This window comes from Haematobia irritans, chromosome 5, assembly GCF_050003625.1.
Source record: "Haematobia irritans isolate KBUSLIRL chromosome 5, ASM5000362v1, whole genome shotgun sequence".
Classification (NCBI taxonomy): domain Eukaryota; kingdom Metazoa; phylum Arthropoda; class Insecta; order Diptera; family Muscidae; genus Haematobia; species Haematobia irritans.
Window position 1 is genome coordinate 7,244,292 of NC_134401.1, and position 488,228 is coordinate 7,732,519.

The 488,228-nt window shown below is 26.6% G+C and overlaps 7 protein-coding genes and 3 long non-coding RNA genes across 17 annotated transcripts; 6 read left to right on the forward strand and 4 right to left on the reverse strand.

The window, feature by feature from the left end:
* The first annotated feature begins 11,950 nt into the window (after nucleotides 1–11,950).
* LOC142240331 (uncharacterized) lies at nucleotides 11,951–13,396 on the forward strand. The gene is made up of 3 exons (XR_012723236.1): nucleotides 11,951–12,515; nucleotides 12,576–12,665; nucleotides 13,111–13,396. It is a non-coding gene; the product is annotated as an uncharacterized LOC142240331 (long non-coding RNA).
* Nucleotides 13,397–164,259: 150,863 nt separating this feature from the next.
* LOC142240566 (uncharacterized) lies at nucleotides 164,260–165,510 on the reverse strand. The gene is made up of 3 exons (XR_012723313.1): nucleotides 164,886–165,510; nucleotides 164,572–164,830; nucleotides 164,260–164,492 (listed from the first exon to the last, which is right to left on the reverse strand). It is a non-coding gene; the product is annotated as an uncharacterized LOC142240566 (long non-coding RNA).
* Nucleotides 165,511–181,712: 16,202 nt separating this feature from the next.
* Nucleotides 181,713–182,994, forward strand: LOC142241913 (uncharacterized). 2 transcript variants are annotated; one of them, XR_012723865.1, is made up of 5 exons: nucleotides 181,713–181,855; nucleotides 182,067–182,119; nucleotides 182,208–182,295; nucleotides 182,466–182,529; nucleotides 182,926–182,994. It is a non-coding gene; the product is annotated as an uncharacterized LOC142241913 (long non-coding RNA). The 2 variants fall into 2 exon arrangements; XR_012723866.1 differs by having other exon boundaries at nucleotides 182,234–182,295.
* Nucleotides 182,995–199,105: 16,111 nt separating this feature from the next.
* Nucleotides 199,106–220,381, forward strand: LOC142238196 (uncharacterized protein KIAA0930 homolog). Of its 2 annotated transcripts, XM_075309773.1 has the most exons (9): nucleotides 199,106–199,894; nucleotides 202,664–202,830; nucleotides 202,906–203,187; nucleotides 203,331–203,471; nucleotides 203,551–203,726; nucleotides 203,799–204,046; nucleotides 215,077–216,699; nucleotides 216,871–217,020; nucleotides 220,166–220,381. In XM_075309773.1, exons 1-9 carry the CDS (start codon nucleotides 199,780–199,782, stop codon nucleotides 220,204–220,206), a joined length of 2,943 nt encoding a protein of 980 aa, XP_075165888.1. In that variant the 5' UTR covers nucleotides 199,106–199,779; the 3' UTR covers nucleotides 220,207–220,381. The 2 variants fall into 2 exon arrangements, with proteins under 2 accessions (XP_075165888.1, XP_075165889.1); XM_075309774.1 differs by lacking the exon at nucleotides 215,077–216,699 and having other exon boundaries at nucleotides 199,108–199,894.
* A 5,585-nt stretch (nucleotides 220,382–225,966) lies between these two features.
* fat-spondin (extracellular matrix protein f-spondin) lies at nucleotides 225,967–242,131 on the forward strand. 3 transcript variants are annotated; one of them, XM_075313483.1, is made up of 7 exons: nucleotides 225,967–226,045; nucleotides 226,118–226,640; nucleotides 239,608–240,002; nucleotides 240,063–240,750; nucleotides 240,808–240,979; nucleotides 241,033–241,499; nucleotides 241,557–242,131. In XM_075313483.1, the coding sequence occupies exons 2-7, from the start codon at nucleotides 226,451–226,453 to the stop codon at nucleotides 241,991–241,993; spliced, it is 2,349 nt and encodes a 782-aa protein (XP_075169598.1). In that variant the 5' UTR covers nucleotides 225,967–226,045; nucleotides 226,118–226,450; the 3' UTR covers nucleotides 241,994–242,131. The 3 variants fall into 3 exon arrangements, with proteins under 3 accessions (XP_075169598.1, XP_075169597.1, XP_075169599.1); XM_075313482.1 differs by having other exon boundaries at nucleotides 225,987–226,276; nucleotides 226,395–226,640; XM_075313484.1 differs by having other exon boundaries at nucleotides 225,987–226,276; nucleotides 226,427–226,640.
* Nucleotides 232,421–238,937, reverse strand: LOC142241690 (uncharacterized). Its single transcript, XM_075313481.1, has 5 exons — nucleotides 234,950–238,937; nucleotides 234,639–234,887; nucleotides 233,681–233,725; nucleotides 233,540–233,611; nucleotides 232,421–233,465 (listed from the first exon to the last, which is right to left on the reverse strand). Exons 1-5 carry the CDS (start codon nucleotides 238,838–238,840, stop codon nucleotides 232,848–232,850), a joined length of 4,875 nt encoding a protein of 1,624 aa, XP_075169596.1. The 5' UTR covers nucleotides 238,841–238,937; the 3' UTR covers nucleotides 232,421–232,847.
* A 1,793-nt stretch (nucleotides 242,132–243,924) lies between the features above and the next one.
* Nucleotides 243,925–244,880, forward strand: Lsm11 (U6 snRNA-associated Sm-like protein LSm11). Its single transcript, XM_075309760.1, has one exon. The coding sequence runs from the start codon at nucleotides 244,211–244,213 to the stop codon at nucleotides 244,829–244,831; it is 621 nt and encodes a 206-aa protein (XP_075165875.1). The 5' UTR covers nucleotides 243,925–244,210; the 3' UTR covers nucleotides 244,832–244,880.
* Nucleotides 244,881–245,173: 293 nt separating this feature from the next.
* tef (teflon) lies at nucleotides 245,174–251,593 on the reverse strand. Its single transcript, XM_075309759.1, has 5 exons — nucleotides 246,892–251,593; nucleotides 246,546–246,827; nucleotides 246,400–246,468; nucleotides 246,262–246,333; nucleotides 245,174–246,200 (listed from the first exon to the last, which is right to left on the reverse strand). The coding sequence occupies exons 1-5, from the start codon at nucleotides 251,470–251,472 to the stop codon at nucleotides 245,442–245,444; spliced, it is 5,763 nt and encodes a 1,920-aa protein (XP_075165874.1). The 5' UTR covers nucleotides 251,473–251,593; the 3' UTR covers nucleotides 245,174–245,441.
* Nucleotides 251,594–252,961: 1,368 nt separating this feature from the next.
* LOC142237787 (uncharacterized) lies at nucleotides 252,962–487,064 on the forward strand. 4 transcript variants are annotated; one of them, XM_075309198.1, is made up of 9 exons: nucleotides 252,962–253,093; nucleotides 263,839–264,330; nucleotides 315,906–316,161; nucleotides 356,732–357,018; nucleotides 428,960–429,827; nucleotides 430,280–430,367; nucleotides 477,985–478,491; nucleotides 478,556–478,622; nucleotides 478,692–487,064. In XM_075309198.1, exons 4-9 carry the CDS (start codon nucleotides 356,733–356,735, stop codon nucleotides 482,312–482,314), a joined length of 5,439 nt encoding a protein of 1,812 aa, XP_075165313.1. In that variant the 5' UTR covers nucleotides 252,962–253,093; nucleotides 263,839–264,330; nucleotides 315,906–316,161; nucleotide 356,732; the 3' UTR covers nucleotides 482,315–487,064. The 4 variants fall into 4 exon arrangements, with proteins under 4 accessions (XP_075165313.1, XP_075165314.1, XP_075165312.1 ...); XM_075309199.1 differs by lacking the exon at nucleotides 252,962–253,093 and adding an exon at nucleotides 259,262–259,643 and having other exon boundaries at nucleotides 315,906–316,158; nucleotides 356,730–357,018; XM_075309197.1 differs by lacking the exon at nucleotides 252,962–253,093 and adding an exon at nucleotides 259,263–259,643.
* On the reverse strand, nucleotides 254,829–256,478 carry nclb (PWP1 homolog no child left behind). The gene has a single exon (XM_075310774.1). The coding sequence runs from the start codon at nucleotides 256,362–256,364 to the stop codon at nucleotides 254,979–254,981; it is 1,386 nt and encodes a 461-aa protein (XP_075166889.1). The 5' UTR covers nucleotides 256,365–256,478; the 3' UTR covers nucleotides 254,829–254,978.
* Nucleotides 487,065–488,228: the final 1,164 nt, after the last annotated feature.

Sequence of the window (488,228 nt, forward strand, 5' to 3'; positions counted from 1 at the left end):
TCTATAGCAATAAAATTTTGACAAAATTTTCTAAAAAAATTAAATGTTGACACAATTTTCCATAGAAATAAAATTTTGAAAAAAATTTCTATAGAAATAAAATTTTGCAAAAATTTTCTATAGAAATAAAATTTTGACAAAATTTTCTTTAGAAATAAAATTTTGACAAAATTTTCTATAGAAATAAAATTTTGACAAAATTTTCTATAGAAATAAAATTTTGACAAAATTTTCTATAGAAATAAAATTTTGACAAAATTTTCTACGTTCATTTTGTTTTGTTATTGTTGGTTTTTTTTCCTTTAATCATTGGTGTTTCAGCTTAAAACCATGCATTGACTAAACTACTAGTGTAGCTTAACCAACAGAGGAAAAGAATGTTTGTCAAATTTATTTCGGCATAAGCCGGCTATCTTTTAAACATTTTTTCGGAAGGTTCAAGTGTGGCTCAATTTTGAGTTTATTGAACTGCCTGAATTTATTCTGATAACTGGTTGATAGTTTTGCTGCAAGTAGAGGATGCTGATGAGGAATGTGGTAATTCCGAAACGTTCGTCCATCCAACCATCTTGCAGTCAATAGGGCTTTGCCCAAATAAATTTGACAAACATTCCTTTCCTCTGTTGGTTAAGCTACACTTGTAGTTTAGTCAATGCATGGTTTTAAGCTCAAATCAAAAACAACAATAATGAAATAAAATTTTGATAAAATTTTCTATAGAAATAAAATTTTGACAAAATTTTCTATAGAAATAAAATTTTGGAAAATTTCTCTATAGTAATAAAATTTTGACAAATATATCTATAGAAATAAAATTTTGACAAAAATTTCTAAAGAAATAAAATTTTGACAAAATTTTATATAGAAATAAAATTTTGACAGTATATTCTATAGAAAAAAAAATTGACAATATGTTCTATAGAAACAAAATTTTGACAAAATTTTCTATAGAAATAAAATTTTGACAAAATTTTCTATAGAAACAAAATTTTGACAAAATTTTCTATAGAAATTAAATTTTGACAAAATTTTCTATAGAAATAAAATTTTGACAAAATTTTCTATAGAAATAAAATTTTGACAAAATTTTCTATAGAAATAAATTTTTGACAAAACTTTCTAAAAAAATAAAATTTTGACAAAATTTTCGATAGAAATAAAATTTTGACAAAATATTCTATAGAAATAAAATTTTGACAAAACTTTCTACAAAAATAAAATTTTGACAAAATTTTCGATAGAAATAAAATTTTGACAAAATTTTCTAGAGAAATAAAATTTTGACAAAATTTTCTATAGAAATAAAATGTTGACAAAACTTTCTATAGAAATAAAATTTTGACAAAATTTTCTATACAAATAAAATTCTGACAAAACTTTCTACAAAAATAAAATTTTGACAAAATTTTCGATAGAAATAAAAATTTGACAAAATTTTCTATAGAAATAAAATTTTGACAAAACTTTCTACAAAAATAAAATTTTGACAAAATTTTCTATAGAAATAAAATTTTGACAAAATGTTCTATAGAAATAAAAATTTGACAAAATGTTCTACAAAAATAAAATTTTGACAAAATTTTCTAGAGAAATAAAATTTTGACAAAATTTTCTATAGAAATAAAATTTTGACAAAACTTTCTATAGAAATAAAATTTTGACAAAATTTTCTATAGAAATAAAATTTTGACAAAACTTTCTACAAAAATAAAATTTTGACAAAATTTTCTATAGAAATAAAATTTTGACAAAATGTTCTATAGAAATAAAATTTTGACAAAATTTTCTACAGAAATAAAATTTTAACAAAATTTTCTATAGAAATAAAATTTTAACAAAATTTTCTATAGAAATAAAATTTTGACAAAATTTTATATAGAAATAAAATTTTGACAGTATATTCTATAGAAAAAAATGTTGACAATATGTTCTATAGAAACAAAATTTTGACAAAATTTTCTATAGAAATAAAAATTTGGCAAAATTTTCTAGAGAAATAAAATTTTACAAAAATTTTCTATAAAAATAACATTTTGCAAAAATTTTCTATAGAAATAAAATTTTGACAAAACTTTCTACAAAAATAAAATTTTGACAAAATTTTCGATAGAAATAAAAATTTGACAAAATTTTCTATAGAAATAAAATTTTGACAAAATTTTCTAGAGAAATAAAACTTTGACAGTATATTCTATAGAAATAAAATTTTGACAATATGTTCTATAGAAATAAAATTTTAACAAAATTTTTTATAGAAATAAAATTTTGACAAAATTTTCTATAGAAACAAAATTTTGAGAAAAGTTTTCTATAGAAATAAAATTTTGACAAAATTTTCTATAGAAATAAAATTTTGACAAAATTTTCTATAGAAATAAAATTTTGACAAATTTTTCTATAGAAATAAAATTTTGACAAAATTTTCTATAGAAATAAAATTTTGACAAAATTTTCTATAGAAATAAAATTTTAAAAAAATTTTCTATAGAAATAAAATTTTGACAAAATGTTTTTTAGAAATAAAATTTTGACAAAATTTTCTATAGAAATAAAATTTTTATAAAATTTTCTGTAGAAATAAAATTTTGCAAAAATTTTCTATAGAAATAAAATTTTGACAAAATTTTCTATAGAAATAAAATTTTGACTAAATTTTCTAAAGAAATAAAATTTTGATAAAATTTTCTTTCGAAATAAAATTTTGCAAAAATTTTATATAGAAATAAAATTTTGCAAAAATTTTCTAATTGATGATCCATTTGAATCCGTTACACTTTTAATGTTATCCTAATATTATGGACAATATTTATTAGTTTTTATTTAATGTGAATATATATGCATGTGTATGTGTGTCTGCTTTAATAAATAAAAATGCCCATTGAAGGATTATTTTTAAAAGCATTAGTATGTAAATTTAAATATATTACCCAATATTTTATTTTGTCTATTTAAACAACAATTATCACTTAAGATAACCTAAAGCAAAAATTAATATAAATAATTCATTGTAATCAAGCATACATATGACATTGGTTATTTGTGAAAGCCTGCCTATGAGGAATTTCATTCAACTCAAGGTCTTCGGTATATATATTTTATGCTTTGGAAAAAAAACTACTAATAAATTAGCAAATAGCTTCTAGGTTATCAAAGAAATCTATGGGGAAAAATACGCTTTAAGGCTTACATAGACATAAATTCGAGAAGATTATTTCTCATATGGTCTTTGTATGGTAGGGGAGAAAATGCAAAGGGATATGTTGTGTGATTTCTACTTAGTCTTCACAAAAAAGGTCCAAGGACATTTGTTAAATAAATTAGATTTTTTCATATGCTGATTTTTATTTTAAGCTATTATGGGACTACAGAAATTTTTAGAAAAAAATTTTACTAAAACAAATTAAATATTATCGTATACTGCTTCTCTAATTGGTTTCTCAGAATCACCGTTCGGACTCGGCTAGAAAAAGAAAGTCCGTTGTCATTGAGCTAAACATAGAGACGGACAGTAATCTTTGAGAAGAGAGATACTATCTGCCCGATCTTACAAATATGAGAATCCTATCATTCGTGTAGAAATTTTTTTAATTTGAAACTTAAATCATAATATCAATAAAATCCAAGAAATATCCCGATTACATTTTTTTCTCATTTATTTTGCCTATTTTTGTTTTTGAAATCCAAGTCTTTACCGACTTGGATCTGCCTTTCGTTTTGCCTCTTAGTTGGTATTTTCACTTTTATAAATTTTAAAGATAAATCTACCACATATAAACAGCCTCCCAAGTTGTATACTCAAATATTAAAAATCCACTTTCATTTATGTTACATGTGGCAGATACCATGTCTACAGCAGCTTTGCTGTAGTAATCATCAACTCCTGAGATAAACACAAGGCCAGTCTACAGTGGGTGGTAAAATTTTGCTTTGCAAGTATATGAAAATATTAATCAAAGATATTTGCTGACAAATAGAAACATTCTACATAGGATAAATTTTCTGAATTTCTATATGCATAAGACGGTATAGCGCACTATTCTTAGGTATAGTACCCTTGGGACCGATTCCAAGATTTGAGTCAATGAGTAGTCGAAAAAAAATTATCTTATTTTGTCAATAGAAAAATATAAAAAATTACATTTTTTCTGTGTAAAATAAGTTGATTATTGTGATTGATTTTTTTAATTTATCGAATTCAGTTAAAATTTTATTTGGAAATATACTATTCATACTTTTTTTCTGTGTAAAATTAGTTGTTACTATTAATTATTGTGATTGATTTTTTTTATACAAAACAAAATTTTCGAATACCATAAAAATTTTCATTGGTAAAATATTATTGAAAAAAAAAATGTTGAATAAATAAAATTTAAATTTTCCTAAATTCCTAAATTCAAAATTGTAATTGTAAAAAATATTAATTATAGAAGAACTTTGTGTCAAATTTAATTTCCCACCAACAATGCCTATCACTATTTGCCATCACTGTATCACTGCAAAGGTACCAAAGAAATTACTTTCTCGTTGATTTGTGTCAAGGATATGAAATCTTTGCAACAAGATTTTATCACACTACTGCGTTGACTAAGACATGGGTATATACACAGAAAGGTATGAAGTATACATACATAAAAGTAAGTTAGTGTAAAATACCTTGGCTGTAGTATATGAACATGAACATGAAGATAGCTGATATTCTAGGACATTCGTTTGAAGTGATTATGGCAACAAAAAAAAATTACCACAAATTTTTCTCATAAATTCTGTGTGATTTTGACTTGAAGTTATTACATGATGTGCGAGTGTTTCTTTTAGTGTCATAGAAAACAAAATAAAAAAAGTTTTCTTTCAAATATTAACTAAAAGATTATTTTACATATTAAATAAAAGACTAAAAGATGGATAAATGTTATGCTCCAAGAACATTTTCATAATCACATTCATGTTTTTCATATTTCCAAGTCTTTCCTTTAAAGGCAAAGAGCTGTATACCAAAAGGGTTTTGTTAACCTAAGATCGTGTTTCCATTTTTTATTTAATTTTACGTGCAAATATGTAAAAAGCAGATTTCGAGTTTATCAAAATCATTTTTTTGTGTTTTTCTAATTTTCCTAAATTATTTTTTTATATAAAATTTAAATCTTCAGATTATCATTTACCCCAATAAATTTCCATTTCTCTCATTTCACTTTCCCTGCAATAATTTCCCATTGCAATTTATTTAATAATCACATCTCTTAACTTTCAAGTTAGGAAGGCTTTATATAAAACTTACAATGTAAATGCATTTATTTGCATAATACTTAAATAAGAAACTTTTGTTGAATATTCACTTTACTCATTGCCAGCACTTGTTTCGTCTTCTTCATAAAAATTTCCCACTAGAAATCGAAATTTGCATAATTGTTAGGTTTAAAGGGTAAGGGAAAGCGCAAGAGAGAGAGAGAGAGGGAGAAAGAGTACAAGAGCGAAAATTTGTATTCGTTGAAATAGCAGTGGCTATACGTTTGGTAAGATATTATATAGGAAGTAAAGAGTTTATATTTCACTATCAATGGTAATACCAAAAAAAAAAAAATACCTCATAATAATTGGACACAAAATGAAACTTTAATTTCCATTAGGGATCTATAACTCAGTTAAATGAAATTTGCATAATTGTTAGGTTTACTGGGTGAGGGAGAGCGAGAGAGAAAGATCACCAGATCGTCGGCATTTTGACGATTTTTTTACACAAAAAATAGCAAATGCCAATTTTCCGATTTTTGCCCCAAAAATGACGATATTAGCTCCGTTCAAAAATTTTAATTAGAAACAGTTAGTTTACACGTTTAGAGCCAGCAAAAGAGATGTGAGATAGGGAAATTTTTTACTAGAGATTTCATACATGTAGAAACTATATATCATTTTATATCTACAGTATTAATATTACGGTTGCCACTCGTGCCAAAAATAATCCACCAAAATTTGAAGAAAATTTTATCAAAAATCTACCAAATAAAAAAAATATATATTTTGAAGTTGTTGATCAAATTTCTCTGGTTAGTATATACAAAAATATTGTTTTATTCGAAAGAAATGTTTTATATCGAATTTTAAAAAAAGTTTTGTTAAAATTCTATTTCTATAGAAAATGTTGTCAAAATTTTATTTCAATAGAAAATTTTGTCAAAATTTTATTTCTATAGAACATTTTGTCAACATTTTATTTCTATAGAAAATTTTGTCAAAATTTTATTTCTATAGAAAATTTTTGTTATAATTTTATTTCTATAGAAAATGTTATTAAAATTTTATTTCTATAGAAAATTTTGTTAAAATTTTATTTCTATAGAAAATTTTATTAAAATTTTATTTCTATAGAACATTTTGTTAACATTTTATTTCTATAGAAAATTTTGTCAAAATTTTATTTCTATAGAAAATGTTGTTAAAATTTTATTTCTATAGAAAATGTTGTTAAAATTTTATTTCTATAGAAAATTTTATTTCTATAGAAAATTTTATTAAAATTTTATTTCTATAGAAAATTTAGTCAAAATTTTATTTCTATAGAAAATTTTGTAAAAATTTAATTTCTATAGATAATTTTGTCAAAATTTTATTTCTATAGAAAATTTTGTCAAAATTTTATTTTTATAGAAAATTGTGTCAAAATTTTATTTCTATAGAAAATTTTGTCAAAATTTTATTTCTATATACAATTTTTATTTCTATATACAATTATTTCTATATACAAAAGTTTTGTCAAAATTTTATTTCTATAGACAATTTTATCAAAATTTTATTTCTATGAAAAATTTTGTCAAAATTTCATTTCTATAGAAAATTTTGTCAAAAATTTTTTGTCAACATTTTATTTCTATAAAAAATTTTGTCAAAATTTTATTTCTATTGTTGTTTTGTTTTCGGCTTAAAACCCATTGTGTTTCCAAGAGTAGAATTTTTGTTTTGTCAAAATTTTATTTCTACAGAAAATTTTGTCAAAATTTTATTTCTATCGAAAATTTTATTTTTAGAAAAAATTTTGTCAAAATTTTATTTCTATAGAAAATTTTGTAAAAATTTCATTTCTATAGAAAATTTTGTCAAAATTTTATTTCTATAGAAAATTTTGTCAAAATTTTATTTCTATAGAAAATTTTGTCAAATTTTTATTTCTATATACAATTTTATCAAAATTTTATTTCTATAGAAAATTTTATTAAAATTTTATTTCTATAGAAAATTTTGTCAACATTTTATTTCTATAGAAAATCTTGTCAAAATTTTATTTCTATAGAAAATGTTGTCAAAATTTTATTTCAATAGAAAATTTTGTCAAAATTTTATTTCTATAGAAAATTTTGTCAAAATTTTATTTCTATAGAAAATTTTGTAAAAATTTAATTTCTATAGAAAATTTTGTCAAAATTTTATTTCTATAGAAAATTTTGTCAAAATTTTATTTTGTCAACATTTTATTTCTATAAAAAATTTTGTCAAAATTTAATTTCTATTGTTGTTTTGTTTTCGGCTTAAAACCCATTGTGTTGCCAAGAGTAGAATTTTTGTTTTGTCACAATTTTATTTCTATAGAAAATTTTGTCAAAATTTTATTTCTATAGAAAATTTTATTTTTAGAAAAAATTTTGTCAAAATTTTATTTCTATAGAAAATTTTATTAAAATTTTATTTCTATAGAAAATTTTGTCAACATTTTATTTCTATAGAAAATCTTGTCAAAATTTTATTTCTACACAAAATTTTGTCAAAATTTTATTTTTATAGAAAATTTTGTCAAAATTTTATTTCTATAGAAAATTTTGTAAAAATTTAATTTCTATAGAAAATTTTGTCAACATTTTTTTTTCTATAGAAAATTTTGTCAAAATTTTATTTTGTCAACATTTTATTTCTATAAAAAATTTTGTCAAAATTTAATTTCTATTGTTGTTTTGTTTTCGGCTTAAAACCCATTGTGTTGCCAAGAGTAGAATTTTTGTTTTGTCACAATTTTATTTCTATAGAAAATTTTGTCAAAATTTTATTTCTATAGAAAATTTTATTTTGAGAAAAAATTTTGTCAAAATTTTATTTCTATAGAAAATTTTATTAAAATTTTATTTCTATAGAAAATTTTGTCAACATTTTATTTCTATAGAAAATCTTGTCAAAATTTTATTTCTATAGAAAATTTTGTCACAATTTTATTTCTATACAAAATTTTGTCAACATTTATTTCTATAGAAAAATTTGTTAAAATTTTATTTCAATAGAAAATTTTGTCAAAATTTTATTTCTCTAAAAAATTTTGTCAAAATTTTATTTCTATAGAAAATTTTGTAAAAATTTCATTTCTATAGAAAATTTTGTAAAAATTTTATTTCTATAGAAAATTTTGTCAAAATGTTATTTCTATAGAAAATTTTGTCAAAATTTTATTTCTATAGAAAATTTTGTCAAAATTTTATTTCTATAAAAATTTTTGTCAAAATTTTATTTCTATAGACAATTTTATTAAAATTTTATTTCTGTAGATCATTTTGTCAAAATTTTATTTCTATAGAAAATTTTGTCAAAATTTTATTTCTATAGAAAATTTTGTCAAAATTTTATGTCTATAGAAAATTTTGTAAAAATTTTATTTCTATAGAAAATTTTGTAAAAATTTTATTTCTATAGAAAATTTTGTAAAAATTTAATTTCTATAGAAAATTTTGTCAAAATTTTATTTCTATAGAAAATTTTGTCAAAATTTTATTTTTATAGAAAATTTTATCAAAATTTTATTTCTATAGAAAATTTTGTCAAATTTTATTTCTATATACAATTTTTATTTCTATATACAATTATTTCGATATACAAAAGTTTTGTCAAAATTTTATTTCTATAGAAAATTTTGTCAAAATTTTATTTCTATAGACAATTTTATCAAAATTTTATTTCTATAAAAAATTTTGTCAAAATTTTGTTTCTATAGAAAATTTTGTCAAAATTTTATTTTGTCAAAATTTTATTTCTATAGAAAATTTTGTCAAAATTTCATTTCTATAGAAAATTTTGTCAATAGTTTATTCGTTGTTTTGTTTTCGGCTTAAAAACCATTGTGTTGACAAGAGTAGCTTAACCAAAAGAGGAAAAAATGTTTGGGAAATTTTTTTGGACAAAGCCCTATAGACTGCAAAATGGTTGGATGGACGCACGTTTCGGAATTAACACATTCCTCATCAGCACCCACTTTGTATTTGATAGTCACAAACTTAAGGATAGCCTTTAAACACTTTTACGCTCTTCCCTAGTAGTTATAAAGGATAATGCTGTACAATCTTCCGTCTTTTAGCAACTTCACAATTTGTTTGCTAAAAAAAAAAGTTTACTTAAGATTTTTCAATCAAATTTTATAAAAGATTTGTGACCACAGTAAAACATTGATTGATTGCAGAAACTTCGAAGAGACTGTGTATAAGGCATTGCTATCTTGGACGAAGTAAGTAAAGGAAACAGAAAATTTAATAAGGCTTCAGAAACTTTTACCAAGATCTTCTTGTTATAGTTTAAGAATTCTATGACCGTTAAAAATTTAAGAAAATCAGTAAACATTTTTAAAGAAAAAAATCAATGGACGAAGATTGTCTCATATACCAGAAAGGCGAAAGATGGCCATAGTTTTCAGGGATTTTCAAGGTGTGATCCACACAAAAATATCTCAAGAAATGTAAACGAATCATAGGCCTGTTCTGAGTTGAAGAATAAAAAATATCAAATTCAAAAACTAAAAAGTGATAATTCACTTGGCAAAAATATCAATCGAATTTAGAAATCATTGTAGTGCTGACGTCAATTTTCTACAAAAAAAAAAAAAAAAAAAAAAACATATTTTTCAGATGAATTAAAAATTAAATTAAAAAAATTAAATTGTCAGAATGATTATTTTTTTTTTTTCACTATCACCGATAATATCACAAAGATGTCATTACAGCCCCGAGCCCAAATTTTCCACACTAAAAGCAAACATATTTTTCAGACAAATTAAAAAAAATTGAATCATTGATAGACCCAGTGTAAGAGTTCAGAGGAGACTGTGTTGAAAAATAAAATTTTCCAAAATATTTGTAGAGCAATTATTTGCCAACTCTGCCGACTTTAATTCTTTCTCGCCTTTATATTTTCTTTCACAATATAATTTCGTATTTAGTTGCATGCTTTCTAAGATAAATTAATGAAAAATTGTTTTCGTATGTGGGTGTATTTATACACATGACTTAATATGAGTTAAATCGTTGGTTTTCTTCACATATGAAGAAAATATTTGAAATGTGGGGCATTTCTTTATAAATAATTTCCAATATATAACTGAGATCATAGTTATAATTATTATTTGAAGTTTATGGACAAAGAAGATTAGGGATTTTTTTTTTAAATTTTTTCCAAATTAATTAAAAATTAAAAAAAAAAAATAATTCAATTAAAAAATAAAAATATTAATTTATCAATACACACTTTTATAAAGTATGTCTCTTTATGGTCTTTAAGATATTTGGCTCTTCTATTATTGTTTTTCTCTCTCTCTCTTAAGAAATGACTCATATACGCAATATCCCATTTTAATTTATGAAATGAATTAACCGTTAAGACATAACCGAAGCATATGTGTGAAACGTCATACACGTGCTGTATTGTGACGTGAGACTTTCCTTATGCTAAACTCTTGGTGAGTGAGTGTATATGTTAGAGAGAGAGACCATTTGGAGTTTCACAAGAGTTGAAGTATTTCATTATATGTGCGTAAGAGAATGTGTGAATTCGTTTGAATTAAATTTGTAACATATGTATGCATATAAGTTAACTGAGAAGAGAGTGCTTGCATGCAATATATTAGAAACAACAAATTCATTGAATTGGAAAATGTGTATAATGAAATGACTTCCCAAGAAATTGACTCTTGAGGCCACAATAAGAAAATTAAGAGGAAATTTTGGCAACTTAGTTTAGTAACATAAAATGTATGTTTCATATGAAATTTTCCAAAAATTTTAATAGTCTATATTAGCACAATTGAGGAAGCTCGGAGTAGTAGACCACCACAAAGACAAACTAATTATTTTTAAAACTAATTTTTGAGTGTAAAAACAAATAAAAACACGTCAGATTGAAGCTCATATAAAATCCACCCTGGATTTAAAGCCGTAGTAGTATTCTAACTGTAGATCTTCAATAAATTAAATAAAATGAAACAAAATTGTGCGTTCTTTGGTCATACAAAAATTGCCTTAAAAATCTTGAAGAAGTAACAATTTAACTTCCCAGCCATTATACTTGAGACCTTTTCTTCGCTAACTTTTTACTTTTTTTCTTTGTCTTTACTTTCACTAGCTTTCAAATTATTGGCTTAAATTTAATAACAATAAAATCTTAGGCTTTATCACATTAAATAAATTCATTTAAATGTAATATGCCAATGAAGGAAATAATTACAAAATTTATAAAGATTATTTCCTACATTTACTTTGAGTCTCACCAAAAAGAAAATGACATTGTGGTTAAGCATCAGTGAGCAGTGATTTTTGCTGGAGATACAGAAAGCAGCCAACTTAGAGATATTCAACATTCATTGTTCGGCATGTAGACTCATGCTGCCAGACCATGTGGTGATAAAGAAATTATATATTTTTTTTTATGCCTCAATAAGCACAAGGACATTATGGACGGTAAGCATCAGTGACCAGTGATTTCGCTGGAGATATGGAAAACAGAGAGCTAAGACATATTCGCCAATGTGGTGATACAGTAATTATAACATTTTATTTTCAATTCAATTAGGTTCATTAGAAAAATCATATAATAACGTTTATTTCACAAATTTATAACTAAATTTAAGGTCTTATGAGGGTACACCCATAGAAATGATTGGTTGGAATTCGATTACGACAACAATTTGATAGTGGAGACTTACAATTTTTAATTGTGTGGAATAATTGTTAGTTATTTCTTTTGTTAGATAGTTCATATAACCAATATAATAGCGGTGTGACCAAAAGTTGGTACACACGACCAAGTATTGGTCGTTATTTATATATTGAAGTAAGCAACCATTTCAATTTATTGCACTCCGTTGTGCTAACTGACTTCTTTTGCCAATATGCCTCCATGCCCAACTGAAGGTCTGTTTAACAACTAAGTTGGTTGTGTTAACAGATTTGATAGTTATAAAGGGAATTGGTTGCTATGGACTACATATACATATATAACAACAAATATATTGTGTTTTGCCTAATTAATTATCAACTTTAAATTTCAATTCAATATTTTGATGACGTTTACTCAAATTTAGAGAACATTCTGTCCATAAAGGATTGCTGTGAGTTATACATATACAGTGAATGGAAGACACAAACGTTCGTCTAACATTTGTCCACATTTGGCAGGTGTCCAGTTAGAAAACCGTCCACGTTTGGTAGGTGCCGGTTTTCAGAGTGGCCAAGTCTGAGAGATTTTTTGTATAGTTTAAAATTGGGTAGCTGTATTCTTAAGTGGTAAGTAACTTAAACATCAAATTAAATTATACTCCTCACTCTTTACCTTCTTCCCTCTAGGGATATCTCAACAAATGTGACGACTTCCGATGTAACGACAAAATTTCATGATCAATGCCTGAGTTCAGAGTCACGCTGAAAATCGATCCGGTAATTATAAGTACCGCAACTGAAACATTTCCATTCAGTTCTAAGCTATGTAGGTGTTTCGGATACATTGGCTTTACTTCTGCGACTCAAACCGAATGGTATATGTAATCATGCAAGGCGTGTACTTTTAGACAAATTTTGCCATCAGACCACACCCAGAGAAGGAATATGATCACCTCAAACATGTTTCAAGAGCAAAATATTATTTTTGGATGGTGACCATGTAACATGTTTGTCGCAAAAAAGTTGTTTTCTCGGCAAACATAACATGTTTTCTGAAAACAGATCCATAATTTTCGAGAAAATAACATGGTTGCAGCGAACATGTTACATGGTCACCATCCAAAAATAACATTTTGCTCTTGAAACATGTTTGAGGTGGTCATATTCCTTCTCTGGGTGCACGATCATGCCAAATTGGATACTAACGCAAAAATTTCGTTAGGTATTTTTTCTTTCAGGCTGTAAAAGCAAAATATTTTGAGAACTGTCCACCAATAAGATTTATGAAATCGGAGATAACAAGTTTAGAAGAATTCTTATAGGCCGAGGACCTCTTTGGGCCTGAAAATTATGCAGATTGGTTTGCAAACATCGCAACTAGCTATTTTGTGAAGTTTCTTTTCCAGTTCAAAAATGTTCTACAGATGACGATTTTTTATTAGCTCAATCAATCAATCAATACAAAAAATATTAACATGTAATAAAATTAAATATAAATTAAACTTAATTCAAAAGATTGTTTCTTAAATTCATAAGGTTGTCCGAAAAAATAATTAGTTGTTTTAACAAACGAATGAAATTTTATTGGTTGGGATTACCAATTAGAGTGTTAATGTGCTCAAATTTTAGTTATCCAAACAATTTATGTATTGTTGTGCCAGACAAGAATTGGTTGCTCTAACAAATATTGTCGGTTATATTCTGATGGTAGATGGGACCAAATAAATCGGTTGGCAAAAAAATTGGTTGGCACAACAAATTTGTTTTCTGTGTGTAGCAAACCAAATCATATGCCAAAATCAATATTTGATTAACCTTTTCACTGCCGACTTAAGCCTAATGTACAAAATGCCAAAATTTTCTATAGGAATAAAATTTTTACATTTTCTCTAGACATAAAATTTTGACAACATTTTCTATAGGAATAAAATTGGGACAAAATTCTCTCTAGAAATAAAATTTTGAAAAAATTTTTAATTGAAATAAACTTTTGACAGCAATTTCCATAAAAACAAAATATAGAGAAAATTTTTTTATAGTAATAAAATTTTGATAAAATTTTCTACAGAAATAAAATTTTGACACAAATTTCTATAGAAATAAAATTTTGACAAAATTATCGAGAAAAAAAAAATGTTGAGAAAATTTTCGAGAGAAATAAAATTTTGAGAAAATTTTAGATAGAAATAAAATTTTGACAAAATTTTCTATAGAAAAAAAATTGCGACAAAATTTGCTATAGAAACAAAATTTTGACAAAATTTTCTATAGAAATAAAATTTTGACAGCAATTTCCATAGAAACAAAATATAGAGAAAATTTTTTATAGAAATAAAATTTTGATAAAATTTTCGAGAGAAATAAAATTTTGATAAAATTTTCGAGAGAAATAAAATTTTGAGAAGAATTTCTATAGAAATAAAATTTTGACAAAATTTTCTATAGAACTGAAATATTGAGAAAATTTTCTGTAGAAATAAAATTTTGAGAAAAATTTCTATAGAAATAAAATTTTGACAAAATTTTCTATAGAAATAAAATTTTGACAACATTTTCTATAGAAATAAAATTGCGACAAAAATTGTCTATAGAAACAAAATTTTGGCAGCAATTTCCATAGCAACAAAATATAGAGAAAATTTTTTATAGAAATAAAATTTTTATAAAATTTTCGAGAGAAATAAAATTTTGAGAAAAATTTCTATAGAAAAAAAATTTTGACAAAATTTTCTATAGAAATGAAATATTGAGAAAATTTTCTGTAGAAATAAAATTTTGAGAAAATTTTCTATACAAATAAAATTTTAACAAAATTTTCTATAGAAATAAACTTTTGACAAAATTTTCTATATGGAAATAAAATTTTGAAAAAAATTGTCTATAGAAATAAAATTTTCTATAGAAACAAAATTTTGACAAAATTTTCTATAGAAATAAAATTTTGCAACATTTTTTATAGAAATAAAATTTTGAGAAAAATTTCTATAGAAATAAAAGTTTGACAAAATTTTCTATAAAAATGAAATATTGAGAAAATTTTCTGTAGAAATAAAATTTAGAGACAATTCTCTCTAGAAATAAAATTTTGACAAAATTTTTAATAGAAATAAAATTTTGACAGCAATTTCCATAGAAACAAAATATAGAGAAAATTCTTTATAGAAATAAAATTTTGAGAAAATTTTCGAGAGAAATAAAATTTTGAGAAAATTTTCGATAGAAATAAAATTTTGACAAAATTTTCTATAGAAATAAAATTGCGACAAAATTTTCTATAGAAATAAAATATTGAGAAAATTTTCTGTAGAAATAAAATTTTGAGAAAATTTTCTATAGAAATAAAATTTTGACAAAATTTTCTATAGAAACAAAATTTTCTATAGAAATAAAATTTTCACAAAATTTTCTATAGAAATGAAATATTGAGAAAATTTTTTGTAGAAATAAAATTTTGACGAAATTTTCTATAGAAATAAAATTTTGACAAAATTTTCTATAGTAATAAAATTTTGACAAAATTTGCTATAGAAATAAAATTTTGAAAAAAATTGTCTATAGAAATACAATTTTGACAAAATTTTCAATAGAAATAAAATTTTGGCAACATTTTTTATAGAAATAAATTTGGGACAAATTTCTCTCTAGAAATAAAATTTGGACAAAATTTTTAATAGAAATAAAATTTTGACAGTAATATCCATAGAAACAAAATATAGAGAAAATTCTTTATAGAAATAAAATTTTGACAAAATTTTCGAGAGAAATAAAAATTTGAGAAAATTTTCTGTAGAAATAAAATTTTGAGAAAATTTTCTATAGATTTAAAATTTTGACAAAATTTTCTATAGAAATAAAATTTTGACAAACTTTTCTACAGAAATAAAATTTTGACAAAATATTCTATACAAATAAAATGTTGACAAAATTTTCTACAGAAATAAAATTTAGACAAAATTTTCTATAGAAATAAAATTTTAACAAAATTTTCTATTGAAATAAAAATTTGACAAAATTTTCTATTGAAATAAAATTTCGACAAAAATTTTCTGCAGAAATAAAATTTTATATAGAAATAAAATTTTGAAAAAAATTGTCTATAGAAATATAATTTTTAAAAAATTTTCTATAGAAATAAAATTTTGAGAAAATTTTCTATAGAAATAAAATTATGAACTAAAATTTTGACAAAATTTTCTATAGAAATAAAATCTTGATAAAATTTTCTATGGAAATAAAATTTTGAGAAAAATTTTTTCTATGACCAAATTTTCCATAGAAATAAAATTTTGATAAAATTTTCCATAGCAATAAACTATTGACAAAATTCGTCATTCTACCGTCGAACTGAACGGACGTGTTTTTAATAGCGGATTATTTCATCGTAATAAGAACCTATTAAGAATTTCAAGTGTGGTGGTAAATTAAACCACCATACAGCGAAATTCAAATTCATCCATTGGGTTGCTAACTGCAGGGCCCAGTGGACGGGTATCGACTAAAGTTAGAAATTTGGGCAATGACCAAGAATTAGGCCCAATTAGTCGACCTGTAGACGGGTCGACAGGTGTCGACACTTTGACAAGTCGAACCTTTTCTAAGGTAACGACATCAAAAGGAGGTAATCCCTCACGAAAGAGATTTAAGGAACGCAGAAATGTTTTGTTTATTCTAAAGAAATTAGGATCAGTCGACCTAAGCACGTTGTCGGCTAAACAAAGTGTTTCCTTAAAATGGGCTCAAGGAATTCTTGAAACTGGAAAAAGGGAACGATCACAGTTGTTTTTTGATCTCAGCTTAAAGCCATGCATTGACTAAACTACAAGTGTAGCTTAACCAAAAGAGGAAAAGTATGCTTGTCAAATTTATTTGGGCAAAGCCCTATAGACTGCAAGATGGTTGGATGTACAGCTGTTTCGGAATTACCACATTCCTCATCAGCATCCTCTACTTGCAGCAAAACTATCAACCAATTATCAGAATAAATTCGGGTAATTCACTCAACCCAAAGTGAATTACACTTGAACCTTCCGAAAAAGGGTTTGATAGTCGGCTACTACCTAAATAAATTTGCAAGCATATCTCTTTTCCTTTGTCAAACTCAAATCATCGATTTGAATATATGTAGTTGACTGGGTTTGTTTTTGAGCGTGCTTCCTCAAACTCAGTCAAATATGTTCAAATCGATTGAGTTTGACAAAGGAAAAGAGATATGCTTACAAATTTATTTAGGTAGTAGCCGACTATCAAACCCTTTATCGGAAAGTTCAAGTGTAATTCACTTTGGGTTGAGTGAATTACTCGAATTTATTCTGATAATTGGTTGATAGTTTTGCTGCAAGTAGATTATGCTGATGAGAAATGTGGTATTTCCGAAACAGCTGTACATCCAACCATCTTGCAGTCTATAGGGCTTTGCCCAAATAAATTTGACAAGCATACTTTTCCTCTTTTTGGTTAAGCTACACTTGTAGTTTAGTCAATGCATGGCTTTAAGCTGAGATCAAAAACAACAATAACGATTGAAGAGAAGCCAACAATAACAAACAAAACGAGGGAAAAAATTTTAGACAAAATTTTCTATTGAAATAAAATTTTGACAAAAATTTTCTATAGAAATAAAATTTTTACAAAATTTTCTATAGAAATAAAATTTTGACAAAATTTTCAATACAAATAAAATTTTGACAAAGGGTAGTCAAAGGGTTAAATATTCTCACTTGATAGAAAAAAACTACCAATTCTTTAGGGCAATATATATAAAATATTCTAATTCCTCAAACCCACATCACAAGATTTTCTTTGGCAATTTCCTTAATGAACCCAATTTTTCTTTTTTTTTTACTTTATTTGATACCTTTCAAATTGACCCCTATATATACATGTTAAATATCTCATTATACATGCTTTGACATCATCGTTTTATGTTGCCAAAAAAGCAAAAAAAAACACATCTTACCAGGCACTAGTACTAAGATAAGAATAAAAAGAAATTGTGTTCTCCAACAAAAACAAAAAACTTTGTTCGAAAATTATAGCGAATGCATGTTGATGCTTCGGGCTCTTGATTACGTGAATAAAAGTTTGGAACTTTGAGTGCAACCAAATACAGGGAACTCTCTTTAGCATTGTCACACTTACACACGTAACTAATACTCTCTCAAATACTAGCTTACGATAAAAACAAGGCAAACGTACTCGAATATTTTAAAAAGGCTATACGTGTTTTTTCGTCTCTTTGACTTTGTCAGTGCATGTATGTATGTGTGTGTGTGTGTGAGTTAGAGTGTGTCTATTTTCAGGTAACATACATATTTGTACTTTGCCTTATAATTTGTCATTAGATCACACTCTCTTCTTATCTAACATAATTAAAGAGAAGTACCAACAACATTCAAATGCAAACGAATACAGAGAAGAATTAGAAATCTAAGAAAATATGCAATGTTCGAATTAGAGAGCTAATTACTAAAGCACCACCATTTTTTTTTTTCAAAAAAAAATTGTTTTAAATATAATTTAAAAATAAAAAACATTTCGACAATCATATTAAAAAAAATAAATTTAATTACATTTTCTTAAATGTGTTCTCAAACATTCATTAACCTTCACACTCGATGAAATATAAACAAGTGCTTGACATTGATGAAATTTATTTTCACTAGCACTTTCGCTATATCTGAATCAATGTTTATTTGCTTTCCGACACCCTAGAGAAGACGAAGAGAGTTAAGGACATCTGATCACACGCATCCATCACATTTCATTTGAATACATATCCCCCTATATACCCTGGCATCTGTATAAACTCTAACGAAAGATCCCAAGGATATGTAAGATTACTTTTGGGGTAAAAGTGAAATGCATTAAATGCATCTGTTTGTTGTTCTCAAATGCAGCTGCATCTCTCGTTGCACTTAAATCTATTTACTTAGCATTTATCAGTAACATTTTTATTTGATGTTAGTCTATGTTATACGAAATTACTCTCTCACACACACTCACACCATCTTCCTATACCCATTGTATATTCGATAACTGAAGATGTAAGCTGATGCAAATGTAAGGAAAATCAACATGGGTGATAGTATACAAAACAAGAGTATGCAAAACGAAAGCTTTGTAAATAGGATAAAACATTTCAGGGTTCTAATAATAGTCTTGCAATCTATTTATACTCATATATATATATGCCAAAAGAGAGAGAAAGAGAATCATTAAATTAATGAGACTGACAGTAATAATCAGATTACTTTAAGAAACGAAACCTTAAGACATATATACTGAAATTGATTATAAAGGGATTTCCAATAGGAGGTGTTATTTTGGTATTCAAATAAAAATTATTTTTTTTGGAGAAAAATGATGGAATATTTCTTGCATAATAAAGAGAAAAGTATGAAGCTAAAGAAAATCTGTTTTAAGCAAAGCGCCAACCACTGTCATGCTAACAGGACCAAATCATTTTTATAAAATTTTTAATAACCAAATCTTGGAGTGGCAGCCCTTAATCCGTCTTATGAATCTTTGAGATCCTGAATCGACGTAACATCGATTGTATTAGTTATATATACTAACCTGAATTATTATACTAATACGCATCAATGTACCACTATCGATAATGAATTAAAATTAGTTATACGACCCAATGGATTTTGTACATTTTGTATTTTTTTTCTAATTACACAATGAAGTAAATAAAGCTTTTAAAATACTGAGCGATTAAAAATAACAAATTTTGTCATATTTGTTTTTATAAAATTAATTTACTGGAACATCCACATAAACCCAATCCAATTTGGAACATAAAAAATTATTAAATATTTCTGGATAGCGCAATCCATTCACCATAATTGTTGATGTCGAAAAGTAAGGGACCAATGATCCCACCGAGCCATAAACCCCACAGAAACATCTCCGCATTGAGGACAGAAATATCTCTTGGATTTTTGGATACCCAAATGCAAAATTTTCGCTTGGTAACATAGTCACCGAAATGAGTATTGGTATCGTGAGTCAAGAATTTGGTTTTGCAAACTGAAACTGTAAGATTTTCAACTTGTCTGCAGTAAATTTTAAAAATTGCAATGCGATGTTGCAGCTTTTCCCAAGAATCCCAGTTTAACAGTTTCAAACTGACCACTATCTTAATACCGGGTTATTCAAAATAACACCCCTTTTGGGAAAACATTTCATCGTGCTTCAGGTAATACAAATGCATTCAATATTCACATGCATTTCATTTTATTCAGCGATAGAGATTGTTGGTTAATATTTTCTAAAACCTGAAAAGTAACATGGGTGGTATTAGTAATATTATTAAGATTATGCAACTAATACGCCCCTATGTACCACCATCGATAATTAATTAAAAATACTTACTTATGGATTTGGGGTGTTTCTACAATTTGCATCATTTTATCTCTCGTTATACAATGATGTGAATAAATCAAATGTGTGGCTATAGAAAGTACCAAACAGAAACCAAAATACCCAGTGACCACGGTTGCCACTCGAGCCAATGATAATCTACCACAATTTGAAGAAAATTTTACCACAAAACTATCAAACAAAATTTTTTACTTCTATAGAAAATTTTGTCAAAATTTTATTTAAATAGCAAATTTTGTCAAAATTTTATTTCTATAGAAAATAGTGTCAAAATTTTATTTCTATAGAAAATGTTTCCAAAATTGTATTTCTATAGAAAATGTTGTCAAAATTTTTTTCTATAGAAAATTTTGTCAAAATTTTATTTCTATAGAAAATTGTTGTCAAAATTTTATTTCTATAGAAAAGTTTGTCAAAATTTTAATTTGATAGAAAATTTTGTCAAAAATTTTTTATATAGAAAATATTGTCAAAATTTTATTTCTACCGAAAAATTTTGTCACAATTTTATTTCTTTAGAAAATTTTGTCAAAATTTTATTTCTATAGAAAATGTTGTCAAAATTTTATTTCTATAGAAAATTTTTTCAAAATTTTATTTCTATAGAAAATGTTGTCAAAATTTTATTTCTATAGAAAATTTTGTCAAAATTGTATTTCTATAGAAAATTTTGTCAAAATTTTATTTCGATAGAAAATTTTGTCAAAATTGTTTTTCTATAGAAAATTTTGTCAAAATTTTATTTATATAGATTTTTTTTTTTTTTTAATTTTATTTCTATAGAATATTTTGTCAAGATTTTATTTCTATAGAAAATTTTGTCAAAATTTTTGTTCGATAGAAAATTTTGTCAAAAATTTTTTATATAGAAAATATTGTCAAAATTTTATTTCTATAGAAAATTTTGTCAAAATTTTATTTCTATAGAAAATGTTGTCAAAATTTTATTTCTATAGAAAATTTTGTCAAAATTGTATTTCTATAGAAAATTTTGTTAAAATTTTATTTATATAGATTTTTTTTTTAATTTATTTCTATAGAAAATTTTGACAAAATGTTATTTCTATAGAAAATTTTGACAAAATTTTGTTTCTATAGAAAATGTTGTCAAAATTTTATTTCTATAGAAAATTTTGTTAAAATTTTATTTCTATCGAAAATTTTGTCAAAATTTTATTTCTGTAGAAAATTTGGTCGAAATTTTATTTCTATAGAAAATTTTGTAAAATTTTTTTTCTATAAAAATGTTGTCAAAATTTTATTTCTATAGAAAATTGTTGTCAAAATTTTATTTCTATAGAAAAGTTTGTCAAAATTTTATTTCTATAGAAAATTGTTGTCAAAATTTAATTTCTATAGAAAAGTTTGTCAAAATTTTATTCATATAGAAATTTTTTTTAAAAATTTTATTTCTATAGAAAATTTTGTCAAAATTTTAGTTCGATAGAAAATTTAGTGAAAATTTTATTTCTATAGAAAATTTTGTCAAAATTTTATTTCTATAGAAAATTTTGACAAAATTATTTTCTATAACAAATTTTGTCAAAATAGAAATTTTTTTAAAAAATTTATTTCTATAAAAAATTTTGTAAAAATTTTATTTCTATAGAAAATTTTGTCAAAATTTTATTTCTATAGAAAATTTTGTCAAAATTTTATTTCTTAGAAAATTTTGTCAAAATTCTTGTTCGATAGAAAATTTTGTCAAAATTTTATTTCTATAGAAAATGTTGTCAAAATTTTATTTCTATAGAAAATTTTGTCAAAATTGTATTTCTATAGAAAATTTTGTTAAAATTTTATTTATATAGAAAATTTTTGTCAAAATTTAATTTCTATAGAAAATTTTGTTAAAATTTTATTTCTATATAAAATTTTGTGAAAATTTTATTTCTTTAGAAAATTGTGTCAAAATTTTTATTTATATAGATTTTTTTTTTAATTATATTTCTATAGAAAATTTTGTCAAAATTTTATTTCTATAGAAAATTTTGTCAAAATTTTATTTCTATAGAAAATTTTGACAAAATTTTATTTCTATAGAAAATTTTGTCAAAATTTTATTTATATAGAAAATTTTGTCAAAATTTTATTTATATAGTCAAAATTTTATTTCTATAGAAAATTTTGACAAAATGTTATTTCTATAGAAAATGCCAAAATTTTATTTCTATAGAAAATTTTGGCAAAATTATTTTCTATAACAAATTTTGTCAAAATAGAATTTTTTTAAAAAATTTATTTCTATAGAAAATGTTGTCAAAATTTTATTTCTATAGAAAATTTTGTCAAAATAGTATTTCTATAGAAAATGTTGTCAAAATTTTATTTCAATAGAAAATTGTGTCAAAACTTCATTTCTATAGAAAAATGTGTCAAAATTTTTATTTTTATAGAAATTTTTGTCAAAATTTTATTTCTATAGAAAATTTTGTCAAAATTTTATTTCTATAGAAAATTTTGTCCAAGTTTTATTTTCTATTTCTATTTTTCTCAATATTTCATTTCTATAGAATATTTTCTCAAAGTTTTATTTCAGTACAAAATTTCTATTATTAGTTGGAGAGAAATTTTTTGCAAAATCTACCAAAATACTTGTCGAAAATCGAGTTTTCTGGAAAAATGAATCGATTTCACAATTTTGTAATCTTCAAAATCAACTTTTAAGGAATAATTCGAAAAGGCGAACGTGGGAACGTTATGTAGATTTTTTTACTAAATAAATTCACCAACAATTTGCTCCTGCGATACTCCTGCATTGATCTAACGATCTTAACGTCATACACAAAATAATTTTGTATGTTCCCTTATCATTATTATCATTTATAACAGTTTTAAAAACAATAACAAACTTTAATAGTAAGACATAAAAAAAATCCAATTGTTTTGGTTCTAATTTCCCTTGGTGGTAGTGGGGGTGGGGGCGTCTCGTATTACTTACCTTTGCATGATGGAATTTTCTTCAAACTTCAAAGTGTAGAACAAAGTAACAATACACAAAAAAAAACCAAGCATACACGCAATTTTATACATTTAATTTCATTTCTTCTAAAGAAGTTTTGTGTTTAGGTCATGTTACTGTGATATTCAAGACATATTTGTCATAATGATTTCCCCATCTAACCCCGTTCCCCCGAAACATTACCAGAAACCTCTTTACAAGCCACGCGAATAAGCCACAGGAAACTCAACCGCATACAAACACTTACTTACACTCTCACCCATACAACCATCCATCCATAGAACAGGACTGTATTCAACTGTGAATAGCGGAAATTGAAATTGTGCTGCACACAGTGAATGCCGCAAAACAGACCAAAGTCAAAAGTTTTAACGGTGAAAATATTCGTAACAGGATTTCATGTCAGTTGATTTGGTAACAAGTATTCTGACATGCAACATAATTCATTGTGGGAAGAGAGAGAGAGAGAGGGCGTTAAATATTGAAGGAAAATGGGTGCAGAGCACCTATATAAAATCCTTTGTGTAGTAAACTTTTGCAACAAACATTCAATATTTTAATGGAAGTGAGCTGAGCAGGGGGATGTTAGCACTATATATGATTGAGCTACTTCAGATTGAAAACAAAGGTTTTATTTTAATTAAACTAAAGGGGGCGAAAGGGGGAGAAATAAGATCAAAGGTAGGTTATGCTTTGGATTTTATAACTATTAATAGATTGTGAGTTATACGATATCGATATTGATTTCTGAGAGATTGCAATTGGAAGGAATATGAAAAATCCATAACAAAAAAATCGCATAAAAGGCCTTTCCACCGAAAAAAAAATCTCAAAATTTTATTTCTGTAGAAAATTTTTGTCAAAATTTTATTTCTACATAAAATTTTCTCAAAATGTTATCTCTATAGAAAATTTTCTCTTATTCCTATAGAAATTTTTGTCAAAATTTTATTTCTATAGAAAATTTCGTCAAAATTTTATTTCTATAGAAAAATTTGTCAAAATTTTATTTCTATAGAAAATTTTGTCAAAATTGTATTTCTATAGAAAATTTTGTCAAAATTTTATTTCTATAGAAAATTTTGTCAAAATTTTATTTCTATAGAAAATTTTGTCAAAATTTTATTTCTATAGAAAATTTTCTCAAAATTTTATTTCTATACAAAATTTTCTCAAAATTTTATTTCTATAGAAAATTTTGTCAAAATTTTATTTCTATACAAAATTTTCTCAAAATTTTATTTCTATAGAAAATTTTGTCAAAATTTTATTTATATAAAATTTTTTCTCAAAATTTTATTTCAATAGAAAATTTTGTCAAAATTTTATTTGTATACAAAATTTTCTCAAAATTTTATTTCTATGGAAAATTTTGTCAAAATTTTATTTATATAAATTTTTTTCTCAAAAATTTATTTCAATAGAAAATTTTGTCAAAATTTTATTTCTATACAAAATTTTATTTCTATAGAAATTTTTTTCAAAATTCTATTTCTATAGAAAATTTTGTCAAAATTTTATTTCTATAGAAAATTTCGTCAAAATTTAATTTCTATATATAAAATTTTGTCAAAATTTTATTTCTATAAAAAATTTTCTCAAAATTTTATTTCAGTAGGAAATTTTGTCAAAATTTTATTTATATATAACATTTTCTCAAATTTTTATTTCTATAGCAAAATTTGTCAATATTTCATTTCAATAGAAGATTTATTTCAAGAAAATTCACAATGTGTAACTGTATCTGTATTTGATAATGAAAAGTAAGCCTGCGTCTGAAAGAAAACCAGATCTTTTAGATTTTGCTATGACAAAACAAAGAAAATCCTAAAAAAAATCTGCCAACGGCAATTCTTGCCAGCTTTATCTTAATTTCAAATGACAAGTGTTATTGAATCTATCTTAGAAATCGATCTTAACTTTCTTGCCGGTCCACCAAAACAATTCTCGCAACCAATGTTGCGTATACTTAATATTAATATAACTCATACGCATGGTGTACAAAAGGCAATGGAGCGTATAATTAATATAAATTGAATAAAATCAAAGATACATCTTTAATTCGCTTGAAAAAACGGTCCTAATGCTGTCCAAATCTAAATTTATATAGAAATTCCACAATAATATAAAAAAATCTGAAATTCTAAATCTTCGAAGGACTGATTCTTTTAGTCAAGTACAGAGAAGAGCCGAATATGTAAAACTAGCAAATCGGTGTATGGAGGCTTTATGACGAGCCCCTTTATGCACCATTACATTGGGAGCCACCGTGAATACCTATAAAAACTTCGTTGTTTTTGGTCCTATGTTAACTCCTTTTTCCAAAATTTTGTTACCTTTTCATTAAATTTTAAATATTTCCCAGACCTGAGAACCACAGAGTCTGTCACAATATGATATAACAGATTTTTCCTTTTTGAGTTAACGACCATATGTAATTTAACACCCTCCCAGCAATAAAAGGACACATTAAATCATCAAGGTGTATCATAAAAGCAAGGACAGCTTAAAAACTATCATTCCCCAGTGGGTGGGAAAATTTAATTTGCAACATTTAAGATTCACTATCAAAACACCAACAGAAAAAATATTCTATGACTGTGATTCCGGGGAAAATTTTACAACCTATAAGATTAAACATTCCATCTATAAAAATTTTCTGAGCAAACATTTATGCAATGTATGCCAAAAAAAAACAAAAAAAAACAACAATTCTGCCACATATAACCTTTGGTCAATCCTTTAGTGGAAACATGGGTCCTATACGCGTGACAATATGGGATATTTCATGACAATACATGACCAGTTGGTAGAATTCTACCAAAAATACTAGATTTTTTACTATTTGGCAATTTGGTAAAAAAATTTTGTTTTGGCAGATTTTGCAGAATATTTTACTCCAACAAAGAGGTACTTCAAAAATGTTCTCCACATTTAAATAATTACCAAACATTTTTGTAGAAATAAAATTTTGAGAAATTTTTTTATAGAAATAACATTTTGGGAAACTTTTCGAGAGAAATAAAATTTTGACAAAATTTTCGATAGAAATAAATTTTTTATAGAAATAAAATTTTGGCAAAATTTTCCATAGACACAAAATTTTGTCAAAAATTTTCTATAGAAATAAAATGTTGTCAAAAATTTTCTATAGAAATAATATGTTGACAAAATTTTCTATAGAAATAAAATTTTGAGAAACTTTTCGAGAGAAATAAAATTTTGACAAAATTTTCTATAGAAATAAAATTTTGATAATATTTTCTATAGACATAAAATTTTGACAACATTTTCTATAGAAACAAAATTTTGACAAAATCTTCTACAGAAATAAAACTTTGATAAAATTTTTTATAGAAATAAAATATTGACAAAATTTTCTATAGAAATAAAATTTTGTCAAAAATTTTCTATAGAAATAACATTTTGACAAAAATTTCTATAGAAATAAAATTTTGAAAAATTTTTCTATAGAAATAAAATTTTGACAAAATTTTCTATAGGCACAAAATTTTGTCAAAAATTTTCTATAGACACAAAATTTTGTCAAAAATTTTCTATAGATATAAAATTTTGTCAAAAATTTTCTATAGAAATAAAATCTTGACAAAATTTTCTATAGAAATAAAATTTTATCAAAAATTTTAGAAATAAAATTTTCTCAAACATTTTTATAGAAATAAAATGTTGATAAAATTTTCTATAGAAATAAAATTTTGATAATATTTTGTATAGACATAAAATGTTGACATTTTCTATACAAATAAAAGTTGGCAAAATCTTCTACAAAAATAAAACTTATAAATAATATAAAATTTTTTATAGAAATAAAATTTTGACAAAATTTTCTATAGAAATAAATCAAAAATTTTGTATAGAAATAAAATGTTGACAAAAATTTCTATAGAAATAAAAATTTTGAGAAAATTTTCTATAGAAATAAAATTTTGACAAAATTTTCTATAGACACAAAAGTTTGTCAAAAACTTTTCTATAGAAATAAAATTTTGTCAAAAATTTTCTATAGAAATAAAATTTTCAATAGAAATAAAATTTTGAGAAACTTTTCGGAGAAATAAAATTTTGACAAAATTTTCTATAGAAATAAAATTTTGATAATATTTTCTATAGACATAAAATTTTGACAACATTTTCTATAGAAATAAAATTTTGACAAAATTTTCCATAGACACAAAATTTTGTCAAAAATTTTCTATAGAAATAAAATGTTGTCAAAAATTTTCTATAGAAATAACATTTTGAAAAAATTTTCGAGAGAAATAAAATTTTGACAAAATTTTCGATAGAAATAAAATTTTTATAGAAATAAAATTTTGACAACATTTTCTATAGAAATAAAATTTTGACAAAATTTTCTATAGACACAAAATTTTGTCAAAAATTTTCTATAGAAATAAAATTTTGTCTAGAATTTTCTATATAAATAAAATTTTGTAAAAAAAATTTTATAGAAATAAGATTTTTAGAAAATTTTCTATAGAAATAACATTTTGACAAAATTTGCAAATTTGGAGAAGTCGATTTTCCATTTTTGTAAAAATTTTAAAACGTCATCTTTCGACTATAGCAACTATAAAAAGTCGATTTGTTACTTTCGATTCTTTCTCGTTTCGAACTTTTAATCTCGATCCATCTAAATTTTTCCAAATTTTTGGAATGCCCCATATATATATGGGAGCATTTTTCATGAAACATATACTGAAATTGTTATAAAAGCTAAAAGGGAATTTTACACATCATAGCATAAACTTTGTCCATGGTTACCAAAATGCTCTTAAGCCAGTGACACTGGCATCCGAATCTACACTACACCGACAAACCCACAACACACCAAGCAGATTGAAATAAAAAGCTTTGTTTAGATTTTCACAAATACAAACACACAGACAAACACTAACGCACACACTCACATACCACTATCCCCCCAAAAAGGACCCTTAAACTATGCCAAAGATCCCAGTCATGGCCAATATGGCAGCCAGAGTGCAACAGTTATGGCAACAGCAGATTTTGCTTTGCTATCATCCAACCAAACAAGAGACAACAAAAAAGAGGATGTGAGCGTCAACAAGAACGCCGCCACCGCCAGTGTCACGACGAGCCACAGTAGCTACAAACGTGGCTAATAAACAGTATGCTATTTTAACACGAACTTTATTTTTATCATTTCCTTTCGGGCACCACAAAAAAGGAGAGGTATGAGCCAAGTGTTGTCCTGCTACCTAGGGGACATAGCAAAGATCTCACATAATTGCTAGCTTTAGTGCATATAGGTGTGTGTGTGTGAGTGTTGGAATTTTTTTTCTAATGCACATAAATGGGTCTACAAAACCAATGCTGTATACTTGGTTTGTATTATCATGGCCACGTTAGCCACATAGCAGCATTGTGAACGTAACTAAAGTAGAAATAAATCGCTGTTGTTCCTCAAAGGATACCATTATCCAACCTAGAGGTAAGGTCATTTTTATATGCTTTCCATAATCACTGGCTGGATTAGATGAAGAATTAAGGAAAATATTTTTAATATAGATAATTTAAATATTTATCGAATGAGTAGAAAATTATAAAGGTGGACAAGGCGAAATAATTTCCATGGGCTGGAAAATATTATTTTGCAAAATTTGATTGTCCATGGAAAATTTTCTCTTAATTTTATTTTTATGGAAAATTTTGACAAAATTTTATTATTATAGAAAATTGTCTCTTAATTTTATTTCTACAGAAAATTTTCTCTAAATTTTATTTCTATAGAAAATTTTGTCAAAAGTGTTATTTCTATAGAAAATGTCAAATTTTTATTTCTATAGAAAATTTTCTCTAAATTTTACTTCTATAGAAAATTTTGTCCAAACTTCATTCCTTTAAAAAAATTTTGTCAAAATTTTATTTCTATGGAAACTTTTATTAAAATGTTATTTCTATAGAAAATCTTGTAAACATTTTATTTCTATAAATTTTTTTTTTTTCAAAATTTTATTTCTATAGAAAATTTTGTCAAATTTTTATTTCTATAGAAAATTTTCTCTACATTTTATTTCCACAGAAAATTTTGCCAAAACTTTATTTCTATAAAAAAAATTGTCAAAATTTTATTTCCATGGAACATTTTATCAAAATTTTATTTCTATAGAAAATTTTCTCTACATTTTATTTCTATAGAAATTTTTTTCAAAACATTATTTCTACAAAAATATTTTGTCAAATTTTATTTCTATTGAAATTTTTCTCTAAATTTTATTTCTATAGAAAATTTTACCAAACTTTTATTTCTATAAAAAAAATTTGTCAAACTTATAATTTTAAGAAAAGTTAGTCAAATTTTTTTCTATAGCAAATTTTATCAAAATTTTATTTTTATGGAATATTTTATCAAAATTTTATTTCTATAGAAAATTTTGTCAAACTTTTATTTCTTTAGAAAATTTTGTCAAAATTTTATTTCTATAGAAAATTTTGTCAAAATTTTATTTCTATAGAAAATTTTGTCAAAATTTTATTTCTATAGAAAATTTTGTCAAAATTGTATTTCTATGAAAAATTTTGTCAAAATTTTATTTATATAGAAAATTTTGTAACAATTTTATTTCTATAGAAAATTTTGTCCAAAATTATATTTCTATAGAAAATGTTCTCACAATTTTATTTCTATGGAAAATTTTTTCAACATTTTATTTATATAGAAAATTTTATCAAAATTTTATTTCTATAAAAACATTTTGTCAAACTTTTTATTTTATAGAAAAGTTGGTCAAAATTTTTTTTCTATAGAAAATTTTCTCAAAATTTTATTTCCATAGAAAATTTTGTCCAAACTTTATTCCTTTAAAAAAATTTTGTCAAAATTTTATGAAAATGTTATTTCTATAGAAAATCTTGTAAACATTTTATTTCTATAAAAAAAAATTTTTCACAATTTTATTTCTATAGAAAATTTTGTTAAATTTTTATTTCTATAGAAAATTTTCTCTAAATTTTATTTCCACAGAAAATTTTGTCAAAACTTTACTTTATAAAAAAAATTTGTCAAAATTTTATTTTCATGGAACATTTTGTCAAAATTTTATTTCTATAGAAAATTTTCTCTAAATTTTATTTCTATAGAAAATTTTTTCAAAACATTATTTCTACAAAAATATTTTGTCAAATTTTTATTTCTATAGAAAATTGTCTCTTTTATTTCTATAAAAAAAAATTGTCAAACTTATAATTTTATAGAAAAGTTAGTCAAATTTTTTTCTATAGAAAATTTTATCAAAATTTTATTTTTATGGAATATTTTATCAAAATTTTATTTCTATAGAAAATTTTGTCAAACTTTTATTTCTTTAGAAAATTTTGTCAAAATTTTATTTCTATAGGAAATTTTGTCAAAATTTTATTTCTATAGAAAATTTTGTAACAATTTTATTTCTATAGAAAATGTTGTTAAAATGTTATTTCTATAGAATATTTTGTCAATATTTTCATTTCTATAGAAAATGTTCTCAAAATATTATTTGTATAGAATGTTTTGTTAAAATTTTTTGTCTATAGACAATTTGTCAAAATTATAGTTCTATGAAGATTTCGTCAAAATGTCATTTTCGCAGAATATTTTGTAAAAATTTTATTTTTATAGAAACTTTTATCAATTTTTTTTTCTAAAGAAAATTTTGTCGAAATTTTATTTCTATAGAAAATTTTGTCAAAAATTTTATTTCTATATAAAATTTTGTCCAAAATTTTATTTCTATAAAAATTTTCTAAAAAATTTAATTCTATAAAAATTTTCTAAAAATTTTAATTCTATAGAAAATTTAGTCAAACTTCTTTTCTATAGAAATTTTTTTCTAAAAAATTTAATTCTATAAAAATTTTAATTCTATAGAAAATTTTGTCAAACTTCTTTTCTATAAAAAATTTTGTAAAAATTTTATTTCTATAGAAAAGTTTGTAAAAAATTTATTTCTATAGAAAATTTTGTCAAAATTTTATACCTATAGAACTTTTTTTTCAAAATTTTATTTCTATAGAAAATTTTGTTTAAAATTTTATTTGTAGAGAAAATTTTGTCAAAATGTTATTGCTACAGAAAATTTTGTCTAAAATTTTACTTCTATAGAAAATTTTGTAAAATTCAATTTCTATAGAATATTTTGTCTAAATTTTATTTCTATAGAAAATTTTATCAAAATTTTATTTCTATAAAAAAATGTCAAACTTTTTATTTTATAGAAAAGTTGGTCAATATTTTTTTTCTATAGAAAATTTTCTCAAAATTTTATTTCTATAGAAAATTTTCTCACAAGTTTATTTCTATAGAAAATTTTGTCAAACTTCTATTTCTATAGAAAATTTTGTTAAAATGTTATTTCTATAGAATATTTTATCAACATTTTAATTTCTATAGAAATTTTTCTCCAAATTTTATTTATATAGAAAACTTTATCAAAATATTATTTGTATAGAATATTCTGTCAAAATTTTATTTCTATAGAAATGTTTGTCAAAATTATAGTTCTATGAAGATTTTGTCAAAATTTTATTTTTACAGAAAATTTTGTAAAAATTTTATTTTAATAGAAACTTTTATCAATTTTTTTTATCGAAAATTTTGCCAAAATTTTATTTCTATAGAAAATTTTGTCAAAATTTTATTTCTATAGAAAATTGTGCCAAAAATTTATTTCTATAGAATATTTGGTCAACATTTTATTTTTTATCTAAACCATATCTAAACTTAAAGAAAAAATTGGCACAGCCTCCCCATGAAGCGATATATTATGCTTGGATCAGTACATTATCTCTTTTGGGAGAACATGCAATCTCACGCAAATGAATTCATTTAAAGATGCCTTTGTTTAAAAAGTAATTTATGAGATTTTCATTTATATTCATTTATTTCATTCATATACATTTAACGAATGTCATACTTTATTTTCCTCATTTTCTCCAACCCAGATTTACTTACCTTTCGGAAGAAGAAGAAAGAAAACCATAAAAGACCCAACATGTAATCAACATTAGTTTTTCTTTCATCATCATAATCATTATTAGAAATTTCTTGTCATTTGCCAGGGTTCCCAGAATGATTTCTAATTTAAAGGAAAAAAACATTCATTGCAAAAAAAACGTCTGCGTATAAAGCCCTATACATATTACATTACATTCTAGTTGAGTTCAGTTTTTTTTTTCGTATTCATCTTTTGATAAACCCTTATCTTCATATAATATGTCTCCTGTAATCTTTTATAAGCTCCACACTATTTGTTTTTATAGCAAATTCATTCAAATTTATTCAAGAGTAAATATGATGTAATATTCTAAGGGAAAGGATTTCCCTGTTTTTTACTCTGCTCTGCTGTGATGTCATTAATCTTCATTTCGAATCATAACTTATTAAAGGAGATAAGAAGAAGGAGAAAAAAGGAAGAGCATTCAAAGAATAAAGCTTTTTTTATAAGTAATGAAAAAGAAGATGAACCCCCATTCTGCTAGACGAGGAAATTTTCTCAGAGAAATGTACTGAACAAAAACTACAAAATTATGAATAAAAATATGATTTTTTTATCATGTTTTTTGTCTTAAATACATCTAGGCTAAAGGGCGTATGATTTATCATAATATTGTTTTGTAACATAAAACATACGCCCCAGTGTACAAACCCCCTATTGAAAATAAAATTATGTATACGCATAGATGAATCCCAATCACGGTTACCAATCGTGCCAAAAAAAAAATACCAAAATTTGAAGAAAATGTGACAAGGACTCTACCAAATTTAAAAAAATCAAAATTTTATTTCTACGGAAATTTCCGTTAAAATTTTATTTTAATAGAAAATGTTGTCAAAAATTTTATTTCTATAGAAAATTTTTTCAACATTTTATTTATATAGAAAATTTTGTCCAAAATTTTATTTCTATAGAAAATGTTGTCAAAATTCTTTATATGGACAAATTTGTCAAAATTTTATTTTTATAGAAAAAAAAAATTATCTTTATATTTCCGTTAAAATTTTATTTTTATAGAAAATGTTATCAAAAATTTTATTTCTATAGAAATTTTTTTTAAAAATTTTATTTGTATAGAAAATTTTGTCAAAATTTTATATCTATGAAAAATTTTGTCAAAATGTTATTTCTATAGAAAATTTTGTCAAAATTTTATTTCTGTAGAAAATTTTGTCAAAATTTTATTTCTTTAGAAAATTTTATTTCTATAGAAAATTTTGTCAAAATTTTATTTCTATACAAAATTTTGTCAAAATTTTAGTTCTATAGAAAATTTGTGAAAATTTTAGTTCTATAGAAAATTTTGTCAAAATTTTATTTATGTAGAAAATTTTGTCACAATTTTATTTATATAGAAAATTTTGTCAAAATTTTATTTCTAAAGAAAATTTTGCAAAAATTTTATTTCTATAGAAAATTTTGTCAAAATTGTATTTCTATAGAAAATTTTGTCAAAATTTTAATTCTTTAGAAAAATTTGATCATAGAGGACTCAATCACGGGTCATTTAAAATTTCGAACAACAACACAGTGACGGACGAACAGAATGACGGAAAGAATACTCATCAACCTATCACATTTTTAAGTTTGGGAAGAAGAGATCACGGTGCAACCAATTTGCCAAACAGGCGAATTGGTTGCACGTAGCTGTAATTCAATACCTAAGTCGAAGATCCACAAATCCAGGATACGGTTGCCACGCGATCCACTAATAATCAAGCAAAATTTGGAGAAAATTATACCAAAAAGCTACCAAACAAAATTTAGAAAATTTTGTCAAAATTTTATTTCTATAGAAAATTTTTCCAAAATTTTATGTCTATAGAAAATTTGGTCAAAATTATTATTTATATAGAAAATGTTGCCAAAGTTTTATATCTATAGAAAATTTTACCAACTTTTTATTTCTTTAGAAAATTTTGCCAATTTTTTATTTCTATAGAAAATGTGCCAAAATTGTATTTCTTTAGAAAATTTGGACATCATTTTATTTCTTAGGGAAATTTTGCTAAAATTTTATTTTTTTAGAAAATTTTGCCAAAATTTTATTTCTATAGAAAATTTTACTAAAATTTTATTTTTTTAGAAAATTTTGCCAAACTTTTATTTCTATAGAAAATTTTGTCCAAAATTTTATTTCTAGAGAAAATTTTGTCAAAATTTTATTTCTATAAAAAATTTTGTCAAAATTTTATTTCTATAAAAAATTTTGTCAAAATTTTAGTTCTATAGAAAATTTTGTGAAAATTTTAGTTTTATAGAAAATTTTGTCAAAATTTTATTTATATTGAAAATTTTGTCAAAATTTTATTTCTATAGATAAGTTTGTCAAAATTTTATTTCTTTCGAAAGTTTTGTCCAAAATTTTATTTCTATAGAAAATTTTGTCAAAATTTTATTTCTATAAAAAATTTTGTAAAAATTTTATTTTTATAGGAACTTTTATCAAGATTTTATTTCTATAGAAAATTTTATCAAAATTTTATTTCTATAGAAAATTTTGTTAAAATTTTTATTTCTATAGAAAATTTTGTTAAAATTTTAATTTTATAGAAAAGTTGATCAAAATTATTGCCTGAGTCATTATGCCGATTTTATGTTAAAAATCGTTTTGTGTCAAACATATTTTTTTCAGCAAAATTCTGATTTTTTTCCAAAGGTCTATCTTAAATATGATATCCGTCGTTGCACTTTATTCCTTTTAGTAAATTGACAAGTAAGAAGTTGAGTGACCTATCAATTATTTGCAAAAAGTAGCCCTGTATCGAATCATTGACCGTAGAATAAAGGTGACTGCATTTTAAATAAAAAATAATACCTCTAAACATACAATAGGGAATTTTACTTTTCGATAGGTTTAAGGCTATTTATTGTAAGCTGTGCTTTATACAAGAAACAAACACAAATGCTCTCTGACAATCTACTTGACCTTATTGTTCGATAAGAAATTTAATAAGAAAATCTGTCATCGAATTTAATATGGGTACAGATGGCAATGAAAGTTTACAGTTTTGAAAGCTATCATCTGCTGTTCAATGAACTAAATACTTAAAATGAACTTGTCGATAAAAATCGCAATGGCATCCAATGTAATCCAAGGTCGACTAGACCATTTTCATGATAAATTCTTTATATAAAATGAATGGTCACAAGCATATATCTGCCATAATTTTGAGTATATGGAAAAGGGAATTGGCCTATGTAAAACGAAGTGTTAGAAAAAAATATTTGCCACTATAATAAATGTTCACTTGCACTAGAGAAGTCGACTTTTGGTCATTTCGCCATTTTTACAATTCGAAAAACTCCACTTTTCTAGATTACTCATTTTTGAACAATTAAAAAAATTGGCTTTACGCCCTTCCGAGTTTTTTAGATTTTTAAAACTACCGACTTTTCTAGTTTTCGACTTTTTGATTGTTTGAAAACCACCGACTTTTCTCGGACGGACGGATGGAAAGCATATCCATGAAGCCACGGACGAACAGAACGACAAGAAATCCCAGTGAACCCAGGGGAATACGTAGCGATTAACACTGGCGAGAAGGACCCACGGGTCATAATCGGTCGATTAAAATTGCGGTGGTGGTCCCATCGGTGTACCATCATATTTTTAAGGCTAGAAAGAAGAGGTCATAGAGGTCCCAATAGGGTGCATGGAGCTGCCATTAGTAACCTAAGTCGGCGAGGAGGACCCACGGGTCATTTAAAATTTCGAACAACAAAACAGTGACGGACGAACAGAATGACGGGAAGAAGAGATCACGGTGCAACCAATTCGCCTGTTTGGCACGTAGCTGCAATTCAAAGCCTAAGTCCAGGATCCACAAGTCCAGGATACGGTTGCCACGCGATCCACTATTAATCAAGCAAAATTTGGAGACAATTCTACCAAAAAACTACCAAACAAAATTTTGAAAATTTTGTCAAAATTTTATTTCTATAGAAAATGTTGCCAACATTTTATGTCTATAGAAAATTTGATCAAAATTATTATTTATATAGAAAATGTTGCCAAAGTTTTATATCTACAGAAAATTTTACCAACTTTTTATTTCTTTAGAAAATTTTGCCAAAATTGTATTTCTTTAGAAAATTTGGACATAATTTTATCTCTTAGGAAAATTTTCCTAAAATTTTATTTTATTAGAAAATTTTGCCACAATTTAATTCTATAGAAAATTTTGCTAAAATTTTATTTTTTTTATAAAATTTTGCTAAAATTTTAGTTCTATAGAAAATTTTGTAATAATTTTATTTCTTAGGAAAATTTTGCTAAAATTTTATTTCTTTAGAAAATTTTGCCAAAGTTTTATTTCTATAGAAATTTTTTGCCAAAATTTTATTTCTATAGAAAATTGTGCCAAAATGTTATTTCCATTGAAAATTTCTTAGGAAAATTTTGCTAAAATTTTACTTCTTAGGAAAATTTTGCTAAAATTTTAGTTCTTTAGAAAATGTTGTAACAATTTTATTTCTTAGGAAAATTTTGCTAAAATTTTATTTCTTTAGAAAATTTTGCCAAAATTTTATTTCTACAGAAAATTTTGTAAAAATTGTATTTCTTTAGAAAATTTTGTCATAGTTTTATTTCTATAGAAAATCTTGTCTAAATTTTATTTCTGTAGAAATTTTTGGCCAAAATTTCATTTCTAGAGAAAATTTTGCCAAAATTTTATTTCTACAGAAAACTTTGTAAAAATTGTATTTCTTTAGAAAATTTTGTCATAATTTTACTTCTATAGAAAAGTTTGTCTAAATTTTATTTTTATAGAAAATTTTTTCTAAATTTTATTTCTTAGGAAAATTTTGCTAAAATTTTATTTTTTTAGAAAATTTTGTCATAATTGTATTTCTATAGAAAATTTTGTCTAAATTTTATTTCTCTAGAAATTTTTTGCCAAAATTGTATTTCTGTAGAAATTTTTGGCCAAAATTTCATTTCTATAGAAAATTTTGCCAAAATTTTATTTCTACAGAAAACTTTGTAAAAATTGTATTTCTTCAGAAAATTTTGTCTAAAGTTTATTTCTGTAGAAATTTTTTGCCAAAATTTTATTCCTATAGAAAATTTTATGTCTATAGAAAATTTGGTCAAGATTATTATTTATATAGAAAATTTTGCCAAAGTTTAATATCTATAGAAAATTTTACCAACTTTTTATTTCTTTAGAAAATTTCGACATAATTTTATTTCTTAGGAAAATTTTGCTAAAATTTTATTTTTTTAGAAAATTTTGCCAAAATTTTATTTCTATAGAAAATTTTGCTAAAATTTTATTTTTTTGAAAATTTTGTCAAAATTGTATTTTTATAGAAAATTTTGCTATAATTTTATTTCTTTAGAAAATTTTGTCAAAATTGTATTTCAATAGAAAATTTTGCCAACATTTTATTTTTATAGAAAATTTTGCTAAAGTTTTATTTCTATAGAAATTTTTTCCCAAAATTTTATTTCTATAGAAAATTGCGCTAAAATTTTATTTCCATTGAAAATTTTGTCAAAATTTTATTTCTTAGGAAAAATGTGCTAAAATTTTATTTCTTAGGAAATTTTTGCTAAAATGTTAGTTCTTTAGAAAATTTTGTAATAATTTTATTTCTTAGGAAAATTTGGTAAAATTTTATTTCTTTAGAAAATTTTGCCAAAATTACAAAACTACAGAAAATTCTGTAAAAATTGTATTTCTTTAGAAAATTTTGTCATAATTTTATTTCTATAGAAAATTTTGTCTAAATTTTATTTCTGTAGAAATTTTTTGCCAAAATTTTATTTTTGTAGAAATTTTTGGCCAAAATTTCATTTCTAGAGAAAATTTTGCCAAAATTTTATTTCTACAGAAAACTTTGTAAAAATTGTATTTCTTTAGAAAATTTTGTCATAATTTTACTTCTATAGAAAATTTTGTCTAAATTTTATTTCTATAGAAAATTTTGTCTAAATTTTATTTCTTAGGAAAATTTTGCTAAAATTTTATTTTTTAGAAAATTTTGCCAAAATTTTATTTCTATAGAAAATTTGGCTAAAATTGTATTTTTTTTGAAAATTTTGCCAAAATTTTATTTCTATAGAAAATTTTGCTAAAATTTTATTTCTTTAGCAAATTTTGTCAAAATTTTATTTCAATAGAAAATTTTGCCAAAATTTTATTTTTATAGAAAATTTTTGCCAAGGTTTTATTTCTATAGAAATTTTTTCCCAAACTTTTATTTCTATAGAAAATTGTGCCAAAATTTTATTTCCATTGAAAATTTTGTCAAAATTTTATTTCTCAGGAAAATTTTGCTAAAATTTTATTTCTTTAGAAAATTTTGCCAAAATTTTTTTCTACAGAAAATTTTGTAAAAATTGTATTTCTTTAGAAAATTTTGTCATAATTGTATTTCTATAGAAAATTTTGTCTAAATTTTATTTCTGTAGAAATTTTTTGCCAAAATTTTATTTCTGTAGAAATTTTTGCCCAAAATTTCATTTCTATAGAAAATTTTGTCTAAATTTTATTTCTGTAGAAATTTTTTGCCAAAATTTTATTTCTGTAGAAATTTTTGGCCAAAATTTCATTTCTATAGAAAATTTTGCCAAAATTTTATTTCTACAGAAAGTTTTACCAACATTTTATTTCTTTAGAAAATTTTGCCAAAATTCTATTTCTATAGAAAATTGTGCCAAAATTTTATTTCCATTGAAAATTTTGTCAAAATTTTATTTCTTGGGAAAATTTTGTTAAAATTTTATTTCTTTGGAAAATTTTGCTAAAATTTTATTTCTTTAGAAAATTTTGTCATAATTTTATTTCTTAGGAAAATTTTATTTCTTTAGAAAATTTTGCCAAAATTTTATTTCTATAGAAAATTTTGTGTAAATTTTATTTATGTATAGAAAATTTTGTCTAAATTTTATTTCTGTAGAAATTTTTTTGCCAAAATATTATTTCTATAGAAATTTTTTGCCAAAGTTTTATTTCTATAGAAATTTTTTGCCAAAATTTTATTTCTATAGAAAATTTCGTCGAAATTTTATTTCACTATGCTCAATTAGGCTTTATTGAAATCACAAAAATTCGGAATAACATTTACGTCATTACTCCTTCGTAAAAAAATTTCTTTTCCGGCAATCTCATTAAATATATGAGAATGTATTTTAAGTTTTGTTATTCTCAGAAATATTTGAATATATCCGCTTAATGAAATTAAAAAAAATAGTCTCAAAGAATTTAATTTTGTTCGCTTTTGATTTTCTTAAGAGTTTCTCAGATATGTATTCCAAGAATTTTTCACACAATTTCTCCTTTTTTTTGTCTTTCAAAAAATGTTAGCTTGAATCTCTCAATGAATTTCCTGTACAGTCAATTTACTTAAAATTTGTCCTTATCATCTTTTTTATTTGTTATGCCTTTTGCCATGGCCTCTTTTGTTAAAGAACACATAAGTGAATGGGTGTTGAAGAAGGGAAATTTTCTCATAAATTTCATTTCTGGTTTATTGGAGGGTTTCACACTTCCAGTTTTTCTTGTTTTGTAGCTGCCTAAGGATTTTTTCACTTCCTGTAGACATTTTACACTTGGGCTATGTCGGGAGTCCCAAAGTCATGTGTCATTAATGGAAAATATCACAGCTTTTACACTTTCATCAAAAAGAAGCCCAAACAAAATGACAGGGGTTGTTCTCAGAGGGCTGAGAGGGGGAGGAAGGGCGGTTAGAAGTACAATCACTTGAATTGAGTCAAACATATATGAGGATGTGTGTGTGATATGTTTACCGAAAAAAAATTCGGAGCCTAATATTTAAGTTACTTTTTTGTTTGAGTTTAAATTGTTGTTGGTCTTTGTCTACCATAGATTCCTTTTTTAAAAATGGCTTAAGGCCATATCAACTTACTCCTCTTCATTTTCCCCCTTGTTATCTGTGTGTTTTCTTTTCCCATATTAACTTTGCTTGACTTCTTTAGGCCTGTGTGGAGCAACAAAATGTTTCACTTCATTTCTCTGTGATTTTGAGTAGGGTCTTCCTAGACACACATATGTGTGATATATGGAAGCACTAAGTGTTTCCTATTAAGCAATGTTCCATGGCTTGACAATGTGATATTAAAAATTTAAAAGTGTTTGCTACACGTGTAAATCTCGACGTACAATAGCATATTTATGGTGTTGTGATTTTTTCGAAAATCTTGTTTATGTTTATTTAATAGATGAATACATTTACATACACTTATATTTAAATATTTGAGGATATTTATAGAAAAAGAAAATATTTTAAATTATATTTACCTTAGTTAAAGCTGTTTATCTGCAAAAAACATAAATAAATGAATTAAAAATAAATAAAAAATAATTATGAAAAATAAATAAAAAAAAATATTACATATAAACAAATACGATTAAAAATAAAAAAAGATTTTAAAATTAAAAACCAGTTTACAAAACAAAAAATAAATTTCTATAGAATATTTTATCAAAATTTTATTTCTATAGAATATTTTCTCAAAATTTTATGTCTATAGACAATTTTATCAAAATGTTATTTCTATAGAAAATTTTTTCAAAGTTTTATTTCTTCAGAAAATTTTGTCAAAATTTCATTATCATACAAAAATTTTTGCAAAATGTTATTTCTATAGAAAATTTTAACAAAATTTTATTTCTATAGAAAATTTTAACAAAATTTTATTTCTATAGAAAATTTTAACAAAATTTTATTTCTATAGAAAATTTTCTCAAAATTTTATGTCTATAGAAAATTTCGTCAAAATTTTATTTCAATAGAAAATTTTGTCAAATTTCGATTTGTAAAGAAAATTGTGTCAACATTATATTGCTATAGAAAATTTTGGCAAACATTTTTTTCCATAGAAAATTTTCTCAAATTTTATTTCTATAGAATTTTTTCTGAACATTTTATTTCTATATTTTATTTCTATAATTTTATTTCTATAGAATTTTTTCTGAACATTTTATTTCTATAAAAAATTCTGTTAAAATTTTATTTCTATAGAAAATTTTGTCAAAATTTTATTCCTATAGAAAACTTTGTCAAAATTTTATTTCTACAGAAAATTTTTTTCAAATTTTAATTTCTATAGAAAATTTTAACAAAATTTTATTTCTATAGAAAATGTCACAAAAAATTTTATTTCTATAGACAATTTTCTCAAAAATTTATTTCTATAGGAAATTTTGTCAAAATTTTATTTCTATAGCAAATTTCGTTAAAATTTTATTTCTATAGAAAATTTTGTCAAATTTCGATTTGTAAAGAAAATTTTGTCAAAATATTAATGCTATAGAAAATTTTGGCAACAATTTTTTTCCATAGAAAATTTTCTCAAAATTTTATTTCTATAGAAAATTTTCTCAAAATTTTATATCTATAGAAAATTTTGTTCAAATTATTTTCTATAGAAAACTTTGTCAAAATTTTATTTCTATAGAACATTTCTCCCAAATTTTATTTCTATAGGAAATTTTGTTAAAATTTTATTTCTATAGAAATTTTGTCAAAATTATATTTCTATAGAAAATTTTATCAAAATTTTATTTCTATAGAAAATGTTCTCAAAATTATATTTCAATGTGTTACACCATCTTGTCCCTTCTCAAAGTGACAACAGTGTAGCCTTTACTAAATGTTCTCTTACACTTTTCTATAGAAATAAAATTTTGACAAAATTTTCTATAGAAATATAATTTTGACAAAATTTTCTATAGAACAATACAAATGGTGGCAAAATGTTCTGTAGAAATAAAATTTTGAGAAAATTTTCTATAGAAATACAATTGTGACAAAATTTTCTGTAGAAATAAAATTTTGACCAAATTTTATTTGTCAAAATTGTATTTCAATGGAAAATTTTCTCAAAATTTTATTTGTATAGAAAATTATCTCAAAATTTTATATCTATAGAAAATTTTCTCAAAATTTTATTTCTATAGAAAATTCTGTTGAAATTTTATTTCTATAGAAAATTTTGTCAAAATTTATTTATTTCGGCATAAGCCGGCTCTCATGCAAAACCTATTTTCGGAAGGTTTAAGTGTGGTTCATTGTTGGGTTTAATGAACTGCCTGAATTTATTCTGATAATTGGTTGATAGTTTTGCTGCAAGTAGAGGATTCTGATGATGAATGTGGTAATTCGGAAACGTGCGTCCATCCAACCATCTTGCAGTCTATAGGGCTTTGCCCAAATAAATTTGACAAGCTACTAAATTTGGTTAAGCTACACTTGTAGTTTAGTCAATGTATGGTTTTAAGCTGAAATCAAAAAACAACAACAATGCTTAAAGAACAAAACCAACAATAAAAAAACAAAACGAATAAAATTTTATTCCTATAGAAAATTTTGTCAACATTTTCTTTCTATAGAAAATTTTTTCAAAATATTATTTCTGTACAAGATTTAGTCAAAATTTAATTTCTATACAAAATTTAGTCAAAATTTAATTTGTATAGAAAATTTTGTCAAAATTATATTTCTATAGAAAATTTTCTCAAAATTTTTAGAAAATTTTATTTCTATAGAAAATTTTAACAAAATTTTTCATGTTAGCCTGATATCGAAACAGACGATTAACATCCAAATGCATGATATTTTTTTTTAATTTTACAAGTAATTATTTTTCGATCTTTATGGACAAATAAAAAAAATTAACAAAATGTTATTTCTGTAGACAATTTTAACAAATTAACAAATTTATTTCTATAGAAAAGTTTGTCAACATTTTATTTCTATAGAAAATTTTCTCCAAATTTTATTTCTATCGAAAATTTTGCATAATTTTATTGTTCTATAGAAAATTTTGTCAAAATTTTATTGCTGTAGAAAATTTTTTGTAATTTTTTTTGTTTGTAAACCTTTTATTTCTATAGAAAATGTTATCAAAATTTTATAACTATGGAACATTTTATCAAAATTTTATTTCTATAGAAAATTTGTGAAGTACCCCTTAGTTGAAGAGGATTATTTTGCAAAATCTACCATAATAATAAGTATTCTAATGATCTACCAAAGAGTTAGAAAATATATCATTTTTGGTAGCAAATTTTGCTACAGTTGGTAGAATTTTGTCAAAAATTTATTTCTATAGGAAATTTTGCCAAAATTTTATTTCTATAGATAATTTTGTAGAGCTCGACCGGAGTGTTTTTTTTTTTTTTTTTTTTTTTTTTTTTTTTTTGACCGAAGCCGATGTTCCGCAAAAAAAAGCAATAATCGGCCGAAGCCGATTATTTTCCTCAAATTTGTAATCAAAGATATTTGGTGTTTTTAGTTCAATATTACAATACTTTTTTCATCACATGCATAAATACAACAATAAAAGGTAAAGCTCCGAAGCCGCTGCCAAGGTCACAAACATCCAAGATCGTGAAGCAAAAACTAATTCAAACGAAGCAACAGAATCACTCCGTTAATGCATAAATACAACAATAAAAGGTAATTCAGTCCAGTAGTTTGATATTATAATGACAAAAATTGATGTTTTTCTATAATTTTTTTTTTTACGTTTTATTTGTACACTTGAACAATTCAATATGAAATAAATTATTCAAAAAGCTTCGGCTTCGATTAATAGGTCTCATGACGCCGAAGGCCGATTCGTGGCCGATTATCGGTTTTTGGCCGAATGCCGAAGCCGATGCTTCGGTCTAGCTCTATAATTTTGTCAAAATTTTATTTTTAGAGAAAAATTTTCAAAACTTTATTTACAAAATTTGTGGAGCACCCCTTAGTTGGAAATGAACATTTTGCAAAATCTAGCAAAATATTAAGAATTCTATCAATCTACCAAACAAGAAAAAACCTACCATTGTTGGTAGATTTGTATCGAACCAACTGTGACCGCCTATGAAAACCCCTTTTTTGATTGGGATATCGTAGGCGACTAGCTTGCTTATGGGTACACAGTGGCGTATACGTTATCGTTTGAACTCAAAAATAAATAATACGCACCCTAGTACTCTCCAAACAACCCACAATTAAAGTTGCTAATTCACTCAAAATTTCAGAAAACATTAAAATTAAGGTAAATTAAAGATTGATTATTAATAATTCTATAATTTGTTTGTAAATTACACCAATTTTGCTGACAGCCGTTTGCCATATTTGCAGGTAACCATCTATAAATCACAAATCTGAAAAAAAATCACCAGTAAATTATAGAATGTGGTGGCATTGGTTGGTGTTTTGTTATACAGCCAACATAGTTCACATAATTCCCAAAAATGTTTGTCTTTCACATACACACAGGCATACATCAACATGCTACTAAGGGTAGTTGAATGCATTGGTATTTTATGGGATATAAGTATGCACAAATGTATATGAATAAATGAATGAGAAATTCACCTATAGACACAATGCACTCTCATATACACACATACATAGAGCTCTATTGACTTATGGTTTGAAAGGGAACATTTAGTATAGACTACACTGTTGTCATGGTAAAAAGGGAGAGGATGGTGTAACACATAAATTAAGATTTGACAAAATTTTCTATTGAAATAAAATTTTGATAAAATTTCCTATAGAAATAAAAATTTGACAAAAATTTTTATAGAAATAAAATTTTGACAAACTTTTCTGTAGAAATAAAATTTTGAAAAATTTTTCTATAGCAATAAAAATTTGGGAAAATAATCTATAGAAATAAAATTTTATATAAAAATAAAGTTTTAACAAAATTTTGTATAGAAATAAAATTTTAACAAACTCTTCTATAAAAATAAAATTTTGTGAAAATTTTCTATAGAAATAAAATTTCGACAAAAATTGCCATAGAAAAATTTTTGATAATTTTTTTTATAGAAATAAAATTTTGGCAAAATTTTCTATAAAAATAAAATTTTGACAAAATTTTCTATAAAAATAAAATTTTGTCAAAATTTTCTATCAAAATGACATTTTGTCAGATTTTCTATAGAAATAAAATTTTTACAAAATTTCTTATTGAAATAAAATGTTGACAAATTTTTGGGAAATTTTTCTATAAAAATAAAATTTCAACAAAAATTGCCATAGAAATAAAATTTTTGATAATTTTTTTTATAGAAATAAAATTTTGACAAAATTTTCTATAAAAATAAAATTTTGACAAAATTTTCTATAAAAATAAAATTTTGACAAAATTTTCTATAAAAATAAAATTTTGACAAAATTTTCTATCAAAATAAAATTTTGACAAAATTTTCTATCAAAATAACATTTTGCCAGATTTTCTATAGAAATACAATTTTTACAAAATTTCCTATTGATATAAAATGTTGACAAAATTTTGGGAAAATTTTCCATAGAAATAAAAGTTTGACAAAATTTTCTATAGAAATAAAATTTTGATTATTAATTTTGTTCGGCTTGAGGTCATAGAAACAATCGATTATTGATTGTTTTAATATTTATTTCCAATATTTCGGTTAGTGTCACTAACCATCTTCTGGGATTTTGTATCTACATCAAATACAAAAATTAAATTACATTTAATGTTCACTAAAATCACAATTATTATTTAAGATATAATTTATTGAAAAACCTAACTTGAGTTCTTGTGCTGCTGTTCATTTCGCAAGTCACCGTACACTAAACTTCGTTTGTGTCGATGCTTGTTTATTTATTTATTTATTTATTTATTCATTGTCTTTGGATTACAAGAATTCCTTACAGACAAAAAAACTTAAAAATTATACATATATCAAAATCAAAAATATATGAATTTATGATATGTCTATACATTCTCGCGCATTCTTCTTTGTCTTTTTTGAAATTCATTCTCTTGTCAGGAGAGAGATCTATTATATTGAGCATCTCAAGAGTGTATCTTCGTCTATGATTATTCTCTTGAGCAAGTATCTCGACGTCTGTAAAATTGGGCTAGTGTCCTGTTGTTGTACAGTGAGCTGCCAGTGCTGTTTTTTGTTCTATTGACTTGTCTGTAGATTTTAGGTCTGATTTATGCGACGAAAGTCTTGTCTTGAGTTTGGTCATTGCAGTGCCAACATTTTGACAAAATTTTCTATAGAAATAAAATTTTGACAAAATTTTCTATAGAAATAAAATTTTGTGAAAATTTTCTATAGAAATAAAATTTTGACAAAATTTTCTATAGAAATAAAATTTTGTGATAATTTTCTATAGAAATAAAATTTTGACAAAATTTTCTATAGAAATAAAATTTTGTGAAAATTTTCTATAGAAATAAAATTTTGACAAAATTTTCTATATAAATAAAATTTTGACAAAATTTTCTATATAAATAAAATTTTGACAAAATTTTCTACAAAAATAAAATTTTGACAAAATTTTCTATAAAAATAAAATGTTGGCAAAATTTTCTATCAAACTAAAATTTTAAGAAAATTTTCTATAGAAATAAAATTTTGGCACAATTTTCTATCAAAATAAATTTTTTACAAAATTTCCTATTGAAATAAAATGTTGACAAAATTGTTTATAAAAATAAAAATTTTCTATAGAAATAAAATTTTGGGAAAATTTTCTATAGAAATAAAAATTTTGAGAAAATTTTCTATAGAAATAAAATTTTGAGCGTGGATTCAGGTTTGCTCTCGAAACGACAGCATGCATACTCGAAGGGCAGGTCTACTGAGACCGCATTGCATGAACTGGTCAGCTTTATTGAAAGCTCACTATCTGTCAAAGAATACACAATCGTGGCGTTTCTAGACATCGAAGGGGCGTTCAATAATGTCCATCCGAGCTCGATATTAAATGGACTGAAACTCTGAATGTTGATCCAGGTATACTTAGGCTGTTAGACGAACTCCTAATGAAGATACGTATTTCAGCCACACTAGGGCAAGCAAACATACAAAGGTATGTGAACAGAGGCACACCCCAAGGAGGAGTTCTATCACCTCTTCTTTGGAATGTTGCTATAAACAACCTTTTGTTTTCTCTAGAAAAAGAAAGGATAAAAGTAGTGGCATACGCAGATGATGTGGCGCTAGCAGTCAGGGGAAAATTCCCATCCACAATCAGAGATATTATACAGAGAGCTCTCCGGATGACTGAGAAATGGGCGAAAGATAATGGTCTTGGTGTAAATCCAGCAAAGACAGAAATAGTCATGTACTGCAAAGATCGCAAAACTCCCACGGTTAGGCCCATTTCCTTAGGGGGTACTGAAATTTCCTTTGGTGAGTGTGCAAAATACCTTGGCGTTATTTTGGACAGGAAGCTGAATTTTAGGCTTAATATTGAAGAGAGGGCGAGAAAAGCCACGGTAGCTTTGTACTCGTGCAAAAAGGCAATAGGGAAAAAGTGGGGACTAAGACCAAAAATTGTGCATTGGCTATACACGGCAGTGGTTAGACCTATAATGCTATATGGTGTTGTAGTCAGGTGGCCGGCACTTCAGAAACCGACTTGTTTAGATAAAGTTCAGCGTATGGCGAGCTTATGTATCTCAGGCGCATTTAGTAAGACAGGAACAGACTCCCTTAATGTCATGCTACATCTATTGCCTTTAGACATTTTGGCCAAACAGTCAGCTGCAACAACGGCTGTGCGGTTGCGCGAGCTATCGCTATGGTCGGAAAAAATGTACGGTCATAGTTCGGTCCTCAAAGTAATGCCAGATGTGCCTAACGTAGTGGATTACACCCTGGCAAAACCACTTTTCGACAAAAAGTTTGAAACTCTAATTCCCAACAGTGAGGCGTGGTGTACACAGACCCCGGGGAATAAAAGATATATAGATTTCTATACTGATGGCTCCAAATTGAATGGACAAGTGGGGTTCGGAGTATATTCTAAAGATCTGGAAATTCGAATAGCGAAAAGATTACCTAATCACTGTAGTGTTTTTCAGGCTGAAATATTGGCAATAAGAGAGGTGGTGAATTGGCTGAGAAGTAATGTTCCAACAAATATTGGCATTAATATATACTCAGACAGTCAACCTGCAATAAAATCCTTGGACTCTGTGTTCCTTAACTCAAAAACGGCCATAGACTGCCGCAAATCTCTCAACGAGATGGCTGAGCAGTACAATATTCACCTAATATGGGTGCCTGGTCATAGGAACATACCGGGGAACTGTGAAGCAGATGTGTTAGCAAGGCTAGGAACTACCTTACATATTCCAGGGGAACTAGAATCTGTTGGTATGCCTCTGGCCACCTGCAAGCTCTTACTGCGTGAGAAGGCTGTTATGATGGCCAATATTCGATGGGAAAATTGCAAGGGTTGTAACGACACCAAGCAAATATGGCCCCATTTAAACTTAACCCGCACACTAGATATGCTAGTGTTCTCAAGGCGTCAGATAGCACTCCTAATATCTGCTATAACGGGTCGCTGCCTGATAGGCGAATTTGCAAAAACTATAGGTGCGAAGTATAATGACTATTGTATAAGCTGTCATGACGTGGAGGAAAAGGAATCAATTAAACACCTCTTGTGTGAGTGTCCTGCTTTTTGTGTAAGGCGTAAGCGAATTTTAGGAGCATATAGCTTTAGATTACTGGCTGACATGGAAAACGTTAACTTAAGCAGTTTGTTAATGTTTTTGGAGCAATCTGGTTGGTTCCACAAAAGTAAATAATAGAGAAGGTTCAGTGGTTAAGACTAGAAGTGCCCATATGTAATAGGTACTTTTAGTTAAATGTGGTATCACAATGGACTGAATAGTCTAAGTGAGCCTGAAATTTAATCGGGCTGCCACTTTAACCTAACCTAACCTAACCTAAAATTTTGAGAAAATTTTCCATAGAAATGAAATTTTGACAAAATTTTCTATAGAAATAAAATTTTGACAAGATTTTCTATAAAAATAAATTTTTTTGAAAATTTTCTATAGAAATAAAATTTGGACAAAAATAAACAAAATTTTGGCAAAATTTTCTATCAAAATAATTGAATTGATTGAAAATAAGAAAATTACGTTTATAGAAATAAAATTTTGTTAACGTTTTCTATAGAAATAAATTTTTTACAAAATTTCCTATTGAAATAAAATGTTGACAAAATTGTTTATAAAACTAAAAATTTTGTATAGAAATAAAATTTGGCAAAATTTTCAATAGAAATAAAATTTTGACAAGATTTTCTTTGGAAATAAAAATTTGACAAAATTTTCTATGGAAATAAATTTTTTGATAAAATTTTATATAAAAATACAATTTGGACAAAATTTTCTATAAAAAAAAAGTTTGGCAAAATTTTCTACAGAAATAAAATATTGACAAATTTTTCTATAGAAATAAACTTTTGACAATTTTTTCTATAGAAATAACCTTTTGACAAAATTTTTTATAGAAATAAAATTTTTGCAAAATTTGTAATAAAAACAAAATTTTCTATAGAAATAAATTTTGCTTATTGTTTTGTTGGAAATAGAATAAATTAATAAAATAAAAAAAAAAAAATAAAATGTTGACAAAAGTTTCTATAGAAATAAAATGTGAACGAAATGTTCTATAGAAATAAAGGTTTATTAAAATTTTCTATAGAAATTAAATTTTGACTAAATTTTGTATATAAATTAAATCTTGAATAAATTTTATATAGAAATGACATTTTGACAAAATTTTCTATAGAAATAAAATTTTGACAAAATTTTCTATAGAAATAAAATTTTGACAAAATTTTCTATAGAAATAAAATTTTGACAAATTTTTTATAAAAATAAATCTTTGAAAAATTTTCTATAAAAATAAAAATTTGGGAAAATTTTCTATTAAAATAAAATTTTGAAAAAATTTTCTATCGAAATAAAATTTTGACAAAATTTTCTTTGAAAATAAAATTTTGGCAAAATTTTCTTTGAAATTAAGATTTTGACAACATTTTCTTTGAAAATAAAATTTTGACAAAATTTTCTATAGACACAAAACAAAATTTTATTTCTATAAAAAAATTATAGAAATAAAATTTTGACAAAATTTTATTTCTATAACCAACCAAATCTCCAAATTTTCCAAATTGTAATTTCACCTTCTTGTATGTGTTGTATTTTTCCAAATTTTCCACAGTGTTAACCTCAATTCTGTTGGCATGACCAAAAATTCATATAAGACAAATTGCATTTACTTTCATTTATGACAACAAAGGTGTAAAATATATGCTAAACGAGTAGAAAATATAGTTTCGAAAAATAATTCATATACAAATGGTTGTGAGATTGCATGTGTATGTGCAAGTAAGTGCATGAGCATATGCAACACATTCCCGTAAATACACTTCAGGTTAAATTTGTCTTGGTATTGGTATACCATGGCTGTCTATCCCGTAAACCTTGTGGTTTTACCCCCTTGGCTTTTTTCGTTTTTGAGAATGCTGGAAAATTTCATTTGTTAGCACAAATATGAATCCATGAATATGCGACGATTTGCTTACACAATTTCCTCGACTAAATGATGGTGGATGGTGGTGGTAGGATCCTTAGCATCGGACTCCTGTATGTTTGGTATGTCATTGCTTCCAAGTCCTTTCTGTGGATTCCTGGAAAACAAAGAACTCATCTTAATAATAGATGACTCTTGGTTTTAACGACTTTGGTTACGGTTCGTTTCGTAATGCCATAATGGTTGTTGGTGGTTCTAAATATTCCAAACTATTTGCTAAAGGGAATAACATAAGCAAAAACTTTTCGTAATAGTTTTACAAGAAAATTCATTTGCAAAATCATCGATGAAAGAGAGAAAATAAATTTTCAAAGAATTTTAGCATTTTTGGTGACAGGTGGTATGAAAATTTCTTAAAAGTTGGTATTTGTTTTAAATGGAATGGAAAAGCAAAAAAAAAACATATTTTTCTTTAAAATTATATACGAGAAAGGTGAAGAATTCCAAGGAATATCAAATTAAAAATAAAATAAAATGATGGCCTCTGCCAATGATTCTGAAGCGACCAATATACCCATGACAAGGCAAGGCCAATCATTTTTCATGATTTTATTTCATAGTAACATATTAATGGTTTGATATATACAATGTCAACAATTTCCATAGAAAATCCTCAACATTTCAATCATTCAACTGAAAAAAAATTATCTATAAATCATGTAAAAACATCGTAAAAATATTCCAGAAATTTTCAAGTAAAAAAATCAGTAGATAATTGTCTTAATGTCAGCAATGCATGTTAATTGTTATACAACACATGCAAATTCTCATTAAAAGTGATAATAAATTATGATATTTTTATGTGATGGGGTAAATGTGTAATTAAAATACATTTTTACAATTTCACATGGTGTCTGATTAATGGCAAGTGTATCACAAAAAATTATTTACAAAAAGAAATTCAGGGAAAATTCCCTTTTCATATAGGAAAATAATGGATGTTGCAGTTTTTTTTTCCAATCGAAATTTAATAGTCTCTGTCAAAAAATTACAAAAGGAACGATTTAATGATGTTTTATGATTTTCCGATTTTTTTAAATATCCTCTAAAGGCCAAGCAAAGATTACTGCCTCTGACATCAAAATGTACAATCTCACAGTAATGCAACATAGGAAAACTATATAATTATTTTTTCAAATTTTATCGTTCAAAAGCAAACAATGTCGGAATTAACATCAAATTTTAGATTAGCTCGAATTGGCTACTTTTGGCACTAATTATGGCCCTTTAAACAGAAGGGCCATATTTCGAAAGTATTAGTGCCAATCTTACCCAGGCGTAAAAACGGATTGAGATCCAAATATCTTAGAAACAAATTAGATTTGTTCGATGTGGCTACCTCTGGCACGAAATATGGCCTAGCGCCTGAAAGAAATGCCAAAGTGCCGACTTTCTCCTAACGACGCTTCGCCGGGAATGGGCCAGAATAGCACAGGGCCATTTTCGTACAGTGTATGATGATTTTATCGGCCGCTTAAAGGCCACCATTCGTGCCACAAACAGCCAATTCGACTAAATCCATTCTACACTTTTTCCAATATTTTTTGCTTTTGAACAAAAAACATTGAAAAAATATAGTTCTTTGATTTGTTGCATTTCATATCTGCCACCCTTTCTATCGCACTGCCTCTATAACTAATCTAGTTTAATGAACATATTTGTTATTGGGTTTCAAAAAATATTGTCTCTACCTGACGATGGATAAAATGGACTCCAAAATGAAGTTGGTCCACTCGTGATCGTGATTGCCACTCGTGCCAAAAAAATAATCTACAAAATTGAAGCAAAAATCTACCAAATTTAATAAATCCTATTTTGAAGTTATTGATAAAAATTTTGTCAAAATTTTATTTCTTTAGAAAATTTGCGAAAATTGTATGTGTATAGATAATTTTGTCAAAACTTTTAGAAATTTAGAAAATTTAGCGAAAATTTTATTTCTATGGAAAATTTTGTCAAAATTTTATTTGTATAGAAAATGTTGCTAACATTTTATTACTATAGAAAATGTTGTTAAAATTTTATTTTTGTAGAAAACTTTACCAAAATTGTATTTCTCTAGAAGATTTTATTTCCATAGAAAATTTTACGAAAACTTAATTTCTATAGAAAATTTTGCCAAAATTTTATTTCTCAGGAAACTTTTATCAAAATATGATTTCCCTAGAAAATTTTGTCAAAATTTTATTTCCCTAGAAAAATTTGTAAAAATGTTAATTATAGAAAATGTTATTTCTCTAGAACATATTGTCAAATTTAATTTCTATAGAAAATTTTGTCAAAATGTACTATGGAAAATTTTGCCAAAATTTCTCTAGCAGATTTTGTCAAAAATTTTAATACATAGAAAATTTTGCCAAAATTTTGAATACTATAGAAAATTTTGCCAACATTTTTAATTCTATACAAAATTTTGTCAAAATGTTATTTCTATAGAAAATTTTGTCATAATTTTATTTCTATAGATAATTTTCAACGTTTTATTTCTATTGAAAATTTTGTCCAAATTTTATTTCTCTAGAAAATTTTGTCAAAATATTATTTCTATAGAAAATTTTGTCAAAATTTTATTTCTATGGAAAATGTTGTCACAATTTTATTTTTGTAGATAATTTTATCAACGTTTTATTTCTATTGAAAATTTTGTCAAAATTTTATTTCTATTGAAAATTTTGTCAAAATTGTATTTCTCTAGAAAATTTTGTCAAAATATTATTTCTATAGAAAATTTTGTCAAAATTTTATTTCCCTAGAAAATTCTGTGAAAATGTTAATTTCTATAGAAAATGTTATTTCTCTAGAACATATTGTCAAATTTATTTCTATAGAAAATTTTTTCAAAATTTTGAATACTATAGAAAATTTTTCCAAAATTTAATTTCTATAGAAAATTTTGTTCAAATTTTGTTTCTGTAGAAAATTTTGCCAAAATTTTATTTCTCTAGAAAATTTTGTGAACATTTTATTTCTATAGAACTATAGAAAATTTTATTTCTCTAGCAGATTTGGTCAAAATTGTATTTCTATAGAAAATTTTGCCAAAATTTTATTCTTCCAGAAAATGTTGCCAAAATTTTATTCCTCCAGAAAATGTTGTCAAAATTTTATTTTTACAGAAAATTTTGGTAAAATTTTATTTTTTTATTTGTTTTCTTGATCTCAGCTTAAAACCATTGCGTCGACTAAACTACAAGAGTAACTAACAGAGGAAAAGTATATTTGTCAAATTTATTTGGGCAAAGCCCTTTGACTGCAAGATGGTTGGATGGACAGCCTTTTCGGAATTACCACATTCCTCATCAGCATCCTCTACTTGCAACAAAACTATCAACCAATTATAAGTATAAATTCGGGTAATTTACTAAACCCAATGTAAATTATACTCGAACCTCCCGAAAAAACGTTCTCAACAGTCGGCTTAGCCTAAAATAAATTTTATACAAATATTCACTTTTCCTTTGCTAAAGTCAAATCATCGATTTGAGTGCAGTTGTCTGGGTTTATCTTGAACGTGCTTCCTCTTAAAAAAAAAATACAAATTTTATTTCTATAGAAAATTTTACCAAAAATTTATTTCTCTAGAAAATTTTGTCAAATTTTTATTTCTATAAAAAATATTGCCAAACTTTTATTTCCATAGAAAGTTTTATCCAAAACTTTATTTCTACAGAAAGTTTTGTCAAAATTTTAGTTCCCTAAGATATTTTGCAAAAATTTTATTTCTATAAAAAATTTTGTCAAAATTTTATTTTTATAGAATATTTTGCCAAAATTTTATTTCTATAGAAAATTTTGCCAAAAATTGATATCTCTAGAAAATTTTGTCAAAATTTTATTTCTATAGGAAATATTGCCAAACTTTTATTTCCATAGAAAATTTTATCGAAACTTTATTTCTACAGAAAATTTTGTCAACATTTTAGTTCCATAAAATATTTTGCCAAAATTTTATTTCTATAAAAAAATTTGTCTAAATTTTATTTTTATAGAAAATATGGTCAAAATTTTATTTCCATAGAAAATTTTGCCAAAGTTTTATTTCTATATAGGAAATTTTGTCAAAATTTTGTTTCTATATTTTAATCAACTTAGATTTTTTCTTAACTCTAAACTGTTTGACCAGATGCCCATATACGAAAGGAAAGACGGATGGACAGCGAACGCTAAATCCAATTATGAGGTAATTCTTAAAAGACACCTGTATAAAGTACGAGCTGTAGGTGATGGGGGAATTGAGAATATCTTGCAATCTTAAAAACTACATTGCAAATTTTCCGCAATGGTTTTTTATAATCAGACCATTCCGCAATATTTAAATTTTTATTTTTTTAATTTGTTTTTTAATTGTTTAGATGATGACAATGTAAGACGGACGGACAGCCCAGGCTAGTTCCATTTATGAGGTAATTTTTAAAATACACATGGATATAATGGGTTAGGGCTATATATCCGTTCGGTATCGTTGTCATACCGACCAATGTTGTTATATCCTGACCAAAAAAATTACCTAATATTATAATTTGTAAACTAAAATAACTAAATTAATAATTTTCTAAACTTATGTTGCTCTAAATAACCAAAATATTTGTTACTCAACTATTTACACATTTTCCCCTCAAACATTCTTACCTTATCATTTTTACATATATTTCACATTCCAAATTCTTGCAACTCAACCAAATTAAATTCTTTGTTTTTAAAGAAAATGAAAATATTCTCATACTAGGTCAAATTCCACATTAACATGTTTTTCTTTTCATATTTCGTTGACCGTGATCATTGTACATTTTCTTCTTGTTCTTCTTCTCTCCCCTCAGAGCATTACTCGTGCAATTATTATCATCACCATCATCATAAGTTTTATTGTCGGGTATAATTTGTATTGTTCTAGGGCAATTTTAAGGAATTCATACTTTTGGTTAGCAAAGGCTACCAGAGAGAAATACTAGCTCTCTCCAAATGCCTTTGGGGAAGAGGAATCCAACCGTTTGCTTGTATATGACAACAATGTTGGAAATTTTACTATTGCTACATTCTCTTTGGGTGGCTGGCTTACTGTGGCATGGCATAACAGCATGGTATGCTAGTGTTATTGTTTCGACTATGCAACACTTTTGATTTTTATTTAATTTTCATTGTGGCTGGGCTTCAGGCAAATAAATAATTTTCGTAAACACATGCGGCATTCATGTAAACACAATAAGCACATTTTTACGTTTACATCTAGTACGAGTATAAGTACGATATTTTGCATATGGCTGTAATGTAGTTATGCACACAGGCACTCACACTCACCACTGTGTCACACATTTACAGCAGACAATATAACAGAGTCACCGATATAGGCATGGCTTACAGAGCTACAATTTTTTTCTTTCTCTTTCTCTTTGGCCCCTCAGCATAAAGAGAACCCAACACCATAAATATTATGGTGTTATTCACACATGTATTACATTTTTGTTGTGTTTATCTCGCCAACCTCAACCTTGGTATTCTGGGAAAAACTAAAACGCAACCCAAGCTGCTTAGGCTCTATAGGAAGGAAGGCCTTTTTAAAGATTCTCGAAAAATAATTTACAATTTTTAATATACAAAAAGAAAACTAGGCCTTATAGGGAGAAGTAAGAGAAAATTTAAATTCAAAGTTTGTGCAGGTATGAATGGATAGCTTCTGCAAATGGGCAGGAAAATACACAAACAAATGGACTGATGGACGGACAATGCTCGATTGACTGAGAATATATATATTTTTTTGTAGAAAATATAGATGGGTCAACATACATATAAGGGCATGGATGGCCGTGTGGACACATGTGTTAATGTATGGTTTGATAGATGTATAAATGGGAGAATGGACAGATAGATGGTCCATTTAAATATAGAGCCGACGGACGGTTTTTGCCTACTCGACAGCAAATTCTTCAGCACCGATTTTTGACTCAATGGCATCGACATACTGGTCGAGAGCAGGGAGGAGATTGTAAACAATAACGAAGACGACGTCATTGATTAATTAAAAAAAAAATGACAAACCAAATTTCAAGCTTATTAGACCACCCTCCTATATAAAAAATATAAAACATTTCCTCCACTGAAAGAAGCGTTTTTTGTTTTGTTTTTAGGAACGTAGTTTTAGACAAGCAAAGTTTCCTTTTAACGCTAAAATTTTTCTTTAAAATCAAATAAAAACAGATTTCAGATATTATTTTCGGCAACTCGACAGGAAATTCTTCAGCACCGATGTTTGACTCAATGGCAGCGACATACTGGTCGAGAGCAGGGAGGACATTGTGAACAATAACGAAGACTACGTCATTGATTAATTAAAAAAAAATTGACAAACGAAATTTCTAGCTTATTAGACCACCCTCCTATGTAAAAAATATAAAACATTTCCTCCACTGAAAGAAGCATTTTTTGTTTTGTTTTTAGGAACGTAGTTTTAGACAAGCAAAGTTTCCTTTTAACGCTAAAATTTTTCTTTAAAATCAAATAAAAACAGATTTTAGATATTATTTTCGCCAACTCGACAGGAAATTCTTCAGCACCGATGTTTGACTCAATGGCATCGACATACTGGTCGAGAGCAGGGAGGATATTGTAAACAATAACGAAGACTACGTCATTGATTAATTAAAAAAAATGACAAACGAAATTTCAAGCTTATTAGAGCACCGTCCCATATAAAAAATATAAAACATTTCCTCCACGGACAGAAGTGTTTTTTTTTTTTTTGTTTTTGAGAACGTAGTTTTAGACTAGCAAAGTTTCCTTTTAATGCTAAAACTTTTCTTTAAAATCAAATAAAACAGATTATAGAAATTAATTTTTCTCTGTGTGTATAGTCATCTTCATCTTTTTTTAAAGGCCCCTTACCATTTCCCTAATACCTTTACAAAATATCCCTATGCAATGAAGGTGTGAATGAATATTCAGACCATTTCATATGCATGAAAATTATGACGATGATGACAATGACAATAATTGTGGTAATGATGATGTATGCATGTGTAAAATTATTGTGGGCTTACATGCGTGTGTGTGTATATGCTCTCATATGTCTGTACACACAAATGCCAACGAGTTCGTTTATTCATTTATTGCTGTTGTCATCACAAGACAACTTTTTTCCTGCTTTTATTTTTATCAAATTTTCTTTTCATGAATTCATTCATTTTGCCTTCTCAATGCATTGACTCCAGAGGCTTAATGATATTAGGGTGTATATGTCAACAAATGCAATGGAATAATTCTATAACATAGGGAGAAATCGTAGAGGGATAGAGAGAGGGGGTAACAGTTAACAGGAAATTATTTTACACCTCATTATTGTGTCTGTAAAAATGCTATGTAATAGAATGTGATCAAAGAGAAAGAGAGAGAGCATCTTTTCAAGGATGTACTATTTACAAATGTAAATATTTCATAATGTAGAGATAATGTAAAAACATTGATGTAAAAAATTATAAAGATTAAAATCCACACAAAGTCTATGGAGAAGCCAATTCCTTTCACGAATGTTAAACATTAATTAGATTTTATTGGTAACTAATTTATAAGCCGTTTAGTATTATTATGGTTGAATACCAAATGACAAATAAACTAATTACCAATAAACAAAAGCTTTGGTCTAGCATTCATGCTCTCACTCACAATGTGATCTCTCTTATCTCTTTTTCTCTACTCACTTTGTATTAAAAAAAAATCATATCATTTTTACAGACACAATAATGAGAGTTTCAGAGAGTTAAATTGTTACCTACTTCCTCTCTCTCTTCAATCTCCCTGTATTTGTTTAGCCCCTGAAAAATATTGGAGATTTTATATAATCGAATTATTTGGTTATTCAGTTTTTTATTATTTAACCGGTTTACCCTAATATTATTTAACTTCAGAATTTTCTATAAAAGTCTTACTGTTCATTCATTTCCATTCACCATGTCCACAACTATTTGTTCATTTGCTCGTACTTTTATATTGGGTTATTATGAGTGGTAGAAGGCTTCATTGTCTCTGGGTGACTTTTTGTATACAAAGGGACATTCAAAGGAAGATTGTCACACCATTTTATGCGATAAAAGCTGAATAAATTTCAGCAATAACAAATGAAGCCAGTACAAAAGGGCTTACGATCGGTTGGACCGATGACATGACACTCATCCACAAGTGGACTTTAAAAAACTTTAACAACACCAGAAATGAAGCGAAAAGTGAAAGCCGGACTTGATCAAAGTCCACGCTACAGTTATGGAAACCTTGCTCGTAAGAACAAATAGAGAGGTATTGAGTCTATAGAAAATGTTGTCAAAATTTTTATTTCTATAGAAAATTTTGTCAAAATTTTATTTCTATAGAAAATTTTGGCAAAATTTTATTTCTATAGAAAATTTTGGAAACACTTTATTTCTATAGAAAATTTTGGCAAAAATTTATTTCTATAGAAAATTTTGTCAAAATTTTATTTCTATAGAAAATGTTGGCAAAATTTTATTTCTATAGAAAATTTGGTTAACAAATGTGTTTCCATAGAAAATTTTGTCAAAATTTTCTTTCTATAGAAAATTTGGTTAACAAATGTATTTCCATATAGAAAATTTTGTTACAAAATGTATTTCTATAGAAAATTTTGGCAAAATTTTATTTCTATAGAAAATTTTAGCAAAATTTCATTTCTATAGAAAATTTGGTTAAAAAATGTATTTCCATAGAAAATTTTGTCAAAATTTTATTTCTATAGAAAATTTTTTCAAAATTTTATTTCTATAGAAAATGTTGTAAAAATGTTATTTTCGTAGAAAATTTTAGAAAAATTTTATTTCTATAGAAAATTTTGTAAAAGTTTTATTTTGATAGAAAATTTTGTCAAAATGTTATTTTTATAGAAAATTTTGTCAAAATTTTATTTCTGTAAAAAATTCTCTCAAATATTTATTTCTATAGAAAATTTTCTAAAATTTTATTTCTAAAGCACATTTTGTCAAAATGTTATTTCTCTAGAAAATTTTGTCAAAATTTTATTTGTATAGAAAATTTTGTTACAAAATGTATTTCTATAGAAAATTTTGTCAAATTTTTATTTCTATAGAAAATTTTGTTACAAAATGTATTTCTATAGCAAGTTTTTTTTTGTCAAAATGTTATTTTTATAGAAAATTTTGTCAAAATGTTATTTCTGTCAAAAATTCTCTCAAAATTTTATTTCTTTAGCAAATTATCTAAAATTTTTTTTCTAAATCACATTTTGTCAAAATTTTATTTCTATAGGAAATTTTGTCAAATTTTTATTTATATAAAAAATTTTGTCAAAATTTTATTTCTATAGAAAATTTTGTTAAAATTTTATTTCTATAGAAAATTTTGTTAAAATTTGATTTCCGTAGAAAATTTTGTCTAAATTTTATTTCTATAGAAAATTTTGACTAAATTTTATTTTTATAGGAAATTTTGTCAACATTTTATTTCTATAGAAAAATTGGTTAAAAAATGTATTTCAATAGAAAATTTTGTCAAAATTTTATTTCTATAGAAATTTTTGTTACAAAATGTATTTCTATAGAAAATTTTGGAAAATTTTATTTCTATAGAAAATTTTGAAAAAATTTCATTTCTATAGAAAATTTTGTCAAAATTTTATTTCTATAGAAAAATTGGTTAAAAAATGTATTTCAATAGAAAATTTTGTCAAAATTTTATTTCTATAGAAATTTTTGTTACAAAATGTATTTCTATAGAAAATTTTATTTCTATAGAAAATTTTGAAAAAATTTCATTTCTATAGAAAATTTTGTCAAAATTTTATTTCTATAGAAAAATTGGTTAAAAAATATATTTCCATAGAAAATTTTGTCAAATTTTTATTTCTATAGAAAATTTTAATACAAAATGTATTTCTATAGAAAATTTTGTCAAAATTTTATTTCTATAGAAAATTTTGTTACAAAATGTATTTCTAGCAAATTTTTTCAAAATTTTATTTCTATAGAAAATTTTATTTCTATAGAAAAATTGGTTAAAAATGTATTTCAATAGAAAATTTTCTCGAAATTTTATTTCTTTAGAAATTTTTTTCAAAATTGTATTTCTATAGAAAATTTTTTCAAAATTTTATTTCTATAGAAAAATTGGTTAAAAAATTTATTTCCATAGAAAACTTTTTCACAATTTTCTTTCGTAGAAAATTTTGTCAAAATTTTAGTTTCGCAGAAAATTTTATTTCTATACAAAATGTAAAAATGTATATATGTAAAAATTTTATTTTGATAGAAAATTTTGTTAAAATTTTATTTCTATAGAAAATTTTGTTAAAATTTTATTTCTATAGAAAATTTTGTTAAAATTTTATTTCCGTAGAAAATTTTGTCCAAATTTTATTTCTGTAGAAAATTTTGTCCAAATTTTATTTTATAGTAAATTTTCTAAAAATTTTATTTTTATAGAAAATTTTCTACAAATTTTATTGAAATAGAAAATTTTCTAAAAATTTTATTTCTATAGAAAATTTTGTCCAAATTTTATTTCTGTCAAAAATTCTCTCAAAATTTTATTTCTATAGAAAATTTTGTCAAATTTTATTTCTATAGAAAATTTTGTAAAATTTTAGTTCTACAGAAAATTTTGGCAAAATTTTATTTCTATAGAAAATTTTGTTAAAACTTTATTTCTATAGAAAATTTTGTTAAAATTTTAATTCCGTAGAAAATTTTGTCCAAATTTTATTTCCATAGAAATTTTTCTAAAAATTTTATTTCTATAGAAAATTTTGTCCAAATTTATTTCTATAGAAAATTTTGTCCAAATTTTATCTCTAAAACAAATTTTGTCAAAATTTTATTTCAATAGAAAATTTCCAAAAAATTTTATTTCTAAAGCAAATTTTCTAAAAATTTAATTTCTATAGAAAATTTTCTCAAAATTTTATTTCTATAGAAAATTTTCTCAAAATTTTATTTCAATTGAAATTTTTGGAACGTAAGTTTTTCTATTAGAGTACTTAACAACTACCCCTGTATCTTAAAATTGCGATGTTTATGCTGGTTCTTTTTGTCTTTCATCATCCTGCATAATGAGATACTAAAGTTAAGGATTTGATAAATGCTCCTACTTTCGTCATGGTCCACCACATTTGATAACCTTGATTTCGATAACTAGACATCATTAAAAACTGCAATTTCCCCATAACTTTAAACTTTTGTCCATTAAAACCCCCTTCCCCTCCCCCCTACAACGACCATATCATTCAATACCATTATTTCATCATCATAATTTGTCCACAGTGGTTGAGGCTAAAGATTGCATAGTAACAAAAGGAATACTGAGCGAAACAACAACGAAAAAAACTTCTGCTAGAAAATACAAAACTGTACAAATTAACCCACTTCATTGATTTTTGCATCCTTCAACAATTCGTTGTCGGTTCGTTATATACTTCCAGAATTGCAAACTTTTGAGAAAAGGAAACTTTTTTAATGATGTGGCAATATGTCTGTTATATGCTGCTGATGTTTCCAAAACTGTGTAGTGCTCGATGTACTGCTGGTACATGGTAGCTGGTAGGAAAGCCCTCAACGATGGTTGGTTGGTATGAATGTGATGAGTACCTCTTTCCAAAAAAAGGAATGAACTTCTATCATGAACTATTGTTGTTGTTATCCAGCAATCCAGAAGTGTTGGCATCTTTGAGCACCCATATAACAGTTTCTTGGCAAAGAGAGAGAGAGGGAGGCTTGAATTTAAGAAATTTTAATGATTTTATGCCACCAGTTCTGGCGAATGAGAAAAAGAGATATGAAACACAAGAGCGTGATAACGAGGGCTTTTGGTTAAATACAAATAACGTTCAGTTTTGAGAGAAGAATATTAAAGATTATGCAATGGAATGTTAGTAATGTTTTTTTCTGCTCTCCCCTCTCTCTCTCTTCGTACCATATGCATCTCGCCAGTTATTGTTAATGTAAAGTTACAACCCAGACCCTGATATGTCCATACCAAAATGTGTCCATTTATATACCAGTATTTCAAAGGCACTTGATTCAAAGTTACATGCCCCCATGTAAGCAATTCATAAAGAGTGAGTGCTAGAAAAAAATTTAAAACTTTTCTCTTTGCATTCCTTTGCATGTTAGTCTTCAATTGCAATTGATTGGCAGAAAAAGCAAGAAATAGATAAGGAGCAAAAAATTATTCAAGTTTTCATAGATAAAATGCAGTATATTTACTTAGAAAATAATTTTGTTTTTTTTTTTTTATTCCTCTAATTATAGAGGAGATAAAGGGATAACGTAATTCCACTGGAAAAAATAAAGTGAAACCTCTCAAGCTTGGACACTCTGAAAACCGGACAATTCTCAAACAAAAATTGTCGTGAGACTTTTATTATAGTAGCACAATAAAACTAACATCTCATGACTGGACAACTCCCAGATGTAGACAAAATTTTGGCGACCAAGGGTGCCCACTCGTGAGAGGTTTCATCGCATATAACTTCGTGATGAAAATTACAATTGTTTCAAAGTCTTCAAATATTGGGTTTTGATCCAATTTTAGTTAAAGAGATTTTTTTAATTTGTTTTTAATTTAATTTTTTTTTCTCTCCTATGATAAAAAATATTTTTATTTATTTATTTTTTATTTTGGTGTTTTTTATCAGGCAGTCACAACAGAATAAATTTTCGCATAAGTAAATATTGTTATAATGAACACCAATGGAATATATAAAACTGTGGTGGCTTATTAAATGACTTATCAGAGAAAATAAAAAAAAAATTAAGCAAATAATTATTTATGGATGACGCCATGGCACAGCATATGCAAAAGGAAATAACTATGAAATATATTAAAATTAAATTGAAGGAAGATTTGTGTGAGTAATATTTAAGCATATACGTCTAGAAAAGATTTACAAAATATTTAAAGCGGAAACATAATCAAAGTTTATATAATATTTTATTTTATTTTTTCTTAATTATTGGTTTTAATTGGTCTGGGCAGCGAAAGCATCAAGAGAGTGACGTAGGCGGATGCCATCGTAAAATTGTTATCCGAAAAATTCCTCTATACGCTCTCAGATGTTTTGACTGAAGCTTTACACAGTATCTTTAAGACAAGACCAGAGAATGCAGATTGGGTGTAAACCCTGGAAAACAGAGTTCTCTTAGACTCTAAAGTAAAGTTGATGGGATATACCGCGAAACTCATAATGAAGGCCTATGTGGCATTTTACTCTTCTCAGAAATTAGTGGAGGACAATGTTACCGTAGTGGCACTTTAGTGGACAAATTGCCACCTTTTTCAAGTGGTGATAGGATAAAATGGCAGCCCGATTAGATTCAGGTTCACATAGATTATTCAGCCCATTGTGATTCAAACGTGCCATTAAATTTGATGTTTTTTTCTAATTTTTGTGCCAGCTTTTCGTCTTTTTGTGCCACAAATAATCGAATATAGTAATTTTCTATATAAATAAAATTTTGCGAAAATATTCTATAGAAAAAAATGTTGACAACATTTTCTATAGAAATAAAATTTTGCGAAAATTTTCTATAGAAATAAAATTTTTAGAAAATTTCCTATAGAAATACAATTTTTGACAAAATTATCTATAGAAATAAAATTTTTAGAAAATTTCCTATAAAAATAAAATTGTGACAAAATTTCCTATAGAAATAAAATTTTGACAAAATTTTTCCATTCCTTTCCAATCCATATTTTTCATATTTTGTTTTTATCATTTTGCATTTTAACTAAATAATAATTGTATCTATTGATGCCACCTCACCCCCACACACACACACACACAAAAAACAAACTACCAATAAATAAGCTTATGATTGACATGAGTTAAGTCCATATCGGGACACATAAAATATAAAGCCATAACTTGATGGTATGAAGATATATGGGAATATATATATAAAAAATATTAATTGGCTGATAATTAAAAAAGAACGACGAACGAAGTATATATAAATTTCCATAATGATTTTATGCCCAAAGCGCGATTAACCACCATTATATCAATGATAAATTAATTGGCTATAACAACAATAAGCCTTAATGCCCATATACTTTCAAAAATAAATAATAACAGGTAATTACTACGCACGTATTAAAAAATGTTCAAATAATTTAACACATGGATTTTATGGAGGGTGGTCCGATCAGTAGTAAGCCAGCGGAAAAACGAAAACAAATATTTTGAAGGGGATACTTGGCCGAACGATGACCACGGCTGCCACAGTTGGTAGAATTCTATCAAAATCGGTAGATTATTTACTGTTTGGTAAAATTGTTGACGTTTTGGTAGATTTTGCAAAATATTATACCTCTCCAAATAAGAGGTACATCAATTTTCTATAGAAATAAATAAATTTTAAGAAAATTTTCTATGGAAATAAATTTTGACATAATTCTCTATAGAAATAAAATTTTGACAACATTTTTTATAGAAATAAAATTTTGACAAATTTTTCTATTGTAATAAAATTATGACAAAATTTTCTACAGAAATAAACTTTTAACAAAATTGTCTATAGAAATGAAATTTTTATACAATTTTCTATAGAAATAAAATTTTCAAAAAATTTTCTATAGAAATAAAATTTTGAGAAAATTTTCTATAGAAATAAAATTTTGAGAAAATTTTCTATAGAAATAAAATTTTAAGAAAAATTTTTATAGAAATAAAATTTTAAGATAATTTTCCAAAGCAATACAATTTTGACAAAATTTTCTATCAAAATAAAATTTTGACAAAATTTTCTATCAAAATAAAATGTTGACTATCAAAATCGGTAGATTATTTACTGTTTGGTAAAATTGGTAGATTTTGGTAGATTTTGCAAAATATACCTCTCCAAATAAGAAGTACATACATTTTCTATAGAAATAAATAAATTTTAAGAAAATTTTCTATGGAAATAAAATTTTGACATAATTCTCTATAGAAATAAAATTTTGACAACATTTTTTATAGAAATAAAATTTTGACAAAATTTTCTATAGTAATAAAATTATGACAAAATTTTCTACAGAAATAAACTTTTGACAAAATTTTCTATAGAAATAAAATTTTGATAACATTTTCTATAGAAAAAAATTGAGAAAATTTTCTATAGAAATAAAATTTTGAGAATATTTTTGGAGAAATAAAATTTTAAGAAAATTTTCTATAGAAATAAAATTTTAAGAAAACTTTCTATTGCAATAAAATTTTGACAAAATTTTTTATAGAAATAAAATTTTGACAAAATTTTCTATAGAAATAAAATTTTCTATAGCAATAAAATTTTGACAACATTTTCTATACAAATATTTTGAAAAAATTTTCTATAGAAATAAAATTTTGACAAAATTTTGTATCAAAATAAAATGTTGACAAAATTTTCTATCAAAATAAAATTTTGACAAAATTTTCTATAGAATAAAATGTTGACAAAATTTTCTATAGAATAAAATATTGACAAAATTTTCTACAGAAATAAAATTTTGACTAAATTTTCTATAAAACTAAAATTTTGACAAAATTTTCTATACAAATAATATTTTGAGAAAATGGCAATAAAATTTTTAAAAATTTTCTATAGAAATAAAATTTTAAGAAAATGTTCTATAGCAATACAATTTTGACAAAATTTTCTATACAAATAATATTATGACAACATTTTCTCTAGAAATAAAATTTTGATAAAATTGTCTACAGAATAAAATTTTTAGAAAATTTTCCATAGAAACAAAATTTTGACAAAATCTTCTATAGAAATAAAATTTTGACAAAATTTTCTACACAAATAATATTTTGACAACATTTTTATAGTATAAAATTTTGAGAAAATTTTCTATAGAAATAAAATTTTGAGAATATTTTTTATAGAAATAAAATTTTAAGAAAAGTTACTATAGAAATAAAATTTTAAGAAAATCTTCTATAGAAATAAAATTTTGATAAAATTTTCTATCAAAATAAAATGTTGACAAAATTTTCTACAGAAATAAAATTTTGACTAAATTTTCTATAAAAATAAAATTTTGACAAAATTTTCTATATAAATAATATTTTGATAAAATTTTCTATGGCAATAAAATTTTTAAAAATTTTCTATAGAAATAAAATTTTAAGAAAATGTTATATAGCAATACAATTTTGACAAAATTTTCTATACAAATAATATTATGACAACATTTTCTCTAGAAATAAAATTTTGATAAAATTGTCTATAGAATAAAATTTTGAGGAAATTTTCCATAGATACAAAATTTTGACAAAATCTTCTATAGAAATAAAATTTTGACAAAATTTTCTATACAAATACAATTTTGACAAAATTTCCTATACAAATACTATTTTGACAACATTTTCTATAGAAATAAAATTTTGCTAAAATTGTCTATAGAATAAAATTTTGAGAAAATTTTCCATAGATACAAAATTTTGACAAAATCTTCTATAGAAATAAAATTTTGACAAAATTTTCTATGCAAATACAATTTTGACAAAATTTTCTACACAAATAATATTTTGACAACATTTTCTATAGAATAACATTTTGAGAACATTTTCTATTGAAAACAAATTGAGGAAATTTTCAATAGATTTTGACAAAATCTTCTATAGAAATAACATTTTGACAAAATTGTCTATAGAAATATAATTTTGAGAAAATTTTCTATATAAATAAAATTTTGACAAAATTTTCTATAAAAACTAAAATTTTTCTTTAGAAATAAAATTTTTAGAAAATATTCTATAGAAATGAAATTTTGACTAAATTTTCCGGTGTCTCAATCCATTTGACTTTTGCGCTTGGAGCATTGTGAAGAGTAAGGTTGACACTAAGTATCGATCGCGTAAAAACAGCTCGTCACTAGGGAAACACAAAGATTTTTTATTGCAGTGTTTATTAGTGAACTCAATAACACCTTTCTTTAAATGTTGCCTTTTTCTGATGGAGATTTTGCCACATGAATATTTCCGTAATGTATTTGCGGGTAGTCTAACATTAAAGTCAAACCTCAGTTACTTGTGCAAATGTTTTCAATTTTTTAAATTTATTTATTTATCTAAAATATTTATTAATTATTTAAATTTAGTATGTTTTAATATTTCGCTTAAATACTTTCCTCAAATTCCAGCCAATCATTTAAGATTTAAATATTCATTGAAACTCTCTCTCTCCCATCCCTCTCACACTCTCTTTCTCTCTCATACACTACCTATAGTATTGCAATAATCTTCTACTTAGAAAACCAAAACAAAAAAATTAAGCTCAATACCACTAAAATAAAGCCTCTTATATTGAGTTCAGTCTACTTTTGTGCCACTTCAAGGAGTACAACAACAACAACAAAATTCGAAGCCTCTACATGAAGAAATCACCGGCCTTAAGTGAAGTCTTCTCCATGTGTAATTCCTCAAGCGGAAACATTTATGACTACAGGTAAAAGCTCATTTAAGTAGGAAAAAAAATATACTTGTAATTTTTTTCCCTTCTAAACTTCTATCACTCCACTAAACAAAGGAGGAGAGCACACACACACATAGGCTGAAGTACTATGTAAGAGCTGAATGGGTACTCACACTCTCACTCATCCTCTCTTAAGCTCACTCTAACCATAGCCCCATAATATCAAGCTTTCTTGGTTTGAGAAAAAAAGACATTAAGATCACATATTGTTGTTATTGTTGTTGTTGTCGTTATTTCTCCTGTTATTGTCGTTGTTGATATGTAAAAAGAAAGCACCGCAGGACAAAAACAAGACCAACGACAACAACAACTAAAAGTCTTTAGTCAAGTACTTCCTGTTTTAGTGCTTGGCAATCATTATGCATACATATCCGGTTTAAGGTTACGAGAATTTTTCTCCCTACCAAGTCGTATTTGTTTTTTCCACATTTCTACAATGTCCCTCTTTTTCAATTCTTTTTTTCTGATTTCAAATGCTTTGTTTATGTCCTTTGTATTGTTTTTTGTTTTTTCAATTTTTTGCCCTGATATTCCCATTTACTTTTGCAGTCTTGGAGAGCAAAACATCACAATACAGTTGCCTTAAAACCTCAGGAATCCTGTGTGTTGGCTCTGTAAATCTAGGGAAAAAAGTTAAATGCAAGTACTTGGCCACTACCACAAAGTGAAAGGGGAGGCTCAGTTAATGTCAATAGCAGGCAAAACCAAACGCCCGCAAAAGATATGGTTTAGAATAAAAGAAAGTTCAGAGGTAGCAAGTAGTCATGTCGAAAAGAAAGAAAAACACACACACATAGAGGAAATGTTAGCTTATTGCAAGAAAGAAAATTGAAAATTGTAATACAAAAAAAAAAGATTTTACTTAGATGATTTTAAAGTAAAATCTTAAATTCAATTCAGTTGCAAGAGATTATCTGTAGGAAATCTTAAATTCAACGTGGCTGAATAAAATTTTCTATGGGAAATCTGAAATTCAGCCTGGCTGAACAAGATTTTCTATGGGAAATCTTAAATTCAGCCTGGCTGAATAAGATTTTCCATGGAAAATTTTAAATTCAGCGTGGCAGAATAAAATTTTCTATGGGAAATCTTAACTTCAGCCTTGCTGAATATAATTTTCTATGGGAAATCTTAACTTCAGCCTGGCTGAATAAAATTTTCTATGGGAAATCTTAAATTCAGCCTGGCTAAATAACATTTTCTATAGGAAATCTTAAATTCACGTGGCTGAATAAGATTTTTCTATAGAAAATCTTAAATTCAACCTGGCTGAATAAGATTTTCTATAGAAATTCACAAATTCAGCCTGGCTGAATAAAATTTTCTATGGGAAATCTTAAGATTTTCAATAGGAAATCTTAAATTCAGTCAGGCTGAATAAGATTTGCTATAGGAAATCGTAAATTCAGCTTGGCTGTATAAGATTTTCTATGGGAAATTTTAAATTCAGCGTGCATGAATAAGATTTTCTATGGGAAATTTTAAATTCAGCGTGCATGAATAAGATTTTCTATAGAAAATCTTAAATTCAGACTGGATGAATAAGATTTTCTATAGAAAATCTTAAATTCAGCCAAGCTGATTAAGATTTTCTATAGAAATTCTCAAATTCAGCCTGGCTGAATAAGATTTTCTATAGGATATCTTAAGATTTTCAATAGGAAATCTTAAATTCAGCCTAGCTGAATAAGATTTTCTATAGGAAGTCTTAAATTCTAGATTTTCTATGGGAAATTTTAAATTCTGAGTGGCTGAATAATATTTTCCATAGAAAATCTTAAATTCAGCCAGGCTGAATAAGATTTGCTATAGGAAATCTTAAATTCAGCTTGGCTGTATAAGATTTTCTATGGGAAATTTTAAATTCAGCATGGTTGAATAAGATTTTCTATAGAAAATCTTAAATTCAGCCAAGCTGAATTACATTTACGGTAAGAAATTTTGCATTTTGTAAGGTTGATAAAATTTTTTTTTTTTGTATTCAGCAAATCTGAGTTAGATTTGTTTAGGAAGTCTTTGATTCTGCCTTGCTGAGTAAGATTATCTGTATGATCTCTGATTAATCACGACGAAATAAAATTTACCGTAATGAATATTTAAAAATTTTAATTCAGCATGGCTGAATTAGATTTTTTGTAGGAAATCTTTGCTTGAGTAGAGCTGAATAAAATTTATTGTAGGAAATCGTTGATTCAGCGGGGGTGAATTAGATTTTCTATATGAAATCTTTGAGTCAGCAAATATTTTTATAGAAACATTTTATTCAGAATGGCTGAATGGGATTTTCTGTAAGAAATTTTGGATTCAGCAAATCTGATTAAGATTTTTTATAGAAAATCTTTGATTCTGCCTTGCTGAGTAAGATTATCTGTTGGAAATCTCTGATTCATCATGGCAAAATAAAATTTCCCGTAATGAATATTTAAAAATTTTAGTTGAGCATGGCTGAATTAGATTATCTGAATGAAATTTTTGGCACAGTATGGCAGAATTAGATTTTCTGTATAAATCTTTAAATCAACATGGGAAAATTCGATTTTCTATTATGGCTGAATAAGTCTTATTATAGGAAATCTATGATTAAGCTAAACTGAATATTTGAATATCTGTTCGGAGTCTTTGATTCAGCAAAGCTGAATATATATATGGCTGTGATAATTATTTGACTCAACCTCCTTAAATAAGATTTTAAGTATGAAAACTTTAATTCAGCATGGCTTAATTAGATTTTCTGTAAGAAATTACTGATTCAGCAAGGCTGAATTAAGTTTCTTTAGGAAGTCGTTGATTCCGCAAGGCTAATTAAGAGTTTTTATAGGAAATCTCTAACTCAGCATGGCTGAATAAGATTTTCGGAAAGAAATCTTTACTTCAGCATGGCTGAATTAGATTTTCTGTAGGTAATTATTATGCTGAATTAAATTTCTTTAGGAAGTCGTTGATTCTGCAAGGCTAATTAAGAGTTTTTATAGGAAATCTCTAACTCAGCATGGCTGAATAAGATTTTCGGAAAGAAATCTTTACTTCAGCATGGCTGAATTAGATTTTCTGTAGGTAATTATTATGCTGAATTAAATTTCTTTAGGAAGTCGTTGATTCCGCAAGGCTAATTAAGAGTTTTTATAGGAAATCTCTAACTCAGCATGGCTGAATAAGATTTATTGTAGGAAATTTTTGTGTAAGTCGAATCAAAGATTTCATTATCTGCATGAAATCTTTGATTCAGCATAACAGCTGAATAACAATTTATGTGGAAAGTGTTTGACTCAGCCCGCTTTTCTGCATGAAAACTTTGATTCAAACTGGTTGAAATTTTTTTTTTATAAAAACTTTAATTCATCATAGCTGAATTGGTGTTTTTATATGAAACCTTGCATTCAGCATAGCTGAATTAGATTTTCTGTTCAAAATCTTTAATTCAGCCTGGCTTAATAAAATTTTCTATAGAAAATCTTGACTAAATTTCAATAGTTTTAATTGTGTGTATAAACCCATCTCATTTGATGAAGATTCACCATAAATCCTTTAACATTTCTTGTATTAGAGAATACAGAAGAGTGTGTATGCGTGTGTGTGCGTGTGAGTATATTCCTATCCAACTGGTTTCAACATTGATAAATTGCAGATTTTCCCTGTAAGCCTGTGTGTCAGCAATGTTGCAAATAACCTAACTCTCCTGCCTCTCTGTCCTTCTCTCTATTTCATCTTATTTATACTCTTGCTCCAATGCATTAAGGCTTTACTCTCCCACCTCTCTTTTCACTGTTCCTCTATTATATATACTCTGGCTTTAACAAAATATTTTATTTCCCCATATTCGTATTTAATAATTTATGCAGACTCATGTGATGCCATGTTAGACATCTATAGTATGGAATGACTAAAATAAAATTTCATTAAATTTATTTGGCTGAATGTTCTACCATTTGACATATGGCTATAAAGATGGTAGACACATCTACTTAATCATTGCTGCGATTGTTTATGCTCCATATTCTATGGATCAAGTACACACAATTTATTGTCGCAATGACTAGAATATGTTTAGGATTGAGCAGCTGCATTGAAAATTCAAATCTGTCATTGAAGTGAGCTTTAGTTGGAAATTCTTTGAAACGGATTAAATAAGCTTATAAAATGTTGGAGGGTATGGGGAGACAATAAAAGAAAAAGTCTTCAAAAAATAAATTTATTCGTGTAAGGTATTTAATATAATGACCTTTTCTGGGAAATAACCAAAAATGTCATACAGCAAATCATAAATTCAGGTCAATCTAGATTTTTAATAGAAACACAGTCTCTTTTTATTTCCACAGAAAATCTTCAACTTTGGCTAAGTAAAGTTTTATGTTAAGTCTTTAATCTTCTTTAAAAAATATTTTATTCAGCAGTGTTAAATACTATTTTCTATATATAATCTTTAATTCAGACTAATTGAATATAATTTTGTTTATAGCAAATCTTCAAATTAAGATACCTGACTAGAATTTTTTATAACAAAATTTCTGATTCAGCCTAACTACTTTGAATAAACCATGTTCTATGACAAATCCCATTCAGAGAAGATAAAAATTTTATGTAGAAAAATATTATTCAACTAGACTGAATTAAATTTTTTTTATAGAAAATTTTATTCATTCAGACTATATTCAAAATTTCTTTAAAAAAATCTTATTCAGCTGAACTGTATTAAAAATCTTCTATAGAAAAATGTTATTCAGCTGGACTGAATTTGGTTTTGGATTTTTTATAGGCAATCCTGAATTTAAGATTTTCCATAGAAAATAGTTTTTAGTTGGACTGAATTACATTTTTATATAGAAGCTGAACTGTATTAAAGATCTTCTATAGAAAATCTTATTCAGCTGGACTAAATTAAAGATTTTCAAGAGAAAATCCTATTCAGCTGGACTGAATTGTAGCAGAATTATATATTTTCTATGAAAATCTTATTCAGCTGAACTAAATGATAGATTTTTATAGAAAATCTTATTCAACTGGACTGTGTTAAAATTTTCTCTAAAAAAGTCTTATTCAGCTGGACTAAATTGTAGAAGATTTCATTATAGGTTTTCAATTATAGGTTTTCTATAGAAAATCCTATTCAGCTGGATGAAATTAAAGATTTTCTATAGAAAATCGTATTCAGCTGGACTAAATTAAAGAATTTCACTAGAAAATTTTATTCAGCTGGACTAAATTGTAGATTTTTTATAGAACATTTTATTCAGCTGGAGTGTATTAAAGGTTTTCGTTGGCAAATCTTATTTAGCTGTACTAAATTAAAGAATTTTAATAGAAAATTTTATTCAGCTGGACTAAATTAAAGAATTTCACTAGAAAATTATATTCAGCTGGACTAAATTATAAATTTTCTATAAAAAAAAATTTATTCAGCTGGGCTGAATTAAAGATTTTCAATAGAAAATCTTGTTCAGCTGAACTGAATTAAAGTTTTTCTATAGAAAATCCTATTCAACTGGACTAAATTAAAGGTTTTCAATAGAAAATCTTATTCAGCTGAACTGAATTAAAGATTTTCAATAGGAAAACCTATTCAGCTGGACTGAATTATAGTAAAATTATAGATCTTCTTTGCAAATCTTATTCCGTTTGACTAAATTATAGATTTTCTGTAGAAAATCTTACTCAGCTGGATTGTATTAAAGATTTTCGTTAGAAAATCTTATTTAGCTAGACTGTATTGAAAATTTTCAATAGAAAATCATATTCATCTGGACAAAATTAAAGAATTTCAATAGAAAATTTTATTTAGCTGGACTAAATTATAGATTTTCTATAGAAAATCTTATTCAGCTGAACTGAATTAAAGTGTTTCTATAGGAACTCCTATTCAGCTGGACTGAATTAAAGTTTTTCTATAGAAAATCCTATTCAGCTGAACTGAATTAAAGATTTTCAATAGAAAATCTTATTCAGCTGAACTGAATTAAAGTGTTTCTATAGGAACTCCTATTCAGCTGGACTGAATTAAAGTTTTTCTATAGAAATCCTTATTCAGCTGAACTGAATTAAAGATTTTCAATAGAAAATCTTATTCAGCTGAACTGAATTAAAGTTTTTCTATAGAAAATCCTATTCAGCTGAACTAAATTAAAGATTTTCAATAGAAAATCTTATTCAGCTGAACTGAATTAAAGATTTTCAATAGAAAATCTTATTCAGCTGAACTGAATTAAATATTTTCAATAGAAAATCTTATTCAGCTGAACTGAATTAAAGTTTTTCTATAGAAAATCTTATTCAGCTGAACTGAATTAAAGTTTTTCTATAGAAAATCCTATTCAGCTGAACTGAATTAAAGATTTTCAATAGAAAATTTTATTCAGCTGAACTGAATTAAAGATTTTTCTATTGAAAATCTTATTCAGCTGAACTGAGTTAAAGTTTTTCTATAGAAAATCCTATTCAGCTGAACTGAATTAAAGATTTTCAATGGAAAATCTTATTCAGCTGGACTGAATTGTAGTAAAATTATAGATCTTCTATGCAAATCTTATTCCGTTTGACTAAATTATAGATTTTCTATAGATTTTCCTGCTGAATATGATTTTCAATAGAAAATCATATTCAGCAGGACTAAATTAAAGAATTGCAATAGAAAATTTTATTTAGCTGGACTGTATTAAAGATTTTGTATAAAAAGTCTTATTCAGTTGGACTGAGTTGTAGTAAAATTAGACATTTTCTATAAAAATTTTATTCAGCTGGACTAAATAAAAGATTTTCAATAGAAAATCATATTCAGCTGGATTAAATTAAAGGTCTTCTATAGAAAATCCTATTCAGCTGGACTTAATTATGGATTTTCGTTAGAAAATTCTATTCATCTGGACTAAATAAAAGATTTTTAATAGAAAAATTTTATTCAGCTGGACTGCATTAAAGGTTATCTATAGAAAATGCTATACAGCTGGGACTGAGTGTAGTAGAATTAGAGATTTTCTAAGACAATCCTATTCAGCTGGAAGAATTTCAATAGAAAATGTTATTCAGCTGGACTAAATTAAAGGTTTTTTATTGAAAATTCTATTCAGCTGGACTAAATTAAAGGTTTTCTATAGAAAATTCTATTCAACCGGACTGTATTAAAGATTTTGTATAAAAAATCTTATTCAGCTGGACTAAGTTAAAGGTTTTCGATACAAAATCTAATTCAGCTGGACTGATAAAATAAGAGAAAATCTTATTCAGCTGGACAGAGAAGATTTCCCTATAGAAGATTTATTCCTATAGAATGTCTTTCGATAGCAAATCTTATTCAGCTGAACTGGCTTAAAGATTTTCTAAAAAAAAAATAAAAAATAGCGGGGATAGATACAAAATTCTAATGTGGCTATTTATATTCTGGCAATCTGAATACAAAGTTTTCACTATGAATATTTATTCTAAAATTTTCTAATCAAACCATTTTCTAAAGAATCTCTAATTTGGGTCAGACTGTATTTAGGGCTTTCATAATTTCCTGAAATAAATTCATTGGACTGAATATGAACATCTTCATAATGTAAGCCGATAAAATTCTAAATCGTATCATACTCTCTATCACCAAAATACAACATGCAAATGCAAACCATTAAAAAAACACCACTCACAATCATCCATCCATTCCCCCGAAAAAAAATCCTTTTTAAACACCGCTATTCACTCATAATCGTCTTAAGAATGATACTTGACTTTTTATATTCAACAAAAAAACGAACGCAAAAATCCTAGTGCAAAACACCAACAACAATAAAAGAAATAGGGAAAAAACCAAGCCCCTAACACCCTCCCTCCCCAACAAAACAGAAGAGGTTAGGTAGGATATGTTCATAAGATCCCCTTCCAACTGGCCTTAAGAAACCATTCCAGTGTAATAAATTTCAAGAGATTTTCAAAATCTCTTGTTACAAACAAGGAGCAAGAACCACAAGAATGAGGACACTGATGGTTAAGCGTTAAAGACTAAAGTTCTTATACCACACAAAAAAAATAGTGCAAAATTTGAATATTTATGGAAGACCCTCAAAAAACATGGACATATGCATATCAAAGCAGCCAAATTCTAAGCCTTAGTGGTGTAACATCAAAAACATATGGCAAGATAAATATGAAAATGTCCTTGGATTTGGGATGGAGACTAGTAAAAGCGACCAAACAAGTGTATAAATTAAAGAATGTGAAAAAACCTCAGTATCTTGGGGTTTTCACTTTCTTTAATTTATACACTTGTTTGTCAATTGTGAATTTGCAGGAAAAAGTCAGATGAAATCAAATTTAGGTCAAGTATCTGCAATAGTAGAAAGGACAGGAAACCAGGTATGAACTGGTTTTATAGTGTAGAAATTTTCTATAGAAATAAAATTTTGACAAAATTTTCTATAGAAATAGAATTTTAACAAAATTTTTTATAGAAATAAATAATTGTACAAAGTTTTCTATAGAAATAAAATGTTGTCAAAATTTTCTATAGAAATAAAATGTTGTCAAAATTTTCTATAGAAATAGAATTTTAACAACATTTTCTATAGAAATAAAGTTTTGACAAAATTTTCTATAGAAATAAAATGTTGACAAAATTTTTTATAGAAATAAAATTTTTAATAAAAATTTCTATAGAAATAAAATTTTGAGAAAATTTTGTATAGAAATAAAATTTTGACAAAATTTTCTATAGAAATAAAATTTTGACAAAATTTTCTATAGAAATGAAATTTTGACAAAATTTTCTATTGAAATAAATAATTGTACAAAGATTTCTATAGAAATAAAATTTTCACAAAATTTTCTATAGAAATAAAATTTTGACAAAATTTTCTATAGAAATAGAGTTTTAACAAAATTTTCTATAGAAATAAAATTTTGATAAAAATTTCTATAGAAATAAAGTTTTGACAACATTTTCTATAAAAATAAAGTTTTGACAAAAGTTTCTATAGAAAAAAATTCCAAAAAATTTTCTATAAAAATAAAAATTAGAAAACATTTTCTATAGAAATAAAATGTTGACAAAATTTTCTATTGAAATAAATAATTGGACAAAGTTTTCTATAGAAACAACATTTTGACAAAATTTTCTATAGAAATAAAATTTTGACAAAATTTTCTATAGAAATAAAATTTTGACAAAATTTTCTATAGAAATAAAATTTTGACAAAATTTTCTATAGAAATAAAATTTTGACAAAATTTTCTATAGAAATGAAATTTTGACAAAATTTTCTATTGAAATAAATAATTGAACAATGTTTTCTATAGAAATAAAATCTTGACAAAATTTTCTATAGAAATAAAATGTTGTCAAACTTTTCTATAGAAATAAAATTTTGACAAAATTTTCTATAGAAATAAAAATTTGATAAAATTTTCTATAAAAATAAAATTTTGACAAAATTTTCTATAGAAATAAAATTTTGACAAAATTTTCTATAGAAATAAAATTTTGACAAAATTTTCTATAGAAATAAAATTTTGACAAAATTTTCTATAGAAATAAAATTTTGACAAAATTTTCTATAGAAATAAAATTTTGACAAAATTTTCTATAGAAATAAAATTTTGACAAAATTTTCTATAGAAATAAAATTTTGACAAAATTTTCTATAGAAATAAAATTTTGACAAAATTTTCTATAGAAATAAAATTTTGACAAAATTTTCTATAGAAATAAAATTTTGACAAAATTTTCTACAGAAATAAAGTTTTGAAAAATGTTTCTATAGAAATAAAATTTTGACAAAATTTTCTATAAAAATAATAGTTAGAACAAATTTTCTATAGAAATAAAATTTTGAGAAAATTTTCTATAGAAATAAGATTTTGATAAAATTTTATTTTTCTAGAATATTTTCTATAGAAATAAAATCTTGACAAAATTTTCTATAGAAATAAAATGTTGTCAAACTTTTCTATAGAAATAAAATTTTGACAAAATTTTCTATAGAAATAAAAATTTGATAAAATTTTCTATAAAAATAAAATTTTGACAAAATTTTCTATAGAAATAAAATTTTGACAAAATTTTCTATAGAAATAAAATTTTGACAAAATTTTCTATAGACATAAAATTTTGACAAAATTTTCTATAGAAATAAAATTTTGACAAAATTTTCTATGGAAATAAAATTTTGACAAAATTTTCTATAGAAATAAAATTTTGACAAAATTTTCTATAGAAATAAAATTTTGACAAAATTTTCTATAGAAATAAAATTTTGACAAAATTTTCTATAGAAATAAAATTTTGACAAAATTTTCTATAGAAATAAAATTTTGACAAAATTTTCTACAGAAATAAAGTTTTGAAAAATGTTTCTATAGAAATAAAATTTTGACAAAATTTTCTATAGAAATAAAATTTTGTCAAAATTTTCTATAGAAATAAAATTTTGACAAAATTTTCTATAGAAATAAAATTTTGACAAAATGTTCTATAGAAATAAAATTTTGACAAAATTTTCTATAGAAATAAAATTTTGATAAAATTTTCTATAGAAATAAAATTTTGACAAAATTTTCTATAGAAATAAAATTTTGACAAAATTTTCTATAGAATTAAAATTTTGACAAAATTTTCTATAGAAATAAAATTTTGACAAAATTTTCTATAGAAATAAAATTTTGATAAAATTTTCTATAGAAATAAGATTTTGACAAAATTTCCCATCTTCTACTGGCAGGGAAACTTGCAACCAATGCTCAGAATAAATTCGGATAATTATTTTTCTTTCCTTCTTTTCTTTCTTTCTTTCTTTCTTTCTTTCTTTCTTTCTTTCTTTCTTTCTTTCTTTCTTTCTTTCTTTCTTTCTTTCTTTCTTTCTTTCTTTCTTTCTTTCTTTCTTTCTTTCTTTCTTTCTTTCTTTCTTTCTTTCTTTCTTTCTTTCTTTCTTTCTTTCTTTCTTTCTTTCTTTCTTTCTTTCTTTCTTTCTTTCTTTCTTTCTTTCTTTCTTTCTTTTTATCATTTTTATTGCGTTTTTAGTTTTTAGTTTATTTAAATAAGAAAATATGGTATTGCAGCTATGGCTTTACTAATGAATTTCCTTTACAAATTCCATTTTTCCCATGTAAATTAACACCAGAATTCTTAAATGTTATTTATCTATAAATTTAATAAACATAAAAAGATTTTTTTTCTGGGTTATTTCAATTTATCGCCATTGTTATTGGTTATGCTTCATTCGCCATTGCAAAATCTATCCATAGGCATTATTTTCTATGGTTCACTTTAAGCTTTCAATTATCTTCTATGTTATCCATTAAATTTATTGGTTCATAAATAATCTCTCTACCCCCTCAAACGCACACACACACACACATTTTTGGACATTACTCCAATACTCCAGGCAAAGTTCAAGGATATGGTTTGAGAACATAGAGCCGATGTAAGTTCTTAGTTTCCGTTTGTATCAGAGTAAAAACTTATGGCGATAAATATTAATCGATACCACAAAATGGCTTATCTTGGAATTTGGAATTTATTTCAATCGTTTCAATTTCTTAAATACTTTGCCTTTATTGGGCATAAAACAAAAAATTCAATTGCTTATAATTGTTTTACATTTTTATTTAGGTATTTTGTTTTTGTTGTTGCTTGTTATAGCTAACAACAAGTTTGCAATCCATATTCAATTATACTAATCCCCAAAAATTATTTCTTTTTATTCATAGTAGAACAACATTCAATAATTCTCTCTGACTTCCTTCTCCCTGGCACTTGGCCCAAGTCTTCGGTCCATCTGTAGCTTCATAAAAACATAAATGCCAAATTATCATTTTTATAGATTATTGGCAATTTCTATAATAAAAAGCTATAGAATATCATAATTTTTGTTAAGAAAATATTTTCCATTTTATCTTTTGCCATCAAGCATTGAATTGCTCTTGGTAGTCGTACTCTTCTGGTTTTCTCTTCTATCCAATTTGCCTAGATGTGTGCCACACAAACTTACATCCACATACACACAAATGTTTACAGTAGATGGACTTTGAAATCACATAAATAAATGTTGTTACGCACAGAATTTGAATCTCTAACTATGGGAGCGAGGGTAAAAACAATGGGACTAACTTAAATATTATAGATTTGCAATTGAGAGAGAGAGAGAGATAAATTCTTGAAGAGTATGTGATACCGGAAGAGTATATAGATCGCCTCAATACAAGAAACGTTTTCGAAGAATCTCCTATCGGAAAAAAGGTTTCATGAGAGCCTCAATATAGGCTCTCTTGGCTTTTAACCTTTTCAAGTATGAATAGAAAAATGAGAGCCGATGGAGCCAATTCAGGAAGGTTAGGTTAGGTGGCAGCCCCATGTATCAGACTCACTTAAGCTATTCAGTCGCTTGGAATACCACATTGGTGAACTTCTCTCTTATCACTGAGTGCTGCCCGATTCCATGTTAAGCTCAATGACGGCGTTCCACATTGCAGTGAAACCACTTACAGAAGCTTTGAAACCCTCAGAAATGTCACCACCACTGAAAAACTTTTTGATGTTCGGTCGAAGCAGGAATCGAACCCACGACCTTGTGTATGCAAGGTGGGCATGCTAACCATTGCACCACGGTGGCTCCCAACTCAGGAAAATAGGGTGGATGTTTTTACCTAAACTCCAGCAATTGTACCCTACAAAGTTGGATTGTGTCCGTAGCTGCTTTAAAATCGTGATTGATCACTCCAAAGAAACTGTCGCCAAGTATAGTAGGCTTTCTTCCACTCACTGTCGAATCGCTCTAATAATAAGATTACGAATTTAATTGACGCCTAAAAGTATGCAAAAAAAATTATGTAGTAGGTAAACTGAATTACTCCACAACTGTCAAATTCAAGCAGTGAGTTTTGATGGAAAGGAAATAAAATTACTGTTCGATTACATTTAGATTCAATTGTCCAAACTCTATGTATGGCCATGTCTTCTTAAATATGTGTTCTAGAGCCAAATGGGTCTTAATTCGTGACCATTCGCCAAAAATCAAAATTTCAATGAAAATCGTCAAAAATCTAAATTTTTATATGAAAAACTTATTTTGGCCAAAAGGAGGATAATTCGTGACCAACCCGCAAAAAATTAAAATTTCGATGAATGTCCTCAAAAACTCCAAATTTTTATATGACAAATTTGTTTGGTCATATCTCCTTAAATATGCGTCCTAGAGCCAAAAGGGTCTTAATTCGTGACCACTCGCAAAAAATCAAAAATTTCCATGAATATCCTCAAAAATTAAAATTTTTATATGAAAAATTTCTTCAGGACATATCTTCTTAAATATGCGTCCTAGGGCCAAAAGGATCTTAATTCGTGACCACCCCCAAAAAAATTTAAAATTTCGATGAAAATCCTCAAAAAAATCCAAATTTTGATGAATATCCAAATTTTTATATGAAAAACTTATTTTGTCAATATCTTCTTAAACATGCCTCCTATAGTCAAGGACCTTAATTGGTGACCACTTCCAAAAAATCAAAATTTCCATTAAAATTCTCGAAAAATCTAATTTTTATATGAAAAACTTGTTTTGGTCATATCTCCTTAAAAATGCGTCCTAGAGCCAAAAGAATGTTAATTCGTGAACACCTCCAAAAAATTCAAAATTTCGATGAAAATTGACAAAAAATTCAAACTTTTATATGAAAAACTTATTTTGACAATATCTCCTTAAATATGCGCCCTAGAGCCAAAAGCAGGTTAATTTGTGATCACCTCCAAATCAAAATTTCGATGAAAATCCAAAAAAAAAATTCAAATTTTTTATATGAAAATATGTTCACTTTCCTTTATTATCTCACTCATATCATGGCGCCCGAGCAGGGACAACATTCAAAGTCGTAACGCAAACAATCTTAAAGAAACCCTCTCTGGAAAAGAAGGGGAGTCTTTTTTCCCATTTCCATGCAGTCAGGTGGTCATCAACGTTACGGCCAATGTGACAGCCTTGGCTTCCGTCAGCAAATCACGGTTCCTTACGGAGATCCTGTATCCGACTGAGCTTACCTCAGCCGATAGGAAAACCACGTTACATTCCTTTCTATCTTATCAATCCATGTGGTCTTTATAAACGTCTATTTATCTATGTTAGCTTACCTTTATTATCATGCTCGTATCGTGTTGTCAGTGGCGCCCGAGCAGGGACAACATTCAAACTCTTAATACAGAAAATCTAAAAGAACCTCCATTGAAAAAGAAAACGATTTTTTGGGACCCATTTCCATGAAAATCAAGATGATAATCAATGTTACGGCCAATGGGGCAGCCTTGGCTTACGTCAGCAGATCACATTTGTCGTGTACCGTCCAGGTTTTCTATTTTTTATCTTTGATATCCAGGTTGATTCGACTGAGATCCTGGATCCGACTGAGCTTACCTCAGCCGACAAGAAAACCACGTTACATTCCTTTCTATCTTATCAATCCATGTGGTCTTTATAAACGTCTATTTACCTATGTTCGCTTACCTTTATTATCATGCTCGTATCGTGTTGTCAGTGGCGCCCGAGCAGGGACAACATTCAAACTCTTAATACAGAAAATCTAGAAGAACCTCCATCGGGATAGTTTAACCCATTTTCATGAAAATCAAGATGATCATCAATGTTATGGCCAATGGGGCAGCCTTGGATTAGGTCAGCAGATCACATTTGTCGTGTACCGTCCATTTTTTATATTTTTTATTTTTGATATCCAGTTTGTACCCCCAGATCCATGTTTTATTTACCACGTAGCGACGCAGAAACTTACTCGGATTGAGATTAAACAGAGTCAAAAACTCCACGCCCCAGAGCAGAAAAGCTAGACCCTTCTGGTAGTCTTAAGAATAAAGTTATACGAGAAAATCCAGCAGGAAGTTATAGATAATAACTGAGAAGAGCTCATTTAAATTTGTAGCAACATTGAAAACACATCCGAGGCTCCCACTTTGAGTCAAATTGATCACATAACTTTCGGATGTTTATCGGCGACCAGGATAATTGTCTCGAAATCCTTCAATATCTTCGACCCTAAAGCCCCAGAATCTCAATGATCATCTTCAGTTAGATCTCATCCAAATGAATAACCCTTTAGGTCAATATTCCCCTTATGTAGATTCATAGACATATACTCAATTCAATTTTTATAACATTTTTTTGCATATGATGATGATGGTAGTGCCTTTAGAACCGGAAAACCACTTGTAAGCTTTAAACTACTACCATTGATGATGACGAAAAGAGCACCTCCCCCAACCAGAAGACCATACAACCAAAAAAAGGGAAACTGTATACACACTACCAACATGGCCCAGCGCATTCATGGAACCATTGAAAGCAAATCTACATAAATTTCCATGTAATCCATTAGAAAAAAAGGAAACTCAACTACACTCGAAAGCTTCTTGGGATAAATACAAGCGAGCACTTTTGTATACATCTGCCTTCTGTAGTTTCCATAGAGCAGAGCATACAGAGGATGCTGCACAAAGCACAAGGATCTAAGAGAAACCCAAGAAAACGATGGCTCAAGATGTTATGGAGGTTTTGAAGACAACCAACAACCAAAGGCAACCGAGTACAACCATAAAAAACTACAAAAATTAAGAAAATTTTTAGATAAATTTGTTTACATGGAAAATGCCAAGTACTATATATGTGTGTTCGTTCATTCATGTTCAGCCATAAAGTGCTGCCTATTCGAAATACCAAACGAAGCAAATATCTATGTTGTCGGTTTTTATTTTGTAAATTCCATTTTGCAAAAAAAAAAAAAAATAAACACAAAATACAATTTATGCAAATTTCAAATGCATTTGAATATTTATTTAGAATTGAAATTGGCAATTGTTAAAAGGCACCAAAGGCATCGACCAAAAATGTAAAGCCGAAATGCCATTACCAAGAAACGTAAGGCTATAGCTACTCCAAAGAACTTATGGAAATAATTGGAGATTCTTATGAAATTCGATCAAAGTTGCAAAAAAATATCTAAATTCAAACGCTTGAAAAACTTAAACTAACATATTCATAGCACCAAGAATTAAATACTAACGAAATCAAGACGTCCTATGAAAATAAATAAAATTTTAACATAATTTTCTACAGAAATAAAATTTTTGACACAATTTTCTATAGACATAAAATTTTTACAAAATTTTCTTTAGAAATAAAATTTTGAGAAAATTATCTATAGATATAAAATTTTGACAAAATTTTCCGTAGAAATAAAATTTTGACAAAATTTTCTATAGAAATAAAATTCTGACAAAATTTTCTATAGAAATAAAATTTTGAGAAAATTTTCTATAGAAATAAAAGTTTGACAAAATTTTTTATAGAAATAAAATTTTGAAAAAATTTTCTATAGAAATAAAATTTTGACAAAATCTTTTATTGGAATAAAATTTCGGCAATAAAATTGAAATAAAATTTTGACACAATTTTCTATACAAATAAAATGTTGACAAAATTTTCTATATAAATAGACTTTTGACAAAATTTTCTATAGAAATAACATTTTGAAAAAATTTTCTATAGAAATAAAATTTTGACAAAATTTTCTATAAAAATAAAATTTTGACAAAAGTTTCTATGAAAATAAAATTTTGACACAATTTTCCATAGAAATATAATTTTGACAAAATTTTCTATAAAAATAAAATTTTGACAAAATTTTCTATGGAAATAAAATTTTGTCACAATTTTTCCATAGAAATACAATTTTGACACAATTTTCTATACAAATAAAATTTTTACAAAATTTTCTATAGAAATAAAATTTTTACATAATTTTCTACACAAAGTTTTGAGAAATTTTTCTGTAGATTTTCTGTAAAATTATGACAAAAATTTCTATAGAAATAAGATTTTGACAAAATTTCCTATAGAAATAAAAGCTTGGCAAAATTTTCTATAGAAATAAAATTTAGACACAATTTTCTATAGAAATAAAATTTTGACAAAATTTTCTATAGAAATAAAATTTTTACAAAATCTTTTTTTAAAATTAAATTTCGCCAATTTTTAAAAAATTTTTTATTGAAATAAAATTTTGACATAATTTTCTACACAAGTAAAGTTTTGAGAAAATTTTCTATAGAAATAACATTTTGACAAAATTTTCTATAGAAATAAAATTTTTGACACAATTTTTTGAAGAAATAAAATTTTTACAAAATTTTCTATACTAATAAAATTTTTACATAATTTTCTATACAAATAAAGTTTTGAGAAAATTTCTATAAAAATAAAATTTTCTATAGAAATACAATTTTGACAAAATTTTCTAAAGAAATACAATTTTGACACAATTTTCTATACAAATAAAATTTTTACAAAATTTTCTATAGAAATAAAATTTTTACATAATTTGCTACACAAATAAAGTTTTGAGAAAATTTTCTGTAAAATTATCACAAAAATTTCTATAGAAATAAGATTTCGACAAAATTTCCTATAGAAATAAAAGCTTGGCAAAATTTTCTATAGAAATAAAATTTTCTATAGAAATACAATTTTGACAAAATTTTCTATAGAAATACAATTTTGACAAAATTTTCTAAAGAAATACAATTTTGACAAAATTTTGTATAGAAATACAATTTTGACACAATTTTCTAGACAAATAAAATTTTACAAAATATTCAATAGAAATAAAATTTTGACATAATTTTCTACACAAATAAAGTTTTGAGAAAATTTTCTATAGAAATAAATTTTGGACAAAATTTTCTGTAGAAATAAATTTTTGACAAAATTTTCTATAGAAATAAATTTTGGACAAAATTTTCTGTAGAAATAAAATTTTGACAAAATTTTCTATAGAAATAAAATTTTGACAAAATTTTCTATAGAAATATAATTTTGACACAATTTTCTATAGAAATAAAATTTTGACAAAATCTTTTTTTGAAATTAAATTTCGCCAATTTTTTCAAAATTTTCTGGAAAAATAAAATGTTGACATAATTTTCTACACAAATAAAGTTTTGAGAAAGTTTTCTATAGAAATAAAATTTTGACAAATTTTTCTATAGAAATAAAATTTTTACAAAATTTTCTGTAGAAATACAATTTTTACACAATTTGCTATACAAATAAAAAGTTGACAAAATCTTTTTTTGGAATTAAATTTCGCCAATAAAATTGAAATAAAATTTTGACAAAATTTTCTGTAGAAATAAAATTTTGACAAAATCTTTTTTTAAAATTAAATTTCGCCAATTTTTAAAAAATTTTTTATTGAAATAAAATTTTGACATAATTTTCTACACAAATAAAGTTTTGAGAAAATTTTCTATAGAAATAAATTTTGGACAAAATTTTCTGTAGAAATAAAATTTTGATAAAATTTTCTATAGAATAAAATTTTTACAAAATTTTCTATAGAAATAAAATTTTGACAAATTTTTCCTATAGAAATAAAATTTTGAAAAAATTTTCTATAGAAATAACATTTTGACAAAATTTTCTGTAGAAATAAAATTTTGACAAAATTTTCTAGTGAAAAAAATCAAATAAAAATAAAGATTTTAAAATTTGTTAGGTTTTTCGAAAAATTTTCTTCGGATTTTGGGAGATTATTTTTGGCAAAAATTTCTATAGAAATAAAATTTTGACAAAATTTTCTATAGAAAAATAGTTTTGAGAATATTTTCTATAGAAACAAAATTTTGACAAAATTTTCTATAGAAAAAAAGTTTTGAGAAAATTTTCTGTAGAAAAAAAGTTTTGAGAACATGTTCTATAGAAATAAAATTTTGACATAATTTTCTATAAAAATAAAATTTTGAGAAAATTTCAATAGAAATAAAGTTTTGACAAAATCTTTTTTTGGAATAATTTTTGACAATAAAATTGAAATAAAATTTTAACAAAACTTCCTATAGAAATAAAATTTTTACAAAATTTCCCATAGAAATAAAATTTTGAGAAAATATTCTTTAGAAATAAAATTTCGATAAAATTTTGACAAATTTTTTTTTAGAAATAAAATTTTCCAGTTGAAAATTGTTTTTTTTATGAATTAAGTTGGCCAATCTCAAATGTTCTATAGTATTAAAAAAGTTCACCTTCGCTTTCGGTTGAGGTTCTTTTAAATTTTCTGCACTGCGAGTCAGGATATTGGCCATGATCGGGCGCTATTGATAACACTTTTTGTGCTTGAAAATAATGGATAGTTAAGATAGATAATGCGAGGTTCATATAGGTCAGTTAGGTTTGGTTAGGTTAAAGTGGCAACCCGATTAAGATTCAGGCTCACTTAGACTATTCAGTCCATTGTGATTTTTGGTCATTTGGATTGATAAGAAAGAGAGATTTTCTGCACTGCGAGTCTGAATATTATCACTGCTCGGGCGCCTTAGATAATGCGAGGTTCATATAGGTCATTTGGATTGATAACAAAGAAAGATTTTCTGCACTGCTAGTCTGAGTATTATCCCAGCTCTAGCCAAACATAATTTACCATAATTTGGAAAAAATTCTACTAAAAAAAAACCTTCTATAGAAAATGTTGTCAAAATTTTATTTCTATAGAAAATGTTGTCAAAATTTTATTTCTATGGGGAATTTTATCAATTTTTTTCTATAGAAAGTTTTGTCAAAATTTCTATTTATATTGAATTTTTTTTTTGTTTTTTTTTTTTAATGTTATTTCCATAGGAATTTTTGTCAAATTTTATTTCTATAGAAAAGTTTTCTCAAAATTTTATTTCTATAGAAAATTTTCTCACAATTTTATTTCTATAGAAAATTTTTTCAAAATTTTGTTTCTAAAATTTTATTTCTAAAATTTAAAATGTGCATTTTTAATGTTTTATTCTCTTTAAGACTGCCTGCTCAGTTTCATGCTCTCGTCAAGATATTTTTTGCCTTAAATTGCTTCTGACACTTGATGTCACAGAAATTTCTCTATGTCTCATCATATCTTAAGGGCTAAGCAAAAAAAGCAAAACAGCCTTGTAAGCAAACACGAACATCAAAGTTAAAATAAATCATTAAAAATGACCTAAGAAACAACATGAAAACTTGTTAAAAAGTTTATTATTTCTAATAAAGTTTTGGGTATGTTTTCGAAGGACCCTATCATTACGTTTATTTGTTTCCTAAATGTCCTGTTTGTGAGAAACGAAACGGACTTTTACAAATGGACTCTGATGCCTATTTACTAGGAAACTTTATTGTCATCAGGAAAATTCTATTTGCTTACAAATGTGTCAAAGTTCATCAACAACAAGTTAATTGGAAGTTTACTTAGTTAGTTTTTTATTTAATAAACTTTCGCTCTAAAAATAGAGTAAAACTAACAATGACAGGCGGACAGACGGACTTGCATTGAATTATGGTTTGGAAATCATCATTTTGGATTTCGCCTTGCCTCTACCTCCGTCACTGACGGCTTTTGTTTACAGATTTTTTTCTGAGAGTATAGCAAAAATTTCCCTCAATTTGTCGGCATTTTATTGACTGAAATTGAAAGAAAATTTAGTGATTGTTTTTTTTTTTTTTGTTTTTTCCTAATTTTGTTACCATATTAAATTTCCCTTTTTATAAAAAAAATCCTTTGCCAACATTTGTTTGTATTACTTTGAGATTAAAATGAAACATTGACAGATCCCCACATATATTGCTTGATTTTTGCTACCAGCTGCTACACCTGCGTTAGTAGCACCGAGGTTGCCATAAATCAATCAAAATCGTTAGGCAATTGTTATATATTTCTAAACTCGAGCTTCCTAGCTCTTCATCTGAAACATCATCTGTGAAAAAATTCTAGTAAATGTACGAGTAGACCCCCAACGTGCATTGAAAAATTTGCTGTTGGAAATTTCCAAAAAGGTGAACGATTTTTTTTTTTTTGGGTGCCACATAACCGCGAAATTCATCATTCATAGGCAGCTTCACACATGTGATTTTTATATGAGCAAAAAAAAATCCGCCAATATTTCTTTCTTGTTGGTAAACTATGAATGATTTCTCCAATGTTTTTTTTTTTTTTTGGCAGAGTGGTGCCTTGTCATTTTTATATCAATTTGTCGGCGTAAATTAAAAAAGAATTTTATATATTTTTTGTGTTCGAAAAACGTCAATGGTGGTAAGAGTTAAGGCAACAGAAAAAGTAAATGAAAAAATCTCGACTGAAAATTTCCATTTTGCTGTTCACTGAAGTTTTCGGTTTATTTGCGAAAAAATGTGCTCTTCTGTATGGCAAACACCAAAGAAACATTTCATATGTCATATTTCAATCACATCATAAATAATATATATCATTGAAATCATTTTTTTTTTCTAGTACTTGCCCTCAATACATATTGCAAGTGGAATGTACAATAAACAGAAAATGGTTGTACTTGAAAATTTATTGGAAACTATAAAATTTTCCCATTGATATTTAATCTTTAATAAAATGGGAAATAATGAAAGTATGATGATGTTACACCAAGGTTGCCACAGTTGGTAGAATTCTACCAAAAACAAGTAAGGAAAGTCTAAAGTCGGGCGGTGCCGATTATATTATACCCTGCACCACTTTGTAGATCTAAATATTCGATACGATATCACATCCGTCAAATGTGTTGGGGGCTATATATAAAGGTTTGTCCCAAATAAATACATTTAAATATCACTCGATCTGGATGAATTTGATAGACTTCTACAAAAGCTATAGACTCAACATTTAAGTCGGCTAATGCACTAGGGTGGAACACAATGTTAGTAAAAAAATATGGGAAACGTTTAAATCTGAAGCAATTTTAAGAAAACTTCGAAAAAGTTTATTTATGATTTATCGCTCGATATATATGTATTAGAAGTTTAGGAAAATTATAGTCATTTTTACAACTTTTCGACTAAGCAGTGGCGATTTTACAAGGAAAATGTGGGTATTTTGACCATTTTTGTCGAAATCAGAAAAACATATATATGGGAGCTATATCTAAATCTGAACCGATGTCAACCAAATTTGGCACGCATAGCTACAATGCTAATTCTACTCCCTATGCAAAATTTAAACTAAATCGGAGCAAAAAATTGGCCTCTGTGGGCAAATGAGTGTAAATCTGGCGAAAGCTATATATGGGAGCTATATCTAACTCTGAACCGATTTCAACCAAATTTGGCACGCATAGCTACAATGCTAATTCTACTCCCTGTGCAAAATTTCAACCAAATTGGGGTAAAACTCTGGCTTCTGGGACCGTATTAGTCCATATCGGGTGAAAGATATATATGGGAGCCATATCTAAATCTGAACCGATTTTAATAAAATTTGGCACACTTGACTATAGTACTAATCTTGTGCAAAATTTTAAGTAAATTAGGGTAAAACTCTGGCTTCTGGGGCCATATAAGTCCATATCGGGCGAAATATATATATGCGAGCTATATCTAAATCTGAACCGATTTCTTCCAAAATCAATAGGGATCTATTCTGCGCCAAAACACATACTTGTGCCAAATTTGAAGTCGATTGGACTAAAACTGCGACCTAGACTTTGATTACAAAAATGTGTTCACGGACAGACGGACATCGCTATATAGACTCAAGAGCCCACCCTGAACATTTTTGCCAAAGACACCATGTGTCTATCTCGTCTCCTTCTGGGTGTTGCAAACATATGCACTAACTTATAATACCCTGTTCCACAGTGTGGAGCAGGGTATAACAGTAGATTTTGTAGTTTGGTAGATTTTTTTAAGTTTTGGTAGATTTTCTATTTTTTATAGTAATAAATTTTTGACAAAATAAATTTTTGAAAAAAATTTCTATAGAAATAAAATTTTGACAAAATTTTCTATAGAAATAAAATTTTGACAAAATTTTCTATAGAAATAAAATTTTGAAAAATTTTGTATAGAAATAAAACTTCGACAAAATTTTCTACAGAAATAAAATATTGACAAAATTTTCTATGAAAATAAAATTTTGACAAAATTTTCTATAGAAATAAAATTTTGACAAAATTTTCTATAGAAATAAAATTTTTAATAAAAAAATTCTATAAAAATAAAATCTTGACAACATTTTCTATAGAAATAACATTTTAACAAAATTTTTTATAAAAATAAAATTTTGGCCAAAATTTTCTATAGAAATAAAATGTTGACAAAATTTTCTATATAAATAAAATTTTAACAAAATTTTTTATAAAAATAAAATTTTGGCCAAAATTTTCTATAGAAATAAAATTTTGACAAAATTTTCTATAGAAATAAAATTTTAACAAAATTTTCGATAGAAATAAAATTTTAAAAAACTTTTCTATAGAAATAAAGTTTTAACAAAATTTTCTATAGAAATACAATTTTAACAAACTTTTCTATAGAAATAAAATTTTGGCCTAATTTTCTATAGAAATAATATTTTGGCCAAAATTTTCTATAGAAATAAATTTTTGACAAAATTTTCTATAGAAATAAAATTTTGACAAAAATTTCTATAGAAATAAAATTTTGACAAAATTATCTATAGAAATAAAATTTTGACAAAATTTTCTATAGAACAAAAAATTGACTAACTTTTCTATAGAAATAAAATTTTGACAAAATTTTCTATAGAAATAAAATTTTGACAAAAATTTCTATAGAAATAAAACTTTGGCCAAAATTTTCTATAGAAATAAAATTTTTGGCCAAAATTTTTTATAGAAATAAAATTTTGACAAAATTTTCTATATAAATAAAATTTTGACAAAATTTTCTATAGAAATAAAATTTTGACAAAATTTTCTATAGAAATAAAATTTTGACAAAATTTTCTATAGAAATAAAATTTTGACAAAAATTTCTATAGAAATAAAATTTTGACAAAATTTTCTATATAAATAAAATTTTAACAAAATTTTTTATAAAAAATAAAATTTTGATCAAAATTTTCTATAGAAATAAAATTTTGACAAAATTTTCTATAGAAATAAAACTTTGGCCAAATTTTTCTATAGAAATAAAATGTTGGCCAAAATTTTCTATAGAAATAAAATTTTGACAAAATTTTCTATATAAATAAAATTTTAACAAAATTTTCTATAAAAATAAAATTTTGGCCAAAATTTTCTATAGAAATAAAATTTTGACAAAATTTTCTATAAATAAAATTTTAACAAAATTTTCTATAGAAATAAAATTTTAATTATATTTGCTTAGTTCGGCTTGAGGTCATGTGAATAAAAACAGATGTTGTTGTTTTTTGAGTTGTATTTTTATATTTAAAATTTTCCAATATTTCGAGACATCTCCGATGCTCGTCTTCAGGGAAATTACTTTAAACAAAAAGAAAAAACATTTAACATATTAACAAAAAAAATATATCATTACATGAAAAACACAGATAATTACATTTAAATTTAAAGAACAGTGAACTTCTTTACAAGGGAGTATATTTACAACTAAAAGCTAATCTGTCTTTCTATATTTTTGTACAATATTTCTATAAATATGTGCACAATGGTCCGTATCAGTCTTAAAATTCATTCGTCTTTCTGCAGGTACATTTATAATATGTAGCATCTCCAGAGTAAATCTCCTTTTATAATTGGTTTCTTGCGTCAAAATATCTACGTACTTAAAGTTTGGTTTGTGTCCTGTTAAAGTGCAATGTGCTGCAAGTGCCGTCTTTTGCTCCAAGGGCTTATCAGTGGCTTTCTGATCAGATTTATGCCCTGAGAGTCTAGTTTTTAATTTGGTTTTCGTTGTACCAATATATACTTTTTGGCAAGTATCAGAGTCATTTCCCGAATAAGACGATTGACGACCTAATACAACATGTAGAAGAACAACAACATATCAAACATGACGAAATTGAACCCAAAATTTATAAACCCTTGACATATGTCCCCCAATTCTCGGAAAGATTCAAATCATCTAACATGCTAAATAAGGACAAATTTCAAATTGAACAAAGGACTCATAATACAGTAAATCAATTCTTCAGCAAGACAAAATCCAAAATTAAGAAAGAAGACAAGTCAAACGTAGTATATAAGATCAAATGCAATGGAAATGACTCTGATACTTGCCAAAAAGTATATATTGGTACAACGAAAACCAAATTAAAAACTAGACTCTCAGGGCATAAATCTGATCAGAAAGCCACTGATAAGCCCTTGGAGCAAAAGACGGCACTTGCAGCACATTGCACTTTAACAGGACACAAACCAAACTTTAAGTACGTAGATATTTTGACGCAAGAAACCAATTATAAAAGGAGATTTACTCTGGAGATGCTACATATTATAAATGTACCTGCAGAAAGACGAATGAATTTTAAGACTGATACGGACCATTGTGCACATATTTATAGAAATATTGTACAAAAATATAGAAACACAGATTAGCTTTTAGTTGTAAATATACTCCCTTGTAAAGAAGTTCACTGTTCTTTAAATTTAAATGTAATTATCTGTGTTTTTCATGTAATGATATATTTTTTTTTTTGTTAATGTGTTAAATGTTTTTTCTTTTTGTTTAAAGTAATTTCCCTGAAGACGAGCATCGGAGATGTCTCGAAATATTGGAAAATTTTAAATATATCAAGTATATACGGCCATAAGTTCGGCCAGGCCGAATCTTATGTACCCTCCATCATGGATTGCGTAGAAACTTCATCTAAACACTGCCATCCACAATCGAATTACTTAAGTTGCGGTAACGCTTGCCGATGGCAAGGTATCTTAAAACCTCCTAACACCGTCTTCTAAATTGTATGTAAGTCCATACGTGGTATATATTAAATCAAAAAAGATCGATCCAATACATATATAATTAAGTTTGAATAGAAAGACATAAAATTTTGACAAAATTTTCTATAGAAATAAAATTTTCACAAAATTTTCTATAGAAATAAAAATTTTGACAAAATTTTCTATAGAAATAAAAATTTTGACAAAATTTTTTATAGAAAGAAAATTTTGACAAAAATTTCTACAGAAATAAAATTTTAACAAAATTTTCTATAGAAATAAACTTTTGACAAAATTTTCTATAGAAATAAAATCTTGGTAGATTATTTTTGGCTCGAGTGGCAACCATGATTATGAACCGAATAAAATTTGAACAAAATTTTCTATAGAAATAAAATTTTGACAAAATTTTCTATAGAAATAAAATTTTGACAAAATTTTCTATAGAAATAAAATTTTTTGTAGATTATTTTTGGCTCTAGTGGCAACCATGATTATGAACCGATATGGACCAATTTTTGTGTGATTGGACCAATTTTGGTATGGTTATTAGCGACCATATACTAACACCACGTGCCTAATTTGAACCGGATCGGATGAATTTTGCTCCTCCAAGAGGCTCCGGAGGTCAAATCTGGAGAATGTTTTATATGGGGGCTATATATAATTATGGACCGATATGGACCAATTCTGGCACGCTTGTTAAAGATCATATACTAACACCATGTTCCAAATTACAACCGGATTGGATGAAATTTGCTTCTCTTGGAGACTTCGCAAGCCAAATCTGGGGATCGATTTATATGGGGGCTACATATAATTATGAACCGATGTGGACCAATTTTTGCATGGTTGTTAGAGACCATATACCAATATCATGTACCAAATTTCAGGCGGATCGGATGAAATTTGCTTCTCTTTGAGGCTCCGCAACCCAAATCTGGGGATCGGTTTATATGGGCGCCATATATAATTATGGACCGATGTGGACCAATTTTTGCACGGTTGTTAGAGACCATATACCAATACCATGTACCAAATTTCAGCCGGATCGGATGCAATTTGCTCCTCTTTGAGGCTCCGCAAGCCAAATCTGGGGATCGGTTTATATGGGGGCTATATATAATTATGGACCGATGTGAACCAATTTTTGCATGGTTATTAGATACCATATACCAACACCATATACCAAATTTCAGCCAGATCGGATGAAATATGCTTCTCTTAGAGGCTCCACAAGCCAAATCTGGGGATCGGTTTATATGGGGGCTATATATAATTAAGAACCGATATGGACCAATTTTTGCATGGTTGTTAGAGACCATATACCAACATCATGTACCAAATTTCAGGCGGATCGGATGAAATTTTCTTCTCTTTGAGGCTCCGCAAGCCAAATCTGGGGATCGGTTTATATGGGGGCTATATATAATTATGGACCGATGTGAACCAATTTTTGCATGGTTGTTAGATACCATATACCAACACCATATACCAAATTTCAGCCGGATCGGAAGAAATATGCTTCTGTTAGAGGCTCCACAAGCCAAATCTGAGGGTCCCTTTATATGGGGGCTATACGTAAAAGTGGACCGATATGGCCCATTTTCAATACCATCCGACCTACATCGATAACAACTACTTGTGCCAATTTTCAAGTCGATAGCTTGTTTCGTTCGGAAGTTAGCGTGATTTCAACAGACGGACGGACGGACGGACGGACGGACATGCTTAGATCGACTCAGAATTTCACCACGACCCAGAATATATATACTTTATGGGGTCTTAGAGCAATATTTCGATGTGTTACAAACGGAATGACAAAGTTAATATACCCCCATCCTATGATGGAGGGTATAAAAATACAACTCAAAAAACAACAACATCTGTTTTTATTCACATGACCTCAAGCCGAACTAAGCAAATATAATTAAAAGTTTAAAGGTCAACTAATTAAAACAACGAAATAAAATTTTAACAAAATTTTCTATAGAAATAAAATTTTGACTAAATTTTCTATAGAAATAACATTTTGACAAAATTTTCTATAGAAATAACATTTTGACTAAATTTTCTATGGAAATAAAATTTTGGCCAAAATTTTCTATAGAAATAAAATTTTGACAAGATTTACTATAGAACAAAAAATTGACAAACTTTTCTATAGAAATAAAATGTTGACAAAATTTTCTATAAAAATAAAATTTTGACAAAATTTTCTATAGAAATAAAATTTTGACAAAATGTCCTATAGAAATAAAATTTTGACAAAATTTTCTATAGAAATAAAATTTTGACAAATATTCTATATAAATAAAATTATCTATAAAAATTTTCTATAAAAATAAAATTTTTATGAAATTTTCTATAAAAGTAAAATTTTTAGGAAATTTTCTATAGAAACAAAATTTGTAAATAATTTTGTCGTTGATCCAGATCATTTGACTTTGTCCATTGGGACTTTTCAGGCGAATAGCTTCATTTACAAACGCTATGACTATGGGCCCATTGCCATTTACATTTAGGTATAAATTCAGGTAGCCATCTAGCAGACGCATTGGTGCCAAGAGAGAAGTCCAACTATAATCCAAACCACAATTCCAATTAGTTTAATTGCCAAGTTTATTTTTTAATATTCCTCAAAATCACACACACAGCCAGTTCTATATTTTCCGCTTGATAATGAATTCTATATCCCATAACTCAGACAGTTTAGGGACCATATTCAATTTAGAGAAATCCTCTTTAATTTGGTTGTAGCCAAATTAAATGAGTGAACTTTTTTTCAACAAACTCCCTTACAAAAAAAAAAATTCCCAATTTTCCAAATTTTTGTTGGTTTCTGGTCTTTTTTAATAAACTTAAAACCACATTAATTATTATTTTATAATTTACTTGCTAGCTAACTGTCCAATCTGGAAGTTGAGAATACCTCGAGAGTGGAGAAACATTACCGCAGGCATCACAGCAGAGAAATGTCAAACATAAACACAAGGTATGGACTGTTGGCTAAAAGCCAGTTCAAATGAATGGCTAATGGTGGTCACAAGATTTGTGAGGGGTGCGGAACGTCCCCCCGAATGAAGTGGTTTATTGTTTGGCTGCAGAGACGGTGATGGAAAGGAACACATTGTGTTGACCTTTTTCGTCGCGGTTGATGCAGAATGCAAACAAAACGATGAACTAACCGAAAAACTTTTAGCTCTTAGCAAAATTCAAAGTGAATATAATTTTGGTTCTACAAACAGAAGACGAAGGTTGTTAGTTTGTGCACTGCAAAAATGTGGGTCGACAGGAGTTTTGTTTTTGCTTTAACATCCTTTGGAATTTCGGCTTGTGTTGCTTACAAAATATAACAGTAATCAGTATAACAAAGAGGGAACATCATTTTCTTTTTTTACAAATACCACCTTAGAATGCGAAAGTATACTCATGTGGTCATTTTGTTTGTACCGCATCGAAATATTAGTTAATTTTATCAAAATTTTATTTCTATAGAAAATTTTGTCAAAATTCTATTTCTATAGAAAATTTTGTCAAAATTTTATTTCTATAGAAAATTTTGTCAAAAATTTATTTCTATAGAAAACAATGTCGAAATTTTATTTCTATCGACAATTTTATAAAAAAAAATTTTCTATCCACAATTTTGTCAAAATTTTATTTCTATAGGAAATTTTCTAAAAGTTTTATTTCTATAGAAAATTTTGTCAAAATTTTATTTCTATAAAATATTTTCGTTCAGTAGAAAATTCAATAGAAAATTGTCTGAAAACTTTTTTTCTATAGAATTTTTTTTCAAAATGTTTCTTTCTATAGAAAATTTTGTCAAAATTTTATTTCTATAGAAAATTTTGTCAAAATTTTATTTCTATAGAAAGTTTTGTCGAAATTTTATTTCTATAGAAAACTATGTCGAAATTTTATTTCTATCGACAATTTTGTAAAAAAAAATTTTCTATCCACAATTTTGTCAAAATTTTATTTCTATAGGAAATTTTCTAAAAGTTTTATTTCTATAGAAAATTTTGTCAAAATTTTATTTGTATAGAAAGTTTTGTCGAAATTTTATTTCTATAGAAAACTATGTCGCAATTTTATTTCTATCGACAATTTTGTAAAAAAAAATTTTCTATCCAAAATTTTGTCAAAATTTTATTTCTATAGGAAATTTTCTAAAAGTTTTATTTCTATAGAAAATTTTGTCAAAATTTTATTTCTATAAAATATTTGTCAAAATTGTATTGCTATAGAAAATGTTGTCAAAATTTTATTTCTATAAAATATTTTCTTTCAGTAGAAAATTCAATAGAAAATTGTCTGAAAACTTTTTTTCTATAGAAAATTTTTTTCAAAATGTTTCTTTCTATAGCAAATTTTGTTACAAATTTATTTCTATAGAAGATTATGTCAAAATTTTATTCCTATAGAAAATTTTGTCAAAATTTTATTTCTATAAAAAATTATGTGAACATTTTATTTCTATCGACAATTTTGTCACCTTTTGTTTCTATCGACAATTCTGTCAAATTTTGTTTCTATCGACAATTTCGTCAACATTTTATTTCTATCGACAATTTTGTCAAAATTTTTTTCTCTAGAAAATTTTCTCAAAATTTTATTTCTATAGAAAATTTTGTCAAAATTTTATTTCTATAGACAATTTTGTCAAAATTTTGTTTCTATAGAAAATTTTGTCAAAATTTTATTTCTATAGAAAATTTTGTCAAAATTTTATTTCTATAGAAAATTTTGTCAAAATTTTATTTCTATAGACAATTTTGTCAAAATTTTGTTTCTATAGAAAATTTTGTCAAAATTTTATTTCTATTGAATATTTTCTGAATATTTTTTTTGTGTAGAAAATTTTCTGAAAATTTTATTTCTGTATAAATTTTCTGAACATTTAATTTCTATAGCAAATTTTGTTACAATTTTATTTCTATAGAAGATTATGTCAAAATTTTATTTCTATAGAAAATTATGCCAACATTTTATTTCTATCGACAATTTTGTCAAATTTTGTTTCTATCGACAATTTTGTCAAATTTAGTTCCTATCGACAATTTCGTCAACATTTTATTTCTATCGACAATTTTGTCAAAATTTTTTTCTGCAGAAAATTTTCTCAAAATTTTATTTCTATAGAAAATTTTGCTAAAATTTTATTTCTATTTTTTTTATTTCTATTCTATTTTGTCAAAATTTTATTTCTATAGAAAAATTTGTTAACATTTTATTTCTATCGACAATTTTTTGAAAATTGTATTTCTATAAAAAATTTTGCAAAATTTTATTTCTATAGAAAATTTTTGCAAAATTTTATTTCTATTGAATATTTTCTGATTTTTTTTTTTGTAGAAAATTTTCTGAAAACTTTATTTCTATAGAAAATTTTGCGAACATTTTTATTTCTATTGAACATTTTCTCAAAATTTTATTTCTATAGAAAATTTTGTCAAAATTTTATTTCTATAGAAAATTTTGTCAAAATTTTATTTCTATAGAAAATTTTTAAAATATTTTATTTCTCTAGAAAAATTTCTCAAAATTTTACTTTTTTACAGATTTGTTTTTTTTTTAATTTTTCTTTCTTGAGAATATTTTCTAAAAATTGTATTTCTATAGAAAATTTTCTCAAAATTGTATTTCTATAGAAAAATTTCTGAAAATGTTATTTCTATAGAATATTTTGTCAAACTTGTATTTCTATAGAAAATTTTGTCAACATTTTATTTCTATCAATAAAAATAAAACTAATTTATTTTAATTTAATGTTTTATTTTCCTTTAAATATAATTTAATTTAAGTTTAATTATTTTATTTGAAATTATATTATTTACTTACAATTGCTAATATTGTATTTCAATATAGGTCATTCTGAGATTATCTATAACACGTGTTTTTAAATAATTTAGGGGTCATCCAACCCTTCCTTTAATTGTTAAACATATGACTGTAGATAAAACATTTGTTTGCCATTGGTTTCCTAGATTGTAGTTTTGAATTTAATTTTATATGCATATAAATAATTGGTATCGACGATGCTATACACTCCATAATCCTAATGTGTATATGGGCAATTTACAAATATTGACTTAAAAATACCGCAGCAATTAATTCTTTGTTTTGCCAAATTTGGTTTTTTTTTTTGTTGGTTTGTTAGTGTGTGTGTCAGTTTTGTTCTTTATTTTCTCTATATTTTTATTTATATAGCGTATTTTTTTTGTTGCTCATGTGATTTTATTGAATGCACAAATGAATATGGTTGTTGCTTGTTTATTTCAATTGGTTTGAATGCTTAAATAAATATTTTTTCAGCTTTTTGGTTGAGAAAAAACAAATGTGTAATTAAAATAAATACCAAAAGGAAATCATGATTGCTGGTGACAGTCTAGTTAGTTGTGAATGATGCCTTTGTTAAATGAAATTAAAAAAAAAAACAATTTTTTGAAATTTTCAAATAATTTCAATAGATTATATTGGGGGAATTTATAAAACAAAATACCATATTTTATTGAATGAAGGAGGACGAAAAAAAGTGGAACTAGTTATAAGATATGCTAAGTGTATCAAAAAAGCACAAACACAAATATAACAAGTAAGGGAAGTCTAAAGTCGGGCGAGGCCGACTATATTATACCCTGCACCACTTTGTAGATCTAAATTTTCGATACCATATCACATCCGTCAAATGTGTTGGGGGCTACATATAAAGGTTTGTCCCAAATACATACATTTAAAAATCGCTCGATCTGGACAGAATTTGATAGACTTCTACAAAATCTATAGACTCACAATTTAAGTCGGATAATGCACTAGGGTGGAACACAAAAATATGGGAAACATTTAAATCTGAAGCAATTTTAAGGAAACTTCGCAAAAGTTTATTTATGATTTATCGCTCGATATATATGTATTAGAAGTTTAGGAAAATTAGAGTCATTTTTACAACTTTTCGACTAATCAGTGGCGATTTTACAAAGAAAATGTTGGTATTTTGACCATTTTTGTCGAAATCAGAAAAATATATATATGGGAGCTATATCTAAATCTGAACCGATTTCAACCAAATTTGGCACGCATAGCTACAATGCTAATTCTACTCCCTGTGCAAAATTTCAACTGTGGTCATAAGAGTGTAAATCGGGCGAAAGCTATATATGGGAGCTATATCTAAATCTGAACCGATTTGAACCAAATTTGGCACCCATAGCTACAATGCTAATTCTACTCCCTGTACAAAATTTCAATTAAATCGGAGTAAAGGATTGGCCGCTGTGGTCATATGAGTGTAAATCGGGCGAACGATATATATGGGAGCTATATCTAAATCTGAACCGATTTCAATAAAATTTGGCACATTTGACTTCACTACAAATTGTACTCCTAGTGCAAAATTTCAACCAAATTGGGGTAAAACCCTGGCTCCCGGGTCCGTATTAGTCCACATAGGGCGAAAGATATATATGGGAGCTATATCTAACTCTGAACCGATTTCTTCCAAAATCAATAGGGATCTTTTCTGAGCCAAAACACAGACTTGTGCCAAATTTGAAGTCGATTGGACTAAAACTGCGACCTAGACTTTGATTACAAAAATGTGTTCACGGACAGACGGACATGGCTATATTGAATCAGGAGCCCACCCCGAGCATTTTTGCCAAAGACACCATGTGACTATCTCGTCTCCTTCTGGGTGTTGCAAACATATGCACTAACTTATAATACCCTGTTCCACAGTGTGGCGCAGGGTATAATTATTATATCAAATAAAAAAGGGGTCATGTTCACGATTGCCCCGCGAGCCAAAAATAATCTACAAAATGCTATTTTGCAAAAATTTATTTCTATCGCAAATTTTTCCAGATTTTATTTCTATCGAAAATTTTGTCAAATTTTCATTTCTATAGAAATTTTGTCATATTATTATTTCTATAGAAAATTTTGCCAAATTTTTATTTCTATCGAAAATTTTCTGAAAATTTTATTTCTATAGAAAATTTTATTTCTATAGAAAATTTTGTGAAAATTTTGTTTCTATAGAAATTTTGTGAAAATTTTATTTCTATAGAAAATTTTGCCAACATTTTTTTTATAGAAAATTTTGTGAAATTTTTATTTCTATAGAAAATTTTGTCAAAATTTTATTTCTGTAGAAAATTTTGTCCACATTTTATTTCTATAGCAAATTTTGTTAAAATTTTATTTCTATAGAAAATTTTGCCAAAATTATATTTCTATACCCAACTTTGTAAAAATTTTATTTTTATAGAAAATTTTGTTCAAATTCTATTTCTATAGAAAATTTTGTCAAAATTTAATTTCTTTGGAAATTTTCTGAAAATTTTATATCTATAGAAAATTTTGTCAAAATTTTATTTCTATAGAAAATTTTGTCAAAATTTTATTTCTGTAGAAAATTTGTCAAAATTTTATTTCTATAGAAACTTTTGTCAACATTTTATTTCTATAGAAAATTTTGTCAAAATTTTATTTCTATAGAAGATTTTATCAAAGCTTTATTTCTATAGAAAATTTTGTCAACATTTTATTTCCATAGAAAATTTTGTCAAAATTTTATTTCTATAGAAAATTTTGTCAAAATTTAATTTCTATAGAAAATTTTATATCTATAGAAAATTTGTCAAAATTTTATTTATATAGAAAATTTTGTCCAAATTTCATTTCTATAGAAAATTTTGTCAAAATTTTTATTTCTATAGAAAATTTTGTTAAAATTTTATTTCTGTAGAAAATTTTGTCCACATTTTATTTCTATAGCAAATTTTGTCAAAATTTTATTTCTATAGAAAATTTTATCAAAGTTTTATTTTTATAGAAAATTTTGCCAAAATTTTATTTCTATAGAAAATTTTGTCACAATTTTATTTCTATAGAAAGTTTTTTCAAATTTTTTTTCTATAGACAATTTTGTAAAAATTTTATTTCTATAGAAAATTTTGTTCAAATTCTATTTCTATAGACCATTTTGTCAAAATTTAATTTCTATAGAAAATTTTCTGAAAATTTTATATCTATAGAAAATTTTGTCAAAATTTTATTTCTTTAGAAAATTTTGTCAAAATTTTATTTCTGTAGAAAATTTTGTCCAAATTTCATTTCTATAGAAAATTTTGTCAACATTTTATTTCTATAGAAAATTTTGTCAAAATTTTATTTCTATAGAAAATTTTGTTCAAATTCTATTTCTATAGAAAAATTTGTCAAAATTTAATTTCTATAGAAAATTGTCTGAAAATTTTATATCTACAGAAAATTTTGTCAACATTTTCTTTCTTTAGAAAATGTTGTCAAAATTTAATTTCTATAGAAAACTTTCTGAAAATTTTATATATATAGAAAATTTGTCAAAATTTTATTTCTATAGAAAATTTTGTCCAAATTTCATTTCTATAGAAAACTTTGTCAACGTTTTATTTCTATAGGAAATTTTGTCAAAATTTTATTTCTATAGAAGATGTTGTCAAAGCTTTCAAAATTGTACTTCTATAAGAATTTTTCTAAAAAGTTTATATCTATAGAAAATTTTCTGAAAATTTTATTTCTATAGAAAATAAAATATAGCTTTAATTAAGCCTAATGGAGTTTGTACAAAATGACCGTGATACTATTCAAGCTAACTATAAAACCTAATGTTCAAGGGAACAAATATCTAAAGGGAAAAAATTGATGGCTCTATAAAAGCCGCCAAGATTCTATATGGAGCAAAGAAGCCATTGTCGTTTCAAAGGACTTTACGTTTTTTTTTTTTTTTCATTTTTTTGTTTCATTTTTTTTTTGTGTTTCGTCTGCTCCATTGACTTCTTCTAATGGATAGACAACGATTAACATCATCATGTTATGTGATCAAAAGTACAGTGCTGGTATGGTGGGGATGACATTCTATCGCAACTAATTTACGATATTTAGTCACATTTTGCCATCACTAAACGCCTCTCTAGTTAGGACCTGCAAATTCCAAAATAGGTCATCTGAAATTCTATTGACTCAATTATCAATGTTCTAGCTTTCTCTTCTGCCCAATCACTTTTCCTTATAGCATTGATGACCATTTCCTTTACATAGCTAAGTATGTTTGCTCATTCGTATACGAGTGTATGTGTACTACACCAGGAATATGAGAGACCATAGCGGGTGATATAAATTCCATTGTACACATTAGTATTTAACATTGATATATTGTCACAAGGCCAAGGGAATTCCTATAGAGCTTTAGTGGCAAATGGATACAGTAGTTTTTTTGGAGATATTTTTTGTGTAAATAGAAAAATTAAAATTATTTGGAATTATCACATAAATATTGGATATTGAAATCTCATTTCAATAGTCATACGTCCCATAGGCCGTAGATACCTATAAAAAATAATATAAATCATACGCAATTTTGAACTATTGTAAAAATTCTTACAATAAATTTAAAGATTCAACTGTCAATAAAGAACTTTTATAGAAAATCTTTTAACAATTTTATTCTAACAAAATCGATTTTTTTTCTATAGAAATAAAATTTTGGCAAAATTTTAATTCTAAAGAAAATTTTGTCAAAATTTTATTTCTATAGGAAATTTTTATCAAAATTTTATTTCTATAGGAAATTTTTATCAAAATGTTATTTCTATAGAAAATGTAGTCAAAATTTTATTTCTATAGAAAATGTTGGCCAAAATTTTATTTCTATAGAAAATTTTGTCAAAATTTTATTTCTATAGAAAATTTTGTCAAAATTTTATTTCTATAGAAAATTTTGTCAAAATTTTATTTCTATAGAAAATTTTGTAAAAATTTTATTTCTATAGAAAATTTTGTCAAAATTTTATTTCTATAGGAAATTTTGTAAAAAATTTATTTCTATAGAAACTTTTGTCAACATTTTATTTCTATTTTATTTTTATAGAAAATTTTGTCAAAATTTTATTTCTATAGAAAATTTTGTCAAAATTTTATTTTTTATAGAAAAGTTTGTCAAAATTTTATTTTTATAGAAAATTTTGTCAAAATTTTATTTCTAAAGAATCATTTTCCAAAATTTTATTTCTATAGAAAAAATTCGATTTTGTTAACATTTCAAAGCACCTACCGTAACGATTTTTGGCTACTTAAATTTTAGGAATTAGGAAAATCCTTTACATTTTCTTTCTTCAATTAGGAAAAGTTTCTTCCTTTTGTAACAAAAAATTGTGTTAAAAAAATCGAATTTTCAAAAGTTTTATTACAAGTTGAATCTTTAAGATTTTTTAAGATTTTTTTTTGTATAAAATTAAAATTTTGTTTTATTTGTAGCTGATGCCTATGGAGCGTATGATTATTGTAATTAAGTTTCGATTGCAGGAAAAAATCCTTTCATAAAATTTTTTAAATTTTTTAAAAATTCTTTTATAATTGCAGAGACAACATCACTAATAACCACTGTTCCATTGCTAAATGTATATAACAAACATATTTTGTGTGATATATATTTTTGTATGATTTTCTTATTAGCCTTCGTCCAATGATGTTTGCTTTTGTGTATGTGTGTGTGTCCCTTCTGCTCGTTGTTCTGTTCGTTGTTCATCTTCAGCTCCATGTAGTAGATATGGGGTCCATTTGAACATCATTTGTTTGGCATAAAAATCTATACATTTATCTGCTGTGGATTGTCCAACCATCCATCGAAATGATTTTCGATAAATCATGTGACAGGGAATCACAGACAACCACTTACTAGAATATGTCATATATTAAAATGGGCCATGCCAGCAGCTATAATATCTACAATGGTCAACACAAAGCAAAACAACATGGACCAAATACCGAAAACGATAGAACAAGTTTTGTGTTGTGGACATCAGCAAAAATCATGTGTACACAGGAGGGAGGATGGAATTTGAGGGAGGGAGGAAATAGGTGGTTACTTACACATCAACTAAAAGATAGTTGTAGACATCGAGTGATGTCATTGATGAGGAAGAAGGGAAAATATCCTAAATAATACTAAGTAAGGGGATATGCTGTGAATTATAAGGCCTTAAAAAAAACTATATTTTTACTAAACGTTTTGAGGCCATACAAAGTATCGTATTTTGTCAAACATTTTATTTCTATAGAAAATTTTGTCAAAATTTTATTTCTATAGAAAATTTCGTCAAAATTTTACTGCTATTGAAAATTTTGTCAAAATTTTATTACTATAGAAAATTTTGTCAAAAATTTTATTTCTATAGAAAATTTTGTCACAATTTTATGCTAGAGAAATTTTTTTCAAAAATTTTATTTCCATACCAAATTTCGTCAACATTTTATTGTCAAAATTTTAATCTCTGTAGAAAATTTTGTCAAAATTTAATTTCTATACATTCTTTTTTCAAAATTTTAGTTCTATAAAAAATTTTGTCAATATTTTGTTTCTATAGAAAATTTTCTAAAATTTTTTTTCAATAGAAAATTTTGTCAAATATTTCTATAGAAATATAGAAATATATTTGTATAGAAAATTTTCTCAAAATTTTATTTCTATAGAAAATTTTGGAAAAATTTTATTTCTATAGAAAATTTGGTCGACAATTTATTTCTATAAAAAATTTGGTCGAAATTTTATTTCTATAAAAAATTTTGTCAAAATTTTATTTCTATAGCATATTTTGTTAAAATTGTATTTCTATAGAAAATTTTGTCAAAATTATATTTGTATAGAATATTTTATCAAAATTTTATTTCTATAGAAATTTTTGTCAAAATTTTATTTCTATGGAAAATTTTTTCAAAATTTTATTTCTATAGAAAATTGTGTTAAAATTTTATTTCTATAGAAAATATTCTAGAAAAATAAAATTTGTCAAAATCTTATTTCTATAGAAAATTTTCTCAAAATTTTATTTCTATAGAAAATTTGTTCTAACTTTTATTTTTATAGAAAATTTTGTCAAAATTTTATTTCTATAGAAAAATTTTTCAAAACTTTATTTCTGTAGAAAATTTTGTCAAAATTTTATTTCTATAGAAAATTTTGTCAAAATTTTATTTCTATAGAAAAATTTGTCAAAATTTTATTTCCATAGAAAATTTCTTCAAAATTTTACTGCTATCGAAAATTTTGTCAAAAATTGTATTTCTATTGAAAATTTTATAGAAATTTTATGGAAATTTTATTTCTATCAAAAATTTTATAGAAATTTTATTTCTATAGAAAATGTTGTTGTTATGGAAATTTTATTTCTATCGAAAATTTTATAGAAATTTTAATTTTATAGAAAAATTTGTCAAAATTTTATTTCTATAGAAAATTTTGTCAAAATTTCATTTCTATAGAAAAATGTCTAAAATTGTTTTTCTATAGAAAATTTTCTTAAAATTTTATTTCTATAGAAAATTTTGGAAAATTTTATTTCTGTAGAAAATTTTGGAAAATTTTATTTCTATAGAAAATTTCCATAGAAAAATTTTATTCTATAAAATATTTGGTCGAAATTTTATTTCTCTAAAAATATTGTCAAAAATTTATTTCTATAGAAAACTTTGCCAAAATTGTATTTCTATAGAACATTTTATCTAAATTTTATTTCTATAAAAAAATTTTTCAAAATATTATTTCTATAAAAAATTTCGTCAAAAGTTTATTTCTATAGAAAATTTTGTCAAAATCTTATTTCTATAGAAAATTTTGTCAAAATTTTATTTCTATAGAAAATTTTGTCAAAATTGTATATCTGTGAAAATTTTATAGAAATTTTATTTCTATAGAAATTTTTGTCAAAATTTTATTTCTATAGAAAATTTTGTCAAAATTTTATTTCTATAGAAAATTTTGTCAAAATTTTATTTCTATAGAAAATTTTGTCATGTTTTTTTTTTTTTTGTATATAAAATTTTCTTAAAATTTTATTTCTATCGAAAATTTTGGAAAAATGTTATATCTATAGAAAATTTGGCCAACATTTTATTTCTATAAAAAATTTGGTCAAAATTTTATTTCTATAAAAAATTTTGTCAAAAATTTATTTCTATAGAAACATTTCTTACAATTTTACTTCTGTAGAAATTTTATTTCTATAGAAAATTTTATCAAAATTTGAGTTCTATAAAAATTTGTCAAAATTTTGTTTCTATAGAAAATTTTGTCAAAATTTTGTTTCTAAAGAAAATTTTGTCAAAATTTTATTTCTACAGAAGAGTTTTCCAAAATATTACTAATTTATTTATGAAGGTATGACGATATCTGGCCAGCAGTTCAATGTTCTAAAAGTTCGAAAATTCAATTGGAATAATTTTTTTGTGTGGATTATAAGAAAAGAAATAAAGCTGAAATAAGTAATAATATTATTTTTTTTAGAATATTGTTGAAATTTGTAATAATTTTTAATATTTCACATTTGACGGTAAGGCCTTCTTTGGAAGAAAGAGCCCTTGGAAAATTTGTAGTTTTCAATTTTGTCTTTAACATCCCAAAATGAATATTAATTTTTTATATTTATTAATTTTACACCATAGATATGCCATTCGTTTGGGAGCTCATTGAAGTAGATGGTCGTATAATTTCTTCAAAGTCTATTAAAACATTTCACTCAATCATTATTGCGTATAATTAATTTTAATAGATATATAATATATATAGAACACTCATACGCATGGTGGTCAGAAGCCAATGGAGCGTATAATTAATACGAATTAAATTAAGATGCCATCCTACTTTCAGAGCAAAATTTTACAAAATTGAAAATTCAATTGGAATACTGGATACCAATATAAAGAAACCTTATTTTTGGTTTTAATAAAATTATTTAACAAAATGTACATTTCTCCATTTTCTTACATTCAATATTCAAAAAAAAAAATCTGGAAAATTTCACCAATTTAAATTTTAGTTTTTTTTTTTTTAATTTAAAAAAATAGTCTATTAGAAATTTTATTGATTCAATTAATTGTTAAATTAAAACAAAAGTAAAAAAAATAATTATATCAAATAGTCCGTTAATTGGATCCATTACTTCTTTTAATTGCATATTGTTTTTCAAATTAAATTAAAATTTTAATTGGCAAAAATTTCGTGACTTTTTTTATGTGTTTATTGAATGAAGAAAATTGATCAATTTCAATTTTAATTTAATAAATTATGTAATAAAATAGAAAAAAAATTAAAATCATAGAAAATCGACCATGTTCAATTTTAAATTAATAATTAATTTTAAATAAATAGATGATTTTTTAGAAAAATGTCAATAGAAGCAAAAAAGTTTCTGATGCACTTTATATTTGTATCCAGTCTTCTTTCATATCTTCATAAATTAAAGTGCCAAATTTCGTAAAAATGGAATATGTGTCGTAGACTGATATAGATCGTTTCCCGATATCCCTGAAAGTTAAAGTTTGATGTTAGTTCAAAAGCAAACTCCGAAATATCCGAATTATCAAAAAAATAATAACCCTAAAAGAGAAGTGGGCCAGTTTTTTTAAGACTTTCATTCCAGCTAAAAATTAGCTGGATCAATCAATTTCGAGATTGAAGAAAAATATTTTTTTTCTGTGAACACAAAAAATAAGGCCCCTAATATTAACACTATCCTTGGCTAACATCTTATCTCAAAACCCAGGACACACTGGCATCGCCCACACACACATATAAACTCTTATAAGGCAACACACTATACACATCCTATACTCTATATACTTGATAGTGGACCTTAGCCTTATTTGATAGTTCACCAAGAGGGGGAATATGAATGATACTTCTTACAAAATATTCTCGTTTCCAATGATCATATGTCTCCCTTGGATGTAACCATTATCCATGCATTTGTCCGTTATAGTATTATGACAATGTCAGGGACTGGTCGTGTGTGCGTGCGTGCGTGCGTGTGACATTATGTCCAACAAAATGGACCACTTCAAATGACCATTGTAGCAGAATATGGCAACATGAGTACAATTTGTCTAACTGGTATGACAATTGAATTAATCGAAAAATTGTTTACATCGTTTTACACAAAATTGCTTAACAAAGCAACAAATAACAATTTTGTAAATTGATTATAATAATAACGATAATGATAATAATACTAACAACAACAACAAAACTAAGGACATTTGAAGTGGTCCAGGCATGTATAAGCATTCAAATGCTAACATTTTCTAAAATGATGTGAAGTCAAGTGTAAGTGACAAAATGAAAACGATTTTAAATGGGCTAATAAATGAACACACTGTAGAATTTCTAGACTAAAATACAAAAATGACCAAATTATTGGCCTTTTTGTTTGCCTGTTAGGAATTTCAATTATTGTTAGTTTTATGAAGTCTATAGTGAATTTATGAAAATGCTATGGTTCATTACTTCGATGGACCGGCTCACGTATAAGTAATAATAATTAAAATAAATATTTTTCATACGCTCCAATGGCCATAGTATATTTGGGTATAAACGGAACTGATTGTAGTAGTGAGTTATTTTACATTTTTCTATCAAATATTATTCCATTAAAATTAAAAACTACAAAACAACAAAATCGAGACAATAAAAAAAGGATTCTTGATCAATTATTTATTTTTAAACAAATTATAAAATTACAATTTCTTGATGCTCAAGAAGCAAAATGAAGTGATCGGTCTACATGGAAATTATATCACAACATGGATATATAAGGATCTTAGTTTCGAAGTCTGTAGCAATCGATGGGCCGGGTCACGTATAAGTCATAATATTTATAATAAATATTTTTCATACGCTCCAGTGGTCATAGCCTTTTTTGTGTATAAACGGAACTGATTGTAGTAGTGACTTATTGTACATTTTTCTGTTATTCTACTAAAACTAAAAAATATAAAATCGAGACAATAAAAACGGATTCGTGATCAATTTTTTTCAAACAAAGTGTAAAATTACAATTTCTTGATGCTCAAGAAGAAATATGGAGTGATTGGTGTATATAGGAATTATATCATTATTAGTTTCGAAGTCTATAGTAAATTTATGAAAATGCTATGGATCATTACTTCCATGGACCGGTTCACGTATAAGAAGTAATAATAATTAAAATAAATATTTTTCATACGCTCCAATGGTCATAGTATATTTGGGTATAAAAGGAAGTGATTGTACCAGTGAGTTATTTTAAATTTTTCTTTAAAAAATATTATTCTCTTAAAATTAAAAAAAAATGCAAAATATAGTCTTTTTTGAAGTCTTTGATATATCTGTTCGTATAATTTCTTGAAATTCTTATAAAACAATTCCCCAAATCATAATTGCGTATAATTAATATAAATAGAAATATAACACTCATACGCATGGTGGTCAGAAGCCAGTGGAGCGTATAAAGACTAAGAATTGAATTAAGACGACATCCTACTTTCAGAGCAAAATTTTAGAAAATTGAAAACTCAATTGGATTAATTATTTGCCGTAGATTTCTTTTCTAAAAAAGCTGAAACAAGTGATTAATATTATTTTTGAAATATTGCTGAAATTCGTAATGTTTTCTAATACCTTTCCATTTGAAGGTTAGTATTTTTTAGTAAGGAACTACCCTTAAAGAAAAATTCATGAAGTTAAAGTCTAAAAGTTTGTCACATTGGAGATATATTTCTTATTTCTCGATTTTTTATATAAGCACCATAGATATGCTTTAGGAACTCATTGAAATATTTATGCGTATAATTTCTTGAAAGTCTATTAAAACAATTCACTCAATCGTTGTTGCGTATAATTAATATTAATAGAAATATATCAGATATAACACTCATACGAATGATGGTCAGAAGCCAGTGGAGCGTATAATTAACATGAATTCAACTAAGGCGACATCTAATCGCAAATATTCTACAAAATCAAAAATTCAATTGGACTTATTCTTTTCCGTGGATTATTAGAGAAGCAATAAAGCAGAAACAAATGATTAATATTATTTTTAGAATATTGTTAGATTTTCTAATATTTCCCATTTGAAGGTAAGTCCTCTTGTAGGAAAGAGCCCTTGGAGAAGTCTTATGAAGTTTGGGGTTTCAATTTTATTTTTATATATGTCCACTATAGATTTGACGTTCGTTTGGGAACTCTTTGAAATATCTGTTGTATAATTTTTTGAAAGTCTGTTAAAACAATTTACCCAATGATTATTGCGTATAATTAATATTAATGGAAATATATCATATATGACACTCATACGCATGGTGGTCAGAAGCCAGTGGAGCGTATAACTAATACGAATTGAGTTAAAACGACATTCTACGTTTAGTACAAAATTAAAAAAAAATTTAAAACTCAATTGAATTAATTATTTACCGTGAATTTCTTTGCTAATAAAGCTGAAATAAGTGATTAATATTATTTTTGGAATATTGATGAAATTTTAAATATTTTCTAATACCTTCCCATTTGAAGGTTAGTTATTTTTAGTAAGGAACTGTCCATGAAGAAAACTCATGATGTTGAAGTCTAAAAGTTTGTCTTTAACATACCAACTTGAACTTTTATTTTTCATTTCTTAATTTTGTATATATCCACTATAGATATCCCTTTCGTTCGGGAAAATTGAAATATTTTTTCGTATAATTTCTCAATCATTATTGCGTTTAATCAATATTAATAGAAATATATCATATATAACACTCATACGCATGGCGGTCAGAAGCCATTGGAGCGTACAACGAACGGAATTAAGACGACATCCTACTTTCAGAACAAAATTTTACAAAATTGAAAACTCAATTGGATTATTTACCATGGATTTCTTTGCTAAAAAACTGCCAATGAAGAAAACTCATGAAGTTATAAAGTCTAAAAGTTTGTCTTTAACATCCCAACTTGGACTTTTATTTTTCATTTCATCATCATTGCGTATAATTAATATTAATAGAATTATATCATATATATAACACTCATACGCATAGTGGTCAGAGGCCAATAGAGCGTATAATTAATACGAATTGAATTAAAACGACATCCAACCTGGAGTAGAAAATTCAATTGGATTAATTATTCGACGTGGATTTTTTCTCTACCAAAGCTGAAATAGGTGATTAATATTATTTTTGTAATATTGTTGAAATAGGTTCTAATAAGTTCACGCTTGATGGTTAGCTATATTTTGTAAGGAATTGACAATGTAGTGATTTTAGTTGAAGTTTTAAAATTTTGTCTTCACAAATCTCCGTCAATTTTGGAATATAAATTTTTACAATTAAAATGTTTCGAGAATAGCTAAAATATTAAATTTGATGGCCTAAGTTTGGGACAGTTTATTGAAGATATTTTTATGGTAAAAGTTGGTATATGGAGATTAACATAGAATTAAAACAATTTTGTTTTAATGAAAACTATTTTTATTTCAGCACCAAATCTCTCAACAATACCTACTGAAATTAATAATCTCTATATATAAATATATGAAATAAATTCTAATAAATTCATTTATTCATTACAATTCTTCAAGACTATAATCCATTGAATATTTTATGGAATTTTCTTATTAATATCTAGCTAGCTAGTAATTTATTTAATAATCAAAGATCTTCATAACATATAATCGATATTAATTGAATGGAATGGAATGCACTCATACGTATAGTGGTTTATGGCCAATGAAGCGTATGATTGATATTAAAAGAAAATTAAAACTAAATCAGTTGTTTAAAGGCAACCACCCCAGAGCAATTAAATTGAATTTAATTAAATTCAAATTTTCTTCCATCTTCCATACAATAAACTGCAATGAACGTCGTAGAATATAATCAATTTATATTATATGATTTACTCTTGCTGTCTCTCTACGTATTTCCTACAGATCATTGCATTCAAATTGAATTCCAGCTATGCAAAACACATACACGACTAGATTAAGGTAGGTATGTGGGTGTACCTATATGGCATTTGGAAATAAAATTCAAGTGTAAGAAAATTGCAAATAATCAAATTGTTGAACATTTCGTAAGTAAAGAAATTTCTATACGTGCTTATATTTGTCAAGATGATGATAAGAGATAGGAAAAGATGAATGAAAGTCCTTGGATCGTATTGAATTATATAAGCTTGATGATGCATGATTGTTGTGTATATTCGGCTAATAATGCTATGATCGTCGATAAAAGAAAACTCAATCAAACTCACTATGTTTTAAGCAATTTAAAATAAAGAGAATAATAACCTCAAAAAATTTCCTTTGTCGCGGAAATATACAAAATAGGATAAAACATAACGTCTATTAAAACAATTCACCCAATCACTAATTAATATTAATGAATATATATCATATATAACACTCATACGCATGGTGGTCAGAAGCCAATGGGGCGTATAATTAATACGATTTGAATTAAGGCAACATCAAACCTGCAGTACAACCTTACAAAGTCGAAATTTCAATTGGATTAATTATTTGTCGTAGATTTCTTCTCTGATAAAGCTGAAATATGTGATTGATATCATTTTTGGAATATTATTGAAATTTGATATATTTTGTAATACCTTCGAGGTTGGCGGTTAACTATATTAACTATATTGTAAAGAATTGCCCACGGAGAAAATCTCATGAAGTTAAAGTTTTAAATTTTGTCTTTAACTTCCCAACTTGTATTTATATTTTTTATTTCTTAATTTCGTATATAACCTACATAGGTTTGTTAGTTTGTTTGGGGACCCCCCTTACAATATTTCTTCGACGAATTTTTTTCCAAGTCTATTAAAACAATTCACCCAGTCATTATTGCGTATACTTAATATTAATACAAATATATCATATATAACACTCATACGTATAGTGGTCAAAAGCCAGTGGAACGTATAATTAATACGAATTGAACTAAGACAATATCTTGCCTCCATTACAAAATTCTAATAAATTTAACATTCAATTGCATTAATTATTCGCTATGGATTTCTTTTATAATAAATAGGAAATATATCCCATATCATACCTTCAGTATGAAACTTTAAAAATTGATCAGACCATCAACCAATATTGATCTATTCTCCGGGTTTTTAAAAGCCTGATATGGCTGAAATGTCCATAGTATAAATTATCGGGACGGTTGCCACTCTACCATAATTTGGAAAAAATGAAGCAAAAACCTTCCTAACAAAAAAAATGTTATTAAAAAATTTATTTTTATTGAACATTTTGTCAACATTTGATATATATTGAAAATTTGGTCAAAATTTAATTTCTATAGAAAATTTTGTAAAAATTTTATTTTTATAGAACATTTTTTTTATGGAACATTTTGTCAAAATTTGATTTCTATAGAAAATTTTCTCAAAATTTTATTTCTATAGAAAATTTTCTCAACATTTTATTTCTATAGGAAATTTTGACAAAATTTTATTTCCATACAAAATTTTGTCATTTTTTTTATTTCTATACAAAATTTTGTCAAAATTTTATTTCTATAGAAAATTTTGCCAACATTTTATTTCTATGGAAAATTTTGTCAAAATGTTATTTCTATAGAAAATTTCGTCAAAATTTTATTTCTTTATATAAAATAGAAAATGTTGTAAAAATTTTGTTTTTATGGAAAATCTTGTCAATTTTCTTTCTATAGAAAATTTTGTCAAAATTTTATTTCTATACAAAATTTTGTCAAATTTTTAATTCTATAGAAAATTAAATTTTATTTCTATAGAAAATTCTAGTCAAAATTTTATTTCTTTATAGAAAATAGAAAATGTTGTCATAATTTTACTTCTATTGAAAATGTTGTCAAATGTTTTATTTCTATAGAAAATTTTGTCAAAATTTTATTTCTATAGAACATTTTGTCAAAATTTTATTTCTATACAAAATTTTGTCAAAATTTTATTTCTATACAAAATTTTGTTAAATTTTTAATTCTATAGAAAACTAAATTTTATTTCTATGGAAAATTTTGTAAAAAGTTTATTTCTATAGACAATTCAATTTTATTTCTATAGGAATTATTGTCAAAATTTGCCACTCTACCATAATTTGAAAAAAAATGTACCAAAAACTTTCCAAACCAAAAAATTAAAAAATGTCTTTTTATGGAAAATTTTGTCAAAATTTTATTTCTATGGAAAATTTTGTCAAAAATTTATTTCTATGGAAAATTTTGTCAAAATTTTATTTCGATAGAAGATTTTCTCAACATTTTATTTCTATAGTCAAAATATTATTTCTATAGAAAATTTTGACAAAATTTTATTTCCATACAAAATTTTGTCAATTTTTTTATTTCTATCGAAAATTTTGTCAAAATTTTATTTCTATGGAAAATTTTGTCCAAATGTTATTTCTATAGAAAATTTAGTCAAAATTTTATTTCGATAGAAGATTTTCTCAACATTTTATTTCTATAGTCAAAATTTTAATTCTATAGAAAATTTTGTCAAAATTTTATTTCTATAGAAAATTTTCTCAAAATTTAATTTCTATAGAAAATTTCGTCAAAATTTTATTTCTATACAAAATTTTGTCAAATTTTTAATTCTATAGAAAATTAAATTTTATTTCTATAGAAAATTTTGTATAGTTTATATTACAAGGAGTTTAACATTTCGTGGTAAGATGTTCATCAAGAAAACGAACATTATACTTCGCGCACTCCAACTGGTGAGTATACAAATTACCAATAAACTGATTGTGAATCAACTAACCCACATTTGGTTTTTCTCTTACCCTCTTTGTGTTGTTCCATCTGGAATACTCTGGTTATAACTTCCCGGACTGAGAAATTATCCCAGACCTACACTTCTAATTACAGGCTACCCACCTCCACCAACCCGGAATATTTGGGTTCTCTAATCACACATAATACAGTCCACTCTCATTCCTACTGGTGACAGAACTTACTCTCTCGATTTACTAGCCCAGTAATAGGAATACTTAAGCTTTAAACATGGTCCTTCGAACCGGAAATTAAATTTTATTAATTTTAATTTTTTTTTTTCTTAAAATAAAATTAAATTTTATTTCTATAGAAAATTTTGTCAAAAATTTATTTCCATACAAAATTTTGTCAAATTTTTTATTTCTATAGAAAATTTTCGCAACATTTTATTTCTATAGGAAATTTTGTCAAAATTTGCCACTCTAACATAATTTGGAAAAAAATGTACCAAAAACTTTCCAAACCAAAAAATCTTATTAAAAAATTTATTTCTATAGAAAATTTTGTCAAAATTTTATTTCTATAGAAAATTTTGTCAACATTTTATTTTGATAGAAGATTTTCTCAACATTTTATTTCTATAGAAAATTTTGTCAAAATTTTATTTCTATAGAAAATTTTTTCAAAGTATAATTTCTATAGAACATTTTGTCAAATTTTCATTTCTGTAGAAAATTTTGTCAAAATTTTATTTCTATGGAAATTTTTTCAAATTTTTATATCTATGGAAGAATTTGTCAAAATTTTATTTCTATAGAAACTTTTTCAAATTTTTATATCCAGAGAAAAATTTGTCAAATTTTTATATCTATAGAAAAATTTGTCAAAATTTTATTTGTACAGAAAATTTTGTCAAAATTTTATTTCTATAGAAAATTTTCTCAAGATTTTATTTCTATAAAAAAATTTGTCAAAATTTTATTTCTATAGGAAATACCAAAAAGTAAACAAACTACTATTTTTGGTACAATTCTACCAAATGTGGAAATCGGGATGTTATTGCTTCCCAACTTGATAGTGTTGAAATTATCAAGCAATGAACATACTCAATATATTTTCATTCTAGACGGGTAAGAATTCTCATAACCTGTATATATTGATGTAAATAATCTTACTGAAAAACAGTCGTTCAAATAAACGCAACGAGTGCAGTCGCACAAGAAGAAATACTTTCACCACTTATTTCTAACAGATAGGCGGTATTTCAGTAGCTCATCCATTACAAATGATTTGCATTAAACCAAGCTTTTGTGCATTGGGTGGTCGTATTACCGAATGGTTTTGCTATAACTAATCTATTATTTGCAATTATAATGTACTCTCTAAAAGTCCCACAATTTCTAGAAGTTTTATTTATCCTCCACAGAATGTGAGGTCTTAAAAAATAAAAATTTTTCTCGTCCCAATAATTATGTTCCTATTAAAAAATTATAAAACTCTTGTCCCAAATTTTGAGGTATTTTTATTTATCCTCCAAAAAAATATAGAACCTTAGAACAATAATTATTTTTCTATTTTTAGTAAAATAAATCCTAAAATTATTTTGCCATTTTCATGGTACAATAAAGTCTTACAAAGAACCCATACTACCACAAAATATCTTGTCAATTGATGTAGCCTTTCTGTTAATTTTTTTATATTTCCTTTTCATCTGGCAATGGCTTTATGTACGAGGAGTAAAAATAAACTTTCAGTTTGTTTGTTATTCTCCAAAGGACATTCAAAGTTTATGCTTTCATTTCCTTGTCCTACATGTCGCACACACACACACACATTTCTTAACGCCCACAACACCAGTCATTCATTTCGATTCTAGTATATCAATGGATTTAAGTTCACCAACACCAACCACCTCCACACCACCTTCGGAATAAATTAAGGATTTAAAAAAAGGATGCAACAGCTCATATGCTATTCTGTATTTGGATATGAAATGTCCCCTTTTGACTTATTGCCAAAGTTAAGAGTGAAAAAGTTTTGAATTTTACTGCAAATGGCATAAGAAAAGAGCGGAAACTCAAGATGAGGTCATGATATGAGCTATTGTGCAGGGACCCGATGGATTTTGTTGTCACAACGTTTGTGAAAGGATATTATATGCTTTCGGTATTTCAATTAAAAGGCTTTCATTGCGATATACAAACTATACACACACATACTCTCTTTTTCACTCTCTCTCTCTTTCTAATGCATAATATAAACAGAGTACATTAAAATCCTTTCAGTGCCAGATTAAAGTTCTGTTTACAAACAAAGCTATACAAAAGAAAAGCAACTGGCTGCAATACCCATGGACTTGGTGACTCTTTATCAGATCGCACAGCTGCTCTGGGCGGGGGTGTTGGAGCGTATAAGTAACATTTAATTTGTACAAATAATTAAATATAACACATACGCAACAATGCACATGACATCCACTGCCACGAAACTCTCTTTGTCATGCCATATTACATACGAAGAATAATACGCTAGAAACAAACAAACATAGTCTCACAAAGCTCTCAGTTTCTTTTGTGAAATATGACACACGCACACATACACAAGAACAACCGGAAATTGTGCTGTTGTGCTCTACCAAAATGTATGCAATGAGGAAACGGAAGAACGGAAACATCATGGCAAAACAATCTTAATTGGAATTTATTTCTGAGAAACAACAAAGTATTAAAATCCGACTCAACAATTTCCCTCCAGAAACTTGCTTTAATTGTTGAGCCATAACTGGAGTTGACTAGACACGTTGGGTAAATGTTTAATATTTTTTTAATGAAAGACTAACTAAATGGAATAAATAGAAAATATAAATAAAATTTTTACAAAATTTTCTATAGATATAAATTTTTTATAAAATTTTCTATTGATATAAACTTTTGACAAAGTTTTCAAAAGACAAAATTTTCTATAGAAATAAAATTTTGGCAAAATTTTGCTATAGAAATAAATTTTTAACAAAATTTTCAATAGAAATAAAATTTTGACAAAATTTTCTTTAGAAATAAAATTTTAACAAAAATTTCCTATAGAAATAAAATTTTTAGAAAAATTTCTATACAAATAAAATTTTGACAAAATCTTCTATAGAAATAAAATTTTGACAAAATTTTCTATAGAAATAAAATTATGGCAAAATTTTGCTATAGAAATAAATTTTTGACAAAATTTTCAATAGAAATTAAATTTTGACAAAATTTTCTATAGAAATAAAATTTTGGCAAAATTTTGCTATAGAAATAAATTTTTGAGAAAATTTTCTATACAAATAAAGTTTTGAGAAAATTTTTTATAGAAATAAAACTTTGACAAAACTTTCTATAGAAATAAATTTTTGACAAAATTTTCTATAGAACTAAAATTTTCTATAGAAAAAAATTTTGACAAAATTTTCTATAGAAATAAAATTTTGACAAAATTTTCTATAGAAATAAAATTTTGACAAAATTTTCTATAGAAATAAAATTTTGACAAAATTTTCTATAGAAATAAAATTTTGACAAAATTTTCTATAGAAATAAAATTTTGACAAAATTTTACTATAGAAATAAAATTTTGACAAAATTTCCTATAGAAATAAAATTTTGACAAAATTTTTCATAGAAATAAAATGCTGACAAAATTTCCTATGGAAATAAAATTTTGAGAAAATTTTCTATAGAAATAAAATTTTGAGAAAATTTTCTATAGAAATTAAATTTTGATAAAATTTTCTATAGAAATAAAATTTTGGCAAAATTTTGCTATAGAAATAAATTTTTGAGAAAATTTTCTATACAAATAAAAATTTGAGAAAATTTTCTATAGAAATAAAACTTTGACAAAAATTTCTATAGAAATAAATTTTTGACAAAATTTTCTATAGAACTAAAATTTTGAGAAAATTTTCTATAGAAAAAATTTTGCCAAAATTTTCTATAGAAATAAAATTTTGATAAAATTTTCTATAGAAATAAAATTTTGAGAAAATTTTCTATAGAAATAAAATTTTGACAAAAATTTCTATAGAAATAAAATTTTGACAAAAATTTCTAAAGAAATAAAATTTTGACAAAATTTTCTATGGAAATAAAATTTTGACAAAATTTTCTATAGAAATAAAATTTTGACAAAATTTTCTATAGAAATAAAATTTTGGCAAAATTTTTCTATAGAAATAAATTTTTGACAAAATTTTCTATAAAAATAAATTTTTGACAAAATTTTCTATAGAAATAAATTTTTGACAAAATTTTCTATAGAAATAAACTTTTGACAATTTTCTATAGAAATAAAATTTTGACAAAATTTTCTATAGAAATAAAATTTTGACAAAATTTTCTATAGAAATAAAATTTTGACAAAATAGGAATAAAATTTTGACAAAATTTTCTATAGAAATAAAATGTTGACAAAATCTTTCATAGAAATAAGATTTTAACAGAATTTTCCTATATAAATTAAATTTTAGCAAAAATTTCCAATATAAATAAAATTTTGACAAAATTTTCTATAGAAATTAAATTTTGACAAAATTTCCGTTAGAAATAAAATTTCAACAAAATTTTCCTATAGAAATAAAATTTTGACAAAATAAGTAGAAATAAAATTTTGAGAAAATTTTCTTTAGAAATAAAATTCAACAAAATTTTCCTATAGAAATAAAATTTTGACGAAATTTTCTATGGAAATAAAATGTTGACAAAATTTTCTATCGAAATAAAATTTTGACGAAATTTTCTATAGAAATAAAATGTTGAAAAAATTTTCTATAGAAATAAAATTTTGACAAAATTTTCTATAGAAATAAAATTTTGACAAAATGTTACTATAGAAATAAAATTTTGACAAAATTTCCTATAGAAATAAAATTTTGACAAAATTTTTCATAGAAATAAAGTTTTAACAGAATTTTCCTATAGAAATAAAATTTTGACAAAATTTTTCATAGAAATAAAATGCTGACAAAATTTTCTATAGAAATAAAATTTTGAGAAAATTTTCTATAGAAATAAAATTTTGAGAAAATTTTCTATAGAAATTAAATTTTGATAAAATTTTCTATAGAAATAAAATTTTGGCAAAATTTTGCTATAGAAATGAATTTTTGAGAAACTTTTCTATACAAATAAAAATTTGAGAAAATTTTCTATAGAAATAAAACTTTGACAAAAATTTCTATAGAAATAAATTTTTGACAAAATTTTCTATAGAACTAAAATTTTGAGAAAATTTTCAATAGAAAAAAATTTTGACAAAATTTTCTATAGAAATAAAATTTTGATAAAATTTTCTATAGAAATAAAATTTTGAGAAAATTTTCTATAGAAATAAAATTTTGACAAAAAATTCTATAGAAATAAAATGTTGACAAAAATTTCTAAAGAAATAAAATTTTGACAAAATTTTCTATAGAAATAAAATTTTGACAAATTTTCTATAGAAATAAAATTTTGACAAAATTTTCTATAGAAATAAAATTTTGACAAAATTTTCTATAGAAATAAAATTTTGGCAAAATTTTGCTATAGAAATAAATTTTTGACAAAATTTTCTAAAAAAATATATTTTTGACAAAATTTTCTATAGAAATAAATTTTTGACAAAATTTTCTATAGAAATAAACTTTTGACAATTTTCTATAGAAATAAAATTTTGACAAAATTTTCTATAGAAATAAAATTTTGACAAAATTTTCTATAGAAATAAAATTTTGACAAAATAGGAATAAAATTTTGACAAAATTTTCTATAGAAATAAAATGTTGACAAAATCTTTCATAGAAATAAGATTTTAACAGAATTTTCCTATATAAATTAAATTTTAGCAAAAATTTCCAATATAAATAAAATTTTGACAAAATTTTCGTTAGAAATAAAATTTCAACAAAATTTTCCTATAGAAATAAAATTTTGACAAAATTTTCTATAGAAATAAAATTTTGAGAAAATTTTCTTTAGAAATAAAATTTCAACAAAATTTTCCTATAGAAATAAAATTTTGACGAAATTTTCTATGGAAATAAAATGTTGACAAAATTTTCTATCGAAATAAAATTTTGACGAAATTTTCTATAGAAATAAAATGTTGACAAAATTTTCTATAGAAATAAAATTTTGACAAAATTTTCTATAGAAATAAAATTTTGACAAAATTTTACTATAGAAATAAAATTTTGACAAAATTTCCTATAGAAATAAAATTTTGACAAAATTTTTCATAGAAATAAAGTTTTAACAGAATTTTCCTATAGAAATAAAATTTTGACAAAATTTTTCATAGAAATAAAATGCTGACAAAATTTTCTATGGAAATAAAATTTTGAGAAAATTTTCTATAGAAATAAAGTTTTGAGAAAATTTTCTATAGAAATTAAATTTTGACAAAATGTTCTATAGAAATAAAATTTTGACAAAATTTTCTATGGAAATAAGATTTTTACAAAATTTTCTATAGAAATTAAATTTTGACAAAATTTTCTATAGAAAAAAATTTTTAAATAAAATTTTGATAACATTTTCTATATATTTAATATCACTCATTCGATACGAGGGACAAAGTAATAAATATTACTTATACGCTATTGTGCTCTCTATTTTTAAACTAAAAATTTAATATCAAATATATTCTCATTTAATACAGCGATTTTCTCAAGGAAATCAAAATCTTTCAATTAAAAATTATATTTCAAAAAGTGATGGATTCTCTCAAACAAAATTTCTAATCCAAATACATCTTGCGCAATATGTTGCAAAAATATTTATAAAATGCTATACAAACAATATACGACACGAAGGTAAAAATAATAAATTTTACTTACCCACTTTATATGTCAGATGAGAATATCATTTAACGAGGTAATTTCCTCTAGCATATCTGAAAACAAATCAATAATATAATATAAGTAAAATTGAAAAAATTCTTTCTAAATTTTCGGTAAGAAATGATATTGCAAACAACATAGTTTTTATTGAAAACATATTTCACTAGTTGACCAAATATTCAATATTACTCATTCGCCATGATGGCAAAAAATAATATTACTTATACGCTCTATATAGCGCTCTGTGTTTTTAACCTAGAACTTTAATATAAACTAATATCTTCTCATTTAATAAGGCGGTTTGCTATAGTACAACTGAAGGAAAAACAGAACAAATTTTAATAAATTAATTAGAAAATCTCCCTTCAGTCTTTCACTTAAAGTATATATTTCAAAAAGCTCTGAATTTTAGAGCCTTGCTCTGTATATTGCATATGTTTGCCATATATTTAATATCACTCATTCGACCCGAGGATCGAAAATAATTAATATTACTTATACGCTCTATATACCGCTCTCTACTTTTGAACTCAAAATATAATATCAAATACATTCTCATTTAATTAGGCGATTTTCTCTTGTACTTCTGAAGGAAAAAATGAAAATTCATATGAATTAAAATCTTTTCATATTTTGTAATCCAAATATGCCTTGCTCAATATATTGCATATATTTGCAAAATAATCAATATTACTCATTCGGCCCGAGGGGCAAAAATAATTACTATTACTTATACGATATATATAACGCTCTCTAGTTTTAAACCACAAATACCAAAATCTCAAAGAAAAAACAAATATTTATAGAACTTACAAAGCTAAATTTTTAATTTTCCCAAAAAAGTTTAGTTTTCCTTTTAAAGACATCTTACTCAATATATTGCATATGTTTGCAAAATAATCAATATCACTCATTCGACCCGAGGGGCAAAATTAATATTACTTATATGCTCTATATAACGCTCTTTAAACGAAATATATAAAATCTAATATATTCTCATTTAATAAGGCGATTTTGCTAAGTAAATCCTCGAAAAACAGCCAGAAATACATATGAACTAATTAGAAAATATTTACATATAATATTATAACATTGGCAAATAACACTATAAACCACAAAGTAGGTTTTTTGGACGACTAAAATTCCCTGAATGAATCCTATTTCGTAGACCAAAGCCACACACATATTTTCCATCAAATTCCACACTGTATTTTTTTAATAATTCTTGAATGAATTTTCCCATATATTCCCCACTAAATTCGAAATAGAAATTTCAAATCTAAATTTCCAGGAAAACACAAAAATTTATAGAACTTACAAAGTTAAATTTCAAATGTTCCCCAAAACAATAGTTTGTTATTTAAAGATATTTTGCTCAATGTATTACATGTGTTTGCAAAATAATCAATATCACTCATTCGACCCCAAGAGCAAAAATAATTAATATAACTTATACGCTCTATATGACCCTCTCTATTTTTAAACGAAACCTAGAAAATCTCATATATTCTCATTTAACAAGGCGATTTTGCCAAGTAAATCCGAGAAATACAAAAACTAATTAGAAAATATTTACATATAATATTACATCATTGCCAAATAACACTATAAACCAAAGAGTAGCTTTTTTGGATGACTAAAATTCCCTAAATGAATCCTATTTCATAGACCAAAGCCACACATATATTTTCCATCAAATTCCATACTGTATTTTTTTCTTGTCGAATAATTCTACATTAAATGTATAAACTATTTAGCTACCTCGCATTTTATTACCATATATTCCCAAATAAATTCGAAATAGAAATTTCAATCACGTTTACGTTGACAACACGTAGCTAAAAACTGGAAAATTGTTGACAAATTAACGTTGCCAAGGGGATTGCCAATGCAGTGGCAATAGCTTTAACAACGTTGACATTGCCAAATATTAAATCGATACATAATACAACTACAAAAAATATTATGACACCATCAAAAAAAAAATATATTTCGAAATATACCGAATATATTTTACACGGATGAGTCAGGGATAAAAATATGCAAATACAAGCTAAATACCAAAAATACAATAACAACTATGTCATGGTATGGGAAATTTTGATAGAGGTTTTGTGGAAAAAATGTCAGAGCAAAGAGGATATAGTGGAGTTTGTTATGTTATTATATATTCAAAATCAGTGATGACAAGACCTAAATCCAAAAATACATAATATTGGGATATGATAAATTGGAAGTTTGGCTTAAGCAACTTACTTGGTTACAACTAGGAAACTAAAAATATTCGAATTAAGGCTAAATTAAAAATACAATATATTATAAACAAATTATCTCATCAACCCCTTATATGGATTTTCAAAGAAAAATAGCTATACTTCATTTTAGTCATGGGAATTTTTAATTGAGTTAATATATTCATAAAATTATATATATTTCATAAAATTATATTATATTTTATTGCATTATTACCTAGTCGATGTCATCCGAGGAAGACAAATTGTATTTATTTAATATTCATATGATATTAGCATACCAAAGTATTAGGCAAATGAATAATGGTAAAAGCTTAACTTGCTTTAAATTTTAAATATTTTCAATTATCACCTATTAGTAAAATAAAATTCCCAAGGTCATTAAAATGTAGTCCACATACATAGCCCGGAATGTAAGCCCATCGTTTGAAATAAAACTATTGTGGGAGACTACAATAAATACTAAACATAACAAACAACATTCCCTACATAAATATTTAAGCTAGGCATTATGCATTTCATTAAACTGGTATTTGTCGAATAATTTCGACAATGAAATAAAATTAATGATTGCCCAAAAGACTTTAATTTTTAATGAATTAAATAATGACATTTAAAATATATAAATGGATTTTTCTACAAAACCCCTAACGATTTATATAATATTTCGAAATGTTCACTTTAATTCCCTTTACTCTATCGGTATGATGGGGGGAAAATACATATTTAAGATATCTTAAATAAATATTAATATAAATTAATTAATATCACTTATACGCTAGGGGGACGCAACAAGAATTGTTATAGTACTCATACGCACTATAGGATAACTATACATTGAAATATATCATACGCTCCAGGGAATGGTTATGAGCAAACAATATTTTGGTTTAACTAAAATAATTAAATGCTAAATAGGAAAATTCACAGTTTAAAGCTTATAACATCAATATAGGCATCAATTTATTGCTAAACATTGAAGGTCGTCAAGTACTTAGATTTATGTAATTTTATTTCTATAGAATATTTTGTCAAAATTTATTTTTATAGATAATTTTGTCAAAATTTGATTTCTATAGAAAATTTGGTAAAAATTTTATTTTTATAGGATTTTTTTTTTAATTATATTTCTATACAAAATTTGGTGAAAATTTTATTTCTATAGAAAATTTTGTCAAAATTTATTTTTATACATAATTTTGTCAAAATTTTATTTCTATAGAAAATTTGGTAAAAATTGTTTTCTATAGAAAATTTGGTAAAAATTTTTTTCTATAGAAAATTTTCTCAAAATTTTATTTCTATAGAAAATTTTGTGAAAATTTTATTTCTATAGAAAATTTTGTCAAAGTTTTATTTCTATAGAAAATTTTGTCAAAATTTTATTTTTATAGGATTTTTTTTTTAATTTTATTTCTTTATAAAATTTTGTCAAAATTTTATTTCTTTAAAAAATTTTGCCAAAATTTATTTTTATAGATAATTTTGTCAAAATTTTATTTCTATAAAAATTTTGTCAAAATTTTATTTCAATAGAAAATTTTATCAAAATTTTATTTCCATAGAAAATTTTGTCAAAATTTTATTTCAATAGAAAATTTTATCAAAATTTTATTTCTATAGAAAATTTTGTCAAAATTTTATTTTTATAGGACTTTTTTTTAATTTTATTTCTTTATAAACTTTTGTAAAAATTTTATTTCTTTAGAAAATTTTGTCAAAATTTTATTTCTTTAGAAAATTTTGTCAAAATTTATTTTTATAGATAATTTTGTCAAAATTTTATTTCTATAGAAAATTTAGTAAATTTTTTTTTCTATAGAAAATTTTCTCAAAATTTTATTTCTATAGAAAATTTTCTCAAAATTTTATTTTTATAGAAAATTTGGTAAAAATTGTATTTCTATAGAAAATTTTGTCAAAATTTTATTTTTTTGGGATTTTTTTTTTAATTATATTTCTATAGGAAATTTTGTCAAAATTTTATTTCTTTAGAAAATTTTGACAAAATTTTATTTCAATAGAAAATTTTATCCAAATTTTATTTCTATAGAAAATTTTGTCAAATATTTTATTTCTATAAAAAATAAGTACCTCTTAGTTCTATAGAAAATTTGGTCAAAATTTTATTTCAATAGAAAATTTTATAAAAATTTTATTTCTATAAAAATGTTGTCAAAATTTTATTTCAATAGAAAATGTTATCAAAATTTTATTTCCATAGAAAATTTTGTCAAAATTTTATTTCAACAGAAAATTTTATCAAAATTTTATTTCTATAGAAAATTTTGTCAACTATTTTATTTCTATAGAAAATTTTGTCAAATATTTTATTTCTATAAAAAAATTCAAGTACCTCTTAGTTGAAATTGAATATTTTATAAAATCTACCAAAATACCAAGAATACTACCAATCTATCAAACAGTGAAAAATATAAAATTTTTCATAAAAATTCTACCAACCGTGGACAGGGCCCGAATGACCTCTTCACCTATATGGTCAACTATTTGCCTAGTAAAGACAGGGTAGTATCAAATTTAGTGTTCCAAGGTGTCATCAGAGATGGTCTGTATCAAACTTTTTAAGGTTTGCGGCTGTCGCAAAGTTGTAAACGTCGTAAACGTCACATACGCGTCGTAAATGTAGAAAAAGTAACAAAAGTCGCAAACTGAAAATACTTTAGTCGCGTCAGCTAGGCAGCGAATTCGATGATATCCAAGACGATGGTATGTGCGAAGAAGTTTCAATTCTTAGGAATAATTTTCGGTTTTAGTCCCCACATTTTCCCTATTGCCTTTTGCACGAGTACAGGGTAACCGTGGATTTTCTCGTCCTTTCTTAGCTTTAAGTTCAGTCTCCTGTCCAATATAACCCCAAGGTATTTTGCACACTCACCAACTCACCAAAATAGGCTTGACTATGGGAAAACTTTCCCAAATATCTGCAGAAAAATACAGCGAATGCTGTCAAACTAAATTAAAAAATGTTCAGGATTTCTTCTATTAAAAATTTGGTTTTCTACAGTAGGTTTACGACTTTTGCGACATACGTATTATACCGTCGCAAATGTATGTCGCAAAAGTCACAGTTTGTGACAGGCCAACCCTGGTCATCACCAAACACGACCTCTATGCACCTTTCCCTGGTTCTCGTGTTCATCATAATTGTGGGGTCAATTCTAGGTTCCAGTCATTACTTCCACCTAACTGTTCCTGACTATCCTTGAGTAGTTGTCTAATTTTTTTCTTATCTTGGCCACCCCATTGTATTTTCGTCGCCCTTCCAACTGTTGCATTGGTCTTTGTTATGTGCCTCCTGTGCCCATTCATTCAACTCTCCTCGCGTTACCTCTTTTGGCTTTGCGTTCTCTAAGTTCACTTCCCTATTTGTCCTCTCTCTTATCACCAGTTAATTTGCCTTTACGTTCATCCTGCTTTTGCAAGCCAATACGGTTCGAGATCCATGGCGTAATTCCTGATATTGCCATCCGGTAATCTATCTAACTGTTAACGTTATGGGACCTCGTGTTATTTCCGAACCATTTTTCACATTTCATTATGGCACGCAGAATTGTGCTGTGGTCTGGTAATCGCAATATGATCTCGATGTCTGAGTCCTCCTTTTTTTATTTTGTAAAAATATATTAGAAATATTCAAATTTTAAAAAATTCAAAAATTCACCATTTTCAAAATCTAAGAAAATGGAAAAGTAAAATCCATCGAATTCCAATTTAATACAAAACAAATAATTAATATCACTTATACTCTACGGAACCCAAAAAATGCATCACACATTACTTATACGCACTGGAGGACAAATGAATATTTAATATTTGGCATACGCCACATGGGCCATGCCCTGTTCGTAAGAAACCCCATTCGAAAGAATGAACAGTCGCTCGAACTCCAAAATAGAAAAATCGAAACAAAAATTTGCCTGTTCCGCATGCATTCCCATAGGATGGGCGACAGGGCATCATTGTTAATTACATTATTTGACAAGCAAGCAAATATTTTTCACAAATTTTATGATTTTTTAAATACCTTAAAATTAGGTTTTTGATAAATTCGAAAATTTACCATGTAAGAAAATGGAAATTTAATGTCCTTCGAATGCAAATTTAGTACAAAAAATAATATCACTTATACGCTACGGAACCCAAAGAATGCATATCCTATTAATTATACGCACTGGAGGACAAATGAATATTTAATATTTGGCATACGCCCCATGGGCCATGCCCTGTTCCCGTAAATCGTACGAAACACTATTCGAAAGAAAAACAGACGCTCAATTTCGAAATAAAAGAAGCGACATTATTTTTTTTTGAAATGTGAATGGGTTTAACAGGGTATCATTGTTAACTACATTATTTGACAAGAAAACCTTTTTTTATTTTATGATTTCTGAATGGAATAACATAAATGCACAATCTTAAAATTGAGTGTTTTTTCTTGTAATGATGGAGTGCTTTAGATTTTGCCTTACCTAAGAGCCTTTGCATAAATTCTAACAAGAAATTTAATTAATATTACTTAATAACGTATACGCAAGGGAGGACAAATATAAATTTAAATACATCAAACGCCCCAGGGGTAACTACTACAAATGCATTATAAGAATTTATTCTTTTCTATAACATTTCACAAGGAAGCAATTATTTTTCACATCTTCTATGGTTTTTCATCTAAGTGAATATCATTGTATTGGGAATATAAATCCATTAATACAAAATTCATAATACATGGCCTTTTAACAATTGGAAATTTTGTATATTGTAGTTGTACAGAAATCACCAAAAAAAATGAAATTAAAATTTACTAAAAATTAATTGAATAAAAATTTAAACACTAAATATTTAATTTTTTTCTTTTCCAATTTACTTTACCTATTGGATTGTACAGAGCGAAAAACAAATCCCTCTATCATATTAAATTAATATGTTTTCGCTTGGTTTTTTTTTGTTTTTGTGTATTAGTAAAATCATAGACAAATGTATGCACATATGTAATGAAGGCAAATATTTCAATTACACGTTGGTTTTGTGGTTCCATTTGCAATAAAACAAATAGTAATTATACAATACGCTAAAACAAAAACATAAACAATAAATTATTTAACAAAAGCATATATTATTTCATTGGTGTACATGTAGTATACTAAGGTGGTCCCAATGGAAATTGGAATTGGAAAGTTTGAACAAATAAATGAGTAAATATAGGACAATAGATATGTGAGAGCTATATCTCAGAGGGTGATCTGATAAGTATTTAGCCATACAGAGTCATCTCTTTCAACGGCTACCACTCGAATTTCATTGCAAGGTGGCCTTACGTTTAAGTTTTTAATGAACCAGGTTGAGGTTCTCTGACGAAAAAAATTAACAATCTCGTATTGAAGATCTCCAATTGATGGGGAGAGATACAGAATATTTTCTCAAAATTTTATTTCTATAGAAAATTTTTGCAAAGTGTTATTGCTATAGAAAATTTTTGCAAAATTTTGTTTTCCTTAGAAAATTTTGTCCAAATTTTGTTCCTTCAGAAAAATTTTGTAAACTTTTGTTTCTTCAGATAATTTTGTCAACTTTTGATTCTTCAGAAAAATTTTGCCAAAATTTTATTTCTATAGAAAATTTTGTCAAAATTTTATTTATATAAAAAATTTTGTCAAAATTTTATTTCTATAAAAAATTTTGTCAACATTTTATTTCTATAAAAAATTTTGTCAAAATTTTATTTCTATAAAAAATTTTGTCAAAATTTTATTTCTATAAAAAATTTTGTCAAAATTTTATTTCTATAGAAAATTTTATCATAATTTTAATTCTATAGAAAATTTTGTCAATATTTTAATGCTATAGAATATTTTGTCAATTTTTTTTTTCTATAGAAAACTTTGTCAAAATTTTATTTCTATAAAAAATTTTGTCAATATTTTATTTTTATAGAAAATTTTTTTAAATATTTATTTCTACCGAAAATGTTGTAAAAATTTTATTTCTATAGAAAATTTTGTGAAGATGTTTTTACTAAGAAAATTTTTTCAAAATGTTTTTGCTATAGAAAATTTTTTCAAAATGTTTTTTCTATAGAAAATTGTGTCAAAATGTTATTTCTATAGAAAATTTTGTGAATATGTTTTTTCTAAAGAAAATTTTGTCAAAATGTTTTTTCTATAGAAAATTGTGTCAAAATTTTATTTCGATAGAAAATTTGCTCAAAATTTTATTTCTAAAGGAAATTTTCTAAAATTTCTACTTCTATAGAAAATTTTCTCAAAATTTCTATTCCTATTTGTTTTTTAGAATGGGAAATTTTCTCAAAATTTTATTACTATAGAAAATGTTCTCAAAATTTTATTTCTATAGAAAATTTTGTCTAAATTTTATTACTATAGAAATTTTGTCAAAATTTTTTTTCTAGTTGGAGAGGAATATTTTGCAAAATCTATTTCTATAGAATTTCTATTCTATTTCCTTAGAAAATCTTGTCAAAATTTTATTTCTATAAAAAATGTTGTGAAAATTGTATTTCTGTAGAAAATTTTGTAAAAAATTTTAATTCTATAAAAAATTGTGTCAAAATTATAATGCTATAGAAATTTTTTTTTAATAGCAAACTTTGTCAGAATTTTATTTCTATAGAAAATTTTGTCAATATTTTATTTCTATAGAAAATTTTGTCAAAATTTTATTTCTATCGAAAGTTTTGTCAAAATTTTATTTCTATCGAAAATATTGTCAAAATGTTTTTGTCTATAGAAAATTGTGTCAAAATTTTATTTTCATAGAAAATTTTATCAAAATGTTTTTTCTATAGGAAATTTGTCAAAATGTTTTTTCTGTAGAAAATTTTGTCAAAATTTTATTTCCATAGAAAATTTCCCCAATGTTATTTCGATAGAAAATTGCTCAAAATTTTATTTCCAAAGGAAATTTTCTAAAATTTCTACTTATATAGAGAATTTTCTCAAAATTTCTATTCCAATTTTTTTTTTTTTGGGAAATTGGGAAATTTTCTCAAAATTTTATTTCTATACAAAATGTTCTCAAAATTTTATTTCTATAGAAAATTTTGTCAATTTTGCAAAATCTATTTCTATAGAATTTCTACTCTATTTCCTTAGAAAATCTTGTCAAAATTTTATTTCTATAAAAAATGTTGTGAAAATTGTATTTCTGTAGAAAATTTTGTAAAAAATTTTAATTCTATAAAAAATTGTGTCAAAATTATAATGCTATAGAAATTTTTTTTTTAATAGCAAACTTTGTCAGAATTTTATTTCTATAGAAAATTTTGTCAATATTTTATTTCTATAGAAAATTTTGTCAAAATTTTATTTCTATAGAAATTTTGTCAAAATTTTATTTATAGAAATGTTAAGTACCTCTTTGTTGGAGAGGAATATTTTGCAAAATCTACCAAACCGTAAAAAATCGACCATTTAGGATTATATCAACTGAGGCAAACGTGCTTCCATTGCGGTGAAACATCTTAGAGAAGCTTTGAAACTGTCAGAAATGTCACCAGTATTAATGAGAACATTTATTTCGGTGAAAATTTATTTCGGTGTTCGTCCAAATCGACCGCTGAAAAAAATTTTGACCATGACTCATTGTGCCTCCGATGGATATGGTAAAACAATGTAGACATTTGAACAAATTAAAAAACCGCCAAAGGAATAGGTTCTAAGGAGCTCTGTGGTAACCTAAGAATGTATTGGGAGTGCAAATTAAAAATGCGAGATTTTTTCGACAAAAAGACGACTCGTTTTTTGACTCAATTCGCGAATCGACCAATTCTTGGCTTCCTCATGAGAACCAAAATGTTTGTCAGCCAGGTCATACGCTATCGATCGGAACAAATGGTAATAAGAAGGAGCAATATCTGAGCTATATGGCGGATGGGGTAGGACTTCCCATTTGAGTTTTTCCGAATAGGGTTATTACAGGTTCCGCAGCATGTGTCCCAGCGTTATCATGGTTCTTATCGAGCCTTTCCAAATAGTGTGACCGTTTATCATGCAATGTGGCAGCCCGATGTATCAGGCTCACTTAGACTATTCAGTCCATTGTGATACTACAGTGGTGAACTTCTCTCTTATCACTAAGTGCTGCCCGATTCCATGTTAAGCTCAATGACAAGGGACCTATGCTTCACTAGATTCAAAGCTCCTGTGATCGTTTCATTTCGACGCAACAGCTCACCACCTAGCTGGTCACATCAAATACACCGCATAAGCTTTTATCCATGGATATTTGGCATTCTGTCAATGCTGAGGAGTAACCGGGTTTTTTTCGTTTGGGATCCCCTTTTTATCACCAGCAATGACGTAATTCAAAATAAACTTCCTTTTGTTGCAAGGGCAACAAAAGGAAGGATAGTGCCTATGCACTATACTGTTCAAATAATATTCCTCCTTTGCAAATATCCATCCATTTAAAGATATTAACAACTATTCCATTAAATCTCATCCATATTGTTGAACCACCTTAGGTTTCATCTATGTAGTAATGACTGAGAAAATAGCTATAAATATTTTATATTTTAAATCATTAACAATTTACATGACCTCGCTGGCCAATAAACACATAATTAGAGGTTTAACAAAATTACTATTCAATTGCAAACATACGTACGCACGTATATTCTTACACGCAACTACATTGTAACCTAAGGCCTACAGACTCGCACACACACACGCAATCCCTTATACATACGGAAAAAATAGTATACAAAAAAAAACGTACGAAAAAAATACATTTCCATTAAAGAACAATTTACAAAAACGCACATTTCTGAAACGACTAAAAACTATCAATGAAGCTCATTGACTATAATACATATACACGCGCTCTAAAAACATATGAGAGAGAAAGAGAGCCTGAAAGGAAAAACAAGTATTTGAGAGTTTGTATGCTTTTATATCAATGTGGTTACTCTAATGTGGACTATGAGAGCGTTCCAGTTGCAACAACAATAATGACAATAAAACAAACACATTTATGGTGTTTTCTAGCATACACCCGCACTATGAGAGAGACATGTGCGAAATTTGCGGTAAAAATATTCCAAATCAACTTAAATATGCAGCAGTGTTGTGGGTGTTTTGTGTTGACACATGCTAATGGAAGAGGATAGTAAAAATATGTGTTGCACATGTGTTTGTGGGGGGGAGGGGTCTATAATGTGGTAAGTGTTGCAAATACAACACCATATCCAGATGATGTCAAATGTTAATTTAATAGAAAAGCTTCTTTTTTTTTAAATAGTGAAAATTTACAGAAATAATTAATAGAACAAGGCCAACAGCATAAATCAGTTAGAGCCAACTAAGCATACAGACCTAACTAATTATATATATAAAATTTTGACAAAATTTTCTATAGAAATAAAACGTTGACAAAATTTTCTATAGAAATAAAACGTTGACAAAATTTTCTGTAGAAATAAAATGTTGACAAAATTTTCAATAGAAATAAAATTTTGACAAAATTTTCTATAGAAATACAATTTTGACAACATATTCTATAGAAATAAAGTTTTAACAAAATTTTCTATAGAAATAACATTTTGACAAAATTTTCTATAGAAATAAATTTTCGACAAAATTTTCTATAGAAATAAAATTTCTACAAAATTTTCTATAGAAATAAAATTTTGACAAAATTTTCTATAGAAATAAAATTTTGAAAAATTTTCTATGGAAATAAATTTTTGACAAAATTTTCTATAGAAATAAAATTTTGAAAAAATTTTCTATCGAAATACAGTTTTTTGCCAAAATTTTCTATAGAAATAAATTTTCGACAAAATTTTCTATAGAAATAAAATTTCTACAAAATTTTCTATAGAAATAAAATTTTGACAAAATATTCTATAGAAAGAAAATTTTGACAAAATTACAAATTACAAAATTTTCCATATAAATAAAGTTTTAACAAAATTTTCTATAGAAATAAAATTTTGACAAAATATTCTATGGAAATAAAATTTTCACAAAATTTACTATAGAAATTAAATGTTGACAGCATTTTCTATAGAAATACAATATTGACAAAATTGACAAAATTTTGACAAAATGTTCTATAGAAATAAAATTTTCACAAAATTTTCTAAGAAATAAAATTTTGACAAAATTTTCTATAGAAATAAAATTTTCGCCAAAATTTTCTATAGAAATAAAATTTCTACAAAATTTCCTATAGAAATAAAATTTTGACAAAATTGTCTATAGAAATAAAATTTTGACAAAGTTTTCTGTAGAAATAAAATTTTGACAAAATTTTCTATAGAAATAAAGTTTTAACAATATTTTCTATATAAATAAAGTTTTAACAAAATTTTCTATAGAAATAAGATATAGACTAAATTTTCTATAGAAATAAAATTTTGCCAAAATTTTCTATAGAAATAAAATTTTGACCAAATTGTCTATAGAAATAAAATTTTGTCAAAGTTTTCTATAGAAATAAAATATTGACAAAATTTTCTATAGAAATAAAATTTTGACAAAATTTTCTATAGAAATAAAATTTTGACAAAATTTTCTATAGAAATAAAATTTTGACAAAATTTTCTATAGAAATAAAATTTTGACAACATTTTCTATAGAAATAAATTTTTGACAAAATTTTCTATAGAAATAAAATATTGACAAAATTTTCTATAGAAATAAAATGTTGACAAAATTGTCTATAGAAATAAAATTTTGACAAAGTTTTCTATAGAAATAAAATTTTGACAAAATTTTCTATAGAAATAAAGTTTTAACAATATTTTCTATAGAAATAAAGTTTTAACAAAATTTTCTATAGAAATAAAATTTTGACAAAATTTTCTATAGAAATAAAACTTTGACAAAATTTTCTATAGAAATAAAATTTCTACAAAATTTTCTATAGAAATAAAATTTTGACCAAATTTTCTATAGAAATAAAATTTTGACAAAGTTTTCTATAGAAATAAAATTTTGACAAAATTTTCTATAGAAATAAAATTTTGACAATATTTTCTATAGAAATAAAATTTTGACAAAATTTTATTTCTATAGAAATAAAATTTTGACCAAATTGTCTATAGAAATAAAATTTTGACAAAATTTTCTATAGAAATAAAATGTTGACAAAATTTTCTATAGAAATAAAATTTTGACAAAATTTGCTATAGAAATAAAATTTTGACAAAATTTTCTATAGAAATAAAATTTTGACAAAATTTTCTATAGAAATAAAATTTTGACAAAATTTTTTATAGAAATACAATTTTGAAAACATATTCTATAGAAATAAAGTTTTAACAAAATTTTCTATAGAAATAAAATTTTGACAAAATTTTCTATAGAAATAAATTTTCGACAAAATTTTCTATAGAAATTAAATTTTGACAAAAATTTCTATAGAAATAAAATTTTGACAAAATTTTCTATAGAAATAAAATTTTGACAAAATTTGCTATAGAAATAAAATTTTGACAAAATTTTCTATAGAAATAAAATTTTGACAAAATTTTCTATAGAAATAAAATTTTGACAAAATTTTTTATAGAAATACAATTTTGACAAAATTTTCTATAGAAATAAAATTTTGACAAAATTTTTTATAGAAATAAAATTTTGACAAAATTTTCTATAGAAATAAAATTTTGACAAAATTTTCTATAGAAATAAAATGTTGACAAAATTTTCTATAGAAATAAAATTTTGACAAAATTTGCTATAGAAATAAAATTTTGACAAAATTTTCTATAGAAATAAAATTTTGACAAAATTTTTTATAGAAATACAATTTTGAAAACATATTCTATAGAAATAAAGTTTTAACAAAATTTTCTATAGAAATAAAATTTTGACAAAATTTTCTATAGAAATAAATTTTCGACAAAATTTTCTATAGAAATTAAATTTTGACAAAAATTTCTATAGAAATAAAATTTAGACAACATTTTCTAAAAAAAAAAATAAAATGTTGACAAAAATTATCTATAGAAATAAAATTTTGACAAAATTTTCTATAGAAATAAAATGTTGACAAAAATTATCTATGGAAATAAAATTTTGACAAATTTTCTATAAAAATAAAAATTTGACAAAGTTTTCTTAAAAATAAAATTCACCAAGAAATCAACTAATTAAATATATAATTTAGTATAATAATATAATTTATCCAACTCATAACTTAATTGATTCAAGGAATTTTTGTGATTGAATTTTATATTGATTTTAAATTAATTTCATTAATTAATTTTTTACTTGATTTTATTTTTAATTCAATTAAAATGTTATAAAAAAATTGATATTTTTTCCTATGTATTTGCAAATGAAGATACCTTATTTATTTCTCACACGCAACCACAGCCAATATTTTCATTAAATAATTATCATAGAAATAACTGCTGATTAGGATAATAAAATCACGAGAATAAAAAAATAGTGAAAATTGTGTTGCTATTTTATGTTAATTATGATTTTATAATTGATAAGCTGAAACTCAACCAATGACAAGGCAAAAATTGAGAATAATTAATTGAGACTGTGCAAGGATATGAAACATTCCAAGTGTAAATTTTCATTTCAAGTACTAATATCAATGTCTTATAATAAGGAAAGCGAAAGAAAACGAAATGGAGAAGCAAACCCAACATCTGAAGACTAGACATACGAAAGCTTCAAGCTAATTTCAGGTGAGAAGAATTACAGATCGAAATCGAAGTTCAAATCGAGGTCTTAGTGGGTTACCCGCTACCTGAAGACTATGTATAAAATTGGGCCCAAATATCATAAACGTGCGAAAAAAAAATGTCACCACTATAAAGAACATATGTTACATTATTTATAGAGACTCACATCAATGTTTCGATACATTACGAATAGAATATTTCCACAGCCATATCCTTAAGCTTTGGGTATAAAAATTTTCAATTGTATAAAAAATAATTATGTATCTATAAAAAAAAATATATTTGTCAATTGTTCTTTAATATTTATTTAATGGTATTAAAATTATTCTGCTACATCTTGGAATGTCAACTATTGAATTTATAATTATTTTTAAAAAATTTGTTTTTTTATACAATAATAAAAAATCGATTATTTATATTAAAAAAAATATATTTTTATCACTTTTTTGTTTTAAATATTTGATAAGAATCAACTATTCAAATTATGATTATTTAAATAAAATGTTAAGAAAAATTATTGCATAAAAAAATTGATTATTTATCAAAATAAATATTTTTGTCGTTTTTTTTACTATTTGATGGTCTCTGAATTATTCGCCTACATTTCTTGGAATGTCCCATAACCTAGTTTTCAACTATTGAATTTATAATTATTTTTTAATTTTTTTTTTCAATTGTTTGTTTAATGGGCTTATAAGCTATTAAAGCTTATATATCAATAACAATTGTTCAAATACATACAAAGGCCATGGATAAATTTTTGATATTAAATATTAAAGTAAACATTAAACAATGATGATTAAAAGTAAACACTTTTTTCTAATCTAACATCAAACTCAATTTGCCATTAGAGAGAAAAAGAAAAAGAGAATACACAATGGATGTTACTTTTTGAGGAATTTCCGGCGGAAATGTAGGGATAGGGTATTAGAAAACAACAAAAAAAGCACTCTATCATATAAGAGAGTTAGGATTTCCTTCCTGCATATCTTTGGATGCCACTCTTTTTATTACTCTCTCTCTCTCTCTCTCTCTCTCTCTCTCTATCGTTCACTTAACAATCATCAAATTAAATTGACGCCATTCTTTATGTCCTACATTGATGTACATATAGTAGCTCTATAAATTTGTAATCAAAAAGCAAGAAAAATGTTCTTACAATACTGAATCCCTTAAATCTTAAAAGATAAATACCGGAAATCTTCTTATTGATAACACACTATCAACGTGTAAGACACACACACCCATTCCTCAAAAAAAAAAACACAAACCTACACATACACATACTTCAATCACTAGCTTCCAAACAAAAATACGTCAAGGAAATCAAGTATAGCCTACAAAACCCAACCTTCCACCAAACAACATCCTTTTTTAGTCGTCATTCATGTTTTGTGAAGAATGTAAAAAAAAAACAGAGGAAACAGAGGACTTGTTTGGAATACTAAATCAGAATAAAGGAACAAGCCAACACGTGTCAAATGAAAAATGTTCAATTGCCAATACACGCAATTCATTTGAACGTTCGGAAATTTACAAGGACATCGACAGCAACATTTATTTCAAATGGGAAATAGAAGCTACAAAATGCTTGGGAATCCAATATAGGTTGTTATAAAAGTAAAATTAATAAATAAAATGCAAAACGGTGCGAGGGAGAGAGAGAAAGTTAAATGGAAGACGCGATGCAAAATTTGTGTCCTTTCAAGGAGGAGATGGAATAGACATTTTTTGTAATTTAAAACCTTTCTTGTAAGAATTTTGCAAACATTTTTTTAAATCAAAAAAAAAGGAAAAAATATTAAAATGTTATAACTTTAATATCATCAGCAAAAAGATCGCGAATCAAATGGAGTTTTAGAATGAGAGCTATAGAAAATTTTATTTCTATAGAAAATTTTGTCAAAATTTTACTTCTATAGAAAATTTTGTCAAAATTTTACTTCTATAGAAAATTTTCTCAAAATAGTATTTCTATAGAAAATCTTCTCAAAATTTTATTTCTATAGAAAATTTTCTCAAAATTTTATTTCAATAGAAAATTTTGTCAACATTTTATTTCTATAGAAAATCTTATCCACATTTTATTACTATAGAAAATCTTATCCAAATTTTATTACTATAGAAAATTTTGTCAAAATCTTATTTCTATAAAAAATTTTGTCAAAATTTTATTTCAATAACAAAATTTTGTCAAAATTTTATTTCTATAGAAAATTTTCTCAAATTTTTTTTTCTATAGAAAATTTTGTCAAAATTTTATATCTATAGAAAATTATGTCAAAATGTTATCTCTATAGAAAATTTTCTCAAATTTATATTTTTATAGAAAATTTTGTCAAAATTTTAATTTCTATAAAAAATTTTGTCAAAATTTTATTTCTATAGAAAACTTTGTCAAAATTTTATTTCTATATAAAATTTTGCTAAAATTTTATTTCTGTAGAAAATGTTTGTCAAAATTTTATTTCTATAGAAAATTTTGTCAAAATTTTATTTTTATAGAAAACTTTGTCAATATTTTATTTCTATAGAAAATTTTGTCAACATTTTATTTCTATAGAAAATTTTGTCAAAATTTTATTTCTATAGAAAATTTTGTCAAAATTTTATTTCAATAAAAAAATTATTATAAAATTTTATTTCTAAAGAAAAATTTTCTCAAAATTTTATTTGTATAGAAAATTTTTGTCAAAATTTTATTTCTATAGAAAATTTTCTCAAAATTGTATTTCTATTTAATATCATCAGCAAAAAGATCGCGAATCAAATGCAGTTTTAGATGAGAGCTATAGAAAATTTTCTCAAAATTTTATTTCTATAGAAAATCTTATCCACATTTTATTACTATAGAAAATCTTATCAAAATTTTATTACTATAGAAAATTTTGTCACAATCTTATTTCTATAAAAAAATTTGTCAAAATTTTATTTCTATAAAAAATGTTCTCAAAATTTTATTTCTATAGAAAATGTTGTCAAAATTTTTTTTCTATAAAAAATTTTCTCAAAATTTTATTTCTATAAAAAATTTTCTCAAAATTTTATTTCTATAAAAAAATTTTCTCAAAATTTTATTTATATAAAAAAATTTTTCAAAATTTTATTTCTATAGAAAATGTTCTCAAAATTTTATTTCTATAGAAAATTTTTTCACAATTTTATTTCTATAGAAAATTTTGTCAAAATTTTATTTCTATAGAAAATTTTCTCAAAATTTATTTCTATAGAAAATTTTGTCAACATTTTATTTCTATAGCAAATCTTATCCAAATTTTATTACTATAGAAAATCTTATCCAAATTTTATTATTATAGAAAATTTTGTCAAAATTTTATTTCTATAGCAAATTTTGTCAAAATTTTATATCTATAGTAAATTTTGTCAAAATTTTATTTCTATAGAAAATTTTCTCAAAATTGTATTTCTATAGAAAATTTTGTCGAAATTTTAATTTCTATAAAAAATTTTGTCAAAATTTTATTTCTATAGAAAATTTTGTCAAAATTTTATTTCTATAGAAAAATTTGTCAAAATTTTATTTCTATAGAAAATTTTGCCAAAATGTTATTTCTGTAGAAAATTGTTGTCAAAATTTTATTTCTATAGTTAATTTTCTCAAAATTTTATTTCTACAGTAAATTTTCTCAAAACTTTATTTCTATAGAAAATTTTGTCAAAAATTTTTATTAAAAATTAAAAAAATTATGAAAAAAATTAAATGTCATGACATTAGGAAAATAGGTCGAGAATCAAATCGAATTTTGAATGTTGTCGGTTGTCACTCGAGTCAAATATAATCTACCAAAATGTGCAGTAAATTTTGCCAACAAACATACCCTACTTAATAAAAATTTTATTTCTGTAGAAAATATTGTCAAAATTTTATTTCTATAGAAAATCTTATCCAAATTTTATTACTATAGAAAAATTTGTCAAAATTTTATTTCAATACACAAATTTTGTCAAAATCTTATTTCTATAGAAAATTTTGTCAAAATCTTATTTCAATACACAAATTTTGTGAGAATCTTATTTCTATAGAACATTTTATCAAAATCTTATTTCTATAGAAAATTTTGACAAAATTTTATTTCTATAGAAAATTTTGTCAAAACCTTATCTATAGAAAATTTTCTCAAAATTTTATTTTATTTTTTATTTTTATAAAAATTTTGTCAAAATTTCATTTCTATATAAAATTTTGTCAAAATTTAATTTCTATAGAAAATGTTGTCCAAATTTCATTTCTTTACAAAATTTTGTCAAAATTTTATTTCTTTCTAAAATTTTGTCAAAATGTTATTTCTATAGAAAATCTTGTCAAAATTTGTATGAGTATGAGTGATTTTTCTCACACCAGAATTCTCAAAGGAATTAAACAATCAGATAAAAATTTGTTTTCCATCTAGAATTAAATTTTCTTAAATTCAAGAAAATTGAACTTAATCTAATTAATTCTTTTTTTTGTTTGTTTTTTGAATCACATTAAATCACATCACATAACTAGATTTTATTTTGTTTCTTATTCGATCTTTTTCTGTTTTAATAAAAATGCTTTATTTTGTCAAGCTTGTCTCATATTTATGGCTTCCATACAATGGCCTATTGACCACTGCCAATAACAAAACTTTCTCATTCCATAAGCGAGATTCAACACACATTTCAAGTTTTAATTTCAAAACTTTCATATTGCATATGTAAGCCATTAATTTTGTAGTATTTTAATTAGAAAAATTTTACAAATCCCTTGCTCTCAGTACCACATTTTTTGGTTTATTTCATAGATTAGTTGTTGGTTAGTTCACTGCTTGTTAGCTTGGGTGCATGTTCGAATTCAGGGCGAATGTGAAAACAAGGAAAAAGTTTAATTAGCGATGTTTCCCATGATGATGCCAATAGTCAATATTTTTCGTTTTGTATTTTTTTTTTGTGCTTAAATTACCGAAACCACATTTAAGGTTTGGACGTTGTTGGGATGTTTTGATTTTTGTTATTTGTGGGATTTGTATAGTAATGGTTTTCCTAAAGTGAGACCTAAGGGTAGGATATTGAAGAAATAAAAAATAAAATAAAACAAAATAAATAAAACAGAAATGAAATCTTCAGGAAATTTTCTATAGAAATGTTTTTTTTTTTTTTTTTTTTAATTTTCTATAGAAATTAATTTTTCAGAAAATTTCGTATGGAAATGAAATGTGAAATTTTCAGTATCTTTTTCTATAGTAATGAAATTTTCACAAAAATTCCTATACAAATGAAATTTTCATAAAATTTCCTATAGAAATGAAATTTTCAGAAAATTTCTTATAGAAATGAAATTTGGAGAAAATTTCCTATGGAAATGAAATTTTCACAAAATTTCCTATAGAAATGAAATTTTCACAAAATTTCCTATAGAAATGAAATTTTCAGAAAATTTCTTATAGAAATGAAATTTGGAGATAATTTCCTATGGAAATGAAATTTTCACAAAATTTCCTATAGAAATTAAATTTTCACAAAATTCCTTATAGAAATGAAATTTGCAGAAAATTTCCTATAGAAATGAAATTTTCAGAAAATTTCCTATAGAAATGAAATTTTCAGAAAATTTCCTATAGAAATGAAAGTTTCAGAAAATTTCCTATAGAAATGAAATTTTCAGAAAATTTCCTATAGAAATGAAATTTTCAGAAAATTTCCTATAGAAATGAAATTTGGAGAAAATTTTCTATGGAAATGAAATTTTCACAAAATTTCCTATAGAAATGAAATTTTCACAAAATTTCCTATAGAATTGAAATTTTCAGAAAACTTCCTATAGAAATGAAATTTTCAGAAAATTTTTTATAGAAATGAAATTTTCAGAAAATTTCCTATAGAAATGAAATTTTCAGAAAATTTCTTATAGAAATGAAATTTGGAGAATTTTTTGGAATTTTTTGGAAATGAAATTTTCACAAAATCTCCTATAGAAATGAAATTTTCACAAAATTTCCTATAGAAATGAAATTTTCAGAAAATTTCTTATAGAAATGAAATTTTCACAAAATTTCCTATAGAAATGAAATTTTCGCAAAATTTCCTATAGAAATGAAATTTTCACAAAATTTCCTATAGAAATGAAATTTGGAGAAAATTTCCTATGGAAATGAAATTTGGAGAAAATTTCCTAGGGAAATGAAACTTTCAGAATATTTCCTATAGAAATGAAATTTTCAGAAAATTTCTTATAGAAATGAAATTTGGAGAAAATTTCCTATAGAAATGAAATTTTCAGAAAATTTCTTATAGAAATGAAATTTGGAGAAAATTTCCTATGGAAATGAAATTTTCACAAAATTTCCTATAGAAATGAAATTTTCACAAAATTTCCTATAGAAATGAAATTTTCACAAAATTTCCTATAGAAATGAAATTTTCAGAAAATTTCTTATAGAAATGAAATTTGGAAATAATTTCCTATGGAAATGAAATTTTCACAAAATTTCCTATAGAAATAAAATACTCAGAAAAATTATCAATAGAAATGAAATTTTCAGAAAATTTCTTATATCAGTGAAATTTTCAGTATTTTTTCTATAGTAATAAAATTTTTAGAAAATTTCCTATAGAAAAGAAATTTTCACAACAATTCCTACAGAAAAAAAAGTTACAAAAATTCCCATACAGATGAAATTAAAAAAAAAGACATATAACTCGGTAACAGCAATGAAAGTTACTTATTCCGTATTAGAAATTCAACTTTCATTTTCATAGAAAATAATAAAAAAAAACGTTAACACCAAAAACGAAAATGAAAATCCAAAAACTCAAAACGTATTCTCTTAGCCACACCGTAAATTTTACTCATAAATCAGTGCACTTAATGTCCATGCCACATGGTAGATGTGGCTTCCCTTATTCACACAGCTCGTACATCCTGAAAGTTCCACTCGGAAAAATATGTTTCCTTTTTTGGTTCCATGCTCGTGACTAAGAGAAGCGCAATTTTGTGGTTTACTTCCAGGGGACACATACTAACACGACGCCAGTGTCATCGACGGCAACAGTAGCAGCAGCAGCAGATGTTGAAGCAACAAAAGAAGTTTGATTTGGCCAAGCCTCTAGAATATAAACGTCCCGCCGTATGTGTCCCATGTATGTGAGATTGTGTTTGTGCAAAAGAGGAGGTGTTTTCACTGTGTATATAAAACGCACATGTTTGCGCTTTTAATAAATAATAAATATTTTACAATGAGAATTTTTTTTTACATATTTTTTTCCCATGTTTTTTTTTTTTTGTTGATGCCACTTCTACTACCGCTGCTATTACCGGTTAGCCATTGCATGTGGCACGTTTTTGTGCCCACTGGGTGCAAACCTGCCACAGCAATATTTCTCATAAAATATGATTTCACTTTTCACTGAATGCAAATGATTTGTACATTTTTTTAAAATGCGGTTTTGTGGCTTTATGTGGCGGAATACAATGAACAAAAACGATGCCACGGATGATGTGAAATGTTGCCTAGGAATTAAAAGCCAGAAGCATATCTAAAGCCAAGATGGGTTTCCATCTTGCTTTTCAAAAAACAATAAATATATATAAAAAAATTATAGACATAGTATAGGAAAATAGAATAAATTTCCTCTGGAAATGAAAATGTGAAAACAGTCTCTACAGAAATGACATTTTTAGAAAATTTCATACTGACATTACATAGAATTCCAAATTACCTATAGAAATAAAATTTTCAAAAATTTTTCTGTAGATATGAGAATTTCGTATAAAAATTCAATTTCTTAAATTTAAAATGTTTTGTAATTCGTTATAGAAATTTTAAGAAATAAAAAAATTCAATTTCGAAAACTTTCCTTTTTAAAAGAATTTTATCGAAAATTTCGATAGAAAAGGATTTTCCCGAAATTGTTGTAAAGATTCAAAAAATGAAATTCTCTTAAATTTTCGAATAGAAATGAAATTGGAATTTTCCGTAAATTTTCCGAAAATCTCTTATAGAATTTTTGGAAAATTTCTCATAGGAATGAAATTTACCTATAGAAATTAAATTCCATATACGTATTTCCCTATAACTTTCCTAAAATTCGAAAAAGAAACTAAATTTAAAAAAAAATTCCCATACAAACGAAATTTTCTGAAATTTCACGAAATTACAAAGAAATTAAATTTGTTAACTAAGAGATTCGTACAGAAATTACATTTTAAAAAATGTTGAAATTTTACCAAAAAAAAATCTATAGACATCAAAAAATAAAATTTTAAAAGACTTTCCTCTATAAGAGATCCTTATGGAAAATTTTGTATAGAAAGGAATATTCCTATCGCAGTATTCAGGCCACTATTATTAACCGATTTTGATGAAATTTTGTAAAGTGTTCATGGAAGAATGAGGGAATATAGGTACAAATAAAACAAAAAAAATAGTCCATTCATTGTCTAGACTGCTTGATGATGTTATCACACAAATAGAAATGTCCAAAAAGTACTAAATGTACCAAAAAAACTAATTTAGAACTACCAGTGCCAATACTTTGGCTCCTCAAAAAATGCGCCTTTTTTAATTTTTTATAGTTTAAATATTGAAAGAACAAAATTTTTTCTAAAATCAAAAAATGATATAGATTCTTAATCTCCAAATTAAAATATTTTTAATTTTAAAATAGCTTCATATCACTTTTTCGAAAATTCCAAAAATAGAAAAGAAGTGAAAAATTGTCATGAAATAAAATTTTCGAAATTTTTTCTATAACAAAATAAATTTTCCAAAAATTTTCTATGCAAATGAAATTTGTTATACAGACAAGTTTCCGAAAATTTTCTGAAAATAAATAAAATTTTCCGAACATTTTCTGAAAATAAAAAAAATTTTCCGAAAATTCCAAAAATAGAAAAGAAGTGAAAAATTGTCATGAAATAAAATTTTCGAAATTTCTTATGACAAAGAAATTTTCCAAAAATGTCTTGTGTGAATGAAAATTTCCGAAATTCTCTTATGGAAATAAAGTTTTCAGAGATCTAACCATTTTCCATATTCCATATCTGTGTTCTACAAATTGTTTTAAACCCATGGTAATCATCTAGGCCAAACGAACGACAAATGTATTTCGAAACCAATTTCCCTGATAGTACACAAAATCCTTTCATGTACTTTATGATTTATTACACCACTTATAATGTAATACAAGACCAAAACAATAGGCTTTAAGAGGTCCCCACATTTATGATTCATTCTTTCAATTTTGAATGGGAAAGTCGTGAATGGATATGTACGTGTGTGCGTGTGCGTGTGTGTGTAGGGATGAGCAAGTAATCTTTGCATGCATATATGTCACATTTAGAATTTCTATTTTACTTCGATTCGAATGCTTTTATTCCTTTATCCAATTGCAATTGCTATACACATCCATAATTCTTCCGGCATTGAATGTCGGTGCTCTATTTCTCTGTGATTTGTCTACTTAGAGGAGAATAGTTAGTGAGTGGGTATGTGTGCATGTTAACCAGAGCAAGTATATCTCTTTTAGTATCCATTCGATTTCGAACACAAGGTAAATCTCTCCTCTTCTGTATCTCTGGAACTTGAGCCAAAGCGGTTTAGCATGAATGCAAATGGTAACCAAGCAGTTGTCCCATTGTCTTTGTCGTTCGTCCTCAAGCTTTGCATGTCCTTATGCATGTGATACTGAAAATGTTACCTAGAGTGACTCTACAATCGATCGACCTCTTTTTGCTATGGTCATTATGGCGGCATTTGTCTCTTGTGCAGCAGCTGTTGAAGGTATTTTGCCCTAAAAGCCGTCTCTGCTAGAGCACTGTGGCTGTGGCTTATTCTTTTCTTCTTCCACACGACTTTTGGATAGTGCTGAATACCAAGAAGCCATGTATGAATGAATGTCTGCTAGTACAGAGCCCGTACATATGTACAGAATTGTGGGTGTGTACATAGATTTACATGGATATCCCTGAACTTTGAAGCATGTGGATTAAAGATGAGGTTCTTTTAAATATGGTCAAGTATCGTATGTCCTTTATTAGCATCATAGCTGCCCTGTCATATTGTGGTAGCCAAGCTCTATTTCGAAAAAGGAATTGAAGTTCATAATTGTGAAAAATAGATTCGAATGTCATAAGCTCTGTATGGCAGTACATAGAAAATTTAAAAACTAAATTGAGTTGAATTGGATTTATGCTAAACCAAAATAAAATCTCATTTAATTTAACTTCAATTAAATAAAATTAAACATAATATTAAACTTGAACTTAAAATGTAAATTTAAAATTTAGAAATTATAATACAAAATTTTAATTTAATTTAAATAAATTAGTATTTAATCTTACATTAAAATTTCTTATCTAGAATAAAATTTCAAATACAATATTAAAAAATTAAATTTTAAAAATTGAAAAATGGAATATGGAATATAAACTTAACATTTAATATTTAAAGGTGGGTATTAAGTTCGAGTTTAGCCGCTAAAATCGCTAAAGTGAAAACTAAATCAGTAAGAAAAATGCATGAAATTATACATATTTGTTGCAAATTTTATTATAACTTGATGGGGAAAAGCCCAAAGCAAATTTTCACAAAGTTTGTATTCCTCAAAATGGATTATTAAAGAAAAGTAATCGTGAAAAAATCAAGATTTTAGCGGCTAAACTCGAACTTAATACCCACCTTAAGACATAAAATTTAGGATTACATAAGTTTGAATATTACAATTTTAATTTTTGAAAATTTTAAAATTAAACATTAAAATTAAGATTCAAAAATTGAAAAACCACTAAAAGCTAAAAATTAAATAACTTAAACAAAAATTTAGATTTTGAAAAAAATTAATATTGAAATAATAATTTTCTAATTTTTGTAATTTAATTTAAGTTATTTAATTTGAATTTTCAAATTTAGGATTAAACAGTTTTCCAGCAATTTCCTATAAGAATGAAATTTTCCGACAATTTTCTATAGAAATGAAATTTAGCAAAAATTTTCTATAGAAATGAAATTTTGCAAAAATTTCTTATAAAAATGAAATTTTCCGAAAATTTCCTATTGTAAATAAGATTTTCGAAAATTTTCTATTGAAAGGAAATTTTCTTAAAATGTAATTTTCCTAAAGAAATGAAAATTTTTGAAAATTTCCTAACGAAATTTTCCGAAAATTTCCTATAATAAATTTTCCAAAAATTTTCTATTGAAATTAAGCTTTCCAGAAATTTCTTATAAGCATGAAATTTTCCGAAAATATTCCATAAAAATGAAATTTAGCAAAAATTTCCTATAAAAATGTAAATTTTCCAAAATTCCCTATAGAAACGAAATTTTCCGAAAATTTCCTATTGAAAAGACGATTTTTCGCAAATTTCCTATAGGAATTTTTTCAAAATTTTCCTATAGAAATGAAACTTACCAAACATTTCTTATAGGAATAAAAAATTTCCGTAAATGAAATTTTCAAAAATTTCCTATAGAAATGAAATTTTCAAAAATTTCCTATAGAAATGAAATTTTCCAAAAATTTCCTATAGAAATGAAATTTTGGGGACATTTTCTATTGAAACGAAAATTTCCTAAAGAAATGAAAATTTCCGAAAATTTTCTATAGAAATCAAATTATCCACCAATTTTCTATAAAACTGAAATTTTCGGAAAATTTCCTATGGAAATTAAATTTCCCAAAAATTTCTTATAGAAATTGTATTTTCCAAAAATTTCCTATAGAAATGAAATTTTCGGAACATTGATTTCTATAGAAATAAAAAAATTTTCCAAAAAATTTCTATTGAATTGCAGCTTTCCAGAAATTTCCCATAAAAATGAAATTTTCCGAAAATTTTCTATAGAAATGAATTTTTGCAAAAATTTTCTATAAAAATTAAATTTTTTAAATTTAATTAAATTTTTGGGAAATTTTCTTTAGAAATGAAGCGTTCCGAAATTTTTTCTGTAGAAATGAAACGTTCCGACAATTCCCCATAGAAATGAGATTTTCCGACAATTTCCTATAGAAATGAAATTTTGGGGAAATTTCTTATAGAAATGAAATTTTTCAACAATTTCCTTTAGAAATGAAATTTTCCAAAAATTTCATATAGAAATTAAATGTTCGGAACAAAATTTCCCATAAAAATGAAAATTTCCGAAAAATTTCCTATAGCAATGAAATTTTTCGAAAATTTTTTACAGAAATGAAATTTTGGGAAAATTTCCTATAATAATGAAATATTCCGAAAATTTCCTATAATAAATTTTCCAAAATTTTTGTATTGAAATGAAGCTTTCCAGAAATTTCTTATGAGCATGAAATTTTCCGAAAATTTTCTATAGAAATGAAATTTTCGGAACATTGATTTCTATAGAAATAAAAAAATTTTCCAAAAAATTTCTATTGAATTGCAGCTTTCCAGAAATTTCCCATAAAAATGACATTTTCCGAAAATTTTCTATAGAAATGAATTTTTGCCAAAATTTTCTATAAAAATTAAATTTTTTAAATTTAATTAAATTTTCGGGAAACTTTCTTTAGAAATGAAGCGTTCCGAAATTTTTTCTGTAGAAATGAAACGTTCCGACAATTCCCCATAGAAATGAGATTTTCCGACAATTTCCTATAGAAATGAAATTTTGGGGAAATTTCTTATAGAAATGAAATTTTTCAACAATTTCCTTTAGAAATGAAATTTTCCAAAAATTTCATATAGAAATTAAATGTTCGGAACAAAATTTCCCATAAAAATGAAAATTTCCGAAAAATTTCCTATAGCAATGAAATTTTTCGAAAATTTTTTACAGAAATGAAATTTTGGGAAAATTTCCTATAATAATGAAATATTCCGAAAATTTCCTATAATAAATTTTCCAAAAATTTTGTATTGAAATGAAGCTTTCCAGAAATTTCTTATGATCATGAAATTTTCCGAAAATTTTCTATAAAAATGAAATTTTGCAAAAATTTCCTATAAAAATATAAATTTTCCAAAATTCCCTATAGAAACGAAATTTTCCGAAAATTTCCTATAGAAACGAAGATTTTCGAAAATTTCCTATAGGCAATTTTTCCAAATTTTCCTATAGAAATGAAACTTACCAAAAATTTCTTATAGGAATAAAGAATTTCCGTAAATGAAATTTTCAAAAATTTCCTATAGAAATGAAATTTTCCAAAAATTTCCTATAGAAATGAAATTTTGGGGAAATTTTCTATAGAAGAGAAGTTTTGGGAAAATTTCCTATTGAAACGAAAATTTCCTAAAAAAAATTAAATTTTCAGAAAAATTTCTATAAAAATCAAATTATCCATCAATTTCCTATAAAACTGGAATCTTCAGAAAATTTCCTATGGAAACGAAATTTCCCAAAAATTTCTTATAGAAATTATATTTTCCAAAAATTTCCTTTAGAAAAGAAATTTTCGGAACATTGATTTTTATAAAAATAAACAAATTTTCCACAAATTTTCTATTGAAATGAAGCTTTCCAGAAATTTCCTATAAAATGAAATTTTCCGAAAATTTTCTATAGACATGAATTTTTGCAAAAATTTCCTATAAACATTTTATTAAATTTCCTTTAGAAATTAAATTTTCCAAAAAATTCCTATAGAAATTAAATTTTTCAAAAATTTCATATAGAAATTAAATGTTCGGAACACAGAAATGAAATTTTCCAAAATTTCCCATAAGAATGAAAATTTCCGAAAAATTTCCTATAGAAATCAAATTTTTCGAAAATTTTTTACAGAAATGAAATTTTTCGAATGTTTCTTATAGAAATGAAATTTTCCGAAAATTTCTTATAGAAATGAAGATTTTCGAAAATTTCCTATACAAATGAAATTGTCCAAAAATTTCCTATAGCAATGAACATTTTCGAAAATTTCTTATTGAAAAGAGTTTTAAAATTTCACAAATTTTAAAATTAGAAACTACTCCCTGCATCCCTAAGCGAAGTAACAGACCAACAACTATGCATTTCCGGATTTACTTGTATTTTGGTCTCTACCATACCTGATTGATTGTCGTTCTCCAGGCCTTTTTGCAGTTCCTAACGATATCCTAAAGATGTTACATAAAAGGATAAAGGCATGGGAATTATGAAACAGTTACAGTTGGGTAGCAGAAAAAATATAAATGGCAATAGAGAAATAAGCCTAGCGAACTTGCATTTATAAGAGAACTCTTGGTTGTATCCTTGGTTTAAGCATTTCGATTATTTCTTAGTTTAGTCATAACAGAAAATTGTGCTGGGATATTTATTCATTTATGTAATGTACAAGGAAGTGTGCGAGTATGAGTGAGTGTGTGTGCGTTTGATATTTCTTATGGTAGACAGTTTGTTCTTTATACCCCCCATTAACATGTTATATGCCATGGTCCTGATTAACCCTTGGTCTCTCTATCACTGGATATTTTTTTTGCACATTCTCCATGGTTCAGGTGGGTATGCATATTTGCTTTTAAGGACAGGCTTTGCTCCATGATGCTTTTGACAATTGACTCTGGTAGATGTGAAACAATACATCAGTAAGGACTCGATAAAGCACAATTTCTCTAGGAGGAAGGGGGGTAAGAAATAGAAATACAATTTTTTCTTTGATATTTCTTTGTATCATGCGTATGAAAATCTCCGTACTTGAGACAATATTTCTTTCAGTGTTAATCTGACCTGACCGAGTGTTCAAATATAAACTTTTTAATTTCTACGATAGTTCTTTATACCCCGTGGTGGACTCCCTGTTACATGAAATTTACATTCCATGAATTTTTACCCACTCTACGCTAAACTATTTTCATCCTCGAAGTATTGCAATGTTATAGCGATTGCTATTTTCGTTTCTATTCTCTGGCCTTTTGCGTCAAACAAAAAATTCTTTGAAAAAATATTTTCTAAGTTGGCTATTTTTCTATTCCTTTTGTCATTCCTTAAACATTCGATGACCAACAAACGAAGGCGATGTATAAAAGTTGGACAACAAACTATGGAAAGATGTAGAAAAATACATTTAAATACCTTCCGTTTCCGGTAACTGGTTGGTTGGTTGGTTCTCATAGACATTATGCTGATGGTGTATCTGTGTGGGTGTTAGAGCGAGTGCGAAATTTAAATTGTATTTGTTATCTGGTTATTTAGTGTGGGAAGGAAACACATTCTGTATTTCATGTTTAATTTAAATTCGTAAGCAATATTCTTGGAATTTTTATGAAATTATATTTTATTGCTATAGAAAATTTTGGCAAAATTTTATTTCTATACAAAATTTTGTAAAAATATTATTTCTTTAGAAAATTTTTCCCAAAGTTTTTTTTCTATAGAAAATTTTTTCAAAACTTTATTTCTATAGAAAATTTTGTTAAAATTTTATTTCTATAGAAAATTTTGTCAAAATTTTATTTCTATACAAAATTTTTGTAAAAATGTTATTTCTTTAGAAAATTTTTTCCAAAGATTTTCTTTTATAGAAAATGTTGTCAACATTTTATTTCTATAGAAAATTTTGTAAAAATTTTATTTCTATAGAAAATTTCAACAAATTTTATTTCTATAGAAAATTTTGTCAAAATTTAATTTCTTTAGAAAAATTTTGTAAAAATTTTACTTATATAGAACATTTTTTTTATTCTTGGAATTTTTATGAAATTATATTTTATTGCTATAGAAAATTTTGGCAAAATTTTATTTCTATAGAAAATTTTGTCAAAATTTTATTTCTATGCAAAATTTTTGTAAAAATGTTATTTCTTTAGAAAATTTTTCCCAAAGATTTTCTTTTATAGAAAATTTTGTCAAAACTTTATTTCTATAGCAAATTTTGTTAAAATTTTATTTCTATAAAAAATTTTCTCAAAATTTTATTTTTATAGAAAATTTTATCAAAATTTTATTTCTATAGTTTGTAAAAATTTTATTTCTATAGAAAATTTTGTCAAAATTTAATTTCTTTAGAAAAATTTTGTCAAAATTTTACTTCTATAGAAAATTTTTTCAAAATTTTATTTCTATAGAAAATTTTGTAAGAATTTTATTTCTATAGAAAATTTTGTAAGAATTTTATTTCTATAGAAAATTTTGTAAAAATTTTATTTCTGTAAAAATTTCATTTCTACAGAAGCTTCTTGTCAAAGTTTTATTTCTATAGAAAATTTTGTCAAAATTTTATTTCTATAGAAAATTTTAACAAATTTTATTTCTATAGAAAATTTTGTCAAAATTTAAGTTCTTTAGAAAAATTTTGTCAAAATTTAATTTCGTTAGAAAATTTTTGTCAAAATTTTACTTCTGTAGAAAATTTTTTCAAAATTTTATTTCTATACAAAATTTTATTTCTATAGAAAATTTTGTAAGAATTTTATTTCTATAGAAAATTTTGTAAAAATTTTATTTCTATAGAAAATTTTAACAAAATTTTATTTCTACAGAACATTTTGTCAAAATTTTATTTCTTTAGAAAATTTTGTCAAAATTTTATTTCTATAGAAAATTTTGACAAAATTTTATTTCTATAGGAAATGTTGTCAAAATTTTACTTCTATAGAAAATTTTGTCCAAATTTTATTTCTATAGAAAATTTTGTCAAAATTTTATTTCTATACAACATTTTTGTAAAAATGTTATTCTTTAGAAAAAATTTGCCAAAGTTTTTCTTTTATAGAAAATTTTGTCAAAACTTTATTTCTATAGAAAATTTTATTAAAATTTTATTTCTATAAAAATTTTTCTCAAAATTTTATTTTTATAGAAAATTTTGTCAAAATTTTATTTCTATAGAAAATTTTGTCAAAATTTTATTTCTATACAAAATTTTTGTAAAAATTTTATTTCTTTAGAAAATTTTTCCCAAAGTTTTTTTTCTATAGAAAATTTTGTCAAAACTTTATTTCTATAGAAAATTTTGTTAAAACTTTATTTCATTAGAAAATTTTGTTAAAATGTTATTTCTATAGAAATTTTTCTCAAAATTTTATTTTTATAGAAAATTTTGTCAAAATTTTATTTCTATAGAAAATTTTGTAAGAATTTTATTTCTATAGAAAATTTTGTAAAAATTTTATTTCTATAGAAAATTTTAACAAAATTTTATTTCTATATAACATTTTGTCAAAATTTTATTTCTTTAGAAAATTTTGTCAAAATTTTATTTCTATAGAAGATTTTGTAAAAATTTCATTTCTATAGAAAATTTTCAAAATTGTGTATTTCTATAGAAAATTTTCTCATCATTTTGTCAAAATTTTATTTCTATAGAAAATTTTGTCAAAATTTTATTTCAATAGAAACTTTATGTCAAAGTTGTATTTCTATAGAAAATGTTGTCGAAATATTATTGCTATAGACATTTTTTTCAAAATTTTATTTCTATATAAAATTTTATTTCTATGGAAATTTTTGTCAAAATTTTATTTCTTTAGAAAATTTTGTCAAAATTTTATTTCTATGGAAATTTTTGTCAAAATTTTATTTCTATAGAAAATTTTAACAAAATTTTATTTCTATAGAGAATTTTGTCAAAATTTTATTTCTTTAGAAAAATTTTGTCAAAATTTTATTTCTATAGAAAATTTTGTCAAAATTTTATTTCTTTAGAAAACTTTGTCAAAATTTTATTTGTATAGAAAATTTTGTCAAAATTTTATTTCCATAGCAAATTTTGTCAAAATTTTATTTCTATACAAATTTTGTCAAAATTATATTTTTAGTTAAAAAAAAACAAGGTGGCGTTTAAGTACTATTTATATATTAATAAAACGTATACGCTCTGATGTTCACTATATTTCCGTATAATTGTTTCAAATGCTAATTAAAACTAATACTCTCTCTCTCTCTAATACTCGCTTTTCTATTTATGGTCTTATTTCTGTTATCATTAGACTTTGCTCACAAAACCATTTGTCATCATCATCCATTTTAACTTCCCCCTCATGACTCATCCGTAAACTTCAAAATTAATCACATTTTCTCAAAAAGTTTATTTCAGATTTCTCACAAGTACTTGGGAATAGCAATTGAAATATTTCCCTAGTGTCCTATTATGTGATATCTTACTCCCCCACCCATATCTCTTTCTCAGTGTGAATTAAATAAATTTATAGCTGGAATTCCTTGATTGCAGCCTTGTAATGCTACTTCGATTTCCATCGTTTAAATTGTTGTGGGTTAATTCGTTATCCTCTTTGGCAAAATCGAATTACAAAATAAACTAAACGAGTATAATAACATAACGTAATAATGCCAATATAAACCATAAATGCCAATGCTTCAGGATACCAGGAGGTACGTTTAGTTAAACAATATCGAAGTATTAATATCGCTACGAGTGGTAAACATGGATATTGAAAAAGAGAGAACTCGATGTTATGCCATATACCATAGTTCGAACAAATGTACAATATCCTGCTGCTGATGACGATGATGATGTTTCCATGCCATGCCTTAGTATCAACGACCAACAATAAAACTTGCATAGCATATTTCTTCAAAAAGCCACCAAGAGAACCACAAAAATATTTGAAAGCATCCACAGCAGACAATAAATATTTTCAAAACCAAATGAAATGTAACGTAACACTCTCACAGCAATGGAAACTCTACGTACCATTCCAATATTGTTTGTACTTTGTTCTCTGGTTGTGGCCCTTGCCAATCTTCTCTGTGTTGTTAATACTTGTGCGACATCGTCTTATACATTTTTTGTCATCTTTATCATCCTTATGGTGGATGGCTTATATTGGTTTGGTGTTTGCCAATATACCTTACCTAACAACTTACCCCACCACTTACTCATGCCTTACCATACCACTTACCTCTCACATTTTCAATACACGGTACACACACTGACGTTTGCTGGTGCTAAAAATATAATAATGCTTTTCCTTTCGAATTTCCTAAATGCCTGGCAATGGAAACGCAGCTTGGGGAAAATCCATTTTCCAATAACACAATATTGACACCTGTAATGCCAGTAGACAACAGTACTGCTGCTAGCTAAAATGCCATACTCGTTAGCTGGTAATTCTACCATCCCACTCAAATGCACACGTACACACACCCAGAACTGAGCTATATCAGCTTTTGAGGCTGCTTCAGAACGATATCATCTATTTTCTTGGAATTGCTGTCACAAGGAGAAGTATTTCGTTTCTTTGGTGTACAATGGTAATGCTAGTTTCCCTCACAGTGCCCTCATATTTCCCCTGGAGAAATGGCAAATATTGCTGATGATAACGTTTATGACGATGTTGCTGCTTTAGCTTCAACTTCAAGAGCTAAAAAAAATTGAAGACACGTTGTAAAATGTGCATTGTAGGGGCCAATGTTATTGTGGTCATGGTTATAAAGCCATTTGGAGTAGTACGTACGAAGGAAACGTGTAAGAAAGAATAAAACTGAGGTGGAACCATTTATATAACATCCAACACCAATCCATCATTTACATAGGAAGGCATTTTGTAAAAGAAGACCAAGGTAACATTTAGGAAGATTGGTTGGTTTAACTACTACAGCTGAAGATTTGAACTGACGAAACTGAAGTTTTTATATAAAAATACAATTTTGACCCAATTTTCTATAGAAATAACATTTCGACAAAATTTTCTATAGAAATAAAATGTTGACAAAATTTTCTATAGAAATAAATTTTTGACAAAATATTCTATACAAATAAAATTTTGGCAAAATTTTCTATAGAAAGAAAAAGATGAGATTTCCTATAGAAATAAAATTTTGACAAAATTTTCTATAGAAATAAGATGTTGAGAAAACTTTCCATAGAAATAATATTTTTAAGAAATTTTCTATAGAAATATGATGTTGAGAAAATTTTCCATAGGAAAAGTTGCTATAAAAATAAAATGTTAACCGTCATCACTTCCTGACATTATAGTCAAAAATAAATTTAAATTATGTGTAAAATATGTTTGCTAAACGATATCCATCAGCAATGTAGAAAATTCCCCTACGCCAAACCAGCACACAAAGAGACGGTGTGATGTTGTTGTTGGTGTTGCTGCTATAGAAATATGATGTTGAGAAAATTTTCCATAGGAAAAGTTGCTATAAAAATAAAATGTTGTACAGACATAAAATTTTGACAAAATTTTCAATAGAAATAAAATTTCGACAAAATTTTCTACAGAAATAAAATGATGAGAAAATTTTCTATAGAAATGCACAATTTGAACAAAATTTTCTGTAGAAATAAAAATTAGACAAAAATTTCTATAAAAAAAAATTTTTGACAAAATTTCCTATAGAAATAAAATTTTGACAAATATTTCTAAAGAGATAAAATATTGACAAAATTTTCTATAGAAATAAAATTGTGCTAAAGTTTTCTATAGAAACAAATTTTTGACGAAATATTCTATAGGAATAAAATTTTTTATAGAAATAAAATTTTGACAAAATTTTTTATAGAAATACAATTTTGACAAAATTTTCTACAGAAATAAAATGATGAGAAAATTTTATATAGAAATACACACTTTGGACAAAATTTTCTGTAGAAATAAAATTTTGACAAAAATTTCTATAGAAATAAAATTTTGACAAAATTTCCTATAGAAATAAAATTTTGACAAAAATTTCTAAAGAGATAAAATTTTGACAAAATTTTCTATAGAAATAAAATTGTGCTAAAATTTTCTATAGAAATAAATTTTTGACAAAATATTCTATAGGAATAAAATTTTCAAAAAATTTTCTATAGAAATAAATGATGAGAAAATTTTCTATAGAAATACACAATTTGGACAAAATTTTCTGTAGAAATAAAATTTTGACAAAAATTTCTATAGAGATAAAATTTTGACAAAGTTTTCTATAGAAAAACAATTTTGACAAATTTTTCTAAAGAAATAAAATTTTGACAAAAATTTCTATAGAAATTAAATTTTGACAAAATTTTTCTAAAGAAATAAAATTTTGACAAATATTTCTATAGAAATAAAATTTTGTTAAAATTTTCTATAGAAATAAAATTTTGACAAAATTTTCTGTAGAAATAAAATTTTTTTTAAATTTTCTATAGAAATAAAATTTTTACAAAATTTTCTATAGAAATATAATTTTTTTTTGAAATAAAATTAAAAAAAAAATTTGCTATAGAAATAAAATTTCGACAACATTTTCAATAGAAATAAAACTTTGACAAGAATTTTCTATAGAAATAAAATTTTGACAAAATTTTCTATAGAAATAAAATTTTGACAAAATTTTCTATAGAAAAAAAAATTGATACAATTTTTTTAAGAAATAAAATTTTCTATAAAAATAAAATTTTGACAAGAAGTTTCGATAGAAATTTTAACACAATGTTCTATAGATATAAAATGTTGAAAAATTTTTCTATAGAAATAAAATTTTAACAAAACTTTCTATTGAAATAAATTTTTGACAAAATTTTCTATAGAAATACACATTTTTACAAAATTTTCTGTAGAAAAAAAAATTCTCTATAGACAAAAAATTTTGACAAAATTTTCTATAGAAATAAAATTTTGACAAAAATTTCTATAGAAATAAAATTTTGACAAAATTTTCTATAGAAATAAAATTTTGCTACAATTTACTATAGAAATAAATTTTTGACAAAATCTTCTATAGAAATAAATTTTTGACAAAATATCCTATAAAAATAAAATTTTCAAAAAATTTCTATAGAAATAAAATTTTGACAAAATTTTCCATAGAAATAAAATTTTCAAAAAATTTTCTATAGAAATAAAATTTTGATAAAATTTTCTATAGAAATAAAATTTTGACAAAATATTCTATAGAAATAAAATTTTCAAAAAATTTTCCATAGAAATAAAATTTTCACAAAATTTTTTATAGAAATAAAATTTAGACAACATTTTTTATATAATAAAAGTTTAGACAAAATTTTTTATAGAATTAAAATTGTGACAAAATTTTCTACAGAAATAAAATTTTGACAAAATTTTCTATAGAAATAAAATTTTTACAAAATTTTCTACAGAAATAAAATTTTAACAAAATTTTCTATTGATATAAAATTTTAGCAAAATTTAGACAAAATTTTCTATAGAAATAAAATTTTAACACAATTTTCTATAGCAATAAAATGCTGACAAAATTTTCTATAGAATGAAAAATGTGATACAATTTTTTATAGAAATAAAATTTTAACAAAATTTTTTATAGAAATAAATATTTAACAAAATTTTATATAGAAATAATTTTTTTTTTTTTTAAATTTCTATAGAAATAAAATTTTGATAAAATTTTCTAGAAATACAATTTTGACAATATATAACAACAATAGTGCCAATTGTTTGATATTTGTGAAGATGAGCCACCGCTTTTCTATTCCAATAGAGCCGCACTAAAAAAGTAATTTAAATTAAATTGACTAGCCCTCATCGCAATCAGTTCTACTCATCGGGGCTAGCACAGGCTTTCTAACCCTGTCCATGGAATGCAACCTAACCTAGATATAGTCCTTTAAGGTGAGAAAATTTACTACCCCCCGAAAGTTTACAACTGTATTAGTCTTCCATTTTTCCATTTACTTTTCGCCCAAAATACCCACTTTCGATTCTGCACTTTTATTCACCTTTACAATATTTTGTCAAATGCCCTAAAGTATGCTCTATTATTTATAACCAAAATATAGGCCAATATAATTGCGCAAAAACAAAACTATCTTGAAATCCAAAAAAGCTCAAAAAATTTAACCGTCATCACTTCCTGACATTATAGTCAAAAATAAATTTAAATTATGTGTAAAATATGTTTGCTAAACGATATCCATCAGCAATGTAGAAAATTCCCCTACGCAAACCATCGCACAAAGAGACGGTGTGATGTTGTTGTTGGTGTTCCTGTTGTTGAATGTTTATAATCCTGCTGAGCATATGAACTGTGTCGACAACAGAGTTACCATACCAGCTGGTAAAATTCTAGCTACGCAGTAGTCGGTGCTATCATGTGACACAAATCCATATGAAAATATCCGGCTAGCTGGATTTGCTTTTTTTTGTTTTCTTTCTTTTTTTCATGAGATAGGGAAGTTTACAGTAGAGGAGCCGGTTGCGTTGCGAGTGAATGGCGGGACTCTAACTGACAGACTGTATATTGTGGATTTCCGTTTTTTTTTTTGCATTGTTGATGCTGATGGTGGTGTATGACAGAGAATGAATGGTGATGTTATCTTTTCGCATCACTTCACACATAATGCTGTTGTTTAACAAAGGCATCCGAGATGAATGAAAACAGCAAAATATTCGTTAGTGATGTGAAAGGACTTCATGATGTTACTTTTGGTGTTGCACGGAGTATAATAGAGCTGTAAGTTATCGTAGACATGATATGAGGATGGAAGGATGGAATATCTCAAATATCCTTTTAGTAGAGAGTAGAATCTAATTAACTAAAGGTATGTAATCAAGTATAGGATTCTCATTCACATAGAGAAATTCTCCGGTTTGTTATATGTCCTAAAGTATGCTTTATTGTATTCACCTAAATGTAGACAATAATAATTTGAAAAAAGAAAATATCGCACAACTCTCTTATATGATGCAAAAATGCAAAAAATATAATAATCGTCACTAGGTCCATAATCAGATATATCCACCATATAAACCGTCTACACTTGATTGAGTTACTATGCTTAGGCTTACGGATGCCACTCGTGCCAAAACTAATCTACCAAAATTTGAAGAAAATTTTACCAAATTTAAACAATTTCTATTTTGAAGGCTCTAACTAAATTTTTTCGTTAGTATGAAAAATTTTTTTTTTTTTTTAATAATTTTATTATTATTATATTATTATCAATAGAAAATTTTGTCAAAATTTTATTTCTATAGAAAATTTTGTCACAATTTTATTTGCATAGAAAAGTTTGTCCAAATTTTATTTATATAGAAAATTTTGTCAAAATTTGATTTCAATAGAAAATTTTCTCAAAAATGTTATTAGAAAATTTTGTCAAAATTTTATTTCTATAAATAATTTTGTCAAAATTTTATTTATATAGAAAATTTTGTCAAAATTTTATTTCTATAGAAAATTTTATCAAATTTAATTTCTTTAGAAAATATTATATCTCTCTCTTATATGATGCAAAAATGCAGAAAAATATAATAATCATCACTAGGTCCATAATCAGATATATCCACCATATAAATCGTCTACACTTGATTGAGTTACTATGGCTTACGGATGCCACTCGTGCCAAAATTAATCTACCAAAATTTTAAGAAAATTTTACCAAATTTTTGAAAGCTCTAATTAAATTTTTTTGTTAGTATGAAAAATGTTTTTTCGTTTTAAAATAATTTTATTTCTATAGAAAATTTTGTCACAATTTTATTTCTATAGAAAATTTTGTCAAAAGTTTATTTCAATAGAAAATTTTGTCAAAAGTTTATGTCTACAGAAAATGCCAAAATTTTATTTCTTTTTATCTCATAATCTCGGCTGTAGGTCTATAAATTAAACTCGAAATTGTTGGTTTCTAGTTTTTTATTTTCCGATATTTCGGTTGACTTCGTCAGACCGTTTTCAAGGATTTTATCCGATGTCTTGTTACTTCGTTGTCTGGTTTTCTACTCAGTAGAAGTTTTCTACTCAGTAGAAAACCAGACAACGAAGTAACAAGACATTCGGTCTGACGAAGTCAACCGAAATATCGGAAAATAAAAAACTAGAAACCAACAATTTCGAGTTTAATTTATAGACCTACAGCCGAGATTATGAGATAAAAATCATAAAAATTAAAATAAAAGGTCAACAATATCAACAAAAAAAAATTATTTCTGTAGAAAATTTTATCAAAATTTTATTTCTATTGAAAATTTTGTCAAGATTTTATTTCTGTAGAAAATTTTGTCAAAATTTTATTTCTATAAAAATTTTTTCAAAATTTTATTTCTATTGACAATTTTGGCAAACTTTTTATTCCATAGAAAATTTTGTTAACATTTTTATGTCCATTGAAAACTTATTTTCATAGAAAATTTTGTCAAAATTTTATTTATATAGAAAATTTTGTCCAAATTTTATTTATATAGAAAATTTTGTTCAAATTTTATTTATATAGAAAAGTTTGTCCAAATTTTATTTATATAGAAAATTTTCTCAAATATGTTATTTCTATAGAAAATTTTGCAAAAATTTTATTTCTATAGAAAATTTTCTCAAAAATGTTATTTCTATAGAAAATTTTGTCAAAATTTTATTTCTATAGAAAATTTTGTCAAATTTTTATTTCTATGGAAAATTTTGTCAAAATTTTATTTCTATAAAAAAATTTGTCAAAATTTTATTTATATAGAAAATTTTGTCAAAATTTTATTTCTATACAAAATTTTGTCAAATTTAATTTCTTTAGAAAATTTTGTAAAAATTTTATTTCTATAGAAAATTTTGTCAAAATTTTATTTATATAGAAAATTTTTTCAAAATTTTATTTCTATAGAAAATTTTATCAAAATTTGTATGGAAAATTTTATTTCTATAGAACATTTTGTCAAAATGTTAATCCTATAGAAATTTTTGTCAACATTTTATTTCTATAGAAAATTTTATCAAAATTTGTATGGAAAATTTTGTCAAAATTTTATTTCTATAAAAAATTTGTCAAAATGTTAATCCTATAGAAATTTTTGTTAAAATTTTATTTCTATAGAAATAAAATTTTGACAAATGTTGAAAAATTTTTCTTATAGAAAATTTTTTCAACATTGCGTTTTTTCTATAGAAAATATTTCTATTGGATAAAAAAAGTTGGTCAAACTTTTATTTCTATTTGATAAAAAAATTTTGTCAAAATTTTATTTCTATAAAAAATTTGTCAAAATGTTATTCCTATAAAAAATTTTGTCAAAATTTTATTTCTATAAAAAATTTTGTCAAAATTTTATTTATATAGAAAATTTTATTTCTACCCGTGTAAAAATTGGTGGATCTGGCCAGATATTATTAGATCTTCTGCCATATCTGATTAGATATGATAGTATATGTAGGCAGATCTGGACAGATCCGAAAAATGGTAATATCTGATCAGATCTAATTCTAAAGGAATTAGATCTGACCAGATCTCAAATTTGGCCCACATCTAATTATATCTAATTTGATATAATTAGATGTTAATATATCTAATTATATATAATTTTATCTACAAATTTCCAAAATTAGTGAAATAACAGTAATTAATAAAAAAGATTTATTTAATGGTTTTATAATGAAAAGAGTATTTAATATTATAAGTTGGATCAAACATATGTACATTATATGTAAGTCTAGGTATAAAAGTCTACGAATTAAAAAAAAAACAACAACAGCAAAAACAAAATATATATACATAGCCACCAAGGGTTCTGGCATTTAAATTTCTCAAGGCGTTAGTACATTGCTCTCTGCAAACATTTCTTTAAATGAGTCTCGCAATTCCTTTATTTGACTACTCGGTATGAAAACTCTGAAAAATATAAAATATACAGAAGAATTATCAGTCTAACATATTTAAAGATATATTTGCAAATAATACATATACTTACCAAAATTTGCTTCTCGTACCCAATAATTTAAACCAGCGCTGTATTGAATGGTTTGTGCGAAGCTCCAAATACCATACTATGAATAATTGCACGGGAATGTATCCGGTTCACAATCCAAATCATCTTCAAATTTGTATTATTTTTGAAATTGGATAATACTTCCTTCTATCGCAACTTCGGATATGGCCTGGTCACAAATCTTTACATTGCTCCGCTGTCTTCTTTTAATCTTTTCCTGGACTACCACAAATTCATCCTCCTAAAACACAGAAAATATTCAATATATAAAAATAGGAACAAAACAATAAACTTACCTTCTCATACTCCTTTATCTTCCTCGAAAAATGAGATTTTTATATGAAATAAAAATATGAAACTCGCATTATCAAATATTTGATATATTTTTTTTTCAAATTTAATAACAACAGGCGTTGCTAATGGTGATAGTTATGGGGTTACATTTTTGAAAACAAAAAGACAGTTGTGTCTGAAAGTTAAGCATTTTATGAAGACACTTCAAAATGATATTTAAAAGGGTTTCTTGAAACTGTCACAACATATAAAGATTGTTTGGTTATGTTCACCACTTGTTTGATGTGCGAAACATACGTGCTTGTAACCAAGTATATCACGTTAGTATTCTCGTAACAAACACATTATTTTTACACACAAACATATTCAAATATTTTTTTATCCGTGTTACACAGCTGGTTCATGATTTAACGCGATATATAATTAGATATGGAGCTATATATAGTATATATAATTAGATATGATGTCATATATGAAGATATATAATTAGATCTTACCAGATATGACTGATATAAATAGATATAACAACATATATAATGAGATCTTGAATCAGATCTAATCATATATAGCACTATACATAACATATCTCCGTAGATCTATTTATATCTACAACCATATCTGAGCAGATATAATTATATATAATTTGATATTATTAGACATGATTAGATCTCTCAATTTTTACACGGGTATAGAAAATTTTGCAAAAATTTTATTTCTGTAAAATATTTTGCCAAAATTTTATTTCTGTAGAAAGTTTCGCCAAAATTTTATTTCTAAAGAATATTTTGTCAAAATTTTATTTCTAAAGAAAATTTTGTCAAAATTTTATTTCTATAAAAATTTTGTCAAAATTTGATTTATATAGAAAATTTTGCCAAAATTTTATTTCTATAGAAAATTTTGCCAAAATTTTATTCCTGTAAGAAATTTTGTCAACATTTTATTACTATAGAAAATTTTTATCAAAATTTCATTTCTATGGAAAATTTTGTCAACATTTTATTTCTTTAAAATTTTTTTCAAAATGTTATTCCTATAGATATTTTGGTCAAAATTTTTTTCTATAGAAAATTTTGTCAACATTTTATTCTATAGAAAAATTTTTCAAATTTTTTTTCTATAGAAAATTTTGTCAACATTTTATTTCTATAAAAAAATTTGTCAAACTTTTATTTATATAAAAAATTTTGTCAAAGTTTTATTTATATAGAAAATTTTGTCGAAATTTTATTTCTACAGAAAATTTATCAAAATTTTATTTGTACAAAAAATGTTGGCAAGATTTTAGTTTTTTTTCACAAAATCATAACCTCCTCTTACTTAGCATTTTCCCAGTCGATCTTAGTCCCTTCACTTCCGTCAGTCACTTTATTTCTCTGATTATTCCACAATGATGTAATTAGATGTGGTAAAATTCCAGAAATTTTTAATTACACGAATATTCTCATTCGTCATATTTCTTTGGAAATATCTCCCCTTTTCCTCCCTGCCAATGAGACCATAGAAAACCATGCATTTTAATTATGAAAATAGTCATGTCAATGGCATCTGTTAGGCAAGTGATTATCTCATTGTGTAATGTTACCAAAAGGCATCACAGTTGTCCTTTGTTTATACAAATCATGTAAAAGTGCTTGCTCCTAAAAGTAGGCTACATTATTTGCAAAATTACAACGCCTATTGTTAGACCCGTCATAGAGAGTCAGGACAAAAACAAATTTCTCAACACATAACCAATACAAAGGCGAAAACTTCAACACATCAGCAAAAACCCAAACAAGCCCCACCAATTCACTCACCATGAACTCTTTCATTTTGAAGTTATTTATGTTTTGCCATTGTTTCCTATCGTTAGCATTGGCAACCAAATGAAACAGCTGCTCCATCATAAAGCTTACAAAAAAAGAGGAAAAACGTAATGCCGTTGAAAAATGAACTGGTATTAGTCTATCGTAACCATCTGGTTTTGTTATTTTGTAAGGACTTACTGCTTTAATTTCTCTTTTCATTGCATGCCTTCTTGGGTTATTTTTTTCGTTTGCATTGTCTATGCCCATATTCCGACATTACTCCAAGTTTATTGAGACTGTATTGCATGATTTTGTCGGTTTTATTTATATAGAATGGAGGCTGAAGGAGAAACAAAGTTCAGCATCACAGGCATTCTCATATTTATATTTTCATCATATTCGGAGAACTGCTAATGCGAAAAAATTTCCTATAGAAATAAAATGTTGGCCAAAATTTCCTATAAAAATAAAATTTTGACATAATTTTCTATGGAAATAAAATTTTGGGAAAATTTTCTATAGAAATAAAATTTTGACAACATTTTTTATAGAAATAAAATGTTGACAAAATTTTCTATAGAAATAAAATTTTGACAAAACTCTCTATAGAAATAAAATATTGACGAAATTTTCTATAGAAATAAATTTTTGACAAAATTTTCTTTAGAAATAAAATTTTGACAAAATTTTCTATAGAAATAAATTTTTGACAACATTTTTTATAGAAATAAAATTTTGACAAAATTTTTTATAGAAATAAAATTTTGGCGAAATTTTCTATAGAAATAAAATTTTGACAAGATTTTCTATTGAAATAAAATTTTAACAAAATTTTCTATAGAACTAAAATGCTGACAAAATTTTCTATGGAAATAAAGTTTTGTCAAAATTTTCTATAGAAATAAATTTTTGAAAAAAAAGTTGTATAGATATAAAATTTTAACAAAATGTTCTATTGGAATAAAATTTTGACAAAATTCTCTATAGAAATAAAATTTTGAAAAAAATTGGTATAGAAATAAAATTGTAACAAAATTTCCTATAGAAATAACATTTTAATAAAAATTTTCTATAGAAATAAAATTTTGACAAAATTTTCTATAAAAATAAAATGTTGAAAAATTTTTCTATAGAAAAAAAAAATTGACATGATTTAAAAAAAAATCTCCTATAGAAATAAAATTTTGACAACATTTTCTATAGAAATAAAATTTTGACAAAATTTCCTTTAGAAATAAAATTTTCACAAAATTTTCTATATAAATAAAATTTTGACAAAATTTTCTATAGAAATAAAACGTTGACAAAATTTTCTATAGAAATAAAATTTTGACCAAATTTTCTAAAGAAATAAATTTTTGAAAAAAAATGCATAGAAATAAAATTGTAACAAAATTTTCTATAGAAATAAAATTTTGACAAAATTCTATATAGAAATAAAATTTTGAAAAAAAAATTGGTATAGAAATAAAATTATAACAAAATTTCCTACAGAAATAAAATTTTAATAAAAATTTTCTATAGAAATAAAATTTTGAAAAAAATTTCCTATAGAAATAAAATTTTGACAAATTTTTCTATAGAAATAAAAATTTGACAAAATTTTCTTTGGAAATAAAATTTTGACAAAATTTTCTCTAGAAATAACATTTTGACAAAATATTCTGTAGAAATAAAATTTTGACAAAATTTTCTATAGAAATAAAATTTTGAGAAAATTTTCTATAGAAATAAAATTTTCACAAAATTTTCTATATAAATAAAATTTAGACAAAATTTTCTATAGAAAAAAATTTTCTATATAAATAAAATTTTTAACAAAATTTTATACAGAAATACGCTTGAACTCCATCACGAAAGATATTATTTTTAGACATGTTCTATTGGAATAAAATTTTGACAAAATTCTCTATAGAAATAAAATTTTGAAAAAAATTGTAACAAAATTTCCTATGGAAATAACATTTTAATAAAAATTTTCTATAGAAATAAAATTTTGACAAAATTTTCTATAAAAATAAAATGTTGAAAAATTTTTCTATAGAAAAAAAATTTGACATGATTTTAAAAAAAAATCTCCTATAGAAATAAAATTTTGACAACATTTTCTATAGAAATAAAATTTTGACAAAATTTCCTTTGGAAATAAAATTTTCACAAAATCTTCTATATAAATAAAATTTTGACAAAATTTTCTATAGAAATAAAACGTTGACAAAATTTTCTATAGAAATAAAATTTTGACCAAATTTTCTAAAGAAATAAATTTTTGAAAAAAAAATTGCATAGAAATAAAATAGTAACAAAATTTTCTATAGAAATAAAATTTTGACAAAATTCTATATAGAAATAAAATTTTGAAAAAAAATTGGTATAGAAATAAAATTATAACAAAATTTCCTACAGAAATAAAATTTTAATAAAAATATTCTATAGAAATAAAATTTTGAAAAAAAATTCTTTTAGAAATAAAATGTTGAAAAATTTTTCTATGGAAAAAAATTTTGACATGATTTTGAAAAAATTTCCTATAGAAATAAAATTTTGACAAATTTTTCTATAGAAATATAAATTTGACAAAATTTTCTTTGGAAATAAAATTTTGACAAAATTTTCTCTAGAAATAACATTTTGACAAAATATTCTGTAGAAATAAAATTTTGACAAAATTTTCTATAGAAATAAAATTTTGAGAAAATTTTCTATAGAAATAAAATTTTCACAAAATTTTCTATATAAATAAAATTTAGACAAAATTTTCTATAGAAAAAAATTTTCACAAAATTTTCTATATAAATAAAATTTTTAACAAAATTTTATACAGAAATACGCTTGAACGCCATCACGAAAGATATTATTTTTAGACATGATAGCAGCCTGAAATTTATTGCAATACATATCAGCCACCCTGTATACTCCTGGACCCACAATTTGATATACATATATACAGAAATACGCTTGAATTCCATCACGAAAGATATTATTTTTAGACATGATAGCAACCTGAAATTGCCACCCTGTATCCTCCTCCTGGACCCACAATTTGGTATACATATATTATCATATTTGTAATCTTTTTTATTCCATCTTTGGATTATTTAAAATTTTCTTAAGAAGACTTTTACTATTCAAATCTCAGATTGAATAAATTTTAAATTTTATTGTTTTATTTTAAGGCCATATTCCAAAAATTATTCATAATTTATATTCTCTCATAGAATTCATGCAAAATATATGAGTTTTGTTTAATCAGCTGAATACTAAGAAATTCTTCCTTCCTTTTGCAATTTCTTACATAATTTATAAAACGCCTTGATATAGATATAAATCACCTTGATTCTGGGAAAATTCGTGTTAATCATAAATCTTATTTATCATACCAAATGAAAATCCATCATTTGAAAATACAAATTACTATGAAAATGGATCACAAGAAAAAAATATTCCACTTTAAAATGGGCATTGCTGGTTTCTAACTAACCTATACAAGTGAATATAATAAATTGAACAATATATTTTGTTGTTGCTTTTTTTTTACTTTTCTAAAATTGGAGAAATTTCCGCAAAATCACGATGTCAAAGAAATTATATATTCAATCTATATATCTACTCGCACACAGATACAGATATTTACCGATATAAACACACATATATACAATCATAACTATGGCATACTTGCGCCCACAATGTATACTTTACATTCTTTTTTTTTTTTGTGACCCCCTAAAGGTATGCCATATAAAATCATTTGCCAAAAGAATTATGACTGCTACGTTTACAATATTGTCGGTTTTTCATTGTAACGAAATCAATTTGTTTTCAATTTTTGCTTGATTTCGCATATGTCGGCGAGTTAGTAGTGTATGCGTATATTTCTAGACACTATATAGATAGCAAATACACAACGAATACATATATGTAAAGAAGCCAATCTATAGAAATACATGGAATGCACAACGTTTGTAAAGTGCCGAAAAAATTTGCAATTGGTTAAAATTCTTTTTTTTTCATAGCATTTCCTATGCAATTTCCCAGAAAATATTCAAATATATATGGCAGTTTGATAAGTAATGGGTTGTTAAATGGGTAATAAGATTTCAGAAAATTGTTGCATAGTTTCACGAGGGGAATAAAAGATATTAAAATTATTCAAAAAACACATCATTTAATTTTGAGAGAATTTGCTATACACGAACACCGCAAAAATAAATTTTGGCAAATTCATCGTTGAAACTGGCACATTTTTTTGTTGCGGTGAGAAAAAGGTCTACACAGTAAAGAAATAAAATTTTGACAAAATTTTCTATAGAAATAAAATTTTGACAAAATTTTCTATAGAAATAAAATGTTGGCAAAATTTCGTATAAAAATAAAATTTTCACAAAATTTCCTATAGAAATAAAATTTTAAGAAAATTTTCTATAGAAATAAAATTTTGAGAAAATTGTGTATAGAAAAAAAATTAACAAAATTTTCTATAGAAAAAATTTTAACAAAATTTTCTATAGAAAACAATTTTGACAAAATTTTCTATAGAAATAATATTTTGACAAAATTTTCTATAGAAATAAAATTTTGACAAAATTTTCTATAGAAATAAAATTTTGACAAAATTTTCTATTGAAATAAAATTTTGACAAAATTTTTTATAGAAATAAAATTTTGACAAAATTTCCTATAGAAAAAAAAATTGAAAAAGTTTTCTATAGAAATAAAAGTTTGATAAAATTTTCTTTAGAAATAAAATTTTGAAAAAATTTTCTATAGAAATAAAATTTTAACAAAATTTCCTATAGAAATAATATTTTGACAAAATTTTCTATAGAAATAAAATTTTGACAAAATTTTCCATAGAAATAAAATGTTGACAAAATTTTCTATACAAATAAAATTTTGACAAAATTTACTATAGAAATAAAATTTTGACAAAATTTTCTATAGAAATAAAATTTTGACAAAATTTTCTATAGAAATAAAATTTTGACAAAATTTTCTATAGAAATAAAATTTTGACAAAATTTTCTATAGAAATAAAATTTTGACAAAATTTTCTATAAAAAATCAAATTGTGACAAAATTTTCTATAAAAAAATCAAATTGTGACAAAATTTTCTATAGAAATAAAATTGTGACAAAATTTTCTATAGAAATAAAATTTTGACAAAATTTTCTATAGAAATAAAATTTGGACAAAATTTTCTATAGAAATAAAATTTGGACAAAATTTTCTATAGAAATAAAATTTTGACAAAATTTTCTATAGAAATAATATTTTGGCAAAATTTTCTATAGAAATAACATTTTGACAAAATTTTCTATAGAAAAAAAATGTTGAAAAAGTTTTCTATAGAAATAAAAGTTTTGCTATAGAAATAAAATTTTGACAAAATTTTCTATAGAAATAAATTTTTGACAAAATTTTCTATAGAAATAAATTTTTGACAAAATTTTATATAGAAATAAATTTTTGACAAAATTTTCTATAGAAATAAAATTTTGACAAAATAAAATTTTGACAAAATTTTCTATAGAAATAAAATTTGGACAATATTTTCTATAGAAATAAAATTTTGACAAAATTTTCTATAGAAATAAAATTTTGACAAAATTTTCTATAGAAATAAAATTTTGACAAAATTTTCTATAGAAATAAAATTTTCTATACAAATAAAATTTTGACAAAATTTTCTATAGAAATAAAATTTTGACAAAATTTTCTATAGAAATAAAATTTTGACAAAATTTTCTATAGAAATAAAATTTTGACAACATTTTCTATAGAAATAAAATTTTGACAAAATTTTCTATAGAAATAAAATTGTGACAAAATTTTCTATAGAAATTAAATTGTGACAAAATTTTCTATAAAAAATCAAATTGTGACAAAATTTTCTATAAAAAATCAAATTGTGACAAAATTTTCTATAGAAATAAAATTTTGACAAAATCTTCTATAGAAATAAAATTATGACAAAATTTTCTATAGAAATACAATTTTGACAAAACTTTCTATAGAAATAAAATTTTGACAAAATTTTCTATAGAAATAAAATTTTGACAAAATTTTCTATAGAAATAAAATTTTGACAAAATTTTCTATAGAAATAAAATTGTGACAAAATTTTCTATAAAAAATCAAATTGTGACATAATTTTCTATACAAAATCAAATTGTGACAAAATTTTCTATACAAAATCAAATTGTGACAAAATTTTCTATAGAAATAAAATTTTGATAAAATTTTCTATAGAAATAAAAGTTTGATAAAATTTTCTTTAGAAATAAAATGTTGAAAAAATTTGGTAGAAAATAAAATTTTAACAAAATTTCCTATAGAAATAAAATTTTGACAGAATTTTCTATAAAAAATACACAGAAAAAATTCTAAAAAATTTCCAATAAAAATCTTATTTGAGTTTTAAAAAATAAAATTTGATTAAGTCAACAAATTTTTTAATAGAACAAAAATCAATCATAAACATTTTTTGTATAAATTAATTTTTTTTAATTGGATCAATTAATTCTTTCATTGACTTTCAATTTTTTATTTTTTAACCCTCTAATGCCCCAATTTTTTATCGCCTGATTAAATTTTCAATGTTAACGAAACAAAAGCAAGAAAACTAAACAATATAAATTTATACGGTAAAATTTAGTATATGCTGCAAAGCCACTTGAACAGTTTAAACTAAGTTTTTACCCATTTTTGTTGTCTTAAGGTGTGTTTTACTAAAAGTTTCCTTATTAAATGAAGCCCGCCTAAGGCGGGATAGGGCATTAGAGGGTTAATTTCTGTGATTGAAGACATTTCAAATTAATTGAATCAATTAATTTCGTGATTGAAGACATAAAATATTTTTTTGTGTATATGAGTTTATCAAAACCCTTAGGACAATCCCCTGTATTGCATTCAACAATTTTATGCCTTATTATGGCTAACTGGCATTTTATTTCCCATACTAAATTAATAACCCTTTTGAAATCGCTATCCCAGACTAGGAACGTACGAAAATTATTACAAATAACATTTATCGTAATGTAACGACGTTGACGACAGCGCCATATGAGAAGGGAAATCGCTTGTATTTTTTCCACTTTACTTGTTAAATGCCAAAAGGTATGCAATATTTTCACATGCAAATAGTCATTGCCACAGCACCCCAAAAGTATGCAATATGAGAAAAACCACTTCCTATATCGAAACACAAAAAAACAAGAAAACAGAAGTGAGAATTCATTTGTCGTTATGCATGTGAATTGAAAATTGAAACATTTATGAACTTTAATTGAAATTTTATATTTGATTTAAGCAAACTGAATGCATTACAAACTATGACAAATTAATTCCCCTTCGAATAATGGGGGAATTCAGATATTAATGAAAGCTTCAAAAACAGCAAAATATTGAAAGTTTTTTTTCCTATTTTGTATAATATAATATACAATAATTTTTTACTGAAAATGAATAATTGACTCAATTAATTTTTCAATCAAAAAATCCACCAATTTCATCATTTCCAATTTCAATTAAAAATTCATTGAGGTAATTGCATTAATTAATTTCGTGATTGAAGTCAAAAAATATTTTTTTTTATAATTTATATATTTTTCCAGGCTGGGTAGTTAAAGGTATCTGAGTTAAATCCAAAGCTTTCCCTATATGATTTATTCTCAGAGAATAAATATAGTATCAAACCTATATATTTTATCAAATTATATGACGAATGTTAAAATAATTGTTTGTAAGGACACATTTAAGACACAATTCTGTTTTAAATTCGAAATTTGCATACTTTATTATAGGAAAGAAATTTTAATTTATTCATAGAAAAATGTCCTTAAAATAAAGTGGATGATTCATTTTGGCTCTTATATGCTAATTCCAATTATTCTTCACAATTTGAAACATTTTTCACCCCCTTAGTAAACCAGTTTTTCATATAACTACAATCCCTTAATCTTAGTTTTTTATTTCGGTTTGTTACTACAGTTGTCCAAATTTTTTTCTATAGAAAATTTTGTCAAAATTTTATTTCTACAGAAATGTTTGTCAAAATTGTATTTCTATAGAAAATGTTGTCCAATTTTTTTTTCTATAGAAAATTTTGTCCAAATTTCATTTCTATAGAAAATTTAGTCAAAATTTTATTTCTATAGAATATTTTGTCAAAATATTATTTCTATAAAAATGTTGTCAAAATTTTATTTCTATTAAAAATTTTGTCAAAATTTTAATTTCTTGTCAAAAAATGTTAAAATAATTGTTTGTAAGGACACATTTAAGACACAATTCTGTTTTAAATTCGAAATTTGCATACTTTATTATAGGAAAGAAATTTTAATTTATTCATAGAAAAATGTCCTTAAAATAAAGTGGATGATTCATTTTGGCTCTTATATGCTAATTCCAATTATTCTTCACAATTTGAACCATTTTTCACCCCCTTAGTATACCAGTTTTTCATATAACTACAATCCCTTAATCTTAGTTTTTTATTTCGGTTTGTTACTACACTAATGCAACAAAAAAAAATCAGAATCTACTTTTTGAGAAATTGAAGGATATACAAATTTTAAAATTTATTATATCCCACTGTGCTGCCCCATTTCGCATTCTTGTTCAACTAATCTCACGTTTTGACTGTTTCTGCAAGTGACAAGTTTTTCGAGAGAAGCTATCACTTATTCCCTTTATATGACCCAACGATTTCTACTCTATGTCAATTTCTCTGTTAATTGAATTCCATCACAAACAAAAGTAAAAATTAATAAATTTGTAGAATATGCTTCTACTCTAATATTTCCTGTTCTTTGTTATTCGTGTTCATATTTTTGTTGTCGTTGTTGAATTTGTTTGCCTAAAGCATTCAAACGTAAATATCCAGTTACTCTTTGCTATGCCACAATGCCACGTGAGAGATCCACAATGAGAGTCAATATGTAGTATGTGAGAGCCATTTGTGATATAGGTATTACACATACCACTATACTAATATGATCACTCATATTCTAATACATGTAAAATATTATATCGAAAGTTAATCCATTAAATCATATTGTAAATACTTAATTTGATTGTTGTTGCTGTTTTTTATGTAAGGAGACAGCATCTATTGCTGCGACCATAAACAGAGAAGCAAATTCGTGTAAAATGTTTAACACATGTAAGCACGAATACCCCCCATACAAATATAATACAAAATATACAGTGGAATTAGATGCTATAAGACGTGGAAAGAAGCAGTGCTGCCGCTACTACTTCAATCGAAGTATTTTGCTTCATTTTCACAAAATTTACTTCGTCACTCCTTCTTCCAAAAATCTGCTTCACTTTTTGTTCTGCTTAAAATTTTTAATTTTTTTATTTTTTTTTTTACGATGAACATAGCGGTTTTAATCATTGAATTATTAACCGATGTGGACCAATTTTTGCATAGGTGTTAGAGACCATATACTTACACCATGTACTAAATTTCAGCCGGATCAGATGAAATTTGGTTCTCTTAGAGGCTCCGCAAGCCAAATCGGGGGATCAGTTTATATGGGGGCTATATATAATTATGGACCGATGTGGACCAATTTTTACATGATTGTTAGAGATCATATGCTGAAACCATGTACCAAATTTCAGCTGGATCGAATGAAATTTGCTTCTCTTAGAGTCCCCGCAAGCTAAATTTGAGGGTCCGTTTATATGGGGGCTATACGTAAAAGTGGACCGATATGGCCCATTTGCAATACCATCCGACCTACATCAATAACAACTACTTGTGCCAAGTTTCAAGTCGATAGCTTCTTTCGTTCGGAAGTTAGCGTGATTTCAACAGACGCACGGACGGACGGACATGCTCAGATCGACTCAGAATTTCACCCAGAATATATATACTTTATGGGTTCTGAGAGCAATATTTCGATGTGTCACAAACGGAATGACAAAGTTAATATACCCCCATCCTATGGTGGAGGGTATAATAAAATGAATTCTATTGTTTTGTTTTCAAAAATGTATGCTACTTCAATTTTATTCAATCTACTCCACTTTTTTCCAAAATCTACTTCACTCAATTTTTCACTAGCGGCAGCACTGGAAAGAAGTTCACAAATTTTGAATATAAATCGGGGTTAATTATAATATGAAATTCTTTAACTAAGTCAGAATGGAAGCATTTTATTTCTATAGAGAATTTTGTTAAAATTGTATTTCTATAGAAAATTTTGTCAAACATTTATTTCTATAGAAAATTTTGTCAAAATTGTATTTCTATAGAATATTTTGTCAAAATATTATTTCTATAAAAATTTTGTCAAAATTTTATTTCTATTACAAATTTTATCACAATTTTATTTCTATTAAAAATTTTGTCAAAATTTTATTTCTACAAAAAATTTTGTCAAAAGTTTATTTCTACAAAAAAATTTTTCAAAATTTTATTTCTATAGGAAATTTTTTCAAAATTTTATTTCTATAGAATATTTTGTCAATATTTTGCCTCCTCTTCTTTTTCCATTTGTTTTGTTTTGTTATTGTTGGTTTCATTCTTTAAGCATTGTAGTTGTTTTTTATTGCAGCTTAAAACCATACATTGACTAAACTACAAGTGTAGCTTAACCAACAGAGGAAAAGAATGTTTGTCAAATTTATTTGGGCAAAGCCCTATAGACTGCAAGATGGTTGGATGGACGCAGGTTTCGGAATTACCACATTCCTCATCAGCATCATCTACTTGCAGCAAAACTATCAACCAATTATCAGAATAAATGCAGGCAGTTTATTAAACCCAACAAAAACCACACTTGAACCCTCCGAAAAAAGGTTCTACATTGATAGCCGGCTTATGCATACAATGTATGGTTTTAAGCTGCAATAAAAAACAACTACAAAAATTTTTTTCTACAAAAAATTTTGTCAAAATTTTATTTCGACAAAAAATTTTGTCAAAATTTTATTTCTATAGAAAATGTTGTCCAAATTTTTTTTCTATAGAAAATTTTGTCAAAATTTTATTTCTATAGAAAATTTTGTCAAATTTTTAATACTATAGAAAATTTTGTCAAAATTTTATTTCTATAGAAAAGTTTGTACCAATTCAGCCTCAACATATGCCCAATGGCATATGTTGGCACTACAATGACCAAACTTAAGACAAGACTTTCGTCGCATAAATCAGACCTTAAAGGCCTATGGATCATTTGGATTTGTCAAGCGCTGGAGTAAGGAATTTTCTGACCCATTTGTTACAAGAAACTTATATACTTCACTTGTGCGTCCTATCCTGGAATATGGATCTGTAATTTGGGACCCACAGTACCAAATTCATTGCAATCGTATTGAATCTGTTCAGAAACAATTTTTACTGTTTTGTTTACGTCGGAATAACTGGACACCTCAAACCTTGCCGTCTTACAAAGAAAGACTATCGCTACACTGAAAAGTAGACGTACCATGCTGAATATCTGTTTTATGGTTGATTTAATTAACGGAAGATTTAAATCTGACTTCCTTATTAACAGCATATCATTCAATGTACCCTTTAGACCTACCCGCAACTTTGAACTGCTCCACATTGAATACTTTCGAACGAACTTTGAAAACAACGATCCACTTCGCCGTCTTTGTAACGAATTCAATAAATTTTATTATTATCTTGATTTGTCAGAAGAGAAATACAATGTAAAGAAAAAGATAACATTATTATTAAATACTTGATATATTAACAAACGATATGTATATAATGTAATATATTACTGTTAGTCTGTAAGGGTTTAATCCATAGATGAAAATAATAAAAAAAAAAAAAAGCTGTAGACAAATCAGTAGAGAAAAAAACAGCACTTGCAGCTCACTGTGCAACAACAGGACACAAGCCCAATTTCGCAGACGTCGAGATACTTGCTCAAGAGAATATTCATAGGCGTAGATACACTCTTGAGATGCTTAATATAATAGATCTCTCTCCTGACAAGAGAATGAATTTCAAAAAAGACACAGAAGAATGCGCGAGAATGTATCGACACATCATAAACAAGCATCGACACAAACGAAGCTTAGTGTACGGTGACTTGCAGAACGAACAACATCACACGAACTCACGTTAGTTATTTTCAATATATTATATCTAAAATAATATTGTGATTTGTGAACATTAAAAGTAATTTAATTTTTGTATTTTATGTAGATACAAAATACCAGAAGATGGTTAGTGGCACTAACCGAAATATTGGAAATAAATATTAAAACAAATCAATAATCGATTGTTTCTATGACCTCAAGCCGAACAAAATTAATAATCATAATAAATAGGTCAACAACACTCAAAAATATTTTTAAAAAATTTTATTTCTATAGAATATTTTGTCAAAATTTTATTTCTATAAAAAATTTTGTCAAAATTTTATTTCTATAGAAAATTTTGTCAAAATTTTATTTCTATAGAAAATTTTGGCCAAATTTTGTTTCTATAGAAAATTTTGTCAAAATTTTAATTCTGTACAAAATTTTGTCAAAATTTTATTTCTATAGAAAATTTTGTCAAAATTTTATTTCTATAGAATATGTTGTCCAAATTTTGTTTCTATAAAAAACTTTTGGCAAAATTTTATTTCTATAGAAAATTTTGTCAAAATTGTATTTCTATAGAATATGTTGTCCATTTTTTTTTCTATAGAAAATTTTGTCCAAATTTCATTTCTATAGAAGATTTAGTCAAAATTTTATTTCTATTAAAAATTTTGTCAAAATTTTAATTTCTTGTCAAAATTTTATTTCTACAAAAAAATTTGTCAAAATTTTATTTCTATAGAAAATTTTATTTCTATAGAAAATTTTGTCAAAGTTTTATTTCTACAGAAAATTTTGTCAAAATTTTATTTCTATAGAAAATTTTGTCAAAATTTTATTTCTATAGAAAATTTTGTCAAAATTTTATTTCTATAGAAAATTTTGTCAAAATTTTATTTCTATAGAATTTTTTTTCAAAATTTTATTTCTATAGAAAAATTTGTCAAAATTTTATTTCTATAGAAAATTTTGTCAGAATTTCATTTCTATAGAAAATTTTGTCAGAATTTCATTTCTATAGAAAATTTTGTCAAAATTTCATTTCTATAGAAAATTTTGTCAAAATTTTATTTCTAAAGAAAATTTTGTCAAAATTTTATTTCTAAAGAAAATTTTGTCAAAATTTTATTTCTATAGAAAATGTTGACAAAATTTTATTTCTATAGAAAATTTTGTCAAAATTTTATTTCTATAGAAAACTTTGTCAAAATTTTATTTCTATAGAAAATTTTGTCAAAATTTTATTTCTATAGAAAATTTTGTCAAAATTTTATTTCTATAGAAAATTTTGTCAAAATTTTAATTCTATAGAAAATTTTGTCAAAATTTTATTTCTACAAAAAATGTTGTCAAAAGTTTATTTCTATAGAATTTTTTGTCAAAATTTTATTTCTATAGAAAATTGTCATAACTTTATTTCTATAGAAAATTTTGTCAAAATTTTATTTCTATAGAAAACTTTGTCAAAATTTTATATCTATAGAAAATTTTGTCAAAATTTTATTTCTATTAAAAATTTTGTCAAAATTTTATTTCTATTAAAAATTTTGTCAAAATTTTATTTCGACAAAAAATTTTGTCAAAATAGTATTTCTATAGAAAATGTTGTCCAAATTTTTTTTCTATAGAAAATTTTGTCAAAATTTTATTTCTATAGAAAATTTTGTCAAAATTTTAATTCTATAGAAAATTTTAATTTCTATAGAATATGTTGTCCAAATTTTGTTTCTATAGAAAATTTTGTCAAAATTTTATTTCTATAGAATTTTTTGTCAAAATTTTATTTCTATAAAAATTTTGTCAAAATTTTATTTCTATAGAAAATTTTGTCAAAATTTTATTTCTATAGAAAATTTTGTCAAAATTTTATTTCTATAGAAAATTTTGTCCAAATTTTGTTTCTATAGAAAATTTTGTCCAAATTTTATTTCTATAGAAAAATTTGTCAAAAATGTATTTCTATAGAAAAATTTGACAAAATTTAATTTCTATATAAAATTCAATGTCAATTTTGTCAAAATTTTATTTCTATAAATAATTTTGTCAAAATTTTATTTCTAAAGAAAATTTTGTCAAAATTTTATTTCTAAAGAAAATTGTGTCAAAATTTTATTTCTAAAGAAAATTGTGTCAAAATTTTATTACTATAGAAAATGTTGTCAACATTTTATTTCTAAAGAAAAGTTTGTCAAGTTTGTCAAAATTATTATTACTATAGAATTTTTTTTATAGAAATTTCTCTCTAAATTTTATTTCTACACAGAAAATAAAGTGTCTCGTAAAATTAAGAAGATTTTTACAATAATTTATTACAAGAATTTTCCAGAATTTTAGTTCATTTTTCGTATCTTGAACGAAAATTAACTACTCGAAAGGAAATTTTACAAATTCTAAGTAGCAATCGTTTAGTTCATGGCCTACAAAATACGATGGAAATTTCCTTAAAAAATTTCTTAACTGGTAGATAAAAATTAGTTTGTCATGCTATAAAACTACTTGTGAAATGTAAAGTATTTTCTAAATAATAAGTGCAATTTACTATAAGATTTTTTTGTATGAGAAAATATTTTTTTACGAAAAATGAACTTGAAAGTGGATAGCAATTTCTTACTGACTATTCCTATAGTTAATAATTGTTGGTAAAAAATTACACAATGAAATATTTTTAGTTCACATGTAATTAAATTTATAGACATTTTCGTCAAAAATGGTAGATAACATTTCATGAAAATTTTGCAAATTTTAAGTTAAACGTTTCATCGCTCATAAACTGGTGTGCCTTTACGAATATTATTCTTAGAGTAAATTGTCAGCAGATGCGATGAACTAATGCATAGTACAGAAATCTTTATCGGAATAGTGGAATGTGATTAATGTAAAGATGATGTTACTTGAGTTTTGTTGTGTATACATGAGCGTGGGGTTGTTTTTATTTTGTTCATTTAGTGGCTTGTGTGTGTGTGTTTGTTATTCGTTGATGGTTTTTGGCTGGATGAGGTGTTGTTTTCAATAAAGGCACATGTGTTTTTGTTGTTGTAGGAATGTTTTGGCTTTGCTTGGTTTTGTTTGGCATGCTTCAGTTGTATAGTTGGCGTTGGCGTGGGCTGTTGCATCTTTTAAGTAGGTATGCAACAAGGGAATATAAAGGCATGGAATATTTTGGATTTTTGAGTCATATATTGGCGTTTGTTTATTAAACCTTTTAAATGAAAGTTATTAATATTTTGTCGGTAGTTTAGAAAAAAGTTATTAAGAATATTTAGTAAAATATGTTGAAATTGAAAGTGTATTGAAATTTTCATTATTCAATGTAAAAAATTAATATTCAATTCCAGATGAATTTGGAAAATTTTTGTAATATCTCAGCGTATAGTTTATTCATAAATTGGTAAGTATTTTTTTAATATGGCTTTCTTTTGAAGAGAATATTTTTTATGTATATTATTATTTGTTAATTATTTTTTTTTGGAAACCAGTTTAATGTTTTTCTTTGTTGTAAAAGCGATATTTAATTTCAGAGCAACTCCAGACGGATTAAAACAAATTTAAAAAGGTAGAGAATTGGTAAGTTTTCTTTTAAAAATTGGCTCTCTTTCAACTAGAATATTTACGTTTTTATGACCTTTTTATCATCAAAATTACAGGTTTTTAATACCTTATTTTAGTATTTCTTTAATTATTTTTTTGGAAACTAATGTAATATTTTTAATGTAAAAATAAATATTTAATTTCAGAATAACCCCTTAAAATTTGGACAAATTTTTAGTACTCCTTTGCCTGTAATTTAATAGTGAATTGGTAAGTTTTCTTTAACTTTCTTTTAACCCTGGACAGCCATCCTTATTTTTTGTACATTAACGTCATCCTTCGTCATTTTGACTACGGCTGATTTCAAGACGATATAATTTTCATCGTGAGCGAAAAAGTGAACCAAACTTGAATTTATTTTCTTATTCAATTTGGTTTTAAGTAGTATAAAACAAAAATTCATAAAACGGTCGAATTAGTATAACTTAAATTTACCATTTCCCAATAGACTAAAATGCATTTTAAATCGAAAATGAAATTACGTGTCGTCATTTTGATGACTGTCTAGGAATATCAAGAATATTTGGTTTTTTATGCATATTATTATTTTTTTCATTCGATTTTTTGAAAAGTTATTTAATAATTTTATTTAATATTTAATTTCAGAGTAACCCAAATAAATTTGGACAACTTTTTATATTTCCCCTCAGCGTACAATTTAATAGAGAATTGGTAAGTTTTATATTAAAACTTTGGCTTTCTTTCAACTAGAATATTTATTTTATTATATCTTTCACATCGATAACAACACAGTTTTATGAGTTTATTTAGAATACTTCATTATTTCTCTAATTGTTTCAGGTACAAATTTTATGAGATACGTTTTCCAAAGAAAAGTTGAATTCCTTACACCATTTGATAAAATGCCCCTAAATATGGTAAGTTACAAGCTAAAATGAAGAATTAAAAATTATATTTCATTACATGGTATTAATTTTTAACAATTTTCATTATTGTTTCCATTTTTTCCAGCAAGATATGTGAAAAAATTACCTACGATGAATAAAAAAAGGATAAGTCAAAATGTCCAAACAGCGGGTTCAAATGAACTACTCTCTTTTCCATGTGGTCATAATTTTTATTCACAAAAAACATTGTATTAAGAACTTTCATCATAAGTTTTTATAATAAAGTACTTTTGCTTAAAGATAGTTTAATTTTAATGTATGAAAATTCTCATAATAGTAAAACGGTTTGTTGTTCCTTTAATTATTTAATTTCTCTGTACTGTGGAATGATTGATTTAAAAATAGTCTAGTCGTCGACATTTTAAAGAGACTGTTAACCAATTTTTATTATCGGGTTTCCCACAAAATAAGCAAGTAAACCAAAATAATATTGACTTTTTAACTTGGTAGGTGTATATAAATCTTATGGTGTTGTAAAAATGAACTAAACTACAATGTTATAGATGAACTAAAATTTGAGAAAATTATAAACTAGACAAGTTGAAAAAAATCTTAAGGGCTAAATCATGGTCAATATTACTACAGTTTAGTTCATTTTGCAATGGAAAAGGGTTCACTGTTTTTTCAGTGTATAGAAAATGTTGCCAAAATTTTATTTCTATAGAAAATTTTGTCAACATTTTCTCTCTATAGAAAATTTGTGAAGTACCTCTTAGTTGGAGAAGAATATTTTGAAGAAGAAATTCTACCAATCTACCAAACAGTAAAAAAAATCTAACATTTTTGATAGAATTCTATCAACTGTGGCAAGCCTTGATGGTGATACAGATCATGATATTTATCAAATTCTCCACTTTCGAGTTATATTTAATTTTTTTTGTAACCACTGTGCAATTTATTAAGACGGGGTAGAAACTTTTGCTGAAGGCACGTTTCACATTTGCCTCTTTGAACTTTCGAAACAAATACATCTGTACGAGTATACCTAACGGCACATATATACCCACACATCTATAATTCAAATACCGTTACAAAGAAACCATCCGTACCCATTCCATTGTAGTTGTAGTGTGATACATCTTTACAAATGTCAATATTAAAACAAAAAAATATATAAAATATGTTCAAATGATGGAATCTATACGTGTATGCATAAACAACAAATACTCTTATATAATTTAAGTCATACAAATACAGCATTGGGGAGAGTGAATAAAAACGAAGAGAAAATTCACAAATCACATGCCAAAAATCATGTTACTCTTACTCCGGTTAAAGCAAATATGAGCCAGTTATTGTGGTTAAAAGAAACGATACAGAGGGGTGAGTTTTATTCTAGGGGCATAAAAGTTTTTCGACCGCCATCCATTTATCAGAATTTTCTTATAATTTTTCAATTTAATTATTCTTCTTTTCAGTTCAGTTTTAATGCACTCATCCAATTGCTATACACTTAACCTTTAAATTATCTCACGTACTTGGGTGAATACTGTGCCACTCACATCCACTTTCATTCTCAACCACTCACTTATTCACGCCCCTCATGATTTGTGTATTAAACCAACCGATCACACACACACCGACAGACACATTTACACCTCTCTCTCTCTCTCATGTAAAGGAAGACCCTTATACATTCTTGAATATTTTAATGAAATCATAAGGAGCAAATTGGTGCATGGCTAAATTGCTTTGTACAGGTGTGGGTGCGAGTGTGAGTTTTTGTCGAAGGGCATAAGGATGCCACAGAAAACAAAGAATAACCACGGAATATTTAAGAGCACCTGTGTTGCTAATATGATTTGGATATTTGAGAAACGATATATGATTCCATGAACACGTACCTATGCAATATGTTTATATTAGGGTGGACCATACAAATAGCATAATGCTATATAGGAAAGACTTCAATCACACAATGAATTGATACAGTTTAATTGGGATGTATGCAACTACACAGAGAAAATATTTTTTTTTGGCTGCAAACACTAAATAAATGAATACGATTATTTTTTAATTGAAATTTCTTCAATCACAAAAATGATAGTAGCAAGCAACAAAGTCAATTTGATTATTTGCGCGAATTAAACAATTATTTAATAAATTAATTTTTCTGATTGATTTTTCTCTTTAATTAAAAATTTCATTTTTGACATTTTTTTAAAATTCAATTTAAAAAATAATTGGATAAATATTGGTGGAATATTTTTCTGTGTACGATAATTTACATGAACAAAAGAAATAAAACCTCAAATAAAAAAATAAATTTAAATTAAAAACTCAGTTAACAAATTACTTGATTCATTAAAAAAATGGAAAATTTATTAAATTGAAAATTTAATTTAAACAAAAAACAAAACTTTATATTACATTTTATATTGCATTTCTTTTTTGGTTGACATTTTTTAAATTCAATTAACATTTTAATTGGGAAAATGTTAATGATATTTGTTTCTGTGTATGATCATTTACGTAAAACAGAAATAAAACTTCAATTAAAACAATAATCGATTCATTCAAAAATGTATAGAATATTTATTAAATTGATTTAATTTAACTTCTGATCAAATAATTTTTCATGTTATGAAATATTTAATTTTAAAAATTATATTAGGGTGGATTTTTCATTTTGCAAAAAATTTAAAATTAGATCACTTAATTTTTTAGTTTTATTCATTTATTGATTTAGTATTTATTTATTGATCTATTTGTTTATTGACGTATTTGTTTATATATTTAATTAATTAATTTTATTTATTTATTTTATTAATTTATTTATTTTATTTATTTATTTATTTATTTATTTATTTTATTTATTTATTTATTTGTTTATTTATTTATTTATTTATTTATTTATTTATTTATTTATTTATTTATTTATTTATTTTATTTATTTATTTATTTATTTGTTTGTTTATTTATTTATGTATTTATTTATATATTTATTTATTTATTCATTTTTAATAAAATATATTGTAAATATAATCTCCACCCTATTATCTTTATACAAATCATCAAATCTATATAATTGCCAAGGAGTTTCGTTTTGTGTTCTAATTTTTTTATTTTGTTTTTTTGTAGGTGTCCCTTATAACAGCATTTCACTGATTTATGTTTCAATTTATTTGCTAAAGTTTTTATGACACGTTTGTGGCTGCTGTTACCTTGGGGCGTTAAACATTAGATTTCGTGGAATCTTTTACCACGATTTATCTCCCCCCTCCCACCAATATTTCTAGGCCTTAGGATAGAAAACATTTCAAAATCAGGTCGAATATTTAATATTTAACAATAATGGCATTACAACTAACAGACAATGGAATACAAATTGAGGCAATAGAAGTTGTCATTATTTAAACACCCCACACCTCCTCCTTGGATTTTGATCAAATGTCAATAAAATATCGCTAAGAGAGATTGAAACAAACAAATTGCAGGGTTTCATTTTATAAATGAAAAAAATTATAAGGTTTTTTAAAATACTTTATAGTTTTCAATGGCAAATGACCACTATTCAGATTACATGGAACTAGTTCCGCTACTGGGTGAAGAAGACCTTATATTGTCAATATTATTACCTTAAATTTGTTGCAAGGAACAGGTAACACGATTATCGTAATCATGTTATTTTTTATGTATATGATATCAGCAAGAATGTTTATGTTTGGTGAAAAAAAAAATATTTTTATGACAAAAATATTTATGTTATCAGGAAAAAAAATAACATTAAACTATTGAGAGATATTACCATCTCAAATATATTTCAAGGAACATACCGTAACTAAGTTATTTTCTCGGAATTTATTTTTGCTACAAAAATATTCCATGTTTCCAGTCAAAACAAGTAACTTTATGCTCTTGATATGTTTGTTTTATAAGACTTTCTAGTTTATAATACCAACTGGCTACCTTATAGATTACATGGAACTAGTTCTAGTACTGATTGAAGGAGACCTTATATTGTCAATACTCTTTCCTACACCCTACCCAGAGTAGGAATATTGTCACCTTAAAAATGTTTCAAGGACCGTGTAGCATACTTGTCGTAACCATGTAATTTTCTCGGAAATTATGTATGTGATTTCAGCAAGCATGTTTATGTTTGAGGAAAAAATAATATTTTTGCGACTAAAATATTCCATGTTTCCAATGAAAAAAATAACACTATGCTCTCGATAAGCGTTGTCAATTTGGCGTTTTTCCCGCTACACACAAACATTTGTATTTTTCTTCAATCACGAAATTAATTGATCCAATAATACAAAAAATGGTAAATAAAATATTCCTCTCAAAAATGTTTTTATAGAAATAACATTTTGACAAAATTTTCTACAGAAATAACATTTGACAAAATGTTCCATAGAAATAAAATTTTGACAAAATTTTCTATAGAAATAAAATTTTGACAAAATTTTCTATAGAAATAAAATTTTGACAAAATTTTCTATGGAAATAAAATTTTGACAAAATTTTCTATTGAAATAAAATTTTGACAAAATTTTCTATGGAAATAAAATTTTGACAAAATTTTCTATAGAAATAAAATTTTGACAAAATTTTCTATAGAAATAAAATTTTGACAAAATTTTCTATGGAAATAAAATTTTGACAAAATTTTTTATAGAAATAAAATTTTGACAAAATTTTCTATAGAAATAAAATTTTGACAAAATTTTCTATAGAAATAAAATTTTGACAAAATTTTCTATAGAAATAAAATTTTGACAAAATTTTCTATAGAAATAAAATTTTGACAAAATTTTCTATAGAAATAAAATTTTGACAAAATTTTCTATAGATATAAAATTTTGACAAAATTTTCTATAGAAATAAAATTTTGACCAAATTTTCTATAGAAATAAAATGTTGACAAAATTTTCTATAGAAATAAAATTTTGACAAAATCTTCTATAGAAATAAAATTTTGACAAAATTTTCTACCGAAATAAAATTTTAACAAAATTTTCTATAGAAATAAAATTTTGACAAAATTTTCTATAGAAAAAAATTTTTGACAAAATTTTTCTATGGAAATAACATTTTGACAAAATTTTCTATTGAAATAAAATTTTGACAAAATTTTTCTATGGAAATAACATTTTGACAAAATTTTCTATAGAAATAAAATTTTGACAAAATTTTCTATAGAAATAAAATTTTGACAAAATTTTCTATAGAAATAAAATTTTGACAAAATTTTCTATAGAAATAAAATTTTGACAAAATTTTCTATAGAAATAAAATTTTGACAAAATTTTCTATAGAAATAAAATTTTGACAAAATTTTCTATAGAAATAAAATGTTGACAAAATTTTCTATAGAAATAAAATTTTGACAAAATTTTCTATAGAAATAAAATTTTGACAAAATTTTCTATAGAAATAAAATTTTGACAAAATTTTCTATAGAAATAAAATTTTGACAAAATTTTCTATAGAAATAAAATTTTGACAAAATTTTCTATAGAAATAAAATTTTGACAAAATTTTCTATAAAAATAAAATTTGGACAAAATTTTCTATAGAAATAAAATTTTGACAAAATTTTCTATAGAAATAAAATTTTTGCAAAATTTTCCAAAGAAATAAAATTTTGACAAAATTTTCTATAGAAATAAAATTTTGACAAAATTTTCTATAGAAATAAAATTTTTACAAAATTTTTTATAGAAATAAAATTTTGACAAAATTTTCTATAGTTTCTATATTATCTATATATATAATTGTCCCTACTCTTTCCTTGCACCATTAACCTTCCATGTGGTATATTATGCAATAAGGGCTAAGTATAATGTTTTTGGATAACTTCATTTAAATATTTCCACGTAAAATATTTTCCAAAACATTTGTAATAAAATTTTGTAAGCACGTTTCCCTTACATCCTGTTAACGGTGGAAAATTTCTAACTAAATTTCCATTTCGTCCAAAAATTATGCTAAAAGCAAAATAAAACTACGAACGACGGAAATATGCAACAGCGAAGAGAACTTTACCAAAGTACTTGCTCAACATTTTGTTGTTAGCAAAAGAATATGTAAATTTTATTTAAACGTTACTTACAATGTTCTTTGATTCGTCTTAATTTTAGTTTTTCTCCTCCACCACCACAATGGAAATGGCTGAAGGACGAAGGGAAAACCTCAAACTTTCTTAAGAGTGAATAGTTGCGTTTGTTTTTTTTCGTTTTCGCTGTAATATTATCAACGATGTCAGATGCTTGGTGTCCTGTGTCCAGATTAGGGATGTGAGCGTGTAAAGAACACATCGTGACTCCTTCATGAGGTTCCATAAGGATAAAATGGTAGCCTAACCATGCTCACAAAAATCTGTTTTCACTTATGAAAGTGAATGGTCAAATTGCACTCACCTTCCCATCTCGTATCCTAGTACTGGTCCAAATTGTTATATTTTTAGTTCGTCTCGTCTTTCCCCTCTTTGTTAACCAGGCTTTTTAAGGATAAAGTTTGGTGGGGCAACATCTCAACAATGACAGCAGCAACTATGACAACAATAACATTAATGTCCAAGAAAACACGTTTTTGTTGTCTTAGTATATTTTAAGGATGTCCAGGAATGTAACGAGGATAAGAACGAAAATTTTTCAAATGAAAAATCAAATTTAGCCCTGCTGAATTGAAGTTTTCGCACCAAAAACTTAATTCAGCCTAGCTGAATTGAAGATTTCCTATAGAAACCCTAATCCAGCCTGGCTGAATTGAAATTTTCCTATAGAAAACCTAATTCAGCCAGGCTGAATTGACGTTTTACTATAGAAATCCTAATTCAGGCCGGCTGAACTGAAGTTTTCCTATAGAAACCCTAATCAGACAAGCTGAACTGTAGTTTTCCTATAGAAAACCTAATCCAGCCAAGCTAAATTTAAGTTTTCCTATAGAAAACCTAATTCAGCCGAGCCGAATTGAAGTTTTCCTATAGAAAACCTAATTCATCCTGGCTGAATTCAAGTTTTCTTATAAAAAAAAAAACCTAATTCAGCCAGGCTGAATTGAAGTTTTCCTATAGAAAACCTAATTCAGCCAAACTAAATTGAGGTTTTCCTATAGAAAACCTAATTCAGCAGAGCCGAATTGAAGTTTTCCTATAGAAAACCTAATTCAGCCTGGCTGAATTGAAGTTTTCTTATAGAAAACCCAATTCAGTCGCGCTAAATTGAAGTTTTTCTAAAGAAAACCTAATTCAGCCTGGCTGAATTGAAGTTTTCTTATAGAAAACCCAATTCAGTCGCGCTAAATTGAAGTTTTTCTAAAGAAAACCTAATTCAGCCTGGCTGAATGGAAGTTTTCTAAAATAAAATCTAATTCAGCCCAGCTAAATTGAAGTTTCCTATAGAAAACCTAATTCAGCCGACCCGAATTGCAAGTTTCTAACATAAAATCTAATTCAGCCCGGCTGAATTGAAGTTTTCATATAAAAAACCTAATTCAGCCCGGCTGAATTGAAGTTTTACTATAGAAAACCTAATTCAGCCGAGCCGAATTTAAGTTTTCTTATAGAAAACCTAATTCAGACTATCTCCTCTCATTGAAAATATGAACATGAAGGTATTACATTAATTCAAACGAGTAAATTCCCTTTATTCCTTTTGAGATGTTCGAGATTAATGTTGTAGATTAATTATAAAAAGTTAATTTTACACTTTCCAAATGGGCCTCGTAATTAAGCGACAATCACCAATCACTACAAACATTAAGACAAAGACATCAAAAATATTCCCCAAAGATGGAAAGAAACTGGAGTAGAATTTAGTGCAAGAACTTGGAACAAAGTTCTTGGTGTTTTTTCTTCAATATTTTAATGCAGTTTAGCATAAAGTTTCACATCAGACAAGAAAGACCCAGATGTGCCAGAGCAAAACGAAACCCTATGCATACCGTGAAATATATGGCACGACCAACCAACAGACCAACCAACCAGCCAAACAAGTCATCCATCTATTCCAACAATCCAAGAACCAGTCTAAAGATTCAAATTCCTATCCAAGATAAATGTATGAATGTGTAATGAAGGAGCAATGCAATGCCTGTAACCATGTATCTGAAACTAACCTACCCAAATCCTTGACTAGGTTGAACTGGCTATCAGTTTGATAAGTATTATCCCACTATACTAGCTTCCTAAGGAGAATGGATATTTAATATCCAAAACCTAAGCAAAAGTTTTTGCTCCTCCATACCTTGTGGCATGAACTTAAGTTGTCCTATTGCAAATCGAAAAGTAATGAAACCAAACTAAAGAGCCAACATTTTAAAAAGAAATTAAATTGCAATAAAATAATGCAGTTGATGGGTTGCTAAGTAAGAAGAGCAAACTCTATAGGGATTGAAAAATTCTGAAAAATAACCACCTCACCTTTTTCGCGCCCCTTTCCTAGCGTGTACATTATGATTTGTACCACTGTGGAAGGATACATACAAATCCTTTTTTGTTGAAAAGATTGATTTCTATAGTATCTCAATGAGATGCCGTAGACTTAAGTTTTCTAAAGGAAAGTTTCCATGCGGCCTGGCTAAATTACATTTTCTATATGAAAACTTCAATTCAGCCTGACTGAGTTAAGTTCTCTATAGGAAAAATTCAATTCAGCCCGGCTGAATTAGGTTTTCTGTAGGAAAACTTTAATTTAGCCTAATTGAATTAGGTTTTCTATAGAAAAACTTCAATTCAGCACGGCTGAATTAGGTTTTCTATAGGAAAATTTCAATTCAGCCTGGCTGAATTAGGTTTTCTATAGGAGAACTTCAATTCAGCCTGGCTGAATTAGGTGTTCAATAGTAAAACTTCAATTGAGCCGGTTTGAATTAGGTTTTCTGTAGGAAAACTTCAAGTCTTCCTGGCTGAATTAGGTTTTCTATAGGAAAACTTCTATTCTTGCTGGCTGAATTAAGTTTTCTAAAGGAAAACTTAATTTTATTTTCTATAGGAAAACTTAAATTCAATCTAGCTGAATTAGGTTTTCTATTTGAAAATTACAATTCAGGCTGGCTGAATTAGGTTTTCTATAGGAAAACTTCAATTCAGCCTTGCTGAATTTGGTTTTCTAGGAAAACTTCAATTCAAACTGGCTGAATTATTGGGTTTTCTATAGGAAAACTTCAATTCAGCCCGACTGAATTAAACATTCTATGGGAAAACTTCAATTAAGCCGGGCTCAATTTGATTTTCTATAGGAAAACTTCAATTCAGCATGGATGAAATAGGTTTTCTATAGGAGAACTTCAATTCAGCCAGGCTCAATTAGATGTTCAATAGTAAAACTTCAATTGAGCCTGTTTGAATTAGGTTTTCTGTAGGAAACCTTCAATTCTTCCTGGCTGAATTAGGTTTTCTATAGGAAAACTTCAATTCTTCTTGGCTGGATTAGATTTTCTAAAGGAAACCTTAATTTTAGTGTGGCTGAATTAGGCTTTCTATATGAAAACTTCAATTAAGTCTGGATGCATTAAGTTTTCTATAGGAAAACTTCAATTCAGGATGGCCGAATTAGGTTTTCAATAGGAAAACTTCAATTAAGCAAGGCTGAAATAGGTGTTCTATAGTAAAAATTCAAGTCAGCGTGCCTGAATTGAGTTTTCTATAGGAAAACTTCAATTCAGTCCGACTGAATTAAACCTTCTATGGGAAAACTTCAATTTAGCCGGGCTCAATTTGATTTTCTATAGGAAAACTTCAATTCAATCTAGCTGAATTAAGTTTTCTATTTGAAAATTACAATTCAGGCTGGCTGAATTAGGTTTTTTATAGAAAAACTTCAATTCAGCCTTGCTGAATTTGGTTTTCTAGGAAAACTTCAATTCAAACTGGCTGAATTATTGGGTTTTCATTCAGCCCGACTGAATTAAACCTTCTATGGAAAAAAGGTTTCCTGTAGGAAAATTTCAGTTCAGCCCGGCTGAGTTAGGTTTTCTATAGGAGAACTTCAATTCAGCATTGCTGAATTAGGTTTCAATTCAAACAGGCTGAATTAGGGTCTCAAAAAGAAAACTTCAATTCAGCTGGGCTGAATTAGGTTTTCTATAGGAAAACTTCAATTCATCCTGAATGAATTAGGTTTAAAGATTTAGGTTTTTGTAGGAAAACTTCAATTTAGCCTGGCTGAATTAAGTTTTCTATAGAAAATCTTCAGTTTAGCCTGACTGAGTTAGGTTTGCCATAAGAAAACTTCAATTCAGCCTAGCTGAATTAGGTGTGCCATAAGAAAACTTCAATTCGTCGTTGACTGAATTAGGATTTCAAAAGGAAAACTTCAATTCAGCATGGGTGAAATAGGTTTTCTATAGTAAAAATTCAATTCAGCCAAGCTGAATTGGGTTTTCTATAAAGAAACTTCAATTTAGCATGGCTGAAGTAAAGTTTCTGTAAGAGAACTTCAACTTCAGACAACTTCAATCATTTTTTTTTTGTTCTCTCCTTTCTCACAATTTATGGCAGCCTGTTGCCATATTTATGTAATTCAATTGCCTTGTTTTTTTTTTTTGTATTTTTGAGGCTATGTATTAGGATATTTCGGACGAATCATACACTGAAAAAAAAATATTTATGTGATATTAAAGATTACGCAACCTAAATTTTAGGATGCAAAATTTACAAAATATTAAGGACAAATTTCTTTAAAATAATGAAATTTTAATTAAATAAAGTTTACAATCTTTGCTTCAAAAATTTTCTTCATTAAATTTAGGACACAAATTTTGTAAATTTGCGTCCCTCCGTTAAAGTCCCATGTCTTTGAACTAAGGCTAATTTTCCTTGAAGTAAAGAAACACATTTTCAATTTAAAGAAATTGTCCTTAAATTAACTAAAATATTGAAACTTTAGTTTTAAGATAAAAACGATTCAAATATAGGCTAAGACTTATTTTGAGGATTTAGCGTCTTTGGTTTAAAGTTTTTTTTTTTTTGCAATTTTAGAAAACATTTTTTATGTAAGTATCCATTATAATTTGGATTTTTAAACTGGCATTTGTTTGTACGTGAGTACCTTTATTAATAAACCACGAAAAGAGAATGAAAATTTGATAAATAAGATCTGTATCCTAATTTTAATTTTATTGGTCCTAGATTTAAAGCCAGATAGGTCGCTAAAATATATCTTTATTTTAAAGAAGCCGCATCTTTGGCACGGAATCAATACGGAAATCCTTAAGGGAAGGTAAAAATCTTTGGATCCAAGCAAAACTTGTTTTGAGTGTACCCAAAAGATATTTTAGTTATTTTATTGTGTCTTATAAACAAATGATTATAAAAAAATATATCTAAATAGGGCCACAAATTCGTATGGCATATCCTAATGTCTTACAAGTTCATTTCTTTTGTATTACCGCGTAAAACTTTGCTGATGTTTTTATTGGAAACGTTCATCGTTAGTTCTTCATTGCCATCCATTCGAAATATCACCAACATTTGCTGTAAGTGCAACAAAACAAAGTAAACCCCCAAAAACAAAAAAATCTCTAATAATTCAACCGAAACTTTTGGCGAATATGTAAATCAAGTGTTGGAAAGTTTAACTGCGAGTGTTTAGTTTTGCGCCCACTTTTATTTTATTTTCGCTTCCATTTTGTCTGGCATGCAAAAGGCAAAAACAATCTGGAAAAACAAATCTCCAAAAACTTTTAAAAATATTGGTGCAGATTTTCGCGAGAAACCAGAATAACATTAAATTGAAACTTTGCGGCCAATGGTGGAATCAAATGAAAACGGAAGCTGTAAAAGTTTCGAATTAATAGTATGCAATTATACGGAAAAAAGAGAAATCAGCCATATATTCGAACAAATATGGTCTTAAATAAGATGATTCGACTGATGGAAATATATATTAGGGTGGTATTAACAATTTTTCAGAATACAAAAAAAAATTGACAACATTTTCTAAGAAAATAAAATTTTGACAAAATTGTCTATAGAAATAACATTTTGACAAAATGTTCTATTGAAATAAAAATTTGACAAATTTTTCTATAGAAATAAAACTTTGACAACATTTTCTGTAGAAATAAAATTTTGACAAAATTTTCTATAGAAATAAAATTTTGACAAAAGTTTATATAGAAATAAAATTTTTACAAAATTTTCTATAGAAATAAAATTTTGACAAAATTTTCTATAGAAATAAAATTTTGACACATTTTTCTATAGAAATAAAATTTTGAAGAAATTTTCTATAGAAATAAAATTTTGACAAAATTTTCTATAGAAACAAAATTTTGCAGAATTTTCTATAGAAAATAAAATGTGGACAAAATTTTCTATAGAAATAAAATTTTGGCAAAATTTTCTATGAAAATAAAATTTTGACAAAATTTTGTATGAAAATAAAATGTTGACAAAATTTTCTATGAAAATAAAATTTTGACAAAATGTTCTATAGAAACAAAATTTTGGCAAAATGTTCTATGGATATAAAATTTTGACCAAATTTTCTATAGAAATAAAATTTTGCCAAAATTTTCTATGAAAATAAAATTTTGACATTTACAATTATGGATATTTATAAACCCAATAGTGAAATCCTCTATGCCATGATTAAAATCTGCAATACATTTCCGGTCCTTTTAGAAAAGCAATTTGAATTCATGAGCTCCATTATAAATACTAAAATCCTAATAGGATTAAATATTTGAAAGTCTGCATATAATGGTTTGGAGTCGGGTTGAATGCAAGCCATTGTCAATTTTTAAAATATGCAAGTGTTTTGACAAAAAATGTTAACAAATTTTTCTATAGAAAAAAACATTTTGACAAAATTTTCGATAGAAATAAAATTTTGACAAAATTTTCTATAGAAATAAAATTTTGCAAAATTTTCTATAGAAAAAAAATTTTGCCAAAATTTTCTATAGAAATAAAATTTTGACAAAATTTTCTATGAAAATAAAATTTTGGCAAAATTTTCTATGAAAATAAAATTTTGACAAAACTTTCTATAGAAATAAAATTTTGGCAAAATTTTCTATGAAAATAAAATTTTGACAAAATTTTGTATAAAAATAAAATTTTGACAAAATTTTCTATATAAATAAAATTTTGACAAAATTTTCTATAGAAATAAAATTTTGGCAAAATTTTCTATGAAAATAAAATTTGGACATTTACAATTATGGATATTTATAAACCCAATAGTAACATCCTCTATGATATGATTAAAATCTGCAATACATTTCCGGTCCTTTTAGAAAAGCAATTTGAATTCAGTAGCTCCATTATAAATACTAAAATCCTAATAGGATTAAATTTTTGAAAGTCTGCATATAATGGTTTGGAGTCGTGTTGAATGCAAGTCATTGTCAATTTTTAAAATATGTAAGTGTTTTGACAAAAAATGTTAACAAATTTGTCTATAGAAAAAAACATTTTGACAAAATTTTCGATAGAAATAAAATTTTGACAAAATTTTCTATAGAAATAAAATTTTGACAAAATTTTCAACAGAAATAAAATTTTGACAAAATTTTCTATGGAAATAAAATTTTGACAAGATTTTCTATGCAAATAAAATGTTGACAAAATGTTCTATGGAAATAAAATTTTGACAAAATGTAAATAAAATTGTGACAAAATGTTCTATGGGAATAAAATTTTGACAAAATTTTCTATAGAAATAAAATTTTGACATTTACAATTAAATGGATATTTATAAACCCAATAGAGACATGCTCTATGCCATGATTAAAATCTGCAATATATTTGCGGTCCTTTTTAGAAAAGCAATTTCAATTCAGTAGCACCATTATAAATACTAAAATCCTAATAGGATTAAAGGTTTGAAAAATTTTGCATATAATGGTTTGAAATCGTGTTGAACGCAAGTCATTGTCAATGTTTAAAATATGTAGGTGTGTTTATAGGGTTGCGTGCGTTACTCACATTACCCATCTTTGTTGGTTCGTGTCCTTGATAAGTGCACTATTCTATTAAATCGAAGTAATCGGAAATCGATGATAATAATATCGATACGATAAATCCGAAAAGTTGCCAAATGCTAGTATTGACATTTACCAAATATGTTTATAACAAGATGTCGCACTTACATTGCAGGCAAATCACAATAGATGTTGTAGTTGAATTAGCCCAATCTTTAACTCATTGGAAAAGTTCATTTCTGAACTTGCACTCAAAATAGCACAGACACATTTCAAAGTATTTTTGGGAGATTTTACCTCACACCTATTTAAAAGGCAATTTTGGTATTCCCTATTGCCGCTAATAATAAAAGGGCTGTTTTCTTTTTGCACTGGATGCAACATTTGTATGGGTTATCCAGAACATCGTTGCACTGGTGTTCTATCCAGAACATCTCATCAGTGCAAGTCGCGCCGATGTTGCCAGATTGTATTTGGATAAAGTGACGCTTCTTCGATTCACAATAGCAATTTATTGTGACTATTTTATCGAAAAAAATGAAATTCAATGTTATACAGTGTCATAAATAATCGCAGCAGTAAATATTTATTACTAATTGAAGCATTTGATACATTAAAAATGCAAGATTTCACTTATTTTCTGTGATTGTTTTTAAACAGCTGATGGCAGAGTTGCATATTTTTGGAGATGTCCTGGATAAACGAGTACTCTGTTTTCTTTTAGTCCTTAACGGCTTAGCATATCCAGTGCTAAAAGAAAACAGCCCTAAAGTTAAATTGACAATGCTTTGAGACCACACGAGATAAATGATCGAAAAATATCAAACACCAATTTAATGCTAACGTGTACAGCCTAAATGTAAAGTGGACTACTTATTGAAACTGTAATAATCCCACGGTTAAAGGTGGGTATTAAGTTCGAGTTTAACCGCTAAAATCAAAGATAAATCAGTAAGAAAAACAGTATAAAATTATACCTCTTTGATGCAAATTTTGTTATAACTTGAATAATAGTCTAAAGCAACTTGTTATAAATGTTATAATCTTTAAAATGGATTATTAAAAAAACGTAATCGCGAAAAATGGTGTTCCATGCTTTAGTATAGCTCCCACAAGACCGATCTCCCGATTTAACCCCTTGAGTTTCTACAAACCGTGGTTTTTATCCGATTTGCCTGGAATTGTAAATATACTGGTATTTTAGAGTCACAAAAACGTGTATCGGATTTAGTTTTTATCTGTCCATTTGATAAGGCCTCCATATAGATCGATTTCACTTCTTGAGGGCATAGAAGGCGCACTGATCATGAAAATGGCTTGAAACTGAATGTAAAATTTCCAAAGTTTACTTTTCGTAATCATTTAAATATTGGGAGTGAAAATCTACAGATTTTTTATTTCAAATCCAGGCATTATTTCGTCAGTTGCTTGCACACTTAAAAGAAATGTTAATTAATCCTCTAAAACTCAAACAAAAATGGTGCTTATAAATTGAACTGCTCTGCTTGGGAGAATAATTTGTCATCAAATTTCAAAGGAAACTAAAATATTTGATTCATGGTGGTGGGTATTTAAGACGCGGCCCGGCCGAACTTACTGCTGTATATACTTGTTAATTTTGTTTTATACTTGATATGTTTTCTATAAAAGCAAAGTATAAAGGACGCATATAAAAACAATTTTTTCTTGATGAAATGAGATAGTTTAACTTCATAATATTTCTTGATATCTCTTAACGATGACGACCTCATCTACTGCAATAAATAAAAATGTTGCTTTTTGATCATCAACCTTTGGTCAACAAGTGTCTTCCCTCATGTATCTTCGCCTACCGACCATCGCTGTGGATCTTCGCCTACCGACCATCGCTGTGGATGTGTTCATACAATGAGAGAACAAAAGCGAGATTCATAGAATTTACACTACCTATTCGTTTTATCAAGTCGTTCATCATATGTGCGAGATAGAGAAGAAGAAGCATGAGTTCTTGCAATAAAACAGCTGATCTCAGGTCTTTTGTTTATTAATGGCAGTCAAATAATTTCAATTTGTTTGAAAGACTAAACCATATTAGTCATTACATCCAAAGCATATAAACTTCAACTTAAACGTGAAACCTAATAAAATTAACAAGAATCTATCAATCAATGCTACAGAACCAGTACATGCACTAACAGATGTTCGTTCTGTTTGTTTACAATACAATTTGTTTTTGGATTTTGCGCATTACGGAAGACAATAATGGTCAAAACAAAATTACTGCTTAACAACAAAGGGACAAAAAAGAACAACCCTTAAGCCTATTACTCTCCCTTGAACTCTCCAGAGCTTTTTAACACCCCTAATAATGAATATAGAGAACTTTTTCACAGAAATCTCAAGACAATTGAATAGAACAGACATTTTTTTCTATTGGCAAGAAAAGAAAAATCTTAAATTTTCTAAAATGTTTCAAATAATTTTATAAAAATAGCTTAAAAAACAATAAAAACAAAACCAACACATTCCGAAAATATGGTGACCTTATTTAGTTGCTGAAATACAAAAGGGTATAAAAGCCTTTCAATCCACCCAAAACCCAACCTGCATAGACACATCTTGTCGCAAGAAAATCATTAAAGATTTTAGGATTTTTACAAACACCCACTACTGATTACCATTGGAAGCAATCATGTCTTTGGCTAACGCAGCAGGGGCTTTGCTACGTCCACAAACGCCCTTACAACAATTGCTGGAGGATATAAATTTTCAAAGAAATAAAGAAATGAGACAGTTGCTAAAAGATGGTGAGTAAAATGGTTTATATACCAAAAAATGGAATTCTAAAATTAACTAGATCATCATCCAAAACAAGATTTTAATATGAATTTCTTAGGAAAAAATTAAAGAAAATTTGTCTATATTTAAAACTTATCGATTATTCGCAAGTGTTCTATTCTCATATAACAACCCAAGTTTTTCGTATTCTTTTCTTTACAATGATCGCTCTTGTTTCAAGGTTTTGTTAAGTGTTTTCGCTCTCATATGTTTTTTTTTTTTTTTTTTTTGTAGTACTCCCTTTGCAAGGGTGGCTTTATTTTAAAGCGGCCTCTTTTTTGCGGATTTGTTTTGAGTTGCTCCTTCTTTGTTGTTGGTATGCAATTCATGCATTTTTTATAAAATAACAATGGAATTGTTTATGTTGGAAATACTATGGCCAGAAGGGTACTTTTTCAATGAATAAAAATGCTTTGAAATTGATGACTAATACGATTTGCTTCATTGATAAGGTAGTTCATGTTATGTTAGTCAATTACGACGAATATTTCAAAAAATTTTATATTATTGCGTAGCTAAGCGGGGCTTAATATTCGATTTTGGAATGAAATTTTGAGAAAAGCATTAACAATATATTTGCCATTATCATTGGTTGAAGAAGTTGTTAAGCCTTGAACGTAACATATATGTCTTACGAATCGGTCATATTTGGAATATTTACTGACTTACAAAGCTTAGAAAACATGGTAGCGAAACATGTTATAATAGCTTTACGTTGCACTTGTCCGCCATCGAGTAACGGCGATTATATAAATATAGAACTTTTTGTGCTGTTTGGTAGATTGGTACAATTCTTAATGTTTTGGTAGATTTTTAGAAATATTCCTCTCCACCTAGGAGTTACTCCATAAATTTTCTATAAAAATAAAATTTTGACAAAATTTTCTATAGAAATAATTTTTTTCCAAAATTTTCTATAGACATAAAAAGTTGACAAAATTTTCTATAAAAATAAAATTTTGACAAAATTTTCTACAGAAATAAAATTTTAACAAAATTTTCAATAGAAATAAAATTTTGACAAAATTTTCTATAGAAATAAAATTTTGACAAAATTTTCTATAGAAATAAAATTTTGACAAAATTTTCTATAGAAATAAAATTTTGACAAAATTTTCTATAGAATTAAAATTTTGACAAATTTCTATAGAAATAAAATTTTGACCAAATTTTCTATAGAAATAAAATGTTGACAAAATTTTCTATAGAAATAAAATTTTGACAAAATTTTCTATAGAAATAAAATTTTGACAAAATAAAATTTTGACAAAATTTTCTATAGAAATAAAATTTTGACAAAATTTTCTATGGAAATAAAATTTTGACAAAATTTTCTATAGAAATAAAATTTTGACCAAATTTTCTATAGAAATAAATTTTTATCAATTATTTCAATTTTATCAATTTTTACAAAATTTTCTATAAAAACAAAATTTTGACAAAATTTTCTATAAAAATAAAATTTTGACAAAAGTTTCTACAGAAATAAAATTTTGACAAAATTTTCTTTAGAATTAAATTTTAACAAAATTTTCTATAAAAATAAAATTTTTACAAAATTTTCTACAAAAATAAAATTTTTACAAAATTTTCTATACAAATAAAATTTTGACAAATTTCTATAGAAATAAAATTTTGACAAAATTTTCTATAGAAATAAATTTTTATCAAAATTTTCTATAAAAATAAAATGTTTACAAAATTTTCTATAGAAATAAAATTTTGACAAAATTTTCTATAGAAATAACATTTTGACAACATTTTTTATAGAATTAAATTTTAACAAAATTTTCTATAAAAATACAATTTGTACAAAATTTTCTATAAAAATAAAATTTTGACAAAATTTTCTATAGAAATAAACTTTTTGACAAAATTTTCTACAGAAATACAATGTGACAAAATTTTCTATAAAAATAAAATTTTGGCAATTTTTGAAAAATTTTGGCAATTTTTGTCAAAATTTCTATGGAAATAAACTTTGACATAATTTTCTATGGAAATAAAATTTTGACAACATTTTCTATAGAAACAAAATTTTGACAAAACTTTCTATAAAAATAGAATTTTGACAAAATTTTCTATAGAAATAAAATTTTGACAAAATTTTCTATAGAAATAAAATTTTGACAAAATTTTCTATAGAAATAAAATTTTGACAAAATTTTCTATAGAAATAAAAATTTGGCAAAATTTTCTATAGAAATAAAATTTTGACAAAATTTTCTATAGAAATAAAATTTTGACAAAATTTTCTATAGAAATAAAATTTTGACAAAATTTTCTATAGAAATAAAATTTTGACAAAATTTTCTATAGAAATAAAATTTTGACAAAATTTTCTATAAAAATAAAATTTTGACAAAATTTTCTATAGAAATAAAATTTTGACAAAATTTTCAACAGAAATAAAATTTTGACAAAATTTTCTATAGAAATAAAATTTTGTTACAAAATTTTCGATAAAAATAAAATTTTGACAAAATTTTCTATAAAAATAAAATTTTGACAAAATTTTTCATAGAAATAAAATTTTGACAAAATTTTCTATTGAAATAAATTTTGACAAAATATTTTTTTTTTCTTTGTTAGTTTTTAGTAAAATTTTCTCCAAAGTTTGCTAGATTATTTTTGGCTCGAGTGGCAACCGTGATCTCAGATCCTAAATTGCCCTCATTTACTCCAATGATCGATTAATGATTGCAAACGAAAATTAATGGCCCTTTCTATAATTTCAGATAGCGGATTTGTTGTCCTGCAAGGTACCACCTATTGGACCGATTTATTTGTTCGTCATTTTTTATTTCAATCTGAACCGGTGCACAGTATCGACTCGGATGATCTATTGTTTTTTGTACGTAAAAAACATGTAAAAAGTTCTTCCCGACACATGCCAAAATATGAGGTAAATTAATTCGATCTACCCTTAGAGAAATAGTTGTGCAATTTATTTAACATATATTTTTTTAATATTTTCTAGACTGAAGTCGATGTTTTCCGCAAGGACTCACGAAAACTACCCATTGGTGATCCCGATGTAGATTGGGAAGAAACGGTATACTTAAATATGATAATTCATCAATTCGATTACACGCTTACTTTGGCTATATGCACAAGAACATCACCCAAAGAGCTTCAGGTTTTACGCAGACATTCGCAAAGAGTTTATGCCTCACCAAGTCGAAGAAAAATGGATACTAAAGGGGAAGGTGAAGAAATTACCTATCCTCATATATGTTTTATGGTTGATAATTTTGATGAGGTAAGAAAAAGGCTTTAGGAAATTATTTCTCTCTTTGGGTCATCTAACGAGGCCTTTTGCCCTATTCCATTCTAGACTTTTTTTAATTAATCATCTTATCTTAATATTACTCGTTATATATATTTTTGTTCGTTATGTTCTAGGTTTTCAGTGATATCCTTGTTAGAGACGGTGAAATGGTCTGTGTCGAATTGGTGGCCAATGATAAAGATGGAGCTGTTCAAGGTGTAATATTTTTAGGTTCAATACGTTATGATGCTCTAAAAAAAGTCTATGATTCTCGGGTAAGATTCACATTTAATTTTGGGTTTTGTAAAAACTAAAAAAATCAATAAAACTTTTTTCATTCTGTTTTTCCAACAGCAATCTAGTTTAAGTTCCAAAGTAGCTCAACGCATGTCCTTCGGTTTATTTGGTGCTGGTGTACAAACACGTTGCGAATTTGTACGCATGAAGGGCCCACAAGGTAAAGGTCATGCAGAAATGGCTGTTACTAAGCCCAAGGGATCTGGTGTTGAAACACCCACAAGTGAACCAGGGTATTTTTAAAGTCTTGGATTAATAATTTTGAAATTTGTGACTTAATTTTTTTGTTTGGTTTTCTTTAACAGTTTCTGTGCCACCGATATGTGGGACGAATGGGAAGAAGAAAATGAAGATTATTGCACATATCGCCATCAAAGACGTCTTAGTGATCCCAGTGCCAATTTAAATAATTTCTCCCGTTATGCTTGGCGCACAAAAACTTCCTCTGAATCGGCTGCTGGTTCGGCTGGTTCTAAAGCAAGATCTGAAAATGAAGGTCTTGATTCCCTAGCCAATGAGTTATCCGAGATTGAAGCGGGTGATTTAAGAGATGGTAAATATTTTATGGATTTTATACAATTTTTCCCAAAAATCTCAATATGCTTTTGTAATTGTTTTGCATTTTTTCGTGGAAAAGCAAAAAAAAAACAACTTTAGAAATTTTTTCTTCTATACAAAATTAAAATTTAGAACGCTTTTTTATATACTTATATAAAAAACTCACCCATCACCATAATCATTATCATCCTCATCACAACAAATTTTTAGGAGTACATCTTTGAAACACTTTCAAACAATTTCTTAAACAAATCGATGAATCTATTGTTAAACGATTTGAGTAAACTAGATGGCTTAATCCTGCACGATACTCTATATTGTATATGATTATGCTGTAAATATAAGATTATTGATAGATTAATAACTCATCAGTTTTTCATTAGAAACTCTTTTTACATACATACTATATAATTCAATGTTACAATTTTGTTTAAGTTCTGCCTGGTTTTGTTTTTTGTTATATCTTTTATAATTTCCTGAATTTTTTGCTATTTGCGGCTTTTGTAAAGTTTGTTGGTTTGTTTTATTATTAAATTTAAATTATTTTGTCCTCTTGGTCTAAGAATTTTTTAAGAAATATTTTCTTTTACAAAATTTCCCTAACCAAAATGAAAAAAAAAATAGAAACACCCACCACAAACACACACAAAACTTATAAATATATAATACATACATTGTATATCCACACCTTGTCACCTGTAATTTGCAAATATATTTTATATATAATAGAAAAAATATATGTCAGGATATCCAAGTGTGAAAATAAACGCTCAACCCGTTAAGTTTAATAATTCATTTTATTCGTCTCTTCTCGTCAGCGGTTAAAGTAAGACTTATTTCAAAATATATATCAGAGTTACCATATCAATACAAAAATTAATATCAAATATGATGCAGTTAAAAGAGACGTATCGTATGATACGTGACAACTCGGCCCTTCCTGATGGACTCGCCCTCGAGTCAGTCCTCGGTTGACTCAACCCCAGGATCAAAATCATCATCTACATCTGGGTACAAGGAACACCATGGCTTCATTCCATCACTACTTGCAATTGTCGAGAATTTACGCTGATTTCTGTGAGCATCATCAATGTCCTCCACAACATATCGGTCAAAACGAAGAACCCTCTTAATCATATATGGCCCCTTATATCGTACTTCGAGTTTTCTGGACTCACCGGTACTTGGAATAGCACCTCTGATCAAAACTAAATCACCTTCTTCATATTTATGCGGCCTCTTGTGTTTGGAATCAAACCTTGCTTTCCATGTCTTCCTTGCTTGTTCTATGTTCTTGATAGCATCTTCCCGTTTTTGATTCATAGTTGATTCGGCATCACATTTTGCTTCTTGTGCTGCCACTAACAATTTATTGCCAGAAATATCACGAACAGGAAAATCCAATACTAAATCAATTGGTGCATACTTCGTTGTGCTGTTAATATGAGTGTTCAGATTCCACTGGAGACTTCTGACTAGGGTATCCCAATCTTTTGCATCGGTCACAGACGATTTCAAATATGACAAAATCGATTTGTTGACTCTTTCGGCTAATCCATTAGCCCTTGGTGTTCGAACAGCAACTTTTATATGTCTCATATTATTTTCCAAGCAATACTTCTCGAAACTTTGCGAAGTAAACGCAGTACCACGATCTGTGACGAGTATCGCCGGCAATCCAAAACTCAGGGACAACTGATCCAAAGCATCCAAAACTGGTTTTGTCTTCGTTGATCTTACTGGGCATAGAATAGTATATCTTGTTAATGCATCAACAATGACTAAAAGATATTCAAATCCTTTGCGGCTCTTAATAAATGGACCCAGATGGTCTAAATGCAAAGTCTCAAACGGAAACTTTGGTATATCCATACCATATAGTTCACACTCCTTCGGACTTGTATCTTTAGAGTAGCAACATTCAACACATGTTTTCAAATAATTTTTGACAAAATTTCTCGCTCGCGGGAACCAAAAAGTTTTCGCGATTCGTTTCAACGTATTCTCGAGTGCCGGATGTCCTGCGTCATCATGACACAATTTCACAATACGCCATCGCAAACCCTTTGGGACTACTAGCTGAAGACATCCTCCTTCACCTTTTCTCATTAATCTGTTATTTGCCAAAGTATATTCGTTTCTATACGCCTTTATTTGATCTGATTGCTTTCGTCCTTGCATAACATCAATTATTTCTTTCAGATTATCATCTTCCCTCTGCATCATATACACCCAATCATTTGTTTCTGGCTTTATGAGCATGATTTTGTCACTTATATCTTGAATATTATCAACTATTTTTTCCACAGGCGCACGACTCAGTGCATCGACGTGACGCATTTTGCCCCCTTCACGGTGTACCAGTTGATAATCATACTCCATCAATTTTAAATACCATCTTGCCACTCTTGGTATAATTGGTTTCGAAACTTTGAGACTTGATATTGCGGAGCAATCCGTTACGATAGTAAATGGTTTTCCAAGTAGATAGATGCGGAAACGTTGACATGACTCTACAACAGCTAGCACTTCTAGTTCATATGAATGATATTTCCGTTCAGCCTCCGAACATAATCTGCTGAAATAAGCTATTGGCCTCAAATCGCCACTATCACCCCTTTGCATCAATATACCTGCTATCCCCTGAGCACACGCATCCGTATGTAGCTCATGCAGTTTCGTAACATCGTAAATATCAAGTACTGGTTTGCTCGTTAATAAATGGATCAACATCCGATACGACTTCTCACACTCATCTGTCCAGACAAATTCTACATCTTTTCTTGTTAATCTATTCAATGGTGCGGCAATCAATGAATAATTTTCTATGAACTTTCTAAAGAATCCGGTTAAGCCCATAAAACGTCTCACATCTGCCACGTTTCTCGGAACTGGAAAATTCTTAACCGCAAGCGTTTTTATTTTTCCCGGCATCAATCCATCCTTATTAAGTTCATGACCCAAAAATGTAACAGAATTTCTCAAAAACGAACATTTGGACAAGCGAAGAGTTAATCCATTATTCTGGCAAACTCTCAAAAATATCTCGAGCCTCTCAATATTATCTGCTATTGTATCTGAAGCTATGATAATTTCATCCACATAACTCACAACATGCTCTTTAATTGGCTCCAAAACTATCGACATCATCCGTTGGAAATAACACGGAGCATTTTTCAATCCGAACGGCATTCTATTAAACTCATAATGCCCACTATGAGTCACAAAAGCTGTGTAACATTTCGAGTCGTCCTTTATCGGGATCTGATAATACCCAGACATCATATCCAAAATAGTAAAATATTTCTTACCAGACATTTTCTGCAACACGCCTTCGACTGTTGGCATCGGCCATGGTTGTTTCTCCGTCAATGAATTCAATTCACGATAGTCTACACATAGCCTATCTTCACCATTCTGTTTTGCCACGAGCACTATTGGCGATGCATATACCGATTGTGATGGACGAATTATGTCCGTTTCCAGTAATTCACTAATTATACTTTCCACAACCTTCTGTTTTGGAATTGGGATGTTATACGGATTTCTAGATACAGGTCTTTGTGAATTCACTTTAATTTCCATTTCCACCACATTACACTTGCCAATGTTTTTCAAATTTTCGGCGAAACATTTGGTATGTTTGTTCAAAAGTTTTTGCAGTTCATATTTTTCACTATTACAAAGTGTATCATCCACATCCAATTCTTGACCGTTTATTGCCACAACACTACATGATCCATTTTCCATTACCACTCGATTTTTCGATAGAATGTCTCTTCCGATTATAATTTCATAGTTCATAATTCTATCCTCGACAACTAAAAATTCGGAATCGATATGAACACTATCAATCTTTATGTTCGTTTGCACTTTTCTGCGACATATATATTCACCACCACCGAAACCACATAGTTTCTCTTCACACATTATTATCGGCCTATTTATCATTCGAGAAACTTTTTCTGCCATTAATGACTTACCACTACCCGAATCTATCAATGCACGAAATTTCATATTTTCAATGTTCACTTCTTTAAAAATTTCCTCATGGTTCACAGATTCGTTTCTTTCCTCAATCAAATTCACCGATGATAACGGGCAACTGTCTGAATTATGACCACTCGCGTTACATCTTGTACATTTATTTTTCTTTGCCCTGAGACTACAATTTTTGGCTATATGCCCTCTTTCACGGCAATTAAAACAAATCGGACCCGATCTTTGTTGATCATTTTCCTTATTGTTAATATTTGTGCGAACACTTGCATCATCGCCTTTCACAGTTTTATGATATATTTTTCTCGATCCACCACTAGAGAAATTCAGTCTATTCTCTTCTTCCACTTTATTTAATGTTTTAAATAATTCGGAAACCGACACAAAATTCATAGCACTTAATGTTTTCCGTAATTGTCCATCATTGAGACCATTCACAATATATTTTATTATACCATCATCATTAATGTTTCCCCGACGACCAATCGATAACATTCGATAATAATATTCGGTTATTGATTCATTTTTGTTCATTCGCGAATTCATCATCTCTATGTGAGCATCAGCTGAATTACTAACACTAGGAAAATCTCCTAAAAACGCACTCACAAACTCTGTCCAACGACAAAATACATTTTGGCCGTCAATCCACAATTTCGCAGCTCCTCGCAAATTGCCCTGTACCGCAAAAAGAATTATCGAATCATTCCATCCATATGCCCTTTTCAGTTGCTCAATCCGCTCCACAAATTTCACTGAGGAAATGTCCGATTTACACGGATCAAATTCCGGCAACATTCGCATAATCTCACTTATAGAATGACTTTGAATATTTTCCTGTGGCACAAATTCTGGTGCACTGCCAGTCAATTGGTATTGGTTTGCATTCTGTTGAGCTGTCGGCCTCGCATATGCGACTGTGTTCGTGTACATCGACGCAGCATTTGAATCTAACGAACTTTGTGCATGGCTGCGCGACAATGTCTCAACTTCGCGTGGCGTCATTCTTATTTGATTTTGCCCATGTATTGCATCAGCCAATGTTGTTACAGACATGCTCGTTGTTGTAGTAGTTGTGCACGTTGTTTGGGTATTCACACATACTGTCACAGGTATATCAACCAACAATTCGTGCGAGCATGATCCTGCTTGTTCAACTATTTCACAATTTTGATTAGATTTTTCAATGGATTCTATTTTCTTTGTCAATGCGCCAACTGCCTCCATCAGGCAATTCATTTTTCTTTGCATTTCTTCCATTTGTAGATTTGGTGACACTTCTTCCAATTCTTCGAATCCTAACAACAAATCTTCTGACTCCACAGACTCAATATAATCGGGATTTTTCACATCAAACTCTTGCAGTCTTGCCACCAATTCTGCTTTATTGCCCGAAGTCCTCAAATTACGAATTTTGAGTTTTGTTTTCAGCTCCACAATTGTGCACCGGCTGTAATCCATTCTACCCTCAAGAATTTTAGTGACACACACTCCAAATTCTTCGGCAAACGCTGCACTCAAAGATAGAACTACCCCAGCTTCCAATTAATTCCACAGCTATTCTTGAAACAAACTCCTCGTCGATTTTTAACCACTTATTTCGTTCTGTAAACGCTTGATATACTCCACTGCTAGTTGGGCTATCCCACTTCTGAATATTTGTCAGGATATCCAAGTGTGAAAATAAACGCTCAACCCGTTAAGTTTAATAATTCATTTTATTCGTCTCTTCTCGTCAGCGGTTAAAGTAAGACTTATTTCAAAATATATATCAGAGTTACCATATCAATACAAAAATTAATATCAAATATGATGCAGTTAAAAGAGACGTATCGTATGATACGTGACATATATACATGTTTATTGCAACAGAACCACCCTCTAAACCCCCCTTTAAGAAAAACAAACCGATCTATTATAGATTTTGCCGAGAAAGCAGGAGGATTCATCTTTATCTGTAAATCAATCTCTATAAGATTCTTAAAAGAGATTTTGTTTTTGTATTGCATTATAAATCTTTATAAATATTTTTGTTTTAATTTTGTTTATTTCCAAATACTCCCCACTCCTTTTTGATATTTCCTATTAATTTTTATTCTATATTGTTTTAGCTCAAGGTGCAAATGATTTTTTTTAGATTTTCAATGGTACTTTATTGTTTTTTCTTCCTTCAGTTCTTTGGTAGATTTTTTTATTTTTATTTTGAAAATAATTATTTGAAAACAAATATATTGTTTATAAACATCTAATATCAATATTATATACAAAAAAAAAATATGTTGATGTGTACGAAATTTTTGATGTGATTTTAAAATGCACAAACATTCATGGACACAATACCGATACATTGTACTCCTTCTATAAAATCAGATAAATCAATATAGAATATCTACAAAATTTCATAACAGACACACCGTTTTACTAAATTCCTTATTTTTTCCTTCTTCAAATAAATCAGAATTGTGACTCTAGTCGTAAGTGCCTACAACTTTTCAAAAATTGATAAAACCTAAATTTTGACCTCTATGTTCAAATTATCAAAATGGGATTGCATTTTATAACAACAGTCTTAAATAGCAGTTTTCTTTAGTCAATATCCGATTTATTATCCAAAAAATCGAAAACATTTTTTTTGTCCCAAAAAAAGTAGAAAAATTCATTTTAAGTTGAAAAGTCGACGTCGACTTTTTGTAAACTCGATTAATCGACTTCTTGTGTTGTTGCCCATCGAGAGGTCCACGTTTTTTCCAAAAAAAAAGCGAAATCGATTTTTATCCGTAAAATCGAAGGTGACTTATCGTAATTTTGATTTTCGATTAATCGCCTAAAATAGAGTAATCGACTTTTTATATTGGCCAAAATCGTTTAATCGTTTTTCAAGGGTTGACTTTTAATTAATCGACTTCCTAGTTGCTAAAAATCGAAAAGTCCACTTTTTTGAAAAAAAAGCGTAATCGATTTTCGGAAGGTGATTTTCGTAATTTTTATTTTCAATTAAATTTTATGTTTGCCAAAATCGAGCAATCGAATTTAATATTGGCCAAAACCGATTTATCGTTCTTCAAGGGTTGACTTTTGATTAATCGATTTCCTATATTGTTTCAAATCTACACACAAAAAAGTTTTTTTCTGATTCAATCACGAAATTGGTTGATCCAATTAATTTTTAATTGAAATGTCTTCAATCAAAATGATAGTATCAATTAAAAAATTAATTGAAGGTCAATTAAAAAGTTAATTGATCCAATTAAAAAATTAATTGATACTATTATTTTTGTGATTGATTTTTGTTTCAATTAAAAAAGTTTGTTGAATCAATTAAATTTTTAATTGAATATTTTTTTAAACTCAATTAAAATTTTAATTGGAAAAATTTTGGTGAAATTTTTTTGTGTGAAGTCCACTTTTTTTTCACCAAAAGAAAATCGAAATCTAGTTTTTGTCCGAAAAATCGAAAGTGACTTTTCGTAATTTAAATTTTGGATTTATCGATTTTTTATGTTACCGAAATCCAGTAATCGAATTTTATATTGGCCAAAATCGATTAATCGTTTTTGAAAGGTTGAATTTTGATAAATCGAATTCCTATGTTCTTCCAAATCGTGAAGTCCATATTCTCAAAAAAGGAGAAATTGGTTTTTTAACCGAAAAATCGTCGTGTCATAGTTTTGATCTTTGATTAATTAACTTTTTATTTTAACAAAATCGAGTAATCGAATTTGATATTGGCCAAAATCGATTAATAGGTTTTCATTGCTTGAATCTTGATTAATCGACTTACTATATTGCTCAAAATCGAAAAGAGCACTTTTTGACCAATAGTCCACTTTTTGTAAGAAAAAAAGGGAAATTGATTTTTTGTCCGAAAAATCGATGGTGACTTTTCGTAATTTTGAATTTCGATTAATCAACTTTTTATGTTTGAGAAAATCGAGTAATCGAATTTTATGTTTGCCAAAATCGATCGAGTCATTTTTCAAGGCTTGAATTTTGATTAATCGACTAACTATATTGCTCAAAGTAGAAAAGTGCACTTTTTGACCGATAGTCACCATTTTTCCGAAAACAATGCGAAATCGATTTTTTTGTCAAAAACTCTATGGTGACTTTTCGCAACTGTGAACATTAAACTTTTTATGTTTGCCACAATCGTTTAATCGTTTTTCAAGGCCCATTCATTGCGCCTTCCGAAGCATATTTGTAGGAACATTTTGCATTAACTTAATAAACCATATTTTTTGAGCTTTAAAGGAATTCGCGAATGTGGAATGTTACATATATTAAATGGCGCCCAACGTGAGGCACAAACCCACGACCCTGAGATTACAAGTCTCATGCTCTACCGACTGAGCTAACAGTTTTTCAAGGCTTGAATTTTGGTTAACCCTCCGTCATACACATGTTTCGATAGTCACATTCGTAACACATGAGGCCTGGCCAGACCCACTATGTATTTTAATGTATTTATATGGAAAATATGCTATTTTGTTGATATTATTACATTATTACTGTCGTATTTCCGTCCTGATTTTTTCACACATCGATAGGTAATAACATTTTAGGAGGGTACCTGAGGTTTCAAGTCTCTAGTTATATTATACATGTATTTTAATTACAATTAGAATCGAAAAAGATCTGGCCAGACTCATGTGTCTGTCCGAGGGTTAATCGACTTCATTTTTTGTAAAAAAAAAAAACCGAAATTGATTTTTAGTCCGAAAAATGGAAGGTAACTTTGCGTAATTTATATTTTGAATTTATCGACTTTTTGGTATTTGGTAAAATCGAGAAATCGAATTGGTTGCTTAAAATAGAAAAGTGCACCTTTTGATCGATAGTCCACCTTTTTCCAAAAACAAGGCGAAATCGATTTTTTGTCCAAAATTCTATGGTGACTTTAGGTTAGGCAGCCCGATATACTGTCAGGCTCACATAGACTATTCAGTCCATTGTGATACCACATTCCACATGGTGACTTTTGGCACTTGTGAACTTTGAACTTTTTATGTTTGACAAAATCCATTAATCGTTTTTTAATGAATTTGATTAATCGACTTACTAGGTTGTTCCAAATCGAGGGGTCCATGTTTTGCAAAAAAAAAAAAAAAACGAGATTGTTTATTTTGTCCGAAAAGTCAAAGGTATCTTTTCGTAATTTTGATTTTCCCTTTATCGACTTTTTATGACTGCCAAAATCGAGTAATCGTTTTTCAAGGTTTGAATTTTGATTAATCGACTTCCCAAATTGCTCAAAAGTAAAAAACTGCACTTTTTAACCGAAAGGTCAAAATCAATTTGTTGTCCGCAAAATCGAAATAGACTATTCGTCATATTGAATTTCGATTCATCGTCATTTTATGACATTAATCGAGTTATCGACTTTTGAATATTTGCCGAAATCGATTACACAGGTGTTACATTTTGAGAAATGCATTTCTTTCCCCAGGAATTTCTTTAAAGGCCATATTAGCATTACTACAGAAGGCTAGGATTGCATTTTTTTTACACTCAAAGAAATTTGTTAGTAGACACAGATAAACCGCACTGCTAAAACCACAGTCTGCAGAAAAAGGTGAAGGCTCGGTTTGCTTTTAAAGAATAAGAGTCAAATATTGCCAGAAGGCTAGGCTTACAATTTTTTGTACACTCAAAGAAATTTGTTAGTAGACACAGGAGAAAAATCTGCTAAAACAGCAAAAAATCTGTTGAAAAAAAAAAACAGAAAAGAGTGTTTGATAAAATAGCGCTGTTCCCAAACCATGTTTAGTTTACCAAAAAAAAAGAAATGTAATCTTAGGAGCTATTGCAAAGCAAAAAAATCGAATTATTAAGAATATAGCTAAAAACCTGAAATTTTCTCAAGCTAAGGCCTAACAGCAAACAAAAATATTGATCGCATTTAAAAGCTTTTAAGAGGATTAGGTTAGGTTAGGTGGCAACCCGATGTATCAGGCTCACTAAGACCATTCAGTCCATTGTGATACAATATTGGTGAACTTCTCTCTTATCATTGAGTGCAGCCCAATTCCATGTTAAGCTCAATGACAAGGGACCTCCTTTTTATAGCCGAGTCCGAGCGGCGTTCCACATTGCAGTGAAACCACTTAGAGAAGCTTAGAAACCCTCAGAAATGTCACTAGCATTACTCAGGTGTTATACCACCGCTGAAAAACTGTTTGATGTTCGGTCGAAGCAGGAATCAAACCCACGACCTTGTGTATGTAAAGCGGGCATCCTAACCATTGCACCACGGTGGCTCCCTAAAGGATTAAGAGGGTTAGAGGGAATACACAAATAATTTTGGATCTTAAAAATTATTTTAGTAATAAAACTTGGAAATATTACGATTTGTTTCACTAGACAAAATTAATGTGTAGACACCGACTGTTGTTTTTGGCAAATTTTATTCATCCAGTTTCTCTATTTCTTCCACTAACAAATTTTTTTAAATGTAAAGGAACTGAAATAGCATGCTCGACATGATTCACTTCCTACATCTAGGAAAAATACAATATTCCTTTATTGAAAAAAAAAAACAGATTAATTTTCTAAAGCCAAATAGGAAAAAAATCCAATATCTTAGTACCCAAGCATGCAATACCTAACAGCCCAAGTTCGCAATCTCAAACCGTAGGCAATGTGGCCAATCTTCGTAATGAATTTTGGTAATTAGAGAACATTAGAATCTTGAAAGTATCCCAACCATTGACAGATAAAGAACCCTATAATATCCTTAAAGCCAAAATATCCCCTTCCAGCCATAACACATAAGTACGCCACTCCACGAAATCAAGCATTTTACTTTGCATTACATTATTCTTTTATAACTTGCGCAAACTCTATTATATTTTTTGTCTTTGTTTCTAATAATTTAAGTTCTTTCTGTATTTTGTGAATTTTATTTGCATTTTATCATTTGGAATCAACCAGCGTATTTTTAGTTAAATCAAATTAAAATGAAAAAATGCAAGATGAGATATGCAAACAGTAAAACTACAAATGATCCGATGTACAATGTCTTTGTAGATCTGCGTCCTGCTTTCTCGGCATCTGAGGCAAAACTCCATACAAATCCCAATTGTGAAGAATTTCAAAAGCATAGCATTGATGCAAAACTTGCCAATGCATCAACCACGCCAGAAAATGATCCTGAAACGTTGCCATTGTTAAAGGGCAATGATCAAACAACGACAACAACGAATGTTGATAATAAGGGCCCTCTAGACGCCAAGCCATCCGTCATATCCCCTCCAAATACAAATCCCATACAGGATGCTGTTGAAGCTGTAGATATTACCTCGCCCACCTCAGCCAATGGCAAGACGACTGGGTGTGGTGGAAATTGTTTCAAAAGTGGTGGAAAAAAATGTAAAAAACGTTGGATAAGTGGTGGTTCGGAAAAAAGTACTCCCCAAATGTCGCAAATATATTGTCCCTCATGTGATGACTATGCCAATGAAACTCCAGCTTGCTTAAATAAAATGCCAGATAAGAAATCCAAAATTAAGCCCAAGACTATATTGAGTGTGGAAAGTGAATTGGTAGTAACTAAGCGTGGCAGTTTAAAATTTACCGACCGAAAACCGGCCGCAACTAACATTGCTCGTTGTTCTTCACTTACAACTGCGGACCGTAAAGGGAAAAAGCCCGAGTTGGTATCCAGTTTCAAAAGGGAAAAACCAAAGACTAAAGAAAAAGAGAAGGAAAAGGAAAAAGATAAGGATCTGGCTAAGGACCGGTCGAAGGACAAGACCTCCAGAACTAGCAGTCTCCTGGCAAAAGTTTCACCTAAAAAATTAAGATCAAATCGTTCGTCTTCAGGTTCAATAACATCCACAAATGATAAGACAAAATCTAGCAATACGCAGACGACCAAGAAAAAGAAAGACCTTACGGACAATGGCAATAGTGGAGAAGTGCAAAAAGTAGAAAAACTTAAAGAGGAACCGCCAATCGAATTATGTCAGGAATATGAAATTGCCGATGATGCTATTTCTCTGAATGGTGGTGATGTATCGCAAGTTTCAGATAATGGGGGTAAAATGGTAATTTTAACTGAAACCGATTCTATGATTACGGTTCGAGGCAAAGAAGAATTGCCTGTTGTTGAGGAGCCAGCAACACCGCTCTCTCCAAAACCACAACTCATTAGTAACGAAGATTTAAATGCCAGTCATCAACCATATAAATTTGAAAAATGTGTTCGTGTACCTGTAATCACAGATAGCCATCCATTACAAACCACCGCTGAAGGATCTTCCCCAGCACTAGCTGGCCAGGAAGAGGTAACTGGCGGCAACGATGCCAATGTTAATGCCATTGAGAATTTAGATAACACATCATCAAACTCATCAAGCACTCTACACAATGAAAGCCCTTCGAAACGGCCCTCGTCTTTAAATGACTGCAATGGTAATCTTAATTCAGCCTCCGCCTCCTGTAATACATCTCCCCTACTCTCACCACCCATGCTAACCAGTGCAAATGTAGTAGAAATGGGAAATATGTCTGCAACACTACCACGAACAAAGCGAACAGCCGCAATGCAGGCATTCTACAATCGTGCATTAACTTTAGTTCCCAAAAGGCGGACACCAGATGGCACAAATATATATTATTGGTGTGATCTATCGAAGAAGGCTTTACAAGGTGAAAATGGTTGTTATTTGTTCATGTTTCTTTATATACTATTAGAGTAGATGTTGGGATGTATGTATATACCACCATTGTAGTTGACAATAGAAGAAAGTGTTTGTCGTGTAATTTTTCACCACCATTGTTGGTCTTATACAAATTTTTGTATTCCTTTTCTTCTTGCAGAATTAGATGATGGCGCTTATAATCCTCTATGGGCGAGTCGTGGTTTTGCACAATCTTTTCATTTTTGGAAGGAGAATCGTCGCCAGCAATCCACCCCATTAAATGCATTCCTCACATATGTTACATTGCCCTGGTGGAGCATAGCAAAAGGTAAGTAATTGAAATTGAATATACCTTATACATGGCCTCAACGCCTGATACAAAGTATCCAGACAAAAAAAAAAATGCTATCGATTACCCAGCTCTGACTGGTATTTGTTTTACCGCGAGTGTATATATGTAGGAGTGTCCACGGGTTAGGTTAGGTATAGTGGCAGCCCGATATCTTAGGCTCACTTAGGCTCAGTTCATTGTGATACCGGAGGTGGCGAAGAAAACTCTTCTCGATTCTATTTTAAGGGATTTGGAAAAGTGGAGATTGGATTCTTGTTTTGAGAAAGAAATCAAAGATAAAAAGATCATATGCGGAGCATTCGATGATATATTGAAAAAATGAACGGCCCTCTTGAGAAGAAAACGGTGCTATTTCATCATGGTTATGCAAGTACACACCTTTCGCAAAGCCACAACCAATATGGTCCAATTGGGGAAGCAATTGCTGGATTCCCCTTATTGGGTCCTGATGACGGTTGCCATAGTTGGTAGAATTCTACCAAAAATGGTGGATTTTTTACTGTTTGGAAAATTGGTAGAATTCTTGATGTTTTGGTAGATTTTGCAAAATATACCTCTCCAAATAAGAGGTACATCAATTTTCTATAGAAATAAAATTTTGACAATATGTTCTATAGAAATAAAATTTTAACAATATGTTCTATAGAAATAAAATTTTGACAAAATTTTCTATAGAAATAAAATTTTGGCAAAATTTTCTATAGAAATGAAATTTTGACAAATTTTCCTATAGAAATAAAATTTTGACAAAATTGTTCATAGAAATAAAATTTTGACAAAATTTTCTATAGAAATAAAATTTTGACAACATTTGCTATAGAAATAAAATTTTGACAACATTTTCTATAGAAATCAAAATTTTGACAACATTTTCTATAGAAATCAAAATTTTAACAAAATTTTATATAGAAATAAAATTTTGACAAAATTTTCTATAGAAATAAAATTTTGACAAAATCTTCTATAGATAAAATTTTGACAAAATTTTCTATAAAAATAAAATTTTGACAACATTTTCTATAGAAATCAAAATTTTAACAAAATTTTATATAGAAATAAAATTTTGACAAAATTTTCTATAGAAATAAAATTTTGACAAAATTTTCTATAAAAATAAAATTTTTACAAAATTTTCTATAGAAATAAAATGTTGACAAAATTTTCTATAGTAAAAAAATTTTGACAAAATTTTTTATAGAAATAAAATTTTGACAAAATTTTCTATAAAAATTTTGACAAAATTTTCTATAGAAATAAAATTTTGACAAAATTTTCTATAGAAATAAAATTTTGACAAAATTTTTTATAGAAATAAAATTTTGACAAAATTTTCTATAGAAATAAAATTTTGACAAAATTTTTTATAGAAATAAAATTTTGACAAAATTTTCTATAGAAATAAAATTTTGACAAAATTTTCTATAGAAATAAAATTTTGACAAAATTTTCTATAGAAAGAAAATTTTGACAAAATTTTCTATAGAAATAAAATTTTGAAAAAATTTTCTATAGAAATAATGGTAGATTTTTTACTGTTTGGAAGATTGGTAGAATTCTTGATGTTTTGGTAGATTTTGCTAAATATACCTCTCCAAATAAGAGGTACATCAATTTTCTATAGAAATAAAATTTTGACAAAATTTTCTATAGAAATAAAATTTCGACAAAATTTTCTACAGAAATAAAATTTCGACAAAATTTTCTATAGAAATAAAATTTTGACAAACTGTTCTATAGGAATAAAATTTAAACAAAATTTTCTATAGTAATTAAATTTTGACAAAATTTTCCATGGAAATAAAATAAAATTTTGACAAAAGTTTCTATAGAAATAAAATTTTGACAAAATTTTCTATAGTAATAAAATTTTGACAAAATTTTCTATAGAAATAAAATATTGACAAAATTTTCTATAGAAATAAAATTTTGACAAAATTTTCTATAGAAATAAAATTTTGACAAAATTTTCTATAGAAATAAAATTTTGACAAAATTTTCTATAAAAATAAAATTTTGAAAAAATTTTCTATAGAAATAAAGTTTTGACAAAATTTTCTATAGAAATAAAATTTTGACAAAATTTTCTATAGAAATAAAATTTTGACAAAATTTTCTGTAGAAATAAAATTTTGACAAAATTTTCTATAGAAATAAAATGTTGTCAATATTCTCTATAGAAATAAAATTTTGATTTTTTTTAGGTTTGGTAGATCTTTGATAAACTTTTCTTCAAATTTTGGTAGATTATTTTGAGTTCGAGTTAATAGCCAGTTTTCAATGCTTATTTGTTTTTTTTTTGTAAGTTAAGTACTTATAACACTACCCTTGTACATATTTATATTTTGTGGTTGCACAATGGATTACGTATCTAAATGGTGAACTATCAGGATACCTAACCTAACATTTTTAAAAGGTTAGGTTAGGTTAAAGTGACAGCCCGATTTGATTTAGGTTCACTTAGACTATTCAGTCCATTGGGATACCACATTTTCAAGAATAGTTTATTTCACACCCGATTTCCGTGAAATTCCAAATCAGTTTTGTGTCCATATATTGGTGTGTCGAATATTGTGTGAATCGGTCCATGTTTTGGTATACCCCCATCTCCCGATTTGACATCTTGGGCTTCCAGACCAGACCGCTATTTTTATCCGAATTGCCTGAAATTGGAAATCTAGAGGTATTTTAGGCCCACTAATAAGTGTGCCAAATGTGGTGTGAATCGGTCCATATTTTGGTATAGACCCCTATAGGCCGATCTCCCGATCTGGCATCCTGGGCTTTCAGACACCGCAGTTTTTATCCATTTTTCCTAAAATTTGACATATAGAGGTATATTAGGTCTACACATAAGTGTGCCGTATGTGGTGTGATTCGGTCCAAATTTTGAGGTATTTTAGGTCCGCACATAAGTGGTGTGAATCGGTTCATGTTTTGGTATAGCCCCTTGGGTTTTTCGCAAGGTATAATAATATAATTTAAAAATAACACTTATTAGGTACAATTAGATAAAGATGTGCTCTGATAATACAATATATGTACATAATTATTGTATAATAATTAATTTAACTAATTTATATAATTCATTCTCATTTCTTATTTTCCACATTTATTCTTACAGATTTGCTAGATCATCGTGAAACACCTATCTTAACTTTTTAGTATTAATTTATTCTTTAAGTTTCATAATTATATAAAAAAACCAGGTTATTTACAAAAGTTCATTTACGAAACTGTACTTTGTTTGGTTCTACAAAATACTTTAATTTTTTTTCAAAAAAAAAATATATTTTATTGGAATTATAAAGAAAACATTGAATTATTAAGAAATGGAGAAGTATTTTGTTTCACTTGTTATGTATAAAATATAAATTGTGTAAAAATATATATTTTTATTTTTGTAAAGAACATTTTTGAAACCTTTTTCCTATATTGAGTAAAGAAATCTTTCTTTATAGTAGATACGGGTTTATTATACCAAATATGTTTTTCTATTTTTTAACATAACAAAAAAATATTTTTTTTATAATTTTTTGTGATAATGAATCAAGAAAATGTATAATCGCTTTAAAAAACAATCTGATATATTTTTTAGAAATTTCTATTTTTATAAAATGTTTGCGTTTTTTATGCTTTTTTTATAAAACAATACAATCATTTTTTTATAATTTTTTTTTTGTTTTTTTTTTTTTTTTGATAATGAATCAAGAAAACGTTAAATCTCTTAAAAATCACAAGCTGTTATAATTTTTAAAAATCTCTATTTTTTATAAAAATTTTATGTTTTTTTTATAAAATAATATTTTTTTTTATAATTTTTTGTGATAATGAATCAGGAAAACGTTAAATCTCTGTAAAAAACTGATATAATCTTTAGAAATTTCTATTTTTATAAATTTTTTTTTTGTTCTTAAATTTAAATTGAAAACTTAATTCTTAATTTAATTGATTATCTTTTATATAGAAAATTATGTATGTATTGTAAACAAGTGTATTATTTTTTTATATTTTCTCGAACCTATTTTTAATTATTTTCTATATTTTTAATTTGGTGATATTTGCTTTTTCAAAACAAGTGATATTTTTTATTATTATTTATTTTATATATTCCAAATAAATTGGCTTATATTATTATTAGTAGTATTATTTATATCATTGTAATAGCAATTATAATTATTATTATAACTATGATTCCTAAATAACTATTTAGCATATACATATGTATGTACTCATACTGTTCTTTTGTTTTGCCAAATCAAAGCAAAAATCAAACTTTCAATATGTGGACATTTTTATCTTCAAAACGAAACAAAAAAAAACAAAAATCAGCCAAATATTAAGGGAAATTAACCTTAATTCCAAAATTTTGATAACACATAACAATAAACAATAAATTTTTTTAAAGCCTCATCGGAAATCATATGGAAATAAAAATTTACAAAAATCATAAAAATTATTATTAATGTGACACATTGTTGAAAATCCAATGCAACGTATATAATGCTAGTATTTACATGCATATAGAATATTTATAACTATAGTAATACGCTAGGGCAAAAAAAAAATAAAAAAAAGACACAAATTTATTGAAAATAAATTACGTACATACCTACATTATATATATACTTTAAATAAAAAGATATTATTTTAAATAAAATGTATATGTTTTAATAGTAAAACATAATGGTTTTTATTCACAGATTCCAAAATTATAGAATAATACGGAGTTAAAGGGAGAAATTTACTTTTGTAGGAAAAGTAGAGGGTGAGTCAATTCGACTAATCGTCTTTTCAGATTTATCAAAATTTACTAAACGACTTTTGATAATGCCCAAAATCGACTAATCATATTCAAAATTCATGTACTATAGAAAAGTGATGTACTACAAATTGTTTAATGCTGACAACTCAATAAAAAATCGATAGACACGAATTCAAAAGTCGAAGGTCGACATTTTCAAAATTAAAAACAAAAAATAGATAAATCGATTTTTATAGATGACAAAAGTCACATTTTTAATTCTAATTACAATTCCTAGTAGATTTAAAAAACTTGGAATATTTGGACATTTTTTCTGAACCAAAGACTTTATTTGCTTGGTCATTGTATTCCCAGAATTTCATTATAAAGATTTCCTTGTGATTTTTTTTCTATTGCAAAATATGTTACAGATGTAAAAATCTATTTAACCCTTATATGACACAAATCTGAACTACCTCACATCCACTCCCATCCGGTGTTTAAAAGAAGCTACTTTGTTTGTTATCAGTATTTTTGTCTATTTTTAATTGAACTTTAAGGTTACAGCCAGAGAGTACGAGAGAGGACCAGCTATCAGAAATAAATCGAAGGCAAATTGAATTTTGTGATTATTATTCAATTGCAGACACAACAAACAAAATAATTTAAAGCAATTCAAAATAAATTAGAAAAAAGTAGCCCTGAGGTGTCTGTGTTGCATTTACAAATTAGCAAAAATGAAATGCTCATTGCCAACAAATATAGAAAAGTTTGTCCAAATTTTATTTTTATATATATTTTGTCAAAATGTTATTTCTATAGAAACTTTTGTCAAAATTTTATTTCTATAGAAAATTTTGTAACATTTTATTTCTATAGAAAATTTTTTAAAAATTTATTTCTATAAAAATTTTATTTCTAGAGAAAATTTTGTCAAAATTTTATTCCCATAGAAAATTTGCTCAAAATTTTATTTCTATAGAAAATATTCTCAAAACTTTGTTTCTATGGAAAATTTTGTCAAATTTTATTTCTATTGAAAATTTTCTCAAAATTTTATTTCTTTTGAAAATTTTGTCAAAATTTTATTTCTATAGAAAATTTTGTCAAAATTTTATTTCTTTTGAAAATTTTGTCAAAATTTTATTTCTATAGAAAATTTTGTCATAATTTTATTTCTATAGAAAATTTTGTCAAAATTTTATTTCTATAAAAAATTTTGTCAAAATTTTATTTCTATAGAAAATTTTGTCAAAATTTTATTTCTATAGAAAATTTGGTCAAAATTTTATTTCTATAGAAAATATTCTCAAAACTTTGTTTCTATGGAAAATTTTGTCAAATTTTATTTCTATTGAAAATTTTCTCAAAATTTTATTTCTTTTGAAAATTTTGTCAAAATTTTATTTCTATAGAAAATTTTGTCAAAATTTTATTACTTTTGAAAATTTTCTCAAAATTTTATTTCTATAGAAAATTTTGTCATAATTTTATTTCTATAGAAAATTTTGTCAAAATTTTATTTCTATAAAAAATTTTGTCAAAATTTTATTTCTATAGAAAATTTTGTCAAAATTTTATTTCTATAGAAAATTTGGTCAAAATTTTATTTCTATAGAAAATTTTGTCAAAGTTTTATTTTTATAGAAAATTTTGTCAAAATTTTATTTCTATAGAAAATTTTGTCAAAATTTTATTTCTTTGGAAAATTTTGTCAAAATTTTATTTCTATAGAAAATTTTGTCAAAATTTTATTACTTTTGAAAATTTTCTCAAAATTTTATTTCTATAGAATATTTTCTCAAAATTTTATTTCTATTGAAAATTTTCTCAAAATTTTATTTCTATAGAAAAGTTTGTCAAAATTTTGTTTCTATAGAAAATTTTGTCAAAATTTTGTTTCTATAGAACATTTTGTCAAAATTTTGTTTCTATAGAAAATTTTGTTAACATTTTATTTCTATAGAAAAATTTGGTAAAATATTATTTCTATAGAATTTTTTTTTTTAAATTTTATTTCTATAGAAAATTTTCCCAAAATTTTATTTCTATAGAAAATTTTCTCAACATTTTATTTCTATAGATTTTTTTTTTAATTTTATTTCTATAGATTTTTTCAAAATTTTATTTCTATAGAAAATTTTCTTAAAATTTTATTTCTATAGAAAATTTTGTCAACATTTTATTTCTATAGAAAATTTTGTCAAAATTTTATTTCTATGGAAAATTTTGTCAAAAATTTATTTCTATAGAAAATTTTGGTAAAATTTTATTTCTATAGAAAATTTTGTCAGAATTTTACTTCTATAGAAAATTTTGTCAAAATTTTACTTTATAGAAAATTTTGTCAAAATTTTATTTCTATAAAAAGTTTGTCAAAGTTGTGTTTCTAGAAAACTTTCTCAAAATTTTATTTCTATAGAAAAGTTTGTCAAAATTTTGTTTCTATAGAAAATTTTGTCAAAATTTTGTTTCTATAGAAAATTTTGTCAAAATTTTGTTTCTATAGAAAATTTTGTCAAAATTTTTTTCTATAGAAAATTTTGTTAACATTTTATTTCTATAGAAAAATTTGGTAAAATATTATTTCTATAGAATTTTTTTTTAAATTTTATTTCTATAGAAAATTTTCCCAAAATTTTATTTCTATAGAAAATTTTCTCAAAATTTTATTTCTATAGATTTTTTAAATTTTATTTCTATAGATTTTTTAAAAATTTTATTTCTATAGAAAATTTTCTTAAAATTTTATTTCTATAGAAAATTTTGTCAACATTTTATTTCTATAGAAAATTTTGTCAAAATTTTATTTCTATGAAAAATTTTGTCAAAAATTTATTTCTATAGAAAATTTTGGTAAAATTTTATTTCTATAGAAAATTTTGTCAAAATTTTATTTCTATAAAAAGTTGGTCAAAGTTGTGTTTCTAGAAAATTTTGTCAAAATTTTATTTCTATAGAAAATTTTCTCAAAATTTTACTTCTATAGAAAATTTTGTCATAATTTTATTTCTATAGAAAATTTTGTCAAAATTTTATTTCTTTGGAAAATTTTGTCAATATTTTATTTCTATAGAAAATTTTGTCAAAATATTATTTCTATAGAAAATTTTGTCAAAATTTTATTTCTATAGAAAATGTTCGCAAAAGTTTATTTCTATATAAAAATTTTTTCAAAATTTTATTTCTATAGAAAATTTTGTCGAAATTTTATTTCTATAGAAAAGTTTGTCAAAATTTTGTTTCTATAGAACATTTTGTCAAAAATTTTATTTCTATAGAAAATTTTGTTAAAATTTTATTTCTATAGAAAATTTTGTCAAAATTTTATTTCGATTAAAAAACATAGGTATGTGTTTTTCTTTTATTTTTTTTTTCCAATATTTCGGTTGACTTCGTCAAAACCGTTTTCAAGGATTTGTTCTGGTGTGCACAGCTTCACACTCTCTTATAAAAGACCAGAAAAAAATTTATTTCTATAGAAAATTTTTTCAAAATTTTATTTCTATAGAAAATTTTGTCAAAATTTTACATCTATAGAAAATTTTGTCAAAATTTTATTTCTATAGAAAAGTTTGTCAAAATTTTATTTCTATAGAAAATTTTAGTTCTATAAAATTTTGTAAAAATGTTACTTCTATAGAAAATTTTATTTCTTTGGAAGAAAATTGTGTCTTTGGAAATTTCTGTCAAAATTTTATTTCTATAGAAAATTTTAACTAAATTTTATTTCTATAGAAAATTTTAACAAAATTTTATTTTTATAGAAAATTTTAACAAAATTTTATTTCTGTAGTAAATTTTGTCAAAACTGTATTTCTATAGAAAATGTTTTCAAAACTGTATTTCTACAGAAAATTTTGTCAAAATTTTATTTCTATAGAATATTTTATCAAAATTTTAGTTCTATAGAAAATTTTGTTTCTATAGAAAATGTTCTCAAAATTTTATTTCTATAGAAGTTTTTCTCAAAATTTTATATCTATAGAAAATTTTATCAAAATTTTATTTCTATAGAATTTTTTTAAATAATTTTTTGAAAAATTTTTTTTAAAAAACATTTTCCTCATTCAAGCCATCCTATTCTAATTATTACTGCTACTCTGGCATTCCCTTCTCTGCTGTCTTATATTTAATCTCAAAACATTGTCTTTCACAATATTTTACTGTTGAAGATGCAAAACAAAACTAAATTTCGAATCAGTCATCTCGTGTGTGCTCTTCAATCAACTTCTATGGTTTAGCGGCTCGAATTGTATTGTAAGGAATAAAGAAAAAACCAAACAATAAAAAAGTACATATTTTTTTTTTTAATTGAAAACCTCGTAAAAGGTTGATGCCTTTTTTATTCCAAAGAGATCAGATTCGTCCGTGCTCATTATAATAAGCAACAAAAACGCGTCTGTATCAATTCCTTGGTGATAATAGCTTCAACTGATAAGTAAATACCCATTGTAGTGTAGAAACCTACATAAAAAAAAACATCATAGTGTAAGTGTACCGCCACTATCATAAAATACTAAAATACTGAGAATAAAAAAAAATCGAACCAAGAGTTTTGAAAAAAGAAAAGAAAAAAATCGAAATTCATTATACAACATTGTTCTAGAATTGAATATAAAGCACCATCATCATTCTTAGTTGGAAATTGAAATCTTAATTAAAATGCTGGCTCGTTCAGCAACACCACGGCCACTCTGTTTGTGGCTAATCATCATCGCTTTGACATTTGTCCACGGATGCACTCGAGCCCCGACACATCTACCACATGGAAGACGTACACGAGGTGATAATGGATACAAATTAATTGTGGCTGATGGCCCCAATGGATATGTGCCGGGAAAAGCATATAACAGTAAGTACAAGCATTATTACCCTCCCCATATGTGCATAAAACTCAAACTCAAAACTATGTGTGGGAGTAGTGAATTATGAGGTTCAGTGTAAAAACAATAGATTCTATGAAATGGCTAGTCTTCAATTAAAGCTTGTCGACATGCATATCTCAAGTTTAGTGTCATTAGAAGACATTTTTAGATGGGAGCTATTAGCGAAGAAGGAAAGGAAATTTTGTAAATTCTATATTTAGAATATGGGATCTTACAGTTTGCATTTTAAAAAACCCAACGCCGATGACAATTAAGGAAAACCTGTTGATAAATGAGATGACGAAAAAACAAAAAATGGAAATATCTTTTATCCGGTTAACATTAACTGAACAATTTTGAAGAGTCAAGTTCCTAATTGGCATATGGAATATGGAATATATTAAAATTAATAATTGTTATATTATAAAAATTGCCAGATTCAATAAAGATACCATCCCTGAAGAAGCTGGAATCACCCAGCGAAACGTTGGATGAAAAAAAAATGGAATAAACTAATCTATTCGCATAAAAATACCTGGCCTTAAAAGACCAAAAGCAACTTCAGATGTCTAAAAACATAATTTTTTTAATTGACTTAGTTTTCGAAAAAGTTAATTGTATCAATTAATATTTTAATTAAAAGTTTTCAATCATTGACTTAATTAACTTAATGTTTCTATCTTGATTAAAAAGTTAATTGTATCAATTAATTTATTGATTGAAAAACAATGTCAACTTTTTAATTGGATAAATTTGGTAATATTTGTTTCTGTGTACTCAAAAATTGCCCATATTCATAGTTGTGTATCTACTAACAAATTTCTTTGGGTGCACATTTTGTCGTATGAGTCAATTAGTCTGTTTGAGAGTTTGTGTTTGTAGGCGATCCCTCAGATATTTCGATTTCGGATCAACATATGTATCTGTTATAGTATATAAATAAAAAAATAAAAAAAATCTAATAGGGTATTTTTTATTTTTATTATTATTTTAACAAATTAATAGTAAGAACAATTAAAGTACATTAATGTATATTACACATTTTTATATTGTAACATTTCCTTTTTCAGAAATCGGAAATTAAAACTAAAATGTAATTAATATGATTTCAACTGTAGGTTTCACTTTGAACATCAATTTCTCTTGTAATTGATGGCCAAAATTAAAAATGAAAATTTTAAAGTAATCAAATAAGGATATACTTTTTTATGAAATAAAAAAATTAATGTAATGTATGGAAATTTCCTCACTTGTTATATATATAATTCGTTTCTTCGATGTAGAACATTAGAAATTTTAGGAGATGTTATAACCCATCAAATGGGGATGTTAAACTTCACCTGGCGTTCTCAACAAGCCTGTTTTGAAATGTTTTCCTTTTATAAGCATTTTAAAAATAAACGTTTTCCCCATACGAAAAAAAAAATCAAGTTCAAAACACAAGTTTTCCTCAAAAACACGTCAATTTTAGAATGTGAACCCCTCTAATTTTGGAATAATCTCTGACACAAACATAGTCTTTTCAAAATATATGCCAAATTATCGAAATAAATTTCATTGAAAAACGAATAAACAAACACTTTTAAGAACGTAGAGATGTGAAAATAAAAACAAATTAATTTAGAAATTTTTTCACGGTTACTTTTCTTTATTAATTCATTTCACCGAAAATAAACTTTTCAATTTTTGCATTATATAATTTCTCATCAATTTATAATCAAATTTGCAACGAGAAGATATAATTTTATTATGTTTGTGCAGATTTAGGTTTGATTTTACCGGCTAAACTCGAACTGAGTACCCACCCAGTAAATGGAAATTTCGATTTTCCATTGCAACTGTCAAACTAAAACATCTCAACTCGGTGTGAATGGTGAAATGTTTTGGGAAAACGAATGAGGAAAACGAGTCATTGGGAACATAGCATAAGATAGGAACTTGTTAAGACTAAAAACACGTAATTTTTTAACTCGATTTAAAAACTTGAATCAACTGAAGAATATTAGAAATTTTAACACCTACGAAATTGGGATTTTAATACCTAAATAAAATAGGTGCTTTTAGTACTAAATGTAATTTTTACATCAATTGGAAAACTTTAATCAACAGAAAGTTCGTTACAACCACGACTGCCACACGTGCCAATAATAACCTACCAAACTTTGAAGAAAAATCTACCAAATTAAAAAAAAATCTTATTTTTTTATGATAATTTTATTGTTCTGGAAAATTTGGAAAAAAATTTCTTTTTCTACCAAATTTTGTAAAAATGTTATTTCTCTACACAATTTCATCAAAAGTTTTTTTCTCTAGAAAATTTTGTCAAAATGTTATTTCCCTAGAAAATTTGGTCAAAATGTTATTTCTCTAGAAAATTTGGTCAAAATTTTATTTCTAGAGAAAATTTTGTCAAAATTTTATTTTTATAGAAAATTGTGTCAAAATTTTATTTCTATAAAAATTTTTGTCAACATTTTATTTCTATAGAAAATTTTGTCAAAATTTTATTTCTATAGAAAATAATAACCTACCAAACTTTGAAGAAAAATCTACCAAATTTAGAAAAAAATCTTATTTTTTTATGATAATTTTATTGTTCTGGAAAATTTGGGAAAACATTTATTTCTCTACAAAATTTTGTAAAAATGTTATTTCTCTACAAAATTTCATCAGTTTTTTTTTCTCTAGAAAATTTTGTCAAAATTTTATTTCTATAAAAATTTGGTCAAAATTTTATTTCTATTGAAAATTGTGTCGAAATTTTATTTCTATAGAAAATTTTGGCAAAATTTTATTTCTATAGAAAATTTTGTCAAAATTTTATTTCTATAGAAAATTTAGTCAAAATTTTATTTCTATAGAAAATTTTGTCAAAATTTTATTTCTATAGAAAATATTAACCTACCAAACTTTGAAGAAAAATCTACCAAATTTAAAAAAAAATCTTATTTTTTTTATGATAATTTTATTGTTCTGGAAAATTTGGGAAAAAATTTATTTCTCTACAAAATTTTGTAAAAATGTTATTTCTCTACAAAATTTCATCAAAAGTTTTTTTTTCTCTAGAAAATTTTGTCAAAATTTTATTTCTATAAAAATTTGGTTAAAATTTTATTTCTATAGAAAATGTTGTCTAAATTTTATTTCTATAGAAAATGTTGTCAAAATTTTATTTCTATAGAAAATTTTGTCAAAATTTTATTTCTATAGAAAATTTTGTCAAAATTTTATTTCTATAGAAAATAATAACCTACCAAACTTTGAAGAAAAATCTACCAAAATTTAAAAAAAAATCTTATTTTTTTATGATAATTTTATTGTCTGGAAAATTTGGGAAAAAAATTATTTCTCTACAAAATTTTGTAAAAATGTTATTTCTCTACAAAATTTCATCAAAGTTTTTTTTTCTCTAGAAAATTGTGTCAAAATTTTATTTCTATAAAAATTTGGTTAAAATTTTATTTCTATAGAAAATGTTGTCTAAATTTTATTTCTATAGAAAATGTTGTCAAAATTTTATTTCTATAGAAAATTTTGTCAAAATTTTATTTCTATAGAAAATTTTGTCAAAATTTTATTTCTATAGAAAATAATAACCTACCAAACTTTGAAGAAAAATCTACCAAAATTTAAAAAAAAATCTTATTTTTTTATGATAATTTTATTGTTCTGGAAAATTTGGGAAAAAATTTATTTCTCTACAAAATTTTGTAAAAATGTTATTTCTCTACAAAATTTCATCAAAAGTTTTTTTTTCTCTAGAAAATTTTGTCAAAATTTTATTTCTATAAAAATTTGGTTAAAATTTTATTTCTATAGAAAATGTTGTCTAAATTTTATTTCTATAGAAAATGTTGTCAAAATTTTATTTCTATAGAAAATTTTGTCAAAATTTTATTTCTATAGAAAATTTTGTCAAAATTTTATTTCTATAGAAAATAATAACCTACCAAACTTTGAAGAAAAATCTACCAAAATTTAAAAAAAAATCTTATTTTTTTATGATAATTTTATTGTCTGGAAAATTTGGGAAAAAAATTATTTCTCTACAAAATTTTGTAAAAATGTTATTTCTCTACAAAATTTCATCAAAGTTTTTTTTTCTCTAGAAAATTGTGTCAAAATTTTATTTCTATAAAAATTGTGTCAACATTTTATTGCTATTGAAAATTGTGTCAAAATTTTATTTCTATAGAAAATTTTGTCTAAATTTTATTTCTATAGAAAATTTTGTCAAAATTTTATTTCTATAGAAAATTTTGTCAAAATTTTATTTCTATAGAAAATTTTGTCAAAATTTTATTTCTATAGAAAATTTTGTCAAAATTTTATTTCTATAGAACATTTTGTCAACATTTTATTTCTATAGAAAATTTTACCAACATTTTATTTCTATAGAAAATTTTGTCAACATTTTATTTCTATAGGAAATTTTGTCAAAATTTTATTTCTGAAAAAAATTTTGTGCAAAATTTATTTCTATAGGAAATTTTGTCAAAATTTTATTTCTATAGAAAATTTTGTCAAAATTTTATTTCTATGGAAAATTTTGTCAAAATTTTATTTCTATAGAAAATAATAACCTACCAAACTTTGAAGAAAAATCTAACAAAATTTAAAAAAAAATCTTATTTTTTTATGATAATTTTATTGTCTGGAAAATTTGGGAAAAAAATTATTTCTCTACAAAATTTTGTAAAAATGTTATTTCTCTACAAAATTTCATCAAAGTTTTTTTTCTCTAGAAAATTGTGTCAAAATTTTATTTCTATAAAAATTGTGTCAACATTTTATTGCTATTGAAAATTGTGTCAAAATTTTATTTCTATAGAAAATTTTGTCTAAATTTTATTTCTATAGAAAATTTTGTCAAAATTTTATTTCTATAGAAAATTTTGTCAAAATTTTATTTCTATAGAAAATTTTGTCAAAATTTTATTTCTATAGAACATTTTGTCAACATTTTATTTCTATAGAAAATTTTACCAAAATTTTATTTCTATAGAAAATTTTGTCAACATTTTATTTCTATAGGAAATTTTGTCAAAATTTTATTTCTGAAAAAAATTTTGTGCAAAATTTATTTCTATAGGAAATTTTGTCAAAATTTTATTTCTATAGAAAATTTTGTCAAAATTTTATTTCTATAGAACATTTTGTCAACATTTTATTTCTATAGAACATTTTGTCAACATTTTATTTCTATAGAAAATTTTACCAAAATTTTATTTCTATAGAAAATTTTATCAAAATTTTATTTCTATAGGAAATTTTGTCAAAATTTTATTTCTATAGAAAATTTTGCCAAAATCTTATTTGTATAGAAAATATTGTCAAAATTGTATTTCTATAAAAAATTTTGTCAAAATTTTAGTTCTATATAAAATTTTGTCAAAATTTAAGTTCTATAGAAAGTTTTGTCCAATTTTTTTTCTCTAGAAAATGTTGTCCAAATTTTATTTCTCTAGAAAATTTTGCCAAAATTTATTTCTATAAAAAAATTTGCTAAAATTTTATTCCTATATAAAAGTTTAGAAATGTAAAAAAATTGGAATTAAATATTTTTTTCAAAATCTACCAAAACATCAAGAATTCTACCAATCTATTAAACAATACAAAATCTAGCAGTTTTGGTAGAATTCTACCCACGGTGGCAACCATGATTAGAATACTATGCAAATTCTATTGTAATATTTAAAATATTTTGAGATATTTAAAATTCTCGAAGAAAATCCCAGGATTATTAACAAATGAAAAAATTGGTTCATTTAAGTAGTGCTTTAAATATAAAAGTTTTTTTTTTCTTTTACATTCTGTGGGCTTCGTTATTGTTTGAAAAATAGTAGTTTGCTTGACAAGTGATATACCAACGATATGGTAAAAATGTAAGCAAAATATGTTTTAAGAAAATGTAACACAAGTTGACCAGAAAAAGAGCAAAATATAACACAACAGTTTTATTTACCACATACATACCTTTGGCAAGGCCAGCTTGCATACAAGCGAAACTTTAATTCAAACTGCTGATTTTTTCAATTTAAGAAAGATTCTTGTGTTTAGCTATCGATCTTGGGGAAAGCCTCTTTTGATTGTGTTTGCATGTTGCAATGTGATTTTTCAATTCGCTAGCTGTATTGAAGATCATTTTACATTTTGGACAATAGTGAACAGTTATTATTTGAGCGCCCTTCAGTTTAATTTCTGATTTTTGTTGATTTGTTTTTCTCCTCCACATTACTTTTATTCTTTGGTGAAATTCTCAACCCCCTTTTATTTTCTTTTGTATTTTCCTCCTTTTTCAACTTTTTACATGTCGATACATGCGCTTTAAATTGATTTATACGTGAAAATCCCACAAAGCAAAAACTACACACAAAGGGATCCACGGCTCCAGTGTGAACTATACGATGGTTATAGTAACGATTTTCAGTACTAAAGTGCTTTGGACAAAATTCACAATAATATAAACGTTTCGCTGTTTTCGGTACGAAATGAAACATTAGTAAATATTTCATGGTTACTTCCGGTATGGGAATTTTCTCTAGAAATTTACGATTATAGCAATTCGTATACCACATAACAATCATATTGATCAAACGTTTAAGATCGCATAGCTTAAAGTTGACATTAAGCTTTTGATTGGTTTGATTCAATAGTTGTTGAAAATATTCCTCATTTTCCGTACGTTTGGAGGTAAAAACTTTATGAAACTCTTGACAGATATTGGCAAATTCCTTGGCTTTATTTTGCATTTCTTCTACCATTTCCAGTGGATGAATATCTTCAATATCGGAAAATTTGATGATTTTTAACTAGAATATAAAGAAAATGAATAAATATATTTAGAAAAGTGCATTGTTTTATAATTGAACAACATTTCACTTACGCCAACGTGTTGCAAGAGTTCTAAATCTTTTTTCTCATCATAATCTTTGTGTAAAACTTTAGGAACGATATTCTAAAAAATTTAGAAAATTAATTTTTTTTAATATTGTACTTTTAGATTGTATTAAAATTAAAATATTACCTTGATATTGCCCACAATTTCATCATTGGAATTTTGTTCTTTTTTCTAAAAATAAAAAGATTTTAGGAATTAGTTCATACAAACATTTTTTTATCTGATTCAATCACGAAATTAATTTTGTAATTGAAATGTCTTCATTTACAGAAATGATAGTGTCAATTAAAAAAATTAATTGAAAGTCAATAAAAAATTAATTGATACTATCAATATTTGAGTTTAATTGTTTCAATTAAAAATTGAATCAATTAATTTTTTAATTGAAAATTTTTTTAAAACTCAATTAAAATTTTAATTAGAAAAATTGTCGTGAAATTTTTTTCCATATATGGAAGAGGGCGGAGCCAGCTATGTTATATCCTACACCACTTTTAGTGTTCGTAGTGTAATTATATTTTAAGGCATAAACCTGAAATGTTTAGATGATGACTGCATGTTGTAAATTTTAGGACCCATTATTGAACTTTAAAATTAATTAAAATTTTTCTGGTCCAATCACGAAATTAATTGATCCAATTAATTTTTTAATTGAAATGTCTTCAATCACAGAAATGATAGTATCAATTAAAAAATTAATTGATACTATTGAATCAATTATTTTTTTTTTTGAATCAATTAAATTTTTAATTGAATATTTTTTTAAAACTCTATAAAAATTTTAATTGGAAAAATTTTTGTGAATTTTTTTTCTGCGCAGGCAATTTATACAAATTTATTTCATTTTTAGTTATGATCACTAATATCCAAATAAGGGATGAGTAAATAGAGAAGAGGATTAGATAGGACTACAATGTCGAATATAACCCTTCCACATTTTTCTCAAACTAATCAATATCACTTGGGAAAAACTTTGCAATTTGCGTATAATGTACAGACGGACAGATATTTTCACATGGTATTTGGAAAAGATAATCAGCCTAAAGTGCTGTAGATTAATGAATAATTAAAAATCTCATTTTACCACTTGATCCAATGGTGCATCCACGTTATGGGAATTTTTTGTGTGTGAACGATCTTCCTTGACCATGCCTTTGCTAACACACGTTTCTTCTTTTTTCGGAGTGAATTTGGGTTTAATATTACATTCAGCATTTTTGTTGTCCTCGTTGCCGTTACTTTCTTCCCCTGATTCACAAGGACTATCATCATCCATGGGCATATCTTCGTTAAGAAGACTATCAACATTTAAGCGATTTGCTTTTAAATCTCTCTAAAAAAAAAAAAACAAAATTAATTTTCTATATTTAAAGAAAGAAAGATATTTTTGGCTACCTGTAGAAAATCCATTACGCTCTCAGAGAGTCCTAGTTGTACAGAATCCATTTCTTCCAATGTCTTTGTCATAGGCCCTTGCTCTTCTCTGCTTGAAGAAGAGTATGGCTTTTTGGCATGATGTTCCTCTTGGATAGATGACGAAGCCAGCCTTTTTGTAGCCTTTTCGCTGGAAGATGCAATAGCCTTAGGTTGAGATGTTTTGCTAGATATTTCTTCCAATTTCGGTGATGAAATTAATGGTGCTGATGTGGGCGTTAAAATATTATCGGTATTCTTTGAGTTCTTGGGCGATGCTTCTGCTATTTGTGGACTAATCCATGGTGACAAATTTTGCGAATTCAACAAAGGAGTTAAAATCTCATCCTTAACATTTGGTAAAATTTGTATATTTTCAATTTGGATTTTGGCCTTTTTGGTTTTATTTGCAATTGGCGACTTTAATGCACTCGTTTGACCCAGAATATCAGATCCTATAGATTTGAAAATTTGCTTTTTTATGTGGCGCATTCTTTGTAAAACCTCCTTCTTACGAGCAGATCGATTGAGAGTATAACGCTTATGATTCAAAAATCCTACTTTGTTCAGAGGTGTCTTCACTATACCTTTTAAACGAGTTTTTGGAATACCTATGGTGGCTTGACGTTCTTTGAAGCGAGAGAAAACTAGTGTTGAATTAGTTTTTGTTGTAGCTATCGAAGATGGTGGAATTGATTTTGAATTTTCCAACAAACCTACTTGGGCCATGACAGGATATGATGCTATATTTGGTAAATTGGATAATTTTATGTCTTTGGACATTTTAGAATTTTTTGTCACATGTAGGTTATCTATTTGGAGTGGTAGTGAACTTTTTTTCGGTGATGAACTGTCATGTAATTTCTTTTTCGTTTCTGGTATTTTGAACTGTTTAGGGCTAGTCTGAATATCGTGGGATTTGTGTCCATTTTTTTCTCCTGTAGGGAAGGGCGAACAGCGAACTAACTTTATGGACAAATTACGAATTTTGTGGGGAGTTACGAAAGAAACATTGTTCACAGTGGATTTTTCTGCGGCCACTGTTTCAGTTGCACCAACTTTTTTGGGAGTTTTTATAAGTTTTGCTTTGACCAAATCCACTTTACATTTCGAAGGAGATATTTTGCTATACTTTTCCTCTGGTGTTCTGGGGGTTAAAGTATTGCTTGCGTTTCTCTTTCCCCAAGACTTTTCTAGAGTTCTAGGACTTTGTCTTTTTCCAGTGGACTTTTCCTGTGTTTTAGGACTTTGTTTAAAAACCATAACTGGCTTTTTGACTTTATCTGCTGGAGTTTCAGGTTTTAGTTTTTTATCAAATTTCTCCTGGATTTTAGGACTTTGTTTCAAGAATAATTCCTCCACTTTTAGAGGAGTTCTATCGCCTCTATTGGTTTCAATAAAACATCTAGCTGGTGTAAGTTTCTCCTTTTTAATTTTCGATAAACTTTTTTGGGGCGTTTTGTGTTGTTCCTTACGTGACGATGGTGTTTTTAGATCCAAAGAGACATTTTCCTTTTGTTCCCTGGGTTTTAATGACGACAGTTGCCTTTTTGGTGAATCATTAAATTTGTGACGTGATAATTTTTCACCTGGGCATTGAATATTTTTTGTTTCTTTTAATAAAGCCGGTCTTCTGTTGATAGTAGATTTTTCTTCTTCGTTAGATTTTTGTGGGCTTAACTTTTTTACTTTACGGCTATTTTTTGTTTTGTTTTTTTGTTTTGGAGAAACTTCTATTTCTATATGCTGAATATCTGTGGTGAAATAATTCCCTTTGGGATTTTCTACTTCCCTCTTCAATAGACCAATATCTTCTTCGCCTAAAGCCATTTTTAATGCATTTGATAGATCGTCATTTAGAAGGTTTTCAAAATCTTCGTCAGTTTCACTGGATTTATGACCCTTGTGTGATTCTTCATCAGTAGGAATCTCATTTTCTTGTTCCATTTTCATCTTGGTATTTTCTACTTTTTCCTCTAAACATTTTTGATGTTGTTCTTCCTTATTCGCAGATTCTCTGATATCATTTTCATTTGCTCTTTGGTTGCGAGCTTCGTTATGAGTTGACACACCGTCTACTAAGTGATCAAATACGGTGGGAATCTCAGTTTCTTCTTCCATCCTTTCGTTAGTATTGTCCTGTTGCGGATCTATGAAATGTTCTTGCTCCTTTTCATTTACATTTGCCCCATGCTTTGTTGTTTCTTTATTAATTGACATGGGACCTAGAAGAGTACCTGTAATGGCCATATTTTCATTATCTTCTGCTGATACTGACTTTCTCATATCATCGGAAACTTCCATTTCTATTAAATTTGCTATGTTAACTGGGTAGCCTTCCTTCTTGCTTTCATTTTCTGAAAAAGTCTCTTCCATAAATGTTTTATTTAGTATGTTCTCATCATCTGTGCATGGTGTAGAAGTTTCCAATTGATGGATTAGCATATCCAGGTCTTCTTCATTAACCAAATCCTTCGTAAGTAATATTTCAAGGGAATTCGAAATATCATCTGTTTCAGGTAAATCTGTTTCCATATTTGTATACACTAAAGTTGATGTGTTGTCTTCATTTATGGCTTCCTCAAATGTTCGTGTTTCTCCCAATTTCCTTTTCTTTACCATACCGTCATTTACCTGATTGCCCGATGATGTTTTACACCTTTTGGTGGACATCATTAAAATCTCGTTATCAAATATGGTATTTGATTTTGGTAGAGGTAAAGATTCCTTACACTTAGTTGTCGCATTTTTCTCTTCCACCATAGAAATTCCCTCCAAACAGTTACCAATATCAAGGTCATCTAAATCCAAATCAGCCATTAATTGTAATGCCATCATAGATTTTCCTTTGGGGGATTTTGAAATTTCTATCATATCTTTAGTAATTAAAGTGTCGATTGATGTCTTCTTTGGCTGTCTTTGGTCTCCATCGAATTCCAGTATATCGGAAATTAAATCATTTTTCTCATTTGGAATCACAACGCTATCATCAATACTTTCTAATAAATCATCAACGTTGCCCAAATCATCCAAGCCACCCAAAAGGCTTTTAAGACCACCACATTTATTGGATTTGCTTACGTTATTCGATGACTGTTCTTTGTTGGCTTCACTTCGAGAAACATTTTGGTCGAAATTTTTTTCAATCGATGCATTTCCTACGTGGTTCTCATCTTTAGGTATTGTATGTTCCTGTTCATCTAAATCGCATTCTAGTTCTATTTGCTTTAACAATGTGGAATTCATAAACGAATCATTTCCATCTTCACCCACATGATCTCGGTTCTCCTTAATCTCATTGCTTAAAAGATGTCCATTTCTTTGATTATTTTGCCCATCCTCGTTTGATTTTGTTTCATCCACTAGAGTTTCATCTAAATTCTCTACGAAATTCAATGAAACATCACAATCCTCAAATGCATTCAAGATCGACATATTAGCCAAAGTTACACTTTTGATTTTTTCAACATCATAGTTATCATTCTTAGCGTTAGCATAACGGCCTTTTCCAATACCTTGATCCAACATCGATCTAAAAGCCATTGATTGTCTCTCCACAATATCATCTTCATCGTCTGACCATTTGAGATCATCTTCAGCAACTCCTGACTCTTCACTTTCATCTATCTCACAAGTGTCCTTTAGGCTTACAAGCTCCTCCACAGAATATACCATAAAATTGGCATTCGTTTGAAATTTAATTTCATTACCATGGAATTGATGGACATGCCTCATAAACGTTTGCCATCTGTATGTGGTGTTTTTGCAGCTCTTGCATTTTATGGCAAAAATTCCATCAGTGGCCACCAAAACTTCCCCAATGCTCCGGAACTCGGTATCATTGATTACAGTACGATTTATGGTCGAATCCATTTTTAACTTCCGTTTCTACTATATGCAGTCATTAATTTAAAAAAAATCACTAGTCAAGAATTATTTTTCTCCGCGTCTTTTTAATTCTTAGTATATCCCGCGTCTTGGATCGCCTTTTACTACGGTCGTTATTAAACAGCCCTCTAATTATATTTGTATACCTAAATCAGATTGTCCGAGCGTTGCGTAGATTAAAAACCGTGCGTATTAGGCTGGCGACGAAAAAGGAATGTATGCGTAGTTGCGTATGTTAATTTTAAACTTTTAGACCGGCAAGAAGTCGATAATGATGTGTCACAGAAAATTTACCTGATAAAATATCAGTTACTTTGTACAGGTAATAGCAATTGGTCAAATTCATAGAACAGGGTTATAAAAAATTAAGTAGCGATTGCTAGAAACTATCGCCCATTTTTCCCATGCGAATAATGTTGTCCGTCTTCAATTAGTTGAAGATTTTAGTACCTTCCTTGCCAACATTTTTTGAATTTGACAGCGCTTCTGAGAATCCCCACCATGTCGAAAACAGTCGTATACGATATCCAAAACTCGTCGGAAAAGCGCCGTCACTATTGAGAAGTTGTACCACGACAAGTTACTACAAAAAAGTGCAATTATTAGGTTCCTTTTTAGATAAATTTAGAACGACTCCACCCCATCGGTTGGAATATAATTTATGAAACTCCATTTACCTTTCAAAGCACTTTAAAATCATTTATATATTAAAATTTAATTACAATCTAACATTTGCAAATCCTCATTTTTAGTTCTGCTTCTGGGATCTCGTACCCATACAAAAGTGCAACACTTTACACATTTTTCGATTACTGCCGAGGCACATATTGGTGGAAGACGTCCCATACCTGCAAATCCTCAACGTGTTGGTCGTTTCCAATTGTTTAGCGATTCTTTAACGAAATTCAGTGATCGCTGTGTCAATACTGTAGCGGAAGCCGATGATTTGCCTAAAACAGAAATCCAAGTTATGTGGGTGGCTCCTGAAGCTGGTTCAGGATGTGTATCTTTGTCGGCTATGGTATATGAAGGTCCCAGATCTTGGTACTCCGATGATGGTCAACTATCACAAATTATATGTGAAAAGAAGCCCGATCATACTACCGTACAAAAGGAGTGTTGCGCTTGCGATGAGGCCAAATATAGCGTAAGTCTACATATCTCAATCTTAATACAAATAATTGCTTTCATGTATGCAATTTTTCAGTTTGTTTTTGAAGGCATTTGGTCAAACGAAACCCATCCGAAGGATTTCCCCTTTGCAGTTTGGCTTACCCATTTCTCCGACATCATAGGCGCTTCTCACGAGACCAACTTCTCCTTCTGGGGAGAGAATCACATATCAACTGATGGTTTCAAATCGTTGGCTGAATTTGGTTCACCCTCTGCTTTGGAAACTGAACTACGAGCAAAAGGTCCGAAACTACGGACTCTCATCAAGGCAGCTGGTTTATGGTATCCCAATGTTAACACAAACACCTCATCAACCTTCCGAGTAGATCGCAAGCATCATAAGGTGTCGATGGTCTCAATGTTTGGCCCCTCGCCAGATTGGGTTGTTGGTATAAGTGGTGTAGATTTATGTACCGCAGAATGCTCTTGGAAAGAATCTATGGATTTTGATTTATTTCCTTGGGATGCAGGCACTGACAGTGGCATTACTTACATGTCCCCAAATTTAGAAACCCAGCCTAGAGAACGTATGCATCGCATTACCGCAATGTATCCCGAAGATCCCAGAGCTCCATTTTACAACCCTCAGACAAAAGAAATGGCCCCATTGGCTAAATTGTATATACGTCGAGAGAAAATTATTTCACACAATTGTGATGATGAATTCTTACAAGCTCTGCAGTTCGAAGTTTCCGATGACAGCGAGGATCAAGACACACGGGGTAGGTTTATCACATTCTTGGATATTTCGTGTTTGCTTTAAACGTCAATATTTGCAGCTGAATGCCGAGTTACTGAGTATTCTCAATGGGCTCCTTGTTCTGTAACTTGTGGCAAGGGTATTCGTATGAGATCTCGTCAATATGTTAATCCTGAGAAAGCTGAAATGGCCAAATGTTCAAGACAGTTAATTTCAAAGGAAATGTGTGTGGCTGCCATTCCAGAATGCAGGTAAGAGGTACACGCATATTAACGTTGGCAAAAACTATATTATTCCACCCTAGTTCCCCACAAGACGAAGAAGATGAGGGTGAGAATTTGGCCAATTCTGCCTCTTTGGTTAACGAAAATGGTGATGGCACTGGTATTTGTCAAACTACTCCTTGGAGCCAATGGTCAGAGTGTTCTGCATCATGCGGTATAGGTATTACAATGCGTACTCGAACCTTCTTAAATCACTTGGGTCGTAAACGTTGCCCTCATATATCCATTGTGGAAAAACAAAAATGTATGAAACCAGAGTGTACTTTTGAACAAGTGGAATTGCCGGATCCTATGTGTCCCACTTCACAATGGAGTGATTGGAGTCCTTGTTCCGCCACATGTGGAAAGGGCGTTACAATACGCACCCGCGTTTTGCTCTTGGAAGAGGGAAGTACCAAAGAAGAATGTACAAATCGCATGGAATTGAATCAACAGAAGGAATGCTCAGTATCCCAAGACTGCAACATCAATTATGAAATGGCCAAAGGTGAGTTGGCATACATATAATTTGAAGAATGTTATTATATGTTCTATTGCCTCTTAGAAATCTGTGCCAGTCGTTTGGATGGGGGACCTTGTCGTGGCAACTATATGCGTTATGGCTACAACAAAGACACTGAACGTTGTGAAACATTCACTTATGGTGGTTGTCGGGGCAATCGGAATAATTTCCTTACCGAAAATGATTGTATGAACACGTGTAGCCTAATAGGGTCTTCGTCGTCGGGACAGATAACTACTACACGTCCAGCACCCCTTGTTAATATTCCATCATATCGTCCTTACAATGCGGCTGGCGATGACTCTGTGCCTGAAGGATGCATCATGTCCGAGTGGTCAAATTGGTCCGAATGTAGTGTTCGTTGTGGTCTAGGCTACTCAGAGCGTTATCGTTATGTCATATCGGAACCACGAAATGGTGGACAACCTTGTCCAAAACGTACAGTAAAGAAACGCCGTTGTACCATGACTGATTGTTAACTCATGTGTGCGTCGTTGAGGGAGAAGAAGTTCGGTTCTTCAAACATATCGTGGATAGCTGCATTGCAAATATATACAATGTAAATTTAGTTTTCTTTTCTCTCTAATAAAATTTATACTCATGTTGTCCATTTTTAATCTCCTATTATTGAATTGGCTCAATAGTTTGAAATGGACGTAAGTGGAATGTATGAGTTGCAAATATTCGATGGAGTTGCATACCATTTCTTATTGAAAGAAATATTTTAAGTAATCACTACCATAAGATAAGTACTATGTTCGAATTTCGCGTTGAAATTTTCGCGGTTACTTTATTAACAGTTCAATATAAAGGTGTGTACTATGTTCGGTTTTTTCACCAAAACACTAAATTAAAACTACAAATATATTTATGAAGACGATTATATTTTGGTCGAGTCTTGCCAAATAATGGATGGAAAAGATCCAATGAATTGATTGTAAATAATTTTATATTTCTAAATTAGTTAATTAAAAAAAGTAACCGTGAAAACAAGCTGGTTTTCAGCTTGAAAACTGAACATAGTACTCAGCTTAAGGCAGATAAATTAACTCAATTGGTGCGCAGTTTCTCGTTCCTCTAGATTTCGGTATGACTTTAAGGGAATATGTTTGTTTTCTTTTATAGTTTTGATTATTTCAGGAAAAGAAATACCGAAAATAAAGTGATTTTCAACTCGAAAACCGAACATAGTACTCACCTATAGTCCGGATGCAGATTTTTAAATAGTTTGTCGTTAAAGTCAGTACTATGTTCGCTTTTCGCGTTGAAATTTTCGCGGTTAAGGTGGGTATTAAGTTCGAGTTTAGCCGCTAAAAACGTCATTTTTTCACGATTACTTTTCTTTAATAATCCATTTTAAGGAATACAAACTTTGTGAAAATTTGCTTTGGGCTTTTTCCCATCAAGTTATAATAAAATATACAACAAATATGTATAATTTCATGCATTTTTCTTACTGATTTAGTTTTCACTTTAGCGATTTTAGCGGCTAAACTCGAACTTAATACTCACCTTTACTTTATTAAAACAGTGCAATATAAATCAGACACATCAACTCAATTGATGTGCAGTTTCTTGTTCCTCTAAATTTCGCCAAGACTTTACAGGAATATGTTTTTGGCATGTATAATTTTGATTATTTAAGGAAAAGTAATCGCGAAAATAAAATGATTTTCAACTCGAAAACAGAACATAGCACTTACTTTTTCTAAAACAATCAAAATTAGATAAATGAAAAAGACATTCTGCTTTTAATCTCACTATTTTAATAAAGTAACCTCTGAAATTTCAAAGCGAAAAGCGATTATAGTACTGCCCTTAAAGCTGAGTACTATGTTCAGTTTTCAAGCTGACAACCAGCTTGTTTTCACGGTTACTTTTTTTAATTAATTAATTTAGAAATATAAAATTATTTGCAATCAATGCCTTGGACTTTTTTAATCCTTTATTTGGCTAGATTTGATCAAAATATAATCATAAATATATTTGTACTTTTAATATAGTGTTTTGGTGGAAAACCCGAACATAGTACTCACCTTAACATTCTAAAAAATTGAGATCGGCCTATAGGTAAGTACTATGTTCGCTTTTCGAGTTAAAATTTTCGTGGTTACTTTATTAAAACAGTTCAATATATAGCAGACAAATTAACTCAATTGATGCACAGTTTCTTGTTCCTCTAAATTTTGGCAAGACATTATAGGAATATGTTTGTTTTCATTTATAATTTTGATTATTTCAAAAAAAGTAATCGCGAAAATAAAGTGATTTTCAACTCGAAAACCGAACATAGTACTCACCTTATTGAAAGACACAACCTTTAAGTATATAAAGCTGACGTACCGCGTACCATGAATTTGAAGTAGATGTAAGACTTTTTCTATAGCTTGGCAACATTGGATTGTATAAAATAATTATAGCATAAATCAGCTGATACCAATCCCGGCTATTGTGGCTAGTGATTATTTGAATATTTTAATTTTTATTTCAAAATTGAATCAAATACCCGAAAAGACGATGATACGACGAAGGCATATGAAGAACCAACTACTGAATATGAATTACAAAACACGAAAGCGGAAGTTTCCGAAGACCCAGAGCTAAATATTGCAAGTGAGACTTTTAATCCCCTACGTTGTTTGTATGCAAGCAATTGGAAGGTGACTGAGAAACAGCCAAAAGTGGTTTACCAAAATATGGCTGCTTTTGAAAGTGCATTGAAAAAAGTGGGCATATGCGATGTGGCAAAAAAGCCAAAAACTAACAACCAACCAAAACCAGGCTCAAGCAAAGAAATGAAAACAATCCTCGTGGAAGAAGACAAAACCAAACGCCGCTTTCAGGAACATCAAATGGCCATTAAAACTCAAGTGAAAATAAAAAATAAGCACACAAGAAATTTGTTGGGCCAAATGGCTGATGCCAATAGTATTCTCAAGCCGCTAAATGATTATATCGCCACAAGACAAAGAATTCGTGTGATGGTAAGAAAGGAAAAAGGCATAAAGGGCTACATAGAAGGTACTTTAGAAATGTTCGATCGTCATTGGAATCTATTGTTGGTCGATGCTCTTGAATGTTATATACAACGCAAACACAAATACACAGAAGACAATTTAGTTTTACCAATTGAGAATCATGATTGTTCCCAGAGGCTTCGGCAATTGGGTATTAAATTGCCAAAACAGGAGGTGAAAAGTTTAAATCGTAAGACGGTAGAAATCAAACGATATCTACCGCAAATTTTCCTCAGGGGAGAGCATGTTGTTCTCATACATCCCACAGGAATCGTGGAAAATATTACAAATCCTAGTTAAGAATAAGTCAATCTACAGATAAATAAAAAAATATGTTTTTTTTACAAAAGTTTTGCCAAGAATTTTCATAGAATTAAAAACTCCTTTGGATAATCTCGATACCTGTGATGATTTGTTGTCGTTTTTGAGGGTTACAATCTAATTTTAAGAATGAAAAATGTATTTTTCATCCTCCAGGCCTGTTCAGGATAACTTTTGACTTTCCATCAACAACGAATTATCAAAAAAAATTATTATGAAACAAAATCGATTTCTGGCAAATTTTCCAAATCTATTTTTCGGCTCCCTTTAAAAAAAAACTTTCTAATATCCTGAATTCCAATGACAATTGTCGTAATAAAGTTTTTAATTTTTTTTTTAACATTTATTAAAAAATTAATAAAAATTATTAGAAATAAATCAAATGCTATAATTAGTAACAATTACTAGTTAACCATAATACAATAAGCTTAGTAAATACAACCACAAGATTCCACAATGCAATCATAAAATGGTTATATCTTTCGGATATAAATCATGTAAAGATCGAACCTATTTTTCAATAGGTATTGTATATTTTCCACACACCTATGAAAAGGTCCTCAAGACTGGCAAGTTTTCTACTTCTATTTCAATTATCAGGTCTGGACTTGGGTCTTGGAGTGGACATTTTAGGTTGCCTTTTCTGACTGCGATAACAAGTATCCATGTGATTTTTAAATTCGATTTCTGTATTTAGGGAAATTGTACATTTTGCACAGTTATAAGTGCTTCTTATTTGTGATTTCTTCAGTTCACTTTCCGCCAATGGTCGAGTGGGTTTTTGGGTCGTCTTCTCCTCAGCTTTATTTGCATCGTCTTTTTCTTGTATTTCTTTCGAGTTTTTACAAGTTGACTCGTGAGTTTTGAAAACATTTATACGTGTAAAACCTGCATTGCAATGATGACAGACGAAGGGATAATATGCACCAGTATGAATTATGCGATGATTGTAGTAACGATTTTCCGTAGTAAAGTGTTCATCACAAAATTCACAATAATATATGCGTTTTACCGATTTAGGTAGATAAGGGAACATTTGTAGATATTTATTAGTTACTACAAATGAAGGAGATTTCTCTGGAAGTTTGTTGCTGTAAACATGGGAACACCACATAACAATAAGATTGACCAAACGTTTAAGATCGCATAATTCAAAATCGACATTAAGTTTTTGATTGATTTCAGTCAGCAGTTGTTTAAAGTATTCGTCATTTTCAGCCTGCTTGGAACTAAACACTTTACTGTACTCTTTACAAATATTGGCGAATTGTTGAGCTTTACCATGAATCTCTTCAATTTCTTCCAATGTATGAAAATCTTCAATATCATCAATTTGAATAATTTTTAACTAGAAAGGAAATAAAATTTATTGAAAATATTATTTTGTAAATTAGAATATCTTAACTTACTCCAACATGATCTAACAATTCCAAATCCTTTTCCTCATTATAGTCTTTGGGTACAATTATAGGAATTGATTTCTGCATAATGAGAAAATATATATTATTTTATATTTTCTTTAACCACTATTATCTATAAATTATTACCTCAGATTTCGTTTTTAGTTTATCCGCCATGTTTTCCTTGAATTTTTCATTTGGTATTTTTTCTTCTTCCTTCAAATTTAAAATTATTACAGTAAAGATCAACAATAAAAAAGGCAATACGTTTGTCAGTATAACCATCCACTTACCACTTGTTCCATTAGTTCATCTAAGATAGCTTCTTCATTATTACTAACGGTTTTAGTGCCTTGCGACTTTTCCAGAGCCTCCTCCTTGCCTTTAGCTACGCATTTTTCCTCCATTTCCGTTAGTTGTTTATTATTTGAATCCTCGGTTTCTTCTTTTTGTTTGTTATCCTTTTCGGAAATATTTTCATCATCCATATTTCCTTCGGTATTATTTGATGTTTCACAAGAATTGTCATCCATGGGCATATCTTCATCATTTAGGTGATTTTGCTTTAAATCGCTCTGAAATTAATACAGAATAGAGTTTTGAAACAACCACGATTGAAGCAAATAGTGCCATACATACCTGGAGTAAATTTGCCACCTTATCGGTGGGTCCCGTTTGTGTTGATTCCTTTTGTTCTAATGGCTGTGTTGGTAGCTCTTGTTTTTCCTTGCCTGGGGACATGAGTGACTTTTTGGCAGGGTCAGAAGCAGGCGTCGATGATGCACGTCTTTTCAGTGGTTTTTTGTTAGAAATTGAAAAGGCTTTAGCAGCCGATCCTCTACTAATTGATTTCGCGTAACCTCCTTCCTTTTTTGGTGATGACAATATTGTTGTAGTATTTTTATCATTTGATTTCATCGTAACAGGTTCTTTCGCTTTTTGTGACAAATTTTTTGAGGCAGTATTTATAGTTTGTGCTGGAGCTACAACTTCATCGGTACCCATTAAAGTACTTGGAGATGGTTGCAAAGATTGTGATTTCTCAGATGATACAATCTTTCCCTGTTGTGAATCCATTAACGGTGTTAAACCTTCTATCTTAATTTGTGGCATCATTTTGACATTGTCATTTTGATTTCTTGAGGGTTTGGCTTTTTTAGGAATCGGTGACTTTATTGTCCTCACTTGACCCAATATGTCTGTACCCATAGATTTGAAAATTTGCTTTTTAGCATGGCGCATACGTTGCATGACTTTTTTCTTACGTTCCGAGCGAACAACAGCATAACTGTTGTAATTCAAATTTCCAGATTGTTTCAATGGTGTCTTTGACGCACCAATGGGATTATTATCTACTATGTCAATGGAGGCTTGACGTGATCTGAGACGAGAAGAAGGGGATGATGATATATTCGTTTTTGTTATGGTTATGGAAGATGGAACATTCTTAATTAGGGACTCCATTGATGGTTTCGTTGTGGCCAATATTAACTTTGGATCTTGCGATAGACTTGTTTCGGTAAAATTTTGTTTACAATAATTGGATCGGCTAGGTGTTACTTCAAGGGTGGCTGGCACAGCCTTGGCTACATCTTGTACAAGCGATACGGTAATGCCTTTAGGTAGTTTTAAACTTTCCGCCCAATTCTGATGACTCGCGGTAAGTGAAGGTGATTTTTTATTGACATGCTGGAATTGTTGAGGTGCGTTTTTGTCATATAATGGACTATTTTCAGGTGTTACTTGTAGTTTGAAAGAAGATTGTGGAGTTTTGATATTACTAGGACTGACTTGGGTAGTAGTGAAGGATTTATTTTCTCTTTGATCTCTTCCCTGTGTAGGATTACAGCGATTGATCTTTATGGATAAATTTCGAGTATTTTGGGGAGTAACAAAGTTTGAACTCCCACTAATTTTATTATCAGGTGAGCATTTTTCCTTCTCCAAGTTTGTAGGAGATGCCTGTTTTCTAGTTGTGGGAGTTTTTATGAGTTTTGTTTTGACTAAATTTAATTTACATGTTGAGGGAGATACTCTGCTAACATTTTCCTCTGGTGTTTTGGGTGTTAAAGAGCGGTTTTGTTTTCCATTAGACTTTTCTTGACTATTGAAATTATTTTTATGGTTCGAAGTTTTTGGTGTACATATATTGCCAATATTTCCCAGATTTTTAGGACTTTGCTTCAAAAACACATCTTCGACTTTTAATGGTGTCCTTTCTCCTCTATTGGTTTCGACAAAACATTTGGCTGCTGGTGCAGTTCTTTTAATCAATGATTTTTCCAATGGTATATTCTCCTGTTGTTGTTGCTTAGCATTTTGGGGCACTAAAGATTTCTGTGCATTACCATTTAGTTTTTTGGGAGATTTTTCGATAATTTGGTTTTTTAATTCTGACAATATTGGTTGGATTTTATTCGCTTCCTTTAATATAGATAAGTTATTAATTATCGGTTCAGAACTTTTTATGGGTTTTGCTAACAAGCTTCTGGCTTTTTGATTAGTTTTTTTAAACTTTCCTTGATACTTGGGTTCCTCAATAGGTATTTTTGCTTGGTTGCCTTTTTTCTGTTGTTCTTTACCAGTTTTGTGTTCTGGTGATTGGATGTTTTTTTGGGAGCAACCAATCATATTTTTAGATTGTTTAATATTATCTTTGGGATCTTCAGTTCCAGAACAGTTTTCCATAATGTTGTGGTTTTTTGAGTCATTGTCATTTCCTTCCAATTCCAATAAACCACCATCTTCTTCACCCAAAGCTAGTTGGAGAGCTTTCGATAGATCGTCGTTTAATAGGTTTTCAAAATCATCCATGTCTTCATCTTTTGTGTCAGCACTTACATTTCCGCAGCTGACGATCTTATCTTTGGGGGACTCACAACGTTCTTGATTCACAATAGTGGCTTCTTTTTCGGTTTCTGTCTTTTCATGATCATTATCTTCAGTTTTCTGTTGTAATACTTCTTCATCTTCCTTCTCCGTCATCTCGTTAAAATTTTCCTCTACTTTCTCTATATTTTTTATAGCATGATCTCCATTTATTGCAGACTCCTTTTCGCCTCCGTTAATATCTTGGTTGTCTTCATTTCTTCTTTCAGCGGTATCCATTGACATACGACCCACAAATCTGTCAAATATGGCCATATCCTCATCCATACAGACGTCTTCCTCAACTGATGCCAAATTATTACTACAATGCTTCTTTTCTGTTGCTTCTAGAATGTTCTCTAGCTTTTCTTCTCCATTACTTACATTCTGCGGAGACTCATCCTCTACAAGCGTTTTGTTTAGTACACTCTCACATTCTGCGGATGATGTAGAAGTTTCCAATTGATTTATTAACATATCCAGATCCTCTTCATTATCCAAATCCTTGTTAAGCAAAGTTTGTAGAGAATTTGGAATGCTATCCTCTTTACTGACATCTTTTTCCATATTTGAACACATCATAGTGGATGATTTATCCTCAGTTATGCCTTGTTCAAATTTCTCAGTTTCCACCAATTCCTTTTCTTCTATGGCTAAGGCCTTTTCATGATTCTCTGATGATTTCCTGCATTTCTTTGATTTTGGCGTCGCTAAAATGTCAATTGCATTTGCTGTTCTCGTAGATTTCGGAGATAACGTATATAATTTTGGTGATTTATTTTCCCCATCCTTGGTTCGTCTTATATTGACTGATGGTGATTTCAATGTTGTAGGGCCTATGGTTTGGGTTTTTATTGGATTTACCTCTTTACCAAGAGTGTCATCTTTGGAGTTGTTCCTTGTTTGAGGACTGCTGCGCATTTTTGCCATTTTATTGTGATTTGCTTCGGTTTTAGGGGATTTTGTAGGTAGGGGAACAACAAACGGAGAAGTTTTAGGGGTCTTTTTGTTTCCTGTCTTTGAAGTAGGCGTCGTAACGACAGTGCTTTCTTTAATAGCTTCGGATATCGCTACTTTATTTTTGGGCGATGGAGTATGAAATTTCTTGCCTTGTTCACACTTGTTCCTTGCTTTTGGCGTTTTCGGTGAAATGGTAAATTTATCACTTTTCTCCTTTTCCTCCTTCTTACCTGTTTCATTGCCTTCTATATAGGTTTTCTCCAAACAATCATCAATATCTATGTCATCTAAATCTAAATCAGCCATTAGTTGTAATTCCAAAATAGATTTTCTTTTTAGATATTTCGATTTTTCGTCTATCGCTTTAGATGAATTTTCTGCATTCCCTTTTATGTCCAAGGTATTATCCTTTGCCTGATCTTTGTGGTTCTCAGTGGTATCGTGTGTATCTAAAATTAAGTTATTTTCGTCCTTCTCATGCATTACACTATCATCAATATTATCCAATAAATCGTCAACATCTTCCAAATCTTCCAAGCCACTCAAAAGGTTTTTCAGGCCTTGGCATTTATTAGAATTACTTAAGGTATTTAATGTCTCGACTTTGTTGTCTTCGGTAAGGGTCACATTTTGGTCGCTAGTTTCATCATTCGATAAATTTTCTACCTGCTTTTTATTTTCTTCATGGGTAACATCATAACATTCTTTTGTGTTTGCTTCTTCTGTGCCATCCAAGCCGCATTCTAATGCTATACGTTTTAACAATGTGGTATCCATACAAGATTCATCGCCTTCTTTGTCCATATGGTGATCTTCTTCATTTTCTTTGGGTTTACTTTTCTCAACACTTTCTTCATTTTCTTTTGAATCACTATCATTCACTAGAGTTTTATCTAAATTTTCGACCAAATTTAGTGAAATATCACAATCCTCTAAGGCATTCAATATCGACATATTTGCCAAAGCTCCAACTTTCTTGCTGTGACTCTTATCACTACTAGGCCTACCTTTTCCATGACCTTGACTCAACATCGACTTAAAGGCCTTTGATCTTCTCTCTATAATATCATCGTCTGCATCATCCTCGTCCGACGATTTTAAATCATCCTCAGCTACTCCAGACTCCTCGCTCTCATATACCTCACAAGTGGTTCGGTTTACAAGCTCCTCCACAGAATATACCATTAAATCGGCATTCGCTTGGAATTTGATTTGATCTCCATGCAATTGATGAACATGTCTCATAAAACATTGCCATCTGGTGAATGTGTTGTTGTTGTTTTTGCAGTGTATACATTTTATTGCAAAAATTCCATTGGTGGCCACCATCACTTTGCCAACGTCTTGGAATTCATTCTCGTCGATTTTTGTATTATTCAAAGCAGAATGCATTTTGGAGATTTTTTTTATTGAACTAGTAAAGTGGTTTTAAATTTATTTAAATCAAAAAGTTTTAAGTCTTAAATATGTTTGAAACTTCTTTCACCGCGTCTTTCGACTGTTTGACTTTCGACTGTTACCCGCGAAGAACTACTTTGTATTGGAGCGTTTTTCATTTCTATAGGAATGCCGCACATCATAAAGGTGGCTTACATTGCGTCCCTAATTTGACGTTAAATGACTGCGTATGTGTGGCCGAAAATGCAGTTACGTGCCAATAATAGCAATAATACCGTTTTCACGGTTATTTCTCAGGGTACACTCAGAGTTAAAAAAAAAAAACAAAATTTTCATGCAATGCTGGGGTATTTCTTAATGGAGCAAAATGTAAACAATCGATAACAACGCTTCATGGAATTTTCGTTAGCAAATATAGCAATACATTTCTAATGTTTAAGGCCGATATGCACCTCTAGCGAAAAATTTCATTCCCATAAGAAATGCATTGCTATTTATGCTAACGAAATTTTCGGTAGCGTTCAATTTCGTAAGCTGGTACGCACCTCTAAAGAAAATAACAAGGTTGTCAAAAGCATATTTTGGCAGCAAACATTTAATTTATTACAATCATTGTGTGCGTAAAAGTTTTAAAAGGTCTGTAAATAATAAACAATTTATTTGAGGAATATTTGGAACATATATTAACAATTTTTAAAAGCGATTAGCTGGTTTAAAATTTGTGTACACAGCCCTGTTTTTTTTTTGTTGTAGACTTAAATAAATTTTTGCTACCGAAAATTTCGCTAGAGGTGCATACCGGCCTTTAGCGGAAATTTCGATAGAATTGTATACCGGCCTTAAATGCAAAAAAAAAAAATCCTGCAAAAATCCTATAGCATGTCAATAAAACAGTTTTACCTTGAATTTCTCATGGAAGAAAAATATAAGCAATCGATAACAAGAGCTCTTTGAATTTTCGATAGCAAACATATCAACGCATTTCTTAAAGGTAACGAGGTTCATACTAGGCCCGGTAAACATTTTATGTGTGTGCAAATATATATATATATATTTGCCACAAAATGTAAATAATCGATAACACCGCGTCCCGCAAGGCCAATAAAGCAGTTTTGTCATATACATTTCACGGAATTCTGATTTCACTCCCATAAGAAATACATGGCTAAACTGTGTTCTTGATATGCAAACAAAAATTCAGTCAGAAGTGTTTACCGGGTTTAAGAGAAAAGTGGGAAGCGACCGATAACAACGGCTCTCGGAATCTTCGTTAGTAAAAATATCAACGCATTTCTTATGGGTAGCGGAATTTGCGTTAGAGATTCCTACTAGGACCGGTAAACATTTTGTGTGCCTGGAAATATATGTATTTGCCAATCGATAACACCATCTTCCGCAAGGCCAATAAAGCAGTTTTGTCATATGCATTTCACGGAATTTTCGTTTTGCTCCCATAAGAAATACGTGTCTAAACAATGTTCTTGATGTGCAAACAAAAATTCAGCCAGAAGTGCTTACCGGAATTTAAAATTTAAAAAATTGTAATCACAGAGTTTTTGCAATAGAAAATGCAGAAATTTTAATAGAGGACTTTATACTCATAAAATGTACACAAGTAAGTAGACATTTTTATCCGATCGTAGCCAATTTATCACCAGGCAATCAAGTCCACTATAATCCAATATGATGCCATTTTTATACCCACCACCATAGAATGGTGACGGGGGTATAATAAGTTTGTCACTCCGTTTATAATACATCAAAATATCGATTTCCGACTATATAAAGTTTATATATTTTTGATCAGGGAGAAATTCTAAGACGATATAGCCATGTCCGTCTGTCTGTGTGCCTGTTTTAATCACGCTACAGTCTTCAATAATAAAGCTTTCGCACAAACTCGTCTTTTGTCTGCAGGCAGGTCAAGTTCGAAGATGGGCTATATCGGTCCAAGTTTTGATATAGCCCCCATATAAACCGACCTCCCGCTTTGGGTTATTGGGCTTATAGAAACCTTAGTTTCTATCCAATTTGCCTGAAATTGGAAATCTAGAGGTATTTTAGGACCACAAAGAGGTGTGCCAAAAATGGTGAGTATCGGTCCATGTTTTGGTATAGCCCCCATATAGACCGACCTCCCGATTTGGGCTATTGTGCTTATCGAAACCTTAGTTTCTATCCAATTCGCCTGAAATTGGAAATCTAGAGATATTTTAGCACCATAAACAGATGTGCCAAAAATGGTGACTATCGGGTGATGTTTAGGTATAGCCCCCTTATAGATCGATTTCTTGGGCTTCTAGAATCCGTAGTTATTATCCAATTTACATTTGAAATCTAGAGCTATTTTAGGACCATAAAGAGGTGTGCTAAAATTGGTGAGTATCGGTCCAGGTTTTGGTATATCCCCCATATAGACCGATCTCCCGAAATGGGGTATTGGGTTTATATAATCCGTAGTTTTTATCCAATTTGCCTGAAATTGGAAATCTAGAGGTATTTTAGAACAATAAAGAGGTGTGCCGAAAATGGTGAGTATCGGTCCATGTTTTGGTATAGCTCCCATATAGACCGATCTCCAGTTTTTATTTCTTGGGCGTATAAAATCAGTAGTTTTTATCCAATTTGCCTGAAATTAGAAATCTAGAGGTATTTTAGTACCTTAAATATGAGAGCCGAAAATGGCGTGTATTGGTCCATGTTTTGGTTTATCTCCCAAATAGACCGATCTCCCGATTTTACTTCTTGGGCTTTTAGAAACCATAGTTTTTATCAAATTTACATGAAATTTTAAATCTAGAAGTATTTTAGGAACATAAAGAGGTGTGCCGAAAATGGTGAATATCGGTCCATGTGCACTGATAATGAAAATTGCTTGAAACTAAATTATAGTTTCCAGATTTTACTTCTGGTAATCATTTAAATAATGGGGGTAAAAATCAAGGCGTTATTTCATCGTTTTCTTGCACACGACGTTTATGATTCCTCTAGAACTCAAACAAATATGGTTCTTATAAATCCAGAATCTGATCTAGTCTTCATAGGTAAAATCATTGAATTTATCTTCGGGAAGTGTACTGGTTGAACTGATCTGCTTGTCATAAAATCCCCCTGAAGTTTTTACAGGAAACTATAATATTTGATTCATGCTGGTGGGTATTTAAGATTCGGTCCGGCCGAACTTACTGCTTTATATACTTGCTTAATACATATATTAAAAATTCGAAAACTAATTGACTTTCGACCCAAAAAGAGATATCTCAAGGAGCCCTTGAGAATAATTTTTGATAAAGACATTCACTTACCAATTTCTCGTATTAGAACAATAATACAAATATGAGACCATAGTGTAACATTAAAAATCCTAATTATAAAATATATTTATTATCTATCAAAAAATTTATAAAAATATTAATTACTTTATACAAAAGTTTTGTAAAAATGTAATTCATAAATAATGAAATGACTCCAAAAACGCCTGCGTTATAGGTATGCTACGACTACTCTTGGTTTTCATCGCCCAAACCAAATACTTGACGTACGCCTGCAAAATTCTTAATGTTGTACACTCTACACCTTGGTGGTTTTTCGCCACCAAAGGCCAGTGTAAAAGGGTCCTCGGGACATTGTTTCATACACTGCAAACGTCCCATTTTAAAGTCATGAGAGTATACTGGTTTTATCTCCGATGTATTGAAGTTCCATATTTTCAAATAACCTTCTGTTGATGTTGTCACCAATAAGTTTTTCACCTGAGAGTTAAAGCATATGCCTGATATTTCTTCTTCGTGGGCTTTAAATGACCACAATAGTTTTTTCGCTTGCCTTTTGTCGGCATAGTGCAAAGAGCCATCATTAGAACCAACCATAAAGTAATTTGCATCTGAACTGTTCCATAAAACTTTTTCAACCTCTCCCGGTGTTTGCCATTTAATAAAAGAGGCATTTACAAATTCTGGATCTCGACAATCGAATAAACGCACCACTCCATCTGCACTGCCGGTCAAAATACTTTGAGCCTCTTCAGGATGGAATTCAATGCTGTGGACTTTCTCTTCAAATGCTGTAATCGTTGTATGGGGTTGGCCTTCATCCATATCCCATAGTATCAGTGTTTGATCTACAGATCCTGAAGCCAGAATGTGTTCATAATGACGATTCCAGGATAAATCTAAGACAGCATCTGTGTGGCCATAGGCCTCTTTATTCTTTTTGCGGCTTCCTTTGGAGCCCAATTTAAAGGTGGGCTCAATGGAGTCTTGTATATCCAAGTCCCAGACAGTAATGACGGGATCCATACATCCTATAGCACACATATTTCCAGCTTTGTCGCTACCCGGGTCATGATTCATCCATTCAATGCATAAAGGAAAACTCGGAAGCAAGAAATCATGATGTGTATACAAACTTTCCTCTTCTTCGTTGAAAATCCATACTTCCATACTTGCGGCATCGTCTTGAACATGACCTACAAGCAATAAATTGTCAGTTGGTTTTATTATCTCATCTTCGGCCTCAGAGTCGTCGTCTTCATCTGGTAATTGATGATCTGCATCCACAATATTTCCAATATCAACTACACGGTCAGTGCCTTCAGTATCGTATTGGTCGAACCCAAATTCATCATTGGCATTACGAACTGTAGGCTCGTCATCGTTCTCCTCATCAACATCCATATCGTTTTGTTCTTCATTGTCACCCTCTTCATCGTCGTCATCATCTTCGCCCTCACTATCCAAACGATCTTTTGTGTCTTTAATGACTCTTGCCAATTCTTCTTGGGTAAGTACGATTTTGTCAGGTTTTTCTTTGGCAATGCCACGAGGCACAAAACAAATAGCTGGGACAAAATCAATTGTTGCTTCTTGAGGTCCTTCCTCCTCCATATTTTTTGGCGATTATTATTTTAATACAAAAAACAAATAAAGCAGGATGTTCTCTATAGGAAAATGTAAACACGTGCCACTCTAGACTACAAAGTTGCCGATAAGTACTTGTCGGCTATTTTCTAGAGAAGGAAAAATAGCACGATGTTGTTGTTATCGATTTCATGTGCATGAAATCGTTAAATACGAATACAAGAGAACAACAAGGAACGTCAACAAATTCATAGCGTCTGTCGGCAGGCGAAACATTTTCTATACAACGACCACGCTATACTAGAATGCTCACCTTTTCAAGCAATGACAACCGTATTTCCATAGAAAATCGAGATCTCAAATGCAAAAATGCGATTTTTATAGTGCGAATGGCGTTTTAATAGCGAACGCTCGAAATATGTGACATAAATCAGCGACGGATATCGCCAAATTATATGGTAAATACAACCCTAGCGATAATCGGTGGGCGTTTCTGGGAAAATATTCTAATGTCACACTACTTTTCCCCTCATTGTGTTCATATTGTGGTGCTATTTTTAACTTATTACTAATCCATAATATTATGTGATGTCCTTGATCAGAAAGCTTTAACAAAATTTTTTTATTTTTTGTATCCAAATTTTGAAAATGTTGTAATTCTTAAAGGCCGGTACTCTGTTCGGTTTTCGCGTTGAAACTCCATACAAAACCAAAAAATGCGAAAAATTTGCGAAATTTTTTCCATTTGTGATACTTTGTTTTTTCGTGTTGAAAAACTGACGTTTATAGCACGGCGCCATTTGCAATGTGAATTAAGAAATAATTTATTTATTAAAAACTATTTGTGCGGGTTTATAAATCAAACACGGACCATATTTTTGTTCCGAAACTATACAAAGGATCAAAGGAATAGCAGATCAATTGCCCAAGGCAAAATAAAATGTTATTTTGTAAAAACAAGCAACACCACCAACTTAATCCAATATCGCTCCCTGTGAAATAGCGCTCCAAGCTACCTAAAAAAACGTCGCTTTCTATGTGCGAAATAATGGTTTCCATAAAAATTTTTCGCAAGAATGAACATAGTACCGGCCTTAAGGTGGAAATACATACCATGCTGCGTGCGTACGTTATATGATATTGTCAAAAAAAGTTAAAATGTGGGAACTACTATTGTTTGAGTTACACGACAAAAGTCACGTATGCATATTAGGCAAAAAGTTGACGAACTTTCAATTCAAACAAATTCAATACTGTTCAATTCTAAAATAACTTAGCAAACAAAAGTTATAAATAAAATTTAAATTTGATTTGAGAATTGGATTTATTGGTTCTGTTTTATGTTTTTATAACAAATGCGCACTTTTTTGATTTTAGCCCGGAAAATTTACTTTTGAGATTCTTTTCTAAAAACAGGCGAATTATGTTGTGAAAATGGTACCACGCATAGAGTAAATTGGGGGCGTTTTCAGCTCTGTCGACAAAGGAGAGTGCTGCGGTTGCCCTGTTTGCTTCTTTGAATTCATTTCTGCCCGCTGAAATAAAATCATTTTTTTTGGTTGCTGGCAACATTTTAAAAATGCGCATTTTGTGCAGGCAAAATGAAGGCAAAGGACGTTTTTCAGAAAAGAAAACACCATTAGTTTGAAATTTAGTAATAGACCATTTATCAGACACATTTGCATCGGCTTAACCGTCGGTGTCCAAAATTGAGTGTCAGCCGCCGCAGACTTAAATGGGTCCCCTTCATTCTAGGGGACTAAGCAGATGAATGAAATCTCCCTTTTCCGCCATTTGAAATTTAATTTTTCATACAAAAATTAGATTTCATATGTCAAAAGTGGCTATTTCGTTTATAAGGTAAGTACTATGTTCGCTTTTCGCGTTGAAATTTTCGTGGTCAAATTAACTCAATTGATGCGTAGTTTCTTGTTCCTCTAGATTTCGGCAAGACTTTACAGGAATAAGTTTGTTTTCATTTATAATTTTGGTTATTTAAGGAAAAGTAATCGCGAAAATAAAGTGGTTTTCAACTCGAAAACCGAACATAGTACCTACCCATAGTCAGAATGTGAATAATTTCCGATAAACATTTCGATAATTGCAACCATTTTGTATATCATCACAAAATGTATGTTTTACAAGAAACATGTCCCAGCAACATTGTATATAAACAAAGGGCTTTCGTGAGAAACAGTGTTGCCAGGTATTTGGTGAACATTTCCCCAAATATTAGGAATAAACCTAAATAGTTCTAAACCTCAAAAAAAAAAACTGCAAGAAAAAAGTTTAGAAATGTAAATAGTAGCAAAATGGTTTTACAAATTTTGTGAAAAGAACGTGCTGTAGTGATACACTTAAAAAAAATCAATGTAAAAAAATGATAACACAATATGTATAACAGGTTGTTTAAATCAAATTAATTAAGAAATATATAAGTGATAATTCGGTTTATAAAGTAGGAAAATAAAATTCAGGAAATATATGCATTATTCGCCAAGTTAAACATTTCCAAATTTTCTGCAGTTGCAGTGTACAAATTGTTGGAAGTAAATATTTTAATCATATTGAACTTTGAAAATGTCTTTTCAACAGAAAATGCCTTTTCAAAAGGATACGAAAGTAATGCCAATTAATACTTGTTTACAATTAGGAACTTTAGTTGACCTTAGTGTTGCCCACCCAGCCTGGCAACACTGGTCAGAAAATAAAATTCTTCTGAAAGAGAAGCTTAGAGAGCGAGAGAAGAGAACGACAACAAACATTTTATTGTTTTTGTTTTAGTGGGGTCTATTCGCTTTGCTGCTATTGTTACCATGTTTTGGGGTTTTTTGTGTAGGGAGTTTGGGAGAATTTTGTAGTTGTTGTTTGTGTTGCGTGTATCCATCTACTTGTATGTATACAAGTGTGTTGATGTATGTTTGTAGCCGTAACAGCAGCCAGCATGAGAGTCCCATTCGACTTTGCTGATATTTTCATTTTTTCGTGAAGTTTGGTCGTGGAACGGTGTTGCGGATGATTTGCGCGTGTTTTTTTTTTCTTGGTGTTCGGATAATCGGTTATCGTCGTTAAACAAAATTAATCATTTAATAACAAAACTACTACACAGTTAGTAATGGTGGTGGTAATGGTATGAAGCGGTGCGGTTTTATTCTGGGGATTAAACAAATCATATGTTGTTGAAAGCCAATCGCAAAAATTGCAAAATACCCTAAACCTATCGTATTTTGAAGTTCTAAAAGAATTTTGGAAGTTTTGTATTGTGAGTGTCTATGTTTGGAGATAAAATCGAAAAAGAATAAAAAAGTGAGTGAATGTTAGCCAATAAATATAAGAAAAATTCGAACAAAACAAGAATTTAAATAAAAAACAAACAAATTTCTGTTTCTTTCGTAAACTATTATTAAATATAATAGAAAATATTATTAAATATTAAATATACTTAACAGTATTAAAGAAAAACGGAGAAAAATCTCTGGATGTTGAACTTCTAAGTTTTTGTTTTGTGGCTTTATTCGTGGTTCCATGGTGTTGTTTGTTGTTGTTTTCTTGAATAATGTGTGGCGTTGAGATAGTGGTGAATGAAGATGAGCCGAAATTGAATCAACTTAAAAAAAAATGATTTCTTTTAATGAAATTCCATATTCCTTATGGTGCACTTATAAATGCATCGCGTGGTTATTTTAACACCTTTCGGTTTATTTTGTTTAGTTTAGAGAGGGGGAGAAGTGAAGGACAGGTAAGCACAGTAGATAATTTTTGTCCAGCAACAGTTGCTAACAAATCAAGTGGTGGTAGTTTTGTTGTTGTTCCTACTGCCCCCTCTAGTTTTGGGTGCATTTCTTGTTGCTGCACAAAAAAAGATTTTCTGTTTCGTCATCAAATATCCATAGCATCATCGGTGCTCGCTGCATCTCTGCTTCTACTGTCTTCTACTTTTTGTTGTGTTTGTTGTGAAGCCAAAAAGAGTTTCATAATAATCCATAGCAGCGAAGAAAACGGGTTTTTATCATCGTCTATTGCCAGACGGTTAGACCCAAAAGCCAAGCATCAGACACTCGAACAACTTCAACTTTATCCTACTCCAAAAAAAAAAGATACAAACAAACTGGTAAACTAGAATATAAACACAATCAATACAAAAAAAATTAAAATAGGTTGAAATCTATTTTAGTCGAATTTCAATATAAATCCAATGATTCCGGACAGAAATCTCTCATTACTGTGAGTACAGATTGCAATAACTTCACATGGAACCACATCAAAAATGATCGGTCTTAAGAAAAGATCGGTCTTAAGAAAAGCTCCTCCTCAGTATAAATCTCTCTAATTAAGAGGTACTAACATTTTCTATAAAAATAAAATTTTGACAAAATTTTCTATAGAAATAAAATTTCGACAAAATTTCCTACGGAAATAAAATTTTGACAAAATTTTCTATAGAAATAAAATTTTGACAAAATTTTCTATAGAAATAAAATTTTGACAAAATTTTCTATAGAATTAAAGTTTTAACAAAATTTTCTTTAGAAATAAAATTTTGACAAAATTTTCTATAGAAATAAAATTTTGACAAAATTTTCTATAGAATTAAAGTTTTAACAAAATTTTCCATAGAAATAAAATTTTGACAAAATTTTCTATAGAAATAAAATTTTGACAAAATTTTCTATAGAAATCAAATTTTGACAAAATTTTCTATAGAATTAAAGTTTTAACAAAATTTTCTTTAGAAATAAAATGTTGACAACATTTTCTATAGAAATAAAATTTTGACAAATTTTCTATAAAATAACATTTTGACAAAATTTTCTATGGAAATCAAATTTTGACAAAATTTTCTATAGAATTAAAGTTATAACAAAATTTTCTTTAGAAATAAAATTTTGACAACATTTTCTATAGAAATAAAATTTTGACAAAAAAAGCTTGACAAAATTTTCTATAGAAATAAAATTTTGACAACATTTTCTATAGAATTAAAGTTTTAACAAAATTTTCTTTAGAATTAAAATTTTGAAAAATTTTTCTATAGAAATAAAATTTTGACAAAATTTTCTACCGAAATAAAATTTTGGCAAAACTTTCTTTAAAATAAAATTTTGACAAAATTTTCTATAGAAATAAAATTTTGACAAAATTTTCTATAGAAATAAAATTTTGACAAAATTCTATAGAAATAAAATTTTGACAAAATTGTCTATAGAAATAAAATTTTGACAAAATTTTCTATAGAATTAAAGTTTTAACAAAATTTTCTATAGAATTAAAATTTTGACAATATTGTCTATAGAAATAAAATTTTCTATAGAATTAAAGTTTTAACAAAATTTTCTATAGAAATAAAATTTTCTATAGAAATAAAATTTTGACAAAATTTTCTATAGAAATCAAATTTTGACAAAATTTTCTATAGAAATCAAATTTTAACAAAATTTTCTTTAGAAATAAAATGTTGACAACATTTTCTATAGAAATAAAATTTTGACAAATTTTCTATAGAAACAACATTTTGACAAAATTTTCTATGGAAATAAAATTTTGACAACATTTTCTATAGAATTAAAGTTTTAACAAAATTTTCTTTAGAAATAAAATTTTGACAAAATTTTCTATAGAAATAAAATTTTGACAAAAAAAAAGCTTGACAAAATTTTCTACCGAAATAAAATTTTGGCAAAACTTTCTTTAAAATAAAATTTTGACAAAATTTTCTATAGAAATAAAATCTTGACAAATTTTTCCTTCAAAATAAAATTTTGACAAAATTTTCTATAGAAATAAAATCTTGACAAATTTTTCCTTCAAAATAAAATTTTGGCAAAATTTTCTATAGAAATTAAATCTTTGCAAATTTTTCCTTCAAAATAAAATTTTGACAAAATTTTCTATAGAAATAAAATTTTGGACAATATTGTCTATAGAAATTTCTTTCGACCGAAACAATTTTTTTTATACTAACCACAAAAATTTGATCAACAACTTCAAAATAATTTTTTTAATTTGGTAGATTTTTGATAAAATTCTATTCAAATTTTGGTAGATTATTTTTGGCACGAGTGGCATCCGTGGTCCCTACCCCAAAAGGATGGGTTCTATACTAAATTTCTCATTCCATTTGTAACACATGGTTGGCTAAGACTCCATTCTGGGCCGTGGTGAAATTCTGAATCGATCTAGCGTCGTCTGTCCATCTGTTGAAAACACAAAGTTCTGAATAGAATCCATGTTGGATGGTACATAAGTTACGGCCTGGTCTTATATACCTGTTTTTATTTTAATAGTCTATAGTCATTCATCGCTACGGTTATCTTAATCTTATTTTACAAGTTATTTACAATAATCTGCTATAACGAACCAATACAGCGTAATTTTATATACCAACAGATGAAATATTCAGGATAGAACGTATCGATGTTCCGGATAGCTTATAGAAATTTTGCTCAATTACCAAACGAAAATAATGAGTTATGACAAATGTCATATATTTCCGATCGTTGTCTCAAAACCATTCCAGAGATCTTAGCTACTAAAACTAAACTCACCACATCTACTTCAAATTTTCAATAACTCTAGTAACACGTCTTGGTTTCATATAGACTCTCCTAATGACATTACAAAGGGTTAAAGTTTCTTAATAAAACCCATTCATAGGTTAAACAATATCATAACTGGTTAAATTTGATCATTGAACTGTTTTAATCTGATCTATACCGAAATCCACCATCCAAAGTCTCGATGAAACCACAACAATTTTTATTTTACATCATATCACAAACCACAGCTCAGCCATAACTCTCCGTTTTTTGGATGAGAATTTCTGTTGTGTTTGAGACGACGAGTAGAGAATAATGAACTTCACCACACATCACCATCATTAAATACCACACTAAGGCCATCTATGTACATTCATTGTAAAAGCCTCCCTTTAATAGAGTTCGTTGTTGTTGTTGTGGTTTTCTGTGGTCGAAGCTACCACACTAAAGCCATCTACGTACATTCAATGTAAAAGCCCTCTTTAAAAGAATATGTTGTTTGTTTTTATTTTACTGTGGTGTCTAATCTCTCAATATCTTTAGTCTTGCATTTTAACGGTGGGTGCGCGAGTTCGCTTGTGTGTGTACATCTCTGTAAAAATGTTTGCGTGAGTCTTTCATTCAAATCTGGTTTCTTCTCAGATAGTTTTCTTTTAATTGTATCTCAAGTCATTCTTGTTATTGTTATTGTTGTGTTTTTTCTCTTTCTCTCCATAGAATCTTATTGTAGAATCAATGTTTTTGTGGATTTTTGGTATTTTTTTCTATTAAACTACTACCAACTAAGTTTTGTGCATGCATTTTGTAGCTCCGGACTATTTGTAATTATTTGTTTCTGCTCTGATTTATATGAAGAAACCATGATGTGTTCCCTTATTATTTTATCTTTATAGTTATTATACATGTTGTAAATCATATTTATTTGTTTATGTACTAAATAAATCTGTTTTTATTTTTCTTTACAGAAAATAAATATCTTGGAATATTTGTATGTTGGTGTGCAGAGCGAGTGTTTGTTTGTGTTCATATGTGTGCGTGTGTCTGCTCCATAAATGAGATGACGATGAATAATGTTCTGTCAAGTTTTAAACAATAACTTAATCATATAATATTATTAAAATAAATAAAGTGTCCACTTTATCAAAAAAAAAAAAAAAAAAAAACAAAACAAAACAAAAACAGAAAATTTCCATAAATAATTACAATAAATAAATAAATAAAATAAAGCATATATTTAAAAGTGAATATATTAATTAATACCGAATTATAGATAGTTCGCATTTGAGAGTGTATATGAAATTAAAAAAAAAAAAAAAAAAAAAACAAGAATAAACTAATTTTATTTCAGAAATATTAAAATAATAACAGTAAAATCAGAAAGAAAGAAAAAATTACCTGCTGACACATCATGGTTTAAACGACATTAAGTTATTTAACATATATAAATAAACAAAGAGGTAAGTTGATCATTTTGTATTCGAAAGTCTAGTTTTATTTTAGGTTAAGAATTTACACAAAAAAATTATCACCAACATTTTTCCAATTAAAAGTTTGATTGAATTAAAAAAAAACAATTACAAATTTTAATTGATTTGATTAATATTTCAATTAGAACAAAAAATAATTTTTTAACTGGATAAATTCATATTTTATTTGACTGTGTTTCTCTATGTTTGGCGAGAAAACAACATTTTTGCGGCAAACATTTCCCCCTTGTTACAAATTTGTTTTTTTTCTTGGATGTGAAGTTTTTAAAACTAAGTTATTCTCACCATAACTAATCAAATGATCTTTTGTTTCGGTGTAATATGTCAAGCATGTCATCGTAAAAAAGACGGGAGAAAAATTCTGAAAATAATGTTGTGTGTTTTTAGGATGATTACAGGACACCATTTAAAATTCCATTAAAAAAATTGGCTAGCAGTTGAGACTTTTAAACTGTTTTGAACATTTCCACGTCAATTTCCTTATAACACTTGAAGTCGTTCAAAATCCATTTAAAAGACAGATACAATTTTGGTCTTTAGGCTGTATACAACTCAATGTCCTTTTGTAAATAATTTGGTAATTTAAAAGTTACACTCAATAAGGACAAATAAATACCAAGGATCTAAACAAATAAAACAAAAGATTTAACAACTAAAAAAAATGTAAGTCAAATTTGTTTTCGCCAATAAAAATCATTCGTTCCAAATCATAAAACACTAAACCAAGACTTTATTATCTTCTCTTTGGCTAAAAACTTTGATGGATGGATTGAATGGCCAACGGAAAGGGAAGGCCAACAAACAAGAGAAAACAATTTCAAGCAAAAATACCAGAAATTTGATGGAGTTTAGATATGAAATCAAAGAAAGTAAAGAAATTTCAATTTCCTGTTTAAAAATGTTGGTCTTTTCATATTGTTTTAGAGGGTTTTTTTGATAGTTTTTATTTTTTTCCTATGTGAGTTTTATCAAGATATTGCTTAAAGCCATGGCTTTTATGTATAGGAATAGAAAGAGGGGCAATACTTTGGTAGTTTTTTTTTTACAAACAAAAAATAACTAGCCATAGTTTAACCCTAAGGGTTTTTTTTTGAAAGAGCGCAATATAAGAATTGTTAACAAAAACCATTTAACAACAAAAAATCATCCCCTTCTTTTTTCCAATTTTTCTAATGAACCATAACACGTTTAATTGTTATTAAATATATCCAATATACACTTGAAAAAAAAAACAGAAAACAATAAATTGTCGAAGAAAAAAAATTATTTGGAAATTATTATGAATAAAATTCGACAGTTTTTATAAATCGATATTTTTATATCGATTTTAACTTTGTCATTCCGTTTGTAACACATCGAAATATTGATCTAAGACCCCATAAAGTATATATATATTCTGGGTCGTGGTGAAATTCTGAGTCGATCTGAGCATGTCCGTCCGTCCGTCCGTCCGTCTATTGAAATCACGCTAACTTCCGAACGAAACAAGCTATCGACGTGAAACTTGGCACAAGTAGTTGTTATTGATGTAGGTCGGATGGCATTCAAATGGGCCATATCGGTCCACTTTTACGTATAGCCCCCATATAAACGGACCCCCAAATTTGGCTTGCGGAGCCTCTAAGAGAAGCAAATTTCATCCGATCCGGCTGAAATTTGGTACATGGTGTTAGTATATGGTCTCTAACAACCATGCAAAAATTGGTCCACATCGGTCCATAATTATATATAGCCCCCATATAAACCGATCCCCCGATTTGGCTTGCAGAGCCTCTAAGACAAACAAATTTCATCCGATCCGGCTGAAATTTGGTACATGATGTTAGTATATGATCTTTAATGGCCATGCAAAAATTGGCCCATATCGGTCCATAATTATATATAGCCCCCATATGAACCGATCACCAGATTTGACCTCCGGAGCCTCTTGGAAGACCAAAATTCATCTGGTTCAGTTGAAATTTGATACGTGATGTTAATATATGGCCTCAAACACCCATGCAAAAATTGGTCGATATCGGCCCATAATTATATATAGGCCCCATATAAACCGATCCCTAGATTTGACCTCCGGAGCCCCTTGGAAGAGCAAAATTAATCCGATTCGGTTTAAATTTGGTACGTGATGTTAGTATATGGTATCCAACAACCATGTAGGAATTGGTTCATATCACTCCATAATTATATATAGCTCCCATATAAACCCATCGCCAGATTTGAGCTCCGGTACCTTTTGGAGACGCAAAATTCATCCGATTTGGTTGAAATTTGGTACGTGGTGGTAGTATATGATATTTAACAACCATGCCAAAAGTGGTCCATATCAGTCCATAATCATTTATAGCCCCCATATAAACCGATCCCGAGATTTGGTTTTGGAGCCTATTGGAGGAGCAAATTTCATCCGAGTGAGTTGAAATTTGTGGATGACAGTCTTTCGTAGAAGTTTCTACGCAATCCATGGTGGAGGGTACATAAGATTCGGCCTGGCCGAACTTACGGCCGTATATACTTGACGAATTTTTATAAATCAATTTCGGCCTTTTTTAAAAAAAGTCCATTTTAAACATTTCTATTTCTAATATCCATAAATGAAATTGTCAAAAAATATCATAAGTTCATCTCCAAATTCATAACATATTCACATATATATCATATTCAGCTTTCGGACCTATTTTATATCAATCAGACTTTAATTGTTTTGTATCTCTGACTTTTATGATGATTGTCTAACTTTTTTTAAGTGTACTAATTATAGTACACTTAAATTTATATTAATGATGATGCTTGAGAATATGACTCGGAAACTATTCGAAGGCCAAAAGAGATCGTTATGAAAAATCAGTTTAGTTAGGCTGATATTTCGTAATTTAGGTGATTAAGGTATTTGTACTTGCCATACAGCCATCATCTATGTTCTCTTTAATGTTTGATATAATGGGGCTTGAAGTTTCAACTTATAGCCAGTAGCTGATAATTGTCATTTATTATTATAACAGAATGAACTTAGTTTTTTTTCGGAGTCTAATAATTATATTATATTTTTTGTTCATGTTGTTTTATAACAAGCTATTGTTAGTGGATAATTTGTAGTTTACATCAACAATTATATTTTTTTTTAAATTAATTTTTTATATATTTTTTTAAAAACAATATTCTTGAAAGTAGAGAAAAAAATACGAAAAGTCGGCATTTTTCATGTACAACTTTGGTCCGGCTATAACCTTGTCAGGGCAAATTTTCAAAAATCGAATTGAGGCCCAAAAACAATTCACCCTAGGATTAAATTCTTCTGGAATTCTTTGCCAAATAGATCTTCTGGAATTCTTTGCCATCTAGATCTAAAATCTTTAAAATTAAATTTAAGATTATAACATTGCTAAGGGGGAAAAATTACTAAAAGTTGGAATTTTGTCTTAGAACAGAAAGTTGGTCCAGCGATACCCTTTGTTGTCAGAGCAAATTTTAAAAATCGGATAAAGGCCTAAAAAAGACAGTTTTTCATACACTCTTTGCCATCTAGTATACAAAAAAAAATTTAATAATGAAATTTTTATATTTTGCTCTCATTATATTTTGCTCAGATATTTTCCCCTGAAATGAAATTACGGATTTTTTATTAGCATTAATTAATAAACTAAGCATTTTTATTCAAATATTATTCGAATATTCCCTACATTGAATTAATTGTCGAAACTAAGCTGTTCTCTCAATTATAAGATATAAAATCTTGTTGTAATAGCTTCAAATGCTCCCTAAATAATTAAAAACATAAATAAATATTTAATACCTTGTAATAATCCGCGTCTCTGAATTATATCCTTTTTCTTAATTTCATCCCACTGTGTCGCATAAAATGAAAATTACACATTAAGGATATTGTATAGTATCAACAAAAACTAAAGCATACCATTAATTCCATTTTCTTTCATTTCCGGAATTTCCATGGCAAAACTAATAAAAAAGCAGGTAACAAATGGAACAAACTATTTAACATTGGAATTTTTTACCCATTTTATTCTTTCAATGAAAAACAACCTTAATTTACATAATACAGTTTCTTATTAATAGAAGACAGAGACACTTAAGAAATAGTTTAGATTTCAAGGAAATTATAAAATGTAATAGGAAGAGAAATGTCTTATATATGACTAAAAAACGTAGTAAATGTCAAACAAACTTACAGGATTTGATTTCAAAGAAATATAGAAATAAAAAAATGATAAAATTTTCTATAGAAATAAAAAATTTGACAAATTTTTCTAAAGAAATAAAATGTTCTATTGAAATAAAGTTTTGACAATTTTTTTTATAGAAATAAAATTTTGAAAAATTTTTTTATAGAAATAAAATTTTGATAAAATTTTCTATAGAAATAAAAAAGTTGACAAATTTTTCCATAGACATAAAAAAATCGACAAAATTTTCTATAGAAATAAAATTTTGACAAAATATTTTATAGAAATAAATTTTTGACAAAATTCTCTATAGAAATACAATTTTGACAAAATTCTCTATAGAAATAAAATTTTGACAAAATTTTCCATAGAAATACAATTTTGACAAAATTTTCTATAGAAATAAAATTTTGACAAAATTTTTTATAGTAATAAAATTTTGACAAAATTTTTTATAGAAATAACATTTTGACAAAATCTTTCTATAGGAATAAAATTTTGACAAAATTTTCTATAGAAATAAAATGTTGAAAACATTTTCTATAGAAATAAAATTTTGACAAAATTTTCTATAGAAATAAAATTTTGACAAAATTTTCTATAGAAATAAAATTTTGACAAAATTTTCTAAAGAAATAAAACTGTGATAAAATTTTGTATAAAAATAAAAAATTGACAAAATTTTCTATAGAAATAACATTTTGACAAAATTTTCTATAGAAATAAAACTGTGATAAAATTTTGTATAAAAATAAAAAAATGACAAAATTTTCTATAGAAATAAAATTTTGACAAAATTTTCTATAGAAATAAAATTTTGACAAAATTTTTTATAGAAATAAAATTTTGACAACATTTTTTATAGAAATAACATTTTGACAAAATATTTCTATAGGAATAAAATTTTGACAAAATTTTCTATAGGAATAAAATTTTGACAAAATTTTCTATAGAAATAAAATTTTGAAAACATTTTCTAAAGCAATAAAAATTTGACAAAATTTTCTATAGAAATAAAAATTTGACAAAATTTTGTATAGAAATAAAAAAATTTACAAGGTTTCTATAGAACTAAAATTTTGACAAAATTTTCTATAGAACTAAAATTCTGACAAAATTTTCTATAGAAATAAAATTTTGACAAAATTTTCTATAGAAATAAAAAAATTTACAAGGTTTTCTATAGAACTAAAATTTTGACAAAATTTTCTATAGAACTAAAATTCTGACAAAATTTTCTATAGAAATAAAATTTTGACAAAATTTTTTATAGAAATAAAATTTTGACAAAATTTTTTATAGAAATAACATTTTGACAAAATTTTTCTATAGGAATAAAATTTTGACAAAATTTTCTATAGAAATAAAATTTTGAAAACATTTTTGACAAAATTTTCTATAGAACTTAAATTTTGACAAAATTGACTAAATTTTCTATAGAAATAAAATTTTAATAAATTTTTCTATAGAAATAAAATACTTGACAAAACTTTTTATAGAAATAAAATTTTAATAAAATTTTCTGTAGAAATAAAATTTTGACAAAATTTTCTATAGAAATAAAAAAATTTACAAAATTTTCTATAGAACTAAAATTTTGACAAAATTTTCTATAGAACTAAAATTTTGACAAAATTTTCTATAGAACTAAAATTCTGACAAAATTTTCTATAGAAATACAATTTTGACAACATTTTCTAAAGCAATAAAAATTTGACAAAATTTTCTATAGAAATAAAATTTTGACAAAATTTTCTATAGAAATAAAATTTTGAGAAAGTTTTTTATAGAAATAACATTTTGACAAAATTTTTTATAGAACTTAAATTTTGACAAAATTTTCTATAGAAATAAAAAAATTGACAAAATTTTCTATAGAACTTAAATTTTGACAAAATTTTCTATAGAAATAAAATTTTGACAAAATTTTTTATAGAAATAAAATTTTGACAAAATTTTTTATAGAAATAACATTTTGACAAAATCTTTCTATAGGAATAAAATTTTGACAAAATTTTCTATAGAAATAAAATTTTGACAACATTTTCTATAGAAATAAAATTTTGACAAAATTTTCTAATGAAATAAAATTTCGACAAAATTTTCTATAGAAATAAAATTTTGACAAAATTTTCTATAGAAATAAAATTTAGACAAAATTTTCTATAGATATAAAATTTTGACAAAATTTTCTAAAGAAATAAAACTGTGATAAAATTTTGTATAAAAATAAAAAAATTGACAAAATTTTCTATAGAAATAAATTTTTGACAAAATTTTCTATAGAAATAAAGTTTTGATAAAATTTTCGTTAGAAATAAAATTTTGACAAAATTTTCTATAGAAATAATATTTTGGCAAAATTTTACAAGGACTTTTTTTAAATATTCTTTTTTGCAATACTTTTATTGATTCTGTTTGGCCAAAAATAATTCGGAGGTGTCCTTCCTGTACCTACCAATTCGAGATGGCCCTTCAAGATTCCCACGGTCCTGCTGCATTTAGCTCTACTCCCTGCGAGTAGATTTATTTCTGTTTGGGTCAGTCCATAATGTTCTTCCCATCACCGTTTGTTTTTGCTTAATATACAATTTTGCATACCCCTCTAATAAATTCTTAAGTTTTTGTTTTGTTTATTTTCAGTTTAATATTGCTTTAGAGTAGGTAAATATTTTTCTTTCGGTTTAAAATATTCCATTGAAAGTAGTCTTCGTGTTTATTCAAACTTTAGTTGGGATATTTTTGTGTGTTTCGTGCCCTTGCACATTATCCTTTTGCCTTTTAAGATGGCATTTGTAGTAGTGCACTATATATATAATAATTCACTCAAGTGTACAAAAAAAAACTCAAGGTCTATATGGAGTGTAAGGGGTTGTGTTTTTCCCTATTCCCGCATTTGTAGGGGTTCATTGTTTTTTGCGAATATTTGCATTGTGTTTGTTTCTTCTTCTGAATATCAAATTACACTTTAATATACATACTCCCTCTCTTATAGATTGACTACTTCTGTATACACTGAAAAAGAAAAAAAAACTTATTATCAGAACTAGTGCATATACAGGGTATGTAACGAAACAACGTAGAGGGCTAATTTTTTCATTTTTTTTTTAAACTTTAATATTCAAAAGCAAAAGATGTCTGAAATGACATAAAATTTTAGAATTTAATTTAATTAGGGCCCTCAAACGGCCTATAAAGCAATCACACGATGCACGAAAGTGATTCTGCGGCACTTGGTATTTTGTAGTGTCAACCTTAGTGTCCAAAATGTCCCAGTCCAACGGATTCTTATACTGTGTGATCCCGATCTTTTGCTTTTTGAAAAATTTCGTTTTGTGTATTATCCCGCTGTGAGGCATTTTAATACATGAGCCTTACTGCTTAGGGGGAATTGTATGAATCATATGAGGGTCTATTTGTCTGTCTTTTGTGTCTCTCACTAGTGCTGATAGTTTCAAAAGAGTTGTTTTTGCCTTTGTTGCTCGTTTAATGTTCTGCTGCCTAAAAGGGTCGTCAGTCGTAGTAGTTTATTTACCTTTTTCACATCCTCTTTACCCTCCCCCCACCAGTCATTATGATGCTCTCTAAGGAGGTAGCCAAGTAAAAGAACAAACAATGTATCAGTCATTTGTTTTTATCTCCTTTTTACGCTCAAGGTTGAGTAAAACAATTACCAGAGCAACATTTAATAAATTGACAACAGACTCAGAGAGAATGTGGCATTGTCTCCTGCTCCCTCTTTCTCAAATTATTTGAATTTTCAATTACTACACAGAAGGTTTATTGAGTGTAAGACTTACATTGGGTGTGTGTGTGTGCATGTAATGGCACATGTGTTTCTAAAGAATGTAGTTTGTTTTTTATTTCTTCATAATTGTTTTTCTATGTGGCTCCTTAGAGGGAGAGGATATTAACAACCTCATTTAGTTAGACTTTAATAGCTGTCTTCACATTTGTACTTTATGTAGGGTTTTGCATATGCGTGTGTGTCATTTTTCAAATTGGTTTACCATAGTCCTGATATCATTGGGGTTTCCCATTTGCCCAATACCCAATAGTGGTCATTGTTCAATCTTAAAGGGCCCCTTTTGATAGTTTTTTTTTTGTGTTCATTTCCCTTTATTAGAATGCAATTTATTTTTATTTAATTTTGTCTCTGTTCCCTTTTGGCTAACTAATCTTTCGATTTAATGCATTATTTAGTATATGTATTTGAGTTTTATGTTGGACACTGGGTATGGGAAGGGAAAACCCTAAAGAGGTGGGAGAATAAGGATGAAATGGTTAGGCATAGAATGACTAGGCTCTATAGGAAAGTTACATGTTAAATCATCTAATTTAAGGTGGATTAGGTACACAGAAAAAAATTTCGTAGTTAAACTAACGCTAAATTTAATTTATTTTTATTGCAAAAAAGTTGTCTGTTGGTAGTTAAATTTGTATTTTTTTCTTCGAAATTTTCCGCAGCTTAATGGAATGTTTTTTAAATATGAACTAAACGTGGATATAAAGTTCAAAGACCTTGGACATAAGTGCAATATGAACTAACGCAAAAGAAAATGTACGTACGATTCCCAAAATTAGTAAGAATGAACTATGGTATAGTTAAAATTGCCATGTTTGGGCGCCAATGATTTTCTGCTTTACTTTTAGTTCATTTTTTCTTCTATGAGAGGGTGTAATTTCATGAGTTGCAGTTAAAAAGTAAAATAGGGCATTCAATTTTCCTGGTTTTAACTACGCTTTGTGGAAATTTAACAATGTGGGGTATAATTTAGTTCAAATTTCGCACGACGTAGTTCATTCTTGCTATAAAACTGTTTACTTTTTTCGGTGTATATTGGCAGCCCTTTATTTTAGGCAATAGACTATTCCGTCCAAATAGACCTATTTCCAGTTTATTAATTATAGAATTTTTTTTTTATAGAAAAATATTATTAATTAAATGTTTTTAGAAAGAGTTCATTTATGATGTTTTTATAGCAAAAATTCATTAAAAAAGTTTTTTATGGAAAAGGTACATTAATGAAGTTTTTTTTATAGAAAATGTTAAGTATTTTGTTTATAGAAAAAGTTCAATAAATAATTCTTTATAGGAAAGGCCCATTAATGATTTTTTTAACGAATAAGTTCACTAATCCTAATCCTAAGTAGTCCTATTTATAGTTTATTAATTATTTTTTATTCAAAAAGATCATTAATGAAGTTTTTTATAGAAAGTTAATTTATGATACTTCTATAGCAAAAGTTCATTAAGGAAGTTTTTTTATGGAAAAGGTTTTAAATTTATGATTTTTATAGAGAAAATTCTTTAAATTTTTTTTTTGTGGAAAAGGTTTATTAATGAAGATTTTTATAAAAAAGGTTATGTATTTTTTTATAGAAAAGGTTCAATAAAAAAGTCTATAAGAAAGGTTCATTAATGAAATTTATTTACCGAAAAAGTTCACTAATTATTTTTTATAACAAAAATTTCAAAAAAAAAAAAAATCATTTTATTTCATAAAAGAATAATTTTATGTTTAAATTATTTTTTTTGTATAGTAAAAATTTATTAGTGATTTTTTTTTTATAAAAAAAAATTATTAAAAAAAATTTTATAGAAAAAGTTAATTAATAACGGTTTTCACAGAAAATGTTTATTTCTGAAGCTTTTCATAGGTAGAGTAACTTTCGGAATGATTTTTTATAGAGAAAATTCTTAATTTTTTTTTTTTGTGGAAAAGGTTATGCATTTTTTATAGAAATTTTTTTTTTTTATGGAAAAGGTTTATTAATGAAGATTTTATATAAAAAAGGTTATGCATTTTTTATAGAAAAGGTTTAATAAAAAAGTCTTTATAAGAAAGGTTCATTAATGAAATTTATTTACCGAAAAAGTTCACTAATTATTTTTTTATAACAAAAATTTCAAAAAAAAAATCATTTTATTTCATAAAAGAATAATTTTATTTTTAAATTATTTTTTTTGTATAGTAAAATTTAGTAATGAATTTTTTATTAAAAAAATTATTAAAGAAATTTTTTATAGAAAAATTTAATTAATGACGGTTTTCACAGAAAATGTTTATTTATGAAGCTTTTCATAGGTAGAGTAACTTTCGGAATGTTTTCTCAAATAAAGTTCATTAATGAAGTTTTTCATAGAAAACGTTCATTTATGAAGTTTTTCATAGAAAAGGTTCATTTATGAAGTTTTTCATAGAAAAGTTCACTTATGAAGTTTTTCATAAAAACCGTTCCCTTATGAAGTTTTTCATAGAAAACGTTCATTTATGAAGTGTTTCATAGAAAAATTTAAGTTTTCATAGAAAAAGTTCATTTATGAAGTTTTTCATAGAATAAGTTCATTTATGAAGTTTTTCATAGAAAAAGTTCATTTATGAAGTTTTTCATAGAAAAGTTCACTTATGAAGTTTTTCATAAAAAACGTTCCCTTATGAAGTTTTTCATAGAAAACGTTCATTTATGAAGTGTTTGATAGAAAAATTTAAGTTTTCATAGAAAAAGTCAATTTATGAAGTTTTTCATAGAATAAGTTCATTTATGAAGTTTTTCATAGAATAAGTTCATTTATGAAGTTTTTTATATAAAAATTTTATTTATGAAGTTTTACATAGAAAAAGTTCCTTTGTGAATTTTTTTATCGAGAAAGTTCCTTTATGAATTTTTTTATGGAAGAAATTCATTTATGAAGTTTTTCATAGAAGTTCATTGATGAAGTTTTTCATAGAAAAAGTTCATTTAAGAAGGTTTTCATAAAAAAAATTAATTTGTGAAGTTTTTCATAGAAAAAATTATAGAAAAATTTCATTAATGAAGGTTTTATAGAAAATGTTCATTAATGAAGGTTTTTTATGGACACACTCGTTAAAGAAAATGTCATTAATTAACTTTTTCATAGAAAAAGTTCAATAATGAAGAAAAATTTTAATAATGAAAATTTTTATAGAATTTGGGAGCCATTGGTGCAATGGTTAGCATGCCTGCCTTGCATACACAAGGTCGTGGTTTCGATTCCTGCTTCAACCGAACACCAAAATGTTTTTCAGCGGTGGATTACCCCACCACAGTAATGCTGATGACATTTCTGAAGGTTTCAAAGCTTCTCTAAGTGGTTTCACTGCAATGTGGAACGCCGTTCGGACTCGGTTTTAAAAAGGGGGTCCCTTGTCATTGAGCTTAACATGGAATCGGGCAGCACTCAGTGATAAGAGAGAAGTTCACCAATGTGGTGTCACAATGGACAGAATAGTCTAAGTGAGTCTGATACATCGGGCTGCCACCTAACCTAACCTAACCTTTTATAGAATTTATTTAGAATTTGATTCTTTATAGGCAAAGTTCATTATGATTTTTTTTATAGAAAAAGTTTATTATTAAGGTTTTTTGAAAATAATATGCCCATTAAAAAAATCATAAACTCTATTCTCATTTAACTAACTTTCCCCACTTTTTATAAAGAAATTTACAAATTCCCAATGTCTTTTAGCTCATGTTCCGCATTGCTTGAAAATATTTCCTCATATACGATATTCAGTTTTTTTGTTTTGACCTATGCGACACTTTTTTTATAGTTCATGGTCCCTTGAACAAAGAAAAGATTAACTATGTTCAGCGTTTTTGTGGATTACATATTTTATGGAGAGCTTGTTTTTTTTTTGTCAACAAAGAAATACGAATCGATTTTTGTTGTTTATAAAATGTGCGTTTATGGCATGTAAATAAAACTACTATGATAAATAAGAAAAACATAAATGCAGAAGAGGCGAAAAAATAATAAAATGAAATAAAATGCAATGCAATACAATAATCTGCAAAGAAAACAGAAAATAAACAAAAACTGCTCACTTAATTTACTTTGCGTGACTAATTCAATTTTTCGAAAACATTAAATCAACTAAAATGGAAGAAAAACACCAACACAAAAATATATTTAATATAGAAAAATACAACAACTAAAACAAAAACTATGCAAAATATTTTTGCAAAATTAATAATTGGCCAATGCATTATTATTATTGTTCAACACAATTGAACATAGCATAGGGTGTGAAAATAATGAATATTTAGCCAAGAGTTTTTACTTAATCAAGGGTCTATGGAAAATTAATAATTCAGAGATATTTAAAAAAAAAATATATATTTTTTATATATATTAATTAATGTCTAATTTTATTATCAAAAAAAGACTATCAAATTTTTAGGGATTTATGTACTGCCTTTTCTGGAAAAATTTCATGAAAAGTTTTTTTTTTTTTATAAAAATTTGTGGGCTCATTTAAAGTTTTGTGTTTTTTCACAATAAAATCAAAAAAAAAACTTTTTAAGTGAAGAAGCCTCTTTCATGCTCCGTATTTATTTCAACATGTCGTGCACTAAATCGCAACTGTAACGCAACACTTAGCAAAACTAATCTGTGGCTCATACATACCCTCATTTAGAAAAATGCTCATAAAAAGTTTCTCAACCAAAAAACCAAAAAAAAGCCAAGTGCAAACAATGCGTTTTAGAAATAGCAAAATAATTTTTATTATTTTTTTAAATTCATTTTACATAGCAATAAAAAATAATGAGGTGTTAGAAATTGTATCAAATGATGTCAGCAAAAGTGATTATGACAAAAAAAAAAACAACGAAATTCTGTTGAAATGGAAACTGAGATGGTATATTAAGATGGAAACTAAGAGACTTTTTCAAAAGATTTATAAATAAAAGGCAGTGCAGAATTTCATAGACAAAAGAAGAATTATGAGGTAATTTATAAAAAATTAAAAAAAAATCATAGAAGTTCAATTATTAAGCTAGTTAATGGAACGAAATGATTAATAACGTTTTTTTTTTCATAGAAAAAGTTCATCAATGAAGTTTTTCATAGAAAAGTTCACAGTAATGAAATTTTTCATAAAAAAAGTTCGTCAATAAAGTTTTACATAGAAAAGGTTCAGTTATGAAGTTTTTCATAGACACTATTCCTTAATGAAGTATTTCATAGAAACAGTTCAGTAGTGAAGTGTTTCATAAAGGGTGGTTAAAATTTCAAGGGCCGATGTTGATTTTGAATAAAGCACAAACTATTTAGGAAATTATTGTAATTTTATTTTATTATGATATATTGGTATTATTCAATTATGTATGGAATAAAATACCGGCCAAATGGGCGCCGAGACCTCGGTGGCACACCTTCATCCGCTGGTCCAAATTTTCGATGACGCTGAGGCATAATGGAGGTTCTATGCCGTTAATGTGTCGAATTATCACATCCTTTAGCTCTTGAATTGTTGCTGGCTTATCGACGTACACCTTTTCTTTCAAATAACCCCAAAGAAAAAATTCCAACGGTGTCAAATCACATGATCTTGGCGGCCAACTGACATCGCCATTACGTGAGATAACACGGCCATTGAATTTGTTGCGCAAAAGAGCCATTGTTTCGTTAACTGTGTGGCAAGTGGAACCGTCCTGCTGAAACCACATATTGTCCACATCAGAGAATGAAGCCGACCCATTTTTGTCGGCGGCGGCGGACATTAAATTTTTGCCTCCAGCGGCGGCGGCTTGACGGCTGAGTCGATATAAATTTGTTCACTCGGCGGCGGACAATTATCCATTATAAAATCAATTTGAAGTTAATCGAATGGTAATGAGATTAGTTGTACAACCTATCTTACAAACAAATTTACTTTTCGTTCAAATTTTCTGAGCTAAATTTTTCCTAATTTATTATAGCAGATTAAATATGATTGGTTGTGTTCAAAATTTTGGAAAAAATACTAAATTGTCGTATTTTACAAATTTTTCTGATTTAAATCGATATTTTTGATTACTTGGCGGCTAAATTTGAGTCGAGATGAGTCGACATATTCGGCGGCGGCGTCGACTGGCAAAAAATGGTCGGCGGCGACTCGGCGGCTTCATTCTCTGGTCCACATCAATATTCGTTTTTTGACAATCACTCTTGGATTCTCATTCGCCCAAATGCGGCAATTCTGCTTATTGACGAATCCACTGAGGTGAAAATGTGCCTCATCACTGAAGATGATTTTCTTCGAAAATTGATCATCCACTGTTGCCATTTCTTGGAACCATTTAACACGTTGTTGGATTGTGTATCTCTCCATGGTTCAAATTGAGTAAGTCTGAAATAGAGAAATGTCAAATAAAATTCGGAAAAAAACTTGGCGTTTAGGTGTGGTTCACATTCAACATCGGCCCTTACAATTTAACCACCCTTTAGAAAACGATTCACAGAAGTTAATGAAGTTTTACAAAGAGAAAATGATTTCTTTCATAGAAAAATTCTACTAAGGAAGCTTTTCCTAGGAAAAGTTCATTAATGAAGTGTTTCATAGAAATATTTAATTAAGGAAGTTTTTCATGGAAAAATCCATTAATATTTTTTTTAATAGAAAAAGTCCATTAATTAATTTTTTAAAGAAAAATAAATTAATGAAGCTTTTCATAGAAAAAGTTCAGTAATGAAGTGTTTCATAGAAAACGTTTAGTAATGCAGTTTTACCTAGAAAATATTCAGTAATTAAGTTTTCCGTAGAAAAGCTTAGTCATGAAGTTTTTCATAGAAAAATAAAATTTATGAAGTTTTTCCATAAAAAAATAATAATTTATGAAGTTTGTCATTGAAAAAGTTCATTGACGAAGCTTCTCATAGAAAAAGTTCATTTATGAGATTTTTCATAAAGCTAATTTCAGAAGTGTTTCATAGAAAAATAAAATTTATGAAGTTTTTCCATAAAAAAATAATAATTTATGAAGTTTGTCATTGAAAAAGTTCATTGACGAAGCTTCTCATAGAAAAAGTTCATTTATGAGATTTTTCATAGAGCTAATTTCAGAAGTTTTTCGCAGAATTTTGAATTTCGAATCGAAAATTCTATTAATAAATTTGTTTACAGAAAAATTTAGTTTGTTTAAAATTCATTTATGAAGTTTTCCATACAAAAAGTTCATTTAAGAAGTTTTTCATGGAAAAAGTTCTTTTATGAAGGCTTCCATAAAAAAAATAATTTGTGAAGTTTTACATAGAAAAAGTTCAATTATGAAGGTTTTCATAAAAAAATTAGTTTGTGAAGTTTTACATAGAGAAAGCTCATTTATGAAGTATTTCATAGAAAAATTTCATTTATGAAGTTTTTCATACAAAAATTTCATTTATGATGTTCTTCAAAGAAAATGTTTATTTATGAAGTTTTTCATAGATAAAGTTAATTTCAAAAGGTTTTCTCAGAAAAAGTTCATTAATAATTTTTTTCAAAGAAAAAGTTCATTAATGAAATTTTTCTCCGAAAATCAGTAGAGTTAAATTCGCAAAAAACAATCACTAATGAATTCTGCATCGAAAAGTTTATCATAGAAAAAGTTTATTTATGAAGTTTTCCATAGAAAAAGTACATTTAAGAAGTTTTTAATAGAAAAATTTAATTTATCAAGGTTTTCATAAAAAAATAATTTGTGAAGATTTACATAGAGAAAGATCATTTATGAAGTTTTTCACAGAAAATGTTCATTAATTTAATTTTCGAGGAAAACGTTCATTTATGAAGTCTCTATAGAAATTGTTTAATGCTGTTTTTTTTATAGAAAAAGTTAATTTATGAAGTTTTTCATAAAAATGTTTTTAATGGATTTTTGTCAGAAAAAGTTAATTAATGAAAGTTTAAAAAAATAGAAAAAATGCATTGATTAAACTTTTATAGAAAAAAATCAATAACTTAATTTTCATAGGTAAAAGTATAATGAAGCTTTAAGAAAAAAAATCAGTAATAAATTTTTTATTGATTTTTTTTTTATAGATTTAGTTTTTTATTTAGATTTAGAGAGAAGTTCACCACTGTGGTATCACAATAGACTGAATATTCTTTCTAAGTGAGCCTGAAATATCGAACATAACCTATCTTTGTTTCTCAGAGAAAAATTTATATACGTCGTTTTTCATTGAAATATTTAAATATGAAGTTTTTCGCAAAAAAAAAAATAATAATTGAAGTATTTCATTAAAATTTCATTAATGAAGTTTTTTTATAAAAAAAAACAATTAATTTATGAATTTTTCTTTATAAAAATATTTAATTCATATAGTTCTTCATAGGAACATTTAATACATGAAATTTTTCATAAAAAAGAACTTAAATGGATATTTTTCAGGAAAAGCTCATTAATGAAGTAAAAATTCGTTAATATTAATTGATATCAATTTCAAAATTTATCATAGAAATGTTGAGGTTTCTGCACATTTCAACCGTGTCTCTTAAGTCCAAAGTCCATTTTTTTGTTGTTCGTCTTGCGTACTTATGACCTGACTCATGCCGATGACACCGACTATGATGGTGGTGTATTCCATTGAATGGAAAACGCCCAAATATACAAAATTATGCGTTCGTTCTTGTCGTACACTTTGAAGGCATTTCAGGCTTTGTGTATGGAACCGGCAAAAAAAAAATACCACATATTTTCATGTCAAAATAAATTCAACGATACAGTCAGAAGAACACTTCTATTTGAATATGGACCAAGGAAAAAAAAAAAAACAGAATTTTTTGCGATTTATTTTTAGAGTAATGGAAATGGAATGTGTACATATTTCTTCCTATTCATATTTCAGTCTGGCCAGAAGGATGGTGGTGTCACCATTAGTATTTGCATATGCTGAATATTAACATGACGGAAAAGAACCACACGAAATTTTTCACACAATTTGACAAAGTAAATTGGTAGTAGGTATTTTTAGAGTGAAAGGCAAGTTTTCGGAGGTGATAATGGATCCTTGGGAAAATTACAATATTTTTGGGGATTAGGGATTTTCCCTAGGAGGTGGGAATTTTTCTTCATTCTAATGTCAACACAAATGCTACTGCTAATCTAAAGAAAATTCTGCTTTTAGTTATAGGGTGAAACCTTTTTTTACAAATTTCCTGCACGTGTTTTCCATTATAATATTCATCATATGAATCATAAAGCCCCCAAGCTCATTTCCCATACTTATGGTTTGTTGCCTTTTCCCTTTGAAACTAACACTTAATGTTGCCTCATAGAAAATTTATTTCAAATTTAAATGCCACCACTAACATTGAGACCATACCACACACACGTCCATTAGGGAGTGCTGCCAAGAGTTTATTTTCAAACTCAAATTAATGATCTTTTATGTTAATAATTGAGCTTATTGAAATGAACAATGTGTACGGCTATGGCTATGTCATCAATATGAAGTTCCCTACCCAAAAAGTGTTCGATTAAGAGCAGACATTGGAATACAATCGATGTGAGAATAAATGAAAAATGTATAAGTCAAATATTGTAAATTTTGTTTCTACCGAAAATTTTGTCACAATTTTATTTCTATGGAAAATTTTATTTCAATAGAAAATTTTTTCAAAATTTTATATCTATAGAAAGTTTTCTTCAAAATTGTATTTCTATAGAAAATTATGTCAAAATTTTTTCCAGATGTTTTTTCTAGTGAAAAATATGTCAAAATTTTATTCCTATAGAAAATTTTTGCAAAATTTTATTTCTATAGAAAATTTTGTCAAAATTTTATTTCTATAGAAAATTTTACAAAATTTTATTTCTATAGAAAAATTTGTCAACATTTTATTTCTATACAAAATTTTGTCAAAATTTTATTACTATAGACATTTTTTTCAACATTTTGTCAAAATTTTATTTCTATACAAAATTTTGTCAAAATTTTATTACTATAGAAAAGTTGTTCAAAATTTTGTCAAAATTTTATTTCTAGAGAAAATTTTGTCAACATTTTATTTCTAGAGAAATTTTTGTCAAAATTTTATTTCTAGAGAAAATCTTTTCAAATTTTGTTTCTATAGAAAATTTTGTCTAAATTTTATTTCTATAGAAAATTTTGTCAAAATTTTATTTCTAGAGAAAATTTTGTTAAAATTTTATTTCTAGAGAAAATTTTGTAAAATTTTTATTTCTAGAGAAAAATTTTTCAAGTTTGTTTGTTAAAATTTCATTTCTTTAGATTTTTTTTAAATTTCACATCTTTTACGTTAGAAAATTTTGTAAAAATTTTCTTTCTATGGAAAATTTTGTCAAATTTTTATTTCTATAGAACATTTTGTCAATATTTTATTTCTATTGAAAATTTTATTTCAATAGAAAATTTTGTCAAAATTTTATTTCAATAGAAAATTTATATCTATAGAAAATTTTCTTCAAAATTGTATTTCTATAGAAAATTTTGTCAAAATTTTTTCCAAATGTTTTTTCTAGAGAAAAACATTATTCCTATAGAAAATTTTTGCAAAATTTTATTTCTATAGAAAATTTTGTCAACATTTTTTTTCTATAGAAAATTTTACAAAATTTTATTTCTATAGAAAATTTTGTCAACATTTTATTTCTATACAAAATTTTATCAAAATTGTATTACTATAGAAAATTTTTCAAAATTTTGTCAAAATTTTATTTCTAGAGAAAATTTTGTTAAAATTTTATGTCTAGAGAAAATTTAGTCCAAATTTTATTTCTAGAGAACATTTTGTCAAATTTTATTTCTATAGAAAATGTTGTCCAAATATTATTTCTATAGAAAGTTTGTTAAAATTTCATTTCTTTAGATTTTTTTTAAATTTCACATCTTTGGAAAATTTTGTCAAAATTTTATTTCTGTAGAAAATTGTGTCAAAATTTTATTTATTTAGAAAAATTTGTTAAAAATTTTATTTCGATAGAAAATTGTGTCAAAATGTTATTTTTTAGAAAATTTTGTCAAAATTTTATTTCTATGGAAAATTTTGTCAAAATTTTATTTCTATAGAAAATTTTGTTAAAACTTTAATTCTATAGAAAATTTTGTCAAAATTTTATTTCTATGGAAAATTTTGTCAAAATTTTATTTCTATAGAAAATTTTGTCAAAATTTTATTTCTATAGAAAATTTTGTCAAAATTTTATTTCTATAGAAAATTTTGTCATAATTTTATTTCTATAGTAAATTTTGTCAAAATTTTATTTTTGTAAAAAATTTTGTCAAAATTTTATTTCTATTGAAAATTTTGTCAAAATTGTATTTCTATAGAAAATTTTGTCAAAATATTATTTCTATAGAAAATTTTGTCAAAATTTTATTTCTATAGAAAATTTTGTCAAAATTTTATTTCTATAGAAAATTTTGTCAAAATTTTATTTCTATAGAAAATTTTGTCAAAATTTTATTTCTATAGAAAATTTGTCAAAAAATCTTTTTTACTCTTTTTACTTTTACGAATCTATAACGTTGAGGTATATAATTTGGTTTAAGGGATTTCATATGAATATCCTTTATTCTTGGAAATTTTCATCAAAAGTGGCTATTAATGATTTGATTGTCGCATAAGTTGTAAGACACATCCTGTATATCTGAATTTAACATTCTCGCGGATTTTACTCCAAACACATTCCATAGCATATTTCCGTATTTTCACCCCTTTAGCACCCTCTTTAGATTACTTTATGCCAGTGAAGTAAACAGTTGGGTCTATGAAGGCAACATCAACCAAAAAATCGATTTATTATATTTGATATTCCATTGCATATTTTTTATTGCGTATTTCCATATTTTTACTCCTTCATACCATAGTCCCCTCTTTAGATTACTTTGTGCCAGTAAAGTAAACAGTTGGGTCTATGAAAGGAAAATCCAAAAATTTGATTCATTATCTGTTTTTAAGCTTAAGAATAATACCAAGGAACTGTGAAGTCATTGCAAACCCTTAATAAATACCATAAGTGTCTACTTTGGGTCAATAAAGTAAACAAATGATAACGAAAACATCATTCATTTATTATATAATTAAAAATACATATCACTAATGCCACAAATTTATCATCACCCTTCTCAAATACCTCCATCCCTGAACCCCTTGAATTCGATAATAAACAACGTAAAAACCTTAATGACTTGCCTTATATTTGATCCATTGTTCGATGTTATTTTGTGGTTTTAGATTGAAAATAAAATCTCAATCGTTTTCAGATTTTGTTTTTATTTCTTTCTACCTCCTCTTTTACAAGACTGCGGTTTAAACTGAAAACCATAATAATAGCAATAATTTTATTTCAGTATTTTTTTTCACTTGGCTTCTATCTGCAGTGAGAAAAAAAAAAAAAAAAAAACGAAGAGGGTCGTCAATGTGGTGAAGGGTTTATGACTGAGTTTGGACTTTTGTTGTAGCTTTTGCATTTTTAGCTTACATTGAATGACATTGAAGTTTTGAATTTCAAGAGACAATAAAAAATGTTTTACAACGAACTATGAAAAAATGTGGCAAAACAAGATGTCTTGTTTTATGCTAACATGAGAGGTTTATTTTTTGTTATTTTTAGTAATGAAGTACTTTTGAATGTAACTACTATTTGCATATTGAAACTATTGCTGAGGAAGGATGAAGAAGAAGGGAAAAAGGACATTAAAAGGAAAAAAACACAACACAAAATAATTTTTGTTATTGTTTTGTGGGAAACGTTGTATATAACATTTTCCGTAAATTTTCAATTGCTGTTACATTTCTACAAAATTATTTTATTTTTTATGTTTTTAGAAAAATATAGGTTTTATTTCTATTTTTTTTTTATTTAAAATATTTAAATATAATATTTAGAATAAAATTTTAATTTTCATTTTATATATTTATAGAAATACAATTTTAACAAAATTGTCTATAGAAATAAAATTTTCACAAAATTTTCTATAGAAATAAAATTTGACAAAATTTATATAAAATTTTCTTTAGAAATAAAATTATGACAAAATTTTCTATAGAAATAAAATTTTGACAAAATTTTCAATAGAAATAAAATGTTGACAAAATTGTCTATATAAATAACTTTTGACAAATTTTTCTACAGAAATAAAATTTTGACAAAATTTTCTATAGGAATAAAATTTTGACAAAACTTTTTATAGAATTAAATTTTTGACAAAATTTTCTATAGAAATAAAAATTTTGACAAAATTTTCTATAGAAATAAAGTTATGTGAAAATATTCTATAAAAATAAAATTTAGACAAAATTTTCTATAGAAATAAAATTTTGACAAAATTTTCTATAGAAATAAAATTTTGACAAAATTTTCTACAGAAAAAAAATTTTGACAAAATTTTCTATAGAAATAAAATTTTGACAAAATTTTCTATAGAAATAAAATTTTGACAAAATTTTCTATAGAAATAAAATTTTGACAAAATTTTCTATAGAAATAAAATTTTGACAAAATTTTCAATGGAACAAATTGACAAAATTTTTTATGGAAAAAAGTTGACAAAATTTTCTACAGAAACAAAATTTTGACAAATTAATCTATAGAAATAAAATTTTGACAAAATTTTCTATAGAAATAAAATTTTGAAAAAAATTTCAATGGAAAAAAATTGACAAAATTTTTTATGGAACAAAATTTGACAAAATTTTCTATAGAAATAAAATGTTGACAAAATTTTCTATAGAACTAAAATTTTGACAAAATTTTCTACATAAATAAAATTTATACAAGAAATTCTATAGAAATAAAATTTTGACAAAATGTTCTATAGAAACAAAATTTTGACAACACTTTTTATAGAATTAAATTTTTGACAACATTTTCTATAGAAATAAAATTTTGACAAAATTTTCTATAGAAATAAAATTTTGACAAAAATTTTCTATAGAAATAAAATTTTGACAAAATTTTCTATAGAAATAAAATTATGACAAAATTTTCTATAGAAATAAAATGTTGACAAAATTTTCTGTAGAAATAAAACTTTGACAAAACTTTTTATAGAATTAAATTTTTGAGAAAATTTTTCTATAGAATTAAAATTTTGACAAAATGATCTGTAGAAATAAAAGTTTGAGAGAATAAGATTTTTTGTTTGGTAGTTTTTGGTAAATTTTTCTCCAAATTTTGGTAGATTATTTTGGGCTCGAGTGGCAACCGTGTAATACAGCCCATGGTACCATGTTTCTCACTAGTAGTCCAGAATATAAAACACTTTCAATTGTTTTCATTACTATTAAGATACATATTTGGTTAAATTTCCCTGCACTCATTAAACTTGCATCACTATGACATTTGTGCCTTCATAATGTCATTTCCAATATCGCTACTCTTAATCATGTTTGCTCCCACAACCTAAGATCATTGATATGCATATCATGACTTTCCATGAATATTAACCCTTTACGAATCTTATCATAAATGTCTAATCATTCACGTCTTGCTTATAGGTAAAATTAAATGAAATGAAATATTCAATAACAAAATATCAACAACACTACCTTAACTACTGGTCATTAGTATTGAAAACAAAAAGTGAAATTTAAATTGTGCTGAGTGAGTGCTCATGAAGACTCAACGAAAGACAGAAAAATATACTATGAGAGTCATAAACTACATTTGAAAGAAAGTCGAGGTTCATATTTGACCCAATTATTTGGTTTTCTTGATTATTTCCCCCTCTTGCTCTCAATAATAAGAAAACTATGACGATAGCCTCACAAGTTTGTTAAGGGGATTTCAATACAAAAGAATGAAGAAACAAAATAAAGAATTGAATAAATAAAAGAAATTATGCAAATTCGTTCATACAAACTTCCCATATAAACGACAACATTAAGAGCATATTGAAAATATTGATTAATTAAGGTTGTATAAAAATTTAAAGGTATATAGAAGACTTTCGATGTCACTTTACCAAAAAAATGTTTTTTTTTTTTTGTATTCATACATAATTTTAACAAAAGGTTGAGAATTGAAAATAGTGTATTCTCTTTTGAAATTAAAATTTTTGCAAAAATGCACATGTGTATGGAAATGTGGTATTTAGATCATCTATAGGCTAAAAATGTTAAACTTAATTTATAGTAAATTAAATTTTAAATAATTTATGTAAAGGACTATATCTCTTAATATTACTAAAGGTGACCAATCTATTTAATTTCTATAATTTTATAAAGGTTTTAGATTTTATTTTCGAGACTACGTAAGACAGAACGTCAGTGCGGGTCTTTATTTGTTTATTTGGAAACAAGCACAACAATGCAACAATGCTCTGAATTCTTAACATTAAATTTTTTTAAGGGTCGAATTTATCACAAGTATTGCATAGGTTACCAAACATAATATCAAAATCCAAAGTCCATGTTATGATGAGTAGTACAATTGCCATGTTATTCAATAAAAATCAAAACAAATATTTATTGCAGTGAGAATAACATGCAAATAAAATGAGATATCTCTCAATGTGAGAATACCACTGGGATGTATAAAGTTAACATTGTTTTGTGAGATATCTATTTCAGTATCGAGAACAATGGTAGTAACATACCGATTAATCATCTTAACTTATGTTAACATGTAGAAATAACATAACGCATTTACATAAATATATTATAACATTTAATGAGAAGTTTAACCTGAAATATAAAATGTAATACTGATGTTAATGATTATGGCTTTCATTAGCACTGTTACAATTAAATAAGAATAAATAAAACTAAATTAAATTAACCTTTAATTGGTGAAGTCAAATTTTTTTGCGTACTTTGGGACGTGGGATAAATTTGAAAAATTAATATGCACTTTATTTCACACGTCTTATTACATTAAATATAATTAAAATATATAAATCAGACTAAATTCGATTTAGTTAAATTAATTAAATAATTTACAAAGTAATAACTTAATTTAAAAATTATTTAATAATATTCCTTCTTGATATTTTATTATTATATAGAAACAAAAAAAAATATATGATATATAGTAATGATCACAAAGTTCTCAACAATTAGGGAACTACACTTAAATTAAAATCAATATAATGATTGACATTTTTGAAAATTTTAATAATTTCATTATAAGAACAATTTTTGACTAAATTAATTTTTTACACATTACATCAAATATTTGGTTATTTATAGAATGTTTAAAATTTAGAATACCCTATTTTTGGCAGATATTTGTTCGAACTTATATCTTCTTTAGTCCGAACTTTCTACGAATTTTTCCCTTAACTTGATGTTCTTGCTTGAAAGTTAAAATTATTTAAATAAAAATTTAAAAATTATTTTATAGAATTCCTTCTTGACTTTTTTATTTTATATTAAATTTGTTGTAATTTCTTTTTTAAATGTTCTAAAAAGAAAATATTTTTTTTTTAATTTTTTACATAATTTAGAATAGATTAATTTTAAATTGATATAAACTTTATTTTTTTGTGTTAAACTTAATAAAATCAATTAGGGTTAACTTGATCAGACTAAAATAGATTTAATTAAGTTAAATTATTTTAAAAACTAATTACTTCCCAGCAAAAAAATTTGGAAGTTCTTCCAAAGGCACAACTTTAAAAGCACTTCCACAACATGCCCTCCCAATGATGTTCTTTATTTTAACCAGTGTACGAAAACAAACGAAACGATTGAGGTACGTATCATTTAAAGTCACAAACTTTTCAATTTTCGTCAATCGTTTTGTACGTAGTCACAAACAAAACAACAAACATTTCAAAAGCAAAAGAGACGAAACGGAACGATTGCTTTAATGCTCTTTGGATTTGTGTCGTTTTGTTGTTTCGTTCGGTAACGAAACGGCAATAAAACGTTTGCAAACGTTTGCTGAGCGAAACGATGACAACAACGGGACATAACCAATACGTGAAATCAGTGTACTCCGTGTCTTCGTACGATCATGCCGCGTCCAAAAAATGATATATTACGACAACTATTTGAGTATGACAATCAAAATAAAACATTTATATGTAACAATGAAGACTGCCATAAAACTGTATGTGGGCATGTCGGTAATTTGGAGCGTCATCTTAAAAATACGCACCCTGATAAGAATGTGAACAGAAATTCTTTAAAAGTTACATGTACGGGAGCTATATCAAAATCATGTATGGGAGCTACATCAAAATCTGAACCGATTTCAACCAAAATAAGCATACATATCCAGAACCTTAATTTTACTCCCTATGCAAAGTTTCAAGTAAATAGGGGTAAAAAGTCTAAATCGGTCGAAAGATATATTCGGGAGATATATCAAAATCTGAACCGACTTAAACAAAACTTAGCAAGCGTAGTTAGAATGTTAATTTTACTCCCTCTGCTAAATTTCACGTAAATCAGAGTAAAACTTTTGCCTCTGTAGTCATACTAATCCAAATTGGGCGAATTCTATATATGGGAGTTATATCTAAATCTGAACCGATTTAAGTAAAATTTACCACACTTGACTACACTACTAATTGTATTCCTAGTGCAACATTTCAAGCAAATTAGAATAACATTTTGGCTTCTGGGGCCATATAAGTCCATATCGGGCGAAAGATATATATGGGAGCTATATCTAAATCGGAACTATTAACCGTACGCCCTGTGTAAAATTTGAAGCAAATCAGGGCAAGACTCTGGCTTTTGATGCTACATAAGTGTAAATCGGACGAAAGATATATATGGGAGCTATATCTAAATATGAACCGATTTTTTTTTTCAAAATCAATAGCGATTGTTTTTGAGCCAAAGTGAAATTCTGTGCCAAATTTGAGAACGACCCGACTTAAATTGCGAGCTGTACTTTGCACACAAAATTACATATACAGTCAGACGGACGGATATACAGACGGACATCGCTAAATCGACTCAGAATTTCATTCTAAGACGATCGGTATACTAAACGATTGGTTTCAGACTTTTCTGAGACCAATCGTTACCAAAGCGTTACATACAAATGCACAAACTTATTATACCCTATGCCACAGTAGTGGTGAGGGGTATAAAAATAAAATTCAAGATTTGTCTTCTTGTAAGGACTTAACGAATGAGCAAACGTTTGCGAAACGTTTGCATTTAATGTGTATCGTTTTGTTTCCTATATTTTACTAAGCACCACAGTACTTTTCAGTTTAGGTTTGGTTTCCACTCACGAACAAAAACAATACAAAACGAAAGGCAAGTGTCGTTATGTCAGGTTTTCGTTTTGTTTCGTTTTGGACATGTGGATTGTACGAAACGAAACAATTGGAAACGTTTTGTTTTGTTTGTTTTCGTACGCTGATTTTAACTACCCAGGAAGTTCTTTTAATTCAATTTTTTACAACTTGGTTTTTTCATACTTTTAATGGGAAATTTTAACTTTTTTTGTTTCAAAGAGGTTAAAGACAGAGTAAGAATTCATAAAATGGTACAAATCATTCAAATTTTGTCGAAAAAATACTAAATCCAATCTGAAAAATTTTGTGAATTTTTGAAAATATTTGAGGTCTAACGTTTCCGACAAGCGTTAGAATCCATTAAAAATTATAAGAAATTATGAAAATTATTTATTTGACAAAATATCACAGAATTTTATAATTTACATCCAAAATATTGAATTCGGATCACACCTAGAGAAGTGATGCAAATTCAGTGCAACGGCTGTTGAAATGGAGGACTTCCGTCCTATGACAAGCCCATGTTAAATTCATCGCTTCTGCGTCAATTTTGCACCACTTCCGGATCCAAAAAGAACATTTTCATTACTTTTTTGGCGACGCTTTTTTTGCTGGGTTGTTATACCCTCCATCATAGGATGGGGGGTATATTAACTTTGTCATTCCGTTTGTAACACATCGAAACATTGCTCTCAGACCCCATAAAGTATATATATTCTGGGTCGTGGTGAAAGTCTGATTCGATCTATGTTAAGCATGTCCGTCCGTCAGTTGAAATCACGCTAACTTCCGAACGAAACAAACTATCGACTTGAAACTTGGCACAGGTAGTTGTTATTGATGTAGGTCGGATGGTATTGCCAATGGGCAATATCGGTTCACTTTTACGTATAGCCCCATATAAAAAGGATTCCCCAGATTTAGCTTGCGGAGCCTCTAAGAGAAGCATATTTCATCCGATCTGGCTGAAATTTGGTACGTGGTGTTGGTATATGGTCTCTATCTACCATGCAAAAATTGGTCCACATCGGTCCATAAATATATATAGCTCCATATAAACCGTTCCCCAGATTTGGCTTGCGGAGCTTCTAAGAGAAGCAAATTTCATCCGATCTCCCTGAAATTTGGAAATTTGTTGGTGTATAATCTCTAACAACCATGCAAAAATTGGTCCACATCGGTTCATAATTATATATAGCCCCCATATAAATGTGTTTGGAAAAGAAATAAATTTTAACTAAATTAACTTTTTACATATTATAGATTAAATTGAAATAAAATAAATTTAAAAATTATTCTATAATATTTTTGATATTATTTTATTATATTTATTATTTTTATATAAAAAACTTAACATATATATGATATAGAATAAATTGCACATAAAATTTAATTAAAATAAATTTAATTTAATTATATTTAATAAAATCCATTAGGGTTGATTAAATCAGATTAAATTAAATTGAATTAAATTAATTTAAAAATTATTTTATAATATTCCCTTTTTATTTTTTTATAATTTTATTGTTAATTGGTTTTGAAAAAAAAAAACTAATTTTATCTTAATTATTTCTTACATAATTCATCAAAAAATTAATGTAAAAAATGTTTAAACAATTTATTTATTTTTATTTTATTTTATTTTATGTATATTATTTTTATATATAAAAAAAAAACTTTATTTCTATAATTTTATTGTTAATTGGTTTTGAAAAAAAACCTAATATCCAAATATTTCTTACATATTTCATCAAAAAATTAATGTAAAAAGTGTTTAAAAAATTTATTTTTTGAAAATTATTTTTTTTTTTAGTTTAAGCCTCATTTCTATACATTTCTCTTTTAATTTGATGTTTCTGGTTTAATAAAAATTCAAGCCCATATATATATAAAAAAATGCTATTTTGTAAACCGGTTTCTAAATAAATTAACATGCAAAACATATACGGAATAATGACATACAACCCGCCCTGATATTTTATTTAAATTTTTTCACTTGTCCTCTTTGTATTTTATTTTATTCTCCATAAAAAGACGCGTGTTTGTTTTAATAATTAGTCAACGTTAATGAAAACCAGCAAAGCAAAAGTGCATATACGGTGAAATTGTAACATTTCTAGTTTTCTCAATATTATTTGTTTGACATTTTTTCTGATATTGATTTTACACAAATATTTATAAACAAATATTATAACAAAAATAAATATATATAAAATAAATAAAGCCTAGGAAATAGAGGGTGGGTTTAACGACTATAACAATGTTTTCGTTAATTTGTAACAAACGAAATATAGTCCACAACGCTTTATTTCCGTATTGGGGTCAAGGTGGCTATGACGTTCTTTGTGGGGGGTTTTCTGCTTCAAAAATAGAATCGACAAAGTCATTTATAGGATGAGCACCACCTGTGGTCAAAAGGCAAGTAAATGGCCATTAAAATAACTGACCTGGGAAATACCTAAAGGATGATTTGGGTCTAGTTCAAAGTTTCAATTGAATTTTGTGGTTTCTGATTGGGTGAACAATTGGGATTTCCATGTCAATTGTTTCTATGACAGAAACGAAATTATTTATGTGACCCAAATATAAGGCTATGGAACTAACGAAAAATAAATTCAAATTACGCCCATTTTCATGTAGCTCCGTTATGCTTTAACTGTCAGTTAACAGAAAGAAAAATGGAAATATCTTTTCTCCGGTTAACTTTAACTGAAAAATTTTCAGCAGTTAAGTTTCTAACTGGCGTTTGGAATATATACGCAAAATGACAGATATGTACATATCACGGTTTAAAAGTTCGTTAGCTGACGTAGCACTAACGGAGCTTCATGAAAATGGGGGTAAATGAGTTTTAGAAAATATGAAAGCAAAAGGCCTCATTTCTCATCAAGGATGGGTGGTAAAACATTTTAAAATTAAATAAAAATATAAATTAAACCATTTTGTGGAACTATATTTTCAAACCTCAAGCTTTATTGGGTTAAGCAAGACAATGTAAAAAAAAAATAAAAACTATTCCTTTATGACTTCGTTTACATCACATTATCTCCATAGTTCATTGCATCTCCTTCAATCTTTTCTCCAAATGCCATTGAATTCCACAATTTTGTTGTTTTTATATTTTTATTTTACAATAAAATAACCATAAACAATGATTAACAAATGTTGTCAGCAGGGCAAAACCGAGGCTAGTACTTGGAAGCAGATCTTAAAAAACCAGCCCTCTTAATGTAGCTATAAAATCGCCTGTGGTTACCATTGCATCGCCAATGAAATCATGCATGAAACGCACCGGAAATGATAAGAAGGCAATGCTTTTAGAATGTCACTATGCTATGGCCATTTGGTCAAGAGACCTTTAATTAAAAAGCCTTTCCATGATTCTGGTTACAATGCCAAGCAAGTCTTTGGCCATAAATCCCTCATATAGCCATATTAAATTGCCATTGAAATTGTTTCTTGTTTTTGTTTTTTGTTTTTTCTTAACAGATGCATGAATCATTCCATAGCTTATAGTCATTACAACTTTCGTCTGGTGTTGATAACTTTTAGTGTTTGGGGCATTAGTTGGTAATTTTAGTTTACACACAGCCTCTGAAAAAAAATTCCTTTGTTTTAGAAATACAAAAACAGAATTGCAAATGCCTGACAAAACTCTGGTTTTTGTATGGCCAATTTTCGAACATTTTATTATGGCACAAAACTTCCAGTCATTCAAATCAGTGGACAGCACGATTCATATTTTTTTCAATACACTTAAAAAGAATATTTAAAATTATTGGAATATATTCAATAAAATTAAAAAATATATATTATTTTGAAAAAAAAAAAAAATTAATGAAGTTTTTCGTAGATAAAGTTCATATATGAAGTTTTTCGTACAAAATAAATCATTGATTAAGTTTTGCATAGAAACTATTCATTAATGAAATTTTTCATACAAACTATTCATTAATGAAGCGTTTCATAGTAAAGTTAATTAATGAAGAAAAAATCATTATTAAGGGACCCTTACCCTTCATGAAGTTTTTTTTTATAAAAAGTCTATTTTTTATGAAGATGTTCATAAAAAATTTCATTTATTAAATTTTTCATGGAAAATTTTCTTGTATGAATTTTTTCCTGTTTTTTTTTTTCTGTGTAATAATCATCGATAACGTTTGCCAAGATTTTATGAATCTTGAAATCGTTGCTTCTTCAAGTGGACTCATTATCTTCTTGAAGTTTTTGTCTTTCTCTTAGATTTTTGGTTTTGAATCTGAAATCTGCCAAATAACCAGGTTGACATCCAACGATCGATTACTTATAACGGTTTGACTTTTTTCTCTATTGCTCTCAAGTCGGCTTTCTTTCGCTTGGCTTAAGCCAAAAGTATTTGTCGTCGACATCCTCGTTAGTTTTATTTTGTATTCAATTTGAAATGCCTTAATGACAGCTGTATTGTAATGGTCGTCAAAAGGTGTTATTTGTCAAATAAGCGAAATGACTTTGATTTCTTTGCATTGTCGGTTTAAGTTGAGCCATGTCTGGTCTGTATTATTGTATTTGCTTTGTATTCAGGCTTTTCATTGATTTGATAATGGCATATTTTTGGATTGCTAGCTTGTTTTGCTTCAATCTATCTATAAAAGTTACATCAACGATGCATTTTTTTATTGTAATAAACCGGTATTCAATTAGTTTTGGTGGTGAAAAAAAACCATACGGCTTGCAATGTCCAAGACAATGGATTGTGTGTGTTTTGACAGTGACCGATTGACCAAATTTAATAGATTTTGAAATTACGTCTTGAGTTTATTACATTCGATCAAACCTATTGAGATGTAGAGATTATTATCTGGGATTAAAAATTAATAAATACAAAAGATCTTCCAAGGTATATTTGTTTTTCAGAAAATTTTCTTAAAAAAACGTTTATCTTTTGGAAATATCTTTAGTGAAATTTGAATGTATTTGTTTTGCATAGACAATGAACCAAGTCTGATATGATAATTGTGTGAAGAAGATCATAACTGAAAGTCTTTAGATTTTATGAAGTTTTTCATAGAAGTTCATTATTCATGGAAAGGTCATTTTTCATAGAAAAAGTTCATTAATGAAGTTTTTCATAGAAAATATTCTCTATGAATATTTTCTATGAATAACTTAATTAATGAAATGTTTCATAGAAAAACTTCATTAATGAAATGTTTCATAGAAAAACTTCATTAATGAAGTGTTTCATAGAAAAAGTTCATTAATGAAGTGTTTCATAGAAAAAGTTCATTAATGAAGTGTTTCATAGAAAAAGTTCATTAATGAAGTTTTTCATAGAAAAAGTTCATTAATGAAGTTTTTCATAGAAAAAGTTCATTAATGACGTTTTTCATAGAGAAAGTTCATTAATGAAGTTTTTCATAGAGCAAGTTCATTAATGAAGTTTTTCATAGAGAAAATTCATTAATTAAGTGTTTCATAGAAAAAGTTCATTAATGACGTTTTTCATAGAAAAAGTTCATTAATGAAGTTTTTCATAGAAAAAGTTCATTAATGATGTTCTCATAGAGAAAGTTCATTAATTAAGTGTTTCATAGAAAAAATCATTAATAAAGTTTTTAATAGAAAAAGTTCCTTAATGAAGTTTTTCATAGATAAAGTTTATTATTGGAGTTTTTCATAGAAAAAGTTCATTAAAAAAGTTTTTCATAGAAACAGTTCATTAATGAAATGTTTCATAGAAAAAGTTCATTAATTATGTTTTTCGTAGAAAAAAGTTCATTAATGAAGTGTTTCATAGAAAAAGTTCATTAATGAAGTGTTTCATAGAAAAAGTTCATTAATGAAGTGTTTCATAGAAAAAGTTCATTAATGAAGTTTTTCATAGGAAAAGTTCATTAATGAAGTTTTTCATAGAAAAAGTTCATTAATGAAGTTATTCATAGAAAAAGTTCAGTAATGAAGTGTTTCATAGAAAAAGTTCATTAATGAAGTTTTTCATAGAAAAAGTTCATTAATGAAGTTTTTCATAGAAAAAGTTCATTAATAAAGTTTTTCATAGAAAAAGTTCATTAATGAAGTTTTTCATAGAGAAAGTTCATTAATTAAGTGTTTCATAGAAAAAGTTCATTAATGAAGTTTTTCATAGAAAATTTTCATTAATAAAGTTTTTCATAGAGAAAGTTCATTAATGAAGTTTTTCATAGAAAAAGTTCATTAATGAAGTGTTTCATAGAAAAAGTTCATTAATAATGATTTTCATTGAAAATTTTCATTAATTTTCATTCATTAATTAAGTGTTTCATAGAAACAAAATCATTAATAAAGTTTTTCATAGAAAATGTTCATTAATGAAGTTTTTCATAGAAAAAGTTCATTAATAAAGTTTTTCATAGAAAAAGTTCATTAATGAAATGTTTCATAGAAAAAGTTCATTAATGAAGTTTTTCATAGAAAATTTTCATTAATAAAGTTTTTCATAGAGAAAGTTCATTAATGAAGGTTTTCATAGAAAAAGTTCATTAATGAAGTTTTTCATACAAAAAGTTCATTAATGAAGTTTTTCATAGAAAAAGTTCGTTAATGAAGTTTTTCATAGGGAAAGTTCATTAATGGAGTTTTTCATAGAGAAAGTTCATTAATGAAGTTTTTCATAGAGAAAGTTCATTAACGAAGTTTTTCATAGAAAAAGTTCATTAATGAAGTTTTTCATAGAAAAAGTTCATTAACGAAGTTTTTCATAGAAAATGTTCATTAATGAAGTTTTTCATAGAAAATGCTCATTAATAAAGTTTTTCCTAGAAAAAGCTCATTAATGAAGTTTTTCCTAGAAAAAGTTCATTAATGAAGTTTTTCACGTTTCATTGCCAAGGAAGTTTTTCATAGAAATTCCTTATTCATAAAACTTTTCATAGAAAAATTCAATAACGATTTTTTTATATAAAATGTTAACTACTGAAGATTTAATAGAAAAATTTAACTTTTTCATGAAAAAAATGAGGATTTTCATAGAAAAATTGTAATTTTTAGCAATCCCCTGGCTTTAATGTTTAATGAAATTCCTAATTTTTCTTTTTAATGTAACTCTTTGTATTGTATTCCTTTCATCATTTCTATACCTTATTAATATTCTATGTTAATATTTATGATAATTATGACAAAATAAATAAAAAATGTTTATTGACTGGGATCCTAAGGGATCCTCTGCGAAAAAAAAGAACTTTCTCCCCCAAAGTGATTCATATTTAAAATTTCGTTGGGAAATGGGTTAGGGCTTCGCTAAAATCCCCCTTTATTTTGCAAACTTTAATATAACTTTTGTATATGAGATTAGGGTAATTTCCACGCAAAAGTGTTAACTTCCGCTTGAGTCATTATCAATAAAAAAAGGAGCTGAGAGAAGAAGAAAAAAATCTGAACACACACACCCACATACATACTCACAAGTCCTTTTTTATGCATCCTTCAAACGAATAACAGTAAATAAGGCATATTATGTAAATTAGCTCAAAACCTCTCTTTCCTCCATCCCCGTTTCTCATTGTCGGATTTTTTCTTCAACTTTTTTCATTTTCCGGCACGCAACCTGGCAATAAAGGGGTTTCCTTGTGGAATTCCAGTAAGCAGAATTTTTGAGTCATAAGATATCTCAGAGCTCAGACACGGTTACACATATTTCATTTTTTTAGCCGGTTACCAAATGTGGCCCAAACAAAAAACGTGACAACCAAACATGGCCTTTGTTGTTGTTCAACATTACTTTGGGTTTGATGCCTCATAAATGTTAACATCGTCGTCCATCGCATCGTCAGGTATAGAAAGACAGCCTTTGGCATATTTCAGTTTGTATTTTTCTTTTTGGCAAAACAACTTGTTCGTTGTTGGATGTAATAAAACACAACAACGTTATTTACCTGATGTTTACATAGCACTAAGTATACACTTAAAGAAATATCTTTTTTTTTGGAGCAGCTGGTATAAAAAATCATTTACAAAAATTTCAACAGAAAAAAATTATTTATGAAAATGTTCGTAAAAGTAATGGAATATTTCATAAAATAAATTAATTCATTGAAGTTTATATTTATATTTTTATTTAAAAAAATATGAAAAACTTCAATTACAAAAAATTCCATAAAACAAATCATTTATGAAAATTTTTCTAAACGCAATGAAATATTTCATAAAATAAATTTATTCATTAATTTTTTATTTATTTTTTATTATTTTTTTATTTAAAAAATTAATTTAAAAAAAATTCCATAGAACAAATCATTTATGAAAGTGTTCCTAAATGTAATGAAATATTTCATAAAATAAATTAATTCATTAATTTTTATTTATATATTTTATTATTTTTTTATATTATTTATAAAGTAAAATTCATTAATTTTTTATAAAAAAATCATTTACAAAAATTTCCACCAAAAAAATTTAATAAAATGTTCCTAAAAGTAATGAAATATTTCATAAAATAAATAACTTTATATTTATATTTGAAAAAAATTTAGATGAAAACCATCATTTACAAAAAATTCCATAGAAAAATTATTTATGAAAATGTTCCTAAAAATAACAAAAATATAAAGTATAATTAATCATCATAAAGTATAATTCATTTTTTGTAAAAAAAATCATTTACAAAATTGCCATAGAAAAAATTATTTATGAAAATGTTCCTAAAATTGATGAAATATTTCATAAAATAAATTAATTCATGAAAGTTTATATTTACATTTTTTTTTTAAACATTTTTATGAAAAACTTCGTTTACAAAAAATTCCATTGAAAAAATCAATTATGAAAATGTTCCTAAATGTAATGAAATATTTCATAAAATTAATTTATTAATTTTTTTATTTATATATTTTTTTTTTATTTATATATTTTATTAGTTGGTTTTTATTTTTATTTTATTTTATTTTTATTTTTTTTTATTATTTATAAAGTATAATTCAATTTTTTTATGAAAAAAAATCTTTTACAAAAATTTCTACAGAAAAAATTAATTATTAAAATGTTCCTAAAAGTAATGAAATATTTCATAAAATAAATAAATTTATATTTATAGTTTTACTTTTTATGAAAACCATAATTTACAAAAATTTCCATAGAATTATTTATGAAAATGTTCCTAAAAGTAATGAAATATTTCATAGTAAAAATTAATTTATTCATTTTTTATTTATTTTTTAGTTTCTTGTTTTTAAATTATTCGCTTTCCAAAGATTTGTCTAACCTATTTTATTTTCTCTACGTAAATGCGAATTTTTTCATTGTATCTCTTCACCTAATCGTAAATGGCCATTTACTCCATCCCATTCTGTCATACAATATGTATGCATTATGTTTGTGACGCGTGTTTTATACTTTATATGGATATATAGAGTAACTACGCTTTAGACGGGGAAGGGGGGCTTCCTTGTTCACCTAGTGTAATTAACATAAAAATCTCTATTGATTTAATGGGTGGAGAAGAGGCACTTCATTCTTTGCTCTACATCAGTTTGTTTATTTATGTTTTTTTGCAAAAAACATGAATTTTCAAATTTCCTTAGGTTTTAAGTTGGACTAGGTAGTAGTGAGCTTGAATAATGTCATGTTTACTATGCCTAAATACTTTGAAAACGGTTATGGAACCTGATTATTGCCATCTGGTATGGGAGCCTTTGGTATTTCAATGGTCTGTTCTTAATATAAGTAATAATGGTGGAGGGGAGTGACATATAAATTATCTAAGCAAAAAGAAAAATCTCTTGAAAATTTTATTCTTATAAGAGAGGTAGTTCTAACGTTAAATTCCCTATATTTTGAAAATTTATTGATTTAGAAAGAAATCAAGAATATCATGATTGGTTTATGCAAAAGTTTCATTTATGAATTTTTTCATAGAAAAAAATTAGATAATGATTGTTTTCATAGAAAAAAAATCATTAATGATGATTTTCATAGAAAAAAATCAATAAATTATGTTTTTCATATAAAATGCCTATTAATGAAGGTTTTCATAGAGAAATTCTATTAAGTAAGTTGTTCATGGAAAAAGTCCATTAATAAAATTTTTCATAGAATTATTTTTTTTATGAAACTTTTCATAGAAAAAGTGCATTAATGGAGATTTTCATAGAACAAGAAAATTTTCATTAATTAAGCTTTTTATAGAAAAAGTCCATAAACGACAAGTTTTACACAAAATGTCCATTAATGAAGTTTTTCACAAAATTTATGATTATTATCATAGAAAAATTTCATTAATTAAGTTTTCTATAGAAGCAGTCCATTAATGATGATTTTCATAGAAAAAGTTCATAAATGATAATTTACATAGAAAAATTTCATTATTGGCGGCTTTCATAGAAAAAGTACTGCAGTTTTTCGTAGAAAAAGTCCATTAATGAAATTTTTCGTAGAAAAGATTAAACAATGAAGTTTTTCATAGAAAAATCCCATTAATAAATTATTTCATGGAAAAAAGCTTTTAATGAAGTTTTTCATAAAAAATTTCATTAATGAAGTTTTTCATAAAAAATGTCCGTTAATGAAGGTTTTAATAAAAAATTTCATTAATAAAGTTTTTCATAAAAAATTTAATCAATAAAGTTTTTCATAAAAAATGTCCGGTAATGAAGGTTTTCATTAAAAATGTAAGGAAGATTTTCATATGAAGATTTCACAGTAAACGTTTTTCATAGTAAGTTCATAAGTGAAGTTTTTCAAAGTTAAGGTTCAGTAATGGAAATTTTCATAGAAAAATTGTGAAGAGATTTCATAAATTGAAGTTGGAAAACTTCATTCATGCAATTTTTCCAAGAAAAACTTAATTTATGAATTTTTCTACAAAAAATGTCTTCATAATTTATGAAGAAAATTTTCACAGAAAAATTACGAAGACATTTTACATAGAAAAAATACGAAGAAATTTTTCATAGAAAAACTCTGAAGAAAGCTTTCATAGAAAATGCATAAGGTGAAGTTGGAGAACTTCATTTATGAACTTTTTTCTACGAAAAACTTCGTTTATTAATTTTTCTATGAAGAATCTCTTCATAATTTTCCTATTAAAAATTTCTTCATAATTTTTCTCTGAAAAATCTCTTCATAATTTTTCTATGAAAAATTTCTTCATAATTTTTCTATGAAAAATCTCTTCAAAAATTTTTCTATGAAAATTTTCAATAATCATGTTTTTCTTAGAAAAAATCCATTAATGAAATTTTTCATTAAAAATGTCCAGTATGGAAGTTTTTCTTAGGGAGATTATAGTAAAATTTCGTAGTAAACGTTTTCAATAGTAAGTTTCTAAGTGAAGTTTTTCATAGTTAGGTTAGGTTAGGTTAGGTTAGGTGGCAGTCCCATGTATCAGGCTCACTTAGACTATTCAGTCCATTGTGATACCCCATTGGTGAACTTCTCTCTTATCACTGAGTGATGCCCGATTCCATGTTAAGCTCAATGACAAGGGACCTCCTTTTTATAGCCGAGTCCTAACGGCGTTCCAAATTGCACTGAAACTTTGAAACCCTCAGAAATGTCACCAGCATTACTAAGGTCGGATAATCCACTGCTGAAAAACTTTTTGGTGTTCGGCAGGAATCGAACCCACGACCTTGTGTATGCAAGGCGGGCATGCTAACCATTGCACCACGGTGGCTCCCTAGTTAAAGCTCATAGTTAAAGTTCATTAATGAAAATTTTCATAGAAAACTTATAAACAAATTTTTCATAGAAAAATTCATAAATTGAAGTTGGAAAAATTCATTTATGAACCTTTTTCTACGAAAAACTTCGTTTATGAATTTTTCTATGAAGAATCTCGTCATAATTTTTCTATGAAAAATTTCTTCATAATTCTTCTATGAAAAATTTCAATAACAACTCATAGTTAGTTCAAAAGTGAAGTTTTTCAAAGCTAATGTTCATTAATGACAATTTTCATTGAAAAATTAAACTATATAATGAAATTTTTCATAGTAAAAGTTTGTTAATAAAATTTTTTATATAAAAATTACGAAGAAATGTTTCATAGAAATATTATGAAGAGATTTTTCATAGAAAAATTCTGACCACAGAAGAAATTTTTCATAGAAAAAGTCATCAATTGTAGTAGAAGTCGAAAACTTAATTTATGAACTTTTTTCTACGAAAAAAATCATTTATGAAATTTTTTCGACGAAGAACTTCATTTATGAATTTTTCTATGAAAAATTTCTTCATAATTTTTCTATGAAAAATTTCTTCATAATTTTTCTATGAAAACTATCTTCAAATTTTTCTATGAAAACTGCCTTCATAATTTTTCTATGAAAACTGTCTTTATAATTTTTCTATGAAAAATTTCTTCATAATTTTTCTACGAAAAATCTTTTCATAATTTTATTATGAAAAACATCATTAAAGGGCATTTTTCTTTGTAAAACTTCATTGATGTTTTGTTACGAAAAACTTCCCTAACACATTTCTTATGAAAAACTTCATTAACGAACTTTTCCCATAGACAATTTCAGAAATTAATCTTCTCCATGAAACATTTAATAAATGAACGTTTTGGTTGCACAATTTCATAAATTTCACTTTATGAGAAACTTCATAAATGAACTTTTTCTACGAAAAATTCATAAATGAAAGTTTTCTTTATAAAAGACCTTATTCTATGAAAAACTTCATTAATTGACGTTTGCTATGAAGAACTTCATTAAGGATTTTTTCTACGAAAAACTTAATCAAAGAATGTTTTCTATGAAATACTCAAATAGTGAATATTTTATTTGAAAATCTTAATGAACAATTTCTATGAAAACTTCATCAATTGACTTTTTCTATGAAAAACTACATAAATGTAAGTTTTCTTCATAAATGACCTTGTTCTATGAAAAACTTCATTAATTGACGTTTGCTATGAAGAACTTCATTAAGGATTTTTTCTACGAAAAACTTAATCAAAGAATGTTTTCTATGAAATACTCAAATAGTGAATATTTTATTTGAAAATCTTAATGAAAAATTCTATGAAAACTTCATCAATTAACTTTTTCTAAGAAAAAATACATTAATGAACTTTTTCTATGAAATACTACATAAATGAAAGTTTTCTTCATAAATGACCTTGTTCTATGAAAAACTTCATTAATTGACGTTTGCTATGAAGAACTTCATAAATTTTCATTATTGAACAATTTCTATATGAAATTTCATTAATTAACTTTTTCTGTAAAAATCTATATTAATGAATTTTTCTATGAAAAAACTTAATTAATCAACTTTTTCTATCAACAAATTGATTATGGAATTTTTTCTACAAAAAACCTAATTTATGAACTTTTTCTTAGAAAGAAAGCTCGATAACTTTCTTCATAAAAAAATTATCAGTTCATTAAATATTTTTTTATAGAAAAATTTCATTAATGAATTTTTTTCATAGAAAAACTTGAACAATTAAGTTTTCCATAAAAAAAAAATTAGTAAATGGTGTTTGTTTTCTAGAAAGTTTTATTAAATACCATACATTTTATCATTGTTTTAATAAAATTGCCAGTAATTTTTTAAGAATTGTGTGGGCCAATTTGCCCTTCTTCACATGAATTTTTATATATAAAAAATATATAATTACTTGTTATTTGTGTATGTTATAGTATGGCTACTGTTAGCAATGCGTTCCATCATCCACCATAGTTTGAAGAACTAATTTTTCATATTCCTTTGGCTAATGGCTTTAATGTCAGATATTTGTATGTGGTAATATTGAAAAACATTACCAGTTTGCCTTTACCACATTACTAAAGATTTGCTCTAATTAGTGCAGTGCTTCAAGAAGAGCTTGTAGCTAAACCACACTCCATGGTTCTACCAAAACACAAAGGTGTTGTACATCTCGTGGTTAACAAGATGCAATCATTATGGTTAAGATAGAGGAAAACTTGGTAGTTGGCATTCAAGTTGCTTTGTCCGTCTATCCGTCCCGCACTCTATGGGGGATGTATAGAAGATTAAAAAAAAAAAAAACAACAACAACAAACGAATATGTCTAAGATCCACATTTGACCACCATCAATGGTAATGGCTCATATATTTTTATTTCTAATCCTATACTCTGTGCTTTCTTCTCAACATGGTTGGTTGTCTTCTTTACCATGCATGCTTATAACTGTTCATGATTTCCTAGCAATGAAGACGAATGTCCGCTGTTAATGTCCGTGAAGTTAAAGTTAACTTTATCTTAGCGGAGACAAAAACCGAGCTATGTTCAATTTGTACAAAAGTTCAGCTAAATAATGAACATAGCTCAATTACGTAGGAAGGAAAAATGAATATTAAATAAAATTATTAATTTTTAATGCGAAACATCCTGTAGGTAAACGAAGCTAAAGCAATTTAATAGAAATATGTATAAAGTGCTGGAAAAAATACAAAGATTTATTGAAAATCCCACATAGTCAGCGAAAATTGGACTATAAAACTGAAAGCTAAAATTTAGAATTTAGGTCACTGTGCCAAAAATGTGGCCCAAATACTAAAATCGGCCCAAAATCTGAATTTCAACTTAAGACCGAAATTTCTCAAAAACTGTTAACCAATTGAATAATCTGATTTCAGATTCGTATTCTACTCGGGGAGAGCTGTCTCCACCACTACTTGGTATATCCCCCCCATGCCGATTTTTGGCACAGTGGCCCAAATACTAAAATCGGCCCAAAATCTGAATTTCAACTTAAGACCGAAATTTCTCAAAAACTGTTAACCAATTGAATAATCTGATTTCAGATTCGTATTCTACTCGGGGAGAGCTGTCTCCACCACTACTTGGTATATCCCCCCCATGCCGATTTTTGGCACAGTGGCCCAAATACTAAAATCGGCCCAAAATCTGAATTTCAACTTAAGACCGAAATTTCTCAAAAACTGTTAACCAATTGAATAATCTGATTTCAGATTCGTATTCTACTCGGGGAGAGCTGTCTCCACCACTACTTGTTATATCCCCCCCATGCCGATTTTTGGCACAGTGACCTAAATTCTAAATTTTAGCTTTCAGTTTTATAGTCCAATTTTCGCTGACTATGTGGGATTTTCAATAAATCTTTGTATTTTTTCCAGCACTTTATACATATTTCTATTAAATTGCTTTAGCTTCGTTTACCTACAGGATGTTTCGCATTAAAAATTAATAATTTTATTTAATATTCATTTTTCCTTCCTACGTAATTGAGCTATGTTCATTATTTAGCTGAACTTTTGTACAAATTGAACATAGCTCGGTTTTTGTCTCCGCTAAGATAAGGTTAACTTTAACTTCACGGACATCGCTGTTAAGGGGGCCCACTTATGTTTTTCGCATTTCTTTTTTGTTTCTTTGTATGCTTTTAATTTGGTTGTAGTTCTTTCACATAAGAGTTATTCTTATTAAACATAGTTTTTAATCTTGGCAGTTTTAATTCTTGTAATAAAATTTTAATGATACATATAATAATTAAGTTGAAAATAAAATATGTTAAATATGGTGAATATATTAAAAAAGGGGGCTGGAAAATTATTGCAAATAAAGGTCAAGGTATACGCAATAACAAAAAATTTAAAAAAAAAATAAAATTTGGCAAACTACCAAACAAACAAATATTTTTTTTCAAAATTTTATGTTTATTTTGTCCAATTTTTATTTCTATAGAAAATTTTGTCACAATTTTATTTTTATAAAAAATTCTGCCAAAATTTTATTTCTATAGAAAATTTTGTCAAAATTTTATTTCTATAGTAAATTTTGTCAAAATTTTATTTCTATAGAACATTTTGTCAAAATTTTATTTCTATACAAAATTTTGTCAAAATTTTATTTCTATAGAAAATTTGGTCAAAATTTTATTTCTGTAGAAAATTTTGTCAAAATTTTATTTCTATAGAAAATTTTGTCAAAATTTTATTTCTATAGAAAATTTTGCCCAATTTTTTTCTAAAGACAATTTTGCCCAATTTTTTTTCTAAAGACAATTTTGCCCAAATTTTCCATATCATTTGGTTCAAATTTTATTTCTGTAAAAAAAAAATTGTTAAAATTTTATTTCTATGGAAATTTTGTCAAAATTTTATTTCTATAGAAAATTTTGTCAAAATTTTATTTCTATAGAAAATTTTGTCAAAATTTTATTTCTATAGAAAATTTTGTCAAAATGTTATTTCTTTAGAAAATGTTGTCAACATTTAATTTTATAGAATTTTGTTCAAATTTTATTTCTATAGAAAATTTTATTCAAATTTTATTTCTATAGAAAATTTTGTCAAATTTGTATTTCTATGGAAAATTTTTGTCAAAATTTTATTTCTCTTGAAATTTTTCTCCAATTTTTGTTCTAAAGACAATTTTGCCTAAATTTTAATTCTATAAAATTTTTTCAATGAAAAATTTCAATAATAATTCATAGTAAGTTCATAAGTGAAGTTTTTCATAGTTAATGTTCATTAATGAAAATTTTCATTGAAAAATTAAACTATATAATTAAATTTTTCATAGTAAAAGTTTGTTAATAAAAATGTTTATATAAAAATTACGAGGAAATGTTTCATAGAAAAATTATGAAGAGATTTTTCATAGAAAAATTCTGAACACATAGAAATATTCTGAAGAGATTTTTCATAGAAAAAGTCATCAATTGTAGTAGAAGTCGGAAACTTCATTTAAGAATTTTTTCTATGAAAAAATTCATTTATGAATTTTTTTTGAAGAACTTTATATATGAATTTTTCTAAGAAAAATTTCGACATAATTTTTCTATGAAAACTGTCTTCATAATTTTTCTATGAAAAATTTCTTCTTTTGTCAAAATTTTATTTCTCTTGAAATTTTTCTCCAATTTTTTTCCAAAGACAATTTTGCCCAAATTTTAATTCTATAGAATTTTGTTCAAATTTTATTTCTGTACAAAAATTGTCAAAATTTTATTTCTATAGACAACATTTTATTTATATAGAAAATTTTGTTAAAATTTTATTTATATAGAAAATTTTGTCAAAATTTTATTTCTCTTTAAAAATTTCTCCAATTATTTTTTCTAAGGACAATTTTGCCCAAATTTTATTTCTATAGAATTTTGTTCAAATTTTATTTCTATAGAAAATTTTGTCAAAATTTTATTTCTACAGAAAATTTTGTCAAGATTTAATTTTTATAGAAAATTTTTGTAAAAATTTTATTTTTATAAAAAATTTTATCAAAATTTTATTTCTATAGAAATTTTTGTCAAAATTTTATTTCTGTAGAAAATTTTGTCAAAATTTTATTTCTATAGAAAATTTTGTCAAAATTTTATTTCTATAGAAAATTTTGTCAAAATTTTATTTCTATAGAAAATTTTGTCAAAATTTTATTTCTATAGAAAAATTTGTCAAAATTTTATTTCTATAGAAAATTTTTGTCAACATTCTATTTCTCTTGAAATTTGTCTCCAATTTTTTTTTCTAAAGACAATTTTACCCAAATTATGTCCAATTTTGTCAAAATTTTATTTTCATAGAAAATTGTGTCAAATTTTGTCCAAGTTTCATTCCTACAGAAAATTTTTTCCAAATTTTATTTCTATGGACAATTTTAATTTTGCCCAATATTTATTTCTATAGAAACTATTGTCAAAATATAGAAACTATTTTGTCAAAATTTTATTTCTATAGAAAATTTTGTCAAAATTTTATTTCTATAGAAAAATTTGTCAAAATTTTATTTCTATAGAAAATTTTTGCAAAATTATATTTCTCTTGAAATTTGTCTCATTTTTTTTTTCTAAAGACAATTTTACCCAAATTTTATTTCTATAGAATTTTGTTCAAATTTTATTTCTATAAAAAAAAATTGTCAAAATTTTATTTCTATAGAACATTTTGTCAAAAATGTACTTCTATAGAAAATGTTGTCAAAATATTATTTCTATAGAAAATTTTGTCAATATTGTATATTCATAGAAAATTGTGTCCAATTTTGTCAATATTTTATTTTCATAGCAAATCATGTCCAATTTTGTCAAAATTTTATTTTCATAGAAAATTGTGTCAAATTTTGTCCAAGGGTTATTTCTATATAATTTTTTTCCAAATTTTATTTCTATAGACAATTTTAATTTTGCCCAATATTTATTTCTATATAAACTATTGTCAAAATTTCATGTCAGAACATGTTGTCAAAATTTTATTTATACAGAAAATTTTATTTCTATAGAAAATTTTGTCAAAATTTTATTTATACAGAAAATTTTGTCAAAATTTTATTTCTATAGAAAATTTTGTCAAAATTTTATTTCTCTTGAAATTTTTCTCCAATTTTTTTCTAAGTATAATTTTGCCTAAATTTTATTTCTATAGAATTTTGTTCAAATTTTATTTCTGTAAAAAAATTTGTCAAAATTTTATTTCTATAGACAATTGTGCCCAATATTTTTTTCTATTTTTATACCCACCACCATAGAATGGTGATGGGGGTATAATAAGTTTGTCATTCCGTTTGTAACACATCGAAATATCGATTTCCGACTATATAAAGTATATATATTCTTGATCAGGGAGAAATTCTAAGACGATATAACGATGTCCGTTTGTCCGTCTGTCTATGTGTCTGTTGTAATCACGCAACAGTCTTCAATAATGAAGCAATCGTGCTGAAATTTTGCACAAACTCGTCTTTTGTCTGCAGGCAGGTCAAGTTCGAAGATGGGCTATATCGGTCCAGGTTTTGATATAGTCCCCATATAAACCGACCTCCCGATTTGGGGTCTTGGGCTTATAGAAATCGTAGTTTTTATCCAATTTGCCTGAAATTTGAAATCTAGAGGTATTGTATGACCACAAATACGTGTGCCAAAAATTGTGAGTATCGGTCCATGTTTTGGTATGGTCCCCATATAATACGAGCTCCCGATTTGGGGTCTTGTGCTTTAGAAACCGTAGTTTTTATCCAATTTGTCTGAAATTGGAAATCTAGAGGTATTTTAGGACCATAAAGAGGTGTGCCGAAAATGGTGAGTATCGGTCCATATCGGTATAGCCCTAATATAGACCGATTTCCCGATTTTACTTCTTGGGCTTCTAGAATCCGAAGTTTTTATCCTATTTGCCTGAAATTGGAAATCTAGAGGTATTTTCGGGTCACAAAAACGTGTATCGGATTAAGTTTTTATCGATGCATTTGGTGTGCCGAAAACGGTGAGTATCGGTCCATATTTTAGTATAGCCCCCATAAGAACGATCTCCCGATTTAACTCCTTGGGTTTCTAGAAACCGTAGTTTTTATCTGATTTGCCCGAAATTGTAAATATTCTGGTATTTTAGGCTCACAAAAACGTGTATCGGATTAAGTTTTTATCGGTGCATTTGGTAATGCCTCCATATAGACCGACTTCACTTCTTGAGGGTGTAGAAGGCGCACTGATCATGAAAATTGCTTGAAACTCAATGTAAAATTTCCAGATTTTACTTCTACAGATTTAAGATTTCAAATCAATACGTTATAGGTGAAATCTTTAAATTTATCTTCGGGAAGTGTCCTCAAGTCCTCAAGCCCTCCTGAAATTTCAAAGGAAACCCTAATATTTGGTTCATGGTGGTGGGTATTTAAGATTCGGCCCGGCCGAACTTAGTTCTGTATATACTTGTTTGTTTTTTATTTTTATACAATTCTGTTCAGATTTTATTTCTATAGAAAATTTTGTTCAAGTTTTATTTCTATAGAATTTTTTTCCAAATTTTATTTCTATAGAAAATTTTGTCAAAAATTTATTTCTATAGAAAATGTTGTCAAAATTTGATTTCTATAGAAAATTTTGCCAAAATTTTATTTCTATAGACAAATTTTTCCAGATTTTTTTCTATAGATAATTTTGGCCAAATTTTTTATATAGATAATTTTGTCAAAATTTTATTTCTGTAGATAATTGTGTCAAAATTTTATTTCTATAGAAAATGTTGGCAAAATTTTATTTCTATAGAAAATTTTATAAAAATTTTATTTCTATAGAAAATTTTGTCAAAATTTTATTTCTATAGAAAATTTTGTCAAAATATAGAAATTATATAGAATATTTTGTCAAAATTTTATTTCTATAGAAAATTTTGTCAACATTTCATTTCTATGGAAAATTGTGTCAAAATTTCATTTTTATAGAAAATTTTGTCAATATTTTATTTCTATAGAATATTTTGTCAAAATGTTATTTTTATAGAAAATTTTGTCAAAATTTTATTTCTATACAAAATTTTGTCAAAAATTTATTTCTATAGAAAAATTTCTCCAAATTTTATTTCTATAGAAAATTTTGTCAAAATTTCATTACTATAGAAAATTTTGTCCAAATTTTATTTCTATGGAAAATTTTGTGAAAATTATATTTCTACAGAAAATTTGTGTGTGTAACAAATCATCAAGAATTCTACCAATCTACCAAACAATAAAAAACTCTACCATTTGTTGAAGAATTCTACCAACTGTGGCAATCGTGATGTAAATACACCTTAAAGAGAAATAGCTACAAGACATCTTTTTTTGAAAGTTTTGCGATATTTAAAAAAAAATCTTTTCTAATGATAAAAAAATTGTATACGAACTTGCAGACATTAATTTAATATATATTTTGATAATTTTTGTTTATGAGTTTTTTTTGTCAAGCTATTTATGCATAATACATCTAATGTCTTACCCCATTTATACACATATTTTGTTAATTAACTTAAAAACTTCCATGGTCAATTTAGTTTTCTCTAGTAAACATCAAATAAAAATGAATATTGCCTTTCTCCGTCTTGGTTCCAGTTTCTGACAGAGAAATGCTTATTATTTGCACAAAATATCATATTATACTTTATGGTTATTAATATTTTGTGGCTACCTTTTTGTTTTTGTGAATTGTTAATGTCCATAAATTGTTTAATCAAATTAAAAAGTCGTTTAGCAATATAATTAAAATAAGTTCCGAAAAAAATACGATCATTTTGTTGTTATGATCATCGTGGAACGGTAACTGACAATTAGCATTTTCTCATTCACACGCTTGACTTAATTTTCTCGGGAATTAATTACTACGAGTGGTTGATGTGTAATTTATTAAAAAAGAAGAAAACAAAAATCGATTTTATTTCATATAAAAATAAAAACAACAAAAACAAATTGAATTCATCTATCCAGGTTGTATGGCCGCACACTTGATTCTAACAATGGGCCTTAAATCGTTTCACATTGATCGATATCTGATCAAGAGCTATTCACTGAAGCATTACTTTTTTGGGAAGCTTTTTGTATTTCACAGATCTATTGATTGGTTTGGTTTAGGTTTCAGTATCGGTTTTTCAAATTTAAATTTCAATTCACATTTGACATTTTGTATGTATATGGATAGGGTTGTCTGCTATTTCCATGGCTAATTTCATTGAAACATTGCCATACAAACGTTGATTCTTTTTTGTATGGATTTTTGTATTGTTCCAATAATGAGGAGTGGTATTTTGAATAAAATATAAATCAACATTGTCTTTTTTGGGATCAGTTTGATAGCATTAACCTCTGAATATCGTTAAGGAGATGTTTTAAAACAATTTATTTCTAGAAAATTGTGAAAGAAAATTAACCTACCCAGAGTAGTAGCCCAGAGCCAGTAGTTTTCTAACTCTTATCCCCAATTCGGTACACGTCCCCAAAAATCCCAAATTTAAATAAAAAATCCCCAATATAAATTTTTAAGAAGTTTTTCTGAAAAATAAAAATAATGAAATAAGATTTGCTCTAGAATAAATAAAAACAAAAATTCCCAATACATTTTTAAGAAGTTTTCATGCAAAATAAAAATAATGAAATAAGATTTGTTGTAGAAAAAATGAAAAGAATTTTTAATATAAACCATTATTGTAAACCTCATCTACTATACAGAATCGATTTCGAACAAATCACCACAAAAATCCCCATATTTATGGAAATTCCCCACCAAATCCCCAAGTCCCCTTAAACTCAAAAATTTCGTCCCCATTCAAGAAAAAGTATTCCCAATTTGGGGAGAAATCCCCAATACTGGCAACACCTGGTACCTAACCTCTTTTCGATTGCTTAAGGATTTACATACATTTGAGAAATTCATTGCATACTTCTAGGAGATTTTAGCTTAGGGTTTTGTAATATATGTAGATCGGGTGGTATTGCAAATGGGTCATAGCAGACGAATTTTAGCTGAAGACTCCACATGAACCAATTAAAACATTTGACTTCTGGAGCCTTTTGCGGGAGGAAATTCCAACCGATCCCGTTAAAATTTGGTACGAGGTGTCAAAACCGTTGCATACTTCTAGGATATTTTAACTATGGGCATTGAATTCTCTTTTATAGAATTTTTTGTTTGTTTAATGATGAGTTTCATAGAAAAAGTTGATTAATGAAGAAGTTTTTCATGGAAAAAGTTCATTAATAATGATTTTCGTAAACAAAAATGAATGAAGTTTTTCATAGAAAAAGTTCATTATAAAGATTTTCATAGAAAAAACTCATCAGTGAATTTTTTCATAGAAATAGTTTGGTAATACAGTCTTACATAAAATTTCTTAGTTCTTTATTGAACATTTTCATAGAAAAAATTTGTGAATGATGATTTTAATAGAAATAATTCAATTATTTGTTAGAAAAGTTTAACCCATGAAGTTTTTCATGGAAAAAGTTCATTAATGATGATTTTCGTAAAACAAAAATGAATGAAGTTTTTCATAGAAAAATTTCATTAATGAACCTTCCCATTTTTTTATAGAAAAAGTTCATTCATGAAATTTTTCATAGAAAAGGTTTTGAATGATGATTTTCATAGAAAAAAAAATGAACCTTCATCCTGAAAATGAACCTTCATACCTGAAGGTTAACTTCAGGGATGAAGGTTCATTTTCGTCGAAAAAAAATAATTAGTTAAGATCTTAATAGAAAAACGTTCATCAATGAAGTTTTTATAAAAAAGGTTCATTCGTGAAGTTTTTGATATATTTTAAATGAAGGCTTTCATAGAAAAAGTTGATAAATGAAGTTTTTTTATAAGTTTAAAAATTAAGATTTTCATAAAAAATATATAAATGAAGTTTATTTTATAATTTTTTTTATACGCCACCGTAGCCTAGTGGGGGTACTGACTATGTCATTCCATTTATAACGCATTGAAATATTGGTGTCAGACCCCTTATCGATCTAACTAGAAAAAATACATCAATGAAGATGTTCATAGAAAAACTTCGTTTATGAAGTTTTTTATAGAAAAAAAAATCGTTTATAAAGTTTTTCATAGAAAAATTTCATTTATGAAGTTTTTCATAGATCAAGTTCACTTATGAAGTTTTTCATAGAAAAAGTTCATTATTGAAATTTTTCATTGAAAATATTCATTTGTGAAGTTTTGCATACATAAAGTTCATTTATGACTTTTGCATAGATAAAGTTCATTTATGAAGTTTTTCATAGAAGAAGTTTATTAATGAAGTTTTTTATCGAAAAGTTCATTAATGAAGATTTTCCTGGAAAAGTTCATTAATGAAGTTTTTCATGGAAAAAGTTCATCAATGCACTTTTTCATAGAAAAAGTTCATTAATGAAGTTTTTCATGGAAAATATTCATTAATGAAGTGTTTCATAGGAAAAATGTGTGTACGAAGTTTTTCTTAGAAAATTTTAATTTATGAAGTTTTTCATGGAAAGGTTCGTTTATGAAGTTTTTCATAGAAAAAGTTTCTGAATGAAGTTTTTCGTGAAAAGAATTTATTAATAAAAAGGTTCGTTTACGATGTTTTTGATAGAAACAGTTCGTTTATAAAGTTTTTCATAGTAAAATTCATTTATGAAGTTTTTCATAGAAAATTTAATTTATGATATTTTTCATAGAACGAGTTCGTTTATGAAGTTTTTCAAAGAAAAAATTCGTTTATGAAATTTTTCATAGAAAAAAGTTAATTAATTAAATTTTTAATAGAAAAAATTCATTTATGCAGTTTTTCATAGAAAAAATCCATCAATGAAGTTTTTCATAGAAAAAATCCATCAATGAAGTTTTTAATGAAAAAGTTCTTTTATGAAATTTTTCATAGAAAAAGTTAACTAATTAAGTTTTTAATAGATAAAATTCATTTATGCAGTTTTTCATAGAAAAAAAATCAATCAAGTTTTTTTATGAAAAAGTTCTTTTATGAAGTTTTTCATAGAAAAAGTTCATTTATGAAGTTTTTGATAGAAAAAGTTCATTTATGAAGTTTTTCATAGAAAAAGTTCGTTTATGAAGTTTTCCATAGAAAAAAATCGTTTATGAAGTTTTTCATAGAAAAAGATCATTTATAAAGTTTTTCATAGAAAAAGTTCATTTATGAAGTTTTTCATAGAAAAAGTTCGTTTATGTAGTTTTCCATAGAAAAAATTCGTTTATGAAGTTTTCCATAGAAAAAATCGTTTATGAAGTTTTTCGTAGAAAGTTCATTAATGAAATTTTTCATAGAAAAAATTTAATTATGAAGTTTTTCATAGAAGAAGTTCATTAATGAAGTTCTTCACAGAAAAAGGTCATTAATGAAGTTTTTCATAAATTTTTTATAGAAAAAGTTCATTTATTATGTTTTTCATAGAAAAAGTTCGTTTATGAAGTTTTTCATAGAACAAGTTTTTCCTAAAAAATGATATTCTTCCTGTGACGTTATGGCAAGCGATACTCATAGGGTTAAAAATTTTCGTATCCGTTCGTCTTCGAATTTTACAAACAACAGATTTTCCCGCATTAAATTAGTTGCAGTTGTTTTTTTTTTAAGAGTTGATGATTATTGGTCATTGGCCTCAGTTTCTAGCTGATTAGTGCCATATTCGTAATACTCTGCCTACATTTCTATATATTTTTTCGAAACAAAGCTGTAATTGTTTTTATCTTTTATACATATACTATGTATGAATGTTGTACTAGGTCATTACTACTAGTAGAGAAGATTGATTAAATCTAGAGCAGCAAAAGCAGTCATTCCGATACCGATGAAAGAGTGAATGATTTTTGTTAGTCTCTAGGTTAGGGCTAGGTTAGGTTAGGTGGCAGCCCGATGCATCAGACTCACTTACACAGTCTCACAGTCTCTAAATTCTCTAAAAAAATCTTTTAGAGAAGTACAATGACGCCTTTGGATTTCTCTGATGCATTTAGAAAAATATCTGCATATGCCCTTAATGTCATACTGCATCTATATGGGCCAAAATGTCTATTGCTAGGGTATTAGTAAGGTTTTCGCTATTGTACTTGGAAAAAGAATACGGGTTCGGGGTGATAATCTGCATAATAACAGATTTTAACCAAAATTTCAATATTCAAGCGCTATGCAAACGATACGATAATGTTTGTATGCTTTCATCCTATATTTAATATATTTTTTTATTTATTTTTATTTTTGCCATTTCAATTTTAATCTAATCAAAGTTTTTCTTTATTCTTTTTTTCTCGTTACAGTTTTCAAAAACATGCCATTTTTCAGAATTTTGTTTAGTGCAAAATAGCTTTTGAAAGTATAAGCATTGTAAAAACCCAAATAGTTTAGTAATTTTTATTTTACTGAATTCTTTCGGTTCACTGTAATTTGAGGTGAACAAATTCAAGTTTTTTTGTTCATTAAAAAATTTTCGGATATCAACAACACGAACTTATGGTTCAATAAATTGGAACGAAAAAAAATTGCCGTGCAAAACCAACAGAAAATAGCTTTAAGGTAAGTTTGTTAACACCAACACCATCAACTTAAATCTAATTCCAGTGAAATTATTGAAGTAGTTAAAAACAATTTCAAATAATCCAAAAAACAAAATTGCATAAAAATCTATGCACAAATAATTGTGCAAAAAGAGAATACATATATTGTTCTGCAGAAAAACAGAAATTGATTACAAAAACAAAACAAAAACTATAACCCAATTTAGGTCATCCAAGCTATAAATCCCAAAGGAATGGGTAATGGAAACAATTTTACACAAGAATATGAGCAAAGTTTATTGAACTGTAAAACAAGGAAGAGTCTAAAAAAACCGAAAGAATTTTTACAAATGATAAACAGATGGTTAATATTAGCTAAAGCTATAAAAACATGCAGAAATTCCAATTTGAGTGGTAGGGATGGAGATAATAATATTTTCCTCTTGGTGGTACTTGTAGAATGTGAAGTTTTTTATGAAATTTTAATCTGGACAACATTTTCTATAGAAATAAAATTATGACAAAATTTTCTATAGAAATAAAATTTTGACAAAATTTTCTATTGAAATAAAAGTTTGACAAAATTTTCTATGAAAATAAAATTTTGCTAAAATTTTTTATAGATACAAAATTTCGACAAAATTTTGTATAGAAATAAAATTTTGACAAAATTTTTTATTGAAATAAAATTTTGACAAAAAATGACTATAGAAATAAAATTTTGACAACATTTTCTATAGAAATAAAATTTTGACAAAATTTTCTATGGAAAAAATTTTGACAAAGATGTTTATAGAAATAAAATTTTGACAAAAATTGTCTATAGAAATAAAAATTTGACAAAATTTTCTATAGAAATTAAATTTTGACAAAATTTTCTAATGAAAAAAAATTTTGAAAAAAATTTCGATAGAAATAAAATTTTGTTGACAAAATTTTCTATGGAAAAAAATTAACAAAATTTTCTATAGAAATAAAAGTTTGACAAAATTTTCTATAGAAATAAATTTTTGACAAGATTTTTTATAGAAATAAAATTTTGACAAAATTTTCTATAGAAATAAAATTTTGACAAAATTTTCTATAGAAATAAAATTTTGACAAAATTTTCTATAGAAATAAAATTTTGACAAAACTTTCTATAGAAATAAAATTTTGACAAGATTTTCTATAGAAATAGAATTTTGACAAAATTTTCTATAGAAATAAAATTTTGACAAAATTTTCTATAGAAATAAAATTTTGATAAAAATTTCTACAGAAATACAATTTTGACAAAATTTTCTATGGAAATAAAATTTTTACAATAGTTTCCATAGAAATAAAATTTTGACAAAATTTTCTATAGAAATAAAATTTTGGCAAAATATTTTATAGAAATAACATTTTGATAAAATTTTCTATAGAAATAAAATTTTGAAAAAATTTTCTGTAGAAATAAAACTTTATTGTTGTTTTTGATATCAGCTTAAAACCATGCATTGACTAAACTACAAGTGTAGCTTAATCAACAGAGGAAAAGTATGCTTGTCAAATTTATTTGGGCAAAGCCCTATAGACTGCAAGATGGTTGGATGTACAGCTGTTTCGGAATTACCACATTCCTCATCAGCATCCTCTACTTGCAGTAAAACTATGAACCAATTATCAGAATAAATTCGGGTAATTCACTCAACCCAAAGTGAACTACACTTGAACCTTCCGAGAAAAGGTTTGATAGTCGGCTACTGTCTAAACAAATTTGCAAGCATTTTGACAAAATTTCCTAAAGAAATGAAATCGTGACAAAATTTTCTAAAGAAATAAAATTGTGACAAAATTTTCTATAGAAATAAAATTTTGACAAAATTTTTATAGAAATAAAATTTTCCATACAAATAAACTTTTGACAAAATTTTTTATAGAAATAAAATTTTGACACAACTTTTTATAGAAATAAAATTTTGACAAAAAGTTTTATAGAAATAAAATTTTGACAAAATTTTTTATAGAAATAACATTTTACAAATGTTCTATAGAAATAAAATTTTGACAAAATTTTCTATAAAAAAAAATATCTATAGAAATAAAACTTTCACAAAAATTGTCTATAAAATTAAAAATTTGAAAACGTTTTCTATAGAAATAAAGTGTTGATAAATTCTTCTATAGAAATAAAATTTTGACAAAATTTTGTATAGAAATTAAATTTTGACAAAATTTTCTTTAGCAATAAAATTTTTACAAAATTTTCTAGAGAAATAACATTTTGCAAAAATTTTCTAGAGAAATAAAATGTTAACAAAATTTTCTATAGAAATAAAATGTTGACAAATCTTTCTATGGATATAAAATTTTGCTAAAATTTTCTGTAGAAATAAAATTTTGATAAAAATTGGCTATAGAAATACAAATTTGACAAAATTTTCTATAGAAATAAAATGTTGACAAAATTTTCTATGGAAAAGAAATTTAACAAAATTTTTATAGAAATAAAATTTTCCATACAAATAAAATTTTGACAAAATTTTGTATAGAAATGAAATTTTGACAAAATTTTGTATAGAAATAAAATAGAAAAAATCTATAGAGATAACATTTTACAAATTTGTTTACAGAAATTAAATTTTGACAACATTTTCTATAGAAATAAAATTTTGACAAAAATTGTCTATAAAAATAAAATTTTGACAAAATTTTCTGTGGAAATAAAATTTTTAAAACATTTTCTATAGAAATAAAGTGTTGATAAATACATTTTCTATAGAAATAAAGTGTTGATAAATTCTTCTATAGAACTAAAATTTTGACAAAATTTTCTATAGAAATTAAATTTTGATAAAATTTTCTATAGAAATAAAATTTTGACAAAATTTTCTATAGAAATAAAATGTTGACAAATCTTTCTATGGAAATAAAGTTTTTCTAAAATTTTCTGTAGAAATAAAATTTTGACAAATTTTTCTATAGAAATAACATTTTGACAAAATCTTCTATAGAAATAAAATGTTGACAAATCTTGCCAAAATTTTCTATATAAATAAAATTTTGACAACATTTTCTATGGAAATAAAATTTTGACAACATTTTCTATAGAAGTAAAATTTTGACAAAATATTCTATAGAAATAAAATTTTGACAAAATTTTCTATAGAAATAAAAATTTGAAAAAATTTTCTATAGAAATAAAGTGTTGATAAATTCTTTTATAGAAATACAATTTTGCCAAAATTTTCTATATAAGTAAAATTTTGACAAAACTTTGTATAGAAATAAAATTTTGACAAAATTTTCTATAGAAATAAAATTTTGACAAAATGAAATAATGAAAGAAAAAGCCTAATGTTGACCTTGTCTGAATTTTGAATGTTTTTTTGTTAAGGCTATCGTTATTTGGTTTTTTGGTTTTGTTTTCATGTAAATAAATTCCGCCCAGAAGCCTCATGTTTAAATATGACCTTCAATTATTTTTGTTACATTATACAATTTTATTTTCTATAAAATTTTGTTTACAATCAAATTAAAGTACATAAATTTGAATAAAATTTATTCACTCATGGCATTTCCCAATGAGCGCCATCACATGTAGCATCGCTTGCTACAAAAAGGGAGCTGTTGACTGATTTTACTTAGTGGGTAAATGTAAATGTTTCAACAGCAAAAACAAAAAAAAACTATTGCTGGGGCATTACTTGATTGCACCAGAAACATCAGCAGCACAATCAGGCAACCACAATTATTATTTTGTAAGTAAACTAATTTGAAATTCAAATTTACATGTTTGATATTTGTTTACAAAAAACAAAAACATATAGGAGATATTTTTACCCTGAAAATTTATTGCGTGTTGCATTGGTATATCAAATGGTGGAAAATTATTGGTGGATATTTGGTTCAATGTCAGAAAGGATGACCTTAACTAAGGAAACTCTTGTAATGGGCTTTTAAGATTTTAACATTTTTAAAATTTTTGAGACTAAAAAATCACAAAAATGTTTTATTGGATTGCCCCATATTCCATGAAATATAAAAAATATTTGAATTGTTTATATTTTATGATCTAAACAATAATTTTCTTAATAGGTTACTAATTAAAAATGTATGGATTTTATTAAATTCGAGAGCTAAGCTATGTAATTGAAATGATGTCATTTCCACAAATTCTTAGAAATGGCTGAATTTGCTCATATTCAAAATATATGCAATTAAAGAAAGGTCACGTAGAGGCAAATAAATAAATGAGAACTATCCGCATTCTTTAAATCTAAAATCTAATCGTACAGTGATTTGAAATAAACAAAAAAAATATATATAATAAAAAATAAATTTTTGAAGAAAATTCTCTATAGAAATAAAATTTTGAAAAAATTCTCTAAGATAAAAAATTTTGATAAAATTTTCTATAGAAATAACATTTTGACAAAATTTTCTATAGAAATAAAATTTTGACAAAATTTTCTATAGAAATCAAATTTTGACAAAAATATTTTATAGAAATCAAATTTTGACAAAATAAATAGAAATAAAGCGTCCTCGCTCCTTTTTAAGCGATTCTGTTGGGATGTCCATGGTCTGCCGAAATGTTTGTCTGTCCAGGGCTTCAATACTGTTGTTTTTTTTTTAATTTTCGCGATAATATTTGGCATTTATTTTGATGAATATGTGGTAATAATGGAGGGATTAGGAATATAGAACCTATAATCATACTGAAAAAATAAATCTGGAAAATATTTGCTAATTTAAAGATATTTTTATTATTAATATTTCATTTATTCATTGCTTTGTGTTAGAATTTTAATTTTATGATAATTTTCGTCTGTGATTTTTCCTAAAATTTATTTCAGTGATTTTTTAATTCATCTTAAAAATATATATTTCGTAAAAAAAATTTAAGTAATTAAATTGAAATGAATGGAGCCACCGTGGTGCAATGGTTAGCATGCCCGCATTGCATACACAAGGTCGTGGGTTCGATTCCTGCTTCGACCGAACAACAAAAAGTTTTTCAGCGGTGGATTATCCCACCTCAGTAATGCTGGTGAAATTTCTGAGGGTTTCAAATCTTCTCTAAGTGGTTTCACTGCAATGTGGAACGCCGTTCGGACGCGGCTATAAAAAGGAGGTCCCTTGTCATCTAATTTAAGGTCATTTCCTTATTAATTTACTTTTATTTAGAATTTTTATTTTATTATAATTCCCCTCAGTGGATATTCCTAAAATTTATTTCATTGAAGTTTTATTTAATTTTTTCTCTCTCCTTTGTACTCAGTACTCAACGCAACAATCATAATTTATACACCCCCACCTATGAAGATTCTACCAAAAATTATATACTTGTCCTTCATTTCACACAAAGCAAAGCATACTCCATATATATACACACACACTGATGTTCCTAACCCAAAACAAAATATATTAGTCCTTGTTGGCCGGCTTTCATAACAAATGTTGTTTTTTTTTTGGTATATTAACACTCGTTCCTAAACTCAAAAAAAAAAAAAAAAAAAAAAAAAAAAAAAACTTCCTCAATATTTACCATATTTGGCTAAAAGCTAAAATGAAATGTTCTTTTCTTTACAAAAGCAGCTGGTGAACAATTACTCTCTCAAAAACAACAACAGTTGACTAGGTCAGTGGTGGAAAATGGAGTTCAACCAGTGTTGCCAATTTGGTGCTTTTAGCACCAAATTTAGTGCTTTTTGACTTCTAAAAAGCACCAAATTGCCTTTTTGGTGCCTTTTCAAAAAAAGCACCAACTTGGTGCTTTGTGGCATTTTCATTTAGTGCTTTTGGTGCTTTTTTTATTTTGAACAGTATTAAGTTTAATTGATACAAAAATTTTGATTAGACTTTCAAGAGCCGAAAAAACTCAAATTTATTGCCAAATATAGAATTTGATTGTTATGAAGTTGGTATTGATTATTTTTTAATTAATATTGTTCTTTAGGGTATTCTGTAGGAAAGTCGAGCGATGAGTGTCGAATTTTTGAATTTGGTAAAGATGTCATTAAAAACGTTTGTATTAGATTCAGAAAAGCACGCACAACTGAAATAACAATAGACTCCTTCCATATATTACTATTTTGAAAGTTGAAAAACATCACTGATCAAAATGAATTGGACGAAAGCATTAAAACTGATCAAAGTGTATACTTGAATAGCGGTTCATAATGGTGAGTACTAAGTTCGAGTTTTGCCGCTAATGTGAAAACTATATCAGTAAACAAGGCATAAAATTATGCATATTTGCTGCAAATTTTATTAGAACTTGATGGGGAATAGGCAAAAGCAAATTTTCACAAAGTTTGTATTCCTTAAAATGAATTACTTAAGAAAAGTAATTATGAAAAATGGTAATTTTAGCAGCTAAACTCGATCTTAATACCCACGTTAACTTCTTAAAATTTAATTCACAAAAGTTGTATAATACATCTTTGGAAATTTTTTTTTTTAGTAGAGCGTTTAATTTTCGATTTTGTGGAGGAAGTTGGTATGTTAGAATTTATAATATATTTTTGGTGCTTTTTGGCCTTGGGGAGTTGGCAACACTGAGTTCAACACACAAACTCTATGCTGGGAGTTGAAATATCCTTAAGAGAGACGGTTATTTCGGATATGAAACAAATGTTGCTGCAACATTTCTCCCGAATGGTTAGCTCATCTTATGCTCTTCTCTGAGAGAGCGCATGTCCTATCAGTAATTCTCAATTCTCCTTGACCTTGAAAGTGGTCCATTATGGCAATAATAAAACAAAAACACTAACAAACAATCATCATCATCATTGGACAGTGGCATTTTCAGTTTTCCTTGCTAGTTGTTGTTGTTGTTGCTGTTTTTTTAAGACAGATACAGCAAATCTGCAGGTTGGCTTTGGGATTGGTATAATCCCTCATCTACCTAACTTCAATGAGAGAAAGTGATAATTAATAAATGAGGAAAACATTGCAAACTCTCACCTATGAAATACCCTTGAATTTATGGCTGAGCGAAGATGAAAGAGCAGGGGGAGACATTTAATGAAACTTCATGGTTGGCTTTTTTTGTGATATTCATGGGCATACAATGAAGTTTCGAGGTCTTTCTATTAAACTATAAGTGGTAAAAGTCCTCACAATATCATATTGAGGGATTTTGTGATTAAAGATAAGGATTTGATTGGAAATACAGTAGAAATTATATTTTTTAGTGAAATTTTCCACAATAAAAATGTAATATTAATAAATTCCCATGGTTATATATTAAAAATAAAATTCAAACTATACAAACTCTTTAACAAACTTTTAATTGCATTTGTTTTTTGTAAGCTCTAACAGTTTTGCCATTATTATTACTACATGAAAAACTTTTTCTGTTCACAATTGAATTGAAAGCAAAATATTATTTCGACATCAAAAACCCAAATATAATTTGGAAATGCTTGCTTTTGTAAGTATTTTTGGTTTCTATGCAACTCTTAATTTATGTTTATTTAATTAAATCTAACAAACTTTTCTAATTACAAAGCAACACAAAAGTATTTTTTATTTCATATTTTTCACTTGAAGAGTCCATACAAAAAGTGGTTTACGAAAAGCTTTTTATTTTTGAGCATTTTATTTCATATGAACACCATTTAATTTTTTTATTCGTTTGTATAGGGGAATAAATAGGGGAGATGTGTAGTGTGGTAATTTTTTTTACCTACGACCTTTGGATGGATTATCATGTTATGCTCTGTTTATGGATGAGGAAAATTTGGAATGACTGCATGAAAACAAGTGCAGAAGGTCATTGTATAAATTAGCATTTCAGCGAGTGGTTTTAGTTTAACCACAAATAAAATTACAACCAATCCTAAAAGTGCCCATTTGAAAAGGAGAAAAAAACCTAGATTATAAATTTATTTCATCATCTATTTAGGTTCTCTCACCCATATAATTTATCCATGAATTTTTAAAATTTTTTCCTATGTGTGTTGATTTTTACAAATATAGAGCCTTGAAATCAATGTAAATGCCACAGGGATCAAATATACACATTGAAACCTTGAGAGGATGGGCTTAGTGATTTCATCAAAGTCATAAAAAAAAATAGATTTTTTGTATGCGACATTTATTTCCTAATTAAATGTCAAGGTATATTTTAATATTGTCCATAGACTTAAAGGAAAATTTTCTATAGAAATAAAATTTTGACAAATTTTTCTATTGAAATGAAATTTTGACAAAATTTTCTATAGACATAAAATGTTGACAAAATTTTCTATAGAAATAAAATGTTTACAAAATTTTCTATAGAAATAACATTTTTGACCAAATTTTCTATAGAAATAAAATTTTGACAATTTTTTTGGAAATAAAATTTTGACAAAATTTGTTATAGAAATTAAAATCTTGACAAAATTTGTTATAGAAATTAAAATGTTGACAAAATTTTCTATAGAAATAAAATTTGGACAAAAATTTCTAAAGAAATAAAATTTCCTATAGATATATAATTTTGACAAAATTGCCTATAGAAAGAAATTTTTGAGAAAATTTTCTATAGAAAAAAAAAACTATGACAAAATTTTCAATAGAAATAAAATTTTTACAACATTTTCCATAGAAATAAATTATGGACAAAATTTTCTATAAAAAAATTGACCAAATTTTCTATAGAAACAAAATTTTGACAAATTTTCCATAGAAATAAAATGTTGACAAAATTTTCTATAGAAATAAAATTTTCCATAGAAATAAAATGTTGACAAAATTTTCTATAGAAATAAAATTTTCCATAGAAATAAAATGTTGACAAAATTTTCTATAGAAATAAAATGTTGACAAAATTTCCTATAGAAATAAAATTTTGACAAAATTTTCTAAAGAAATAAAAATTTGACAAAATTGTCTATAGAAATAAAATGTTGACAAAATTTTCTATAGAAATAAAATGTTGACAAAACTTTCTATAGAAACAATATTTTAACAATTTTTTTTGGAAATAAAATTTTGACAAAATTTGTTACAGAAATTAAAATTTTGAAGTAATTTGTTATAGAAATTAAATCTTTGACAAAATTTTCTATAGAAATAAAATTTTGACAAAATTTTCCATAGAAATAAATTATGAACAAAATTTTCTATAGAAAGAAAATTTTGACAACATTTTCTATAAAAACAAAAACTTTGACAAAATTTTCTATAGGAATAAAATTTTGACAAAATTTTCTATAGACACAAAAACTTTGACAAAATTTTCTATAGAAACAAAAACTTTGACAAAATTTTTGATAGAAATAAAATATTGACAAAATTTTCTATAGAAATAAAATTTCGACAAAATTTCCTATAGAAATAAAATGTTGACAAAACTTTCTATAGAAACAATATTTTAACAATTTTTTTTGGAAATAAAATTTTGACAAAATTTGTTACAGAAATTAAAATTTTGAAGTAATTTGTTATAGAAATTAAATCTTTGACAAAATTTTCTATAGAAATAAAATTTTGACAAAATTTTCCATAGAAATAAATTATGAACAAAATTTTCTATAGAAAGAAAATTTTGACAACATTTTCTATAAAAACAAAAACTTTGACAAAATTTTCTATAGGAATAAAATTTTGACAAAATTTTCTATAGACACAAAAACTTTGACAAAATTTTCTATAGAAACAAAAACTTTGACAAAATTTTTGATAGAAATAAAATATTGACAAAATTTTCTATAGAAATAAAATTTCGACAAAATTTCCTATAGAAATAAAATTTTGACAAAAATTTCTAAAGAAATAAAATTTTGGCAAAATTGTCTATAGAAATAAAATGTTGACAAAATTTTCTATAGAAATAAAATGTTGACAAAACTTTCTATAGAAAGAATATTTAAAAAATTTTTTTTGGAAATAAAATTTTGACAAAATTTGTTATAGAAATTAAAAATTTGTCAAAATTTGTTATAGAAATTAAATCTTTGACAAAATTTTCTATAGAAATAAAATTTTGACAAAATTTTCTATAAAAACAAAAACTTTGACAAAATTTTCTATAGGAATAAAATTTTGCCAAAGTTTTCTATAGAAACAAAAACTTTGACAAAATTTTCTATAGAAACAAAAACTTTGACAAAATTTTCTATAGAAATAAAATATTGACAAAATTTTCTATAGAAATAAAATTTCGACAAAATTTTCTAAGAAATAAAATCTTGACAAAATTTTCTATAGGAATAAAATTTTGACAAAATTTTCTATAGACACAAAAACTTTGACAAAATTTTCTATAGACACAAAAACTTTGACAAAATTTTCGATAGAAATAAAATATTGACAAAATTTTCTATAGAAATAAAATTTCGACAAAATTTCCTATAGAAATAAAATTTTGACAAAATTTTCTAAAGAAATAAAATTTTGGCAAAATTGTCTATAGAAATAAAATGATGACAAAATTTTCTATAGAAATAAAATGTTGACAAAACTTTCTATAGAAAGAAAATTTTAACAATTTTTTTTGGAAATAAAATTTTGACAAAATTTGTTATAGAAATTAAAAATTTGTCAAAATTTGTTATAGAAATTAAATCTTTGACAAAATTTTCTATAGAAATAAAATTTTGACAAAATTTTCTATAAAAACAAAAACTTTGACAAAATTTTCTATAGGAATAAAATTTTGCCAAAGTTTTCTATAGAAACAAAAACTTTGACAAAATTTTCTATAGAAACAAAAACTTTGACAAAATTTTCTATAGAAATAAAATATTGACAAAATTTCCTATAGAAATAAAATTTTGACAAAATTTCCTATAGAAATAAAATTTTGACAAAATTTTCTAAAGAAATAAAATTTTGGCCAAATTGTCTATAGAAATAAAATGTTGACAAAATTTTCTATAGAAATAAAATGTTGACAAAACTTTCTATAGAAACAAAATTTTAACAATTTTTTTTGGAAATAAAATTTTGACAAAATTTGTTATAGAAATTAAAAATTTGTCAAAATTTGTTATAGCAATTAAATTTTTGACAAAATTTTCTATAGAAATAAAATTTTGACAAAATTTTCTATAAAAACAAAAACTTTGACAAAATTTTCTATAGGAATAAAATTTTGCCAAAGTTTTTTATAGAAACAAAAACTTTGACAAAATTTTCTATAGAAATAAAATATTGACAAAATTTTCTATAGAAATAAAATTTCGACAAAATTTCCTATAGAAATAAAATTTTGACAAAATTTGTTATAGAAATTTAAATTTTGACAAAATTTGTTATAGAAATTAAATCTTTGACAAAATTTTCTATAGAAATAAAATTTTGATAAATTTTCTATAGAAATGAAATTTGGACAAAAATTTCTAAAGAAATAAAAAAAATTAAATAAAATTTCCTATAGATATAAAATTTTGATAAAATTGTCTATAGAAATAAAATTTTGACAAAATTGTCTATAGAAATAAAATTTTGAGAAAATTTTCTGTAGAAATAAAATTTTGACAAAATTTTCCATAGAAAAAAATTATGGACAAAATTTTTTATAGAAAAAAAAAAACATTTTACCAAATTTTCTATAGAAATAAAATTTTGACAAAATTTTCCATAGATATAAAATATTGCCAAATTTTCTATAGAAATAAAATGTTTTAAAAATTTTCTATCGAAATAACATTTTGACAAAATTTTCTATATAAACAAAAATTATAATAAAATTTTCTATAGAAATAAAATGTTAACACAATTTTCTATAGAAAGAAAATTTTGACAAAAATTTGCTACAGAGACAACAATTTTGACAAAATTTTCTAAGAAATGAAATTTGCCAAAATTTCCTATAGAAATGAAATTTTGCCAAAATTTCCTATAGAAATAAATTTTTGACAAAATTTTTTACAGAAATAAAATTTTGATAAAATTTTCTATAGAAAGTTTGTCTGATTGTAGTTGGCTTTTTATGGACTTTTACTCTTTTTGTTTACTTATTTTGAATAAATTTTACTATTTGTTAGACTTTATTTTCTCTATATAAAATTAGTTTAAATATTCGTGGTTAACAACCATTATCACTTTATCCCACAATATTTCTTTATGTTGAATTTTAATAAAAAACACACGTGTGAGTTCTGGGTGTGTTGGTTGGTGACGGCGGGACTATTTTTGTGGGTTTGTCATATGTAATGATCCACAAATGAGCATTACAACGGCAATGATGAAGCCTAGTGTGATGATGATGATGATGCTGATGACGTTGTCTTCAACCCCCAGCTAAGAATCAGAACATTTTTATGGGCACTTGTATGTCCCTCTGTCATTTGGCCTCTTCTTCAGTTCTCTGACGAACTCCATGATTATTGCTTGGGTGTTTTTTTGTTTCGCCTGATAATGAGCATTTTCAAAAGGCTAGAGGCGGATGATGAGGAGGGAGGAGAAGGGCTATTCAAAACTTAAACAGCCACCAGCTAACATTTTTGCTTCCGCACATGTTTGACAAATATGTCATTCATTCGTACCGAGTAAAGTGAATCATTTACAGATTTAGTTCAATGCAGGATTTCCAACGAATATAAACGTGCCACGTAGAGAAGAGGCGGTAAAAATTGTGATCAATGACATGACATACGACATACGAAATGTTATTCAATTCCTTCTAAAAGTTTCAAAGTTCAAAAAATGATCAAAAGGAAATTGTTTCCTAACAAAAAAAAATGTGAAATAATAGTCGTTTAATAGCATAAATAGTTTGGAAATAAGCATTTTCATTGCCAAAGTGTTGTGACAAATTTTTTGATTTGTTGACAAAGGAGAAATCAAATTCAATGACTCTTATGACAAAAAAAAAAGAGTTTATTTATGGTCTTGCCGTAAACAACAAAAAAAATTATAAATGTGATATTTTACACTGTTGTACAAAATTTTTTGTGAAAAAGAAAAAAATTTAAAAAATTAAGGGAGTTAAATAAAAAAAAAAACGATAAAGAATTTAGATTCATATCGAGGAAAAAATTATATTCTCTACACGAAATATTAGTTTTTATTGCAAAACTTTTACTTCTCTAGAAAAATTTGTCAAAATTTTTTTCTCTAGAAAATTTTGTCAAAATTTTTTTCTATAAAAAATTTTGTCAAAATTTTATTTCTATAGAAAATTTTGTTAAAATTTTATTTCTATAGGAAAGTATTGTCAACATTTTATTTTTATAGAAAATTTTGTCAAAATTTTCTTTCTATAGAAAATTTTGTCAAAATTTTCTTTCTATAGAAAATTTTGTCAAAATTTTATTTCTATAGGAATGTTTTGTCAACATTTTATTTTTATAGAAAATTTTGTCAAAATTTTCTTTTTACAGAAAATTTTGTTAAAATTTTATTTTTATAGAAAATTTTGTCAAAATTTATTTTCTATAGAAAATTTTGTCAAAATGTTATTTCTATAGAAAATTTTGTCAAAATTTTAGTTCTGTAGAAAATGTTGTCAAAATTTTATTTCGATTTTATTTTTGTAGAAAATTTTGTCAAAATTTTATTTCGATTTTATTTTTATAGAAAATTTTGTTAAAATTTTATTTCTATAGAAAATTTTGTCAAAATTTTATTTCTATAGAAAATTTTGTCAAAATGTATTTTCCATAGAAAATTTTGTCAAAATTTTATTTGTATAGAAAATTTTGTCACAATTTTATTCCTATAGAAAATTTTGTCAAAATTTTATTTCTATAGAAAATTTTGTCAAATTTTTTTTTCTCTAGAAAAATTTGTCAAAATTTTATTTCTATAGAAAATTTTTGTCAAAGTTTTATTTCTATAGAAATTTTTTGCCAAAATTCTACTTCAATAACCATTTTTTCAAAATTTTATTTCTATAGAAAATTTTTTCAAAATTTTATTTCTCTAGAAAAATTTGTCAAAATTTTTATATCTACAGAAAATTTTGTCAAATCTTAATTTCTATAGAAAATTTTGTTAAAATTTTATTTGTATAGAAAATTCTGTCAACATTTTTTTTTATAGGAAATTTTGTCAAAATTTTATTTCTATAGAAAAATTTGTCAAAAATTTATTTCTATAGAAAATTTTGCCAAAATTTTATTTCTATAGAAAATTCTGTCAAAATTTATTTTCTATAGAAAATTTTGTCAAAATTTTATTTCTATAGAAAATTTTGTCAAAATTTTAGTTCTGTAGAAAATTTTGTCAAAATTTTATTTCTATAGAAAAGTTGTGTCAACATTTTATTTTTATAGAAAATTTTGTCAAAATTTTATTTCTTCAGAAAATTTTGTCAAAAATTTATTTCTATAGAAAATGTTGTCAAAATCTTATTTCTATAGAAAATTCTGTCAAAATTTATTTTCTATAGAGAAATTTGTCAAAATTTTTTTTCTATAGAAAATTTTGTCAAAATTTTATTGTTATAGAACATTTTACCAAAATTTTATTTCTCTAGAAAAATTTGTCAAAATTTTATATCTATGGAAAGTTTCGTGAAAATTTTATATCTACAGAAAATTGTGTCAAATCTTTATATGTATAGAAAATTTTGTTAAAAATTTATTTTCTATAGAAAATTTTGTCAAAATTTTATTTCTATAGAAAATTTTGTCAAAATTTTATTATTAATTTATTACATTTATTGTAAAAGTTTTATTTCTATAAAAAGTTTGTCAAAATTTTATTTCTATAGAAAATTTCTTGTAAAAGTTTTATTTCTATAAAAATTTTGTCACAATTTTATTTCTATAGAACATTTTGTCAACATTTTATTTCTATAGAAAATTTTGTAAAATTTTTATTTCTATAGAAAATTTTTGTCAAAGTTTTATTTCTATAGAAATTTTTTGTCAAACTTCTATTTCAATAACCATTTTATCAAAATTTTATTTCTATAGAATATTTGGTAAAAAATTTTTTTATAGAATATATTATCAAAATTTTATTTCTATAGAAGATTTGGTTCAAATTTTATTCTATAGAAAAATTTGTCAACATTTTATTTCTGTAGAAAATTTTGTTTTACATAGAAAATTTTGTCAAAATGTTTGGTTCTATAAAAAATTCTGTCAACATTTTTTTTATAGAAAATTTTTTCAAAATTTCATTTCTATAAAAAAATTTGTCAACATTTTATTTCTATAGAATATTTTTGTAAAAGTTTTATTTCTATAGAATTTTTTTGTCAAATTTTTATGTCTATAAAAATTTTTGTCAACATTTTATTAAAAATTTCTTTTTAATGAAATATTGTTTAGTTTAAATAAATTTTGAGTCCGTCTTATAGATTTTTGTTCACTTGTGTAATAACTGCCAAAAATTACCCATAATTGTAGTGGAAATTTGTCATTTCATTTAATGTTTTTATAATGGCCCATTTAAGCTATTGGAGGTCAAAAAGAAAAACACAGTCCATCAGTTTTATCACTTAACAATCCAATCAACATTATCGTCAAACTAAAATCACAATCAGCCAAGTAGACAATCGAAATTTGTATCCCTCAGGTCCCATACGAAAACCATAAGCTTAACTGTCAATTTTAATTTTTTTTGGTGATTAAAAGACCAACCAAAGGGATGATATTTTTAAAATAAAATGCCTATCATAAAGAAAAAAATTCTATTTATAAAAATTCAATCACAACAATGAGAATTGATTATATTTTCTTTACCATGGCTGCATCTTTGCAAGGGGATGCTTTGCGGAGGTGGTGTCATCTATGGGCATTCTATGAAACAAGTGCTAAAGAAGAGCCCCATTGATTTATCGATTTTTTTTTATGAGTGACTAAAAATAATTTTTCCACTCCAAGTGATTGACTAAGTGCGACAAAAATGTTGGAGATTTGGAATTTTATAAAAAATCGAGGAATTGGACCGAGCCATAAAAGGTAACCAAAAAAATTTATAAAATAATTTAAAACATAAAGATAATTAAGTTATAGGTAATATCAATATTAATATGAGTAAAATGTATATTAAAACTCATCCCATATAAAATACCCTAAGGGGTTTTTCTAAATTTCCTTTTATCTCTTTTGGCCATCACGTTTTTTTTTTGCTTAAAGGGCCATTTTTTTGGTCCATTAAATTATTTGCCTTTAATTGGAAGACATCAGCTTTAAAGCATGTACAGTTTAAAAAGATGTTTTTTTTCAGATTATTAATTGGTGGCCATTAGCGAATTTCGTTTAATGGCAGATGAAATTCAATGGATTTAGTTACATTTGGAGCTATCGTAGTAAAAACATGTATTTATAAATTCAAAGCCATTTCGAAATAAGACAAAAAATTTACTTTCACTTGAAACAATAATATTAGCGAATGGTTTTATAATACGGATGTAATGTTTGGGAGCTATAAAACGACATTATTGAGTAAGACTTATAACAATTAAATTGAAAATGTTTGTATCGATAGTTAATCGTTATGGGATTAAGTTTTTTGTACTTCAATTCGAAACAAAAGGCAACGAAATTAAAATAATTGTTTTGAATAAGTAGAAATATGCAAAAATTTAAAGTTTCATAGCTTTTAATTGTGAAATAATAAATTATTAAAAATTTGTAAAAATTTCATTTCTACAGAAAAATTTCTGAAAATTTCATTTCTATAGGAAATTTTCTGAAAATTTAATTTCGATGGGAAATTTTCTGAAAATTTAATTTCTATAGGAAATTTTCTGAAAATTTCATTTCTATAGGAAAATTTTTTAAAATTTCATCTCTATCACAAAATTTCTAATAAATTAAAACATTTTTAAATTTTCATTTCCATAGAAAATTTTCATAAAATTTTATTTCTACACAAAAATTTGTGAAAATTTAAGTTTTTAGGAACTTTTTTTGAAAATTTCATTTCACTCGGAAATATTTTGAAAATTTCAGTTCTATGGGAAATTTCTGAAAATTTCAAATCCATAAGAAATTTTCTGAAAATTTCATTTCTACAACAAATTTTCTGAAAATTTCATTTCTATAGAAAATTTTCTGAAAATTTAATTTCTATAGAAAAATTTCTGAAAATTTAATTTCTATGAGAAATTTTGTGAAAATTTGATTTCTATGGGAAATTTTCTGAACATTTAATTTCTATAGGAAATTTTCTGAAAATTTCATTTGTATAGGATATTTTCTGAAATTTTCTAAGAATTTCAGTTCTATAGACATTTTTCCTGAACATTTCATGGCTTTAGAAAATTTTCTGAAAATTTCATTTTTATAGAAATTTTTTAAAAATTTCATTCCTATTTGACATTTTCTGAAAATTTCATTTCTATAGGAACATTTTTTAAAATTTCATCTCTATCACAAAATTTCTAAAAAATTAAATCATTTTTAAAATTTAATTTCCATAGAAAATTTTCATAAAATTTTATTTCTACACAAAAATATCTGAAAATTTAAGTATTTAGGAACTTTTATCTGAAAATTTCATCTCTATAGAATTTTTTTTTTTAAATTTCATTCCTATTGTACATTTTTTTGAAAATTTCATTTTAAAGGAAAATTTTTTTAAAATTTCATCTCTATCACAAAATTTAGGAAATTTTCTGAACATTTCATTGGGAAATTTTAAGAAATTTTCTGAAAATTTCATTTCTATTGGAAATTTTCTCAAAAATGTTATTTCTATAGAAAATTTTCGGAAATAATTATTTCTATTAGAAATTTGTAAAAAATTTCGTTTCTAAAGGAAATTTTCGGAAAACTTCATTTCTATAAAAAAAAATTCTCAAAATTTTATTTCTATGTGAAACTTTCTGAAAACTTCATTTCTATAAGAAATTTTCTAAAAATTTCAAATCTATAAGAAATTTTCTGAAAAATTCAATTCAATAGAACATTTTCTAAAAATGTTTTTTTCTATACGAAATGTTCAGAAAATTTCATTTGTATAAGGAATTTTTACTCTTCCTGTGTTGGTTAAGCTGCTCTTGTAGTCTAGTCAACGTACGGGTTTAAGTTCAAAACAATAACCCATAATAACAAAACAAAACAAATTTTCGGAAATTTTAATTCCTTCGTAGGATTTTCTGAAGATTTCTCTTCTTTAGACATATTTTTTGAATTAAATTTCTTTAAGAAATTTTTTAGAAATTTCATTCATATTAGAATTATATTTCTTAGGTAGTTTTCAAAAAAATATTATTTCTTTGTGAAGCTTTCATAAAGAAATTTCATTTCTATAGGAAAATTTTTTAAAATTTCATCTCTATCACAAAATTTCTAAAAAATTAAATCATTTTTAAAATTTCATTTCCGTAGAAAATTTTCATAATATTGCATTTCTACAGAAAAAATTAAGTTTTTCGGAACTTTTTTGAAAATTTCATTTCTATCGGAAATTTTTTCAAAATTTCAGTCCTATGGGAAATTTCTAAAAATTTCAAATCTATAAGAAATTTTCTGAAAATTTCATTTCTACAAAATAATTTTCTGAAAATTTCATTTCTATAGAAAACTTTCTGAAAATTTAATTTCTATAAATTCTTAAATTTTCAGTTTAATAGCAAATTTTTTCATTTTTACTCTTCCTGTGATGGTTAAGCTGCTCTTGTAGTATGGGTTTAAGTTCAAAACAATAACCAATAATAACAAAACAAAACAAATGTTGGGAAATTTTAGTTCCTTCGAATGATTTTCTGAAAATTTCTTTTCTACATACTTTGAAAATTTCATTTCTTTAAAAATTTTTCTAAAAATTTCATTCCTACTAGAATTGTATTTCTTAGGTAGTTTTCACAAAAATATTACTTCTTTGTGAAGCTTTCATAAAAATTTTTTTAATTAATGCAGCCTTACTATTAAATTAAGACTAAATTTCCTAAAATCACATTTTTATTTTTTTTTTTTCGAAAATTTTCATTTCTATAGCAAATTTTGTAAATTTTTTTTATAGGAGCTTCTTTAAAAAATTTATTTCGACAGGGAATTTTCTGAAAATTGTCGCTTTTTCTAAGATAAACAAATATGTTTAAAATATATAGATATATTTAGTTAGGCTTATTAAATCCATTGAGGCTTTGACAAAGTTTCCCTGTGATTGCGATTTTTTTGCTAAATGCATTTACATTTCTGTGGGTACCCTTTGCTGCTATTACAAATGTTAGGTGAAAATGAAAAATAAAATGTTCAAATGAAGATACTATCATGCTTTCTATGTTGACAGATCTATAAAAAAAAAAAAAAAAAACAACAATGGGCTGTATAAAGAAATATTAGGCTGTTGGTTGAATTTAGTACCCGGAGCTGGTATCTAATGAGCGAGTGAATACTATTGCATTTAGCAATGATGACGGCTGTTTGTTATTTAGTTGGTGGATTACATACTTCAATAAAGTTATGATTTTAGACTGTCTCGTCGTTTTTCCTATTTTTTTAATATTTCATTTTTTTCTGATGGTAATTTTAACCAACCAAGCGACAATATAAAAATTATAAAAAAAAAACTTAAAGCAAATTTTCAGTAGACAAAAACCTCCATAAAACCATTCAGGCCAACATCAACGCCAACATTACCACCGCGCACCAACCACCACTAACAAAAACAATAGACCATTTGAAATTAACACCAAAGCGTGCGATTTTCTTGTAACCGAAGAGATTTGTTATGCTTTTGTTGTGCCTTTTTATGTGACGATAACAAAGACGTCGGACCATGATGATGATGATTGTGTTTGATGGGTTTGCGTTTAGCTTTTCTTTTTGAGTTAGGTAGTAGCTAAGTAATGTAGGAGAAACACACATAGGGAAATATAAATTCAAGACGAAAAGCGAAAATTATACTTTAATACTGGAAATTAAGTGTTCGAAAAGAATAACTAAAGAGTAACCAAGTGTGTGTGTGTGTGATAGGGAGGGAGAGTTTTTTGAGAGAGAGGGAACATAGCTTCAAACTTACCACAATGTAAAGAAAATACGTGTAAATATGAGAGCCCTTTACATATTACAGCAGTGAGAGAATTGAGATCACACAGGGGTCTCTCACACATGCACATGCATCATTTGGTCGCATTTGAATGCTTGTATTTACTTTGAGTTTTGAAAAGTGTTATTGATGTTACTGAAATTGTTAACTGTTTTAAAGCATACTTTTAGGCTTCAAATGAAAAGAAAAATGATTTTATATTTATATACAAATGTTTGGCTTTTGTATATTTCTGTTGTGATATACAAAATTCCTCTTTATTAAAATTTTTTATCTGATTTAATAAATTCCAATTAAATTAAATTTTGTTTTGTTATTATCATAATTGCTTGTTGTGCAAACCTTGAACTTTTGTGGCAATAAAGAACTTTCAATTGTACACGAACAACATCTATAGCACTCATCATTTAATTAATATTTTTTAAACGTATTTAATTTAAATTGTGGTTCCACCCGCTATGTGAATTGTCTCTGCACTTGCATTTTCATTTAATGCAATAAAAGTCAATTAAAACAATATTTTCGAACACAAACAAAATATTTATTGCGAATGTAGGGGAAAATAAAAGGGTGAAACGAATTGGTGGGAAATCTAAATAATATTGGTGGGGAATTTAGTATTGAAATGTCATTTTAAGAAATCACAAAAAAAATATCAAGCTTTTCTAGATTTTTGGTCAATGTGTCTAATAACCAAAACATTGAAAAAAATTTACAAAAAGAATTCTTTAGGTAAATTAAATTTTCCAAAGAAATTAAATTTTTAGAAAATTTTCTATAGAATTAGAATTTTTATTAAATTATCCAACGAAATTAAAGTTTTGTAAAATGTCCTTTATAAATAAAATTTTATGAAAATTCTATATAGAAATGATTTTTATTTTTAGAAAATTTTCTATAGAAGCGAAATGTTAAAACAAAATTTCTATAAAAATGAAATTTTTAAATATTTCCTATAGAAATGAATTTTTAAAAAAATGTCATAATATTTATATTTATATAGAAATCAAATTTTCGGAAATTTCTTGTAGAAATTAAATTTTTAGAAAATTTCGTATAGAAATGAAATTTTCGAAAATTTCCTGTAGAAATTAAATTTTTAGAAAATTTCGTAGAGAAATGGAAAATTTCACAAATTTCCTATAGAAATGAACATTTGAAAATTTCATAAAGAAATGAAATTTTTTACAAATTTCCTATTGAAATGAAAATTTCAGAAAATATCCTATAGAATTAAAACTTTCCGAACATTTTCTATAAAAAATTAAATGTACCAAAAATTTCCTATAATAATACAATTTTCAGAAAATATCCTTTGGATTTTTTTTTTAATTTTCCTATAGAAATGAAATTTTTAAAAAATATCTTATAGGAATAAAATTTTTAGAAAGTTTCCTATACGAATAAAATCCTATGGAAATAAAATTTTTAGAAAAATTCTTATAGAAACGAAATTTTCCGAAAGTTTCCTACAGAAATGCAATTTGCAGAAAATTTCCTATAGAAATAAAATTTTTAAAAAATTCCCCATAGTAATAAAATGTTCAGACAATTTTTTATGGAAAAGAAAGATTTAAAAATTGCTAATAGAAATGAAATCTTTATATCCTATAGAAATGAAATTTTCAGAAAGTTTCACGCTGAAATGAAATTTATTTCCTATATGAATAACATTTGAAAACTATTTCCTATGGAAATGCAGCTTGTAGAAAATATCCTATGGAAATGAAAATTTCCCAAAATATCCTATAGAAATGGAATTTGGCGAAAATTTCCTATAGTAATTAAATTTTCAGAAAATTTCCTATAGTAAAATTTTTTTCAGAAAATTTCCTATGGAAATGAAATTTTGAAAAAAAAACTTTCTTTAGAAATGAAATATTTCAAAAAATGTCATACAGAAATCAAATTTTCAGAAAATTTCCTATAGTAATTAAATTTTCAGAAAATTTCCTATAGTAATTAAATTTTCAGAAAATTTCCTATATTAAAAAAAATTTTAGAAAATTTCCTATGGAAATGAAATTTTGAAAAAACTTTCTATAGAAATGAAATATTTTAAAAAATGTCCTACAGAAATCAAATTTTCAGAAAGTTTCCTACAGAAATGGAATTTACCGAAAATTTCCTATGGGAATAAAATTTTCAGAAAATTTCCTATAGTAAAAAAATTTTCAGAAAATGTCCTATGGAAATGAAATTTTGAAAAAACTTTCTATAGAAATGAAATATTTTAAAAAATGTCCTACAGAAATCAAATTTTCAGAAAGTTTCCTACAGAAATGGAATTTGCCAAAAATTTCCTATAGGTATAAAATTTGCATAAAATTTCCTATAAGAATGACATTTTTAGAAAGTTTCCTGTAGAAATGAAAATTTCCTAAAATACAGAAATGAAATTATCCGAAAATTTTCTATAGAAATAAAATATTCCAAAAATTTCCTATGGAAACGAAATTTTCCGAAAATTTCGTATAGAAATGAAATTTACCGAATGTTACATACAGAAATGGAATTTTTCAAAATTATCCTATAGGAATAAAATTTTCAGAAAATTTCGTATGAAATTGAAATTTTAGAAAATATCCAATGTTCCAATATAAAAATACCGCATAACATTTTTTTTGGATTAGGTTTTTAGATCCTAGTTTATTGTTGTCATTTTTTATTTTATCCTTTTCCTTATTAGTTACGCATCACCATAATTTCCTGCTGTCCGCTTATGGTTCTCCCATAACAATATCGAAAATATTTGTGTTAAATCAAAATAACAAACAACCCAAAGAATTTTGCTCTATTAGTAAATCTGACGGTTATCTGCATCAGCATCATCAGCCTTACAATTCTCGTTTATTTGTTTCCTGATATAGGCGCAAAATCAAATGTCACTGTCATTGCCATTGTCATTGTCACTTTCATGTTTTTTTTCCAGCAGATCTCATGATGATTCAGAGAACGTTAACTGAATATGCCATTTGAGCAAACAGCCCATACCAGCCGCACCAACCAACCAATCCATCCAATCCCCTTCCATATGGATTTTGTTTATGTCGCACATAGATGACTATGAGTTCATTCATCATTACCCTGAATGGGTTGTTGTGTTCTTCATCAGGCTGTTTTGTTATTCTCATCTCTTCAAAATAAACCATAAATTGCTAGACCAACCATCTCTACCCCTCATCAATTAGGCATACTATTTACCCACTCCCATCGAGCAACAAACAAGTCTATGAATTGAGTGGTATTTTAAAAATATTTTCTGCTGACATGTGCCAAATTGTCTTTTTTTTCGACGCCTTGCCATCACTTTAATAGTCCACACCATCCCACCCCACCCTTTCTATATTTCTTGTTTGTCATTCCTCTTAAATTCTTACCCTATGGAATTGATAGAAAATTCTATGAATAATAAATGCAAAATTTTATCACCCACATTATTGGTTATAGTTTGGTCGCATTCTCCTACGAAGGAAGGTTGAGAAATATTTGAGGGAATACATGAAAATTTTAATTTCTCCCAAATCTCGCAAGATTTTCTAAAATATCCATTTCTATAGGAAATTTTCTGAAAATTTAATTTCTATAGGAAATTTTCTTAAAATTTCATTTTTATGGGAAATTTTTGAAAATTTCATTTTTATGGGAAATTTTTGAAAATTTCACTTTTATGGAAACTTCATAAAATTTCATTTCTATAGGAAATTTTCTGAAAATTTCATTTCTATAGGAAATTTTCGAAAAATTTTAATTCTATAGGAAATTTTCGAAAAAATTATTTCTATTGGAAAAGTTTAGGAAAATTTCAATTCTATAGGAAATTTTCTGAAAATTTCATTTCTATTGGAAATATTCTGAAAAATCCATTCTATTGGAAACTTATATTCAGAAAATTTCATTGTGATAAAATTTATCTTTTTTGGGTAAATATTTGAAAATTTTATTTCTATAGGAAATTTGTCCGAAAATTGTAGTTCTATAGGAATTTTTTTCGGAATAAATAATTTTATAGGAGATTTTCTATAGGAATTTTTGGGAAAATTTAATTTCTATAGGAAATTTTCGAAAAATTTTAATTCTATTATAATTAACTTCTATTGGAAAAGTTTCGGAAAATTTCAATTCTATAGGAAATTTTCTGAAAATTTAATTTCTTAATATTCTTAAAAATCCATTCTATTGGAAAATTTTCTGAAAATTTCATTACTATAGAAATGTTGTCCGAAAATTACTATATGAATTTATCGAAAAATTTCAATTCTATAGGAAATTTCCTGCAAATTTAGTTTCTATAGAAAATTTGCTGAAAATTTCTTTTCTATAGAAAATTTTCTAACATGTTCATTTTCAAAAGAACTTTTCTGAAAATTTCAGTTATATACGAAATTTTCGGAAAGTTTCGGAAAATTTCAATTCTATAGAAAAATGTTCTAAAAATTTCATTTCTATAGGAAATTTTCGGAAAATTTAATTTCTATAGGAAATTTTCTGAAAATTTAATTTCTATAGAAAATTTTCATTAACATAGGAAATTTTCTAAAATGTTCATTTTCAAAAGAAATTTTCGGAAAATCTCATTACTATAGGAGATTTTCGAAAAAAAAATTATTTTCGAAAAATTTCATTTTGATAGAAATTTATCCGAATATTCTGTCTATAGGAAATTTGCGAAAATTTAATTTCTATAGGAAACTTTCTGAAAATTTCATTTCTATAGGAAATTTCCTGAAAACTTTATTTCTATAGAAAATTCTATGAAAATTTAATTCTATAGGAAATTTTCTTTACGGTAAAAAATTTTGTTAATAGTGAAGTTCTATAAAAAAAATTCTTTGCTTTCATTTGCAATTTTTTGAAAATTAAATTTCTCTAGGAAATTTCCTGTAACTTTAATTTCTTTAGCAAATTTCTTAAAAATATGATTTCTGTAAGAAATTTCCTGAACATTTAATTACTATAAAAAATTATAGAAATATTGCTTTGTATGGACAATTTTCGAAAATTTTCTTTCTATGGGAAATTTTTGCAAAATAAACATTTCTATAGGAAATGTTTTGGAAAATTTAATTTTTATAGGGAATTTTTATAAGAATTCTATGCCTATTACCCTAAATCATTGAATAGACTATGGTGCGTATAAGTGATATTAATTAATTAATATTAATTATACGACACCTTGGAAGATTACGAAATTAAAGTAAAAAGAGGTTTAGTAAAAAGAATCCCACACATTTTCCGAAAATTTAATGTTTATAGGAAATTATTAGAAAATATCATTTCTTTTATTATTAGAAAATATCATATCATTTCTTTAGAAAATATCATTTTGATAGAAATTTTTCATAAAAAATTCTCTCTAATTTTTTTGAAGGAAATTTTCTGAAAAATTTATTTTATTTTATTTTATTAAAAAATTTACAACCAAAATTTATTTCAAAGGGGAGTTTTTTAAATGTTCATTTCTATAGGATTTTTATGTAAAGTTTTATTTCAATAAAAATTTTCTGATAATTTCTATAGGAAATTTCCTGAAAACTTAAATTCTATAGGAAAATTTCTGAAAATTTTATTTTAATAGAAAATTTTTGATAATTTCATTTCTGTATGAAATATTCGGAAAATTATATTTCTAAAAAAAAAGTTTCAAAAAATTTAATTTCAATAAGAAATTTTTCTGAAAATGTTATTACTATAGCAAATACGAGTATTTCATTTCTATAGGAAAATTCTGAGACTTTTGTCAATATATTTATGTTTAAACTCTCGTTTGGAATTAACTTACTTTTTTATCATCAACGTTTCAACTCTAGTTTTTCCTCCATTTTCGGCTATTTAAGGGTTTCCATTGACTGAATACTTTATGACCATTTAACGGCTGTTATAAACGCTTCCTTAAGATCTTAATCAACATCATTACACTTCATGCACAAACACATACACACCCAAATAAGTAAAAAATAGTGCTGTAGCCAGCCAAAGCAAGACGTACTTCAAGGAATGAATGAAATTATGGTAGTTTTAATTGCACTTTTACTTTATATATTCGTATGCCAGTATTAAAGGCACTTCAACAGAAATGTTTTTGCTTGTCCGAATAAAAGCGAAAACAAACCACAAACCTTTTGCAACCGTCAACATGTCAATCTTTCCACCACACCCCGCTAAAAAATTTTCGTTGATGGTAAAGAGGAAAAACTTTTTTTTTGATACCATGAAACGGCTGGATGGATAAACTGTGAGGGCACTTACAAGTTTATCTGTCGTGTGGATACAAAAAAGGCAAACTTGTTAAAATATTATATTAAAAAAAAAAGAAATTCAACTGCAATTAATGAAATATATATGCAGTAGTGATGAAAAGTTACTCAGAGGAGAAAGAAAACTGACTTTTTCATAAATTATAATATTGTGTTGATAATTTTGAAGAGTTGGTGAAAAGGTTTTATTACGTTAGATACTTATATTAAAAAAAGAGAAATAATAACATGTTTATTATAATTTTGGGTTTTTATTTAGTAGTTTTCCACATTTTGTGCGATAATTATTATCGTTAGTAAAACGGGATTTTAAAAGGTCGTATGAAACAATATTTTATAAGATTTTTAACCCCCTTTCCCAAAATCATTGCGTAGACCATGGTGCGTATAATTGATGTTAATTAATTAATATTATTTATACGACACCCTGGATGCTTATAAAATTAAATTACACATAGATATAGTCAATTAATTTGCATGAAATTGAAGGCCTTAATTGCCATAGTTAGGAAGATCAGATTTAGGTCAAAGGTTTCTAAGATATATACCTCTTTATATATATACCTTCTAAGATTATACCTCTTTGATAGAAACTTTCGTTTCTAAAAAACCCAGTTAGAATAGTCACCATATTAAAAAAAAAAATGAGAACATTTTCCTAGAAATAAAATTTACCTAGAAATAAAATTTTGACAATTTTTTTTATAGAAATAAAATTTTGAGAAAAGTTTCTATAGAAATAAAATTTTGACAATTTTTTCTATAGAAATAAAATTTTGAGAAAAGTTTCTATAGAAATAAAATTTTGTCAAAATTTTCTCGAGAAATAAAATTTTGTCAAAATTTTCTCTAGAAATAAAATTTTGTCAAAAATTTCCCTAGAAATAAAATTTTGAATAAAGTTTCTATAGAAATAGGTTAAAGTGGCAGCCCGATTAAATTTCAGGCTCACTTAGACTATTCAGTCCATTGTGATAATAAAATTTTGACAAATTTTGACAAATTTTTTTATAGAAATAAAATTATGACAAAAGTTTGTATAGAAAAAAATTTTGTCAAAATTTTGTATAGAAAAAAAAATTTGTCAAAATTTTCTCTAGAAATAAAATTTTGACAAAATTTTTTTTTGAAGTAAAGTTTTGAAAAAATTTTCTATAGAAATAAAATTTTGACAATTTTTTTTATAGAAATAAAATTTTGAGAAAGTTTTTATAGAAACAAAATTTTGAGAAAATTTTGTATAGAAATAAAATTTTGACAAAATTTTCTATAGAAATTAAATTTAGACAAAATTTTCTATAGAAATAAAATTTTGTCAAAATTTTCTCTAGAAATAAAATTTTGAGAAAAGTTTCTATAGAAATAAAATTTTGACAAAATTTTCTATAGAAATAAAATTTTGTTAAAATTTTCTCTTGAAATAAAATTTTGCTAAAATTTTCTCTTGAAATAAAATTTTATCAAAATTTTCTCTAGAAATACAATTTTGAGAAAACTTTCTATAGAAATAAAATTTTGACAATTTTTTTTATAGAAATAAAATTTTGAGAAAAGTTTCTATAGAAATAAAATTTTGTTAAAATCTTCTCTAGAAATAAAATTTTGAGAAAAATTTCTATAGATATAAAATTTTGAGAAAAATTTCTATAGAAATAAAATTTTGAGAAAAGTTCTATAGAAATAAAATTTTAAGAAAAGTTTCTATAGAAATAAAATTTTAAGAAAAGTTTCTATAGAAATAAAATTTTGTAAAAATTTTCTCTAGAAATAAAATTTTGAAAAAATTTTCTATAGAAATAAAATTTTGTTAAAATTTTCTCTTGAAATAAAATTTTATCAAAATTTTCTCTAGAAATACAATTTTGAGAAAACTTTCTATAGAAATAAAATTTTGACAATTTTTTTTATAGAAATAAAATTTTGAGAAAAGTTTCTATAGAAATAAAATTTTGTCAAAATTTTCTCGAGAAATAAAATTTTGTCAAAATTTTCTCGAGAAATAAAATTTTGTCAAAATTTTCTCTAGAAATAAAATTTTGTCAAAAATTTCCCTAGAAATAAAATTTTGAATAAAGTTTCTATAGAAATAAAATTTTGACAATTTTTTTATAGAAATAAAATTTTGACAAAATTTTGTATAGAAAAAAATTTTGTCAAAATTTTCTCTAGAAATAAAATTTTGCCAAAATTTTCTCTAGAAATAAAATTTTGACAAAATTTTCTCTAGAAATAAAATTTTGACAAAATTTTTTTTAGAAGTAAAGTTTTGAAAAAAATTTCTATAGAAATAAAATTTTGACAAATTTTTTTATAGAAATAAAATTTTGAGAAAGTTTCTATAGAAACAAAATTTTGAGAAAATTTTGTATAGAAATAAAATTTTGACAAAATTTTCTATAGAAATAAAATTTTGACAAAATTTTCTATAGAAATAAAATTTAGACAAAATTTTCTATAGAAATAAAATTTTGTCAAAATTTTCTCTAGAAATAAAATTTTGAGAAAAGTTTCTATAGAAATAAAATTTTGACAAATTTTTTATAGAAATAAAATTTTGAGAAAAGTTTCTATAGAAATAAACTTTTGTCAAAATTTTCTCTAGTAATAAAATTTTGAGAAAATTTTCTATAGAAATTAAATTTTGAGAAAAGTTTCTATAGAAATAAACTTTTGTCAAAATTTTCTCTAGTAATAAAATTTTTAAAAAATTTTCTATAAAAATAAAATTTTGACTAAATTTTCTATAGAAATTAAATTTTGACAAAATTTTCTATAGAAATTAAATTTTGACAAAATTTTCTATAGAAATAAAATTTTGTTAAAATTTTCTCTTGAAATAAAATTTTGCTAAAATTTTCTCTTGAAATAAAATTTTATCAAAATTTTCTCTAGAAATACAATTTTGAGAAAACTTTCTATAGAAATAAAATTTTGACAATTTTTTTTATAGAAATAAAATTTTGAGAAAAGTTTCTATAGAAATAAAATTTTGTTAAAATCTTCTCTAGAAATAAAATTTTGAGAAAAATTTCTATAGATATAAAATTTTGAGAAAAATTTCTATAGAAATAAAATTTTGAGAAAAGTTCTATAGAAATAAAATTTTAAGAAAAGTTTCTATAGAAATAAAATTTTAAGAAAAGTTTCTATAGAAATAAAATTTTGTCAAAATTTTCTCTAGAAATAAAATTTTGCCAAAATTTTCTCTAGAAATAAAATTTTGACAAAATTTTCTCTAGAAATAAAATTTTGACAAAATTTTTTTTAGAAGTAAAGTTTTGAAAAAAATTTCTATAGAAATAAAATTTTGACAAATTTTTTTATAGAAATAAAATTTTGAGAAAGTTTCTATAGAAACAAAATTTTGAGAAAATTTTGTATAGAAATAAAATTTTGACAAAATTTTCTATAGAAATAAAATTTTGACAAAATTTTCTATAGAAATAAAATTTAGACAAAATTTTCTATAGAAATAAAATTTTGTCAAAATTTTCTCTAGAAATAAAATTTTGAGAAAAGTTTCTATAGAAATAAAATTTTGACAAATTTTTTATAGAAATAAAATTTTGAGAAAAGTTTCTATAGAAATAAACTTTTGTCAAAATTTTCTCTAGTAATAAAATTTTGAGAAAATTTTCTATAGAAATTAAATTTTGAGAAAAGTTTCTATAGAAATAAACTTTTGTCAAAATTTTCTCTAGTAATAAAATTTTTAAAAAATTTTCTATAAAAATAAAATTTTGACTAAATTTTCTATAGAAATTAAATTTTGACAAAATTTTCTATAGAAATTAAATTTTGACAAAATTTTCTATAGAAATAAAATTTTGTTAAAATTTTCTCTTGAAATAAAATTTTGCTAAAATTTTCTCTTGAAATAAAATTTTATCAAAATTTTCTCTAGAAATACAATTTTGAGAAAACTTTCTATAGAAATAAAATTTTGACAATTTTTTTTATAGAAATAAAATTTTGAGAAAAGTTTCTATAGAAATAAAATTTTGTTAAAATCTTCTCTAGAAATAAAATTTTGAGAAAAATTTCTATAGATATAAAATTTTGAGAAAAATTTCTATAGAAATAAAATTTTGAGAAAAGTTCTATAGAAATAAAATTTTAAGAAAAGTTTCTATAGAAATAAAATTTTAAGAAAAGTTTCTATAGAAATAAAATTTTGTAAAAATTTTCTCTAGAAATAAAATTTTGAAAAAATTTTCTATAGAAATAAAATTTTGTTAAAATTTTCTCTTGAAATAAAATTTTATCAAAATTTTCTCTAGAAATACAATTTTGAGAAAACTTTCTATAGAAATAAAATTTTGACAATTTTTTTTATAGAAATAAAATTTTGAGAAAAGTTTCTATAGAAATAAAATTTTGTTAAAATCTTCTCTTGAAATAAAATTTTATCAAAATTTTCTCTAGAAATAAAATTTTGAGAAAAATTTCTATAGAAATAAAATTTTGAGAAAAATTTCTATAGAAATAAAATTTTGAGAAAAGTTTCTATAGAAATAAAATTTTAAGAAAAGTTTCTATAGAAATAAAATTTTGTCAAAATTTTCTATAGAAATAAAATTTTGTTAAAATTTTCTCTTGAAATAAAATTTTATCAAGATTTTCGTTAGAAATAAATTGAAATAAAAATTTTCAAAATATTTTTTTTGTTTGGTAGTTTTTTGGTAAATTGTTCTCCCAATTTTGGTAGATTATTTTCGGCTCGAATAGCAACCTTAATTTTACTTCTTTCAGACTCCCTAATTTTTTATATTTTTTGTTTAAATTCAATCGGATTTTGTTTGGGGCTTTGGACGTTTGTTAAAAAAAATTACACTAAATAAAGTGACTCCACCAGTATGGGAAATATAGAAAACTTTACTAGTTTGTTTTACAAGTGTCATAGTAAATATTTTTCGACAAAATCAAGAAAATTGATTGGACATAATTAGTTTTTTTCACTTCTTAAATAAAATTTCGTAGTTTGAAGCAAAAAAACTGATTTCAAAATTGCAAAAATATCTTCAGGACCATACGAAGTTCAAGGGTAGGGCATTTGTGGTAAATTTTAAAAAATGTCAAGAAATTTTGTACTATATAGATATATAATTTTATCCCCTTTCTAGTTCATTTAACTAACGTACAAAATTTTTAAAGTCAAGAAAGCTTTCTCATATTGAAGAAATTTGATTAAAACATAACCATTTTCATGAACTGAAATAGTGTTAAATTGGAGCGTTCTTTTTTTTTTTGAGTGTAGTCACACCAATGTGTATCATTAAGGATCTCATTGTCAATCGATATTTAATACTAATAATTTTGCAAGCAATTGCATATTTTAAAAACACAAACACTCCTATAATCTGTACTTCTAAGATTGTAGAATTAAACGTCCAACAGTAAAGCGCCATCTAGTGGTTGTTAATTTATAAATACGAAGGTCTACTGTAAACTTCGTAAATAAGTTATCAAAAACTGTTGCATATCTTTAGGCGCTATTTTGTAAACTCATTCACAATAGTGTCATTTGACTAAAAGATGAGACCGAAACTGAAGATATACAATGAAAATGTATATTGATCAATTATTAATGGACAATATATATTAAAAATAATATATAATTATTAATAAAACAAAACTTTGTTGAATAATGTATTGGGAGTAAAAATTTTAATAATGTGTAGAAATTCCACAATGATTTTTCTCGTTCATTATATGGAAATAGAAATAGAAATATTCTACTGCTTTGCATTTAAAATCGCTGGAGTCACTAACAATAAAAACAAAAAATGCCATTTCGAACATTTTTAAAGTTTATAAATTTAATATCTTCAAGACTTTGGTCTGGTTTACATATCATTTTGCTTTAAAAAGCAATTATTTGAGTTTTTATTTTTCATTAAAATTTAGGGCTTTATTTCTAAAAATAAAAAATATATTATTTCACCTATGTATTCTTAATTTTTTTTTTGTGTAATATTCATATAAATAAAATCGCTAATCTCATATGGAAACGTTTTTTTTTTTATTTCATTACCCATAAGCTCTTCGCTGTCGTAAATCATGTAGATTTCCCCTGATTTCTCATGAAGAAAATTAATTTTATTTGATTTTATTTTATCCATGCCTGTGTATGGTGTTTGTGGTTCATGCGTGTCTAAGGACTCATCATCACATACTTTGGTTTCACTTTCCGGGAATCTTGTTTCTATGAGTTTCTTTCCCCTTTTTATGTGTTTGTATGTGTGCGAAATGTTAATGACACTAAAATATGCTTTATCAGAGAGTTTATAAATCATATTTGAATTTATATTTATGTTCAGAGTTATTGCGTCACATTTATAACGAATGAGGCAAGCGAGGATATTGAGGAGCTCTACGAATCAATAAATAAAATGTGTGATGGCATTTTGTTTTTGTTTTTCGATTGTGGGGGCGACAAGATTTCAGGGTTTATAATGACTCATAATGTGAAAATTATTATGTGCCAAATGTGAAGCATATAAAAATAAAAATTTAACAACATTTTCTATAGAAATAAAATTTAACAAAATTTTCTACAGAAATAAAATTTTGACAAAATTTTCTTTAGAAATAAGATTTTGACAAAATTTTCCATAGAAATAAAAAAAAATTCTATAGAAATAAAATTTTGAAAACATTTTTTTTAGAAATAAAATTTTGAAAAAATACCTATAGGAAGATGTTTTGAGAAAATTTTCTATAGAAATAAAATTTTGATTTAAATTTTCTATATAATAAAATTTTGACGAAATTTTCTATAGAAATAAAATTTTGAAAAAATTGTTATAGAAATAAAATTTTGACAAAATTTTCTATAGAAATAAAACTTAGACAAAATTTTCTATAGAAATGAAATTTAGACAAAATTTTCCATAGAAATGAAATTTTGACAAAATTTTCTATAGGAATAAAATTTTGAGAAAATTTTCTATAGAAATAAAATATTGACAAAATTTTCTATAGAAATAAAATTTTGACAAAATTTTCTAGAGAAATAAAATTTTGATAAAATGAGAAATAAAATTTTCTATAGAAATAAAATTTTGACAAAATTTTCTAGAGAAATAAAATTTTGATAAAATTTTCTATAGAAATAAAATTTTGAGAAAATTTTCTATAAAATAAAATTTTAACAAAATTTTCTATAAAAATAAAATTTTGACAAAATGAGAAATAAAATTTTCTATAGAAATAACATTTTGACAAAATTCTCTATAGAAATAAAATTTTGACAAAATTCTCTGTAGAAATAAAATTTTGAGAAATTTTTCTATAGAAATAAAATTTTGACAAAATTTTCTATAAAAATAAAATTGTGACAAAATTTTCTGTGGAGATAAAATTATAGATAAAATTTTTTAAAGAAATACAATTTTGACAAAATTTTTTATTGAAATAAAATTTAAACAAAATTTTCTATAGAAATGAAATTTAGACAAAATTTTCCATAGAAATGAAATTTTGACAAAATTTTCTATAGGAATAAAATTTTGAGAAAATTTTCTATAGAAATAAAACATTGACAAAATTTTCTATAGAAATAAAATTTTGAGAAAATTTTCTATAAAATTAAATTTTGACAAAAAGGGGAAATGAAATTTTAGAAAAAATGTCTAAAGAAATATAATTTTGATATAATATAAAATTTTGAAAAAATTTTCTATAGAAATAAAATTCCAACAATTTTTTTTTATAGAAATACAATTTTGAAAAAATTTTCTATAGAAATAAAATTCCAACAATTTTTTTTTATAGAAATGAAATTTTGACAACATTTTCTATAAAAATAAAATTTTGACAAATGTTTCTATAGAAATGAAATTTTGGCAAAATTTTCTATAGAAATAAAATTATAGATAAAAATTTCTAAAGAAATACAATTTTGATAAAATTTTCTATAGAAATAAAATTTATATAAAATTTTCTATAGAAATGAAATTTTGACATAATTTTCTTTAGGAATAAAATATTGACAACGTTTTCTATAGAAATAAAATTTTGACAAAATTTTCTATAGAAATAAAATTTTGATTTGAATATTCTATATAATAAAATTTTGACAAAATTTGTTATAGAAAAAAAATGTTGACCAAAATTTTCTATAGAAATAAAATTTTGACAAAAATTTTCTATGGAAATAAAATTTTAACAAAATTTTCTATAGAAATAAAATTTTGACAAAATGTTCTATAGAAATAAAATTTTGACAAAATTTTCTATAGAAATGAAATTTTAGACAAAAATTTCTAAAGATATATAATTTTGATAAAATATTCTATAGAAATAAAATATTAACAATTTTTATTAAGTTTAATTTAATTCTTTAAATTCATCTTCCCTACATCTGTCTTTGGTTTCTCTACCATCCAAGTATTGATTAATTTACTAGCTGCCTTTAATCAATCTCCCAAGTTTTGCTATTCAAACGCATGACATATCCAACCATACTCCCTACCCAGCGTCCTTTGCACATTCCATTTAACGAACAAATGAAAGGTGGACATCCGCCAGCATATAGATTTCATCCGTGGCGCTTCAATCTTTCCTGTCACTCGATTCGCATAAATATTATCTATGGCTGTGTGATGTGTATCACATTTTAGCTGATGCTGTTCTATCTATCCATCTGTCCTCAGTATTTGCATGAGTGTCTACGGTTGAGTGTTTTTGACGTGATACGTACTACTTTGAAAAATCCACCCCATCTCCTCCTCATATTTGAAAATGGATTTTTCTTTGCCGATTTTTCCCAATGAAGGTATGCCAATGAAACGAAAGAGATACCAATTTAATACCTCGACTCGTATAATTGACTTAACATGAAAGATTTATAGCTATATCGCGAGATTTATTGCTTGAAGAAGACACATAATTTGCCAAATTGTCAATGTCGAAGTGAAGTGCTCAGGGTGTAGGGCAAATATAATTTGATGTTATCACATTTGTGAAAATTGTCGTTGGATCTTTTGAATTTTTTTCGTAGGCAAATTTTTCTTCTTTCGAATGACAGGAGAGAAAAAAATTTGATAGATTTTTTCTTTTTCACCCAAAAGCAAATAATGAATTAATGTCATCTTTTTGCGAATTGTTTGAGAAGAAACGAAAAAAGAAAATTTGAAAAATGTCAAAATATTTTGTTGATTATTTGCACTGCACCATTTTCAAAAATGCTAAACATTTTAGAAAAGTTAATTAAAAATTTTAATTGTGCCTTTTTATATCAGATTATAGAGATTTCAAGCGGAACGCCTAAAAGTATGCAAATAGCTTAAATATCTATAGACATACAGGGTAACTTCCCTATATCGACATATATCGTTAAAATTATGGCCATTGTTATTCAAGCCTTAGCAAAGTAAAGTTTTCATGCCTGATGTTATATTTTTTAATATTTTTTCACCTCTCGTAACATGGTGATTTTAAGCGAAGAAGAGATCGCCTTAAAGTAGGCCAAAATCCAAATGAAAACTTTCTTTAAATGATATACTGTGTTACTGGTTCAAATTACTGTCATGATTCCTACTAACCAATTGTTGAGTCTTCTGGTCCAATATTAAAACTGGGGAGACATTCCTCTCCAATTAAGAGGTACTTCAATTTTCTGTAGAAATAAAATTTTGAAAAAATTTTCTACAGGAAGAAAAATTTTGAAAAAAAATTACTATAGAAATAAAATTTTGATAAAACTTACGATAGAAATAAAATTTTCTATAGAAATAAAATTTTGACAAAATTTTCTATAGAAATCAAATTTTGACAAAATTTCCTATAGAAATAAAATTTTGCCAAAATTTTCTATAGAAATAAAATTTTGACAAATATTTCTATAGAAACAAAATTTTAGACAAAAATTTCTAAAAAATGAAATGTTGACCCACTTTTCTATTGAAATAAAAAGTTGACAAAATTATCTATAGAAATGACATTTTAGCAAAATTTTCTATAGTAATAAAATTTTGACGAAAATTTTCTATAGAAAAAAAATTTCGATGAAAATTTTCTATAGAAAGGAAAGTTTTCATAAAATTTTGAGAAAATTTTAAGAAAATTTTCTATAGAAATAAAATTTTGACAAAATTTTCTATAGAAATAAAATTTTGACATAATTTTCGATAGAAATAAAATTTTGACAAAATTTTCCATAGAAATAAAATTTTGACAAAATTTTCTATTGAAATAAAATTTTGACAAAATTTTCTATAGAAATAAAATTTTGACAAAATTTTCTATAGAAATAAAATATTCACAGAATTTTCTATAGAAATAAAATTTTGATAACATTTTCTATAGAAATAAAATTGTGACAAAAATTTCTATAGAAATAAAATTTTGACACAATTTTCTATAGAAATAAAATTTTGACAAAATTTTCTATAGAAATAAAATTTTGACAAATATTTCTATAGAAATAAAATTTTGACAAATATTTCTATAGAAACAAAAATTTCTAAAAAATGAAATGTTGACCCAATTTTCTATAGAAATAAAACTTTGACAAAATTTTCTATAGAAATGACATTTTAGACAAAATTTTCTTGAAAAAAATGTTGACGAAAATTTTCTGAAAAAATAAAATTTTGACGAAAATATTCTATAGAAATAAAATTTTGACAAAAATTTTGACGAAATTTCCTATAGAAATAAAATTTTGACGAAAATTTTCTATAGAAATAAAATTGTGACAAAATTTTCTATAGAAATAAAATTTCGACAAAATTTTTTGTAGAAATAAAATTTTGACAAAATTTTTTATAGAAATGAAATTTTAGACAAAAATTTCTATAGAAATAAATGTTTAACAAAATTTTCTATAGCAATAAAATTTTGACAAAATTTTCTATAAAATTAAATTTTTGACAAAATTTTCTATAGAAATAAAATTTTGACAAAATTTTCTTAGAAAAAATTTTGACGAAAATTTTCTGTCGAAATAAAATTTTGACGAAAATTTTCTATAGAAATAAAATTTTGACAAAATTTTCTATAGAAATAAAATATTGACGAAAATTTTCTATAGAAATAAAATTTTGACAAAATTTTCTATAAAAAAAATTTTTCACAGAATTTTCTATAGAAATGAAATTTCGAGAAAAATTTCTATAGAAATAAAATTTTGACAAAATTTTCTAAGAAATAAAATTTGAACAAAATTTTCCATAAAAATAAAATTTTAACAAAATTTTCTATAGAAATAAAATTTTGACAAAATATTCTTAGAAAAAAATTTTGACGAAAATTTTCTATATAAATAAAATTTTGACAAAATTTTCTATAAAATTAAAATTTTGACTAAATTTTCTATAGAAATAAATTTTGACAAAATTTTCTATAAAATTAAAATTATGACAAAATTTTCTATAGAAATAAAATTTTGACAAAATTTTTTATAGAAATAAAATTTTCACAAAATTTTCTATAGAAATAAAATTTGTTGTTTTTTTTTATTTCAGCTTAAAACCATACATTGACTAAACTACAAGAGTAGCTTAACCAACAGAGGAAAAGAATGTTTGTCAAATTTATTTGGGCAAAGCCCTATAGACTGCAAGATGGTTGGATGGACGCACGTTTCGGAATTACCACATTCCTCATCAGCATCCTCTACTTGCAGCAAAACTATCAACCAATTATCAGAATAAATTCAGGCAGTTTATTAAACCCAACAAAAACCACACTTGAACCCTCCGAAAAAAGGTTTTACATTGATAGCCGGCTTATGCCGAAATAAACTCGAAACAAACATATCTCTTTTCCTATGCCACTGTCAAATCATCGATTTGAATTCACATGGCTGGGTTTATTTTGAGCGTGCCTCCTCTTCTTTTTCCATTTGTTTTGTTTTGTTCTTGTTGGTTTTGTTCTTTAAGCATTGTTGTTGTTTTTTTTTTTATTTCAGCTTAAAACCATACATTGACTAAACTACAAGAGTAGCTTAACCAACAGAGGAAAAGAATGTTTGTCAAATTTATTTGGGCAAAGCCCTATAGACTGCAAGATGGTTGGATGGACGCACGTTTCGGAATTACCACATTCCTCATCAGCATCCTCTACTTGCAGCAAAACTATCAACCAATTATCAGAATAAATTCAGGCAGTTTATTAAACCCAACAAAAACCACACTTGAACCCTCCGAAAAAAGGTTTTACATTGATAGCCGGCTTATGCCGAAATAAACTCGAAACAAACATATCTCTTTTCCTATGCCACTGTCAAATCATCGATTTGAATTCACATGGCTGGGTTTATTTTGAGCGTGCCTCCTCTTCTTTTTCCATTTGTTTTGTTCTTGTTGGTTTTGTTCTTTAAGCATTGTTGTTGTTTTTTTTTATTTCAGCTTAAAACCATACATTGACTAAACTACAAGAGTAGCTTAACCAACAGAGGAAAAGAATGTTTGTCAAATTTATTTGGGCAAAGCCCTATAGACTGCAAGATGGTTGGATGGACGCACGTTTCGGAATTACCACATTCCTCATCAGCATCCTCTACTTGCAGCAAAAAAAGAAATAAAATTTTCTCAAAATTTTCTATAGAAATAAAATTTTGACAAAATTTTCTATAGAAATAAAATGTTGACAAAATTTTCTATAGAAATAAAATTTTTGACAAATTTCGAATGTTATACTTTTGAGCATATTTTGCCTTTGTTGAACTTTCAAGCGACCGCCTGGAAGTAGCTTAATGAAAATTTTCTATAGAAATTATATTGTCTTACTCTCTGAATATCTGTTTAAACTACGGATAGTCCTAGCAAACTGTTCAGTTGTCTCGTTCAATGTAAAATTCGGCAGCATTTTTCTCGGTATTCAAGCGGATATGTGTAACGCCTGAAAGTATGTAAATATGCGAAATTTCTATAGAAAGTATATTGGAATACTCCCTGTATATCCGTATGAAATTGCTTCTCTATACTGTTATATCTATAAAACCATGGACATAATTCGAGCCTAGACAAATTGTTATGTTTTCTTTATATTTTGATTACATTTTTTCTTCATTGTACTTTTAAACTATATCCTTAAAGTATGCAAGTATCGGAATGAAAATTTTCTATAGAAATTATTATGTTAGGTTACTTTTTGTATATCTGTTACGGACATGCTTCAATAAACTGTCGAATTTTTTTATCCAATATTATATTTGGGAGCACATTTCCCTGCTTTCAAGGGTACTGCCGGAAAGTATGGTAACATTTCAATGAACATTGAACATGGTATACAGGATTACTCTTCTACGCATATTGATGAATTAATGGTCAAATGATAATTTTTTTATATAACAAAAATATAAATTTATTTTTTTTTTTCTGAGAAAATGTGCGACCTTTTGTGCCACCTTTTCAAACTTCGAGTGCCATATTTTATTTGCTAATGACGCATATTAAGTAAGCATTCTAGTTGTTCGACAAATTGAATTAGGAGATGTATATGAAAATGAAATCGAGTGCTTTGCCTGCTCTACGTTAACCATATTACCCAGAATAGTGCAATTTTGCAACCCAGCCAATCGAAATGCTTTCACAACCTAACCTAAAGATAATTTCTGTCATCTAAAAAAATAAAATTTAAATGTAATCTCCGGTCTATTTACATGCTCAAACTTATCACTAAGAACTAACAGTGTAGACCATTTCACATTTGGTCCTTGTCACTGAATGCAAATTTGCTTTAATATGATTGGAAAAAGCTTTTAATAGAACTCCTAGAATGTTCAGTGTTCGATATGTGCTGGCTTTTGATAGGGCACGATGATATTGTAGAGCATCACAGAGTATCACAAATGCAAAGAAAATCAAAATTGACCAAGCAAGAAAATCCTTGGTGGTAGCCTATAGTTGAGGGGGTAAAAGGATTGTAAGGACTGGCAAGAAAATAGGTCAGCTTTAAATTGCTTAACATGATTGAGTCAAGCAATTTGATTGCTTTTTGAATGATGATATTATTAATGTTAGCGGATGACATTCTAAATGATGAGGAAATGAAAAAAATATTGTTGTAAATTTGTAATGGATTTTTTATAATTATTTTTTATATAAAAAAATTATATCAAAAATTAAATAAAAAATTCTTAAAATAAAAATACAACTAAAAAAACTGTATCTAACTAAAACAATCAAGATCGAATTATTTGAATTAAAAATAAATTTATTTTAATTTATTACAAAAACATAAAATTAAATAACAAAATAAATAATTAAAATTAATTTAATTAAAATAAATAGCAAAATATATATAATATAATAAATGGAAAAAAATTAAATTATTCAAATTTCTTAAATAAAAATTAATTTAATTAAAATAAATTAAAAAGCAAAAATATTTAATATCTGTAAGGCACATTTTTAAAATAAAATTCTAAAAAATATATAAAATTTATTTTAAAAAGTTTTTTTTTCATATTGTATTTTTTTATAAAAAAAAAAAATCTTTTTTGTTTCTTTCTCTTTGCAGCATGTCTGGCGGTTTAATGTCATGCGTTCGGGAAAATTCTCCTCCGCTTGATATGGACATGAGTTCTTCGGGCCCACTCTCACTGCCGGAACCACGCATCAATACATCCGATTTATTCGACAATGCCCATTCAACATCGCAACACAACATCATGTGTTCGACGCCGCTGGCGGCACACTCTTCAAGCCATCTGCAGGATGCTGGTACAGCTGGCAGTAGTGGCGGTGGTGGAGGTCCCTCCTGTAGCAGTAACAATACAACACCTCAAGCTACTCCACCCAATACAGGTAAGTTTGAGCACTTGAAACTTTTTCAATAAATTCTCTTTTCGGCCTTGGTAATTTTTCTGTGTGGCGACCTCCTTTCGTTTATGGTTGGGCACTTGAGTTTGTCTTCTAGGTTTACAAGTTTGTTTTTCTTTTATTATTATTTTCTTTAACTTGCGGTAGAGTGATAAGATTTAAAGGTATTTTGATTTACCATGGATGGGAAGGAGAATTCTATTGTTATGGTTTCTTGATGTCGCCTCAAAGGATCCATAACAATCGACTATCAAATCAATCAATGACTTGACTTGAATTTTTGGATTAAAATTTAATTTCTATAGGAAATTTTCTAAAGAAATCATTTTTATAAAAAAATTTCGGAAAATTTCTATAGGAAATTTTTGGGAAAATTTAATTTCCACACTGAAAAAACAGTGAACCCATCAGGAAGAAAACATTTAGTTAATTTTAGAAAATCTTTAATATTTTTAGAAAATTTTAACTAAACAGTATTATAAACGCGGACATCACGCCGATATCACAAAACTAAGTAAATATTTTTCGACAAATTCAAGAAAATTTATTAGACATAATTATTTTTTTCAACTTGTCAAAGAAATTTTGTAGTTTGTAAGAAAAAATTAGAGTTCAAAATTGCAAGAATGTCTTTAGTGACATACGAAGTTCATGGTAGACGAATTTGTAATAAAAATTACAAATTTAAAAAAATAATGAACTATTTGGTGAAAAGTACGAATTTAGTAAAACTTTTTTACTTCATTTGTGTATAATTTTTTGCCGTTTTTTAGTTCATTTAACTAACGTACGCAAAAAATTATTAGAGTAAATGAAACTTTCTCCATATATAATAATTCCATGAACTAAAACAAAGTTAAATTGGCTTTAGTGCAATAGAGAGTTCACTTTTTTTTTGAGTGTAAAGGAAATTTCATTTCTGTAGGAAATTTTCTGAAAATTAAAAAAAAAATATTTCTATAGGAAATTTTGTGAATATTTTATTTGTATAGAAAATATCCCGAAAATTTCGTTTCTATTGCAAATTTTTCAGCAAGTTTCATTTCTATAGAAAATATTTTCAAAATTTCCTTTTCTGAAAATTTTATTTACAAATTATATGTGAATTTTTGGGAATTTTTGAACATATTTTGAAAAATTTCATTTCTATAGAAATTTTTCTGAAAATTTCATTGCTGTAGTAAATTTTCGGAAACTTTCATTCCTGTAGAAAATTTTCGGAATATTTCATTTCTATAGAAAAATTTGGGAAAATTTCATTTCTATAGGAAATTTTCGCAATAGTTCATTTCTATAGGACATTTTCGGAATATTTCATTTCAATAGGAACATTTCGAAAAATTTCATTCGTATAGAAAATTTCCAGAAAATTTCATTTCTATAGGAAATTTTCTAAAAAGGATAATTTTTATACAAAATTTTCGGAAAATTTCAATTCTATAGGAAAATTTTGGGTAATTACATTTCTAAAGGATTTTTTTTGAAAATTTCATTCCTGTACGAAATTTTCAGACAATTTCATTTCTATAAGAAAATTTCGGAAAATTTTCGGATTATTTCATTTCTATAGGAAATTTTCGGAAAATTTCATTTCTATAGGAAATTTTTGGAAAATTTCATTTCTATAGGAAATTTTCTGAAAATTTCATTTCTATAGGAAATTTTCTGAAAATTTAATTTCTATAGGGAATTTTCGGAAAATTTCATTTCTATAGGAAATTTTTAGAATTTTTGCCTGAAGGTCTTTTCTATAGGATTTTTTAGGAAAATTTCATTTCTATAGGAAATTTTCGGAAAATTTAATTTCTATAGGGAATTTTCGGAAAAATTCATTTCTATAGGACAATTTTGGAAAATTTCATTTTTATAGGCAATTTTTGGAAAATTTTATTTCTATAGGAAATTTTCTGCAAATTTCACTTCTATAGGAAATTTTCGGAGATTTTCATTTCTAGAGGAAATTTTCTGCAGATTTCACTTTTATAGGAATTTTTCGTAGAATTTCATTTCTATAGGAAATTTTGATAAATTCCATTTGTATAGAAAGTTTCCTAACAATTTTATTTTTATAGGAAATTTTCGGAGAATTTCATTTCTATAGGAAATTTTCTACAAATTTCACAATTTCGGAAAATTTCATTTCTATAGGCAATTTTCGGAAAATTTTATTTCTATAGGAAATTTTCTGCAAATTTCATTTCTATAGGAAATTTTCGTAGAATTTCATTTCTATAGGAAATTTTCTACAGATTTCACTTTTATAGGAGTTTTTCGTAGAATTTTATTTCTATAGGAAATTTTGAGAAATTGCATTTGTATAGAAAGTTTCCTAAAAATTTTATTTTCATGGGAAATTTTCGGAAATTTTCATTTCTATAGGAAATTTTATGCAAATTTCACTTCTATAGGAAATTTTCTACAAATTTCACAATTTCGGGAAACTTTATTTATATAGGAAATTTTCTACAAATTTCACTTTTATAGGAAATTTTCGGAAAATTTTATTCCTATAGGAAATTTTCGGAGAATTTCATCACTATAGGAAACTTTCTACAAATTTCGGAAAATTTTATTTCTATAGGAAATTTTCTACAAATTTCACTTTTATAGGAAATTTTCTGAAAATTTTATTTCTATAGGAAATTTTCGGAGAATTTCATTACTATAGGAAATTTTCTACAAATTTCACTTTTATAGGAAATTTTAGGAGAATTTCATTTCTATTGGAAATTTTTAGGAATTTTTCGTAGAATTTCATTTCTATAGGCAATTTTCTGCAAAATCTATTTGTATAGGAAATTTTCTGCAAATTTCACTTCTATAGGAAATTTTCGGAGAATTTCATTTCTATAGGAAATTTTCTACAAATTTCACAATTTCGGAAAATTTTATTTCTATAGGAAATTTTCTGCAAATTTCACTTCTATAGGAAATTGTGAGAAATTCCATTTGTATAAAAAGTTTCCTAAACATTTTATTTTTATAGGAAATTTTCGGAAAATTTCATTTCTATAGGAAATTTTCTACAAATTTCACTTTTATAGGAAATTTTTGGAAAATTTTATTTCTATAGGAAATTTTTGGAGAATTTCATTACTATAGGAAATTTTCTACAAATTTCACTTTTATAGGAAATTTTCGGAGAATTTCATTTCTATTGGAAATTTTAGGAATTTTTCGTAGAATTTCATTTCTATAGGCAATTTTTTGCAAATTTTATTTGTATAGGCAATTTTCTGCAAATTTTATTTGTATAGGAAATTTTCTGCAAATTTCATTTCTATAGGAAATTTACGGAAAATTTAATTTCTATAGGAAATTTTCGTAGAATTTCATTTCTAGAGGAAAATTTTGAGAAATTCCATTTGTATAGGAAGTTTCCTAAAAATTTCATTTCTATAAGAAATTTTTCCGAAAATTTCATTTCTATAGGAAATTTTATAAAAATTTCATTTCTATGGGATTTTTTTTTCATTTCATTGTTATGGCGACGTCATTTTTTGAAAATTTCGTTTCTATCGGAAATTTTCCGAAAATTTCATTTCTATAGGAAATTATCTAAACATTTTCATTTCTATAAGAAATTTTCTGAAAATTTCTTTTCTATAAGTAATTTCTGAAAATTTCATTTCTACAAAAAAACATTTCTAAAAATTTTCATTTCTAGAGGAAGTTTTCTGAAAATTTTATTTGTTTCGAAAATTTTCTAAGAATTTTGTTTCTATAAGATTTTTTTTTAATATTTTATACTATAGAAATCTTTTCCATTTGTTAGTAAAGTATCCGCCGAAGGTTTTTCTTGACTTTTTGTCATTTGTCTTTATCTTTTTGGTGGCAATGGGTATTGGTTAATTTCCATAAATCCCTTTTGTCGGTGGGAAAAAAGGATAATAACCCATGCTTATGGTTTTGGGTTACATCATGAAGCCTTAATGCAGCCCCTCAGTATTTGCCAAATCCTTCTCATTCTCTTTTCTTCATATTTTGCTACAGATATAATCTCATATTTTTTTATTACAATTTTATTTACTTCTAATATGTAAAGCTTCCTACCGCTTCCCTTTCCATTATAGCACTGCATCAATAATGATAAAACCAAATGCCTTATTTATGCCTTTATCCTTATACTTTATGCTTACCATACCATGTAATCCTTTTTATGCCATAGATGTTCCACAATAGCTGTGTAGCTAAACCCCTAAAGGATTTTTTGTTTTGCAATTCTTTTCTATGGTAGTGGTATCATCCTTCTAGGACTATGGTACACAAAGCAATGTAGTGGTTAGGTATTTTGCAGGATACCGCAAAGAAAGTGCACAAATCTGTCTTACCTATACTCATATCTATATCTATGTATAATAGGAGACGGCCGAATAAAAGAATTTGGCTCAGAACCACTACCACAAAAGCTTATAAAAATTTTATGCTTACGGCAAACCCATATTAGAATGGTGAGACAAGCAATTAATTTCAAGACGTATTTATTATTTTCCAAAAAAAATATTCATTTAATATGGATAATAGGAAACAATAGGTTCAAATCCTAAAATTCGGCCGAATTTCATTTTTTTTATTTAGGCCGAACTCAACCAACTAGTCCTTACTATGTGGTTTTATTTAAATATGGAGAATACATAAGAAGAAATGAAAAAAATGCAAATAAATGGAAAAAGGGATCTTATTAGGTTTTTGTTTCATATTTTGCAAAGCAACGGGGGAATTTAGACATCCTTTTCCTACGGGCAACCAAGTGAATGGTTCTACGAAAACAGCAGCAAAACCACAAAACAATATTCAAATATATATTTTGTGTTAATATAAAAATGTGAATTTTATTTCCATTTCTTTTGAAACCCTAGGGATAAAGGATGCCGAAACGGGAATATGATATATACTAAGAAACTGGGTAATTTTTCATAAATGAAACCAAAACAATTTCTAAATTTCATGATTTGACTTTGAATATGTGTGTGGCGATAAATTTATATTTTCCTTATTTGGTCATATTTACATATGCTCTGGGGTATTTCTTTTTCTATTTCTCAAAATTGTAAAACATAATCATATCTAAAATATTATTTCATATTTTTGTTTGGTCATTCTGGTTAATTTTAAAATATTATATATATATGTAGGCCGAATTTAAGAGGAATTTATTAAGCGATAAAAAGAAACAAGAATGAATTTTTGATCTGTCTATTCTCTTTTCGTTCATAATCGCCATCATGTCGTATGGGTAATATAAATACTACTGAGCGTATAAGTAACGAGAATACCACATGACGTATTAGTAATTTAAATAACATAAAATTGTATTATACCAATGTAAGTTTTAAACGAAACTTTTTATGTTTCTTACAACAACATTTCATTAATAAATAAATAAAATAACTATATAAAAATAATTCTTATTAAAAATGTGAACATTTTCTAAATATTTGCTAGATGAATTTTTTTTTCAGAAATTACTTATAGAAAATAAATTTTCAGAAAATTTCCTATAGAAATGCAAATTTTCAGAAAATTTCCTATGGAAATGCAAATTTTTAGAAAATTTCCTATAGAAATGAAATCGCTATAAAAATGAAATAAAAAGAATAAATGCCATAGAAATGAATTTCTATAGAAATAAAATTTTCCGAAAATTTCCTATAAATATGAAGTTTTTAAAAAATTCGTATAGAAATAAAATTTTCCGCAAATTTCTTATAGAAATGAAATTTTCAAAAAATTTCTATAAATATGAAGTTTTCAAAAAATTTCCTATAGAAATGAAATTTTCAGAAAATTTCCAATAGAAATGAAATTTTCAGAAAATTTACTACAGAAAAGAAATTTTTGATAAAATTTCCTATAGAAATGAAAATTTCAGAAAATTTACTCCAGAAAAAATTTTTTTGATAAAATTTCATATAGGAATGAAAATTTCCTAAAAAAATGCAAATTTCAGAAAATTTCCTAAAAAAATGAAAATTTCAGAAAATTACCTATAGAAATAAAATTTTGAGAAAATTTCCTATAGAAATTAATTTTTTTAAAATTTCCCATAGAAATGAAATTTGTTGACAAATTCCTAAGTTTTTCTATAGGAATGAATTTTCGAAAAATGTTCTATTAAAAAAATTTCAGAAAATTGTTGATTAAAGGATTATGAATCAAAAATCATTATTTTGTTTCTTCCTTGTTTCCTTTTCGAAAATGCTGCCTTGTTGTCTACTTGCCTGCAGAGTTTTTATTCTCGTTTCATTCCTTTAGGGTTTCAATGTCTTTATTTTTTCTCATTTATTTTACCAGTTTTCAAAATCAGGACAACTAAAGAAATTTACCCTAAAGATAGTTTATATACATGAGATTTTACACAAAGAATTTTACAATCTCAGATGTTTTATAGTATGTCAACTGAATTTCGTTTTATAAATCATTCACAGTTGCCTGCAAGCGCAACAATTGTTAAGTGTGATGTTCTTTTTCATTACTCAAAGGTATCCCGAAGAGAAACTGAAGAAAAAGGGAATAAAATTTATATTACATTTATAGGAATTTTAATGTAACAAAAAAATATACTATAGGGCCAGGAAAACTATAGTTAAAGAAACGTAATGCCATAAAGAAATGTAGAAGATAGTAGGAAAAAGAAATATAACAATCTAAATATTGAAAGATAGGGTAGGGACCTTCGGGAAAAAGGACAAGTCTTTTTTTCTTCATAGTCATTGGATTTAAGATCGATACCTTTTTGCTATTCCAATAATGATGATGAAGAAAAAAATGAAGAACGTTTTTAGGAAATATTCCTTAAATGGAAGCAATTTAAAATAATTAAAGAAAGTGATAGAAATAAAGTTATTTCTGTAGATCAGAAGGAAGGATAAACTGAGAGATGTTAAAGACAAGAAATATATATTAAGGGATAAATTCTTCCAGCAGCCAAAAAAGCAGTGTACTCGTATAAAACATATTTTAAATTTAATGTGCTTCCTTTTATATAAAGGACATTGTGACGTATATGTAATTTAAATAGATTGTGGCGTATAAGTAATTTAAAAAGACTTTAACAATATGGCAACTTTACATTACAATTTCGCCTAAAAGCATGTACTACTTTTATGGTGTTTTATATTTCGATAGAATTTAACATCAAAATTAATTTTTCTATAAAAATAAAATTTTCCGAAATTTTTTTATAAAAATGAAATTTTCAGAAAATTTCCTACGGAAATGAACTTTTCAGAAAATTTTCTATAGAAATGAAATTTTCAGAAAATCCCATGTAGAAATGAAATTTTTAGAAAATTTCTAAATAATTGAAATTTTCAGAAAATTTCTTATAGAAATGAATTTTTCCTACAAATTTCTATAGAAATGAAATTTTCCGAAAATGTCCCATAGAAATGACATTTTCAGAAGATGTCCCATAGAAATTAGATTTTCAGAAAATTTCCTATAGAAATGAAATTTTCAGTAAATTTCCTATAGAAATAAAATTTTCCGAAAATTTCCTTTAGAAATGAAATTTTCCGAAAACTTCCTATAGAAATGAAATTTTCCTAAAACTTCCTATAGAAATTTAATTTTCTGAAAATTCCCTATAGAAATGAAGTTTTCCGAAAATTTCCTATAGAGATGACATTTTCAGAAGATTTCCTATAGAAATGAAATTTTCAGAAAATATCCTATAGAAATGAAATTTTCAGAAAATATCCTATAGAAATGAAATTTTTAGAAAATTTTTTATAGAAATGAAATTTTGAGAAAATTTCCTATAGAAATGAAATTTTCAAAAAAATACCATCGCTGTAAAAATGAAATGAAAAACAAGTAAGGAAAGTCTAAAGTCGGGCGGGGCCGACTATATTATACCCTGCACCACTTTGTAGATCTAAATTTTCGATACCATATCACATCCGTCAAATGTGTTGTGGGCTACATATAAAGGTTTGTCCCAAATACATACATTTAAATATCACTCGATTTGGACAGAATTTGATAGACTTTTACAAAATCTATAGACTCAAAATTTAAGTTGGCTAATGCACTAGGGTGAAACACAATTTTAGTAAAACAAAATATGGGAAACATTTAAATCTGAAGCAATTTTAAGGAAACTTCGCAAAAGTTTATTTATGATTTATCGCTCGATATATATGTGTTAGAAGTTTAGGAAAATTAGAGTCATTTTTACAACTTTTCGACTAAGCAGTGGCGATTTAACAAGGAAAATGTTGGTATTTTGACCATTTTTGTCGAAATCAGAAAAACATATATGATATATGGGAGCTATATCTAAATCAGAACCGATGCCAACCAAATTTGGCACGCATAGCTACAATGCTAATTCTACTCCCTGTGCAAAATTTCAACTAAATCGGAGTTAAAAATTATATATGGGAGCTATATCTAATCTGAACCGATTTGGCTGATATTTTGCAAGTTTTTCGAGACCGATAAAATATTCGGATGTATGGAATTTGAGGAAGATCGGTTGATATACACGCCAATTATGACCAGATCGGTGAAAAATATATATGGCAGCTATATCTAAATCTGAACCGATTTTTTCCAAAATCAATAGGGATCGTCTTTGAGCCGAAACAGGACCCTATACCAAATTTTAGGACAATCGGACTAAAACTGCGAGCTGTACTTTGCACACAAAAATACATCAACAGACCGACAGACGGAAAGACAGACAGACGGACATCGCTAAATCGACGCAGAATTTAATTGTAAGCCGATCCGTATACTAAAAGGTTGCTCTATGATTACTCCTTCTTGGCGTTACATACAAATGCACAAACATATTATACCCTGTACCACAGTAGTGGTGAAGGGCATACAAAAAATCCCATAGCAATTTTAAATTACAATTTCGCCTAAAAGCATGCACTACTTTAATGGTGTTTTATATTTCGATAGAATTTAACTTAAAAATGGAATGCCAGCGTTATAGGAATATTTATAAATTTTTCTCTTGAATTATAGTTATAAATTATACAAACTCTCCTTAGAAAGTCCTTAAATTGTTTTAGCCTTAGTTATAATATATTCCATTCGCTGATATATAAACTAAAGACATATAATTATACGCTAATCATATATGTAGCTACACTACTATGTTTGTTTATTCTTCATATTATCACCCTGAATTATCTAATCACTCTGCCAAACATATACGAGTACGTATGTAAAGGGTGATTCTTTTGAGGTTAGGATTTTCATGCATTAGTATTTGACAGATCACGTGGGATTTCAGACATGGTGTCAAAGAGAAAGATGCTCAGTATGCTTTGACATTTCATCATGAATAGACTTACTAACGAGCAACGCTTGCAAATCATTGAATTTTATTACCAAAATCAGTGGCAGAAAATCCGCTTTTTTATCGACAAATTTTGTTCAGCGATGAGGCTCATTTCTGGTTGAATGGCTACGTAAATAAGCAAAATTGCCGCATTTGGAGTGAAGAGCAACCAGAAGCCGTTCAAGAACTGCCCATGCATCCCGAAAAATGCACTGTTTGGTGTGGTTTGTACGCTGGTGGAATCATTGGACCGTATTTTTTCAAAGATGCTGTTGGACGCAACGTTACGGTGAATGGCGATCGCTATCGTTCGATGCTAAAACACTTTTTGTTGCCAAAAATGGAAGAACTGAACTTGGTTGACATGTGGTTTCAACAAGATGGCGCTACATGCCACACAGCTCGCGATTCTATGGCCATTTTGAGGGAAAACTTCGGAGAACAATTCATCTCAAGAAATGGACCGGTAAGTTGGCCACCAAGATCATGCGATTTGACGCCTTTAGACTATTTTTTGTGGGGCTACGTCAAGTCTAAAGTCTACAGAAATAAGCCAGCAACTATTCCAGCTTTGGAAGACAACATTTCCGAAGAAATTCGGGCTATTCCGGCCGAAATGCTCGAAAAAGTTGCCCAAAATTGGACTTTCCGAATGGACCACCTAAGACGCAGCCGCGGTCAACATTTAAATGAAATTATCTTCAAAAAGTAAATGTCATGGACCAATCTAACGTTTCAAATAAAGAACCGATGAGATTTTGCAAATTTTATGCGTTTTTTTAAAAAAAAAAAGTTATCAAGCTCTTAACAAATCACCCTTTATATGCATTTACTTTTGTTATTATTGCTCGTAACATTTGAATGCTACATTCAGATGTACATGACTATGTTGGTTGATGATAGTTACACACTCTGGACTCGTACTTTATGTACGCATGTGTGTGTGTTACAAACTGCAATCATCATGCAAGAGCTAGAGAGAACAAAACAAACAAAAACAACAAACTTCACACAATAAGCGAATGAATAACTTGAGGTGAAACGAAGAGATCATTGCTGCCGTTACTGCGTTACTGCAATGGTAACAATGGACTAGGCCCCTGACGGAAGGAAGGACAGATAACAGACAGTGTAATAGACAAACAGACAGACGGACGTGCACAGTTAACGGTTGCCAATATAATACTGGTAGCCGAGCACCAAATACCATAAACAAATCCAATTATGTAGAGTTCATCCAGAGGTTAGATTTTTTAGTCTACCGATGTTGGTAGGTTCGTACTGCTGCAATTTACTGGTATGCTTTATTGCAGTTTAGCTGTTTGTTTTTGTTGTATGTGTGAACGTTTTTCTATCATCATTAATACAAAAGGGGCACAGTGGTAGGAATTATTAAAAAAAAAAAGATTACAGGAAATAATTTTTTAAATAATAAATTGTAAGTGATACTTAACAAATATAAATTGATAAAATTGTATCTATGAAGAACTTCATAAATGGTATTTTTTGTGGAAAACTTTATAAGTGATTTTTTATGAAAATCTTTAAGTAAACTGTTTTTATGAAAAATTTACAAATTAATGGTTTTATAAGAAATTTCATAAATTATTTTTTTTATAAGAACTCTCATAAATGAGATTTTTTTTTCAAACTTGAATCTTTTTTATAAAAAGAAAAACCATAAACGACCGTTTTCTATGAAAGACTTCACTCATGATCTTTTTCTATAAAATAATTCATAATTGAAAAATTTCTAGATTATTTTACACGATTTCGATTCTCACGTCACACTGTGCCTTATTTGTTCCGCTACTCTATCATAGGTTTTTGTTTTTGTTTTTATTGTGAAAATGGTTTTTGCCTTCTTTGGGCCGTTGTTACTGGAAATACTAGGAATAGCTGGATGTTTAGCTAACTGCCTGTTGGCTGGCAGTTGGCAGTCAGTGTTATCACAAAACATATGTTTTACTTCATTGTTGTGTTAATTTCTTAAAGATCACCGTTTGTTTTTGGAAATTTTGGAGCAAAATTCATCAGCAGATAATGATAGTTTGAGGCACGAGAAAAATATCTTACAATTTGATTTTTGACACCCCTTATGTTTTTTCTTCACCTAAACACTATAAAAAAGACTTGACGTTGAAAAAAAACCATTAATTTCTATTTCTTTTATTTCATAATTATTGTATGCTAGTGAGTGACCTTTATGCGGAAAGGGCTAAATAGGTGGGCCTTGACGGTTAACTTGGCATACTATGTGGAACTAATAGTTATGGTTTGGTAAAATGTATTGCACAGTGAAGAAGTCTATGCATACTTCTTTGTAGCAAAGAAAATTGCAATTGTACATCATATGAGTTTTTGCAATTAATTTTTTCCGTCCCTCCTTTTTTCCGTGTTTTACACGTTTTTCCAAACGCCTACTGAGTGTTTTGTTTCTATTATTATTATTATGTCTCTTTGTATTTTTTCATTTTCAGGGGTTTTCTTATTACAATAAGTCTCTAACAATAGTAGTAGATTTTTGTTTTGTATTTTTTTTTACATCTGCATTTGTAAAATGTTTATTCAAAACTATTGCGTTGTGTGATATGGTGCCTATTGTTTTTTTCTATTTGAATTTGTATACAAATAAAGCTGAAATTAAATTTTCAAGCACACATATGTTTCGATTTCTTTGTTTGTTCGTATTACAATTTTTTTAGTTTTCAATTAAATATTGAGCAATAGGAGTTTTTTCAATAAACTGAAGAAATACAATTTCAAAATCTTATGTTAAGGTGATCGCTGGGATTTGGTGATCAATATGAACCAATATTACAGGCTGTCATGGACTAGAGGTTAGGTTAGGTTATGTGGCAGCCCGATGTATCAGGCTCACTTAGACTATTCAGTCCATTGTGATACCACAGTGGTGAACTTCTGTCGTATCACTGAGTGCTGCCCGATTCCATGTTAAGCTCAATGACAAGGAACCTCCTTTTTATAGCCGAGTCCGAACGGTATTCCACATTCCAGTGAAACCACTTAGAGAAGCTTTGAAACCCTCAGAAATGTCACCAGCATTACTGAGGTGGGATAATCCACCGCTGAAAAACTTTTTGGTGTTCGGTCGTAGCAGGAATCGAACCCACGACCTTGTGTATGCAAGGCGGGCATGCTAACCATTGCACCACGGTGGACTAGAGGCTCATGGAAGTATCTTGAAATATGCCTTTGCATTTCCATAATAATTGTGAAATTTATTAAAAATGTTCGACCATTTTTTAATGAGTTTCATAACGTCTAGGTTTCACGGTTGACACTCGAGCTCAGGTTAATCTACCAAAATTTGAAGAAAATTTTACCAAAAAACTGCCAAATAAAAAAAATCTTATTTTGCAGTTTTTGATAAAATTGTCGTGGTTTTGTTAGAGAAAATTTGTCAAAACTTTATTCCTAAGGAAGATTTTTTCAACATTTTATTTCTAGGAAAAATTTTGTCAAAATTTTATTTCCAGAGAAAATTTTGTCAAAACTTTATTCGCAGAGAAAATTTTGTTAAAATGTTAATTCTATAGAAAATTTTGTAAAAATTTTATTTCTATAGAAAATTTTGTCCAAATTTTATTTCTATAGAAAATTTTGTCCAAATTTTATTCCCAGATATAATTTTGTCAAAATTTTATTCCTGGAGAATATTTTGTCAAAATTTTATTCCTGGAGAATATTTTGTCAAAATTTTATTTCTAGAGAAAAATTTACCAAATTTTTATTCTAAGAGAAAATTTTGTCAATAGTTTATTTGTATAGAAAATGTTGTCAACATTTTATTTCTATCGAAAATTTTGTCAAAACTTTATTTCCAGAGATAATTTGTCAAAATTTTATTTCTATAGAAAATTTTGTCAAAATAAAATTGTAAAATACCTAGCGAAAATTTTGTCAAAATTTTATTCTTAGAGAAAATTTTGTCAAAATGTTGCAAAATATTATTCCTAGAGAAAATTTCGCCAAAATTTTATCCGAAGAGAAAATTTTGTCAAAACTTTATTTTCTGAGAAATTTTGTCAAAACTTTATTTCAAGAGAAAATTTTGTCTAAATTTTATTCCTAGAGAAATTTTTGTCAAAATTTTATTTACAGAGAAATACAGACATTTTTTTATCAAAATTTTTCAAAATTTTATTCCTATAGACAACCTTTTTCTTAGAGAAAATTTTGTCAAAATTTTATTCCTAGAGAAAATTTTGCCAAAATTTTGTCGCTAGAGAAAATTTCGTAAATATTTTATCCCAATAGAAAATTTTGTCAAAATTTTATTCCCAGAGAAAATTTTGTAAAAACTTGTAAAAAATAGAGATATTTTTATCAACATTTTGTTCTCAGAGATAATTTTATCAAAATTTTATTCCTAGAGAAAATTTTTATTCCCATAGAAAATTTTGTCAAAATTTTATTTCCAGAGAAATACAGAAATGTTTATCAAAATTTTCTTTCCAGAGAAAATTTTGTCAAAATTTTATTCCCAGAGAAACTTTTGTCAAAAGTTTATTTGTATAGAAAATTTTTCAATATTTTATTCCTATAGAAAACTTGATCAAAATTTTATTCCTTGCGAAAATTTTGTCAACATTGTATTCCTAGGGAAAATTGTGTCAAAATTTTATTTCTAGAGAAAATTTTGTCAAAATTTTATTCCTAGAGAAAATTTTGTCAAAATTTTTTCCTAGAGAAGATTTTGCCAAAATTTTATCCCTAGAGAAAAAATTGCCAAAATTTTATCCCTAGAGAAAGTTTCGTAAACATTTTATCCCAAGAGAAAATTTTGTCAAAACTTTATTTAAAAAAAAATAGAGATATTTTTATCAAAATTTTATTCGCAGAGAAATTTTTGTCAAAACTTTATTTTCAGAGAAAATTTTGTCAAAACTTTAATTCCAGAGAAATTTTTGTCTAAATTTTATTCCTAGAGAAATTGTTGTCAATTTTTTCCCCAGAGAAATACATAAATTTTTATCAAAATTTTGTTTCCATAGAAAATTTTATCAAAATTTTCTTTCAAGAGAAAATTTTGTCAAAATTGTATTTCCAGAGAAATACAGAAATTTTTATCAAAATTGTATTCCTATAGAAAACTTGGTCAAAATTGTATTCCTTGCGAAAATTTTGTCAACATTGTATTCCCAGGGAAAATTTTGTCAAAATTTTATTCATAAAGTAAATTTTGTCAAATTTTCAGTCCTAGAGAAAATTTTGTCAAAATTTTATTCCTAGAGAAAATTTTTCCAAAATTTTATCGCTAGAGAAAATTTCCTAAAAAATTTATCCCAAGAGAAAATTTTGTCAAAATTTTATTCCCAGAGAAAATTTTGTCAAAGTTTTATTCCCAGAGATAATTTTGTCAAAACTTTATTTCCAAAAAATAGAGATATTTTTATGAAATTTTTTTTTCAGAGAAAATTTTATCAAAATTGTATTCCTAGAGAAAACTTTTATTCCCATAGAAAATTTTGTCAAAATTTTATTTCCAGAGAAATACAGAAATGTTTATCAAAATTTTCTTTCCAGAGAAAATTTTGTCAAAATTTTATTCCCAGAGAAACTTTTGTCAAAAGTTTATTTGTATAGAAAATTTTTCAAAATTTTATTCCTATAGAAAACTTGATCAAAATTTTATTCCTTGCGAAAATTTTGTCAACATTGTATTCCTAGGGAAAATTTTGTCAAATATTTATTCCTAGAGAAAATTTTGTCAAATTTTATTCCCAGAGAAAATTTTGTAAAAACTTTATTTCCAGAATTTTATTCCTAGAGAAAATTTTATCAAAATTTTATTCCTAAAGACAATTTTGTCTAAATTTTATTCCTAAAGAAAATTTTGTCAACATTGTGGCAAAAATTTATTCCTAGAGAAATTTTTCATAGGAAAATTCCTAGAGAAAATTTGTATTCCTAGAGAAAATTTTGTCAATATTTTATTCCCAGAGAAAGTTTTGCCCAAATTTTATTTCTATAGAAAATTTTGTCAAAATTTTATTTCTATAGAAAATTTTGTCAAATTTTTATTGCTAGAAAGAAATTTGCCAAAATTTTATTCCTATAGAAAATTTTGTTCCAGAGAAACAATTTTATTTCTATAGAAAATTTTGTCAACATTTTAGCCCTAGAGAAAATTTTGTCAAAATTTTATTTCTGTAGAATATTTTGTCAAAATTTTATTCCTACAGAAAATTTTGTCAAAATTTTATACCAAGAAAAAATATTGTCAACATTTTATTCCTAGAGAAAATTTTGTTAAGATTTCAATATTTTGACAATTTTGTCAAAATGTTAGGAAAATTTTTGTCAACAATTTATTCATAGAGAAAATTGTAATTTTCTCTCGTAATAAAAGACTGCACCCACTATTGTCCTGTTGGCTCTGCCATAAATATCTGAAGCCGCAAAGTATGCTTTATTTTTTATTATCACTTTCTGATATATGGAATTTAGAAATTTCAAAATTTAACTTTCAACTTTGTTTAATCTAGTTTTCGATTTTGTCAAGATTACAATAAAGAAGATTAAGATAGATCGTATTTAAGTTTAAGATTTTTTTTTGATTTAATCGAAAAAATATATACTAAATTTAAATATAAAACAAATTATGTATCACAAATTTCTGTATACAGCGTTTCTTTTTTATACAGAATAACATTGTCATTAATGTCTTGACTTATCCCATTAATCATAGAAAAGAGAGCCTGAATATTTTATATACTATGAAATATAACGCCACAAGGTATGCTTCACTTTTGGAGCATCGTCTTCTAATGCAATTAACTTAAGAAGGTCGTATTATAATAGAAGTTTATTTTTAAAATTTGATTTTTTTGATCGATTTTTTATTTTTTTAAGATTGCCATAAGACCATGTATAAGTTGAAGATTCTTCGGATTTATTTAAATTTAATCATTAATCAGTTTATGTCTTAGAAATTTCCGCAAACTTTTTTCTGGGGAATATCTTTACCATAAATGACTCAACATATCCCATTAATCATAGTACTCGTAGAAGGTCTTTATGACATACCCATTTGTTGGCCATTTATGGTCATACTACTCCATACGGTACTGCAATAATTTGTGTTACCTCTTCACTTGAGTGGCTTGTTAAGACGCACCTTAAAATGATATACAACCAAAATAATTGACAAAATGTTGACTTCCATAAGAAGATGATGATGTGTCTGTGGTAATGGAGTAAATGGAAAAATGGATTAACAGATAAATGGATGTTATTTAGTTGGAATGCCTCAATTTTTTTTAAAGATTATGTGGACGAATACATTTCTCCTAAGGTCTACATAATCTCTTCATTTGATTAGGAAATTGGGTTAAAATTGGCAAAAGATAAAGTTAACGATGTATCGATTTTTTTGCATAAGTCCAGGTCCATGGCGTTTAAATATTTTCTCATTAAATAGTGAGAAAATTTTGTAAATTGCTTTTTAATTTATGGCTCCAACACAATTTAATCCATATCGTTAATATTTCCCTTAGCTACATGGGTTCATGTTTCAGTTATTTCCTCCATATGACAGCAATGGTGTTAAATTGCTTTGGATTTTGGTTTTACATGGTAACCTCTTGCTAACAAGGGTTTGTTTATTATTTTTGGTTCGGCTTTTTCTTTTTCATTTTCATTTCCATTTTTTTTTGTTTTGCCAAAGTAATCAATTTCATTTAATGGAATTTTCTTTTCAATTCTCATGTGGCTCACTGACTGATGTGTTGTGAAACATATGGCTAGGCCATATAGTGTAGCCTAAGTTTTGTTAAAAATGTTAGCTTTATCCCATTAACAATGATGAAATACACGTGGCACAAATGGTTTTGACTCGAGAACATATCATCACAAACATGTGTATACTTGGAAATCAAAACAAATAGATAAGAAGAAATTAATGGTAATTTTAGCACGAGCCACAATGGCTGAGAAAATGAGAAGTATGTGGACTTTCCTAATGGAAATTCCACATACTTAATGGAATAATGGAAAAATTTCCATTAAAGGGTGGCCTTAATTCTACTGGAGCCTTTAAGTATGCATCAGAAAATATCCTCTATTCTCATCAAGTCGAGTCTTTCTTGCCCTTTTTAAATCAATGCCCTTTTAAAATCTATTAACATTCCTACGAAAATCTTTGAAAATTTTCCATTAAAGGATCCAAAGGTAATACATAATGCCTTAAAACTAAAAGCGCCTTTAAATATGCAACAGAAAATATCCTCAATTCTCTTCAAAGCTAAGCCTTTGTTCGCAAATGCCCTATTAAAAAAACTTTTACTAACTTATAAGACCTCCATTATTGAATATTTCAATATTCCCCATATTTGCTTAGGTTGGAAATAAGGAAAACATAAACAAATAAACTCGGAAATGAAGCATATTGCAAAAAAAAAAAACAAACTACATTTCATAAACATATTGAAATTAGCAAATTACCAGAGGTGGAGAGAATGAAAGGGACGTGGTGTGTGGGGAGTAAAGAGTACTGGTGTGATCCAATACAAACTTCTTCATCATTACGAGTAGTAGCATATATAGTATTGGTGTCACTGCTAGCACCTTCAATCAAAGACTGCACAAAAAACAACAAAAAATCATGCCGGCATACCAACACAAATGTTTCGTTTCATGAATGGTGACTATTGCTAGTGGATGGTGGTAGATGGTAGATGGATGGGTTATTATTGTTGTTGGTAGCCTAATTAAACATCATAAGTAATGTTGTGAACATTCCAAATACAAATGTTACCATGGTTGTGTTGTTGGTGGTGTGAAAAGCCCATTGTAGGTACTCACATATGTGAATGCACAAAAATGTATATCGCCTCAATACTGGGGATATGAACATACCCACAAACACATTTATTTATTCGCATACGTTAAAATATAAAGCACTAACAACAACAACAACACCATCATCGTGTACAAATAGCAATATGTTAATACAGTAACAACAACAACAATATACAAATTGAGAAAAATAAACAATTTGGTTATTATTTGTTGTCGTCGTGAGTAACGGCAAAGTTTGTTTGTTTATTTATACTTGAATTCTCTTCTTGCCGCTCTCTCAGTCTAACTCTCTCTCACTGTATTCTTCATTCTTTGTCCAACTTTCAAGCTCTTTTGATTTATAACATCTCTTTAAAGTTCATAAGTACATACGAATTTGTATGTAAGTATGTACTTAGGTAGTTTGTATGTATGTAGTACTTTGACACACTTGTATGTACCATATATATATATTCAATAATATTGCTTGTGTTTAAAGAAAACCTATTGTATTGGGACATGAGAGTGTAATGACCAGGGCAGTATGATCAGTTTAGGGAAATTTTATTTAATCAAGGAAATAATAGAAGCAGAACGAGTAATAAATATACGCGGAAAAAGGCGCCGTTAAAGCCAATTTTACTTTATTTGTGTTCAGGGAAATGATTGCTGTTAAAATTTTCGAAATTTATAAAAAGCAGTGATAAAAGGTCCGTCGAAGCAAGGTTGCGTTTATCTGATAAAAATTTGGATGTCTTGATATTTTTACTTAAATTGAAGTACAAAAGGATTATCACAAGTGCATATACGAAAATACGCCTAATCTAACGTAATCCTTAAAATGTTTTGCTGAATAATTGTCATAACATTTTTGTCATAATATTTTTTTTTTATTTTCATCACAATGTTGAGCGTTCGTTACACAGAAAAAAATTTCACGAACATTTTTCCAATTAAAATCTTAATTGAGTTTTAAAAAATATTCAATTAAAAGTTTAATTGAATCAACAAATTTTTTAATTGAAATAAAAATCAATCACACAAATTAATAGTATCAATTAATTTTTTAATTGGATCAATTATTTTTTTAATTGACTGTTAATTAATTTTTTAATTGATACTATCATTTCTGTGATTGAAGACATTTCAATTAAAAAATTAATTGGATCAATTAATTTCGTGATTGATTCAGAAAAAAAATTTTTTGTGTGTAAGCATGATAGCAATTTAAAATTGATTTTTAATTTACTCTTATGTTGTTTTGTTGTTAATAAAATTGAATTGAACTGAATTGGTTTAATGTACAAAAATTTTTGGCGCTGTAGATTGTTATTACTTAAAATATTTAAAGAATCCCGAAAATTTCGGAACTCCGAAAAAATCCCGGGATCCCGGGATTATATATTTTGAAATCCCGAATCCCAGGATTTTTAAAAATCGATCCCGAATGACAGCCCTAATGTTGAAAAAAAAAGGAAAAAAATTATGTCTAATAAATATTCTAGAATTTGTGGAAAAATATTTACTTTTTTAGTAAAACATTTTAAAATTATTTTAAATCTTCTTTGCTGGTTGGTTTACTTTTTTTAATGTAACAGGCAAGGAAATGTTGATTTAAAATTGATAGGGGAATGTACTATGTATATTCAGAAATGAAAAAAGTTTGAACAATCGTGACATAGAAAGTGGACTTTTCAATAATTTCGAAAGTTAACTTTTCAAAAATGTGACATTTTTGTCATTGGAAAAAGTCGACCTTTATAAATTTACCACCCTATACAAATTAAAGAAAACTTAAAGCCTACTTTTACCATATAAATTCCTTCTATAAACTGTCAATAATTTTTTTTTGTACATGGCCAGAAGACTTTTTCAATTTTTTAAAATTAAAAAAAAAAAAATAGATATTTTTAATTTTCAAAAAAGACGGTATTTTCTTGTATAACCTTATCGGGGTCCTGCAAAATAGACCTATGTGGCAGAGAATTCCTTCTCACTCACGTGATATTTTTGCAAAACCAGTGGAATATTGGGTTTTGGAAATAAAAAGACGCCAAACAGGTGTCAAATGTCGAAAATTCGGCGATAGATATGCCAACAATTTCTAGTTTAATTTGACCAATTTGAATCTAGCGAGGCCTTTGATGTAATCTGGAGCGTTAGGATGGTGAAAGAGAATTTATTTAATCCCCAAGAGGGAGAATTAACCCAGAAAATTGTAACCATCAGATCTTTGCCTTCGTGGGAGAATATTCGAATTGATCACTGGTGTGTACGGCAGAGATGGTCTGTATCAAACTTTTTTAGGTTTGCGACTGTCGCAAAGTTGTAAACGTCGTAAACGTCACATACGCGTCGTAAATGTAGAAAAAGTAACAAAAGTCGCAAACTGAAAATACTTTAGTCGCGTCGGCTAGGCAGCGAATTCGATGATATCCAAGACGATGGTAGGTGCGAAGAAGTTTCAATTCTTAGGAATGTTCACAATTTTCGGTTTTAGTCCCCACATTTTCCCTAGTGCTTTTTGCACGAGTACAGGGTAACCGTGGATTTCCTCGTCCTTTCTTAGCTTTAAGTTCAGTCTCCTGTCCAATATAACTCCAAGGTATTTTACACACTCACTAACGGGAATTTCGATACCACCTAAGAAAATAGGCTTGACCATGGGAAAACTTTCACAAATTTCTGCAGAAACTCACAGCAAATGCTGTCAAACTAAATTAAAAAATGTTCAGGATTTCTTCTATTCAAAATTTGGGTTTCTACAGTAGGTTTACGACTTTTGCGACATACGTATTATACCGTCGCAAACGTATGTCGCAAAAGTCACAGTTTGTGACAGGCCAACCCTGGTGTACGGCGTGGTTTCACGAATAAAGAACCAATTGATATCGAAAAATTAACTTTTGACACTCTGAGGTATATCTATGACATGCTTTCTGAACGCGCCAACCGCTTCTTCAGGTGTCGAAAAACATTGACCTCTCACGTCATGTTCGGTGCCAAGTCAGGATTATATGAAACATGAAAGTGTTTCGCGGGCGAGCAATTTTTGATGGATTTGGCTCATCTTGAAACATCCATTCAGTCGACTGTTTAATTTCGGGCTTATACACATAAATCCCCGATACAAATCACCTATCACGTGTTTCGAAGCACCCCGATTATATTTTTCGAGCATTTATTTCGAAGAATCGACACGAGCCTTTTTTTTTGAGCGTTCGACAAATTCTGCGGGATTCATCGTCAAAAATTTAATTTAGTTCATCGATGCACTGTTGTTGAGTTAATCCATGTCAAAAGTAACCGAACGAAAATGTTTACGATTTAATTCAATTTTTGGGGCCAGATAAATTCTTTAAGTTGCTGTAAACAACACAAAGAACGCTCGTATGCCAAAGCGTTTCGAGTACGTACGTATATAACCTCAAAAATGGCTAGCTTTACGATAGAGCTGTCTGTTGGCGGATTGAGGCACTAAGATTGCATAATCCCGAAATATAAAAGGTAACCCTCGTATCCACGAAAAAAAATGATTTTTCTTTTAAATTTTTTTTTACTTTTTAGTTCTACATTAACCCCCAATTGCCATACCTCCCTGGAAAATTAGCCATGTGGGGTTTTTGCATTCTCATGTTAATTTGGTAAAAGGCAAATAGTGAGTACCCATGGGTGAGCGGAATGAGTGAATGGTGGTAATATCTACACACAAATCTATGTATGGCTCGACAATACTTTACAACATTTCAATACTTGGCGCTTGTTGTGCTGTTGTTGTTGTTGGTTACATTATTTCAGGGTATTTTTCCACCCGACGTAGAGGGACAGAGTAAGGGGGGGTGGTGTATGCTAGAATGCTCCCTATAATTATTCTTGGAGGTATTTGCTGGTTGTTCAGTCAGCTTACTCATTGTAAAAGAAAAACCTTTTTACGTTTTGCTCTTGGTCTATGTATTGCTGTATGGGTGCAACACAATAATAACGTTTGTCGTTAGCGACCGGTTGGGATTTTTAGAGATCATTCCAAAAAAGAGCTTATATAGCGTGAATGCTGTAACAGTAGGTAGGTCGCTCATTGAGGAGCTATTGTAGCTAATGATGATGATGATGGTATAGAGTTCCCCCAATTTTCTAAAGGGGCATATAGCATTGCTCACTCTCGCAATTTGTTTGTCTGCATTGAACTGTCTGCTATTGAGTGTTGTATTGCTGAGCTCTGTTAGCTAGCTAGCTAGCTGACTCGCCTTTGCCGAGAGTGTAAATTATTTTGTTATGCTTTTTTATTTAGCTTTTTTTCGGTTGGTTTTGCTTGTTTTCGATTATGGCGTTGACTGGTGTTTTCATTCTGTGAAAATTACTTCACCTGTAAAGGTGAACCGTCATTACTCGTAGACTTCGTCTTAGCCGTTAGTACTCTAAAAACACATTCGGTTAATTTGTGAGTTTTTTTCTTTCTTTCATTGTTTAATTCTGCTCTTTTGATTGTTATTACTTCGATTGCTTCTTGTTCGATTATTTCGCTCTTGGCTTTTGCGTTCGATTTCAAACGGCACTGTGGTATGATGTGAGTGCGTGCGTGTGTGTGAGTGTATGTGTATACTGCTGTTTTTTTCCTTTGTATTCGGCGTAACAAAAATATTTGAAATTTAGTCTAATACCTGAAGAGTGCATACGCGAACCTCAAGTGAACCGTAACGGATTTCTAAGCTATCATAATAGCGGCATATAATAATCACAAAAATTAACGTAAAAAAAGCCCTAAATTCTCTCCCAATACTAAATGAAAAGGGTCACGAGGAAAAATAACGTGAATTGTGTGTGTGTGTTTTTTCAACACTCGTGTAAATGTGAAAAAATCGGAAAATTGGTTAGATTTGAAAACATAAATAAATTAAATAAAAAAGTTTTATTTAAAAATTAAATTTGGTTACAAAGCCCTAAATAAAAAACAAAAATAATTTATTAGCTTTTTATAGAAAAATTTTAGATTTTTATTTAGGTTTGCTTTGACCAACAAAATATTTTCTACGTTCATAGTTTTTTACGAAATAAAGGGTTTGTGCTCATTTCTCTAAAACGAAATAAAAAAAATCGAATTACCCATTAAAAAAAACCAAAGGGATTTAAGAAATATTCTACATTAAGATTAAAATAAATATTTTGCTGGGTCTAAAGCAATTTTTGTACATCACATAAGGTAAATATGAATTTTCCAATACTTAATCGTTCTGAAATTTATAAAAATAAAAGTGGAGATAATTTTATGGTATTTTGTTAAAATTTTATATTAAAACAATTCCACTTTATTATACAGCATTTTCTTGCAAGAGTCGAATTTATATGCATTTAAACTGTTCAAGATGGTTGTCTATGTTGAAAATTGGCTAATACAAAAAAAAAAAAAAAATACTGGTATCAATTCCGAGATTCTGATTTTTTAAAAAATAATTTTTTTAAAAGCTTTCTAGATTAAAATCTAGTCTCTATAATAAAATTAGCATACAGATCTCATATATCGAATTTTCAGAAAATTTAAAAATAGATACCTTAAATGAAAAAATAATTAATAAATTGATACTTAAAATAAAATAAAATCTTAATTTCAAATTTTAGATATAGCTCCCATATATATATATCTTTCGCCCGATATGTTCTTATATGGCCCAGAAACCAGAATTTTAAACTGATTTGCTTGAAGTTTTGTACAAAGAGTACATTTAGTAGCATAGTTGAGTGTGATGAATTTTATTGAAATACATCTTTCGTCCGATTTACTCATATGACAACAGAGGCCAAAATTTTACTCCGATTTATTTATTCTTACTATACATGCCCATTTTGGGCAAAGATCGGTTTAGAAGTAGCTCCCACATATATCTTTCACCCCATTTAGACTCATAAGAGCACCGTAGGTCAACATTTCATTCCGATTTATTTGATATTTTGCACAGAGATTAGAACTCGCTCGATTTAGATGAAAAAATTGTCAACCTTTTATTTCATTCTTTATTTTCTTTATTTCTAAAAAAAATTGCAAAATTTTTATTTCTATAGAAATTTTATTTCTATAGAAATTTTATCAAAATTTCATTTCTATAGAAAATTTTTTCAAAATTTTCTTTCTATAGAAAATTTTATTTCTATAGAAATAAAATTTTCTATAAATTTTATTTCAATAGAAAATATTATCAAAATTTTATTTCAGTAGAAAATATTGTCAAAAATGTTATGCCTATAGAAAATTTTGTCAAAATTTCATTTCTATAGAAAATTTTGTCAAAATTTTATTTCTATAGAAAATTTTGTAAAAATTTTAACTTTGTAGAAATTTTTGTCAAAATTTTATTTCTGTAGAAAATTTTTTAACAATTTCTTTTCTATAGGAAATTTTGTTAAAATTTTATTTCCATAGAAAATTTTGTCAAAATTTTATTTCGATAGAAAATTTTGTCAAAATTTTATTTCTGTAGAAAATTTTGTAACAATTTTTTATCTATGGGAAATTTTGTTTTTTTGCTATTGAAAATTTATTTCTATAGAAAATTTTGTAAAAATTTTATTTCTATAGAAAATTTTGTAAAAAAAAAAATTTATTTCTATAGAAAATTTTGTCAAAATTTTGTAAAAATTTTATTTCTATAGAAAATTTTGTAAAAAATTTTATTTCTATAGAAAATTTTGTCAAAATTTTATTCCTTTAGAAAATTTTGTCAATATTTTATTTCTATAGAAAATTTTCTCACATATAGAAAATTTTGTCAAAATTTTATTTCTATAGAAAATTTTCTCACATATAGAAAATTTTGTCAAAATTTTCTTACATATAGAAAATTTTGTCAAAATTTTATTGCCATGGAAAATTTTATCAAAATTTTATTTCTACAGTAAATTTTGTCCAAATTTTAATTCCATAGAAAATTTTGTCAAAATTTTATTTCTATAGAAAATTTTGTCAAAATTTTATTTCTATAGAAAATTTTGTCAAAATTTTATTTCTATAGAAAATTTTGTAAAAATTTTATTTCTATAGAAAATTTTCCACATATAGAAAATTTTGTCAAAATTTTCCCACATATAGAAAATTTTGTCAAAATTTTATTGCTATAGAAAATTTATTTCTATAGAAAATTTTGTAAAAATTTTATTTCTATAGAAAATTTTGTAAAAATTTTATTTCTATAGAAAATTTTTCCACGTATAGAAAATTTTGTCAAAATTTTCTCACATATAGAAAATTTTGTAAAAATTTTATTGCTATAGAAAATTTATTTCTATAGAAAATTTTGTAAAAATTTTATTTCTATAGAAAATTTTGTAAAAATTTTATTTCTATAGAAAATTTTGTAAAAATTTTTTTTCTATAGAAAATTTTGTCAAAATTTTATTCCTATAGAAAATTTTGTCAAAATTGTATTCCTATAGAAAATTTTGTCAAAATTTTGTAAAAATTTTATTTCTATTGAAAATTTTCTCACATATAGAAAATTTTGTAAAAATTTTATTGCTATAGAAAATTTTATCAAAATTTTATTTCTACAGAAAATTTTGTCAAAATTTTATTCATTTAGAAAGTTAGGCAGGATTAAATAAAAATGCAATGTACGATTTAAGCAGTGGGTTACCAAAACTATTTTTAGTTACGCTTTACGAGAATCTATTTAAAATTTCGTTGCATTATAAAAATCTCTGCTTTAATTTCTCTTCATTTTTGTTTTGACATGCTTTGAAAAATAATATGCCATTTTCTGGCACTCATGATGCATTTGATGAATTTTGTCTATTAAATTCAAATGATTGTGTACCTCTTCATTCATTTCAAATATCTTTCATAGTTGTTTTCTTCAATATACATGCTTATAGTATATCAATCATTTAGAATTTTGTTTATTAACATTTAATTCAAACCAATGCAAAATCTTTCTCTCTTTCATTTAGTATAAAAAATTTGCCTTCATTCTATCAAATGGGCCGTCAGAAAACAAAAACAAAAATAATCACTGTAGGTCTAGATGACTTTAAAGTGCAATATAATTTTTTTTCTCTATCAGAAATTAATGTAAACGATTTTCATATACAGTACAGTAATTTAATAGAAACAACATTTTAACAAAATTTTCTATTTAAATAAAATTTTGACAAAATTTTCTATAGAAATAAAATTTTGACGACATTTTCTATAGAAATAAAATTTTGACAAAATTTTCTATAAAAATAAAATTTTTTATGGAAATAACAATTTGAAAAAAAAATCTATAGAAATAAAATTTTGACAAAATAAGATCTTTTCTGTTCTCCAAATTTTGGTATACTATTTTTTCAATTAAATATTAATTGAATTAAATAATTTCGTGATTTATTTAACTATGTTAATTTTTATGTTTCTCTTCTCACTACATTCAATTCAAGCTTCAATTCATCTCTTTATTGACGTCGAGGAATTGAGACAAACTGAGAGAGTTTCAAATATTGATGTCTCCCATCACTATGCAGAGACACATGTACTCTCTTTATTAATGGAGATGTTTGCCTGAATAATTTCATTGGGATAGCAAATGACCCTATGAGTAAACAAGAAATAAAAAGAAACGTATTTTTTTTAAACAGCTTAAATTGGCTTACCTATAATATTATAAACAATGATTCATTTTTAATACAAACAATATCTGCATATAATTTTTGCAAATATATTAATTGCATCATTTATAAAAAACAAAAACAAACGAGAATATAGGGAGACGAATCTAAAATGCGATGATAAATATCGATTGCAAATGACAGCATTGGATTCTATGAAATATCTATTCGATTTGTAAAATAAAAATCATTTAAACACCATTTTTTATTATTCTATCTCTTATTCACAATATTGTTTTTTTGCTTAAATCATATGAAGCTCTCTTTACCATTTCATTGCCGTGGAAGCAATGATTTGGTTTTTCACAAACACCATTTCCCGTTTAATAAACAATTGTGTATTATTGAATTTTGCTTCTTTTTTAACACGTCTTTAATTGAAAAGAAATAAAATGGGGGGAAAATTATATATTAAATCCATTAAGAAAAAGAAAAAATACAAAATACAACATAAGAAAAATAAAAAAATAACTTCACATATGGAGAGATGTTAGTTGAAAAAAAAAACGAACCAATATGCATACAGATCCAGTATTACAGAGGATGTCTGGCTAAGTGTTTGATATTCAAACAAGTGCATTTGCTATGCAAGGCTAGAAGAGAAAAAAGTGGCAGAGAAGGAATGGTAGAAGGCCTTTATTAGAAAATCCGAAACTTAAACTTTTCTTAATCTGTTTGGCCTATAAAACCTTTTCTATATAAATAAAATTTTTAAAAAATTTTCTTTAGAAATAAATTTTCGACAAAATTTGATACACAAATAAAAATTTTAACAAAATTTTCTATAGAAATAAAATTTTAACAAAATTTTCTATAGAAATAAATTTTTGACAAAATTTTCTATAGAAATAAAATTTTGACAAAATTTTCTATAGAAATAAAATTTTGACAAAATTTTCTATAGACGTAAAATTTTGAAAAAATTTTCTAAAGAAATAAAATTGTGTCAAAATTTTCTATAGAAATAACATTTAGACAAAATTTTCTATACAAATAAAATTTTGACAAAATTTTCTATAGAAACAAAATTTTGACAAAATTTTCTATAGATATAAAATTATGGTAAAAATTTCTATAGAAATAAAAATTTGACAATATTTTGTATAGAAATAACATTTTGACAAAATTTTCTATAGAAATAAAATTTTGGCAAAATTTTCTATAAAAATAAAATTTTAACAAAATTTTCTACACTGAAAAAACAGTGAACCCACCAGGAAGAAAACTTTCGGTTAATTTTAGAAAATTTTGAATATTTGTAGAAAATTTTAACAAAACAAATTTAACTTACAAACGTTGGCATCACGCCGATGTCATAAAAATAAGTAAATATTTTTCGACAAATTCAAGAAAATTTATTAGACATAACTAAGTTTTTTCACTTGTTAAAGAAAATTTTGTAGTTTGAAGGAAAAACTTGGAGTTCAAAATTGCAAGAATGTCTTTAGTGACATACGAAGTTCATGATCGACGCTTTTTTGGTAAAATTTACAAATTTCAAGAAATTCTGAACTATTTTGTGGAAGACACGAATGTAGTTAATCTTTATGCTTCATTTGAGTATATTTTTTTCCTCGGTTTTAGTTAATTTAACTAACGTAAACAAAAAATTATTAGAGTAAAAGAAACTTTCTCCAAACATAATAATTCCATGAACTAAAATAAAGTTAAATTGGCTTTAGTGAAATAGAGAGTTCACTTTTTTTGAGTGTATAGAAATAAAATTTTAACAACATTTTCTATAGAAATAAAATTTTGACAAAATATGCTACACAAATAAATTTTTGACAAAATTTTCTATAGAAATAAAATTGTAGCAAAATTTTCTATAGAAATAAAATTTTTAAAAAATTTTGTATAGAAGTAAATTTTTGACAAAAGTTTCTATAGAAATAAAATTTTAACAAAATTTTCTATAGAAATAAAATTTTGACAAAATTTTCTATAGAAATAAATTTTTGACAAAATTTTCTATACACATAAAATGTTTACAAAATTTTCTATAGAAATAAAATGTTGACAAAATTTTCTATAGAAATAAAATTTTGACAAAATTTTCTATAGAAATAAAATTATAAAAAAATTTTCTATAGAAATAAAATTATGTAAAAATTTTCTATAGAAATAATATTTTGACAAAATTTTCTATAGAAATAAAATTTTGACAAAAATTTTTATAGAAATAAAATTTTGACAAAATTTTCTATAGAAATAAAATTTTGACAAAATTTTCTATGGATATAACATTATGACAAAATTTTCTATAGAAATAAAAATTTGACAAAATTTTTTATAGAAATACCGTTTTGACAAAATTTTCTATGGAAATAAAATTTTGGCAAAATTTTCTATAAAAATAAAATTTTAACAAAATTTCTATAGAAACAAAATTTTGATAAAATTTTCTATAGAAATAAATTTTTGACAAAATGTTCTATAAACATAAAATGTTTACAAAATTTTCTATAGAAATAAAATTTTGACAAAACTTTCTATAGAAATAAAATTATGACAAAATTTTCTATAGAAATAAAATTTTGACAAAAATTTCTATAGAAATAAAATTTTGACAAAATTTTCTATAGAAATAAAATTATGACAAAATTTTCTATAGAAATAAAATTTTGACAAAATTTTCTATAGAAATAACATTTTGACAAAATTTTCTAAAGAAATAAAATTGTGTCAAAATTTTCTATAGAAATAACATTTTAACAAAATTTTCTATACAAATAAAATTTTGACAACATTTTCTATAGAAACAAAATTTTGACAAAATTGTCTATACAAATAAAATTTTAACAAAATTTTCTATAGAAATAAAATTTTAACAAAATTTTCTTTGGAAATAAAATTTTGAAAAAATTTTCTATATTTATTTTTAATATTTTATTTACCATAATATTATTTTATTATGGCAAATTTCACTGACGATATTTACTAAATACACTGAACTCAAAATTTCTTTTGTCTAAAATTTGGTTGTTTAACCTGAGCTATAATATATGGAGGCCTCAATATTGCATATCCTTGACAATTATCTCCCCCTCCGAATTCAGCTCATGTTACATACTAAAGTGGATGATGTCTGTGCAGGGAAATTGCTATGCCTTACAATTGTCTATCTGCAACTCTGTCTAGCTGTGTCTAGCTTTTGTGATGATGCAATCACACACGCACGTACGTGCCAAGCTCCAAGATTATGGGGTATAGACCGAATCAAGTCAAACATCCAATCATGTCTCATGACTTCGCACAGCTTCAATGGCAAAAGCCTAAATCTGCAATGAGTTATTGATTAGCCATGGTATAAAGTAAAAGATGAAAAATATATATAATCAAAATCAAACAAAATAGACAATCATCAAGTGAATGGCTCATCATCATCATCATTAGCAGCAGCAGCAGCAATAGCATCACTACTACTGAAGAGTCAACCAACGTTGTCAAGGATTGTAAATTAAAAGAGGATTTTTCCTAAGAAAGAAAATTGGCTTTCCTTTGTAGTAGATAGGGAAATTTGCCGAGGTTAAATGTTAATAACCTTAAATATATTCTTATAAGTGAAATAGATAATTAGAAAAAATAAAGTTTTTACTGGATTCCAGGGTACACTTGGAAGGTAGTCGCAATAAAAGAAAAACCATTTTCTTTTAGTTGTATGTGTTTATTGTCTTAATCTTTCCTAGCAAATTGAGTAGCTCTTATTGGTTGATTTATTTGCTGTTTACAGGAAAAATCGGAATTTTAAGAATTTCAATAAAAAAAAAATAGAAATTAGCTGGCTTATAGTTCTACCTTTGTACCCTGACTTGATCTCAGGAGTTTGATCTAAAAATTGAAATTTTCATTCTAAACTTTATAAGATATTCCATTTATATGGCATTTTATATTCTTCCAGCGATTAGTGTACAAGATTTCTAGGAGAATTCTGACTTCTAAGAATTTTAATAAAAAAAAAAAAAAAATCAGTTGGCTTAGACTTCTACCTTATAAGATTACATTGACTAGCTGCCCTGAGTATGATCTAAAAATTGATGTTTTTATTTTAAAAATTATAATATAGTCCATTTTTTATGGTACTAATATACTCTAACTGGAAGCTTGCTTTTACTTCTACGTTATAAATATTTGACAAAATTTTCTATAGAAATAAATTTTTGCAAAATTTTTCTATAGAAAAAAAAAATTGCAAAAATGTCTATAGAAATAACATTTTGCAAAAATTTTCTATAGAAATAACATTTTGCAAAAATTTTCTGTAGAAAAAAAAAATTTGAAAAAATTTCTATAGAAATAATATTTTGCAAAAATTGTCTATAGAAACAAAATTTTGCAAAAATTTTTCTATAGAGATAACATTTTGATCAATTTTCTATAGAAATAACAAGTATATACGGCCGTAAGTTCGGCCAGGACGAATCTTATGTACCCTCCACCATGGATTGCGTAGAAACTTCTACGAAAGACTGTCATCCACAATCGAATTACTTGGGTTGTGGTATCTTAAAACTTCTTAACATCGTTTTCTAACTTGTGAGTTAGTCCATACGTGGTATATATTAGACAAAAAGTTATGTATAGTTAAGTCTACAAATAATTACGAATCGATATGGACTTTTTGCACGGTACGTAGAGAGCCAGAATTGAAATATGGGGGTCGCTTATATGGGGGCTATATACAATTAAGAACTTGATATGGACCAATTTTTGTGTGATTGGGGATCGATTTATCTCAGGGCTATATATAACTATAGACCGATATGGACCTAGTTAGACATGGTTGTTAACGGCCATATACTAGCATAATGTACCAAATTTCAACTGACTCGGATGAAATGTGCTCCTCCAAGAGGCTCCAAAACCAAATCTGGGGATCGGTTTATATGGGGGCTATATATGATTATGGACTGATAAGGACCACTTTTGGCATGGTTGTTAAATGTCATATACTACCTCTACGTACCAAATTTCAACCAGATCGGATGAATTTTTCTTCTCCAAAAGGCACCGGAGGTCAAATCTGAGGATCGGTTTATATGGGGGCTATATATAATTATGGACTGATATGAACCAATTCCTACATGGTTGTTGGATACCATATACTAACATCACGTACCAAATTTAAACCGAATCGGATTAATTTTGCTCTTCCAAGGGGCTCCGGAGGTCAAATCTGGTGATCGGTTTATATGGGGGCTATATATAATTATGGACCGATTTTGACCAATTTTTGCATGGGTGTTTAAGGCCATATATTAACACCACGTACCAAATTTCAACTGAATCAGATGAATTTTGGTCTTCCAAGAGGCTCCGGAGGTCAAATCTGGTGATTGGTTTATATGGGGGCTATATATAATTATGGACCGATGTGGACCAATTTTTGCATAGTTGTTAGAGACCGAATTCTAACACCATGTACCAAGTTTCCGCCGGATTGGATGACATTTTCTTCTCTTAGAGGCTCCGCAAGCCAAATCTGGGGATCGGTTTGTATGGGGGCTATATATAATTATGGACCGATATGGACCAAATTTTGCATGGTTGTTAGAGACCATATACTAACACCATGTACCAAATTTCAGCCGGATCGGATGACATTTGCTTCTCTTAGAGGGTCCGCAAGCCAAATTTGGGGGTCCGTTTATATGGGGGCTTTACGTAAAAGTGGACCGATATGGCCCATTTGCAATAACATCCGACCTACATCAATAACAACTACTTGTGCCAAGTTTCAAGTCGATAGCTTGTTTCGTTCGGAAGTTAGCGTGATTTCAACAGACGGACGGACGGACATGCTCAGATCGACTCAGAATTTCACCACGACCCAGAATATATATACTTTATGGGGTCTTAGAGCAATATTTCTATGTGTTACAAACGGAATGACAAAGTTAATATACCCCCATTCTATGGTATACAAATTTGATAAAATTTTCTATAGAAATAAAATTTTGACAAAATTTTCTTTACAAATAAAAATTTGACAAAATTTTCTTTACAAATAAAATTTTGACAAAATTTTCTATAGAAATAAAATTTTGCAAAAATTTTTGATAGAAATAAAATTTTGCAATGATTTTCTATAGAAATAAAATTTTGCAATGATTTTCTATAGAAATAAAATTTTGCAAAAATTTTCAATAGAAATAAAATTTTGCAAAAATTTTCTATAGAAATAAAATGTTGCAAAAATGTTCTATAGAAATAAAATTTTGCAGAAAATTTGTATGGAAATAAAATTTTGCAAAAATTTTCTAAAGAAATAAAATTTTGACAATTCTTAAAGAATTCAATAACAAAATTGCAATCAGCTGGTTTATGCTTTTACCTTGAAGGACTTGATTTCAAAATTGAAATTTTTATTTTAAAATTTACAATGCAAATCATTGTTTTTATGGTATTAATATATTCTTCCTTGGGATTATTGTTCAAGATTTCCGGGTTTGCTATCACTGCATGAGGTGCCAAGAAGACTTCGATATTTGCATATTTATTTTGTATGCTATGTGGCATTTAAGATGCTACTTTATTGTTGGCCTATAGCCTGACCGCATCTTTTCTTGATTATACTACAACAATGATTTGATGAAATGTGTTTTGTTTAGAATTTTATGCGCATTTTCCTCTTCAATTGTTTTTCATTTAAAATTGTTGCTGTCGGGGTTTTTCCCCATCTCAGTTTGGGCTATAATCACCATACTGAATTACATCATTCTAGTTAAGATTCAAAAAACCAAACATCAGTGATATATTTTTTTTGGCATTTTATTTTTATGAGATTAATGTATTCACTTGTGATTCCAAGATCTTTTTTAGAATTAATGAAAAATAAGTGAACAATACTATCCCCCTTCTGTCTTACCACCAGAACAAAGCAACTTGGTAGTGCACATGCCTTGGGGTAATCTCGAACATTATCTAGCTTACAGTTTTGACACTTCAATACAAACTTCTCGAAATCAAATTTACATAAAATTGTGGCTACTCTGTGGGAGGAGAAGTGCTGCTGCAATTGTTGAAACATTGAATCACTTTGAATATAAATATTAATCACGAAAAAAAGAACAATAATACAAAAAAAAAAAATCAAGAAAAAAACAACAAGCAAATAAAATTTCAAAATATTTGTATATACTATATCAATACAAAGGAACACTTGTTATATTGAAAATTCTTAAAATGCTGTTGGTGGTGGTGGTTTTAGCAGCAGTAGTCCTCCGCCTTTTATGCAAATCTAGAAAATATGGTGGGCAAATAGATTTGGGCCACCAGACATACAAGGTCAAAAGAATAGATAAAATAAAATATCAATTGGGAAAAACAAAAAGAATTGTTACGAAAAAAATTGTAATAAAGCTTAAATAAATAATATGAGATTTTTGAAATACACTGAAAAAAGTTAGGAAGTTGGCTCAAAATTGGTTCAGATTTAAATGTTTCCCATGTTTTTTTTACTAACATTGTGTTCCACCCCAGAGCATTAGCTGACTTAAATTTTAAGTCGGCGCCCGACTTTAGACTTTCCTTACTTGTTTATATATGTAGTTTTGTTTATGCTGTAACATTATATTAATTTATTATTTTTTTTTAATTGTTTTCTTTGCAGGTATGTTGGTCTTATTTCTAACAGATTTAAGCAGTTAATAATATTCCATGGAGTTCAGCATGTATGTTTACCAGGGATTGCCCTTTGATTTCTAAATCTTTCTATAGATATCAAAGTAAGCTTACTTTATATACAGAAAAAAATTACTCACATTTTGTATTAAAATCTTTAATGAATTTAAAAACAAAAATATTCAATTTATACATACATTGATTTAATTATATATTTATCCTCATATTCATAAAACTTAACATAAAGGGTGATACGGTCAAAATTTGGTCAAGGGAAAACGCGTGTAAATCGGTGAAATCGTTTATTTAAAAAATCAAATTAAATTTCTTTTTCAAGTTCAATTAGTACAAAATTCGGGAAAAATATTCAGTTAGGCTTTTCCAAATCCGAATTGCCGGGCCTCACGCTTGGCACCTGCCATCAGATTTTGTACAGCCACCTTGTCCACTTTCTCCGCCGCAGAAAGCCAGTTTGCCTTGAACTGCTGCTCGTCCTTAGCAGTTTTTTTTGGTCCTCTTTAGGTTCCGCTTGACAATAGCCCAGTATTTCTCAATTGGGCGGAGCTCTGGCGTGTTGGGAGGGTTCTTGTCCTTGGGAACCACCTGCACGTTGGTGGCGGCGTACCACTCCATGGCCTTTTTACCGTAATGGCAAGATGCCAAATCCGGCCAAAACAGTACGGAACAACCGAGTTTCTTCAGGAAAGGCAGCGGACGTTTATTCAAACACTCTTTCACGTAAATTTCTTGGTTGACAGTCCCGGAAGCTATGAAAATGCTGCTTTTCAAGCCACAGGTACAGATGGCTTGCCAAACCAGATATTTCTTTGCGAACTTTGACAGTTTTATGTGCTTGAAAATATCTGCTACCTTTCCCCTTCCTTTTGCCGTATAAAACTCCTGTCCCGGAAGCTGCTTGTAGTCGGCTTTGACGTAGGTTTCGTCGTCCATTACCACGCAGTCAAACTTCGTCAGCATCGTCTTGTACAGCCTCCGGGATCGCGCTTTGGCCGTCGTATTTTGTTTATCATCGCGATTTGGAGTCACTACCTTCTTGAAAGTCGATAGTCCAGTTCGTTTTTTGGCTCGATGCACGGCTGTAGACGATACACCCAGCTTATTTGCGGCATCTCGGAGAGAGAGGTTAGGGTTTCGCTTGAAACTACCGGCAACTCTCTTTGTCGTCTCAGCGGCTTCCGGTTTTCGATTTCCCCCCGATCCAGACTTCCTGGCTGTCGACAAACGTTCCCCAAACACTTTAATTACATTTGTAACGGTTGATTTTGCAACTTTTAGCGATTTTGCCAGCTTTGCGTGCGAGTGGCTTGGATTTTCGCGAAGCGCGAGCAAAATTTTGATACGCTGCTCTTCTTGCTTGGACGGCATTTTGACAACTGAAGAGTGAATTCCAAAATCAAAATAGGAGAAACATTCTACACACACACACCTTCAAAATGAGGGGTGTTCAGGTTTTTTTAAATGCAAAATTGAAAGAAATACGTCAAGTTTATATTGACCAAATTTTGACCGTATCACCCTTTAAACTTTAAACCTACTGTTACCATACAAATTCCTTCGATAAACCTCCAGTAAATTATTATGAATATAAGGCTTAATTAGGTTAGGTTACCTAACCTAAGGCTTAATTAGCTGGATCAATCAAAGTCCCCATTAATATTTCTGTAATTGAAGTAAATATCAATTATTTTTGTGATTGAATCTGTTAAAAAAGTGTGTCAACCCAAAATTTTTCTGGAAAAAAGTATAGTCTTCGTAATAAAAAAAAAACTAAAAAATTATACAACAATATATTTTCTCATAACAAGGAGTTTGATATAAAAATAGATTGTTTTTATTTTAAAATTTATAATATATTAAATTTTTTATTTCATTTTCTTCCTTTGATTATTATTATCACCGATTCCGGGAGAATTCTGAATTCTGAGAATTCAAAAAACAAAAAAAATAGATGACCTGGCTTATACTTCTACCCTATACTATATAAAAATTGTTTGTTTTTTTTTTAATTTATACAATATTCCATTTTTATGATATTTTATATTCTTCCTGGGATTAATTTAAAAGATTTCCGGGAGAATTCTGAATTCTATAAAAAAATTGAAATCAGGAGTTTGATATACAAATTTTTGTTTTTTTCATTTTAAGATTTATACAATATTCCATTTTTATGATATTCTTCCTGGGATTAATTTAAAAGATTTCCGGGAGAATTCTGAATTCTATAAAAAAAATTGAAATCAGCTGACTTATACTTTTAGCCTATAAGCGTACTCTGACTTGGTTCCAGGGGTTTGATCTAAAAATTTATTTTTTTTTATTATAAAATTTATAATATTTTCCATTTTTCTTCCTGGGATTAGTGTATAAGATTTTCGGAAGAATTTTGAATTCTGAGAATTTCAATAAAAAAAATGAAATCAGCTGGCTTATGCTTTTACCTTATACGTGACCCAGACTTGGTTCCAATATTTTTTTATGATAACACAAAATATTTTTTTGTAAGAAAACATCTGTGACGGACACCAAAATTATATTAAGCATTTTCTGAAATTTAAATATTAGACTTCGTAATATAAATAAATATATATTATTGGTAAAAAGTTTACAACAATATCCCACCAAAAAAAGCATCGCCAAAAAAGTAATGAACATGTTCTTTTTGGATCCGGAAGCGGCGCAAAATTGGCGCAGAAGCGATAAATTTAACATGGGTTTGTCATAGGACGGATGTCCACCATTTCAACAGCCGTTGCACTGAATTTGCGTCACTTCTTAAGATGTGATTCGAATTCAGTGTTTTCGATGTGAATTAAAAAATTTTGTAATATTTTGCCAAATAAATAATTTTTATAATTTTTTATGATTCTTAATGCATTCTAACGCTTGTCTGAAATGTTTGGCCTTAAATATTTTTAAAAATTTGCAATTATTCTAGAGTTTTAATGGTTTGTACCATTTTATTAATTCTTACCCATTTGAAACAAAAAGTTAAAATTACCCATTAAAACTATGAAAAAGCGAATTATAAAAAATTGAATCAAAATAACTTCCTGTGTAGTTAAAATAAAGAACATCTTTGGGAGGTTATTTTTGGAAGTGCTTTAAAGTTGTGTCTTTGGAAGAATTTCAAAATGTTTTTGCTGGGATATTATCTTTTTTGTCACAACAATATTTTATTTAATAAAAAATATACATTCAGAAAAAAATACATAACAGGCCCAAAAAATTATATTAAACGTTTTCTAAAAGTTATAATATTTTGTTTTTTGATCAAAAGTTAAAAAAAAAAAAAACAACATGTCACAACAGAATTTTTTGTGAAAAAAATATAATAATTAATATTATTGATAAAAATCTATAAGACCCACAAAAATTATATAAAGCACATTGTCACATTCTTAAAATTTGAGATTTTGAGACTTTGTGAGGATTTCGAAAATTCCAATATCTGGAATTTCGAGCATGCCAAACCCTAGGAATTCGAAAATTTCAATATAGGATTTTAATAACCTGCAAGAATATTGTAAACCCTGGATTGTGATATTCCACAATCTGGGATGGTGAATAAAATACCAAAACTGCAAATAATATCTGAAATTCTACAAATTCTGGGATTTTAAATCTGGGAATTCGAAAATTTTAACGTCTAGGACTTCGAAAATCCCAAAATCTAAAAATTCGGAAATTTCAATATGGGATTCAATAACCTGATATTTTAGAATATTTTAAAATTCGGGAAATCGATTTCCCACATTCTGGGATTGTGAAAATCCTACATTCTGGGATTGTAAAATCCCATATTCTGGGATTGTGAAAATCCCATTTTCTGTGATTGTGAAAATCCCATTTTCTGTGATTGTGAAAATCCTACATTCTGGTATAAAAAAGTATCACAAAAATTATATAAAGCATTTTCCGAAAATTTTAATTAATAGTTTTCATGATAATCATATATATTAAAAAAATTTCATTGTCGCAGCAATATTTTTTCAAGACAAAAATAAGATTTTTGTGATAACGATATATATTATTGGTAAAAAAAAAACTTAGAGCCGCAAAAGTTATATTAAGATTTTTATGAAAATTTTAATTTTCAGATAAAAATATATATTATTGGAAAAAAAATTTTTTTTCATTGTTACAACAATAAGATTTTTGTTATAATATATGTATATATTGTTGTTAGAAAAAACTTACAGATTATCATAAAAATTTCTGATATTTTCAATCATGTCCTCAAGATAATGCTTCAGTTTCCCCAAAACGTTTATATCACCTAATACTTAGTATAGCTCCGCGACTATCCCAAGCAAATGAAAAATAAATAAAAAACCCAACCCACCAACTTACCAAGTGTTGGTGTTCATAACCTCTTTTTTTCTTTGATGGTTCTTTTTATATTTATTTAGTTTTTTTTTTCATTCTAATTTTATTCTTTATTTTCTGCTTGACGTTGGGTATTTTCATCTATGGTCGTCCCATGGTTTTTGTCATTGTCATGCTGAGCTATTGTCTTGTATTTTGTTTATTAACAAAATGAAAAAAAAAGTTCTTGAATAAAAAATAAAAGAGTTTGTTGTAGAATTTTGTTTTTTGCTTAATTTATTTTTATTTTTTTGCTTGATTTTATTTTTTCAGTTTCATGATCTGTTCATTTACAAGACTTCAACAAGACAATGAAAAAAAAATTAAAAAAAAAACAAAGTAATATAACTTTTAAATCTTTTCCACATTGTTTGAGTAGATTCAATAAAAAAAGGGATGTCATCAGTGAAAAAAAAATTTGTAAATGGACAAGATTGAAATTTAGAATAGTTGGTGGAATTGTAATTACTCTTAAGTAAAATATTCTAAATATTCTAAACGATTCTAAAACGATCATTTTTTAGGGTCTCTAAATAATAGCAAATTTTATGCATTTCTGAGATTTTACAATAGGGTATCCTCGGAATTTTGGATTTTGTGAAAACGCTGAATTAGGAATATTTCAGTCTCGGACTTCAAAAATCCCAAATTATCGGATCGTAAAAATTCTAAAAATTTCAAAATTGGAGATTTCGCAAGTACCAGAATGTGAGATTTTTTATTATCTGAATTTCTGAGATTTTACAATAGGGTATCCTCGGAATTTTGGATTTTGTGAAAACGCTGAATTAGGAATATTTCAGTCTCGGACTTCAAAAATCCCAAATTATCGGATCGTAAAAATTCTAAAAATTTCAAAATTGGAGATTTCGCAAGTACCAGAATGTGAGATTTTTTATTATCTGAATCTGAATCTGAAAATTTTAAAATCACAAAATCTGCAAAAAAAAAAAAACTAAATAATGGAATAAAATCCAAAACTTAATGTAAAATCCCAGAATTATGAAAATTATATGGAATTTTTGAAATTCTGGGATTTTACATTGTGTAAGGAACTTTGCTTTTGGCAAAAAATTTTTGAAATTCTTGGATTTTACATTAAGTAAGGACCTTGGCTTTTGCGAAAAAATTTTGAAATTCTGGGATTTTACATTGTGTAAGGACCTTGGCTTTTGGGAAAACCCTGAATCTGAAATATTGTATACAACAGTGTAAGATATCACACATTTCAAAGTCTGGAATTGTGACAATCCAACGTTTGGAAAATCCCAAAATCTGGAAATTCCAAAATTTTAACATCTGGGACTTCGAAAATCCCAAAAACTGAAAATTCGAAAATTTAAATATCTGAAATTTTGAAAATTTCAATATGGGATTTCAATAACCTGATATTTAAGAATATTCTAAACTCCGGGAAATCGATTTGCCACAACCGGGTATTGTGAAAATCCCACATTCCGGGATTGAGAAAATCTCAAATTTTGGGATTGTGAAAATCCCAAATTCTGGGATTATAAAAATTCCAAAATTTCGTGACGAAATTAAAATCTTGGATTAAATCGGGGGCTTTAAAAATCTCAAAAATCAAACATATTTGAAATCCCAGAATTTCCATGAATCCCAATCTTTGGGACAAGATAAAATCTTCAATAACCCGAAATAGATTTCAACATCCCATACTTTAAAATTCTGCGCTTTCAATCTGAATTTCTTATGATTCTTATGACTCAAATGTTAGATAAAATCTGAAATTTGAAAACTACCCAGAAGTTTCATGAATCCCAAAAGCTGGGATATGGTTAAAATCTTGGGTAAAATCTGTGATTTTGAAAATCTCTAAAATTTTAAAAATCAAAACTTCTTAAAAATCTCAAAACTTCCCACATTCTGGGATTGTGAAAATCCCATATTATGGGATTGTGAAAATCCCATATTATGGGATTGTAAAAATCCTACATTCTAGGATTATAAAAATTCCAAAATTTTGGGAGAAAATTGAAATCTTGGATAAAATCTGGGGTTTTTAAAATCTCAAAAATCAAACTTTTTGAAATTCCAGAATTTTTATGAATGCCAAAATTCGGAATTCTTAAATATGGGTTTTTAATAACCTGAAATGTAAGAGTTTTTGCGTAATGCGTGATTTCAAAATCTCATTCTGAGATTGCAAAAACCCAAAATTTAGGACAAGATTTTTGAATAAAATCTGGGATTTTGAAAATCCCCAAAATCCTAAATTTGTTCCCAGATTTTGGAATTCTGGTTGAAATCCCAGAATTTCTATGATTACCAAGATACAAATCTTAAATAAAATCTGGAATTTTCAAAATCCCCCAACATTTTAAAATCCCAGAATTTTCATGAATGCTAAAATTTTTGATAAGTTTATTATCTTGGGTAAAATCTGGGATTTGGAAAAATCCCTAAAATTTTGAAAAGTTTCAAAATCAAAGTTTTTAAATCCCAGAATTTCTATGAATCCCTAAATCTGCGACAAGTTTAGAATCGTATATCAAATCTGGGATTTTGAAAATTCCCAAGTCAAAAAAATTTTAAAATTTCAGTTTTTCTAGTTTTTAAATACCAGAATTTTAATGATTCCCAAAATCTGGGACAAGATTAAAATCGTATATAAAATCTGGGATTTTGAAAATCCCAGCTCTTCTCTGATTCACATTCCTAATGTAAAACGAACTAGTAGTTCTATAGCTTGACTTGATTTCTTGGCCATTTAGCTTTGTATCTTTCTCTCAATTGGACTGGCCGTCGTCAATGATGGTAGAAAAGTAATGTTTGGGTGTTCTATGCCTCCGATTTTTTTCTGCTTCTATAAGTGGTTTTAACTTTAGAAGGTCATACACCACAAAGTGATTGTTTACTGTTGTTGGTTGGCTGTGGCTGTTTTGTTTTTTTCACTTCTACTCGCAATTGTTCGCATTTTTATAGCTGGCCACTACTACTACCAAGACCATAGTCACTATATTTTGCTTCGAAGCAATTGAATTTAGTGCTTAGTCTGCATTTAATACAAGTGGGTTTTATGTCTTGGCCAAGTTGCCATCGAAACTAGCAAACTAGTCAAGTGTAAGGGAAAAAAGTTGTCTACAAAAAAAAAGATACAAAGATTGGCAAGCTTCTTAAGGTATTCGTTTGGAAATGTTTAAATGTTCAATACAAGTAATTATCATAACTTATTTCTATTTGATTTATTTAAAAGAGGTAATTAATGGTCACCTTTTGCTTTTTGCTGATTTCTAATGCAATGTGGGAATGTGTTAATAAATTGATGACGGATATTGCTCCCCGCTATCTGCCGGCATAAGGAATTTGTTGAAAAGGTGTTTATTTTTATTTTTATAGGTTTAATATAATTTATCAAACCGGGAGTAAAGATGAGAAGAGAATATTAAAAACTAAAATTAATCTAATGCTAGTCTTAAACAAGCCTTATTCACGGTTGCCACTCGATTCATAAATAATCTACCAACATTTGGAGAAAATTTAACCAAAAAATATTATTTTTGAAAATTTTATTTCTATAGAAAAATTTTATTTCTATAGAAAATGTTGTCAATTTTTTTTTTCTATAGAAAATTTTCTCCAAATTTTATTTCTATAGAAAATTTTGTCAAAATTTTATTTCTATAGAAAATTTTCTCAAAATTTTATTTCTATAGAAAATTTTGTCAAAAATTTTATTTCTATAGAAAATGTTGTCAACATTTTATTTCTATAGAAAATTTTGTCAAAAATTTTATTTCTACAGAAAATTTTGTCAAAATTTCAGTTCTATAGAAAATTTTGTCAAAATATTGTTTCTATAGAAACTTTTGTCAAAATTCTATTTCTATAAAAGATTTTGCCCAAAACTTTATTTCTGTAGAAAATTTTATCAAAAATTGTATTTCTACAGAAAATTTTGTCAAAAATTGTATCTCTATAGAAAATTTTGTCAAAATTTCATATCTATAGAAAATTTTGTCAAAATTTTATTTCTACAGAAAATTTTGTTAAAATTTTATTTCTACAGAAAATTTTGTTAAAATTTTATTTCAACAGAAAATTTTCTCAAACTTTTATTTTATAGAAAATTTCTATAGAAATTTTTGTCAACATTGTATTTCTATAGATAATTTTGTCAAACATTTTATTTCTATAGAAAATTTTGTCAACATTTTATATCTATAAAAAATATTGTCAACATTTCATTTCTATACAAAATTATGTCAAAATTTTATTTGTATAGAAAATTTTGTCAAAATTATCTTTCCATAGAAAATTTTGTCAAAATTTTATTTCTATAGAAAATTTTGTCAAAATTTTATTTTTATAGAAAATTTTGTCAAAATTTTATTTTTATAGAAAATTTTTGAAAAATGTTATTTCTATAGAAAATTTTCTCGAAATTTTATTTTTTTAGAAAATTTTCTCAAAATTGTATTTCTATAGAAATATTTCTCAAAATTTTATTTATATAGAAAATTTTGTCAAAATTTCAGTTCTATAAAAAATTTTGTCAAAAATTCATTTCTATAGAACATTATGTCAAAATTTCAGTTCTATAGAAAATTTTGTCAAAATTTTATTTCTATAGAAATGTTTGTCAAAATTCTGTTTCTATTGAAGATTTTGCCCAAAATTTTATTTCTATAGAAAGTTTTGTCAAAAATTTGATTTCTTTAGAAAATTTTGTCAAAAATTTGATTTCTATAGAAATTTTTGTCAAAAATTTGATTTCTATAGAAAATTTTGTCAAAAATTTTATTTCTATAGAAAATTTTGTCAAAATTTTATTTATTTTATTTTAACATTATATTATTTTTGTCAAGAAAATAGAAAATTTTTTCAAAATTTTATTTCTATAGAAAATTTTGCCAAAAATTTTATTTCTGTAGAAAATTTTCTCAAACTTTTATTTTATAGAAAATTTTTTCAAAATTTTATTTCTATAGAAAATTTTGTCAAAATTTTATATGTATAAAAAATTTTGTCAAAAATGTTATTTCTATAGGAAATTTTGTCAAAATTTTATTTCTATAGAAAATTTTCTCAAAATTTTATTTCTATGGAAAATTTTGTCAAAATTTCAGTTCTATAGAAAATTTTGTCAAAATTTCAGTTCTATAGAAAATTTTGTCAAAAATTCAGTTCTATAGAACATTTTTTAAAAATTTTATTTCTACAGAAAATTTTGTAAAAATTTTATTTCTATAGAAGATTTTGCCCAAATTTTTATTCTATAGAAAATTGTATCAACATATTATTTCTATAGAAAATTTTATCAAAATTTTATTTCTACAGAAAATGTTGTCAAAATTTTACTTCTATAGAAAATGTTGTCAAAAATTTTATTTCTATAAAATTTTTTTCAAAAATTTTATTTCTATAGAAAATTTTGTCAAAATTTTATTTCTATAGAAAATTTTCTCAAGTTTGTATTTCTATAGAAAATTTTTGTCAAAGTTTTATTGCTATAGAAATTGTTGTCCGTCTGTTTTCTTCAATTTATCCTAATCTCATCTTAGGCTTAAGAAACTCTTTAATAAGGCTTCATGTCCATAAATCTTTCATTACATGCTCTACTGATTTTCGAACTTTATTACGCCAAGGAAAATGTCGAAGATTGCAACTCATTATCGAATTCATTTTCCATTTTATTTTTCCAAAATCATAACAATATTCATTGATATATTTTATAAAATACAAATGAATTAAGTTAAACTGTCCATAGTACCTTGAAGTAAGTTTTATTTTTTTTTCATTCAATCAAGCTAAACAAGGTCATGAATTAATGTTAATATAGCTTACTAACTTTTGGGGTTTGGACTATAGGATAGAGTTATTCCCTCTAGATTGTATACCATAAAGCAATATAATTAGCTGACATATTTTGTGGTAAAAGAGGAAGGCTAAATAGTTTTTTATTCAAATCAATAATGATTTATTTTATTTAAGGTTTTGGTTTTTTCTTTGCTATTCAAAATGTGAAATATAACACATATAGTGTGGTTGAGTAATTGACGAATATGTCTAAAGAAAAGACATAATGAAATGTTTAATGAATGCGGATATATGAGAAAAAAATCTAAACCAAAATTCGAAATTTTACCATATCGGGCCATATCACGTTTTTCGCTTTTTAATAGAAGCTTTGCAATATTTTCTTCTATCAAAAAAATTTTATAAATAGACCATTTCATATGCATAAGATATCCAATTTGTTTTCAAATAACCAAAAATGAAAAAATTCATCGACCATAAAATTTCAATACAAAAATTGAAATTAATGATCTGTTAATGGGCTAATTTATGATTTGAGACCACAGCATATGTCAGATATGACTTGAAGCTCACATTTTTGGTTATAAATTTATAGATTATATGCTTCAATTTGATGCCTAGGCGATTTTTATTTTCCTTTTAATGTGGGGGGGGGGGGGGGGGGAAACACATAAAATAATTTTTTGGGGGGAACAGTTTGCTATCGATTTCCCATAAATGATGGGAGAATAAAGCTTCCACTTAATGGGATTTTATTAGAAAACAAATATGACCTCCTTCCGTTTAATATTTGAATGCATTTGAAACAAAGAAGTCTAAGATTTTTTTTATTTTAAAAAAATTAAATAGAAAATAACATACATTTTTTTCTATAGAAATACAATTTTGTCAAAATTTTTATATAGAAATAAAATTTTGAAAAAATTTTCTATAGAGCTGAAATTCTAAAAAATTTTCTATAGAAAAAAAATGTTGATAAAATTTTCTATAGAAATAAAATTTTGACAAAATTTTCTGTAGAAATAAAATTTTGCAAAAATTTTCTATAGAACTGAGTTTTTGACGAAATTTTCTATAGAACTGAAATTTTGACAAAATTTTTTATAGAAATAAAATTTTGAGAAAATTTTCTATAGAAATAATATTTTGCAAAAATTTTCTTTAGAAATAAAATTTTGCAAAATTTTTCTATAGAAATAAAATTTTGCAAAAATTTTCTATAGAAATAAAATTGTGCAAAAATGTTCTATAGAACTGAATTTTTGACAAAATTTTCTATAGAACTGAAAATTTGACAAAATTTTCTATAGAAATAAAATTTTAACAAAAAATTTTCTATAGAAATAAAATTTGGAAAAAAATTTCTATAGATATAACATTTTTTGGAAAATTTTCTATAGAAATAAAATTTGGAAAAAATTTTTATATCTATAAAATTTTTTAGAAAATTTTCTATAGATATAAAATTTTTTACAAAATTTTCTATAGAAATAACATTTGTACAAAATTTTCTATAGAAATAAAATTTTGGCAAAATTTTCTATAGAAATAAAATATTGAAAAAAAATTCTATAGAAATAAAATGTTGACAAAATTTTCTATAGAAATAAAATATTGAAAAAAAAATTCTATAGAAATAAAATTTTGACAAAATTTTCTATAGAAATAAAATTTTTCAAAAATTTTCTATAGAAATAAAATTTTTCGGAAATTTTCTATAGAACTCAATTTTTGACAAAATTTTCTATAGAAATAAAATTTTAACAAAAAATTTTCTATAGAAATAAAATTTTAACAAAAAATTTTCTATAGATATACAATTTTTTACAAAATTTTTTATAGATATAAAATTTTTTACAAAATTTTCTATAGAAATAAAATTTTGACAAAATTTTGACAATTTCTATAGAACTGAATTTTTGACAAAATTTTGTATAGAACTGAAATTTTGAAAAAAAAAATCTATAGAAATAAAATATTGAAAAAACATCTATAGAAATAAAATATTGAAACAAAAAATTCTAAAGAAATAAAATTTTGCAAAAATTTTCTATAGAAATAAAATTTTTCAAAAATTTTCTATAGAAATAAAATTTTGCAAAAATTTTCTATAGAAATAAAACTTTGACAAAATTTTCTATAGAAATTAAATTTTGCAAAAAATTTTCTATAGAAATTAAATTTTGCAAAAAATTTTCTATAGAAATTAAATTTTGCAAAAAATTTTCTATAGAAATAAAATATTGAAAAAAAAATCTGTAGAAATAAAATATTGAAAAAAAATCTATAGAAATAAAATTTTGACAAAATTTTCTATAGAAATACAATTTTTCAAAAAATTTTTATAGAAATACAATTTTTCAAAAAAAATCTATATAAATAAAATTTTTCAAAAATATTCTATAGAGATAAAATTTTTCAAAAATTTTCTATAGAGATACAATTTTTCAAAAATGTTCTATAGAAATAAAATTTTGACAAAATTTTATTTTATTTTCTTAATCAAAAGCCAAATAAGGCTAGTTACAATTACCCAAGAAAGAAGGTTAGCATATCCAAGGCAAATAATTTGTTTATATTGTCCCATTGTATTGATTATGTATTTGTATGTATTTAATTTTAATTGTTACTTTTGCTTATCTTTCGTCTTGGTTGATAGGATTTCCTTGACTTTTGCTGATGGCTATCAACCTTCCATCGAACTATTCGAAAATCGAGCAAATATAGATAAGAGGCTTTTGTTAATTTAATTGTTGTCAATAAAATTAAAAATGAAAATACTTATTATTGTCGATATTTATTGTATTAATGATTGTAAAAAGCTTTTGTTATTGAATATAGGCTACATTTTAAATAAATGGAGTTTTGATATTGGCTTGGGTAAACGCATATCTATAATATATAAAACTAAAAATTTAATATCTATCAAATCAAATTGATTTTCAAAGATAAGAGAAAAGAAAAAAATTGAAGATTTTAATTTGATTTAAATTGTTTTTCTGTTTTTTTATTTAAAAAGATATATAAATTTTTTTTTAAACCTTATCTTGTTTGTAAATCTAAACGAATGGGCCAAAGTATATTAGTGTGTTTTTGTGTGAATGATTTCTTTCGTAACTATTGATAATTTTTAACAGCTTCTATAAAATAAAAAATGATTTTCAAAGGAAACAGTATATGAAAACATTTACTTTCAGTTTTTTTTTGTTTTAAATATGATTTTTGTATTATTTAAAAATTGTACAGATTTTTTTAAAACTTATTCCTTTTGTAAAACTAAACGATTGGGCCAAACTATAGGAGTGTGTTTTCTATGAATTGTTTTTTTTTGTAATTATTAATAATTTTTAAAATAAATTCTATAAAATCAAATCCATTTTCAAAGATAACAGAATTAGAAATAAATTTTAGGCTTACAGGATTTTAATATTCATTTTTTGTTTTTATTATTTCCAAAAAAATTTTTATAGATTTTTTGTATACCTTATCTCTTTTATTTTGTAAAACTAAACGAATAGGCGATAGTATGTAAGTGTGTGTGTATTTTCTTAAATGGTGAATAATTTCTTGCGTAATTATTGATAATTTTTAATAGCTTTTAGTTACAATGATGGAAGACACACTTCGGTTTGAGTGATATGTGTGAAAAACGTGTAGATTACATTTTACAGTATTTGGAAATCATGATAACCTATAACACTACAATACAGAAATATTTTTGTTTTTGTATAAAATACTTGTCATTTATTACTCATATGTGATCTTCAAATTTAAAAAAAAAATTATTTTTTTCCCAATTTATAAGCTATTAAAAAAAGCAATATATTTTAATATCTTAGGAACATAAAGGAATTTTATATCTCTTAAACCAGGCTCACAAATCTTTCTTTGTTCCTCTCTCTCTCTAAATAAATCTTAACATTTTTGAGACACAAGAAAATCATGTCCCTCTTTAGACTTAGTTACCTCTCACTAAAACTTTGTAGTCTCATCACCTGTTTGTGTAGGTGATGATACACAAATATATAAAAACATAGACATTTAACCACTATTTCCGTTAACAAGCCATAACTTCGATTGCCTTTGGAATATTATATACACAAATTTTAAACAATTAAATTTTGCCTATTTATAAGCTATTGAAAAAAGCAAAAATATCTTAATATTAGAAATGTATATCCCTTCTAAACAAGGCTTACAACTCTCTGTTTTTCACTCTCTCTCTCTCTCTCTCTCTTTCTTAACATTTTTGAGACAAACGAAAATTATGACCCTCTTTAAACTTAGTTACCTCTCAGCAAAACTTTCTTTTCAAACTTTGTACTCTCGCCCCCCTACTACACACACACGTATATAAATACAGAAGTATAGCCACTATTTCCGTTAACAAACCATGGGTTCGTTTGCCTTTAGAATACTTTGTTCTCTCCAAACCCCAAAACAAAGAAATGGAACGCATTTCCCTTAAAAAGCAATGCAACGTGCAGTGAGTGACAGTCATACTGATTGAACAGCACCATCTGTGACCAGTTAGTTAGCTCGTCCCATACATTCCTCTCGCTACATGTCAACCCATTAGCCATTTAAGTCACGTTAATGCATATGGCACATGACAACGGTGGCAGCAGACAAGAAAAATCAATAATTTGTCTAAAAGAAAGCGAAAAAAAAGAACACTCAACAATTTATTGTAACCCGAAGGAAACAAAGAAACATTTCGAATTCTTTCTAGTCAAAGAACAAGAAAAGCCAACAAAGTGTCCACATAGTTAAGCATATGCCCCGAGGGATTTTCCTTAATCCCTAAGAGAAATGATAAAAATGGATAAAATGGACTAAATTAGTTGCATGACCAAAATGCTAGATTTAAAACGATTTTCTAATAGAAAAATAAAGAATTTCATCAAAATTTAATTCTTATTGGATTTTTTTTTATAGAAATTTCGTAACAATTGAAAATTTTACACAAAATTTAATTTTTTTCTCGATATGAGTTTTATTTAAGCAATTTTTTCTTGATGTTTGTCCTTTTTAGAAAAAAATCATAATTTTTTGAATGATTTCTTCGAAATTTGATTTTTATAAGAAATTTTGTGAAATTTGATTTTTATAAGAAAATTGTGGTAGTCGTTCTAAATGTTGTTTATTTTGTGGAAATTATTGCTATGATTTATTTAGAAATTTCTATTAGAAATTGAATTTTTAAAATAGCGCTATGAATATAGAACCTATGAAAATGGGACTCAAAACCTTAATGAAGTAGGACCCCAAGAAAAGTATGGAAAACAACAACAACATTTTGAAGGTATGAAAATGAGCCCCAAAACCCAAATGAAGTAGGTCCACAAAGTGGGTTCATGGTTCATTATGATTATGAGCTTCAACTAAATTAAATAAGACATGAAAATCGACCCCAACATAAAATTAAGGCTCATTTTCCCCTTTTTAAAAGACCGTGCGAAAATTAACCCAAAGCGTTGGAAAAAATATGAAGTGGGACCCCTAAAAAAATATGGTAAACAACAACAAAATTTTGGAGGTATGAAAATGGGCTCCAGGAAAATGAGCTCCGAAATCCAAATGAAATAGAGTCACAAATGTGGGGTCAAGGTTCATTATGATTATGAGCACCAACAAAATTAACTGAGACATGAAAATGCCACAAATGTGGGGCAACGGTTCATAATGAAAAAGAGCTCTAGCAAAACTAACTGAGATATGAAAATCAACCCCAAAATAAAAATAGGGCGCATTTTTCCCTTTAATCTAAAAAAGGCGGTGTGAAAATGAACCCAAACTGATGGCAAAAATATGAAGTAGGACACCAAAAAATTATATGGAAAACAACAAGATTTTTGAGGCATGAAAATGGGCCCCTGGAAAATGATCCCCAAAACCGAAATGAAATAGGACCATAAATGTGGTTTCAAGGTTCATTATGATTATGAGCCCGAACAAAATAACTGAGACATGAATGACCCCAAAATAAAATTAAGGCTCATTTTCCCTTGTGATTTAAACGCAAAGCGATGGAAAAAATATGAAGTAGTATCCCGGAAAAAAATATAGTAAACAACAAAATTTTGAAGATATGAAAATAGGCCCCAAAACCCAAATGAAACAGTGCCACAAATGTGGAGCCACGGTTCATAATGAAAAAGAGCCCTAGCAAAACTAACTGAGATATGAAAATCGACCCCAAAATAAAAATAGGGCTCATTTTCCACTTTGATTTAAAAAAGGAAATGAACCCAATCTGATGGCAAAAATATGAAGTAGGGCCCAAAAAATTATATAGAAAACAACAACAAAAATTTGGAGGTATGAAAATAGGCCCCAGGAAAATGAGCCCCAAAACCCAAATGAAATAGGGCCACAAATGTGGTCTCAAGGTTCATTATGATTATGTGTCCCAACAAAATAACTAAGACATAAAAACCGACCCCAAAATAAAATTAAGGCTCATTTTCCCTTGTGATTTAAACGCAAAGCGATGGAAAAATATGAAGTAGGATCCCGGAAAAAATATAGTAAACAACAACAAAATTTTGGAGATATGAAAATAGGCCCCAAGACCCTAATGAAACAGTGCCACAAATGTGGAGCCACGGTTCATAATGAAAAAGAGCCCTAGCAAAACTGAGATATGAAAATCGACCCAAAATATAAATAGGGCTCATTTTCCCCTTTGATTTAAAAAAGGGGGTGTGAAAATGAACCCAAACTGAGGGCAAAAATATGAAGTAGGACCCAAAAAATTATATAGGAAACAACAACAATATTTTGGAGGTATGAAAATAGGCTCCAGGAAAATGAGCCCCAAAACCCAAATGAAATAGGGCCACAAATATGGTCTCAAGGTTCATTATGATTATGAGCCCCAACAAAATAAAATTAAGGCTCATTTTCCCCTTTGTTTTGAAAGACTGCGCAAAAATTATCCCAAGGCGGTGGAAAAAAATAAAACAACATTTTGGAGGTATGAAAATATGCCCCAGGAAAATGAGCCCCAAAACCCAAATGAAATAGGGCCACAAATGTGGGGTCAATGTTCATTATGATTATGACCGCCAACAAAATTATCTGATACATGAAAATCAAACCCAAAATTAAATAAGGGCTCATTTTCCATTTTGATTTAAAAGACTGCGCGAAAATTATCCCAAAGCGATGGAAAATATATGTGGCCTTAAGAAAAAAAAATTAAATATGAGTATTAATCTCTTGGGAATTGTTTTAGCCCTCTTTGGACTCTGTCCATAACGTCTTAGACCCCACGCAAAAATCAAATCTATTCGAGACAAAAAAAGTGGGTATAGTTGCTCCCATTGCCAAATCCCCAATATATTTTTGCGGTTCCATTTCATTTCATTTTTGGAACCCGTTTGCGTTATAAAAGTAAACCCAATATTTCAAATTAAAACGAACCCCAATTTCCTTCTTGAGATTGTTCTTCGTTTTCGCTTTCTGGGATTTGACAATGGTGCCAACTGTATATCCCATTGCTGTTCCGAATAGCTCCATATGGATGGCGGAATGGACTAACGGGAACTTAGGGAGTTACCGTCCGTTTTCCATCAGTTACACACAAAAAAAAATTTTTCTGATTCAATCACGAAATTAATTGATCCAATTAATTTTTTAATTGAAATGTCTTCAATCACAGAAATGATAGTATCAATTAAAAAATTAATTGATCCAATTAAAAAATTAATTGATACTATTAATTTTTGTGATTGATTTTTGTTTCAATTAAAAAATTTGTTGATTCAAAAAATTTTAATTGGAAAATTTTTCGTGAAATTTTTTTCTGTGTAGGGTTCATTTTCACTTGGTAGTTTAAATCGAAAGTGAAAATGAGCCCTAATTTTATTTTGGGGTCGATTTTCATGCTTCAGTTAATTTTGTTTTGTTTTTTTGGGTCTCATTTTCATGGTCCTCTTATTCGTTATGAAGCGTCGCCCCAATTTTGAAGCCTGGATTTTGGGTCTTATTTTCCTGAGTCTTATTTTCATATCGTCTATGCCGTTGATAATGAAAAGCAATACCAACAAAGTGGCCATAATGGTCATGCTTACAGGACCATATTCATTTATGAAATTTTTCATAATTGGTTGCCTGACAACCTCTAGAATTCTATCTCATATTGATTATTAAAAATCCAAATTGTAATAATTATTCTAATTCAGAATATGGGTATACAGCAGTCCATGGTACAAGGCTATCTAATCTTTTCCATTAATCCATTTAAAAGAGCAAATTTTACATACACAAAATTTCCAACAATATCCCTTTTAAAATATAATAGTTGAAAATTTTGTACATGTAAAATTTCATTTAAAAATTATCGCAAAAAATCCAATATTGTTCCAAAATTTCTATGTACTTCATTACATGGCTTTATTATACCATTAGCCAACAAATTGCCAAGTTGTTGCTCATTTGTTGAAAAGGTAATTGGGTTAATAAGCGGCATTTATATTTTGGTTGGTTGTTGCTCGCTATTGCCCTTTATATATTCTAATTAAGTCCCATGGCTAATCATAGATAAAAATAGATGTTCTATACTTGGATAGACACTACTAGAACATTGACTAGATATGCTTTTATGGTGCAACAGTATAATGTGCACTCACTACTCCTCCTTGGCCATGCAGTCAATTTGCCAATTTGGCCCAAACATTAAACTCAAGTGATAACAATAAAATTAAATTAAAATTGTAAATACAATGATGTGATGGCTTTAATTATTATTTTGTAATGAAATTTTTATAAAGGGTTTAGATAAAAAAATATTGAGGCAAGAAAACAAAAAATATGTATATTTTTTCAGCAAAACTCCTTTAAAAGAACTTATTATTATCTTTTGATTATAAATTTTCTCTTTTTTTAAGCTATTTAATATTTCTCCTTTTTGTTATTCTATTGTTTTTCAAGTTTTTGTTAATTTATTAACACCCATCTATCATCTACCCTCTTGGTAGATGATTTTCAACACGACCTTATAAATTATAAGGTAATTTTCAATTAATTATTCGCACCTAACTCTATACTCCCTCTCTCCCTCATTCACACTACTCTAATTCTTGGGAGATTCCTTTCCTACTAAAAGAAAAAAAAATAAATTTCATTTTGCTACCTTACCTTATCCATTGATCAAAAATTGCAAACTAGAAAAAATACAATCTTCCTATAGCAAAAACGTGGCTGGGTAAAGAAATACTACGTCTACTATAAGCAATTCCCTTGCCCTCTCTCACCCCACCCCCTAGAAAACCTTTTGTTATGGTCTTCTAAAGCTATGTTATTTATTTACAATACTTCTGTTATGCTCACCCTCTCTCTCTGTATTTGTTTGCCTCTTGCATTAGGCTCTATCATAGCTTCAGTGGGAGAGTTAGTGTTTGTTGTATGTACCTGTATTGGTGTTGTTGACGGAATTGTACTTTTCGCTTCATTCAGTTTAATGAGTTATGACCAAATAAGGCAATGTTTTCATTTCTTTAGTTCGATTGTATAGGGCGAGTTTATTAAGGCGGGTTGTTGGGTTGCATGCTCTTTGTTCGCATTGTTATGGAAATTTGGCAGCGTGGGATTTTTCGGGTATACTTGTGTATGTGTGTCTGTTTTTGGGCTATAGAAATTTTACATTTTTCCCAGACACCCCCACTTTCGCTAAAACGCATTGTAGGCTTCTCCCATGCTATAGGAAATAAAAGGAAAAATAATAAGGCCTTATCAAATAGTACTCATTAAAAAAACTTAATAGTAGGTCACGAATATGGAATGAACTTGCAATATGTTGGAGAAAATTAATATTAGATAATTTAAAAAAAGTCCCAAAATTCTTACACTCAAAAAAAGTCCCCATTTTATTTTAGTTAATGTCTTGTAAAATTATGCTAAATTCGAATTTCCCACATAATACTTAATTTTTTTTTTTTAATTTTACCACAAATGCGTTAACCTTGAATTTCGAATGGCGATAAAGTTTTTTTTTATATTTCTAACTCCAGTTTCTTTTCCTTCAAAATAGGAAATTTTCTTTAAAAAGTTAATAAAATTTTCTTGAATTTGTGGAAAAATATTTTCTTAATAATTTAATAACGGTGTTTGTAATATAGTGGTGGGTTGGCGCTGTAAAAATCAGCCCAAAACCTAAATGGAGTAGCATTCCAAAAAAATTATTTAGAAAACAACAACACCAAATTTTTATAGTTTTTGGAGAGCATCTTCAGTTTATTTTTGAGAGAGTAACTTCAGCTTACTTTTGAAAATAAACCCTTTTATTTCAAATGAAAATGAACAAAATTTGGAGAAGATTCTACCAAAAACTATTTAACAAAGAAATCTTATTTTGCAAAATTTTATTTCTATAGCAAATTTTGTTAAAATTTTATCTCTATATAGAAAATTTTGTAAAAATTTTATTTCTATAGAAGTTTTTGTCAAAATTTAATTTCTATAGAAGTTTTTGTCAAAATTTTATGTTTGTAGACATTTTTGGTAAAATTTTATTTCTATAGAAAATTTTGTCCAAATTTTAATTCTATAGAAAATTTTGTCAAAATTTTATTGTTATGGAACATTTTGTCAACATTTTATTTCTATAGAAAATTTTGTCAAAATTTTATCTCTATATAGAAAAAATTGTCAAAATTTTATCTCTATATAGAAAATTTTGTAAACATTTTATTTCTATAGAAGTTTTTGTCAAAATTTAATTTCTATAGAAGTTTTTGTCAAAATTCTATTTTTGTAGACATTTTTGGTAAAATTTCTATAGAAAATTTTGTCCAAATTTTATTTCTATAGAAAATTTTGTCCAAATTTTATTTCTATAGAAAATTTTGTCAAAATTTTATTTCTATAGAAGATTTTGTCAAAATTTTATTTCTATAGAAAATTTTGTCAAAATTTTATTTCTATAGAAAATTTTGTCAAAATTTTACTGTTATGGAAAATTTTGTTAAAAATTTATTGCTGTGGAACATTTTGTCAAAATTTTATTTCTATAGAAAATTTTGTCAAAATGTTATTTCTATAGAAAATGTTGTCAAAATTTTATCTCTACTGGTATATAGAAAATTTTGCTAAAATTTTATCTCTATATAGAAAATTTTGTCAAAATTTTATTTCTATAGAAAATGTTGTGAAAATTTTATTTCTATAAAAAATTTTGTAAAAATTTAATTTCTATGGAAAATGTTGTCTAATTTTTTTTTTCTATAGAAAATTTTGTCAAAATTTTATTTCTATAGAAATTTTTGTCAAAAGTTTATTTCTATAGAAAATTTTGTCCAAATTTTATTTCTATAGAAAGTTTTGTCCAAATTTTATTTCTATAGAAAATTTTGTCAAAATTTTATTGTCATGGAAAATTTTGTTAAAAATTTATTGCTATGGAACATTTTGTCAAAATTTTATTTCTATAGAAAATTTTGTCAAAATGTTATTTCTATAGAAAATTTTGTAAAAATTTTATTTCTATAGAAGAATTTGTCCAAATTTTATTTCTATAGAAAATTTTGTCCAAATTTTATTTCTATAGAAAATTTTGTCAAAATTTTATTGTTATGGAAAATATTCTCAAAATTTTATTTCTATAGCAAATTTTGATCAAAATTCTATTTCTATAGAACGTATTATCAAATTTATATCAGGAACACATATTTAATTATTTTTCTTAAGCCTTAATATTTCTTCCATCGGTTGGTGTTCAGTTTCATTTGATCCTTAGGTTAGGTTAGGTGGAAGGCCGATGTATCAGGCTCACTTAGATATTCAGTACATTGTGATACTACATTGGTGAACTTCTATCCTATCACTGAGTGCTGCCCGATTCCATGTTAAGCTCAATGACAAGGGACCTCCTTTTCATAGCCGAGTCCGAACAGCTTTCCACATTGAAGTGAAACCACTTAGAGAAGCTTTGAAACCCTCAGAAATGTCACCAGCATTACTGAGGTGGGATAAACCACCGCTGAAAAACTTTTTGGTGTTCGGTCGAAGCAGGAATCGAACCCATGACCTTGTGTATGCAAGGCGGACATGCTAACTATTGCACTACGGTGGCTCCCATTTGATGCTTTAATTCAAAAGTGAAAATCGACCCTAATTTTATTCTATGGAATTGTTCATGCTTCAGCTACATTTTGTTGGGGCTAATATTCAATTCGAAGCGTCGCTCCCCATTTGTGGGCGTATTTCATTTGGCTCAATTTCCTGGAGCCAATTTTCATAGCGCTTGGTGGCTTCACTTCGTTTGACGGTATGAAAGCCTATTGAACCATATAAGGTCTTATATCATATTCAGAGCGATATTACGAAGAGCTCCTCCAATTTCGGTGAAATTCTATTTACGGAAGTAAAAATGACCCCACAATGAATATGGCGCCCTAATTGGGGCACACTTCTGTTACCAACAAAGTAGTCAGATATATGCAATATGGTAGACAAAAAGGTAATTTAGTGTACATTACGAATGTGAACATGTTGGAGCAGAAAAGAAATATTTTTTTTTATAAAAAATATAGTTTAGGTATTTTGTTATAACAAAAAAAAGTATATTTTTCGACAAAAAAATATTTTTTTTTGTAAAAAAGTATTTAAATTAACATCTTTTTTAATTTAATTTTTTAATTTAGTATAGTATTTTTATAGTATTTTTTTATAAAGAATATATTTTTTTGTACAAAAGTAAAAAATATTTATTTTAAAAATACTTTTTTTATAAAAAATATTTTAATTGCTTTATAAAAATATATTTTTTTGTAAAAAAAATTATATAGAAAATATTTTTAAAAAAGTTCAGAAAAGAAGAACATTTATTAGACATTTTATAAAAAATATATTTTTTTTTTGTAAAAAAGTTTTTAAATTAAATTTTTTTTTTTAAATATTTTTTAACAAATAGTATTTTTTTATAAATAATATATTTCTTTGTACAAAAGTATGTTAAAAACCTATTTTTTAAAGTTTATTTTTTATAAAGAATATATTTATTTTTTTTTTTTTGTAAAAAAAAATAATATAGAAAATATTTTTTAAGAAATTTAGAAGTGCTCTAAACCTTTTTTATTTTATTTTTTTTGTAAATCTATTATTTTTAATAAGGCCTTGTATATAATCCCTCTCCAAATACCCCTCTGGGTCATAGTTGATAGATTCCCCCCAATTGTGTGTATGGTTGACTTGGTCTTTTCCGTATTTTCTTTTTTCTTATAATGATGGCAAAAATGTGTTCCTTTATGTGTTGTTATTGTTGTTTCGTCTTTAACATTTCTGTGAATTTTGCTTTGTTTTAACACATTTCTGCGATTACTTTCTTATCTGTCAACAACAAATTCGTGTCAGAAATAAAGGTGATATTCTTATTGTAAATTTAAAGAAATGACGTTTGCTATAACTTATAGTCTCGTCCATTTTAAACATATATTTGTTGTTTTTTTTATTACTTCCTCCCTTTCCTTGTTCGATTTGGGAAATTGAGGTCGTTGAGAAAAAAAGGCAATTAAACAACAACAACAACAAAATCGTAAATAAAATAACAACAATACAGCAATAAATGGCTAATCAAAATATTTGTACAATTTGTGAGATATGATTAATTTCATTAAACCAAAAAAAAAAACGTCTTTAGCCCAACCGTACGATTTATGGCCTGTGAAAGTGAAATATCAATTGAATTTATTTCGATATTGTTGCGTCAATATTTATTGGTGATTCTTTTTGAAATGTTAAAAAGCAGAATAAATGCTCGATGTCTTGAAAAGGAAACGAGCAAGCATTGGCGAGCTGGGTAGACTGAATTATTTAAAGAGGAAATAAAATAAAATCAATTAAAATAAAATAAAATAAAAAATAAAATAAAATATTAAATCCCATAACATTTAATTTAACATAATTTAATATAGCCTTCAAAGTCATATTTGAGTCTCAAAAATGTAGTTCCCAACCACAAATTAAATCATTTTATTTTAGATTAATTTAATTAAGTATAATTTTGTAAAGATTTCATTACTCGGAGACACATTTGGTTCTGAAAAAATTTGTTCTGGTTCTTAATAGATTTCCATGCCATATTTTATTCTCTTCGCCAATCTATATAATTTTTAAGAATTTTTAATTTCTTTAGTCCTTTAAAATTCCTTGAAATTGATTGAAAATTTAAAATTCTTTAAATTTCAACCAAACTCTCTTTCTTTCCTAGGACATTAGATTATATTCACTTGTCTCCTTTATCTCTCGGCATAATTTTTACTTGTCATTGCCGACATCCATATAACTCAAGTAATTTTTATCCTGCATAAATATTTGAAAACAAACCAAATAAATAATTATACCAGTGGGTGGTTTTAAAAGTGATTTCAATATACTAATGTTTTGACATCTTTCACTCCAAATGAGATGTTAGAGGTGCTGGTGATGCGTGTCATATTCTGACTGTTTGGCATTTTTGTTTTGTCACATCTAACCCATATTGGGTTTCCATGACAACCTCAATGGCTATGACAACGTCGTTGTTGAGAATGACGATGATGAAGTTGTCTTTAGACGTAGAGAAATGATGTCAACACATTTAATTGATGTCTTTTATACATTGAATGTTAGAGGTGCATATCTAAGTATGTGTACTTATCCATGCGATATATGATGAGTGCTTACATTTACTTAACAACAAAAACCAACTCCTAAATTCAAAATGCAATGGGTGTTGTGTGAAAATCCTCATGGAATTACTTTTGAACAAAGACATGGCCCATATTATGGACTGAAAGAGAAATCTGTATAAGAAAAGGATTTTATATAAAGAGTGGGGAAGAGAGAGAAAGTGTTCAACAAGGAGATGAGTAAATAAATATATTAAATTGATATTTTTTATTGAAAAATACAAGCAAATAAAATCTCAAAAATGGCATATATCCCAACTAACAAAATGCAGACATTTTATAAATTGTATTTTCATAAAAATGCTTTCTTCGTTTTATTTCCAATATAAGCATTAGTATCTAAAAGAATGCCATGCACACATGAATAAGATTTACATCTTTAAAAAGTACGATCTAGGCCAAGGAATTTATGATCTTCGGATTTTCTATATCAATTGTCTACCCTCTTCTGGAATGATTTCAATCTGTCTTTAGATTATATAGCTTTCAATTACTCCTCATGGAATTACTTTTGAACAAAGATTTATCCCATATTATGGAATGAAAGGGAAATCGGTATAAGAAAAGGATTTCATATACAGATAGGGGAAGAGAGAAAAAACAAGGAGAAGAGAAAACAAATATATTAAATGATATTTAAATGGAAAATTACTTTTGAACAAAGATATGTCCCACATTGTGGAATGAAAGGGAAATCTGTATAAGAAAATAATTTTATATATATGGAGACTAAAGAGGGAGGAAGAGTTAAACAAGGAGAAAAGAAAAAAAATATATTAAATGATATTTATATTGAAAAAATACAAGCGAGTATATTTTAATATCCAAAAACGACCTATATTTCAGTAACAAAATGCAGATATTTTATATCTTCTAATTATTTTCATAACAACGGTTGCTTCACATTATTTTCAATACAAAGACCGGTATTTGAAAGGATGCTTTGCACACATAAATCGGATTTATATTTTTGAAAAGTATGATCTAAGCCAAGGAATTTATGATCTTCGGATTTTCGGTATCAATTCAGGAGTGATTTCAATCTGTCTTTAAATTATATTGTGTTCAATTACACATACTTATATCTGGAGAAATCCCATAATGGGCAAAAGCAAAGACAAATATATTAAATTGATATTTATAATGAAAAAAAAAAATCAAGCGAATACCATAATAACTGTTGTTTCACATTATTTCCAAAATATAAGGACCTGTATCTGAAAGGATGCTATGCACACATACTTCAGGTTTACATTTTTTAAAAGTATAATCTAAGCCAAGGAATTTATTTACAGATTTTCTTTAACAATTCCCTTCACTCCTCAGAAATAGTTTTCGTTTGCCATCAAATTATTTTGCAATATTGCAAATTATATTGCATTATTCATACTAATATTTGACAAAAACCCCTAATGGACAAGGACAATCTTCTTTGAAAACAATGAGTGCAGTTCGATTCTATATTTATATCAATGCTTGTTAGTTCTCACATATGTAAAAGTTTTGCAATCTTAATATACACTGAAATATAGAAATATATTACTATGGAATTTAGTAATTTTCGAAAAATATTTTAGTGAGTTTGTAGAGTCTAAAATTGAACCGAAGCTTCAAAGTTTTTAGAGTTAAATGTACACCCAGAGAAGGAATATGATCACCTCAAACATGTTTTAAGAGCAAAATGATATTTTTGGGAGGTGACCATATAACATGGTTTTCGCAACCATGTTATTTTCTCGGAAATCATGTATCTGATTTCGGCAAGCAGGTTATATTTGACGAGAAAATAACATTTTAGTGACAAACATGTTACATGGTCACCATACAAAAATAACATTTTGCTCTTGAAACATGTTTGAGGTGATCATATTCTTTCTCTGCGTGTATGGACTTGTATCACAAAAAATGCTATGCACACATAAATCCGGTTTACAGTTTTTAAAAGTATGACCTAGTCCAAGGAATATATGATCTACAGATTTTCTATATCAGTTCTCTTCCGTCTTCAGGAATGGTTTCACAAAATTATATTGCGTTTAATTATTCATATTTATATCTGGTGTAATACCATAGTGGACAAAGCAAACTTATTTTCAATAATTGAATGCGTTTCGATTCGATATTCATATCAATCACCGTATTTTAGTCTCGAGTCACGCTATGTTAGACGGAATATACGTAGAAGTTTTGCAGGTTGTGTATGCTAAAAGATGCAGCCAATATTACTAAGAAATTTAGTACCTATCGAAAAATATTTTAGTGAGTTTGTAAAGTCTAAAATTGAACCGAAACCGAAAGATTCTAGAAGTTTATATGGACCTGTATCGTAAAAAATGCTATGCACACATAAATCATGTTTACATTTGGTAAAAGTATAATCTAAGCCCAGGAATTTATGGCCTTCTGATTTTCTTTATAAATTCTCATCCGTCCTCAGGAACGATTTTCGTTTGTCATTAAATTGTACTGTGTTCAATTACTCATACTTAAAAAGTTAGGTTAAAGTGGCAGACCGATTAAATTTCAGGCTCACTTAGACTATTCAGTCCATGTGATATTATTCATACTTATATCTGGCGTAATATCATAATGGACAAGGACAAACGTCGTAAAAAATTGAATGCGGTTCGATTTTATATTCATATCAATCAGTCTTTTAGCTTCGAGTCCCACTAAGTTAGGCGGAGTATACATAGTAGTTTTGCAAGTTTTATATGTTCACAAATGTAACCAATATTACTAAGGAATTTAGTACCTATCGAAAAATATTTTAGTGAGTTTGTAAAGTCTAAAATTGAACCGAAACCGAAATATTTTAGAAGTTTATATGGACCTGTATCGTAAAAAATGCTATGCACACATAAAACATGTTTACATTTTGTAAAAGTATAATCAATGCCAAGGAATTTACGGCCTACAGATTTTCTTTATCAATTCTCATTCATCGTCAGGAACGATTTTCGTTTGCCATTAAATTATACTGCGTTCAATTATTCATACTTATATCTGGCGTAATATCATAATGGACAAGGACAAACGTCGTAAAAAATTGAATGCGGTTCGATTTTATATTCATATCAATCAGTCTTTTAGCTTCGAGTCCCGCTATGTTAGGCGGAATATACATAGTAGTTTTGCAAGTTTTATATGTTCACAAATGTAACCAATATTACTAAGGAATTTAGTACCTATCGAAAAATATTTTAGTGAGTTTGTAGAGTCTAAAATTGAACCGAAATTTCTAAGATTTTAGAGGTTAATATATGAACCTTTATGGTAAAAATTGCTATGCACACATACTTCAGAATTTAGGGTCTACAGATTTTCTATATCAGTTCTCTTCCGTCTTCAGGAATAGTTTCACTTTGTCACCAAATTATATTGCATTAAATTCTTCATTCTAATATCTGGTGTGATACCATAATGGACAATACAAACTTCTTTTAAAAAATTGAATGCGGTTCGATCGTATTTTAGTCTCGAGTCCCGCTATATTAAGCGGAATATACATAGAAGCTTTGCAAGTTTTATATGTTCAAAAATGTATGCAATATTACTAAGGGATTTAGTACCTATCGAAAAATATCTGAGTGAATTTGTTGAGTCTAAATTTTAACTGAAACTGAAACAAGGTACAAAGTGGCTTCTAGGTTCTTTTCTTACAATTAAATAATTAATATTATAGAAATTTGTTTATTTGCTCTTTTGTACTCTTTTTTTATATGAGTTGTGCCATTCAAATGGAACCATTCTCTTTGTCAAAATTCCCAGAACTTCCTCTTGCACACATTGAAAGGCCTTCCTTTGTTGGGGAATATAAAGCATTGTTTACTATATAGCTTTTACTGATTTCCTATATCAATTTTGGTCTCTAAATAGGACAGTAGTTGGCAATCCCTTTACAAAGGAGGATTGTAAAATAAATATTTGATTTTCCCAAATAAAAAGATCGAATAAAATGAAATTATCAAATATTTTATTTCCTTAAAAATTAAAAAAAAAGATTTCCTATATACAGGCCATTAATGGATGTCATCTTCTTACAAACCTAAGAATTTGTTTTATTACAAATGCTTCTCGTTACATAATACTCGTACATATTGGATTTCAACTCATTTACCTCCTACATACAAAAAAAGAAAAAGCGAAACCGACAGTGAAAACGTAATACCTCCAAAATTTATTTATTGAGCACTGTCTTTAGATTTCATGAGAATGAATTTTAATTAAATGTCACAACAGCTTAAACTGTTCTAAGAAACAGCAAATAAATAAGATTAATTTAATTATGTGTTGCCAACGGAAATGATACAAAGCGAACATGAATTTTTTTGCAGGTGCTAAATATTAATTGGATTAAGAAGTAAGGGTTTCTTTAGTATATGTAAAGGGAAAACAATGGTATAATTACCATTCCATGGATGTAGGATAGTCTAATTATATAGGGATTATGGCTAAGTTCCTCGAAAACTAAAGGTGATATAAAGGCTCGGTTTTATTTATATGCAATTAATGAGGAGTCTAATTAAGATATTATAAACTTTTTGTTTTGGTTATAAGTACGAAATAGTGGAGTATATTAATTTGGCTTCAGAAGAATATCCTAAGATATAAAGTGATTCATTGTCCAAATGTAGGGTCCTATTATTAAACTAAGCAATTATGTCTATTATTTATGGTGAGAGAAACTTAGCTTGTAAAATTCCTAATTTCTTCATGTTGACAGTGCAATGCCCAAATTGCGACAGACTTTAATAAATTTCAGAAAATTAAATTCCTACTTGTATGCTTGGCCTTACAAACTTTGGTAATAAATTTCAACCTATGGAACTTATTCCTGTGTATGTAATAAAATTGATATTAACTATCTGGAAAAAGTCTGTAGTATGTATATGTATGTAAATAAATATTTTATAAAAAAACTTTCATGTGTGCAACGATTTTGCTGGTTTAGATTGGAAATAGATTTTGAACTTTGCTATTTGGAAAAAGGAAGCTTATGGAATCAATCTCTATATATGCCTAGTAATTGATAAGGAAAATCTGTTAAAAGAAAGTCGTTGGGATATACCTATAAATATATGATTAATATAAAATTTATTTGTGTGCAGTTTTTTGGTCCTTGATATTAATAAAAGTTTAAAAATTTCATATTATGAATATATCACATATTTTGGTGAAATTTAGAAAATTGATTTTTTTTGGCAAACTACATTTTGTCAATTAGAAAATTTTTTGATCACCACTTACTTTGTGCCATTTTTTACTTCTGCACAACAAAATATTTTTAAATGATGTTCAAAATTTAACAGCAATCCAAGATTATTCGTGATAGGTATTTCAATTTTCCTATAACTAAAATTTAATGAGAATTTTATGCTTATTACGAAATAAGGGGTCAGCAAATCCAGATTTGTACAAATACAGCAATTGATTCATGAAATCGGTTTGCAGTAGATGATTTGCATACAAACATACTCCTACAAAATATTAATTATTTGTAGGTGTGCAAAAGCCTATGAAGTATAATTGCTTTTATTTAACTGTCTTAGCTCTAAATTACTACGGTTTTCGTAAATGTGTTACTGTAATGACAATAAAATTGATTCATAACAATTAGTAGTAGTAGATGATTCACATATACTCAAGCTCTCTTAAAATATTAATGATTTGTATGTGTGCAAAGGCCTTTAAAGAAAAATTTACCTTTATGTTATCGGTATGGCTTAAAATTGTGATAATTTCAATAAATGTATGACTGTAGTGCTAAAATTGATATTGTAAATCTATGACTACCGTATGTTTCTCAATGCTTCGGGTTTCTATATTTTCAAGAAAATGTCGATGTGTGCAAGCTATAAATACCAATTTCCTATGAATTTGATATGAATATTTGTTTTTTTGATTGGCAATTATTTGGGGGAGATGATCCATTTTGGGTCTTCTATGCTAGCTTATTATGGAAATCACATACTCAACATATTCTTCCCAAATATAAATTCTAATTCTAAATTTTCTATAATTCTAATTCTAAATGTAATTATAAATATGAAATGATATTTGTTAGTACCTTGTATACATCCATTATATATTCTATAATATATATATTTCTATAATAGTTCGATTAAATGACACAAAGAATGAAATAAACTTTTTAATTAGTTCCTCAAGCTAATTTATATTTTTTGTAATAATTTTAATATTTCTCTAGAGATAATTTAAAACCAAATTATATTCTTTTAATACCATTTATTATATCGGCTTAATATCTTTTAATTTTTCAAAATGCCCTATGGAAATACAGAGTTTAAGTGACAATGTTAGGGTTGCCTGTTATTGGCCTTTTTAATAGATACTTTAATTCCCCTTTGGTTGAATGGGGTTTTGTTTTATCATTTGGCCACACATCATTTGAACTTTTTTGTTTGCTTTTCAATTGCGTAGCAAGATCTTTGACTAACATTCTTTCACACAGATGACACATTTTACCATCTCATATTTTCTATATGCCATATAACCCCGCAAGGAATAGGTAATATTCTGCTAACCAAGAATGTTAATATTTTTATTTTGCTACAAAATGACACAAGATTAACTTAATAACTCCTATTATTTGTCATGTGTATTATAATATTAATAACAGAGTATCCTTGTATATAAGGTCTCTAAGGAGAGGGATGTAGGGAGAGAGAGAGAGAGAGAGAGAGACAGCCATAGTATATGGTTTCTAATGAAATTAATATATACATGTACATGTTTGCTCAGTGTTGGAATAAGTAATGGGTAGAAATTTCTGAGGGCCTTTTTCCGTTAGTTTGAAACCATAAGTGTATTTGTATGAAATTTATTCCTGTATATTTAATAAAATTGATATTATATATCTGTGAAAAGCTTATGGTATGTATAGGTATGTAAATAAGTATTTTATATAAATCGTTCGTGTGTGCAATGATTTTGGTGGTTTAGATTGGAAATAGATTTTGAAGTTGGGCATTTAGAAAATGAAGCGTATGAAATGGAAATATGTTACAAGAAATTTGTTGGGATATGCCTATAAATATATGATTTGTATAAAATTTATTTGTGTGCAGTTTTCAGTCCTTGCTTATAATAGCAATTTCGAAAAGTTTAAAAATTTCACATTATTGACATATTTAGAAAATAAAGCTTATGGAAGCAATTCCTATATAGGTCTAGTAATTGATAAGGGAATTCTGTTAAAAGAATTTTGTTGGGATAAGCCTATAAATATATGATTAGTATAAAATTTATTTGTGTGCAGTTTTTCGGTCCTTATTTTCAATAGAAGTTTGGAAAAGTTTAAAAATTTCACATTATTGACATATTTAGAAAATAAAGCTTATGGAAGCAATTCCTATATATGCATAGTAATTGATAAGGGAAATCTGTTAAAAGAATTTCGTTGGGATATGCCTATAAATCTATGGTTAGTATAAAATTTATTTGTGTGCAGGTTTTTGATCCTTGTTTTTACACAAAAGTTTCCCAAAATAGGTGATGTCCATCCATAATGTGAAATTTTTAACATTATGGATGGACATCACCTATTTTGTTGCATTTCGTATTATAGGCTATATTTTTAAGAGGTCATATCATAGGAAAACATAAATTTTTCCGTTGGTTTAAAATCATTTCATAATGCCTTTAAATTCAAGGCCTTCTTTGGTTTGTATAGATAACTGTTCTAAATTACTGTTTAACTAACACTTTTAGGGAGTGTTGTCGTATTAAATTTTAGAATTTGACGCAATTTTCTTGCTTATGTATTTTTTTCCCTCCCTGAGGTTTTACTGCTCATTTGATTGTCTTGTTTTTACCAACAGTCATCAAAAATTTCAACGCATCATGTATGTCGTGGTTTTTGTGGTTATTCGCGTTGTATGATTCTGACAGACAGTCAGAAAATGAGACCTGTGATTAGTTTGTTTGCCTAAAAGGATGTCTCATTTTGCTTGGTTTTCACTAATGAGTAGGTGTTAATACATAGGCTCCTTTGATATGAGAGGAGCGTTTTTTATAGGCCCCCTTCCAAATTCACAAACAAATATACCCATGTCATGCATTATGGTTTTGCCTTGCTAATTGCCAGAAATTAGATGAGATTCATGTTAAGTGAATTGTTACACAGACAGGCTAATATTGTAAAGCCTAAAAGGAAGGAAGGAAGAAGGTATGAAAGGTTTCAAATATCTGTGTTTTGTTTTTTCAAATGCCTTAAAATGTGAGAAGGTCATAATGGTGACAACGAAATGTGTGACATATTTTGATAAATAGATTAAAGTGTGAACATTTTGTGATATATGACACTATGGGGAAAGGAAAACTAAAGGAATGGGAAGAATATCGGTTTGCATAATCAAAGGGAATGGGGTGAAAATGTTTTCAATTTGGAGAAAGATGAAAAATCTTTAATATCAATTTATATATTATTAACAATACATATATAAATTGATATTAAAGATTTTTCATCTTTCTCTAAATTGAATATTTGACTATAGAATACTTTAGAATATTTGACTTTAGAAACTCATGGGAAGAAAATATTTTTTTAGTGTACTACCTTAAGTAGAAATCAGATGGGACAAGGACAGTTAATCTTTTCCTACCTTATCATTACTGGAAAACAAATACCCATATTGATTTCCGATATGGAAAAATATGATTGAAGTTTTTAACAATAAAATCGATTATTAAAATTTTTTTGCTGACAAGTTAGTGATTATAAAGTAAGATAAAATTACCATGTCACTTTTAATACATTTTTCATAGAAACATTTTTTAGCCGATTTCTTTAGATAAACCTGTAAATATTTTACCCTAATCTAAATCACAAAGTAAATTATTGTGTTTTTATTTAAGGGCATCACATATGTTATATGTGTGCAATTTTTTTCTTTTGATTTATAAATTAAAGGATCATCATGAAATATAGTCCCATGAGTTTATTTTAATTGACACTGAACCACCTAAAGTATAAGAACCTATGTCATGGTTTATACTTGCACATGGTATTGAAAATTTCCATGTGTGCATTAGATAGACTGTTTTCTCATTTATAAAGTAGACCATCAGAAAATTGCATCCTATAAATTTTTTATAATTGATACTGATGCCTCTAATGGGTAAGAATATCTGCCAGTGCCTACTCCTACTTATTATAATAAAAATGGATATGTGTGCATTTAATTAGAAGAGTTTTATAAAAAAATAACCAATAACCTCTCAAGAGACTCCATTAGATAGAAAGTTTTCTCATTAAAAAGTGTGCTATCAGAAAGCCGAGTTCCATAAATTTCTTGTAACTGTTACTGACACCCCTAATGTCTAAAAATCTCAGCCATTTGCTATTCTTTCAAATTATATTATAAATGCATTCGATAAAAAGGGGTTTTGGGTTTATAAGAAAAGTTGACCATTATCAACCACCATAAGTTTCTTATAATTTACACTAAAAATGATTTAAGGGGATCATATATATGTATGCATTTTGTTCTGATTTGTAAATAAAAGGATCTTCATGAAATATAGTCCCATGAATTTATTTTAATTGATACCGAAGCAGCTACAGTATAAAGACCTAAGCCATGGCTTATACTTGCTTATGGTATTGAAAATTTCCTTGTGTGCATTAGATAGAATGATTTCTCAATTAAAAGGTAGACCATTAGAAAATTGAGTTCCATAAATTTCTTGTAATTGATACTGATGCCTCTGCTGTGTAAGGATCTCTGCCATTACCTATTCCTGCATATTGTATTAAAAAGATATATGTGTGCATTTGATTAGTAGAGATTTTTAAAACAATTGAAACAAAAACCTCCAAAGTTTCCCAACTTCAGTATGTAGAAAATTTTCTCATTAAAATGTAGACGTTTAGAAAATCGAGTCCCATAAATTTCTTATGATTGATACTGATGCCTTTACTATGTTAGGATATTTCATATTATATTATAAAAGTATATGTGTGCATTCGATAAGAAGAGATTTTGAATTTATAAAAAAAAAAAAACAAGTAAGGAAAGTCTAAAGTCAGGCGGGGCCGACTATATTATATCCTGCACCAACTTGTAGATCTAAATTTTCGATACCATATCACATCCGTCAAATGTGTTGCGGGCTATATATAAAGGTTTGTCCCAAATACATACATTTAAATATCACTCGATTTGGACAGAATTTGATAGACTCTTACAAAATCTATAGACTCAAAATTTAAGTCGGCTAATGCACTAGGATGGAACACAATGTTAGTAAAAAAATATGGGAAACATTTAAATCTGAAGCAATTTTAAGGAAACTTCGCAAAAGTTTATTTATGATTTATCGCTCGATATATATGTATTAGAAGTTTAGGAAAATTAGAGTAATTTTTGAAACTTTTCGACTAAGCAAAGGCGATTTTACAAGGAAAATTTTGGTATTTTGACCATTTTTATCGAAATTAGAAAAACATATATTGGGAGCTATATCTAAATCTGAACCGATTTCAACCAAATTTGGCACGCATAGCTTCTATGGCAATTCTACTCCCTGTGCAAAATTTCAACTATATCGGAGTAAAAAATTGGCCACTGTGGTCATATGAGTGTAAATCGGGCGAACGATATATATGGGAGATATATCTAAATCTGAACCGATTTCAATAAAATTTGGCACACTTGAGTACACTATTAATTGTACACCTAGTGCAAAATTTCAACCAAATTGGAGTAAAACTCTGGCTTCTGGGGCCATATTAGTCCATATCGGGCGAAATATATATATGGGAAATATATCTAAATCTGAATCGATTTCAATAAAATTTGGCACACTTGACTATAGTACCAATTGTTCTTCTTGAGCAAAATTTTCAGCAAATCAGGGTAAAACTCTGGGTTCTGGGGCCATATAAGTCCATATCGGGCGAAAGATATATATGGGAGCTATATCTAAAACTGAACCGATTTCTTCCAAAATCAATAGGGTTCTATTCTGAGCCAAAAAAGTAATGTTCTTTTTCGATCCGGAAGTGGTGCAAAATTGACGCAGAAGCGATGACTTTAACATGGGCTTGTCATAGGACGGAAGTCCTCCATTTCAACAGCGGTTGCACTGAATTTGCATCACTTCTTTAGGTGTGATCCGAATTCAATGTTTTGGATGGAAATTAAAAAATTCTGTGATATTTTGTCAAATAAATAATTTTTATAATTTTTTATAATTTTTAATGGAATCTTTAACAAACGTTAGAAGTTTGTCGACGTTTGACCTAAATATTTTCAAAAATTCACAACTTTTCCAGATTGGATTTAGCATTTCTTTTTCGACAAAATTTAAATGATTTGTAACATTTTATGAATTCTTACTCTGTTTTTAAACTATTTGGAAGAAAAAAGTTAAAATTACCCATTAAAAATATGAAAAAAACCAAGTTATAAAAAATTGAATTAAAAGAACTTCCTGGGTAGTTAAAATAAAGAACATCATTGTGAGTGCATCTTCTGGAAGTGCTTTTAAAGTTGTGCCTTTGGAAACAATATTCTCTGTAGCAAATATTTAAAAAATTTTATTTATATAGAAAATTCTTTCCAAAATTTTCTACAAAAAAAAAATGCATTTTTTATTTTATTTTATATTTTACTTTTATCGAAAATTTTGTCATAATTTTGTTTCTACTGAAAATTACATCACAATTTTTTTTCTATAGAAAATTTTGTCAACATTTTGTTTCTTTTAAAAATGTCGTCTAAAGTTTAGTTCTATCGAAAATTGTGTCACATTTTTTTTCTATAGAAAATTTTGTCAATTTTTTTCTATAGAAAATTTTGTCAAAATTTTATTTCTATAGAAAATTTTGTCAAATTTTATTTCTATAGAAAATTTTGTCAAATTTTATTTCTATAGAAAATTTTGCCAAAATTTTAGTTTTATAGAAAATTTTGTAAAATTTTAATTTTATAGAAAATTTTGTCAAAATTTTATTTTTATAGAAAATGTTGTCAAAATTTTAATTTTATAGAAAATTTTGTAAAATACTATTTCTATAGAAAATTTTGTAAAATTTCATTTCTATAAAAAATTCTGTTAAAATTTTATTTCTATAGAAAATGTTGTCAAAATTTTATTTCTATAGAAAATGTTGTCAAAATTTTATTTCTATAGAAAATTCTGTCAAAAATTTATTTATATAGAAACTTTTGTCAAGAATTTCCCAACTTTTTTGCTGGGTACCTTAAGTTTCATAAAATTTGCACAAAATTCCCCATGGCATGAGGACTTAAGTCATGTTTTTTTCTTTCTTATGCCATCGATATTAATTAATAAATTATTTATTATTAATTATTATATTTATATTATTGCATTTTATATTTATATATTATTGATTAATTAATTATAACTTATAACAATTATGTTATTTCTCTGGGTGTACCTTATAATACTAAACCTTTCCAACACTATTTGTCATATGTCTATCTATTATAAAATTCTGGTTGCCTGGAAATTTTGAAAATTTTTGAAATTCAATAAATTCTTAACTAAAAATTTTTTACTCCAAAAATTTTTAATAATAAATTCGCTAAATTGCTTTCGGGGTTTCTAAAATCTCCTGCCACAAAGATGCTCATAACTCCATGCGAAGAAATTATTTCGCTTGTCCTCTACGGTCTTATAAAACTGAAACAAAAAGTAATGCCAAAATTCTCTCATTTTTTATCTTTTGTAGAACAACAAAAACGTCGCCGATTTCATCCGCTACGTAATCTCCGGCGTATATTTAGACGACGTACCATAACAACAACAAATCCTTCCGCAACAGCAGATGTACCACCAAACGCCACAACAACAACAACATTACCCCTTGCACCCACAAGTAGTACCAGTGAAAAGAATTTGCGAAGTGCGACTCTATCCTGTGTTGCCTCCACATCAGTGGCATCGGCCTCATCGCCCTCATCACCGTTGACCCATCAGCAATTACACGACGCCTATCTGACGCAATCTTTGCCAAAATCCAAATCTTCATATTTATCTCTGTTAGGTGGTGGTGGAAAGAATAAAAGTAGTCATGATCACTGTGGTGTGAACTCCTCAGAGACCAGTAAATCCAAATCCAAACATAAAAATAAAAACCAGAAATCACAGCAGCAGCAGCAACAGCAGCTTCAACAGCAACAACAAAAAGCCAAAGATTCATCAGAACTGACCACCACAGACGAAACCATGTTTGGTACTACAACACAAACTTCGGCTTCGTACCATCAACAGCAGCAACATCATGCCATGGCAGGATCGAACTCCTCCACCACTTCGTTGAGTGCCACAAAGTCAACACTGTTGTCACAGCGTCAATCAATAGGCGTGGCCGTTTTTCCAGGAGCCATGCAACGTAATTTCTTTGCCGAACGTCAAAAGTTACGTAGCCTTGGTGATTCCTCTCAAGATCTGGATAGTGGTAGTGGTAATGACAGTGGTACTGGTGGTGGTTGTGGGGGTGGCGGTCATATATCCTTGGCTGCCAAAAATAGTAGTGCAAGTGGTGGTGAAATGTCCGATAGTCAAAGGAGTTTAAGCGAAGGGCGACTGATTGATAGGTAAGATAGAGGAAATGTGGTTGGAAATTCTATTACAATACACTCGAGAAAAATATTTAGATTGCATAGTCCTTCATATTAGATACATTTTTTTTTGAGTGTAACGAAACAAATAAAAGTAGAAATACCTTAAACAAATTAAATTTTAAATATTAAAATTTAAATTTTAAATATTAAAATTTAATATAAAAATTTTAAATATTAAAATTTAATATAAAAATTTTAAATATTAAAATTTAATATAAAAATTTTAAATATTAAAATTTAAATATTAAAAAAATTTATTAAAATTTAATATAAAAATTTTAAATATTAAAATTTAATTTTTTTATATATTAAAATTAATTTTTAAATATTAAAAATATTAAAATTTAATATAAAAATTTTAAATATTACAATCTAATACAAAAAATTTTTAAATATTAAAAAAATATTAATTTAATTTTTTTCAGTGACTATTCACGCGATGGTCTTTCACAATCCCACGACAGTGTTTTCTCCGAATCTGCAACAGCCAGCAGTCTATCTATTGTCCTTAAGGTAAGTTTCAAGTTCATATATGGTTTTAGAGATGCTCTAAAGGATACCAAACTGAAAGGTGAACCCTTACATACCTCTGGATATTTTTAAAGGATTTTTTTAGATGACAAAAATGGGACAAAAGAAAAACATATCCAAGAAATTGGTTCAAAATCATTTCAATACAAGTGCCTACATGACTTGGAATTGCTTCAAATATTAACTAGGCTCAATTTCCCCATCTCTTTTTCCCACTGTTTCTATAGAGATTTCAATATCACAATTTTTTCCCTCCCATATTCGTTATATCTCAGTAGCACCATAAATCAGAATTGATTTTAATCTCGCCATGTATCACCAAATATGTACATTATTTGTTAAAAAGGTCATTGTTCTGTGTTAAAATTAATTGAAATTTGCTGTGATTTAACACAATAAAATCATCATCGGCTCTATATACAGACAGCACAACAACACACAGCTAACCATAAGAGTGTAAGAAAAATTAATATCAAGTGAAGTGTTCGTTAGCGACCACGACAATGTATTGTCATGTCATCTCTCTGATTCTGATTTTAATTCCACCTCCACACACAACATTTATACCATGGATTTTTCCTGCTGTGCTTCCCCACATATATCTGTTGGGAAGTGAATAAAATTCACTGGCCTCCACTTTGATATATGTGTATTATTTGGTTGGCTAATGTGAATAATGACTATAGTAGAATATTGACTTGGCTTGACTTCCTTGTTCCGAAATTAAAACAAATATATATTAACAATATTCTCTGTAGAAAATATTTTAACAATTTTATTTATATAGAAAATTCTTTCCAAAACTTTCTATAAAAAAAATTGCAATTTTTTTATTTTATTTTCTATTTTTCTTTTATCGAAAATTTTTTCATAATTTTGTTTCTACTGAAAATTACATCACAATTGTTTTTTTCTATAGAAAATTTTGTCAACATTTTATTTCTTTTAAAAATGTCGTCTCAATTTTAGTTCTATCGAAAATTGTGTCCCAATTTTTTTTTTCTATAGAAAATTTTGTCAAAATTTTATTTCTATAGAAAATTTTGTCAAAATTTCTATTTCTATACATAATTTTGTCAAAATTTTATTTCTATAGAAGCTTAGGTATAGTGGCAGCCCGATATTTCAGGCTCACTTAGACTATTCAGTCCATTGTGATACCACAGTGGTAAACTTCTCTCTTATCACTGAGTGCTGCCCAATTCTATGTTAAGCTCAATGACAAGGGACCTCCTATTTATAGCCGAGTCCGAACATTGCAGTGAAACCACGTAGAGAAGCTTTTAGACTATTCAGTCCATTGTGATACCACAGTGGTAAACTTCTCTCTTATCACTGAGTGCTGCCCAATTCTATGTTAAGCTCAATGACAAGGGACCTCCTATTTATAGCCGAGTCCGAACATTACAGTGAAACCACGTAGAGAAGCTTTGAAATACTCACAAATGTCACCAGTATTACTGAGGTGGAATAATACACCGCTGAAAAATGTTTTGGTGTTTTATCGAAGCTGGGTTTGAACCCATGACCCTGTGTATGCAAGGCGGGCATACTAACCATTGCATTACGGTGGCTCCCATTTCTATAGAAAATTTTGTCAAAATTTCATTTCTATAGAAAATTTTTGAAAAATTTTATTTCTATAGAAAATTTTGTTAAAAGGTTATTTCTATAGTAAATTTTGTTAAAATTTTATTTTTATAGAAAATATTTGCAAAATTTTATTTCTATAGCAAATTTTTGCAAAATTTTCTATAGAACTTTTTTTTCTCTAAATAGATTTTAGCAAATTTTTATTTTTATAGTAAATTTATTTCTGCAGAATTTTTTTGCAAAATTTTATATCTTAGTAAATTTTTATTTTCTATAGAAAAATGTAAGAAAAATATATTTCATTATTTAGGCAAAGCCGACTATCAAAACCCTTTTCTCGAGATGTTCAGGTTTATTTTACTTTGGGCTTAATGAATTAAACGAATTTATTCTGATAATTGGTTGATAGTTTCCGAAAAGGCCGTCCATCCAACCAACTTGCAGTCTAAATGGCTTTGCCTAAATAAATTTAACAAATATACTTTTCCTCTGTTGGTTAAGATACTCTTGTTGTTCTGTTAACGCATGGTTTTCACCTGAAATCAAAACAACAATAATGATTGAAGAAGAAACCAATAATAACAATCAAAATAAAATTATATTTCTATAGATTTTTTTTAAATTTTAGAAAAATTTTGCAAAATTTTATTTCTATAGACAATGTTAACAAAATTTTATTTCTATAAAAAATTTTTTGCAAAATTTTATGTCTATAGTCAATTTTGTTAAAGTTTTATTTCTATATACAATTTTGTCGAAATTTTATTTCTATAGAAAATTTTGTCAACTTTTTATTTATGTGGAAATTATTTGTAAAATTTCTATAGTAAACTTAGTCGAACCTCTATGTCTACAGAATAGTGTTTCAATTTCATTTTTATAGAAAATTTTTGAAAAATATTGTTTCTATAGAAAATTTTGTCAAAATTTTATTTCTATAGAAAATATTTGCAAAATTGTATTTCTAAAGGAAAATTTGTAAAATATTATTTTTCTAAAGTAAATTTTTGAAACATTTTGTTGCTATAGAAGATTTTGGCAAAATTTTATTTTTATGGAAAATTTTTGCAAAATTTTGCTGCTATAGGAAATTTCTGCAAAATGTTATTTGCATAGTAAATGTTGTCAAAATTTTATCTACGAAATCTATAAAAAACTTTGTCAAAATGTTTTGCTATCAAAAATTTTGTCAAAAAAATTTTTATTAAAAAAAATATATTGTAAAAATTCACTTTCCATACAAATTGTGTTAAAATTTCTTTAAAATTATTTTCTATAGAACATTTTATTTCTATAGAAAATTTTTACAAAATGTTATTCTTATAGAGAATTTTTTTTTAATTTTTGCAAATTTTATAACTAAAGAAAATGTTTGGAAAATTTATTTCTAGAGAAAATTTTTGCGTTTTTTCTATAGAAATTTTTTTTCCAATAAATTAAAACCCCTACCACCCTAATGTTATAGACATGTGTCATATGTTAAATTGTTTCCATATTCGCATTCGATGATGCATGGGTGTTTATTTCAATGGCTGCGTGAATATAATAGGCCTACTTAAAGTCTTTAATTGAAGTACATAGCTTCAAGCAACAAATGATGCGTGAGTAGATCGAATTCAACAACAACTCTGCTCTGAGCGAAAAGTAAGTCATCTTAATGTGGTTGGTGGTTGTAAATTAATTTACACTCACTCTCAATCCTATATTGAATGTAAATGTAAAAAGAGAAAAAAAAAACTTAATTAATGTTCATATGGAGTATAATAAAATGTATTGTTGCACGCAGACAAGCTGACTCTTGGGAATTGGAGGTAGAGACGGATGGACGGACAAACAATACAATGATATGATTGCAATCATTCATACCACCAATATGGTATGGTAATCAATTCAATCACAATGTTTCGTTGTAGTTTTTTTTTTGTATTCTCCATGTTTGTTGTTGTTGTTTGTGATTTCATTTCGTTGTTGTAATGAATATAAATTGTTTTTAATTGAATTCAATTTGTTGCATGTATTCGCAATGGGTGTCAGAGTGTATTTGAATAGGGATATTCGATTACATGGCTCATGGGGGGAAAATAAATGGGAGTGAGAGAAAAGATAAAAGGCCTTGTTGAAGTATAAGAAACATGACCATTTCTTAAAACATAGAATTTAATTTTTGTTTAAAAAATATTTTTAACAAGTTGGCTTTTCGATTTTTTTTTGTGGATTTTTGGCTTCTGTTCTCAAGTCAAAAAAAAAAAATATCGTGGATAATGCCTTATATAAGACTTTGCTCTTTTTATATGTTTTGCAATAATACACTCCACATTTTCGTAGTACTAAAGTTGTTTTTCGATTATAATTATCTATTTCCAAAATGTTTAGATCTAAACGACTTTTCTTAAGAGGCCTTTAATAAGGCCCTATTTTCCCAAACTCTTTCTCTGAGCTGAGCTGAAAACCCTCTCCCAAGCTAATGCTACTAGTTCTCTTGAATTTCAATTGATACGAGTGGGAGGTTGATGACTGCCACATTGCAATAAAATTATGCAATTGCTAAATTTGGATTAACCTAAGAGCTTAATACTTTACAACCATCCATTCCATCTATCAATCTCTAAGCAACCATTTTACATCCACCCTAGTATCGATGATGTTGGCACTTGCCTCCAATTGCATCGGATTCGGCTTAGCCAAAAGTGTGTTGCGGTAACGTTCATGTATCCACGTTGCATCATTTGGCTCAATTTCATTTTGCTTTCGGATGATTGCGAAATCATCTCCTTACACCTCACCCACCCAGTTTGCGATGACAAGATTATTTTTAAATTGATATTTTAGTAGCTTGTCAATCTTCGGAAATAAATTCGGCAATAGATGAAGGCGTTAATTTACATTTAAATTAAATGACATTTGGGAAATCAAGGCAACAACATTTGTAGATGATAAGGAGAGCGGCAAAGGGGGCAACTTCCGTATAGAAAACAGGTGTCGATGGTGAGGAAAACATTTAGTATTAATATTAATAGATCTGGCAATATTTTGTTGATAAAACATTTTTACAATTGAAAAAAAAATTATCAATAATTTGTACAAAACAAAATGTCATTTTTATAGCAAATGCTAGAAATTTTCTGGAATTTTTAAAATATTTTTAACAGGCAATTTTATCCGTTTAATTTGTATAGAAAATTATGTAAAAATTTTATTGGCATAGAATAATTTATCAAAATTTTTATTCCACAGAAAATTTTTGCAACATTTTATTGCTATAGAAAATTATTGAACAATTTTATTTCGATAAAAAGTTTCATCCAAATTTTATTTGTACAAAAAATGTGTTACAATTTAATTTGTATAGAATTTTGTTTTCAAAATTTTAGTTCTATAGAAAATTTTGTTAAAAATTTTATTTCTATAGAAAATTTTGTAAAAATTTTATTTCTATAGAAAATGTTGTAAAAATTTTATTTCTATAGAAAAATTTGTTCAAATTTTATTTCTATAGAAAATTTCGTAAAAATTTTATTTCTATAGAAAATTTTGTCAAAATTTTATTTCTATAGAAAATTTTGTCAAAATTTTATTTCTATAGAAAATTTTGCCAAAATTTTATTTCTGTAGAAAATTTTGTCAAAATTTTATTTCTATAGAAAAATTTTACAAAAATTTTATTTTTATAGAAAATTCTAAATTTTTTTTTCCTATAAAAAATTTTGTCAAAATTTTAGTTGTATAGAAAATTTTATCAAAATTTTATTTCTAAAGAAAATTTTGTCAAAAATTTTATTTTCATAGAAAATTTTGAAAAAAATTTTGTCAATATTTTATTTCTATAGAAAATTTTATTTCTCTAGAAAATTTTGACAAAAATTTTATTTTCATAGAAAATTTTATCAAAAGTTTATTTCTATAGAAAATTTTATCAAAAGTTTATTTCTATAGAAAATTTTGTCAAAATTTTATTTCTATAGAAAATTTGTAAAAATTGTATTTCTATAGAAAATTTTGTAAAAATTTTATTTCTATAGAAAATTTTGTCAAAATTTTATTTCTATAGAAAATTTTGTCAAAATTTTATTTCTATAGAAAATTTTTGCCAAAATTTAATTTCTATAGAAAAATTTGTCAAAATTTTGTTTCTATAGAAAATGTTGTCAAAATTTTGTTTCTATAGAACATTTTCTCAAAATGTTTTTTCTATAGAAACTTTTTGAAAAATTTAATTTCCATTGAAAATGTTGTCACAATTTGGTTTCTAAGGGAAATTTTCACAATTGTGTTTCTAAAGAAAATTTTGTCCAATGTTTGTTTTTCTAAAAAAATGTTGTCCAATGTTTTTTCCTATAGAAAAATTTTGTCCAAATTTTATTTCTATAGATCATATTGTCAAAATTTTATTTCTATAGAAACTGTTGTTAAAATTTTAGTTCTATAGAAAATTTTTGAGAACATTTTTTTATAGAAAATTTTTGCAAAATTTTATTTCTATAGAAAAATTTGACAAAAATTTAATTTTTATAGACAATTCTAAATTTTATTCCTATAAAAAATTTTGTCAAAATTTTAGTTGTATAGAAAATTTTATCAAAATTTTATTTCTATAAAAAATTTTGTCAATATTTTATTGCTATAGAAAATTTTATCAAAATTTTATTTCTCTAGAAAATTTTGACAAAAAATTTATTTTCATAGAAAATTTTGACAAAAATTTTATTTTCATAGAAAAAATTTGTCAACATTTTATTTCCATAGAAAATTTTATCAAAAGTTTATTTCTATAAAAAAATTTGTCAAAATTTTATTTCCATAGAAAATTTTATCAAAATTTTATTTCTATAGAAAAGTTTATCAAAATTTTATTTCCTTATTTGTGAAGATTTTATTTTTATACAAAATTTGTCCAAATTTTATTTCTAGCAAATTTGGTCTAAATTGTATTTCTATAGAAAATTTTGTAAAATTTTATTTCTAGAGAAAATGTTTTTAAAATTTTATTTCTATAGAAGATTTCTATAAGAAAATTTTGTCAAAATTTTATTTCCATAGAAATTTTTGTCAAACTTTTATTTCCATAGAAAATTTTGTCAAAATTGTATTTCCATGGAAAATTTTGTCAAAACTTGTATTTCTATAGAAAAGTTTGTCCTAATTTTATGTCTACACAAAATTTTATTTTTATAGAAATTTTTGTCAAAATTTATTTCTATAGAAAATTTTGTCAAAATTTTATTTCTCTAGAAAATTTTGTCAAAATTTTATTTCTGTAGAAAATTTTGTCAAAATTTTATTTCTATAGAAAATTTTGCCAAAGTTTATTTCTATAGAAAATTTTGTTCAAATTTTATTTCTATAGAAAATTTTGTCAAAATTGTATTTCTATTGAAAATTTCGTAAAAATTTTATTCCAATAGAAAATGTTGTCAAAATTTTAATTCTATATAGAATATTTTGTCAAAACTTTATTTGCATAGCAAAATTTTGTCCAACTTTATTTCTATAGAAAATGTTGTTTAAATTTTAATTCTATAGACATTTTTTTCAAAATTTTAATTCTAAAGAAAATGTTAGCAAAATTTTATTTCTATAGACAATTTTGTAAAATTTTTATATCCATAGAAAATTTTGTCAATAATTTATTTCTATAGAAAATTTTCGAAAAAATCTTACTTCTACAGAAAATTTTGTCAAAATTTTATTTCTATAGAATTTTTTGTCAAAATCTCAATTTTATAAAGAATGTTATCAAAATTTTATTTCTATAGAAAACTGTGTCGAAATTTAATTTTTATAGAAAATTTTGTCAAAATTTTATAAAAGATTTGGTCCAAATTTTATTCTATACCAAATATTGTAAAAATTTTATTTTTATAGGAAAATTTTGCCAAAATTTTATTTCCATAGAAAAATTTTATCAAGATTATAATTCTGTAGAAATTTTTTTTCAAAATTTTATTTCTTTAGAAATATTTGACAAAATTTTTTTTCTATAGAAAAATTTTTATTGCAAATTTTCTTACATTTCTTTCTATAGAATAATTTCTTCAATATCTTTCAACATTTTTTTTTCTACATTTCATTCACCTTCATCTATCTGGATCAAAATATAAATGGGGAAATATAAGGAAAAAATCAATATTATCCCACTTTGGCAAATGCAGCATTTTCCGTTGAAGTTGAGTGACTTGAGAAGAAATGTGAGAGATGGTGTCATATATTTTGTTCGAACGATTTCCTTATATGGCTAGATTTATTGTTTCTGTTTTTGCTTTCAAGTGCTATTGTATGTCATCTCCTACAGAAGTGGAAGGTCTTATGCTTACAGTTATAAGACAGGCAATGTTGGGAAAATTGTGGAAAATTTAAAAACAATTTGGAAAATACAAATAAAGATTACTATTTTTCCTATTTTTTTATAGTTTCCCTTAATTAAGATCAAATTTCAAACGAGTGACTTTTAAATATAGTTTTTGTGTTATACAGTAAGAGAGTATATATTGAGAGAGAGGCACAGAGAGTAGTAGCATCTGATTTTATTTGTATGCGTTCTCCAGATATAATTATCTTAGATACTCTGAATATCTCTGAGTATATTAAAGCATATCTCTCACTCTCATTTAATGTTTTTACTCTCTTAAGTTATCCCAAATGTTTTCCAAATCTTTTTTACAGTAATTTCTCTCTTCTTTAGGGTATAAAATATTCGTTTATAACATCCACTTCGTATGTTGAAGATTTATTCCTTTACCTTGTCACATTTCAAAGAGATTTAAGTCTATGAAAATAGTGAATTTCTTCCTCGCCATCTTTGGAGTCTTTACTTTTTGCCATATTTCTATACAATTTGCTGGTGATATTTTTCCACATTTTTTTTACTTTGTATTGTTTCTATAGGCAAGTGTTAAGATTTTCTGTTTTGTTATTCAATTCTTGTTATGTTTTTGTTCTTGTTGTTGAAATTCTGGTATTTTTGTACTCTTTCCCGCTTCTTGCAATTTCAATTGTGCGGTGCTTTGGTGCGAACAAAATCATAAAGTAAGCCGTAGAAACAGGTAATAGGAAAAATTTATTCAGAGTAAACTACATCTAATGCTTTCTGTCTTCTGTATGTGATTCTAGTAAAGACACAGAACCACGAAACAGTCTATTATCGTTCATATATGTGCCATTAAAGCTTTCATAAAGTCAACATGGGGTAAAATGTTACAGCTGTGGGCACATAAAGAGAAGATGTTTGCAGAGAAAATATTTTGCCTTTTTATAGAAAAATTATACTTTTTTTAAAGAAAATTAAAAAATATATGTTGAATATATTTGCTAATTTTTTAAAATTATTATATGAATTTGCTGTATAGAAAATTTAAAGTTTTTACTTGTCAAAATATAAATATTAAAAAATATATTTAAAAATTTTGTTTTTTTTGAGTATTTTTTTATAGAATATTTTTAAAAAATATATAGAATCTTTTTGCTAATTTTTTTAAATTTGTATATTAATTTATTTGTATAGAAAATTCAATCAACTTTTGTTTACTTGTAAAAATAAATATTAAAAAATATATTTTTAAATTTTTTTGTTTTTTTACTTGGCAAAATATAAATATTAAAAAAAATGTATTTTTAATTTTTTTCTAGAATATTTTGAAAAAATATTTTAAATCTTTTTACTAATTTTTCTAATTTGTATATTAATTTGTTTGTATAGAAAAATTAATCAAGGTGTTTTTTACATACAAAAGAGTTTTAAAAATATTTTTTAAATTATTTCATGTTTTATATTGTTTTAATTTTCTTGTATTTAGTTTCTGTTTATATTACAGAAAATTTATTGAATCTTTTTATTTATTTAGAAATTTAATTTTTATAGAATTTTTCTTCGCAATTTTCTTGAAAACAACAAAATTAGGTATTTAAAAATTTTTGTCAGATCACAGTCTCTAATTTTAACCACGAATGTTTATTCCCCAACCGGTCTAACAACATTATGCTTTCTATCCATTCCTCCTTGTATATTTTCCTTCGATTGGTTCTCAATGGATGTCAGACTTTTCTTTTCACATTTTGATGGGGGGTAAATTTTGCAGTGTTCATCTCTAGGTAAGCAAGCTAATGCCTACGATGGAAGCTTCTGTCTAAGTAGATATTGTTTTTAGATGCAGTGGATTGTCATAGCATTACCGTATTCCTATCTTGCTACTTTTTCTCTTCAATCGCTAAGAGCTAGCACAGTTCCCCTGCTAAGCCGGGCACTGTGTACTGCAGAATACTGTATATTTGCTATGGGTTTTTACTTGGGAAAATAACACTGCAAAAAAATCCCATTTGTTCTAAAATTCACGTGGGCTTAAAGAATATTGGATTATAGAAACTATGGTCAGAACTAATAGTAGAAATTCTCCTAAACACATTATGTTTGTGGGAAATATATAGAAACTAAAAAAAATTTAATTAAAATTAAGCCAATGAAAATTTTCATAGAAATAATGAATGACTTTTCTAGGAATATTTTCTCTAATATTATGTAATTTTTCATTATTTAATAAGAAATCCATAAGAAATAATAAAAATGTTCATAGTATTTAGGAAAAAATTTTGTTGACTCACATTTAAGGAAATATTCTGTAAATTTTTTTAATAAGTTCATGTCCACAGAAAAAAATTCACGAAAATTTTTCCAATTAATTTCTTAATTGAGGATTAAACAATATTCAATTTAAAATTTAATTGATTCAACACATTTGTTAATTGAAACAAAAATCAATCACAAAAATTAATAGAATCAATTAATTTTTTAATTGGATCAATTACTTTTTAATTGACTTTCAATTAATTTTTTAAATGGATCAATTACTTTTTAATTGACTTTCAATTAATTTTAATTTTTCTGTGATTGAAGACATTCCAATTAAAAATTAATTGGATCAATCAATTTCGAAATAGAAGACAAAAAATATTTTTTTTTGTGTGACGAAAATATTATGTTAAAGCGAATTTTCACAAATAGAAAAACAAATATTATTTTTAATTGTAGTTCAAGTAATGATTAATATGATTGCCATGACCATAAATATTTGTTCCCTAAAAACAAAATATTCTTAACATAAACATAATGTGTTTATTACAATAATATTATTAATTCAATATAGCTTTCTAAAATATTCCACCAAAAAATATTATTCGCTCATACAAAATAATAACAATTCAAATTTTTCTATTTGTAACATATTTACGCTTTGCAAAATAGATTTTTATCCATTTCGTTTAGGGGATCAAAATGAGGACGCTTCTTTAGAAAGAAAGAAGAAAGAAGTAAAGTGCGGAGATGTTATTGGATTCAAATGGTGTTACTAGATGATAGTTGAGGAGGTAGGATGATGGTGGTGATGATGACGATGGCTATTGGACGGTATAAGGCCGGCTGTTGGTTAATTTGCACAACCTGAATAACAGCAGGAGAAAAGCTAACATCGGCAGCAGCCGTAGTAGTAATAGCATCTAAAAGAAAAGAATAACAAATAAATTGCATTTTATGCTATTGAACTCTAGCAAAGATTCGAACTGGAAACAGTTTACAACAAAGAGTCTTTTAAGACAGACCGAGAAATCTTTAACGAAATTTTGTTTGAATTCTTGGAAAAGAAATTTTCATTTTACTTCTGTTTTTCGCCCTGGGAAAAATTAAAGACATGTGAATTTAAAAAAAAAAAAAACAAAATCGCGAAATATGGGAATCGAAAAAATACTATTTTTAGAAATTTGTAGTGAAATATTAATGCTAGAAATATTGTGAAAATTATACACAGATTGTTTAGACAAATGAAAAATAAATCTCTGAATTTGTGAAAAAGCTGTAGTTAAAACAACCTTAAAAGGAAACATTTGTAATGAAACACCAAAATATAAATAATAAATGAATAAAAATTAATAACAAAAAATATAATTATATATTGAGAAGAAAGTTGGTAAAAGTAGTTAAAATTCCTTGGGAAATAAATAAAAATATGGTTGTGGTTGCTTATAAAGTCATTGTATCAAAAAATGAATTTTCATTCCCGTATGAAGGAAGAAAATGTATTGTGACCTAAATTTAAATAAAAATATACTGGTTTTTTAGTAAGACCCAACAAAAAAAAAATTCTCAAGAATATAATAAAAAAATATATGAAAAACTTTTATATACAAAATTAAAATAGAAAATTTATATAGATTATAAATTTATAAATTTTGTTTATGATACGATCGTTGTTTGATCCCATTCCAATTTATTCCAGCTGATATTTTCTCAATTAATATAATTTTAATGAAGACCAGCGTAAGGTCACATATCCAACTCCAAGGACTTTAAACTAAAGATCTTCAATTAAGTAAATTACATTAAAGAGAGGCGGGAAACTGCTACACGTTAGATTTTGTGTAAAACAGGGCAATAATAAAATTTTCTATAGGAATAAAATTTTGACAAAATTTTCTATTTAAGAAAATTTTTGACAAAATTTTCAATAGAAATAAAATTTTGGCACAATTTTCTATAGAAATACAATTTTGACAAATTTTTCTATAGAAATAAATTTTTGACAAAATTTTCAATAGAAATAAAATTTTGGCAAAAATTTTCTATAGAAATAGAATTTTGACAAATTTTTCTATAGAAATAAAATTTTGACAAAATTTCCTATAGGAATAAAATTTGGACAAAATTTTCTATAGGAATAAAATTTTGACAAAATTTTCTATAGAAATAAAATTTTGACAAAATTTTCTATAGAAATAAAATTTTGACAAAATTTTCTATAGAAATAAAATTTTGACAAAAATTTCTACAGGAATAAAATTTTGTCAAAATTTTCTATAGAAATAAAATTTTGTCAAAATTTTCTATAGAAATAAATATTGACAAAATTTTCTATAGAAATAAAATTTTGACAAAATTTTCTATAGAAATAAAATTTTGACAAAATTTTCTATAGAAATAAAATTTTGGCAAAATTTTCTATAGAAATAAAATGTTGACAAAAATTTCTACAGTAATAAAATTTAAACATAATTTTCTATAGAAATAAAATTTAAACATAATTTTCTATAGAAATACAATTTTGACAAAATTTTCTGTAGAAATAAAATTTTGACAAAATCGTCTATAGTAATAAAATTTTAACAAAATTTTCTACAGTAATAAAAATTAAAAAAAAATTAAATTTGAAATGACCTTTCCCAATTAGATTAAATGTGGGAAGTTTTCTCTTATAAGAGGACAAAATTTTCCTCTTTTTTAGTTATCCAAGTTTGTAACCTCTATTCAAATTCTTCGATTTTATGTTTTGTTTTTGTTAATTGAAGGTTTAAATGTCACCTTTCCAAGACCATATGTCATGAAAACATTCATAATTCACAATTCATAGCACTAGGTATAGACGACTCCAACGACATATATTGGTCAAAAATATGAATATACTTTTGTGGCAAACCCAACAAAAATATTTACCAATATAAACTCTGGCGAATAGGAGTATAAATTGGGCTCTTCAAAACATAGTCGTCGAAATTTATCAAAATTTAAATAAATTATTTTTTTTAATTATTTTAGTTAAATTAATTAATTTCTAAACAATTTCACCACCTTTCATAGCTCTTTTGTTATACCCTTCACAACTACTGTTTTTTATTAATCTCCTAATTCAACTACCATGTTTACCCATTTCTAAGGAAGTAAACCTAAAGTATTTTGAATCGATTCTCCTTATTTTTTATTTAATATCTTAATGTTACACCAATTTTATTTAATTGCCAATATGACACAAATTCTCCTACATTATTCAATTTTTAATAGGCTGTAAAGTTTTTAAGCTCTGCTCTCTTGATACCATAACCAAAATTTGAATTGATTTATGTGTCTAAACATTGAGCACCGTTAACACACTTCACCACAATTCAATGTTTAGTGTTGCATGTCAATATTGTTGAACATGCCCCCCAACTATGCTATATCCCCCTCACAAACTCCCCATTGGACTCTGGACTTTAGTATTTGGTTTCATTCGTACACACAGCCGTCTACTGGCTTTACTTGTTTTAGATGCGGTGGCGTCGATTAAAGTTTGACCACATATTTTGTTTTTTAGTTTTTCTATTTGAGTGTATGTGTGTGTGAGTGTGTTGATGTTATTCTCCTTCGCTTTTGGTTATAGTAAATCACCGATAACTGTTAAAAAAAGGAAATAGTGTTAGCATGTTAGTGGTGTAATGAAATGGCTGAATTCAAGTTGCAATAGAGCGTATGAAAAAAGCCTTATTATGGATTGAGAGCCATAAGCAGTTCGTACTATAAGAAAAGAGTTGATACAAAAAATATATTGAATTATGTCATTGCTATTTGAGAGGATTTAAATTTCCAAAATATTTCCTAATTAGGACCAGATGGATGAGTAGCATTTCCAAAAAAAAGGAAATTTAAAGTGGACTTTTCACTTCCGCCATTATTTACATTTTTGTCAAATTTATTAGATAGTTATGTAAAATAAAAATTTTTCCTTGGGTATCTGTAATGTGTTTAAGGATGTTTTTGTATATTTATCTTATATTTGGAATTGAAATTCCACTATGTTCGCAAATTAGTATTTTAATTGCATGTTTATCGAAATGATGTATAAAGTCACAGTAAGCGGCAAAAGTCATTGATACCAATGGTAATTTCTCAAAACAGACTTAAGGAAACATTTAGTGCTTATTTTTTAGTTTACATATTCACTTATACATAAAGGGTGATTTGTTAAGAGCTTGATAACTTTTTTTTTTAAAAAAAACGCATAAAATTTGCAAAATCTCATCGGTTCTTTATTTGAAACGTTAGATTGGTCCATGACATTTACTTTTTGAAGATAATTTCATTTAAATGTTGACCGCGGCTGCGTCTTAGGTGGTCCATTCGGAAAGTCCAATTTTGGGCAACTTTTTCGAGCATTTCGGCCGGAATAGCCCGAATTTCTTCGGAAATGTTGTCTTCCAAAGCTGGAATAGTTGCTGGCTTATTTCTGTAGACTTTAGACTTGACGTAGCCCCACAAAAAATAGTCTAAAGGCGTCAAATCGCATGATCTTGGTGGCCAACTTACCGGTCCATTTCTTGAGATGAATTGTTCTCCGAAGTTTTCCCTCAAAATGGCCATAGAATCGCGAGCTGTGTGGCATGTAGCGCCATCTTGTTGAAACCACATGTCAACCAAGTTCAGTTCTTCCATTTTTGGCAACAAAAAGTTTGTTAGCATCGAACGATAGCGATCGCCATTCACCGTAACGTTGCGTCCAACAGCATCTTTGAAAAAATACGGTCCAATGATTCCACCAGCGTACAAACCACACCAAACAGTGCATTTTTCGGGATGCATGGGCAGTTCTTGAACGGCTTCTGGTTGCTCTTCACTCCAAATGCGGCAATTTTGCTTATTTACGTAGCCATTCAACCAGAAATGAGCCTCATCGCTGAACAAAATTTGTCGATAAAAAAGCGGATTTTCTGCCACTGATTTTGGTAATAAAATTCAATGATTTGCAAGCGTTGCTCGTTAGTAAGTCTATTCATGATGAAATGTCAAAGCATACTGAGCATCTTTCTCTTTGACACCATGTCTGAAATCCCACGTGATCTGTCAAATACTAATGCATGAAAATCCTAACCTCAAAAGAATCACCCTTTATAAGTGAAAAAGTAAAATAGAAAATACATTTTTTGAGTGAATGCCTTTGGTACCATGGGACCCACACTGCTCATTGTATGCAATAGCTTTGTTTTCCCCTATCCCTACATCAATGTAAATCTGTGAATATAAATATCCATCTATTAAGACGACAGCAATTCATTTTAATATTGCACAATTAGGCATCTTTGTATTCTATCAGAGATTAAGATTTGTCGTAAACGGATCATACGATAGGCAATCTTTTGGAAATCATCATTAATCATTCTCACCATGCACTCACTCTCTCGCTCGCTCACTTCGATGACCCACTAAGGCCAACGTTGTCGATGAGTTGAGTGCCTCAAACAAGCCACCTAGAATCATTCACAACATGTTTGTAACATGACAGGCAACAACCCACGACAATAACAGCCACCACCACCACCAACCAGAACAACAACAATAAAGTATTATGCATTTTATAGAGAACTGTCTTGTTGTTGTTGTAGAGTCACTATTTACAGTGGCATTTATGAATTTTCTTTTGGTCTGGTAAAAAATTGGGTCACTTATCTCGTGATAATGATTTGTTGCATAAATTTATGCCATACCATCCGGGACGTGGAAGGCTTGTTATTTTGCCATTAAGTTGGCAACTGATTCTGTAACAAATAGGCCAAACATTTGGCCCAGAATCTAGAATACATTATGTAGTTTCCTTTTGCTTAGGTATTTTTAATTAAATAGTTTTATTCCCTGGGAAAATAAATTTACTCTTTAGGATCGTATTTATGAATGACAAAGAGAGAGAGAGAGGGAGAGGGGGCGTCGTAATTTACTCTAATTGGTAGAAGTAAATGAGAATCAGATCCATTGATGATGAGAGAAAGTAATTGTAGTAGTAGTAGGCCTAAAAGTTTATTAAATGTAATGAAGTGAATAGATAATTAAAACTTAAAATAAAGAAATAAATTAGAATTATTAAGACAAAATTAAATTAGATTGTATTAAAATTAATTTAAACTAAATTAAATAAACTAAATTAATACATTTAAATAAAATATTGAAATGAATGAATAAGTGAACTTAAAAATAAAAATAAAATAAAATAAATTAAATTAAATTCAGTTAGATTGTATAAAAGTAAATTAAAACTTAATCCTAAATAATAAACATTTTTTATTATATTCGATTTGTATCTAGATTTTTTCAATTAAAACTTAATCTAAACTAAATTTTAATAATAAATTAATAATTAATATCATATTATGTTTAAATTCAAATTAATTAAGAATTTATAAAAAAATGAATTAATATATAAAACAATTAAATTGTTGTACACTAATGAAAATAAACAATTAATTAATTAATTAATTAACAGAATAATTTAATTGGACTTAAAATATTTTCATTAAATTTATTAAATTCATTTACTTAATTTAATAAATTAATTAGGTTTACCAAACATATATGTTAGGTTAGGTATAGTGGCAACCCGAGATTTCAGGCTCACTTAGACTATTCGTTCCATTGTGAGACCACAGTGGTGAACTTCTCTCTTATCAATGAGAGCTGTCCGATTCTATGTTAAGCTCAATTATAAGGGACCTCCTTTTTATAGCCGAGTCCGAACGGCGTTCCACATTGCAGTGAAACCACTTAGAGAAGCTTAGAAACCCTGAGAAATATCACCAGCATTACTGAGGTGGGATAATCCACCGCTGAAAAATTTTTTGGTGTTTGGTCGAAGCAGGAATCGAACCCACGACCTTATGTATGCAAGGCGGGCATGCTAACCATTGCACCACGGTGGCTACCAAACATATAAATAATACATTTAAATCTAATTAATTTAAATTAAGTAATTGAAGTAATTTAGAAAATAATAAATAAAAAATAATTTAAATGGGCTTAAAATATTTTCATTAAATTAATTTACATTTTAAATTTGTTAAATTCATTTACTTAATTTAATTTTTACGAAAGAAAATTTTTTAAACATTTAAATAAAAAATGGAATTTATTTAAATTAAGTAATTGAAATAATTTAGGAAATAATAAATAAATATAAAAAATAATTTAAATGGACTTATAATATTTTCATTAAATTAATTGACATTTTAAATTTATTATATTCATTTACTTAAGTTAATTTTTACGAAATTAAATTTATAAAACTTTTAAATAAAAAATAGAATATATTTAAATTAAGTAATTGAAATAATTTAGGAACTAATAAATATATAAAACAGTAAATTGGATTAATTAAAATGGAATTAAATAAAATAAAAAAACTATTTTAATATAAATAAATTTACAAAAATTGAGTTAAATTAATTATGTCAAACAAATTTATATTCATACTAAAAATAATTAATTAATGTATATGCCAATTACATTTAGTTAGACTAATGGTATTGAAGTCTGCTTAATATAATTAAATAAAAAAATAATTAATTAAAATAGAATAATTTATTTATACTTCAATTATTTAATGTTTATTGATTTGTTTTATTTAATTAATTCAATTGGTTTTAATTGAATTTTACTATATGTAATGAGATATACTAAAATTTAAATGTAGTTTATGTTACTTTATGGAATGGAATAATATACTAAAGTAATAAATAATAAGTAACAAATAATAAGTAATATTAAGTATAATAAATAATAAAATAATTTTAACTTAATTAAATAATTTAAAAATAGAAAAAGATGCATATACTTCAATTGTTTAATTTAAATTATTTATTTATTACAAGATTTACAATCATAATAAATTATGAAAAGAAATATAAAAAAAAATTAGGTGCTAACAACAAAGGTTTCAGTTGTCGAATAAATTTAAATTAGTTTCTTTTCAATTTACTAAATTCTTTTACATAATTAATTTTAAGTCTATATTCATACTATACAATTATATTCATACTAAAAACAATTTATTAATGTATATGCCAATTACATATAATTATGCTAATGGAGATGAAATCTGCTTAACATAATTAAATAAATAAATATTTAAAATAATTCATTTAAACTTTAATTATTTAATGTTTCATTTAGTTAAATATTCAATTGAGTTTTAATATATGAAATTAGATATACTAAAATTCAAGTTAATTTTATATTATTTTAATATGTGGAATTAAATATACTAAAATAATTAATAATATATTTAATATAATAAATAATAAAATAATTTTTATCTTAATTAAATAATATAAAAATAGAAAATTTTATTTAGACTTCAATCATTTAATATAAATTAGTTTCTTTTACTAAATTAATTTAATTAATTAATTGAATGTGATTTAATTTATTTTCATTATACGAAATTAAATATACTAAAAAAGTAAATACATAATATACTAAATATAATAAAATAAACAAAAATTTAATCAAATTAATATAAATTAAATAATTGAAATAATTTAGGTATAAATACATTATTCTAAAATTTAGGGCGTTTTCATTTCTACGAAAGGGCATTGCCCAATGTGTTACACTTCTTCTCCTTTCATTGTTCTTTCACCTCAATTATATAGCTATTCTATAGTTACTTCAAATTTATAATATTGTGAGAGATTCTAAATCCGTATCTTTGACCAAAATATTTATATTTTGTAATCATTTTGAAAAGTATTGCATTTTTTATTAGATTCGAAATCGAAATTAAGGCATACTTCAATTCCATTAAAATAAAAAAACTCCAGCTCCCCACTCCATTAAATTTAATTTTATATTTCATTTAAGAAATTTAATTTTAATTAATTTAATTTAATTTAGCTTAATTCCACTGAACACATTTCACTAAGATTTATATATACATAGGACATATAGGACAATATTTATCCAGCGTTTTAAAAAAATGAGTTGGAAAATTTAGAGCCAGTTTAACAAGCAGCCCTGGTCCTTTTTCCAAAATATTGACAATCTCTCAAATGCGTCAAATACATGGCATTAATCCACCTTTTGCTCTTTTTACATTTGTTTTATTATATAAAAATTGAATACACACAGGTTTTCCTTTCTTAAGAAGAAATTGTTTAATCTTCTTCACTTACCGGAATTTCCAGTCATAACTTTAATACCCATTTTATATGGAATAAAGAAAATCTCTTACCTCTCAATGTATATTTTAATTTTTAATTCGTCCTATTCCACTATAACAAGTATTTAACACCTGTATTTAGAAATAATTTCCCTATACCATTTTGCCCATCTAAGTTACCTGAAATACAGCTCATATCACTTTCAACAGGGAGAGTTAGCACTACCTGTTATAGGGTGTGGGGAATTTTCACCTTTTTATCATCCTATGTCACATATGTATTTGGTATTTCATGATATATTTAATTTACATTGTTTGTGAACTCTAGTACCATGGATGTTAATCCCTTTTTAATGCCCAGTATAATCAAGGGTAAAATTATCAGTATAGTGAAAAAAATTAAGTACCACAAATTGCTGTCAAGTTTGGTCATAATTATATCCAGTTTAGCATGAATGAAATTTAACCACACATTATGTAGAGCACTTTCATAAACCGTATAGAGGGGTGAGATGGCATTGGAGACATTGTCGTTAGATATAATGACACCCAGTTTCATCATAAACGAAAGGGAAAAGTTATGAAAATTAATATTTTTTGTGAAAAACTTTTATGCTTTTACCACAAAAAAGTTATAATACAAGGTAATCAACAATTTTAGCCATGAGAGTAAAAAGAGACTAAGAGCTCAGTTCTTAGAGAAAGACAGAGAATTGTTATATGCTTTAAAGGGAGAATGAAGAGAGGACCAGAATACATATGAAGCCAATAGCGTTAGATGTAAAAAGCAAAATAAAAATAAGCAAAATAAAAACAGTTTCTCAACAAAATTTTCAATAATCTTTGTTGTTGCATTTTTTAAATTAATGTATTTTTAACCAATTATCTCTTTTGTCAATTTTTGTTTATCTAAATTACGACTTATCACCTTTTGCACCCTAATGGAAAATACCCATAGAAAATTCTCTGCTGGTGGTATTATTTCTCTCAAAGAGCACTCTTTTTTATATCATATTTGACCAGATGTGTTTGAGCATTTTCCTTAAAACAAACAACAGCCATAGATTTCCATATGCTTCTCTAAGTGCTGATGACCGACCTACCAATCTCTTTGTTGGTGACATCCACATCGACATCAACATCTGGTTTGTTTGGAATACCACAAGAGTATACATGTGTTTATGGGATGTCTATCATCTTTATGACCCAACAACCACTCATCATAAAATCCTTCATGTGTATGTTTATTAATATAAACTGAGTATTATTTTTTTTTAATACCTCAAAATAAATTTAAAATTTCAAAATGAATGTTAAATACCATGAAAAGCCACATGATGTTGTGACAAATTAAAATAAAGGATTAGAAGTGAATTATAAGAGGGTGAGGATTTCAATAAGCCTAACAACTCGCATTTTCAAAACAAGGGTCACAAATGCAATAGGGGTAGAAATCATAATTAATTGGTAAATGAAAACAAATTGCCTCAAAGAGTACTTCAAAATAATTTGGTAACTTACGGCCCTTAAGGAAAACTATTAAAAATCCTTCAAAAAAATTTAAAACAACTAAATTATAATATTTAAATAAAATTAATTGCAAGTAGAATTAAATGAAATTAAAAAATTAAAATTTAATATAAATAAATTTTATAAAATTGAATTTATTATAAATTACAAATTTTAACTTAAACAATATTAAATATAATTAAGTAGAACGAATTGGTAATTTATATAGTTTACATAAATTTAAAATAACATAAAATTTTAATATTAAGTAAAATTAAATTTAAATATATAAATGGATATAAAAACACTATAATATATAAATTAAAATATTTTAACTTAAAGTAAAAAAACTATATAGTCATTTAATTATTTTTAATAACTAATTTGTTTTTAAATTAAACTATATAAAAATACACAAATTGACTTTTTTACGTCTAACACACTACAGTAAGAAATTTTAATTTACTTGATTTTATTTTACCAAAACTGTAATATAATATAAATAAAAGTAAATTGAAAATTTCGAATTAAATTATAGAAATTATTGAATTGTATTTCAAATTTGATTTTTTTTAACTTAAAAATAAATTAAAGTAATTCAAATAAAATTAAATTTATTTAAAATAAAGATAACATATTTTTAATTTTAAAATTAAAATTAAATAAAAATAAATTGTTCTGTGTTAACTTGATTTTAGTTTAAATTATACAAAATTGTATTAAAGTACGACAAAACAAATTTTTTTTTTGTTTTAATAAAAATAACATTATCATTTATTTAACGTAAAGTAAATTCCATTAAAAATAAATTAAATTAATTTGTTTAATTTAATTAAATTTAAATAACAATAAATTAAACTGAATTTAACATTGAACTGAATTAATTTAAATTTTGAACTGAATTAATTTGTAAAATAAAGATAATATTTTTAATAAAAATAACATATAAGCATTAAATTAATTTTTAAATATATGTTAAATATATTTAATTAATGTTTATACCCTGCTCCACACTGTGGAACAGGGTATTATAAGTTAGTGCATATGTTTGCAACACCCAGAAGGAGACGAGATAGACACATGGTGTCTTTGGCAAAAATGGTCAGGGTGGGGTCCTGAGTCGATATAGCCATGTCCGTCTGTCCGTCTGTCCGTGAACACATTTTGTAATCAAAGTTAGGTCGCAGTTTTAGTCCAATCGACTTCAAATTTGGCACAAGTATGTGTTTTGGCTCAAAATAGATCCCTATTGATTTTGGAAGAAATCGGTTCAGATTTAGATATAGCTCCCACACCCTCGAAAAAAATCGCTTCTCTAACATATGTTCCAAACATATTTTGCAGGAAGCACATATATTATTGGATACCGCCGAAACATTAATATGTTTGTTTTATGTGAGCATATTATATGTTTGGAAGCATTTTGAAGAATTCCCCAAAGAAGATTGTGTTCATTCCCTCACATATTTTTAACTTCCACGAAATTTTTGAGTTCTTCGCATCTTTTTCTGTAATACAAATATGCTGTTTTTTTTTCAAATGTCTATTTTCTTGGTTCCGAATGTCTATTCTCTTTATTCCGAATACTCAATCTACTATTCAAATTAAATAATATTTAGACTTAAGCATACCAAATTTTTGGCCATATTATAAAACAGTTTTCCGAAACAACATACAAGCGATTTCACAAAAATTGCTCTCATTTCATTCTCTCGCTGTGTTATGTTGATGTCTTTTTATTCAACCCTCCCGGTTTCCATCTCTATTTCTTTCTCTATACTAACTCTCTCTCTCTCCCTCTCTCTCTCTGTCGCTCTCTGAATAAAGTATCACAACATATATATGTTTACTCGAAATTTGTAAATTTATATATGTTTACATTCACGCATATTATTTTTATGAAACATTCATGCCCCAAACATAATATATTCTAACATATTAACATATGTGTCGCAAACATTTTGTGTTAGTTTAGGAACATTACATGTTTGCACTTAAATATATTGTGTTTAAAAATTGTGCCCGAAACACATTTTGTTTATATCGGAACATATGAAAAACATATTTTTCTAACAGTGCATATATATATTTCGCCCGATATGGACTTATATGGCCCCAGAAGCCAGAGTTTTACCCTAATTGGCTTAAAATTTTGCACAAGAAGAACAATTAGTACTATAGTCCAGTGTGCCAAATTTCATTGAAATCGGTTCAGATTTAGATATAGCTCCCGTATATATCTTTCGCCCGATATGCACACCCTCGAAAAAAATCGCTTCTCTAACATATGTTCCAAACATATTTTGCAGGAAGCACATATATTATTGGATACCGCCGAAACATTAATATGTTTGTTTTATGTGAGCATATTATATGTTTGGAAGCATTTTGAAGAATTCCCCAAAGAAGATTGTGTTCATTCCCTCACATATTTTTAACTTCCACGAAATTTTTGAGTTCTTCGCATCTTTTTCTGTAATACAAATATGCTGTTTTTTTTTCAAATGTCTATTTTCTTGGTTCCGAATGTCTATTCTCTTTATTCCGAATACTCAATCTACTATTCAAATTAAATAATATTTAGACTTAAGCATACCAAATTTTTGGCCATATTATAAAACAGTTTTCCGAAACAACATACAAGCGATTTCACAAAAATTGCTCTCATTTCATTCTCTCGCTGTGTTATGTTGATGTCTTTTTATTCAACCCTCCCGGTTTCCATCTCTATTTCTTTCTCTATACTAACTCTCTCTCTCTCCCTCTCTCTCTCTGTCGCTCTCTGAATAAAGTATCACAACATATATATGTTTACTCGAAATTTGTAAATTTATATATGTTTACATTCACGCATATTATTTTTATGAAACATTCATGCCCCAAACATAATATATTCTAACATATTAACATATGTGTCGCAAACATTTTGTGTTAGTTTAGGAACATTACATGTTTGCACTTAAATATATTGTGTTTAAAAATTGTGCCCGAAACACATTTTGTTTATATCGGAACATATGAAAAACATATTTTTCTAACAGTGCAGTAATACGGTCCCAGAAGCCAGAGTTTTACCCCAATTAGGATGAAATTTTGCACAGGGAGTAGGACTAGCAGTGTAGTCAAGTGTGCAAAATTCGCCCGATTTACACTCATATGACCACAGAGGCCAATCTTTAGCTCCGATTTAGTTGAAATTTTGCACTGAGAGTAGAATTAGCATTGTAGCTATGCGTGCCAAATTTGGTTGAAATCGGTTCAGATTTAGATATATCTCCCATATATAGCTTTCGCCCGATTTACACTCATATGACCACAGAGGCAAATTTTTAACTCCGATTTAGTTTAAATTTTGCACAGAGAGTAGAATTAGCATTGTAGCTATGCGTGACAAATTTGGTTGAAATCGGTTCAAATTTAGATATAGCTCCCATATATATGTTTTTCTGATTTCGACAAAAATGGTCAAAATACCAACATTTTCCTTGTCAAATCGCCACTGTTTAGTCGAAAAGTTGTAAAAATGACTCTAATTTTCCTAAACTTCTAATACATGTATATCGAGCGATAAATCATAAATAAACTTTTTCGAAGTTTCCTTAAAATTGCTTCATATTTAAATGTTTCCCATATTTTTTTTTACTAACATTGTGTTCCACCCTAGTGCATTAGCCGACTTAAATTTTGAGTCTGTAGATTTTGTAGAAGCTTATCAAATTCTGTCCAGATCGAGTGATATTTAAATGTATGTATTTGGGACAAACCTTTATATATAGCCCCGAACACATTTGACGGATGTGATATGGTATCGAAAATTTGGATCTACAAAGTGGTGCAGGGTATAATATAGTCGGCCCCGCCCGACTTTAGACTTTCCTTACTTGTTAAATATATGTTAAATTATAAAGTCATTTACGCCTATTTTCATGAAGCTCCGTTAGGGTTTAACTGTCAGTTAGCAGAAAATAAAATGGAAATATCTTCTCTCCGGTTAATTATAACTGAAAAATTTTCAGCAGTTAAGCTCCTAACTGCAATATGGAATATATAGACAAGATGACAGATATATCCATAGCACGGTTTAAAAGTTCGGTAGCTAACGGAAATGGGGGTTAATGTGCCGAGAAAATTTAATATTTTATGTAGGCTAAACTATATTCATTTATATGAATTTCTGAATAAAGGAAATATTTATAAAAAAAGTAAATTTAATTAAAAATAAATAAAAATTAATTGTTTTATATTAAATTTAACATGAATAAAAATAAATTGAACTGAGTTAGCTTGCATTTTATCACAGTGGACTGAATACTCTAAGTGGTCCTGAAAATAAATTGGGATGCCACTTTAACCCAGCAAAATGAAATGCAAAATAAATGACTGTATCCCTAGCAGTCAATGCTTATAATTATATTTCTAATTTACTTGTAAATATATTTAATGAATAGATAAATAAATAAATGACTTTATTAATATATTTATTTTTTATTATATATTAAATGACTTAAATCCTTAAACATGCTTAAAATCTTGAATTAATTAAAAATTTAAAATTTTAAATTTAAATAAAATTAAATTGCAAAAAATATATATTTATTTAATTAAATCATTTTTATATAATATATGTGAAAAGTAAATTTAATTTGATTGTATTGAATTGTAAATTAAAAAATATATTAATAATAATGATAATAATAAAAACTATGTAAAATATAAGATTACATTTAAAATAATGGTTAAAATTAATTAATCGAAAAACCAAAACTTTTTGCAGATTTGTTAAAATGCTTTATTATATATATTTTATGACCTAAATCCTAAAGCATGTCTTTAATTTGATTTTAGCTTTATTTATTTATTTTTTTTTTTTGAGTATTGCCCACTACCCCTTTTTGGCTAATGTGACTCTTAATAAAAAACAAGTTTTTATGGCAGTTGTCATTTTCTATTGAATTGAAAAAAATATACGACACAATTATTTTACAACAAAAGCATAAAAGTCAAAACAAACAAAACTGGATAAGATGAAAAAATATAAGAGAAAAAAAATCCATTCGCTTGTAATGACACCAAATCTTAGTTGCCTGGCTTGAATGAAACCGCGCGCTGGCTGTGATCACAACATCGTCTTGCGGACTTACATAGTTGGCATAGTTGTGGGCTATTTTTGGTCACTATTATTTTAATATTACTGCGATTATCAAATCATAAGGCTGCCGAACGTATAGACAGACGGGTAAAAAAAAATCTAACAAAATTACAAGACGACCAATGCAAACACAAATGAAATTTATTTGCAATACCCCCACACCATCCATACCCAAAAAAAAAAAACAATCAAGTTCGGTGAACTGCATTTTTAGAGAGTGGCGACAAATGAAGGTTTATGTAATATTTAAATTATTTGTTGCTTTGTTTTAGTTAGGCTTCATAAACATAGTTTCTAGTTATACAATTAAATTTCCTTTCATTTGGGCTCTATAATTTTCTAATGCACGTACTGTAAATGAAAAAAAAATTATTTACTCTGTCTAAGACCAATGAACTTTTACAAGAAGATAATAAGAAATTATTTTGAATTCTCCCCCTAGCCCACCCTCTATACAACCCAGCCCTACATTTTTAGATGCAATCATAAAATTTAAGTCTATGGCCTGCTCACCACCCTCTTTCCCTTTCAATTTCTCTTACTGCATTTTTCTTTATGCATTCACATTATATTAGATTAGATTTTTTCTTGGGCTGCATTCATGTTTTATTTCAATTTCTGAAATAAAAATTTCCACTCATGTTCTTTTCCGGAAGATAATTAAATTCCCCATTAGATTTTCCAAAATGAAAGTAGGATGGGTGGGTGAGTGAGTTGCTCCCAAAACAATTTGTCGAAAGTGAAGACAAAATTTGTGGATAAGTTCAACATATGAATGACCTTAAAGTGCGTATCACACTCAATTGCTAAAGAAGTCAGAATGCAGTGAAAGAAAAATTTTATTTTCTAATAAATTTAATTTAATTTCCTATAAAATTGGAAGACTCTCATTCAGCGGTGGGTGACTAAGGGTTTCCTTTGGAAAGCTTTAATTCATCTCGGCTGAATAAGGTTTTCTATAAGAAAACTTATGTTTTCCCATGGGAAAAATATTTTCCGTAAGAAAATTTTAATTCGGCCTGGTTGAATAAGGTTTTCTATGGGAAAACTATTATTCAGCCTTGCTGAATAAGGTTTTCTATGGAAAAACTTTAATTCAGCCTGGCTGAATAAGGTTTTCTGTAGGAAATTTAAATTAAGCTTGGCTGACCAAGGTTTTCGATAGGAAAACTTAGGTTTTCCTGTGAGAAAATAAGGTTTTCTATGGGAAACTTTTAATTTAGCCTGGTCGAATAAAGTTTTCTATAAGAAAACTTAGGTTTTCCAATGCGAAAATAAGGTTTTCTATAGGAAACTTTTAATTTAGTCCGGCCGAATAAGGTTTTCTATAGGAAAACTTTGATTTAGCCCGGCTGAATAAGGTTTTCTAAAGAAAAACTTTAATTCAGCTTGGATGAATAAGGTTTTCTATAGGAATACTTTAATTCAGCGCCGCTGAATAGGGGTTTCCTTTGGAAAATTTTAATTCAGCCTGACTGAAAAAGGTTTTCTATAGGAAACTTTTAATTTAGTCCGGCCGAATAAGGTTTTCTATAAGAAAACTTTGATTCAACCCGGCTGGATAAGGGTTTCTAAAGAAAAACTTTAATTCAGCTTGGATGAATAAGGTTTTCTATAGGAATACTTTAATTCAGCGCCGCTGAATAGGGGTTTCCTTTGGAAAACTTTAATTCAGCCTGGCTGAAAAAGGGTTTCTATAGGAAAACTTATGTTTTCCTATGGGAAAATAAGGGTTTCTATAAGAAACTTTTAATTTAGCCTGGCTGAATAAGGTTTTCTATAGGAAAATTTTAATTTAACCTGGCTGAATAAGGTTTTCTAAAGAAAAACTTTAATTCAGTTTGGATGAATAAGGTTTTCGATAGGAATACTTTAATTCAGCGTCGCTGAATAGGGGTTTCCTTTGGAAAACTTTAATTCAGCCTGGCTGAAAAATGCTTTTCTATAGGAAAACTTAGGTTTTCATATGGGAAAATAAGGGTTTATATAGGAAACTTTTAATTTAGCCTGGCTGAATAAGGTTTTCTATAGGAAAATTTTAATTCAGCCTGGCTGAATGGGTTTCTAAAGAAAAACTTTAATTAAGTTTGGATGAATAAGGTTTTCTATAGGAATACTTTAATTCAGCGTCGTTGAATAGGGGTTTCCTTTGGAAATTTTTAATTCAGCCTGACTGAAAAAGGTTTCTATAGGAAAACTTAGGTTTTCCTATGGGAAAATAAGGGTTTCTATAGGAAACTTGTAATTTGGCCTGGATGAATAAGGTTTTCTTTAGGAAAATTTTAATTCAGCCTGGCTGAATACGGGGTTCTAAAGAAAAACTTTAATTCAGCTAGGATGAATAAGGTTTTCTATAGGAATACTTTAATTCAGCGTCGCTGAAAAGGGGTTTACTTTGGAAAAATTTAATTCAGCCTGGCTGAAAAAGGGTTTCTATAGGCAAACTTAGGTTTTCCTATGGGAAAATAAGGGTTTCTATAAGAAACTTTTAATTTAGTCCGGCAGAATAAGGTTTTCTTTAGGAAAATTTTAATTTAACCTGGCTGAATAAGGTTTTCTAAAGAAAAACTTTAATTCAGCTTGGATGAATAAGGTTTCCTATAGGAATACTTTAATTCAGCGCCGCTGAATAGGGGTTTCCTTTGGAAAACTTTAATTCAGCCTGGCTGAAAAAGGGTTTCTATAGGAAAACTTAGGTTTTCCTATGGGAAAACAAGGGTTTCTATAAGAAAATTTTAATTTAGTCCGGCCGAATAAGGTTTTCTATAGGAAAATTTTAATTTAACCTGGCTGAATAAGGTTTTCTAAAGAAAAACTTTAATTCAGCTTGGATGAATAAGGTTTTCTATAGGAATACTTTAATTCAGCGGCGCTGAATAGGGGTTTCCTTTGGAAAACTTTAATTCAGCCTGGCTGAAAAAGGGTTTCTATAGGAAAACTTAAGTTTTCCTATGGGAAAATAAGGGTTTCTATAAGAAACTTTTAATTTAGTCCGGCCGAATAAGGTTTTCTATAGGAAAACTTTGATTTAGCCCGGTTGAATAAGGTTTTCTAAAGAAAAACTTTAATTCAGCTTGGATGAATAAGGTTTTCTATAGGAATACTTTAATTCAGCGTCGCTGAATAGGGGTTTCCTTTGAAAAATTTTAATTCAGCCTGACTGAAAAAGGTTTTCTATAGGAAAACTTAGGTTTCCAATGCGAAAATAAGGTTTTCTATAGGAAACTTTTAATTTAGTCCGGCCGAATAAGGTTTTCTATAAGAAAACTTTGATTCAGCCCGGCTGAATAAGGGTTTCTAAAGAAAAACTTTAATTCAGCTTGGATGAATAAGAGTTTCTACAGGAAAATTTTAATTCAGCGTGACTGAAGAAGTGTTTTTTATAGGAAAACTTTAATTCAGTCTTGGATGAATAAGGTTTTTATAGGAAAACTTCAATACAGTTTGGCTGAAATAGATTTTCTGTAGGAAAACTTTAATTCAGCCTGCTTGAATAATATTATCCGGTGGAAAAGTTCAATGAAGCTTAACTGAATAAGGTTTCCTTTGGTAAACTTTAATTCAGCTTGGATGAATAATAATTCCTTTGAAAAATTTTAATTCAGCCTGGCTGAATAAGGTTTCTATAGGAAAACTTTGATTTAGCCCGGCTGAATAAGGTTTTCTAAAGAAAAACTTTAATTCAGCTTGGATGAATAAGGTTTTCTATACGAATACTTTAATTCAGCGTCGCTGAATAGGGGTTTCCTTTGGAAAATTTTGATTCAGCCTGAATGAAAAAGGTTTTCTATAGGAAAACTTAGGTTTTCCTATGGGAAAATAAGGGTTTCTATAGGAAATTTTTGATTTGGCCTGGCTGAATAAGGTTTTCTAAAGGAAAATTTTAATTCAGCCTGGCTAAATAAGGTTTTCTAAAGAAAAACTTTAATTCAGCTTGGATGAATAAGGTTTGCTATAGGAATACTTTAATTCAGCGTCGCTGAATAGGGGTTTCCTTTGGAAAACTTTAATTCAGCCTGGCTGAAAAAGGGGTTTCAATGGGAAAATAAGGGTTTCTATAGGAAACTTTTAATTTAGACTGGCTGAATAAGGTTTTATATAGGAAATATAGGAAATTTTTAATTCAGCCGGGCTGAATAAGTTTTTCTAAAGAAAAACTTTAATTCAGCTTGGATGAATAAGGGTTTCTACAGGAAAATTTTAATTCAGCGTGACTGAAGAAGTTTTTTTTTATAGGAAAACTTTAATTCAGTCTTGGATGAATACGGTTTTTTTATAGGAAAACTAGGTTAGGTTAGGTTAGGTGGCAGCCCGATGTATCAGGCTCACTGAGACTATTTAGTCCATTGTGATATCACATTGGTGAACTTCTCTCTTATCACTGAGTGCTGCCCGATTCCATGTTAAGCTCAATGACAAGGGACCTCCTTTTTATAGCCGAGTCCGAACGGCGTTCCACATTGCAGTGAAACCACTTAGAGAAGCTCTGAAAACCTCAGAAATGTCACCAGCATTACTAAGGTGGGATAATCCACCGCTGAAAATCTTTTTGGTGTGCCGTCGAAGCAGAAATCGAAACCACGACCTTGTGTATGCAAGGCGGGCATGCTAACCATTGCTCCACGTTGGCTCCCTAACTAAGATTTTCCTATGGGAAAATAAGGTTTTCTATAGGAAAAATTTAATTCAGCCTTGCTTAATAAGATTTTCTATAGGAAAACTTTAATTCAGTCTCGCTGAATAATATTTTCCTGTGGAAAAGTTAAATTAAGCTTGGCTGAATAAAGTTTTCTTTGGGAAAACTTTAATTCGGCCTGGCTGAATAAGGTTTCCTATAGGAAAACTTTAATTCCTCCCGGCTGAATACGATTTTCCTTAGGAAAACTTCAATTCAGCTTGGCTGAATAAGGTTTTCTATAGAATATCTTAAATTTCGCCGAGGCAATATAGAATATATTGAAGGTTTTATGCATTGTTAAATTGTTTTTGTCAGTAATGTTTGTAAATTTATGTAGATTTATTCCGATTTAAATCTACCTTATTAAGCCTTGACCCTTTGTGGGATTTCTCATTATCCTTCACAGCGTCATTAGGACTTTTCTCCGTGTAATCATCTGAATCTCATTATTAATTGCATTCAAATTTTTCAACAGCCTTCCTACCGGGGAGGATGAAATGAGTTTTCTAGTTCAACAGCGAACGTATAACAACCAGAAGAAATCTTCATCAACATCTTTAATGAGATACTTGAAATACTTGTGAAATAAACGATCGTTGCTCGTAAATATAAAACAGACAAAATGCTTCCTTACGGAAATGTCTGTAGGTAGCCATGCCATGTCAGTTTTCCTAGTTCCGAGACTAGTTCTCTATAAAATTTATTTTGGTTTCGTTGATGGTGGTGTAACTAAAAATACAACACCTCTGTTTGTCTGTCTGTCTGTCCCTCCATCTTTCCATTCATTGATACTGCATTTAGGAAATGCAATGCAAAGGCGATTCCTTTGGAAATAAAACCATGGAGGTTTTTTTTTTGCTTTTTTGGTGCAAGACGAGGAAAAACATATGGCACCAAACTATTCATATGCCATCCATATTCATACCTAAAGTGATTCTTTCAATCAATTTGATTTGATGGAAGATATCTAGTGTAAGGAACCATAGATAGGTTGTTGGATAATAAGAACTTTTTCCCTAAGATACGAGTATCTGATTTTCTTTGTCGACAATGACTGCATTAACTCGTGTCACATGTGACACAGAAAATATATGAATGATAAGAAATGCAGAAGCCAACTCAATATGGTCTTGGTTATAAGTGTTTGCATGAGCTTATTTGTATCTCTGACTGTCACATTACATATACATACGTGTGTGTTGCAGCATAGATTAGTGTTTGAAAGAAATTTTTCTTTATTACTTGAATAAGTCCAAACAAAAAAAATTTTATGATATTTTCTTAAGATTATGCGGTTTGTAAATGTATCGGTGCCAGTTGGTGTGATATTCTATGTGCGCAAGGAAATTGTCTTAAGACATGTGGAGACAACAGCAACAGTTAACAAGTTGGATTAGGTACGAGGAGTGGTTTAAAAGTGTTGGCTGTTTGTGATTAAACAATTTGAAAAACTTTCGTGTTAGCAAGTGTTAATGATTTTGGTATAATAATATAAGATTTCTTTTATTTATAAGCATTTTTTGTTGGTCAAATTGCTGAATAAGGTTTCCTAAGGTCTTAGTCAGCTTGGCTGAATTTAAATATGCCTTTGCAAAATTTTATTCAGCAGGCCTGTGTTAAAGTTCATCTTTCATTCAGCTACGCTCAATTGAAGTTTATCATTCAGCCAAGCTAGAAATGAGAATTTCGTTTAGAAAACCTTAGCCAAGCTGAATTTTTCTGCCAATTCACCAAAGCTGAATTAAAAATTTCTTATAGAAGACCTTATTCAGCTTATTCCAAAAAAAGGATTCCTATACATACCCTAATTAGCCATGCTGAATTTATATTTTCCTAAAGAAAAATCACTGTGAGATATGCTAAAATAAAATAATTCAAGGTCTTTATAAACCTACGGTCTTTAGAAAACCTTGTTCAGCTTGGCTGAATTAAAGTTTGCCTTTGCAAATTTTTATTCATCTAGTCTGGGTTAAAGTTCACCTTTTATTCAGCTACTCTAAATTAAGGTTTGATTATTTACCCAAGCTAGAATTGAGAATTTCGTCTAGAAAACCTTGGCCAAGTTGATTTTTTCAGACAATTCAGCCAAGCTGAATTAAAATTTTCGGAAAGAAGTCCTTATTCAGCTAATTTGATAATAAAGATTCCTACACATACCATAATTAATCATGCTGTATTTATATTTTCCTACACTCAAAAAGAAAAACAGGTTACTTGTATCCTAGAATACCTCTAGATTTCCAATTTCAGGCAAATTGGGTAAAAACTACGGATTCTAGAAGCCCAAGAAGTAAAATCGGGGAGATCGGTCTATGTGGGGCCTATATCAAAACATGAACCGATAATCATAATTTTCGGCACATCTCTTTATTTTCCTAGAATACCTCTAGATTTCCAATTTCAGGCAAATTGGATAAAAACTACGGATTCTAGGAGTCCAAGAAGTAAAATCGGGAGATCGGTCTATATAGGGGATATATCAAAACATGGACCGGTACTCACCATTTTCGGTACACGTCTTTAGGGTCCCAGAGTACCCCTAAATTTCAAATTTCAGGTATATTGGATTAAAACTACAGATTATAGAAACCCAAGAAGTAAAATCGGGAGATCGGTCTATATGGTGGCTATATCAAAACATGAACCGGTACTCACCATTTTCGGTACACTTTTTGATGGTCCTAAAATACCTCTAGATTTCCAATTTCAGGCAAATTGGATAGAAACTACGGATTCTAGAAGCCCAAGAAGTAAAATCGGTCTATATGGTGACTATAACAAAACATGGACCGGTACTCACCATTTTCGGTACACGTCTTTAGGATCCCAGAGTACCTCTAGATTTACAATTTCAGGTATATTGGATTAAAACTACGGATTATAGAAGCCCAAGAAGTAAAATCGGGAGATCGGTCTATATGGGGGCTATATCAAAACATGGACCGATATGCCCCATTTTCGGGACACCTCTTTATGGTCCTAGAATACCTCTAGATTTCCGACTTGAGGCAAATTGGGTAAAAACTGCGGATTCTAGGAGCCCAAGAAGTAAAATCGGGAGATCGGTCTATATGGGGGCTATATCAAAACATGGACCGGTACTCACCATTTTGGGTACACGTCTTTAGGGTCCCAGAGTACCTCTAGATTTCAAATTTCAGGTAAATTGGATTAAAACTACAGATTATAGAAGCCCAAGAAGTAAAATCGGGAGATCGGTCTATATGGGGACTATATCAAAACATGGACCGATATACCCCATTTTCGGCACACCTCTTTATGGTCCTAGAATACCTCTAGATTTCCAATTTCGAATAGAAAATACACTTTCTAGACGCCGAAGAAGCAAAATCGGGAAATCGGTCCATATGGGCGCTATACCAAAACATGGAACGATAGGCACCATTTTCGGTACACTTTTTGATGGTCCTAAAATACCTCTAGATTTCCATTTTCAGGCAAATTGGATAAAAACTACCGACCTCCCCCAAATCGGGAGGTCGGTTTATATGGGGACTATATCAAAACTTGGACCTATATAGCCCATCTTCGAACTTGACCTGCCTGCAAACAAAAGACGAATCTGTGCCAAATTTCAGGACGATAGCGTCATTATTGAAGGCTGTAGCGTGATTACAACAGATAGGCAGACGGACAGACGGACATGCTTATACCCAGCAAAAAAATTTGGAAGTTCTTCCAAAGACACAACTTTAAAAGCACTTCCAGAAGATGCACTCCCAATGATGTTCTTTATTTTAACTACCCATGAAGTTCTTTTAATTCAATTTTTTATAACTTGGTTTTTTCATACTTTTAATGGGTAATTTTAACTTTTTTGTTTCAAATATGTTAAAAATAGAGTAAGAATTCCTAAAATGATATAAATCATTTAAATTTTGTCGAAAAAAATGCTAAATCCAATCTGAAAAAATTGTGCATTTTTGAAAATATTTGAGGTCAAACGTTTCTGACAAGCGTTAGAATCCATTAAAAATTATAAAAAATTAAAAAATTATTTATTTGACAAAATATCACAGAATTTTTTAATTTACATCCAAAACATTGAACTCGGATCACACTTAAGAAGTGATGCAAATTCAGTGCAACGGCTGTTGAAATGGAGGACTTCCGTCCTATGACAAGCCCATGTTAAATTCATCGCTTCTGCGTCAATTTTGCACCACTTCCGGATCCAAAAAGAACATTTTCATTACTTTTTTTGCGACACTTATTTTGCTGGGTATCGTCTTAGAATTTCTCCCTGATCAAGAATATATATATTTTATATAGTCGGAAATCAATATTTCGATGTGTTACAAATGGAATGACAAACTTATTATACCCCCGTCACCATTCTATTGTGGTGGGTTTAAAAATGTTTCTTTACTTTGAAGAAAATTTGTCTTAGTTCAAAGATAAGCAACTTTAACGAAGAGACGTATATTTTAGTATTATACGTCTCTCCGTTAAAGTTGCTTATCTTTGAACTAAGACAATTTATGTCCTAAATTTAATAAAAAAAAATTAAAAGCAAAGTTTATAAACTTTATTTTAATAAAAAATTTTATTATTTTAAAGAAATTGGTAAATTGAACATCCTAATATTTAGGTTACTTAATCTTGAATATCACGTAAATATTTTAATGTACCCATGCTGAATTTTTCCTAGAGAAAAATCATTGTGTGACATGCTGAATTAAAATAATTTTCAAATTTAATGATGACCTAATTAATGTTTTACTTTAGCAAACTTTATTTTGCTGAGAAAAATGAATAATTTTTTATAGAAACCTTCACTCAGCTTAGATGAGGTAAGAAATTCTTAAACAAAAATTCTTATTTATTAATAATTTCTAATCCTTATTTACCTTCCATCGAATGTGTTCTTCATATTAATTTTCTTATCTTGAAATAGATTTTCCATCTTTCCTACATTGTCATAAGATATCGTAAGAAAAGAAAAAAGAAAACCCTAAGGAAAACTTTTTGTAGCATTACAACAATTCTAAATACTGGCCCATGTTGTGACCATCTATAGAGTGGTGGGGGTACACATGTGAGTAAATATCAATGTGGATTATGTACACAATACAACAAATAACATACACATGTATACTAACTAGTTCGATGACAACTTCAACCACTACCATTTTACATAGTTTTATGACTGTTATCTGTGAGAGCGGGATTACAGAGATGAGAGTTGAGAGCCTAATAATGTTTTTGTTTGGTTGCCTGCCTGCTTGACTATTTGATGCCAAATTCAATATTTACTCGGTTTTGTCTTGTCCTTATCTTGAATGCAATACCCTTGAAAATATATTCCTTGCAATGGATGTTTACATCTTACAACTACATTGTATGGGACTTGGTAAATAGCAGCAGGGGAGCAGCGCCTGCGCTAATAGCCTTATTGTGAAATATATGCAACCGATTTAAAAACAAAAACACGTTTAGGCATGTCCAAATTTTAGGGTATAGTAATTCCTATAGCATAATGGTTATTATACCCACCACCATAGAATGGTGACGGGGTATAAAAAGTTTGTCATTCCGTTTGTAACGCATCGAAATATCGATTTCCGACTATATAAAGTATATATATTCTTGATCAGGGAGAAATTCTAAGACGATATAAGCATGTCCGTCTGTCCGTCTGTCTGTCTGTCTGGCTGTCTGTTGTAATCACGCTACAGCATTCAATAATGGAGCTATCGTCCTGAAATTTGGCACAGAATCGTCTTTTGTCTGCGCGCAGGTCAAGTTCAAAGATGGGCTATTTTGGTATAGCCCCCATATAAACCGACCTCCCGATTTGGGGTCTTTCGCTTATAGAAACCGTAGTTTTCATCCAATTTGCGCGAAATTGAAAATCTAGAGGTATTTTGGGACCTTGAAGAGGTGTGCCAAAAATGGTGAGTGTCGGTCCATGGTTTGGTATAGCCCCCATATAAACCGACCTTCCGATTTGGGGTCTTTCGCTTATAGAAACCGTAGTTTTCATCCAATTTGCGCGAAATTGAAAATCTAGAGATATTTTGGGACCTTGAAGAGGTGTGCCAAAAATGGTGAGTGTCGGTCCATGTTTTGGTAAAGCCCCCATATAAGCCGACCTCCCGATTTTACTTCTTGGGCTTATAGAAACCGTAGTTTTTATCCAATTTGCCTGAAATTGGAAATCTAGAGGTATTTTTGGGCCATAAAGAGGTGTGCCGAAAACGGTTAGTATCGGTCGGTATTTTAGTATAGCCCCCATAAGAACGATTTCCCGATTTAACTCCTTAGGTTACTAGAAACCGTAGTTTTTATCCGATTTGCCTGAAATTGTAAATATTCTCGTATTTAAGGCTCACAAAAACGTGTATCGGATTAAGTTTTTATCGGTCCATTTGGTAATGCCTCCATATAGACCAATTTCACTTCTTGTGAGTATAGAAGGCGAACTGATCATGAAAATTGCTTGAAACTCAATGTAAAATTTCCAGATTTTATTTTTCGGGTGAAAATCTACAGATTTAAAATTTCAAATCAAGACGTTATTTTATAATTTTCTTGCGCACTTACAAGAGATGTTAATGATTCCTCTAAAACTCAAACAAAAATGGTTCTTATAAATCCAGAATCTGATATAGTCCTCATAGGTGAAATCTTTAAATGTATCTTCGGGAAGTGTCCTCAAGTCCTCAAGCCCTCCTGAAATTTCAAAGGAAATCCTAATATTTGGTTCATGGTGATGGGTATTTAAGATTCGGCCCGGCCGAACTTACTGCGTATATACTTGTTTTTTAAATAAATTTTGAAAAAAATTTCACAAAACTGAATTTTAAGAATTATTTATGTATTAATCAATAAACCAAAAAAAGGCAACAAATTTAAATTCCGATTATTATCTATATTAGAATTGAAATATACAAAATATTGCAATATAAATTAAGAATTAAAATATTGTTTGCTAGCTATGCTAATGTGCCAAAATACATTCTGAATATTCTTGATAGAAATCAATCACTTATTTCGTCTCGTATTTATTTTGTGAATCTATTTTGAGTCATTTTATCACAGATTTAATTTTTGGCTTTGCTAAAAGAAATGCGCCAAAACTATGGTAGCCTGCCTTTTTCTTGCTTCCGTAATGTTCTCTTGTGAGCAAACCACCTGCTTAATATTTTCCTATTATCCCATTTTGCTGTTCATTGCCAATATCCTTTTCTTCTATTGTTCTTATAGAATTTTCTCCACGTCGACTTTTGTCTGTAGTAGATTGGTTCTTTCGTTTCCTTATTTGCTGTCTACAGTTTATACAGCACTTATAAATAGCTCTGGAGTTTTACTGTACACTCAAAAAAAAAACTAATTTAAAATTAAAAATAAATTGTTTTAAATTAAATTAGTGTACTTACACTAAAAATAAAAACAAAATAATTATTTAAAATAAAATAATATTACAATTAAAACTGAAATTAGAAATATTAATAAAATAAAAATTTAAATTTATGAATTTAATAAATTTTTGTATAAATAAATTTAAAATTATAATTAGAAGTAAAATTAAAACTAAAAACACAATGAATATAGAAACTAAAATAAGAATAATATAAACAAGTATATACGGCCGTAAGTTCGGCCAGGCCGAAGCTTATGTACCCTCCACCATGGATTGCGTAGAAACTTCTTCTAAACACTGCCACCCACAATCGAATTACTTAAGTTGCGGTAACGCTTGCCGATGGCAAGGTATCTTAAAACCTCCTAACACCATCTTCTAAATTGTATGTAAGTCCATACGTGGTATATATTAAATCAAAAAAGATCGATCCAATACGTATATAATTCAGTTTGACGAAGTAGACATAAAATTTTGACAAAATTTTCTACAGAAATAAAATTTTAACAAAATTTTCTACACGCAAAGAAAAAAAACGTTTGGAAAACGTGTACCGAAAACGTTTTTCTTTTGTTACGAGTTTTTTGAATTGCTTCGAAAATTTTAAACTTTTATCACCAAAAAATTCGTTTGTTACAAAATTTTTACTTTTTCAATAAAAAAAGTTATTTTTGAAACCACAACACAGTCCATTTCGTTTATATGAAACACTGTTCTTTTCTGACTTTAGGTCTTTAATACGACACATTGTACAGTTCAAAATTTAATATAGGACAATGTAATGTTCAACATTTTTTCGGAATCTTCCGCACATATCTGGAATATATGTAAAAAAAAAACAAAAAACAAAAAAAAAAACTTTGGTCGAAGCAGGGATCGAATCCACGACCCTTGGCATGCAAGTCAGACGTAGCAACCACTGCTCCACGGTGCCAAACTAAATGTTTGTTTCTGTTAAATAAACTTTGTTTATTCGGTTCGTGGGCGCCGCAAGCTATGCTATATAAATATAACTTATATGGATTTTTATCTATTGATGACCATAACAGGTACATAGCTCAGTGGTTAGTGTGTTGGCTTACAAAGTGCATGGTCCGCGGTTCGATTCTCCGTCCAGGCGAAAGGTAAAAAAAATTAAAAATTTATAAAATCGTATAATTTCTTCTACATTGTTGGTATTACAGGAAAAGGTGTTAAGAACTAAAAAACCTCGTGGATGTGAGAAAGGTGTGAGGGAAAATGCAATTAGCATGAAAACAATTTTTTTTGAGTTAGTCTTTATGAAATTGTTTTTACATCCTGGAAAAGAATAAACGTTTATCACAAAAAGTACATACTTTTCTTCCAAATACACTTCCTTACAGCGAAAAGCAAATGAGAAACGAACTTTGTTTGTCTAAAATTTCTTTTGGGAGGAAAGAATTATTTTTTTGCGTGTATAGAAATAAAATTTTCTATAGAAATAAAAATTTTCACAAAATTTTCTATAGAAATAAAATTTTCTATAGAAATAAATATTTTCACAAAATTTTCTATAGAAAGAAAATTTTAACAAAAATGTCTACAGAAATAAAATGTTAACAAAATTTTCTATAGAAATAAACTTTTGACAAAATTTTCTATAGAAATAAAATCTTGGTAGATTATTTTTGGCTCCAATTGGACCAATTTTGGTATGGTTGTTAGCGACCATATACTAACACCACGTTCCTAATTTGAACCGGATCGGATGAATTTTGCTACTCCAAGAGGCTCCGGAGGTCAAATCTGGAGAACGTTTTATATGGGGGCTATATATAATTATGGACCGATATGGACCAATTTTTGCACGGTTGCTAGAGACCATATACCAATACCATGTACCAAATTTCAGCCGGTTCGGATGAAATTTGCTTCTCTTAGAGGCTCCGCAACCCAAATCTGGGGATCGGTTTATAGTGCGCTATATATAATTATGGACCGATGTGGACCAATTTTTGCATGATTGTTAGAGACCATATACCAACACCATGTACCAAATTTCAGCCGGATCGGATGAAATATGCTTCTCTTAGAGGCTCCACAAGCCAAATCTGGGGATCGGTTTATATGGGGGCTATATATAATTAAGGACCGATATGGACCAATTTTTGCATGGTTATTAGAGACCATATACAAACACCATGTACCAAACTTCAGCCGGATCGGATGAAATATGCTTCTCTTAGAGGCTCCACAAACCAAATCTGGGGATCGGTTTATATGGGGGCTATATATAACTATGGACCGATGCGGACCAATTTTTGCATGGTTGTTGGAGACCATATACCAACCTCAGTACCAAATCGGATGAAATTTGCTTCTTTTTGAGGCTCCGCAAGCCAAATCGGGGGATCGGTTTATATGGGGGCTATATATAATTATGGACCGATGTCGACCAATTTTCGCATGAATGTTAGAGACCATATACTAACACCATGTACCAAATTTCAGCCGGATCGGATTAAATATGCTTCTCTTAGAGGCTCCGCAGGCCAAATCTGGGGATCGGTTTATATGGGGGCTATATATAATTATGGACCGATATGGACCAATTTTTGAATGGTTGTTAGAGACCATATACCAACACCATGTACCAAATTTCAGCCGGATCGGATGAAATATGCTTCTGTTAGAGGCTCTACAAGCCAAATCTGAGGGTCCCTTTATATGGGGGCTATACGTAAAAGTGGACCGATATGGCCCATTTTCAATACCATCCGACCTACATCGATAACAACTACTTGTGCCAAGTTTCAAGTCGATAGCTTGTTTCGTTCGGAAGTTAGCGTGATTTCAACAGACGGACGGAAGGACGGACGGACGGACATGCTTAGATCGACTCAGAATTTCACCACGACCCAGAATATATATACTTTATGGGGTCTTAGAGCAATATTTCGATGTGTTACAAACGGAATGACAAAGTTAATATACCCCCATCCTATGATGGAGGGTATAAAAATACATTTAATATTAATACATTAAAATTAACTATAAAAAAAAAATTCAATTAAATTAAAAATTAAACTAAAACTAAATTGAAATAAAAATTTAATTATATAAAATTTCATTTTAAATTAATTTAAAATTAAAAATAAATTGGGTTAAATTAAATTAGTGTACTTACACTAAAATTAAAAACAAACTAATTATTTAAAATAAAATAATATTAATATTAAACTTGAAATTAGGAATACGATTAAAATAAAAATTTAAATTTGAGAATTTAATAAATTATTTTAACGAATTTTCAAACCATATTAAGCATATATCTGTAATCTTGCCTATATCGGAGAGAAGATATTTGCAAACTTACTCTTTGCTAAGTGGCCTAAGGGAGCTACATGAAAATGACCGTAAGTTTAACTTTTCTTATTTTTAAGATAAATTAATATTATTAAAATTAAATTTAAATTTAAAATTATTAGAAATGGAATTAAAATTAAAAATAAAATTAATATTAAATTAGAATTAAAATAAAAAATAAATTATTTCATATAACATATAAATAACTGAATTAAATTAAGACAAATTTTCTCTTGGTGTATGCTAGAACCATAAACTATCGCCGAGCCTATTCCAGTGCTGCTCTATATGGCCGTCCGTTTAAACATTGCCAAGAATACATATTGACAACCCATAGTTTGAAATGATTTTTGTTTGCCTAGTTTTGTTTTTGTTTTTTTTTTTGTTACTGGATAGATTGTTGCTTAGTTGTTTGTTTGTCCTATGCGTCTGCTGCCTGCCTGTTTGCTGCTGCATTTCTTTTTCCAATTTTCTGATGCAGGCCACAAATTTCAAGCAAGATATGTATGATTGGTTGGTGTTGTTGTTGTTTAATGGTACTCTGTTGCTGATATGAATGGTGGTGTTTGGTCTATTGAATGAATATGGATGAGAGGCTGGCTGGTCTGCTTGCTTGCTTGCCCTTTACAGCTTGAGAGGGTGCCTTATTAAGATTCAGTTTCACATCGTCGGTCTATGTAAGCACACACAAATTACGGTAACCAGGGTGCTGCTGGTAACCCAGAATACCTAACATTTTTATGATATATTCTTGCGGCGTGTAAAAGAAAATTTCCCTTAGTCATATATATTTTTTTTCGTAAAAAATTTTGAATTTATAATTAAATTCCAAAGACAAAAAAATGGTTGCAGGAAATGTTGCAACTGCCCTTTCTAATAATCCTTTGAAAATATCTTTCACGGTAAGATTTTCTTTAAACGGAAATACAGTGATATACGATACGTTGAACAATCAAGTATTGGATTTCTATGGAAACTTTGATAATAGAGTTAAAAGTGAAGAGGCATATTTTTTCTAAAAAAAAAAAAAACGAACAAATAATCCTAAAAGTTGTGTAATAACCTAAAATTGTGAATAATTACAATAGGAATATTTCTATCGTAAAATGTTACGATTTATTACTGAAAATGAATAAATGGTTTATTTCATATCAAGTTACAAATCGAAAAGTATGGAAATATATATAAAATAATTTATAATAAAATCCTTAAATAATATATAACTACAGAAAAATTAATATATTATATTAAAAAAAATAAATAAAAAAAATATTGTAAAAAAAAATTAAAAAACAATTAAATATGATATATAAATGTGTAGTGTAAAACACTTATATAAACATGTTAAAGCAACAGTTAAAATAAAATTTGTGATTTGCTCAATTATTTGTCAAGAGTAATAGAATACAAAAAAAAAAAATTCTCGATGGTGATGGTCATATTTCGATCTCAAATAAATCACTTATTATATTGTAATTGTTTATTAGAATTGATTAAAATCCAAAATAATTAACAAAGTGTTTCTTTGCTACATACAGAATACCAATTAAGAGTAATTAAAGCCTATTTATTAGAGTGGGTCAAAGAAATAATTTTTTTTAAGAAATTACATTAAACATGTAATTGGACCAAACTCTAAATATTAAACATATATGTGGAAAACTACACAAAAAATTATTTATTTGTCCTATAAATTCCATGTTTAGCAAGCATAGAAGACGCCGCCTTCTATGGAAAATATGGAATTTTCTAAAAAAATCAATTTTTTCCGTTAAATCTAAAAGTGACGTTTTTGATTCTCATTAAAATCTATAGTTTAGAAAAATTATTGTTAAAGATTAGTAAACGTAAAACAAAATCAAAAATTGACCAGGAAAAATTAATTTTGGACTTAAATCACGAAATTAATTGATTGCATAATTTTTTCAATTGAAACTTCTTTAGCCACGTTACAATTAAAAATCAAATTTATTAAAAATTAAATGAAATAAGTTTCTTATTGACTATTTTTTTGTCAAATAACAATCACGAAATTAATTCGTTCCAAAGTTTTTCTAATTTAAACTTCTTCGACCACGTACGTACAATTGAAACTTCTTTAGCCACGTTACAATTAAAAACCAAATTTATTAAAAATTAAATGAAATAAGTTTCTTATTGACTATTTTTTTTTTGTCAAATAACAAATGTATTGTTGCTATTTTTTTCTGTGTACGTAAAAATAAAAATATTTGTTTTGTTTTATAGAAAACTCGAAAATAAGAGGAGATAATTTGATGTCACCTTTAGTCTTCATAATCGACTAATCCTTTTTTCTTCTTTTATATCGAGTCCAATCGACTTTTCATGTTGGTCAAAATCGATTAATCGACCATTTATAGTGACCCATATCGACTAATCGAAAGGAAAAGTCGAATTTTACAGGTAGTCTTTTTAGTAAACACAAAACTCGACTCGTTCAATATTTAAAACAAAATCGAAAGTCCGAATTTGGAAAATTTTGGAAATACGAGAATCGACTATTGCAAACATCGAAAGTGAAAATTTGAAAAATGTTTCGAAAGTGAAAATTTGAAAAATGTTTGAAGTTTGAGATGTCGACTATGAAAAAATCGAAAGTGTAAACTTGAAAAATGTTTGAAGTTCCAGAAGTCGACTATTGAAAAACTAGAAAGTGATATTTGTTGGAAATTCGAGAAGTCGAGTTTTGAAAAAATTGAAAGTTCGAATGTAAATTTTATAAAAAAAAAGTTTTTTTTTTCTTTTGTATTGAAAAAGACGTAAAATCTAAAAGCAAAGTTTTAGATTTCCACAAAAGTCTATAGTTTAGAAAAATTTTTATTAAAGATTAGCAAAACTAAAACAAAAATATTAAATAAATCTGGAAAACTTAATTTTTGATTTAAATTTCGAAATTAATTCGTTCCATAGTTTTTTTTTTTAAATTTAAACTTCTTCGATCACGTACATAATTAAAAATCAAATTTAGTTTTTTTTGTTATTAAAAATGGAATAACATAATTTTTTATTTAAATATTTTTTTCAAATTCCTTTAAGATTTTTTAATTGAAAAAAAGATTGTTGCTATTTTGCTATTTTTTTCTATGTCTTTTAATACAAAGATAGGGACAAATTGTTGAACTTGGAAGATTTGCACGATTTGGAAATATCGTAAAGTCGACTTTTGAAAAACTCGAAAAGTCCAAAGTCTACTTTTTCAAATTTTGAAAAATAAATCGAAGGTCCATTTTTTTAAAATTTTGAAAAAAAATATCAAAATCTTATTTCCATACTAAATTTTGTCAAAATTTTATTTCCATACCAAAATTTGTCAAAATTTTATTCCCATAACAAATTTTGTCAAAATTTGATTTCTATAGAAAATTTTGTCAAAATTTTATTTCTATAAAAAATTTTATTTCTATTGAAAAATTTGTCAAAATTTTATTTCTATAGAAAATTTTTGCAAAATTTTATTTCTATAGAAAATTTTTTCAAATTTTTAATTCTATAGAAAATGTTTGCAAAATTTTATTTGTATAAAAAATTTTTGCAAAAATTGTCAAAATTTTATTTCTATAGAAAATTTTGTCGAAATTTTATTTCCATAGAAAATTTTGTCGAAATTTTATTTCTATAGAAAATATCATTTCTATAGAAAATTTTGTCAAAATTTTATTTCTATAAAAAATTTTGTCGAAATTTTATTTCTATAGAAAATTGTGTCAAAATTTTATTTCTATAGAAAATGTTGTCAAAATTTTATTTCTATAGAAAATGTTGCCCAAATTTTATTTCTATAGAAATTTTTGTCAAAATTTTATTTTGTGTTTGTTGTTGATATTGTTGACCTTTTTATTTTAATTTGTATGATTTTTTATCTCATAATCTCGCTGTCTGTTTTTCACCAGTAGAAAAACAGACAACGAAGTAACAAGACAGCGGAGAAAATCCTTGAAAACGGTTCTGACGAAGTCAACCGAAATATCGGAAAATAAAAAAACAAGAAACAACAATTTCAAGTTTAATTTAAAAAAATTTATTTTTATAGAAAATTTTCTCAAACTGTTATTTCTATAGAAAATTTTCTCAAAATTTTATTTCTATAGAAAATGTTGTCCAAATTTTATTTCTATAGAAAATTTTGTCAAAATTGTAGTTCTATAAAAAATTTTGCCAAATTTTTTTTCTATAGAAAATGTTGTCAAAATTTTATTTCTACAGAAAACTTTGTTAAAATTTTATTTCTACAGAACATTTTGTCGAAATTTTATTTCTATAGAAAATTTTGTCACAATTGTAGTTCTATCGAAATTTTTTTCAAAATTTTATTTCTATAGAAAGTTTTGTCAAAATTTTATTTCCGTCGAAAATTTTGTCAAAACTTTATTTCTATAGAAAGTTTTGTTAAAATTTTATTTCCATAGAAAATTTTGTCCAAATTTTATTTCTATGGAAAATTTTGTCGAAATTTTATTTCCATAGAAAATTTTGTCGAAATTTTATTTCCATAGAAAATTTCATTTCTACAGAAATTTTTATCAAAATTTTATATCTATAGAAAATTTATCAAAATTTTATATCTATAGATATTTTTATCAAAATTTTATATCTATAGAAAAGTTTGTCCAAACTTTATTTATATAGAAAATTTGGTCAAAATTTTATTTCTATAGAATAAAATTTTAATAAAAATTTCTACAGATATAACATTTTGATAAAAAATTCTATAGATATAAAATTTTTACAAAATTTTCTATATAAAAATAAAATTTTGACAAAATTTGCTATAGAAAAAAGTTTTGAAAACATTTTCTATAGAAAAAAAAATTTGAAAAAATTTTCTATAGAAATGCAATTTTGATACAATTTGCTATAGAAATACAATTTTTTTTATCAAAATTTTATTTCTATAGAAAAATTTTGTCAGAATTTTATTTCTATAGGAAATTTTATCAAAATTTTATTTCTATAGAAAATTTTGTCAGAATTTTATTTCTATAGAAAATTTTTTTTTGAAAATTTTATTTCTATAAAAAATTTTGTCAAAATTGTAGTTCCGTAGAAAATGTTGTCAAATTTTTATTTCTATAGAAAATTTTGTCAAAATTTTTATTTCTATAGAAAATTTTGACAAAATTGTGTTTCTATAAATAAAAGAAATAAAATTTTGATAAAAATTTCTATAGAAATAAAATTTTCTATGAAAAATAATTTTTTGACAAAATTTTCTATAGGAAAAAAAGTTTTGGAAAAATTTTCTATAGAAAAAAATTTGAAAAAAAATTTCTATAGAAATGCAATTTTGATACAATTTGCTATAGAAATACAATTTTGTCCAAATTTTATTTCTATAGAAATTTTTATCAAAATTTTATTTCTATAGAAAAATTTTGTCAAATTTTTATTTCTATAGGAAATTTTATCAAAATTTTATTTCTATAGAAAATTTTGTCAGAATTTCATTTCTATAGAAAATTTTTTCAAAATTTTATTTCTATAAAAAATTTTGTCAAAATTTTTATTTCTATAGAAAATTTTGACAAAATTGTGTTTCTATAGAAACGTATGTCAAATTTTTATTTCTATAGAAAATTTTGTCAAAACTTTATTTATATAGAAAATTTTATCATAATTTTATTTCTATAGCAAATTTTTTAAAAATTTTATTTTTATAGAAAATTTTTCCGTCATTTTTATTTCTACAGTAAATTTTGTTAAACTTTTATTTCTATAGAAAATTTAAAAAGTAATTATATGAAATAGTTTTATAATTTTTTATATGATCTTATGCAAAAATATTGCTGCCATTTATTTCTGTGTACATTAATACAAAGATAGTGAAAAATTGTTGAAATTTCAAGAATATTTTCGATTTTAAAATAATTTTGTTTTGTATATAACTGTTATTCGATCGCCACCAAAGTTTATAATTTTCACAATATTTTTAAGAAAATCACAAAAAAAAAATAGTTAAAAATAAAAACAGCGAAAATATGAAGATCCTTGATTTCAAACAAAATCCATTTAAAATGAAAATAAATCCCATGACTGGGGATACACGATCGGCAGGAGGTAGTCGAAGCAGTTTTAAAGCACGCTTCGTATTCCGTTGGAAATCTTGGGTAGCGTAAAACTTTCCCCAAAATATAGAATCCCTTAAGAGCATTACAGCCCAACTTTCCCTCCAATATTAAAAATAAAAAACTTAATATCATATATAATTTTTCTTTGTTTTGTTACAGGCGGAACTTGCCGATGTCTTGCGCAAGCGACGCAATCGTCCCGATGCCTCTGATGAAGATCTTGGTCTGCCACGTAGCCCTGCTTCGCCCCAAAGGCGGGTTTTGGCCAAAACCAGTGCCAGTGCTGGTGGCTCCGGCACGGGCATCGCAACATCATCCTCATTACGCACCAAACAAACCACCATGGAAAAGCAAAATGAAGCCTCTTCGCTTAGTCTCTTGAGTATGAATAGTGCCGATGGCGATGATTTATTAGCCTCATCCACAGCCACGGAAATTGTACAGGAAAGATCGAGATATTCACGATCATCAACCATGTCAAGTATTTCTATGTCTTCGGATATTCTAAGACATAGAGATAGTTCATTTGGTGAGGCAAGGGATGAAGTGGATTTATTTTCATCAGATTGGCAGAGATTATCACATTCGGCAGCCAAACATAAAATGGCTATAAGGCCGACCAAGAAAAAGGGTGGCCCTAGTAGGCAACATAGAAGGACTTTAGAGGTAAGCAAAAGAGATTAAAGAAAATGAAATTCTGAGGCTTAAAATAAATGAATTTAAATTTTAGACTTCCATACCAGAGGCCAATGAGGATCTATCGAAATTATCGAATAAAAAATTATTGGATATTAAGGGTAAGTATCTAAGTCATTCAAAACATATTTTTGAAGATTTTATTTACTCCTTATTCTATTCCCCGATAGATTTGGATGCCAAAGCTAAAACACGTTCTCTCCCACCGGGCGTTAATGCTGCCAAACTCATGGAAGAACATAGCTCCAATATCAGTGTCAAACACAATCACACTGCCTTTAAGGAATCCAACAATCAAGTCACTACCACCTCGACTACTAAAACTTCTAGTAACACAAAGGCTACCAAATATTCCTCAACTGTAGTGGCCTCAAATGGAAATCAAACGAATGCGACCACGATTACAACTGGACAATCAGGAACATCGAATAATATTTTCGGTTTTCGTTCGCTGTCCTCCAAGGCCTCGACCATGTTTGAATCCAAAGAAATGACAACCTCCGAAGAGGTAACCAAGAAACCCGAAGTATTAAAGAAACCCGAACCATTAATGGCTGACAAGCCTGATCCCAATGCTATGGAGACCCAAGAGTCTGGATTCCTGAGGCGTTTAATACATCGCAATTCCAAACGTTCCATAGCCAAGGCCAATGCCGGCGATGAGGAGTCGGAAGCAATTGAGGCAAAACAAAGTGAACCAAAGAAATTGATAACATCACCCATGACCATGGAGGCCAAGACTTCATCGTACACTTCCTCTTCGTTTATACAGGATGTGACGAAGAGTGAATTCTCGTATATCAGTTCGCCCAGCGAAGAGAAACGCAAAGAAGCATCTCGTGGAGATTTTATGAGTGACAGCAGGTCTGCATTCAGTCCCATGGCTAGCAATTTTCTGGCCACAGCAACCACCATGTCAACAGCCCACATGGCTAAGGAGGAAAAGAAAGCCGAGGAATTATCACCCTCTAAACCCAAATCGGGGCCAGCAGCCCGCCAGCGTTATATGCCCCAAAATATCAGCAATGAGAATTTGGCCGCCAACAATGAGAATTTATTATCCTCTTCCAAGGAATCGATACTATCCAAATCTTCGGGCAGTGATATGTTCCAATCCACTTCCATCATAAGGGAAATTACCAAACAACAAAACACATCGCCCTTCAAAGGGGATCATCATTTCGAGAAGAAACCTAAAATTGTGGGTCTCTCGGCATTCCAACAAAAGATCTCTAAATCAAACGAATCCTTTGGTCGGGTGTCCAGCAATACCTCTTTGACATCTTTGGATCAGGTGTCGAGCACCACAACCACCACAACAAAAATGGATCAAGATGAAATGATGGTCGATGGAGAGTTATGTGCTCCAGTTAGGGCCCAAATCTATGAGCAGAAATCTCGTAAAAGTGTGGAGAAATCCAAAAGTTTCCGGGCTTATGGCGAGGAGAAAGCGACCTCGCCGCCAGTTCACAATAATATGCCCAGTCTACCCGATTTGAGTTTAAATTTGAGGGTCCCCTATTACAAGGAATTCATCTTACAAGACTCAGCAGAGACTGGAGGCTATGGAGCCACTCCTTCTCCCCCAGAACCGGCAGATGAGAAACAGACTTCTTTGGGTTTTGAGATTAATGATAACAAACTCATTAAACCTGATCGCAAATCCTTTAGTAACTATGATAAAAATGTTATATTGACCACCGCACCCAGTGGTCCAGTGGCAGGGAAGACAAAACTCATGTCCCCAGCAATTAGCTTGGGTCCAACGCTATCGCCTTCGGCAGCCAGCAATAGAAATATCTCGGAAATAGAATCCAATATCGATATGATTGTGTCATCGCCCTTCATTAGTGTGATACGCAAGTCGACAAACTTTAGTGAGCAGCACATGGAAAGAACTGAGACCACTGTGGTCCCCGAAAGGATACGTCCCACAGTTTTGCCTCTGAAAAAGGAGAAATCCCTAAGTGAGGATAATGTTTTGAATTCACCCTCTACGGCCAATGTCACACTAAGGGACAAGCCTTTGCATAAACAGAATCTAAGCTTTGCCCAAAGTAGTGGTCAAGTGGATGGGCTTAAGGAAATGGAAAGAAAATCAGCACCAGCTCCCATCAAAACCACGAATGGTTTTCGAAACCAAAATACCACACGTAGATCTTCCAGTGTTGTGGAAACTTCGGAACAACAAAGTCAACAACCCTCGGTACCAGAATTTATGAAGATCCAATTAAATCGTGTCGATCCCATGCGTAGCTCCAAGAGTAATGTGGTTTTAGCCAAAAATGTCAAAGAGCCTAGTGGCAACATCAATAATTCTATGTTGTTAAGTCCCCGTGAATCATCACCCGATGATGATTTCCGTCGTTTGAGTTCGGAAAGTGTGGATATCAATGAAAGATCCTCACCGGAAATGGAAAAACGATTCCCTGTAGTCTATCATGAGGCCATTAATAAACAGGCCACAGCAGGCACGAAACATTGTTTGGGATTACCACCAAAAAGTCCCGTAAAGAAAACCATGGGCATGACTATGATGAGTCCACCTAGCCAAGTGATTACACCCACCACACCACCTACACCAACGATTAATGAAAGAGACAGCAGACATGATATCGAAACACATTTCAAATTGCCAGAGCCCAGGATCTCAGTAACAGAGGAGAATTCTTGCAATTCTCTATCTCTACAAGAGCGTAGACGTCTCTTTATGAGTGAGACTAAGGTAGAGAAAAAAGTGGAAGATTTGAAATTTGAACGTAAACGTTCTATTAATGAGGAACTCTCCCGTAAATCTGTGATGAAATCCGAATCAATGGAAGAAAAAGAATCGCCTACAGAGAATGGTGTTATCTTAAGGAAAAAGTCGTTTGCCTCTTCATCGTCTCATCTCTCGATGAATGGTAATACGTTGAGTAGCAGTACCAATACCAGTACCACCAATATTACTACGAATCTAAATAAAAATGATCCCACACCTGAACTGATGAAGGTCTTTGCTAGACGTTCTTTAAAAATCAAAGATGAAGATTTGGATAAAATGTTGAATAATCCCATCGCCTCATCAACACCTTCCACACTACAGACTGCAAAGAAATTCACCACTTCCAATTCGACTTCGAATCCCAGTGTGGATAGTGATAAGGAAAATCAATCGGCTAGTGAAGAGAAATTGGATAAACTCTCCAAAATGGAGACTGAGAAAAGTATTAGCGTTACCAAGATCTCAACGGGATCAACGGTGGGGCATCAGAGTCATCACAGTACGAGTAATGGTAACATGGCCAATAATAATCAAAGGAATTCATTGGCAGATTTTAGGCAAATGCCTGCAAAAATCAATGCAGGAGGTTTAGCCTTAAACAACAACAACAACAGTACCAATAACAACAACAACAACAATAATATTAATAACAACAATAATGCCATATCCCCCATCAATGGCAATAGTGGGCTGAATAATAAAAACTTTTTGCCTCCCATTAAAATTCCCGGCTATAGACATGTATCTATGGAACGCATAACCCAAACCAATAATACCATAAATAATAATAATAACAACAACAATAATAGCAACAGTTATCATAATTCTCAAAGCTCCTCACCCGCCAAATCGACAACCTTGGAAAGATCTTCTATGAAATTGGCCGATTTAAATACAGCAACGAAAACCGAAAGTTCTACGACGATTATCAATAAATCAATCGAACGATCAGCAACCGTTGGCGAATTTAAGGGCATACATCAGCGAAGAGCAGAATGGGAGCAAAGAGCTAAGGAGGCTCTAAAATAAAGCGACTCCCCAGAGGGAATTTGTGAAATACTCATATGGAAATATGGGAAAAGTATATTTTGAAAAACTGAAACTGAAAGTGAAACTTTAAATGCTCCCCCCTAAGCTCTTTAAGGATTATGAAATTCGGATACGGATATTTTTTTTGGATAATAATGAAAAGCTTTTTGGGCATTTTAAAGATTTTGAAAAGCTGTAGTTAAAAGCGATTTAGAGAGCTTTTACAAATGTGCATTTGGAAAGCTTTAGTAAAAACCTTTTAGTATAGCTTTTGTAAAAACCTATCAATTAGAAGCCTGTGGAAACAAGTTAAAAACTTCAATTTTAATCCTGGTATCAAAGCTCCAAAGCTCTATGGATGGGTTTTTATATACTTTGGGTTACATATCTCAGAAAAAATTATCATATTATTTATAAACTTCTAGAATTCAAATAGTTTTCAAGTTGATGAGATGTTGAAAAGATCCTAAAGCTTTTTATAACGATTTGTAGGATAACGACTTGGCATGTATTCAAATCGTTTTATTTTTTAAACATCATAGTTTTCAAGTTTTTATGTTGGAAGAAAATTAAAATCATGGAAAAAGTCTTATTGGAAAACCTTTTAGCACAGATGAATTAACGAATTTTTAATATTTACAATAACGGAAAAATTCTGAATAGCTTATATGTAGTAGCTGGCGCCCAACGTTTCTCAATTTCTTTGATAAAAAAAAAAATTTTGTTTACATTTTAAAATCCTTAAAGTTGATGATCAGTGACTTATCTGAAGTTTTGGTTAAGTTTATTTGAGATTGATGCAAGGCACACGATTTTAAAGATTTTTGCTTAATTTTTGTTTGTTTTATATTTTCCTAAACCTTACACAAAATTTCCACAAGAAGGAATCTCTATGAACAACAAAATTTCATTGCTGCTTTTGTGTTGGAAGGACACTCCCTAAAAATTATGAAAAATTCTTATTGGAAAACCTTGTACCAAAGAATTTGCAATGTATACAATAATGGGGAAATTCTGAATAGCTTATGTGGTGAAGCTGGCGCCCAACGTAAGCCTTACACAAAAGTTCGATGAGAAGGAATCCCTGTGATCAGCAAATTTTCGTTGCTGCTTTTATGTTGAAAGGAAATTCCCCTAAAATCATGAACAAATGTTAAAAAAAAACTTATAGCAACTATGCATTAAAGATTTTTTTTAATATTTAATGGGAGAATTCTGAATAGCTTATATGCAGTAGCTGGCGCCCAACGTTTCTTAATTTCTTTGATAAAATATTTTTTTTTGTTTACATTTTAAATTCCTTTAAGTTGATGATCAGTGACTCATATTAAAATTTGGTTAAGATTATTTGAGGTTGATGCGAGGCACACGATTTTAAAGATTTTTGCAAATTTTTTTTAATTTTTTTTTAGAGTTTCTTAACAGTACGGTCACACTGCGCAAATATTTGACAGAAATTAAAAAAGAAATAGTCGCCACATTTCAACCAGCAAACCTTTTTAGCTCATATTGGATATATTACATCTGGATTAGACTAATTTCCAAATATGGTATCTAGATAGTACTCCTGGAAAAACGACACTCTTTTTTGGGGCGAAAAGTTGCCTGGTGTAACCATATCCTAAACCTTATACAAAAGTTCGACAAGAAGGAACCTCGATGATCAGCAAATTTTCCTTGATATTTTTTATCTAAAAATGATACCTATATGATGTTGATGAAAGCTTTTTTCGAAATGATTGCATCTCCTTGAAGCATTTGAATTCAAGTCAATTTCAAATATTATTTTTTGAAAATGTATTACAGTCAAATATTTCTTAAACTATTATAGACCTAAACATGATATTTAACTGATGTGGATTAAAGTTTTTTTCATTCACCTTGAAGCATTTAAATTCAAATCAATTTCAAATGTAATCAAATATTTCTTAAATTATTGTATTTATTGGGAGGTGTATTTATTTAAATATTTGCTGAAAACTATTCGAACAAATTTTCCCAACTAAATTTATCTCAAAAGTTAATAAAAACAGCTTTATTTAGATCTGTAAATTTTAATAATTTTTCTAAAAAAATGTTTTCCAAAAAAAAAAAAAAGCTTGATAATGATTTGAATTTAATTTGTTTTCAAATATTATGTTTCGAAAATGTTTTTAAGGTATTTTTAGAGGTACAGGGTAAAAGATATTTACAAATAGCTGAGAAATAAAAATTTCAAAATCTAACTATAAAAGCTTTTCTCTGAAACAAAACACTAAAATTTTCTGAGACCATCTTAAAATATAAAATATAAAAATGAGCTTCTATTCTATTACAACAAAAAGAGCATTTAATATAGTAATCTTAGAACAAAAATATCACAGAGCTTGCAAAGTTTCCAAATCTTTTGAGTTTTCCCAAGCATAAAACATTTTCCTTTATATTTTCAAAAATGAGACTTTATTTACACACATAGTCCAAAGCTAATTTTTATGTTTTACTTAGAAAAGGAAATATTAAAAAATTAAGCTTTGAGGTTTGCCTCTTTCCCATCTCTCATCCTGCATATAGAATTTTGATGACCTGTTATGTAAATATTACAAAAAAAATCTAAAAATTATAAATTAAAACTGTATGTTAGTATAAGACTACTCGTATATATTATGTAATAATTTTTTTAGAAAATTTTAAATTTCATGCCAAGAGAGTTTTTTTAAGGCTAAATTGGAAATAAAAGCTTTAGTATTGTAACATACAGCTGAAGGGTTATATATGGATATTAAGGAAGCAATAATTGAATTTTAAAGCTAATATATAAAAAGAGTTTAGCCTTTTTTTAAAATGGTATTTTTTTTTTCAAAACGCCAATGATTTGAAAATCATATGAATTCAATATGATTTCAAATATAATTGTATTTAAATATTTTTAAAACTCGAGTTGACTTGAGAATGCTAAAATATTTTAGTATTATAAATAAAATTATAAAATTTATTTTCAAAAGCTAATAAATAATATACAAGGCTTGGAAAATCATTTGAATTTTGTATTAATTCATATATCATTATTTGCATGAGACTTGAATTCTAACATTTTTCAAATTTTTAAAAAATAAAATGATAAAATAGGATAATAAATAATATACAATGCTTGGAAATCATTTGAATTCCGTATAATTTTATATATCATAATTTGCATGAGACTTGAATTCAAATATTCTTCAATGTTGCAATAAATAAAATAGAAAAACTGTTTTCAAAAACTAAGAATTTGATACATAATTCTTGGAAAATAATTTGAATTTCTTATATCATTATTTGCATGAGACTTGAATTCAAATATTTTTCAAACTTGCAAAAATATAAAATGATAAAATCTCTTTTCAAAAGCTAATAAATGATATACAATGCTTCGTAAATCATTTGAATTCAATAAAGCAATTGAATTCAATTCGCAAATCCTTTGAGATCAATAATAATTTAAATTACGATTATTTGCATATGACTTGAATTTAAATATTTTTCCAACTTTCGTAGATAGCGAAATATTTTGTATTTTTGCTATGAAAATATTACATATCTAATATTTTCATCACAAACAAGTTCTCTAGCTTTGCTAATTTTAATTACTCCTCTTAGCGTTTATGGTATTCTATGGAGAATTCTTCCCTATTTCCTTTATAGCCCTTCATCTGATTGCCTCAATAGTGTGTTTTTTTTTTAGCAAATCTACAAAACTAAAATCCAAAAACAATCATAAAAAAACTGACTTTAGGTTTTTCGTTTTCTTAATTGTGACGTTTAGTAAAAAAATTTACAATTTTTTTTAGAATATATAAAAAAAATGTTCTCTTACTTAAAGAAGAAATTAAAAAATTTTATTAAATGTAACTATTAACTTCAGCTTGATATAGTTGTTAAATGTAAATTTAAATTTAACAAATAAGTAAACTAAACAAACAAAAACAAAAAAAAGAAAGCTTTAAGCAGATATTTTTATGTTAACAAACATTGAGAATCAAATCTTCAATATAAAAACAAAAACAAATGACTTTCTTAAAAAAAAATGTCTGATTTTGTGAAAGTTAAACAAAAATAAAAATCATTATATTCCCTATTATTCATTTAGATCCATAATAAAATTATTGTAAATTAATTATATTTCATTAATTTGTTTTTATTTTAAGCTAAAAAATTGATTTTAAAAATAATTTTAAAAATTACCTTTTTTGTAATTATCCAAACAAAATTAATTTTTTTATAGAATAAAAATGATTATATGTTTCTTAGTTATTTAATATTTTTGTTTAAAAAATTTCTATAATATTTTATTGTTTTTAGTTTTAGGTGTTTCCGTTGCTTTTTGAATCATTATTATTATTTTTATAATTTTTATGTTTCTAGTTTTTATAATTGTGTCAAAACAGAAATTATAAATTTTCTTTATGTAAATTTTTTTTATTAATATGTTTATAAAAAATAACCCTTCAAAAAATGCAAATATTATTATTAAACATAAAACCATTAAAAAAAAGAATATATACTTTATTCAAATTCATTATTCTGTAGCCCATAAGTACGACGAAGGAGCGAGAGCATGAGATAGTAATAAATGAAAAAAATAAATCATGGACTAATTCAAAGATTATATTAGTGAAATATTAAAACAAAATACATATATATTGAAAAGCATGAATATTACTAAACTGTATTCTGTGTACAACCACAAGAAAAAATTCATATAAGAAAACAAATAAAAACATGTTTAAAAATATTTATAAAATTGTTTTTACTGGGCAAGGGATTGAAGGAAATCATGAACAATTAACAAATATTTCAGAAATAATTTCAAAAATATTTTTTTTTTAAATACTACAATAGGTCACACTAAGATGTTAACAACTCTTCGTGTTAGCTATCCTGTTTTAACGTAAAATATATATAAATAACATTATTAATTAAGGAAAAAACACATGTTTCTATATTTTTTCATAATGAATTCCAAGTACTGAAAATTTTCTCTCAATACTCTAGTACTCATTGGCAAGCAATAACAAAACAACAACAACCATAGAGCTCATGGTCACGGTTGCCACTCGAGCCAAAAATAATCTACCAAAATTTGGAGAAAATTTTAGCAAACAAAAAAAGTTATTTTGCAAAATTGTAAAAATAGAAAATTTTTTCCATAGAAAATTTTGTCAAAATTTTATTTCTATAGAAAATTTTGTTAAAATTTAATTTCTATAGAAAATTTTGTCAAGATTTTATTTCTATAGAAAATTTTGTAACAAATTTTATTTCTATAGAAAATTTTGTCAACATTTTATTTCTATAGAAAATTTTGTCAAAATTTTATTTCTATAGAAAATTTTGTCAAAATTTTATTTCAATAGAAAATTTTGTCAAAATTTTATTTCTATAGAAAATTTTGTCAAAATTTTATTTCTATAGAAAATTTTGTCAAAATTTTATTTCTATAGAAAATTTTGTCAAAAGTTTATTTCTCTAGAAAATTTTGTCAAAATTTTATTTCTATAGAAAATTTTGTCAAAATTTAATTTCTATATAAAATTTTGTTTCCATAGAAAATTTTGTCAACATTTTATTTCTATAGAAAATTTTGTCAAAATTTTGTTTCCATAGAAAATTTTGTCAACATTTTATTTCTATAGAAAATTTTGTCAAAATTTTATTTCAATAGAAAATTTTGTCAAAATTTTATTTCAATAGAAAATTTTGTCAAAATTTTATTTCTATAGAAAATTTTGTCAAAATTTTATTTCTATAGAAAATTTTGTCAAAATTTTATTTCTATAGAAAATGTTGTCAAAATTTTATTTCTATAGAAAATTTTGTCAAAATTTTATTTCTATAGAAAATATTATTTCTATAGAAAATTTTGTCAAAATTTTATTTCTATAGAAAATTTTTTAGA

Excerpts from the sequence above, each read along its gene's own strand:
- LOC142238196 (XM_075309773.1), top strand. The coding sequence starts at position 199,780 with ATGTCTTTGGCTAACGCAGCAGGGGCTTTGCTACGTCCACAAACGCCC. Across the intron at positions 203,188-203,330 it reads TGGTTGATAATTTTGATGAG|GTTTTCAGTGATATCCTTGT; the intron begins GTAAGAAAAAGG and ends GTTATGTTCTAG. Across the intron at positions 203,472-203,550 it reads AAAAAGTCTATGATTCTCGG|CAATCTAGTTTAAGTTCCAA; the intron begins GTAAGATTCACA and ends TTTTTCCAACAG.
- fat-spondin (XM_075313483.1), top strand. The coding sequence starts at position 226,451 with ATGCTGGCTCGTTCAGCAACACCACGGCCACTCTGTTTGTGGCTAATC. Across the intron at positions 240,003-240,062 it reads GCGATGAGGCCAAATATAGC|TTTGTTTTTGAAGGCATTTG; the intron begins GTAAGTCTACAT and ends GCAATTTTTCAG. Across the intron at positions 241,500-241,556 it reads CAATTATGAAATGGCCAAAG|AAATCTGTGCCAGTCGTTTG; the intron begins GTGAGTTGGCAT and ends ATTGCCTCTTAG.
- LOC142241690 (XM_075313481.1), bottom strand. The coding sequence starts at position 238,840 with ATGGATTCGACCATAAATCGTACTGTAATCAATGATACCGAGTTCCGG. Across the intron at positions 234,888-234,949 it reads GCGTAATGGATTTTCTACAG|AGAGATTTAAAAGCAAATCG; the intron begins GTAGCCAAAAAT and ends TTTTTTTTTTAG. Across the intron at positions 233,612-233,680 it reads AAATTGTGGGCAATATCAAG|AATATCGTTCCTAAAGTTTT; the intron begins GTAATATTTTAA and ends TAAATTTTTTAG.
- Lsm11 (XM_075309760.1), top strand. The coding sequence starts at position 244,211 with ATGGCTGCTTTTGAAAGTGCATTGAAAAAAGTGGGCATATGCGATGTG.
- tef (XM_075309759.1), bottom strand. The coding sequence starts at position 251,472 with ATGCATTCTGCTTTGAATAATACAAAAATCGACGAGAATGAATTCCAA. Across the intron at positions 246,469-246,545 it reads ATGAACTAATGGAACAAGTG|GAAGAAGAAAAAATACCAAA; the intron begins GTAAGTGGATGG and ends TTAAATTTGAAG. Across the intron at positions 246,201-246,261 it reads AATTGTTAGATCATGTTGGA|TTAAAAATTATTCAAATTGA; the intron begins GTAAGTTAAGAT and ends TTTCCTTTCTAG.
- nclb (XM_075310774.1), bottom strand. The coding sequence starts at position 256,364 with ATGGAGGAGGAAGGACCTCAAGAAGCAACAATTGATTTTGTCCCAGCT.
- LOC142237787 (XM_075309196.1), top strand. The coding sequence starts at position 331,908 with ATGTTGGAGATTTGGAATTTTATAAAAAATCGAGGAATTGGACCGAGC. Across the intron at positions 331,964-356,731 it reads ATTGGACCGAGCCATAAAAG|CATGTCTGGCGGTTTAATGT; the intron begins GTAACCAAAAAA and ends TTCTCTTTGCAG. Across the intron at positions 429,828-430,279 it reads GAAGGGCGACTGATTGATAG|TGACTATTCACGCGATGGTC; the intron begins GTAAGATAGAGG and ends AATTTTTTTCAG.